General features: G+C 37.6%; 11 protein-coding genes and 3 long non-coding RNA genes across 19 annotated transcripts; 10 read left to right on the forward strand and 4 right to left on the reverse strand.

The window, feature by feature from the left end:
* Positions 1 to 3760: 3760 nt before the first annotated feature.
* LOC125262279 (beta-galactosidase-1-like protein 2) lies at positions 3761 to 19578 on the reverse strand. The gene is made up of 19 exons (XM_048180953.1): positions 19382 to 19578; positions 18674 to 18859; positions 18531 to 18599; positions 17219 to 17314; positions 16783 to 16891; positions 16611 to 16703; positions 16447 to 16528; positions 15667 to 15731; positions 15508 to 15592; positions 15277 to 15414; positions 14406 to 14486; positions 12285 to 12391; positions 12061 to 12207; positions 11901 to 11972; positions 6166 to 6244; positions 5967 to 6054; positions 5784 to 5895; positions 5586 to 5702; positions 3761 to 4465 (listed from the first exon to the last, which is right to left on the reverse strand). The coding sequence occupies exons 1-19, from the start codon at positions 19471 to 19473 to the stop codon at positions 4382 to 4384; spliced, it is 1902 nt and encodes a 633-aa protein (XP_048036910.1). The 5' UTR covers positions 19474 to 19578; the 3' UTR covers positions 3761 to 4381.
* Positions 19579 to 19580: 2 nt separating this feature from the next.
* On the forward strand, positions 19581 to 26894 carry ei24 (EI24 autophagy associated transmembrane protein). 2 transcript variants are annotated; one of them, XM_048180956.1, is made up of 11 exons: positions 19581 to 19706; positions 20333 to 20463; positions 21441 to 21586; positions 22480 to 22540; positions 22634 to 22700; positions 22787 to 22911; positions 23910 to 24029; positions 24132 to 24243; positions 24328 to 24439; positions 25240 to 25314; positions 25405 to 26894. In XM_048180956.1, the coding sequence occupies exons 2-11, from the start codon at positions 20422 to 20424 to the stop codon at positions 25565 to 25567; spliced, it is 1023 nt and encodes a 340-aa protein (XP_048036913.1). In that variant the 5' UTR covers positions 19581 to 19706; positions 20333 to 20421; the 3' UTR covers positions 25568 to 26894. The 2 variants fall into 2 exon arrangements, with proteins under 2 accessions (XP_048036913.1, XP_048036912.1); XM_048180955.1 differs by having other exon boundaries at positions 19594 to 19742.
* A 416-nt stretch (positions 26895 to 27310) lies between these two features.
* On the forward strand, positions 27311 to 37683 carry stt3a (STT3 oligosaccharyltransferase complex catalytic subunit A). The gene is made up of 18 exons (XM_048180951.1): positions 27311 to 27464; positions 28097 to 28219; positions 28305 to 28365; positions 28445 to 28566; positions 29619 to 29764; positions 30555 to 30645; positions 31486 to 31592; positions 31709 to 31873; positions 31966 to 32146; positions 32267 to 32422; positions 34548 to 34639; positions 34743 to 34898; positions 34987 to 35175; positions 35267 to 35383; positions 35483 to 35585; positions 35719 to 35907; positions 37096 to 37211; positions 37304 to 37683. Exons 2-18 carry the CDS (start codon positions 28132 to 28134, stop codon positions 37340 to 37342), a joined length of 2118 nt encoding a protein of 705 aa, XP_048036908.1. The 5' UTR covers positions 27311 to 27464; positions 28097 to 28131; the 3' UTR covers positions 37343 to 37683.
* Positions 37684 to 38100: 417 nt separating this feature from the next.
* On the forward strand, positions 38101 to 44911 carry foxred1 (FAD-dependent oxidoreductase domain containing 1). The gene is made up of 11 exons (XM_048180954.1): positions 38101 to 38321; positions 39117 to 39337; positions 41199 to 41309; positions 41749 to 41867; positions 42057 to 42151; positions 42232 to 42333; positions 42485 to 42561; positions 42659 to 42819; positions 43649 to 43778; positions 43873 to 43977; positions 44213 to 44911. The coding sequence occupies exons 1-11, from the start codon at positions 38216 to 38218 to the stop codon at positions 44465 to 44467; spliced, it is 1482 nt and encodes a 493-aa protein (XP_048036911.1). The 5' UTR covers positions 38101 to 38215; the 3' UTR covers positions 44468 to 44911.
* A 2477-nt stretch (positions 44912 to 47388) lies between these two features.
* On the reverse strand, positions 47389 to 55545 carry cry5 (cryptochrome circadian regulator 5). Its single transcript, XM_048180957.1, has 11 exons — positions 55418 to 55545; positions 52664 to 52922; positions 52349 to 52543; positions 52156 to 52274; positions 51923 to 52077; positions 50730 to 50870; positions 50471 to 50638; positions 49497 to 49637; positions 49255 to 49406; positions 48949 to 49160; positions 47389 to 47700 (listed from the first exon to the last, which is right to left on the reverse strand). The coding sequence occupies exons 2-11, from the start codon at positions 52876 to 52878 to the stop codon at positions 47642 to 47644; spliced, it is 1557 nt and encodes a 518-aa protein (XP_048036914.1). The 5' UTR covers positions 52879 to 52922; positions 55418 to 55545; the 3' UTR covers positions 47389 to 47641.
* A 45-nt stretch (positions 55546 to 55590) lies between these two features.
* dcps (decapping enzyme, scavenger) lies at positions 55591 to 63197 on the forward strand. Its single transcript, XM_048180958.1, has 6 exons — positions 55591 to 55821; positions 56219 to 56369; positions 60243 to 60388; positions 60501 to 60614; positions 60691 to 60801; positions 62502 to 63197. The coding sequence occupies exons 1-6, from the start codon at positions 55654 to 55656 to the stop codon at positions 62766 to 62768; spliced, it is 957 nt and encodes a 318-aa protein (XP_048036915.1). The 5' UTR covers positions 55591 to 55653; the 3' UTR covers positions 62769 to 63197.
* Positions 63198 to 66424: 3227 nt separating this feature from the next.
* On the forward strand, positions 66425 to 69799 carry kcnj1b (potassium inwardly rectifying channel subfamily J member 1b). Its single transcript, XM_048180959.1, has 3 exons — positions 66425 to 67487; positions 67669 to 67803; positions 68273 to 69799. Exon 3 carries the CDS (start codon positions 68280 to 68282, stop codon positions 69423 to 69425), a length of 1146 nt encoding a protein of 381 aa, XP_048036916.1. The 5' UTR covers positions 66425 to 67487; positions 67669 to 67803; positions 68273 to 68279; the 3' UTR covers positions 69426 to 69799.
* Positions 69800 to 76853: 7054 nt separating this feature from the next.
* smtlb (somatolactin beta) lies at positions 76854 to 85504 on the reverse strand. 2 transcript variants are annotated; one of them, XM_048180960.1, is made up of 5 exons: positions 85258 to 85504; positions 77772 to 77956; positions 77518 to 77625; positions 77258 to 77437; positions 76854 to 77176 (listed from the first exon to the last, which is right to left on the reverse strand). In XM_048180960.1, the coding sequence occupies exons 3-5, from the start codon at positions 77617 to 77619 to the stop codon at positions 76979 to 76981; spliced, it is 480 nt and encodes a 159-aa protein (XP_048036917.1). In that variant the 5' UTR covers positions 77620 to 77625; positions 77772 to 77956; positions 85258 to 85504; the 3' UTR covers positions 76854 to 76978. The 2 variants fall into 2 exon arrangements, with proteins under 2 accessions (XP_048036917.1, XP_048036918.1); XM_048180961.1 differs by lacking the exon at positions 85258 to 85504 and adding an exon at positions 80579 to 80803.
* Positions 85505 to 88229: 2725 nt separating this feature from the next.
* Positions 88230 to 163849, reverse strand: LOC125262288. 2 transcript variants are annotated; one of them, XR_007183541.1, is made up of 5 exons: positions 163759 to 163849; positions 154163 to 154295; positions 145240 to 145296; positions 136840 to 137010; positions 88230 to 88370 (listed from the first exon to the last, which is right to left on the reverse strand). It is a non-coding gene; the product is annotated as an uncharacterized LOC125262288 (long non-coding RNA). The 2 variants fall into 2 exon arrangements; XR_007183542.1 differs by lacking the exon at positions 88230 to 88370 and adding an exon at positions 110968 to 111665.
* On the forward strand, positions 159602 to 161869 carry LOC125262289. Of its 2 annotated transcripts, XR_007183543.1 has the most exons (5): positions 159602 to 159795; positions 159872 to 160729; positions 160844 to 161052; positions 161457 to 161644; positions 161805 to 161869. It is a non-coding gene; the product is annotated as an uncharacterized LOC125262289 (long non-coding RNA). The 2 variants fall into 2 exon arrangements; XR_007183544.1 differs by lacking the exon at positions 161805 to 161869 and having other exon boundaries at positions 161457 to 161721.
* Positions 163391 to 347835, forward strand: kirrel3a (kirre like nephrin family adhesion molecule 3a). The gene is given in 17 exon segments (XM_048180962.1): positions 163391 to 164224; positions 279642 to 279791; positions 287310 to 287459; positions 299061 to 299218; positions 304426 to 304576; positions 313416 to 313521; positions 324752 to 324900; positions 325083 to 325210; positions 327888 to 328014; positions 333651 to 333751; positions 336720 to 336918; positions 337395 to 337502; positions 339136 to 339219; positions 339397 to 339432; positions 339435 to 339505; positions 342556 to 342642; positions 346078 to 347835. Coding segments are annotated over 17 exon segments (2316 nt in total). The 5' UTR covers positions 163391 to 164178; the 3' UTR covers positions 346543 to 347835.
* Positions 347836 to 377446: 29611 nt separating this feature from the next.
* On the forward strand, positions 377447 to 390709 carry smfn (small fragment nuclease). Of its 2 annotated transcripts, none has more exons than XM_048180964.1 (8): positions 377447 to 377573; positions 385535 to 385857; positions 386294 to 386377; positions 388309 to 388386; positions 388489 to 388600; positions 388690 to 388798; positions 389974 to 390044; positions 390182 to 390399. In XM_048180964.1, exons 2-8 carry the CDS (start codon positions 385624 to 385626, stop codon positions 390208 to 390210), a joined length of 717 nt encoding a protein of 238 aa, XP_048036921.1. In that variant the 5' UTR covers positions 377447 to 377573; positions 385535 to 385623; the 3' UTR covers positions 390211 to 390399. The 2 variants fall into 2 exon arrangements, with proteins under 2 accessions (XP_048036921.1, XP_048036920.1); XM_048180963.1 differs by having other exon boundaries at positions 377452 to 377573; positions 389974 to 390027; positions 390182 to 390709.
* A 3467-nt stretch (positions 390710 to 394176) lies between these two features.
* Positions 394177 to 398174, forward strand: LOC125262930. Its single transcript, XR_007183666.1, has 4 exons — positions 394177 to 395167; positions 395456 to 395536; positions 396266 to 396416; positions 397906 to 398174. It is a non-coding gene; the product is annotated as an uncharacterized LOC125262930 (long non-coding RNA).
* A 17553-nt stretch (positions 398175 to 415727) lies between these two features.
* On the forward strand, positions 415728 to 502483 carry LOC125262292 (CXADR-like membrane protein). Its single transcript, XM_048180965.1, has 8 exons — positions 415728 to 415798; positions 416504 to 416797; positions 485671 to 485828; positions 487004 to 487202; positions 489345 to 489512; positions 493943 to 494065; positions 498253 to 498394; positions 500885 to 502483. The coding sequence occupies exons 2-8, from the start codon at positions 416767 to 416769 to the stop codon at positions 501231 to 501233; spliced, it is 1170 nt and encodes a 389-aa protein (XP_048036922.1). The 5' UTR covers positions 415728 to 415798; positions 416504 to 416766; the 3' UTR covers positions 501234 to 502483.
* Positions 502484 to 535190: the final 32707 nt, after the last annotated feature.

Consider the following 535190-nt stretch of genomic DNA (forward strand, 5'->3'; position numbering starts at 1 on the left):
TCATGCTAACCCTGGCATCGGGGGTACTACTGACGTATCAGTATCAGTATCCGAAGAGGCAATCAGCTCATCAGTCTTTTATACTTGTGTTGTTTATTGCAGACATTGGGTTATCTTCTTGATTGACATACGATGTAACTTTCCCAAAGTTTTCAGATCCTTCTCAAGGCCTCGCAGGTGCAAGCTGTCTGGCTTTTTTGTCCTTGAACTCCAGTAATCTCAGCCAAAGATGGCTGATGTCCTTGTAAGGTTCTAGGAGTAGAACCACAGTTCTTGTGTCCTTGAGCAAACACACATAGAACCACACACACTTCTGTGTACTAGCAGTCCAGTTCTGCTCCTCCTTCTCGTAAACAGGCACACACACATATCTAACAATAACTGTACATCTCTGGCCATACAGTATAATGCATTTCTTAGAAACAAACTAATATAAATAACAATAAAATTGTAAGCAATGCCTAATATTTAATACATTTGCCAAATGTGTAGCAACAGATATCCAAAATCTTAACAAGGGGGCAGGGTAATTGCATTTTCTTGATATAATACAACACTGTCCTCTTGTTCCTTTGCGTTCTTTGCGTACAGATGACAACGTTGTCAAAACCAGGGGCCTCTAATCTGTAACGCTGCATTCACATGGGGCGTCTGCGCTAACGCTTCTCATTTACTTTGTTCTGGAGCGATTTATCAACAGGTGGGACGGAGAGCTCGCTGCCGTGCTCCTGGGTCGAGGTGGGGTGGCTGCCATCCAAGAGGGAGCGGAGGAGTCGCCGCCATTCGACGTGAAGGGGAGGAGCAGGGAACGGGGGACTCGTTGCCGGCTGCCCTCATCTGCAACGGTCTCGAATCTCTCACGGAGGAGCTCTGGAAGCATAAAAGGAGGAGTGACGACAGTGAAGGACGAGAGAGGACCAGGCCTGGACTTTATGTTTTATCATGTTTGTGTGGCCATGAGGGTCTGCCGGCATTACTTTCGTTTTGTTCTTTGTTTATTTTGAATTAAGGTTTGTTTAAACGTTCGCCGGTTCCCGCCTCCTCCTTTCCGTACATACGAACTATGTTACATTCATCTATAAGAGTAAAAAAAAAACATGCACAGACAAATCCAAATTAAACCCTGCGGCTCGTGACGACACATTGATGTCCTAAGACACGAAACGATCGATTTGTGTGAGAAACCGAACAGTATTTATATAATTTTTTACCTCTAAAACATCACTATGTCCAACTGCCCTGCATCCGGTTAGTGAGGTCAGAAAACGCGTTCTGATGACGGAAGGAGGCAGGCCCGGATCGGCTAATCAGGAGCACCGGGAGAATTCTGATCTGTTTTTTTGGCCACGAGGGCCGGTGTTGTCAGGTCACTGGGTTGAAATATGGATGCTCTAGAAACTGTCGACGCGGTGAAAATGTACTAAGCTGAGTAGCCTACCTTTTTCCTTAAAACCAGTCAGTGGCGGATTTATGCTTGGGCCACATGGGCAACGGCCCAGGGCCGCATCTTGCCGAGGGCGGCATGGGGCACCCGCGCAAGAAAAAAAAAAAAAAAAAAAAAAAAACGAATGCGCGCTCGGGTTTTTACCGTTCATTTGCACGTAACATCAATGATATCATGTCACCTTGTGGGTCAGTTACCCAGATCGGGAGGGACTCGGAGTGTGTGCCCGGAGAAGAACTCTCACTCAAAAGTATCCGAGGAGATGGGATGACGTGACGTCTGTAGGGAGAGCGGGAGGGGAGCGGGACAAGTTCTAAATCAACACTAAATTATGGTAAGAAAAAATGGTCTAAGCCACCGGAGGCCGATTTAGGTTGCCTAAATAAATAAAAAGGAAGAGGGGAAACATGCAAAAGATAAAGGCATGTATGCAGCTATTTCTCATATCGTAATAGTAGGCAAATAATAAAATATAGGGCCTATCATTTATGTTATGCTATGTTTCTTGCTAATATGCTACACATTGGGAAACAATATTCATTTTTCTGTCCAACTAGCTTACATAACCAGACAGTAAAATGTGATTTTTGTAACATAATGTGATATCACTTTAATATTTTTACCGTAAAGTTGTGCAGTTTTGGGGGATTTATGGTATTTTTTTGTTATTTATTTGCCTCAATTTGTAATAATTGTATATAGTAAGTATATACATTTATATAAAATAGGAAAATGTTTATGTTAAATGAACATGTTAAAAATGTTAAAATGTTAAAGTTTTTATTTTCTATATCTTTGCAAGAAATTAATTTCATCATTCAGTATTCCAGGTATTCCTCAATTAACTTGTTTTTGATCATCACAAATCCTCATTTTCATTTTTTCTTTCTTACTTTTTGAATAAAAATAATTTTTGTATCACTACCCTTCCAATGCACAACATGGGTCAAAAATGACCTGTATTCATTTCCTATGTAATTTCAATCATGGTTGAGTGTGTCTTTGCTGAATCTTTAAAAGAAATGTATTTTATCATTAATTTATTCCAGGTATTCCTTAAATATCTTGTTTTTGATTGTCAAAAATCATTATGTTAATTTTTTCTTTCTTACTTTATAAACAAACACAGTTTTTGTATGTCTACATCAATTTTACACACATGGGTCAAAAATGACCCATATTCATTTCCTATGTAATTTCAATCATGACTGAGTGTTTCTTTACTGAATCTTTGAAAGAAATGTGTTTTGTCATTTATTTATTCCAAGTATTCATTAAATATCTTGTTTTTGATTTTCTACAAATAATTGTTTATTTTTTCTTTCTTACTTTATAAACAAACACAGTTTCTACATCAATTTTACACACATGGGTCAAAAATGACCCATATGGAAATCTTTAATATTTGCAAATTTTTGCAAGTAGGAACATATTTACTGCAGACAACTGTTCATCTGCCACACATTTCACATCTTAACAAGGCTACTTTTATATATTTGATGGATGTAAGTCTTATTATATTTAATATATTAGGCTATATACTTCATAATTTTTAATTTTTTGTCATAAATCAATTCAATTGGTCACCCTTTAAGTCTGTCAGTGTTCCTGAAAAGTAACAGTTTTGAACATATACAACATGGGTCTGACGTGACCTGAATGAGTTATTATTTTCCATATCGCATTACAATAAATTAATTTCATCATTCATTATTCCAGGTATTACTCAATAATCAACAAATCACATTTCTTTTAAAGATTCAGCAACAAAACACTCAACCATGATTGAAATTACATAGGAAATGAATACGGGTCACTTTTGACCCATGTTGTGCATTAGAAGGGGTTTTCATAGCTTGTGCATCAAAGGGTTAAATAACAAGATTTTTTAACTAGAGTCACTAGATTTAACTAGAATTAATCAATGGTTCACGTTATAAAATCATTATTATACAATAAAAAATGACTATATCAAATTTTAGCATTTTTGCATTGAATTGGAAATAATATTTTTGAAAAATACAATTAATTACAAGGCCGTAGAGAACAGTGCACAATTTGCATACTTATACTGAGGTTTTAATTACATTATTTTAATATAGTCAGTCGGGAATTAAAGTGGGCCGGTCTAAGGCATGAAACTCCAGGACTGAAAATGAGTCCCACTCCGGCCCTGGAAGGAGGGCACAGGGCAGTTGGACATAGTGGTGTATTAGAGGTAAAAAATTATATAAATACTGTCAGAGCTAGTATACCAATTTCAGAAAAGTATTAATTAGCACACCTTTCCTCAATTAAACTGCTTAGTGCACAATATCTAGTTGAATTTGATAGTTGAAGTTTAATTTGAACAAACCTCAAACCATAAATACAGTTTCAGTATGAAAACATTCTCTGTGTTTGCAAAAAGGGAAAACAACATGATAATGCTGGAATCTGCAGTAAATGCACTAATGTAAACAACCGAGTGCCTGTGGAAGAAAAATCAGTAACTTGACTTTCTGTTGCCTAAACAGCCAGTGCAATATTCAAGTTTTCATATAAAACAAATAAATCAAATGGCACTAATACAACTAATGTCAGCAGGTAAACAGCAAAAGAGACAATAAAAAAGTACAATCTAGCATGTGATAAATAGATCAAACACACAGTCAGCTGAGTTATAATTGGCAGTCCAACAAAATTGTTTTGCATTTGAACAAAATTATACACAATATAGTATTTTATGAACAAAATTATACAGTTCCCAGAAAGACTGCACTTTTTCAATAAAACATTTTAATGTTTAAAAAAGAAATTCATGAAATGCAAAGACATGCAATTAATATTTCTATTAACTGTTTAACAATCCAACAGTTTATTTTTTTTAGGCACTTCATAGTGTTCAAGTCTTTGATGTCTCTTTCTTTTGCCTCATGTTGTTTTGAATTTTGTTCATTAAATGTCAACTGTCATTCCCAGATCAGGAGAGTCTTCAAACTGGATTTTAAAATCTGCTTCTGCTTCTTCAAACACAATCACCTGTTGAAGAATAATAAAAGAACAACAGATCTTTTAGACTTTGTGTTTATTTGTTGAATGGAAACTAACTGACATAAACCAGGGCATGTTCTTAAGAACTTCAGCAATAATATAAGCCAGCTGGAAAACTTCCTGGAAAATGTCATTTTTTGGTGTGTCGGTATCTTCGGTGTCCTCCTGAGGTAGCTTTAACAGTATCAATAGTGTAATGCTTAGTTTATAATCAGAATATAGTCACTTAAATAGTCAGATCTAGCAGTAATTTATTTATTCAAACGCAAGACGACATAAAAAAAGACGTGTCTCAGTGATTATGAATGGAGGGAGAAGTGTGCTGCTCACTTTCCGTGTAATTCATTTGCAAGAAAAGTTATTGTTTTTCATGAGATTTTCTGAGTACTTCATACTTCACATTGACAAAATGTATTTTTAAACCTAGTGATTTTATAATGTTTAATATTTATTCAAAAGCGAAACGGCGTGAAAAACTATTACAGGAAATGGCTAATATGAGCCAATAAATGCTCCTCTGCCACCATCTGCTGGTTACAGATGTAATTAATGTCTTTTTTATTTTTAAATAAAAGTGATTTCTATCAAACGTTGGATTTCCTACATCTTGAAATATTCGGTTTTATAAATGGTGACAATCTCAGAAGGACGAACAAATAATGTTTTTGGTTATCACATTAAAAATGACATTTGAAGTGCTGAAAAAATGTTGGTGCGCGTGTCTAATTACAGACAGCGTGTTTCTTATTCAAATGTTCCTATTAGCTTCATCTTTATTGCAGTCAATATTACTGGTTTATTGGGCAAGTGTGATAACTGCATTGAAATATAAATACAACATTAAAAAGTCATGGTTTTGATGGTTTTGTGACGATGTACAGCAAGTACAGAAGGACAGCTAACAGTTCACCAGAAATGCCCAAGCTGGCTTAACGAAAACCAGGAAGTAACCGTGCATATGGTCAATTCCAGCACTCAAATTCCAAACATTCAATTAAAGATTGTAAATCATTTTACATAGATTCAGCACTGATATTTGCAGTAATTCTACAGACACAACCAAAAAACTTCTTAGGAGCCAAAGAACTCAACATTTATATAAACTGACTTGGTTCATTCCACTGTTGAGGAAGGGTCCTGGTAGAAACAGAGCTTGCTGTGGTCCAGCATCCCAGTACCGTCCAATGTTTTGCCCATTAATGAAGACTACACCTTTACTCCAACCCTGCATGGGGATGTAATGATCAATTCATTATATCTGACCATATTTGAGCATTCAAATCTTGTCCAGATTCATTAAACTCACTGGCAGCTTCATGAAAGTGTCACTGGGATATCCATTCACGAATAACCTGCCCTGGAAAAAGCCTGGGAAGCTAGGTTTGTTAGTGACGGACTTCCAAGGTGCCCTGTACAAGCTGAAATAAAAGCACTTAAGTTTTTCTGCAAATATTTTATGGCCAGTCACATCTTGTAAGATTTTACTCACCTGTCAATAAAGCCAGAAGTCATATCCAGGCTATATATTGTGAAGTCTGTAAGTGGTGTATGATTTAATAAAATGTCCCCAACAATACCTGAAAACAGATTTTGGTTCTGATGGTGATGGTCATAATGTGTTTGAGAGGCTGTGACATGTTAAATCACAAACCACTGATGGTCAATAACATAAAGACACAGTATTGTACCTTTGCGCTGGTCATCCATGTCTTTACCGTGATGCACACGGCCGCAGTTCTCCACCAGCAGACTCAGAGTGCGTTTCCCCTACAGAAAATCAATTAGTCAGGTCATTTATTTGACTAAAAATACTGTAAAACAGTAATATTGAGTTGAGTTGCAGATAATATTAACTTTTATTTTATTATTATTATATTTAATAAATATTAAAAAAATATATACTAGGGTGTGTAAATGGCTAATAAGCCAATAAGTGCTCCTCTGCAGTATCTACTACAGTGGTCATTTATTGTCTTTTTTATTTCTAAATAAGTGTTTGCTTTCCTACATTGTGAGAACAAACTATTAAAGATGAACAAATAATGTTTTGGACATCACATTAAAAATAACATTCAAATTGGGCAATATTTAAAGCTTTGAAGTGCTGGAAAAAGTTGTGTGAAGCACCTAAAAGCACTCGAAAACATTAGACCATTTCTGCCACAAGTTATTTCTGTTAGTCTCACTATGTTATACTTAGCCTACACTTTGTGTTCCTGGCACAGTGTTTCTCATGGTTTCCAGATTACACAGCACTAGGAAGAAAGCGCTTGAATTCACAGCAGATTTAGTAACATCGCTGTGAAATCTTGTGAGAAGCATTCAAATTCGTCGCAGAATTCTTTGTTAAACCACTGATATCAGATAAAACAGTTTCCACGTCAGCACTGTTTGATCTGATATCTGTGGTTTGACAGAGAATTCTGTTTTTAAATGTTAAATGAATGTTTATATGTTCAGAGAACATTCAAAAGTAATGTTCCAAAAATGTTTGAAGAATGATCAAATGTAATGTTTGCTTAACATTCACATGACCAATAAAACATTTAAAAAGCTGGGTATTCATTTTTTTTTTTTTTCCAAAAAAAAAAAAAAAAAAATGTACTGACTACAAACCTTTGAATGGTAGTGTTTATTTACGTTTATATACACTCACCGGCCACTTTATTAGATACACCTTGCTAGTACGAGGTTGGACCCACTTTTGCCTTCAGAACTGCCTTAATTCTTCATGGCAGAGATTCAACAAGATGCTGGAAACATTCCTCAGAGATTTTGGTCCATATTGTCATCACGGAGTTGCTGCAGATTTTTCGGCTGCACATCCATTATGTGAATCTCCCTTTTCACAACATCTCAAAGGTGCTCGATTGGATTGAGATCCGACTGTGGAGCTCATTTGAGTATAACTATATATATATATATATATATATATATATATATATATATATATATATATATATATATATATATATATATATATATTTCATGTTCAAGAAACCAGAGATGATTTGAGCTTTGTGACATGGCACATTATCCTGCTGGCAGTTGTGGGAACCATGGACGAATCAGACAAATGAATCATTCAGATGATTCTTTCAAAACATAATTCTAATTCAGAATCGGAATTCCGGCTCCAGCCATCTACAGGAAAATCCTTGCTTAATTACAGTGGGTACGGAAAGTATTCAGACCCCCTTAAATTTTTCACTCTTTGTTGTATTTTTGCAGATTTATTAAAAAAGAAAAACTGAAATATCACATGGTCCTAAGTATTCAGACCCTTTGCTCAGTATTTAGTAGAAGCACCCTTTTGATCTAATACAGCCATGAGTCTTTTTGGGAAAGATGCAACAAGTTTTTCACACCTGGATTTGGGGATCCTCTGCCATTCCTCCTTGCAGATCCTCTCCACTTCTGTCAGGTTGGATGGTAAACGTTGGTGGACAGCCATTTTTAGGTCTCTCCAGAGATGCTCAATTGGGTTTAAGTCAGGGCTCTGGCTGGGCCATTCAAGAACAGTCACAGAGTTGTTGTGAAGCCACTCCTTCGTTATTTTAGCTGTGTGCTTAGGGTCATTGTCTTGTTGGAAGGTAAACCTTCAGCCCAGTCTGAGGTCCTGAGCACTCTGGAGAAGGTTTTCATTCAGGATATCCCTGTACTTGGCCGCATTCATCTTTCCCTCGATTGCAATCAGTCGTCCTGTCCCTGCAGCTGAAAAACACCCCCACAGCATGATGCTGCCACCACCATGCTTCACTCTTGGGACTGTATTGGACAGGTGATGAGGTGCCTGGTTTTCTCCACACATACCGCTTAGAATTAAGGCCAAAAAGTTCTATCTTGGTCTCATCAGACCAGAGAATCTTATTTCTCACCATCTTGGAGTCCTTCAGGTGTTTTTTAGCAAACTCCATGCAGGCTTTCATGTGTCTAGCACTGAGGAGATGCTACCGTCTGGCCACTCTGCCATAAAGCCCCGACTGGTGGAGGGCTGCAGTGATGGTTGACTTTCTACAACTTTCTCCCATCTCCCGACTGCATCTCTGGAGCTCAGCCACAGTGATCTTTGGGTTCTTTTTTACCTCTCTCACCAAGGCTCTTCTCCCCCGATAGCTCAGTTTGGCCGGACGGCCTGCTCTAGGAAGGGTTCTGGTCGTCCCAAACGTCTTCCATTTGAGGATTATGGAGGCCACTGTGCTCTTAGGAACCTTAAGTGCAGCAGAAATTTTTTTGTAACCTTGGCCAGATCTGTGCCTTGCCACAATTCTGTCTCTGAGCTCTTCAGGCAGTTCCTTTGACCTCATGATTCTCATTTGCTCTGACATGCACTGTGAGCTGTAAGGTCTTATATAGACAAGTGTGTGGCTTTCCTAATCAAGTCCAATCAGTATAATCAAACACAGTTGGACTCAAATGAAGGTGTAGAACCATCTCAAGGATGATCAGAAGAAATGGACAGCACCTGAGTTAAATATATGAGTGTCACAGCAAAGGGTCTGAATACTTAGGACCATGTGATATTTCAGTTTTTCTTTTTTAACAAATCTACAAAAATGTCAACAATTCTGTGTTTTTCTGTCAATATGGGGTGCTGTGTGAACATTAATGAGGAAAAAAAATGAACTTAAATGATTTTAGCAAATGGCTGCAATATAACAAAGAGTGAAAAATTTAAGGGGGTCTGAATACTTTTCGTACCCACTGTACTTTTATAACCCCATCCTTCCGGGCAGAAGTGACAAACTCAGCCATTTGTGACATCAAATGGTCATCCAAGAAGATAAAGAGTCTTTGATCACCAGATCAAAAGAGAAAAGAGAAACAAAGCAGGCCCTTTTGGTTTCTCTAAGGGACCTAACCTAACTTTACAGAAAATGAAGACTGTTCTACAACTAAAACTGCATCAAAATTGTTCCAAACAATTTTAAATGGACTTAAACATATTTTAACTGCATACATTTTAAATTGTGTCCACAAGTACTACCTGTAACCAGTTTTGCTTTAGAACACCCACAATCCATGTAAATGTGTTAACTCTTGAATGACTGACTGAAAGTATGCCTTATTTGGACTTGATTTAATTATTTTCCAAATCCTGACTTGAATTAAATCTGTTTAAAATGTATCATATTCCATTTAATAGAAATTATGTTAAAATGGCACTCTGCTAAAGCAGAGATGGGAAGTAACACCTATGTTTTATTGGGGGCAGAGAAAAGCCCTTTTGAAACAGGACGATATCTGATTGGCCAAAACTTCTCTCAGTTTAAATAGTCATATCGCAAGACAAGACAAAAGAAGACAAGAAACTAGAAGAAAGAACCGGTCAGCCGTGACCAGAGTAAGCAGAACAACGCGTAACCATGGAGTAACAAGAAGAACAGACAAGCAGCTCATTCAAGCCATCCAACTTTCACTCACTTTTCTTTTCTTTTACTAAATTTTCTTTTCCGCTGAAAGTCTCGTGTTTCTAAGTTTTGCCGCAAAGTTCAACCAACGACTTCTGCCGCTTCAGCTTTAACTCCAGCCACGACAAAGAGACTTCCTTCCATTTTTCAGCAAGCTCAAACGTGATTGGTTTTGACCTAACCATTATCTGGACCTGAAGAGACAAATCATCGACTTGGAAAACGCTTCTCTGCACGCCGACGAGGAAAATTCACATTTAAAGTCGACTAAAGCAAGTACCCCAGATTAAAACTGAACTGGTGCATTTAAATTAATGATTCATGGTTTGTTCAGGTCTTTGAAGTGCATTGCTAGGAATTCTGTTCATCATATCACACTCTCTCTCTATTTTTAAAAGAAAGTGTCTTGTATTATGTGCTTCTAAAATTTAATGTCTTAAACTGTCGATCTTAAGTTACCGGGCTTTAATCAGTGTTTTCACGATTGTTGGATATTTATATCCGCTACAAGAGCTTATTATGGCTCGAGCAAATGAACGCTGGACGACTCAATTGCTCGGTCGTAAACTTACAACTCTTTATAATTCCCTATAAATTATTTAATTTGAGCTCATTTTACTTCCTAGGGTGAGTTTCCCTACACAGTAGTCATCAGAAGATGAGTACACTGTGTTCATAAAGGGATGGACATGGTCAGCAACAATTCTCAGGTAGGCGTTTAAACGATGCTCAGTTGCTACTAAAGGGGCCCAAAGTGTGCCAAGAAAATATCCCTCACACCATTACACCACCAGCAGCAGCCTGAACAGTTGATACAAGGCAGGATGGATCCATGCTTTCATGTTGTTTACACCAAATTCTGACCCTGCTATCTGAATGTCGCAGCAGAAACCGAGACTCATCAGATCAGGCAATGTTTTTCCAATCTTCTACTGTCCATTGTGGTGCGTTCGGAGATGCTCTTCTGCACCTCAGTTGTAACGAGCTGTTATTTGAGTTACTGTTGCCTTTCTATCAGCTCAAACTAGTCTGACCTCTGGCATCAACAAGGCATTTTAACGCACATATCTGCCACTCACTGGATAGTTTCTGCTTTTCAGACCATTCTCTGTAAACACTAGAGATTTCTGAAAGTTTCTGGAAAAATTCAGACCAGCCCATCTGGCACCAACAACCATGCAACCAGCAGATTGTCTTGACCATTTATACATGGTAAATGCATTGAGTTGCTGATTATATATTTGTGTTAACGAGCAGTTGAACAGGTGTACATAATAACGTGGCCAATGAGTGTGTGTGTGTGTGTGTGTGCGCGTGTATATACCCTGCGTTGCATTCGGAAGGGCTCATCCCTATACCCTAATCCCTTCAAACAGACAATCAAGGAGACGCCTTTGTCGCACATTTTGTACGCTGATTGACCCCCCAAAAAACACGCTCTGAATGATGAGTAGATTGTGCAAGCTGCGCCTTTTGTTTAACATTAGTTTATTTATTTATTTATTTTTAGTTTATATTGTACCATATTGTATATTGTATCTATGTATTTGAAACATTTGAATGGACTGATAAAGGGAGCTGTAAAGAATTTTTGTTGAAGTACAATGTCGTTTTGACCATAATAATGTACCAAATCTAACTCGTGTAAATATTAGAGTAGTATAGAAAAATACTATACATACATTTCTAGGTAAAATCGAACTGTACCCATTCTGTGACGCTAAACAACTTCCCTGTGCAAAGGATCATGGGGGCCCGAAGTGTGAAGTGGCCAGTTTTGAGAACTTCGTTTTGGAATGACCCTTCAATATGGCGGCCATGATTGTTTTCAATTATATATCCCGTTTGGAACGTAAACATATTCATATATTATATACATCTATATATGTTACTAATTAAGATACAATTAAGATGCAGGAATGGAATAAATATCAATTATAAGACAATATTATGTCTCAGTATTACTGAGACAACTCAGTTTTACCAGTACAAAATTGAGTTGAATTGAATACCTTTCCATCAGGAACAGCTAATTCTAAATTCCGGTGGTGAAAAATGCCAATGAAAGTTTGGTTCACAAAAACCTAGGGAAAAAAATCCTGATTAAAATGGAATTAGAGCAGATGCATATTCATGCGCAACAGCACAGCTTAACTGTTTATCAGCACTAACCAGCGCTCTGTCTTGGATGTTGCTTCCTGATTTTAAAGAGCCTCCTCTGGTGATGGTGGTCTCATAGAGGGTGTATCCATATGCCTGGCCATTACCGTTATTCACAGGCAGATTCTCCATATTAACAGGGAACTGTGATTTAAAAGGCTTGAGGGGGAAAAAGCTGGATTTTGACATTCATTTCTCAGAGTTAGTGTTTCTCCATTGTAAAGTAGATTTCTTACCTTGTGTGTGTATGGCAGAGCGTCCCACAGTGAGAGGTGCTGAAACAAAATTGCCGTCTCATATTCTTCTTTCCAGTGGAGGCCAGGCATCTCAGGGAGGATTTCCTCTGAAGAGAACCACAGAAACTGAGCACATGAGCACACAGCTCAGAACATGTGAGCATGTTATTATTAAAATAACTTTCTCCTCTGAAATAATAAAAAGGTCTGGTGGGCAGGGGGAAAATAATATTAACCAGTAATATTTTAACACACATTCCATTATCCAATGAACTCCTAATGGATAAAATCAAGATTTCCCCTTAAAGGTGCCGTAGAATGTCTTTTCAAAAGATGTAATATAAGTCTAAGGTGTCCCCTGAATGTGTCTGTGAAGTTTCAGCTTAAAATACCCCATAGATTTTTCTAAATTAATTTTTTTTACCTGCCTATTTTGGGGCATCGTTAACTATGCACCGATTTAGGCTGCGCGGCCCCTTTAAATCTCTCGCTCCCTGCCCTCCCGAGCTCTCGACTATAAGTGCAGTTATACAGTGCATAAACAAAGTTCACACAGCTAATATAACCCTCAAATGGATCTTTGCAAGATGTTCGTCATTCATGCTGCATGCATGCATCGATTCCTGTGAGTATAGTATTTATTTGGATGTTTACATTTGATTCTGAATGAGTTTGAGGCTGTATACTCTGTGGCTAACGGGTTAATGCTACACTGTTGGAGAGATTTACAAAGAATGAAGTTGTTTATGAATTATACAGACTGCAAGTGTTTAAAAATGAAAATAGCGACGGCTCTCGTCTCCGTGAATACAGTAAGAAACGATGGTAACTTTAACCGCATTTAACAGTACATTAGCAACATGCTAACGAAACATTTAGAAAGACAATTTATAAATATCACTAAAAATATCATGATATCATGGATCATGTCAGTTATTATTGGTCCATCTGCCATTTCGCTATTGTTCTTGGTTGCTTACCTAGTCTGATGATTCAGCTGTGCACAGATCCAGACGTTAATACTGCCTGCCCTTGTCTTGAACATGGGCTGGCATTATGCAAATATTGGGGCGTACACCCCGACTGTTACGTAACAGTCGGTGTCATGTTGAGATTCGCCTGTTTTCCGGAGGTCTTTTAAACAAATGAGATTTATATAAGAAGGAGGAAGCAATGGAGTTTGAAACTCAACGTATGTCTTTTCCATGTACTGAACTCTTGTTATTCAACTTTGCTGAGGTAAATTACATTTTTGATTCTAGGGCACCTTTAAAATGCCCCTATTATGCCTTTTCGAATATTACCTTTCATGTAGTGTGTAATATAGCTATTTGGTAATATGTATGTTGGTTTGTAACAAATTTGCATAATGCCAGCCTATGGTCTTCATTGGCTGCCAGCGAACAACATCTTCAACCCGCCCTCAAACACTGTAGTTGTAGCTGAGGCCTGACATGTTGAGAAGATGCTGTTTTCTGTTCTGCGAAAGCAAATCCACTTTGCATGCACTTCCGAAGGATGAGTCAAATTTATACGGTAAAACTGACACCATTGTTGCTGTTTGTATCACTGTTTATACAAGTGCTAAGGAAGATGTGGAGCTGAAATTCAGATTTGGTAACAGTCGTTTCATTTCCGACACATGCTGTAAGCAGTATACCAATCACAGCAGACTGGGCCATCTGATCCATCAGAGCAGAGTAGGCTCTCGAAAAGGAGGGGTTAAGAGAGACCAAATTCTTTAGCAAACCTTTTCAGACACTGTGAGAAAAGATAATGTGCATTCAGTGTTGCCAAGTCCGTGGTTAACATTGTCCATGGGTTGAAGCGACCCCAAATAACATGATATTTAGCCCCTGGAATTGGGTGGGTTTTTATTGTGAAAACCTGGCAACCCTGTGTGCAATGTATATTATTAGAAAATAAATGTTTTTTTGTACTTGGCTGCTGTAAACATTGTATGAGACCTCCAAATCAGAATTAAGAAGCTTTAAAATAGCATTATAGGGGCACTTTAATTATTTTGCACTGAATATTCTGTTTTACTCATAAATATGTCACATTATAAATATGTCACCAATTCATGTGGTCTCTAATTGAGCAGGAGAAGGGATTACAAACTGTTAAAATTGCTGAGGAGATCTCTGAGAAGATGGTATTTTGGTGTGTAATCTCCAGCTTCTGACAGAGGAGCGTCATAATCTAAAAGAAAGAAAGAAAGGCTTGAGTTATGCACATTCAAATACAAACGTGGCTGTGTCTGAAATCGTATACTCTCTTGAGGTACTTATTTTGAATAATTACTTCAAAAAGTATGAATGAGTGTTGTATGAATGTAATCCGGACATTCTACATTCGCCATATTATCATTATCATGTGACCTACTAACGTCAGGTGATTCACTTCAATGCCATTCACAAATCCACTCCTGTGGCCTCATGGGATAGTAAAGTGTCCATTGTACGCACACTTCAGAATCTCGCCTGAAGTAGTAGGTCATCCGGGTACTTTTTGTCTACTCTTTTATGAGTACTGTGTTTTTCACCTACTATATAATAGGGAAGTATGCGACTTCAGATACAGCCTTTGTTCTGCCACTTCTTCAGTCCTACCTGAAATGCAGGACTACATGAATTGTACTCTAGGTTTGTAAGCTCCACACACTGGCCATATTGTGAAGTAAATTATCAGTTCACCCAAAAATGAAAATTCGGTCATTATTTACTCACCCTCATGTCGTTCCAAACCTGTATGACATTCTTTCTGCTGTGAAACATAAAAAGAAGCTATTTTGAGAAATGTCTAAAGTATACAATGGAAGTCAATGGGCTCCAGCGTTCTTCAAAAGTCATACTGGTTTGAAACAAGATGAGGGTAAGCAAATGATGACAGTATTTTCATTTTTTTAGGTGAAATATCCCTTTAAAGTTTATATAATTTTGATGTTAAATACTTTCTCCTATCCTAGTTTCAAGATGACAGTAACACAAACCGTAACTTGTGACCAGAGATTTGTAGGATGGGTAGGCCAGCGCTCCATTCATAAAGCCAAAGTTTGTCCCTCCGTAGAACATGTACAGATTGATGGACATTCCCCGTCTCAGCACCTCTCTCACTACAGCAATCAGGTCTGTGATTAGAAAGAAATTTCACATCAGTGCTTTGGCCCTTGTTTTATGAAAAATATTAAAATATAATTTCTTGACATATGATAACATCTTACCCTCTGCAGGAAAACTATGGTGTAATCCGCCCCATCCATCACACCTCCCCGTCCAGAGCTCCATCACCAGCACAGGACTGTTGGGCTTCACGCACAAAAGTAATTTCAGTTATTTCATCCAACACTTACATCTACAAAAAAAGACACTGAAATATCTACCTGGACTGTTTCCAGATATTTGATGTCGTCATGATTCATTTTCTGAAGATTTAGAGTTCTTAAAGCTGTGATGGAGGAAAGAATGTTTGCATTTTTTAACACCTACTCTACCATCCAAAATATGTGCTCAGTAAGATTTTTTTTTAAGAAATCAATACTTTTATTCAGCAATGATATGTTAAATTGATCAAAAGTGACATATTTATAATGTTACAAAAGATTTCCATTTCAAATAAGTGCTGTTCTTTTCATCATACTGAAAAAAACTACCACAGTTTCCACAAAAATATTGAGCAGCAACTGTTTTCAACATAGATAATAAGAAATGTTACTTGAGCAACAAACAAGCATATAATGGAGCCACTGACTAAAGGGATATGGTGGTGGAAAATAAATAAAAATAATATTTCAATGCTTTTGTGTTCTCTCGCAAATGTTTTGCGTTTCCCCGAGAAACATGCTCTTTGCAAGCGGACAAAGTTTCTCGTCGGAACACCAATGTTTTTGTGAGGGAAAGCAACGTTTCTTGGGGGAAATACAAAACATTTGTCAGAGAATGCAAAAGCATTGACAAATAATCTCATATTTTGTCCCTTTAGTTGCTCCATACTTATTAGAATAATTTCTGTAGGATCATGGAGTAATGTCTGCTAAAAATTCAGCTTTGCAGCCTTGGTGAGCATAGAGACTTTTTTTCAAAAACATAAAAAAATCTTACTGACCACAAACTGAAAAAATCATTTTTGCATGTACAGTTCAGTTGCTGTGTTCTGTTTGTACCTCCGTTGACTCCACCATATTTTAGACCCTCGTGGTCGTCTGATGTTAGGAGAACTTCACTGATGCCCCTTTCTTGTAGAGCCTGATAGAAATTGTATTAAAAAATCTGCCAGTCTGTAAACTTTAATAAGCATCAAGGAAAAGTGTGAAACGTTCACTCATACCTCTTTGATAAAGGGCATGTAGTTTGCATCTCTTGCATGTGATCCATATGTGTTCTCCACTTGAACAGCAATGATAGGCCCACCCTTCTTGAACTGACAACATATAAACCAACATCAAAGATTACTTAGAGTACGTTTCTGAGTACTTTTTGTGTTTCAAAAAGAATCCTACCTGGAAAGGCACCACTTTGGGAATGAGCTTGTCGAAGTACACGTTTAGAGCCGCTATGAATCCTGGGTAAGTGGTTCTCAGCATCATCTCTCTATCACGCAAAAGCCAGCTGTAGAGGGAAGTGGTTTGTTTGGGATGGTAAGAAAATTTCACTTTCAGTGTGAAGACCCAGAATATTTAACTGTGGCTCTGTCACACATCTGTGGCAGGAACAACATGCTTTAGTTTCTTTAATGCCTCACTTAAGGCTAGTTCTTTCATTCCCCTCATGACACACATTACCAAAAAATGTGGCACATTATGTCAGTTTGATCAAATGCTGCCTTTGCTTGGTGCCTCACAACTTTAATCACATTTTCTCTGGAATTTGCAGAATATGAATTAAAAGTTATGCCACAGCAGAGATGTTTTTGTTCTGTTTAATAGCAGAAATTACCTGGGCAAGCCTCCAAGGTCAAGGTCAGAGCCTATGTATGGTCCTGGCCGTAAAATTACCCAAAGTCCAACCTCTGCAGCCAAGTGAAGGAAAGCTCTGTGAATTGGATGGGCAAAAAAAAAAAATAGATACCTAAAAATTATCATACTGAAGTCAGTGAATTATAGTATTATTATAGTATGACTATTAAAAAATAGTATGAATAGCTAAAATAAATAAGCACAGTTATTTATTTACAAATTAATTATTGTCATTTAAATAATTAAAGCATTTAACAAATATTTAAATAATATTAAAAATTTAAAGTAAATAAAATAAAATAAAAAATAAATAAAAAAAACCAATAAATAAAAAATAAATACTTGAAAGTTGGAAAATGGTAATGAGGCATGGTTAATTATTTTTAAATTAATTATTGTCATTTAAAAATTAAAGAATTTAACAAATATTAAAATAATATTAACATTTTACAATAAATATAATAAAATAAAAATAAATAAAAAATAAATACTTGAAAGTTGGAAAATGGTAAAGAGGCATGGTTAATTATTTTGAAATTAATTATTGTCATTTTAAAAATTAAAGCATCTAACAATTACTTAAATAACATTAAAAATTAAAATAATAATAAGAAATAAAAAATAAATACTTGAAAGTTGGAAAATGGTAATGAGGTATGGTTAATTATTTTGAAATTAATTATTGTCATTTAAAAAAGTAAATCATTTAACAAATATTTATAATATTAAACATTTAAAATAAATTAAATAAAATAAATAAATAAAATAACAATAAATAAAAAATAAATACTTGATAGTTGGAAAATGGTAAAGAGGCATGTTTAATTATTTTTAAATTAATTATTGTCATTTAATAATTAAAGCATTTAACAAAGCATTTTCTGTAACCACTTGATCACATGGCCTGAATTTCTATCATGCCATTTACAGCTTAACAAGACCCTGATTTTAAAAGGTCTCTAAATTTTGCAGTGTTATTGGTCTCATCTTTTAGCTGTGGGTTGTGTTGTTATGGAAGAGCTTGGATCTGCTTTAATGATGTATTCCCAGTGGTGTGCAGATAATGATATGAACCAGGATGAAACAAGAAAGAGAACAAATTCCCTCCTGACAGCAGCAGACCGACAGCACTGTCAGAGGACCGGCAACAGGAGCTCTCTGAGATGTTTGTCTAACTAAGTGAAAGTCTAACGAGGCATTAAATAGAGGCGAGAACCTTCCAGGATCAAAATATACAAATCACATATAGTGCTAGTGGGAATTAGGAAAAAGGGAGCAGGAGGAATTCTTACTCTATATCAAGGCCTCCGTGGAAGCGTAATTCTCCTTTCTCTGGCTGATGGAGAGACCATGGCACATCACTGCAAGATAAACCCAGTGTGATTACTGCACACCACTCAATATCACAGACAGTGATTGCCCATTTCAGACCTACACAGTGAGAGTGTTGAGACCACAGGCTTTCATTTTCACCATCCGATCCTTCCAGTAGGCTCTGGGCAAGCGGAAGTAGTGTAAAGAGCCTCCCAAAATACGGAACGGCTCTCCTCCTAGAGTGAATTGGGAAGAGTTTACTCCTAGACCCACTGATCGATTTATCCTTATCTTCGCTGTCGAACCTCTGGACACACAACAAGAGAAACACATGGAGAAAACAAAACATTTTTTTTTTTTTTTTTTTAACATTTCAAAAGAAATTATTATCATTTTATTAATTAAATAATTTAACTAACAAATAAACAAAAAATATTGAGATTTGGAATTCATAAAGAAGCTAATTATTTAGAAATTAATTATTGCCATTTTAATAATGAAAGCATTTAGCATTACATATATACATACATAAACAAATAAATAAATAAATGTTGGAATTTGTAAAGAAGCACAGTTACAAAGAAAAGTTAAAAACTAAATATTCCCATGTTCCCATGCACTACTAGCCTACTTCCATACATTTTTTCACATTTATGAAAATAATTATTACCCCGCTTATGCTTCAATGAATTTGCCTAGTGAATTACGCATTCAGCCTAATTTTTTTGCATTCATTCTGTGCAACTGCATACATACAAACGATTTTTAAGTATAAAATATTAAACATTAAAGACTTTTTAACCGAAGAAAAGTTCAAATGTGGTCTTACCTGAAGTGTCGGTATATTATAAAGCACGCGAGACTCAAAAACAGAATTACATATCGCCTCCTGTGATTGTTTCTTAAACTGAAAACAGCCATGCTTTTCTGAGCTATGATAATGCTAAAATAAAGTCGCCGACAGGGAGTGACATTTATGCAGCAAGTTTCTTGGAAACAAACAGAAAGCGTCGCTTGGTTATCTACGCTGTAGTTCCAGTCTAAAACTACAAATCCCGTCATGGGTCAGATTGCACCGCGCATGCGCACCAGCACTGGCCTGATGCTGTTTTGTTGAGAGCTTGAGAAAAGAGAGTGAAACTTCAAGGCTTCAGGTGAAGAGAAGATTTTAGCCTAAATAGGCACATGAGGTACGATGTGCTAAATTGATATGTATATATGTTTTCTATAATAATATGTGTCCGATAATAGTCTGATAATGTTGATTTTTGCTGTAGTTAGCTGCTCAGCTAATGATCTAATGGCTAATGCTGCTGGTTTTGTTGTTTACTAGAAATCTGGTCCATCAAACTGCTTCGTCGTGACAGTGTTTTCTGATCATCGAAATTATAACAGTCTGATTGGACCTGGAATATCAAGCGGTCTTTTAGAGATATTGAATGTTTTTTTAATTTAGTTGTGATCAAAATATCTTACAAAAACATGTTAGTAAGTACATATGTGTGACCCTTGATCTTGGTCAGGTAGAGTTCTATTAGGGGATGTTTTCAACATAAATGTGATGTCATGTATTGTAATTTCAGATGTGGACCTCTAAATTTCATCTATTAAAATTGAGGAAACTTTATTTATTATTTTATTGCTTTCTTTTAGTTTGTTTTTCCACTGTGTTTTCAAAAGCTGCTGGATCAAATTGTTATATCAAATTGTTTTACACTAAAATTAAAGCATGAAAATGATATGAAGCCACAGCAATAAAGAGTTCTTTTTCTCTGTACAGTTTGCAGAAGTGTCCTCCTCCTGTCATGAGATCTTGCCTGGCCCCTGGCTGCCCCTCCTGCAGTTGATGACTCTGCAGCCGGTGTGGAGATGACGGACAGTGTCAGAGCGTTTCTCCGCAATGTTGCGACGGTCAGCACCTAATTTTATATCTAATAAACGTTATGATTTAATGTCTCATGTCTCACATCTACATCATAAGTTTGTATTTGGTTCTGCCCAACAAAACAGAACAAAATGTACAACTTTACATTCCAAATATAGAAAAATAAATAATTAATGTATATTTAGAAAACAGAAAGATGAGAAAAGATTTAATAATTCAATAAGTTTATAAATAATATAATAAATAATTATATATAATATTATATATAAATAATAAATAAAAAAAAAAATATATATATATATATATATGCACACACACACACACTGCCCTCCAAAAGTTTGGAAACGCCCTAGAAAAGTGGGGTTTTGGACAATATTGGCATGAATCCTTTTTAATTTGTGATAATTTTGCACTGATAAGGGACAACACAAACTATGAAAACATATTTTATTACATAAACAGTTTATACATAGAAAAAAACTTAAATTTTCGATTCATCAGAATATCCACCATTAGCAGCTATCTGACCTAAACTGGGTTCTAATTGGTTCATTGTATTCTAAACTTAATTGGCAATCAGTTGTTGAAGCTATTAAGGTGATAAGGATTTATGCTGATGTCTTTAGGAGGGCAGTGTGTGTGTGTGTGTGTGTGTATAATATATTATTTTTTCATCAAAGAATACTGAAAAAATAATCACTTCTTCCACAACATTGATAATAGTCAGAAATGTTTGTTGAGCAGCAAATCAGCATATTAGAATGATTTCTGAAGGATCATGTGACACAGTAATGATGCTGAATTCAACTTTACCATCACTGGAATGAATGACATTTTAAAATATGTTAAAATAGAAAACAGTTATTTAAAATTGTAATAATATTTCACAATAATACGGGTTTCACTGATTTATTAATCAAATAACATAATTCGAATGATTTTTTTAATGTCATTCACACAAGTGAGCTTCAATCTAAGTATCAATCTTTTTGTTTCATTTCAGGGGATCAAAGACTCCATCCTGGGCATTGGAACCATCTCCAAGCTCGATGCTCGGATTCAGCAGAAGAGGGAGGAGCAGAGGAGGCGCAGGACATGCGGGGCCCTGGCGATGAGACGGGCTCAGAGTGAGGAACGAAAACAGGACAGGTAAATGGCCCAGGCCCAGGTATACTTCATTTTCCACATTCCGCTCCATCTCGCTCACAATCATGTCTGCAAAGCTTTCAAAGTACACTCAACCACTGACAAGCGCGGATAGAAGCATTCGACACATGCGCAGTACAATTGCTTTTTTATACTCTACCAGACATCAGAGGGCAGCACCGAGTTGTGTCATTTACAGGACATTCGCTCGGAAGGATAGAAGAGAAAAGTAGTGTATATGCCATTGCATGCAAAGTTTAGAACAAGAACCAAAACAAAGGCTGTGTCCGAAATCGCTCCCTATACCCTCATTCACTATTCCCTTCATTAGTCCCCTAATATAGTTCACTTGAGGGAGTGAATGAAATTTGGACACTGAGTGCACTAGAAGGGCTGCCACTTTTGAATATTTTGTGCTTGCTGTTTAATATGGATGGGTGATTTAGTCAGGCCGCCACCTTCTGGTCAGACGCGGGAATTCTTTCGATGCGCAACTCACCATTGTGCGTACATCTGTTGTACACTCGTTATTGCAGTGCATTGTGGGATTTAATCAGCGCACTCAATAATGTCCACTCTGTTTTCAGACACCACTACAAATGACTGTCCCCTCAAATAGTGCCCTATTTAAGTGTATAGGGGGCAATTTTGGACACAGACAAAAATTATGGAGAATAAAATGCTGCTTTGTTTGCTGACACTCTTCTTGACTACTGCACAGTACATCACAACTGTGCATATTGCCACCTAGTGGACTCCTTTGTCTCAACATTCACCGTAAACAGACTCTCCCTTTGACGAAAATGATCTTACGTGGAACGTGGACAGCCGAAGTATACTTTGGGCTTAACATTAGAGGTCCTGGTAAAATTTTTCTTCTCTTTTTCCTTTAACAGTGAACCAAAACTAGCAAGTCGAATTTTTCAGTGCTGTGCCTGGAATGGAGGTGTATTTTGGGTACGTTTCTCTGTCTCTTATTGGTCAGCTATGTTTTGATCTGTGTGTGTTATACTATTATACTAAAAAAATCAAATTTCGTTTATCTCACAGCTAAGTCTGTTCCTGTTTTATCGAGTGTTTATCCCACTGCTGCAGTCCATAACTGCTAGAATCATAGGTGGGTGTCTCTTTTAAAGAAGTTTTATGCCATCATACTCCAGATATGTCTTTGTTTTTATGCTTCTCCTGCCGATCTGTTTTCAGGTGACCCTTCTCTGCATGGTAATGTGTGGTCCTGGCTGGAGTTCATTCTGACATCTGTATTCAGTGCTCTCTGGGTTCTGCCTCTATTTGTGCTTAGCAAGATAGTCAACGCCATTTGGTTCCAGGTGAGTAAAAAGTGATTATAAATGCACTATAAACATTATAAACGAGTCCATGCTGAATTTAAAGGGTTAGTTCACCCAAAAATGAAAATTCTGTCATTTATTACTTACCCTCATGCCGTTCCAAACCTGTAAGACCTTCGTTAATCTTCAGAACACAAATTAAGATATTTTAGTTGAAATCCGATGGCTCAGTGAGGCCTCCATAGGGAGCAATGGACACTTCCTCTCTCAAGATCCATAAAGGCACTAAAAACATATTTAAATCAGTTCATGTGAGTACTGTGGCTTAATATTAATATTATAAAGCGATGAGAATATTTTTGGAGCGGCAAAAAAACAAAATAACGACTTATTTATGATGGCCGATTTCAAAACACTGCTTCAGGAAGCTTCGGAGCAATCAGTGTGTCGAATCATGATTCAGATCACATGTCAAACTGCCAACGGCTGAAATCACGTGACTTTGGCGCTCCGAACAGCAGATTCGACACACTGATTCATTTATGCTCCGAATCTTCCTGAAGCAGTGTTTTGAAATCGGCCATCACTAAATAAGTCGTTATTTTGTTTTTTTGGCGCTCCAAAAATATTCTCGTCGCTTTATAATATTAATATTGAACCACTGTACTCACATGAACTGATTTAAATATGTTTTTAGTACCTTTATGGATCTTGAGAGAGGAAGTGTCCATTGCTCCCTATGGAGGCCTCACGGAGCCATCGGATTTCAACTAAAGATCTTAATTGTGTTCTGAAGATTAACGAAGGTCTTACGGATGTGCAATGGCATGAGGGTAAGTAATAAATTACAGAATTTTCATTTTTGGGTGAACTAACCCTTTAAGTATTAATTTCTTAAAAAAAAAAAATCTTACTGAACTAAAAAAATTGAACTGTGTATTCAGATGGATGGATATATAGAAAGACAGTAACACAGAATCAATATGTCTGTTTTATAGTATTTGAAATGCAGAGTTTTGTTATGTTTTGTTGGGCAGGACATTGCTGATCTGGCGTTTGAAGTGTCTGGACGTAAAGCTCAGCCTTTCCCCAGCGTCAGCAAGATCATTGCAGACATGCTCTTCAATCTGTTGCTCCAGGCCCTCTTTCTCATACAGGTAGAAGATCGCTGAAATCTGTGATGTGATTCACTCAACTTGTTAATTTCTCTTTCTCTCTGCCTTTTTCAAACACGCTTCCTGTGCTTTTTGTTTTTTTAGGGATGGATTGTGAGTCTCTTCCCCATTGATGCTATTGGTCAGCTGGTCAGTCTCCTGCACATGTCTCTGCTCTACTCGCTTTACTGCTTTGAATATCGCTGGTTTAATCACGGTAAGCTCTTTCTCATCTAATCAATGTTACATCAGATTTCTGTCTAAACTTTTCCTGAATGAAAAGATTTTTTATCTCCTGAAGGGATTGAAATGCACCAACGGCTGTCAAACATTGAGAGAAACTGGCCGTATTATTTTGGCTTTGGTTTGCCCATGGCACTACTGACTGCGCTGCCCTCTTCATACATCATAAGGTACAATCAGTCCATTTCATCTTATTCTTGCCATTTTAGGTCTGATTGTGAATAAACGGATAGTTCACTGAAAAAATGAAAATTCTGTCATCATTTACTCACCCTTAATTTGTTCTAAACCTGTATGAGTTTTCAACAGAAGAAAGAAACTTATACAGGTTTGGAACAACTTGAGGGTGAGTAAATGATGACAAAATTTTCATTTTTCTGTGATCTATCCCTTTAATACTAACTCTACTGTTGGGGTGTTTTACTATTTTTACTTTATTAGAATCACTCCATATTGGCATTCTATGGGGCCAGGCCGTTTACATAACACTGTTTTCAACTAAAAACTGAATGTGACGTTATGCGTTTTGGTCGTTCATTTACATGACAATGGCGTTTTGGGGGCCTGAAAATTCAAATTCAAAATTTCAAAAGTTTTTGAAAATGGTGACGTCATGCATATTGTGTTCAGTCTATATGCGCATAGACTAAAGAGTTTTTCTTTAAAAAGTGACATCGCCAATTACTGGCCTGGCAGCATAATACATCTCCATGTGAATGGGGATCGTTTTGACAACGTTGTTGTCTATACGTAAAAAACGCAAAGGGAAAAACATTACCACTTTTAGTACGTTGTTATTGTGTAAACGTACCCCACGTGACATAAATGTCCGAATGTTTTGTTTTATTATTTTATTTCTGAGACATCCCTAATGTTTTCCTCTGACAAAATGTGGCAAGTTCAGTATTATTGCAGCATGAATAATATGTAATTTCTGTGCCAATACTGAATTTTGCACTCTTTCCTCCAGCGGCTGTTTGTTCTCCATTCTCTTCCCGCTTTTCATCATCAGCGCTAACGAGGCAAAGACCCCAGTCAAGCTCTAGTAAGTATTTTCTTGTTTTATTTTGCATATTATTTACGAAATAAGCAGCGATTTTAATGTTCTACATCATTGGTTTTTCCAACGTCGCAGCCACTTCCAGCTCCGCCTCTTTTCCCTGGTCGTCCTCATCAGTAACAAACTGTTCCACAAGACGGTGCACCTGCAGAGCTCCCTCACGACCTCCACGTCCGCAGAGAAGCTACCCTCGCCTCACGTGTCCCCGACGCGCCAGCGACCTTCACCCCCACAGTGACCTCTTTCAGGATTCCTAACTCTGTTCGGTTTGAGAGAGTCGGGCGGATAGGAAAACGATTTGATTTGCGTCCTCTGAATTTGAAAGCGTGTGTCGATGTTCTTCTGAGGGATGAATCGGACGGGTTGGTATTGTGAATGACCGGTGTTCGGGACTGGATACACACACAGTCATGATTGTCTGTGTGACTTTTTTTTCTTTTTTTTTTTGGACTATTTTTGTACCCATTATGTGCCATTTGGGTGATTTGTAGAGACAGCACAAAGACCTCAGCATGCACATTTTCTGTGAACTGGCCCTCCCTTATCTTTTAGGCCCTGTAGTTTCTATCTCGACTCATTTTATCTATTTATGGCCTTCTTTTTAATTTTATGTAATGACATTTTCTGCCTTGTGAGGCCCAGACAAATGACAATGTATTTATCAGTTAACACTAAGCTCTATGACATGCTTTAGTTAATAAAAGGGCCCCAACTCCCCCCCCCCCCCCAATGGTTTATTTTTCTGCACTGAAAACTGAACTAGACCGAAAGTGATCAAATTGAAAGGCTTCTTTATGCAAGGGATGTTTCTTGACCTAAAATGCTCTCTTCTAGACTTTTTAAAGCTCTTTATTGACTAGTTGTCTTCTTAAATTCTGTCATCATTTATTCACCCTCACGTTTCTTTCATCTGTGGAACACAAAAATAGAGCTTTTGCTAAATGTTCCTGCTGCTCAATTATACATTTGTTGTATGAAAAAGAGCAGTTCAAACATTTTGTGTTCCACAGAACAACATGAGGGTGAATAAATGATGACGGAATTTTATATTCTATTAATGTAATAATGTAAAACTCAACTCAAAAGGGAGCTGCTTTTTATTTGGTTTCTTTTATAATGCGTTTTTATTTTGGGAATACCATGTCAACGTGATCCAGTGTCATCTGTAATGGTTCGGGGATGATTTTCAACAGTATGCACACAAGTTTTATTCCTCTGCTGCTGTCAGGTGACACTGCCAAACTGTGTGACACGTCTGAAACTGTTCTTTAAATGATCACAGATCCAGTTTCTGATGAAAGCTGGCATGTCAAGTGGATGTCTACTGTGGTGTATGTTCCTTGAGTTGAGTACCTGGAACATGTTTTCGAACATTTGAAACTGAAGCACATATTAAAGGCCTGTTTTGATGTCATTGTGTCCGTGTGGGGTGGGTGGTGTGTATTTTAAAAAGGGTTGTAATTATCGTCAGGAGTCCATAGTGTTACACCTACAGACAGATATTTGTGAGTGACATTTTGTAAAAGTATTACATTTATTTCAATAAATTTGGTCTGTATACAGTACTTGTATAGAGTGGACTTGTTATTTTACATTTATGCATTTGGCAGATGTTCCTATCCAAAGCGCCTTACATGAGAATTGAACCCATGAACTTTGCTCTACTGTTTGAGCTACAGGATATATATCAGTCAAAACACATAAGACGACTCAAGTCACTTTTTGTTGCCAGACAAAGCAGACTAATATCCTAAATAAACACTTTGCTTTAGAAGTATATAGAACTTTTTTCTTCTTGACATTATGAACGTGTAAGTGAAATGTTATCTAATAATTAAAATATGTTACAATTCTTGATAGTTCAACTTTTAAAGTAAAGTGCTGCATGGACTCCACAGTGCTGACTGTCTTTCTCCCATTAGGACACGTCATATCTGGAGCGCCATGCGGAACTCGTCTTGACACGCTTGAATGACATCTCGAACACCAATCAGCGGAAGCCGTTTTTGTGGAATCGTGACGCTGAGCCAATTAGCGCCTTCTCTACGTGGATGGGCGGGGCTTGAGCGCCAGAGAGGGTTGTGTGTGAGAGTGTGGAAGGGCTGGAGTGAGTGAACCGCCGATGAATAAGACTGGTAATTTTGCTAATTTTAAATTTGTTAACTCATTTATCGCAACTATACGGGTTCGTTGTCATTATATTTACTCATGTGCAATAAATAACACATTTACATCTAATAAAATAGCTTGAGAAGGTGTGAGTTAGGTGTGAAATTAGCTAGCAGCTAAGGAGCTAATGAAGACTTTAATAGTTTATATCCACGAATAGTTTATTAGGAAAACACAGTGTTAATGTGCATGTTGATGCTCTCTGAATTGATTTATCTGCCTGTATGTGTGTGGTTAATTATAATTAGTAGGATTTTGTATAGGAATTGTGCACATACTGACTCTTCCTGATTTCACTGAGATTTGACATTTTAATAGATGATATAAGGTGCATATTTATCGATTTCTTAAACTGCTTTTCCTCTAAAATTCATATTTGACGCTTAATTGAATTGGAAAAACCTCTTTAAGCAGGTCAAAAATAAATTGCAGGATTGCATAATCATTAAGAAGTTTAAATCTGCCAAAATTTGCTTATTGCTTGTACATAGTTTGTTAGCCTGTACATAGCCCTATCCTACACTCGTCTTTTCCCCCCATGAAGTGTATTTCTATTTTAAGTTACAATTAAACATGCTGTTGTTGTCCCTTTTGTCAGGTATCAAGAGTTAGTCCTGCCTCCTGTGTGTAAAGATGACCAAGCTGGGCTTCCTGCGACTGTCCTATGAGAAACAGGACACCCTGCTGAAGCTGCTCATCCTGTCTATGGCAGCCGTCCTGTGTGAGTGGATGTGTGTCCCTTTATTTCAGACTTTTCTCTATGTCAACTGTCCTCTAATTCTGTCTGTCTTGTCATTTTCTTCCAGCGTTCTCCACCAGATTGTTTTCTGTGTTGCGGTTTGAGAGCGTCATCCATGAGTTTGATCCGTAAGTACAGCTTTCGGATCGTTATTTTGGCAGCATCCAAGCACCTGATTAACTGAGTTTTCTGTTTGTTTAATGACAGGTATTTCAATTACCGAACCACTCGCTTCTTGGCGGAAGAGGGTTTTTACAAATTCCATAACTGGTTTGATGATCGGGCTTGGTATCCACTTGGGAGGATTATAGGAGGCACCATCTATCCCGGTACAGCTGAAGGACACTCATTTCAAAAAATTGTATCTGTTTTTTTCAGCCACTTGCAGATCCATTGTGGTCTTGAGCAAAGTATCAAATCCCAGAATGCTTCAGTCACGCTGCAACAATGTCATTATATTTGATGAAATGTTGCCCTTGAAAATATTATTTACAATAGAGCAGAAGCCACATTACTAGTCTTGTTGGTAGTGCTGTGTCACTTCCTTATTACTTTTGCTCAAATGTTAAACAAACACCTAACCCATTTGTAATAGAAAACAGCAGTTAAGAAAGCATTTGATCATAGAAATGTGGATATGTTTGCATGAGCTTTGCAATTTGTCACTCCATCACGACATTCATTTATTTACCACTTATAAATAATAAGCAGCTTTGCAGTATTAAACATGGAAAAAAATAGTATCAGTGTTGCTTTCAATTAAAATTACAACTTCGATTCCTATTATAAAGCAGCTCTCCAGTGTGTTCATGTTTTCACTTGCGTCTGACCTCGACGGACTGAACAGGAGAAATTAACCGGATTTAAAGAAGGTGGAGCCTCAGAGCCACACCCACCTATTATGTAATCATCACAGACCAATGGCTTTTTCTAGAAAAGTTCGCTTTGGCAAGCTGTTTTGAACACCAAATGAACTTTGCTTTGGCCGGATTTTGTTCAAAATGACATCACACCGGTTTGTTTATAGATTTAGCTTGAAGTATATTGGGGCGTTTAAACTTTGACGTGTAACTTGTCCCGGACAGATACATTAAATTGTGTAGTATCATTACTTTAATTTACTTGATTGGACTTTTTTTTGCCTGATGAACAGTAAAACTGGCAGAGATCTCATAAACTTGAACCATATTTAGGGACTCTAACTAGCAACACCCTAGCAACCAGCCAGAGAGCCTCATAGCAGCAGGCTAAAACCACTTTAAACACTGTAGCTTCTGCATTGCCTCTACCTTATCATTTTGTTGGTGACATTTGAATATATTACAACTCTTTTTGCCAAATTAAATGTCATGTTTCTTTTTTCTTTTTTTTTTGTCTACAGGGTTGATGATCACATCTGCAGCTCTGTATCATGTGCTGCACTTCTTCCACATCACCATCGACATCCGCAATGTGTGTGTGTTCCTCGCCCCTCTCTTCTCCTCCTTCACCGCTATCGTCACCTACCACTTCACCAAAGAGCTCAAGGTGAGATGAACCTCAGCGCTCGCCCATCACACCCTTATCAGTGGCGCCTGCTCATAATTTATCTAAAGGCTGGACCACACTAAAAGATTTTTAAAATGTTGTCAGTGAGAGACCACAAACATGACGATAAAAATAATCGTGACTTTATCTAGAATTGTTGGAAGGGGAGACATGGGCCCAAAACCAGCCTGATTATCTTGTAGTTTTTTGGGTGCTTTAACTAGTCTCGCGTAGCCAGACCTTCAGACTGAAGGCAGAAGGTTTGGACTCTACCTCAGCTTTCATTGGCCAAAGACCACCCAAACGGACGTTTGACTGACATGTAACGCAACCAATCACAGTTCGTTTTGTTCTACGTCATGTTTAGGGCCGTGAAAATGTAAAGTAGATGTCCCTGCAGTAACAGACTGCCGTGCATCTAATAAATTATTCATATAAGAACGTGCAAGTTTACTGCAACAATGGTGTCGTAAACTTCAGCATTAAGTTGATCCTGGAAGGCGCTCATTGTCACAGATGTAAGCAAGACGGCGCTCTTCTTCCACAAGGGGGTTTGGCGTCATAGCATTTGTTTCCAGGCGGACCATTAAAGATCGTGACACACACGTCTCCTGGACATCCTGTAGTATTCAACCAACCAGATGACGACTCGAAAATCCTGAAGTGCTTCCAATTTTGTGTGCCATATGCATCAGACGTTCAGCCAACGATCCGTGGGCGTGACGTCTGAGGCTGAGACTATAACTCAACTAACGGCTCAATCTAACTGAAGTAACTCTGTATGTTCCAGGATGCGGGCGCAGGGCTTCTGGCTGCCGCCATGATCGCAGTCGTCCCTGGATACATCTCTCGTTCTGTAGCAGGCTCTTATGACAATGAAGGTACAGTCTTGTTTCAGAGGTATTGTGTATAATATGTGATTATGTCAAGAAGTTTTAGAATTTCTGTCAAAAGTTTCCATTCAAAGTTTGGGAAAATTCACATGCAGTCTTGGTGAGCATGAGAGCCTTCTTACAGACCCCAAACTTTTCAACGGTAGTGTGTGTGTATAGAGTAAACTATACTGTTCTTGCCATGAAAATAGCATTTTGTGCTTAAATGAAAAAAAAATCGATATAAAGTTTATAAATTATTAATATCATAGATGCAAACTCCTCACCTTTCAGTGACAACTCACCTTTTTGAGATCAAAATAGGTCACTTATGGGATTTGCATAGATCCAATGAGAAAGTGTTTTTATGGGGGTGGGTGGGGTCTTAAAAGGGTAGTTGGTTGTTTCAATAAGTACTGTACATTGTTTCCTTTACTCTTACTTTAAAAACTAATGTCTTTAAAGGGGAATATTTTATGTATTTGAGGTCTGAGATGTGGGATTGGTGTAGAGAGAGAGGGCAAACCATTGTTTAGCTCAGTATTGCCGTCTAATCAGCCAATTTTGTCTTAAATATCCTGCATTACAGTTTTGAATATATACGGTATTAAAAATAAATAAAAAATCCCTTAAAGTAACTACAAATGAGTGAGTAAAGCAAATAAAAACAAAAACAAACAAAAAAACATATTGTGCGACACATGCCCCCGCCCCACGCGATGTTCTCAACTTTTTTCCCTCTTACCTGTTTGCATCCCTATAGTATACATGTCAAAAAATGGTTAATATATAATAATATAGAAAAATGTATATTATAAAATATAATTTTATTTCTTTTGTGATATTAAGGAATCGCCATTTTCTGCATGCTGCTGACGTACTACATGTGGATCAAAGCGGTGAAGTCGGGCTCCATTTACTGGTCATCCATGTGTGCGCTGGCTTATTTTTACATGGTGAGCCAAATTTCAGACACATTATCGCATTGAATTGGGGTTGTTTTAGACCAAATAATTTTTTCATTCAAATAATTATTAAAATACACAAAAACAACTTTGTGTGTTGGGATCAGGTGTCCTCGTGGGGTGGTTACGTGTTTCTGATTAACCTCATCCCGCTGCACGTGCTGGTGTTGATGCTGACCGGCCGTTTCTCTCATCGCATCTATGTGGCGTATTGCACAGTCTACTGCCTGGGCACCATCCTCTCCATGCAGATCTCTTTTGTTGGATTCCAGGTGAGGAGCTGAATGAAAAATACCAAATATGAGTAACGGCTATCTTTCTAAACTTCAAAATGGATCAGTAATCTCTCCTGCTCTTCCTGTAGCCCGTCCAGTCCTCTGAACACATGGCTGCATTCGGAGTGTTTGGCCTGTGTCAGATTCACGCTTTTGTCGATTATCTCCGGAGCAAACTGAACACGCAGCAGTTTGAAGTGTTGTTCAAGAGTGTCATTTCGCTGGTCGGTATCATCCTGCTCTCTGCGGGTGGTGTGCTCATGCTGACAGGTAATCAAATAAAATAATATATAATTTAAAAAAATATGTTTTATTAAAAGTATTTAATTTTGGTGATTTATATATTTTTATTATTTTTAAATAGTTTGTTTTTACATTGGCATATGTTAGGGAAAATCTCACCCTGGACTGGCCGTTTTTACTCTCTGCTGGATCCTTCATACGCCAAGAACAACATCCCCATCATCGCCTCTGTGTCTGAGCACCAGCCCACCACCTGGTCCTCCTACTACTTTGACCTGCAGCTTCTGGTCTTCATGTTTCCAGGTACAGCACCTTCCTGTGGTTGTTTTTTTTTTTTTTAATTCATAAGTCTTTTTACTTATGGATTAGAGCTGCACAATTCTGGATAAATGGAGAACCACAAGTTTTTTGCTTCAGACAGAGATCACGATTCTCCCATGATTCTGAACAGATAACTAAACAAAATAACGTAATTTACTAGAAGTTCTGATAAAATGTTAATTGCTATTACAGTCTATTTAAAATGTTTAATTAATCTGAATTATTTAAAAAACTTGATTTTTGACTTGCTTATAAATACATGTTTCATTACTGGAAGAACCAGCATTTTTGAATGAATCTTTTGAATGAATGATTCAATAATTACTTTGTTTTTAAGAATCACTTGTCACCACCTGGTGGCGTGACGATGCAATCGATACAATTGTTATTTGATGTGCCAAGTTACTTTCAAAAGGTGATTTGCTCTATTTTGATTTTTTGTTTTTATCTGAACTACTCAACTCAATTTGTATTTGTAAAGCACTTTCAAAATCATAAAAATGGACCAAAGTGCTGTCCATAAATAGTAGATAACTTTAAAATTAATACAAACATAAAATAACAACCAAATATAACACCAAGAAAATCATGCCATCAGTCATTCACAGTTGATCTAATCAAACTCCAAAAGCTTGATGAAATAAGTACTGAATTATAATCTTTTATCCCAGTACTTCTGTGATAATAAGATTATATGTAACACCTAAATAACAGTACTGTGTGGTTGAAAAGACTGTTTGTTTAGCTGTTTCATTCATGACAGCTGCTATCTCTGGCTCAGCGCAGCGTAAACGCAGATTTGAATGTTCCGGTGAGATTTTGTCAAAGGTTTAGTAGACATGGATGAATCGTTGTCATTTAAGAATGAGATCATGTGAGTGTTTGAATCAAGATTGCAATTTTTTAACGATTAAAGGGATAGTCCACCCAAAAATGTTATACTCACCCGAAAGTTATTCCAGACATTTCTCTATACATTTCTTTGTTCTGTTGAGCACAAAGGAAGATATTTGGAAGAATGTTTGTAACCAAGCAGATCTCACCCCCCATTGACTACCATAGTATATTTTTTTCCTACTATGGTAGTCAATGGGGGAGCGAGATCTGCTTCATTGTCATTTTTGCGTGAACGATCCCTTTTAATTGTACAGCTCTCATGTCAGTTTCAGTTACATAAGTTTTCAGATACATAATTCTCAGGTTTCACAGTTGGGAATGAATCTCTAAGCAGAAAACATTTCATTTCTAGAAAAGGATTCCCAGGTTTGTACCGAGTGCCTAAGAGGACATGGTGATGGAAAAAATAGGAGATTGGAAGAAAAATTATGTTTCAGTACTGCATTTGTTCCCTAAACTTTGCATTCTCTCAGCAGTATTGCATTCCCTTGAGAAACATTGTATTCGCTCACAAAACCATTGAAATCTAGTTTTTCCTCCCACCTCATTGTCATTTAGGAATAAGACTGTGTGGGTGTTTGAATCGAGATCACAGTCTTTTAACACTAAATCATGCAGATCTAATATGGATCCATCGGATCAGTGTTTTTAATGTTATCTAAAACTATTAAAATAATTTTCATAAGAATATTACATAACTATGTCTAACAGATCACAAAGGAGAGAGCAGAATTGTGCATACATACAATCACATATCTATAAACCTGGTGTGTTTTATAGATGCACATTTTTCCTAGCTGATGAATGATAAAAACATTGGCAGCCAATCAGAATCCATCTTACTTTAAAGAGCTTGAGATGACAAAACTGCAGCACGTGCTTAGAATGAACAGAACGATATTGCCTGATGGTGTGGACGCTAATATAGTTATCGTTATACTTATCGTTTTCATTAAATAAAATTAAGCTAAATATAAATATTAGACGAAAAACAAGCTTTACTTGAAATGAAAATTAGAAATATTGCCTTGGCAACTGAAATAAATTAAGTTTGCCATAAAAAATGCCATAAAATCACTAAAACTTACACTAAAATGAGAACTGAGAATATAAAAATAAAGCTAATTCAAAATATCAATAATTATCATAATGATATTAAAATGACTGCATCAAATGTGTTAAAACTGTCATCACTTTTTTTTTTCTCCAGTTGGCCTTTATTACTGCTTTAACAACCTCTCCGATGCCACAATTTTCATCATCATGTACGGCGTCACCAGCATGTATTTCTCAGCTGTGATGGTAAGACACTTCTCCTTTATTTGGTCAGTTATTTAAGCTGGTTTACTGACATTTCTCTCTTCACAGTGGAAGCTCTGACCCTAGTTTTATCTGTTCTGCTCAGGTGCGTCTCATGTTGGTCCTGGCCCCCGTCATGTGCATCCTGTCTGGCATTGGTGTTTCTCAGGTCCTCACCACCTACATGAAAAACCTGGATGTCAGCCGACCGGACAAGAAATCCAAGAAGCAGCAGGACTCCACCTACCCAATCAAGAATGAGGTACGATCAATGCTTCGTTTGATCTTTCTCAGTTTTGCTTGTGTCATTGGTTCACTTTCAGTGATGCTCTGCTCTGATTGGTCCGTAGGTGGCGAGTGGGATGATTCTGGTCATGGCGTTCTTCCTCATCACATACACTTTCCACTCCACCTGGGTGACCAGTGAGGCATACTCCTCCCCCTCAATCGTGCTGTCCGCCCGCGGTGGTGATGGCAGCCGCATCATCTTCGATGACTTCAGAGAGGCTTATTACTGGCTCAGACACAACACACCGGAGGTCAGTGAGATCCATCACGCCATCGGCCATCATAAACCTCCTGCTAATTTTGTTTCTGAACAGTTCTCACATTGCTTTTGTTTGTGTACAGGATGCTAAAGTCATGTCGTGGTGGGATTATGGGTATCAAATAACAGCGATGGCCAATCGAACGATTCTGGTTGACAACAACACTTGGAATAACACTCACATCTCCAGAGTTGGGCAGGTGACGATGGAATATAGTTTTGCTGTTCAATGAGATATATAGTGGATTAAATATAGTTGAGGCATTTTTAATCAATGTTTTTTATAAATATCTTTGCAGGCTATGGCCTCCACAGAGGAGAAAGCTTATGAGATTATGCGAGAACTTGATGTTAGCTATGTCCTGGTGATCTTTGGTGGATTGACGGGATATTCATCTGATGGTACGGGCTCGGATTCATTTTCACCCACTGAAGCAGCTTTGTGGTCCTTAACAATTGAGTTGTAAAATCTGGATTGGATGGAAACCTAAATAACATGTAAAAATGTATGGTTTACATGAATTTCTTTGTTTAGACATCAATAAGTTCCTGTGGATGGTCCGTATCGGAGGCAGCACGGACACAGGGAAGCACATAAAGGAACACGACTACTACACTCCCACCGGCGAGTTCCGTGTGGACCGTGAGGGATCCCCCGTCCTGCTCAACTGTCTCATGTACAAGATGTGCTACTATCGCTTCGGCCAGGTCTACACCGAAGCCAGTAAGTATCTCCTGTCATTGTTCAGCTGTTTACAATATTTGCTCCATGTGATGATTTTTTTAGTTAACGTACTGACACCTACTTTCAATTATCCTGTCTTACATATTTTATCTCATTGAATATTCTTTTATGTTTAATATTATTTTATTAAATATTATGATTTTATTAAATATTATTTTATTGAATATTATTTAATTATTTAGTGTTATTTTATTAAATATGTTATTTAATATTATTTTGAGATTTGTCTTATTGATTAATATTATTTTATTATAACTTTCATATTGATCAATATTATATTTAAAATTATTTTATTGAATTTTATTTTTATTATTTCTTATTAAATATTTTATTTAATATTGTTATTTTCTTATTGATTCATATTTCATATTATATTGAATTTTATTTTTATTATTGAATGTTTTTTATTAAGTATATTATATTATATAATAAGTATATTAATTGGTTTATTGTTATTTAATATTTAGAGTAATTTATTGACTTATTTAATTTAATATTCAGCATTATTTTATTGATTTAATATTATAATGTTGTTTTCTTAGATTCATGTCATATTATATTATTATTCAATATTTTAATATTAATTAGTATAATTTTATTGAAGTTTATTTTATTGTTGTTTAATATTTATTTTAAATATATAATTATTATAATTTTCATATTGATCAATATTATATTTAAAATTATTTTAGTTAATAATCTTTTTATTATTGTTTATTAATTATATTTTATTTAATATTATGTTATTGTTATTTTGTTATTGATTCATATTTCATATTATATTGAATATTGTTTTATTATTGAATGTTATTTTATTTAACTTTTTAATATTTAGAGTTTTTTTTATTGACTTATTTTATTTAATATTCAGTATTATTTTATCAATTTAATATTGTGTTGTTTTCTTAATTCATATTATTTTATTCAACATTATTTTAATGTTGATTAGTATGATTTTATTGAATGTTATTTTATTGTTTATTATTATTTTTATATTATAACAATTATTTTATTCTTATTTTATAAAATATTTTTATTATTTATTAATATTTTCACTAACAAATAAGTGACATTACAGAAGTAAAATTGGTTGTCAGTGCTTTTTCAACAAAAAAAGTCTTAAAAAGTTCTGGACGACTTGAACTATATGCTTGCCTTTCTTTCCAGAGCGTCCTCCTGGTTACGACAGAGTTCGTAACGCTGAGATTGGCAACAAGGACTTCGAGCTGGATGTGCTGGAGGAAGCGTATACTACAGAGCACTGGCTCGTCAGGATATACAAGGTAAACTTGAACTCACCTGTGCATCTTTAACCATTGTTGTCCTTCCGAACCATCTTAACTTCCACTGATGATCTCCTGCTTTACCTCCACAGGTCAAAGACCTTGACAACCGTGGCCTCTCAAGAACGTAAAACCCAGAAACTCAAAGTCCCACCCCCCTCTCTCGAACACACAGCACTGGATGTCTGCGGCCCCCATCCCACGATCTGAGGAGAAAGTGTGAAAACTTTTTTATACTTTTGTTGTAATTGCTGAAAGAGATTTTCTTTTCATACTTTTTTTTTGGTTTGTTTTTTAAATTTGATTTTCAAATGTGATGTTTTGTCTGTACTTGGGGCAGAAAGGTGTCAAATGATCACCTGAAAAGGTGAGGAAAAAATGTTTAAAAATGTTCAGAAGTCATTTCTGCAATCAACTGGCCAGATAACTGTTTGATTTGTCTTTAAATGGGTGAATAAAGGAGTGACTGGGATTAAATTGTTCAGTGTCTTTCTTTTAAACCAATAAAATCTCGACTTAGATCTAAAATCACTGAGATCTCAGCCCCAATCAATATCAGACCCCCAATATGCCTAGACCAAGATTTGTTGGTCCGAGAACCAAGCTTCCCATTTTAATGCACTGATATAGAACTGATTTTCCCCATAAAAATAATCTTATGTACTTATCCCTCAGCAGTGTCAGCTGAGGAGCAACAGAATATAGATGTTAGTGAGATTTCAACTATTTATATATATATATATTTTTTTTTAAAGTTATAATAATCAAAATCCATATTACACTGAATTTCCTATTTTTACAGTTCACCGATCAGTCAGCAGTTTATGCACACGCCCCCTACTGGTGACTCATGAAATTACATTTGTGGGCTGGTCTTGCTGTGGCGTCATTGTGAGCATGCGCACAAGGCCAAATGACTTTACGCTCCACTGTGAGCGGCGTGTCAGTGGGAAGGTGATTGGAGTGTGTTTTCCCGAATAGAAAACAATCTGACGATAGTTGCAATGTGGCGCAAGTTATTCGCCTCCGTCCCTGCTTTCAGAGCTTCCAAAGCGCCCTGTCGGAGTTTTAAAAGCAGCAGCAGAAGAGCTGAAAAGGACTTCTTTAAAGGTGAGATGATCCACTTAATATACTTTATGTATTTATATCAGTATGGCAGGCGTTAAACACTGCAGAGCAAAATGTAAGCAGTGACAAGAGTCATGCGTGCCCTCCCTACATTCTCGTTTTTCTAGTCCTACTATGAGAAAGGTTAGCTCATTAATATTAATTTAGTCATTCTGACGTTGCTTGGCAAACTTCCTCGGACCGTCCATTCGGTCCATTCACGTAATCTAATTAACATTCATGAGCCAAGCCTTGCCAGCAGCAGTTGTTCGTTCATTGGCCAACTGCCTAACGCCCATTTACTACTTCACGCCTTTTAGCAAATCAGTGAGGGCGAACGTAGCGGTGCGTAATTAATATTCATGAGTATTTCGTTTACTATAGTAGGATTAGCAAATTCACCACCGTAATAAAGGCTAAAAATATTTATAGTATTCATAGTTAAAAACGTAAAATAAATAAATAAAATTATTGTTTCAATTCTCTTTTATAACATTTAATTCCTAAATAATCCTAGTCAGTTTGGTCGTGTTTCTCTTTCTTGCATTTTAGGGATAGAATATAATAATTATTAAATAAAATGAGGTTTTTCTGACTACATTTACATGTATAAAGGAGAGATTTTACCACAAACCAGTATTACATTAACATAAATATTCTGCCTTCTTATCTAACAACATTACAAACACAGTGTGCTATCTAGAAATTGTAAATAATGATGTAACCTCTGCCTCCAGCCAATAAAACACATACTCTCAGAAAATTAGTAGGTTATCTGTCATATGTAATTCATTGCAGATCTGGAGGCTCAGTTCCGGGCATTTCGGGAGAAAGCGGCTGCGGCGATGCCCGGCAGTGACTGGAGCCCGTTTGAGTTGACCCCTGGCCTGCCCCCTGAGAGGGCAGATGTGGTGATTATAGGAGGGGGAGTCATGGGATGGTCCATCGCATACTGGCTGAAGAGGAAGGAGAGAGTGAGGGATGGTCTGAGAGTGCTGGTGGTGGAGAAAGACCCTACTGTGAGTTTATCCAAAGGCACTTAGGAGCCTGTATCAAAAACTAGTGAGCATGTTTTTGATGCTACAAAGGTGTTATCAAGGTAGGCAAGCTCACTAAGTTTTGAGACACAGTATCTGCTATATACTGTGTGTTGCTAATAATCATGTTTTTTAAAAGTTCACCCTCAAAAAAGAAAAATATCTTATCATTTACCTCATGTCGTTCCAAACCCGTAGATTTTCTTTCTTGTGTAGAGCTCATTGGCTCATATCAATGTCTAGGGGAAACAGGATGAAATTTAATTAAAAAAATTATAAATGGACATATATACTATATTCATTTAATTCAATTTAAAATATTCAATCTGGGTTTACACTGAGAAAGGTTTGATGATAAATATCAGAGTGAATTAAGCAAAATGATAGTAACTCGGATAAATATCACCATTATGGTAACACAAATCTCAGTTAGTTCATAAAATGTACAGAAGTTTTAAATGAAAAATATTCAAGAACATTTATTTGATTATGCCCTTTCTCCCTGCATCATCAATTATTTATACAATGAAACAAATTAGATTTACAAAGCAGCCCCCTTCAATTCAAATGAAACTGAATTAAATAATAATTATCGGCCTGTCTGGGCCTGCAACAATTCTTAAAAAAGGAAGGAGAAATCCTGCTTTGCCATTAACAATCCCATCTGCTTGTTGAAAAGCCTCACATTCATGTTGATTTTTTTTTCCTCTTGTGAATTAAACATGAAAGTGAGTAAATGATACTGCAATTTTTGTTTTTTTGGTGAACCAACATATTAAAATCGTGATTATTGGTGCTGCTGCAGAGCAAGTATGGATTTGCTTCTGCTAATGGTTACACACACACGCTGCTGTGAGCATGTAAGATATGCTGCTGCTGCATAAATCCCATAGCAGATCTAGGCAGGTGGAGCTGGGGAAGGTGGAGGGTTTCAAAGGAACTCTGATAGCGCTTTGCAGGATTAGCTTACAGCAAACACTGAACTAGACTATTTAAATGCTGAACACGCAGTCTCATTGGCTGCAGGATTAGCAGAGCCAATCAGTTAGAGCCATGTGGTAATGATGTGATTGCTTGCAGATTGCATGTAAAGGATCTATCTGCCTGTACCCTCTAGAGTTATATATGTGTGTGTGTGTGTGTGTGTGTGTGTGTGTGTGTGTGTGTGTGTGTGACTTTTTTTGTTCATTGTACAGTTTAAGGCTTTTCACATTGCGCTTAACCCTGGGTTATCGTCGTTCTAAACACTGCTTTCAACCCCAGGTAAAGGAACGTTTTACACTTGTAATTTAGAAATTGTTACAGCTAGATGCTTAGCAACAGACAACCAATCACGTACTCATATTTGCCTGCTTTGGACAGTCACGGAAATTGTATATAAACAGTTTCTCGCATTGTATATAAACAGTAAATTCAGCGTTTGAGAGGAAAAATGTAGGAAGAATAGACCATTTCGTTCTTACTTAGTCTGATATGTTCAATATAAACTTGATAGTAAAGTCAGCAGTACGAGGATGTGTCATGCTAGAGCTACCTAAACAGGTCGTGTGCTGCGTTTATCCAATCAATGACACTGACATTACAAATATGCAAATAAGAACATTAACCCAGGGTTTAGGAATGAACAATGTGAAATGACAGGTTAAGAATACCCAGGATTAATTGTTAACCCCGGGTAAATTATAAGCAGTGTGAAACGTGAAGCAAGAAAACCCAGGATTCTGTTTACCCGGGGTTTAGAATGACCCAGGGTTAATGTTTTCAAGTGTGAAAAGCCCTTTTGAATACTTAAAAATCAAAAGTCATTACAGACACTGCAATTCCACTTTTCCTCTTTCTGCAGTATTCGCAGGCGTCGACTGTGCTGTCATGTGGTGGGATTCGGCAGCAGTTCTCCCTGAAAGAAAACATCCTGCTGTCAATGACTTCGGCTGATTTCTTGAAGAACATTAATGTAAAATCTTTTTTATGGCACTGTTAAAAGCTTCCTGGAACATTATTCGGTAACACTTTGTTTTACAGTGTCCTTGGTACATATATTACATGTAGTTACTGTAGTAATAACTATAAATTATGCATAAATACATGCGACTAAACCAAACCCTAATCCTAGCCCTATAGTAAGTACATGTTATTACTCAGTGCTTAAATATACAATTACACTGTAACACGGACACCTTAAAATAAAGCGTAACCCATTATTTTTGTTACAAATGCACTGTAATATACATAAATTGTTACATGAAGTCTCGGTATTAGTATTTCTGGAGACTTTGAATGAATATTTTGTTGTTTCTAAATGTGCTCAAGTGTTCAGCAGGATCATTTGAGCTGGTTTAGAGTTTGAGAATACTGATAAGTGTTTGTTTTTCTGTTTTTCTGAAATGCCACAGAATCATCTCTGGGTAGTTAACGAAGACCCTGTTGATCTGCAGTTTAATCATTCAGGATATCTCTTTCTCGCCAGCGAAAAATCTGCTCATATTATGGAGGAAAACTACCGCACCCAAAGGTGACAGGACAAGTTGGATCACCAAACTGAATATATCTGATTTATTTCAAATTTTATTAAGTGTATTAATATCAGGATATCGGAATTACTGGATATCTGTTGTTAACTCAACCTTTCCTATCAGCTGATGAACAGTCTCACAACACAAAGTTAAAGATTAATAAAACGTGTTTTTGATTTCATTCATAGATCAGCTGGTGCGAAGGTCGCCCTCCTGTCACCGTCCCAGCTGAAGGAGCGATTCCCCTGGATAAACACAGAGGGCATCGCTCTGGCTTCTCTTGGTTGGTGAACGTTTCCCTAATCTTTGATACATCTCATATTTGAACTTCATTACTGAGTAACCTTTTTATTTCTCACCTAGGGCTGGAGAATGAGGGCTGGTTTGATCCCTGGTCTCTCCTTAATGCTCTCAGACGCAAGGCCGTGTCTATGGGAGTCTATCAGTGCTTCGGAGAGGTCACAGGTCAGGATTCAGAATTACAATGTTAAATTTTGTTAATATTTCCAAGGCACTTGCAGGTTGTCTTGCATTTGCTAGTTTTTTAACTTGTAAAAAATGTTACTTTCAAAAGGTAGCTTGTGGTGATTCTTTTGAATGTGATTTTTTTTTTTAGGTTTTAGATCTTCTTCAAATGTTGCAGAAATCACAGATGGAGACTTTGTTAATGTCAAAAGGATAAAATATGTCAATGTAAGTTTGTATGCGACATCTCAGAACACGCCAGCTGTATAACACACTGTTTTCAAGTGTACTTATAGCATTACAAAGATAAGTCATGTGCTTTTAGGTGCAGATGCCCAACAGTCTGGAGTATCAGCCCGTGGAGACTGCCGTCGTGGTAAATGCGGCAGGTGCTAACTCAGGAAAGATTGCCACCATGCTAGGCGTCGGATTAGGCCCGAAAGAATCCATGTCTGGTGTTCCATTTCCTGTGGAGCCCAGAAAGAGGTTAAGACTCATGAATGTTCACATTTTTGACTTTTTTCTTGTAAACAGTTTTTATATGTAATTTGCAATGATTTCTTACCTATTTCAATGAATAAGCCGTGGCATACATTCAAAAATAAAGAATATTTTTATATTATATTATTATTTAAATATTATTAATAATTAAATATCATTAGTATTCAATAAAAACATATATATAAATATTTTAATAAAAAATAAATGAGCAGTGCTAAATATTCTAAAATAATTGTTATCCTTAGTATTCAATAAAAATAAATATTATTTAATTTTAATGTAATTTTTTATATATTATATGCTAAATTATTTTAATTATTATATTAATCATTAGTATTTAATAAAATTAAATATTATTTCAATGTAATTTGATTAAATGAACAGTTCTAAATATTTTAAGATAGCTTTTTAAAAATATATTTATAATTATAATTTTTTATTATATATTGTATATATACATTTAAATAAATATATAAATATATATATATATATAATTTATTTTTATATTTTAATTGTTATTAGTTAATTATTTAATTAAATATGATTTATAATTATTTAATATTTCATTACAATTTATTTATACTTAAATGTCATTAGTATTTAATAAAAATATTACATAAGACTATATTAAAAACTATATACTATAGACTATATATTTTTTAATATAAGTAATATATTCATTAAACAATATAAGTAATTTATTAATTAAATCCATTCATCTATCCATTCTCCAAATAATTAAAATGACATTTTAATGATATATAGTGATATAACTGTAAAGTCTCACTAACCGCATCATTCGTATCTCTCCCAGGTTTGTGTATGTGGTGCATTGTCCTGATGGACCAGGGTTGGATACTCCATTTCTGATTGACTATTCAGGGGTTTACCTTCGGCGAGAGGGACTGGGAGGAAATTACCTCACGGGAATGTCACCAGAGGAGGTATAGGCATGTTTTGATCTGATCTCAAAAGTATTAGTTCCATGGTCTGCATTAATTTGTTCATTCATTCATATATTATTTCTACCTTCTAAAGGCAGAAGAACCAGATATCAGTAACCTTGATGTGGACCACGAGTTTTTTCAAGAGAAGGTCTGGCCTCGTCTGGCCCATCGTATTCCTGCATTTGAACAACTGAAGGTGAAATTCATAATATGGAATTGTTATTTATGTTATCCACTGCGTAAAGGGGCATTTTCTTTAGCTTCCTGTATTGTTCTGGGACTAATTTAGCAGTTTCTGATGCTTGTTAGATGGTAAAGTGCATTATATGGCTTAAAACGGTTAGTTTGTGCTTAAAAAGTGTAGCTAAATTCTGCTGTGTAGTTTTTTTCCCCAAATGAAGCATTTTGCTTTTATGGTCCATCTTTGTCAGGTTTCAAGCTCGTGGGCTGGTTTTTATGACTACAACACCTTTGACCAGAATGGCATTATAGGACTGCACCCTCTAGTGCCCAACATGTACTTTGCCACGGGCTTCAGCGGTCACGGTCTACAGCAGTCTCCTGCGGTCGGACTCGCCGTGGCTGAGCTTATTCTGGACGGGGGCTATAAGACCATCGACCTCAGTGCTTTTGACCTCAAACGGATCTTCCTTCAGGAGCCCATGCTGGAGAGCAACATTGTGTGAAGAGCACAGAAACACAGGATGGAGCCACATTACATGAGCACTGTAATGAACACATCGTGGCTGAACTCTCACTGGATCAGTGGAATCGATGTTCAGTTTGCTAAGAAAAAATTGTAAGAACACAGATTATTGGGACATTAAAGAGGAGAGTGATAAATGCTGCTGTGATTTCAACAAAACATACTGTTATTTGAAATGACTTATGTTAGAGATCAGGGAATTCAGTTGCACATTTTGTGCAAATATGCATATGACATAGATCATCATGATATATAATATTTGTTATTATTTTCTTAGATTTGTCATATTCACACTGTTTCAGAAATGAATACCAAAAATAATCAAACTTTAAAAGTTTGTCCTTAAATGTAAATCAGACCTCATGGACTGAATTTTATAAATCTGTATATTTTAAAATGTCTGTTAATATGGATGTGAATACACATAAATATTGTGGGGGGGAAAAGCCCCAAAAATGTGCTGTTTTATTGTAGCATAATTTTATTTCTGGGATTTTTGTTTGTTTGTTTGTTTGTTTATATATATACAGTACAGTCCAAAAGTTTGGAACCACTAAGATTTTTAATGTTTTTAAAAGAAGTTTCGTCTGCTCACCAAGGCTACATTTATTTAATTAAAAATACAGTAAAAAGCAGTAATATTGTGAAATATTATTACAATTTAAAATAACTGTTTACTATTTAAATATATTTGACAAAGTAATTTATTCCTGTGATGCAAAGCTGAATTTTCAGCATCGTTACTCCAGTCTTCAGTGTCACATGATCCTTCAGAAATTATTCTAATATGCTGATTTGCTGCTCAATAAACATTTATGATTATTTTCAATGTTGAAAACAGTTGTGTACTTTTTTTTTTCAGGATTCCTTGATGAATAGAAAGTTCAAAAGAACAGCATTTATCTGAAATACAAAGCTTCTGTGGCATTATACACTACCGTTCAAAAGTTTGGGGTCAGTAAGAGTTTTTATTTTTATTTTTTTGAAAAGAAATTAAAGAAATGAATACTTTTATTCAGCAAGGATGCATTGAATCAATCAAAAGTGGCAGTAAAGACATTTATAATGTTACAAAAGATTAGATTTCAGATAAACACTGTTCTTTTGAACTTTCTATTCATCAAATAATCCTGAAAAAAAATATTGTACACAAATATTTTGTACAATTGTACACATTAAATGTTTCTTGAGCAGCAGATCAGCATATTAGAATGATTTCTGAAGGATCATGTGACACTGAAGACTGGAGTAATGATGCTGAAAATTCAGCTTTGCCATCACAGGCATAAATTACTTTGTGAAATATATTCAAATAGAAAACAGTTATTTTAAATTGTAATAATATTTCACAATATTACTGTTTTTACTGTATTTTTAATTAAATAAATGTAGCCTTGGTGAGCAGACGAAACTTCTTTTAAAAACATTAAAAATCTTAGTGGTTCCAAACTTTTGGACTGTACTGTGTATATATATATATATACAGAACCCCATTTCCAGAAAAGTTGGGACATTTTGTAAAATTAAATAAAAATCAAGAATCTGTGATTTGTTCATTTTGTTGAAACTTTTTTTAACTGACAAAAGGACAAAGAAAAGATTCCCAGTGTTTTCACTGACCAAATTAATTGTATTTTGTAAATATGAACAAATTCTGATTTTGATGGCTGCAACACAGTCCAAAAAAGTTGGGAATATCCAAGTTAAACTGTTTTGAAATTGAAAATAGGTGAGGGTATCGTGTTTGGGTATAAAAGGAGCATCCACCAAAGATCAGTCATGGCTCACCACTTTGTGCCATATTTCATGAGAAAATTATCAAACAATTCAAAAATCACATTTCTCAATGCAAGATTGCAAAGTATTTGTGTCTTTCAGCATCTAGAATACATAATATTGTGAAAAGATTCAGAGAATCCAGAGGAATCTCAGTCTGTGTAGGGAAAGGCAGGAACCCTCTGTTGAATGTGCGTGACCTTCGAGCCCTCAGATGGCGTTGCATGAGAAACTATCATGCTACCGTTTTAAATATTGCTACATGTGCTCGGGAATAATTTGGAAAACCGTTGTCACTTAACACAGTCTGCCGCTGCATCAAGAAAGACAACTTGAATCTCTGTTATGCAAGTCATTCTATGCAATTCTATGCAGAGATGCCAGTGAGTTCTCTGGGCCCGAACTCATTTCAGATGGTCCAGATGACAGTGGAAATGTGTGCTGTGGTTAGATAAATCCATGTTTCAGCTTGTTTTTGGGAAAAACTGACATTGACTTCTCAGTCTCAGAGACAAAAGGGACCATCCAGACTTTCATCAGTGACAAGTGCAAAAGAAGACATCTGTCATGATATGGGGGGTGAATCAGTGAAAACTGCATGGGTGACTTGCAAATGTGTGAAGGTACTATTGATGTGGAGATGTATATTGGGATTGTACAGAGACATATACTGCCGTCAAGACGACATCTTGGGAAGCAAGACAATGCCAGGCCTCATTCTGCAGTGCTACAACAGAGTGGTTTCTAGACACTCTACACCAGGGGTATCCAAACTCAGTCCTGGAGGGCCACTGTCCTGGAGAGTTTAGCTCCAACCCCAATTAAACACCAGAACCAGCTAATCAAGGTCTAATTAGGCATACTAGAAAGTTCCAGGCAGGTGTGCTTCCAAAACTTCCAAACTAGTATGCTCAATTCCCAAATGATTAAAAAGTGTAATTAAAAGGAAAGGTGATGTGACACAGTGGTAAACTTGCCTCTGTCCCAACTTTTTTGGAGTGTGTTACAGACATCAAAATCAAAATCTGTCTATATTTACAGAATACAATTAAGTTGGTGAATGAAAACAGTGGAAATTTTTTGTTTGTACTTTTGTCAGTTAAATAAAGTTAAATTCAAGGTATATAGAAATCAAAGATTCTTGATTTTATTACATTTTATTACATTTTACAAAATGCCCTACCTAAAGTGCACATATTTAGAGCATCCAAAAATAAACAGGTTTTTTTTAGTGCAATAGCATGACAGATGAACAGTCCCAACTAACCACTAATAGAAAATTGTACTGTATCTTAAACACGTATCAAAGTTATAAAGAACCATAATTGACCCATAGAGGAACACGGCATAACAATATTCAGGATGAGAGAGACCAGCTTCATCTCTTTGCCTTCTTCTCAAGCATGTCCATGATAGATGTCGCTTTGCGTTTTACACCTGGACAGAGAAAACAAGAATCAAACTCAGAATCAAAATGTCTATTTGAGTGAAGAAAGTTCAGCAGAAGATAATATATGTTTATAGTTTGCCACCCTGCAAAACTCATTTCCGGAAGATGGCATAATCTAATATAATCTATATCGTAACACAAGTTCGTTCATTCAATAGTATCTGTGAGCTGAAAGTGGTGTAGAGTGTGACAAATCCGTACACAAGTGGTCACAGGAGACACATTTGAAATGCATGATACTGCCAGGTGAAAACAGTAATGCACCTTGGCTGACCTCTTGTGATTGGTTCATCGAAAACACATCTTAAAGGGTTAGTTCACCCAAAAATGAAAATTCTGTCATTTATTACTCACCCTCATGCTGTTCCACACCCGTAAGACCTTCGTTAATCTTCAGAACACAAATTGAGATATTTTAGTTGAAATCCGATGGCTCCGTGAGGCCTCCATAGGGAGCATTGACATTTCCTCTCTCAAGATCCATAAAGGTACTGAAAACATATTTAAATCAGTTCATGTGAGTACAGTGGCTCAATATTAATATTATAAAGCGACGAGAATATTTTTGGTGCGAAAAAAACCCAAAACGACTTATTTAGTGATGGTCGATTTCAAAACACTGCTTCATGAAGATTCGGAGCACAAATGAATCAGTGTATCGAATCATGATTCGGATCGCGTGTCAAACTGCCAACGGCTGAAATCACGTGACTTTGGCGGTCCGAACAGCAGATTCGACACACTGATTCATTTGTCTCTGATGCTTCATGAAGCAGTGTTTTGAAATCGGTCATCACTAAATAAGTCGTTTTGTTTTTTTTTGCCGCACCAAAAATATTCTCGTCGCTTTATAATATTAATATTGAGCCACTGTACTCACATGAACTGATTTAAATATGTTCTTAGTACCTTTATGGATCTTGAGAGAGGAAGTGTCATTGCTCCCTATGAAGGCCTCACGGAGCCATCGGATTTCAACTAAAATATCTCAATTTGTGTTCCGAAGATTAACGAAGGTCTTACGGGTGTGGAACGGCATGAGGGTGAGTAATAAATGACAGAATTTTCATTTTTGGGTGAACTAACCCTTTAATACCAAGTGGAACCAGGGCTTCATTCTTGCACACTCAATTTCCGGGATACTGTATATAAATCCAGGAGAAATCCGGAACTTCCGGAGAGGTGAGATGTCTGTTTATGTGAATAATATTCATATTTTCGGTCTAAATAATTACCTCTAGTGGGGGTTTTGTCCTGTGGAGAGTGCTTTGCATATGCTGCTTTCATTCTCTGAATATTCTTTTTATGGACAACTTCATGCTCCACGATAGGACGAGGGTAATCTTTTCCCACAATGCACCCTGCTCTCTCCTGAATGCTCCGAGGAGCTTTCCAGGGTTCGTATATGTACTCGGCAGGGAATTTCTTCAGCACCGGAAGGTATTTCCTGGAGACATGTAAGTAGAGTTGAGTTAGTATTTAGTAAATAGTTGTTTCACAGATGCTTTTAAACCAGAACAGAATGTTAAAAAAAAACTAACTTGATGTAATCCCCTTGTTTATCGGTTTTCTTTCCAAAGGCGATGGGAGAGTAAACCCTGAAGTACTGACGGAAGAACGCGCTGGCTGAGAGCCACTGCCAGTTTCCTGCATTTAACGACCAATCAGCATCCAGCAGCAACTCTTCAAACACCTTCAGATGACAGGGAGCAGAAACACATCATGTTAATGATTATATCTGTATTTTTCTAGAAGATAGTTGGTAATTGGGCCCAACACAAACCTTTTGGCCCTCCTCCCAGCTTATCCACAAGTCTCCTCGGGTCAGGAAACAGGCGACCGCGTGCCGGGCCAGATGATGGATCCAGCCCTCCTGGCGTAACTGAGTCATGATGGCATCAATGAACGGGAAACCAGTCCGAGCCTGAAAATCACACATGCACGTCTTCTGTAGTGAGCCTCCGAAATGAACTGTTTTTTTACCAAAACTGAAATTAATGTTTTGATTTATCTGAAAACTGAAACCATATGTTTATTTAATAATCAATGAATTACTCAAATGTACTTAATAACCAACACTCAAATAAAAACTGAGCTGTATATAAAAAAAACTTTTTTCTTTTATAAAGCTTGAAGTTTGAAGCCTGACCAGAAAGTTTGAAGCAAGTCTTTGCTTTCAAATCTTGAAGGTTTTGTAGGTCACTGAGTCTATCAGAAAAACAGATAGATATTCTGGGTTTTGGCTAGGGTACTCTGGGTGGTTGCTAGGAGGTTTCTAGGGTGTTGCTATGCTTTGGCTAGGGTAATCTGGGTGGTTGCTAGGAGGTTACTAGGGTGTTGCTATGTGGTTTATATGATGTTCTGAGAGGTTGCTGGGCTCTTGCTAGGGTACTCTGGGTGGTTGCTTGGGTGTTACTATATTACTATACTATTCTGGATTAATATCACATTTATTTAGTAATTAATGATCAAATAAATTAATCAACAGCTGTATATAAAAATGTACACATAAGGCAGTTTTATTATCAGCTTTTTAATGATATATTAAATCGTTAAAATGTAAACATTTAAACACTGGTAAAAAAAATAAATGATTTTTTTTTTTTTTCATGATTATTTAATGATTTATTTATATATTTATTTTTGCCAAAATTTTGGTGCATCACTATATCATTAACTTTTTAATACATTATATTAATACATTTTAATATAATACATTTAAATACATTCAAAAAAAGCACAAAAGCTTCACTTTACCTCCCTCCATGCAGCGAGGCGCTCAGGATTGTTTTCCCAGTCCACCTGCACACAGTTCGTGTTGCCTTCCATTCTGTTGAAGTTTGGGATCCCGACGGCAGTCGTGTAAAAAAATTCTCTCCACATCAGCTGGCCATGCAGGGAAACCGGAGGTTCAGAGTGCTGCTTCTGCAAGAGACACACCGCACAGCTACACCAGGATCTTGAACTGGTAAACATCTGCTAGTTACTCAGGTGATGCATGAGGCATCTGCCGTACCCCTCTATACACGTCTGTGAGCCTCCACCAGAAGGTGCGTGCAGACAAGCAGCCGAATCGGACGTACGGGCTCAGGACGGTGGTGCTGGGAATCAAGGCGTTGGGGGACGTCTGTGGTTTCTCAAATTTGCACACCCACCCCTGCAAAAAGACAAAACCAAAAAAACATTTGGCAAAATTATATTGTTATTAATATTTCAAATTTAATATTTTGCTTGATTTCAGCTACTTATGCTTTAAATTTAATTGTATTGATTGAAAAAAATATTGAGGTATATATTGCAATTCTTGTAGTTCATTTCATGATGAATTTTGGTTGCTACAATTAAAATGACCGTTTAATCATTAAATTAAATTCATTAAAAAATAAAATAAAATTTTACTGCCATAGAGTGGGAAACTAATATTTATATGCTTTTTTTATCCATGCAGCCTATTCTAACAATATTAAAATCTTATTGATTTTCACTATAAAAAGTCATTTCTACACTTTTTAAAAAATATATATAATATATAAATATATTTCTTTTATCCTTAATTCTTAACTACCACAAAGCAAAAATCAAATGAACATTTTTTTAAAAATTAATATACATTTATAAAATATTAAAATATATATAGAAATATATAGTATTCAAATATTGTAAATGCATTTATTATTTTCTACAAATTATCTTTATTTTACATAGTTTATCTAAAGGTCTAACTTACAGTTTGGTTAAAAAAAAATTCTGACTATTTATTATTTTTGATGTCTGGCTGATGTCTGCATCTGAAATCAAATACTTCCCTACTATATAGTATGTGAAAAACAGTATGGCAAAAGAGTAGTATGTCCGAATACATAGTATTCGAAAAGCAGTACACGAAATGTCCCCGGACGACCTACTACTTCCGCCGAGATTTGGAAGTGCGCATCCGATGAACAGTTTACCATCCCATCAGGCCGCGGGAGGGTTTTTTTAAATGGAAGTGATGCAACTGACGCTGGTAGGTCATGTGACAGTAACAATATGGCATTTGTAGTACATCTGAATTTCATTTATACTACCCATTTTCATACTCTATAAAGAGTACTTTTTAATGGTCATGAAGTAAATTCAAATGTAATACCTACTCAGACAGTAAGTGATTTCAGATGCAGCAATATATTTCTTCTATTAAAATGCACTGAAAGGTGTTGGGGCATGTACCGTTCTCTGCATGTGCTCATCCAATCTGCGCAGAGCTTCCTGTTCACCCCCCGGAAACAGATCTGGTCCTAAGGATGATGTATCTAATCCTAGATCTTCAAGAGATGGAATCTCAAACTCGTCTTCATGGTCCTCAGAAAAGGGAGTGGACACACCTTCCAGAGAAAGAGGCATTATGAAGGAGAGAAAACCAGCAACAATCTATAATCTCCTTCAGTATGATGTCCCGATACCTTTCATGTCCTCTTCGGTTGGAGCAGGAACAGGTTTTTTAGGGGGTCCGATAGCCTTCACCACACTCTGGAAGCGAACGTAAGTCAGGGGAGTCTTGCCGTTGTTCTCGTCGATAATTCTGTTTGAAAAAGCAGGTGAGTATTTTCTGTGAAAATCTATATCAAATATGATTTACAAATTATGACGCAATACCTGTCAATGTTGTAGAGAGTGTGAGAAATCTTTGGAATAACTTCCACGCCATATTCCTTGGCCAACTTCATGACTTCCTGGTCTCTGCTCTGACTGTATGGCTCTGTGTCAACTTCAAAAGTCAACCGAGTGATCTTCCATTTCTCAAAGAGCTTTGGAAGGACCTCTGTGGGTGGCCCACTGACAACAAAGAGCCTAGAGGAACAAGAAATAACATAAAAGCTTGAGAAAAACATTTTTGTCCATGTTGGACCCTTAGCTCAAATCTCCACCCCATCTTCAGTTCATCTTATTACACTATTTTTGCCTCTCTACCTGGAGTTGAGTTTCTTCAGACTGGAGTCCAGGTCCCTGAGAGCTTCAATCAGAAATCTCCATCGATTAATGCCGATGTGAGTGTTGCTGGTGTACCAGGGGTCCAGCAGGAACAGGGGGTAGATGTGTCTACAGTCTTTCAGGGCAGCGATCAGAGCAGGGTTATCATGCAAACGCAGTCCTTTGCGGAACCAGTGAATGGAGCTGTGGCTCATGGTCGCAGACCTCCACACAGGTAGTCAAAAGGACACTGGAAAAACTGGCATAAATAGTACTTTTACACAAAAGCCCGATTTCACAAATATGTTTTCTAATGTTGGTTTTAAAATATACATAGCCTCTTAACTATCACCATCAACTTAAAACAATAATATCTTAGTCTAAATATAAAATAATATTGACAAACTATATTTCATTTGAAAGCTTACAAATTGCAGTTTTTATATTTGTAGATTTCAAATGACAGAGAAACAATTTGCAACAACAATATTTTCAGACTCATATAACACGTTTAGACGTTTATTTTGAAATAGCAATGAAAATGTTCTTTTTGCATGTCTTTTATGTGTTTGTTAGAGGTTGAATTCAAACCAAATACTGACATTCTGCCCATACTACTTCTGAATAGGATGTCAGTTTCATAAATTTTATAAAAATTATGGAAATATATGGTTCAGGTCACTCAAACCATATGCTATATGGAAATGGAAGAGTCCTTATGTGGACACCAATAGAGTGCCCCAGGGATGACGCGTTTTTGTAGGCCAACCCGGAAGTTAGCGGCGCGCGGGTTCCCTCGACTGAAAGCCTATTCATTTTTCCCATAGACTTTTGGAAAATCGCAGAAAATAAGCTCTGTGTTTAACAAAGGGTTATGACACTTACACGTTTTGTCTATCAAGATAATCTTTACAAGTTAACACAACATTTATAGATTTTGAAGCCTAAATAAAGTCGTCAGATATAAAAAGGCTCTATAGAGTGCCCCAGGGATGACGCGTTTTTGTAGGCAAAACCCGGAAGCGAGTTAGCATTTTTGGACTTCCGGTTCCAACGCCATAAAGTCTATGGGTTTTTTGAATGGGTTTTTGCTAAATCGCCTGAAATAAGGTCTGTGGTAAACAAAGCCTCTAAATACTTTCACGTTTTGATCTATGACATAAAACACACCAGTTATAACCCACTTGTGATTTTTTAAACTTTTACTGCGTCTTCAAATCGGCGGTTGCTAACAAATTGCTAAAAGGGACTACTTCCTTTGGCGGGGACTTTAGACGTCATCATTAAAAACGGGACATTTGGACAGCATTTCTCATGAAAAAGTGGATAAGTATTCATACACAGCGCAGATCATAATCAGTGAGCATGTTTTTAAATAGAGTTGTTTTCTAAATAAAGTTTGAGGACGCTTGGTGGTGACGACGTTGATCCGCGACCATGGTGTGCTGTAGTCCGTTTATAGCCTACTGTTAGCCTTTTATATCTGACGACTTTATTTAGGCTTCAAAATCTATAAATGTTGTGTTAACTTGTAAAGATTATCTTGATAGACAAAACGTGTAAGTGTCATAACCCTTTGTTAAACACAGAGCTTATTTTCTGCGATTTTCCAAAAGTCTATGGGAAAATGAATAGGCTTTCAGTCGAGGGAACCCGCGCGCCGCTAACTTCCGGGTTGGCCTACAAAAACGCGTCATCCCTGGGGGCACTCTATGGAGCCTGGATGGTATCTAGTGGAAAGGTTTGGTACTGCGCCCTTCTTACTGTAAGCTCAATTTTTGAGATATCAACCTAAAATTTGAAACACAACTTGATTAGATTTTAGATTTTGGCTTTGATTTTCTTGCAGTATTAGAGTAAAACAGTTTTGTAAAATTTATATTTTATATAAATTAATTATATTTTTACATTTTCAATTTTAAAATAATTTGCCAAGTGTCCCCTTTATAAGGAGACCAAACTTGAGTCTGTGCTCCAAAGTATTCAAGATTTAAAACAATTTAAGCTGGGGTCTGTTCCCAAAAAATGGGACTGACAGGTAAGGGGTTAAAAATAAATCATTTTCATGTGAATAAATTTAATCATTTCTGTTATGCTTTTTTCCTTGATATTTTGTTAATTTCTCTTTTTCTCTCTTTTTTTGTCTCTCAAAATTGTTTTAAATCAAACTAAACAGTTTAATATATATATATATATATATATATATATATATATATATATATATATATATATATATATATATATATATAAAGTGAAAATCTTCACAAATCCATGTCTACTTCAAATCAGTATTTATCATTTCTGCCTCTTTCACTTTGAACTCATAACACCATTTGTCTGAACTGCCAATTTCTATTGAAAACATAATTAATAAAACAAAAGAGATTTCATATTTCAACTGTATATTAATATTGTTATAATGGTAATTAGTTGAATATTCAGTACTACAACATAAGACTAATAGTTTTTTTAGAAATCAAAATGTTTTAGGTACACTGAAATGAATTTTTTGACTCTAATGTGCCTCGTTTCGTTGACATTATTAGTACTACTACTACTATTATTGTTATTATTATTATGCAATTAATGTGACTCAAAGCTTTGCCAGTGCACAGAGATTATTATTATGCAATATGCATTTTCTTTCCTCTGGCTGCGTTTAAAGTCTCTGCAATCAAATACAGCCACAAATTCTGAGACAATAGTGCAGTATAACGAAACACTAATATATCAATTAAATATATCAGTACTCACGAGCTTTCTGGTTACGTGAGGTCTCGCTGGCGTTTTGTAACAGCTGCCCTAATGTTACAAAAGATGTGAAATTCAGCAGCACGTGTCTCAGCAGTTCAGCCAATCAGACGCTGTTTACATGCCAAGGCACAGAAGAACCAATCAGGATGCGGTCTGTGAGACATGCGCAGAGGTTTATTTTTTCCGTGTGTCTCACGCAGTGAATCTTGATTGGTTGGTTTTCAGCGGGGTGAATCATGGCGGAAAGCGAGAACGGCAGAGCTGCAAAGAGACTGAAAACAGATGCGGACAATGAGCGCGGAGACGTGGGAGAAGTGTCTTCCGACAGCCCGGTCTCGGACTTTGAAATCACCCGCATTCTGCGCGACTGTTCGCGGGAGAAGAACATCTTCATTCATGGAAAGGTGCGCGTGCAGGAGAGAGATAAGAAATCACTAACTAATCTTTTTACTAATGTTACTAATTACAGATTTACTAGTATCTTATCTAGAGTAACAGTACTTATGTCTAAGGGACTAATATCTATTGCAACTTTTCTAGTAGTTAAATACTAGTAGCCTACCTATTTATAGACGCTAAGTCAAATGCTCATAGTCCTAATATTTATATTTTATAGACTGATAACTTCAGTTATGACTGCTATAATTCATTTAAAATCTCACTAGTATAACTAAGATTAGTACTAGTAGGATTACTTGCTAGCAAATAAAGTCACTATTACTAATAACATAAATATGTCTACTAGTTAGTTTAAAGGAATACATGTTAAAATGACTTGAAATCATATGTTGTGTTTCCTAGGTGAAGGATCAGGATGCTGTTGTGATCCTGGAGAAAACTCCCATCAGACAGGACACGCTGTCCGAGTTACTGAAGAGCAGTCAACTCAAGCTGGAGATGAAGAATGACATTTACAGCACATACCAGCTGCAGGCACCAGCACACCTGAATGGTACGATTACAGCATGTTTTCACAAGCCTCTGTCTGGCTGTTATAACTGTTAAAGGGTTAGTTCACCCAAAAATGAAATTATTTTATATAAATATGAATGATATTTTTGATGAAATCCGAGGGTTTCCGAACTGCACATACGCACATTTTGAGGTCCAGAAAAGTATTAAAGACATCATTAAAGGGTTAGTTCACCCAAAAATGAAAATTCTGTCATTAATGACTCACCCTCATGTCGTTCCAAACCCGTAAGACCTCCGATCATCTTCGGAACACAGTTTAAGATATTTTAGATTTACCGTAAAACTTCAAATAATAGCCCGGGCTTCTATTTACCCAAATCGCCGAACTGCACCGGCTTGTATTTGAGACAGGCGTCTATAAGAGACAGGCCTTTAATTTAGTGTTGAGATGTTCAAGCATGACAGTAGGAGGTTACCACATTATATTACGTTTTATTTATAATTAATTTGAATGTGTTTAACAAATCATTTAATGTAAGAAATGTCTTTGGCTATTGGCAGCATAAAAAAAAAAAAAACATAAAAAACGAAACGATGTGACCGCAATGGGCAGAACAATACAAGTTACCCCTAAACGAATGTGTTTAACAAATAATTTAGTGTAAGAAATGTCTTAGATTATTGGCAGCATAAAAAACGAAACGATGTGACAGCAATGGGCAGAACAATATGTTACCGCTAAAATCCATCGAGCATATGAACTTGTTGCCCGAAACATATCATCAAGAAAGAATGAAGGCTAACGTTACCCTGTAAAACAACTGCAATCGTGATAGAAAATTACTCTATTCATCACTATCATCATCCCCGCGATCCTCAATTACAAGTTTTACACGTCGCTCTCCTCCACTTCTCCCTCTCCAGCCTCCGCTAACTCTGCCTGCCTTGCTTGCACTAACAGCTCTCGCCCAGATGCGCACGGCTCTCCCTCTTTGAAACAATGGATAAGATGATCCTCACTTCCATCAGAAGCTACTGTCAGGCCACATACCTAAGGATAACATCCCGAAGTTAATGAAATATATTATCTCCTCTTTCTCCCTCGCACACACACACACACACGCGCGCACGCGCGCGCAAGCATACCTTATACAACCCGATACTAAAAAAACAGACCAGGCCTCTATTTGAGACAGGCTTTTATTTACCCAAACCTGTCGTCACACCAGGCGTTTAAAAGAGACAGGCGTCTATTTGGGACTCGGCTATTATTTGAAGTTTTACGGTAGTCCGAGAGCTTTCTGTCCCTCCATTGAAAATGTATGTACGGTAGACTGTCCACGTCCAGAAAGGTAATAAAAACATCATCAAAGTAGTCCATGTGACATCAGTGGGTTAGTTAGAATTTTTTGAAGCATCGAAAATACGTTTCGGTTCAAAAATAACAAAAACTACGACTTTATTCAGCATCGTCTTCTCTTCCGGGTCTGTTGTCAATCCACGTTCACGACTCCGCTTCTTCTTCTTCTTTCCTGTTTTACGGCGGTTGGCATCCAGCTTATTGGTGCATTACCGCCCCCTTCTGCTCCGGAGTGTGGTTCATGACTCCGCAGTGACGCTGCTGACGTGTTAACCGGTGCGCCCGAGCTTCGTTTACAGTCTAAGGGAGACGCACACTGTAAACAAAACAACCTTCGCAAACATGTCTAAGGATTTCGACACAGAGGAAGACTTGCATTTTTTTGCTCAGCCATATTTATTATGAGCACCAGATAATGTCAGCAGCGTCACTGCGGAGTCGTGAACCCGGATTGACAACAGACCCGGAAGAGAATACAACGCTGAATAAAGTCGTAGTTTTTGTTATTTTTGGACCAAAATGTATTTTCGATGCTTCAAAAACTTCTAACTAACCCACTGATGTCACATGGACTACTTTGATGATGTTTTTATTACCTTTCTGGACATGGACAGTCTACCTTACAAACACTTTCAATGGAGGGACAGATAGCTCTCGGACTAAATCTAAAATATCTTAAACTGTGATGAACAAAGGTCTTACGAGTTTGGAACGACATGAGGGTGAGACATTAATGACATAATTTTCATTTTTGGGTGAACTAATCCTTTAAAATAGTCCATGTGACTACAGTGGTTCAACCTTAATGTTATGAAGCAACGAGAATACTTTTTGTGCGAAAAATCAAAACAAAAATAATGTCTTTATTCTACAGTTTCTTCTCTCCCCTGTCAGTTTCCTACACAGTTGACGTTGCGAACGCAGTGCATCGCTTCTGTGTTTACATCAGATCACCGACTCATTATTGGCTGGCTCCTGCGTCAGCATCACACGCATGTGTCATGCAGCTCACATGTACAGCGTCGGACAATACTGAGCCAACGTTTGGACGTAAACACAGAAGCGCTGCACTGCGTTCGCAACGTCAACTGCGTAGGAGACTGACAGGGGAGAGAAGAAACTGTAGAATAAGACATTATTTTTATATTTTTGCACACAAAAAGTATTCTCATTGCTTCATAACATTAAGGTTGAACCACTGTAGTCACATGGACTATTTTAATGATGTCTTTACTACCTTTCTGGACCTCAAAAGGTGCATATGTGTGGTTCAGAAACCCTTGGATTTCATCAAAAATTAACAAAGGTCTGATGGGTTTGGAAGGACGTGAGGGTGAGTAATTAATGACACAAATGTCATTTTTGGGTGAACTAACCCTTTAAGATATGCAGGATGAGGGACTTGCTTGTAGGCTATTGTTAATATGGAATTCATTTTTCCAGGAGCTCATTGCTTGTACCTTCAGTGAAACTACTAAATGTGATTGTAAATTAATTGCTTAAATTATTACATTACTTGCTAACTGCATTCTTTAAAGGTCCCGTTCTTCGTGATCCCATGTTTCAAACTTTAGTTATTGTGTAATGTTGTTGTTAGAGTATAAATAAAATCTGTAAAATTTTAAAGCTCAAAGTTCAATGCCAAGCGAGATATTTTATTTAACAGAAGTCGCCTACATCGAATGGCCAGTTTGGACTACATCCCTCTACTTCCTTCTTTAATGACGTCACTAAAACAGTTTTTTGACTAACCTCCGCCCACAGGAATACACAAGAGTTGCGTTTGTAGAGTGTGTTTGTCGCCATGTCGTCGAAACGCAGTTATTTTCATCCCGCAGTCCAATCACCGGGTCTGATTCCGGCTCAAATTGATAGGGTAAAATTAAAGACATGTTTACAATAACACTGAGCGCGTGCATCTCCACGTTATGGTAAGAGGCGTGACCTTTCCGGGCAAGATGCGCTAAACTGCTGTCGAATCACAACACAGGAACCGCTGGCACAATCAGAACTCGTTACGTATTTCTGAAGGAGGGACTTCATAGAACAAGGAAGTCATCAGCCCGTTTTTATGACAGTGGAAACAGCGGTATACAGATAAGTAAATTATGTGAAAAATACTGTGTTTTTTTACACGCGAAACATGAACACATGTTATATTGCACACTATAAACACAATCAAAGCTTCAAAAAAACACAAAAAACGGGACCTTTAAATTGTAATGCTGACATGCATTCTCTGTAAAGCTGCTTTGAAACGATATGTATCGTGAAAAGCGCTATACAAATAAATGTGAATTGAATTGAAAAATGTAGGCTGCTACCATGTTTTTTAGACATTTACCATCATGTGTTGTTTTAAGTATCATAAAATACCATGTAATTATTACAATGGTGCTTATATTTGGTAACTGTTTAGTTATTGAAAAACTTGCATGACTGCTTGTTGAAAGTCCAAGGCTCCATTACATGCAATATACAAAATCCACACGCATTAAACCAAAAATCCATTTGAAGGTTGATTTATGACTATTACATTTTTCGTAACAGAAATCAAAACGACAGTGGTGTGTCCTGCGACAGAGAAGCATGTCAAGAAGTATTTGCATCAAGAGGTTTTTCTAGTTGAAGAATCAGGGGAGGATTATCGTAACATCACCCTACCGTACATCAGCAGCCAGAGCTTCAGTGTGCAGGTGAGGCTACAGTGACCTCTGACCCTTCATTTCAGTCTTATTCTTGTACCATGTGTCTCCTTCATACAGCTTAGCTTATAACTCCACTGCCCATGTTTCATCTTCTTTTCAGTGGGTACACAATATATTGGAGAAGAAAGCCGAAGCTGATCGGATTATTTTCGAGGACCCAGACCCCGATACTGGTTTTGTTTTGTTGCCCGATTTCAAGTGGGACCAAAAGCAGGTGAATTATCGATGTTGTAATATTTGAGAGTGAATAAAAGGCCTGTGAAAAAACAATCATTTCCTCACCTCTCCAGCTACAAGACCTGTATTTGATTGCCATCGTCCATCGGAGGGATGTTAAAAGTTTGAGGGATCTTACATCAGAGCACCTGCCGTTACTCACAAACATCCGCAGTAAAGGAGAGGTGAGCTATGAATCCATCTGTCAAATTCATCAACACATGATTTTCATTCACAATGAAGAAAGTGGAACTGATTCTGTTGTCCACTAGATGTCACTGTTAATCTGAACATGTAAACCCAACACTAGTTCTGCTTGTTCACTATGTGTACTTGCTTTTTAAAATATGTGGCGCAGTGGTTACCACATACACTAGTTTGGGGTCAGTCTTTTACGCTCACCAAGATGGTACACGTGATCAAAATGCAGAAAAAAAACACTAGTATTGTGAAATGTTAGTACAATTTAATATAACGGTTTTCTATTGTAATATATTTTAAAATGTAATTTATTCCTGTGATGCAAAGCTGAATTTTCAGTAGGGTTGCAAAATTCTGGGGATTTTCAAAGCTGGAAACTTTCCATGGGAATTAACGGGAATATATGGGAATTAACGGGAATTAATGGGAATAAACAGGTTAGCCTATAACAGGGTACTTAAATGTAGTTGGAAAAAAACATCTTGCAACATAATTTTGGTTAAAACAACCATATTTAATGCAATTTTAGTTTAATTTTTACCCTGCACATTCCTCACACAGCACACTACTTACTGCAGGGCTATTGAGGCCACACCCCCTGCATGCACTGTGCATTCCCCCAGTCCATAACATGCACATTTGATTAAAAAAAAAACTGTAATATTGTGAAACATAACTGCAATTTAAAATAATGGTATAATAATTGATATACATAAAAATATAATTTACTCCTGTGATCAAAGTTGAATTTTCAGCATCATTTCTCCAGTCTTCAGTGTCACATGATCCTTCAGAAAACATTCTAACATGCTAACATTGTTTCCAACAATGATAATAACAAATAAGTATCAAATCAGCAAAATTAGACTGATTTCTGAAGGATCATGTGACACTGAAATAAACAACACAAAATATTTGCTGAAATAAAAATATATTTAATTTACATATTTACTAAATTAGAATTGAATGCAAAAAATAAATAACTGTTATTTCATGTTATGACCAAACAAAATGTTTATATTTGTTTTATATGATACATTTTATATAAATATTATAAATCTGTATAAATTCCCAAAATTTCCAATTAATTCCCATAAATTCCTGTTAAGTTTCCAAATTGGAATATTTCCAAAATTCCCCAGGTTAAGTCCCCGTAGAAAGTTTCCGCCCCTTTGCAACTCTAATTTTCAGCATCATTACTCCAGTATTCAGTGTCACATGATCATTCAGAAATCATTCAGATATGCTGATTTGCTGCTCAAGAAACGTTTTTTATTATTATCATCAGTGTTGAAAACAGTTGTGCCGCTTAATATTTTTGTGGAAACTGTAACTTTTTTTTCAGGAGTCTTTGATGAATAGAAAATTCAAAAGAACAACATTTATTTGAAATAATAGAAAACTTTTGTAATATTATAAATGTCTTTACTGTCAGTTTTAATCAATTTAATGTATCTTTGCAGAATAAAAGTATAATTTAAAAAAACAAATAACTTTATGCTCTACATATGTTGAGCTGTGTTGATCCTGTTGAAGATGACAGTTTGATTCCAGCCTGCAACATATCACAATCTCAAAATCAACACCATAAAAAATACAAAACCAGGTTTTTCCAAGTACATATGTGAGGTGTAGCATCACTGCATATGTCAAATTGAAATTCAAGTCTTGTCTATATCCACAGGACACCATTCAGCGGCAGTACGGCGTCCCTCCGAGCAAACTGCGTGTGTATCTCCACTATCAACCGTCATACTATCACCTCCACGTCCACTTCACCTCGCTGGAGTACAACGCTCCAGGTTGTGGAGTGGAAAGAGCCCACCTGCTCTCTGATGTCATTCAGAACTTGCAGGCAGATTCCAGTTATTATCACAGCCGTAGCCTGGCGTTCCCACTGCGGGCCGATGATGGTCTGCTCCTCAGGTTCAAAGAGGCCGGGAAACTCTAGAGACCCATTTTTTTGGGGAACTTCAGCTTTTTTGTTTTTTACTTTTTTTATTAATGTTATGATGTCGTAATTGCAGGTTAAAGTACACTGACTGCTGACAAGTTTTAAAAGATGCATTATTAAGGCCAGTTGACAGACGGCAACAAACACTTCGTCGGTTTCGTTGGATCAGTGTGTGTCTGTTGGCGTCTGTCTGAGCTTGTTTTGAACATGCTGAATCGGCACTCGTCAGGTCATGGAATGTCTGAGAAGTGACGTACTGTAATCTGGTGTTTGTTAGTGTTGGTCAGCATCTGTCGGTGCAATGAGAATTGGCATTTACAGTATTCACTCTGTATATTGTAATATGGTCATGTTTTGACCCTGATGTCTAAATTTGGTTACATTTTATGATCATCTGCATTTTTATTAAAGTACTGATTGTTTTTATATCGTTCGGTTGTGTTTTGTCTGACGTGCCGTGATTGATCGTGTGGATTCAACCCAAATTCATCACCCAGAACCGCAATTGTTTGGTCAGGCTGTGCACCTATCTGCGGTGCGACGTGGTTATTAATTTTAAAGCAGAATCGGATGCCAGTGGGGCCCCAGGCCTTATTCTTTGAGGTTTCAGGGGTCCTTTGAAGAGATTTGGCCGTGACTGACAGAGCAGCGGGCTGCAGTGAAGCTCCTGCGCTGTTTTTAAAACTTCTGAAGAAATGAGCGAAACCTACTGGTTTAATATTAGTCCAAAAAGCATGAAGAGTAAAATATTATGAGCGCAACACAGCTGATACTGCTTTCCAGAAAGTTCATTTGCAGTGCACAGATTTTTTTGTTAACAAACATAGTTCTTTGGTTCTGAGCTCATTGTAAATCCAGGGATAGAGAGGCATAAAAAGTCCAAAACTCCACAGCAGCAAAAAAGACTGACTGTTTGTTTATGTGCTGCTTGATTATGTGGTTCAACATTGAGTTTTTAGAGAAGATTTCACTGTTTTACATTGCATAATCAAAGTCTTACAATGCCCTCTATTCACAAGGAATCACAAAATGTGATAGATTTATTTCTGTTTTGAATATCAGCTGAGGTAAAACTCTTTCTAAAGGAACACGCAGTTCACCCATAAATGAAAATCTGTCATTAGCTGCTTGTCGTATTCTCTGTTTTGGCCTGTTTTCTTACATAGAAATCTATTGTATGGCTTTAGATGACTTGGAAAATAACCCCCAAATTGTATGCACTGCTGTTTTTGGCCTATTTGGAGCTCAACAGCTATTGGTTGTCAGCTATGTTAATTAGAAATCAGGTTTGGAACGACATAAGGGGCGGTGAATGATGACAGTTTCCCACTTTCGCCCCTCAATCGTCTCATTAAAGCTTGACATTCAGACTTGATTAATGTTGAGGTGATTTATAAGTTAGAGACTCTCATCTTTGTGAAGCCAGTTGCAACAAATCCCTTTGGGAAAGCATACTTATACAACTATAACTAATGGTTTTCTTTTTGATACATCTGGCTACTGCTAATTTCAGTGTTCAGTGCTAAAGCTCTTCTGTGCACCCACACACATGGCTTTAGCTCCTTGTTATATGTTCATTATTTCCAAGTAATTACCAGGTCTTATTACTTATCTGCTGTGATATGTTTGGCAGCAAGATTCAATATTTAGACAAATAATTCCAGAGAAGAATTTAAAACTCCTTAAGAGCTTTTAAACGGCCTCACGGAGGCTCTCCAAAACAATTACATAATTATACCACACAAGTGTTGCTGTCAGACAGAGCCTCTCCATCTCCATATATCACTCTGCTCTGCTTTCCAGTTCAGAACAATGATTTTTTTTTTGCCACCAACATTACAAAATTGGAATGTATGGTGAATTTATGTATTATGTTGAAGTCAAATGTGATGGAACTTGATTGTTGTCAAAGTGGGAACTATTTGGCCACCAGCTACTGGTGAAAAATCTTAAGTATAATTATATTATATTATTAATTTTGGATTTCAAATGAAATGGGAACAGCAGCAAATCTGCCCTTTTGTCTTGACAAGGGCCAAATTGTGATGACTAGACGACTGGATCAGAGCATCTCCAAAACTGCTGCTCTTGTAGGGTGTTCCTGGTCTGCAGTGGTCAGTTTCTATCAAAAGTGGTCCAAGCAAGGAACAGTGGTGAACCGGCGACAGGGTCATGGGTGGCCGAGGCTCACTGATGCACGTGGGGAGCGAAGGCTGGCCCGTGTGGTCCGATCCAGAAGTTAATGCTGGTTTTGATAGAAATGTGTCAGAATACACAGTGCATCACAGTTTGTTGCATATGAGGCTGCATAGCTGCTGACCCCTGTCCACCGACGAAAGCACCAACAGTGGACACGTGAGCATCAGAACTGGACCACGGAGCAATGGAAGAAGGTGGCCTGGTCTGATGAATCATGTTTTCTTTTACATCACGTGGATGGCCGGGTGTGTGTGCGTCGCTTACCTGGGGAGCACATGGCACCAGGATGCACTATGGGAAGAAGGCAAGCCGGCGAAGGCAGTGTGATGTTTTTGGCAATGTTCTGCTGGGAAACCTTGGGTCCTGCCATCCATGTGGATGTTACTGTACCAATGTGACATGTACCACCTACCAAAGCATTGTTGCATGTACCATGTACACCCTGGAAACGGTATTCCCTGGTGGCTGTGTCCTCTTTCAGCAGGATAATGTCCGAATACAAACCAAAAATGGTTCGGGAATGATTTGAGAGCACATCAAGTTGGAGGTGTTGAATTGGCCTCCAAATTCCACAAATTTCAATCCAATCGAGCATCTGTGGGATGTGCTGAACAAACAAGTTCGATCCATGGAGGCCCCGCCTCGCAACTTACAGGACTTAAAGGTGCCGTAGAACGTCTTTTCAAAAGATGTAATATAAGTCTAAGGTGTCCCCTGAATGTGTCTGTGAAGTTTCAGCTCAAAATACCCCATAGATTTTTTTTTATTAATTTTTTTTAACTGCCTATTTTGGGGCATCATTAACTATGCACCGATTCAGGCTGCGCAGCCCCTTTAAATCTCAATGCTAATGCTACACTGTTGGAGAGATTTATAAAGAATGAAGATGTTTATGAATTATACAGACTGCAAGTGTTTAAAAATGAAAATAGCGACGGCTCTTGTCTCCGCGAATACAGTAAGAAACGATGGTAACTTTAACCACATTTAACAGTTCATTAGCAACATGCTAACGAAACATTTAGAAAGACAATTTACAAATATCACTAAAAATATCATGTAATCATGGATCATGTCAGTTATTATTGCTCCATCTGCCATTTTTCGCTGTTGTTCTTGCTTGCTTACCTGGTCTGATGATTCAGCTGTGCACAGATCCAGACGTTAATACTGGCTGCCCTTGTGTAATGCCTTGAACGGGCTGGCATATGCAAATATTGGGGGTGTACATATTAATGATCCCGACTGTTACATAACAGTCGGTGTTATGTTGAGATTCGCTTGTTCTTCGGAGGTCTTTTAAACAAATGAGATTTACATAAGGAGGAAGCAATGGAGTTTGAAACTCAACGTATGTCTTTTCCATGTACTGAACTCTTGTTATTCAACTATGCCGAGGTAAATTCAATTTTTGATTCTAGGGCACCTTTAACATCTCGGTGAAAATACCACAGCACACCTTCAGGGGTCTAGTGGAGTCCATGCCTCGACGGGTCAGGGCTGTTTTGGTAGCAAAAGGGGACCAACACAATATTAGGAAGGTGGTCATAATGTTATGCTTGATCGGTGTATATGGGAATCAATTTGCCATGCTCCATTTGAGCTGCAGAAATTAAATTGAACTCTTTATTTCTCTCACTCAAAATGATTTCTGGTTTAAATTTGGTTTTCAGTTTTTTTTTTTTCAGACATTTGGATTTCAATGTATATCAAAGGGCTCACACACACACACACACACACACATAGGGTGAATTCAGAGTGATTGCCATTGAGATGAATTGGAAAAAGTGTCCGAATCACCTTGTATTCACCCTGTATTTATGCTGTTTCTTCCTCTGAAATGATTTACATGATATGAGATGACTGTGGTTTGACACCGTTTGCCAATCTGAGGTTTATCTTACTGCAAGTGTTACAGAGGAAGTTAATGTGGCCACATGTGATAAGTGGTATTTGTGTGGCACACTAGCAGCGTCTCTTTACCTGAGCGGTTCTGTGTTTTTGAGTATGCCAGATTGTTTTGAATTATGTGCATGTTCATTTTTTATAAGGATTTAATCAGTTTACTAAAAACATTAGTGCAGTTTGTTCAGATTAACACACTAAATAGGCAACGAACATCTCAAAACTCTTCTTGTTTACATTCAGAACTTGAGCCAAAGTCTTTATTGAAGTCTTTATTATTTATTAAACTTTATTTTTATATGATTAACTTAACAAAAACAGTAAACTTAAGAGGTGGACATTTTCACTAAATTTAGGAGTTACTTTAAATCACTGTAAATGTATTATCCAGATCTTAAAACCATTCACATCAGATTATTTAAATGCAAATGCAGAGATGTGGGGAGTCAGAGGGTTGGGGTTGAGCGCAACGGGAAATGTGATTCAACTCTTTCTTTGTGTTGTTCTGTGTAAAGCCTGTGCGTTCCCATGGGTACAAGCGGTGAGGAGCTCTACAGCTGAAGTTCCTCTTTTTAAATGGGGTTCCCTGATTGCAGTCGAGGGTCTGAGGAGGTATTTGGATAACAAGAAAAGTGACACTCAATGCAAACCTATCTCGTATGCTATGATAGTTGCTCTTTAATTTACCTTTCATGTGGTTTGCGTTGGTTGGTTGGTTGGTTGGTGAGCGAAGTCTAGATCTGATGTGAGGTTCGTTTTTGGAACCATTTTCTAAGCTGTCTTTGCTTTATAGTGTGTAAACTGTGGCATGTGCCTGGGATTAGGACATTTCATTGAGGATTTTAGCAGCACCCTGATGGTTATATGCTCCTTCATGGCCTGAACTTCAAGCAACACTGAAGTTTGCTGGGACGTTTTCAGTTTGTAGGTATGTGGCGCATAGTTTTTCACATTAACATTTATAAGTAATCGTTGCTGTGTTGTTGTTATTTGCTGTGTTTGAGTGGATTATGAGCTGCAGTAAATGAAGTATTTCTATTTTTACTTTTGTAAACAATGTATGAATTTTCATGTGCTTTTCTTACAGAAGGAAACTTAATTTTTAAATTAAGTTTTAGCAGTTTCAAGATATCAAAATATTATTGTTATATTATAAATTAGAGTTATTTTTAGCGTTAATTTATTTTATAATATGTAATTATGTATTTTATTATTTATTTTTATATATATTTATTATATATATATATATATATATATATATATATATATATATATATATATATATATATATATATATATATATGTATGTGTGTGTGTGTGTGTGTGTGTGTGTGTGCATTTAATGTGAAGTATTTAGTGTTGTGCAACTGATTTATGCATTTCTGTTTTTCTGCTAGCTGAAACATGTTCCAGTTCATCCGGAAACAAATTCATAATCACCTTGTGAAGCGAAAAATTATGAAAACACGTCTTGTTACAAAGGACGGTCACTGCAACATTAAATTTGGGACTACTGAATATCACAGCCATTTTGCTTTCCTTAAGGACTTCTGGACTACATTTGTTGAGATTCGCTGGTGTTTTGTAATTGTTTTATTTGCTGCTGCCTTCACTGGAAGCTGGTTCGTTTTTGGTTTGCTCTGGTATTCGCTTGCAAAAAGTAACGGAGACTTAGATGTTCTCCAGACCTCTTCTGAATCCCATCAGGTGAAATGTATAGAGAACATTAACAGTCTTACAACCGCCTTCTTATACTCTTTAGAGACCCAGACCACTATTGGCTATGGCGGTCGGGCTCTCACGGGTCACTGCCCGGGCACGGTCGCCCTGTTGATCATCCAGTCCCTCATGGGCACCATCATAAACTGCTTTATGTGTGGACTCATTTTGGCAAAGATCTCTCTCCCGAAGAGAAGAGCAAAAACGGTAACCTTCAGCGAAACTGCGGTCATTTGTCTTTGGAAGGGGAATCTGTGCCTCCAGATACGAGTGGCCAACCTTCGAAAAACTCTTCTTATTGGCAGCCACGTTTATGGAAAGCTTCTGCAGACCACCATTACTTCAGAAGGGGAGACCATCATACTGGATCAGGTGAATATTGACTTTTTGGTGGATGCTGGAAAGGACAATCTGTTCTTTGTTTGTCCGCTTACCCTGTACCACGTGATCGACAAATCAAGCCCGTTTTCTGAGATGGCTACGAACACTCTTCAGCAGCAGGACTTTGAGTTAGTGGTCTTCCTAGATGGTACGGCCGAATCCACCAGCTTGTCCTGTCAAGTCCGAACTTCGTACCTTCCACAGGAGATCAAGTGGGGTTACAACTTCCTGCCCGTCATCTCTCGCACCAAGGGTGGGAAATACCGCGTCGACCTGTCCAATTTTTCCAAAACGGAACCAGTGGTGACTCCGCACTGCGCTTGCTGTTTTCACAACGAACATAACAAGGAGATTATTCTCCACCGACACGGACGTGAAGGCATCGATAACCTGGGATTTGATGTTATTGACCTTCAAGACTCTGTTGATGTAACTGAGAAGGGTGATTAAGGGTTTGCTACAGCAGTGACTGATTGAGAGGAACACAAGTATGAAGTAAACATCCTGTGAAAGTTAGAAGCCACATAAAAAAGAGAGAGAGGAAGAGTTACTTTCACTAACAAACGGGCTGTGTTCCAAAACCTGAGCTGCCTGTGTAGTCAGACTATTAAGGCATTATTTGTGCTTCTGACAATTATGCTGCTAAGATACCTTGTTTTGATTAAATTGTAATTTAAATTAAATTGTCAGTGGCTCATGGTGGGTAAAGTGAGAGAATTTTGTGTGTGTGTCTGTCTATCTACAGTCAAACCAAAACTTATTCAGATATTTTTGACATAATTTTTACTAGTGGGTGCAGGACACTATAGTTAATTTATGTAAGTGAGGATAGCAAAATAAAGTAAACTGTGACCCCAAAATTCTTAAAAAGTAAAATTGATAAAAATTTGGAACTAAAACTATTCAGACACTTTGACCTGACCATGTTTTGCTTAAGTGTTATCTGATATAATTAAGATTATTTTTTTCTGACAGTTTAACTCTGAGATCTTGTCATAATTTGCCAGTTTTTTTTTTTTTTAAACTATAGTGAATAAACTCTATAAATGAATGAAATGTTCAAGGTGTCTGAATGAATTTTGGTTTGACTGTATACATATATATATATATATATACGCCTTTTTAACTAGAGAGGACCGGTAAAATGTCTTCACTATATAAGTGAAGACATTTGCCCCTCACAAGTATATACCTGCACGCACATTAATACATAAACTACTGTTCAGTTGTCAGAATGATTTTTATTTAATTTTATTTAATGTTTTTGAAAGTCTTTTATGCTCAGCAAGGTGAGCAGCAGTATTTATTTGATGAAAAATACAGTAATATTGTGAAATATTACAATTTAAATGTTTTTAATATATTACTGTCTTAGTGATTATTGATCAATTTAATCCATCCTTGCTAAAAATTAAAAAATGACATAAAATATAATATATTATACATACACACACACACACACACACACACACACATGTTCGTTTTTGTAAATTGTGAGGACATGCCATAGGCGTAATGGTTTTTATACTGTACAAACCGTATTTTCTATCCCCCTGCACCAACCCTACTCCTAAACCTAACCATCACAGGAAACTGTGCACACTTTTACTTTCTCACAAAAACTCATTCTGTATGATTTATAAGCCTTTTGAAAAGTGGGGACATGGGGTAATGTCCTCATAAGTCACCGCTTCTTGTAATACCTATGTCATACCCATGTCATTATACACATTTGTCCTGATATGTCACAAAAATGCGCGCACACACACACACACCTGTATATGTGTTTTCAAACCAAATTTGGGTCAAAAATAGACAAACCCAAATCTGGGTTGAAAAATCTGGGTCCCCAAACCCACAGTGTAAACCTTTCATTTAGTTAGAATACTGCATTAGAAGGCAGATGATTTTGTAGACATCAAGGCTGTTCTCTAGGTTCAATATTTGTGTATTTGTGTAAAATTTAACTAAGTTTTTCATTGTTTCATCAAGATCTAACTTCTAACAGAATCAATGGAGAACAGTTTGGGGAACTCTATTTTAAGTGATTGCAGACATTGACAAGAGATGCCTGCTGAGTGTTCATTTGAGGATCAGAGCAGAAGACAAATTAGATTAAGGAGAAGCATAAGAGTAGTGAGTGGAACCAAGTTCCCCCCTGCCTCAATGTATGTTACTAAATATGATAATATTATTATTATTAACATGTTAAAGCATTAAAATAATTCAGGACCAGAGAGAGCCTTTAATGTCATAAACAAGCAATTTCATGCATATTCGATAGTAGATACTTAAAACAAAAATGTTTGCATGATTACTTGGAGATTGTGTTTTTGCCTCTATAATATGGTTCAATGGAAGTTTGTTAAATGTGATGTTCTAAATTAAAATGCATATTAAGAGAAATATTTGATCAAATCGCACTTTCATATAGGACTGACCTATAAAAAGACTTGTTCACTCTGAACTGAGCAGCTTTTAGAAGGTCATAACATTTTAGAGAGGCTGGAAAGGTTTGATTCTGCATGAATGTCATACATTTTTTTATCTTTATTCACTAATGGGTGAGTAATTTCAACATTACGTAAACAGTCAAGCTTCCTTTAATTAAATGTGGAAGTCTTTTATCCATTTAATGTCCATGAATTTGCTGTTGATTTGAAATTGGGGTTTTCAGAGGGTCCTATTTCTGCCTTTCAGAGTTCTGAAAATCTGACCTAGCCTACACTCTCCTGATGACCTACCATTAGTTTAAGTTATGTCTGACAAAATACACATGCTATAATTCTTTACATAAATATGCACATGGCAAAAAAACAGCATAACGAACCATTAGATAATGTGCTAATATATGCATGTTGAGCACATGTATTATTATCTGATGGTTCCTTATGCTATTTTTTGCCATGTGCCCATGGGTAACACATTTGGTCAAGATATGCTAGCACTGTCTTCAAAGAAAAAAAACATGGGTAGCAAATCTTTCAAGAGCTTTTTACACTGCGATTGACTCAGGGTTATCGTCGTTTAGCGGGGTTAGCACCACTTTCCCCCCGGGGTTATGAAATGCTGCTCCGGAGGGTTAAAGGATTAGTTCACTTTAAAATGAAAATGACCCCAAACTTTACTCACCCCCAAGACATCCTAGGTGTACATGACTTTCTGATGAACACAATCGGAGTTATATTAATAAATATCCTGACACATCCAAGCTTTATAATGGCACTGAACGGGACCAATGAATATGAGCTCAAGAAAGTGCATTCATCCATCATAAACCTACTCCTTCTGAAGTGAAGCGATGAGTTTGTGTAAGAAAAATATCCATATTTAACAAGTTATAAAGTAAAATATCTAGCTTCCGCCAGAACGCCTTCCGTATTCAGCCGTATTAACACCCAACACTAAGACAACTAATATCACACACACAGCACCCAATGTTAAAACACACAACATTTAAACAAACACTGGACAAACTTGAGCCCATAGACTAACAGTTCACTTCTCAGCTCATGAGCACCAGCGCGTGCAGACCTTCCCTGACATACTGTGAGGCCAGTTTTATCACCTATCACGGGGCTCCTCACTTCCCCTGGCCGTGCCCACACTGGAAGTGGTATCCGCAGGTTTTTTACACCTCTCTGCTGGTGTTTCATGCAAGGCCACCCAAATCTCCTACCAAGGGGCTCCTTACTTTCCTTGGCTGTTTCTCCGTCAGTTTACTCCTACTAATCTACACTACACACCATCTAATCTACACTATCACCATCTCAGGTTTGACCCAGCAGACCACGTAAACATGTTGAAATCAATACGCAAAAATTGCTCTTATTTTGCAATAACCAAGCAACTTAATTTTCTGGTAAGATTCACCTCTCTTGTTTCACACAATTAAGTCTTTCTTCTCTCGCCTGTCTTTCTAATTGTGGAAACCTGCTAATTGATGGTCAGCCCTTTATCAGAGACAAGATATACATTTTCCAAGGACAACCAACTCTTTCTCAGAGGCAAAAAGCTTTCATGTGACATATTTATATCACCTTTTAATAATGGTCTTATTCTTTCACAGCCACCTGTTGTTTACTGAAAAAACAAACAGACTTAGCAAAAAACTGCTCAGTGGGCTACAAGACTTTTCTCAGACACATCTGACCTTTGCACTTATTATTTCTCACATTCATGTAGGCCATGAGGCTTTCAAAACACATCTAGCTTTTTTTTATTCAAACTATTCTACAATTTTTTTCTATAGGATAGATAAAATATTTCAAAATATTTCATATCACCATCACTAAGCTTCCGACAACTCTTTCAGTCTTTATTTAAAGGTGCCCTAGAATTCAATATTGAATTTACCTTGGCATAGTTGAATAACAAGAGTTCAGTACATGGAAATGACATACAGTGAGTCTCAAACTCCATTGTTTCCTCCTTCTTATATAAATCTCATTTGTTTAAAAGACCTCCGAAGAACAGGCGAATCTCAACGTAACACCGACTGTTACATAACAGTCGGGGTGTACGCCCCCAATATTTGCATATGCCAGCTCATGATCAAGGCATTACACAAGGGCAGAACATATGGATGTGCACAGCTGAATCATCAGACTAGGTAAGCAAGCAAGGACAATAGCGAAAAATGGCAGATGGAGCAATAATAACTGACATGATCCATGATATCATGATATTTTTAGTGATATTTGTAAATTGTCTTTCTAAATGTTTCGTTAGCATGTTGCTTATGTACTGTTAAACGTGGTTAAAGTTACTATCGTTTCTTACTGTATTCACGTTATTTTCATTTTTAAACACTTGCAGTCTGTATAATTCATAAACACAACTTCATTCTTTATAAATCTCTCCAACAGTGTGTAATGTTAGCTTTAGCCACGGAGCACTATCAAACTCATTCAGAACCAAATGTAAACATCCAAATACAATACTCACATGATCCGATGTATGCATGCAGCATGCATGACGAACATCTTGTAAAGATCCATTTTGTGGGTTATATTAGCTGTGTGTACTGTGTTTATAGCCCAAAAAGCATAGTTCACTTTTTATGCGTACTCGAGAGTCAGCATACAGTGTGCGTGACGTGAATTTCATCACCAGAAGAGTATGCGTGTATTATACGCACATCGCCAGATTTTTGTAACTGCGCATACTTGCACGCGCAGGTCACACATGCGCATTTCATTTTTTTTGCAGTAATTCATTTATCCACAAGGTGGCAACCATGCCCTGGGGGCGTCGATTCACAAGGTAGTCAAAAACAAACTGCATAAACAGAACAGATTGGAACGCATGCAAGCTACAGCGATGATGGAGGCCTACATAGACAAGAGATTGTGCAAAGAGGTTAGAAAGTACATTTTACATTGTTACATTTTTTACGACCTACCGACCATTTTTTTTATTTTTTTGGCTGTTACGGCAAACCAAAATAATTTTAAGGATGGCCTTAGCCACGACCAGTTGTAGCAATAAAATACATGTTCTTATAGGTATTCAAGATTATTTTATTAATCATCTGGCATGCGATGAGCCATCTCGGTTATGTGTTTCATCCACTTTTGACACACATCTTGGTCCTCCGCTCGACCAGGAACTCTGTGCAATCCGTATGGCCGTAAACATGGGCAGTCAATGTGCAACAAAGCTTCGTGGATTACACAAACGGTTTTATTCCAGGCCTGTAGTTTTGTGCTGTTGTTAAAACAACCAACCACACAACACGCTCTGCCCGGCATCACTGGACAGCATATGTACTAAAAAAACTATATAGCTAACATCTGCTACAGCCTACGGGACCAACACGCTACTTCTGCTACTTCCTTAGCAGCAAGGCACGCAGTAATGGCGGCGCTGCTTTACTTCCGTGTTTCGCCGGATTTGTCTATACACATATTCAAATGTCTTTGTGTCAGTTTATTGTTTAACCCTTTGAGCGGTTCCCACATATGGGATGTTTATTTCTGTGCCCCTGGGCGTACGGTTCCACATATGGGATTTAGAATGTTCAGCGACGTTACATAACTGTTATATTCAAACTGTGCTTTCGCGCTCTGGCTGCGAGACAGACGCGCGCTCTCTTGTCATCACAGCTATGCAGTGTTTTCAGCCACATAATGTTTCTTTTAAGGTTTCAGACATTTAAATACTCATAAGCACCATTAAACTATACATTTGGAGTTTATAAAATACACACTGATGTCAGACGTCAGTGGAAGCATCAATAAACAGTGAATTCAAATATAATTTGCCGACATTTATTCATATCAGACACACATAATGGGTCAAAGTAACTATAAAGTTTACTCTCTTATTCTTCCAGTTCACCAGCCACTTACTTGCATATATTTCAGGAGAAACTGATGTATTCACCTGCTGTAAATCAGACTGACAGAACTCTGTGAACTGCAGTGCAAACTAAGATGGCGGCGCCCATCTCGCATTATAGATCAAGATAAAGATCATTTATAACGGTTTGTAAACGACAAAACACACTCACTCACACACACATATTTGAGAATCGGAATATCATATAGTTGAAGAAATGTAAGCAAGTTTGCAAATATTTTAAATAAAAAAGGAAAAACAAAATAGTGATCCATCTCTCCTACAGTGTTATTGTGGCTACGTTCAGCGCTCGTGACACTCACGCGTGTCGCCATGGAAACAATAAGGGCAAACGTTCTAAAATAAGGGTCGCTTTAAAAAAAACTCACTCTGGCGGTCAGTTAGAATATTTTAAACTCACGCTTGAAAGGTGTGCGTATCCTGTGTGTTTTAATATTATAAAGCCTAAAAGAAAATTTTTGTCAGGACAGAAATGTGTGATACTTCAGAGATTTCCTATACACAATCCTGAGCGAATGAAACTGTGGTTGCTACGCCTACGTCAACCTTTTCAACGTAATTGCGTATTACGTGACGTCACGAACGCGCATCAGAGAAAAGAGCAAAGCCAGCATTTGTGCTTATAAAACTTAAACTTTTTAATTTAAAAAAAAATGACCAATCGTTTCGCTAGATAAGACCCTTATTCATCGTCTGGTATCGTCTGGTGTCGTTTAAAGCCCTTTGAAGCTGCACTGAAGCTGCCATTTGGACCTTCAACCGTTTGGTGCCCATTGAAATGAATGATATGGAGAAAAATCCTAGAATGTTTACATCAAAAACCTTCATTTCTTTTCGACTGAAGAAAGAAAGACATGGACATCTTGGATGACATGGGGGTGAGTAAATTATCAGCAAAAGTTTATTTAAAAGTGAACTAATCCTTTAACTGCGACAGTGAACCACTCTTCCAGCCTTCCTTCACGGCATCAACACTTTGAGGTCTAAATGAACCGTTTCCGTGAATGAATGAGTGTGTAATACCCGGGCTCTGGATAGAAGTCTAATTTTCTCCTTCCTGAGTGATAATTGGGCACAAACTTTGATGTTCTCATTAGTGGACTTAGAGGTAGGATATTGTGAAGCATTTCAGTGTAATTTCCAAATATCCTTCTTTTGCTTTAATGATGAAAAGAGCAAGATCGAATAAAACCTGATGATCCATGTTGTCCAGTGTGACTTGAGAATGATCAAATTGTACTTGCGCTTCATTGGAGCAAAAATACATCTTATCTTTAGTTCAAATATTATGTGACTCAGTTTTACACCATTTCTCTTTGTTTTGGTTTAAATGGAAATAATCCAGATTTTTTATGTGATCCCAGACAGCAATTTACCATCTCTCACTGTACTGTGTGTATATGAAAGTGCGATTTGATCAAATAATTCTCTTAATATGCATTTTAATTTAGAACATCACATTAAACAAACTTCCACTGAACCATATCTGACATTATAGAGGCAAAAAACACAATCTCCAAGTAATCATGCAAACATTTTTGTTTTAATTTAATATTTGTGCAAATGCAAACCAACTTTGGCAGAATAAAAACACTCAAATAATCTGGCAGAAGAATTTGTATATATGTATTTTTTTTAGTTTAGAAAAAGGAACAATTCTCTTTATCAATCTGGCGGCACTTCAGGAGTTTGAGGAAAGTCTCTATCTTGTGTGCATCTTTCCTGAAGCAGTAGAGCACACTGTAGTCTCTTCTCAAAGTCTCAAGAATATCGGAAGAGACGATGTGATCGGATGTCTCTTCAGGAACCTCCAACAGCAAACCACCGTCACCCAGGATCTGACAGAGAGACAGACTGAATTCAGTTTCCAAATGAAGAAAACGTGTTTTGTCTAATAATTTTCAAAACTTCATATTTACCTGTCTGATGAGAACCACTACCCCCTGCTCCAGGCTCATTAGTTTGCTAGACATCCATCTGCTCCTGTCCAGCAGGGCACTTGAGACGTTCTCATAATTCTCAAGAGACGCCTGCAGACCTGCCAGTGGATTAGTCCAGAACTGGATCAGAATCAGGACTGAGTGAAGGATCCATTTGTCCTGGAAGGAAAATGTGTTTATCTTAGCAGAATGTTACTCTGTTACAGCGAATTTCATCAGATGCCATTAGAGGAACTCACAGAAATCTGTTGGATTTCACTTTTAGACATAGACACTGTTTTTGGAGCACACATGGTCCCGCTGGGAACATGCAGATTCACACCTCCGAATGAAACGAGCATCTCCTCCTGAAAATAGGAATCATTCGGTAAAGCGTTCTGCTGGTTGACTGTTTAAATATTCTCATAAGGAATTTAGTGGGATTGAAGTCATTTCAAACTCCAAGAAGAAGCTTTTATAAGCTTAGCTTTAGGTTCATCTCTCTGTTACTCACAAACAGCAACTTGGACTCCTCTGAGACGCGGTAAATGAGCTCTGCATGTTGAACGGCTCGTTCCAGAAGCTTCTCCAGTGAGATGGTACAGGAAGTCCCTCCAGTCTCTTGGTCTGGACAGTCCACAGCAGATGCGATCACAGCCTGCAGTGAGCAGAGCACAAACGCCACACAAACCTGGAGAACTTCAGGAGACAAAAGGAGAGAGATTCGTCAGCAGATACATTCATTAATGTTCACAATGGTTTTATAGCCTGAACCTTTATTATAAAAGCAACTATATATTATTTGTGAGTGAGACTATATAGTATGCATATATAGACTACTCCTTTATTTATAGCAAGATATATTTCAGTTAGCCATCAAGAAATAATTTTCTTTTGAACAAATTAGCCTGAGCTACATTATTTTTCTGCCAGATGTAAGGACCCTGTACCTGTAGTTTTCTTCATTATTGTGGAACAAAAGAAAAGTCTTGTTGGACTCTGGTTGTGCTTCTGCCACATTTATCTACGCTTTATATACTCTGCTGCCTTAATGAATTAACCAAATGAGAACAGAACTTGAACGTAGGTGATGGTAAATTGATATTTGTGACCACATGTGTCGCTTTGTTTTTATGCATCATCTCTGACTAAATAAGACATATGTCAGATGGAGAATTCAGCTGTTTCTGAGTGTTTCCTTTACAGATTTTTTGGCTGAATGTTTAATTTATATTACATCCTGCCATATTTCATTTGAAACAACTCATCAAGTATTACACATTTTATTATTTTTATTTTTATATGTGATGAATAAGAAAGGAACTTATTATTATTCCTCACTTTCTACAGTGGCAGTTAGAATATTAAATGAAGGGTATAAGCAACTCTTTATTAGAATAACTCTTACTTTGTGTATAACTGTGTTATAATTGAGATAGGATAGAAAGGATAATTTCAACATTGGGGGACAAAAAAAATTCAAACTAAATAACTGATCAAAATAACTTCCCCTTCTCTGATGACGTGTTTACTGGCGTGAGGGCGGGACAACCTGTCACTCACGTGACATCACAGCAATAGCAAACCACTACTATCCAATCAAATCCTGATGGCCAAAATCAAGTCCTGCCCTGTATTTTGTCTTGTTTGAAAAGCTGTTTCACTCAGATATATGTCACAATAGGGAAGAAGAGAGTAGTGTAGTGCAACTTTAGTTTAATCCCGACTTGCACGTTGTAGTTAGTGGTTAAAGGCAAAGGATTATAAATATGGAGAGAAAGCCGTGATGGACAATCTGAAAAACCTCTGTATTTTTAGTCAACGTTTCAAAAAGTCTGCTTAATGACACATTTTTGCGTCACGCGGCGGACTTTTACTGACAAATGTGCGAATTTCTCGGATCAGGGGCCTGTTCTTCGTACGTGGATTACTCAGTTAATTTACTGTTGATGATTTGACATGATCCAGATTTGTTATGTACTTCGAAGCTCTTCCTGGAGTTGTTGTCATAGCAACAGGCCTGTAAGCTCAAACCTGTTAGGGACCAGGCTTATTTCATGTAAAAAGATTAGATTGCATCTTTTTAAGTGGAAATGATACTTAAAGTCTGTTCAAGCCACTGCTACTTTCTTACAAGAGTACTGAACCAGTGACAACAATAATTGAAAATAATAATTAAAAAATTGAATTTGAAAATAATATTATAATGTTGTGTAGTCCATCATAATATAGACATACGTTTTACTCACTGAGAGATTTATTCTTGAGGAAATTAATTTGACCGGTGACAGCTAATATGGGAGGGGCCTGATGCAGCGCAGGCAAGCACATAACTGTCTGAAAAACTGTCTGCTGTGCCATTAGAAACATTTTTTTGACTCATAAGAAACTTTAATTAATGCTGTCATGTAACAAATCTGCTTTTTAGCTGACCAAAAATTGATGTGATGTTATTTCCATCAAGAGGTGCATCAGTTTTTGGTCAAGATCTTGTATTGAGGTGAGCACTCTGTAAAGTCTCCTCCAGCACATCCCAAAGACTTGCAATGAATTTAAGGTCTGGACTCAGAGGTGCAAATTGCTGTATGAAAATGATTCTTAATGCTCCCTTCCAACCATTCTTTCACAGTTTGGCCGAGATGAAGCTGTTCTCTGCGGGTACATGAGCGCTGAACGGTCGCTGACGGCCTGGAGCTCACATCTCCGAAAGCGTCTAAACAAATTTTCAAGTAGGCGCTATGTTTACATATAAATCACATATCAGAGGTCTAAACAACTACATTCTCGCCTAAAAAACTTAAAAAAAAAACTACATTCCGTTACAAAATAACAGTAGTATCTATAAAAATATGGTGGGTTTGCTTATCTGCCATGACAGCGGAGTGATTCAAACAGTGAAACGGTTCCCGTGGCGATACTGGTAGAATATCGCATAGCTGGAAATGGATGTGGGCGGGGTTGGATGTCCACCGCAGGCTGCAGCGAGCCCTACTTGTATTTTTTGATATTCAGAGTCCGTCAGTGATTTCGACTTCAGTGAAAATTAAATTAATACGGCATTAGATGGCGGCAAAGACTCTTTATGAGTGAGTCAGTCTGTCACAAAGACTTTTATATTGAAATGGATTGAAACAAGGACGTTGTTTTTACTTTAAACTACATCTTACGAGATGCATCTCACAGCGCATGACAACGCTAGTCAATGCATTTGTCAGTTGACATTTATGACATTTTAACATTTATGAGCAGCAGACAGTGTTCTACACTCATGACATGGGGGAAGTCTAAGGTGACTCCCTCATTTTATTATTCATAGTTTACCATTTTCATCAGGGTGTCCACTGAGCACTGAAGACACGGTGGAGAGAAAGTTTCAAGGTCCGTGCAGGGATCAGATGTCAGACTTGTGACGTTCTTCATGTCAAAACTGTGTCATCTTTACTTCTTTATGACGCAAGTCAGGATGAAACTTTCCCAACTGAAAAGTGGAACAACAGCTGCTTACATGAGAAACTAAAACCAGATTTGGTGAGTAAAATACTTAAAACAAGAGTGCAAAATGGCAGGGGGACTTGCATCTTTTAAAATATATATGTATGGAATTTTATTTTATTTATTTTATTTCACTCCTAGAAGAAAAGGTTCTATATGACCTTAAAGGGTTCTGTCAAACAGCTCGTAAACATTCTTTCTCACTAGAAAAAATTGAAATAACCCATTAAACATGAAAGTATTATGCAATCATATAAGAAATTTCTTCTTATAGTACCTTTTAAAGAATCAAGAACCCAGGGTTCAATTATAAAACTTCATTGAAACTAAGAGTGACAAGCTTATTGTCCACCATCAATAGTAGCTGAAGATGGCCTCTAATTTTGTCGAGGAATATATTTTTAAATTGATTTATCACACAATGTATTGTGAAAATGACTGCCTGTGTTTGTTTTGCACTTCAAGACACATGGTAATATCATCTCACATTCTGTCACACCACGCAACAGTCATGACACAGAACACGGCGGTTTGATCATGGCAGAGGTTTGATGAGGTGGCAGGGGGGCTGTGTTCATCGCTAATTACTTACTGTTTAGCAAATGCAGTTCACACAAATCAACTTACAGGAGACGAACTGCAATTCCAGAGTTGGGTCAAAACCTCAAGGGCACAAAAGTTTCAGCAAGAGTGTGATTTGAGGTGAGATTAACTTACTTGACTGGAGAAACGTTCAGAAGACCAATTAGAAACACATACACTGTAAACTCGAGTAAGTAATCAGTTATCAGTTCAAATTTTTTTAATTAAATTTAGTTAATTAACTATTTTATTTTGAGTTTCTTGCAAATCAAATGAGTTATTTACAATACAACAAATGCATAAATGTAAGATATTTACACTGGAGTACTTTTTCTCACTCCATATCTCTCCCTGAGGATACTTGATCATCAAATGAATGCTTTTTTAAGGTGAGCACATGACCAACTCAGATAAAACATGAGTTTATCCACTTGCCAGAGATTATGGTCATTAACTGTAATTGTGCTAGTTATAAAAACCAGGAGTTTTTATCATCATAAAAGTAAAAGGTCATAAAAAGTTTTCATCTCAGCCTCTCACCTCAGATTCTCAGGAGAAAAATACATTGAAGAAGTAAGTTTTTTCACATTTAAATTCTTTAGGCTTGGCTGGAAGGATGTTTACTGGCAGAAATTATTCAGTAGATCTGATATTGTGTATGCACGCTTTGTTGTTTGAATGGTGTGAAATATAGCACATGGTTGAATGTGGTTATTGCAGGCCTACATCCTAATAATTGCCTATGATTAGTCACATTGTATAAACACAACATCAACATAAACAGTGCTTATATGCCCAATATTTTACGTATTGTAGTAAAAGCATTTAACAGCTGGCAACCAATGGGGCCTCAGGGTTTGCACAGGAAGTGCCACTACAACTGTGTTTTTATGCCATTTAAAGTAGGCTACTTTAAGTACACACTTAAAGGTATGTATTTTGTGTTCAAAATTAACAAAATTTAAAGAACGAGTTAATACATCATCAATCCTACTTCTAAAACGTGTTTTTGTCTTACCCTGATTCACTGGGCAATATATGGTGAACCTATTATAAGTGTTTACACGGATCAGGCATAACATTATGACCACTGGTGAAGGTGAAGTGAATAACACTGATTTCTCTTCATCACTGCACCTGTTGGTGGGTGGGATATATTAGGCAACAAGTGAACATTTTGTCCTCAAAGTTTATGTGTTAGAAGCAGGAAATATGGGCAAGCGTAAGGATTTGAGCAAGTTTGACAAGAGCCAGATTGTGATGGCTAGATGACTGGGTCAGAGCATCTCCAAAACTGCAGCTTTTGTGGGGTGTTCCTGGTCTGCAGTGGTCAGTTTCTATCAAAAGTGGTCCAAGGAAGGAACAGTGGTGAACCGGTGACAGGGTCATGGGCTGCCAAGGCTCAATGATGCATGTGGGGAGCGAAGGCTGGCCCGCGTGGTCCGATCCAACAGACGAGCTACTGTAGCTCAAATTGCTCAAGAAGTTAATGCTGGTTCTGATAGAAAGATGTCAGAATACACAGTGCATCACAGTTTGTTGCGTATGGGGCTGCAGAGCTGCAGACCAGTCAGGGTGCCCATGCTCACCCCTGTCCACCACCGAAAGTGCCAACAATGGGCACGTGAGCATCAGAACTGGACCACGGAGCAATGGAAGAAGGTGGCCTGGTCTGATGAATCATGTTTTCTTCTACATCACGTGGATGGCCGGGTGCGTGTACGTCGCTTACCTGGGAACGCATGGCACCAGGATGAACTATGGGAAGAAGACAAGCTGGTAGAGGCACTGACCTAAGCATTGTTGCAGACCATGTACATCCTTTCATGGAAACGGTATTCCCTGGTTGCTGTGGCCTCTTTCAGCAGGAGACTGCGCCCTGCCACAAAGCAAAAATGGTTCAGGAATGGTTTGAGGAGCACAACAACAAGTTTGAGGTGTTGACTTGGCTTCCAAATTCCCCAGATCTCCAATCGAACATCTGTGGGATGTGCTGAACAAACAAGTCCGATCCATGGAGGCTCCACCTCGTAACTTACAGGGCTTAAAGGATCTGCTGCTAACATCTTGGTGCAGATACCACAGCACACCTTCAGGGGTCTAGTGATCAGAGATCGAGTCAACTAGATCATCCATTGTGAAGACATCATCAACACGACAGCCAGTGCCACAGTTCCTCAACAGACCGTCCATACCGACGTGATGAATACGATCCTCAACTGGACACGACCACAACGCAGCCCTGAAGTACCAGCAGAGATCGAGTCAACTAGATCATCCATTGTGAAGGCCTCATCGACACGACAGCCAGTAGCACAGTTCCTCAACAGACCGTCCAGACCGGCGTGATGAATACGATCCTCAACTGGATGGAACTGAAATAAACACTTTGATTGTTGCGATCCTATTAGATTTATGATAGCAACCTGATTGTAACAAAGCACTGTTCGCCAGAGGAGAACTGGCCCCCCGACTAAGCCTGTTTTTTTTTTTTCTCCATTTTAACACCTATTTGCCACTTGTTTGCCACCTGATGTCACCTGATGGAGTTTGGGTTCCTTGCCGCTGTCGCCTTTGGCTTGCTTAGTTGGGGACACTTGACATTTGATATTCAATAGTATTCTTGACATTTATTCAACAGTGCTTCTGATCTGCCTGCATTGACACTATTATTTAAGAGCTGCTGTGCAGCCAAATTATGTACCAGCTATCAATGTAAAGCTGCTTTGACACAATCTGCATTGTAAAAAGCGCTATATAAATAAAGGTGACTTGACTTGACTTGACTAGTGGAGTCCATGCCTCGATGCGTCAGCGCTGTTTTGGCAGCAAAAGGGGGTCCAACACAATATTAGGAAGGTGGTCATAATGTTATGCCTGATTGGTGTATATTTAGACCTGGCGAGATCGTTTCGTGGGAAATGGACCCTTCGCTAAGCCCCGCCCTCCTTAGTTACTGTTACTATGCCTGTCAAGCTTTCGCATCTGGCAAGTCATTTACAGTATGTATGCACCGGTGTCAGACATTTTCAAGAAGATAATTAGTCATTTTTGGCGAACAGGTGAAATATCTGAGAGAGCAAGACAAAAGGGACTGGAGTATGCATTCAAGGGATATATTCATGACATAATATGCAGTCGATTAGAAAATAATTTGTTCAAAATTGAAGCTAAAGCTCCCAGCAGCCGCCTCATATGCTGACCATTCAAATGGGAAACACACCATTTATTGAGGAAAAGCTTTGTTCATCCACAGCAGGTTAAGTGAAATTTGTGAAAATAACCTAATAATTATAAATCAAACAGCTTATCCGTAAGTCTGGAATAAACACAAGATGTTAGCCTGACCACTTTGCAATGATAACATTCTCCCGCTTATATTTTTAGCACGCCAGGCTAACGTAACTCCGTCTTGCCTTTAATCATTTTATTTCACGTTCAAATATATGCATTATGAACAAAGAACCGTCATTATTTCCAAGCAATGATGTGCTGAGTTAGCTAGCTAGCTAACCTACCCGTCAGATTGTCCTACCTGGGCTTACTGCATATGCATACATCAATATTACATCATTGTTGTCATGATAAATAACACAAAATTACTGTATATGCATTATTATAAGGGTAGGTTTAGTGTTGGGGTAGGTGTAGATGTTAATAAAGCCATAGACCATGTTAATATCACGCTGGAAGCACAATCTGATAGGTAACGTTAGCATTTTTTCAGATTTTGCTAACGTTACCTACTGTTTCAATGGGAGGTAGCAAAATCTGACAGGGTAGCACAAAGAACACCGGCATTTCTCCCCTCACTCGAAAGCTTGACAGACCTCCCGCGCCTAGTAACGGTTGCTAAACCACGATTGGCCTGTGGCGGTTTTCGGGCGTGGCTTAGCGAAGGGTCAATTGCGATGTGCATTACTCACCCGTGTGTGTCTCGTCATATCCGTAAATAGAGAAAAGTTGCTCAGACTACTTTGGTGCGTGTTGTTGGACAGCCATAGATTCGTTGTCACAACGAGCGAGAAAGGTTGACATGGAAGCGTGTTAAAACTGAAACCCTCAGGAAATCACATTTTCACACGTATCAAAAAAAAAAAAAAAAATCTGCTGGCAAAAACGGAAATGGCGAGAATAGGGATTTGAAATGTTGTAAAAGTGTCAAAAGCTAGTGTGAATTTCCTGTTTCACCCTTGATTGGTCCCAGGTGTGTCTTGTTAATTAGTCTAGTTAAGTTTTGGTTTTGTGTGTGTATACAGCTCATGTTTGTCATGCCTTATTAAAGGCTGAATGTTGGTCCTAAACTGCTGCTTTCTAGGTTTATATTATTGTGTGCATGTTGTTTTATTTATATATATACATTTTTTTTTATAAAAAATAAAAAAAAATTATTTTTATATATAAGAAATATTAAGTTAGATAATTTTGGAAACAAACAAATCAATAAAAGAAGAAACAAGACTGCACATTCTAAAGTGAATCTCTTAATTTTCTTCCACTAGGTGTCAGTAAAGGTCTGGGAGACTCTTGACAGATGGACCCTATTCATCAGTTCCATCACCGAGGGGCTCGGGTTCATTTGTGCAGAGGAGAGATGTCACGATAACAAAGACAGATTGTGAAATGATACACTCTATCAATCAGATGTAGAAAGAAGGAAAACAAATCAACTGCAGTTTAATGAAGAATGAAAAGGAGGAAAATGAAAGTGCGAATGGAAATGTGTGATTACCTGTTGTACTCTCGTCTGCTCTTGCTCTCTTTTAATTGAGAGAAGGGAATGAGCTTTACAAATTCATTACTTTCAGTACATCTCACAGACACACACGCTGGATCTATTTGCTATTGATGGGAGTTCATTTGTTTGCCAAATCAAATCAGACTCATTTGTGGTTTGAGAGAGACCTTTAAGGCCTGGCGGAGTAAAAAACAACAAACCAACAACAACAGTTTTTGATTGGTGGTGGGCATCAGAACAGCACAAATGTGCGTTTACATGGCCACTGGGTTTGTGTACATTAGACTACATTCACAAAGCCAATGGAAGAAAGTTCCTTTCCTTTGATTTGTGCTTCAGATGTTGAATGGGGGATAATCTGTTTCCCTCTCGCAGGTTAATTTCCCGCTCCGCTCTCATTCGGTTTTCAAATAATACGCAGGTGAATCAAAGCCACAAGACAGATAATGATGGCAGAACAATTTGAGAGGATAATGTTCTCCCGAGAAGACCCACGGAAAACTCGCCGAGCACCTCTTGAAATAATTGGTCATCTCGAAAGAGTAATCTCACGCCCCCCGGGCCGGCTCTCTTTTACTGAGTTGGGAGATTTTATAGCTCTGCCATACTTATGAGCTATCTTCCTCTGATCAGTGTTTGCTCGGCGGCGCTGTCAGATAAAGGACTCGTTGGCAAACAGCTTGAAGCTGCGCACTGACATGATCTAGTCGTTTCATTCTCGACTAATGCCCGCGCCACACTGTTTCCATCTACACCGGTCCCCGAACCCTTAAGAGAGCATACGGCACCGGAAATGATTGCCATCTCATTATTGTCAGGCATATAACAAACAGAACAAATATGCTCTCTGCTGTCCGATAGCACCGCTGGAAGGCGGCTTCATTGTTTTTGCAACGGCACGGAGGTCATCGCCTGAGGAGACCAAAGGCTACTGTAGTTGAGTGCTTAGGTTTCCAGCGAGACTCCATTCTCGCGCGGCTTCTCGCTGACTGAACCCTGCTGGCTAATAGAGAACTTTATTCATTCAAATGTGTGACTAAAAATATGAGCAAATATGATTGATGGAAATAAACAGCTGTAAATTCTGCTCTCGTTGGCCTTCCATGAAGCCCATGGCGAAGCGCTTGAAAGAACCTGTGAAGTAAACAGTTAAATATTCACTGCACACCTGACAGCACAGAAGCCACATAGAGAAATATCCATTAATTATCCCAATTCATCAAGTTAATAGGCTGTGTTTGAATAATAGTCTGAGTATAAAAAAGAGTAATGGTTTTACCTCATTAGGCTCTTTAATACTCTCTCTCACAAAGAGAACATCAGCACACAGCAACCATCATTACACGCGGTTATGATGGGATATGGATTTTTTTTTCGGCTGTCTATGAAATTATTGCATTAAAAAGACAGCCAAAGATCAAGAACATTGAGATCAAGAGATGGAATCTGGTTACGACTGTCGGTTTCTCTACGCTGCGTGAACTGTTTAGAACACGCTTGTAACGTTTCGTTTCTTTATTCATCCGTGACTGATCATCTGTGGCTTTTTTCTTTTTTTTCCCCCTCTCTCATCTCATTTCTAACTGTGCTTTTAAATGCAAAGGCTAGAAATTCTGAACTGGGTGAGTGGACAGAACAGAAAAAGTAGAGACTAATCTGAGAGAAGCTTCCAGAGTAAAAAAAAAAAAAAAAAAGCCGATTAAAAGGTCTTTCAATAACAACACATTTGAGAAATCTCACCTGGACCCCTGAGTGCCTGTGCCCTGCGTGTTTCAGCAAATGTAATAATTGGTTTTGGTCCAGAAAGCTCTTCATTGCCGTGCTTAAAATAATACTTTTATATTGGCCTGTTAGAATGAGAGAGAAAATGGCAGAAGAACAGTTCTAGCATTTATGGATACACTGAACTCTCTAAAATTCCAAAAAGACATCTAGCTTATTGCCATCTTCTGTATAATCCAAAACTATGGCTGACTACACTGTCAAAACATTTGGAATGCAGTTGTGCGTGTATGCGGTGGGTTTAAAGATTCAATTTACTTCCCCCCGTTAGTCTCGGCTGTCGTTTTTTTGCATGTAGTCCGGGATATCTGGTGTCTCAAGACCAAAGGCCTGATTAAATCTGTTGATGCTCCACTGGTCCACGTGTTGTGTTTGGATCAAGTTAATCTGGAGGCCTTTGAAAATATTTGTTGTGTTTATTTTCAAGGTTATCATGTGTGCACAGCCCTTGTTCCATTAGCGTTTAGTTTTCATCCGCTGCCTGTCACGTATTAGTGTTTTATCCTCTCCATCCAGCATCTGAAAGATAAGATCAAGGTAAAGTTTTGTGAACATCATACAACACAATTTGTCTCCCATAATGATAGATTAAATCTTAACAGTCAGTTGGCAAACTGACATTCAGCACCCTCAAAAAGTGTTTGGACACTTACATTGCACTTAAAAATGTCTGAATGTCATGTCATTGAATAATAAAATATCAAACTAGCTGGTGTTTATTTTAAAGAAAGATAACAGAAGCATACTTTTCAAGCAAAATATTTAACTAAAATAATTATGTTAAAGGGATAGTTCACCCAAAAATGAAAATTTGATGTTTATCTGCTCACCCCCAGCGCATCCAAGATGTAGGTGACTTTGTTTCTTCAGTAGAACACAAATGATGATTTTTAACTCCAACCGTTGCCGTCTGTCAGTCAAATAATGCATGACAATGGGAACTCCATCTATAAGAGTCAAAAAACATGCACAGACAAATCCAAATTAAATCCTGCGGCTCGTGACAACACATTGATGTCCACACCGGATGCTGGTGATGCAGTTGGACATAGTGGTGTTTTAGCGGTAAAAAATGATATAAATACTGTTTGGTTTCTCGCACAAACTGATCGTTTAGTGTCTTATGACATCAATGTGTCGTCACGAGCCGCAGGGTTTAATTTGGATTTTTCTGTGCATGTTTTTTGACTCTTATAGACGGAGTTCCCACTGACATGCATTATACCACTGACAGACGGCAACGGTTGGAGTTAAAAATCATCATTTGTGTTCTACTGAAGAAACAAAGTCACCTACATCTTGGATGCCCTGGGGGTAAGCAGATAAACATCAAATTTTCATTTTTGGGTGAACTATCCTTTTAAAGGTAGAGTAAGTAGTTTTTCAAAAACACTGTTTGGAAGTCAGTTGGGCCGACACCAACAATAAACGTGTAACCAATCAGCATTAGGGGGCGTATAAAGGTAGAGGAGAAAAAAAAACTGCAGAACAAGAGATGGAACACAATACAAAAGAGCTCAAAAGTGAAGGTTTATGACTTCACAAGCGCTTTAGGACCCACGTTTATATTAGAAAAGCTTTCCAGCGCTGGAGAGACCTAAGTGGGAAGGCCTGAAAACAGACGCGGAGGCTGCTTTGATTCCGCTTCACATGTGAGTAATACTACTTTTGAGTGTCATTGATTGTCTGGAGCTGCTGTGCTTTTATCCACTAACAACAAACACTTGTTTGTATTTACTCTTGTGTACTGTACGTTCATTTTTTGAGCTTCCTTGTCGTTCGTTCATCATCTGCGCTTTATTTTTCGTGATGTATTATTTTGTTGCACTTCAGTTGTGATAAACAGACATCCACTCGCATTGCGTGTGTAACAGAGGCCAGATAGTAAGAGTTTTGCAGTTAAACTACTGCACACTGGCGGCCGCTAGAGAATGCGATGTTTAGCGTCATTGGTAGTGCACTCACCTCGCCTGCCAGCAGCGAACGGACCAGGGTTTGAGATCAACTCGGAGCAGGGTGGTTAGGATTGGAGTGTGAGTTTTTGAGGCGGAGCAATGAAGAGAGGGGTGGGTTTGTTTGGGTTCATTTCAAATATAAACAATATCCAACAGCGTTTTTGAAAAACTACTTACCCCACCTTTAAGTTTTATCACTGGTGTTTCTGGGTTTTTGAATGATTCTTTTGAGTGAACAATTCATATTTTGTTCACTGAATCGGATATATGTGGTGACCAGACAAGACATTTTTTGAAATAAGAAATTTGTTTTGGCTGTTTTTGTTCTTTTTTGTCTTAATATAGATAAAAAAAATAAAATCCCCAGGCCAGTAGTTAAAATGGAGGGCATAAATAGTAACATCTTTAGTGGAAAGACATGCAAATTTTAGTAAGACTTGTTTCTGTTGACTTTTAAAGAATCGATTCAGTGATTCAGTGGCTTGTGTGATTATAAGACAATAACAATGTGGCATTGTTCCCCACCATATTTTAAAACCTTATTATTATTATTATTATTTATTTTTTAAACCGGTCAGAGAGATATAATCCATCTAGAAATCCACCAAAATTTGGTGGATTATGACAGGTAACTGTTTTTTTTTTTCTTTTTTTTTTTTTTGAATGATTCATTAAAACCGGCTTTGTTAGAGTCAATTGTTCATGAATTTGACTATACATATTTAACGTTGTATGTTGGTTTGAATGTGCATACGGAGGGGGGAAGCAGACAAGACTGCTGTGATCAGCGACAAACTTGGTACGTAATGTTAGAAATATGTAAATACAGGTTATGCCCACCAACAAACGTTTTAATTGAATCTGAGAGCATTTTTTACAAGCTAACGTGCATGAACTCGACACCATTTTCTTACGTGATCCACTTTTCCACTCAAACTAAGGCTGCATTCAAAATTGCATACTCTCTTGAGTAGGTACTTATTTTGAATAAGTAATTATGTGTGTACTATGAATGTAATTTGGACGTACTACATTTGCCATGCTGCCATTATCATGTGGCCTACCAGCATTGTTTCACTTCAGTGCCATTCACAAATCTACTCCCGTGGCTTTATGGGATACTAAAGTGTCCATCGTATGCACACTTCAGAATCTTGCTGGATGAAGTATGTCATCCTGGTACTTTTGCCTACTCTTTTCTGAGTAGCCTACTGTGAATTCAGACATGGTTCATTTGTCACACACTGTTTTTCACCTACTACAGGTGCTGGTCATATAATTAGAATATCATCAAAAACTTTATTTATTTCACTAATTCATTTAAAAAGTGAAACTTGTATATTATATTCATTCATTACACACAGACTGATATATTTCAAATGTTTATTTCTTTTAATTTTGATGATTATAACTGACAACTAAGGAAAATCCCAAATTCAGTATCTCAGAAAATTAGAATATTGTGAAAAGGTTCAATATTGAAGACACCTGGTGCCACACTGTAATCAGCTAATTAACTCAAAACACCTGCAAAGGCCTTTAAATGGTCTCTCAGTCTAGTTCTGTAGGCTACACAATCATGGGGAAGACTGCTGACTTGACAGTTGTCCAAAAGACGACCATTGACACCTTGCACAAGGAGGGCAAGGGACAAAAGGTTATTGCAGAGAGGCTGGCTGTTCACAGAGCTCTGTGTCCAAACACATTAATAGAGAGGCGAAGGGAAGGAAAAGATGTGGTAGAAAAAAAGTGTACAAGCAAAGTTCACAAAGAGTGGACTGCAGCTGGAGTCAGTGCTTCAAGAACCACTACGCACAGACGTATGAAAGACATGGGTTTCAGCTGTCGCATTCCTTGTGTCAAGCCACTCTTGAACAACAGACAGCGTCAGAAGCGTCTAAAGACAAAAAGGACTGGACTGCTGCTGAGTGGTCCAAAGTTATGTTCTCTGATGAAAGTAAATTTTGCATTTCCTTTGGAAATCAGGGTCCCAGAGTCTGGAGGAAGAGAGGAGAGGCACACAATCCACGTTGCTTGAGGTCCAGTGTAAAGTTTCCACAGTCAGTGATGGTTTGGGGTGCCATGTCATCTGCTGGCGTTGGTCCACTGTGTTTTCTGAGGTCCAAGGTCAACGCAGCCATATACCAGGAAGTTTTAGAGCACTCCATGTTTCCTGCTGCTGGTCAACTTTATGGAGATGCAGATTTCATTTTCCAACAGGATTTGGCACCTGCACACAGTGCCAAAGCTACCAGTACCTGGTTTAAGGACCATGGTATCCCTGTTCTTAATTGGCCAGCAAACTCGCCTGACCTTAACCCCATAGAAAATCTATGGGGTATTGTGAATAGGAAGATGCGATATGCCAGACCCAACAATGCAGAAGAGCTGAAGGCCACTATCAGAGCAACCTGGGCTCTCATAACACCTGAGCAGTGCCACAGACTGATCGACTCCATGCCACGCCGCATTGCTGCAGTAATTCAGGCAAAAGGAGCCCCAACTACTAGTGCTGTACATGCTCATACTTTTCATGTTCATACTTTCCATGTTCATACTTTTCAGTTGGACAAGATTTCTAAAAATCCTTTCTTTGTATTGGTCTTATGTAATATTCTAATTTTCTGAGATACTGAATTTGGGATTTTCCTTAGTTGTCAGTTACAATCATCAAAATTAAAAGAAATAAACATTTGAAATATATCAGTCTGTGTGTAATGAATGAATATAATATACAAGTTTCACTTTCTGAATGGAATTAGTGAAATAAATAAACTTTTGTGATGATATTCTAATTATATGACCAGCACCTGTATATAGCAGGGAAGTATGTGACTTTGAAAGCAGCATCTTTAAGAAGTTATTAGAAAAAAGGTTCAAATCAATGAACTTAGCTCATTAGTTCTGAAAAAAATCTTGTGCAGAATCTGTTATCTGTTTAGATGTCCAAATACTTTTCAGGGTAATAAAATGAAGGACCATTTTTTTTTTTTTTTTTAATGAGGAGTACATACAACCTGTCTCAGAACAGTTTTTCCGGCTTAACTCATGACATACTAACTAGGAGCAGTAAACCTCTTCATCTGGAGACTTTTTAAAAAAAAAAACAAGTCCATCTGCTCAGTCTTACACCTTTCCTGCTAAAGCACTTTCTCCCTCTCACTATTTTTCTTGAGTTTTTCTTGCCCTGGTAGTTTTGCCAGGTTCTGTGATTTGCATCTGTTCTCTGAGCTGTACCCCAGACTGCTCCACTGCTCTCATTAGAAAACACCCCACTGTGAGTGACGCACGGTGAGTCAGTGTAGCGATCCACAGCATTTAACTTCAGCTAGCCATGGCACTGCTGATCATGCTGTGAATTTATAGATCTGCACACAAAGAACAATAAAATGATTGACAAACTGGAAAGCATGCCAGAAAAGGTCAACCAATTTATCTGGACACTCACAAATGTGAGTTATGATACAAAATCTGATTAGATGGGCCACATTTAAACACATCAACTGAAATCTGTATTAAAGTGCCAAATGCAAAAATTTTGCGAGCGAACGTAAAGTTTCTCGGGGGATTGCAAAAAATATAGCAAGAGAACGCAAAAACATTGACATAATTTTTCCTCACATCTTATATTTTTTTGGCAGCAGCTAAGTGCAAATAGCGATAGATGCTATTTACACTAAGTGAAAATAGCATATTTTATTAGCGATAAATGTTATTTACACTAAGTACAAATAGCTGTAGATGCTATTTACAGTGAAAATAGCAATATATTCTATTTACACTAAGTGACAATAGCAGCATTTTCTTAGCGATATGCTTACACTAGGTGAAAACAGCGATAGATTCACCATGTAAAAGTATCAGTTCTTTGCAATAGGACTAAATAGTAATTAGATGCTGTCTATACTTTATATTGGCAGAAACTATTTGCACCTTAGTATTTTTGTACATTAACAGGATGCAATAATATCATAGAGTGTAAATTATTATATTTATTAAAATTATTAAATGGGTGCTGCCTTATTGGGAGAATAAAAACCCTCCCTACACCTTCCCCTAACCCTACCCAATAAACTCTTTTAACATTATTAACCACTCGTTCACAGTTTATTTCCACTTTTAGAGCATTATTTTCTTGAAAATAAATTTGAGCTTGGCAAAAGGTGGATTCGAACCCACGTCGATAGCGTTAAAAGCCAGGTCTGCAAGCCTTATTTGCTACTGCTGCTCCACTGAAGGTATTGAATTCTATGCATCTTTTTTAACACTTGTGGCCCAACCAGACAGTGCTTGGTGGAGCTAGTGTAAATAGCGTTTGCCAACAAGGGATGCTATTTGCAGTTAGTGTAAATAGACACTCCATTTTTTTTTTTTCCATCACCATGTTATGGAAGCTTGTTTCCACCATGGAATAAAAAAAGGATAATTGCGACTTTTTATCTCACAATTTTAACTTTTTCTCACAATTGTGTGATATGAAGTCAGAATTGCGAGTTATTAATCGAAATCCTGACTTTTTTTTCTCAGAATTGTGATATAAACTTGCATTTGTGAGTTATAAAGTCCTAGCCTGGGTGCCAGCCCGAACCCCGCCCACAAAATTTTTTGGACGGGAAGTTCGGTCTGGACTCAATCCATTGTGGAGTAATGCTGCGTTCACGTCACCTCGTATTTACCGGAATCTTGAAATGACAACACGTGACGTTATATTCGGAGCTGTTCACGTCCTTTTGGTCCTTGGACTGGGAATTATGTGTTTCCATGGCACCACTATCAACGCCTAAATGAATCTACAGTGGTCAGGTGGTACAAGCGCCCACGTGGTACATCTGGGAGCTTTCAGAAAACTCCCAGCTTACAAGCTGTAACTACGATCTCTACGAGGACGTGAATGCTTTTTACAAGCTAGAATCTCGTAACTACAGGAATTACAAGGCCGCGTGAACGCACCTTAATTATGCTCGGCTCCCAGAAGGCCGAGCCAATCAAATTGCCAGGGCGGGCTTTAATCGATGATGGACAGGCTATCTGCGGTTACGTAACCACCCACGTCATCAAAGAGCGCTTGGGTTGAATTGGTTTTCACCAACGATGACTGCAGCTGGAGAAGTAAGATGTTTAGATTCCGCTATCACGTCTGTAATAAAAGAAATCGACAGCGCATTAATTTTAAAAGACGAACAAAGAACCGCAATCAAGGCATTTGTCATTGGGAAAGATGTGTTTGCCGTCCTTCCAACGGGATTTGGTTCAACATACGCCACTTACTGCGTTGCTCTGATTGGTTGTAGGTCTATCCAATTGAGTGCAGAGTTTTTTTTTTTACTGGTTCGGTTAAGACACGCCCCATAATTCAAGTGCAATGGAGCAGTATCAGACCGGGTGTGTCTCATACGTTCTGAAAAGTGAAGCCACGGGCTCTTTGATCGCCCCCTGGAGGCTGGATGCAGTACAGGTCATAAACCCCGCCCTCTCAATGCAGTCGAATGAGACTTCAGTGAAAACTTAAAGATAAATTCTGCTTCAAATAAAACTTTCTGAAAGATGGTTTTGGTCATTTAAGGTAGTTGTTATCACGCTGATATATATTCAATTGTTCGTTTTTGTGATGATTTAGATTTTAGCTAGCAATTTGATGCTATAAAAACGGGGCGTGTCGTCATGATTCGAAGTTGATTGACAGCTTGTCTGAGGACTGTCGGAGCTTCGAGGGGAGATTGAAGATGTATTAACTAACTGTTAATTTTCGATTTCTTTGTTATTTAACACCAACAAAATGAGTTGTTCAGCAGTAAACTGTACTAACCGACCTACAGGATCTGACGGATCACTGAACTTTTTTTCTGTAACATCAAATGTGGGCGTTATAAGCTAAATAATAAATGTTATTAGTTAAGATAGCGCACCTAATGTTAACCATGTCGGGGAAAAAGCAGGTGATCGTTATCTGGCAGTTACTTAATATTTTTATGGGTATAAAATAATAATTAGCAGGACAAAACTAATGATAGCTTACTCTAATTACAGCAATCGATCTCCTGTAACATTAGTTGAACTTGATTTAAAATGGCAGGACCGTTTCTGACGATTTAGAGTTGTTTCTAGTGGCATATTATATTGATTTTATCTACTGAATTTGCTGTTTCAAAAATATTATTGCTCTAGAAACAGAATAGCCTATTATTTTATAGGTAGACTTTTAAATTGTGTATAATTTTTATAGTCTATTTAAAATACATGAATGATGACGCATTCGTCTGGGCGGAAGTTTGATATCGCGACTCCGCCTCCGGGCTCCATTGACGATTCCTTCTGCGCATGCCCAGGCTCCAAACTTTTTTTGTTGACGTATTGCGTAACGTGTCAGCGCCCATTCATCAGCCCATTTTGGCTTCAGTTCAATACAACGGAAGGAAGCGGCGTCGCGTCGTCCATCTTTTTTTACAGTCTATGTATCAGACTCACATTCTGCCTAGAATATGAGTATGACGAAGTCAGGCTAATAAAGTCCAATTCTGAGGGGAAAAAAGACTGGCTATTTTCTCAGAATTGCAGAGTTTATATTTCGCAATTGGATGTTAAGTCAGAATAGCGAGATATAAACTCAATTCTGATAAAAAAAAAAGTCAGAATTGCGAGTTTATATCTTGCAATTCTGACTTTAAATCACACAATTCTGATTAATAATAATAAATAAAAAAAAGAATTGTGAGATAAAAATTCACAATTACCGTTTTATTTTTTATTCAGTGGCGGAAACAAGCTTGCATACCATGTCCCTTTTGGGGCCCTGTAAGCTAAAATCACTCTAACATCTGGCCTTGAATGTCTTAAGTATGATAGGATACAATTTTTACCTTTAGTGAATAATTTAGTGTTGTCCCTAAAATAAAGAATGATTTGGTGTAAGTTTTGATTTTAAAATCTAAAATTTTCAATGTTAAAATGCTTTCTCGTATCCAGTTTTAATACCTCATTATAGGTTGATTCCCGTGTAACAGTAAACAAACTGAAATTTGCACAGCAACAACCAATGGCGTGAGTAGGGCGGGGTTATCTTTTTTGTTCGACTAATGGCAGACAGCAGGAAACCTGTTTGAAAATGGTCGTTATTTTTGCGATTCCATTTGGCAGTTATGACACACTTCACCTTAGTAGTGCATAACAGAGTGACGCATTATTCAGGATTTTCAGTGCTTTCAGCGTCAACACAACATCAGAAGCCTGCGTCATGGAATTGGCCCGCCGTCTGCCTTTTCGATCACATGATCTGAGCCTTTCCGAAGGGCTGCAGAGATGGAGCGGCTCTTCAATTCCAACTCCGCTCTCCTCTCAGCTTTCAAGCCGCTCAGCTAATTCCTTCACTAAGCTGCACCTACCCTGAGGAGGCACTGAAGTATTCAATACTCAGTCAATCCATTAGGAACTGAAGCAGCTGCCTCAGCTCCAGCCGAGAAGAGATTCAATTTCCATGGAGCTGAAGAGAAGCCTGAAACCTCTGAATGAATACAATAACAAATTCCATGAAATTAATAATTAAAGACAGAGAAAGACTGCGGGGACCAGGGTGAGTCGATAGGAAGAATAAAACCATATCCCTGTTTCAGATATACACAGAAGCCTGCAGCTCTTAGAAAAACCTGAACGGGGGAAAAGAAAACACTATTTGAAAGCCTTGTGGCATTTTCTGTTCCTTAGGCCTCCCTTCATCTCTCTCCGTGCTGTTCCTCTCATTGCCTGTTTAAAATTCAACCTTAAAAATAAGAGTTTAAACTCAAATGTCTGACTGTCAGGTTGTGGGCCTGCGCTACATAAAACTTAATTAGTTTTTTTGTCACAGCTAGATTTAAAAATTAAATTTTCTCTGCCAGGGCGTCATGCACCATTTATTTATTTGTAAATAAATAGAGGGCACAAGTAGCAGTTCTGTGGTCACCTGGAACACTAGGGGGCGATAAATCATGACCAAAAAACAACATTTCTTAAAGCCGCAGTCCGCGATTTTTGGCCCTATAGCGGTTAATGAACAGAACTGCAAGCGTCTTGCGGAAGAACATTGTAGCCGGAGCTACTTTTCTCTTTGTATGTGTATGTCTTTTTTTTCAGTCTATGGTATGTCTATGGTGAGTCACGCAGTTACTGTGATACTCTGCGGCGGGTCCTACCAGTCCGGTCTGAAATAGTCCGAATATAATAATGCATGTAATAATGTTTTATAATTTGGGTGGTACTAGTGGGTTTCCATGGGAAATTCGAGCATGTAGCCGTTCGTCTTTGTGTCATTACATCACGTTTGTTAACAGAAAGGAGTCCCAGCTAGTAGCTATACAGTATGTGAGGATGCTGCTGGTAGCAGATCATTTATAGTGTTTTCTCACAGCAGCTGGAATAATTAAACTTATCATTTTGATGGCAGATTGTAATCCAGAAAGCTCCAAATGACAATCATCAGTGACAACTGGAGATTCAGCCGTAGTTAAAAGCAAAAGACTTTGGACTGTGGAGTGGCTACAGAAATTGAAATCTACAGGTAATGCTAATACACACTAAATACACAGTCATGCAATGCTTATGTTGTTAACATTAACGATTTGAGAACAAAGTATCACAACAATAATAATTTGCACGGTTTGACGTGATCCGAGATTAGATTTAATCACCATTGGCAGTGCGATTTATGCTTTTTTTTCTCAGTTGGTCAGAACAAAAGTGGCAGACATGTTACTTACTTGTTCAGATGACATTTTCCAGTGAAAATTCTTATTTTGGTCACTTCCAAGACATAGAATTTGTGTTTCAGAAGTACAGTATCCACACCAATGTGGTGACTGACAGCAAAAATTAGATTCATCCGCGCTGAGGAGCCATGCCGATCTACAACCTACATAAAAGATGATAATTCTGCAAATAACTGCAATTGCAGGTTTCAAACAGAGATGGCAACAAAGAGGCAGGATTTTTCAATGATTTTGAAGGAAGTCTCTTGTGCTCACCAAGGCTGATCAAAAACACAGCAAAAACAGTAATAATGTGAAATATTATAACAATTTAAAATAACTGTTTTCTAATATTTAATATTTTAAAAAGTAATTTATTCCTGTGGAAAAGGAAAAGCTTGAATTTTGATACAGTAACATTCAAAGTTTTGGGGTAATATTGATTTAAAATAAAAGAAAAAAGAAATTAATAGTTTTATTCAGCAAGGGTGCATTGAAGGGTTAGTTCACCCAAAAAGGAAATTTCTGTCATTAATTACTCACCCTCATGTCGTTCCACACCCGTAAGACCTTCGTTCATCTTCAGAACACAAATTAAGATATTTTTGATAAAATCCGATGGCTCAGTGAGGCCTCCATTGACAGCAAGATAATTAACACTTTCAAATGCCCAGAAAGCTACTAAAGACGTATTTAAAATAGTTCATGTGACTACAGTGGTTCAACCTTAATGTTATGAAGTGACGAGAATACTTTTTGTACACCAAAAAAATAAAATAATGACTTTTTTCAACAATATCTATTGATGGGTGATTTCAACACCGCTTCATGAAGCTTTGAGCTTTACGAATCTTTTGTTTTGAATCAGTGGTTCGGAGCACTATCAAACTGCCAAAGTCACGCCCCCCAGTGGTGAATCATTGAAATTTCAAAACGCTTATGAAGTAATGAAGCCTCATTTACTGAAATCACGTGACTTTGCCATCAGTTTGCCTCACTGAGCCATCGGATTTTATTAAAAATATCTTAATTTGTGTTATGAAGATGAACGAAGGTCTTACCGGTGTAGAACGACATGAGGGGGAGTAATTAATGACAGAAATTTCCTTTTTGGGTGAACTAACCCTTTAAATTGATCAAAAGTAACACAAAGTGTATAATGTTATAAATCAGCATATTAGAATGATTTTTGAAGGATCACATGACACTGAAGACCATCACAGGAATAAATGACATTATAAATATAATAAAATAGAACAAGTTATTTTAAATTTTTAATAATATTTTACAATATTGTTTTTACTGTAAATAAATGTAGCATAAATTACTTTTTTTCAAAAACATTAAAAAGTATTATGTATTCTAAACTCTTGACTGGTAGTGTAAATATTTATGTATATTTTATATACATTTAGCTCAGTTGGTTTAAATCAGTTTTTTAAAGAGACTCTTTTAAATTAATAAAAGGGTAAAATGGGAGAACAGGAAGGTAAGCCACAACCTATTTATAACAGGCTGTTCCAGGTAAATTGCAGACAAGTTCCAAACGACATCCGCCTGTGTTCGAATGAGACACGGAGAAAAAAAAAAAAAAACACACACACAGTGGCATGATCCTGGTACAAAAGCTCGTTGTCTCGGTCTGTGCTCTCCAGGGTCTTCACGCAGGAGCATTTTCTTCAGATGGGAAAGGGGCTTGTTACCCAGTACCTGCAACAATGTGGATGTCTCTCTCACACATGGAGGATAGGGTTTCTAATGTGAACGGTAAAAAGGACAAGCAGCCTTAGGAGCGCAGCCAATTAAAGCCGACAATAGAACAATACAGAAAGCCTCAAAATGCTCCAAATAGGCATAGGCCTCAAATTGAAACCCCTTGCTTTTGGTGAAAACAGTGTCATCATCTTCAAGGAGAAGTTTGAGAAGAGAAGCTTCATTTTTTGAGAAACTTTTTATTATCATCCAAACAGAGAGGAATCTGATTGGTTGCAACAGATCAAGGTGATTATAATTAGAACTGAGGCAACATCCTTCAAGAGTTTTATTTTTGTGCCATGAATGATTGTATTTACAAGGTGTGAGGATGTGAACAACATCACAGTCTTGTGATTACCAGGAGGAAGTCAGTAGGATTTTTTTGGCAGCATGTCAATTAAAGAGTCATGTCGGGAGTTAATTGGTGTTGATCATAATCAATTAATGTTGGAAGTATAAATGTTGGAAGTTGTAAATGGAAGTACTGTTGGTGAAGACAGCTCATTTAACTGGTTTATTAGGCATCAGGCTTGACAGCACAAAAATGGTAATCTACACTGATAAACCATCATTCGCACACCTAACGTGCAATCAATAAATTGCCCAACACATCATTTTATAGGGCACAACTTTCGTTTTACAGTACAGCAGTGCAAAAAAAAGTTGGTCTATGACAACAAACTGTTTATACAAATGATATAAGGTATAATATTTTTTCTTCAAAACCATTGCTTAGAACTCATTTTGCAGCAAAACTAGTCACAAGAGACTGAAAGAAACAGTAACTAGCTAACATGTTAACACTGCTAATGTGGGAATGAATGTCTTTATGAATTATGCCTTTTCTCAGCATGGATTTGATACATAGGTTTTCATCATGAACATTTTTAACATTTTAAAGACATAAATCAACATAACATTAGCTAGCTTTATACACTACCATTCAAAAGTATAGGGTCTTTTTAAATGTTTTTGAAGTTATTGCTCACCAAGGTTGCATTTATTTGATCAAAAATACAGTAAAAACAGCAATATTGTGAAATATTGTTACAATTTAAAATATCTGTTTTCTATTTGAATATAATTTAAAATGTAATTTAGGCTGAATTTTCAGTATCATCAAGCAAGTCTTCAGTGTCACATGATCCTTCAGAAATCATTCTGATTTGCTACTCAAGAAACATTCCTTATTATTATCAATGTGCTGATTAATATTGTTACAGAAAAGCGATACATGTTTTTAAGGATTCTTTGATGAATAAAAAATTCATTCAACAGCATTTAGTTTTTGGTACATTATAATTGTCTTTTATCATCACATTTGATCAATTTAATGTATTTTTGTGAAATAAAAGTATATATTATTTTCTAAAAATCTGAACGGATGTATATATTATCATAGTAGACAGTACTGACAATAAGAAGTATGCTAGCTTGCAAAAATAGGCTTAGCTAGTCCATACATTGAAGGGTTAGTTCACCCAAAAATGAAATTTCTGTCATTAATTACTCACCCTCATGTCATTCCACACCCGTAAGACTTTTGTTCTTCTTCGGGGCACAAATTAAAATATTTTTGATGAAATCTGAGGGGTTTTTTTTATCCCCCATAGAAAGCATCGAAATTACCATAATTTAAGGTCCAGAAAATTAGTAAAGACATTGTTAAAATAGTCAATGTGACTACAGTGATTCAACCTTAATGTTATGAAGCGGCAAGAATACTTTTTGTGCGCAAAAACAAAACAAAAATAATCACTTTATTCAACAGTCTCTGCTCTTGCCACACTGGACTATTAGACTGATGTCTTTAATACCTTTCTGGACTTTGAATGACGGTAATTACGTTGATTTCTACGGTGGATACAAAACCTTTTGGATTTCATCAAAAATATCTTAAAATATCTGTGTTCCAAAGATGAACGAAGGTCTTATGGGTTTGGCAGGACACAAGGGTGAGTAATTAATGACAGAAATTTCATTTTTGGGTGAACTAACCCTTTAATAACACCAAAAAAGGACAATCAAATGAAATGAGAAAGGAAAAAACATGCACTGCAGATTGAAAAAAATGTGGCAAACTTTAGAAGCTTGATTTGAAGTTGTGAGCGTGTCCTCTTTTAGAACATGTTGATTTATTCATGTATGTTTTGCACCAGGCCTGAGGCTGCAGGGAAAAGAGGCCACTGTCAGCCCTTCCTCCCGCACAAACCCCAAAAACACGCTCACGCCGGTGAGCTGACAGTCACGCGCCCGTCTCCGCGGATCTCTCCAGATGCACGTCACAGGGATCAAAGGCTGGCCCTTGTCACCACCGTGTGGCTCATGACAGTCATCACGGAGAAGATTAATTCAAGGGACGAAGCCCACCGGGGAAAAGGGCACCGGCACACATGTGCGTAATTCTTTTTAGCACACAAACTCAATGTTCTCTCCTCCCCACCTGCATTTGCCCCAGGCACAGAGGCTTACAAAAACTCACCTCCCCTTCCAGCTCACATGATAAATATGAGAGGTTTGAAAACCCTGATCAGGGAGTGACAAACAGGATTACATGCTGTTTGCACCTGGTTGTCATAATTAGAGCACTGATGACAGGGGAGGAGTTAATTGAGATGAAGATCACACCGAGGCGAGTGTGATACGCACGCGGCTCTGCATGAGCGCTCAACGGCTGTTTAGAGTGATAATTACTCCCTCGGTCACCTTAAACAGCATTAGCAAGCTTTTCGACAGTTAAGGCCCGAAACATAGCCTACTTTACACAAGGATGTGAACACAAATGCGGCCAGGTGCATGTGCTTGAATTTGTGTCTTGTTGAGTTCTGATATCCGCCACAAGGAGTGCTATTGTGTAAACTTCTTCAATGATCAGTTTCTTTCAGCTATCAGGAGTGTGCTGTACAAGAAAGAATTCTTGTGGGTCTGTTCCAATATGCCACTTTTCTACTTGCATGATCAGACTTAATTGCATTCAAAATCAAATTGCAATTCTGTTTGCTTCCTCAATTCAAATTCAGTTCATTTCTGGATGGTGCACAACCCTAATTACTAATTCTCATGTCGTACTGAACCTGTAACTTTCCTTGCTTCTAATTTAAGGGGACATATAATGCCGCTTTTACAAAATGTAATATAAGTCTCTGGTGTTCCCAGAATGTGTCTGTGAAGTTTCAGCTCAAAATACCCCACAGATCATTTATTATAGCTTGTCAAATTTGCACTTATTTGTGTGGGAGCAAAAACACGCCATTTTTGTGTGTCCCTTTCAATGCAAATGAACTGCAGCTCCCGGGTCCCTTTCCAAAAGAGGGCGGGGCTTTAACAGCTCTCACTTCGGTTGCTCAACAACAACAAAGCTGGAGAATCTCACGCAGCCAAAATGAGGATCGTCAGTAACGGTGTTCAGCCTTACATTGTTCAAACCGGAGTCGGACACTGATGGAGAGACTCAGGAACAAGTTACAACTTTTAGAATGCATCTGGACATTTCTGAATGGTTAGATGATAAATTTATGTAGTTGCTGTGGAGTTGATTCAACTCATCGACTAGCATGTGCCGTCACGTTAATCTTTTGTGCAAATCCAGTGTTGAATTGAACCTCATTTGTGAAGTAGTTCGGCGTAAAATGATGGCATTGCAACAACACTCTACTACAACAACTCTTCCTCTTCTCTAAAGCAGCCCAACATGGCCTCACCCCCTTTGTTGTGTGTTCTCAGGGGCAGGGTTTATGTAAATTTTGGGGTTTGTGATGTCACAAACCTGGGAAGAAGCTCGTTGTAGTCCCTACCAGCCATTTGTTGTCCTTAAAAAGCGATTTCTGTAAAAGAAAATATCTCCCTTTGCATTGAACTTTGAGCGTCCTAACTTTGCAGATGTTGTTTATGCTCAAACAGCAACATTACACACTAACTAAAGTTAAAAAAGTGAAATCATAATCAAGGACCCCTTTAAGTGATAAAAAGCAGTTGCAAACATTTGAAAAAATACACTTACTCATTTCAACACCAATAAAATGTCCAAAACATAAAACAATATGTAATATCTAATTAATTTATCTTACACTGGACATTTTTCCTCAAATTCTCATAATTTTGAGCAGAGTTCATAAACATGGGATAGGCTTCATAAACATGGGATAGATGATGGAATAGGCTTGCCCTGCGTTCCAATGTCCATACTATCCATCCTAAATAGTATGTAAGATTAAAATAAGTGTGTCCCAAAGCATAGTATGTTGAAAAGAGTATGCCAAAAGTCCCCGGATGGTCTAGTATTTCCGGTAGATTTTCGAAGTGTGGATCCATGCACACTATAAAGGCTAATATTGCCCACAACCCATTGCGCATTGGAAGAGGATTCAGTTCAGAACTACATAAAAAATGTTAAAAAACTACAAAACATGGCGGATATGCGCGATCGACGCTGAGAGGTTTGAGTGACTAATAATCAGTTTAACCTGATAGAAAAAATATATTTAATGTTATTCGTATTATTTTTCATCAGCAAATACCAATGTAGACTTTTATAAAGATCCGAATGGCCATTAACTTTTAAATGCATCATTATGCATTAATATGAGGAGAGTTCTCCACATGAAAGACCCGCGACTGCAGATCAACGTGCTGCATTTCTCTCCGATACGGTAGGAAATTAGCTAAATGAAATGTGGAGGATGAAGATGATTGACCAGTTTACGGTGACAGGATGCGACAGAGAGAAAAGACGCGATTGTATGACGTGATAGTATGTCCCAAAGCTTGTCTACTCTTTTGCTACACACTCAAAAGTAAGTACTTTTTGTTCACAGAAAGAGTATATACTTTTAGGGCGTTAGTATAAGTAGGCGAATTGGGACGCAGCATTGGTCTCAAATACTGCTCCGAATCTCCTGTTGATTTAGTGTGCATTAAGGACTCTGAGCTTTGGTATTTTTTTCGACCAGGGACAGTCTTGCGGACTTACTTCCTGTCACATGCACACACTCTCTAGTGGCCAAGGTTGCAAGTGTGGGTATTGGGACAGGCCCTGTAAATGTGAATTGAATTGGCCACACCCTATGGGGAGTTGAATTGGAATGACAGAAAGAGGAATCGTTCTGTGTCTGTAAAGCCACTTTTCCACCGAAATTACCCAGAACAATTTGTCCCAGGAACTTGTTTTCCCCCAGAAGTGTTGCTGTCTGCGTTTCCATTGTAGTCTAAAGCGGTGTTTCCCAACCCTGTTCCTGGAGGCACACCAACAGTACACATTTTGAATGTCTCCCTTATATTTGAACCATATATTTCTGGTCTTGGAGTTTCTACTAACAAACTGATGAGTCGAATCAGGTGTGTTTGATTTGGAAGATTTGGAAAATGTGCACTGTTAGTGTGCCTCCAGGAACAGGTTTGGGAAACACTGGTCTAAAGTACCGTAAATATTAAGCCCGGTAACGTAGGACTTCACGCGACTTTCCAGTTCCTGCTGGATTTCGTCCTCCACGTATAAGCTTAATAAAGCCTGAGCCACGTTGTCGGTCCATTGGTCGTATTTTTAAAACTCCATTGATGATTCGAATAGCAAAAAACTCTTACTGCACGCACTGCAACAGATTTTTAATAATGGTGGTTGAAATAAAATGCTGCGTGGAGTCAACCAATCAAAATGCTGCATGAACTCAACCAATCAGCATGTTCAGTGCTCAAGTCCCACCCCAGAAAGTTCCTGAACTTTGAAAAAGTACCTCATGAGCAGGGACTTTCTGAGGGGGAGATTTTTACCCGGAACTTTATTTAGACCCTGGTTCCTGTGGTCGAAACACTGAGTACCACCCCAAAGTCCCTAGATCCCGAGGAAAGTTCCTGCAGTGGAAACGCGGCTATAGTTCTATAAACCTTTTTAAACATTTTTCAGAACTTTCAAACAAGGTCTTCTCTTGACAGCAAGATCACTTGTTTTGCATTGAAACTTCCTTGTATTCTAACTCAAATTGCAATTCTGTTTGCTTCCTTAATTCACATTCAATTCATTTCTGAATGGTGCACAACCCTGCCAGCTACTGGTACAGAAAGTTCAAGTTTAAAGGGATAATTCACACAAAATTAAAATTCTGTCACAATTTGCTAATTCTCATGTTGCTCTAAATCAGTATGACTTACTTTTTTCTGCAGAGCACACACAAAAAAAGGAAATTTTGAAGAATGTTGGAAACCAAACAACATTGAAGCCCATAGAATTTCATTGTATGAAAACCTGAAACATTCCTCAAAATATCTACATTTTTATGTTTCACAAAAAAGAAAAAAAAGAATACAGTTTACAGTTTTGGAATGACATAAGGGTGAGTAAATGATGACAGATTTTTTATTTTTGGGTGAACTATCCCTTTAAAGACATTTGAAGGTATCTCTATTGACCACTAGAGTTTCCACCAGAGCAACACAAGTGCGTAGAACGGGCTTCTGTGTATCTTCGTGAGGTGTTTCTTGCCTAACTCACATAAAAAAGTGTCTGGAAACAGTTCTAAGAAAGCATAAGTTATAAACATAAAGATATCACCATGATATTCTCTCTGAAATTCTAAGGCAGCGTTGATGTTTAACTCCAAACCTTTGTGTTTATTTTACAGAGTTCTTCACAGTTTCTCTCTCATTGACACACGGCAATGCGATCTTTCCCACAAAATTCCAAACCACATCAATATTAAACAGATCTAGTGAGTCGGGTAAATTATGTAGATTGTGTTTTGAAAGGCTGGGAACGCTTCTCACATCAGTGCTGGATGAGCCGCTCCACCTGGGTGCGTTTTGATGTGAATGCGGAAAGGAACGCTTCCATTAGCCACGTTCACATTATTGATACACGCGTTTTGAAGAGAGAACGCGGGAACAGAGGCTTCTCACTGACTGTTTTTAGACGAAGGAGCTGCTGTTTGTACTGAGGAAAGGCTTTTGTTCCCAAGCTACACAGGTTTGCACCCCACAGTCAGAAACACAGTTGAAGAAATTGAACAGAAAGTCATATTTTACTAACACAACACCTAGTTTGCAACAACTTGATAATAATAGCATGGAAATAAAGGACCTTTGCAAGCAAACTGCGTCTGGGTTTTAACTCGCAGGCTCCTGGCAAGATGTTTTCTTTATCAAAGCTCTGTTTTCTCAAACATAATTGTCTTTTATGTTATATGTGTGAGCTATGTGCACCCAGCATTTATTTATGCTATTGTGAGAGAACTCATACTGTAAAGATCTCGCACTGACATTTAGCTGCTCGTCTCCATTTTAAGAATTAATGCTGCAGTCATAAACCATATAAATATAGGTGGTTAGATCTAGCCTGGTTTGCAAAGGATGATCTATGTGCTATAAAAGGAGGCTGAAGGACCTTTTTCTGATATTGAAGTGGGAAATATATATATGTTTTTATTGAAAAGTAGCCTAATGTAATGTGAATGAAAATTAATTATCAAAGAGTCTGTTTTGATTAAAAAGCATTTAAAATGATATAGCGCAGAGCAAAACGTGAAGCCCTATGCAAACACTTGATATAGCAAGACATTTATGTAACATTTAAGTGCATACTTATTCAAAATACAAACTTTGGTGTACATTTTTCTATTTATTTCAGTGTATTTTAATTTTTCATAACATTTTGTCATCTAGAGAGGTCAGTGTGGGTCCACATTTGTCCTTTGCAACAAATCCATTCCCCGTTATGGAAAACTTGCAGAAAACAATTTGGCGCAGTTGAGGAATTCTGCTTCTGTTTTTATTTTTTAACTGCAAATAATAGGCTAACCATTCACTTATTCACCAGTAATTGAAAAACTGCTGAATAACCCTGACCAAACTTGAAAATAATAAACAAGTTGTTTGACTTAAAATATGATGTGATTACAAGTATGTAATGATAAAAATCATTACATACTTGAACAAATTACCTGAAAATTAATCTTTTGTCATTGCATTCCCTGACCTCATAAATCTGAAAAATGTTGCTGTTTAGTGACAAACGGGTGGCGAAAGTGCTGCAATGTTCCTTGTTGCTATATGAAGTGTTTCAGGAGAAAATAAAATCAGAAATGTCTTTTTCCTTGGGAACATTTAGCCCCTTGTACCCTCGATCATAGCATTTAACCCCAGGTTACCCCCATTGAGACTTAGAGAGTACTGAACGTAACTTAGCAGTTTCCACTGACTGTGGATATTACATGAATCTATTCTCAAAAACTCAATTCTAATCTTCTCTATGCTCCTTTCTGCTTACACACTGGATTCCACTGAAGTCAGTAATGCAAATATAGGCTATTATTAAAGGGTTAGTTCACCCAAAAATGAAAATTTCTGTAATGAATTACTTACCCTCATGTCGTTCCACACTCGTAAGACCTTCATTCATCTTTGGAACACAAATTAAGATATTTTTGATGAAATCCGATGGCTCAGTGAGGCCTGCATTGCCAGCAAGACAATTAACACTTTCAATACCCAGAAAGACGTATTTAAAACAGTTCATGTGACTATAGTCGTTCAACCTTAATGTTATGAAGTGATGAGAATACTTTTTGTGAGCCCAAAAAAACAAAATGACGACTTTACTCAACAATATCTAATGATGGACGATTTCAAAACACCACTTCGTGAAGCTTCGAATCTTATGTTTAGAATCAGTGGTTCAGAGCACGTATCAAAGTCACGTGATTTCAGTGTTTCGAAATTTCAACGGTTCACCACTGGGGCAGTGGCAGTTTGATACATGCTCTGAACCACTGATTCGAAACAAAAGATTCGTAAAGCTTCGAAGCTTCATGAAGCAGTGTTTTGAAATCCAATCTCACAATGCCAAAGTCACGCCCCCGTTTACTGAAATCACGTGACTTTGGCAGTTTGATGCACGCTCCGAACCACTGATTCGAAACAAAAGATTCAAAGCTTCATGAAGCAGTGTTTTGAAATCGCCCATCACTAGATGTTGTTGAATAAAGTTATTATTTTGTTTCTTGGCGCACAAAAATTATTCTCATCACTTCATAACATTAAGGTTGAACCACTGCAGTCACATGAACTGTTTCAAATATGTCTTTAGTGGCTTTCTGGGCATCTGAAAGTGTTAATTATCTTGCTGGCAATGCAGGCCTCACTGAGTCATCAGATTTTATATTAAAAAAAATCTTAATTTGTGTTCTGAAGATGAACGAAGGTCTTACGGGTGTGGAACAACATGAGGGTGAGTAATTAATGACAGTATTTTCATTTTTGGGTGAACTAACCCTTTAAGAGGCAAAAATAACATAGCTATAATGTTATCCTTCTTGTGTTTATGTTTGGCATCACTTAGAGGGTTGGGACCATATGGTCAGTTTGTTCCTGAACAGCTATTTATTTCCTCTCAGGTTTCAGTGGTCTTTATAAAAGCTTTATTTTTTTTAGCTGTAAGGAGAAATGGTCTAATTCATACAATTTGCCGAGGCTAAATTTAGAGAGTAATTGCTAGTGAAGGTGCTCTCATCAAGAGCCACAGGTGGTTGTTTATTTCTCCCCAGACTCCCTGCAGCTTTTTCAGAAAAAGCATTCTGAATAAGTTCAGATCAAAGACAACAACTTTAGGTTCTTGTCAGAAAATGGTCCGCTGTGTTCAGCACGGCAGGAATGTTTGAGGATAGTATTGCTTACGTTGTGGCGGAAGGTTGGCTAGATAGATGATGTTGCGTGTCTCTAATTGGCTTTCAGTCATCGGGCTATTGTGGCCTGATCCTTACTGATGTGCTTCCAGCTCTGCCTGTTTCATTTACGACTATGAATAAATGAGCAAAAAGCAAAAATTATGACATGTAATCTTCTGACGTTTTGGCAGTGCCATTTATATTTGCACTTCTGTGTTTTGGAAATGGGATTTCTTTCAGGGAGAAAATAGCATTTCTTTCTGATGCAAAATTGTCTGGAAGTCGCACTGAGAAATCCAATGAATGAGAATCAAGAGTTGAGAATCATATCTTCATCATGTGTTCTGTCTCGAGTCATTTTGCGTTAAGCGGCGTATTCTGTCGAACATCCCTCCGGCTGAATTCGCATCACGCACGCGAGGTACGAGCGCGCGCGCACGTATAGTTCAGCGCGGGACGCGAATATCACAGCGCTCGCCGCAATACTCTGAGAAAATTAGACGTTTAGTTTTAAATGAGAGCCGCAATTCTGCATGATACTATTTCAAGCTCCAATGAAACTGAACCTTTGGTGCACTCTCGGCGTCTGATAGGAAAATAATGTATCGGGTCTTGTCGTTTTTCATCAAGCCTTGAGATTTTTTGATCTTTTATGAGAACGCACTGTCAGGAACAGTTTACATGACAAGAAGGTTTGAAAACACATCAATCATTCCGTTGATAAACATGGCTCATGTCATCTCCTCTTCCTGTCTGCTCTCTCCATTTATCCCACTTGTGAACGTGTCCTTATTATGTCACGTCCAATTAGTGAAATGCCTTTGGAAAATGGAGACCTCTTGATTGGTGACAGAGAAGAAAAGCTTTGGCACACGCTGGGAATGTTGGTGTATGGATTCTGACACTGACACCCTGTGCTCCATGTCTTTGAATATCTCTTTTACAAAGCGAATGCTCATAAAATGTGTAAAATATCCCTCTAAAATGTTATTAACTCAAGCCAGCCCAATGTAAACACTCTTGAATTATAGTGGGGGAATATATATTTTTATTCCAAATCAGCTAGGAGTGTAAAAAGATAGAGGAGCACTCTGAAAATACGCATCAGTGACAATGTTATGAAATTGAGGATGACACCTCTAAAATTACCCAAACCTTTTCAGTCTGACAGCTGTAGCAGACTGGCACTTTAAAATGAACAGCTCCTGTTTTCAAAACCCAACAGCGGCTCTATCAGCACGGCCACGGATAGTTTCGCAGAGGGCCGGTTCTAATCGTAAAGGTTCAGTGTTTTTGGCAGGAGAAGGCAGGTTCCAGATAAGGCAAGGATTTATGCACAGACAAGATTAGAAATCCGCGCGGCTCTGTCACAGCACACTTCCTCCATGCAATGCAGTGATACTGAAACTAATCTTGCGGTAAACATATTGGAGATCCTGTAACACAAACCTAGATGGGTAGGAATGGGCTAATCTATCTGCATTCGCTCCATCGGACTCCACAAAGGACGACGTTTGCCGCAGATGCAGGCTGAGACGCTTTGCAGATGTGGCCTGTGAATGAACCTTTTAAAAGAGGGATGATGCTCAGTCCAGTTCTATAGAGATATGAGTGCAGATCAATATCTCCCGCTCAGCCAATAGCAGCTCTCACACGATTAAAAAAGGACAGGTAACCCAGAGGAAAATGGCATTGCTGTAGCTCAGGAGACTTAATGGAGATGTTTCATTGAATTATCTACAAGAAAAAAATAGAAACAAATGGTACAATTAATATTTAATTACCCAGATCATTTGGTCTTGGAAGAAGTTTTATGAGTATTGTGTGTTCATTTTAAGATTTTCATATATTACTGACATTTTTAAGCTAATTAAATGTCACTGCCATCTTGGAGAAACAATTAAGACTTTTCTTGAACTGAAATATTTCACATTGATTAGCTCTGAATATCAATTATAATAAACATCTTTTTTGGTTAGTAAATTACATCTTAAGGTGAACATGATTTTACCACAACATCAACATCTTTGATCCTGGAACAACATTCCAATCAACCAATTAGATTTGAGGGACAAGTTTACACACTGTAAAACCTGATAAATTACGGTAACTCCAACCATTTGAGGAAACCAATTGCCTTAAACCAATAAGTATGAGTACTGTAAACTCATATTGTTAAATTCACTTATATTTTAGTGTCGGTTTAGTCAATCATTAGAGAAAAACTCAACTTAAAGATTTTAAGTTTATTCCACTCATTCAGTTTGATTTCAGATAACAAATCTAAGTCTTAACAACTATATAGCTACTTAATCGGTTTGAGGAAACCGATTGCCTTAAATGGTTTAAGTTCATCGAACTCAATAAAGTTACATAAGACTTAAAGGGTTAGTTCACCCAAAAATGAAAATTCTGTCATTAATGACTCACCCTCATGTCGTTCCAAACCCGTAAGACCTCCGTTCATCTTCGGAACACATTTTAAGATATTTTAGATTTAGTCCGAGAGCTTTCTGTCCCTCCATTGAAAGTGTTTGTAAGGTAGACTGTCCACGTCCAGAAAGGTAATAAAAACATCATCAAAGTAGTCCATGTGACATCAGTGGGCTAGTTAGAAGTTTTTGAAGCATCGAAAATACATTTTGGTCCAAAAATAACAAAAACTACGACTTTATTCAGCATTGTCTTCTCTTCCGGAATCCTTTCCATTTAATTGATTCCATTGAATTGATTCCATTGAATCCTTTCATCTGTTGGCGTTGGTAATGCACTTTTACGTTGTTGTTTTTGGCGATTAGGACATCCACGACATGCACACTTACGCACCACTTTAAAAAATATAGCAATACCAAAATACAAACAATGTAGAATAGCTTGAATACAGCGTGCGTCTCCCTCAGACTGTAAACGAAGCTCGGGCGCACCGGATAACACGTCAGCAGCGTCTTACATCAGCAGCATCACTGCGGAGTCATGAACCCGGATTGACAACAGACCCGGAAGAGAATATAATGCTGAATAAAGTCGTAGTTTTTGTTATTTTTGGACCAAAATGTATTTTCGATGCTTCAAAAACTTCTAACTAACCCACTGATGTCACATGGACTACTTTGATGATGTTTTTATTACCTTTCTGGACGTGGACAGTCTACCTTACAAACACTTTCAATGGAGGGACAGAAAGCTCTCGGACTAAATCTAAAATATCTTAAACTGTGTTCCGAAGATGAACGGAGGTCTTACGGGTTTGGAACGACATGAGGGTGAGTCATTAATGACATAATTTTCATTTTTGAGTGAACTGATCGTTGGCTGATCGTCTGATGCACATGGCACACTTAACTGGAAACACTTCAGGACTTTCGAAGTCGTCATGTGGTTGGTTGAATTCTACAGGATGTCCGGGAGATGTGTGTGTCGCGTTCTTTAACGGTCCGCCTGGAGACAAACGTCATGACTCCAAGCCCCTCGTGCAGGAAGAAAGCCGTTATGTTTACAACTGTGACAACTTGTGTGTATACCAGGATCAACTAAACGCTGGATTTTCGAAAGTATGTGAAATTCGCGGCTCCATTGTTGCAGTAAACTTGCACAACATTCTTGAATGAACAATTTATTAGATGCACACCGGTCTGTTATTGTAGGGATGTCGACTTTACATTTTCACACCCCTAAACATGATGTGGAACAAAACAAACAGTGATTGGTTGCGTTACTTGTCAGTCAAACGTCCTCTTGTGCTGTCCTTGGCCAATGAAAGCTGACCTTCTGCCGTCAGTCTGTTGGTCTGGCTATGCGAGACTACATGAGACTAAGCAAAAACTAACATTGATACAAAGCAATGATGACAGAAAAGGAGCACTGTAAAACTCAGTAAGTTCAGAATACTCAAAACATTTAAGTATTTACATTTAACTCAATCATACTAAGTTCAGCTTGCTAAAATTAAATTTTGAGTTCACAGAACTTTTTTCTATTAAGTACACTGTAAAAAAATCAAAAGTTGAGAAAACTTAAAAGGTTTAAGGCAACAAACTTTTGTGTTTTCTCAACTTTTTGCTGTATAAACTGAATACAAGTTGAGAAAACAAAAACCTGCTGAAGTTTGTTGCCTTAAACTTTTAAGTTATCTCAACTTTTGATTTTTTACAGTGTACAGTGAGCTTTATTTGAGTGAAACAAACTCATTTCATTTAATTTATTTCACTGTTTTACAGTGTAGTTTATCTCAAGTTTAGGCTTACAACCAGGGATAGGTACTTCTACATCAGTGTTATTCATCATTTCCTTCTGATTTTAGGGATAAGTTATGGGGCAGGTTAGGAGTAAATTTTTGGACTGGATTGATCCAGGAACATGTCTTGCTTGGCAAAATCACAGTGACCCATTTGGTATATGATTATATTATTAAACTTTTTATTTGATTTTGGTTGGGCTGGATGAAGCTGTGTGTGTTTAATAACTCCTCTCCGCTCATTGCAAGTCTGAATTATACCACTTTGCTCTAAAATATTTAACAACATCGGTTTAAGGGCTCATTAACAAATTGGTCAATTCAGCATCCGATAAAGAGGTCCATCTGTTTTACTGAAGGCCCCATGTGGGCCGCTCTGAGATTCGCAGCAGAAAAAAAGTGATGTTTATAAATATTATTGGTTAAAGAGACATTTTTCACAAGTCACCCCCATGTCACATGTGAATCCAATACATTTTTTGTTCAAATAAATATTGAGGGACGTTCACCACTGAAAGGTGTGCCTAATCTTTTAAATGACACTGTAAACATGGAAGCTGATTCCTTGCTGATCAGCCCTCCATCTGGAAACCCATCTGTACCTCCTGTTTTATGGATCTGATTCCCACTGTATCCAATACTCACATGAAGGTTAATGACTCGACAAACTGTAGCATGCTAAGGTCATGCATTAACCACAAACAGGGTCAGGAAGGGTAACCAGAGCTGTTAGCATATGGGTAAATATTGAATATGAAATAGGATAAGCTTAGGGATAGATCTAGAGACAATGCTTAATGTGACCGTACACACTAAAGACTATCTGCTGGGATTATTTATTTATTTGTCATATCTATTCTAGGGCAAAGCTATTCTGTGACATGAAGCAATTAACACTGTAACAAGATAACGTCTTTGTGAGGGAACGCTTGATTCAAGGCAATTTAGAATAGCTTTGCTGTGGTTGTATAGTTAAAGATCCCTCATAATACATTTTAAAAAGATACTGTCAAAAAGATATAGTGTCAATGATGCTCTACTTCACACAAAATAAGAGGTACTATGATAAGAAAAGATTGATTACCCCATGCTTTAGGAATTTTTGATATTGCGTGGAGTCCTAGGGTGGAAAAGAACCATTAACCGCACCTGCTGTTGCATTACCTACATCTGTTCCTTATTACAGTGAAGCAAGACACATGCTTCCACATGATGTGCCAGCTTGACGCATTAGCTCATAAACGTTCCGGTTTGTTTGACGCTTTAATGACGGATCAACGATCGACCCATAATTGGACACTTCAGCTGTTTAGATCTTGCTGAAACTTCATGAAAATCAAATGCACTTTCAGAATTTCTCCATACTTTCCATGCACTTTCCACATCGTGTAACTTCATAATACTAGCATGTAATTCTAATGTAATTCCAGAAAAAATATAATATATTGAGTTAGTGAACCTGTGTAAAACCCAACTGAATGATTTTTAGTTTTATTTATTCTGTGCAAATTAACAGCAACAATACACAGGGAGGCGTGTTTGAATCAGTCAACAGAGAAGAGGACAGGATTTATGATAGTTTCATCAACAGTTACTGAACTTTCATATCTATGTGATTAAATTCATCACAAATAATTAGATTGCTGGCTTTTGTAAATTTTGAATGGTGCAATGTACAGTAATTATTTTATATCTCTGTGCAACACAAGCTCAGATTATGGTAAAAATATAAACATTTAGCCTAAATTAGGCTTTAAAATTTTATCTCAGTTAGGTTAATTTATTAATTACTATGCAAATATACAAATATATAAATTTGAATAAACAAAATGTTACAAGTATTTTTGTATAGCTAAGTTACGGCCATTCAACATTTTGATTTTATGATATTTTATAGGCCTACTCCCACCCACCACTTTCATCAGAAGCTTATGCTCAGGTGGTCAGAATCTTTTACAAGATCCTTTTACCAGTAGGATACTGTGTTTACTTTTACATCTTATATCATATGCAGTATGCAGAACTGCCTGACACTGAAAATCGTTTCGACAAGACCTCATCTCACAATTCACCCTCATGTGGACATGCGGATTTTGACCTTTCCAAAATGGCGGACGCGCGGAACGGATCTCTCGAGTAAGGTGAACTTGAGGCTGGTATGTTTTCTCAGCGTTGTGCACGAGAGTTAAGAAATACCAGATTGTAAGTGAAATTCTGTATAAGTACTGGTAGAAAAAGCATTTTAATTCTGGTTTGTGTTGTATTGTCAGAAGTAGCCTATATTCGGAGTTTTAATAGCGTGCTGTGTAGACCCTATTAATGTTGACTTCATGCGTGCGAGTTTTGTCCGTTCACATTGCTCGTTGCATGTTTCATATGATTTTTAGAAATGTAAAACTAGAAGAAAAAATGCCAGACGGCCGACCGTTGGCTTGGTGTGTTCCTGCCTTAAAAAAAAGATGGATGACGCGATGCCACTTCCTTCCATTGTATTGAACTGAAGGTAAAATGTGATCCGTCAGATCCATAGCTCGTTAGGACAGTTTACTGCTTAACACTCCTTTTGTCAGTGAGAAATAACACAGAAATCGAAAAATAATAGTTATTTATTTATCTTCAATTTCCCCTCGAAGCTCCAACATTCCTCAGAGAAGCTGTCAATCAACTGTAAATCATGACGACACGGCCCCTTTCTATAGCATCAAATTGCTAGCTAAAATCAAACTGATCACAAAAACCAACTATTAAATATCAGCGTGATAACAACTACCTTAAATGACAAAAAACATCTTTCGGAAAATTTATTGTAAGTGTAATTAATTTTTATTTTATTTTGACAAGTGCCGTTCGTTTGCATTGAGAGGGCGGGGTTTATGACTTGTACTGCATCCAGCCACCAGGGGGCGATCAAAGAGCCCGCTGCTTCACTTTTCAGGACGTATGAGGCACACCCGGTCAGGCCATCTGATCATTCTGATTGACATCACAAACTGTGGGCAGCCAGAGCCGCAAAGATGTGTTGCAGTATGTCACTAATGATTAAATAAGCAGATTAAAGGTGCAGTAAGTGATTTCTGAGAAACACTGTTGATATTTGAAATGATCAAAACAAACATGCCCCTACCCTTGATAGCTCCGCAGCACAGGCACCTCCCCCCTCATAAGTGGACATGCCCCTTACTGCTGATTGGCTAAAAGTGTGTTTTGACGCTAGGTCCTATTCACTTTCAACATCATTTCTTAGAAATTGTTTACTGCACCTTTAATTTAATTTGCAAATTGATGCTGAGTCTGACATTAAATGGTGTTGAATTGAAAGAGACAGTTTGAGAGCTGAGGTCGATCATTATCACAAACCTTATGAGATGGTCATGACCCAAATGTCAAAATGCAGAGGTTTTGTTTCACCCTGAAGGAGTTTATTTTGTGATAATGACCAACTGAATGTACAGTTATCCCACTTATTACATGGCTACTAAATAAATCAATATGAAATTATTGTAAGAAAAAAAGAGATTGTGGCATGATATCGTGACTGACCGATCAGAATCACAAATTCCACAGTGCCACATAGTTGTCATATATTAAACAGCTAGTTTTTTAGTTGATTTAACTGCTCTTCATTAGTATCAAAGCTCATTTACCCATGAGCATGTTTTTCTGTGATGGTGGCGTTTGAATAAGGGATCTGTGGATCTGTTTCCGACTGTTTTTAGAATGAATGCACATGTTCAGATGGCACAGGGAAGATCATTCATCAGGGGTTTTGAACAACAGTACACATGGACAGCGAGGAGGCATTTATCTCCCCGGAACAACACAAACACAGAGCTGCTGCCCTGGAGACTTCAGCTGCATGCTCAAATCACTATCCCTCTTCATATTCCACTGTGTCTAATTAGCCAATTCAGTCCAGACCACATTTATAGACCCGATGGAACATACAGACACACACACTTGTACACACATGCACACAAAGAATCTGTCCTGGAATTCACATGTAAATTAGATTGCAGTTCAGAGAGCTGTGTTCCTACGGTGTGGGCGTCTGACTGTAGACACTTTGAAGACAATCTAGTGGAAAGGACCTGGGCATATATTCGATTAAAATCATTAGATTACGCATTTGCGTGTTAATAAATGCAATAATCATATTCCAAACTCTATTTGGAATATGCTATTCACGACACAGGCAGCCATCCACCCCAGCTTGTGATGCAGATTGGGCCAGTATGTTCTCTTGAGGAGAATCACACTGATGTCTTCTGACAAGCTTCATTCCACAGGAGAGAGGGGTCTGTCACCAGGACACCATCGCCCAAACGCTTGCCTGAGGCCGTCTTCCCCACTGACTCACATTCTACAAACAAGACACTAAAAATAACAGCGTCGAAAAGGTAGAAAAACAGCATGAAATATCCATGAAAAAATTCCAATGTACGATTTTCTTTAGGAACTCTTTCTATTGAAATTAGCTTTAGACTGTTTTTTTCCTACTGAAAGCATCACTAACTCCATTTGAAACCAATTTGTTTCATAGAAGGTGGTGTAAATATATCCAGAATTAGAAATGCTTTATTCTGCCTTTAACAAAAAGCATAGGAACTTCATAGATGTGGTTCTAAAACACCTAAAAGAAAAGCAATTTTAGGCTTATTTTCCAATTCAATAATTCTGAAATGATACCATGCGGAGTCCACCTTGTGGGTGGATAAATTTAGAAGTTATTTAAACTGGTTCAAAAGTGCATGTTAAGAGAAACTTTATTCAGTGTGCAGGAACTAGCTAAATCTGTAGAGTGAAGAATTGTGGCTGATTTCACCTAATCAATACAAACTAGGCTGATGCGTCTTCATTTAAATAAGCTGTCTTGAATGTTACAGGACCAAATTTAGATATAATTAACAAGATTCTGCATTAGTAATTGTTGCTAATTTGTCTGTTCTCACTGTACGCTGACCTTCGCGTATGCATAAAAAGTGAACTATACTTTTAGGCTTTAGTTGGCATGAAATTAAAATTTGGTCCCACTTTATATTAGGTGGCATTAACTACTATGTACTTACATTTAAATTAATGATTTGATACAATACACTTGTTGTGTACATACAACATGTTTTTGCATTGTATTTATATTTTAAAAATACCTGCGTGTAATTACATCTGTAATTAATTTCTGTAAGTATATTTATAATTACACTGTTTGCCCATCCCTTACACCTTAACCCACCCTTAAACCTACCTATACCACCAAACCTGTCCCTAACTTTACCCGTATCCCACCTCAATAGCAGCAAAAGTGTTTTGCAATACAATATGAACACAATAAATACATTGTACGTATTTTTTGATGTAAGTACATAGTAGTTAAGGCCACCTACTGTAATATAAAGAGTGACCGAAAATTCACCCTGTCTATTTTCTAAATGCATGTCATAGATCATGTTTCATTTAATTAAAAATTATCTAGCCTTGTTTATTCAAAATATCATAAGTGGATCTTCCAGTGAAAATGACACTTCTCTCTGGTGATGTATGCAGGATTTCTCGAATCATTTAAGGCCCCGGTATACTTCAAACGAAGTTCTTCTTCGTTCTTCGTTTAGGGGTAGAACGAAGTACGAAATGCGTGACCAGCGATATACTGTAAAAGAACATCTGACACCGCCCACACTGCTGAGAGCGACGGTTAGATGAATATGTAAATATGTGCTGTGCACTTTCTTCTCAGTACCAAAATAAACACACACACACACACAAAAAAAAAAAAAATCAGAAAGCAGAAAGCATTTATTATAGAAAGCGTCTGATCATAACAGCATGGGAATGTTAGCACGAGCTCTGCAAAGTAGCACTCTAGTCACGTCACGTCTTCATATAGCACTTTATTGCTTAAAATCAAGCAGCTTTACAGTATCAGACATGAAAAACAGTTAGTGCCTCATTTTTTTTTTTTTTTTTACAAGCACAACTTCATTTTGTACTATAAAGCGGCTATCCAGTATGTTCATGTTTTCAGATATTACCTCAACAAACTCAAACACACGAAATGAATCAGAGACGCGTCCCGCGCGAGAGAAGGCGGAGCCTCAGAGCACACCTCCTATTACGTTATCGTCACTGACCAATGGAAGTACGAAGGTGTTTTGCAGCTGGTGCAAACTTTTCCTGAAAGTTCGCTTTGGCAAGCCGTTTCGAACTTCCAAAAAGAACACAAAACGAACTTTGTTTTGGCCTGATTTTGTTCGAAATGACGTCACATCAGTTCGTTCTTCGATTTTGTTTGAAGTATACCGGGGCCTTTAGTCTGGTTAAACTCAGCCCCTGCATGCTCACGTTCATCTGCTTCCACTTTTGAGTTCAACACCCACAATCAACCCTCCCTAGATTTTTTCTTTTTCAATAATCTGTTACACTTGGATGTATATTAGAATACGGAAGAACAGATATGACGCTATTTCCGGTTCAACCTGACTTTAATATGCCATTTTCGTATTCATTTCTCTGGATTTATCTCCATTGAAATAAGCCCCTAGGTTACAGGATCAACTTGTAGCCAATAAGGCAAAAAGTTCACAGATGACTTGCAGTGCTGGTGGTTGAAAGGAAGCTGTAGGTGTGATTCATAGCCTGTGGCACCATGCCATCAAGACAAGCAGAGATCTGATCAGCCTCTGCTGGGGAACCTCATGATCATTTCTGATGATGAAAGTCTAAACACCCCAGGTTGCATCCTTTAATGATGTTCCAGAAAACTGCACTGAGATTATTCATCTGCAGAGGTGAATGTTTTTGTGATTTTTTATTTTTTATTTTTCCCCATGCTAAATCATGTTTATGCATTAGGCATTTTGCACTCTGGGATCAACTTGACTTTTTTTTCTAAATGATTCTTTACCTTTTGTGGCTAACGTTAATATTAAAATGAACACTGAACTAATCAGATAATTACATGATCAATGTTTGTGACAGGAATGCAGCCTAGAGCAACACGAAGGCTGCTTTTATTTCGTTATAAAATATAGATTCACCCTCATCTTTGAGAATATTTGATTAGTGAAGGCTATTCATAAATAAAACAATACAAGTTTACTGAGAACTTTAGAAATTTAACTCCACATCTTTTAACCCTGATGAACAAGAAGAAGAATTAAATATTTAAATGTACTAAATATTTTTTCCCTCTCATTAATAAAGTTTTACTCCTAGGAAGGAATAGTAAGTTGATATACACACAGATGAGATGAAGAATTCAGTCATATGAGCCTGGTTCATTTTACATAGAGACTGAATCCCAGTTGGCACCCTAAACCTTCACGGTCTTCCTCTGAGTCCGCACTTTCGTGACGTAATGCCACTTTGACTGCCGGGTAAAGTCCTCTGCGTAGCTCGCAGACTTGCTGTCTCAGCTGAAGTGCGCATTGAGGGCGCGTAGCGGCCACAAAGGGGGCGCTCTCGAGCACCCTTCTGAAACCTAAAATGATGAATGGGACACCCTTCGGTCTCGTGGACTTAACGGACACGCGCACACTGCGGCCATTGTAAGTCCACAAGACCGAAAGTGCATAGAAGTGTGCCATTTGGGATTCAGCCAGAGAGGGTCGCCTCATGAATGCCACCATTTTGAGATCACATGACAAGTCGAATATTCCCTGACAAACTAGCATATCAAAACAGAATTTGTCCCTGGTGAAAAAGTACACTTCCATAATGTACTTAAAGTGCTCTGTTTTCGCACATTAAAATGTGCTTTTAACACCACTTGTAGTACACTTGAACCCATAAGTGTACTACAAGTAGTAATTAAATTAATTTTATAATACAGAGATAGCACATTTTAGTTCATATTCATGGTGTCTCAAAATAGCACAGTTAAGTAAACTTAGATTTTCTTAAAATTATCTTAAGAAGTTCTTTATCTTTAAGAAGAAGTAAAGTATATTATTAAAGTATAATTTTTAGTATATTAAGTACAAAATTAGTGCACAAAAACAGAGCACTTTAGTACATTATGGAAGTGTACTTTTTTTCACCTTTGGTAAAAATAATGACTGTTTCCATACAGGTTTTCTCCGAATGCTCTTCCCATCTGCCATTGGTCAAAAAACAGATGGCCCTCCATTAGTTGATCCAGTGTTACCTCAGCATTTACAAAGTGTTTCTGAGGGAATCAGCACGCTAATGTCTTCCTTACAATTATCTCTGCATATTATGCTGTGATAGAAGCATAGAAAAAATTGCTTACTTCACCTTTAACCATATTTGGCCCACAAGGTTTCTCATAAATACTTCAGACAGCCGGAGAATAATCCCCATTAGTACTCGGCTCTCTTCTTTCAGAAACATCCTCAGGCAGGTGTATAAAATCTATTCCAATGATGCCATTACAAACACCTCAATTCCATTTCTTACTGAAGCACCTGTTTAAAAGCCTTCTATCTCTTTCAGAAACCGTTAGCGATTTGCTGATGACGAATGATGCTGAATTTAAGGCCATTAGTTAATTAGTAGATCATAACATCCCTGAGGACAAAAGAAGCCCCAGAGTGGCTTCCTCTATCAGAACCGCGTGTCATTAGATGAGAGAGAGACGCTAATTAGAGGGCTGAAAGAGTCTAGATATTATATAAAGCCTCCCTGAGCTCGATGCTGTACACACGCACACATTTAAATGTAATATACAGGCCTGTTGTCTCCCCGCATAGAGAATGCCTAAATCTAATTTTGGGGTATCAAAATCAATAACCTTTTGCTAAAAGCCGGGCTTGTTAGTGCGAGAGGTGCATCTGGGAAATGGAAGCTGTATGAAACAGCATTCTGAGGTGAGACTGAGGTGTTGTCACTCTCGTGTTGTTAGAACAGTCGATTTCGAATAGGCCATGTTATATGTGACAGTGAGAGTGAATAAAAACAGCCATTAGAGTCTTGCATCCACTAAGGCTGCACCTCATTAACAGAATAGATTAAATGTATTTTTAGAATTTATAAATTAGCTTCAATTCAATATGAAACGTCATTCACAACTCACTTAGCTTCCATAATGTAAATATGCAATGATATATTTCTGGTGAAACAGGATATTGTATGGCAGAACTTGATTTTATTTATTGGGAATTGATTGGATCATCAAAAGTGGGGTTGTAGGAAGGGATGATAGGAAAATAAGAGCACTTTGTTAAAAAATTTTTTGTTGGAATAGTGTGCACTGATGAATCGTTAAGTAAATCAATCATTGAACAATTATTAATGATTAAAATCAGATAAGTGTGAGAAATTACTGTAAATGGGGTCCCTTTTTGATTACCTGTTGGAAATAATTGTCTTGTTTTGCTATCCAATCTTCTTAATTTTTAAGATCAGGCATGGCTACTTGTTACTTGAATGTGCCAGGCTTACGGCGTCAGCCGCTTCCAGTTATTTTACCTGTATAAAAACAGTCTATTATGCTACTTGATGTTGCAAACTGGTATTTGTTATCATGTAAGGAATAATTGACTCCGGGCGTTCAATTATTAGTGAAAAAATGCACACCTGATGTGGTAATATTGTGTGTAGTTACACCTCGGGTATGCAATTTTTAATTTATTTTTTTAATAATTCAATGGCCAACTTATACCATGGTTACCATGACTTTGTTCAGATGTTTTATTTCAAGGTGTTTGTGAAGTTTTTGACCTTAAATCTCTCTTCTGTGCAGAACTGCTTACGCATCTCATCCCAAGCCTCCATTACTAATTCCAAACTGTAATTATAGAGTTAGTTCTGGAGGCTTGAGCTATTGATATGCAGTTCATACAGAGAGAGGCAGAGAGATTAAGCATGTGTGAATGATCTTATCTGTGTGTCTCTCAATAGTGTTTTGCAGCAGCGGCTATACTAATAGTGAAGCTGAAAGTTTAACCGCTTCAAAAACAGTGAAGTTACTACCTTGATACTGAAAAATGTTGTGTAGCTTTTCAGTTGCGAAACTACTTTATTCATAAAGTTGCGTGGCAGTGCTAACAAGTTTCTGTGCCTGTGTATATTTCCATGTGCGTGCAAGTCAGTGTCTGTACAGTGCGTGCGTGCAGAAAGGGAGAGAGCGAGAGAGACAAAGCATGCTTTTCATAGGTAATACAATAATTTTATGAAGCGACAAGAATACTTTTTGTGCGCAAAAAAACAAATAAATAAAATAACGACTTTGTTCGACAAGTTCTTCTCTTCCGTCTGGGCCTCTGACGTGGGCTCACATTTATTTTTTTTATATAAAACAGTTTTGTCAGAACGCCCGGCTTCTACGTCATCTTCCGGCGCATGCGTCATGGTGCTTTCGTGAGCGCACGTCAGAGGCCCAGATGGAAGAGAACTTGTTGAACAAAGTCGTTTTTTTTTTTTTTTTGCACAAAAAATATTCTCATCACTTCATAAAATTATTGTAGAACCACTGTAGTCAAGTCGACTGTTTTAATGACGTATAGTACCTTTCTGGATCTTGAGAGGTTCAGTGACATTGCTGGCAATGCAGGCCTCACTGAGCAATCAGATTTCATCAAAAATATCTTAATTTGCGTTCTGAAGATGAACGAAGGTCTTACGGGTGTGGAACGTCATGAAGGTGAGTAATTAATGACAGAATTTTCATTTTTGGGTGAACTAACCCTTTAAATAGCTTTGTCTAAGCCACTGATGTGAGTCACAAACATATTGTGTTTGTTGACAATGCTATTCATTTTTTTAGGTGTAAAACCTTTTTTTTTTTTTTTTTTAAATACCCAGCGCAAATCGATCAAAACATCATCAGTGACCTCTAGCGTGACGCACCCGGCCCCCGACTTGGCCGACAGATCTGATTCCTCTCGTCAGTGTCTCATTATGAAATAGAGAGGCGTTTAATTATTTATTTATTTTTCTAGGTTCCTGACGCACATCTCTGACAGGAAAGCGCTAACCGCAAGCGTCCGGTCAGCGTGCTGTTGCTCTGCTTTGAATCAATCAATATGCCGGGGCTGTATTTGGCCTGCAGGTAGCACATACAGATTGAATCATTTTCAGATGATCAGATATGCAGCACTGATGCGAGAAGACGGCCGCTAACGCCGACTCGGCGCACGCGAGACTCTGTGGCACGTGGTAATGAGCCTGCGAGTCTCTGATGCCTGCCTGTTCCGTGCCCTGTCTGCCCACTAACGAGAGCCTGAATGCATCATCGGCTGACTGTCCGCCTCTGTCCCGCGGTGTCATAATGAATCTTGAGAGGCCTCACACCTCACAGACGCGACTGCTCCCTGCCGCCCGATGCCTTTTAATGGCTTGTTTGTTTGCCTTTGTTTTATTCCTCCTTTTCAAAAGGCGACGGCACGCAGTCCCGACAAAATCGCCTGGGGCTCTCCTTGATGTTTATGTTGCATGGGAAGTGTATGGGATTGGAGCAGACAGAGCCGTTTATTGCCGAAGGCGAGTGCATCCGTACTCGATATCTGAATGGGGTTATTAACATCCCCTGTTTGCACCTCTTGGATGGGATTTTTCAGCAATCATTTTCACTCATGTGCAAGGCGCTGGAACTCCAGAGAGAAAGATGTGTGCTTGTAGGTTCAGAGGGTTTTATATGGATTGGTGGAAAAGTCTCTGTGCTGCTCCAGTGAAAGGTTTAAGGCCATAATTCTAGCTTAACTACAAGAGGTCAGCAGATTTCAAACCATAAGCAATGGACGCAACACCTTCTGAATTATTCAAACATTCCCGAATCGTCCTCGCAACAACAACAAAAAAAAGTGAAAATCTAATACAATTCACTTGTGAGACCAGCATCTTTAGGTGGCCTATAAACAAACCTGATTTGAAGTGGTTTTACATTTGCATTTTACGTTTATGCATTTGGCAGGCTTTTTTTCTCCAAAGCGACTTATATTTCATTCAAGGTATAAGTTTTACGTTTTTGCTTTCTGTTGTTATTTAGACCATGACCCTGGCATTGATAGTGCCATGTTCTACTGTTTGAGATAAAGGACTTGTTTTAAATGGGCAAATGCAACAATCTTGAAAATAAAAGTTCTTCACCGTCTCTTTGTGAAAACGCTTTTCGCTGTTTTTTTTTTTTTTTTTTGGTAGTTAATGTCCTAGGTGTCAGTTTATAGGTGAACTTGGTAGTGACTTAAACCAACTGTTTCAAATTAATGTTTGAAATATGATGTGCCATTTATGTTGAAGAACAAAGCAGTTAAGTCAAGTGCTAACCACAAATGTTATTTTACTAATTTTGAACCAATTTGAAAATTCCAAAGGAAACCCATGTCTCAAATGGTAATTCTTTTCTTGGTTTTTAGACTACAATCTGAACAGCTTTGTGCAGATTATTCGGAGTTATATATTAGTTTCTGTGTTCTGTAAAACCCCAGTAGAGAATTTGAAAGGTTTTTTTTTTTTTTTTGTAGATCTTAAGATGTTCATCAGTGTTGCATCAAGCTTTAAAACCCTTTTTGGTTCTAATTGGAGCCTTTAGGTTTACTTTAAGGGTCAGTTTCTCATGAAATTACTGTCATCATACAGAATTGATGTTACCGTATAAAACATTTATCGCCAATTAGCGATAATGTGTGTGTGTGTGTGTGTATATATATATTATATATTAATCTAAATTAATTGCATACATAATTTTTGCTGTGAAAGTATTAAATATTTCAATTCAAATGAATCAATGCAGGGTTGTCGATTCATGATTCATTATAGACTGTGTGGACAGATCAGTTGTTGTCATGATTCATTAAAATGAATCTGTTCAAATGTGTCATTAGGTCGCGAATTGGACTTTAGCGGACGTTGACGCGTTGCGTGCGAATCGCGACTGTTATTAGGATATCGCAAAAGATATGTCAACACAGAAAACACTTCACCACTGGATAGGATTTTCTTTTTTTTACTGAAAGTGTGGTTTGTGTCAGCTGCACATGCTAAAAGTTCGTAAGACCGAATCCATGTTTCACGAGGTGCATTCGGAGAATGTTTTTCCTGAATAACCGCTGGGTGTGAATAGTGCTCAAAAGAACATCACCTCATCTTCTCTGACAGGCGCCCTTTTAGCATTGTGTCAGTTGATTTAGATTATTATGTGTGAGGTAGAGAGAGTGCAAAAACGTTGAAGACAAAGAGCGCTTGCGCACACGAGGGAGGAGCTCTGCTCGTTCTGTCCGTCAGCGCAGCAGTCGCGTCTCCCTCCTTCATTTTACAGTCGAATGGTGGCTAGAACGGCTCCAGGTTCAAAGGTCAATACGGAATGGATTAATCTGCGTTATTTTTTTTTACGCGTTATTTTTTCTCAGATTAATTAATCGAAAATTAACGCGTTATTTTGACAGCCCTAATTTATATACATGCATACATACAGGGGTTGGACAATGAAACTGAAACACTGGCCAATATAGTGTTGGAGGTTTCATGCCTATATATGCATGTCCTGGTGGCCAAACTTCACTGATTTCACATTCCATCAGTAAGAGCAGAGTGTGAAGGTTGAATTAGCAGAGCAACAGCACAGCTGTACATAAAATACTGCAATCCACACAACATAATGGGAGACAAATCAGAGTTCAAAAGAGGACAAATTGTTGGTGCGTGTCTCGCTGGCTCATCTGTGACCAGGACAGCAAGTCTTTGTGGTGTATTGAGAGCTATGTTATCCAGGGTAATGTCAGCATACCACCTCACAGGATGAACCACATCCAACAGGAGTAACTGTTAAGGCAAGAGGAAGCTGTCTGAAAGACATTTCCAGTTACACACCTGGATTGTATCCAAAAAACATAAAACCACAGCTGCCCAACTCACTGCAGAATTAAATGCGCACCTTGACTCTTCAGTCAATATTCACTGTCAGGCTGCTATAGCCAAACCTTTGGTCACTTGTCCAATGCCAAATGTCAGTTTCATTGGTGCAAACAGTGAAAATCTTGGGCTGTGGACAATGTGAAACATGTATTGTTCTCTGATAAGCCCACCTTCACTGTCTTTCCCACATTCGTGGGAGTTACGGTGTGGAGAAGCCCCAAAGAGGCTTAACACCGGGCTGTTGCTGCCCAGAGTGAAGAACAGGCTGGATCAGCGATGGTCTGGGCTTCAATATCATGGCATTCCCTACTGTGCTTGATGGGTGCCTCACTGCCAAGGACTACTGAAACATTCTGGAGGACCATGTGCATGTAATGGTTCAAACATTGTACCCTGAAGGGGGTGCCGTGTATCAGCATGATAATGCACCAGTACACACAGCAAGACTTGTAATAGAAAGGTTTGATAAACATGAAAGTGAAGTTAAACATCTTCCATGGCTTGCACAGTCACCAAGATCTAAATATGGGGTATTTTGAAGGAGCGAATCAGAAAATGTTTTCCTCCACCAGCATCACATAGTGCTGGCCACTGTTCTGGAAGAGGAATGGCTCAAAATCCCTCTCGCCATTGTGAAGGACTTGTACAGGTATCTGTTATTCCCAAGACAAATTGATGCTGTACTGGCTGCAAAAGTAGGTCCTACACCATATACTAATAAATTATTGTGGTCTAAAACCAGTGGCTAGTGATCTAACACTTAGCCACTATGTTATGACTGTGTTTTAAAAACTAATTTGATCAACTATAAATTAGTGAAGAGGTAATCAGTCTTACTTTTCTGATTCAAATGAGATTGATCTACCTTTTTATGTAACTAAATTTAAAAAGTTAGGACCAGTCATGAAGAAGATATTTAGATGACTATCTGTTAAGACTAGTCTAAGCAGTTTATGACACACACACACACACACACATGTATTTGTTATATTCAAGGACATTAATCTTAAATTATGAATGCCACATATGCTGGTGCGATGAACAGCCGATAAAAACATGCAGGAGTCGGATGATTCATGCATTCATTTTTTAAAAGTCATGTAATCACTTCTAAGTTGAGACATCTGCAATCTCTAGTTTTCCAACCCAGTGGACTCTACATTTCCTCTCTGTCCGTAATAGACAAATCACTCAAAGCTACCCAAATATGGTGAGAAATCTCATTTAAAACCCTTCAGCCTGGAATTTCAAAGCCAGATCTGCCAACCCCAAACTGCTGCAGTGTCCTGATGACATATGAATTTAATCACATGACAAATCAGAAACACAAGGAAAGACAAGAATATCTTACCCTCCACCACCTCCAACCCCTGAGGAAAAGTTGCCAAGATGAATTCATTTACCTGTTGTATTGCCTTTCATAGACGTGTCCTAAAGTATTCTGTCTCTTAAAGGGATAGTTCACCCAAAAACAAAAATTTGATGTTTATCTGCTTACCCCCAGGGCATCCAAGATGTAGGTGACTTTGTTTCTTCAGTAGAACACAAATGATGATTTTTAACTCCAACCGTTGCGGTCTGACAGTCGTATAATGCGTGTCAGTGGGAACTTCGTCTATAAGAGTAAAAAAAACATGCACAGACAAATCCAAATTAAATCCTGCGGCTCGTGACGACACATTGATGTCCTAAGACACGAAACAATCGGTTTGTGCGAGAAACAGAACAGTATTTATAACATTTTTTACCTCTAAAACACCACTATGTCCAACTGCCCTGCAATTCCAGTTAGTGAGGTCTGAACGCGCTCTGACAACGGAAGTGATGTCTCGCACTCATTGAAGCAAAGCGCGAGACATCACTTCGGTCATCAGAACGTGTTTTCTGACCTCACCAACCGGATGTGGAGGGCAGTTGGACATAGTGGTGTTTTAGAGGTAAACAATTATATAAATACAGTTCGGTTTCTAGCACAAACGATCGTTTTGTGTCTTCAGTGTGTCATCATGAGCCGCAGGGTTTAATTTGGATTTGTCTGTGCATGTTTTTTTTTACTCTTATAGACGAAGTTCCCACTGACACGCATTATACGGCTGACAGACAGCAATGGTTGGAGTTAAAAATCATAATTTGTGTTCTACTGAAGAAACAAAGTCACCTACATCTTGGGTGCCCTGGGGGTAAGCAGATAAACATCAAATTTTCATTTTTGGGTGAACTATCCCTTTAAGTGAAGAAAAAAGGATGCACATTCATTGCTACATAGGAAAAAAAAATCTACTTTACTCTCAGAAACAAATGTTTAAAAATTGCATTTAACTGGGGTAGTGCACTTATAAAACTTTGTACATTACCCCAAAAAGGTACATATTAGTACACTTAGGCAGAGTTAATATGAATTTCTCTCTTTAATTTGCAGTTCGTCTTTTCAATGTAGTTAAGTTTTCATCATTGTTAGTTTAGTTTTTTTCCCCAGAGTTTTCTAGTTTTAGTTTATTTTAGGTTGCTACAGTGCACTAAAAACTGTTAAATTTCTCATCGCAGTCTAGTGTCATTTACTGTATATCTTGTGTCATTTTCATGTTTAATGCAGACAGGTTGTTTTATATGTATTATATACATGTATATATTTATATGCATGTATTAAAATCTAAAATCTAAAATTAATTAATTAACTTTTAATTATTTTTTTTCTGCAATAATGTTAGATAAATTGGTTAACTTTATTTTTCGCAATTGCAAGTTTATATCCTGCAATTGTGAGTTTATTTCCTGTAATTTGCAATTCTGACATAACTCGCAATTGCAAGTTTATATCTCACAATTTTGTGAAAAGAAATCAGAGTTGCGTGATGTAAGCTTGCAATTTTATTTTTATTGAGAATAAATGTTAGAATTCTGAGATCAAAAGTCACAATTACCTTTTTTATTTTTTATTCAGTGGCGGAAGCAAGCTTTCTTTTGTGGAGTTTTTTTCTTTTTAAAGAATATATGCAATGCTCCCTTAGAATTTGTCCAGAACAAAGTATCTTAGATCTCAGCATGTTGCACGCCTGTAATGTCTTAAAATGCTGTCTAGGTAGGAAGGTTAAGTTTTGGAACAAAGCTTGTATATTATTCAGACTTTTTCACATTGTTTTTTTTTTTCAGGCTGAGAGAGGAAAGATGATTTAACAGGCAGGAACAGTTCAGCCGTCCACAGAGATGAGCAGTCATGTCAGTGAAGCTTGTCAAGCTGTCAAAGAAGAGCAATAGCTGCATCAAGCTATCTAAGAATTAATCTCAACACCAATCAAAATTGTAAAGATTTGGGGTTGGAGAGCTGGTCTAAGCCTCTTAGAGGAGCGCCCATCATTTTGATATCAGGTTAAGATGTTGGAGTCTTTGGTTATGCCAATCATGTGTTCAAAAACTTGAGATCAGACACATATGACATTGCAATAATGGTGCCAAAATCGAATTCTAGCACTCCAGAGTCACAATTTCTTCATCCGTCAGCCCTCGCCGGCGTGCCGGCTTTATCTCTAGAAGAAGACATCACACAGAGCTGTGAGTAAACCCACACACACTTAAATTTATCAGATGACATGGCTTTCCTTCCATCAAATAATCTTCAGCGAAGATAATAAAGAGATTAAACACTTCTACTTCTGGACGGGTTTCTCCGTGGAGCAGATCCGAAACTGTTACGGATGGTGGAGCTCATTCATCAGCTAGTTATTTAGAAAGAGGGGGAAATGGATTCTGCACTTTGACTATGACTAATACAACATTCAGTTAAATGTATAAGAAGCCAGTGAGCCGTGAAGAAGCAGGAGAGGCTTAAGACTGAGCCGAATAATACACACTCATTCTCAAAGAGATAGGAGGGTAAAATACCATGATTAACGATTTGTTTCTGTACGATGTGGGTATGTTGATCATCACTTGGCTGCTGGAGCAGAGAAATACTATAAACCCAGCAATGAAGATGTTCATGTGGGTCAGATAGAGTCGTTGGTAAAACCACACGGAACCTGCGGCTACAGGAAGTAGTATTAAATATCTGTGTTTTACTGTATTTATGCATCATTTTTGTACAATTATCTGTAAGAAACATGATTTCCATGCATTTAGAAAAGAGCAAAAGCTTTTTTTGAGAAAATGATGGATACATTTCAGCAATCTCAATTGCATTGCTTCTTGCACGTTTTGTCCAGTGAGTAGTGTTAAAAGTGTGTTCAGTTTGATCAAAAACAGATGAACGTAATTCTGGAGTAGTTTTATTATGTTGGTTGTTGTACATAATGCGGATTTTATTTGGAAATAAAATGTCCTGTGAGAGGTGCTAAAAGGTTAATGCTCTATAGAGTGGTGCAGTGATGATGTACCCAGAAGTTGGCATCACCCAATCGGATTTTTCCATTGGATTTTGGATTATGGCAGAAAATAAGGTCTGTAACAAGTCTTTTGATTCTTACAAGTTTTGTTCATCATGATAATTTTCACAAATGAACACAACTCTGATCAATTTTAAAGCGTAAAATACACCAATGTATCATCATCTTTAGTGATGGTGACGCTTATAGCCTGGTTGAAGCCATGCAACTGTGGTTCGTTTATAGCCTATGTTTAGCTTTTGACTTCTGCCGATACACAGTTTTCAACTAAAAATGTAAAACATTTTATGCGTTTTGGTTGTTTATTTACTTGACAATTGCGTTTTTACGATATCGCCAACTACTGGCCTGGAATGAATAATACAGCATTTTTAGTCATCACAAGGTCATTTTACTGATGTATTTTATGATAGAAGACCTTATTTCAAGCATTTAACCAAAAACCCATTCAAAAAACCCATTGACTTCAGGGCGATGGAACTAAAGTGCTAAAATGCTAACTCGTTTAGGTTTTGGCCTACAAAAATATGTCATCCCTGCACCACATACACTTAACCCTACCCTAAACACATTTGCTGAAAGTCTTTGAGCTATTAAATTGTGACTTGTGCTTCACAGGATTCATACCAGCGTTCAGCATTGTAAGTGCAACGCTGTACCAGGTGAGCTACTGAGCAAAGTTATAATATCAGAAAAGCCATACAAATAGAGCTGGTTAAAAATTTGGGCTGGTAATCAAATATGTATTAGTTTATAAATCATGCACTACGGTAAGTGTTTTGAGGTCATAAAGTATTGAGCAAGGAACTGTGCAAAAATAAGTCTTTATTGATCGATGATCCATATCATAATTTGTATGAAAAGGAAAAGAGTTTGTTTGTTTTTTACTGGTACTAGTGCTCATTTCAGCTGGAAATGTATGGTATATGGTTTTGGAGTTCTGCAATAATGTAGGTAGAGGCACGTTTTTCCAATAAACTTAGGTTGAATGACTAGAACACTCAGCCCCATCTAACACATTTTGCCATGTTCAAATGTATTCTGTAGATTTTCCCCCCATCAAAATCAGAGCAGAGAATGCTTAAAAAAAAAAAAAAAAACCTGCTGATTTGGTCAGGCTCTGGTTATGCATCTCAAAAAACAAAACAAAAGTATAGTAAGTTAGGTACAAAAGCTCAAAGTCAGAAACATGCCAAATATGTTAGTTGTTTTGAAATGGCTATGTAGCAATTTGTGATAATAACATTAAACATTTGTATTAGCTTTCCAGTCATGCACATCATGTGAGATATAATCAGGTTTGATCTCTGAAAACGAGCTGTGCTTTGACAAACAATGCTTTTATAATGATAAACTGCACAATATTTTACACGTTCTTGTTACTTTAGTACACTGGGTAACAGGTAAAATGTTATTTTTATAAAAATCCCACATATTTCTCTGAGTGGCTAAATATGGTTGAATGCTATACAGGATGAGTACTTAAAGGTGCTACAGAGGATGTTTTCGACGACTGAGAAATCAAAGACTGTTAGTGAGTTTTTGAAATGAGCGCATGCGTAAAAACAACCCCCCTCCTTCACAGCTCATTTCGAGGGAACGCCTCCCAAAACTCGTGCACGAGTATTGGAACACGAGTGTTTACCACCGGCATTCGCTGTGTCGTGTTAGTGGATTCATTATGTCGGACTCACCGCAAGTAACTCATAATCTGCAGTTGTTACTCCTGACAAAAACATTGCATGCGCCGCCTGTGGAAAGTTACTGGAGCGTGCACGTCTCTCACAAGGAACGTCATGGCAGTGATTGACAAGCCAGAGGGCCAATCGTTTACGCGTTCTGGCTGATGTTTTTAAGGCCCTACCTCGTGCACAGATTATGTATATTAATATTATTCCTTTCAGTGCACCTAATAAATAGTCCTTTATCAGTTAGTAAAGACAGTTTCAAGTAATATTGCAAAAATGTATAAAACAAAACATCCTCTGTAGCACCTTTAATAATACAAAATCATACAAAAAATGAGATGGTCGCAGTGTATCACATGAAGCTTATAGCCGTTAAATATATTATATGGGTCAGAAAAAAACAAATCAACAGCTGTTTATTCATACTGAACTCTGATTACTTGGATTTTCAATTTGATCCTCCATTTGATTTCCTTTCATGCTGGTAATTGGTGATGTGTTTTTTAATAAACATGTAAGCAACAGAAGGTAAGTGCTGCATGATGGGTCTTTCAAAGGAAATGTTTTGTGAACACTTCTAAACCTCTGTGTTTTTATCCTTACACTCTTCATTATGCTTTAATAATGATCAGTGGGATTGAAATGCTCCGTTTGTCAGCGAGGACGTCTCAAGGTTGAAACACTGACTGTGATCAGCCGGTATTGGCTTGATATGTAGAAATAATCTCAATTAAACTCTGCGTGAGCTGGGACATGCAGGAACATATGCAATGTTCGCTCTGGGTTTTTACACACAGCAAACATCCCAACCATTTACAGTCAACAGGAAATGATATTCGCAACCCATTTTTATGATAGTCTAGGGTAGGATTGATTTTTATCCATAAGGAGTTGGATTGTACAAAGTGAGGATTCTATATGGGATGGGAGTTTGCAGTCCTGAAACACCGCCAGCAAGGGTTTGCTTTTTTTTAGGTTAGCATGGCACCGTTAACCTGTGCAGGAACATGTAACTACACCATCTGGCAGCAAAAAGCATGTTCCTCTATTGACTGCAGTTCTGACAAAAGTAACATTTAAATCGCAAATATTTAATTTCAATTATTTTAGTGTTTTCTTTCTTTTTTTTCCCGAGGGCTCTAAAGTTGAAATTGATATTTGTTCTTGCCTGCAGTCCATGACGTCACAGCTCAGGGTGGTTGCTAAAGTAGGGTTTAATGGGGCTTTCACACTTCGCACGTTTGCTACGGTCCAAATCTGAGCACGTTTGTTCCAGGCAAACGTTGGTCTGGTTTCACACTCACTTGATTCTATCAAACCCCGGTGCATTTGCGTTCATCTTATGTCATCACAAACGATGGAAACGAATGATAGAAAACAGGATGTGTGTCAATATATTGTTATTTTTTAATTAATGAAAGTTAAAACAAAGTGAAAGTGACATGTGAAGGCCATACTTGGAAGCACACTTGGAGCACAGATTTCAACTAAAAATGTAAAACATTTGATGCATTTTGGCCATTTATTTACATGACAATGGCATTTTGGCGGCCTGAAAATGCAAACTTTTGAGAAAGGGTTTCAAAGTGCAAGTTTTTTTAAGACATCAACTACTGGCCTGGCATGCGTAATACAGCGTTTTTAGTCATCACAAGGGCGTTTACCGATGTATTTTATATCATAGAATGAAATGCGAATATATCTTGAGCTTCTGTTCACCACAGACCTTATTTCAAACATTTAACCAAAAACCCATTGACTTCATGCTATACAATGCTAAATTCAACGTAAACACGGAAGCTCTGCACTGTGTTCACTACGTCAACTGCGTAGGAGACTGACATAGAAGAGAAGAAACTGTTGAATAAAGCCGTTATTTTTGTTTTGTTTTTGCGCACAAAGAGTATTCTCGGCGCTTCATAACATTAAGGTTGAATCACTGTAGTCACGTGGACTATTTTAACAATGTATTTAATGCTTTTCTGGACCTCAAAAGGTGCAATGACATTGCTGCCTATGTGTGGTTCAGAAACCCTCTTGGATTTCATTAAAAATATCTTAATTTGTGTCTTACGGGTTGGGACGACATGAGTGTGAGTAATTAATGACATAAATTTCATTTTTGGGTGAACTAAGTCTTTAATAAATCATGTGCGATAAGAGCAAGAACAGGTATTCATGTTGACTGTAGACGACCTTACAAGAAAAAGAAGAAAATAGAATCACCAGATAAAGTAGTCACTTTAAGACACTGTGGGTTGCATTTCAAGGTTTCTTGACCTTGTTGACCCATCAAATTGATGTCAGATCAGTCTAGAGGTGTTTTGAATCACTAAAGGATGGTCAAAGGTTAAGAATTACTTTGCTGGATAAAGTGCCAAGTTCGATCCAAACTTTGACTCATGTTGATTTGATACACCCCTGAAAGCATTACTTTCTGCATGTAAACGGTCTTATATTCCATTATCTATTGATTAGACAATTGGGCATTTTGTTGCAGATAACAGCTGTATTTTTAGGTACTGTTGAAATGAATGGAAGTCATTTATGTTTGAGGTTAGATTTCATGTAGTAAAAATGATGCAAAGGGACAATGTGAAAAATCAATATTCACTGAGGGGAAAAAAACAAGCGGATGAGTTCAATTGAAGCATCTGAATGAATGTAATATATTGTGAGTGAGTGATCAATTTGCAAAAAGTCAGTTCGGTAACAGGACCTTGAAGTTGTGAAAGAAAGCATTTGGGTAATTTGCAAATAAAACCTCAAACTAAAATCTCCTCTGTCGACACACACCCACATACCTCTTCATAAAAGCCCTCAGGAGGCAGTCGGATGTGTCTGTTTGGGGGAGATAAAAACTCGTTCACAGGATCCCATGAGCTGGAAAGTTGGCGCGACACAATCTGGCAGTCACTCTACTCTTATAACAAGCGCTGCCTCTAACTGAGAAAGAGAAAGAGACAGCAAAAGAGCTGCGGGAAGAGAGAATGAGAGATTCATTCATTAATAGAATATTCCACTTTAACTAAGAGTTGTTACACATACAGTACAGTGAACTTTTTTTTCCAACATTTCAGGTTCAATTTTGTAGAATTAATGAGGGAAAGTATATTTTAGATGCCTTGACCTTTTTGCAGTTTATTTAAATGGTCCTGCAGTGTGACATTTTCTGAAGTAAATATTCCATGAAGTCTTGAGTTTATTGCGCTCTGAATGCTTGTGTAACTTTTAGAACAATATATGTGAAATCTGGGAAATTCTGTCAAATCTTATGCTGTTCTCAAAAGAACTAAATTATAACTGTTTTTTTAATGGATACATGACATATTGGTTCTATTTTGGCTATTATAGTTCTATTTATCTCTTTTTTAATATCGGATATTTATTTATGCATCCTCATTTTCATTACTTTTTTTCAATTTAGACTTACCTTTGCCATCATCTAACACTCACTTAATGTTAATCTTAAATGTAATTTTTAGCAAATCTCAAAATGAATACTCATTCATACTGTACATTACAATGATGTGATGCCTCAAATCACTAGTAGCATTTAAAAGAGTTTTTAGTGTTTTATTTATTCATTTATTTATTTAGACAAAATAGTATATAATAAATAAAGTAGTGTAGAATCTTAAATAATCATGGGCTTATCGGTATTGGTCAGTGCATCCTCACTGTTTTTGCCAGGGAAAAAATGCATGAAAAGGGGAAAAATATATGTGCCCTAATACGAAGTAATGTATGTAAATATTTATAACAAAATTCAAGAATGTTTTTTGAAATATAACATTTTTATGGAGTATATCATGTCACACCACAGGACGCTGCTATGAATGATCACAAATATTTATTCATTTATTTATTTACTATTTTGTCTAAATAAATATTTATTCATTTATTTAGACAAAATAGTAAATAAATAGTAAATAGTATCGAATTTTATAATCACAATTATCAGCTTATCGGTATTGGCCAGAATTTAAATATCGGTGCATCCTCACTGTTTTTGGCAGGACAAAATTGCATGAAAAGGGGAGAAACTATATGATAATGTAATGTAAGTGAATGTCTAATATTTAAAACAAAATTCAAGAATTTCTCCCCAGCTTCTGATGCTGTCTGTTTTTCAAGAGTGGCTTGACACAAGGAATGCGACAGCTGAAACCCATGTCTTGCATATGTCTGTGTGTAGTGGTTCTTGAAGCACTGACTCCAGCTGCAGTCCACTCTTTGTGAATCTCCCCCACATTTTTGAATGGATTTTGTTTCACAATCCTCTCCAGGGTGTGGTTATGCCTATTGCTTATACACTTTTTTCTACCACATCTTTTCCTTCCCTTCGCCTCTCTATTATTGTGCTTGGACACAGAGCTCTGTTAACAGCCAGCCTCTTTTGCAATGACCTTTTGTGTCTTGCCTTCCTTGTGCAAGGTGTCAATGGTCGTCTTTTGGACAACTGTCAAGTCAGCGGTCTTCCCCATGATTGTGTAGCCTACAGAACTAGACTGAGAGACCATTTAAAGGCCTTTGCAGGTGTTTTGAGTTAATTAGCTGATTAGAATGTGGCACCAGGTGTCTTCAATATTGAACCTTTTCACAATATTCTAATTTTCTGAGATACTGAATTTGGGATTTTCCTTAGTTGTCAGTTATAATCATCAAAATTAAAAGAAATAAACATTTGAAATATATCAGTCTGTGTGTAATGAATGAATATAATATACAAGTTTTACTTTTTTAATGGAATTAGTGAAATAAATCAACTTTTTGATGATATTCTAATTATATGATCAGCACCTAATATGATATGACACCTAATATGAAGTAATGTAAGTGAACAACTAATATTTATAACGAATTAGAATGTTTTAGAAATATGGGGTTTTGGATAGAATATATCATGTCACACTGCAGGAATGATCTCATCTGCCTGATTGTGACTGATGATACTTCAAAAGCAACAGCAGATTTGACTCTTTTGGCATCTAATGGACTGTTTATGCAGACATATGCTGTACATTTTCAGCCTGATAGATGACAGATGCAATATCAGACACTTTGGTCTGTGTTTAGCTTTTTATGTGATGATGAGGAGGATTAAATCTTAAGTCTACTAAATCTTTAAAACTCACCCTAACCCTCCATTTTCCTCTAAAACTTTTTAACATGTTAATGCATCTCAGTGTCTGCAGTGACAGGGAAATTCTCTGTTGTGCAGAGAGATTGTTTGCAGGTCAGACAGATTGTGCTCCGAGGAACAATCAATATCCTTTAAGCATCAGGAAGTAGGAAGAGGGTGTGGAAGTCCCTTGTGGGTAATCCACACGTAAAATACAAACACATACTTAACCAGCCTTTCCGCAATTAACAAATTGTGCGATTCATAAATGTTTTATGGCACGAGCTTGTCTTTGAAGCATTCTGATGTCTCTGGGATCTAAACAAACGTCAGTGATCAAATCAGCCATTTGTGAATTGTGCGGCTTTAATTATTGTACGCTGAAAGAAACACTAGATGAAACTTTGTGCTTTGAATATGAAATCCTAATCACAGCAAATGACATATACACACACTCTTTTCTTAAATCATAGCTGTATTTATGCCCAGGGCTTGGGCAAAGTTGTGAGCATGATTCATTACCAATTATGATTTTATTATAAAAATAAGAAGCAGTATGTGCACGAGAAAGAGGGATGTGTTTTTTCTGGGGCTAGTTTTGCCAGTCTTTTGAGATTTTATGTATGCATTGTATTCTATTCAAACTGATGTGAGAGCTAAAGCCCGGGCAAAACTAATAAAAATAAATGCCTGGGCAAAACTAATAAAAAATTCAAACGGTGGAACTGCACGGCTCATAAATTTACTCATAAACTCCAGATACCGCGTCAGTTCATTTGTTTCCTTATTTGATTCATCTCTAGCACAGTCCATTTCATGGATTGCCGCACGTCTTCCTCTGAAAACCATGTTTCTTTCTGTCCACTGTGCAGTGATGCAGTTTGCACACAATGTGATTTAGCCAAATAGGATATGTTCCTGCATTAACAGCCTTTATTGATTCTGCAACAGAATTTTTTATCAACCAATCATAGGCCAGATCCTAACTCTAGCCTTAAACCCTTAAATCTGAGGGAAATTATGGGTTGATAAGAACATTGCTCAAGCTCTAATGATGCTTTCAGGTTGAGTTCGGAAATTGTAAGCAGCAAAAATAACCATTTCAACAGTACTAAAACAAAATAAAGAGCAAAGGGTGCACAGTAAGTGTGTATTTGATGCTTTATTTTTGAATTTGATCATTCATTGTGCTGCTACGGAGAATGATGGATAGTGTACAAACCTGTCACTTCATAAAGCAATTAAATGAGTAGGGTTTCCTGTCATTAACAGGTGCAAAAAGATCAATTGTACTGTCATAAATTACATTTATAGCTTGAACGTTGAGGTAATGTTGACAACCAGCAAGGATGTTGACCCAGGAACATGTCTTACTTGAGTAAATTATGTCAACATTTTAAAATTCAATACATTTGTTTTATATTAGGCCACATGGAATTTGCTGAAAATTTGTTAATAACTTAAAATTTAGCTATAGAATAACTTCCCTGGATAACTCAAATATCCAAGTTGTTAGTTAATACAATATTTCAAGTTTTAAAATAACTTGTTTTTGTTACATTTAGGGCCGTCAGTTAGGTATGTCAGGGTATGGTGGCTGCCATACTTTGGCTGCCTGGTCAGGTCAATGCAGTTGCAAAGTAACATATTTTTATTGCAGGATTAACAGAGTTATATTACTACATGTAAAATGTTATTTGTAATTGTTTAATAAAAGAGAAAAATACATTATATTTGTGTCACATGAGCTAAACGCGTTGCTAATATGTCTATTTACAATGTGAATAGTGTTGAGTATTGTAGCCAATCATATGCATTTCTGTTGAAAATAATGACCAATCAGAGGTGTTTAAGTTACTGGCTGTGAGAATCCACTCAGTATCTCTCAAAACGCTGAATGAGTTGATGTTTACGGCAAGTTTACTAAGTTCTGTACATGCACAAATCCTCTCATTATAACAAACAAAGCAGATACACAATGTAGGTAAAAGATCCATTGATTAAAATGGGACTTTTTGCACTCAATGAGTTTTCTCTGAACTGACTGACAGTGTCAGTGATTTATAAAGATAGTGCTCTTTCCTCGCTTTTGTGCAATTTCATTTGCAAGTTGAAGAAAAGTACAGTTTTTCATGAAACTTTATAATATTTCCTACAATTATATATTTCAACTTTAAAAACAAAAATAGTGACAAAAATAGATTTTTTAAATGTTATAATAGATATAAAAAGCTATATTAGGGATTGAAAATGACTAATGAACCAATAAGTGTTCCTCTGCAGCCATCTACTGGTTATAGTGGTAATTTAATGTCTTTTTAAAGCTGCTGTCTGTAAGATTTGCCTCTTAGTCGCCATCTCTGTTTGAAACCTGCAATTGCAGTTATATGCAGAATTATTATCTTTACGTGCATTGTGCATCGACACGGCTTCTCAGCATGGATGAATCTGATGTTTGCTGTCAGTCACCATACTGGTGTAGATACTGTACTTCGGAATCACAGATTGTAGTCTTGAAGTATGACCAAAGTAGGAATTTTCACCAGAAAATGTCATCTGAACAAGTAAGTAACATGTCTGCCACTTTTGTTCTGACCAACTGAGGGAAAAAGTATAGGCATAGAATAAATCACGCTGCCAATGGTGATTAAATCTAACGATCGCTTAGCTAATATTGCATCAAACCTTGCAAATTATTATTGTTATATTTTGTTCTCAAAAAGATTTCAATTTCTGTAGCCACTCCACAGTCCGAAGTCTTTCGCTTTTTGACCACGGCTGAATCTCCAGTTGTGATTAATAATTCCAGCTGCTGTGAGAAAAGGCTATAAATGATCCACTACCAGCAGCCTTTTATATGCATAGTCTAGCTGGGACTCCTTCCTTCTGTTAACAGACGTGACGTAATGACACAAAGACGAACTGCTGCATGCTCGAATTTCCTGCGGAAATCCATTATTCCGATTTATTATAAAACATTAGAACACACTTACTGTTGTGAATCGAGCTAAGGTAAGGTGAACACTGGCTAATTATGTACTTGCTCAAAAATTTATTTTGGATAATTTTTAATCAAAAAAAGTTATGGACTGCAGCTTTATATTTTAAAATAAAAGTTTTTGTTTTTCACCAAGTGTTAGTTTTCCTATGCATCGTGAAACTTAGTTTTTTAGTTTTTAGCTTTGAAGTGCTGGAAAAAGTCCTTGAAAAGAACTTGAAAAGTCCTTCATTCTTATAGCGGTCTATAACTGTTTAATTTGCTTGGTTAAGATAAAAGCTATATGTGACTCATCCTTGAAAGCACCACACACTTGTCGTGTTTGAAGGGCGGTGCTCTCTCCAATCGCTATAACTTTGCATGAATTTCAGTTTTATGCATTTCAATTTGTCAAATGGCTTCAATGTAGATGTGCTTGTTGTGATATTTGAGGATGGCTGCAGCAGCAGCATGCATAGGGTCAGGAATTAAAGAAGATATGCTGGACTGTCACGTCGAAGGGGGTAAGATTTGATGACATCATCAGAATTCGCCATTCCTTGGCTTTTGGTGAAATGACACCACTGGTTAAGTATCTAATGCAGTCTTGTCAAAAATTGAACTTAACCTAATAAATGAAGTTTACTAATTGCAAATAGATTTGATTGTTTCTACTCAGTAATTTCATTTGATTGCCTTATCTAAATTATAATCATCGTATTGATTATACCATCATCATTTGACTGAGTCAGACATGATTCAAACAAGAGCTCCTTGATTTTTCTGTGTGCATTAAAAGATTGTTGGTGTGGAGCAAAATGGCTTTTATGAACATCATCAAAGGAAAAGCTAACCAACCTAACCATGACTGAAACTAGCACGGCAGATTATGCATTTTTGTAGGCCAAAAGCACTTCCGGTTCCATTGTCCGGAAGTCAATGAGCTTTTTGAATGTATTTTTGTGTTTTCTTTAGTGCTGTCAATGTTAATGCATGCGATTAATTTTTTCCCAGTTTAGGCATTACAAATATTAACGCAATTAACGCATCTGTTTTTTTCTGTCATCCTTTGGCTAGCATTACAATATATGATCATGGTCTTATTCATGCAAATGCTTTTAAACCATTTAAACGCGCCAAAAGAGAAAAAGAGAACACGCTGTCTATGAATGTCCTGCCACACACACAACACACAGGAAGACGCGCGCCATCGTGCGCATGGACAGCACGCCAGATTCGATTTCTGTCATGCTTGAACAAACAATAACACGCACAATAATGCCAAAAATATCAGTTTTGTCGAGTATCCTCATAAGAGTGGGCATGAATGAGTTGAATACAGTCTTAAAACAAAAGTAAAGAGCTGTGAGAAAGTGGGACGCGTGTGAGATCTGCGTTATGTGCAGCAGCGCCAGCTCTTAAAGTGACAGCAACCAAAGTCATTAAAAGAACAAAGGTAACAGGGAAAATTACTCACTGCTCTTGACTAAAGAACTTTTGTAGCTTTAATAATGATTATCTATATTTAATTTAGGCTATAAATAATGCAGTGCAGACTGTTTTGTAACTTTTTCAATTTCTGTATTTTTCCTATCTGTTAGACAGGTAGGAAAGGCACAGGTAAATATGACATTTATTATGGGTTTATGTGAGGATTGTTCTAAGTTCGCTTAAATTAAAAGTTGTTATATTTTTGAAGCCTAATAAATGTAAAAAATATAAAATCTTTCAATTGCACTGTAATGTTGAATGGTTATAATTCATGTTTAAAACTGGGGGAAAAAAATACATTTCATCAAGACATCAGTAGCTGTAGGCTATCAGTATCAGTAATACTGGCCTTCATTCATAAAAAGATGCCATTAAACAAGTATTCAAAACATACTGTCTTCATGTTTCTTTATGTTGTTTTAATTTGGAGAATAACTGTGAAATTATTACATTATAAAATATATTAAAAATGTATAAAAACGTAAGTGTTTTTAATTGCGATTAATCACAGAAACAATTGTGATTAATCAGGTTAATTTTTTTAATTTAATTTTTCTTTTTTTGTGTGTTTTTTGTTGAATGCCTGAAATAAGGTCTGTGGTTAACACAAGGTCAAGATTTCTAACATTTATTTAGCCTCTTGTTAGCAAGGTCAAGTTGCTATCAAGAGGCTAAATAGGACTAGGTTGTCGGGGGCATTAAACATCATCAGCTGAACAGGTAAACTCATCTATTCACTAGTCCTTTACAGTCTTACTGTGTTTAGAATTGCGCTCTTGCAAATGATTCTACCTCAAACTTTCAGGGAAAATGTTTTTAAATAAAGAGTTGAAGACTGAAAGAGTAGGAAGCTTAATGGTAGTGATGTTAAAGTCATGCAACTGTAATATAGTTCATTTATAGCCTTTTATTAGATTTTTACTTCTGCTTATTGTATTTAGGCTTCAAAATTCATAAAGGTTAGGTTTATTTTTTAAGATTACCACGATTAACAAAATGTGTAAGAATCATAAACTTTTGTTGGTCGCAGAGCTTATTTTCTTCAACAACCCAAAATCCAATGGAAAAATCGTTTTTTGTCGAAGCATCCAGACGTGTGCCAACTTACAAATATATGTCATCAATGCAGTGCTCCATTTGCACGTCCCTGTAATTTCCCATGCTTTTAAATGAATTAAATCGCAAGGGCTTATGGGTATTCCCCCTAGCCACAATGCTCAGTATCAGATAATATTATGAAGTTCATCGTTAAGCCTTAGCTTTATTAAGGATTATCATTCCGTCTAATTAGCTTCAGTAAAAACATATGGATTCAAGAAGCGAGTCCAATCAAATCAAAGACAGAGTTGTGGTATTTCATAATTGAACACTTAGAAACTTAAATTTGTAAAAAAAAATTAAGCCAGAGAGGTTCAAGGAAATGTGAAAGTAATTCAAGTAATGTTTAATTAGGACAACTTGATGCTTTTTTATTAATGATGAAATTACTGTGTATCACGTGTCATTTAGCCTGGAGGGCCTGTTAGATTGTTTTTGGAGAGTTCAGTGTGATGATAGATGCTCGTGTGCATGCTCTGAGGCAGTCTGTTTCATTACCGAATATCATCTCACCTGCACAATGGGGAATTTTACCCTCCTGGTCTGCATTGTCAAGCACTGACAGACCCCCTGTGGATTTGAAAAGAGAGACATTAGAACATCAAACGCTGAGTTGAGCTCTCAGAGATCCACTGTAGAGAATGCAGTGACTTCTTCAAATACACTGTGGAGGTCTTTTAAAAGCTACATAAAAGAGTTGAGGTAAAAAAATCGAGGGCTGTTGATATTTGATGCTGCCAAGAAGTGAAAAACCAGAGACTGATCCAAGTTTGAACTTCTAATCCATTTGGAAGTGGTGCGCGGCATGGAGGCACTGGACTTTAGCTCCTCTGCATGGAGCCTGATGGTTGTTTTGCAATTAGACTTCATTTTCCTTACTGCTTTAGTTTGAGAAAGTGCTGATTGCACCTTGGACTACCTGTCAAGCCAGAGACTCTTGATCACCAGCCTTGAGTAAACCTTAGACATTTTAAATGTGTTTTAATGACCTGCCTTGTACCCACGGTGCTCACAATTGCACTATTAGCACAGGGGTGGATGGGGGACTAATTTAAGTGTCACTCTGTGCAGAATCCACTTGAACATCCAAGTCTTTGTGCTTCCTTCCACAAGCTCTGCAGATGCTCCGTGGAGTCGTATGCACGACAAAAGGCGATGGAGTCTGAATGTGAATATCATCATATAAAATCACATCAAAAGTAAAAATAAATATATTAAAATAAAGGCAACACTCTCGGTTCTTTTTCTGTGGCTATGAATGAGTTGAGAAGAGTGTGCGTGTCATTGAAAATCTTTTCTATTCTAGAGACTTTGGTAATTATTGCCTTTGAGTGAGATGAACTGAGTGAAAAGATCAGGGCTAAATGGGTTTGGAAAAAAACAACAAAAAAATAGTACCTTTTTTTTGTCTGAATATGAAAAATTATAAATAAATAAATATTTTTAATATATTTTTTAAAAAATGTTTGCAAGTTAAAAGTACACTTTAAAAGTTTATATATTTAAAGGCACAATATGTAAGATTTTTGGATTAAAATATCCAAAAACCACTAGAACAATTTTATATATTTTGTTGCTTACATTATCCCAAATGTTTCCAAGAATATTTTAAAGGGGACCTATTATTATGCCCCATATACAAGATGTAATATAAGTCTCTGGTGTCAAAATAGCTCACAGATAATTTATTTTAGCTTGTCAAATTTGCCCCTATTTGGGTGTGAGCAAAAACAACCCGTTTTTGTGTGTGTCCCTTTAAATGCAAATAAGCTGCTGCTCCTGGCCTGCTTTCTAAAAGAGGGTGGAGCTTTAACAGCTCTCACTTCGGTTGCTCAACAACAACAAAGCTGGAGAATCTCACGCAGCCAAAATGAGGATTGTCAGTAATGGTGTTCAGCCTTACATTGTTCAAACTGGAGTCAGACACTGATGGAGAGACTCAGGAAGAAGTTTTAGAACTTAAACTTTTAGAATGTATCTGGATGGTTCTGAATGGTTAGTGGATAAATTAATGTAGTTGCTGTGGAATTGATTCAACTCATCGACTAGCATGTGCTGTCATGTTAATCTTTTGTACAAAACCTGTATTGACGCCCACTATAGCGTACATGTTTGCCAAACAGAGCCATACACACCAGGCTAACATTTATGATTGCTATGAAATGCTGTGAATGCTAGTATTTTTTCCAAAATATCCTTTTTTAGCAATCGATCTTGCCAGGGTCAACTTGCAGGCTATCCAAGCTAAGAAGACTCTAAGTAGTGTTCTGTGCTCATCTGTGCAGCCAACAACAGAACAGTTAGCATGCTTTGCTTGAACTTTAGCCATGGCCTTAGAACTGGTACACCATTATCGCTTAAGGGGCGGTAATATTATAATAATATTATAATAAGATCCCCTTCCTACGTCACAAGGGGAGCAAAATCTGAGCGGCTCGTTTTTTCACATGCTTCCAGAGAAAAGCTTACCAAAACAGATTTACTGGATTGCCCTTTTTCACATTTTCTGGGTTAATAGATGCGCAGATGTTCCCTTTAATCCAGAGGAATAAGCAATTTTAACCAGGATACGGACCGTGTCCATGCATCATCTATCAATGACATCATATTAGGCTACCCTCGAGTTCTGATTTTATTTTGTAGAAACCATGGAAACACCAAAGACACTTTAATATATTATGTGTTTTATTAGCAACTGTTTGGATACATTTATAGACAGAAAACTAATCATGTTATAAATCTCAACACAGTAAGTCTTATTGTTTAAATCTTGTTTTCTTGATTTACAGCGAGTACCATGTTTTACCATGACTAATATCGATCTAGCTTACAGCAGGGTGTAACAACTGTTTCATAGAAGCCGCTGCGCGAACACACAGACTAGCACTATAACTGGAATCAGCCTTTTGTTTCATTGACATCTTTCCACGGTTGAAACACTGATTGAGCGATTACATGTGACATGATACAGATTTCGGTATACTGTACTATATCTTTCAACATACCTGTTGGTGTACATTCATATTTATTTCGTGTTGTAACTAGTAAGGTGGAAGAGACGATCGGTTCATGCGCACTCCACGTTGCCAGCTGAAAAGACGTCTATGGTTGAGCCCTACCTGTGCACGTGCCTGACTTTAACATCTTTCAACACACAAATGTATTTAATATGATAAAACAGCGCTGCTTTACCACACATATTCATGACCGGAAGAAGCGGAAGCACTTGTCTGCGGCATAATAAAAGCTCCACTGCTCTCGAGCCGTGTGTCGCGCTCGTCTCTCATTAGCAATCGCTCCAGCGGCCTCGTTCCGCTACAAAGGCTCTCAGCCACACCCTGCTTCATACTACAGTAATGTTAATAAAGCTTTAATACATTAGCTCATCCATGAATATGATTTCTGCCCAATTTCTTTTCCACCGGCTGTAGACGCGAAGAGAACACCTCCCATGATTCTGCCAAATTAAGGCGTCAAGCTACGCCTTTGTTTTGAATAAGCGACCTCTAGTGGCGAAAATTACATATTGTCCCTTTAAGTTGCTTGTCAATTTATACTGAAACCTACTTGCGTAAATGCAGCAGCTACTTCTTTATGATTCATTTATTCCAGGATTGAATGTGTCCATAGCATGGGGTTACTGAGTAGTAACAATAAATAAAAAAATAAAAAAAATAAAAGTAGCATTCAGCTGGTCATGTGACCTTAACATGGCAGTTTTTATTTGAAATAACTATGAGCACCCTATATATTTTTGACAGCATTTATTTATCTTTGTTAATATTAGTTAATACAATTGTTTATTATTTGTTCATATTAGTTCACAGTGCATTAACTAACGTTAACAGACAACTTTTGATTTTAAAAATGTTTTAGCAAATGCTAAATTCAAAATTAAATTGAACAAATACTGTAGCTAATTTGAACTAACACTGAACAATACTTCTAATGTAGTGAAATTAAACTTTATTGTAAAGTGTTAACATTTTAACAAAGGAAATATTACTGAGTGCATCTTTTTCTTTTTCTTAATATAAACTCTAGCAAATACATTTTGGAGAAGACACTTTATTGATCCCAGAGGAAATGTATTAGAAGTGTTCATGGATTTCCATTATCACGCTTGACTTCAGTTGTAATCAGGATTTTGGGTTGCTATTGCTTCACAAAACAACTCTATCTTAAAGGGTTAGTTCACCCAATAATGAAAATTCTGTAATTTATTACTCACCCTCATGCCGTTTCACACCCGTAAGACCTTCGTTAATCTTCAGAACACAAATTGAGATATTTTAGTTGAAATCTGATGGCTCAGTGATGACACTTCCTCTCTCAAGATCCATTAATGTACTAAAAACATATTTAAATCGGTTCATGTGAGTACAGTGGCTCAATATTAATATTATAAAGCGACGAGAATATTTTTGGTGCACCAAAAATAACAAAATAATGATTTATTTAGTGATGGCCGGAGCATAATGAATCAGTGTATCGAATCTTCTGTTCGAAGCGCCAAAGTCACGTGATTTCAGCCGTTGGCAGTTTGACACGCGATCCAAATCATGATTCGATACACTGATTCATTTGTGCTCCGAAGCTTCATGAAGCAGTGTTTTGAAATCGACCATCACTAAATAAGTCGTTATTTAGTTTTTTTGGCGCTCCAAAAATATTCTCGTCGCTTTATAATATTAATATTGAACCACTGTACTCACATGAACTGATTTAAATATGTTTTTAGTACCTTTATGGATCTTGAGAGAGGAAATGTCATCAGGCTCCCTATGGAGGCCTCACGGAGCCATCGGATTTCAACTAAAATATCTTAATTTGTGTTCTGAAGATTAATGAAGGTCTTACGGGTGTAGAACGGCATGAGGGTAAGTAATAAATGATAGAATTTTCATTTTTGGGTGAACTAACCCTTTAAACTTAAAATAAGTACACTCTGATAATTATTTCATTATATTCACTATGTGAAAACCCACTGCAAAAACGGATCTCCTAATATTGTATTTCAGAGTATTTCAGCATGTTTTATGATTTAATTATTACTTATAAAATCATTTCTCCAGGTTGATGTGTCAGGGTGAAATGTGAATAGACAATTTGCTCAAGGTGCAAAAACCTATTCATTCGACGTAAATTAAATTTTGCTGTCACAAGATTAGACGACTCACGGCTTCATCATTGGATCTGAATGCAAGGCGAATGTCAGCAATCACAGAGAACTTTCATGGAGAACTGTAATTTCTTATAGCATCATCTTTGCCGCATATGTGAGTAGTACCACCTCGTAGTCCAGAACTTCTTTCGCCCACTGACAGATACAAAATGTCATGTTGCAAATAGCAACGGAATGACAACAGTTATTTTTTTCATATCACGTCAGAATAAAGACAAAAGCTGTCGTCATTCTGCCGCAGTTCCCATGGACCTGTCAGCACCCTCGCTTCTCTGTGAGCGCAGCACCAATCATCTGTTTCGACTCTACAACTGAAATATTACTGCTGGCCTACCAACGCTTTAAACATCCACTGATATTTTATTTATCTCTAGCAGACAGGATCCAAATGGCGAGAGATTTGCCCATCCTGAGAGATATATTGAGGAAGACACCTGTCAACAGCCTCATCTCTCAGAATAAAATATTTCACTGAAATTTTGATCATAAACCTTTAAAACTACTCTTTCAAATCGGATCTGAATTTGGCAGGTGTTTTATATGCAGTACAGCTGGTTCTCCAGGGGTGATTTGAGCCATAACCACTGGCACAAAAACATGCATGAAAAAGAGGATGGGGAAAAACACAATGAAACAGGACAGAAAGTTTATGCAGATTTATATAACAAATAAACACAGGCACATTTTTTTAAGATGCCGTGTCAAGGTGAAAATGGTCAACAGCAACATTCGTCTTTGAACGCAATAACTTGTCTTGTGTTAATGGAAATTGCGACTTTTTTCTCACAATTGCAACTTTATATCTCGCAATATGACTTTATATCTCGTAAAGTCGGCAAGAAATGGAAGTTGCGATAGTCTTTTCTTCCCTATTGTGACTTATATCTAAGTGAAAGAGAGATAAAATGTAGTGCAGGACTTGATTTAGTCCATCGTTATTGATTTGATTGTTGGATGGTTGTGGTTTGTTTTGGTCTCTGCAAGGGGGGGGGGGGGGGGGAGTTATTTTTATTAAAGATGGCTGATGATGTGCATGGATAAATCATTTATAATAAATACTGCAATATTCCGTAAAAATCAAGAATTGTCAATTTTGATTTCATGTAAACTTTAATTGCAGCGTTAATTCTCTTAGTTGCAACATTATTTCCCGTAATTGGGATTTTACTCCTAGTAGCGACTTTGACACAATTCACCCTTCGCAAAAACCCGTCCTCCTTAGTTACTGTTGCTTTGTCTGACAAGCCATGCACTCTCACACCACACATCATGTTCTCGCAGAGTGAAAAATACATCGCGGAGCGAAGAGGACACTGACAACGCGCCGACAGGCAAGACAGAACAGGTTACTTTTGGTATGAAAAAGTCTCAGCTTTCAAATTTTGTCATTTCTTTTAGAAATTCAAACAATAAATACCATTTTGTGGCTCTTTAATGTGTCTTCTTGACAGATCGCTGTAGGACCTCATTTCAAACGGGACGTGAACCGATCATCTCTTCCTACTAGTAATAAACATGAATTAACATTAGAAGGTATATGTTGATTCAATGACAGAAAGACATCAATACACACCATTTTTTTTTAAATTTAAGTCCACTGATGTTAATTTATTAACATATTAACATTATTCTCCTGTGTTTGTTTGTCGGACAAAATGGCGGATTCAGCATGATCGCCTGACAATCAAACTCCGGTGAACGAAGGGTGAATTGTGAGTTAAAATATTACAGTGTGATTATTTCTTATTTTAAACTTTCTCACAGTTTTCTTTCTTATTTTTTTTCTCTGAGGTGGAAACAAGTTTCTACACAAATAGTTTCCCTTGGGAATTTATAATCAATTTTATCAATAGCAGTTTTACAAACAAATAAGGTCTGTGGTAAATGTTACCTGAAGATACTTTCACATTTTGTTCTAAAACAAAGGTATATGACTCACAGTTTTACATTAGATATAATTTTTGAAATAGCTGTGTTTTGTAACATAACTGTTGCATTAAAAACATGCATGTAAATGCATTTTTTGGTGGTAATTGTTCTTGTGTTGCAACTTAAGCTTTAAAGTGTTGAGGTACAGGTCAAGAGGCATGAATAAATGGGTTTTAATCATATTATTCATGTTTTATTAATAGTATAAAATTAACATGTTAAATTGACAGACCTAGTAATATTCTACGCTAAATATCACACAAAAGGACGCTGTTCATGAGGATTATAGAGATGTGAATCACAATTCTCTCTGTGTGGTGTATCCGGCCACACGTATTCCATTGGGATCTAAATGAACCATAAAACCAGCTGATTATCATTCACGAGCACTTGGCACTGCAACCTCCCAAAACCTCTGCTTACATAAATTATGGTGTCGTTGTTTTACAGAGGTAAGCCTACGAGCTGTTTACATAATTGAATTCGTATGCAAACACGACTAACTGGAAAATATGAACTTCTTTGGCATTTAAAGTACTTTGACCTGAGAATATCAACTTTTTTCTGTGGCTTTTCTCTTCATGTAATCTTCCCAGAAGACCCGACTGAGACCTAAGTAAGTTGTTCATCGATTGCGAGGATTTCAGGACCCATAAAGACTATGGAGATTAAAATTTTTCCGACTGATGAACATTTGTTTGATATTGTTCCATGCGTACACTGTGGCAATTCAAATACATATTTATGAACATCGACATGATAAATAAATGAAATGCAGAAAATAAGACAAGTACATGAGCCAATGGAGGATAAAACTATATTCATAATCTGTTAAATTATTCAATATAATGTCAGTCCACATCATTTTGAAATAGTTATACGCAATCCCTATCTGTCACCCTCTGTGGAAAGGTCTATTTTCTGGAGGAATATGGTGGGTTTGGATGCTAATTTAGACCAGTTTTGGCCACAGTATAACTAAAACTAAAGCTACGAATAACTTGGGTTTCTTGAAGCTTTTATAAGCACTTTTAATGTTTTATGCATAATTTTTAGGCAGCTGTTCCATGTCACGTTCAAGTGATGCATTTCCAATGTCAGATGGCACAGTAAAAACATTTATAGTCTTCTGCCAAGCAACCTAAACATGAGTCAAAGGTGTTTAATGATTTTTAGAAACACTTGCTGAAGCCTCATATTTCACATTCGGTATCTTGTTTCTTTTAGACAGAAATTGATATAGTGTATATACAAAAGCCCAGTTTCCCTGACTGCAATGAAACATTTTCTTTCTGCATATTTGAAAATTCTTCACTTGACACAGAAGGCCAAAGTTTAAAAGAAATTCTGCAGCTGAAATGAGTGTTTGATTAGTTTCTATTCATAGAGTCGCTTGATAATTGAGACTTAAGAGTGACTGATGTCTAAAAATACAAATGAAAAGCTAAAGTTAAGGTTCAGGCAGTCGTTAGGTCTTCTGTTGTGATGTTGAAAGGATGTCATATTAAATCATAAGACTTAAGATCTAAGATTTTTAAAAGCAGAAACTGTTTATTCGCCCTTCTGAAATGAAATTGGAAACAACATACCCAAAGTGGGAAGCAATTCAAAATAAAAGTTATTAAAGTCAACATGAAATAGAAACTGACCCTGTTTAATTTCCTAATACACATTCCTGGTCTCATCGGTATGATTGATCAGACATTTTTTTCAGAAGGCAAAAAAGGTTTGTCTTTATAATCTTTCTCAAAAATGCAATGTATTTTGTTCCGTCTCTGAAACAACTTTCCTCTAGGTTTACGTCACCAATCCCTCGTATTTTTTAACCCTTACTTCCAACCAAGTGTGCTGCACAAGTCCTGAAAAGTGAAACCAAAACGTTTCTATCGCCTCCAGGTAGCTGTTCCCAGTAAAGGTCATAAACCCCGCCCTCTCCATGTATTCTTATGGGACGTGAAGACAAACTAAACAATCTAAAACTTCACACTTTAAATAAGTGAATACATTTTTTCCAAAGATGGTTTCTGTTATTTTAGTTAGTTTTTCTATCATGCTGATATAAGTTCAAGTGTTTGTTTTTATATTTTTTAATAAATTTGGTTTTAGTTAGTTGTTTGATGCTATAAAAATGGGAGTGTGATCATGTCATGATTGACAGCTGAGATTGACAGCTTCTCTGAGCAAAGTAGTCACTGAAGCACCAACAGACTTTTTTGGGGGATTTTTGGGAGGAGATTGGAGCTTTAACTTTAATTTCTACATTTCCATAGCTGTTTATTTCACACCGACATAATGAGTTGTTCTGCAGTAAACTGTACTAACCGATTCTGCGGGAGTGTGGGCGGGGCCTTGATATTGTGCCTCCATTTCTTGCTCACTACTGCACAGACTCGAGTCCCAAATCAGCGCAAGATGTCAGCTCCATACTGCACCACATGTTGGCAGCTTCACTTTTCTACAATGGAAGAGAGTGAAGGTATGTCATCCATCTTTTTTTACAGTCTATGCTTCCAATTTTTATTTTGTACTCATAAATCTTAATTGTTCTTAATTTGAAATGTTTGAGTATGTTAATTCATACATTTAACTTTAAAATGTTATATAACCTCAATGTGAACATTTTTATTAGTGTAAACTTAGCTATAACAAGCTAATTCAGAAAATGCTAACACGTTAACAATAGCATGGTATATAACTTGCTGAATGAGTGCAGAAATATAAAGCATTTAAAGGTCCCGTTTTTCGTGTTTTTTTGAAGCTTTGATTGTGTTTATAGTGTGCAATATAACATGTGTTCATGTTTCGCGTGTAAAAAAACACAGTATTTTTCACATAATTTACTTATCTGTATACCGCTGTTTCCACTGTCATAAAAACGGGCTGATGACTTCCTTGTTCTATGAAGTCCCTCCTTCAGAAATACGTAACGAGTTCTGATTGTGCCAGCGGTTCCTGTGTTGTGATTCGACAGCAGTTTAGCGCATCTTGCCCGGAAAGGTCACGCCTCTTACCATAACGTGGAGATGCATGCGCTCAGTGTTATTGTAAACATGTCTTTAATTTTACCCTATCAATTTGAGCCGGAATCAGACCCGGTGATTGGACTGCGGGATGAAAATAACAGCGTTTCGACGACATGGCGACAAACACACTCTACAAACGCAACTCTTGTGTATTCCTGTGGGCGGAGGTTAGTCAAAGTTTTAGTGACGTCATTAAAGAAGGAAGTAGAGGGATGTAGTCCAAACTGGCCGTTCGATGTAGACGACTTCTGTTAAATAAAATATCTCGCTTGGCATTGAACTTTGAGCTTTAAAATTTTACAGATTTTATTTATACTCTAACAACAACATTACACACTAACTAAAGTTTGAAACATGTTATCATGAAGAACGGGACCTTTAACATACTTGCTTTCAAGCCAAGCCGCATGCACCACTTGTCACCATAACTCTCCAAAACCCACATCAGCATAACAAAAGAAAAGATTAATCACTACTAAATCTCCCACATAACATTAATCTTGCACAAAAACAATTATACAATTATATAACACTTAATTTTAGCATTTACTCTCCCTTAAACCTTAAGTTCAACTTAAGTTCTTTTAAATGAAAAGAAATAGGTTCATAAAACTCAAAACAATTTACTTAAAATATATTGGTTCTGTGAACTTGAAAGAAAAAGAAAGTGCTGTTCCATTATATAATGCCACTTTTCATCTGATTCCCAATGGAAAAAATCATATCCCACCCTACTTTTTCTCTTAATATCTCGTTTAATGCGGAAATATGTAAAATTGTGAGCATTTCATTTTGCATTTAACTGCAGTTGTGAATGTTGGTAATGCATTTTAAGTACTGTTGATGATGAATAGTGATAAAGCTGTGAAAAAATATTTATATATTATGCATCTTTTGGAACTTACAATACTAAATAAGAATAGACTATGAATAAGAAAGTCTATGATGTTGTCTATTTACTAGTTCACTATGTTGTGATAATGAGTTCAGAAATTCATTAGCTTGTAAGCCTACATAATGTTGCGAAAATTATGACATATTCACTAAGGATAAAACAATAACAAACGTAGTATGTCATGATGACATGGTTATTAAACTGAGATTTAGACACAGTCAGAGATGAACATGTAGTCACATACAGTCTGTCACAACAGACGTCTAATGCACCACAGTTTCCACAGAATGACAGCAAGTAAATGAAGCAGGAAAAGAGATGAGTTTGTGTCTGATAGGAACTCATTCATTCAAAGTAAAGTCAGATTGAGGCGACCTTTGGCACAAATTATGTCTTGAACATGAGTTTGTTTTTGGTGTGTCACTGAGACCCATATATGAAAGTTTACTTATCAAATTGCTTCAAAATGATCTCAGTGTAGTTTTTATAGATGCATAGAATACAGTTAGGGATAATGTTGGCATTAGGGAAGGACCTGCCTATATATTATGCTATTTAAGTCGTGGCTCGACTCAAATATGCAGCATGTTAATTTAATAAAACCGCTTAAGAGAAGCAAATAGCTTAATCTAGGCTGTTAATTGAGCTTCAGATGACCATTAGCCCAGTCCAGAGGTCTTTAATTAACAGCAGTGTGGAAATGGGTTGGGTGTATGTTCGTGAAAAGAAAGAACTGAGGAAGGGAGTTAAAACAAGTGAAAGCAATGCTTTTATCATCAATCGTCCCATAGGACAGAGTCAGAGTTTTAGAAACCCAAAGTTAAGAAACCCATAAAAAAGATCTATAGAAAAAGTAGCACAAACACAAATATAATGAGTTGACGTAGAACTGCGAGAAGATGTGAGCTTTCTGCAGCGGTTTCTGCTAGTTTTACTGATATGTCCTGACAGGAGGTAGGTAGCACAACCTACATTCTGTCAGTCAGCCGCTTTGATTTCCAAAAGGAAAGACGAATGTTTGTGGGAAATACAAAATGCCTCTGGGCAATGTAATGTATTTGTATACAATCGATAGCTAACACATGTTCTGTCACTTTGTTCAGTAAGAGAATTTGCAGCTGACATCATAAAACCTGAAATGTAGTAAGAAAAAAGTTTTTTTGCTTTAGTGAACTCTGACAGCAATTTAAATTGTCAAGACTTGTATAGAAGCTCTTTATTTTGTTTAAGGAGCTATATGACAATTTCAATTGTTGACAAAAGTTTTCAAACTACCATAGTCGGGTTACTTTGAACTGGTTTTTCTTCAGTAAGGGTTTTATTCTTCACAAACCAGTAAGAATACAAGTGGGAAAGATTAGTGCTTTAGATATGTTTGGTTACTAGTTAGGTTATTTTTAGCCCAACTTTTTTTCAGTTCTTTGTTTTGCAATACTGTGTTTTTATTGAAGCCGAGTGAAAATGACCCTAGTTGGGAATGTGCTTTATATCCGTATGTGTAGCTATCTCTGAAAATATCTATTCTATGAATTTATAACAGCTAAAGGGCGTTGTTAGGCATGATGCAGAGTGGAGTACCTAAAACACCCTTAGCTGTTATAAATTCACTGTAAACCACTGCTTCACTGGGCTTATTGCTTTTATAACAATATAAATGCAACTTTCATGAAGTAAAATCATTAAAAGGCTTCCCTGACCGTGAACAGCAACAGAGGTTAGGGGAGAACTGGGACGAAAGTAACGTGGGACGAAAGTAACAAAGTGATTTTCTCAGAGCCCTGACTACATTTGCATTTCAAGTTATGACAGCACGTTCAGCACACAACCCTTGACGGAGCTGCCAAATATCATGTGATTTCGTCATTGTTTCCCCCGGTTAGGTCCGGAAAGCAGTTTTCGAGTACGGTAAATAAATTGCTGAAGCTGTACTTTTTTTCTACTTCCAAGTTGTTTCTCATTTCATGAGATTACAATAATGATCAATCTACAGGTTATTTAGTGCTGTAACACATCCTGAAGTTTGCTTTGTCAGAGTTTTTCAGTATGAAAGTAAATCGGGTTTAAATATCAGGAGTTCCTGTCGGGACGAAAGTAACACTTGTTTTTGAGTTTCTTTTGTCCTGCTGCTAATGTGGTGGCTTTCTCTGCGTTGCAGCATTTATTAAAACATGTTTATGTCGTATTATACTAGCAGAATATGCCAAAAGTGAGGGTCAGAAAGACAGACAGAGGTCTGATTCAGTCAGATATGAGAGGACGTTTCTGGACATATCTGTTGCTGATTTCTGTATGCCAACATTTATTCACTCAATCTGCTTACATTTGCCATAGTCACATTTAGTTTTTAGCCATACCTTAGCTTTTCCACATCCACCTATGAATTTGCAGTGATTGCATTCAGATGTTTTTATGCATATTTTGAATTTATTCATAAAAACAGCTGGATTGGAAACTTGACTAGTTACATTATGTTGACAATTTATATTATGAAAAATTAATTTTCATATTGTTTTTTGAAAAAAATGTTTTATAAAATAAATTGACACCCCATCAAACATTTGATGAAACTGAAATTCTCAATTTAAAATGAAAATGTAATTTAATATTTTTTTGCAAAGATAAAGGACAAAATATGTTTGCAGTTACATATTAACAAGGTCATAGTCAGATATATTTAATAAAAACAAGACTAACACAAAAAATCTAGCTTGTATTGTTGTGTTACTTTTGACCCACATGTGTTACTTTTCGTTTAAATTTCATATTTGAAATAACCAATGAAATCTGACAACAACTGTCTCATAAATTTTGTTTCCAAATGCTCGCTTGAAAAAAAAAAAAAAAAGGTATTTTTCAGGCTGGATCAGGCTACTGCGCATGCGTCGACCTAAATGCGGGTCACTTCAGCTTCAACGCCGACCGTTGTTACGCCCCACTGAGTGGCACAAAGACTGAGGTAAAATCATACCCTTATATATTGTATTTTTATATAGCCTATTGTGTTGACAACTCATCAATTAAATATTTACCATCTTATATTCTGCATAATTAGGTGTTTTTGAATAAACACTGACAAAAACTATATTATAAAACTATGTTTTAGGGCTGGACAATATGACGATATATATAACATTGGTATAAGTGATTACGCAGATTTAAACCATGTTGTAGTTATATAAAATATTGACAGGCAGATATGCTTTATGTATTTCCCCGGCGTCGGAATCAGGCACAAATAAATGTCAGGAAACACGATTAATGGCTGCATGTCAATATCCATGGATTAGGTTTATTTGACAAGTTGTAAGGAACACTTTTGAGTGCAAACTTTAGTGTAATCGTTAGTTTTACTCGCGTTTTCGCAGTTTCTCCTAAGTCATCCAGTCATGCAGCAGGTTCTTTTGCCACTTAGTCCAGCAGAGAGAGAGAGAGCGTTCCGGCGGGAAAGTGACGTCGATGGAGCTTCTAACGGCCGCTGCAGTGACGCTATGACTTTACCAATCAGCGATTGGCTCTTATTTAGAAGGCGGGACTTATTCCGCCATATTGTGCGTTGCACTTTCTCCCATTCAAAACAATACGAGTGACACGTAAAGGTGCGTTCACGCGGCCTCGTAATTCCTGTAGTTATGAGATTCTAGCTTGTAAAAAGCGTTCACGTCCTCGTAGAGCTCGTAATTACAGCTTGTAAGATGGGAGTTTTCTGAAAGCTCCCAGATGTACCACGTGGCCGCTGTACCACCTGACCGCTGTAGATTGATTTATTAGGCGTTGATAGTGGTGCCATGGAAACGCATAATTCCCAGTCCAAGGACCAAAAGGACGTGAACAGCTCCGAATATAACGTCACCTGTTGTCATTTCAAGATTCCGGTAAATACGAGGTGACGTGAATGCAGCTTTAATCCACTGTCTGACAGTAGGTGGGGGCGGGGCTTATGGAACAGCAGAAATAGAGCGGTTTCCTTGGTAACAGCTGTACACAATGGAGCGATGCACTAATAAACACTTCTTCTTTTTTTTAGGCATTACATGAAGGTAAGAAAATGCAATCAAAACTTTTATGAAGACAGTTGTTCCCTTAAATAAATTCAGCAAAAATGTTTTATTCTAGATTAGAAAGTCACTGCATTCCTGAGCATCCTGGACAGATAAGTGCTTATGTTTGGTTATTAGTTTGGTTATTTTTAGACCAACTTTTTTCAGTTCTTTGTTTTGCAGTAACGTTAGTTAGATTTTATTGAAGCAAGTGAAAATGACCCTAATTTGGGAATATGCTTTATATACGTTTGTTCTTCTATTTATTTCTTTGCATGGCTATTTCTAAATACAAGACAGTTTGATCTGCCACAATGACTTGGTAAGAAAGATCTTCTGACACTAACAAAAGGTAATTCAAATCTGAATGTTTCGTATATAAATACATCATAAAAAACTGAACTGTATTAACATGTTTTACAGTACAGAATCACTGCATTTCTAAACATGTTATTCTCTTCTGTTTCTTTTTTTGCATTACTCTTTCTGTCTACATGCCATGGTTGAGCCAGAGCTGTCACAATGGTAAATGGCAAGAAACATTTAACAGCAATAAAAGGCAAGTCAAATCTGCAGTAAATGTTTTGTATATGAATACATCAAAAACTGTATTATCTTGTGTTAAAGTGCAGCATGAATCTTTTTTCTAGAAAATCACTGCATTTCTGAACATGTTCTCCTATTTATTTCTTTGCATGACTCTTTCCAACTTAATGCTATGGTTTGATCTGCCACAATGACATGGTAAGAAACATTGTGTGACAGCGATAAAAGGCAAGTCTAATCTGAATGTTTTGTAGATGAATACATCACAAAAACTGTATTAACTTGTTTTAAATTGCAAAAAATCACTGTATTTCTGAACATGTTCTTCTCTGTTTTTTTCTTTGCTCTACTTTTTTCAACTACATGCCATAATTCGAGCCATTACATGGTAAGCAGCAGTAGCTTGAGTTGCAGTTATTGGTAATTAATTCATACTTGAACATTCTGCTACTTTTATAATGTCATAAACTTGAACAGTAGTCTGTATCTTGTGTTTAAGTAGAACAAACAAGAGATCTGTCTATTCATTAAGGTAAATATCTATAAAATTACATGAATACAGCAACAATTATTGACTTGTTCAAATTTCACAAAAAAACAAAAAAAAAATTTTTCCTGAAAAGAATCTCTAAATCATGTTCTTTGTTTTTTTCTTTGTATGATTCTGTCCATCTACATGCCACGGTTTGAGCCGTCACAATGGTAAATGTGGTAAGAAAGCAATTTCAATAAAAGACAAGTCAAATCTGAATGTTTTATATATATATCAATTCAATTCACATTTATTTGAATAGCTTTTTTCACAATACATATTGTTTCAAAGCAGATTTACAGAAAATGCATGTGTCTACATTACAACTGAGTAATAATTTGTCATCAGAGATAACTGTGTCCAAGTAATCTCCATATGTCAGAAATGCACAGTTCTAAGATAATACAAATCATGCCATTAGCTACATCATGTATTCATTTAGGCAGAAACAATGATCTCATTACAGCAATTATTAATAGCTGTGATCATGATTACAATAACCTACATGTTCTTCTATTTATTTCTTTGCATGTCTCTTTCCATCTGCATGTCATGGTTTGATCTACCACAATGATGTGGTAAGAACGATCATGTGAATAAAAGGTCAGTCCAATCTGAATGTTTTATACATGAATACATCAGAAGTCTGTATTATCTTGTTTTAAAGTGCAAAATCACTGTAAAATTTTGAACGTGTTCTTGTATGTTTCTTGCTTTGCATTACTCTTTCTGTCTACATGCCATGGTTTGAGCCGTCACAATGGCAAACATGTAAGAAAGATCAAGTGACAACAAAAAATGCAAGTACAATCTGAATGTTTTGTATATAAATATCCAAAATACTGGAATAACTTGTGTTAAAATACAAAATCACAGTATTTCTGAACTTATTCTCTTTTCCTTTCTTTGCAATGCTCTTTCTGTCTACAAGCCACGGTTTGAGCCATCACAACGGTAAATATGGTAAGAAAGATCATGTAACAGCAGTAAAAGGCAAGTACAATCTGAATGTTTTGGATATGAATTAGTGCTGTCAAACTGATTCATTGCGATTAATCACATCTAACATAAAAGTTTATGTTTACATAATATGTGTTTACATATAAGTCTGTGTGTATGTAAACACTCATATTTATACATATATATAAATAATATAAATAGGCTGTTTGTGTGTATATGTATATTTGCACATACATATATAATATATATAAACTTGTTAGATGCGATTAATCGTGATTAATCGGTTTGACAGCACTAATACATCAAAAATACTGTAACAACTTGTTTTAAACACATTATCAATCTCTATTATTAAAATCAGTTAAATTTGAATAATAGAGTTAAATGATTGTTAGGCTGCAAAAATTTGGTCAACCGGAACTGGGAACATTTCCTATAATAACCGATGTATGTTTGTTACATCATAAGAAGAATGTCATTTAAACTAATATTAGTTTGATTCATCCTTATCCCGAGGTTACCGTAGTCATCCGGATCTGGTCCGTATCCAGATCAGATGGTGGACCTGTAGACATGACCACAATGCAGCCCTCAATGTCACCAGAGACCTACTAGACAATCCCCTCTGAAGACCTAGTCGACATGACAGCACAGATCCTCAGCATAGACCACAAGAACCAGACAGGCCATCCACACAGATCTATGGCCATCTTCGTTTCCATACTGGCATGATGAATCCAATTTTCAAGCAAAAGGAACTGGATGAATATTTGAATGCTACCGATCCCGGTCTAAATTATGACTTGTGATGCAGCCTGAATCATAATCACAATGTGTTCGTTCGTTGGCCAGAGGAGAACTTGCCCCCCAACTGAGCCTGGTTTATCCCAAGGTTTTTTTTTTTCCCCCATTCTGTCACCGGACAGAGTTTGGGTTCCTTGCCACTGTCGCCTCTGGCTTGCTTAGTTGGGGACACTTAATATTCAACAATATTATTGATCTGACTGTACTGATGCTATTGTTTGAAAACTGAACTGAGCTGGACGATGACATAATTTTTTCTGCAGAACTGCTTTATAGATTAAATAAACTAATGTAATAATTGATGTTCTTTACAATGGAACTGAATCAATACAAAACTGACTTCAGCTGAACAACAGCTGAAATGCATCTTCCTGTTACCACTGTGAAGCTGTTTTGAAACAGTATCTACTGTATAAAGCACTATGTAAATAAAGGTGACTTGACTTGATTTTGCATGCATTTTATTCTGGAAAATCACTGATTTTTTGAACATTTCTGAACCAAAATACTGTAATAACGTGTTAAAATGCAAAGGTTCCATCAAAAGTACTGTCATAACTTACTGCATATTTGAACTTGTTCTTCTCTTTTCATTTGTTTGCATTAATTTTTCTATATACCGGCTATGGCTTGAGCTGCCACAATGGTAAATATGCTAAGAAAGATCATGTGACAACATAACATTTTTTTTTAAATTCTTGATTTAAAGTTCATAATGAATGATTTTATTATGGAAAATCACTCTATTTTGGATTTAGATTTTCCCTCCTTTTTACAACTCAGCAGGTCTCACGAGGACAATTTAAAATCATAACGGTCGTAACGGCCAGACACTGCAAGATGAAGATGAATCTGTTTGGGTAATTAGTTAGTCTGTTATTTTTGTTTTTTTTAAACACATTTATTTTGCAATTAGTGTGTTTTAATATCTAGTCCCTAAACATTCCACAGCACTTGTAAGACATTGAAACCTCCAAAACGAAAATATTCTCCTCAGAGATCTACCTCAGAACATGCTTCAGTTTGGCGAGCCGTTTTTTCTTCACAAACCATCCAGCTCTCTTTCCTAAACTGAGAACAGTGATAATTTAATTCGTTAATTCATACTGTGTGCTGCTTACTTGTGTCAGACTCTTCGAGAGGAGCTGGGAGGAGGAGACGGGGGAAGGAGGAGCGAAGCCGTTCAGCGCTCTCTTCTCTACGGCTGTCTCATCCGCCACTGAGTGATGGAGAGAGTGAGAGAGTATGGAGCTAACTGTGAGTGAACCGGACACTGATGCGCTCTGAGCGGCAGAGTGAGAGAACGCACATCGGGTTCGAGACACAGTACACGAGAACAGCGTCTATAGGCTGCATTTAACAATAAATTAAGTCAAATCAAGAATACATAGCGTAGAAAGGGAGCAGGAAAGATCCACCACAAAGAATAGACCTACCTTTTGGAAGAAATCAGCGCTCCTAACTTTGAAGGACCGCAGTGAGCGCGCACCATCGCCTCAGTAACCATCACATTACTGAAGAGATCCTCACCGACTCCAGCGATGCGCTCCGCGATGCTGCTGCTGATCTCCGGGCTGCTCGGGCTAGGTATGTGAATGGAGTTTTTACAAATACTCTACGCATAATATTCACCTGCCAGCTACTTTATGTGCAGCGAAAAGTGCGCTGCCCACATAATAACTCGGTTTCGTTTATTGTAAATTATCTTCTAATGATTTGTAATGCTACCTGTCTTGTACATTTTAGACGATACGGTATTTGTTTGTGGTGGTTCGCCGTTCCCGTCCCTTGTTTTAGGTTTGTGCTGTACAGGTTTGCATCGGTTGTGTTACGAACATGGAAATCACATACTCTTTGTTCTTATCGGTGTAGTCATCACTTTGCAACTTTTCTTCATATTCCATGTGTATCGATCATTATAACTTGCTTTAGAAATGAATATGTGATCAGAATCCCTGCCTTAAATTAGGCTACTATTGTGTGAAGTTTTGTCTGTGGGGGTCTGACCTCCCTAATTAAGAGTTGCACCCTTCCAAAGGGAGTCAGAATAATCAGTCGGGGTCTTCAAAGAACATAAACTCACTGCATATGAATAGATAGGTCTACGTTTAAAATGTCTCATATTTTCACCTGGCGATAAATAATTGTTCGCGAACAAAAATCGCGTTTGGCTGAGCAATAGAATTGACTGCCGGAGCGTTTTTCACTGACAAAAATAATAGTAATGTAATTATTATCATAAGAACTTTTCTTTAAAACTTAGTTGTTTAATTTTTGCACAAAAAGTAGCCTACTGCAATAAAAATGTACTGAAATTCATATTTTGAGGGCCCTTCGCATACTGCTCATTATTCAGTTGTCAAATATTTTGCACCTAAAAATACAAGAGAATGTGTATGTGTAAAAGTTTGAGTGGTTTTGTTAAGGCTAGGATCCATTGTTAAATATTTGTCCATCTTCCTTGGTGATTTAAACTTTTGGGGTAGATTTAACAGCAGAGATCACACTCATTTTCATTTAAAGTGTGGTGACTTCATGCACCCTTCAGCCCTCATCTGAGATTCTGTGTTATTTGATTGTGTGAGCTTGAAATAACCCAAAGATGAACCCCTTAACACTCACATTTAAAGTCCAGCATGGGCCAAACTCCTCATTTGAATCTGAAACCAGCAATAAAGCCTCCGGTATGGCTCCCACATGCACACTTGAGCGAATGAACATCAAATCTCAAGAGGCTTTCTGGTTTATTACTGCTTTTTATGAGTCTGTGTGCCGAGATGTTAAGCCTCGCAGGGCTGTTTCTTTTTTTCTTTTCTTTTTTAACCTCCCTCGTGTGAGTCTTGAGAGGGAGTGCTTTGCCATCACTCTGAAAATCATTTTTTATGAGCTGAGAGGAAACACTGACAGGATTTTTGCTGCAGAGTTGTGTTTACGCCATATGCACATGGTGTTGCACTTCAGTGGCTCAGAACTTCGAGTTTACACACTGATGATATACTGCAGGCCCCCTCCTTCTACTCTCCGTGTTCCTAGTTTGTTACCTTACAGCATCTCAGCTCGCCTGCAAACTGAGAAACATTTCATGAACAGTTTACAACAGGACATTGAGGGGGACAAGTCCCCTCAATAAGTAGAAATGGCCAAAATATTTGATATTGTTGATGCTACTCTACTGTACTCCATTATGCACTGCTCTGTTTGTTGTTAGGTTGACAAAAAAAGTTTTGAAAGTTATATTTTTGGCTGCTCTGCCTCAGAGTGAGCTGACCAATCAAATCAAAGAAGGCGGGGCTTATTGTTTACAGAAGATGAGTATGAATTCCAAAGTCATAGCATTGAAAGAGTAGGCTATGTTGTATTAAGTAGCTAAACATATTTGATGACTGTTTTATGATTTAAATATTCAGCGACCAACAGTAATATGATGCAAACAACTACTCAACATTTTTATGAAATTTTGCCGTTTTGAATTGAAAACATGCTATTATTTGATTAATATGATATGATTAATGTAACTCATAACCGATTGTGACGAGTCAAGAAACCCTTTGCATTTTTGACATGTTAGACATACAAATAAGAGTGAATATATTTAAAAAAAAATATTTGCAAATAATTTAAATTGATTACTTAATAACTACAATATACCTGTAACTTTTTGTTATTCCCTTAAATCCCTTTTAATCTTGTAATAATTTAATTCTATTTAATTAAAAAAAATTACCCAATAACACCTAGGGTTGGGTACCGAACTCGGTATTTTTAAGGGCACCGACCGAATTATGTTGGTACTACCGAGTACCGATTCACATTAAATCAATCGGTGCCAAATTTCGGTACCTGAGAACACATTTTGGCGCAAGAGGTACATTAGAGAAACAGAGAGAGACCATGCGACAAATTGAATTCTCTGCTGTAATGCATACTACAGCGCACACATACCATCTTATTTTGTGTAGTGTGTAAAATCTCTAAATAAATAAAAAAAAAATGTTGAAATTCAGAGGTTTGGGCTTATTTTTTTCACTGAAATAAATATTTTTGTTATTACACAGACTAGTAAAGTACTGAAAAAAAGGTACCGGCACCTTCTTCCAGCCAGCTACACTAGAGATTAATCAGAGTATCAGTTATTTATACTCGCCGTCAGAGAAACAGTTCCTCTGGTGAGCTGAGATGCTATCAGGTGAGCCTTGTGTTTGTACCAGTCCCCGGGGATGCTTTGTTAACCATGGCCAACTCTTGTGTTACAAATGAACGCCGGGTTTATTTAGCATCTCTTGACAGTTGAATCGTGGTGCTGTGGCCAGGGAAAACAGAAGGAGAAGAAAAGTCGATGCGATCTGACACCCTTCATCTGATCCCTTTATCTGCTCCGCGGCCCCGCTGCCTCCCCGGCAGTGAGGGGGAGCAGCAGATCTTTCCCCCGCAGCGACGAGGACAATCTTATTCACGCTTGGCCCAGACATCACTTATAGTTCTTACCGAACAAGGAGCAGCCAAGGACCCCGTGAAAGGGACCCTCGGGCGGAGCGACTCAAAGAGGCTCAAGAGAGGTTGGCGAAAGAAGTGCATCTCTTAAAAAAATGTTTTAGCTTTACTTTCGCTTTGTCACACGTTTTAATAGTCGCGGGACGTTGAACTGAGCAAATATTGAATTTCCCAGATCCCGCCCACCGCACTCCACAACTTCCTGATTGCTGCAGAAGGCATCATGTTTCCTCTTTAAGTGTCATAAACACCATCAGCATTGTCAGCAGTGGCTTGCAGCCATGGGGGCAGTATAGCGCTGCATGGTTTTGTGCAGCCCACACGCTGTTATACAAGATGCTGTCAACGCTTGCTAACAATTATATTGTAATCAGAGCTTGTCTTTCATAAAACATGGACTGTGGGGGCATCTCGGCTGTTGTTTGACAAGCCACCTTGGCCTTTTATCTGTAAGCGGCTTGGGTTGTATTATGTAGGCTACATTTTTACAGCTGTGGCACTCTGATAATGCTGGAAACTGAGCGCCTTTGTTTAGTCAGTGCTTTTTTTTTTTTTTTTTTGATTAAACTAGTTTATGAACATACAAGACTTAACACTAAGAATTTTTTGGTCACACTTTAGATTAGGGTCCAATTTTCACTATTAACTATGACATTTACCTCAATAAACTCCTAATTATTGGGTAGGATTAAGGCATATAGAATATTGTCAAGCATAATAAGTCATTAATATGTGCTTTATAAGTACTAATAAACAGCCAATATCCTAGTAATATGCACGCTAATAAGAAACTAGTTAATTGTGAGAATTGGACCCTAAACTAAAGTGTTACCGTTTTTTTTTTTTTTATACTGGCCTGACTGTCGGGCCAGTGGTTCTGATTTTTACTCAGCCTGCACAAAAAAAGTTATTGTTTTCATTGTTTTTGACTTGTATTCTAATAGATAAGGTTGTTACAACATCACAATTGACTGTTCGCAAAGACCTGCCCCCTTTAGTTACTGTTGCTACGTCCGACAAGCCATGCCGATCTCATGCCACACATCATGTTCTCACGCAGTGAAAAATACATTGTGGAGAAACAAAATCTTAAATTTCAAATTTTGTAAATTTGCATTTTTAAAGAAATGTAAAAAATAAATACCGTTTTGTGGCTCTTTAATGTGTCGTGACAGATCATTGTAGCGCCTTATTTCAAGCGGCTCGTGAACCGATCATCTCTTCCTACTAGTGAATTTATAGCATCAAATAAACATGAATAAACATCAGAAGTAATGTTGTTTCAACCGCGGAAAGACGGGAAGTTCAAGTCCACAGACGTTAATCTACTAACTCCCCTGACTGCTTTGTCGGACAGAATGGCGGATTCGACATTATGATTGGTTAGATTGCCTGTCAATCAAACTCCAGGTGAAGGGTCAATTCTCGATTCTAATTTTGAGACCACAGCATAAACGTCTAACTGAACTAATATAAAGTTCAAACATTATTGCTGATAAGTAAACAATCATTAATAAAATAAGAACAAATAAACAAATTACAAGCAATAGCTCAAATAAATACAATAGAACAATGATAAAAATGAAATAAACAGTTTTTCAGGTAGGTCTAACGGTATAGTATTCAGGTAAGAATAGGGTTGGGTATTGAGAAATTCCAAATTTCAAAGAACCGGGGATTCGCACATTTTGATTCTATTTATTGATACCTAACTTTTTTCAGTCATTCTCGCACGGTGAACGCCAGTGAGCATTTTAGTTGTATCTGCTAGGACCTGCAACAAGGACCTTATCTCATCACGCACATACGCAGTTCATTACAATCGGCACTGACTTTTGCCTCAATACTGCATTAATCTGAATCCCGTGTTTGGGGCCGTTCACATGTTCACATTCTCCTCCTTTCCAAAGCGCTTTCGCTCCCGTGGTGTCTGTCGTTTCTATGAAACCATGAACTGCACTCTGCAAGAATGACGAGGAAGTATCAGCAAAAGATTAATTGATTTCTAGCTCTTGCATTAGCTTTACTAGATATATTTATGGAGATGAGAAATAAAAGCCAGCTGAGCTTTTGATTTTGTTACGGAAAGGCCGAAGCTGATCGGTTGGTTCTTGTCACATGACCTGTGGTGCGCTTGAGGCATTCTGAAAAGCATATAGGCGCGCTTGGAAACATTTGAAATAACGAACATTTGAAATAAAGCACCTACATTTGAAATAACGAACTTCCGTGTGCAAAAGACTCTAATCCAGCCACGAGTCCTGAAGCACCAGATACAGCTAATATTAGCAATAGCAGCGTCTCACACTCAGGTACAAAATCAGTTACAGCCTACTTGTTATAGCCTAAATGTGGCAAGAATAAAAGGTAAAAACATTATTCTTGAAGTATTTGCTCTTTTTTTCTCTCCATAAAAAAAATATTGGTATCAGAATCGAGAATCGATAAGCAGAATCGGAATCGCTAAAGTTAAAACGATACCCAACCCTATGTAAGAAACACTACAGAAACTGAATAAAGTCATCAAATGTAAAATAACACAGCATAGTCTATCCTAGCTATTTATGTTCACTTAAGACATAACCGACTGTGTTTACAAGGATACTTGCCAAGACGGACATCTTGACATGAATGTGTGTTTATTTGTCGATCCAAGTGCAATAAGATGAAAAAGGGAGCTCAATTCGCTACTCACACTGTTTACGTGTACACAGAAAACCGTTTCAGTGCGCAGGTGCCGAATTGTACTGCTTTTTCGTGCCTTCTTGTGCATAAATGATTTAAAATCATTTTATTGTTTACACTGGCAAGACTTAAAAGCGATAAGCAAATGATAAATTTGCGTGACGACGCAGCACTGGAACATTTGGGCCAGTGTCAATTCTATCAACTATCCTGAGTGTCTTTCATGCTGGTCCCAGGCCATCGGACAGTCCTTATTTTTGAGCCCTAAACATAGAAGGGATGATAAGATCAACTCTGTGGGCCCTGTATTTATTCTGCTCATATTGAAGATTCTGAAACGTATCATGAAAGTTTGTGCTTTCAAGGACAGCTTGTTCAGGCATTACAGATGCAGGGCTGTATATATTTTTACTGTTTGTAGAAGCTTAAATTTTCTCCCACCTGTTTCTTTTATTTTACACATCTCTGAACTCTCCATTGCCTCAAAGCCGCATTTAAGCGTCATCCTGCAATGTGGTATTTAAGTGTAATCTGCTCTGTGAAGCACCCAAGTAAACACCAATTTTCTCCCAGCTGGTCTCATCCTTCTTGCTGTCCGTTTGAGTGTGATGGCTCGACTCGGGCCGGGTCAGCCTGGGAATGAGGCGGAGTACGTTCCCGACTTCGGCTCGGCCCGTGTGGATGGGGGTCAGCCTCCATCTGCTCTCTCCTCTATTTGTTTTTTATGTAATTTGATTTGAGTCAGACAGAGACGGATTAGCCCATAAATAAGTGAAGAGAAAATCACAACTCAGAGAGACGGCAGAGATAGAAAGAGCTTGCTGGCTTGCCATCATTCCGAGGGCATTTCCACAGATGCCGACCGGGATGCATGGATAATACTCGTAAAACAAAAGAAAAAAACCTGGCTGTCAGGAAAGGCTATTTGTTACGGGGCCAAGAAAATAAGACTTTTACATTTTCATCAGTGGTTCTAGCTCACGTACATCTTGTAACATGACAGTTATGAGTGCAGAAGTGCTGCTCTACTTGTCTTCGGGTTAATTAGATCACATTAAAGCCTGAAGGCCGTCAGATTTTCTTAAATGTCACTTAACACTTTTTATCAAAGTTTCTTTCTCCTCACCCACACTGAAGCATTGACAGGCCTAATGGGATCTAAGCAGGTAATAACAAAGTCATTTCTTGACATGTTTGTATATGAGCAATCCCGTGTGTGTGTGAGGGTCCCTGCTGTGTATGTGGGTGGCAGTTCGTCTGTGTGTGTATATGAGCTTATTTTTCTCCACTCTGCACAATCAATCATTTGATCATTTATTTCTTTCTCTAATTTGCTGAAGGGGGTAGTTTAAAAAAACATCAGCATCATTTTATTCTCGCACTATATTGCAGCTATGAATCAATGTGACGCTGCCACATATTTGCGTCGCATTGCAAGCAGTTGTTTGCTTGTAGTCCTGACAGACTCTGAGAGATAGACTTAAGCAGGACTGGTAAATTCCGCATGGATTTGTGTTGTTGGACATGAAATGCTTGATCTGATAAGGGTTTCTGTGTCTGCAGGAAGTTTGTGCCGCGGACAATCGTACACCTAGATTGACAGGCCTGGAGTCTGGTGGCATTACATAGCGAGCCTGTTTACCACGGCACGGATGAGTGCCACAATACAAGCATAAGCCTGGCTTATTTAAATGCAAATCAATCCTGTGACTACACAACAGCGATTGAGGGCGGGGTTACTGTCCTCTTACCTTCAGATAATTTTGTGTATGTTTTTCTGCAGTAACAATGCATCCTTAACAGCTGCTGTTGTAACTTCACCTTCCAAATCCCCAGATTGCTTTGTGGTCACATTTCTGATAAGAGGCTGACGGTGTGCTTCAGAGTGACCAATTTCAAAACACAGACTGTTTTGCCGCAGAGGAAGGCATCTTTCTATCGGGAGTGTTGTGTGATCTGAACCCCGTGAGGCGCGGTTAATACTACTTCATTATTTTGTTCTAGTAAACCGAATGCTTTGATGGCATCTTTTGATGGGAACTGCAAGTAGTCGCCACGGGAGCTTATAATAATTGTTCTCAGCATGCGTCTCTGTGTTGTCTCTCTTCGTTGTAGGCAGATCTGAAAGCCTTAAAGCATTTCCCATAAAGAACCTCTAATAATGTTCTTCTTGAAAGAGGACCAGCACCCAAGTTTACTCTATGGAAACTCGAGCGGATGGCGAAGACTCGTTATCTTGTGTTTGCCGATGTCTGTAGTGGTCAGGGCTTGGTAAAGCATGCAAAATGTTTCACTAACAATGAGTTATTTCCTGCTAGTCTGACACGATGAAGCCTTGTGGCATCTCTTAAAATAACTCACTCAAGTTTTTGTATAGATCTTGTGGAAATAAATGTAGTCGTTCGTTTAAAGGCAACATATCATGAAAATCTGACTTTTTTCGTGTTTAAGTGCTATAAACGGGTCCCCGGTGCATCTACCAACCCAGAAAACGTGAAAAAGGACAACTCAGTAACTTTATTTTGGTAAGCCTTTCACTGCAAGCGTGTGAAAAAACAAGCCGCTCAGATTTCGCTCCCCCTAGTGATGTAGGACGGGGATCTTATTATAATAATACTGCCCCTTAATCTGCACATTTCCACCCACGGCGCTGCCATTTTGTTTTCGCAAGCGACAGCGATGTATCAGTTCTAATGCCATGGCAAAACACGCAACAAAGGGGGTGAGGCTATGTTGGGCTGCTTTAGAGAAGAGGAAGTGTTGTTGTAGTAGAGTGTTGTTGCCATTCTGTCATTTTATGCTGGACTGCATCACAAATGGGGGTCAATTCAACGCTGGATTTGCACAAAAGATTAGCATGAGGACACATGCTAATCACTGAGTTGAATCAGCTCAACAGCAACTACATAAATTTATCCTCTAACCATTCAGAAACATCCAGTTGCATTCTAAAAGTTGTAACTTCTTCCTGAGTCTCTCCATCAGTGTCCGACTCCAGTTTGAACAATGTAAGGCTGAACACCGTTACTAATAATCATCATTTTGGCTGCGTGAGATTCTCCAGCTTTGTTGTGGTTGAGCAACCGAAGTGCAAGCTGTTAAACCTTCACCCTCTTTTGGAAAGCAGGTTGGGAGCAGCAGCTCATTTGCATTTAAAGGGACACACACAAATACCCAAATAGGGGCAGATTTGCTAAGCTATAATAAATGATCTGTGGGGAATTCTGAGCTGAAACTTCACAGACACATTCTAGGGACACCAGAGACTTATATTACATCTTGTGAAAAGGGGCATAATAGGTCCCCTTTAAGTTTTGTATAAACCTTAGATGTTTTAGCAGAGCAGTTCCCTAGTTCTATCTCAAGCTAGATAAAGATGGGTCTGGCAAGGCCTGTGAGACTACTTTTATTAATAATTTTATCTTAAAATTGAATCATTCCCTCATGCAAAAAACAAAAGAAGTTGTCCGAGACTCAGCTGTCTGAGTGTTTGTCTTTGACTCACGTCTAAACCCCTAGACTACCTCAGAACAACCGAGCAACTTCTGTTAAGCACCGTACAGCCGTGCCTTTTTCAACACAGTAAACGAAGCCATCTGTACATTAAGAAGAGCTAGTTTTGAACGGCTGCATCAATTGCTGTGGTGCTATGATTTAATAAAGGAGAACTCTGATTCAATCAGCAGCTCTGAAACATCCGCAGAAAATCACACATGAAACGCAGACGCATCCGTCCGGCACGCCTGCTTGGCAGCCGACCAAAGCTAAATGGTGCAGCTTGAGTGAATTGACTCCTCCTGCCTCAAGTGAGCCAAAAAAACTCAAAACCGGCTTCTTTTAATATCAGCTATGTCCGGCGAACGAATGAAGCAATGCACGACACCAGAGCCAAAGCAAGATTCTGTTAAGATCCTGTCAGTCCTCTGCGGTTTGAGCCGAGAATGGGCCGATAAACAGAAAATCTGTGAGCTAAGTGCACTTTATTTTCACCTTATCAATACTGATAATGGTCTATAATGAAGAATGACTGGGCAGTAATCTTATAAAAGCCATGAAGTCAGATCAGATAGCATGCAGACAGACCTGGAGAGCATGGTATTTTTTAGGCTGAACCCTGTCTTCTTAAGTGCGCTTTGAAAATGATGCATCTGTCGAATGACATCGCTTGAGGTTCAACAAAGCAGGGTAACTGAACTAAAGGTGCAACTATGTGTTCTTGCCTGACAGCTTTTCAGGACTGAAAGCTCCATTTCCTGTTTGAAAGCTGCTTTTTTTTAGATTGCAAGAGAAAGATGAAACGAGGTTGAGAAAGAGTCGACAGGCACTCCTCAACTTTGACAGACAGAGCTTGATTCTTTTGTGAGACAAAAGGCTTTTTGATAACAGATATTTTTTTCCGGCGAGAACATTAACAATAACTCAACTTTACATTTATTGATAGTTATTCAGAAGAAACAACAAAGACTCTGGAGTGTGCCGCTGTAATTTTGAGACATCGATATTTATTGACAGGCACAGAGTCCAGCTGACCTCTGCTAAATGGAAAGAAAATTATTTCTTCAGAGGTTCATATACAGCAGAATGCTGCTTAGTGTTGTAGTACTTGAGAGCGGTCTTGGTCTCGAGACCGGTATTAAGACCGTTTTTGAAGGTCTTGGTTTTGTCTTGGTCTCAGATTAAGAGGACTAGGGATTTTGTTTCAAGACCGGTCAAGACCACAACTACGGGGATATCACTAAATTGACAGTGCATTGTCTGATTTATTTAATGTGACTGGATGTAAAACTTCCTGTTTCAAATGCAATCAATAACTTGTTTCTAATTTGATTTATTTATACTGTTGTGCCAAGTCCAAAATTAATGAGGGATTAAGCCAAAAATGTCATTAAGCCAAAATTAATACAAATGTCCACAAATTTCAAGATATTGTTGCAAAAAAAGTACTGGATTTTTATATTATAACAAATGATTCCATTAAGCAATATCACAAGAGCAAGAGGGCCGTTTCACAAATTTGAGCATGATTGCAAACATGATATTGTTTTTATACAAACATTCAATAAACAAAATGTTATTTTTAAAACATTATTCTCAACATTATTTATGCATTTATAATTTTACCAATTATAATGCAGCTTCTGTGCCACCTCTGCTGCGCAAAGATGAATTCTGTTGTACAGTAAGTGGTTTCATTTGATTGGTAACAGCTCTCTATATTATCTTGTTATTTCAATTGGTATTTAATGATTAAAAATAAGTTGATCCTGGTCTCAACACACATTGGTCTTGGTCTTGACTTGGTCTTGGATTAGGTGGTCTTGACCAGTGTTGGGGAAAGTTACTTTTAAAAGTAATGCATTACAATATTGTGTTACTCCCTAAAAAGTAACTGATTGTGTTAGTTACTTTTTATGAAAAGTAATGCTTTACATTACTTTTGCATTACTTTTTCCCACCTGGGCTGGGCTTGCTTGTTTGTTTCTTAATATCAACAAAAAAAAAATCTATTTTTGATAAAAAGTAAATTTAATATATTAATTATTATATTATATTATATTTTAATATATAATTATTACAGGTTTGTGTAAAATTCTGAGATGGCATTTCACTGTTTTTTTTTCATTTTGAGGAATACTGAATGTTTTTGTGCAAGTGAGATGAGTAAATGCATGTTCACATTTAGTCTAGAACTACAACAACCATCATGTTCACACAGCGCTCACAACGCCTCTGCACTTTATTTCTCTCAACATGGGGACAGGAGAGCTGTCAGTCAATAAATTTGAAAAAGTAACTTGCATTACTTATTTGAAAAAGTAACATAGATATTTTGCTGTAAATTGAAAAAGTAATGCATTACTTTACTAGTTACTTGAAAAAGTAATCTGATTACCTAACTCAAGTTACTTGTAATGCGTTAGCCCCAAAACCGGTCGTGACTACAACACTGATGCCGCTTTTATTTTCATGCTGCAGAAATATTTCCCTTTGGGCTGCTAAAACCTTCTCTAACTCCTCTACTGAAGATATATCTCCAAAGGAATAGGAGAGGAAGATGTTGTAACTTCAAATGTTTATACTTGCATCAACGATTTTCCCCCCAAAAATGAATAAAATGCACTTCGCCATGAATTATTGTGCATCTCAGAGGGTCTCGGCAGAAAATCTGCATGAAATGATACATTACCCTGAATTCACTATCATGAGCCTTGACTGTATGTGGTTGTTTATCTTCCATTTAAGGTATGAATTTATTATAGAGGGAAACAAAAGAGGGCCATTTTCAGACAACTTAAATGCTTTTGCACAAATAAACATTTTAGAAAACAAAACTAGGGAGCCAGGTTCGTCCCTATAGGCACTGATAAAGCATAAATACATAATTAATAGGCTCTCCGTCAGAGGTCCTTGCATGAATGCCGTCTAATGCTGTAAGCGTACGGAATGATGTGACACCATCTACACTTATTAAAGATCAAGGTCCCAGAGGATATGACTAATGTAGGTGGCCTTACAGCACTTACCACTTTCTAAATCAGAGGCAATGCTCTATATATCTGTAGATGTTTTTTCATGTACTGTCATTTCTACAGCCCCAGCAGTTTTTAGGAAGCTCTTTTTCAGGGACATTCATCAGTGCGAAGGATGGGATTCCAGCTAAATCATCTTCGGCTTTGAAGCACGAACATCCAAAGTGCATTTTTCAGGTGGAGAATTTTGGACGCTCTGGCTAATCGAAAGCTGTTTCTGGCCAGGAAACTTTTGGGGAGGGTGTTTTAACTTGCCACTGCATTCTCCTGAACCCCTACAGCTCCTGATTGCTTGCAGCCCATAAATGTGCTCTCTCGGAATTTATTTGTAGGTCGGCTGTATGGTGCATATTGCTGAGCTGTGTGGTTGTACCAGGCATGTGGTCCTGTTTCTGGCCCTTGGGGTTCCCCGTCCTAGTGCTAATGGTCCAACTCATGCCTCTGCTGTGCGTTAGATGATGGAAGCAGGTTTGGTAAACAGCAAAGACGGACTGCTGTGTTCAAACATCCCTAATGGGATTCTGGTGCAAATTATCATCTTGGAGGTAAAGACGACAGCAGATGGGGAAGGAGGGAGACAAGACTGATGGAATTCCATACGTGCGCATTTCCTTTAAATGGGACTAAAGGTGTGAAAACATTCTGAACAACAAATAAAACCCTGAGAGTCCATTAGAATATCGTTCACAGCTTTGTACTTTCATTTCATGCATCTTCTCTCCGTGAAGACATTATCATATATCTGCCGTCAGTTCTGGTGTCATATTGAGCTGAGAAAAACAGAAACACATTCCTTGCCGAGCGAATTAAGATTTACACCTTCTCTCGTCTTCTCTCACTCATTATTTTGCTCCATTTTCACAAAAATAATTCTTTTAAGATATAGTCTTTAAGGAGTTTGAGCATCCTGGTAGGCTCAGTGGACATTTTCATTTCTCAGATGCTGCTCTTTCATCGCTCAGGAGACTTGGAGTTTCATCAGTTATGTTTCTTTTAAAGGGGTCATACAATGGGAATTTTTTTCCTTCTTTGTACTATGAAAACATATTGTAACTTTAGAACTTTAAGCTTCCTTCCAGTACAAGACACTTAGCTGCAAAAATGGGTCGACCTGAACTTTTTTTTTTCATTTTATTTTCTTCAGTAGTCCCATTTAAGTTACTGTTCATGTGAAACTGTCATTACCCGTGATGCATATAGGTTTAAATTATAGTTAATGTAAAACCTAATTTTAATTTGAATAACTAATAATGTTTTACTTTTGAATTAGGGATGCATGATATATCAGTTTCATTCTTAAGCATTAGATAGTGTGTAGATATTTAGTTGTTCATTCTCATTTCCATATATTTTTACATTTACCTTTGCCATCATCTATTGCTCACTTAAAGGTAATCTTTAAAAACAATTATAGTATAACATCACTGTTAAATGTAATCTTTAGCCAAAACCTGACTAGTGAAGAATGCAATTTGCTGTTGATTACTTTCATTAAAATATTCTACAGTGACCTGTACAATGAAATGAAAGACACATATGATTATAAATAACTTTGTGTCTTAGTATTTATCTCATGCTGCTGTATGGTCTTTTAGCATATTTTTATCCAGTTGACATTTCTGATTGTTTTTTTTTGCTTTATTTGAAGTTTCAAAAAAATAGGAAAATCTGATGGTTGTCTTTTTAGTGTAGCTATAGTAACCAGGATTAGTTTGAATTTGTTTTTGTAGGTGGGTGGAGCGTCCTTGCTGACTATGTATATATTGTACTATAAATAGATAATTTGGCCTTGGAAAAAAAATTGGTGAGAAATATTTCAGTTCTTATTAAAATATAATCTTTCTTTCTTGCATGTTGACATCTCTTCTGAAACTCTAAAGAAAGCATGTCTAGGGTCTAAAGAGTCTGTATCTCCGGAGGGAAAAAAGGAGATAAGAGACTTAAAGGGATAGTTCAGCCAAAAATGAAAATTTACACACCCTTATCTTGTTCTAAACATTTTTCAAAATATATTCTTTTGTATTCCATTGAATAACATGAAGGTAGGTAAATTATGACCAAATTTTATTTTTTGAGTGAACTAGCACTTTAAAAAGGACCTATAATGGCCCTTTTACAAGATGTAATATAAGTCTCTTGTGTCCCCAGAATGTGTCTGTGAAGTTTCAGCTCAAAATACCCAGCAGATCATTTATTATAGCTTGTCAAATTTGGCCCTATTTGGTTGTGAGCAAAAACACGCCGTTTTTGTGTGTGTCCCTTTCAATGCAAATGAGCTGAAGAGCTTTCCAGAAGAGGGTGGAGCTTTAAAAGCTCTCACTTTGGTTGCTCAACAACAACAAAGCTGGAGAATCTCACACAGCCAAAATGACGATTGTCAGTAACGGTGTTCAGCCTTACATTGTTCAAACCAGAGTCGGACACTGATGGAGAGACTCAGGAATAAGTTACAACTTTTAGAATGCATCTAGTTGTTTCTAAATGGTTAGTGGATAAATTTATGTAGTTGCTGTGGAGTTGATTCAACTAATCATCTAGCATCTGCTGTCATGTTAATTTTTTGTGCAAATCCAGTGTGAATTGATTCTCGTTTGTGAAGCAGTCCGGCGTTAAATGACGGCATGGCAACAACATTCTACTACAACAACCCTTCCTCTTCTCTAAAGCAGCCCAGCATGGCCTCACCCCCTTTGTTGTGTGTTCTCGGGGACAGGGTTTATGTAAATTTTGGGCTTTGTGATGTCACCAAGCCGGGAAGAAGCTTGTTGTAATCCCTACCAGACGTTTGTTGTAGTCCTTAAAAAGCGATTTCCCTTTGCATTGAACTTTGAGCGTTGTAACTTTGCAGATGTTGTTTATGCTCAAACAGGAACATTACACACTAAAGTTGAAAAAATGAAATGATAATAAAGGACCCCTTTAAGTAAATGTGTCTATTGGCTGTCATTTCAATCTAGGAGAAACAGTTACTATTAAAAAGATCTCCTTTGTAATTTTTCTTTCCTACGGGGGTTTTCATCGGTTCCTTTTTTTTTTTTTTTTTTACAAATATAAAAAACTGTCCAGAACTGAAATGAGAAGGTCACAGCTCAGTCTCTGAGGCAGATGCATGGGACTTGAGCCCATGGCAAGGTTGTTTTGAGCCACAGTGAGGTTTCCTCCAGTTGCCTGTGATGTAAGTAGGACAAACCCAGGATCCCTCAGAAGATCTCTGTCGTTTTAATACTGCTAGTGTCCAGAGGGTCCAAGAGACGGAGGCCAGTGATAGAGTTACAGCTCCTGCAGAGGGCAAACAAGGAGATATGACATGACGCTGTGATGGGTCTTTAATTCCAGATAGCAGGAGGACACCAGGGACCCGTGAGTGTGTGCTCGCACACTTACTCCTGGCTTTTAGGGGCATGAAAGAGTAAGAATGTTCGCATAGGTGCGAAAAAGAGTGGAGACAACATTTAATTTAGCCTGTCAGTTGTCACGGGTCAAGCTGAAGGGAAAACATCTCCTGTGGCTAAGAGAGCTGATGCGAGTAGAAAGCATGTTGTTGACTGGGAAAAATGTGCATTATGATGGAAAAAATATTTCAGAAAAACACACAGTTAAATCTCAAGATGTCAAACTCAGCCTTTTGGCCACTGGACAGTGCATAGACTCTCAGCTGATAGCCTTGCTTACCCCCTGAGGAATCACAAACCTGTCAAGACATTTAAATGTGAAGCAATTTGACGTGACAGAAAGGTTCAGACATATGCTTCCTTTGAAATCATTGACAGACAAATGTCTTTGAGAATCACATGTCATTCACGGCTTCCAGTACTCGATGATTAGAAAATATCTCCCTCTGTAAGATGCAGACAGGTCTCGTGCTCTCTGCATTACTCCTTCCCCTGTACCTCCTAATCTGTCCTTACGGGACCGTGCTGCACATTGATTCGCAGTGTGTTTGGCAGTTTGAAGAGGAGCGCCGGGATGACGCATTGACTCCATACTGACAGTGCTGCTGCTCTTTCTTTAACCCATCTGCCCTAAATGCCTACCTCTTCGTGGACAGAGAGAATGTCTTCATCGCTGAATTATAGGGCAGGATGGTCATTAGCCACACAATTTTTCTTCCACACACAAACACTTACACACTCCCAACTTGTCTTCTGAGAAAGGAGGGTTAGGTTAATGGCTTAGTTTTCTTTTCAATTGTATTTTTCTGCACTTTTATTGATTCAATAGTAGAGAGTGGAAGGGTAATGGGGAAAATGTTGCGACCCAGATTTGAACTAGTAGGCAATGGCTTTGACAGCTTTAGAAAGTTTTCAAATCTGCAGCATTGAGGTAGTGGTCACACTACATGTTTCGTTCCATTGAATTCTACTCATATGCATGCGAATGGGGGAGACCAGAAACATAAGCTCGTGTGAATTTCGCTGCATTCTGGTTTGGTGAAATCTAACCAGAGAATTAGAGGACCAACTTGAAACCATTGAGAAAACTTTCGCTCTTACGTGAAATTCCAAATCATGTGGATACCTACTGAAATGATTGAGCTTATCCATGTTTTTCCTATACCCCATGATGCTTTGCACGAAACATGGGAGTAGCTATCGTTAAACTGTAAACAATTAACGAAAGTTTCGCTCTATGAACGCAATAATCATTTTCGAAACAGGGTACAATGAGATCATAATATTCTACTCACCCTTTAACCATCAAACATTAAAAGGACATTTAAAAGTGTAAAAGCATTAATAAATGTCTACCACAGACCATGAATAACCCCCGATTATTTCTGCAGAAATATTACAGATGTGTTAAAATATCACTTTAGCAATATGTAGGGATGCACGGATGTATTGGCTAGGTATTGGCATTTTTTGCTCAATTTACAACCATCGGCATATCGGCTGTAGCAGGAAAAAGGCCGATATAACAAACCGATGGTTTATAAATTAACTGCGTGAAGGCACTGAGCTGTATAATGACTGTTGCGTAATCCTAGCACTGCTGTCTGCGCTTTAAAGTTAATCAAATAACAAAAGATTGCACACTATTCTTGACTAAATAACTTTTGTAACTTTCATAAGTGTAGCGGACCCCATCCGAATGATGACCAAAACTTTACTGATGTTTTATTAAGTTTATTGCGCCCGTTTTCACTCCAAACAAATCACCACAAAAGCTAAACAATACAGAGCACAAGAAGTGCGCATTAAACTCTCTCTCTCTCTCTCTCTCTCTCTCTCTCTCTCTCTATCAACATACAGCGAATTACTCAAAACACTTATTACAACTAACAGTTAACAAATACATACAGATCTTATGCCTTTTCGGGGGATGCTTAATAAACGGACAAACTTTAAATCTGCAAAATAACTCTGAAGAACTGCGTGCTCTCCTTGTCAGTCCGTAGACTGGAACACCCGTCAAAATAAGAGTCCCCCCTTAGTGACGGAGATTATGTACATATTTAAACTTACAAAAAATATTAAAGTGTATACAAAAACAAATTAGAAGATTAATCACAATGAAGTCTGTTACAATAAAGAAGGAATAATATGTATATAATTTATACAGTGAATAATATGCAGTGCTATTTTAAATTTGTTTACTTTATTTCTGTACCTGAAAACTTTTAAACCTACCTAAAAAGCACTGTTTATGTATCTTTGTTCTGTTGTCTTTATGTAGGCCTGCTGAATGTTAAATGGATCCAATCCATGTTCATTAAAAATTATTTGATGATGCAGCAATAAACCTGCTAGTATATTTTAATGCAGGTGTTTTTGAACTTTGCTTATTTAAAACATGATCAAAATACTATCTATTTTGATGACAAAATTTCAAATAAGAGTGGAAGTGACAAATATCGGTATCGGTATCGGCCAATAAGTGTTTGTTAAAATCGGTATCGGCCCCAAAAAATCAAAGCGGTGCATCCCTAGTAATATGTCTGTATTAGGCCTATGTAACAGGTTACCTTATTCAAAAATGTTAATTAACTGGAATATTGAGTGATAATAATTTAAAATGATTTCCGTCATTGTGATGGAAAGAGATGTAAGGATTTGGGGTGTTCAGTGAATTATTAATGGGATTCCAGGTGAAAAAAAAGTACACTTCTATAATGTGTTAATATACTATTTCTATATTTAAAAAATTTATTTAGCTACCACTTGTAGTACATTATGGGTTCAAATGTACTATACGTGGTATCTAAATACATTTTTTAAATACAGAGATAGTATATCAAAAGCACATTTTAAGTCATATTTCATGCTGTCTCAAAATAGCACAGTGTAAGATTACCTTAAGAAGTACTAAAGAAGAATTTTTAGTATATTAAGTACAAAATTAGTGCACAAAAAAAGAGCACTTTAAGTATATTATAGAAATGTACTTTTTTTTCACCTGGGATATATCGTAAATAAAACAGACCACGAATGCGCAGTACTGTATATGTTGTCCTTTTTCATACTGTTACAGCAGAATACAAAGATAAAAAAAAATAATAATAATAATCAGGACGAAAAGAATGCAGTGATTGAAAAGAACTCTTGTTATAGATATTCTTATCATACCACCAAGCGTTACATTTTTCTCTTGAAGTCTGAGAACATGAAGGAAATTTTACAGCTCATTCAGTCAAACTGACGAATAAGGATTATTTGTTGCACAACCTTATGATTTGAAATGATTTGTTTTAGTCTTTTTGAGTGGAACTTCCCCAAACCCATAATCTAACTTCTCACCCATAATCTAAAACACAGTAGGCTCGTTAGCAAAAAGGTGGATTGATGTGGATGTCTTTACAGCATAATCAAGTGTGCTTACATTCAGAACAAATCGGTGATATTTTGTGTTTTATTCTGTTTTGACATTTGAGTATTGTTTTAGGTTTCCAGAGATTCTGAGTCGCAACATCCTGATTTGTTTGTGATCCGAATATGATTAATTTGGCTATATTTCGGATATAGGGCCCTATCATACACCTGGCACAATGCGATGCCAGGCGTGACGCAAGCATTTTTTGCTAGTTTCAGCCCGACACAGTTATGCTTTTCACATCCAGCGCCTTCGTTGTTTAAATAGCAAATGCTCTCGCGTCCATCTGTTCGCCCATAGGTGTGCTGGTCTGAAAAGGAGGTGTGTTCAGGCGCATTGTGAGGCAACTGAAAACGACTTTGTTGGACATTGACAAACAAAAACCTTGTCTAAAGTAAATGGCGCAGTATTTTTGTTGTCATTTAAAGGGTGCGTTAGTAATATGCGCCTATAGGTGGGTGCACAACGCGCGTATACCCTGCTTGATACACACACAGGGATGCGCAGCAGCACACAAACATGCCAAATATTAAAAATAAAAGGATTACAATGCTTTAACCTTGCTCACGTGCAGATCTGTTTCCTCTCTGGAGAAGCATGCAGTCTTTTTGCTTGGAAACAGCAATCCATAATGTCCATTTTCCCTCTTCTTTTCTTTTTTTTTTTAAATTCTTTGATGAAACAAGCAGATATTTAACTAACACTATTTTATGACCTTTTTCATCAATAAAAGAATGTAATTTAAAGAATTTACATGACCTTTCTTTTCAGTTTCATTAAGTGTAATTGTCGTAAGATATAAGTGAACTCTGTACGATGAGAGAGAAGAGGATTGTTGAGCTGTCACATTGCTCTGAGATTTCCCTAGAGCTCTAAATGCTACAGGGCAAACCCCAGCGGTTGACTTTACTTCAGTGCTTTATGACACAGGATTGCCTTAAGTCTTTTTATATTTACACTTCTCTTCTTGTAATTCTTGACAGTTTCTTACCAAGTGACTTATAAGGAGATATATATGTTGGGCTTGTGATAATTATCTAGGCAAGAAGGAGAAAGCACTTTGTCTTAGCACCCAACTTGTCATTAAAAACACTTTACAAAACGTGTCATTTGGGTTTTTTAAAGCAATAAGATACTCAAGGCCATGTGTCTGAGTGCTTTTAATGGTTTGGTAGCAAACACAGTAGTACTGAATTCAGCTGTTGTGTGTATATCATGAAACTGTTTTTGAACGTGGCTCATCGAATCAGATTTTAAGAGCTGGAACACTCTGAATTTTGTATTCTGAAATAAGTTGAGACATTTTCCATCACACATATGAGCAATCTTTGCAGATCAGGTGTAGACAGGAAGGTTTTGGCCTTCAGAAGGACTCACAGTTTTCTTGGCACATGCTTCTCTAAAACACTCAAAAGCTCTCGCATTTCCTCTTGGGCTTTGTTTTCTGGTCAGTTGGACGAGACAAGCCGTGTCATTTCTATAGCTGCGTCAGACATGCTGGACATGTGCTGTTTTGAACTTTGGCTTTGATTGCTGGGGCGTGAAAGTGAGTCAGCAAAAGTGTGAAGTGTAAAACTGGCTGAGGGAAATCAGGATGCTGCATGCCAACAAACATCTTGAATAAGACTTGGACTAGGGATTTTGTATGGTTTGTAATTTTTCATTTGGTGAAGACACGATACTCGCTGTGTACTGTATATTAGCTCACTGCACTTTTAACATACATTGTACCACATGAAAATATGAATTCACTGTAAAACTTTATAAGTTCAGAATACTCAAAACATTTGAGGACTTATTAACTTAAACATATGTTTTGAGGTAACCTTATTATCTAAAAACATTTAAGTAAACTAACTTTTAGTTAGTAAAAAAACTTTTTGTGATGAGTTGGGCGGGGCCAAGAGCCGTGGAAGTGGAGCAAGGCCGGTGTGGTGCACAGGTGTCTCTCATTAACAATCACGCCACACTGTAAACCCAAATAAGTTGGGCTAACTCAAAAAAATGTTAAGTAAGCAGAACTATCAAGTTTTGAGTTTAGTACTCATGAATGTTAATTGCTCCTAACTTGAAGTATTGAATTAACGAACTCATACATTTTGATAGTAATTAACATAAAATATTTAGTTAACTTTTTCAAATAAAATGAGTTATTTACTTCACTGTAAACCCTAAATACAAAAAATGCCAACTTGCTAATTTGCTAACATGTTAACAATAGCATGGTATAGCACTTACTGAATGAGTACAGCAACTTAAAACATGTAACTTACTTGTCACCATGATAGTAACTCTCCAAAAACCCACATTAACCCTCTGGAGTCTGAGGCTGATTTGGGGCTGCCCTGTTTTGACATGCCCTGACATATGTGCTTTTTTCAGTTGTTCATAAACATATTAATGGAAAAAGTGTCATTACACTGTATTCAGCACAAACTAGGCTACCATAATATGTGAGAAACATGTATGTACATGTTTGTGTTTTTGAAGGAGTAACGTTTATGCGTGGTTATTGAAAAAACAAAAAACTTAAGTCACTGAAATAAGGCCAAAAAAATAATATTATATATGTATTATATCTTCTTTTATTTGTGTACACTCAGAGTAAAAACAAAATGTTGTGCTTTTTGCAAAATAAAGAAAACTAACATGATGCGTGATCTGTCATCTCCCTCTGAACGAAGTCCAATCTGATAGTTCTCAAAAAATGAACTGTAACTTAGTGAATACTAATCACAAAAAATGATACTTATGTCTAAAGAAACACTGAAATGTCAGGTTTTAAATCGTGTAAGTCAAATAATAAATAAAACAAATAATATTCTCTGTTTATGTAATCTGTATGTTAAAGAGAGACATGTCAGATGTCCATGAGTCAGCTCATTATCCGCTAATGCGGCCACGCCCACTGAGCGAGCGCTATTCAGACGCAAATTCTGAGGCAATACATACATACATTGTCGCAATCGTGTATTTATTATCTTCAAAAGTGTCTCTGCATGTTATAGCCATGATTAGTGATCTCTGGAAGCCTCTGTTAGTTCCTGAAATGTCACATGGTACGCCTGTTCTTCACTGTGTCATTTGTGGACTAAATGTGCACAGAGCACCCTCCGGCTGCAAGTATGAATTGAAAACACAGTATCCAGCGCTCATAGTGATGACAATCAGTGTTAATTTCTCTACAGGCTCTACAGGCTCGCACAGCAGCAGCACTTCAGACTGCTTCACAATTAATGAATAGCGCATATTTATGCCAATTTATTGCTTATAAGCTAATGTTGATGAATTATGATAATGTTTACTACACAATATGTATATGGTAGTATGTTTTAAGCGGATGTAAGAATGCATATTCTATCACCCTCATGAGCAGCCTGCTACAGTGCAGACTGCAGACATTTCAGAATAAGAGTCACGGTGTATTTCGGGATGGTTTATGATGTTATGATGGTTTATGCACGCCCCCAATATTTGCATATGCCAGTCCATGTTCAAGGCATTACACAAGGGCAGGACATCTGGATGTGCACAGCAGAATCATCAGACTAGGTAAGCAAGCAAGGACAATAGCGAAAAATGGCATATGGAGCAATAATAACTGACAAGATCCATGATAACATGATATTTTTAGTGATATTTGTAAATTGTTTTTCTAAATGTTTCATTAGCATGTTGCTAATGTACTGTTAAATGTGGTTAAAGTTACCATCGTTTCTTACTGTATTCACGGAGACAAAACTTTCGTTATTTTCATTTTTTAAACACTTGCAGTCTGTATAATTCATAAACAAAACTTCATTCTTTATAAATCTCTCCAACAGTGTGTAATGTTAGCTTTGGCCACGGAGCACTATCAAACTCATTCAGAATCAAATGTAAACATCCAAATAAATACCATACTTACGCGATTAGACATGCTGCATGACGAACAATCTTTGTAAAGATCCATTTTGAGGGTTATATTAGCTGTGTGAACTTTGTTTCGGGAGCTCGGGGGCGGGGAGCACAAGAATGTGAAGGGGCCGTGCGCTGAATCAGTGCATATTTAATGATGCCCCAAAATAGGCAGTTAAAAAAATGAATAAAAAAAATCTATGGGGTATTTTGAGCTGAAACTTCACAGTCACATTCAGGGGACACCTTAGACTTATATTACATCTTTTGAAAACGCGTTCTACGGCACCTTTAAGTTCAGCTTACTGCAATGAAATTTTGAGTTTATGCAACTTTTCTCTATTAAGTACAATAAACTTTCATTATTATTTGAGTGAAATAAACTTATTTCATTTAATTAATTTTACTGTTTGGTTTTACAGTAGAAAAATGCAGATATTATTGGTAAGTCTGTTAATATTCTCATTGTGACTGGTTTATGGAGAAAAGACACAAACAAGAGGCAGATACCAAGAATCCAAAGCACACTTTGCGTTAAGAATATGCAAAAAACAAATAATTACTTTGACTTTGAAGAATAAATATGTTTAATTAAGCCGTAACAAAAGGAGAGAAAAGATACTGAAATAAATGAGTCTCTCTGTGTCTTTTTTTATCCGCTAAGTCTGTGGCATAATTTGTCGTGAAAACATGAAAAATACATCACCGGCTTCAGTCTGGTGGGCCTAAGTGTTAAATAATTACAATGAACTGCCTCAGGTTCCTCTAAACCAGAGCACTTCAAAGAGCACAACTTATATTTGACGGAGAAAAAAAAGCCTTCACGCTGTCATGCTCTATTTTTACATTGACTACGTCTGCTGTTGAAAACTGCCTGTTTACACGTCCCATAATCCCGTTGCCCCCTGTATTATGTGTTATTGTGATATTTCATCAAAGCTCTTGGGAACGGCAGCGCTGGATGCTAGAAGGTTACTCTCTGAATGAAAACACTGGAATGATGTCTGCTTTACCTGAAAAACAGAAATAACACAAGATGATGGCAGCTGTAAAAGTAGATGATGACATTAAAGGTGGGAAGGAGAGGCCACGCGAACTGCAGGCAACACTGCGATGATGTTACTAGTCGTCGAATCCTTTCGCTTCAGCATATCTTAATATGTTTCCGTCCTTAGGCCCGTTTCTTGCAGGAGCAACAAATGTCGATGCTGAGAAAATCTTTTCAGAGGAAACGCAATGTCTCTCAGGTTTAGCAGGGTCTGTGTTTGGCCATCTGCTCATGCTTGCATCATTCTGCGGAGAGCTCTATAAGTCAACATGAAATCAAAATTGATACTATCTAGTTTTTAATAAAAGTCCCAGGTCTTACTGAGGATGATTCATCAGTGCACTTTATTCTGAAGATAAACTTGTTTGTTGCAAATTATTTCATGGAAATGCAATAACTTTTTACGTCTGTGAAATTACATTTCGGCTTGTGCAATCAAGATTGTGTGGGTGTGGAAAAATAATATTAACCAAAAATATCGCAGCATGTTCCAATCCAGTCAATTCCCAATGTTTCACTTTGATCATGTCATATTGCTATTTTGTGTTTAACCTTCCTGTAATGTTGCTATTTTTAAACTGCTTGAACACTGGATAAACAATTTATTTATTCTTGAATTTTTGTGACTTTTTCGTATTTAGTGTCAAGAATGTGCATGCAAAGTTTTGATAAATGTGTTTTGGAAAAGCAGTATAAATTTTGGTTACATCGATTGTGTTGAGGTCAAATTGAACCCTATTGGTTTCCATTCAATTTATAAAAAGAAGCTCCTTGAAAAATGGCAAAGAGTCAGGTAAATAACAGAAAACCTTTATTGTAGGTGGTCAAAAACTAAAATATGAAATACACATGGGAACTTTTTCCCATGTATTTAAGATTCAAATTTTTACTAAAAATAGAAAACTCATCTTCTGAATCATCCAAAGAGAATTTGTGATTTCTTCTTCTGTTTGTTTCACAGTCAAGACGTATGTGAAATTGTATAATTGTAGTCACAGTATTTGTGCCTCAGTGTGCAAATAGCCACTTAATGTAGTGTAGACAAAAAAAACAAAACAAAAAAAAATACAAAAAAAATAAAGGAAAGGTTTTTTCCCCATCTGTCTGTGCAACTTTTTTATTTATTTTTATTTATTTTTACATAAATGACCCCCGTTAGTGCATTTTATACTGGTTATTTATTACAGAATTACATGGAAACAGAAATTGCATGAAATTATATATATCAGGGTTTTTCCTGGCACAAAATGAGGCAGAGGTGGTAAAATCCTGATCACGGCAGAAAAAAAACACTTTTACAAGCACGTATTTTAGGTATTTTAATATTAAGAGAATAAAATTTTATTTTGAGAACACTATCATATATACAGTATTTCCCACAGGATTGTGTTTTTTCTTTGGTGGTTGTACCTCTGTCCCTATGGGGGGTCCGGGGGCATGCTCCCTCTGAAGAAACTTTTGTGCATTTTAAAGATAAATTCATTAATCTGGTGCACTTTGAGAGCTCCAACCCATGTTAAGTGTGCAAACTGAACAAAGAAAAAGTCTTGTACCTGTACCTGAAAAGGGGACTCTATAGGGCTTGAGCACTAGAGATGTGAGGATCGGCTCTAACATCACCCAAATCTGCTGTTAAAAATAAATCTTCCCAAACCTACAATATTCTCTGATTTAGATATCTGCACCTGACCATCACAAAATAATTATTCAAATTCTTAGTGTTAAGCATGATGATATAATAACATATGACACTTGAGTAGGCTGCTTTTAAATAAATATCTAAAAGAAAAGTTCTTCTTTGGCAAAATTACATTTCCTTAATTGCCTATAAACACAGGTTTTACTCCCTTCAAACTAAAATTGTCACCGTTTCATTACATCATTGTTGAAAAAACACTCTTATCAGAATAATTTCTGTTAAGCTTGTGTCTATTTTTAGTTAAAGCTGTTACGTTTTTAAGCAATATCACGTGGGATTTTTCTTTGTGTTTTATATAATGACCACTAGAAGGTGCTCTAGGCATATGCTTTCCTTGATTGGTTTTCCCTTATTAGAAATGCGTTGTCGTTGAAAACGAAAGTAAGAGTGACTCACATTCCTTGCGTTTTACCAAATAAGAGTTCCGTGTCTTTATTAAAATCAATACATTAATGATTTATCTCTCATCCACCTGTGACGCATCTGCAATTACTTGAAATGTGATTTTGTATTACTTGGCCAGCCCAACCCGGCGGATTATCTGATGCAGATATAGCCGCGATCCGTGCATCACTTTTATGCACTCTCGCAGAATGTACTGAGTGGCTCCGTTCTAAGCCAGTAAGTTGTAGGGCCGGAGTGAAAGCAATTTTTTCAGCACGGAACCCCATTTTCTGCAGTGGGGATGGGCGGAATGGTTCAAGAATGGACACAGGCCGGGAAGCCGCAATGAACTGTGGTAAAGGGGTATCTGGGCATTCGAAATTTGACGGAGGCAGCCGCCTCGTAATTCTCTATGCAGGAAAAACCTTGTATATTATAAAGTAATAATTATATATATATATTATGGCCATTATGATAGTGACTCCCCGCCCCAAAAAATAGCTTCTTCATTTAATGAGACACCTCAGCTTGTTTGTCTTTCACAGGTTGTAATGTTCTGGAAGTAATTAAGAAACTTTCAAGAGAAAGACCTAACAGCAAATTTTATTAAGGAATGTAATCTAATTAAATTCTAATTTCAGTTTTATAGTTTTAACAAAGCAAAATCTTTCTAGGTAGGGGGTACTTTGTTCTTCTTTCTTTCTTTCTTTCTTTCTTTCTTTCTTTCTTTCTTTCTTTCTTTCTTTCTTTCTTTCTTTCTTTCTTTCTTTCTTTCTAACAACATTTGACCCCAGTGTTATTCATATCGATTATTTTTATGGCAAATTGCATGGAAACCAATGTGGGAATTTGACATGCAACAAAAAAAGCAAGATTTTCCACACAACAGGAGGGTTAACAGCTTAATTCTTTTTTAGCAGCAAATATTAATGTGTAGTAAATGAGCAATACATTCATACTTTCTTCCTATTGTTACGCCACTACTGGATATTAATTGATTAAAGGTCAGCAACATACACACATATGCTCACGTGCAGTTCAACCTTCAATGTGTTTTAAGTCACTTTAAAGATTTTTCCATTAAGTGACTCTAGTTGCTGGCAGAGGCAGAGATGAGCGGGGAGAGACAGAATGATGGAGATCAGTAACAATAGAGGGGGATAATTGTGCCAGAATCACAACCATCTGGTCTCAGTCTCCTCACAGATCCCCACGCACAGCTTGCAATCCTTCCTCTGAAATCCTTAAATCCTCACAATCTGCCACACGCTTTTCTGATGTGACTGCCATCACCCTCTCCTCTGCTATCTCTCCTTCCCTCCATCTCTATCCTTCCTTCCTTCCTTCCTTCCTTCCTTCCTTCCTTCCTTCCTTTGCTTTTCCTTTCCTCTCCTCTCCTCTGATCACCTTCTCTTCTCTTCTCTTCTCTTCTCTTCTCTTCTCTTCTCTTCTCTTCTCTTCTCTTCTCTTCTCTTCTCTTCTCTTCTCTTCTCTTCTCTTCTCTTCTCTTCTCTTCTCTTCCTGATGGTTCATGCGTCTCTCTATTTGCCTGAGCAATGCTCTAACCTGTGCAGAAAAGCTTGAGGAAATGTTGTTATTGGCCATTCAAGATGAACAGAGCAGTATTGATTCCAGCTGGACGTAACAAGGACAGATAAAGACAAAACCCTTTTGTTGTACAACCATGTTAAGCATGCAGTCACAGAGGAATTTATTCACTACATAACAATGTCCTCCATGGTCAGAATGTTTCAGTTCATTTTTGTTCTTTCTTCTGTTTTCTGTTTGTGCTGTTCTGAGCTGCCTGACTCTTTGCATTCCAGGTTTCTTGTTCTCTTTTGTCTCTTTAGGGTTTAGGACTTCTGGAGCTCTGTAAATACTAAGGACCAGATTTACTAAACAGGGCAAATTAGCATGAGAGCGCAATTCCAAAAAAGTGCTGATGGGAGTGGAAAGTTCTGCGCGTGATCTACTGACGATGCACAAATTAAAGAACGCAGATGCAGCCCGGATCATTTCCATAATGACCAACGCAATCTACCAAGAGCAGAGCAAATTAGCGTCTGGCTTGAGACATGCTTTTTTTGAGTGGTAAATAATGTCGCAAACACCAGTAAATTGACTAGCGCAAACCTTAGTAAATCACCTTGCATGATTTGTTTAAATACTCTCCTCCATTAAGTCTTTTCACATCTTTAGTATATCTTGACAATAGTTTTTTAACACCAAAAGAGGGTTTGCGCTGGCGCAAGCTGTTAATAAATCTGGCCCTAAATGATGCTCTGTACTAGCATGACATTGCAAATCAGACGTAAGGCTATAAGTGTTAATTATGTGAGCCTTGCACAATTTTTCTTTCCCATCTTCACAGCTTTAGTTTATATTGTTTATATAGATACATTTGGATGCATTAAAAAGCAAACTTTCAGGGCAAATTAGGGATTTTTGGTTGATAGAGTGCTAAAATTATTATATTATATTATATTATATTATATTATATTATATTATATTATATTATATTATATTATATTATATAAATAACTACCAAACTCAAAAGTATAGGTTAGTGTGTTACTGTAGAGTGCTATATATATTTACCATCATCAACAACATCAAATGTGTTGAAATGTGTTGTTAGTTAATGATATTATTTTGATTATCATTCAGGCTTATCATTTATTTTAAGAGTCCATTATTAAGGGGATACACTTCCTAACAAAAAACAATCGATACTGTGCGTGGAAAAAGACTCAACAAATAGCTTCTTCATTTAATGAGACACCTGAGCTTGTTTGTCTTTCACAGGTTGTAATGTTCTGGGAGTAATTAAAAAGAAACTTTCTCGAGAAAGCCCTAACAGCAATTTTTTTTTTTTTTAATTATTTTTATTGCAGATTTTATTTATAAATGCAGTCCAATTAAATTATAATCTCAGGTTTATAATTTTAATGAAGCAAAATCATTCCAGGTAACGAGTACTTATGTAATCATTATTTGTTAAACCTATAAAATATGTACCCTGGTTAAATTATGTCATCATTTATTTCACCCATATTTGTTCCAAACCTTTCTTTCAAATAACATTGGACCCCACTGTCTTTCATTGCTGACAATGAAAAAAAGAAAAAAGAAAACTGAGACATTGCGTTCCAACATGAGAATGAGTTAATAATGACCAGGGTTCCCGCAGGTCCTTAAAAAGTCTTAAATGGTATAAGAAAAGTCTTTAAGTCCCCTGTAGTCAATAATTTTATCCCTTAAAACTACTCCTTGATCACCAAAATTACATATTTAATATTAAATGTATTTTTTCCTGTGAAAAAAAATCTTAATACCTTAAAATAGCTTGAATGTACCTCTACACCCTTGCCTCATTTAATATACACAGATCTATGAATATGATAATTTGCCCCACCCCCACTCACTTGCACGAGCTCAAATGAGACCAACTCAGTCAATTTACTGAGGTAAACGCTGCACAATGGTATCGCTTTTTACAACGTCGGACACATAACAGTAATTAATATTATTAGCGTTTTGCTTGACTACGTTATCAAACAGCTAATGTGTGCTAATGTGTGCTAGTGTTCCTGTTCGCCATGTCAGACAGCTGCCTTCTAACAAACAGTATCCTTAGAAACACTTTGAATAACTCAGAGCGTCATTGGAGAAAGGCTTATAGTTCATCATAACGTCGTAATATACATCATATACCTGCCATATTGCTAAATCTACATGATTTTTCATATCAACAGAAAAATATACCAGGATAACTTTCTTTTGAGACTCCCTTGCGCGGTCAGTTAATGATATGCTAAAGCCCGCTGGCATGTTGACGTAATTGGTTACAAGATAGTTTGTGATGTCAGAAACACCAACAATTTCAAACCGTGGGTTTGAGACTGTCTTTGGTTAACTGCAGTTTTCAAGAGAAAATACTCAGCAACGGTGCTGACTTATGAATTTGCACATGGTTTGTCTTAAAGCATGTTAAAAACACCAGATACACATATAAACAACATTGATTTTTACCACAGGGGGACTTTAATTATTATTTCAAGAGGTGTTAAATTTGATTAAAAAACAAAACAAAACAAACAAACAAAAAAAAACTAGATACCCTAATGACACAATATATGTTTTCTGATGAACTTTAAGAGTTTAGAATTCTTTTACAGGAATGAGCTGTATAGGAGTTTGACGCTGACCTCTGCTGACCCTTGCTTGCTAGTCTTTAACCCTCTGGGGACTGATGATTTTTGGGGCCCTGGAGAAGTTTTGACATGCCCTGACATTTGTGCTTTTTTCAGTTGTTCATAAACATATTAATAACAAAAGTGTCATTACACTGTAGTCAGCACAAACTAGGCTACAATAATATGTGAGAAACATGTATGTACATGTTTGTTTTTTTGAAGGAATAACGTCTATGCGTGGTTATTGAAAAAAACAAAAAACTTAAGCCATTGAAATAAGGCAAAAAAAATAAATCTGTGTTCTCAAGACTTCTGGGTATTGGAGGTTGTAGACTAGAGTTTTTGCTTCAAAATGATGTAAAAATTATCCTGCCTACTCGTTCATTTAAAACAATATATTGATTTAGATTTTGTAAGACACTTTTTGTCAAGAAACACAGTATGCATGGAGGCGTGAATCTTCATGAATAATGCTGTGATTCACACCTGAGAAGACAAAAGATCTGCATAATGACCTGCATAATGAGCCGCATAATGAGGCCTTTCAGTCAGGTAGGCTATGTGAAAAAACCCTCTGTGATCATGCTGATAACAGGATTAATGTCCACTCTTGACAAAAAAAACCACATGATTTTTGTGATCACATGCATGCACGTATTATTATTGCACATCATGTGAAGAAAATTTTGTATAGGCCTATGTTAAATTACAGTACCAGTCAAAAGATTGGACGCATTACTAATGTTTTTAAAAGAAGCCATAAGTCTCTAACCAAATAATGTTTTTTTTATTTTAATATACTTTAAAATATATTGTATTTCTGTGATGCATAGCGTCTGAACATTCCTACCTCTATGGCATTTCATATAGGCTACTATATTTTTTATATTATATAGCCTAAATGTTAATGTGCAGTTGACAAACTATACATCATTAAAAAGATCTAAGACTCAAGCTTCACATTTTGATCTCTGTTTTACTCTTAAAATCTTATATTGGCCGTAATTTCTTAATATGCTTAAAAGCATGCACATTTGGAGAAATATTGATGGATTCTCATATGTTTATGTCAATTTTCCATACAGAGGAGTAATATTTATTCAATATTTATTGTCATCGCTATGAACGCTGGATACTGTGTTTTCAATTCATACTTGCCGGAGGGCGTTCTGTGCACATTTTGTCCACAAATGACACAGTGAAGAACAGGCATACCATGTGACATTCCAGGAACTAACAGAGCTTCCAGAGATCGCTAACCATGGCTATAACATGCAGAGACACTTTTGAAGATAATAAATACACATTTGCGACGATGTATACATGTATTGCCTCAGAATTTGCTTCTGAATAGCACTTGCTCAGTGGGCGTGGCCGCATTAGCGGATAATGAGCTGAATCACGGACGTCTGACATGGCTCTTTTTTCATATAGATTACATAAACAGAGAATTTTTGTTTTCGATTTGACTTACACGATTTAATACCTGACATTTCAACATTTCTTTAGACATAAGTCTAATTTTTTTGTGATTAATATTCACTAATTGGACTTCGTTCAGAGGGAGATGACAGATCACACATCATGTTGGTTTTCTTTATTTTACAAAAAGCACAACATTTTATTTTTAGTGTACACAAATAAAAGAAGATATTTCACAGATTCAATTGGTGTTAACTATTAATTGTATGTGCAACATTGACAGAGTATTTTGAAAAAAACCGAGGTGGTATCGCCGGCGATACCTCCGACTCGAGGGAGTTAAAGTCTTTCCAAGTGAACTATATTTTAGTGTTTCTGTTTTTGCCAGATAATAGTGTTTTGTTAAGGCAAGCATCGCTGTTACTATAACTGATTCTCTGGGTTTTGAAATAAAACACCCCAGAACATTCTATTAACCTGATAGCAATTTGTTCATAGCATTGCCTGTATTTGTTTCTTAGATGCACACTGACATACAGTAATGACCCTATTAAGCTAGAAAATGCTCAGGACCAGGGGGAATGAAGAAATGGAGTATTATTTGTTTGCCTGAGACTTTTGATTGCTCTTTGTTACCTGAAAAAGGTAGTTTTCTTGTATCGCAAGCACATTGTGAGGGCATAATGTGAGAAATACTCAATCTCTGCTCACCGCCAATGAATTAAAGGCCTGATTCGTTTTATGTAGCGCTTCATACTAAAATTTTATTGATCCATCAACTCAAGGCTATACTATTCTTGGATTTATTTCTGCATTTTGACCAAATCAGATGGCCAGACTCCATAAAGTTTGAGGTATATGTAAAAGTTCCCTGCGATACCACACCTCTGTGTAGTCCTGTTCAGGGCATTCATTACCCTTTGACATTTCACTTTATCTTTTCCCAGAGCTTCCCAAGAGCGATGAATATTAAACATGCTGCCTGTTTGTAAAGCAGCTTCTGGCTTCGCCCGCCGGCAGAATGTAGAGCTGTGTTGTGAAGCTTCGCTCTCCTGTGAATAGGAGGATATTCGGATTCTGCAGTTACTTGAATAAGAGATGCAGAAATTTGTACCTCAGAGATATAATAAAACACGCAGATCATATCTCGCTCTTCGACATAAAGTGGGCTCCAGCAAAAATGTATACGTAAACAGGCAGCGTGGGAGCAGAGTCTAGTTTATGGGGCCGCTTTCTGGTCGAGGACATTCAGCTGCTACCTTCCAGAACCTCCCAATTACCATCCCCATGAGACTGATTTCATTAGCATTACTGCTGATTTTCAATGAAACTATTTTGATTTTTTTTTTTCTTAAATGAGCTACCGTCAACACATGTCATGGCTTGCCCAGAGCTTCTGGCTGGGAGGTCAGGGGAGGTCAGACGTAAAATTCGGTAGGCACACGAACAAAACTGCAATTGAATTTGAATTAGCACCAGCTGATCTTAATATTAGCAGTGGCTTATTGCCAGGGGGTGTCAGCTCAAATAATTAACATGCACAAATAGCAGTAAATCCTGCGGTAACGTACTGTGTGCAACCCAGCAAGTCTTTGAAAGCTTAAGAAAAACATCTTCTTTCTTGTGAGCAGGGAACTATCTATTTGTAGCAAAAAAAAAAAAAAAAAGCAAGCAGACAAATAAATAAATGGAGTAAGTGAATAAATAACACAATATAAGTGTGCCTCGAATCACTTTTCTAGCCATTAATTTTGTCAACTTTTATTCCTTGTATCTGGTTAATCTCGTTCCGTGTTCCTCTGGCCTCTTGAGCCCCGCACATCAAATCTTCTCACATCTTTTGATGCATCTGGTCCTCCCGTGGAAGCTTTTATCGTAGTGCAGCTTGCATAAGTAAGTGACCCTCTTTGAATGAATTTTGAGACTGCCCTAGTTTGTTCTGCTCGAGGAGGCTCTTCATCTTCTCATTTACATGTGATGAAAGCATGCACCACTTACTCTGACTTGTCCTACATCATCTGTCCATTAATTTTTTTTTTTTGTGAAATTCTCTGAATGTTTTGGCAAAACGTGGCCATCACATCTATGTGGAAAACGGATTTAATGTGAGAAATTTACAACACTTTAAAAACAGCTAGTCAGTTTTTATTGGAAGTTAATGATGTTTGAGCTTCCAGTGCACAAAAACATGGCCTCTATATCTGTACATATACTGATATGACACAAGTTTGAGCTGTATGTGACCTTTTAACTTTTTAAGAGGAAAAAACTTGTGCAAACTACACTTGTAAAAAGTGTGGTTAATTGTATATAACACATATATTCACTAGTAGTACAAATCTTAAAAGTGTAAAAAAAAAAAAACAAAAAAAAAAAATTCATTTTTAATTGCCACACACTTAAAGGGGGGTTATAACACACAGTTTCTGTCAATCTCATGTTAATCTTGAGTACATATAGAGTAACAATGCATCCTTCTTATCTCTGAAAAGTCTTTAGTTTTGTTGTATTTATAAAAGATAGATACGCTAAACTGAGTCTTTAGGTAAAAAGCCGAGCTCCTGGAGGCGTATCTGCCGTCAGTGCTGTGGGCAGAGCTAAAGAGTGCGCACAGCTTATGTGATATCTGCTAGCTGCGACATCATTATAAATACAAAGGGAACAAAAGCGTATGTGTTGTTTACATTTTATGCATTTTATGCACTTTATGCACGCCGATTGCCAACAAAACACAGACATCTGATACAGCCTTACTCACCACCAGTGATCTGCAAATCCAGCGCAGATCTTGCTCTGGGTGATGTGTGTGCGCACGCTTATCAGGGAGAAGTGCCTATACAAGGAATTCCGCTCTCTTTTCACGTCATACAGAATTCGCTCGAAAAAACCCTCCGAAACCAGAAGTAGTCATTTGGCACAGAAATACTCCATCATACATCCAACTCGTGTTTTGAAACTTTGGCCATGTTTAGCATGAGAATCCAACTCTTCAACAGTGTAAATAAGGCAGAATGCACAAAATAGCATTACAACCCCCCTTTATGTACACTTTTAAAAATTGCACTTATTTTGTACTTTTTTAACACTCTGAGGTCTGAAAACGCGCCGGCGCGTTTTGCAGGTTTTTTTTCACATTGCAGCAAAACAGACTTAAAATACTCCGTTATTTTTTGTCATAGAGACTTAAGTAATATATCAATTGAAACTATAGAATATCTTCTTTTATTTGTATACACTCAGAGTAAAAACAAAATGTTGTGCTTTTTGTAAAATAAAGAAAACTAACATGATGCGTGATTTCTCCTCTCCCTCTGAACGAAGTCCAATTTGATAGTTCTCAGAAAATGAACTGTAACTTAGTGAATACTAATCACAGAAAAATTAAACTTATGTCTAAAAAAACGTTAAGATGTCAGGTTTTAAATCATGTAAGTCAAATCGAAAACAAACCTTCTGTGTTTATGTAATCTGTATGAAAAGAGAGCCATGTCAGAAGTCCGTGATTCAGCTCATTATCTGCTAATGCGGCCACGCCCACGGAGCCAGCGCTATTCAGATGCAAATTTAGAGGCAATGCATGCATTCATCGTCTCAATCGTGTATTTATTGTCTTGAAAAGTGTTTATCTGGATGTAAAAGTCATGGTTAGCGAGCTCTAGAAGACATGCAGTTAGTTCCTGTTTTCTTTTCTTCTATAGATGAATTTTAGATGAGTTTTTGTTTCTTTAGCGCCCTCCGGCTGCAGTATGAATTGGAAACTCCATTCATGAAATAGCCTCTTCTTCTTTTAGATGAATTTGTGGACTAAAAATGCACAGAGAGCGCCCTCCGACTTCAAGTATGAATTGAAAACACCAGCGCTCATAGTAATGACAATGAATATGAAATAAATATAACTCCTCTGTATAGAAAATTGACATAAGCATATGAGAATCCAATATTTCTCCAAATGTGCATGCTTTTAAACTAAAAGCCTATATTCAGACTCTTTGCATCACAGAAATACATTATATTTTAAAGTATAATATAAAACCATTACTTTATATTGTAATAATATTTTTCTGTATGTTTCATATATCATGATGAGCTTGAGACATCACAGAAGGTTTTTTTCACAGCCTACCTGACTGAAATGCCTCATTAATATGCAAGTCATTTCAGCTCATTACTATGCAATTCTTTTGTCTTCTCAGGTGAGAATGGCCCATTATTCAGTGGTGATTCACGCCTCCACGCATACTGTGTTTCTTGGCAAAAAGTGTCTTACAAAAACTAAATCAATATATTGTTTTATATGAAGGAGTAGGCAGCATAATGTTTACATAATTTTGAAGCAAAAACTCTAGTTTACAACCTCCAATACCCTAAAGTATTGTAAACACAGATTTACTATACTTTTTTTGGCCTTATTTCAGTGACTTAAGTTTTTTGTTTTTTCAATAACCACGCATAAATGTTATTCCTTCAAAAACACAAACATGTACATACATGTTCCTCACATATTATTGTAGCCTAGTTTGTGCTGAATACAGTGTAATGACACTTTTTCCATTAATATGTTTATGAACAACTGAAAAAAGCACAAATGTCAGGGCATGTCAAAACTTCTCCAGGCCCCAAATCAGCCTCAGACTCCAGAGGGTTAACCCTCTGGAGTCTGAGGCTGATTTGGGGCCTGGAGAAGTTTTGACATGCCCTGACATTTGTGCTTTTTTCAGTTGTTCATAAACATATTAATGACACAAGTGTCATTACACTGTATTCAGCACAAACTAGGCTACCATAATATGTGAGGAACATGTGTACATGTTTGTGTTTTTGAAGGAATAACGTTTATGCGTGGTTACTGAAAAACAAAAAACTTAAGTCACTGATATAAGGCCAATAAAAGTATATTAAATCTGTGTTCACAAGACTTTTGGGTATTGAAGGTTGTAGACTAGAGTTTTTGCTTCAAAATTATGTAAAATTATGCTGACTACTCTTTCATTTATAACAATATACTGATTTAGTTTTTGTAAGACACTTTTTGCCAAGAAACACGGTATGCGAGGAGGCGTGAATCTCCATGAATAATGGCTCATTCTCACCTGTGAAGACAAAAGAATTGAATAGTAATGACCTGAAAAGACTTGCATATTAATGAGGCATTTCAGTCAGGTAGGCTGTGAAAAAAAACTTCTGTGATGTCTCAAGCTCATCATGGTATATGAAACATACAGAAAAATTGTATTACAATATAAAATAATGGTTTTATATTATACTTTAAAATATAATGTATTCTGTGATGCAAAGAGTCTGAATATAGGCTTTTAGTTTAAAAGCATGCACATTTGGAGAAATATAGGATTCTCATATGTTTATGTCAATTTTCTATACAGAGGAGTTATTTTTTATTTAATATTCATTGTTATCTCTATGAGCGCTGGTGTTTGCAATTCATACTGCAGCCGGAGGGCGCTCTGTGCATTTTAGTCCACAAATTCACCTAAGAAGAAGACGATATTCCATGAATGGTGTTTACCAATTCATACTACAGCCGGAGGGCGCTAAAGAAACAAAAACTCACTTAAAACTTATCAATAGAAGAAAACAAACAGGAATTTACTGAATGTCTTCCAGAGATCGCTAACCATGGCTTTTTCATCCAGATAAACAATTTTCAAGGCAATAAATACACGATTGAGATGATGAATGCATGTGTTGTCTCTGAATTTGCCTGTGAATAGCGCTGGCTCCGTGGGCGTGGCCGCATTAGTGGGTAATGAGCTGAATCACGGACTTCTGACATGGCTCTCTTTTCATACAGATTACATAAACACAGAATGTTTGTTTTCGATTTGACTTGCACGATTTAAAACCTGACATTTCAACGTTTTGTTAGACATAAGTATGAATTTTTTGTGATTAGTATTCACTAAGTTACACTTCATTTTCTGAGAACTATCAGATTGGACTTCGTTCAGAGGGAGATGAGAGATCACGCATCATGTTAGTTTTCTTTATTTTACAAAAAGCACAACATTTTGTTTTTACTCTGAGTGCATACAAATAAAAGGAGATATTCTATAGTTTCAATTGATGTATTACTTATGTCTCTATGACAAAAAATGACAGAGTATTTTAAGTCTGTTTTGCTGCAATGTGAAAAAAAACCTGCAAAACGCGCCGGCGCGTTTTTAGACCTCAGAGTGTTAAAATTTTATAGTTAAAGGCACAATATGTAATATTTTTGGATTAAAATATCCAAAAACCACTAGAACACTGTTATATATTTTGTTGACGTGTGTACTTACATTATCCCAAATGTTTCCAAGAATGTTTAAATCCAGAGAAATAAGCAATTTTAACCAGGACACGGACCATGTCTGTGTGTCGCCTATCATTGACATCATACCTGCGTCACCCTTGGTTTCCGGTTTTATTTTGTATTTTATTTTATTTTATTTTATTTTCCGGTATTTATTTTGTTTGGATACATTCATCGACGGAAAACTAATCATGTTATATAGCTCTTATTGTTTAAATATCATTTTCTTGATTTACAGGTTTACTCATGCACTCTTTTTTGCAAAACTCTAAACACATTCTCACTCACTGAAACCCATTTTGCACTGTGATGCTCAGAGTGCACAGATGGCACAGGTACACTGAATCTTGATACCAACAATGGATGGAAGCAATCTGAGAGGGAGAGGAGGAAGAGTGTAAGAGGTAGTGAACGAGGAGAAAGAGGATGGGACGTGGGAGAGCCAGGTGTGGAGTATTTTCAAGGCTGGATCTGGCACCCAGAGGGTTTTTCCCTTTGCCTGGCAAAATAAAACATTTCCTGTGATGTGGACAGTATTCAATACAATACTATACTTACAGTACATACTGTATACAATATATTCACCTAGTTGCGATTACTATAGACCTTATGTAGCCCCACCCCTTTTCAGCGCTGCGCTCGTTGTCTTTTGACTTCCGGTTTGTATTTCCACAGCGATCTTACATTTATGAATGAACTGCTCGTTTTAAAATCCTCCGGGTCTACTGACATTTGTTAAGACATCTGCTTTAAATATAACAATGCTCATGATAACTTTCATTACAGTTTTTTTCAATTGCTAACAAGCATTTAGCAATACTTAAAGTACTTTTTCTAAACTCTTAACACAGCAACACACAAACATCACACAGTTAGCCAAATAGTTAATTTTCTGCCCAAAACCATATTTTGTTATATAAACACAAACTCCACATTTCAAAATGCTAAAAACCTTTTTCAACACATACTAACTCTATCAAAACACAGCAAAACTGATTCAAAATCGAGTCGTTCTGTCAAAACATAGCACTAGTTTTCTATTCAACATGAACATATAGTCAATCAAAGCGCAATGACTGTCAAAATACTAACAGTTGATGGCATTATGAAAACTGCATTACTTGTCATGTTTCGGTTCAAATTGGAGAAAATATGAAATCCATTGTTTTTATAATTCAGTTTCCTTTTACTACAGTAATAGTATAATGCATGCAAGCCATTCTACATTTTTGGTTGAGTGTTGAATGTGTGCATTCTTGGCAACAGAAGTGAGTCATTATTTTATAGAACGTGCAGTAGAAAAAGAGAAGAAGGAAGTAACAGAATTGCTCAGGGCAGCTACTGGTCAGATGTGTCCCCTATGCAGAACTTCAGTGTCCCCCTTGGTTGAAATCTCTTTCTGGGGTTGGGTGTGTGGTGTTGATGGTGCCCATAGATGGTGGGATGGTGTCCCCTTGGTAGTTAGTGCCCTACGCAGACCACATATTCTGCATATATGGAACAATGGTAGTGGAATCGTTGTAGTAAAAGATTTACATGAAGCTTTTACTGAAATGAAAACATGAAATTGCTGCCATTGATCAACAACAAATCCAACATACATGGCCTTTGGTTACTGTTGAAGCTTTTTTCCACCACAGAATAAAAAAAGTATAAAAGGTAATTGTGACTTTTTATCTCACAATTCTGACTTTTTCCCCTCAGAATTGTGATATATAAACAATAGGAATTGAGTTTAAAAAGTCAGAATTGTGAGATAAAAAGACATAATTACCTTTTTTATTTTCTATTCATGGCAGAAATAAGCTTTCATAGGTTCCACGTGTAAGTGAAAAAAACAGAGATGCACAGTCCAGCATTCTTCCTCCTCTCCCATACCTCTTCTTCTCCCTTGTCCTGATCCAACTTCTCCTTTCCTCCTTCATCTATTCCTCTCCCTTACCCAGATATTATTTTCTCTCTGCTCCTCTGTGTTGTTCTTCATCCACACTGAACGAATCCGATTCAAAGAGTCCTATTTTACTGTGTATGTCCATGTAATGGAAAGAAGTTCAACCCCTGACTATACTTCCAACTGAGACTGGAATCTGCTCAATATTTCAGTGATCTGCTAATTAAAAATGCTTATCAATTGTTTCAGTATTTGTTTTATATATTTTTTTCAATACTTTTGAGCTGCTGTTGTTGCAGAATTAGAGGTTTTATCCTATATTTAAAGATTGGAACATTGGGTCTTCATTTCTGACTTGCTGTGTTTAAGCATTTGCAAATAAGATGAGAAAGATCCATGATTTTGGTATGAGGGAAGCTTATATGAAAAGAAAATTTAAGCATTTAAAAAATGTGTTAATTGATTGCATTTTGTGTGAAAACGACATGAATTGTGTTAATGGTATGGCCACAACAGATGGATGTTCTGCTAAATGTGTTTAGAGTTTTGAAAATGTGACTACAGAATGGACAAATGTATGTTAGCAATTGAAAAAAACTGTAACTCTACAACAAGTAAATCCACTTAACCAACTAATTATTCTTTGACAGCGATGCCATAGAAATGTACAGAGCTACCGCAAAGCGGAGGTTCTAAGACAATTTTATAAAGATGGCGGCGCGCTTGTTTCTCTGGTAAATAAGGTCTATACTTTTTTACGTAACTGCAAATTTTGTTTACTGTATACAATAAACATTTTTTCCCCCTGTAACTAGATGCTCTGGATGCTGTGTTCTCTATTTTTTTATGTAGTGTCTAATGAATGATCTGTAGTGTTTATATATTGACTGACTGTGTGTATGATTTGAAAGCATTGTTTGATTTTGAGTACAGGTGAAATGGTTTTGAGCAACTGCTTAAATTTACCAGAAGTCAGAGGTTTTGTGGATGTATTTTGTTTGAAGATTTGTTTAATGTTAAAGGCTTCAAGAAATTTGTCTTAGCGATTGTGAAAAATTGTAATATATTTTAAATGTATTAAATTGCAACTTCATCATTACAAATGAGAAATTACAAACCCATTTAAATACATGACATACAAGTTTCGGTAGAAATTAAATTTAGTATATTTTAGGTTACCATAAATACTTGTCAGTACATTCAGTAGTAGTCTTTATTCATGTTTCAGAGAACAGTAAAAGTAATTATGAAATTACATTGTAAAGATTTAAGTCCTGCTTAAGTGGGTCAAAAAGCAGCTAATGTAGACTATATTACATTCTAATTGTTATTAAGTGTCTGAAAACATTACTTTCAGTTTGTACTTAAGTATATCCTTTTAACATGTATTATTTCTGTAATGAGCAGGCCTACTCTTTTTAAATGTATGATGACGTGTGCATCTTTTTCACGGTAGGCTGAAGAAAACTTTTTAGAGCTTCTATCTTTGAGAAGAATCACTTGCTTTTGGCATGCTGGGCATCCAAAACCCAACAAGAAAAACGCTGAAGGGCACAGAAGGTCACATTTCCGATTACAGAGACAAACCACCTCACATTACTTCAGCCAGGCAAAAAGAACACCTTAGTTTTATGGGATCTGCTTCTTATTTCACAGCGGGTGAAGCAGTTACGGGGTCATAGTCGGCCGCCCACGAAATTAGTCCCGTGCTTTGCCCCCCTTTAAGGGCTATTTCATTAGTCACAGGTGACAGAGAGCTCTGCTAATTACAATGAACATGAAGCTCGTCTCACTTTGATCCTCGGCGCTCTGAAAAATCAGCTTAAAAGAGAATATTTCAACGCTGAACTTTTGTTGTGTTAAAAGTGTATATCAAAGACTTAATTGGACAATAGAAGATTGGAAATACGTTGCCTGATCTGATGAGTCTCGGTTTCTGCTGCGACATTCAGATAGCAGGGTCAGAATTTGGTGTAAACAACATGAAAGCATGGATCCATCCTGCCTTGTATCAACTGTTCAGGCTGCTGCTGGTGGTGTAATGGTGTGAGGGATATTTTCTTGGCACACTTTGGGCCCCTTAGTACCAATTGAGCATTGTTTATATGCCACAGCCTACCTGAGTATTGTTTTTGACCATGTCCATCTCTTTATGAACAAAGTGTACTCATCTTCTGATGGCTACTTCCAGCAGGATACGTGGCACATTATCACAAAGCTCAAATCATCTCTGGTTTCTTGAACATGACAATGAGTTCATACAGTCAGATCTCAATCCAATCGAGCACCTTTGGGATGTGCTGGAATGGGAGATTTGCATCATGGATGTGAAGCAACTGAATGATGGTGTCATATCAATATGGACCAAAATCTCTGAGGAATGTTTCCAGCCTCTTGTTGAATCTATGCCATGAAACATTAAGGCAGTTCTGAAGGGAAAAGGGGGTTCAACCCAGTCCAACCCAAATATTTTGGTTGTGTTGAGCAAAATTATAACTGAAATTAAGGATGTCCCGATCAGGTTTTTTTGCCCTCGAGTCCGAGTCCGAGTCATTTGATTTTGAGTATCTGACGATACCGAGTCCTGATCCGATACTTCTATAATACATCAAAAAAAGAATAAAGAAGAGGGAAAAAAAACAGATCCAGGACGTTCCTTATTTTTTATTTAATTACAAACAGAGCACTTCTGTGAGGTAGCTTGAACAATCAAGTAATAAATAACATAAATTGTTCACTTCACTTCACTTTAGTGCAACAGTAAATATAAAATAGGCTAATATAAAAACAAATATATTTGGTTTGATTTGGGTATGCTGCAGTCTGTGTAATAACTAAAATAATGTTTATATATATCATATTTTCTGGCTAGTTTACTTTAGTTTTTTATAATACACCATACTTTAACCCAAACTGAATAATAAAAAACAAGTTTAAATGGGTAAATCTTGTATTATTATTTTTGATTCTTAATTTTCTTTTCTGTCATACTCAAATTCTTGTTACAACACATTAGACATGCGTATTGTGTGCATATTTATTTTGTCCATCAAAAGTGTGTTTTCACTTTAATTACGCGTCAGCAGCGCAGGGTGTGTCTCAATCAGCTCCCTAGTAGTCAGGGCACTGATCAGGGTATCAGCCACATTCACTTTCATTATATACTGATTCACGACCTAGGGAGCTAGGGAGCTGATTGAGACACAGGGATAGACTCGGTGCCGAGACGATCGCGGCACTGCTGCTTACGCGACGCTCCTGCCTGACGCTTTACGAGCTGCTCCTGCTGCCTGTGTGAATGCATCCGTTGGTTGACATGCACGCTGAAAAAAATATGCGCTACTCACGCGCCGCTTACGCTTGCAGTGTGAAACAGGCCTAACTCTGTGCCACCGCATCACTATAGATGTGTTAAAAATAATGAGAATATATATACATATATATCCGAGTCCTGATCGGGAGGTAACGTCCGATTCCGATCGAGTCTGAAACCACATGATCGGGCCCGATTTCCGATCACGTGATCGGATCTGGACATCCCTAACTGAAATAGAATCGGAACTGAATTAAATTAAATTAATGGATTTAAACTGAGAAATTGTGAATCGTAATAAAAACATATCAGGAGCAGTGTATCAATACTAGGGGTGTGCCCGAAGCCTAACTCCGAATTTGGAAAGGCACAGAAAATGATTAACACATTCTATGGAGCCCCTAAAGCAGGGGTATTCAGAGGTCCAGTTAGAGAAAATTTCTTGAAGCAAAGGTCTGGAAGATCATAATGTCTAACTAGTTAGTGTGATATATATTTAAGTAACCTAGTAGTTGTATCAACATCTGCATGTAATCAATTCCTGACTGTCAAATCAAATGAATTCAGTACAATTCTTTTTGAACAGGTTTTAAATACAGTATGTGTATTGGTAATGCTAACTCAGAGCGCAGACACTCAAGAGTCAATAGTGAGACATGAGCGTTTCTGCTCTCTTAGTGTTTTGCCTAGTGCCGTACAAATGTTGTTGTTCTGTTGTCCAGTAATGTCTGCCATAATCAATGTTCCAAGTAAGTGGAAAACTTTTGCAAACCATAATATTGCCTCTTTGGCTTTCCACAAGTTTGTTGTTCAGTTTTCAGAGTAGATGTGACATCAGTTCAATTTACCCTGACTGCTCGAGTCTCTCAGACGTGACGTTCTGCCACTGTGTGCCGTTCAATAACTCCATCATGAATTCGATAGAATCTGCCCCTTCATTTGCGCTAATGTTGGTCGAGGCTCATTAGCCAAGCTATGTTAACCTCTGCTGGCTGGCCTGACACGCACCGCACACCCCGGCAACGACAGGCTTGTTAGACGGTTCACATTAACATTCTTAGCAACAAACACAACCCACTCTGTGAAACAAAATGTTACACACTACTGCTCTTCTGTATCGACTCACAAACGTACAAGAAACATCCACAATGCAGGACCTTGATGGGTTGTGAGAATTCTCCACCCCCTCTTTAGAATTCAGCCTAATTGCATTGTAATGTGGCATAATAAATTATCCTGATGGTAATTACCGCACGGAGAGGAATGCCTCTGTACTTTCAGTGTGGAAGTTTCTGTGTTGTTTAGATATTGTTGCTACAATTTGTTTTGTGATGAATACCAATTTTGTGCGTGGACCAGTGGGGAGTAACTAATTGCAAGTAGAAACGCTACTAACATAATAAAATTTTTCAGCGTGGCAATAGCTTTGCTGTTTTCGAAACACTGTGCTTTTCCAGAGAAAAAATAATTTTTTCCAGCAGTCGATGAAGAGAAGTTTGATTCATTTTAGTGAACTAGTTCATTTGAATCATGATTCTGCAATTCTGTTGTTCACACAGTCAGTGTTTGGGATTGACAATTGTTTTCTCACTGATTTGGCAAATCATGTTTTGTTGATCCTGAAACAACATTCCTGTCTGAAAATGTATTCCTAACCATATCCCTACCCCTAAACCTAACCCAACCTATAAGTTATCTCTAATAAGAGAGGGAAATGATAACACTGATGTAGAAGCATCTAACCCTGGTTTTAAGCCTAAACTTGACATAAACTGTAAACATGTCCCTTAGATCTGACTGCTTGATTGGAATGTTGTTCCAGGATCAACAAAGATGTTGATCCAGAAACATGTTGCACTTGGTGAAATCAGGTTCTGCAACTGATTTGAGTCTTATTCATTCAACAGCTGACAGGAACATCTTGAATACTTCCAAAGTCAAGCCATTTATATATTTTTATGTTAACGGCTGTAACCATAGTGGGAGTGACTAAAGTGAATATCAAAGATACCAACATCAGAAAGTCTTATCACAGTTGACACAACATAATTTAATAAACAAGTCCAATCAAGGAGCGAGTTCATCCGTCAAATCTTAACCCTCAGGGGTCTGAGGATTTTTGGGGCCCTGGAGAAGTTTTGACATGCCCTGACATTTGTGCTTTTTTCAGTTGTTCATAAACATATTAATGGAAAAAGTGTCATTACACTGTATTCAGCACAAACTAGGCTACAATAATATGTGAGGAACATGTATGTACATGTTTGTGTTTTTGAAGGAATAACGTTTATGCGTGGTTATTGAAAAAACAAAAAACTTAAGTCACTGAAATAAGGCCAAAAAAAGTATATTAAATCTGTGTTCATAAGACTTCTAGGTATTGGAGGTTGTAGACTAGAGTTTTTGCTTCAGAATGAAGTAAAAATTATCCTTCCTACTCCTTCATATAAAACAATAGAGAGATTAAAATTTTCTAAGACACTTTTGGTCAAGAAACACAGTATGCGAGGAGGCGGGAATCCTCATGTATAATGGGTGATTCTCACCTGAGAAGACAAAAGAATTGAATAATAATGACCTGAAATGACTTGCATATTAATGAGGCCTTTCAGTCAGGTAGGCTGTGAAAAAACCCTCTGTGATCATGCTAATAACAGGATTAAAGTCCACTCAGGACAAAAAAAACATGATTTTTGTGATCTCATGCATGCACGTATTATAGCACATGATATGAAGAAAATTTTGTATAGGCCTATGTTAAATTACACTACCAGTCAAAAGATTGAACACATTATAATGCCATTATAATGTTTTTAAAAGAAGTCTCAAGTCTCTAACCAAATAATGGTTTTCTATTTTAATATACTTTCAAATATAATGTATTTCTGTGATGCAAAGCGTCTGAACATTCCTACCTCTAGGGCATTTCATATAGGCTACTATATTTGTTATATTATAGAGCCTAAATGTTGATGTGCAGTTGACAAACTATACATCATTAAAAAGATCTAAGAATCAAGCTTCACATTTTGACTCTTAAAATCTTATATTGACCATAATTTCTTAATATGCTTAAAAGCATACACATTTGGAGAAATATTGATGGATTCTCATATGTTTATATCAATTTTCTATACAGAGATAATATTTATTATTCTATATTTATTGTCATTACTATGAGTGCTGGATACTGTGTTTTCATCATTCATACTTGCAGCCGGAGGGCGCTCTGCCCCTTTTGTCCACAAATGCCTCAGTAAAAGAAGAGGAATATCATGTGACAATCAAGGAACTAACAGAGGCAAGAGATCGCTAAATATGGCTATTCAAAACACTTTTGAAGACAATAAATACACGATTGAGATGATGAATGCATGTATTGCCTCTGAATTTGCGTCTGAATAGCGCTCGCTCCGTGGGCGTGGCCGCATTAGCGGATAATGAGCTGAATCACGGACTTCTGACATGGCTCTCTTTTCATACAGATTACATAAACACAGAAGGTTTGTTTTCGATTTGACTTACATGTTTTAAAACCTGACATCTTAACGTTTTTTTAGACATAAGTGCAATTTTTTTGTCATTAGTATTCACTAAGTTACAGTTCATTTTCTAAGAACTATCAGATTGGACTTCGTTCAGAGGGAGAGGAGAGATCACGCATCATGTTAGTTTTCTTTATTTTACAAAGAGCACAACATTTTGTTTTTACTCTGAGTGTACACAAATGAAAGAAGATATTCCACATATTAAAATGGTGTATAACTCTTAATTGTATGTGCAACATTGACGGAGTATTTTGAGTCTCTTTCACACTGATAAGAAAAAACCACGGTGGTATCGCCGGCGATACCTTCAGACCTCAGAGTGTTAATTAACGACAGTGACTTTAATATGACTTTAGTGTAGAGCAGCATTTGAGTCGTGCACAGAGCACAGCTTTGGTGGAAACTTTCAAATGACACACCACTCATTTTTCTCTGTCATTTACCGAATTCCCACATGAAAACACGCAACACACAAGACATATGCACAGCGCAGCACCATATGACGCGACAGACAACTTGTTGTCCAGTGTGGTTCCATTCACACAGGACAAATTTACTGAAATAAATTCTGAATCTTTAAAGTGATAGTTCACCTAAAAATGAAAAGACAGAAGTCCATACTGTACAATGACCATATGTGTCCAACATTGGACCAAAACAACATTGGACCCCATTGGATCCCAATGACTCATTTTATGGAAAAAAAATAAGATATCTGTAAAAATTAGATGTCTCCCATGAAGATTTTGAACTCCCTCTGCCTGGTTTCATTCCTTTTAAAGTATATTTTTGTTTTGTTGTGCCCCCCCCACCCCCCCCCACCCCCCCCCCCACACACTCCCCAATAATGTAATTTGGTTGACAAATAGTCACAGTGTGACTTGGTAAGCACAGGACTCACCAGCTAAAGGTGTACACAAGTTCATTATTCTCCATGGAAACAGACCCCCTACAGCAGAAAACATTCTTGAGTGTCTGAGCAATGCTGATTTCCCATCCTCACCTTTCTGCTGATCAAAGCAGATGAAGCTGTTTATTAATTAACCTCAGGAATGGAGTGATTGTGTGAGAAATTGTGTTCATGACTAAAAAAAGCTGATAATTACTCAAACACACTCCTACCTTCCCGGGGAGTAATTGTTGAAAGTTTCAGGTGGACAGATGTGGCGAGCACCTGGCTGTTCAGTGTGCAATCTGACTTTTATGAGAGGTCTGATCTGATGACATACAGTGATTATGGATTTTAATATGTCTTACACTCATTACCAGGAGCAGCACTGTTTAATTATTTCATTTCTGATTAAGTCTATTTAGGCTTTCATTACATCACATCTTTGTTTCCCAAGGGCCTCCATTGAAATAGACCGAAGACAACCAACAATTATGTTTTCATCGCCAGTGTTTCATGTCTCTATATTGAAGTGCAGATGCCAGTACATCCACATAATTACTCACGACATGCGAATGAATGTGAAATGACAGAGAAAACGAACACGCAAAGATATACTTCATCTCAACTTCAGTTAAAAACAATCAAGCTGAGATTCTAGCTAGGTAGTTTGACCTTTTCGGATGGATTGGGCAATTTGTCCATAGAAAGAAAGGCTGACCTTTTTAAGCACTTACACTCAACGGGATATCAATTAGCAAGAGCCAAAGCACTGACAGGGAAAAGGAAAATGTGTTGGATCAGAAAGAAGCCTTTCCTTAATAATGAAGCATCTCGTTGCTGGAAACCAGAAATGTAACATTTGTGTATCATGAGTGGGGTTTTGGCTGTTAATTATGGTGACGGGCATTTGACCAAATACCAAGAGTATTCCAGGGAGCTGAGATCATTGCAGACACCCTAATGTGAGAGGTTTTGAGTTGCTGTTTATTAAGAAGGACTCAACGAACTCATTAAACAGGTAGATAGATAGATAGATAGATAGATAGATGGATGGATGGATGGATGGATGGATGGATGGATGGATGGATGGATGGACGGATGGATGAATGGACGGGATGTACAGACGGATGGATGAACGGACAGACAGGCAGATGAGACAGACAGGCAGATGGAGAAAAACAGACAGACAGACAGACAGACAGATAGATAGATAGATAGATAGGTAGATAGATACATAGATAGATAGATGGATGGATGAATGGACGGGATGGACGGACGGATGGATGAACGGACAGAGACAGGCAGATAGATAGATAGATAGATAGATAGATAGATAGATAGATAGATAGATAGATAGACAGACAGATAGATAGATGGATAGATAGATAGTGTTTGTACTACATGAGACATTTGACTGCAGTGCATCTAAAATTCACACTGTTTTTTCCCTTTAAGTGCAATTATGTTTGTCACGCAGTGCAAACAAGAAAATGAGATTAATTACATTTGTTCAAGCAAGTACTTTCAGTGTGTTTTGTTTGTTGACTTAAGTACAGTTTGCTTGATCCTAGCAGGAAACGTTGTTGACAATGATGTATGACTCATGAAAAGAATATACTTTTATTTCAGCTCGCTTTGAAAGCTAAATTGTGTACATTTTGTCTAACCTATCCTTGGCGGCATCCTGGTTTGTTTCACATTTCCGATGCAGTTTATTTCTCTGAAGCAGCTGATGTTTTGTTTTTTTTTGTCCTAGACCTATGAATCATTGGGTATATTTCTCTAAGTGAACCCAAGTATCACAGGAACATTACAGAAAATTACACTCTTGTCCGTTTTCCTTCATTCACATTAAGATGAAAGAATATTTTCATGGTCTATTATCTATTCTGATGGTTTCTGTTGTGCTCTATAATGCAGCACAGTAGCTGTGAATCAGTGAAGAGCAGGAATGGAGAAGCATTATTTTCTAAAGTGTTGCACTGATCTAAATAAAAGGTGAGGAATTCCTCCACGGGCTCTGAATCTCTTCAGACGAAAACAATCTGTACCCGTAACACTGGACAATGATGTTAAGCATTGTTTTTATAAAGGCTACATATAGTGACTTTTCCTTTTCTTGTGAAATTATAGAGGAATAGTTTAGCAAAAAAATCAGTACATAAAAGAATTAGTCAATCATCAAACCATCAATCATATCTGAGTCATACTGTATTTGAACTGTTTATTAACCAATCTGCTTAAAGGGTTAGTTCATCCAAAAATGAAATTTCTGTCGTTAATTACTCACCCTCATGTCGTTCCAAACCCGAAAGACCTGTGTTCATCTTCAGAACACAAATTTTCAGCTAATCGTTGAAATGAATGAATTATTTTAGAATAATTAAATTAATTATTTAGTCTAAAAAAAATTCCAATAGTGACACTAATGTAGCCTAATAGAACGCGAATGTGTTGTGATTTCGTTGGCTGTGTTTTGAAAGCGCAAGCGGAGTTACACTTTCTGTCAAGCTCACGTTTGCATTTGCAAACTTTTTGCAGATGAAAGTTATAATAGCTACATCTGATTAATATAAAATAGGATGCAATGGGATATCAACATTTATTAATATGCTGAATGTGCTGCATATCAGTGTTTAGTTTCATGCTCAAATGAAATGCCCGATATCTGAGTTATTTGAGATGGTCATATTGCTTTTAGATGTTTCTTTAAAAAAAAAAAAAAAGAAAAAAATACTGATGTTATAATAATGCAGCAGTGCTTTTTTCGTCATATATGTTCAATGGCATAATTCATAAAATTAGTATGGCTTCAAAACACGCAGGCAATTTATGGAATCATTTAATAATGTAGATGAAAATATAGCACAAATCTGCCATAAACATAGTCTCGCTACAGTGTGTATCTTAAATTTCACTGGCATTTGCATCCTTTTTGTGCAGATACAAGTTGTAATGGTACGTCTATGTTATGTATCTGAGTTATCTGATTAATATCATAGGATGTGTCATAGAACGGGCTTCAGTTTATTGGCATAAAGTCACTCTTCACCTCAGGCAGCTATTCCTTTTTAGATGCTTCTTTATTAACGCTCTGAGGTCTGAAAACGCGCCGGCGCGTTTTGCAGGGTTTTTTTCACATTGCAGCAAAACAGACTTAAAATACTCTGTCATTTTTTGTCATAGAGACATAAGTAATATATCAATTGAAACTATAGAATATCTTCTTTTATTTGTATACACTCAGAGTAAAAACAAAATGTTGTGCTTTTTGTAAAATAAAGAAAACTAACATGATGCGTGATTTCTCCTCTCCCTCTGAACGAAGTCCAATCTGATAGTTCTCAGAAAATGAACTGTAACTTAGTGAATACTAATCACAGAAAAATTAAACTTATGTCTAAAAAAACGTTAAGATGTCAGGTTTTAAATCATGTAAGTCAAATCGAAAACAAACCTTCTGTGTTTATGTAATCTGTATGAAAAGAGAGCCATGTCAGAAGTCCGTGATTCAGCTCATTATCCGCTAATGCCACGCCCACGGAGCCAGCGCTATTCAGAGGCAATACATGCATTCATCGTCTCAATCGTGTATTTATTGTCTTGAAAAGTGTTTATCTGGATGTAAAAGTCATGGTTAGCGAGCTCTAGAAGACATGCAGTTAGTTCCTGTTTTCTTTTCTTCTATAGATGAATTTTAGATGAGTTTTTGTTTCTTTAGCGCCCTCCGGCTGCAGTATGAATTGGAAACTCCATTCATGGAATAGCCTCTTCTTCTTTTAGATGAATTTGTGGACTAAAAATGCACAGAGAGCGCCCTCCGACTTCAAGTATGAATTGAAAACACCAGCGCTCATAGTAATGACAATGAATATGAAATAAATATAACTCCTCTGTATAGAAAATTGACATAAGCATATGAGAATCCAATATTTCTCCAAATGTGCATGCTTTTAAACTAAAAGCCTATATTCAGACTCTTTGCATCACAGAAATACATTATATTTTAAAGTATAATATAAAACCATTACTTTATATTGTAATAATATTTTTCTGTATGTTTCGTATATCATGATGAGCTTGAGACATCACAGAAGGTTTTTTTCACAGCCTACCTGACTGAAATGCCTCATTAATATGCAAGTCATTTCAGCTCATTACTATGCAATTCTTTTGTCTTCTCAGGTGAGAATGGCCCATTATTCAGTGGTGATTCACGCCTCCACGCATACTGTGTTTCTTGGCAAAAAGTGTCTTACAAAAACTAAATCAATATATTGTTTTATATGAAGGAGTAGGCAGCATAATTTTTACATAATTTTGAAGCAAAAACTAATTTACAACCTCCAATACCCTAAAGTATTGTAAACACAGATTTACTATACTTTTTTTGGCCTTATTTCAGTGACTTAAGTTTTTTGTTTTTTCAATAACCACGCATAAATGTTATTCCTTCAAAAACACAAACATGTACATACATGTTCCTCACATATTATTGTAGCCTAGTTTGTGCTGAATACAGTGTAATGACACTTTTTCCATTAATATGTTTATGAACAACTGAAAAAAGCACAAATGTCAGGGCAAAACTTCTCCAGGCCCCAAATCAGCCTCAGACTCCAGAGGGTTAATGACATTGCTGCATCATAATCATAATCTAACAGTGTTCTAATCATGTGTTCATGTTTTCATAGAGAGGTTTTCATGTCATATTTTTATTTTTAACATTAATTTTCATAATGGTCTTCAGATATTTTCATTATCTCCATGACGGCCATGCGCCACCCCCCACACATGCCCCGTCCTTAGAGTACTCGATTACTAGTTTTTGAAACCTATTGATGATCAAAATGAAAAATCGCCCAAAACGCTCATCCCTAGTTATGAAGCAACAAGAATACTTATTGTGCACAAAAACAAAACAAATGTAACGACTATTCAACAATATATTTTTGTTTTTGCGCACAAAAAGTATTCTTCTCGCTTCATAACATTAAGGTTGAACCACTGCAGTCACATCGACTGTTTTAACGATGTCTTTACTACTTTTCTGGACCTTGAATGACGGTAATTACATTGCTTTCAATGGGAGATAAAAAACCTCTCGAATTTCATCAAAAATATCTTAATTTGTGTTTCGAAGATGAACGAAGGTCTTATAGGTTTGGAACGACATGAGGGTGAGTAATTAATGAAATTTCATTTTTGGGTAAAAATAATTAACATTTTCAACAAAACATTTTCATGTATCTTCATTTGCGCAGTGGTAAAGTCATTCGTTAGACTGATAGACTGATTTGTTAAAAGAACTGGCTTATAAGGGTTAATTGATTCACTTATACTGGTCATCATGATTCCTATAACAGTGCCTTCCTTAAAACCCTTGCAAAAGAAAAGAAACAATACCATCAGTATCAATACTTGGGTCTCTGAGGGATAAAGCGTTTAAGTTAAACGATCTCACTGAAATAAAAACCTGTTTATCTCCAAAGTTAAAACGGAAAGATTTGGTTGTACAGGGAGGGAAAATTTGTTAACGTTTAACGCTTGATTAACATTGCTTTAATTTTCTGCAGTTAAACATCTGTGCGGGTAATTGCTTGGCTGATTTTATCGTCTCTCCCCACAGTGCCCTCCTCGTTTGATACATGAACCTGGGGAATAACAACACCGTTTGATTGTTGGAATTCTAATAATGCGCACTGCACCATGCATTCACAAATAAGACCATATGAGATATATAAAAATCAATACATGCTTGAAACAACGCCAAGCGAGTGAGATTAGGAGCGGAACTCGGACGGGAGTGAGTGTGAGCGTATGCAATTACGATGCCATCTAAACAGTTCATGCTAATAATGAAGTCTGGAGAAATGTCCAGCCCGTACAGCCGGTGCAGAAGTGTAGATGAGGGTTCTGTGGTCTATCTGAGATGATGATGTTCTCGTGTCATGTGGAAATGGGGAAATAAAAGTTGTGCTTGACGTCCGTGCAGAGGGAGTTGTCAGGTTTGATTTATGAAGTGAGGCCCTCTGCCTGACTGCTGCTAACATGTCAGTCTCCGCGAAATGGATGAAGCCCACAGCTCACTGCTTTCTGATTGGCTTTTTCCGGCTCACAGAAATAAGGTGCCCATCTTCATACAATAACTCGTTTTGATTAATCCAGGATCCCCGTACAGAGAGGCATCGAAATGAGAGATGGTGTTTGGGCTGTTTTTGTTTCGGTTGCTACATGATTTGGTTCTTTTCTGAGGTCATCACCACTAAAAACTGCATCTCATTTTGCACCAGACTGCTCTCCTCTCAGCAACACTGGAGAATTTGTAATGCTGATCGTCGTGCCACGGCGAAGCACTGGTGGGCCCGAAGTCTCCCGCGGTCACACGTGGCAGAGTATTCTGACTTGCATACTGATGAAAACAAACTTCAGTCCAACATTTCACAGATCCAAAGCCGAGAAGTGTCATTTGGCATGTGTGAACAACACACTTATTGCAGCCCATACATGTTTGTTTTTCTCAAACGTGACTTTTGACTCAAAACCCTGTTGTTTGAATTTCCAGAAGAAGACGTAATTTAGTAGACCTTTCTGTAAAAGCAATTTATGGCTGACTTCTATTGATTTTGGTTATGTTGCTGACAGCCAATAACACGTGTTATTTAGCTTCCAGCAGTCTGTAAACAATCTGTCATCTGTTGTAGGTTTATTTTTGATTCTCTCTGCGTGTAATGTGGACCTGTCTTCTGCTTTAAGGCAGGCCTGTTCTTTTCAGCATAGTTACAATGTTATGTACTTTTTGAACAGATCGAGTGAACGACAAAGATGTGGAGAGAGGGAAAAATCAATGGTTCTCAAGCAGACAGTAGATTGCGTAGTGCAGTGCCTTAAAATTGAGCCACCTTTTGAAAACACGTTCTTTGTTGCTGTCGCAAGCCCACTGGAAACTCGCTGCTTCAGAAAGAGGCAGCGACTTGCCCGTCAAACTGCTTTTCTCTCGCGACTCTTTTCCAGCTGGCTTCAGTAAACCCTTAATGTCATTGTTAAAGAAAGATGATTTCGTTTTTTTTTTTTTTTTTTTTTTTTTTTTTTTGATGGGTTTGGAATCTGACTTGTGAAGGTCAGCAGATAAAAGGGGAATCAAGACAATACTTCTTGACAGAGGCAGTAACGCCTGTAGAAAGCATCACCCAACCCCCAGTGCTGCTGCTGCCGCATCCGAATACTTCATAGAGTGTGTGCTGAGGTGTGTGGGTGGCCGCTCGCTCTGCCTGTCCATGGGTGGCACAGTAAAGTTGCTTTAACCGCTTGTTCCCCAAACAGGAAGTCTGAGGAAGTGATTCAGGTATAGTCAAGAGTTTTGTTTATGTTTAATTTTCATTTTTTCCGCTTTAGTAAATGGGAGTATTTTAAGTCTATGACCCCATTATATGATTCATTTATTCATTTTAGAATGTTTGACGGGTAAAAAGCTGTGCGGAAAAAAAATTGACCCTTTTTTTGGATGTTCTTGTGTTCAAACTAGGGCTGTCATGATATCATTACATGGTTATTGTGGCCAAAAGAATTTGCGGTAACAATATATTGCGATAGCTATAGAAATCTTTAATAAATAAATAAATAGATAAATAATGCTCTCAGTCAAATAGAAATTAAAAAGAAATTTTATATTATTATATACAGTGATAAAGGCTATGTCGATTGGCATTGCTTTATAAACATACATTATGCTTATGAAAATACGGCTTTAAGATCACAGATAAACCGTAATACTGTCACGATGGTGTGTTAATTTTCGTATGTGCCGGTATGCAGAACCAGCACTTCTCTATTTCTACCTTTAGCGTACCACCAGTTTTCCTTGCGTACCAGCACTTCCCACATGTTGCATGTACAGAAGCCAGCCGCACCCTTCCTTCTTCAGGGACGCATTTTGAACCCAACATCTGGAGTACCGACACTTTTAATTTTCCACTTAAAGCACTGGTTACAGGGATCGCTGGATGTATTTGTCCATATTAGGATTTCCTGGAACTACTCATGAGTCTCATTTATGGACTTTCTGGGTGAGGGCGCCTCTGTCATTGAATATGAATGAATCATAAATTACATGTGAGTTTAGCGTTCCTTGATTTTCACATTGTTCTATTTTGGGTAAAAACAGAAGAAAAAAAATACTGCTCTCTAAAGATATTTGAAGTAAACATACAATAATCCATAAGTTTTTATCCGAATGAGCAAACTTTTGGACTAAAAGCCCAAATGGATGTAAATGTAATAAAACACAGAAAGGCATCAACATTTAACAGCTTAATGTAACATTTACCATTTCAGGACTAGCAAAATAATGGCAACTTTGAACTTACTCTCTGTATAGTTGCCAAATCTGCAAGATAACAGAGGTGGAGGTGGGTGAAGAGGTTGGTGGTTTTTAGGGCTGGGACAAAATATCTGAAAATATAACAATATTAGAATCTGGAGCGATTCTGATATTTTCCAATGTATCGCGATTCTCTCTCAAATCGATTCTGAGCTTATTTTTTAAACAGCAGATGGCACTACTATACGTGCTTTAGAAATACTCGTAAACTGCCTGCTTCCAGTTCCTTTACACACACCACTTAAACCTAAAATAATCATTCATTAAGTTCGTAAAGGTTGAAGTGAATTACAAATCTCGCGTCATAAAAGCATTCTGAACCGAAGTGCAAGTATATTTAACCATTTACATGACTCAGCCGAACGCACGATCACTGTTTCAGCAGTCTTCTTCATGAGCGTTTGAAGCCCGGCACACACCAAGCCGACGGTCTGCTGTCGGCAGTTTTTGATCGTTGGCCGACTAAGTTTTCTCAGTGTGTTCCGCACCGCCGGCTGAAGTTGGTCCTCATCTGCTTTTTTTCATTTTGAATCGGCGTCGGAGCTCGTCGGTCAGTCAGGCCATCTGATCATTCTGATTGGCTGTTTAGCTACTGCCACCTTCTGGTACGGAAAGGCATTTTTTCTTCCACGGGCGCAGAAGGGACGTGCTACTTGACCATCAGGTGTTGAGCGTCGGTTTGGTGTGTCAGGGCAACTTTGGACCCAGGCGTTGCTGACGTGATCCAACCCCACAGTCTGCTTTCGTCACCACTAGTTCGTCGGCGTCGGCTTGGTGTGTTCTGGGCTTGTGTTCCGAGCTTGTGTGGTTAAAAACTAGCCTAGAGCGCCATCTGCTGTTAAAACTAAGCTCAGAATTGATTAGAGAGAAAAAATATCAGGATTGATCCAGATTCATTGTATCGATTGAGAATCGATGTATCGATTGTACCAGCCCTGGTGGTTTTGCCCCCTTTTTCACTCAATGTTGATTGAGAAGTCCTGCAGACTGGGCTTTTTAATGAGTCTTTGTTTTTCGAAATCCAAAAAACTTCCACACTAGCGACTATTTAATTTTTTAAATATCACAGTTATCATCAATACCAGTATATCGAGACACCCCTTGTTCAAACCTGAGGTTTCTTTTGGTTAAAGTCATGGTGTTCATTTTGTCTTAAAGATAATTGGTGAATGCTAGGGGTGTCACGAGACGAGACGAGACTCGAGACTGAGTTCACGAGACGAGACGAGACGAGACAAGATTTTTACACACAAATCCTCAATGGCGAAATACATGACTAGAAAAAATATTCTGCAGGTGTATTTGGAATGTTTTAACTAATCATCTTGTAATGAATGTCATTTCAGTTCTACTTTCTGAGTATGAATTATCATATGCAGTAAAAGACAACAATACTCAAGCACTGTAAAAGGTTTTGCCACAAACTCAACTGACTGACTTCTCTTCTGTATGATTTCAGTCTCTTCAGGCCTTACTGTACATGATTTATGAGCTTCTACAACTTTTGACCTCCTAACTGAACTCCTTTCCACAAACTGATCATAGAAATAAAAACAGTATAAATAAAAATGGTAACACTTTACAATAAGGTCTCATTTATTAACATTAATGTATTAACCAACATCAACTAACAATGAGCAATATCTTTGCTACAGTATTTATTAATCTTTGTTAGTTAATAAAAATAGTCATTCATTGTTAGTTCATGATAGTTCACAGTGTATTAACTAATGTTAACAAATGAAACCTTATTGTTTGTGCTTAATAAGATTAAGAGAAAACTCTTATTCATTTTTATGGTAACACTTTACAATAAGTGCAACCATAATCGCTCTCTCTCAATATTCAAAGAGCAAATAAGACCAAATTTGTCTTTGATACAGAGCTGAGAGATGGTTACAACTACACTGCCCAGCCTAAAATAGCTTTCATATTGAGAGATATTTGCGTTCATCAGGGAGCCGTTTTCAAAATGCGGGGTATTGAAATCGTGTTTGAATGCGCGCTCCCGTTTACTTTCACTTTCAGCGATCACTCGTAACTCTGTAAATATGGAGCGGCGGCGACCGTTATCCAACTTAATTAAATGTTTTTTATTTAAATACAAAGCAAAACGACAGTGGAGGCGTAATGTAAACGTAGCTGTGGCATATTCTTTCCTAATCATCCTAACACTCTGTCATGGCAACATCACGAGACTACTTTTCGCCTCGACGAGAAATCTCGTCACATTTTAGTCTCGCGAGATCTCGTGACACGAGATCTCGTCACACCCCTAGTGAATGCCTATCTTTTTTTAAGTGTGATGATTGTTTTCTGAGACCGTTATCATCCACATCATTAACAAATAGCTGCAGGAAAGTGGTGGCAACTCCTGCCATTTTTCATTTCAGACAGTCCCTCTTTGCACATAAAACAGCCTTGTTACTTGCAGTAATTCAGCTACTTTTTTTGTTGCCGTTTGCTTTTCTAAGAGGCAACGAGTTGGAGCTCGTTAACTAAGGTTTGTTCAATCATGGCCTAATGAGAACTCGATTGTATCACAAAGGCTGGAGGTAGGGTTAGATTAATGATTTCTTTTCATCTTCTCTTTGCATTTACTTATTTTTGTTCACTGACTTGAGTAAACCAAGAAAGGCTAATTTTGCCTTATGATGAGCAAAATAACACATTTTCTCTCTAACACTTCCAAAGAATGTTCTTGATTTTCACACATTTTCTTTATCAGATATATCTGACATCTGTCTCTCTGTTCTCTCTCTCTCTCTCTCTCTCTCTCTCTCTGTCCCTTTCTTTCTTTCTTTCTTTCTTTCTTTCTTTCTTGTAAATTAAACCACAACTGTCTCTATAACTGTCTCTTATAATTTGTCTTAATAGGGGCAGCTATTTTTTTCACAAAAAAATATTCTGTCATCATTTACTCATGCTCATGTTGTTTTAATGACTTTCTTTTTTTGCAGGGATCACAAAAGGTGAAATTCTGTATAATGATGCTTACAATGAAAGCATATGGACTGGACAAAAACACTGTATAGTATACAGTAGTCTGTATGACTTGTTTTGTTATATACTGAAGACATATAATAGCTTTGTGTAAGGAAAGGCCACCTCCAATCAATGATTTAATTTGCTTTCAGATGCACCATGTGAAGACGTGTCTTTTCAAATTTCACTTCAAAGATGCACAGAGCTGAATAGTTTCAAAGACTGAAATCCAAGAAGGTTTACTCATATTACTATGAATGGGAGAAAATGCAAAATAGCATAAAAAAGTGAATCGCTAATTGTCATCTCGTCACTGTAGTTGCCGTTAGAAGCTCAGGTTCCCATAGAAATGGTTAGTGTTCTGAAGATGTGGCCACGTAAGCAAAATTCCAGCAAAATTTTGTGAACAAAAATGGTTCATTGTCTATTGTCAATAGTTTAAAGAAGTATGAAGCACAGCTTACAAAGAAGTCACTGAGCAAGAAGCTTTCTGTTGGTCAGCATGTCAAACCGCGTGAACTTAAACCCTTTGCGAAATTCCTGTTGGGAAATATTTTGCCCTCACAAAATTCCTGATTGCTTGAATTTCCATTGAAATTATCAGATTTCGGCCAAGAAAATTTACAGAACAGTATATATGACAGCACCTTGAGACACACAATTGGGATTGAATATGTGTATTGGCTGGACCGACCTGGAATATATGCTTTTTTTTAAACAAAATATGTTTAAAGTATGCTATTTAAATAGGAAGTAGTTGGTCTTGCATGCCTGAAATGACTGGCCGGAGATGTTGTGAATTTGGCCACCAAGTGAACTGACTTTCTTTGAAGGGAACTTGTGACTTGTGAAAGTATCATGTAATTGATAACAGTAAAGGCCCGTTCACACCAAAAACGATAACTATAAAGATAACGATAAAGATATAGTTCTAAAAATAGTTCTAAATATAAAAGAATAGCACTGTCCACACCACAGCTATACCAATAACGATATAGAAAAACAATATTGTTGGGATCACTTTCAGAACATTTTTTTTCCAGCTGTTGAAAGATAAAACTATAGTGAAAAAGACTAGGCGTTGTTTTTATTCCACTATATTTACTAAATTCACTGTTAGATTAGATTGATTACACTAGCTATTCACTCGAAACAGAGCATGCTGAGGACATCTGCTGGTTAAAGCCACGTAACTGCAACAAAAACTGCAAAAACATGTTGAACACATGTTGTAAAAAGACTGTTATCGTTTGCTGGTGTGGACACAAATATAGTTATCATTATAGTTATCATTCTTGGTGTGAACGGGCCTGAAGGAAGGTTGAAGGAAGGTTGAAGTTCCTCACACAAAGCTATCATATGGCTTCAGAAGACTTAAAATATACACTGCATTCCAAATTATTATGCAAATTACATATCAGTAAGATTTCAGTAGAATAAACATTTAGATTTTTGTTTTTCTAAGAAACTGTTTGTTTGTTTATTTATCCATGTCTTTTTAGATAACTGGTATCAATCTCAGACAAAATAATTTGTCAGGTCAATGGAAACTCTACTTAGAGGTTGTTCCACATTATTAAGCAAGCCACAGTTCTCATGCAATATGGGGAGGAAGAAAGATCTTTCTGAAGATGAAAAGCATGAAATGGTGCAATGTTGTGCAAAAGGCATGAAAACAACTAATATTGTGTGAAAACTGAATGGAGATTATCAAATTATCATACGATTTGTTAGTGATTTAGAGCACAGCAGAACTCGGTCAGATAAAGGATTATTAAGGAAAGTTCCTGTCAAAAAAATTAATTACATTAAAAGGGCAGCTATAAAAAAGCCAGTGTTGAGCAGCAAACAGGTATTTGAAGCTGCCGGTGTCTCTGGAGTCTCAAGAAGCTCTCCATGCAGGCTGGCAGTTGTGCGTAAAGATGCATTTTAGACACCACTAACCAAACCTCACAATGAGAAACATTAACAGTGGGTGTAGAAATACATGAAGACTCATTTTTTAAATAGTTTTATTCACTGACTAATGCTGTACTACAATAGATGGTCTAAACGGATGGATTTCTGGATGGTTGGTGAATGGCCACCACGTTCCAACAAGACTGCGATGTAAGCAAGGAGTTGGCGGGTGATGATTTGGGCTGGAATATTGGGAAGTGAGATGGAAGGTCCCTTTAGGGTCTCTGAGGGTATTAAAATGACTTTTGCAAGATATGTGAAGTTCATAACTGGCCATTTTCAGCTATGATATAAAAAGGAGGATAGTGCCTTCTGAAATACAATGCACTATGCACTATCCCATGCTGCAAAAAAAAAAAAAACACCACAGCAATAAAACTGTTTGAAAATGTATTTCTGCACCCACTGTAAATGTTTCTCTTTGTGAGGTTTGGTTAGTGATGGCTGAAATGCATCTTTACGCACAACTGCCAGAGAGAGCATCAAGATGCTGGAGAGCATCTTGAGACTCCAGAGACACCAGGAGCTTCAAATACCTGTTTGCTGCTCAACACTGGCTTTTTTATAGCTGCCCTTTTAATACAATTAATTTTTTTGACAGGAACTTTCATTAATAAGCCTTTATCTGACCGAGTTCTGCTGTGCTCTAAATCACTAACAAATCTTATGATAATTTGATAATCTCCATTCAGTTTCACAAAATATTAGTTGTTTTCATGCCTTTTGCACATCATGGACCATTTCATGCTTTTCATCTTCAGAAAGATCTTTTTTTCCTCTCCATATGGCATGAGAACTGTGACTTGCTTAATAATGTGGAACAACCTCTAAGTAGGGTTTCCATAGTCCTAAGTAGACCTGGCAAATTATTTTGCCTAAGATTGATACCAGTTATCTAAAAAGACATGGATAAATAAACAAACATACATTTTCTTAGAAAAACTAAAATCTGAATGTTTATTCTACAGAAATCTTACTGATATGTCACTTGCATAATAATTTCGAACGCGGTGTAGTGCACAAGTTATGAACCACTTATACGATGCTCTTTTTCAGATGCTTGACTGGTAAGAATTTATCTGTTCTTCTTCATCTGGACTCCAAAGTTTTCTTAAAATTTCTCTAACTAGTAAGCAGGCACTCAATTTGGAGGTTAGTCATTTTAGGTGACATATATCTCACCATTTGGTGTCTGAACACATTTACACACTCACGTGCCATAAGCTCATTTTCCTCTGCTGGATTTTGCACAAATAACCTTATAGAACAGAACACGGCCAGCAGGAAGGAACCTTGAATATGTCATTATACTTTCTCACTTGACGAGCTCCACTGTATGCGACTGATCACACTTATTTAAAAAAAAAAAAAAAAAAAAAAAAACACAAAATATTTCTTTTGCTACACAGCGCTCAAGTTCTGCTCAGTCTATTATAATATGACCAGCCTCAAGCTTCTTTTAAAAGGGCCTTGTGTCTGATCAAAGACAACAAAAGTAACAGGAGAGCGTAATGTTCCAGCTCATTTCGGAGTTTTCTAATTCTGCCGGGTGCTGTTTCTAGTGGGGGGAGGTAGAGCCGATCTCCTTCTGCTAATGAAAATGCACTGAAGCAGGTTAAATGCATGGAGCAGGAGCCAAAGGCTGCTCTGATTGTATTGCAGGCAGCGCTGTGGCAGCGTGTCTGTCTCCCTGCTCATTTGCATCTGATGGACTTAATAGGAGTTTGTCTCCAGAATGCAGATGAATGCACAAACAAAGGGCTGGAACGGAACCGATTCCACCCACCCCGCTGAGTCTTTCTGCCTCACTGTTTTTTTTCTCCTCCTCTTTTTTTACTGTTTCAAACGATCCGAGTTTGTCCAATCTCACAGCCACTCTCCGTTATTAAAACCGTACGCTCCTTAGACAGGAACGATGATCGGAATTAGCTGTTATTGACTATTTTGTGTGTGTATGTGTGTGTGTGTGTGCATGGCTAAAGTGGCGCTAGTTAATTATGTCTGGCCCTTAATTATGCACAGATGCAACATTGAGAACCGCACGCTATCCTGTAACCCGGCCAGGTGTGTGTGTGTGTGTGTGCGTGTGTGCGCTACTGTTTATAGCGGGAGGGAGCGGGAGGAAGGACTACTCCGAAGTGTTTATGATTCTCTGCAGTTGCTACATAGATTCATTTTCTGCATGAGAGCACATGGGTAGGATGAGAACGTTTTACAAGAGTTTCCTAATGAACAGTGCCTCCACCGCACAATACACAGTGTGTCTAAACAATCTCGCAGGAACATTTGTGCGCTTTGTGCTGAGGGCTTTGGTTTTTAATGTTCGGAGGGGAGATATTTTGGCATTTTTTTCATTTGCTTGTTGAAATATCTGCATACAGGAAAACTTCTAGGAAATTTGTTTTAGTTTAATTCTTACTTTATAGATCCATTTAATGAACACAGACGAAAATCGCAGTACTCAGAAGTTGCACATTCATTTCTCTGGAGATTAAATAGAGTTTGCAGCTACGTTTCATTCAAGCATCAACTTTGTTTCAGATGTTTCTCATAAAAATGCTTAGGACAGTGGTTCTTAAACTCTGAGATGTGGGGTGCCCTCAGGTGGTAAGCAGCATGACTCAAAATGTGCTCTACTGTTCAGAAGTTTGGGTCAGTAAGATTTATTTTTAGAAAGAAATGAATACTCTTATTCAGCAATTTGCATTAAATTGAACAAAAGTGATAGTAAAGACATTATAATGGTACAAAAGATTTCTGTTTCAAATAAATTATTTTCTTTTGACTTTCCTATTCATCAAAAAATCCTGAAGAAAAGAATCTATCATGGTTTCCACAAAAATATTAAGCAGCACATCTATTTTCAACATTGATAATAAAAGGAAATGTTTCTTTTTAGCACCAAATCATCATATTAGAATGATTTCTGAAGGATCATGTGACACTGAAGAGTGGAGTAATGATGCTGAAAACTTTCCATCACAGGAAAAAAAAAATCATATTTTAAAATATATTCATAGTTATTTTAAATTGTAATAATATTTTTTAAATGTATAATATGTATAATATATTTTAATACATATTTAAATGTATTTTTAATCAAATCAGTGCAGTTGGTGAGCATAAGAGACTTTTGAACTTTTGTACATTATAAATATATACATTTTAGAGTGTAATTTTATTCAAATTGTCTACATATTTTATTTTGAATATCTGATTACAATTTTAATTTATATTTTAGGGCTGTCACTAACGGTTATTTTGGTAATTGTTAGATTATTGCTCCCGAGGCGTGCCTCATCCCAGTCCTCTTAATTGGCAATTGAATGAACAATCTCAGTGCTGAGGGAGAGTATAAAGTCTAATTTATATTTAGCTGGGTCAGAGTTTATATATAAAGAGTACAAGGGGTGTAGTATAGATTTAGCCTATGAGCGAGAGAATACATCATACAGCTCATGGTATAGGAATGTGATACATATAGAAAAACAAGTCTAAATATGGTCATCTTCCAGCCAGGTATCCATGCCTTCCTGGGGATCCAAGAAGACCCCTTCCATACTTGCAATACAAAAGGCAGGGACCATTCTCTGTCTTCCCATTTGATCCAAGCAGAGCCTTGTACCTTACATGGAAGTTGTTCCAGTACATAAAGAAAACCAGATGTTATAGTATAGAATACAGCTTCAGCAGAGGACAAAAGACCCTCTGTCTACCTTCCTTCAATGCTGAGACCAACACTTTAAACATAAAATCTTTCAGTAATCAAGTAGTCAGTCGATTATTTTTACGATTAATCGAATAATCAGATTTGTTTTGTATTTTTTTAATAATTAAATTACATATACAATAACGAGGCAAAAAAATTTGGTTCAAATAAAGTATCAAATGCAAGTAATGTCACAAAAGTGAGTACAGTATCTCACAAAAGTGAGTACACCCCTCACATTTCAGCAACCATTTTATTATATATTCTCAAGGGACAATACTATAGAAATGAAAATTGGATATACTTCAGAGTAGACAATGTGCAGCTTGTATAGCAGTACAGATTTACTGCCCTCTGAAAATAACTCAACATACAGCCATTATTGTCTAAATAACTGCCAACAAAAGTGAGTACACCCTAAGTGAACATGACAAAACTGTGTCCAAAGTGTCAATATTTTGTGCGAGCACCATTGTTATTTAGTACTGCACTAGTAATGAACCGCAGCTCCCCAGTCCCAACAGCACTCGTGCAGCCCCAGACCATGATGCTACCACCGCCATGCTTGACTGTAGGCAAGACACAATTTTCTTTGTACTCCTCACCAGGGCGTCGCCACACATGCTGGACACCATCTGAGCCAAACAAGTTTATCTTAGTCTCATCAGATCACAGGACATGGTTCCAGTAATTCATGCTCTTGGACAGGTTGTCTTCAGCAAACTTTTTGCGGGCTTTCTTGTGAGCCAGCTTCAGAAGAGGCTACTTTCTGGGACGACAGCCATGCAAACCGACTTGTTGCAGAGTGCGGCGTATGGTCTGAGCACTGACAAGCTGACCTTCCGCTTCTGCAACCTTTAAAGCAATGCTGGCAGCACTCATGCATCTGTTTTTTGAAGCCAGCTTCTGCACCTGACGCACAGCACAAGGTCTCAACTTCTTTGATTCAACTTCTTTAGCCTGTTCCGAGTGGAACCCGTCTTGGAAAACCTCTCTCTATGACCCTGGCCACTGTACTGTAACTCAGTTTCAGGGTGTTACCGATCTTCTTATAGCCAAGGCCATTGTTGTGGAGAGCATCAATTCTAATTCTCAAATTCTCAGAGAGTTCTTTGCCATGAGGTGCCATGTTGAACATCCAGTGATCAGTATGAGAGAATTGTACTCAAAGCACCAAATTTTAACTGCTGTAATACAAGATCCACACATTTGTATGGTCCTGTCAAGCAGACAAAAACATGAACATGATGAATAGGACATGTGGCTAATCAAGGTCTTCAGGATTACTAAAGTTATAGGCAGGTGAGTGTTTTTTCAGTGTTGGAGCTAAACTCTGCAGGACAATAGCCCTCCAGGATCAACATTCCCCACCCCTGACTTAGGGTGTACTCACTTTTGTTGCCAGCTATTTTGACAATAATGGCTGTATGTTGAGTTATTTTCAGAGGACAGTGAATCTATACTGCTATACAAGCAGCACATTGACTACTCTAAAATATATCCAAGTTTCATTTCTATAGTATTGACCCTTGAGAAGATATACTAAAATGGTTTCTGAAATGTGAGGGGTGTACTCACTTTTGTGAGATACTGTATGTACATTATGTATTATAACAAATGCCTGTAGAGGGCGCTAATGGCCTGGTGTTGTTGCACTTTACAGCAGATTAAAACCTTGTTTAAAGGTGCACTATGTAATATTTTCTGCCACTAGAGGTCGCTAGAGGCCTATTCAAAACAAAGGCATAGCTTGATGGCGCCAAGTTTAAGCACGGAATCATGGGATATGTGGTCTTCATCGGTGAAAAAGAATTGGGATAGGACTCGGGAAGAAATCATGTTCATGGATGTGATTATTAGCGTTACTGTAGTACGAATCAGAGCAGGGCTGAGTGTTGTGGGAGCTGAACGAGACAGCTGGACCTCACGAGCAGCGGAACTTTTATTATGACACAGTCGCTGGCGCCGCTTCCACTTTTCCGGTCATGAGTATGAGCTAACGCAGCTCTGTTTATCATATTAAATACATTTGAGTGTGTTGAAAATGTTATAATGTTATAATGTTATCCTGTGCGTTCACACTGCAGTAAGCTAGATCGATTTTAGAATATCATTATTTAATGCTGGATGGCTTGTGTTGATAAATGACATGCAATTAATTTTAAAACGCATTGTATGATGGAGAAAATTCTGTATTACTGTTACTAAAAATAAAGCTGCATCTCATTATGCTATGTTAGCTACTTCACAAAATAGTGTTTTTCTCCGAGGCATGGTAAAGCATGGTACTCGCAAAAAATCAAGAAAATTAGATTTAAACAATAAGACTAAACGTGTTGAGCTATATAACAATAATTAGTTTTCTGTCTATAAATATATCATAACAGTTGTTCCATTGTCTATTAAAACATGTAATATATTAAAGCGTCTTTGGTGTTTCCATGGTTTCTACAAAATAAAACTGAAAAGCGAGGGTAACACGGGTATGACGCAATTGACAGACGACTCCTCACACGTCCCGGAGCCTTGGTTAAAATTGCAATTTTCTCACGATTTACAAATAGTTGCAGAAATTTGGGATGTCGTAAGTACTCAAGTGAACAAAATATATAACACTGGCCTATTGGTTTTTGTATATTTTACTGCAAAATTCTTACATATTGCACCTTTAATATTGGCCAAATAACATTTATTTCAAATGTTCACTTAATCTTTAATAATTGGCAACCTTTTTACAATAGAAATGATACAGCCACTGTAATGTCTTGAACAAGAATATGTGGACATCAAAACATCCAAACTTAGAGTGAGAGTTTAAACCTTTATTTTGAAATCAATGACATTGATGTATTCTGTGTTGGCGTAGGTTTATAAATGATTCACCTTACAAATCTGATAAAATGGTGCACATTGCGTTCCCAGTTGAAAGTTATAAGCAACCCAAACTCACAGAATATGCAGAGATGGAGTTTGAGATGCACACCATGCATGTAAATGATAACAGTTCATGTTGAGCAGCATTTAGTCAAGTCAAGTCAAGTCATCTGCATTTATATAGCGCTTTTCACAATACATATTGTTTCAAAGCAGCTTCACAGTGACAATAGGAAAATTCTTATCGAGCTAATGTTGGTTTTTGATTGAATCACTTCCATTGTAAAAATTGTTAATTATTACTTTAGGGGCTGCTTAAATAAAACTTTTCCTACTGAAAACCGAATACCTTTAATGCATTCTTGCTGTTCATTTACGTGTTTAGTCTGTAGGTTTGCGTGTTTGAGTGTGTCTTACTTGTCTGGTCCGCATAATACTGAAAATATTACTATGCTATAGTATTGTTTCGTGCAGCCTTAGAAAACGGTCTAATAAAGCAGTTCATGGATTCTCGTAGTGGAATGCACCACTTCTGGTATTTTGCCGCTTACTCGACATGGGTAAATTGCAATCAAAGATTTTTTTTTTTAAATCGAGTACTCCAGGAATCGTGACAGCCCTAATATATACACCTATAAAGTTATAGCATAAAGTTTTAACTAGGACTAAACTGCACCAAAAGTTACTATTGTGGCATGTTTGTATTGATGCTCTGATATAGATCTGCACATCATGAGACTGATGTCTACTGAGTCTTATAGTAACATGATTTATCTGAACTACAAGAATATTCATATTACTCAAAATATGAGTTTAATTAAAAATGTTCTTAAGCCTTTGTTGAAGTTGATGACTAGGTTGTAGAAACATTTAAGTCCTGTCGTATATGTTTCAAGGAAATTTGTAACATTACTGAAGTTCAAAGGGTTGTAAATGTCATTTCATGTTGACTTTAATGTTAATAGCACAACTCGTATCATTTGCTCTTAGAAGATGGTGAGAAATGTTTAAGCTTTTATTGAAATCTCTTGATGTTTGATTGCAGACTTTCGTATCTTGGCAAACCTGAGCACAGCTTGTGACATTTTTAAGAAATACTCAGTAGAAAAATCTGAGCAGCAGGAGACAATTTGTTCTCCATCCAGTCTCATACTGTAGCTGTCTAGGAGAAATAACAGAGATACAAAAGTTCTCAAATTCTAGATTTTCTTCTAATGCATAATTTGTTACTTTAGAAGTATCTACATTGTACAAGCCTTGAAACTTTTAGGTTTCCCCATATCCAGACTCCCCCACCTAATCAAAACTTCATAAGTGAGAGTGTTTTATCTGTAGAACAGCTCTGCCCTGAATGCTTCGAGGGAACCAGGTGAGAGAGATATAAAAAGCTGGCAGAGATTTTCCTCTGAATGCCATTCTGACAGTTTTCAGCAGGCTTTGGAGCTGTTTGTTTGGTCAAAGCCAGTGCAGAAAGAGATGATTATTCATTTTAATGGAGGTTGATTAAATATTTAGAACATTTAATTAGAAATCCAGCTCTATTATTGAGAGTGTCTCGATTATAGCACAATGTTTTTGAAGAGTCCTTCATTAGAGGGTCCTTTGAGCGTTCACAGGGTTCACTTGGTCTCGTTCTGACGTACAATCTGACGTTCAGGGCATCACCTTTCCAGTGCATAGAGCAGCCAGCAGTGATGAGCCTGACAGGAAAGGAGGGATTTATTAATGAGGTGCGGTGATGTGGGGACCGTGACCCAAGCTAAGAAAACCTTCCACCCAGGACAGCGCCAGGAGAACTAACATGCCCTCCCCCCCGCCACCACTGTCAGCTGCCAACCAGCGGGAGTGTGATCATGTCACACTGACGAGTCGTTGACTGACAGTTGTGCTGCGGTCTCCCTGTTTCTCCATCTCCTCATTAAAACAGAAATGAGTGGGAGCAATCACTGTCACTCATGTGGCAAAGCTACATGGGCATTAATAAACACTGAGAATTGTGGGGAAATAACCCGCTGCAGTCATCTGAGCTGTGGCTTCAGCGTGGAGAGTTTTTGAACCTTGCTTCTTGCTGTCACTCTACGCTATGTAATGATGGCCAGATGCTGATCGTGAGTGTGTGTATGAATGTGTTGGTGCGTGCGTCCTGGAGATCTGATGTTTGCAGGACTGAACATGTTTGCAGGGTGGCAGCAGAAACCACACTGATCCGTTCAAGCCCACTGCAGGATGCACAGAACAGATGTGAATTGTCATTCGCTTTGCACAGTGCATGAGCTGCTCTCCAGTGAGTTTCTTACATCAGGATGGTGATCACACAGGGAAAATGTGCACAAAAGATGTTTACATATAGTGCACAAGACAAAAAATAGCTGAATTTATTAAAATAACCCTGTTCAAAAGTTTGTGAACCATTGATTCTTAATACTGTGTGTTGTTTCCTGAATGATCTATGACTGTTTTTTTGTTTTCTGATGGTTGTTTATGGGTCCCTTGTTTGTTCTGAGCTGTTAAACTGAGCTCTGTTCTTCAGAAAAATCCTCCAGGTCCTGCAGATTCTTCAGTTGTCAAGCATTTTTTGCAAATGTTGCACATACAATTAAGAGTTGTACACCATTTTAATCTGTGGAATATCTTCTTTTATTTGTGTACACTCAGAGTAAAAACAAAATGTTGTGCTTTTTGCAAAATGAAGAAAAATAACATGATGCGTGATCTGTCGTCTCCCTCTGAACGAACTCCAGTCTGATAGTTCTCAGAAAATGAACTGTAACTTAGTGAATACTAATAACAAAAAAACTAGACTTGTGTCTAAAGAAACGTTAAAATGTCAGGCTTTAAATCGTTAGAGTCTAATTGAAAATAAATAATAAAACAAATAATATTCTGTCTTTATGTAATCTGTATGAAAAGAGACACAAGTGATTCAGCCTGTGACGGCCCCAAGACGCACGTGATTCAGCTCATTATCTGCTAATGCGGCCATGCCCACGGAGCCAGCGCTATTCAGACGCAAATTCTAAAGGCAATACATTTATACATTGTCTCAATCGTGTATTTATTATCTTGAAAAGTGTTTATCTGTACGTTAAAGCCATGGTTAGCGACCTCTGGAAGCCTTTGTTAGTTCCTGGAATGTCCTGTTCTTCTTTAGATTAATTTGTGGACTAAATGTGCACAAGAGCGCCCTCCGGCTGCAAGTATGAATTGAAAACACAGTATCCAGCGTTCATAGTGATGACAATAAATATTGAATAAATATTACTCCTCTGTATAGAAAATTGACATAAACATATGAGAATCCATCAATATTTCTCCAAATGTGCATGCTTTTAAGCTAAAAGGCTATATGAAATGCCATAGAGGTAACATAATTGTTCAGACACTTTGCATCACAGAAATACATTATATTTTAAAGTATATAATAGAATATCATTATTTTAAATTGTAATAATATTTCACAGTATTGCTGTTTTTTCTGTATGTTTGATATACACCATGATGAGCTTGAGACATGATCACAGAGGGTTTTTTCACAGCCTACCTGACTGAAAGAGCTCACTGATAAGCAGGTCATTAACACTCTGAGGTCTGAAAACGCGCCGGCGCGTTTTGCAGGTTTTTTTTCACATTGCAGCAAAACAGACTTAAAATACTCCATCATTTTTTGTCATAGAGACATAAGTAATATATCAATTGAAACTATAGAATATCTTCTTTTATTTGTATACACTCAAAGTAAAAACACAATGTTGTGCTTTTTGTAAAATAAAGAAAACTAACATGATGCGTGATTTCTCCTCTCCCTCTGAACGAAGTCCTATCTGATAGTTCTCAGAAAATGAACTGTAACTTAGTGAATACTAATCACAGAAAAAATAAACTTATGTCTAAAAAAACGTTAAGATGTCAGGTTTTAAACCATGTAAGTCAAATCGAAAACAAACCTTCTGTGTTTATGTAATCTGTATGAAAAGAGAGCCATGTCAGAAGTCCGTGATTCAGCTCATTATCCGCTAATGCGGCCACGCCCACGGAGCCAGCGCTATTCAGACGCAAATTCAGAGGCAATACATGCATTCATCGTCTCAATCGTGTATTTATTGTCTTGAAAAGTGTTTATCTGGATGTAAAAGTCATGGTTAGCGAGCTCTAGAAGACATGCAGTTAGTTCCTGTTTTCTTTTCTTCTATAGATGAATGTTAGATGAGTTTTTGTTTCTTTAGCGCCCTCCGGCTGCAGTATGAATTGGAAACTCCATTCATGGAATAGCCTCTTCTTCTTTTAGATGAATTTGTGGACTAAATATGCACAGAGAGCGCCCTCCGACTTCAAGGATGAATTGAAAACACCAGCGCTCATAGTAATGACATTAAATAATGAATATTAAATAAATATAACTCCTCTGTATAGAAAATTGACATAAGCATATGAGAATCCAATATTTCTCCAAATGTGCTTCTTTTAAACTAAAAGCCTATATTCAGACTCTTTGCATCACAGAAATACATTATATTTTAAAGTATAATATAAAACCATTACTTTATATTGTAAAAATATTTTTCTGTATGTTATATATATCATGATGACCTTGAGACATCACAGAAGGTTTTTTTCACAGCCTACCTGACTGAAATGCCTCATTAATATGCAAGTCATTTCAGCTCATTACAATCCAATTCTTTTGTTTCTCAGGTGAGAATGGCCCATTATTCAGTGGTGATTCACGCCTCCATGCATACTGTGTTTCTTGGCAAAAAGTGTCTTACAAAAACTAAATCAATATATTGTTTTATATGAATGAGTAGGCAGCATAATTTTTACATAATTTTGAAGCAAAAACTACAACTGTCTACAACCTCCAATACCCAAAAGTCTTGTGAACACAGATTTACTATACTTTTTTTGGCTTTATTTCAGTGACTTAAGTTTTTTGTTTTTTCAATAACCACGCATAAATGTTATTCCTTCAAAAACACAAACATGTACATACATGTTCCTCACATATTATGGTAGCCTAGTTTGTGCTGAATACAGTGTAATGACACTTTTTCCATTAATATGTTTATGAACAACTGAAAAAAGCACAAATGTCAGGGCATGTCAAAACTTCTCCAGGCCCCAAATCAGCCTCAGACTCCAGAGGGTTAAAGGTCATTATGCAAAACTTTTGTCTTCTCAGGTGTGAATCACCTCATTATTCATGAAGATTCACACCTCCATGCATACTGTGTTTCTTGACAAAAAGTGTCTTACAAAAACTAAATCAATATATTGTTTTATATGAACAAGTAGGCAGGATGAACACATATTTAATAGGATATGAACACATATTTAATATATATACTTTTGGCTTTATTTCAGTGACTTAAGTTTTTTGTTTTTTCAATAACCACGCATAAATGTTATTCCTTCAAAAACACAAACATGTACATACATGTTCCTCACATATTATTCTAGCATAGTTTGTGCTGAATACAGTGTAATGACACTTTTTCCGTTAATATGTTTATGAACAACTGAAAAATGTCAGGGCATGTCAAAACTTCTCCAGGGCCCCGAAAATCCTCAGACCCCAGAGGGATAAGTAATTTTAAAGGCTATTATTTATTCTTTATTGCTTAGGTCTATTTTTATTTGCTCTCTCACAATAACAAAAAACTTTGTGCTTTTGTAAAATAATGAAAAAACACAAGATGTGCTTTCTGCTGTCTCAGTCTCTGTGAACTTATTTCTGAAACGCGTCACAAAAATGAACAAATACTCAGCAAATACTGTGAAAACAATTTGTCAAAAACAACAGAAAGACTAATAGAAGTATTAAACAAATCTTTTCAGCAAAATAAATATATATATTATATGATATATTGTTTTATACACTCAGAGTTTTGAAATGAATTTTGCACAGCAGAATTAGTAAAAGAATTGTAAATTGTCACGTCAACATTTGGTTTCATGCTCATCTAAAATTCTATTTCTAGCTCTTTCATCCACCTGTTACAAGATTTTTATAATTATTGTATTTTATGATGAGAATTTTTAAAGAAAATCCAGATAAAAAATATAATTTTATTGATGGGAAATAATTTCTTCTAAGCAACACAAGCAGATTTTTTACCTGATCATGTTAAAAACAAGTAAAAAAATCTGCCATTTTTAAATACATTTTTTAAAGTAACCCTCCCAACCCTGTGTATACAACAGCATCTGATTGCTAATTTAGCATCCAGCGTCTTCAAAGTGTATCTTTTGATCACCTTTTGTCCATCTGCACAATTAAGAATGAGTCCGCTGGGTTTCTTTGCTCCCACTGAGCGCCGTCGGCAGAGCAAACTGGCAATGTGAACGGCATACAAATACTGACACACATAACTTGTGTTGTAATTAACCAGCGAGACACACGTGGGGTACATACTCATCTCTCTTCCTGCTGGACGCCTCTTGTATACCCAGGTCACTATCAGAAAGGGTAAACAGGGGTTGTGGCGGGTCTGCCAGTGAAGCATTGTGGGAAATCATGTTAGCATTACCCCCCCCCCATCACAGAAGGAACACTGGAATAGATCAGCCGCGCAGTGGATGCATGCTAATTAGAATTCTAGATTCAATTAAATAGCTCGGCTGATAAGCCATGGACAAGTGCCACATGCTGTGGAGACGTGCTCTCTCGCGCTCTCATGTTCTTCTGTTATTATGTCCTAGTCTGGATCTTTTAACAGAATTTTAAGAGACCGCTGCCCGTTGAGAACGCAGATCTGTCTCTTGTCTGCATGTAAGGAAGGAATTGAGAATATGATAATTGTCTTCGTTTTAAGTGCTTTGGTCCACGGGGGCTGCATGTGCTGGATAAATGAAGCTGTAAAAGGGAAATTGTGGGATAATCAGAACTTCTCTTTGGTTGTAGTTCATCAGCGAACACATCCTGAAGCTTGCCTGTACATTCAGGCTTGAAAAATATTAATGAACTTGCTCAGAAATGCAGAGAATTGAACTTTCTGAAAGCACAGCTACACTTTTTTTTAATAAAGATAGGCCAATTTCATTATTTTTATTTTAAGGCAAGACACTACAGGCAAAAATATTGTTTTTTTTATGCACTGGCCAATTTTGAGATTTTGGGCTATTTGGATTTTCATAATGTGTTGTGGAAAGAAAACATCCAAAATACACTTATTATTACACTTCATCTATTTGCGTCTGCAGATTTCATTTATTATATATATATATATATATATATATATATATATATATATATATATATATATATATATATATATATATATATTTAAAGGCTGTTTTCTCAAAGTGATTTTTTTTATCATGCTGAGCCAGAAATCTCTACTTCAGTAGCACTCACATACAGCAAAACCTTTGACTCTAATATGTCAACAAAATAAAAGTAAGAATTTTGAACCTGGATTTTTGTTCGGGTAATGTATGTAAATTAGTGCATATTTAATTAGATAATGCAGTTATCAAACTTTTTTGGTTATGGCCCGCTTTAAACCTTTAAAAAATCTGGCGCCCCCCCACCACCTCACCACTGACTACCAAAAAATATGAAGTTAAGATAAAAATGGAAAGTTTTTTAAATTTAAAAATTTAAAAAACACCTGCAATAGTTTCACTTTGTAACTGAAAAATAGAACAGTAAGAAAGAATAATAGATCAGAACAAAACTTTTAATTTAAATATAAAATGTAAATATTTCAGTGATGCTTTGAATGAACAATATATAATCAGTGTCTGCAGTGAGCTCTTTTGACAGCGTGTCACGAGCTTAGCTTCTTGTACATCTTTTCGCCGCAACATGGCAGCGGAGCGGCACAAAATCTTTGCAATTCTTAATATAATCAATCATTTGGCAAGTATTTATTAGTCATTTTTTTACTCTGTTCATTTGGTGTGTATTTCCTTAATGAGGCATTCAGATTAGATTTAGCATATCAGAAACAGCAAATTGTTTCTCTCTATTTGACTACCTGGGTCCTGTGTGTCGCTTTCTGTGGTAAATGTGCGCTTTTGATTGTTCTTAAGCGAAGGTGTTGTGTCAGATTGAGCGTCTTGCACTCTCTTCATGTGAGAATCACTTAACATAATATTTGAATCTCAAATGCACGTTCAAGCTGATGCAACCTGAATCTCGAGTTTTAGCAATAAAGCCACTTGTCGGACCAAGGTCGGGGTCTGTGGTCTTTTCGGAAGGGGCTGGGGGTGGAAGGGGGCAAGTCTTTAGCTTGGGCTGACAGCAATCTGTTAATTAAACATCCTAATGGATGTAATTGCAACCATTCATGGACCCAGCTGCTGTTGTAATGCTAGCTTAGCCATGGCTGCCAGGATTCAGCTGTCTAGGAGGTGAGAGCTCTTGACTGCTTGGCAGGCGGGGGGTCTGCGTTTGACTCCTGCTGCAGGCTGATAGCAGCTGCTTTGAGCCGGTCACCTATCTGCCTTACTTCACCTTCACCTCCGCAGTATGGAGAGCAAAAGGGAGCAGTCTTCTGGAGCCAACGTTTGTGTGTATTCAAACGTGTGAATTGATGCTTTCCAAGCTGCTCACAATGCCGAAGCAGGTGCACCCAAACAAAAAGCACAACACAAACATTGGCAGGTTGGTATTTTTTTTACATCCTCAATAATAGCGCTGGATTCATCCCCAGTCCAAATGTCCTGCTGGCAGCAACAGGATGCTAATTAGGATTTTGGCACTGTTTGACCCAAAATGGATGTGTTGGATCCAGCCTAATCCCCTGCACAGTTCAAGCTGACCTTAAAATCCTGCATATATCAAATGATTTCCAGGGTTGTTCGGGCTGATAAGACATTCTGAGTGGCGTCCAAAACCTTAGCGAGAAAGGACTCCTATCCATATCGACATTTAAATCCCTTGTGTAATTACGTAATGAGAATATTTCTAGTGTATAAATATATTTATTTATATATATATTTTATATATATATAATGCTCAATGTTTTAGTTTTGAGATATCTGGACCAGCTGAAGGGACCCAACCGAATGTTCATTATTGGATCTGAAGCTCAAGCACACGTGTTGGTTTGCCAGATGGATTTTTGTGGATGAAGTGTTTTGTGGGGGCGTAATTGGATGTTGTTTAAGGAAAGTGGTGACAGTGGAAAAGAAGGAAGGAGTGAAGCTGAGAAATATTCATGTTGTCTCTGGGATCATGCTGGGTTGCTTATAGAACAGCCAGCTATTGCTAATTGTAATGCTAAAGAGTAGGGGTGTAATGATATATCGCAGTACGATATTTCGCGATGCAAAAAGTGTAACGATATGTATCGTAGAGTGATGGCGATACTTTTACGATATGACGGCAGTCTGATCTTATTGGTTGAGCTGCTGACGTGACCTACTCTGCAACATGGAGGTGGCAGCAAGAGAAACCGGGTTGTCACCGCATATTAAAGGTGTGTCTCATTCAGTTCTCTAGTTCAGTAAGTGTTTCATGCACACTTCGAATCTTGCAAGCAAGTTTAAACGTTTCTCGCGTCAGTCTCTTGCTTGGTCGCAAGCCGTGGCTTTCTTTCACCGCAGTGCCACAGCAACAGCTGTGCTCACAGAAAAGCAAAAGATGCTTGCAATGCTTTGATTTAAGAAGTTCTGTCTTAGGGGCCGTTCACATATTGTGTCTTTTCCGCGTGCAAGTCAGTAATTTCAAATGTAGCCATGCGGCAGGTGCGCTCGTAATGGAAGCAACGCGGTCGCAATGCGCATGTGGTGTGTTTTCCAGGCGCATCGAGATGAAAAATTCTCAACCGATCAGCTATGTCCTTTCCATAACAAAACATCAAAATCTCAGCTGAACAGCTGATCATAGCTGTACAGGGTGGTTTTTATATCTTATCTCCATAAATATATCTAGTAGTAAAGGTAATGCAAGGGCTAGAAATCAATTTATTCTTTGCTGAAAATTCCTACTCCTCTTGGAGAGCGCAGTTCATGGTTGCATAGCAACGACCGACGCCACGGGAGCGCAAGTGCTTTGGAATGAAGGAGAAAAGGTGTGGCCACGCCTTCCACGCGTTTTTAGATGCGATATGTGAAAGGTCCCTTAGGATTCTTAATTCTAAGTTCATGTTAAATTTAACATTTTTTTTTTCAGTGACAGACAGACCTATTCAGCTGTTAATTTGAATACAGAAGGTTATTAAACCTTGAAATGTGATCTTGTATGTACAACAAGGAAAATTATTGAAATTTGTTAATGTTTTTTAAATAAATCTAATTTGAATTTCAGTTTCAGTTTGTTCAAAATATTGTGATACATATCGTATCGTGAACTCGGTATCGAGATATGTACCGTATCGTGACCTGAGCACCCCTACTAAAGAGTTATCTCGGATTCAGTTACTTTACTTTTCTACTACTTATGCAAAGCAACTTAGTGGAATATAAGCTATTGACCGTATTTATGACATGCTTGCATGTGCCAATTCATGTCAGAACTATACAAAGATGATAAAACCTCATAAAGGACAACAGAAAGGCACAGTTTAAGAAAAATGTCCATGTATGTTGTCATTATTTTCAAGAACTTTTGATTCTTGATCTGAACCAATTAATTTACTTTTGTCTTGTCACTTGTGTAAAGTTAATTAATTTGGTTGATGCAAATGAAAATGACTTTCTTTTGGGTTTAATTTAAACTACTTTTAGTTATAATTTGTCAACTTGAATTGTCTCTCCATGCAAGAATTCAAAGAGTGAATGTTTAGCAGGAGTGAGTTACTTTCTGTTTCCAGTGAAGGAAACAGTGCGTTGTAGGCAATTGCTTAAGGCTGCAAAGAATCATAAATATGAAGATAACGCCATGACAGAAAAAATGTTTAATACCAGACCGAGGGGAAAAAACTTAATGAATCTGCAGTTCTGTCAGTTCCACCCCAAAGCAAATGCCGAAGCAAATGCCGTCACGTACAGGTAAGAAAGCTGTTGCCATAATGTTCCAATTTTACCAAAATGCTGTTTAAACAGTAGGCATAGTACAATACAATTTCCAGTGATAATTTAAACCTACCCTTACAATAACTGTTCTGTTAATAACCCTCTGTCAATCTGACTGTCTGTGGACATAGATACAAAAATGCAGAAGTATAATCTGTAGTTTTCACGAAAGCCCTGGAGCTGTCACAAATAAACTGACAAGTAAATGTGAATTTTTCGGATAGAAAAATATCCATACTTATAACTTGATAAAGTATAATCACTGGCTTCCAGTAACGATCGCATGCGAATCTAGTTCCAGCGGAAGCATGACCTCTCATGACGTATTGATGAATGCGGAAGCGCAGAGGATAGAGCAAAACAAAACACCAGTCACTAATTAGTCTAAAATGAGAATTTTTAAAGAGAAATGTTGGAGGAGCTTGAGTTTTGAGTTTGTTTGAACCGGAAGAGGTGTCTACTCTCACCGAAGGTTACACTACTCCTACATTCTACGTCAGAGGTCACTCTTCGGCCACTCTTCGACTCGCGTACAGCTGTTACCGGAAACCAGTGATTATAGTTTGTTTTTTTATATAGCTCTGATTGTGTTTTGCTGAAAAAAGAAAGTCATATACACCTAGGGTGACTTGAGGGTGAGTAAATTATGGGATCATTTTCATTTTTGGATGAACTAATCCTTTAAGTTTAATGCACAATGATCATAATGCAAGGCAAACACAGGGCATATGACCTATTTCTCAACAGCATTCTGTATGGGATTTGTCTGTTTGATTAATAGATTAAGTAGGGTATTTCAATCACTATTTGGATAACTTATACAGACTTCTGTGGGTTTCTCAGACTAGTCAGTTCCAAAATTACCATTTAAACATTTCGGAAATTAGTTGTGGCAGAAATCCCTAATCCTCAAGATTAAAATACCTATCCTGCACACCCTTATCCTTCAGAAAATGCTCTGTTTAGTTTCCTCTCTTCCTCTCTTCATGCCACAGGGACAGTTCAATACAAATTTGTAATGTACGTGGCAGGTAACAATTGTGCAGACTTTAATAGCTGAATAATCACAGGCAGAACCCTGAGATAAAGAGGTGAAGGCTTCCATGATTCTTCTGCTCATTTCACTCTGGAGGACCAATGAAGAGACCCATTACCTGTTCATCCAAACTCATTTGAGCCGCCAAAACCAAGGTCATGTTTACAGCATGGAGTTTTTTAATACCTTAGATTATGTTTTACACTCAACTGAGTTAATGGCCATTATTACGCGGTTGGTTAGTTTGAACGTAGTACTGTTTGGTATTGCTGTGACATGTGAAGCATGTTGCTCATTTCATATTCATGAGGCAAACCAAATCGGCGCTTATGAAAACGCTAATTATGCAGCTCGCATTTTGCACGAAGAAAACTTTTTCTGATGAAACTTTGCTCATCTGCATAATTCCATAAGAACAGACTCCGTAACAAGATCAACTTTCAGCTGTTTCGTACAAGACCCTCAAAAATAACATAAACGAATAATTATGTGTTTAAAGACTGCCGCAGCCAGAGCAATATTACACTGCAGAGCAATCATTATGCAAATCTGAGATAATAAAATTAAAGGCGTATTGAATTTCTTGTCATGGGTGTGAGAGCACGTCCCTGTATCAAACTCTCCCGCCCATAACAACAGCCCGTCATATAACCTTCAGGTTGGAGTCAATAAGTAATTTCTCCAGGCCGAGGCGGTGAGTGTGTGTATGAGGTAATTAGGATGTGTGTTTGTGTGTGTGTGTTGGGTCATTAAGGTGTTTCTGTGTGCGAAGTAATTGCGGTTCAGAGTTGCCACTGCTCTGATAATGGGGAAAGGGGGCGAGTGTGCAAACTCAGCGGCCCTGACAGGTGTGCAGCTGCTCTGATGAAGCTGTCAGACGTTACCGGGCTGCTGGGGTGTTTCCGGCACTCTCTTGGGAGGAGGAGGTGGTGGAGGCGGGGCAGACGGTGCTGACGGCAGGCCAGAGGGACACACGCTTGTTATTGATGCCGAGGCCGACTGTTGTCTACACAAAGCTCCACTCTACTCATCCGCAACACACCTGAGGTTTGAGTTGAAAAATGGAAGAGCACTCAGCAAGCTTTCAGGCAGAAACCTTTTTTTTTTTTTACCTTTTTGTATATGTATGCGTGTAAGTGAACTAAAGATGGCTCTCTCAAGGTTAAGGTCAATTTTTGTTGGAAAAGCTCTCAACAATACATTATTCTGTGGTGATAAGGCTAGCAGTTGGTTAGAAAAATGCTTTCATTGCTGGAACATATTAATTTTTTTATTTAGCCTTTTATTTTTGTCATCATTTGGGGAATGTGACCCTGGGAAGCCCACATAACATATAAGCACACATTATTTTGGGGGAAAAAAAATACAAAGCATGAGAAAAATGAATTGATTCACAAATGCTCATGTTTGTTACTGTCATTGTTATTGCTTTTTATTTGGAGACTATTGAATGCTCAGATATTATGCTAAAACTTCCTCCAAACACAATTTTTCTAGTATCCGGTCAAAAAAGAAAGAAAAAAAGAATATTTTCCTAAAAATGACTCGGAATTAAAATTCGAAAAAATCCCATAGACTTACATTAACGGAATGTTCAAATGAGCCAAGACGGTTCTGCTTGTATTGCCTTCAAAACCGTCAAACTTTAAGCTTTAAAAGTACTTTAAACTTCAAACTATTTCAAACTGAAAACCTCTGAAAACCAAAGCTTTTAAAACTTCTTCAAATCTTCTGGTCAGGCTTTCTCAGGCCAACTTCAAAGTTTGTCTTGATAATTTTTTTTTTTTAAATCTAGTTGGGAGTTTAAAATAGAATTTAATAAGTAATTTGTCTCGGTTTATGACAAAACTTTATAATACAATATAATACTCAGTTTATTGGAAGGCTATTCAGAAAACATATATTTACGTGTGCTTAGAGTAATTTTCCCCTTGTTGTACACAACCATCTGCTCCTTTTGTTACTGTACCTTTAAATATATGCAGATTACCTCCATTATAATTGGATAATAAACGCGTACCTACACTACCATTCAAAAGTTTGGGGTCGGTAAGATTTTCTATGTTTTTGAAAAATGTCCCTTATATTCACCACGTCTGCATTTATTTGTAATAATAATAATAATAAAAAAAATTCTATTAAAGTTTTCTATTTGTCTTCAGTGTCACATGATCCTTCAGAAATCATTCTTTTTTTCTTTTTTTTTTTTGCACAAACTGTGATTCTTTGTTGAATAGATAGTTCAAAAGAATAGTATTTATTTGAAATTTTTGTAACAATGTAAACTGATGTCTTTACTGTATTGTTGTTCATCATTCATTGTTGTTGATAAATGGTCCGGATGGATTGGAGAGGAACATTTTTTTGCATAGTATATCAAGCTCTTTCATGTCAAAATAGTACGAAAATTCAGTCCATCTCCTTGAAATGGCACATATAAAAAGTACCACGAATATCATGCATTCAGCAGAACCTTGCCCCAATGAAAAATCAAAGAAAAAGACAAAACTGCTTTGATTGTTGGATAACTACATCCCATAAATGACAGATGAAAGCGTAACTCTTGCTCAGAGCAGATCTTTAGGGAAAGTTAGAAATTATAAAGTCAGAGAGTCCTGTGATTATTACGTCAACCCACGGCTGAAAGTCCTTCAGTAATACAGCCCATTAGACATCTGAACAGCTTCCTGGCTGGTCATTGGCTGAAATGGTCTATGACTGTCAGTGCTATGGCATCAAAACCTGTGACAACAAAATTACTTAAACCAGCTACCACGTTACTATGGAAACAGAGTTCTTTATTTTGCCCATTATTGTAAATATTGTTTGTTTTAAGAGAAATGAACCAGCATCTTAAGCAAACTATAGCAACGACAGACACGGCACTCAGGGAGATCATATTCCATGTTTGCTTTTAGCACAGTATAGGACATTCTAGGAGACTGAAAGCAAATACTTTGTTTTGACGGACAGGAAGTGAGCATGTGAGAGCTGCCCAGAAAGAGGTGACACTGCTGGAAAGACCAGCTAGTGACTAGTGTATCTTGCTGATGCTGAGTGCATCATTTGTGTGAACTTGATTTGATATTTTATCTAATTCCGGCATATTTTTTTAAATGTGACTTTTAGTGTGTCCCAATACTTTATATGGGGCCACTTTATAAACATTTTTTTGTTGTTGTTGTTGTTGTTGTTTTTTAAAGAAATTAATACTTTTATTCAGTAATTTGATCAAAAGTAATATTTATAATTTACAAATATTCAACTTTAAAAATAAATGCTGTTCTTTTAAACTTTCTGTTTATCAAAGAATCCTGAAAAAGGTCATGATTTCCACAAAAAATATTAAGCAAGCACATCTGTTTTCAACTTCGTTAATAATAATAAATGTTTCTTGAACAGCAAATAAGCATATTAGAATGATTTCTAAAAGATCATGTGACACTGTAGACTGGAGTAATGATGCTGAAAATTCAGCTTTGCCATCACAAGAATAAATTACATTTTATAATATACTAAAATAGAAAACAGTTGTTTTAATTTGTAATAATATTCAGTATTGGGGAAAGTTACTTTTAAAAGTAATGCATTACAATATTGTTTTACTTCCTAAAAAGTAACTAATTGCATTATTTAGTTTTTTTTTTTAATGAAAAGTAATGCATTACATTACTTTTGCATTACTTTTTCTCACCTGGGCTGGGTTTGCTTGTTTGTTTTTTAATAACAATAAAACAAGTTCTATTTTTGACAACTGTTAAGGCCCTTTCACTCCAAAAGTAAAATAAATAAGCCTCAGGCTGAAGGAAATGTATGTTCACATTTAGTCTAGAACTATAATAACCATCATGTGTACACAGCACACACAACAACTCTGCACTTATCCTATTCTCTCAACATGGGGACAGGAGAGCTGTCAGTCAATAAATGTGAAAACGAAGTAACTTAAGTTACTTATTTGAAAAAGTAACTTAGATGTTTTGTTGTAAATTGAATATAATGCGTTACCTCCAACGCTGATAATATTTGTGTTTTTACTGTTTTTCATCAAATAAGTGCAGACTTGCTGAGCATAAGAGACTTCTCTGAAAAACATTAAAATCTCTTATCAACCCCACACTTTTGAATGTTTTGTGTGCAATGTTAATAATGCATGTGTGTGAAGTATAAATCTGTTGCAGATATCTCCTGAATAGTACGAAAAATCTCCCTGGGAAGATAAAACTTTGTTTCTTCTTTGCTTCTTGTACATGACATGCCATAATATACCATTATATATATACAGATTTTTTTTCCTAGCAGAGTTACAGATGCTTTTAAAGAAAACTTCAAAAGGAGATGTTTGTTTAAACTTGGATACTTGAAGAATTTAGAAAAACATTCCATGGTGCTTTATTCACAGAAGTTTCCCCTCGTTTCACTTTAATACCGCAGATTCATGAACAAACTGTCATGCCGCTCCTCTGATGGTACAGAAGAAAATCTCAGATGCAGCCGTGCGGAAGTTTCATCTAATTGTCTACTCATAAAATAGCTGATCTAGTGATCTAACGTCTCCGTTTGAATCTGGGCCATGGAGTACATTTTTAGCCAAACCTTTTCCATCTCTATTTTAAAGGCATCATTTCAGGATATGACTTGTTCTGCGAATATAAGTTGGCAAAATCATTGGATACAAAAAATTATCAGGATCCTGTCTTGATATGGCATAGGATGGGACAACTAAGTTCACTCTTGTAGTCTTCTACTCTTTTAGTATCTCAAACTCAATTTAGTATCTCAATTTCAAAAGGAGATTTAAAAACAACAACAGTTTACCAATGTGCTGTACAGTGACTTGAAGAAGTTACAAATAGAATAAAAATCATAGATTATACATAGATAGATAGATAGATAGATAGATAGATAGACAGATAGATAGACAGATAGATAGATTTCACAATAATGTTAATTCTCCCAGGTGTATCTTTATATCTCCATACTATTTAGTGTATACTAAACTCTTTTTTTTAACCGATTTGTATGACGACTTGATTGCAATAAGACTCAGTCTAATCAATAAGTGTAAATGAGTCGCACCAGGATTTAATAAAAGGATTGTTTCATTACAGTAATGTGTTTCCACACCATATCGATCCATCTCACGTTTCATGCTACTGCATTATCAGCTCTGTACTTCACATGGCTAAAACACATTGATCGCTGTTGTTGGGCACCGCAGCTGTTGTGCATTGAGCTTAAGCATTTCTCATTAGATCCTTTCAGTTCTCTCCAAAAATGATATTCCGTTGTCTTCCATTTCACGGTTTTGCTCATTTAAAATAATTTTTGAGTTTGCACAGTTAATTAATATGAGCAAATGGAAGAAAAATCATTGCCTCTAGAGCATAACATCTCGCTTGATGCATTGATCATCATATTTGTCAAGAATAAGTCAGGAAGGCTAAATCTAATCAGGAAGGTTCTCCTTGATTATGCCACCTTTTTTGCAATCCAATTAAAATGTGCCGATCAGTGTGTGCTCACAATTGCATTTGATCACAACTGTGATTTTATGGAAAAACCCCAGAGCTTCTACTCTCTCCAGACACTTTTGACTGGGTAAGAATGTCTTCTGTTTTGCACGACTAAGAGATTTTGCTTTAGGCTGGAGTTAAACTCAGTTGGGCAGTCGCCATGGTGACATGCTTTTTTGGGCCACTTGACAGGATAGCTCACAGAAGCAAAAAACGTGCGATTGAGAGCAAACACCGTTCCCTTGTGCAGAACCTGTCTGCTGATTATTTGGCTGATTGCGGTAATCATCGTATTCAGCAATCAGGAAAACTGCGCAGAACCTGTTTGTTTCCAAAATGCAGAGCGCAAACGCCAGGATACCTTTGCCAAGAACTAAAGAGCTGTTATCCAGATGAGTGGATGCATTGCTTGTGCGTTTCAAGTCGACGTACAACAGAAAAGAAGGTTTAGATACACAGATTTACAAAGAGGTAAAACACAAGATGAAAGTAAAGGTCCTTGCACACCGAGTCTCAAATTCTTGTCCAAAATAATTTTATTTATTAAAAAATGAATACAACCTCATGTTGTGTCAATCACGTTTACACACTGCCTCCAAAACTTTCGTCCATCATAAAAAAATTAGGATCAGGTTCAATTTTCTGCATTTTTCGTATCTGTAGCAAGCATTTTGAGAGGTGTTTTGACAATTCAGAGCCACAGTGCAAGCGAACGGCAAAATCCAGAATGGCGTCTGACAAGTTGATCCACTTCGTTTCGCAGCACAAAGCACTGTATGAACCAGATACTAAAGCAATCATGTGTTTCTCAGGCAAACAAAGATTTGAATGATTGATCACAATTTCGGCAAAAATGAATCTCTGATACAGTGCTTCCATCTTTTTTTTCCTTTTTTTTTGACTCAATGACTTTTGCGTGCATGATGCATAGCATTGCACTCTTAAAATAGTGTCCTTAGGGTTCATTATTTTGATCTTATTTATTTGAATTTGGGATGCCAGTTGGGAGGCTGGAAACTTGTCATCACCGTCACAGTTTGAAATCTTCCACCCGAAGTAAAAATTTTTGAGTTTTTGTATACTGAAATTAATCGTTTCTTTCTCTCAGTGACTCATAGCCTACTTTTTTACAGCCTTTTGAAGCTTTGTTGCTTGTGTTGAAAATCCTCTGCGGTGGGATTATGCCATTAAAAAGGGAATTGAGGTATTTGTGGGAGTTCAAAGCCCTGTAGCTCTGCAGGTACTTGATAGTTTCAATTACATTTGCAAGTTTTTCCCCCCAAATCACATACAACTCTTCTATTTAACAACTTCCCTTACAAACATACTCCCGTTTTGCTAAACTGCACAACCTGTAGTCATTACTGCATCCAGATTGTGGCCGTACAAGAGGTGTGTTCTTGAATTTATACTGTTAAGAGTAAGTAGATTCAATCTAATATTTATTTTGTTGCTGCAGTTTGCTTGTTTTTCAGTTTCTGTCCAGCTTTGACTGTGTTCAGGAAAGCAGACAGACCTTATTTCCCCCCATGTCCACAGAGCAGAGGCCACAGGCGCCGGAGGGAACTGGCCCTTGGACTGTCAGCGAGAGTTAAAAGACCCAAAGCGCAGTGGGGGTCCGTCAAGCACGAGCTGTAACCTGCCGTGACACCTGATGGGTGATGTAAATTGACGTTGCTGCTTTGGAGTGCCTCAGCCGGGGCTGAAAGTGCATCTCAGCACTGCTGAGGCCCCAGGGAGAAGGGCCCCTGTTCCTCCGGCATCCGATCCAATTAACCGCGCCACGCTCCGGCTGTTTGTCTCACATTTCCATGTTAATACAGCCAGGAAAGTCTGTGTTTAGTCAGCAAATCTGTACCGCTGCATAATACCAGAGACTCTACTATCTCTAAATTAAATGAAAATGCATAAACTGGCTTAAGACCATGAGTAGAATCTGAGATTTCTCCCCCCCTGCAGAACAGAGATGTTTTGGCAGATCATGTAAGAATATAGCAGTGATGAATGAGAGACGGAGGCTCAGTGGACCTTGTGTTCCTTCACCTGCTCTGTCCCCTTCCCCTTGTCGCAGCCTTTCACCCCGAGAGCAGCAAGCGTGTGCTCACTTCCTCTTTCATCTCTGTGGGTCCCGCTGCTCCAGTCAGAGCTAATCAGAAAAACAAGACAACACAAAAGCTCAGCAATTCTACGCCATACTGTGAGCGTTCTACTCCAGCACTGGCTGTCTTGCATCACTCTCAAGAGAGAGAAACAACTTGAGCTCCTGTTCTCTTCTACTCCACAGCAGAGTGTTTAACACTTGTAGATAGGAGGGCGATATGACCAAAATCTTATCACAATATGAGTCATTTTATTTCACAGTAACGATATATATATATGGACAATCACAAGTTATTTTTGCTTTAAATAAAGTTTTTATGGTTTTTGATACCATTGAAATTTCATAATTCACGTATCATAACCAATTTCAATATCACAAAAAACTAAGTCTAAGTAAAAAAAAAAAAAACTCTCAAGCTTACTGAAGGCAAGTAAACAATCAGTGATGAAATAAAAACAAAGAAACTAATTACAAGCAATATGACAAAACTACAATAGAACAAAGACACAAATGAAATAGACCTAAAAGAAATACTACATAAATTGTACAAAGTAATTAAAGGATTAGTTCACTTTCAAATGAAAATTACCCCAAACTTTACTCGTCCTCAAGCCATCCTTGGTGTATATGACTTTCTTCTTTCTGATGAACACAATTGGAGATATATTAATAAATATCCTGACGCATCTGAGCTTTATAATAGCAGTGAGCGGGATCAATGAGTATGAGCTGAAGAAATGCAAATGATAAACTTCCCTGACTGCACAGCGTGGCAATGTCACAACGTGAGGGCATAATTGCCATAGAGACAGTCCAAAATCTCTACCGGTTGACACATTTCTACTGGTTAATCGTGCCTACCAGTATATCGTCAACCCCTATCTATCAATTGATCCTTCTATCATTTTCTCATTAAATCTATAATCCCTTTCAAACAAAGGTTTTGTCAAGCCAACATAAAAAATTACATTCAATTAATTTAATTTGAATTAATTCATTTTAATTCTACTTCCTAGGCCCGTTCACACCAAGAACAATAACTATAAGGAAAACTATAAATATATAGTTCTAAAAATCCTTCTAAATATAAAAGAATAGAACTGTCCACACCACAGCTATAACAATAACAATATAGAGAAACAGTATCATTGGGATCACTTTCAAAACGTTTTTTCCCAGATGTTGAACGAAAAAAAATCTGACAGCCAATCAGAATCCGTTCTAATTTAAGGGCTTGCATATTTAAAATGGCAGATGACATTGCAGAGAAGTTAATCACCGAGGTCCAGAAAAAGCCACAACTTTTTGACAAGTCAACTTTAAAGAAAATGGATATATGGAAAACAATCGTTCGTACCCTCTGAATAAATGTTGAGAAGTATTAACGATGAGATCATTATGCCAGGCTGGCAAACAGTGTAACATAAAATTACCCCAGGTATCCAGCGCTAGTTTCAACAACATTGTCTTGCTTCCTTTGAAGTTGTAGTGAAAAAGACTAGGCGTTGTTTTTATTCCACTATATTGACTTTGTCAGCTAAATTCACAGTTAGATTAGATCAATTACACTAGCTAACCACTCGAAACAGAGCATGCTGAGGACATCTGCTGGATAAAGCCATGTAAATGCAACAAGAACAACAAAAACATGTTGTACACACATTGAAACCGCAATGTGTGAGCTTAGAATAAACAGACTGTTATAGTTCGATGGTGTGGATGCAAATAAAGTTATTATGGTTATCTTTATAGTTATCATTCTTGGTGTGAACAGGCCTTTACGGTTAAATTTGCATCAAATTTCAATTCAAATTAAATTGAGCTATTGAATTGGAATTTAAAAGGCATTCTTAATTCAATTCAATTCTGAATTATACAACCCTGCTCAAAACAAGTGCCATGAACATTTCTTGGACCTCCATAAAAAGATACATAATGATACGTTGTGTAAATTGTCCAGTAATCACAGGCTACGTGTTGAAAGGTCAGTAGAAAACAGAGTCAGAGTTGAAATTGCATGTATTTTGTGCATTGCATGGCGCTTTCACTTCATAGAGTTCAATACATTGGGGAATGTTGATGCTAGTCATGTGAAAGGGCCTTAAGTGTCTTGTTCCAAACGCTCACTATCCCCTTTGCCTCTGGCAATGTTTAAATAACGTATTAACATATTAACATATTAAGACGCAGCCCATCTCTTCTTCCTGCTAAATATTGTACGCAGCAAGCAAAGTGATCGCACATAAATTGGGTCTAAATGCTCTCTTGAGACGTCAGTCTGGCTTTATATGTGGTTTACAAGCAAATTTTGCAATTTTATCTAATAACTTACTAATGCTTCTTAATTCTGATGCTCTTCAGATGATATCAGATCATGGCAGGATGCTATGTTTAAAACCTTTTAGATCAACATATTGCTGATTGTATAAAATCATATAAGATGACAACGCATTTTTTATTTTAGCCTTCTCTTTTTTCCAAACCTGAAGTTTTTGCCAAGGACTCAGTTATTCAGATGACATGACGGGGGACTCTGAGACTTGCTTTTACCTGTAGGCCGAGTTGAAATGCACTGTTTCAGTGTGTCAGATCATTATTTTTCCTGTTTTCCGGTTTAGAGAAAGCATAAACAACCTTACTAAATGTCATCTGCCTTACTAATTTCCTCGTGCTTTGATTAATCGTTTCCCGCTCGTGAAGTCTCCATGTCCGTCTTTCACTGTATGTGCTCTCTCTCGACAGAGGCTTCAAAGACTGAGTCGTACTGACAGACTCTCCCCGCAGCGTCTGACTGACCCCCCCAGAGAGAAAGAGAGAGACAGACAGAGCGAGAGAGGGATGCGGTATTATATCTGTGATTGCCTCTCTGTGTGGGCTTCCTGTGTGCTGTACTCTCCTGCCCTGAGTCTAATGCTGTGTGGCAGCGCTCATGCTCTCCTGTCCAAACGAATCCGTCAGACCTCTGACACACTCGCACAGCAACCAGTTACTCCCTGCCTCCAGTGAGCCGCGGACCCCGGGCGGCGCGCTTACACGCGTGTCATGTGCTCTCTGATATCGCGCACACAGGCTGCCGTGCTCTTCACGTATCAGTAATTTCAAATTAACGTGACTCTTCATGTCTGCTGTTTTCAAGGGTTTGCGCCGCTGGTCTTTGGTCGTAGCCTGACATGGGTTCGCGACTTACATGTACGCAGAGTCTCCGCTTTCTGATTGGCTGCTTAGGAGAGAACAAACTAATGCTTAGATGAAAATATGTCTATAGATGACACTTTGTCCTGATCTGTAATCCTAATTGCTTTAATGAATGAGGAAACCTTGTGGAATTCAGATTCTGAGGGTAATTAAACAGAAACCTAATAAAAGAACAGCCGCCTTTGGCTTGGCAGTAGAAAATAATTACATCTTTCAAATGACGGCCACGTCACCCTGCGAGTTTGCTTAAGTCTTTTAATCAAATTGAGGCTGATGGTCGTCTGAAAATGACATTAGTGCCACACCACCGGTGAGGCCTCATCGCATGGGATCTGTCAGAGGAATTTCTGTACTCCGCATCTGTCATGTCTGCTGCCAAAAGCAGAGGGTTTCTTATCTAATAATGAAAGATGTTAGTGAGGAACACAAGCTCCCAGTGTGAAACTGATGAAGCCGGTCAACCAGTCATTTTTTCCTGGTTAAGTTGATTGAGTAAGGTTGTCTTGCTGGTGAAGCCAGGTGGGGAAACCGACACTTTAGCATCTCATACTAGAGACCAGGGGCTAGTTGCATCAGCTGTGCATAATTTAAGTTAGCCTAGTTGTAGTGTAAACGAGTGCTAGGTTTCACCTCGCTTCTGTTTTGCCCCATTTGAATGTTAGTGATTATTGCCTCTATTGATAGTATTCATTAATATTTATTATTTGCATGTACACTACTGTTCAAAAGTTTAGGGTGAAATGTATTAAAATAGAAAAGAGTTATTTTAAATTGTAATAATACAATAATTATTATTCCCTGATTTCAAGGGGGTCCACAGCAACAACTTGCACTGGGCCCCCGGATATACAAATTATTTTAAACATGAATATACTAATTATTAATAAAATTGGTGTGCAGCATAATGTGTTTCTGTATCTGTAACAATTTTTTAATATGTAATTCTGTTTCTTTCTTAGTTATCATTTACCTTGCATAACTATACATAGCCTTGTATAATAATTTTTTTTAAAATTATAATTATAACATTTATTTATCTTCTAATTGTCGGAGCTGAAAGCCTTACAGTTAGGGTGTTTTCACACCTGAGCATTTGTTTCAGAACGTGGTGCGTTTTCTCCCTTGGCTCGGTTCGTTTAGGCATATGTGAACATGGCAATCGCGCTCGGACACGCACCAAAACAATCACTCCGAGATCGCCTGAACGAGGTGGTCTTGGCCCGATTGCAAACGAACTGTGGGGCGGTTCGCTTGTGGTGTGAAAGCAATCCGACCCAACGGATCAACGAACCAAACAATATCATATTTCATAACGAGAAATGTCTTATATAAAATATGACAGAGTTTGATTCTGTAAGTGAACACATTAGTTAGGCTACTGCAGTTAAAAACCAAAGAGCGCCTCTTCATCTTAAATTGTTGTGTAATCACGCTTCTCTGTGTAAGAATGCTGTTCCCACGAAGACTTGTGTTTCTGTTTTGCAATACAATATGAACACAAAAAGTACATTGTACTTATTTTTGGATGTGGTAGCAAACAGCATTGCATTACCGCACGCAACCCATTTCTGGATTGGAGTGTGGATCACCTGTGACGTCCGCACCATGATTCTTGACGAATACATGCACCGTGACACCCCTATATATATATTTTGGTTTTCAGCTCCAGAGGAACTTTGTGTGCAAAGTTATGTCAGGACAATCATCCACAACCTCAAATAAGATCAATCGAATGCTGTATAAGAGTTGTAAATTAGAAGTTTTTTTAAATGATTTTCCAGAGGAACGTTGTGTGCAGAGTTGTGTCAGGACAATCATCCACAACTACAAAGTCAAAGTCAAACTCTATATAAAATAGCTGATTAGAGAACATGGAACTTAAAAGAAAATATTCAGTAGATGAAAATTGCTAAAACAACTTTTACTATGTATACAAATGCAAATCTGAAAGAATTATAAAGAATACATAGGCCTTGCTTGCTGAGAGAGATCATAGGCCTTTCTCCGAGAGAGAGATCATAGCCTCTCATCATATATATCATATCATATCATATCATATCATATCATATCATATCATACAAGGTTTAAATAATATAATAAATAATTTAATATCATATACCCCCAGAACATATGGAATATACGACATGTGTCGCATGGGATTTTTCTGTGATACTTTTTCATCTATTTTAAAATTTGGTCGCCAGCTACTGCCAATATATGGATGAGCACGAGCAGAATTTTTTTTTTCAGCATCAGAACAACACCAGGGTAAATAACTTATGACATAATTTTCATTTCAGGGTGAACTATCCCTCTAAAAGGCAGCGAATGCCGCAAATGAATGTTGTAAGAAACTGGCAGTGAACCCCTAGTACCAGCATCCAAAACGTAGCATGTACTGATGATCATTCATGGTACTATTTTTAGTCTCACTGCTCACCTGTCACAAGTGTACAGGGCCAAATCCCAGGTGATCCTACACCTAAAGTAATGTTCATTTCATGAAGTCTCACTGTTAGCAGGAAATCAAATGAAACACTGTATTTTCTTGCATCTGCTGGTTTGCGACTGAACTCTTGGGATCAGATTTGGTCACCTAAAACCAATCCGTTACCTCTCATGTCCAGAATCTTCCAGATGTGACATGACATGCAGGAAAATGAACGACGTGTGTTGGTTTAGACCTAAAAATGGCACCGTTGTTACAGATGGATGATCTCCATTCCCTCACCTCTAAGATTACCTCTAGTACTTGGGGAAAGGAATCATTTAGCTTCCCTCAGAATTGTCAGCTGACACAAGCCTTGAAAAATCACTCCATTCACTTTTTGAGTTATTTAGAAAATGGGTTTTTGGCCTTGAAGTTTTTGTTTACATTTTTTATAACATGTTTTGTTGACTTCGCTGGCAGTCATTGCATCATGTGTTTGAGATCTGATCATCTTGATTCAAATCCCATAATACACTGGTTTTTAAAGCATAAGTGACTTTAGTCAATCACCTTGAATGAACCTGCATCACCACCAGTCCCTTTCAATTGCTATGAAGCTAATTTATCTAATGAAATCAAAGGTTTTTTTTCATACCGTTAGCGGTCATGAACATTTTGTATAGCCATTTCTCAATACCAAGTATGCGAAGTTTGGACTTGCATCCTTGGTAGTTCAGACTTGGCAAGTTCGACTCAGGAGAATGGACTCCTGAGGACGTGAGCACGCAAGTCAGGTGATTGTACAATTGGTACAGCAGCGTACTTGATAACGCCACTCAGCTCGCTCTGGCTTCTCCGGTTATCTCTGTATGTATATTTTAGGCAACAATAAAACGAAATAAGTGATAAAACACAACTCTGCCTCTTTTCGTTTTCATTTAAAAAATCTTAAACATATTAATAGCCTCACAAATGTGGTTTAGGCAATGCGTTCATGATTATCTCTACTGCATGTATAGTATTTATAACAAAATTATGTTTTATTAACGTAGTTCGGGAGGAACAAGTCAAATAAGCTACACAATCATTATGTCATCTCATTACGTCATCTCAACCAGCTGTCAACAATCTGTAATCAACATATCTACCCAATCGGCATGAGTTCAGGCCTATATATAATCACAGTCAAACTCACCCAAGGATCCTCGACAGTTTCCAGAATCCCTCCACCACCCCGTCTCCTCACACTCTCTGGGTTACTTCTTATAATCTAAAATTACACGGGTTTTCTCCTTTACTATTGCCGCTTACTGGCTAGTTCACAATGGATTCTGGGATACCTGGCTATCTCAAGTCCGCACAAGTCACCTCTCGATGCATCCCTCGATGCAAGGGGAAGATCAAGAACACATCCGGGGATTTTAATTGTACTTGGCTAGGTGCGAACTTTGAATTGGAACAGTACTTGGGCAGCGACTGATGACGTTTCACAAGTCCACAAGAACACAAGTACAGACAAGAACGCATATTGAGTAACGGCTTATGTCTTTGTCTTCTCTCAATTTCTCTCATTCTCCTTGTATTTGCCACACAAGAACTCTCACCTTCACTCTGTTGACTGTATTGTGAGGTTAATTAAATCATATTTTCCTTCACACACACACACAACACTCCAAAATCCAGCTTCACCCCTGACCGCTTCAAACAGCCGTGACATTAGCCTGACTATTAATAATCCGTCATCAAAAGTCCATAATCCTGAGCAAACACTCCTGATATTTCACGTCAGGCACCTTTAGAGAGTCTCGGTCATGTTTTCGGAGGACTCAAGGGCCTTGGGAAAGCATGTCAATGAATTTTGTGCTTTCCCCCTTCTATGTATTGAAAGATTATCCATAGTACAAAGCTTTCCCATTCAAGTGTTTGATTGACATGTGGAGAGACTGTTTAGCACAATGGCTGGCCCCTCTCTGACACTCCATTTAGTCCATTTAAAACACTCTTGAGAGCTAATCTGATATTATAACCCTTCTGATTCCTGTGTTGTCAGTATTGTCGGTGCAGGCTAAGGTGAAGTGGCCACAGTTTTCCTGTTGCCTTGTCTCTGATGGCACTCAGGGTGAAGAAGCCCTGGGAGAGAAGGTTAATATTGTCACAACTGTGAGTGTACTGAATGTTTGTGTCTGTTATATTCTCTTGTGTAAGATATTCACAGGTCATTTGTGGACAGAGTCTGTTGTTGAAATGGCATAAAGTGTTAGTTCACTCAATGAAAACGAACATCGTTATTATTTGCTCATTCTCGTGTCATTCCAAAACACAAAAAGAGATGACAATTCCAGCACATTGTCCTGGTTTTTCTTTTCCCTTCCAACTTTAGTGAATGATAATGGATGCTGTTAAGCTCGAAAAAATTGACAAAGAAGAATCATTATAGTCATCCATACAACTTGTGTGCTTCTGTGTCTTCTGAGGTCATGTGATTACATTGTGTGAAGAAAAAGAGAAATGTCATACTTTTTAAAAAATACTTTTATACTGATAATCGTTGTTGTAGCTCGCATATTCAAATATTCAAACTTTGCTGTGAATCATGATTGGACATTTAAATTGTGAAAACCTAAAAACATACAGTAGCATATTTGAATAGACACATACTCTACCGCTCAAAAGTTTGGGGTCATTAAGATTTTTTTTAATGTTTTCAAAGAAGTCTCTTATGCTTACCAAGATTGCATTTATTTAATCAAAAATACAGTAAAAACAGTAATATTGTGAAAAATTAATACAAATCAAAATAAATGTTTTCTATTTGAAAACATTTAAAAAATATAATTTATTCCTATGAAAGCAAAGCTGAATTTTCAGCATCATTACTCCAGTCTTCAGTGTCACATGATCATTCACGATCATTCTAATATGCTGATTTGGTGCTCAAGAAACATTTCTTATTATCAATGTACAAAACATTGATAATAGTAGGAGAAAAATCTATTGATAATATAATAATGCTTAATATTTTTGTGAAAACTGATATAATTTTTTTTTTGATGAATAGATAGTAATGTAAGACTTTACTGTTACTTTTGATCAACTTAATGCATCTCTGCTGAATTTCATTTTTCAAAAAAAAAAAAAAAAAAGAAAGAAAGAAAGAAAAAAGTGCTGACCCCAAGCTTTTAAACTGTGATGTATGTAAATATAATGAGAAAGTTTTTAGAAGTACAGTAACTGATCAGTTCCTCACATGGTGATTTTTATTTTACTTTATTTTATTGAGCTTGAGAGCCCATTCATTTTCAGTGTATGGAAGATCATTTTGTTTGTTTTATATTTTATATCATCTTATATTTTGTTTGTGTTTCACACAAGTCATACTAAAATAGTAGCTGAAATTACTCTGCTTCTACTGCATACATGATATTGGAGTCGAAAAATGTTGTCAAGCTTGAGGTTCATTTCCAACAAATTATATAAGAGTTTTAATGGCAATTTGGTGGTCTGTGAATGGTCTTGATCGTATATGTATATCTGGAAAACAAATGTACCTCTACCAGAAAAAAAAAATGAATCTGGCAATTTTATAGCAATTTCACAGGGATCGTGTTTTAAAGTGATGGTTAAGTTTAAGCAGACAGTCTGTGTGGATTTGATATTGCGCAAGCCTGAAATTTCATTAAATGCATCACAAAGGCGTACTATTTTAACAACACAATTAGTTAATAACACACATGCAGCAAACAGTTGTCTGGCTTTTAATCTGTCACATCTAATTCTTCTCCTCCTGCCAGTTAGTCCATTACTCAGATCCAAAGGTTTTTTTCTCCCTTGTGTTTGTAAATCTTGGAATGGCTCCAGTCAAATCTTTCAGCAGATTTCTGTATTGGTAAAGCCAAAAGCAGCCTCAGTAACATCGGTGAAGGTGCAGGACCAGCATTAACTAAGACTACAATGACAGATTGTGACATATGTTCAGCTAGAACATGCCAAGAACTGATCTATGTCTTCAAAATATCATCCAGCAGCTATAAGGCTACAGAAAACCTGCTGCTCAACATCCCATGAGCTTTGCGAGGGCAGTGTTTGACATTGAGAAATGAAACCGGCAGGGGAAAAAAAACCTTCAACCTCACAACCCCCCCCCCCCCCAACTTATTTCCAACTCAATATAAAGAAAAGTGAAAGTGTCTTGTGAAGTATGCGTGGTCTGCTGTGATTAGTGCTCTTTCTTTAACCTGACAGTGGAAGAGATTGTGCCTCTGACAGGATTCACTGTGACATGATTGCTGGCCCATTGAGTTTCAACTAATCACAGAAATGTGTGTTTCTAATTGCTGACTTACAAAGTCCCTGATGGCAATTGGAGGCTGTTCTGAGCTATAATTTCTGTGCAGTCTCTTTCTCTCTCTCTCTCTCTCTCTGAATCACCTGCTATCATTCCACACACATCAGACACATATACATACGCACACACACATAGTTACAAATTCACAAAAAAAGACACACAAGCCTGCACAAACTACATTGAATTCCACAGACACCTGCATAATCTAAAATCAGGGATCTGCTGGGCTGCATTGATTTGTTTGGCAGCGGAGTTGTTCTCACAGGCCAACTGAACAAGCTTTGCTGTAAAATCATTTGGCGCATTTGAGTGATATTTAGACAACATGGCATCAAAATTGACACAATTTTACTTTATTGATAAATGTTCCTTGTCTAGTTGCACACAGTTAATCAGTGCAAGTTATTTTATTCTGATTCAGTTTGGCATATTTTAGTTATTTATTTATTAAATAAATAAATAAATAAATTATTTATTTAGTTTTCTTATACATGAATGTTTATGGTAATACAATGTTCTCATAATGATAACTTGTTGTTGATTCAGTAATTAACACAATCAGTGGAGGGTCCATCAGGCTGATTCAAATGACAGAATCAGTCAAACGGTAAATCTTTTTTGAATGATTCACAAAGAACTGTGGCTCATAACAGTCATTTGTTTGTGAATGGCACTGCAGTGATTGCAAAATATGGTTTTTGATTTACAAAAAGAGGGACCTTTTTACGAGTCTTTTGTTCATGAATGGCACTACTCTTGTTTCACTGTATGGTTTTGATTCACAGAAAAAGAACATCTTTATAAGAGTAATTTGTTCATGAAATGAACTACACTTGTGAACAGTTTTCTATTGATTCCCTAAAAATAAACACTTTGTAAGAGTCTTTTGTTGTGAATCGGACTATACTGCTTGAACTGTATTTTTTTCCACTAAAAAGAACCTGTTAGTAAGAGTCATTTGTTTGTGAATCAGACTATGCTGGTTGCACTTTGTTTTTTAATTCACTAAAAAGAACCAGTTCATAAGAGTTATTTGTTTGTCAACACAACCCTAGGTGCATCCCAATTTGCGTACTTTTTTTGCGTACAATTTGCACTATTCTATGACGTTTTTTTAAGTACAAATAGTGGGAGTTGTGCGTTTGCACAGAAAATATCACAAAGAAAAAGTACACTTTAAATACCCGAATGATGCACTAAATTTACGGAAAAAATTAAATGTGGAATCAGTGTTTCCCACAGGATTTTGTGAGACTGTGGTGGGTGGACATTGGTCCCTCTAGGGGGGTCTGGGGGCATGGCCTCCCCAGAGGAAAATTTTGTATGTTTTAAATATAAATGCATAAATCTGGTGCATTCTGAGACCAAAATTTAAGTGATTAGATCAATGAAGAAACTTGTTCTCTTGTAAACAATTTTGTGCTTTAAAAGTAATTTATTTATTGGTAATGGTAGGGCACATTAGTCACGTACACAACATATAGTAGGCTAAATGATAGTTCATAAGTGGTCAAACATGTAGAGTATACATTAAAATATGTAGCAAAAGAGGTTACCTTTGTTGAATTAATTTATTAGTGGAGACCTGTATCTATACATCTGTATTTGTGCAACTAATGGTCACTCTTTGACAATCCAGAATGCACTAAACACACTACTTCATTATAGAGAAAAACAACAAATGATTAAAAATATATAATCATAAGCTGACCAATAAATAAATAAATAAAAACTAGGTGACTATATTATTCAGCAGCAAAAATTATGCTGGCCTAATTCTTGAAAAAAACTTTGCACAGTAATTTTATAAAATCCAAATGTTAATAAAAAGTTTGAAAATTACTATTTGTATTACGAAATGAAAAAAAGTATAACATTATTATTTTTCCACTGAATATTCTACTTTATACTTGACACATTACAGATGTTAAATGTACTGTAAATGCTGTTAATGAAAGAATTCAATGGCTTGTCTAGGATATGTGAATGCTTGTAAATATAAACTTTTCTGTGAATCTCATTCTGAATTCCAGCAGCAGAAAACCCATCTCTCTTTCTGTATCTGTCCGCAGGGAGTTCCGCTCAATCCGCGGATACACGACTCAAAGTTTATTCCCAAACAGTATTTGTAAGCGTGCTTTGATTGTGACCCACTCAGACGCTGTTGTATTAATTCTTTCTCTATGAGCCATTCGCCGTTGCAGGAAGCTGACAGGGCACCTGAGCGCGGTTTCAGAGACGGAAGCTATTTTGAGTCGTGAGATAAAACTAGGCTCCATCCCACGTTGTTTTCACGGCGGGTGGTCTCTGTTCCCACATTGTCGGGGATTGTTTATTGAGGGAGAAGGCAGGGCTGCTGCCAAGCGTGGTCTGTCAGACACGAGAGAGCGGTCTGGTTATGACACAGCCTGTCGCATGTGCGTGCGCATTGGGAGGGGCGCATGACTGTTGCTCAAACACTACTTCTGACATTTCCATTAGACACAGGGTTATGAATCTGCCCGGGCCAGGTGAGTGCAAGAGAGCCATGGCAGTGTCACAGCCTGTCTGCTTTAGCTGCGAGGGACACATTACTTTAATTTTAATTTTTTAATTTGTATCAAGTGAAGATGCGTGACTGAGACTCGAAACCACAACCTTGCAACCCAAAGGTTGTGGGTTCGAGTCTCAGTACCGGCAGGAAATGTAGGTGGGGGGTTTTCAGATTGAAGTTCGGCACTTTGTTCATTTACACACTTGCAGCTTATAATACAGTTTTTTTTTCAGAGTGGCACAATAAAGGGGGTCACACTACACTTTTCGTTTCATTGACTTTCTTTCATGCACATGCAAATCTGGGAGACAGGAAACGCAAGGCCAAGTGTGAAAGATTTACATTTTGCTGCATTACAAAGTCCAAGTTTGGTGAAATTTGAAAATTTATATCAACTGAATATGTGTGACTGAGACTCGAACCCACAACCTTGCAACCCGAAGGTTATGGGTTCGAGTCTCAGTACCGGCAGGAAATGAAGGTGGGGGTTTTTCAGACTGAAGTTCGGCACTGTGTTCATTTACAAGCATGCGGCTTAAAACACAGCAAAAATGGCTGCCCACTGCTCCGGGTGTGTGTTCAATCCTCACTACTGTGTGTGCACAAATTCCGAGTATGGGACACCACACTTGGCTACACGTCACGTCACTTTCACTTAGTCTTTCAATAGAAAATTGACAAGTTGCTGCATGAGTTAATTGCATGTTAATTGCATGTCATATTACAACTGTTGCTGTGTTCGTAGAAATTTTGTGTGCTCAAAGTCTAGTTTGACCATTGCTTAAGGGGTTCAGCTGACAAAAAAGGGGTTGGAACCCCCTGCCCTACCAGATAATCACACTTTCCAGTATAAATTCCTCAACCATCTCTGTCACAATATAGCACTCATGTAAAAGCATGCTGTTCCATCCAGGTGTTGATAGGCACAGCGGCATTAGTCATGGTAAGGTCAGGCTGTCAGTTCAAGACTACACTGTAATCTTCCCCGACTCGACCTTTAGACCATAGATTAGCTCCATTAGTTCTGCTGGAGTGACGTAGAGGCAAGCAAGCTGTTGGTGCGGTAATTCACCCGATCCTGAGCTTAAGTAGAATTCCTCTTCTGGGCAGCAGCACTTCATGGAGCTGAAGTAATTCAGTGCGACTCGCCCTTCCTAAGTGGCAGGCCGGCAGGTGGGGACGTCAGACACATCGCAACGTGAATCACATGCTACAGCGGGTGCGCATGGGTTCCCGGGGGGAAAAAAAACATGCACCTGATTCAGAGTTCATACATATCGAATACGAACGCAGCCCAGCATGATGAGTTGAGGCTGCTCTGCACCTTTCTGTTTTCCCCAGAGCCGCACAACGGTACCAAGGCATGTGCTAATGCAATATGAGGGCCAAGATGTCACACAGTGAGTAATTGCGGACATAAAGGTGCTTTGAGAAATTGCTTGTCAGATGATTTGGTGTTTTATTAGGAGAAGGTGCTGTGCCATACAGGAGATGTATACTGGAAATGCGCAAGTTTCCATGGCTGCTTAGAGGTGAGGCAGTTCCTCAGAGTTTGTAGTCCCAGGTTCCCACAGTAATTAGCCGTGTTGGTGCTCGGTTTGCCCTGCCTGTTCAGGACCGAGGCCCAAATGCTGGCGCTAATGAGAATGGAACGTTCTGCCTCTTTTATTTTTTCCATTGGATTGGCTTTACGGCAATGTTAAAACCGCAATTATCGCTTGTCATCTCAGTGTGTGACAATTGCCAGCCTCTGCTCTGCCCTAAAAAGTAATTTGCAAGCAAAAGTCTGACAAATTCCTTTAGGATTTTAACACGTCCTCACCTCACAACCCAACCCCCCCCCCCCCCCTTCATAATTTAAGGACAATTATCAACTATGTAAAGAATAAATCAGCGTTCCAGGCCATGTGTTAAATTCATTCTCAGTGTGTGTGCTTACGTATGTGTGGATGTGTCCTTGCGGCTGTTTTAGAGTTCTGTACGTGAATGTGGAGCCGGTGGTGAAGGGAGCAGGAGCCTGTGAATCTCTTTGAGTGTCAGGCAGCAGGATTATTGCCCCGGGCAGCCCTGCAGGCCAGAGGGGGTGGCTGAATCAGGCAGGAGTGCAGAAGGCCTTGAGTTTACATTCATTCGTGCCCTCACTGTACACAAGAGCAGTTCGAGCTCCCTGAGAGACGCCACCGCAGCCAAACAAAACCACCGGGCTGGTTCTTAGCATTGCCGGTAAGACTGCATAAACACATAAACCTCTCAGCGGAAAAACAAAAAAAAACCTGTATGTGAAAATAAAGATGAAATAAATGTCACAAACACATAATCATTAACTCCTCAAGCAGAACGACTCATTTGCCTAGCGGTTTGCTTTGTGATTTGCATACGTGAACACTTCACAAATTACCATAATGTTTCAAATTACAATTTGTAATTTAGACCCTGGTCTAATTTTGTACTCTTTGATGTTTAGATTCACCTGTTTTGATCTTATCAGTCAGAAGAGCAGTCGAATTTGAAATTCAGTGTGATGATTAAAATGTAACTTTCGACAGAAGCTGGTTTCCAGTGAAGCCTGGATATTGGCACTTTTCCATGAATATGGTACAAAATAGGGTCTTAAATGTCTATATTTATTTATTTATTTATTTATTTATTTATTCAATGGTCAGTGAAAGATGGTTAATCTCTGGAGATCAAATTTAATTTATATGAACTGTTTTATTTCTGTTCGTTTTCTGTGGAATTTGCAACTTTCTAACATTAAGAAATGTAGTAAAAAATGGCTAATTTTGAGTAACTTTTGTGGGTTTTCATAAACATATCACATTCATTCATTCATTGGTCAGTTGATCAGTAAAATGGAAATGTTATAAAAAATTTCCATTTCAAATAAGAATTTATGTATTTGTTTGTTTGTTCGTTCATTCATTCATTCATTCATTGGTTGGTTGGTTGATCAGTGAAAGTAGGTAATTAATCTCAGGTAAATCAAAAAGGGCAGTTTTATCCTTAAAATATTTGATAATTTCCTTATAAAAATGTTGGTGACAGGATTGAATGGTTGAGCTATAGGAATGTAGTCTCTATAATTTGTATAAAAATGAGAATATTAAATAAGACAGTTGATTATTTACTTGTCTTTCCACCATTCTTTAAAAGTTATGTTGTACAAATTCAAGGAATGTGTTTAATGCAAAAAGTGGAATACAGAAAAAAATTTTTTGATGATGATTGTATGATTTTAATTGAATTATAGTAGGATTTTAATCGTTAGACACTAATGTAAAAATTCAAATCCTCTGAGGTGAGACACAGAAATCACCATTTTAAAGGGGACATTTGATGTGTGTAAAACTAGCTATATTTGCATTTAAAATGTAACATATTCATTGAAAGTTCCTTTGTCCTTTAGAAACTTATTCAACATTCATATGATGACCGTTTCTCAGCATGACAGCATGACTGGGCTTAGAAGGGCCTCTGTGTGAGTTTTCAAGTGAAGGGAATTAAGCAGCTTGACAGAATTGATCATCTTCACAACACAACCTAAACTGGTTCTCCAAATAAGATATCATCTCCCCTCAGAAATAACTTCTCTGTCACTCCAGATTGTCAATCCATTGTGAAAACACTTTTATTTTTCTCAGAAAGGTGTGTTTGTGTGCCTGTCGTTGATCAGTCTGGTTTTCGTATTGATGGACTCTTTTTGAAGTCTTTCCGTACATTGGTGCACATCAAATACTTTCAGTATGTTAATTGACCTCTTGAGGCATGTTTAATTCAACAAAACAACAAACAAACCCTTTCCTGAACTATAGTTACTGATTATTGTGAACTTTCAGTGGATATCAGTCTTTCTCCCAACAAGGCCACGATCAACCTGAGCCAGGCAAAAGGATCAAGCAGCTTTGACTTTATTATTCTTTGTGTCTTTTTGTGTTTCAAGGTTGTGCTAAGAGTTTTGTAATCGCTTTGAAGTACAGGTTAGTTAAGAAAAAAGCTTCTTTAGACAAACACATAATGAAGATCAATAAATACTGTGCAGATTCATGTTTATTTCATTGGGCAAATCCAAGCCATGCAATGCACAGAGCAGTGATTTCTGCAGTATTCACAACTTCTTGAGTGTTTGAATTTCATGGCAGAAAGATTCAGACCATGTCCATCTTTTGAAGAGCAGAGAGGTCTAGGTGGAATTGGAGGCCCTCGGATTTCTCTTGGCTAACAGCTCGGTTTTGAATTTGTGAGTTTTGAAGACTCAGTTGAGAAATCAATCCAGAAATCAAAGTGATTCATGTTCCACTTCTGTCGTGCACGATGTCTTTTGCTTAGAGTGGCGAGGGCCAGGCCAGCCGAACCTATTTTCTGATATGGGAGAGCTCCTGATCCTCGAAAGCAAGTGCAATTTTGCAGATCATTTTCCAAAACTACTCCCAATCTTTCAAGGCCGTCTGAAGCGGAACAAGTCGCAGTCTTATTTTTGTTGGTGGGCCTGAGGAGGACAACAGATCAGCTGTGTGAAAGTGATGATTTATAGTATGATGCTTCCATAGTTTTTTAAAAAAATTTTTTTTATTGTTTTGGTTTGTTTATATTTTAGATTTTCCAGTACAAGATTAGAATAATATATGTATATATATATATATATATATATATATATATATATATATATATATATAAAATATATATATTTTAAAGAAAGAAATGTTTACTTTTGTTCAGCAAAGTTGCACTAAATTGATCAAAATTGACAATGAAAACATAATGTTACAAAGATATACATTTCAAATAAATGCTGATCTATTGAACTTTCTGTTAAAGGTGCAATATGTAAGAATTATCTTACATATTGTATCTTAAAATATCCAAAAACCACTAGGCCAGTGTTATATATTTTGTTCAGTTGAGTACTTACAATATCCCAAATGTTTCCAGCTATTTGTAAATTGTGAAAAAATTGCAATTTTAACCAAGGCTCCGGGACGTGTGAGGAGTCGCCTGTCAATTGCATCATATCCGTGTTACCCTCGGTTTCTGGTTTTATTTTGTAGAAACCATGGAAACACCAAAGATGCTTTAATATGTTACATGTTTTAATAGACAAGGGAACAACTGTTTTGATATATTTATAGACAGAAAACTAATTATTGTTATATAGCTCTATATAGCTCTTATTGTTTAAATCTAATTTTCTTGATTTTTTGCGAGTACCATGCTTTACCATGCCTCAGAGAAAAACACTATTTTGTGAAGTAGCTAACATAGCATAATCAGATGCAGCTTCATTTTTAGTAACAGTAATACAGCATTTTCTCCATCATACAATACGTTTTCAAATTAATTGCATGCCATTTATCAACACAAGCCATCCAGCATTTAATATAATATTCCAATATCGATCTATCTTACTGCAGTGTGCAACAAGTGTCTCACAGCAGCCGCCGAGCGAACGCACAGAGTAACATTATAACATAATTTTCAACACACTCAAATATACACACTTCAACATTGATAATAAGAATGAATAATACTGTAGAGCACCAACAATAATTGATAATAACTGCACTGTAAAAAAATATATATATTTTCATGATTTATTATTACAACATTTTTTCTTTTTGTCAAATCAACAATTATTAATGTGGTTCAGATAACATAATATCTGTTGATTAAATCAGTCGCCTTCATTGTATTAACTCAAATTTTTAATTTCAATGAACTCAAAATTTTAAAGCTTTAATAAGGTAACTTACTTACTTAACTAAGTTAAAACAACAGTTCGTTTTTACAGTGTGAGTACCAAATTAGCATATTAGAATGATTTCTGAAAGATCATGTGACACTAAAGACTTGAGTAATGATGCTGAAAATTCAGCTTTGCATCACATTTTAAAATATATTAAAATAAAAAACTTTTTTTTATTATTGTATTTTGATCTCAATCAAATAAATGTAGCCTTTGTGAGCATAAGCAACTTCTTTCAAAAACATTAAAGGTCCCATGACGTGCTGCTTTTTGGATGCTTTTATATAGGCTTAAGTGGTCCCTAGTACTGTATCTGAAGTCTCTTTCCCGAAATTCCACCTTGGTGCAGAATTTCAGCCACTATGAGCCAGCCCAACAATGAGCTCTCCTCAGGACATGCCATTTCTGGGTCTGTAGCTTTAAATGCTAACGAGGAGGAGAGAGGCGGGGCAAGGTGAAGGGTGGGTGTGGCCTTAACCAGCTTGTGGCCACGGTACCATGCGCTAATGTTGACAGTGGATGTATCGCAATGGCTCGTAGACACGCAGTCGTTAAAGCATTTCAGTTTGACCCAGAATCTGATCTGGATGAAGAAGTTGTAACTAGCTGCAGGACGTCTCCGAATGGTTAGTTTAAGATATTCTGTCTGGATACGGTACTTTAGTTGGTTTGTTTGTTTATGTATGCTGTTACAGTTACTATCATGTAGCTAATGCTAGCCTACATTGTTGGCTTTTCAAGTTGCTCTGATTTGCTATCGTGTATATATATATATATATATATATATATATATATATATATATATTACAGCTTCAACTCTTCTGGGAAGGCTTTCCACAAGGTTTAGGAGGTGTGTTTATGGGAATTTTTGACCATTCTTCTAGAAGTGCCTTTGTGAGGTCAGGCACTGATGTTAGCGAGAAGGCCTGGCTCGCAGTCTCCGCTCTAGTTCATCCCAAAGGTGTTCTATCGGGTTGAGGCCAGTCAAGTTCCTCCACACCAAACTCGCTCATCCATGTCTTTATGGACCTTGCTTTGTGCACTGGTGTGCAGTCATGTTGGAACAGGAAGGGGCCATCCCCAAACTGGTCCCACAAAGTCGGGAGCATGACATTGTCCAAAATGTCTTGGTATGGTGAAGCATTAAGGGTGCATTCACACTTGTAATTCGGTTCGTTTGGTTCATTTGTTCCGGACCAAAGAAGAAGAAAAAACATTTAGTCCTGGTCCGGTTAGCGTTCACATTGGCAATTTTATCACCGAACCAAAAGATACCGAACCTTAAGGCATAGGGATACATTCACGACGTGATTGGTCGGATTTTATGACGTACTGCTTATTTTGAGACGGAACTTACCGAACATCCAAAACAGTGCTGTTTTCTGAGGTAAATGCGCTCGTTGTGTATGCGTAGCGGTGCGTAGCCTGCATGTGATGGTATTTTGGCCATCTGGGAACTCGTGAAGAGCTTATAAAATGTGTAAAGTAGTCAAAACACCGGCGGGAATCCATCCGTCACACACACAAATGATCTGCTGCATGGAGACGCGCTTCTGATGCCTGTGATGGGCAAACTCGCGACTATGACAAGAAAAACCGACATGCGTGAGGATTCTGTCCTTTTTAAGGTCTCGTCTTCCTGTTTTTGGTTCGGTTACATGTCTTTGGTCCGTGTTGCGTTCATATATCATTCGAACCGCACCAGAGTTCGTTTGGAAGCGGACCGAGACCCATCTTTTCAGCGGTCTCGGTCCGCTTGTTTGGTGCGCACAAGGGTTCGGATGGCAGCGTTCACACATGCTCAAATGAACCGCACTATCCGAGCATTCGCACCAGGGTTCGTTTTAATCGAACCAAACATGACAAGTGTGAACGCACCCTAAGTGTACCTTTCACTGGAACTAAGGGGCCAAGCCCAACCCCTGAAAAACAACCCCACACCATAATCGCCCTCCACCAAACTTTACACTTGGCACAATGCAGTCAGGCAAGTAACGTTCTCTTGGCAACCGCCAAACCCAGACTTTTCCATCGGATTGCCCAACAGAGAAGCGTGATTCATCACTCCAGAGAACACGTCTCCACTGCCCTAGAGTCCAGTGGTGGCGTGCTTTACACCGCTGCATCTGACGCTTTGCATTGCACTTGCTGATGTAAGGCTTGGATGCAGCTGCTCGGCCATGGAAACCCATTCCATGAAGCTCTCTACGCACTGTTCTTGAGCTAATCTGAAGGCCACAAGAAGTTTGGAGGTCTGTAGCTATTGACTCTGCAGAAAGTTGGCGACTTCTTCGCACTGTGCTCATCAGCATGCGCTGACTCCGCTCTGTGATTTTACGTGGCCTACCACTTCATGGCTGAGTTGCTGTTGTTCCCAATTGCTTCCACTCTGTTATGATACCACTAACAGTTGACCGTGAAATATTTAATAGTGAGGAAATTTCACAGATAGACTTATTGCACAGGTGGCAACCTATCACGGTACCATGCTTGAATTCACTGAGCTCCTGAGATCGACCCATTCTTTCACAAATGTTTGTAGAAGCAGTCTGCATGCCTAGGTGCTTGATTTTATACACCTGTGGCCATGGAAGTGATTTGAACACCTGAATTCAATGATTTGGAGGGGTGTCCCAATACTTTTGGCAATATAGTGTATATAGTATGAATAATCCTCAATTATGATCTCACTTTTTTTGTGGACCGTGAAGAATATCGTTTGTAATAATTTGTTGCACGCTAGATTAATCAGCCACCTGTTTCTGTACCTCAGGTAGCTGCTCGCTTTTCTCATTTCACATTGATGTAAGGTACGGGAATGTTCGAAGAATAACAATAAAGCAATCTTGTTTCCTTCGGCTTTTGACCAATTTCATCGTACCATTGGAGCCTTATGACACGCAATTTCTAAACACCGCCGAAGCGCTGTGGTAAAGTAGTCCTTTGACAACAAGACAACAGAGCTGATTGCCTCTTGCACAAAAGGCTCTTCCATTTCTCCCTCTCTCTCTCTCTGTCTTTCTCTCTGGAGGTGGTAAGGATGCTAGAGGGCCGTTTTTTTAATGAGCTGTAGCATCAGCAGCACTCAGGCATAAATTGCTGACACTGTTTACTGCAGGCGTTTTGCTCCTCTCAGCTGACCCTTTAGCTTCCATAGCCACAGTTAAATAAAGCTGCTTCTGCTCTTCCACAGGTAAGATATTCAGACAGATCCTAAATCCACCTCATAAAATCCAAATTAGTTCACGGATCCGATTCATTCAGGACGAACATAAAAGGCAAGTGGCAATCAAGTTTGACCCTAATTACTTTCATAGTAAATGTCCCTCGTCTTATTGTCCACAATTCGTTTGGCATCGGTAGGATTTTTTAAATGTTTTTGAACAAGATTTCTTATGCTCACAAAGGCTGTATTTATTTGATGAAAAATACAGTAAAAATAATAATAGCGTGAAATATTATTGCAATTTAAAATAACCATTTTCTGTTTTAGTATATTATAAAATGTAATTTATTCCTGTAATGCAAAGCTGAATTTTCAGCATCATTACTCCAGTCTTCAGTGTCACATGTTACTTCAGAAATTATTCTAATTTGCTGATTTGCTGCTCAAGAAACAATTCTTATTATTATCAATTTTGAAAACATTTGTGCTGCTTAATATTTTTGTGGAAACCATGATTTTTTCATAACAATGCAAAAGTCTTTACTGTCACTTTTGATCAATTCAATCTATCATTGCTAAAAAAAGGTAATAATTTATTTTTTTTAAATGACCCAAACTTTTGAATGCTGTGTATATATATATATATATACATATATAGAATTTTTATATTAAAAAAATGTTTTTATAATATATATATTTCTATATATCTTATGTATTTTATATATTAATGTATAATTCAATGTATAATAATAATAATTAATAGTTAATCAATATCCCTGCACAATTTATCAGTGCTAGTTTTTCTGAATACTTAATAGTATTATTATATTTAATAATCTTTTGATATAACCTTTATTTTGCAAAGCGGTTTAGTTGATCATGTGCTGCGCTGTATAGGGAAAGCAAGCGATTTCACTTCTACAGAGCAGACAGTTTACACTTCTTGAAATGATACCCTGGGAAATCAATTTCATGCAAAACTCCTAAGATCTCACCTTGGTATATATGTTGCAGTATTACCCCACGCTTGAGTTCTTGCCAAATAAACAGGATTTTTTCAAGTAGCTTTTCAAAAGGGCAGTAATACAATGAACTCAATCAATCTTATATGTTGATCATGTAAATAATTCCCTGTCATCTTGCACTCACTCACATTCTCGCTTGGTTTCTTTTCTCTGAGAGCATTCAATGCCCTGCCTGCATGCTGTTTTTCTCTCCCTTTGTTACGCTCAGAATTGACGTCTTCTGGGAGTGATATTTAAATCTGTGTCCAGGAAATGGGACCGCAGGAATCCAATAACAAAATTCATTTGTCTAGATTTGACTTGGGGTGCTTTGCCCACTGCGAGGGGATGCGCCAAACCTCTGAATGTAATGATTGGATTTATTTATCTATTTGTGGCTCTCATTAGAAGTGTCCATGGTTCCCAGAGCCCCTGCTGTGGATATTGGTCTGCTCTCATGAAGCACAACTATTGGCTCTCATAAACAAAAGATGCTGAGGCACCTTGGATAGAGATGGTGAGGTTTATTTATCGTTTTGTATCTATTAAGGCCAGGAAAGATAACTATAAAGACAGCTATAACGATAACTATATTATTGTGCAAAAAATAAATAGATATGTGGAAGAACCCGTCATTTACAAACAAAGCATTAAGAAATCATTTACTCATGGTTTGTGATGCAGCTGCTGTCAGATCCAATGTTGGCTATGGTTATAGCAGGTTTGGCACAACTGAATTTGAGCAAAAACAACTAAAAACAAAATGGACTGGCGGCTTGTAAAATCAAGAAGCCCAGAGATGATAAAAACTAAGATTGAACTGAATGAAAAACAAGCTCAGCCGTCACTCTAAAGTCGGTAAGCTGTTTATATTTTTAATGTTTCAGTTTTTAACTAATACCCTGTCTACACCGGATGCAAGCGGCAAGGTGCAACACACAAAATCCTCGACAGTAAACTGATGCCTTGTTCTATTTCAGTATTTTCAGTACTTTGGGCTTAGGGGGGTGCGTGTCCTAAAAGGTTGAAAACCCCTGCTATAAGCTTCCATTTGTCCCCTTGTCGGCAGACTCAAGTGTATGCAGTATGTTTAGTGTAGACAGCATCAGTGAATATAATGGGTTCTATTTGCTTTTTACACAATGCAACAGGGACGTGCACAGGAATTTTGAGGGGCAGTTGCTCTGACCTAAAAAAAAAGGGCACTCCCCTACCTATTTTTATAATAATTCAACGGCCCGTCGTCAATTATTCCTTACTTGAATCACAGCTTAAATAGTGTTTTGACATCGACAACCCAAGTGCATTTTACCTCAAACTTGCGTCTAGTTAACTTTCTAAAGTAGCAATCGTTTGTCGGGTCGACATTAACACACTGACAAAATTATATTCAGAATTAAAAATATTTTTATACCACTTTTTAATGTGTGATTGTGTAAAGGTTTTCACGAGATACCAACCTTTCGCGAACTTGCTTCCAACACTCCTTCTCATGGAGGCGCGGTGTGCACGGAGGGGAGGGGCTGTGCGCGCGCGAGTATATGAGACGCAGGGAAATGAAATGCAGCTGAACGTTTGCTCTATGAAAGACATTGACAAAGACGAAAACTAAGGACATTTAATCTATAATTTAATTTTATTTTAGTTAGTTTTGCCAAACACACGTTACAGTTTTGGTTAGTTATCGTTTTTTGTAATGCCTCGTTTTTATTTCAGTTTTTTCCCACCTAGTTTTCGTTTTTTCGTTAACGATTATAACCTTACTCACCTTTCCGACAACGTTAAGTCGTCTCACCCGACAACCGCGACAATCTCCTTCTAGTGCCGCTCATGCAGGCTCAGCTCAGGTGCCGGTCGCGTGCAGCGCTGCAGCCACATAAACAGAGTTTGCCCTTCCCCTACTGACTTTCACTTTCGGACGGGTGCCCGAATATGGAAGTGAATGAGGCTTTGCGATTTTTATTTTATTTATTTATTTATTTTATCTAGGCCTACGTGAAATTCTGCATCCATTGTACGATTTTTTTAATTTATTTTTTCCACCTTGGAAGGGCAACGTGAGTCGAGAAGGGCATATGGGCAGTTGCCCGGGCAACCTGAGCAACCCCCCTGTGCACGTCCCTGCAATGCAACGCTCACATCGGGTGTATAAAAATGTCAGCCATTAAGTGACTGAATGTCATTTTTCTGTGTCGTTAACGTTATAGTTGTCATGTGGACTCTGCTATTCTTTTTTAGAAGATGATCAGTGATTCTGTGTGGGTCTTTAGTCATGCATTAAGTTTCAAAAGCACTGTATCACTTGTTCTTCATTTGTTCAAAGTGACTGCAGGTGACCTTTGACATGCATGTAGACGTAACTTTCAAACAGCTTAAGTATAATGGAAACAACCACTCATCTTTAGAAACATGCTTTAGAAAGACTCCTTTAAAACATTCTCTATTAACTGGTTGATTAGTTCAAGTCAAAAGCTATGAAGGCAGTGCTGTTTACTAGCTGGGCAACATCTTTGTAAAGCATTCACATATTCATGCAGATGAGAGGTGAGAAGCAGTTCTAAATGCGGCCTCTTTTGGAAGCTATTGCAGATGCATAATATTTACATTCCCACTCATCTCTAATGTAAACTTTTAATGAAGTTTGCAAGTTTTCGTAAACTTTGAATTTTTTATTACTTCATTGCTGGAGGACTGTCTGTGACATTTCATCATGATGTCAGTTTCATAAGTGTTTGAAATGTCAAGGGAACTCTGAAGATCACCCAGAAACATTGAATAGTGTGGGTATCATGGGCTGTATTCTTCCCTTGACTCCCACCCCATCGTTCATTGAAGTAACAGTTAATAAAAATGCAATCATTATTGTCTCTCCATCATTTTTCATCATTTAACAATATGATTTTCTTACTGTGGAAAATAAAAGGAGATTTTTAGCAGAATGTTTACACCGCTCTGAAAGTGAATAGGGTGGACACAGCCATCAAAACATGTCAAAAGAGCACAATAAAAGCAGTCAAAATGAGCTCTCATATCTATTTTGTTCTTACACAAACTTGATCTGTCGTCATGCACCATATTAACATATTAAAAAACATATTAAACAGTTAGTTCATCCAAAAAATGAAAATTCTGTCATTAGTTACTCACCCTCATGTCGTTCCACACTTCATTCATCTTCAGAACACAAATTAAGATATTTTTGATAAAATCTGATGGCTCAGTGAGGCCTTCTTTGACAGCAAGCTAATTTAACACTTTCAGTGCCCAGAAAGCTACAGATGTATTTAAAACATTTCATGTGACTACAGTCATTCAACCTTAATGTTATGACAAAATAACGACTTTATTCAACAATATCTAGGCTTTTTTTTTTTTATGTCATAAGTGTTTTGCAATTTCAGTGGTTCACCACTGGGGGGCGTGACTTTGGCATTTTGATACACGCTCTGAACCACTGATTCGAAACAAAAGATTCGTAAAGCTTCGAAGCTTCATGAAGTATTTTATGTGAAAACCTTCACTAAAATGAAGTATAGATACTAAAAATAATAGCAAGTATTTTTTTAAATGTCACAGATAAGTTCAGTTACTCTAAAAAAAATACTGGGTTTGTTTGGTATTTGGTATTGTTTAAATATCACTGTATTGCATGCTTAAAATGTACCTAAAATATGTTGGAAATTAACATTTATTAATTTATGTAAATATTAATTTAAAATATTTATGTGATCAAAAATAGAGTAAAAACAGTAATAATGTGAAATATTGTTTTGTATTTTATTTTGTTTTGTTTTTTAAAGTATTTTTTAAGACATTTATAAATGTCTTTACTGTCACTTTTGATCAATTTCATGCCTCCTTGCTGAATCAAAGTATTTATTTCTTTCAAAAAAAGAATGAAAAAGAAAAAAAGAAGGAAAAGAAAAATCTTTCTGACCCCCACATTTCATTAAGAACATTTTTCATTTAATACTATGCTATCCACCATGATTTTAAAGCTATTATTGTGTGACAGTAAAGGCTGGAATACACTACACGATTTTTGCCCTGATTTTCCCCCCGATTTACAGTCTGAACAAGTTGACGCTAGTTGACAAAAGTCAGAGCCAGTCTGCAGATTTGAGCCGACAGATTCCATGGAAAATCACGTAGTATATGATGGTCACAGACTTCAGATTTTGATTCCATCCAGTCGGAGGATATCAAACCTGTTTGATATTTTGAACCGATTTTAGAACACATATCAGTGAACTATATGTGTTGCTAATAAATACAGTATAACGTTACACTGTACAGTTATACGCTGCCCAAGCAATGCAAATCATGGGTGCGAAGAAAAAAAAATGATACTACTGTACAAGATCGGGTAATAAGGAAAAACGTACCTCATTCAGCTCACGAATCACGGCGCTTGAAGAGTAATCATGTTGAGACACTATTATATACCACTTACAGCCGCTAGATGAAGCCGCGAGCTCGCGCAGGACATGCATGAATCTCCTGCATTTGTTTCGCCTGTCTGTCATGCGTCTCCTAGCAACCAGGCGCGTGTTTCTGTTTGCGATTTTAAAGTCTGGTAGTGTATGATGCCCAGCTTTTCTCTGTAACCATTTACAAAGTCGGCAAGTGTATGATGCCTAGTGTTTAAAAAATCTGTTCAGATTTTAAAAATCGTATAGTGTATTCCAGCCTTAAGTGTCTCATCTTTGTCCATTTTTATTGATCCCAAGAAATATCAGGTGAAACCTTAAAAACAAATGTGCTATTTAAATGACACATAACCTAGAACTCCATTATAAAGGAGTAAAAATCCTGTACGCTATGCTATATAAACACCCTTCATCATCTTCAACATGTTTAGACGAATAAAAGAAGTACGTTTAAGCTTTAATGTTTTTTGTACTTTAACAGAGCTAAGATCATGTGTGAGAATTGGTGTTAACTTTAAACAGCAAAATTAGACAGCAGCATACAGAGAGAACAATACGTTTGGCATCTCGGCTGTGTTACAGCACCGTCCCGCAGAAATCCTGTCACATCAGTGGAAGGCCGAGCGCTATTTATGAAAGTTGCACCTCACAGAGCTGCACTTTATTGAATTTAAGACAAAAATCGACCAAAGTGGTCTCGGGAGACACACAGGGCTCCTCCGTTTCTCTGATGTGTCAACTGTTTTCACATTAAAAGACCAAAAAAGGTGAGGGAAAGCAACTTGAAAGGGTGAGATGTTTTTTTTTTTTTTCTCTCTCTCTCTCTCAGAGAATCTTCTGTTTATATATTCTCAGAGAAATACATATTCGCTTTCTATTGACGCGGTTATCCGCTTTTCCGAACTGCAAAAATAACTCTGTCTGTCTCTCTCTGAAATTTAATGAGAAGGGTAACACGTACTTTTCACCTCCCGTATTGAAGACTACGTACCTTCAGGGCACTTTTTCATTTGCAGCTCATTCTATTAGACTTCAAGGTGAACAGCCGTCTGTGAGCGGCCGTTCCAGAGCACCACTGAGCCTGTCATCCGACACTGGCGGAGTTTGACGTCAGGAAAGTTATTTTGCCTGCTAAGCTGAGTTTCTAGGAGTGAGAGCGGAGTTTGAGGAGCTTCGGCTGCGAGCCGCGAGCTGATTTATGGTGCAGATGCTGCAGTCTTGTGGATCTCAGCAGTGTCATGTTCAGCTTTACTAACTGTGAGGCACCTACTCATACTTCTGTGTGTCAGTGCACTTTATTAAGGATTCCAGTGACATAAAGTTCAAATTTATAGATTTATTCTTCAAAGTGAGTTTTGGGGGTTGGAGTAGATTTACTAGAGCCATAATAATGATTCTCAAATAAAAGGCTGTTTTTTGTAAATCCTCTGGCAGGGGCAGTGAGCTCTGACAAATTGTATTTTTATGATTTATAATTGTGACCTCCCTCGTTCATTCTTTCTTTCTTTCCTCTCTGTTTTAGGAAGCTGTGTTGTGTTCATCCAGCAACCCCATGACCTGGTGGTAGTGGCTGGGCAACCCGTGACCCTGCCGTGCTCCATCACTGGATATCATGGCATGGTGCTGTGGGTCAAAGACGGTCTCGCTCTAGGGGTTAACCGAGACCTGTCAGGTAAGAGATTCTGCTGCAGTCTGATTCATAGCATAGCACCTGTGGTGAAATAACTTGACCTCTAATGTCTTATTGCTTATTTTATCAGTTGCTTGCGTACACGGTCATCCACATGTGTGCAGTTGGTTGATTACATAATTGCAGTTAATTTATAATTTAATATAATTGCAATTTATGATTACAAAGTATATATATAAAGTAGCCTACAATCAATGGCTATAAAGTATAGACTTAAAATTACATCAGTCATGAACTAAAATCTTTTCTGATCTCATAGGGGAAAAACAAATTTTCCATGAGATGAATTCATTTAGAGATTGATATGAAAACAATATCTGTTAAGGTGTAATAAACATTTTTGTTAAAAAATTAATAATTAATTTACACTACTGTTCAAAATCTTAGAGTCTGTAAAAAATGTATGTTTTTGAATGAAGTCTCTTTTTTAACATAATGGAGATATAATTAATTTTGAAGTTTTATTAAGTGTTAACAATGAGATGATGGGGTTTTTATAATCAATTAACACTGCTTATGTCATTATTTACAAGATTTGTCACCAAAAATGTCAGTCGGTTTAACCAAAATTTCAGTTTTACCAAATGACACTTTTGGTTATACCGAATGACGATATTTTCAAACAATGCTAACAGGCTGATATCTAACTAGCTAGCTAGTTACCTTGCTAGCTATCTAACAAAAGGACAATCAAACATTTTATATTAGTACAAGTATTTAAGCGGTTGTAAAGAACGACCTGTTTCAGGACATGCATATGAGCAAGTGAAAACATTAATTTTTCATATAGTTAAGAGAGAGTTAGTTACTTTGCTTCACAACCATGTGGTCCTTTGCAGGTGTTTGAATGATGTCACATCCTACCACATGATATTGACCGCATGACTTGATCCAAAATGGTCCCTTTATATTGGTTACTCCAAATGACATGAATGAAATTAATTTTTTTCTTTCTCATAACCAAGCAACAACTTATACACATAATTTTAAAACCATTTTGCACTATGTTGATATATGATGTTATAAAATCATGCCTACATGCATACATTTTAAGATATTTTAATCACAAATGAAATGGCTGTATTGGCCTTTGGACGGTTAAACTGAATGACCTTTTGACACTTCAGAATCTTTAAAATCCCTTTATATGTAGCAAAATATAATCAAAACCTTTTGGAGATCTAGTTGTACTTCCTTACATACTTTGGATGTCATATTTTTGTTTTTTATTATTACTAAGGTCTTTGGACAAAAAAAACATTGTGTACATTATATTTTATAATCAAAATTCAGCTTATGACCAAATAAACATTTGTTTGCTTTGCTCTAACCCTAACCCTAACCTGTAGTCAAGACATTTCCTGCGCAAAACAGCCACGTGTCTCTGCTGGATCTGTCTGTATTATTACAGAGATGCTGAACACCTCAGATATTTCTTTGTCTAGTCTTTTCTTCAGTAAGGCATAACAGCCACAACAGCCCATTCTGTCAGGTTGTGAATGCTTCCCCTGACAATACCGAGCAGCTTTGCAGTTTTTTCCCCCACTAACTTTTCCTGATTGTTGTGAAGGTTTTCCTGCTTGTTTCAGAAAGTGCCTGTCAAAAGTACCATCAGACTGAGCAAAGCAAAGCAACAATTGAGAATTAATTGCATTTCTATCATTAATTAAGGCAAACACTTCATCATCCGCAGAACCCAAGAGAGACGTGCCGCAAGTGCAGCTGTTTTACATTCACACGATGAGCTTTTACAAATTAATTTGTTCGAACAGATTGAAATGTTCTCAAAAATTCTCACTTATGCAAGGACAACCTTTAGGTTTAGGTTTGCAAAATCAGATTGGCTTGTTTTGTAAATCACAAACGAATCAGATATGATTACCAGACTCGCTTTCTTCAGTGCACCACATTTACTGACTGTTTTATTTGCAGTGGACCATCAGATTAAAGACAAAATGCCAAACAAACTTTGGTTTCATTCAAATTCATTGCACATTCGTCCCTAAAGCTTTAATTTGCTGAATGTCGCTTCCAAATTTGCTTCAGCTCACTTGAAGTTGAACTTATTAGCTCTTTGAAATATTTATTGTCTAACGAAGCATAATTCAACGATTTACTCTCATATCTAACTCAAAGTACAGCAATCAGATAAAGTTACACATAACTGCTGGATCAAGGGGTCATTATCGCTAACAATAGTTGCTGATTGCGTTCATGTACGCACTTCAAGAAACGAGCATTAATATCTGAAAATTGAGCCTTTAGCTGCGGCCTCATTTAGTCCTCTCGTGATGTCTGATTTTAAACTATATACTTTACCAAGAAAGGATTTCAATTTCGGACATGGGTTTCTCCAGAAGTTAGTCATTTTTAGCCATGGCCCTAGGCAGCATTTAGTCATGGACGGAGCTCTTTAATTGAGCCTCTCAGGGTTTTTCTTTCCTTTCCACTGCGTCTGTCTTTCTCTGAGCTTTTATAAGTGTCCAGGGACTCATGGATATCATTGTACCGTGGTATAATCAAGTAGAGCTGTGATACTTAACCAGCAATGGCAACTGGACAAAGTCTTGCTTCAAAGCGGATGTGAAAACGTCACTCACTAAAGTGGAAAATGAACTAAAATGAACTAGAGCACCAACGTGAATAAATATCAGTGTGTTCAGAGCAGCTCTAATCCTGCTGATTGTTTCAAACGTGAAGCGGTTTGTGGATTTTTACAAGTTGTTATCGTGTTTTCGTAAAACCTGTCTGATATTTTATCACCTGCAGTTTCACACTGATGAAATGACACATCCTGCGATCAATGTGACATAGATATCTATATCTTTTCGGGGCGAGTGTCCTCAAAGTTACAGATTTTATGTCAGAGAGACTGAAGCTAACATAACGCTTGATTAGGATGCCTCTCCGTGTATCTCTCCCCTTTCAGCTTTCATGTTCCCTCGCTCCAAGCTTTGATCTGCCTGCTTTCAGCCAAGTTTCAAGCATACTTCCATCCATTGGAGTGTCAGTGAGATGCCCACAGTGTGATAAATCCATGTTCCAGCTCTCTATCGCAGCTGCTATTGATCCGACATGAAGCCGAATCCATTTCGGTGGGATTCATTACCTTTAATAGGGTCATTTCACATTGTTTCTTCTAATTGACAGCCATTGTCTGAAGCCGTCCAGTCAAGCATATTGGGGAATTCATCAGAGCTTTATTGAGGCGCCTGTATGCCTCAATAATCCCTAATGAAAACAGCTCTTAAATAAAAGGCAAAAGAAGATCCAGTGGCAGGAAACCTGAAGGCAGTAATGACACTATTGATTCCTAATACGGGCTTATTACCAGATAGCACAGGACAGCCAAACAGTCTTTAATATAAAGGATCACCAGGGTTTCAGAGACACGCCATGATAACTGTTTACAAGATCATTTTCGGATTTAAACGTGCTCGGGGCTGTGATCTGTTTGCTGGTATGAGCAGATTAACTAAAAATGAGACATCTGTCTTGAGTAGAGTATCATGTAGCAATTTTGTTGTTCCAATTTATTCAAGCTACAAAGGCACCATTCATCATTTATTCAAGATGCCTTATTTTACACTTGTGTGTTTTGTTTTGTTTTGTTTTGTTTTTACCCCGAAGGACATGTATATGTTTTTTTAGCTTTACATTATCAGAACAGCTGCATAAGATATATACTATATAAATATTATTTAGAGGTTCAAGTAAAAGGTAAAAGGTTCAGCATTCTCCCTTACAAGTGATCGGGCAGACCAAACCGTAAGTCATAGAGACTTAAAACTGGTAGTATTCACATCATCTACAACATCAGCTAGGCTCGCCCCGATTGGCCTGACAGGGGCACTACAGCAGTGAAAACTACAAAATCGCTTAAAACTACTAAACCGTTTGGCATAGACTCAAGTGTCTTATGTTGTTGGAATTCTTCGCTCAAGACGAACAAACTACATGCCCCTCTGCAAAATTTTTTGGTATTTTGGATGCTTTGAAAACCCTACTTTTGCGAACTAGTCCTAGGTTTTTGGCCTGATTGGAACCAAACCAGTGCAGCGAGATTCTCTGGAGTCTGATTGTCAATAATTATATAAAAAAATTGAAATTTTCATTCACAGTCCCTAAGGGCCACCAAAACGTTCAAAGTGGGTGGACCCACTTTTACTAAAATGGCTATAACTCGTTAATGGAATTAGATATTTTCACCAAACTCGTGGTCGCGTGAAAAAGGACGTGGCAACTAGACACTTGGTGGTGTCATAACATGAAAAAAACATGAAAACAGCTATAACTACTTTACAGATAGTCCAATTTACTTGGCAAAAATGAAAATTGAAAATTGCCATGCAGTGCCTTCGTCTGAGGTGCCATGATTGTCTATGAGGACATTGACACATCTCAAAAAACATGGCCGCCATTGGCCAGCTATCTGATATGGTTAACATAGGCTGATCAGAAGGAAACTCACTGGGCCTGTTTGACTCACAGCCCTAGAGGCCTGTGAGAAATTCAAAAAAGAAATCGACCACTGGGGGGCACCTTCATGTTTTTCACATATGGAAAGGATTGTGTACTGCACGATTTTTTGCAATTTTTTTTTTGCGATTCCACATCCCCTTGGAATCATAAGGTTCTATCTGACATTTTTGTCAAAATTGAGTTATTCACATATTCTTCTGTGACAACTTATTTACATTATGTGATTTTTTTTTTTTAGTGTTGTGTACATTTTGGGATTTTTTATTTAGAAAACAAAAAGGTTTTATCTACAAAGTCGAATGGAATGCAAAAACTATGAAGTTCAATATCTCAAAACCGCTCAGAATGTAGATAGAACCTTATAATTCCAAGGAGACAAAGTGTTAAAACGCTTTAAAAACTATATATTTCCTATGGTAAATTGCCTGTATTTACTGTAAATGGTCTTTTCCATCTATGATCGAGATGGTTACAGGCTTGCTAATATAACATAATACCTTTTTTACTTGTGTGTTTAAAGGCCTTAAAGTGCTTGAACCCTGATGATTGCTGCTCACAGCTATATTTATTATTTTTGCAGTTTTTAATAAATATTGTATACACAATATATACTCTGAAATGAATGATGCGGAAGCGCAGTTTCATTTACCTCACACTGCCTCACACACACTCGCGCGGGGGCGAACGCACGCTGAAGCACGTGCGACGCTCGCGGTGTTTTCGTCCTCACTATATGAACGCACAAATTCTCCAGAGCTGCTCTGAAAGTCACTTCATCAGCATTTAACCGCTTCGTTTGAGAAAACTACCGTCATAAACACAGAGAAACTCAAAGCTCAGGGCAAACCGTCAAAATAAAAGTTCGATTTAACTTGACAGAAACATATTACTGTTGTACAGTAGAATTTAGATAAATTAATTTAACTATAAATTATTAAAATATATTTTTTAACAATAATCTCAATGTTTCTTCCATGTTTTAATTTTAACAGTAAAGCTGTTAACAAAAAAAGTTTAATTTCATGATTAAAAGATAAATTAAATGGTATGCGTTCATTTGATTGCCAGAAAAATTTAAATACACAACAGAACTTCTGAAAAAAAAAAAAATCATAAAAATATATATTTTTAATAAATAAATATTGTTGTTTTTAAGAATTCAATTAATTAGACATGCTTTTTGATTATTAAAATGGAATTAAACCATTAAAATGGAATCCAGAAAACAGAATTTGGTAAAACTAAAATTTGAGGGGAAAGAATAAAACGTTTAGCATAGGACCCTAAAAAAGTTTTTTTTTTTTTTTTTGTTAAAATTTTATTAAATTGTTGGTAAATTGGACAAGATTCATTATTTCAATTAATTAGACATGCTTTTAGATTATTGCGATATGACTATTTAAACTTAGGTGTTTGTCACACTTCTGAGAGGAGTTTTGGCCAATCAGATATTGTCCTGTTTTAAAAGGGCTTTTCATCATAGGTGTTACTTCTCGTCTCTGCTTTAGCAGAGTGCCATTTTAACATAATTTCTATTAAATGGAATATGATACATTTTAAACAGATTTCATTCAAGCCAAGATTTTATAAAAGAGGAAAATAATTAAATACATTCCAAATAAGGCATACTTTCAGTCAGTCATTCAAGAGTAATCACATTTACATGAATTGTGGGTGTTCTAAAGCAAAACTGGTTACAGGTAGTATTTGTGGACACATGATGTAAAATGTATGCAGTTAAAAGATGTTTGATAAGTACATTTAAAATTGTTTGGAACAATTTTGATGCAGTTTTAGTTGTTGAACATTCTTAGTTGTTTTTTCTGTGAAGTTTGGTCCCTCAGAGAAACAAAAGTGGCCTGCATTGTTTCTCTGTCTCTTTTGATCTGGTGATCAAAGACTCTTTATCTTCTCGATGACCATTTGGTGTCACAAATGGCTGTCACTTCTCCTTCTGTCAGGAAACACGGTTGTCGTAAAAAGTAATCTGCATTGGTTTTCTCTGTAGACAAGCTGGAGCCGGAACCTCGATTCTGAATTAGAATTATGTTTTGAAAGAATCATCTGAATGATTCGTCTGATTCGTCCACGGTTCCTACAATACACACTACCATTCAAAAATTTGAAAGAAGTCTCTTCTGCTCACCAAGGCTGCATTTATATGATCAAAAATACAGTCAAAACAGTAATATTATGAAATATTATAGCAATTTAATAGCTGTTTGCTATTTTGGTATATCATAAAATGTAATTTATTCCTGTGATGGCAAAGCTGAATTTTCAGCATCATTAGTGCAGTGTCACATGATCCTTCAGAAATCATTCTAATATTAGCTCAAGAAACATTTATTATTATGATCAAATTAAAAAACAGCTGCGCTGCTTAATATTTTTTTGTGGAAACCGTGATCCTCTGGATTTTTGTTGTTGTTGTTGTTGTAACATTGTAAATGCTTTTTGGTCACTTAAATGCATCCTTACTGAATAAAAGTATTAATTTCTTTAAAAAAACAAAACCAAAAATAAACCTGCTCTCTAGATATCAACTGTTGAAAAAAAATGGTTTAATCTGTGAACACTTCATGTTGGAAGTCAAGGTGCATGTTGTGTGTTCATGTTGCAAAGTTTAATTCCAGTCATACCACAGAGTGTATTTTGTTAAGTTTTTCTTTTCATGACTGGAGTAAATATTACTGGAGATCATTCAAGGCCAACTCAGAATGGGTCTTGTCTCTTATTGTGCAGTAAACTATTGGTCTTTTTCTATGATTCCAATATTTCACCCATTTCTGCAACTTTCCTAGAATTTAACAATGCTACAGCACAAAAAGTAAACTGCAACAAAATTCACAATGAACATACAGAATAAACTGGATCTTTCAGATAACAAATATGCTCAGGGTAACTTCATAGCTCGAGGGCAGACATTTTAGTGCTTGGAAAGTAGAGGATATTTTTATGCTAAAATGCTTTTTGTGTTTGATTTTTTAATGTTAAACCTAAGACCTTGTATTTCAGGTTATCCACGCTATGACGTGATTGGGGACCACAGCAAAGGAGAATATCACCTACTGATCCAGAGGACGGAATTGGTCGATGACGGCAGCTTTGAGTGTCAAGCCATCCAGGTTGCTAGCAGATCTCGACCTGCTCGGCTCACTGTTCTGGGTGAGTGTCACCTTCCAGAACCTTCCAAAAATGAGATGGACAGACAGATAAATAGATAGATAGATTACACGGATGGACGGACGGACGGATAGGTTAAATTACAAGCAAGTTCTGTGGTTCACTTTTTGGTTCTCTTTTCAGTAGTAGCCTGTTTTTGGATGAGGGCGGATAGATGGATTGATGGATGAACCGACAGACAATGAAACAAATCGATAAATACTTTAACTAGAATAGCACTCGAGCAGTAAAAGAGTAAAGAAAGCGAGGCCCTGAGAACGAGAAAGCACAAAAAAGCACCGCCTCTGCAATACTGTGAATGTAGACAAGAACAAAGTCAATCTCTGAGTCAGATAAATGTGTGATATTTTGAAATCAGGGCTAATCAGCTTTAATAAGACACATTAGATATGTTTGCAATCGATAGGGGCCCTGACACAAATGCATTGCGTCAGCTTAGCTCCCGGGCAGCCCAGCTTGGCCTGATTATCATTATTGATTTCTTTCTTTCCTTTGTTAAAACTATGATATATTCCAGAGGAATAAGTTCATTACGCCGGCCTCGAAGTAACAGCATTTTAAACCAGTAATCTGAGTCTAGACGCTTAAAGCCGAGCGAAGATGCCGGCAATTCTAGGTCCATTAAAATGATTAATTATAGATGAGAGGCCGCTCATTTGTTTTTATTTTTTGCTGGTCCGGTGGCAGCAGAGACAAATCATCATGCTCCCCAGGGCAGAGCCATTAGCCTGACATGTAATCCCACACAAACTGGCTTACTTCTGAAAAGTTGCATACAAAACCGCAAGCGGCTCCTGAGCGAGGTAATGAACCTCGTGTAGGGACTCCGTCACCGTCAATCCCCTGTCACTTCCCTCCCGGGGGGGACGACGGCGCGTGACCACAATCAGACGTGGCGTTTCTTTCATTCGCTCTCTCTATCTTTCTCCTGACAGACAAGATTCAGAGTGGTCTTTGTAACCTGATTGGATCCCTCGCCTGTGAAGTCTCAAACCTGTCTTTGTCACTTACTGAGAAAAATAGCTGTGGAGGATTTTTCCCGACTTTGAAGCCCGGTGTTTGGGCATAAGTCCAGGGCTCCGTTGCGATGCATTAATATGCTTGGGTCTCAAATCGTGCTATGCCGGTGTGTATCGGCCCTCTAAATGGCTTCCCCACAAAGCCATCATGCAAATTCAGAGTGAGTTTGCGCTTTCTTTCATTCCAAGTTCATATCTAATTTTCACAACAGTTTTTTTTACGATTTCGGTACAAGAGGAAGAATGGTCACACTTTAGTCACTTTGGTCACAATTCTCTCTATTAACTAACTATTAACTATGACTTTTGCCTCAATAAACCCCTAATTTCTGCTTAAAGGTGTAATATGTAAGATTTCTGTTCGCTATAGGTCGCTAGAGGCCTATTCAAAACAAAGGCGTAGCATGATGACAGCAAGTTTGAGTGCAAAATCTTGGGACATGTGGTCTTCACATCACAGTCGGTGGAAACAATTGGGATAGAACTCGGGAAGAAATCATGTTCATGGATGCGATTATTAATGTTACTGTAGTATGAAGCAGAGCAGGACCGAGTGTTGTGGGAGCTGAACGAGGCCGCTGGAGCAATTGCACATCACACACCTCACGAGCTGCGTAACTTATATTATGCTGCAGTCGTTGGCGCCGTTTCCGCTTTTCTGGTCATGAGTATGAGGTAACACAGCTCTGTTTATTATATTAGATACATTTGAGAGTGTTGAAAATGATGTTATAACATTACTCTGAGCGGTGGCTGCTGTGAGACACTTGTTTGAGGCACACTGCAGTAAGATAGATCGATTTTAGAATACCATATAAAATGCTGGATGGCTTTTCTGTCTATAAATATATCAAAACAGTTGTCCCTTGTCTATTAAAACATGTATATTAAAGCGTCTTTAGTGTTTCCATGGTTTTTACAAAATAAAACCGGAAACCAAGGGTAACGCGGGTATGACGCAATTGACAGGCGACTCCTCACACGTCCCGGAGCCTTGGTTGAAATTGCAATTTTCTCACGATTTACAAATAGTTGGAAACATTTGGGATATTGTAAGTACTCAAGTGAACAAAATATATAACACTGGCCTAGTGGTTTTAGATATTTTACTGCAAAAATATTACATATTGAACCTTTAAGGTAGTTGTTAAGTCTAGGTAATGGGTAGGATTATGGTATGTAGAATATGGTTGTGGACAATAAAGCATTGATATCTACTTTTAAAGTACTAATAAACAGCAAATATCCTAGTAATGTGCATGCTAATAAGCAGCTAGTTCATAGTTTCTTTTCATTTATTTTGAACAGACAGTAGTACAAATCACAATTTGTTCCACTTAACAGCATTTAGTCCCCTAGCTGGTACAGTACAGCCTCCATTAGTATATTAAGCACTAGCACTAAACAATGCACTCTTGCATAGGTCATATTTTTTGCAGGGCAGATAAAAAACAAAAGGTATTTGGTCACAATCAGCTACAAAACTGAAAAGCATCTTGTGTTATAAAAGTACAAAATAAATAGAATAATGAAAAATAAAACTTGTGCGTTAGGAATGTTACAATTTGCTCCACTTAAACTATATTTAAACATTCACAGCTTAAGCCCAATCCTCCTATACTTAATTTTCAGCATTCCGCTCCATTTTGCAAAAAGTTGAGTATGCAAACCTTTTAAAGTATTCTTCTTTGTCCATGAGCGCAGAAAGACGCATTCGACGCGTGCGCACTACCTAGTGGACTTTGTTTTCAAGAGCTCAAGTCATTTGTGTACGCTGTTCTTCTTCTGCTCTTTTTCGTGTTGTGGCAGTTAGCAAACAGTGTTATATTACTGTGCGCACCCCTTCTGGATTGGAGTGTTAATCACCTGCGACTAACTGAATTTGTCATCAAACTGCATTAACCGAACCGCCATGTCTGTACCGTATGGTTTGGGACGAATACATGTACCGTTTCATCCCTAATATATATATTCACACTTTCTTTTATTATTTTCTTGTGGCACAGCTTCTCATTAAGGCTCTCAAACAATCAGTCTCTGTTTGGGACGTGCGCTTTTGCAGTTACACCAGCACATGCTCAGCAGCGGGAGGGCGGCTGACCTGCCGGAGTGACATTTGAACTTTGAACATCCGTAGGAGAGTTGTGGGGTAACCCAGTTTGCTTTTGGTGGCCAGGCTGCTGAATAAGACATGAGATGGGGTTGGTACACATTGCTGAAGAAGGACCCCTGAGGCTAATTAGATCCAAGGAATTCCCCTAAAGCCAAGCCGAGGAGCTGGAGAGAAAGCGAGAGCCACGGCGCAGCAACTCAGTGAACCGTGGAGAGAAACCCGAGCCACTTCCAAAGGTCACTATTGTTTAAAAAGAGCCACTGCAGTGTTTCTCTAAGCTCTCAGCATTTGTTCTGCTCATTGTCTTCAGAGTTAAAGAGGCTTGTGCGATTCAGCTGCTTTCAGACTTAATTAGAGGCTTTCTTTCCTTCTCAATGCGATTTGATGCGAATGAAAACAGGCTATGCGGAACAAAAGTACAGTTCATTCAATGTGTCACACTCTCTTAAAGTCAACATACAAGCAGAAATGACCCCATTTACTTTTCCTAGACTTATTAGAAACAATCCATTGGTTATTTCATAGTTTGAAAATAACTTCTTATGTCTATGAAGTGCAGGGGTCGTCTGGTTCCAGACCCTGGCTTGGTTCCAACTGGACATCAAGACATAATGACACAGTAGCTCCATTTTATCTTTTCTACAGTTTAAAGTGAGCAGTGCTTCGAAACAGCAGTGAGGTTCACACCACAAGCGTTCGGTCATTTATGGTAATGATCCTTTTGCTGCTATATCCTCTAATATTTATATCTAGAGCCAAACACGCTTAATTCCCATCACGTCATCCGACGTAGCGTCTCGTTCCCTTACTCAGGGAACAGGGGTTACACTCGTAACCCGAGACGTTTTTGACAAGACTATTTAGCATTATTTATCAGCATGTTAAGAGCATTTCATAATAAACAATGTTATAATTGGGGAAATGATTTGTAGATGGCAAGGAAAGACAACAAAAACGTTTAAATTACTAGTTAACTTTGTTTTCTGCTCATGATGAGAGTTTTTTGATTATTATGTACATTGTTTGTTTGTAGATACTTACTTTGAGCAAAATATAAAAATGGTCCAGACTTAAAGAGGAAAACCCTGAACCCCCACACAGCATCTTTCACCTGGCCTTCTGCCATACATAGGTATCTAAATGATAAAACATCTGATCTTACCTTTTAATAATCATATCCAATAGGGCTCAACTGATATATATATTTTTTTATCTTATTTGAAAAATTCTCAGACTCACATGCTTTGGCTTTGAGAGCCCAATATACTCATCTTTGATGACTATTTTGACTGTTAAGGGTTTTTTTTTTTTTTTTTACTTTTACAAAGTACTGCTGCTGCCCAGATGGAAATTTATAGCTATTCCAAAAAAGTATTGTCCGGACATCTGCTGGAAGGAAATACAGAGACCGGATCTCTTGGAACTTTAATTGAATACCCCTGGTCTATGAAATGACTTCTTGTTTCTCTTGTATTTCAATCCCCTCCTTCAAACACCTCTATTCTGTTATGTAGTGCAAATTTGTCACAAGACAATCAATTTCCCAAGGTTAAAAGTTCATGTCATATTTTTATGGTCAATGTTTTTTTAGTTTACCAGAACAAATTTGTGTGTAAATGGTTTGTAAGAACTAATTATTCTATACTCCAATTATTGCATTCAATTCAAATGTTTGCTATTGTAAATTAATGAAATTATTGCATTCTTTTCTCTCTCTTGAGTTCGGTTCATAAAACCTTAATTCAATCCCATAAATTCATACCAGAACAAATATACATGCTGTTCAAAAGTTTTGGGTCAGTAAGAATTTAAAACTTTTATTGAGCAAGGATTCATTAAATTGAAAGTAAGTGAAAACAAAGTCTTTTATGATGTTACAAAAGATGTGTATTGAAAAAAATTAATTTCTTTTCTTCATCAAAGAAACTTGAAACAAATGTATCACAATTTCCACACAAAAAAAATTAAGCAGTACATCTGTTTTTAACACTCATAATAATAAGAAATGTTTCTTAAGTGGCAAATCAGTATATTCTAATGATTTCTGAAGGATCATGTGACACAGAAGACTGGAGTAATGATGCTGTAAATGCAGACTTCAGACCCAAAACTTTTGAATGGTAGTGTAGATGGACTAAAACTCTCATTTTGGTGTTCTTTATCTTGAAATCTAATTTTGCAGTCATGTCACATTAATTAGGTCTAAATGTGGATTTCTCAGACTAGTAGTGGGAGAAAAGCTAGTGGATTAAAGCTTTGTACAAGATGTTATCCTCTGCCTTAAGAGCTTGTTGAACAAGCCATGTTAACCTGTCCCAGAGGGAGACAAACATCAGTCCTAATGAGAGGAGACGGCAATTACGCGTAGTCTTTCAAAGCAAAGAGGCTGTCCTGTTTCTCTTCTTTGTGGATAAGACACCAGTCAGGGATCATCACTTGATTCTCAGAAAACTAGAATGGAAAGGCGGCGAAAAGATGTGTTATTGTCTTTTTTCCTTTTTTTATGGGTTTCTCACCCTTGCACAGCAAGCTAACTCACCCAGCTCTGACCAAATATGCTCCCCGTCTCCTCATGTTAATGTCAGCACCAGCGTTGGCCGCAAAAAGTCACATCGCAGCCAAATTGAGAAAAGAGAAAGCAAACAATGATGTGATGAAATTGAAAATGCAGAGTTCACAGATACAGGTCTCAATCTGAATAACAGCCAAATGCCATTGTTCAATCCCTCCCCCCCACCTCCCAGTTACAAAGTTCTCTTAGTTTTCAATGTAAGAATTATCACCTCGGTCTGCAAGTGCAGTTAGTGTTATGAATTTTTACAAATTTATTGAAGTTTGCAACAGCTGGTCCTCCTTTCGAACGTCACACTTTGTTGAATAGGCAGCAGGCATGCAGCAACATCTGCATCTCAGAGAAATGTGAATTCACAGACAGGTACATCATGCTTCTGTGTCACAGCAGAATGAAAATACTCACTAATGTGACGTAGGTGCAAAACTTCCAAGCAGCTGCAGCTGAGATAAATGCAATGTCTAAAATGAACTTGCAAAACACTAAATGTGAGTAACAATAGGATTTGGGGTGTAAATTAAATTGGCCATTTAAGAATTTGGTCCCACTTTAGATTAGGTGGCCTTAACTACTATGTACTTACATCAAAAAATAATTACAATATACTTATTGTGTTCATATTGTATTGCAAATCACTTTTGCTGCTATTGAGGTGGGATACGGGTAAAGTTGGGGACAGGTTTGGTGGTATGGGTAGGTTTAAGGGTGGGTTAAGGTGTAAGGGATGGGCCAACAGTGTAATTATAAAAATACTTACAGAAATTAATTACAGATGTAATTACATGCAGGTATTTTTAAAATATAAGTACAATGTAAAAACATGTACTGTATGTACACATCTGTATCTGATAATTCATTTAAATGTAAGTACATAGTAGTTAAGGCCACCTGATATCAAGTGGGACCAAGAATTTAAACAAAATTTTAATTTATTCAGGAGTTAGTTCAGTTCTGTGTTTAATTGGTGTGGCGTTCCACTTGACTGTTTTTATCACTCCACTTGTATGTGGAAATTGACTCTTTCTGCAAGTTACGTCATTATGCTAGGAGGTGGCGACAAATGACTCCATTATGAGTGAGTCATTTGAATCACTTACTCAAATGATTCACTCAAAAGTACTGATTAATTCAAGAACTAACTACTTTGTGAATGAGTTGTTGAATCATACACTTATCCAGTTTGTTCATAAACACAGATTACTGAAAGGAATCTGCATTTATGAGCAAATCATTGATTTATTGGCTCACTCATAAAGAGTCACTTGTGAGTTATTGATTCGTTGTATTTATGAGTGAGCCAGTCTTTCAGTGACTCACTTATAAAACCTGTTTTGTTCCTGGATGAAAACCAAAAGCTTTTTCTGTAACTCCAAATTGATCTTCTCTTTATGATTCAATATTTGTATGTAAAGTGTGTACATATTCACTACCATTCAAAATTTGGGGGTCAGCAAGATCCTTTTTTTAAAGTCCCTTTTGCTCACCCAGGCTGCATTTTATTTGATCAAATATACAGTAAAAATAGTAATATAGTGAAATATTATTACAATTTAAAATAATTGTTCTCTATTTGAATATATTTTAAAATGTCATTTATTGATTCTTTCAAAAGGAGAACAATTTTACTGACCACAAACCTTTGAACAGTAGTGTACATTTAAAGTCTGGGTCAATAATATTAAACATTTGAAAATATTAATCTCTAAAATTGTACATATTCAAAAAGGATTTGTGTTTTAAAAGCTGTCCATTTGTCAATATCAGTGTCTAAACTACTACACTTTGAATACAAATGCCATCTGAATGAAATTAAGATCACATTGCAATATCATAGGGAGTAACAGGAGTGTAACAACTGCAGTGTGACAGGCTCCTCCTGTACTGTAGAGCTCCCACAGGGCATGTGGAGCGGGACACTGAGTTCTGATTATTGCAGAGCGCTGCTGTTCACTGGCCTGTTCAGGCCAAAGGGCTCTCTGGTGTGGGCCACTTGTCCATGCATGTCATCTCTGTACATGCTGCAGTGTTTTTTTTGGGTGTCCTCCCTGTTTCTGAGCATCAGGCATCTCAGTGACATGCCTTCCCTCCCAGAGATGCTTTAAAGGGAACTCGAGCAGAAGGAGTGGGATAAATTGTTCGTTCTCAATTCAGCGCTTGTGTCAATAATGGCACCCTGTAGTTAAAGCTCATCAAGCAGACATCTATTTATTTATTTATTTATTTATACACACTATTCATGTCATAACGGAAGAACAAACACGCTGAACCTAAAGCTTAATTGAACTTTAATATTCATCGCCTCCTCAATAGATTTATAGCTCAATACATGGCAGCTTGTCTTTATACGATAATTAAGATATATTAATGTGAAATGACAGAACTAGTGTTAACTGAAATTAAGAAAATATAGATAGTTAATTATCTGATGCATTGGCCAAAGCTTTCAGTATTAAAAGAAACAAATCAGTATCTATGGAAGCCTGCAATACAACATTTTGTTTTCTTCCACTGATATTTGTGAACAAATGTGTATCTGAAAAGTCTCACTTGAGGCTGTTTCCTTTAAACAGAGCAAACTTTGCAATTTAAAAACAGGCACAAGGTCGGTCGGATGTTCTCTCATTGATAAGCTGACAGAAGTATGTAAGACAATGATTTCTATTACAAAACAAACAGACAGTTGAGTGCTGCAAGGCCGTTTAGTCAACATTATCGCTGCACTTTTTATTGTCATTTGATGTTGTTGAATGTTTGTTTCAAGGTTAGTTTACTTCTCCTAAATGTAAAGCAGTTTTCATTAATTATGTTAAAAATAGTCCTGGATTTAACATTTACTGCCCTTAATTGTGTTAACATTTTAACTTTTTAAAATGTTATTTCACCTTCTTTATTCGATTTTAATTGGATTTCCAGTTCATTTGAGTCTAAGTGCCCCCTTTGTTAACAAACTGGCCTTCAGCAGGAACTTTCAAAAGGTTTTAAGGTGAAACAATGTGCCATCATTATCTGATCAACAAGAGCGCAGTTTCAGACAACACAGGAGAATATTTCACTTCAGATGCTTTAATTCAAATAAATGTTTACTGGTGGAAAGATCACATCTGCTTCTGTTTAAAGGGTCTTTATCGTGAACCTCCGTGAGTATTTTTAGTTAATACACCTGGAAAAAAAAAAGAAGAAGGGATAATTGCTAAAGGCTGTGTGCCGTTGTGTGGTACAGCAACTAAACTCAGGATGAAAGTGATTAATCCACCGTGCTACCGATTCCTGCGAGAGAAAGACAGAGAGAGGGAACGAGAAGGGAGAGAGAGACATCTCCAGATATAAGACCAAATCCAGGTACATTACAAAATAGGTCACATTTCCCAGAATGCCCCTTCTCTCTTGTTTCCAAAATGAAATTGCTCCATTTTTCTCCTTCCACATGCTGAATGACTCGAGGTGTCTCAAGGGCCCGGTGTATCAAGAGGGCAGAGACAGAAGTAATTCGGTCCTGGCTGTTCGCTAGGCTCCATGTGAGAGTTTCTCCCCACTCTGAACAGCAATTACGGCGGGATGATTAATCCATCGTGTTGACCGGCTCAACACAAAGAAGATGATTGGCCGCGTTAAGGCTCCAGCTTTGGAACGCATCGCACCAGGGCATATTTGCAAACATGGCGGTCACAAGAAGGTTTAACGTGGTCATGCCAGTTTTTGGCGCTCAAAAGGAGAGCATGAACCGTCTGGGATCCGTGCCACATGGAGAGTCATGGGATGCTATCCAAAGCTACTTGGAAATGCCAGTGTGTGAATTCACACCATAATATATTGGCACTTAGCTTTCTGGAATTCTAGGACTTGAATGTTGGACTGCAGTGCCAGCTTAGGAAGCTCTCTCTCTCTCACTCGCTCTCTAATTCAACCCCATCAATAACTGAAACTTACAATAACAGCAGACAGACTGATTGACTTAACTGTTGTGCTCATTTGCATACACTTAGCCTCTGGTCTATCGGTCCCGGAAAACAATCCCAGCATGCAATTGTAAGCTATGTTTGTTTCACTTGGGGGAAAAAAAACAAAAAAAAAAACGAATGAGTTTGCTCTAAACAGGCAAAGCACTTAGGCGTTAAAACAAGCTGTTAAGGATAGCTTTGATGTCCAGATGAGGAAAGGAATATGACACTGACTTTAATTGCTCCTGGAAATGAGAGTGGATTCTGTTCTGAGTGGATGGAAGTACTTTGCATTATCTGTCACTAATTTAAATGTGGCAAAGCGATTCATTCCAGTTTTCTATGTTTGTTTTAGTAGTAAGGAAGAATCACCTTTACTGTTACTCATCTATCTATCTATCTATCTATCTATCTATCTATCTATCTATCTATCTATCTATCTATCTATCTATCTATCTATCTATCTATCTATCTATCTATCTATCTATCTATCTATCCATCCATCCATCCATCCATCCATCCATCCATCCATCCATCCATCCAACCAACCAAAAGTTTGGGGTTGGTAAGTTTTTTTATGGTTTTGAAAGAAGTCTCTTATGCTAACATGATCATTCACATGATCATTCAGAAATTATTATATATTATAAATTAAAATATTATATTCAATGTTGAAAACAGCTTAATATTTTTCAGAAAGACTTTTATTTGAAAAAGACATTTTTTGGAACATTACAGTAAATGTCTTTACTGTCACTTTTCATCAATTTAATACATCCTTGCTGAATAAAAAAAAAAAAAAAAAAAAAAAAAAAAAACTTTAATAAAAATATAAATCTTAAATACCCCAAAGATTTAAACTGAAATGTATATCTATTGTATACTGTATATAATTTTTTGTTTACATAATTTGTATATCTATTTATAATATTTGAGCTGCCTGTGTGGCCACACACTTAAGCAGATTTACTTTTCCATCACGACAGACCGAATCAGTTTTCTACTTTTCATTTTTCCTCATTCTTTCTTTATCTCTCTCTTTCTCTAATCTCTCCCACTCTCTCTATTTCTCTCCTTCTCCAAACTGCGCTGACAACTAGATGTGGCTGTGGCCTTTATACACAGAGGCAGAAGGGAAAAACTATTCATTCGTTCTGAGAACCGTATGATTTTTCAAGCCGGAGGGAGACTTGATTGGTTCCAGGGAAGAAATACCAGCTAACAAATCACACAGGACTCCGTGCTCTGAGATCGTCGTGTAGCACGAGGGCCAAATCTCCACGGTCTGCTGTGCTACACAGAGAGATCTGAAGGGAAGATGTCCAGCGTCCTCCATATAACCGTTCAGAGACTTCCCTTTCGTGGAGAAACATGTTCAGAACGTGCCCTTTGCACCCTAAACTTCGCTGTTACCATGGCATCTTGAGGTACCCAGTTGCTCAAACTTGTGTGTGCCGTCTGATTGGCCAGAAATCTCAGCGAGAGTAAAAGCTGGCTGAAGTCTAATCAGTAAGATGTGAGTAATGGGGTCTCAGCTTCCTTATTAATAAAGTCAGCATCTCTGGGACCTTCCCCAACAACAACCACCCCCAAGCCGGCCCGTTCTGGCATCTTCAAATAGTCCCTCCTCTTCTCACGTCTTACTGCCCTCTCTCCCTCCACCGCTGTCTCTCTGGAGCACTCAGGATGTAGCAGCTGCTTGTTGCCTTTGATTTAGACTTGCCCTAGATATGCTCCCTAATGAGCTGAGTGCCCAATCAATAATTTACCTGAGTCTGAGTGAGAAGCAGGCTGATCAGAGCTGTTTAAAAAGAGAACTGCAATCAGTGCTATTCAGAAACTGTTTTTTGACTCATCCTTCCATTTTTCTCTTTCTCTCTTTTGCTTTGTGCCATTGTTTGTGATACAAGAGGATAAACTTCCCTCTGATTTTTTTTCCAGTTCCCCCTGATGACCCTGTGATAATCGGAGCACCTGTGGTGAGCTTGCGTGCAGGAGACTCGCTAAACCTCACCTGCCATGCTGACAATGCCAAACCGGCCGCCTCCATCATCTGGATCCGTAACGGAGAGGTGCTGAACGGTGCGGTGTACACAAAGGTACGGAGGGTCCCTGCTGCTGGCAGCTTTTTATCAACAGAACGCAATACAGAAACACTATGTAACCACGTCCTATGTCTCAAAATCATTTTAGGCATCAAATATGTGTTCAAATGTTTGATTGAATTCACATATGATGCTCGAAAGTGTTTCATTTCAAATTTAATGTTCAAATTCACCTATTATGTCCAAAAATTCCAGTATTAGATTCAGTTTAAAAGTAAATTTGATGCCCAAAAATGCTGTTTCAAACATTTTGATTCAGTTTATGATGCCCAAAAACAATGTATTGAGTGTTTAATTTTAAATTGAATGATCAAATGTGCATATGATGGCCAAACATGTTTGAACATTCAAACAGTCCTGTGATTCCCTAAAAAAGCTATCTCAAATGTTTTGATTCAGTTCAAATATGCACTTTTTTCCTAATAGCTGTTTCACTTTTTTTATCAATTCAAACAAGTAAATGATGCTCAAAACTGCACTTTATTGAGTGTTACAAAATAAAACTGTCTAAATGTTTAATTAAATAAAAAAAAAATGCCCGCATTAGGTACACTGTATCAGGTGTTTCATTTCAAACTGAATGATCAAATGAAAGAAATTAAATTAATTCAATTAGAGCATTTGATCACATACACTGCTAAAATTATTCTGTGGTGAAGTAAATACTACAGAAAAAACAAATGCAATTTCTACATGAAAAAGTTAGTTCAGGCAAGAATTTAAAAAACAAAGTAAATTCTATATTAATAATCACTTCAAGCTTGTAGAAATTAAAGTGTAAATATCAACGATATAAAATTAAGTAAAACCTACTCAAATTTTCTGATACCAGTGTTCCCATCATGCACTGGGGCATGAATAATTAATAATTATTATTACTATTTTTTTTTTTTTTTTTTTTTTTTTTTTGCTGTTTTCCAGCTGTATTTACATTTGTTTTACTGCTTTAGGCTTAGTAACTTATTTTGTGACATCTGGAGTCACTCAAAATGAAACATTCATACTCAAAAATGATCTGTCGAATGTTACTGTCATTGCCTCTGTGTTCGGGTGAGTGCCGCATTACTTCTATTATGTCAGGGGAGTCCAGACTCGGTCCTGGAGGGCCACTGTCCTGCAGAGTTTCTCTCCAACCAGCTCCAAAACACCTGCCTGTAAGTTTCTAGTATGCCTATTTAGACCTTGATTAGCTGGTTCAGGTGTGTTTAATTAGAGTTGGAGCTAAACTCTGCAGAACATTGGATTTTATCAAGTAAATCCTACACGTTATTTTTTTTTTTTTCAGTGTATAGACCTTATGTAGCACTGCCCCTTTTCAGAGTTGCGCTCGTTGTCTTTTGATACATATTTATGAATGAACTGCTCGTTTTAAAATCTTCCTGGTCTACTGACATTTTTTTAAGACATCTGCTTTAAATATTACAATGCTCATGATTACTTTCATTAACTCTACAACAAGTAAATCCACTTAATCAGCTAATTAGTCTTTGACAGCGTGCCGTAGAAATGTACAGAGCTAGCGCAAAACGGAAGTTCAAAGACAATTTTATAAAGATGGCGGCGCGCTTGTTTCTCTGGCGCATAAGGTCTATATAATGGCCAAAACACTCAAACTGTTTGATTTTAACATAAAACATTTGAACATACAAACATTTTGATCCATTTGGAATGTTCAAGCATTTTTATGATGTCCAAAAATGCTGTCTTGAGTGTTTCATTTCAAAGTGAAATTCAGTCTGTGCGTCTGACACTCAAAAGCGTTTCAAATTTTTGATTCAAGCATTCAAGCATGCAAGTAAAAGACAAAAACGCTGTACCGAGTGTTTTATTCCAAAGTGAATGATCTATGATGCCCAAAAACATTGTAATGGATATTTTAGATTTAGTTTGAACATTCAAACGCTCCTGTGATGGATCAAATGTTTTGGTTCAGTTTAAATGCACATGCGATGCCCAAAAAATGCTATGTTGAACATTGTAGATTCAGTTTAAACAAACCAAACACTACTGTGATAGCCAAATAAGCTCTCTCAAACTTTTTGCTTCAGCTATGTGCATGTGATGCCCAAAAACATGATGATTAAAACATGACTTGAATGTTTCAGTGTGCCAAGAATACAGTATTTAAATGTACTTACGTTCCCCAAGGATGCTGTCTGAAACATTTCAATTCTATTTGAATGTTCAAGCTTTTCTTCGGCACCCAAAAATGCTGTATAGGTGAACAGCCTACTAGGTTTTGAGACACAGCCTGTGGCGGTATTTTTTGCCTAAAGTTGATATTTTCAACATTACCCCTCTTTCACACGTCAAAAAAAAAGAGTCTCTTATGAAATCCTGCACTCCGCCTGACTGCGTGTCCTCGAAACGCTCAGCTCTGTCAAATTAATGACAAGTGAGGACTAATTTTTAATTTAATCCTTGGGGCAAAGTGAAGCTGTAATGCAGTGCTTTAAATATGTCATAATGGAAAGACATTCCAGCACTCCATTATGAATGTGTTCCTCAGCAATTTGCTCAGTTGGTCGGCTTTAGGGAGGAAATTGAGAGAGCAGGAAATGTGTTTAAAGGGCTGCTCGTACTATGATTGGAGAGCGTAATCTGCTCATTTTGAGTAAGCCGAACCCCTCAGCACCTACTGGAGAGAGTCCCTTCATTAATTAACCAGGCCTAATTTAGACACAAGCAAGCTAGACAGGTTACCTCTTTTTTTTTTCCCAACAGAAGAACTGCTTTCAAATCTCTTCTACACTTGGGAGACTCTTTTAAATGCTTCTGAAATGATCAAGTACCTCCATGAGACGAATAAAAACAAAGCTATTCACGTCTCGAAAGTCATTCCAGTGTAAACTGGATATTAGATGAGAGACAAATCGGTTATTTTAATGAAAACGGGAGTCTTGTAAACCACTGATTCTTGAGTGCTGGGACAAAACAGCCTGCAGAACTGAACAGAGGAATTTACAGAGGAATTATTTTGGATTAATCTGTTAAACATGTTCAGAGGTGCTGGTTCAACCTCCTGCTTCTTCTGTTTTCACAGTAAATGTGTGTTTTTCCTTGACACAACTCAGTGTGTCAACACGATTAAGGATGAATTGAGATTACTGGATGGTTTCACACTTATTTTCAGCTTCATCTATTGAATTGTCACCACAGTCAGACAGAAAATCAACAGGGTTGTCAAAATAACCATAATGCATTTAATCACACACTCATACAGGGTGTGTGTAGTAGCTGTTTTGTTATTTTGGTGTTGCTACTAATAGGAACTACATCAAATAAGTGGAGATATATATACATCATCATTTCAGGGTCACGATTTCGGAATGGTTCGGTGTGTGCTACTGTATGTTCAGGGAAAAAAGTATACTGTCAAATAAAAGTTAAGAAAATAAGAACAGATTATCAAACTACAAGCAACAACACAAATAAATACAGTAGAGCAAAGATACAAATAAAATAAGCTGTGCTTTTTGTGTTTTTCAGGTATCTAACAGTAGTTTTCAGGTACAGAATTTAAATAAAGTAGCTAATCAAATGTAAAACATCATTGCATATAATCTTCACTGTATAAATAAAGAATAATCATTATTAATTATCAATTAAGTTACAAAATCTATTCAGTCAAGAGCAATGAGTGATTCCCTTGTCTTTTGTTATTTAATTAACAATAAAAACATACAGACAGCAGGAATATTAGGCTGCTGTCACTTTAAGACATAATGCACGGGGACAGTACACTGATACTGAACACATGCATTCTTTCTTGAGTGTTCAAGATCACTTAAGATATAACCTATAATGTTTGCAAGGATACTCGCCAAGACAGGCATCGTTAGAGAATTTTCGTGTGAATTTGTCTGTTCAAACTTAAAACTTGAAAGAGAATTCAGTATTTCTGTGCGCATGCTTCGGATGAGTGCACAAATCTTCTCACAGTGTGTGCACGAGATCTCTTTTGCCTCTTCCACTCAAATGTTTAAATTGGCAAGGTTTAAATGAGTTTAATTTAAACATAGATAGCAACATGAGCTGTTCAGGTCTCACCCACGCTCGCGCATTACCAACACCCGGGTGATGACGTTGTAAATGACTGGTCATATAGAGCATAAGGCACTAATATTGAACAAAGTTTAGGGGAAGCCAGAATGTGTATCCATCGACAGAAACATACATTAGCCTAACTCTGTCTGTTTTATTTATAAGTGTACATAAGTGTGTGTATGTGTCTGAGGACAGATGGGAGGAGGGTTGTGAGTGATGTCATTTTATAAATACTGATAAAAATGAACAGTAGTTGAAATGTTACATTTGTGTAAATATCACTGCGATCATCTCTGATAAGTGTCATAGTGGAAATGTGCAGTTTTCATAACGAATGGCAGGTAAACGTGTGGAAATGCTTTGTCTCATCTCTCAAGAATCAGTGAAATATTCAGATGTCTGTATGTTGAAATGAGTTTAACTTGATTTTGGCCTGAAACTTTGATTGATAACTGAGCACACTGAATGTCTAATGACTGGAGAGCCTTGTCTCATCATAACACAATTACCTTTTAGAAAAATGTCAGATGATAAAAGCACAAGAGATTTGAATTTTTCATATTTCTCCAGGAATCGAGCTCCACTCTTTATTGCGTTATTTGATTAATTCTCCGAGAGAATCTGTTATAGCTGTGAGGCAGACGGGTGTTTTAGATGAAGTCAATATCCTTCAAATATCTGTACCAATTTTTTAATAATCTTTCCTCAATAAACACTGTTCCTCTACAATAGCTTGAATACCAGAGCACAAAAGTGCAGGTAATATTGGCATGAATAAGCTGCTTTGTGAGTGACATATGAAGTGTGTAACCTCTACGCCATCACACCAATGAAAGATTCCTGTGTAATAGTCTTGATACAGACTTCAACACAAAGCTAGTCTGATAGCAAAGCGAACATTTCGGGAATGCTATAGCTACACGTTCACATGCTGATTTGGTGCTCGAGACTCAAGGGTTGTTGGGTAGATGGTTTGTTCAGAGACCTCCAACAGAGAGGAGCTGATTGCAAGTTCTGAAGTCCGTCTTTGACCTACACTCAAGAGGAAGTATGGCTCATACGTTTTTCTTTTCAACTCTGAGAATATCGTTGCCCATCTGTGAAGTGCTGCCCCACGACACTTTAATGCTCACAGTGTTTGTGTTTTCATGCAGACGCTGTTGCGAGATGGCAAAAGAGAAAGCACGGTGAGCACGCTCCACATCTCCGCCTCAAACATCGAGAGCGGCCAGCAGATCACCTGCCGTGCCTCCAACAAAGCGGCACCCAATGGCAAGGAGGCCACGGTCACCATCGACATCCAACGTGAGTGAATGTTCCACCGACTGCGCTTCTGTTCAAACATAATTAGCGGCAGACAGACTCGAGCTCACGTTCCCCTTCCAAATCCAGCGACCCGCATTCTGTTTTGAGCGCTTCTTGTGTTTTCCTGTCTGTGTGGATAAATTATTCACATGTGAAAATCCGCTATGTGCTGTCCTATTTTCTTTATCCAAACAGCCGTTGTGTATGCATGCAATCTGATGTCTGAGCACATGTCGTACTTCGCTCCACAGACACACAAGACTTGACACAATTTTTGTTTTTCCTTGTTTTTTGTCTTGGAGAAGCAATTGTAAAAGTGACAGTTTCTCTGCAGGCAGCGTACAGGGACATTCCAAAGCTTTAAGCCGGTTATTGTGGACATAAATGCTAATTATTAGCTTTTAAACATCGGAATAATTGAGCACAACCAGATCCTGCTTGTGTATACGGGCATTTTGCTTATGTTTATTTATAGCAGCCATAAGCTCCGCTGTCAAAAGTGTATCTGAAAGCGCTAAAATGAAAGGCCTTAACTAATTCCGCGCGAAGATTAGCATTTGATGAAATATTTCTGACATTGTACGCATAGGGAACAAAGGCGTTCTTTCAACTCTCTCAAGTGTTGAAAGATATTAACTCTGACTAATAAAGCAGAAAATATATCATATTGAAAGATCCACAAGTTCTGACAGCTCCTTTCTTCATGTCCGTAAAGTCTGTTTTATTGCCCAGAAGGAATGCGCCTCAGCACAATGGAGCTCAAATTCTGAACTGAAAGCGTAAAACGGAAAACGTTTGTCTGTTTTTTTGCTCCTCCGGACTCTGCCCAAATCGTTTTGTCATGCGAAACAATAGAAGAGTTTTACTGTAAGCCTCTTTCCACCCTGGATTGCACAGACACCCCTGATTGGTCAGTTTAGATGATGTCGCTACTGGGCGAGGGAACAAATGCTTTGTTTAATTAATCACGATTGGAAGAAGTCAAACCAGCCAGGTTTCAGATCATATCTACTCTCCTACACTGCCGGTCAAAAGTTTGGAATAATTAATATTTTTTTAATGTCTCTTAAACTTACCAAGGCTGTTTTTTAATAAAGAATATAGTAAAATAAATAAATTGTAATTTAAAGGAACTGTTTTCTTTTTGAATATATTTTATTCCTGTGATGCAAACCTGTTTTTTCAGCAGCCACTACATTCAGTGTCACATGATCCTTCAGAAATCATTCTAATATGCTTGGGGGTAAGATTAAATGAAATTAATATTTTTATTCAGCAAGGATGCATTAAATTGATCAAAAGTTATAGTAAAGACATTTAAAAGTATTATAGTAAAGACATTTTAAAGATTTCTATTTCAAACAAATGCTGTTCTTTTGAACTGTCTATTTATCAACGAATCCTGAAAAATGAAATGTATCATTGTTTCCATAAAAACTGTTTTCAACATTGATAATAAAAACACCCATTATTAAAGGGGTGCCCTAGAATTGAAAATTGAATTTACCTCTGCATAGTTAAAGGGATAGTTCACCCAAAAATGAAAATTTGATGTTTATCTGCTTACCCCCAGCGCATCCAAGATGTAGGTGACTTTGTTTCTTCAGTAGAACATAAATGATGATTTTGAACTCCAACCGTTGATGTCTGTCAGTCTTATAATGCGAGTCAATGGTCACACAGTTTATAAGAGTCAATAAACATGCACAGACGAATCCAAATTAAACCCTGCGGCTCGTGACGGCACATTGATGTCCTAAGACACGAAACGATCGGTTTGTACAAGAAACCGAACAGTATTTATATCATTTTTTACCTCTAAAACACCACTATGTCCAACTGCATTCATCACTCGATTCGTGAGGTCTGATCACGCTCTGACAACGACAGTGATGTCTAGCACTCATTGAAGTATATGTGCTAGACATCACTGCCATTGTCAGAGCGCGATCAGACATCACCAAGCAATTGCTGAATGCAGTTGGACATAGTGGTGTTTTCATATTGTGAAAAAGCATTCTAGGGCACCTTTAATAATTGAGCACCAATTGTAATTGATAACAACTGAGCAGCAAATCAGCATATCAGAATGATTTCTGAAGGATCGTGTGACACTGAATACTGGAGTAATGATGCTGAAAATTCAGCTTTGCATTACAGGAATTAATTACATTTTAAAATATATTAAAATATAAAACAGTTATTTTAAATTGTAATAAAATATATTGTAAATAGTTTTTTTTTTTTTTTTTTACCGTATTTAAATAAATTCTGCCTTAAATTCAACTTAATTATTCCAAGCTTTTGACTGTTAAATGTGTAAGTCAATGAAATTGGCACAAATAAGCTAACTTCTGCTGTCATGATTCATTTATCTCACAATTCCGGGTGGTTCACTTGAACTTCCCTTTAGCCATCTTTATGGGAATAATTTACACCGTGTCTAACCTGCACCTCTGTGCGCTGTCGTTTGAGATGTGCCAGGTCTAACACGAGGAAGCAGTTCAGTGAAGTGGAGACCCCGCTGTAGGCCACACACTGAAGGAACATGTGCTGGGTAAATAAGTGATGACGGAGAGCAGAGAGGTGCTTGAGCCTTTGGGCCACAGCGGCCCACAGGGATCTCGAACCGGCATCAGGGGCGTTTTCCTGATGCTTCATGTCATCAATATTTATAAAAAGCAGCTGTTAAGTGAGGTGCCATGATGGAAACGTGTTTTCTGTCAGACTTGGCAGTTTGAAGATCTCGCAAAAGATGTTTTCCATTATTCCTGGAGATTATTTACAGAAAACACTTCCATTATATGTCACATGCTGTTTTTTCCATTTATCCTTCTCTGTAGGTAATTGCCCAACAACAACAGTTATAAAACCTGCGGGCCTGATCAAATATGGCAACGTGACAGAGTTGCAAGAGTTCATCAGCGGAATGGGAGAATGTTTGGATTTCATTTCATCTGAAGTTTTTGTGTTCGGCCTAAAGTATACTGCTAATAAACAGCGCTATCAGTGGGTACATGAGTCACTGGTGACCCAAATAAGCATGTTGCTTTTCACTTATTACTGAGATACTCTTGCCCGTCTCTTCATACTAGACAGGAAACTTTTGCTCATAATCATTTATAAGCTCTTGGCTGTGAAAGCACTGGCCTATTTATCAGGGCTCCTGCAGAACCAGCTTCATCTGTCTTGACCCTGCTGTGAATCACAACAATTGCTCTATCACCACTTGGGCTCTCCTTCTGACCAACAATGATCTAGATCATGGTGAGCTACAAAACCCTTTTCTATGCTGATGTCATGAAGAGCTACAGGTCCCCCACAATGCTGCCCACATTGGACCCCATATAGAATGCCTAGGGAATATATAAAATGCCTGAAGTTTGTTGGCAAAGTATGAAATGGTTTGTATTTCCTAGGCATTCTATACAATGGCAAAGGGCCAGCCGGCTTGCCATTCTGAATAATACCTAGGTAAAGTATAGAATGCCTAGGAAAAGTATACAACATAATCACAAAAACCAGACATTTCATACTTTCCCTACAAACTTCATGCATTCTATATATTCCCTAGGCATTCTATACAATACCTGCTTTTCACACATTGCTGGTAACATATGTTTATATATATATTAACTTAAAACTTTAAAAGTTATTTTTTCAAAGCCTAATAGATGTTGAAATTGATAGCTTTCAGTTATAAAACTATTTCATAGATACATCAGTACCAGTATTAGCATCAGTGATACTGGCCTTCATTCATAAAAAGATGCCATTAAACAAATATTTAAAATATACTGTCTTTAAGTTGTTTCTACATTAATTGGAGATCAATTAAATGGAGAGTAACTGTGAAATTATTACAATGTAAAAATATTAAAAACTTAAAAACTTAAAAAAAAAATGTGATTAGTTAATTTTGACATCTACTGTATATATATATATATATATATATATATATATATATATATATATATACATATGTCAATCGATTAAATTGTATCGTTTCATGAATAGAAAGTTCAAAAGTACAGCATTTATTTATTTGTAAAATTACTCATGTCTTTACTGTCACTGTTGATCAATTAATCTATCCTTGCTGAAATTATGTATGATTACTAATTAATCACAAAAATAATCACAATCTATAGATTGTTATATTCTATTAAATATAAATGAATACATGTAATTTAAAACACATTAATGGTATAGTAATATGTAGTTCAGATAATGTAATACTTTTTTCAGTTAACAGAAATGCTCTCAGGTTTTAGGTGGGCTGAACATGCAGACCAAACTGTTCATGACACCAGCTGTACCAGCATTAAACCAGAATAAACCAACCGGGTCCATTTTGGAAATTCATAGTGGTTTTAGTCAGTCTGTTCAGCAGGGATATATGTGCATTTGTTTAATCAGTTTGGCCCTGAGCAGATGGTCCTCCAGTGTGCCAAAGTTAAGGGTTTGTATCGCTCCTCAATGATATGGGTGCTACTTTTTAATTAGTCTGACACCCTCCTAGACTTCTATTGTAGATCCCATTGATTATTTCTATGGAAGTAGACATTCAAAAAAAAAAAAAAAATGACTTGATGATGGTGAGTAATGGAGAGTTTCTTGGTGGTTCCTCTCCTCACAACACAATTTCGATAAGGATTTCTGGACTCAACCAATTTTCATGGGCTAGATACACAAATTAATCTGAGACGTGTTGACATTCACATCTCCAACACTCCTTCTTCCATTCACATGTTCTCTTTTTAAAGGTCATCAGTGCCTCTGAACCACATTCAGTAATTAAAACTTCCCCATTAAACAACACATTTCATATTTCATAAAAGGTTCTCAAAGCTCGCAGCCCACATCAATCTGCATGCACACTTCACTTTAGCCCCTTTTGGATTTTCTCCCTCTTACGACTCAAAGGAGATTTGGCTTTATTGTAAAGGCAGCTAATATTCTTCACAGCGAGTGCCACCGATAACGCCGTCTGACCCTTTGCTCGAACGTGGCATGAAGATCTTCGGCAACGTTAGCTTGTGGGCCTCTATGTAGCGGTTCATTTAAGAATTAGCACCCAGGAGAGTGGCTCTCCGCTTCTCAAAGTAATTGCCTTGTAAATAAGAGCAGGATTGAAACAATGCTGTTTGTTAGGAATAATTAATGACCACATGCGCACACGGAGCCGCGTCTGGAGGCCTCTCGTGAGCTCCTGTCGGGCGAACACACTCACTCCACACAAAGGAAACTGACAAGAGGTGCTTTATCAAGCTCAAGGAAACACTCACTCGCATCCCCCCTCGAGTCCTCCATCCTAAATAGATGCATGCCTCTATGTTTAGAGGACATGGGGGTATGCAATACTCTTTCGGATTTTCAGAAACCTAGAAACTTCCCTAAATCCCAATGTTACCAAAATCCACTGTAAACTTCGTTTAAAATGAATGATCATGAATCGATGTTGATTCTGTACCATCTGAGGACCTGGTATGTTTTCATAGGCGCCCATGCGGCTTAATGGACTACTGGCAGTGAGCCTGGTGGTGACATAGTTCTGTTTTCAAATATTGCAGCTCACTAGTTTTTGGTTAAATGGCAGTTAAAATCAGTGTCAGCAAGAAGATTTAAAAATCCAGACTGCAATGTTGCAGTGCAAGACCTGATGAATAAGACCAGAACAAACATTTAATTATTTGTATTAAATATTTGTATTTTAATCACTATACATACAAAAACAAAAAATTTTTTTTTTTTTTTTTTGATGCAGTTCACTTTATTTAAACAATTTATTTTGATTTAACACCATTTTATCAGGTTTCATCAGGTTCAAATATGATTGCTTCATGTTAAATTGATTTAAAACGGTTACTCTTTGACTTTAAGAGGTGATTGAATATGATTTTACTTTTTTAACTTTAGATAGTGTTTAATGTTGTTGTTAGGGCATAAACGACATCTGCAAAGTTAGGACGCTCAAAGTTCAATGCAAAGGGAGATATTTTCTTTTAAAGAAATAGCTTTTTAAGGACTACAACAAACGGCTGGTAGTGACTACAACAAGCTTCTTCCCGGGTTAGTGACATCACTAACCCTAAGATTTACATAAACTCTGCCCCGAGAACATGCAACAAAGGGGGTGATGCCATGTTATTGCAATACAGTAACTACATAACACAAAAGCAATAGCATGTCATAAAAGCAAGATGACAACATAAGTTATAACCATAATTAAACTAAACTATACCTGTTCTATCTTCATGCAGAAGGCTCTGTAGGCATTTTACAACAGTTCCCACATGAGCGATTTATAGATTATCATGGCAGAATATGCTAATCAATGATTTTAAGATAGTTAACTCCATGTCAGCTACATCAATTAATCAACTAACCGTTCAGAAACGTCCTGTTGCATTCTACATGTTGTCACTTCTTCTTGAGTCTCTCCATCATTGTCTGACTCCGGTTTAAACATAACAGGCTGAACAGTTTCTGACATTTTCAATGAGTCTGCATGAGGTAATCGGACTAATGGAGCTGCTAACACGAGCTCTGGAAACTCCGCCCTCTTCTTGGGAGCAGCAGCTCATTTGCATTTAAAGGGACACACAAAAACGGAGCGTTTTTGCTTTTTTAACCATTTATTTGAGTTAAAATGAAACCATTCATTCAAGTTAAATGAACACCATTGATTCTAGTTAGTTGTACATGGTTGATTCTATTTGGTTTTACTTGTTTCAATCACGTGGAACCACTGTCCATGGTTAAATTATGTTCAGAGAAAGCTATTTTTTGGAATGTACTGTCATTTTTCATTGACAGTTATTTCACTATATGTAAATTACATGTTTATGCCAAGCTTCCCAATAATATTTTCAATATGGTTAACTTTATTAAAGCAGGTACCACATTCATTCAGCTATTTTAAAAAGACCTGAATAAGAGCACCAGCACAAACAAACAAAACTGGTTTATAGGCCAATTCACACCGCACAGACAAACAGCAACAAACAAGTTGGCAGTTGGATTTAGAATTTTATGAAAAATATTTGTCATGTTCACACTGCCCTAACAGACTCCGACAAATGCTGATGAACATGTTCAGTTGGGGAAAAACAAACCCCAACCAACGCCAACAGACACCAACTGGGGTAACACACTGATCCGACAAAACCCAACAGATGTGTTTGTTGGCGTTTGTCTGTACGGTGTGAATTGGCCTTATCAGTCAAATTCATTTATAAATGGAAATGCAAAAGGAGCACTGAAAGAAAGATTTGTGTAAAAACTTTTACATTTCACAATTAATTACAAAGAAATAGTTGGTAACACATTGAATTAAGAGTGAATTATTGAAGTCAAAGTAATGAAATAGTATTTTCTTGTAAAATATACTCCAGTAATCTTTGAGAATCATTATCACAGTATGAAATATGACCAGTAAGTAAAAAACAGTGTAATGAGAAGAAGCACTGGACTGCTGCAGGTTATTGGGGAAATATTTATTTATTTTTATTTTTCAGAATCCAAATTGGAAAGGAAAATATATATTTTTAAGAACATTTTAGCAGGTTTAATGTATAATTTATAGTTTGAATCTTGTTTGAAGTAATAATCTGCATTCTTATGAGTAACTGTATGCATGTAGGTGCACTGAACTCTGTTACCAGAGTCGTAATAAGGTGGAAAAAGTTGTGCAAGAAATCCATTGCTAACCGCTCGCACTGTATCGCTGTTATTGTTTCTCTAATATGTTCGAATGCGCTGCTATTTAGTTTCGACGTTTTTCAGAAAGCCTGCAGGTTAGTTTTAAATGACTAGTTCCGCGCCATAAGGCATTATGAATGAAACATCTGTCCCAGGTACAAATACGCTGGCCGAGTGACGGGAGCAGACTGCTAATGAGAAATCAGACCCAGCGCTGTGTCTGGGCTTTCCAGAGGCCTCTAATCACATTCAGACCTGTGGGAGGTGACAGATCTGTCCACTGTGCTTTGACAGGACTGGGGCAGATTGTAGGAGCTTTTCTCATATTAAAGTTTCAGGATTTTGGGGGGAAAACAGCAGGAGGAACCACTGCTGTCTGGAATTGCTGTGATTTGTCGGTATGTCGCTGATGTTTCTACCGCTGGCCTAGTTAATGTCCAACATGCCCTGTGTCCAAACAAACACACAGCACAATCATGCTTTCAAAGACACTTCCTTCAGCTCTGAGCATGTCAGAGCCTGTCTGTCCGCTGTCACTTCCTGTCTATCTGCTGTCAGTCCTGTCTGTCTATTTGGGTTTGTGTGTGTGTAATTGGAAAGGAGGGAACGAAAGCAAAAAGCAAACTCCAGAAAAGTGGTATTGATCCAACCTATAAATTTCATACACATTTCAAACTTTCTTTTGTTTTAATTGAAACTGCCATTTTTTTAAAACAAGAATTCCAGCGCTGCATTAAACTCAACTAAATAAAATGTAATTGTCTGCTGAAACGGCTCGATAAAAAGTCTGGGTTAAATATCGCTTTTGCTTAATGTGAATTTGGCCGCTGTTTGTTTAATTTGTGTAATCAATCTATTTGTTCATTTCACCAAAAACTCTCTTTAATCATGCTCATTTTAAAAGTTGTTTAAATTCTAATTCAGCGGTTAGAAGGAGAGTTAAGGCGCCAATTAATCTTAATGCAAAGTAGCTCTCATTACTGAGAAAAAGAATAATCAAGCCGTTCCCACTTTTTAGAGTATTTTTAGTTTGTTCTTTAATCCGCAATTAATCTTTCTGACGAGTGTTTATTAATGAGCGTTTTGAGACATTCTGCAGGAAGATGAAGTTGACCGGCCCTCTCTGCTCCTCTAGATTTCCCACTGGTGAACCTCTCTGTGGAACCGCAGCCTGTTCTGGAAGGCAATCTGGTCAAGTTCCACTGTGCCGCTAAAGCGAATCCCCCTGTCACTCATTACAGGTGAGAGCTCGCACTCACACTCACACACACATCAACTGAAATACTGGTTTTATTTCCCACTATCTCATTCTTTCACTCTCCCGACATTTTTGTTATTGTGCATAATAAGTTTTTGCAGAAAAAGCACATGAATTTCACATGCGAACACATGTTCATAACATATGCATGTGAAGCAGCATGACTGTGCAGCACACTGTGTTACCTTGAGAGCTTGTGGGAAATGCTTCAAAACCACACAAAAATCATATGTGAATCTAGTTATTTGAAATTCATGTGTTTTTTCTGTATACTTTTACATTATCAAAAAATAGTTTTTTGGTTTTTTTTGCTGGTTGTGACATCATTAATCTCATTAACTGAATATGAATTATGCTCCTATATTTTAATATGATCTTTAACTTGATACACACACTTCTGTTCAAAAGTTTGGGGTCTGTTTTTAAAAGAAATTAATACTTTAATTCATCAAAGATGCATCAGATTGATCAAAAGTGACAGTAAACAGTGTTGGGGGTAATGCATTACAAGTAACTCGAGTTACGTAATCAGATTACTTTTACAAATAACTAGTAAAGTAACACATTACTTTTTCAATTTACAACCAAATATCTTACTTTATTAATCAATGTCTTTGCTGTTGACCTTCAATGAAGCAACCATACTAATAAGCAAAAATTACTTTAGATTTAGAAATAAGAGTGTTGAACTTCCTTCTGTATCCTATTCTTCTTTAATCCAGAATGGCAGCAAAGATGAAAGGTTTGTTTGAGCTGCGCCCTCTACTGTACAGGTGTAAATATGCATTTCCTTCAGCCTGAGGCTTATTCATTTCACTTTTGGTGTGAAAGGGCCAAAAATAGAACTTTAAAAAAAAACTTATCAAAAAACAAACAAGCAAGCCATGTGAGAAAATTTAAAGTAAAGGTAATATAACACATTACTTTTCATAAAAAGTAACTAACAAAATTATTACTTTCCCAAACACTGACAGTAAAGACATGTATAATGTAATAAAATAAATGCTGTTCTTTTGAACTTTGTATTCATCAAAGAATCCTGAAAAAAATGTATCATGGTTTCCACAAAAATTGTAAGCGGCACATTGATAAAAAATGTTTCTTGAGTATCAAATCAGCATATTAGAATGATTTCTGAAGGATCATGTGACACTGAAGACTGGAGTAATGATGCTGAAAATTCAGCTTTGGCATCACAGGAATAAATTACATTTGAAATATAAAAAAAAAAAAACAAATAATAATATTTCACAATATTACTGTTTACCAACTTACCAACTTCTTACCATCTTACCAACCCCAAATTTTTGAATGGTAAAATATAGTGGTCGGTAGGAGAGTATTTGTTCATTTCAAAGCCAAAACTAAAATAAATTAACTTTATATATAGTTATTAACTATATATATATATATATATATATATATATATATATATATATATATATATATATATAGTTAAAATAACTATAAAAATGATTACACGATTTGAGGAAGTGCCCAAATGAACATTTTATACTTTTTTTGATCATTTCATCCTAAAAGCTGCCATTATATCAGCTGTAACCTGTCGGTCAGGAACTTGTTTGTTTGCATTTTGTTGATTTTACTGGAACATCATCATATAGAGAGAGACAGTTTCACACATAACATCTTTTTAATCAGTGTGGAGCGAGAGACGATTTTACCTGCCGCCCCATAAGAGTTTCATGCATTATTCGTGCCGGAGAGGTCTAAAGAAGCACAGACAGACACACACCAGACACTTGTGCCTCTGCCCTCAGCCAGCTGGACAAAGGATCCCTCCAAAGCTCAGAGGACACTGTGTGTCTCCTGTCTCTTGACCCACTGCAGCAGGCTTCAAATACACGCTGTGCCACAGACCAAAACCTCGGCCAAATGTAATGTCATGAAATCATCAATCAAGCACAGGGAAACTTCCACATGGAGACTGGCTTCTTGGAGAAACACAGCATTTGAATTCACACTGCAGGAACACAGAAGCCCAACTAATTACGAAGAAAGTCATTACTGATTGCGGGAGATTTCCTGTGGGCATTACACCGTTCCTCTGAGAGGATTAGAGCTGCCTCACTAGAAAGAGGAAGGATTATTTTCACTAGCCAATATTTTATTCATGTTCATTTTGTTTACATAAATATGGAAATTAATTTAACTTTGTTTTGTTTTGTTTTTTTGTAAGACAAAATGTAGCATTGCTTATTGGAGGCGTCCGGTCCAGCTGCTCGCAGAAATAAAACCCATCACTGTCCTCCTGTGGCATTTGAAATGAGATTAGTGAAGCTGTAAATTAATTAGCAAAAATAAAGCCTTTATGTTCGGCGGTCATGATGGCCATTTAAAACCTTGAGTATTTTTCATTCATGGCTTTTCAGAATTTTGCAGAGCAATTTTATGTCTAATGGAATCTGGCGTGATGTGATCTCACAGCTCCACTAGTGTTCGGCTGTTTTTTCTATGACTGATGTCAATATAGTGGGATGCAAAAGTCTATTTTAGCTTTTTTTTTTTTTTTTTTTTGCTTTTTGCTTTAGTTACATCAGCACTCAAGCTGACATGAACTTCACAAAACCTAATGTCATGTTCTCCAGCATTATTTGAGAACAGCATGTGCTTTAATGGAAAAAAAGACTGTTTGTTAAAAATGGTTTGCTCATTTGGTTTCTGATATTGCAGAGTAATATTTAAAATATTAGTATATTAGTAAATTCTATTTCCACATGTAAATGCAATGTTTTTGAATCTCAGATTTTCAGTATGGATTCAGACTTTTGAACCCCACTTTATGTAATATAAGAAATTAAATGTGGCTAATATTTTAATAAAAATTGTAATATTAAACAGATAATTATTTTATGATATTTACTATCTATGTTGGTAAAAAAAAAAAAAAGATTAATTAACCTTTATTGCTGCAGCAAGTGACTGTTTTAATAAGTGTTTCATTCACTCATTTAATCAACCGATTTGCTCAAATATTGATTCATTCAGGAACTAAACATTGACAATCTTTGAGTGACTGGATGAATCATTCCCTCAACTGATTCTTTCAAACTCTGATTCACTCAGAAATGAAACAATCAAGTGAGTCATTGAATCATTAACTCAAATATTTTCAAAAAAATGATTAATTCAGAAATGCTACTACTTAATTCTCTTGCGGCTTTACACCATGTCTACACTGGACACGACAGTTGTCTGTTTTCAGATTATTGTCTGGAATTTGACGTTTCACGCCGTGCTGCTCCACATCCAGTGTAGACAGCATCATAATTATAATGTACTCTATTTGCTTTTGTCTCTTTTTCCATTGGTGGAGCAAAAATAGAAAAAGTAACAATTAATAATTTGTCAAAAAAATAAACGTTTTGTTTATTGAACTGTTGTAATAAAAGCCATTTCACATTCACAATTGTGCTGCTGGTCCTAATAGCGGAACAACCGCTCTAAATTGCTTAAGCATCCCTACATACAGTATATACAAATTGCTGTGAGCACTGTGAAGAGTGTTTATGATACCAGTAAGCTGGACTGTATGGAGAAAAGCACTGCATTTTCCCAGGGAGGCAGTGTGATGTAGTGTGCATGAAATTCACAGTGACAGTGAAATCGCATAGAGACTTCCGCTCTTTCTTTTCCAAGGATGTGGCCTTTCATTTATCCTAAACCTAGACCTCTCTCCACCAAAATAACACCTTCAAATGTGAAGCCATCATAGAGAGTTCAATAAAAGCCACTGCACTCAAAAAAATAAGTCACAACCTTGCTATAGAAAAGAGTAAAAGAGAACAGGTCTTTTAATTCTGGCCAAGAATGTTTTCTTCTTGAACACTAATGCCAGGTACACGATATCAGCTCGATTTTGGCACATATCCGTTTGACATAGGGCGTCGTGGTGATTCGTAAAAAAACAATAGGTATTGTGAGACAAGAATTGTTTGTTATTGTTTTTTTGTTTTGTTTTTTTTATTAAAGGGAATTTAATATTTAAAAGATCAAGGGATTTCAGGGAATAACTAAAAAGAAATAAGAACGGTAAAAGTCCCAGGTCTATTGTAGTTAAGTATCAATTAAAACTATTTGCAAATAATATTTTTTTTACAAATATATTCACTCTTATTTGTCTAATATGTCAAAAATCATCAAAATAATAAAAAATAATAGCATGTATTCAATTCAAAACAGTGAAATTTCATAAAAATGTTGAGTAGTTTGCATCACTGGATATTATTGTCGGTTGTTGAATATTTCAATCATAAAACACTCATCAAATATGAAATGTTTAGCTACTTGCTCGCCACATGAAAGTGTCGCATTGGAATTCGTACTCGTCTTCTGTGAACAGTAAGCCCCGCCTTCTTTGATTTGACTCATTCTGACAGTGATGAGCGCTGTTAGACCGCTGAGACAGACCAGCCTAAAATATAACTTTTAAAACTTTTCTTGTCAACCTAACAACAGAGTGGTGCATAATGGAGTACAGAAGAGCAGCATCAATAATAGCCTATCAAATATTGTGGGGACAATTTGGCCATTTCTAATTTTGACTTGTCCCCCTCAATGTCTAAGGTGGTTAAGGCCCTGATGTGTAGTATGATGTGCCTCATCCACAACAGGAATTTAGGAGTCAGAATCTCATAATCTGACACAGTGACTACTTTAACAGACAAAAATATTGTGTAGTCTGAACCCTTCCTTCATAAGAGCGGAAAAGTGGGACATAAATGCATGGAATCAGACACTTCAGTTTTCTGCCTTGGAATAAAGTGTGTGCTTCGTGTCCCTCCAGGGTCTTTCTGTCAGCGCTAGTGTTGGCGGCTTTGTTCTGGCGTAGGTGATTTGTCTTGTCTTATCCTCATTTGTCACCTCTGAAGTGTCTAATGGAAGACGCTCTGTTGGGCGTGTCGAACATTTGATGTGAACATGTGGCTTTGCTGCCTGGCATCGGTCGGCATCAACGTCCACGTGGCTGATTGCTTGTTTTGGCGGAGATGGTTCATACCACCCAGTGTTTTAATTTGAAATGCAGCAGATCACAGACAGCCCTCCTGCAGCATCTTAAAAAACAAACAATTTTGTTTCCACGGGTGTTGTATCGGCTTACACCTTCAGAAGATTTAAAAAAAAATTATTCTATGGTTTGTACGTATATACTATTGCTGTTGAATTATGTAAAGAAAGCTGGATGTAGCAGCAGACACATGGATTTGATCTGTGTATTGTGAAGGTTTGAGAGCATGATTTGTCTTTCTGGCTGAGGCTGGACATCTTATTCGGATGTTTTTATTTGTGGTTACGTTTTATTCTCATGTCCTTTTCCATGATAAAGTTGTCATAGCTCTATGTATAACACAATGTTTGAATATGTCAAGACGCAGCCCTCGTCTGAGCCAAAGAATGTGTCTCCCTGGCAGGAGGACGCTGTAATTTCTCAGACTGCTTCTGGGTCTTGATTAAATTAAAGTAAGACTGTTAATCACTTAAATGTCAAAGATCCATGGAAATTGTTCGCAGCATTTTTCCTATTTTAGCACCAAATACGGGATTAAAATAATTTCATAAACAGCTTACGCTGACTATTGGCACCTTTGGAATTGATGAAATTCAATTTTCATCTAACAGGATGAAATAAGCCCTTTTCCGGTGTTCGTTTGAATCTGTGATGAGACGGCAGAGACCTGCTGTGATCCAGAGTAATCTCTTCATTTTAGACGCTTTTGATAGTTAATCAATTGCCACTGGATTAGCTACACATTTACAATCCTATACATTGCAATTGAAATGGATATCTGTCCATCGCTGAGGATAAAATATTTCTCATGGCCTCTTTTTTTTCTTCCATTCTTGCCATATTTTGAGATGGCCAGACTGTTTCCCACTGAGATTGACAGCTGAAGCCATCAGCCCTGTCCTGTGTGTGGATCTCTCTCATGTGTTTGAGTTCACATGGAGGCTGCCGTCCCCAAAGGAATGCTGAGGAAACTCTGCAAAAAAGAAAGTTTGTGTTGGAGCCGTGGCCTAGGGGTCAGGAGTCACATACACATTGAGCCGTGGTGTACATGCAAGCAATGTGAGTTTGAGTCTTAGCTCCATCAAAGTGCCCATGTAAAGCCGCTGTTAAGAGAGCAGATGTGCAAATGAGTGAGGGGCATTCACAAATGACATGTTTTGAAGCAGCTAGGCAGCGCAGTGAAATGGAATTGAATGCAGGTGTCTTGAAATGCATTTTTAGAACTAGTTTTAATTTGTCTTCATTTAAAGAATAAAACGCTCGTTGCATGAGACTCAGACAAATGAGTAAGCAAAAGACATTTATTAGACCAACAGTTAAAATATAACACCTGGAGCTGGTTACAAGGCTAGTCTTAAGCCCCGGGTATACTTTGGCCGTCCGCGTTCGTGCACCGGCCGCACACCCTGGCCGCGTGCAGGCCAAATTTCGAGACCGCGCGGACAGTCCGCGTGCAACAGCGCATGTGCAAGCAGTATAGAAGGGTCCACTAGGTGGCAATACGCACAGTATTGAGCACAGTGTTCAGCCGTCAAAGAAGAGTGTGAAAAGACCGGTTTAAAAACACGCTTGAAAAAAGAGAAAAACACGACAATGGACAGCGAACTTGACCAGCGTTTGTGCAAAGAGATTATAAAGTAACCACATTTGTACAATTCATGTTTAAAGAGTACAAAGACGTGTTTAGGGCGGCAAATTCATATTCAAAATATGGGAAAGGATGCGCTTCTTTTCTTCTCTTATCATGCCCAGTGAATGTCACGTTGATGACACGACTCAGTGCTGCTCTCTGATGTCAGGTAGAGCATAGAAAAAAACTGTACTGCGCATGTGACGAACGCGGCAATGACTGCGCGCGTGACGCGTCCGGGCGCGGAAAGTGAAGTATAACCGGGGCTTTACAAGTTAGTCATCAGTTTTATTTTTCTTTAAGACTGTTCATAACTTCTTTAAGTCAGTTACATAAAAACGTAAATTGTTCTAATTTGATACCGAAAAGTAAAACTGATTACCCTACTGCTATTTGGTCATACTAGTTCTTAAGACACAGGGTTAGTTCACCCAAAAATGACATTAATTACTCACCCTCATGTTGTTCCACACCCGTAAGACCTTCGTTCATCTTCAGAACACAAATTAAGATATTTTGGATAAAATCCGATGGCTTGTGTGGCCTGCATTGACAGCAAGTTAATTTACCCTTTCAAATGCCCAGAAAGGTACTAAAGATACAGTATATTTAAAACAGTTCATATGACTACAGTGGTTTAACCTTAATATCATGAAGTGAAGAGAATACTTTTGTGCGGCAAACACCGCGGTGTTTGAAAATTAATGACAGAATTTTCATTTTTGGGTGAACTAACCCTTTAACATAATGGCTATGTTTATAGTATGCAACCAGACCCCGAAAATGTCCTTAAACTTGGAAATGGAATATCACAACTGTTCAAAAGTTTGCAGTCAGTAAGATTTTTTTCCTTTTTTTTTGGGAAACTAATTATTTTATTCAGCAAGGACACATTAAATTGATCAAAAGTTAAAGTATTTATAATGTAACCAAATGTTCATCAAAAGAATTCTGAAAAAAGTGTTGAAGCATTCTCAAAACAAGGACGAGGCATTCTGATGCAAAGTGGTGTTTATTAAATGCTGTTGTTGGCCGCAGCCCACGCTGTACACACCCCGACTTATTCAGAGAACCACACTTAAACCAGCAGGGTACTCTTCTGCTCCCCTTCTCCCAGCTCCCCCTCATCTCAACACAGGGGGCGGAGCCTCTAGTCAACTTGAACATTTAATCAGAATTAGAATGAGCTTTATTGGCAAGTGTGCTTGTACACACAAGGAATTTTTTTTTGGTAATGAAGCTTTCAGTGCACACTTATAAATACAACAATAACTAGACACATAATAATAAAAATAAGAATAAAAAATTGTTTTGTTGCTAATATAAATAAGTAGGATTGAACTTGTCAAATATTGCACTAAATGTGAAGTATTGCACTAAGAGAGGCAGCAACTGTTCAAGCGGGAGATGGCCTGTGGGAAGAAGCCACTCCAGTGCCAAGATGTTTTAGTGCCTGTTGTTCTGAGTCAACTTCCAGATGGCAACAGTTCAAAGAGGTTATGGCCAGGGCGAGTGGAGTCTGTGATGATCTTGCCTGCCCTCTTCCTCACTCTGGAGGAGTACAGGTCAGGTCAGGGCAGGGGTGCACTAATAATGCCTTCAGCAGTCCGGACTGTCCGTTATAGTCTTGTGATATCTGATTTGCTAACTGAATCAAGCCATCAAGTTACTGAAGTATATAGGACAGACTCAATGACGGCCAAGTAGAACTGGATCAGCAGCTCCTGTGGCAGGTTGAACTTCCTCAAATGAAGTACAACTTCTGCTGGGCCCTTTTCACAATGGAGTCAATGTGAGTGACCCACTTCAGGTCCTGAGAGATGGGTCCACTGCTGCCACAGTGCTACTCATGATGTTGAGTCGATGGGATGGGAGTGCTGGGGGGATTCTGCTAAAGTCTACTATCATCTCCACTGTTTTGAGCATATTATGACTGCACCAGACAGCCAGCTGCTAAACCTCAGGTTCGTATGCAGTCTCATCACTATCCTGGATGAGGCCGATGACTGTGGTAACAGTTTAATAACAGTTCCTCAACACCAAATGAATAAAGTACAACAATAACATTAAACACAGCCGACTAAGTTTTCTCAGTGTGTTCCACACCGTCAGCTGAAGTTGGTCCTCGTTGGCTTTTTTCTGGCCAATTCCACATGTCAAATCGTCGTCGGAGCTTGTCGATCAGTCAGGCCATCTGATTATTGGCTGTTCAGCTACTGCCACCTGCAGTAGGCATTTGGCATTTGTTCTTACGCAGGCGCAGAACGGACGTGCTACTTGGCCGTCAGGTGTCGAGCGTCGGTTTGGTGTGTCAGGACAACTTTGGACCCAGACGCTGCCGACGTGAGCCAACCCCACAGTCTCCTTTCGTCACCACTAGTTCTTGGCGTTGGCTTGGTGTGTTCCGGGCATTACAGTATCATGGTTTGCCCAATAATATTAAGCAGCACAACCATTTTTGACATTGCTAATAATAAGAAATTTCTTAAAATAGAAAACGGGGTTACACTTTATTTTAAGGTGACGTAGTTACATTGTACTTCCTCCAGTAAGTACTGAGTAATAGTAATTAACAACATGTACTTACTAAAGAGTTACCGTTGGGGTTACAGTTTGGTTTATGGTTAGTTACTAACCCTATTAATTATTAATTAAAACCCTAGTAATTATCCATAATTGACTGTTATTACTATAGTAAGAACATGTAGTAACATGTAACTATGTCAGTAACATAAAGGGCCCTATTTTAACGATCTAAACGCAAAGTGTAAAGTGCATGGCGCAGGTGCACTCAGGGCGTGTCCAAATCCACTTTTGCTATTTTAACGACGGAAAAACGGTCTGTGAAAATGGGTTGAAATGGGTTGTTCCTATTCTCTTAATGAGTAATGGGCGTAACGTTTAATAAACCAATCAGAGTGTCATCTCCCATTCCCTTTAAGAGCGAGATGCGCTCGCGCCATGGCGGATTGCTATTTACATGGCGGAATTTGTTGGCGGACCGATTCAACTGAGGAGTTCAACGAGTGATGTTTTGCTGAAATTACCTGTTAAGTGGCCAGTCAATCTTTCAGTCGTCTGCGTTGGATGCAGGCTTTCAAATAGCTCCGTGCGATGAGTCAGTTAATATATATGTGTGTGTATTGGCACGATTGTTCAATTAATTAGCCAATTTCGTTCATCATTATAAGTAGTAATAGGCTGAATTGAAAATAGGTAGCCTAATTCTAATACACGCAATGACTATCCATCATTACATTTTTATATTTATGTAGCCTACACAATAATATTCTTTTACACTGTAATACTTTTGTTTTTAATATTTGGCATGTTTGTGTGATGCGCATCCCTGTGTGTAATAAGAAAAGTCAACGCGCACTGTGGACACGCCCAGAGGCGCAGTTTTTACCAACGCGCTATAACAAAAAAATATTGCTCCATTGACTTTAGACTTTAGACCAGGTTTGAGTTGGTCTATGGTGCAGTCTATTTTCAGCTCCTTAAAATAGCAATGCGACGGCAATGCGCCTGAACACACCTCTTTTTTAGACCAGCACGCCCATGGCCGCACTAACTGGCGCAAATGCATTTACTAATTTAAGGACGTGACGCTGAATGGAAAACGCGAACGGCGCCGGACGCAAACTAGCAAACACACTTGCATTGCGCCAGGTGTATTATAGGGCCCAAAGTGTTACCGAAAACAGTTATTTTAAATTATACAATATTATTGTTTTTACTGTATTTTTACAAATAAATGCAGTCTTGGTTAGCAAAGAGACTTCTTTCAAAACCATTAAAAATATTTTGAGTGTATACATAAATGTATATACCCTTTAAAATACATGTTATTTGTTGTACATTCATTGTAAATAAGAAATTGTAATTGCTTCTGACACTGATGAAATATTTCATTTTTTCCATTTTTTTCTCTCCAGCAGGAAAAAAGGTTATTGTTGAGCTTCTCCACTGCCAACAAAAGTGATGAAAATACCAAACATAAAATAAAAGCAAACAGTTGTTGAATACATTCATTATATCAAATTCTTTTTTATTTCTGTAACACTGTCCACTTTTACTTCACAGATGCAAACAAAAGTCCATCTGCTCAGTGCTTGATCTTCCCGTATGAACCAGAGCAGTAGTGTTCGCTTGTGTTGTCTGTGGTTTCTTTCCCTCTTTACATTTCACTATAATGACTGCAGCATCAAAGGGCGCCAATAACAGAGGCAGCATCTAAAAACCTCTTAATGTGTTCCTGTTATTCTTCCGCCAAAGAAGACACGGCCTGCCGACAGCATGAAAATGAAAAGGCACGAATAAAAAAAAAAAAAAAAACATGCGGTGTCCTGAAAATTACATTAGACACTCTGAAGGATGCTTTTGTTGTTTCAGTACACCATGCAAATAAGACATGATCTCAGTCATTTGCCGGTGAAAAAATACCTTTCTTACTGCCTTTGATCTTTAGAGTAGATCTGGGAAAAAACCTTGGCAGCGTCCATCAGGGTTGTTCATTTTCTTGCTCTGTTTTTGTCTCTGATGGATAATTAGATGGGCGAAGGGGGGAAACATGATCACAGACGCGACGGGAGACACTTATGAGGTGCTGGTTGATCATTCCTTCTTCACTGAACCAGTATCCTGTGAGGTCACCAATGCCCTGGGCAGCACCAACATCAGTCGCAATGTGGATGTTTACTGTGAGTTTAACAGCGTACCTACTGCATATAGATGTTTCTTTTCATTTTATGGTTTATTCAAAAATGATTAATGATTAATGATTTCAATGATTTGTCATTTCAAACCTACATGACTTTCTTCCCTGAATGCTCTTTTGCATATAATAAAAATTAATGAACATTTGTTTGTTTTTGTTATGTAGTCGGCCCCCGTCTGGCTGCTGATCCCCAGAGCCTCCAGGTAGACCGGGGTTCTGATGCCGTGTTTAGTTGCGCTTGGATTGGTAACCCTTCGCTCACCATCGTCTGGATGAAAAGGGGCCATGGAGTCGTATGTACTTTTCTCTGCGCTATTCAAAATATTTATCTATATTTCTGTGTAACTACTATTAGTCTTGTTAATATTTTCAATTAGCTTTCATTTTTATAATTTCCTATAATTATTATAATTTTTATAAATTTTTATAATTTTCCATTCCTATAATTTCCTTGAACTAAATTTTAGTTCAAGTTTTAGTAAATTTGTTATGTGATTTTGTCATTTTTATTTGTACTTTTTTAACATTACTAATTAATTTGATTTATTTTATTTTCAGTTTTGGTTCAGTTTTAGTTTTTTTCCAGTTAGTAATTTTAGTGTTTTGACTTCTTTTAAACGCATTTCTGTTAGTTGCCATGGTTTAGCTTAAGTTTTTCATCTAATATTTATGTTTTATTTAAGCTTCACTCCAATTGACAAAAATGTATTTATTAGTTTTATTTTTATTTTTAGTTAACAATAAAAACCCTGTAAAACTGTGGGTTCAGACCGCCGCCGACGCGAGCGCCGAAGTGTCCGGAAGTCATTCATTACATTTCATTCATTCAGTGTGAGCTGGTGGCGAGCTCTGGCGAGCAGCGGCGTGTCTTGGGCGGTGTGGGCATTGAGGAAAGTTGAAGTCAGGGAAACTGACTTCAACTTTGAGCTATGATGCGGTTAGCCAGCAACCAATCGGAATGTAGAAGTCCTCCACTTGAGAGGAAACTTTGGTTCCGACCAAACAGTAGTTCCCAAGCAAAATGGAGGAGAGGTTGATAATAGCTGTGGTGGGTTTCCCAATAATATATGACGTTTTGCTGTTTGCGTACAGGGACATGAATAAGAAAAACACAAATGGCTTTTAATTGGTTTATTTCCTTAGCAAACGTAATTATATTTGACTGTTCGCAAAGACCCGCCCTCTTTAGTTACTGTTGCTATGTCTGACAAGCCATGCCGCTGTCACGCCACACATCATGTTCTCACGCAGTGAAAAAGGTACATCGCGGAGCAAAGAGGACACCGACAACGCACCGACAGACAAGGCGGAGAAGGTTACTTTCGATATAAAACAAACTCTCAAATTTTAAATATTGTAATTTAAGAAACAATTTAAACAATAAACATTGTTTTGTGGCTCTTTAATGTGTCGTGACAGATCGCTGTAGTGCCTCAGTTCAAGCGGCTCGTGAACCAATCATCTCTTCCTACTAGTTAATTTATAGCATCAAATACACATGAATGAACATCAGAAAGAATGTTGTTTCAACCGCGGAAAGACTTCAGTACACACCATTTTTCAGGTTCAAGTCCACCGACATAATCTACTAACTCCTCTGACTGCTTTGTCGGACATAACGGCAGATTCAGCGTTATGATTGATTAGATCGCCTGTCAATCAAACTCCCTGCGAAGGGTCAATTGTTATGTTTTTTCCATCGTTCAGTTTCTTTCACATTTAAAAGATTTCATGAGGTTAACTCCACAAATCTTTCTACAGCGTTGTTGGCAGGGCAGCCAGAGCAAATTTTGACGCTTTCGCCAGCGGGGGTCTAAATGCACAGTAAAAGGCTCATAAATGTTCAAACTTCAAAAGAAAAAGCTTTTTCAAAGCTTTCAAACAAAGGCTTTGTTGAACCAAAGTTTTTTTTCTGCATTCTGTTTGCTGCTCAAATTCAGGAATTTAAAGGTGAAGTATGTAGTTATGCAACATTAGTGGCACCTAGCGGAATTACAAAAATGCTGCATATTTTCTCACCTCAAACATCATAAATATAGCTCTTACTGGTGCTTAGAATAAACCGATCCAACGTATCTGCACTGGGCACATTTTTTGACATGACACACAACAACAGTTTGAGGCTGTCTACAATGGACACAATCAAAGTAAACAATATAAACTGGAACAATTGTCTTTCTGAATGGGTGCATGATGATGTTGTTTTGAAGTGTCCATTGTAGCCCATTTCATTGCAATGTCCCATTTGCTTTGACACGTTCATGACCTGTTTACTGACCTGTTTAATCTTTGAAGGTCTAAATGTAGTGAAATTTGGCTTGCACTTCTATAACTGAAGCTGATTGCCTTTTCCCATAATATGTCAGTCATGGTCCCACAGCGGCTAAACACCCTCTGGCTCCACCTGCTACAGTAGCCACGCACCAAACTCATGTTATAGATTGAGCTGGAAAGAGACTGACAGATCTGAGCAGACCTCTCTTAATGTTTACACTTTTGGGTGAGATAAACCCATTAATGGCATATTAATATAATAACATAAAACATCTTACATACTTCACCTTTAAAATGAATTCTCAATTAAATTTTTGAATGGCCCACAACCCTGACTTATGGAGTTTTATTTAATTCTCCATCTGGATGTGATGAATGTATCCGACGTGATGGAACTGTTTTTGATGGCAGCTGTGACAGTTGAGTTTCAAGGGTTAATGGACCCTCAGTAGAGCACATTGTGTTTGTTTGGGTCGTCATCTGTTAGGATCTCACAACTGATGTCGAGATGAAGTAAAAACACAAGCAAGAAGCTGTATTTGTGACTACAGTGATGGTTAATTATAGAAGCAGTTCTGCTTCATATATTTGCTTAAAAAAAAAAGACAAGGAAGAGAAAACTTTTTAATGATATCTACAAAGTTGCTCAGACTGTGGTGTTGTGTTTTTTTTCTCCAAACATCTGTTATCTTGCAGGTGCTAAGCAACGAGAACACCTTGACACTGAAGGCAGTGAGACAGGAGGACGCTGGGAAATACGTATGTCGAGCTGTGGTGCCGCGAGTGGGAGTGGGAGAGAAGGAGGTCACGCTTACTGTCAACGGTAAATACTTTAAATGCTTTGTTTATATGCAGTCTGTCGGCCTGATCAGAACCCTTCAACGAATTCTCATTTGCTTCGGGTTTTGATTGCTTTGACTCACAAGAGCTGGAAGAGCCTCTCAAAAGCAGGATCAAGCCACATTTCGCTCTGGGTAAAGGGGATGTTTTCTACACTGTTTAGCTTTGCAATAACCGAGACATGCTCTATGACCCTCAGAGATATGGGCGCCGTAATCAGGAGAGATGATCTCAAACCGCTCTCATCATTTCTTCTCGCTCATCAATAGATGACAGACCCGGGGCACATGAGGCCATGTGATTTGCTTTAAGGACTCTACCAGGTTTCTGAATCAATATGGGCATATTGATTAACCCCACACTTCAAGAAGTGTCTTTCCTTGAAATGTAATAAAAAAAAAATCACATGCCTTTCTGGGGAGGTCAAATAATACCAGCACCAGCAAAGACCATATACATACGTGTTTTGGTTGTTTTGCTTTGTCTTGCTGTAGGCGTCATTTTATTGGTTATTCTCTCTCTAGAGTAGCTCATGAAAAAGTGTTATGGAGCTTTGTATGCTTTATCCATTTGTTTTGATGGAAACTTTTAAGTCCTCAGGGCTTTGCAATAACACCGGCCTGCTCCTGTGAGGCAATAAGCCTGTTCAACGCTCTATGAATTCTTAATCTTTGCTGTTTTTCCTCTTGTGGTGTTACAGGGTTGAGATCTGGGTTGGGTCAGCGTGTGTGACTGTGGGCTTCCTTGAGTCCTTGTGTCTAATCCAGTCTAATCCAGGAACAATTCAATCAAAAACGAACACTTGTGTCGCTCCAAACCTCTATTACTTTGTATCTTCTTGTTAAAAATGCAAAAGAGAGAGAGAGAGAGACAGCTGTGGCGAAAGGAAAGATTTTCAGTGTATAAAATCTACATTTTTAACCTGTTCCTCACAAAAAGCTATTGTTTAATAAAGACTCAGGAAGCACATGGGTGTATAGACCACTTCTGTGATCCTTTTCTATGATACCTTAAAGGTCATTTTTGAAACTTAAAAAGCAGTCATGACTTTTTTATGTATTAGAACAAAGTATATACTGTACATTCTTCCAAATGCCAAAATCTCCTTTTGTGTTTGTCGCTCCTGAAGTCTTTATCACAATGTAGCACTGACAGAGTCTACAAAGTACTTTGGATTCAGCCAGACTGAACATTTAAAATCCAAATATTTTATGCAGTCTGTAAAACCGCCCACAGTGTAAATGAAGTTGTGTTCTTGATGCAAATCAAGAACCCTAAAAGTTAAGGTCTGTATGATAATGTAGCTCAGTCACCTCATTGCCAGAGATGGTTCTTGATGACCCATGTCTGCTCCTATTCTATAACCAATGAACTTTTGCTGAGGATGTGAACATGCAAGTAATCCAGCAACACCAAGTTTTTGACACTAGTTCATGTCTGTGATGATGAAGCTATTTGGATGTTGCAGTTACTCTAGTTTATTAAGGGTGAGTTAATGACAGTGAGTTCTGTCATTATTTACGCCAAGCTTCAAATGTGTTCTTTAAAGTATCAAATTTTATATTTTAAAGGGATAGTTCATCCAAAAATGTTGTCATCATTTACTCACCCTCAAGTAATTCCAAACCTTTCTTTGTTCTGCAGATCTCGCCCCCCATTGACCACCATAGTAGGGGGAAAAAAACTCAAATAGAAAAAAAAAAAATAGTCAACGGAGGGCGAGATCTGACTGGTTACACACATTCTTCCAAATATCTTCCTTTGTGTACAGCAGAACAAAGACATTTATACAGGTTTGGAACAACTTGAGGGTGAATAAATGACAGAATTTTCATTTTTGGGTTAACTATCCTTTTAAGAATAAAGAAAGTCATGCAGGTTTGGACTGACATGAGGATTAGTAAATGACAAGTTTTTGGGTGAGCTGTCTCTTTAAGAAATGTGCAGCCATATGCTAATAAACAGAGAAGACACATTAGTGCTTAAATACCAGAAATTAGATGGATTAGGCAGATGATGAACGGGAAATACGATTACTGATATTATAATAGATCATTAATGAATAACCACATTAGAGTCCATTAAGCTGCAAGAGCATCTCTTTGACAAACACAGATGATTTTATGTATTTGATAACAATGTGCGTGAATGAGCCGCCTCACGGAAACAGATCGATATCTCTGCAATCCTTACACAGCTTGTGACCCTCGTCTAAGAAAAACGGTGCTTTTAAACTTCAAACTTCAAAAAGTACTCCTATTTCTACACCTCCATCTCCAGAAAACAAAAACAAAACAAAAAAAAACAAAAAACAAAAAAAAACGAAACAAACTCGGTTCTGGTTTTGGATTAACCTCAGTTCATCTTAGAATAAACAGGAAACCAAACACCCATTAACAAGGATGCCATTTCAGAAGCATGTTATGGAAGTGTTGTCGAATGCAGTTTGCAGCTGTGTGCCCTTACCAAAACTAATTGTCCTAGAGCCAATGGTTTGTTTTTTGAGCATCTCCCTGCCACCCTCTCTCACTTCTTCCTTCTGTTCACCCTTTAGACTTCTTACTTGCTAGAAGTCAAAAGTGAAGAAGGGAGGAATGTTTATAGCACCATACAACAGTAGTCAAGTTAAATTGCAAAATAAAATGCACCCCAGTTACATATCACTTCAAAACAATATTTTTCTTATTAAGTATTTTTGTCTTGTTTTCACTGTAAAAATGCTTTTACTAGATATGTAAAATGGCATAAGATATTTTTCTTGTTCTGGGGGAAAAAAAATCTAAATGAAGTGAGTTTTTGCTTAAAACGAGCAAAATTATCTGCCAATGGGGTAAGAAAATAATAATTTCTGCTTGAAATCTTGTCCCAAACAGAAACCAGATTAATTTAGCTTGTTTTAAGCAAAATCTCACTTAATTTTTTCATTTTTTTTCTTTCAGAAAACAAGAAACATATCTTATGTCATTTTACTTATCTAGTTAAAGCATCTGGATTTAAGATTTTTTTTATATTTGGACTGGAAACAAGACAAAAATACAAAGTAATAAAATCATTTTTGCAGTGTATTTCCATCAAGAGGTGCATCAATTTTTGGTCAAGATCTTGTATTGACAATGCAATACATGCAATCACAGACAGCAATTTTATTTTTTTTGGCCGGGCAGTGTATACATGTTTATATTATATGCCAAATTAGACTCAGAGCAGTTAGAGTAGATGATCGGGCCTCCTTGTTTCCCATCGTACGTGCAGAGCGTCGTCAGGCACGGAGCGAGACGCGTGACGCCACCTTCCTCGCGTGGCTCGGTCTCACATCCCGCTCACTCTCCCTTCTCCGCTTGTTTCCCGTCTGAGCCTGAGAGATAAAGCTGTTTAATTACAGCCCTCATTTATGACCATGATCCCCTGTCAGATTTGTTTGGCTCCCCCAGAGGACACGATCTGAGCAGACTGCTGCTGGAAGAGCACGGAAAAAGCGTCCCACCCCTCTGCCCGACTGCAGCCTTTGAGCGCATGTGTGATTAAGAGGGTGCTGGGGAAAGCGAGAGCATTGTCTCGCTCTCTCCAGAGAGACGGTGCTTCGGTGTGTACAGAAGACTCCTGCACGCTGCTGGGATCTGTAATTGATGGGATAGTACTCGCACACAGAGACACCCGAATTCCAATTAAAATGAAAATCTGTTTTCATATAGAGACACATAATGAACCTCAATCTGCTGTGGATGGAGAAATGGAAATGTTATGATTGTATTTATTATGATTTTATCTCCCTCTTTTCTCTTTCACTTTTAATTATTTATGAAATTATGAAGTTTACTCTAAGCATTATTTCCAGTTTTGTTGAATAAGATGCAATGGGAAGAGTTAAGTGACTAGCTCATCAGAAAATGAGAATTCTGTCATTATTTACTCACCCTCATGTCATTCCAACCCCTTATAACTTTCTTTCTTCCGTGGAGCACAAGACGTAAATTGTTGGAGAATATCATGCCAGTTTTCAATATAATGAGCACTGGAACTGTCAAGCTCCAAATGACAAAAAAAAGCACCATAAAAGTGTTCCATGCCATCCATGTTCAAGTAATATGATAGCTTTGAATGAGGAACAGACTGAAATTTAAGTTGTTATTCAGCAAATAACACATCTTAACATCCTCCTTAGCTCTCTTTGGTGTGTTTGTGAAAAAACGTACGGTGAATGGTGTAAAATGTACGGCCAAATATTTGTTTGAGTTGGATCTTTTCAGTAAACTTGATCCAGTTATAGTTAGCATGAAATTTAAATTTGTCTTTTCTAAGTGCAACTTACTGATCCTATTGTGAATGATTCAGTGCTGTCAAATCGATTAATTGCGATTAATATCATCTAACATAAAAGTTTGTTTACATATATGTGTGTGTGTGTGTGTGTGTGTGTGTGTGTGTGTGTGTGTGTGTGTGTGTGTGTGTGTGTGTGTGTGTGTGTGTGTGTGTGTATATATATGTAAATTTACCTTGAAAAAGCTGAAAAATACAGTTTTGTGAAAATCACAATTCAATCTGATGGTTTTCTTGGCTGGATATAGGCAATGATGGCAAAATGGATGTGTTAAACAAGATGAATGGTGTATGCTTAATTTAATTAATGTGCAATTAATTAAGTGCAATTAATTAAAAATTAACCTATTAACAGCCCTAATACTATATATATATATATATATATATATATATATATATATATATAAACTTTTATGTTAGATGCGATTAATCGTGATTAATCGATTTGACAGCACTTATGCATGTTTCATTTTGTAATTTTTTTACATTAATTTTTTTACCTAATCAAGCACCACCTTCCTTTTTTTTTTTTTGATAATCCCTTTTATTTGAATGTACGTCACAATGCAAAAGAAATTATCTGTCGCTACTTCCATTACATTGCTATACTTTGAGCTGTACGAGGGTAAAGTGTTAAGTGTTTAACAATACAATTCACTAAGAGTGAATTTGTGGCCACTGTATTCTCTCTTTTTGTTTAAGTGCCTTATTCACTGGAAAAATATGCAAATCCGGTAATGGCGTGAATGTGGCCACAAAATCTACAATTCAGATACCTGAATCTAATCTTGTCTGGATGTGCGCCTGGTTATATGGGTGTCTCTTTTCCATCATTTGATCATTGTTTGATGAATGCAGTGATCAATAGAAAATGTGCATGAACATCTCTTTGAAAGGAAACTGCGCTTACCGTAATAGTGCATTGATAACTGTGTCAGTTAAACAGCACAGAGTTTAGGCACAATCTATAATGAGCCTAATTTAAATAGAAAGGAAGCATGTTTGTCCTGAAAAGAATGACAATGACTTAATTTAAATTCTCACTGAGGCTGGTTATTATGAACTTAATTGCGAGCGGTCAGTGAATAAGAAGCAGTGAAATAACGCATGCAAAAGTCTGTTCTTGATTCTTTACTCTAACTCCTCATCTTAAGATAGAAGATCATCAAAAACAGATTGGAGATAATGAAAACAGCAGCGTATGTCCTGTCATCTCTGTTCTCAGGGAGGATGTGCGCTGATGTGGTGTGCAGGCGGTTCAGCTGTCAGATAGGAAGCTTGACAGTCTGTTGTTTGTTTCAGGGCCTCCCACCATCTCCAGCACACAGACGCAGCAGGCTCTGTACGGGGAGAAGGGCCAGATCAAGTGTTTCATCCGCAGCACTCCTCCTCCGGACCGCATTGTGAGTCCTATCCATCCATCCATCCATCCATCCATCTATGGATTCAGTGATCAAATAATTATGAATCATTTTAAGAATTTTAAATCAATACTTCATCTCCACTTACTTACACTTATTATAAAAATCTAATATTATTATATTTTTTTATAAAATGTGATATTAAATATTTTATAATAATAATATTTGTATTTTAATGTATATTTACTTATATATTCAGCTTTGTTTATATCCACTTTTCCATTTATTAGTCATTCTGTGTATTTAGTGGTCAAATATTTCTGAATCATGTCAGTAATATTCAAATCAGTATTTAATGTCTTCATTATTAAAATCAATATTTAATTCTTTCTCATTTAACATTTTAATATAACTAAATTATGCTATTAAAATGTTTATAGTTATAATATTTATATGCAGTACCATTTGAAAGGTTGGGGTCAGTAAGATATTTTAATAAATTAATACTTTTGTTAAGCAAGGGTGCATTAAATTGATCAAAAGTGACAGTAAAGACAAAAATATATATGTGACCCTGGACCACAGGGTCAATTTAGTGAAATTGAAAGCTAATTAAAAAAAGCCTTCCATTGATGTATGGCTTGTTAGTATAGGACAATATTTGACCGAGATACAACTATTTGAAAATCTGGAATCTGAGGGAGCATATAAGAATGATTTCTGAAGGATCATGTGACACTGAAATCTGGAGCAATGATGATGAAAAATTCAGTTTTGCATCACAGGAATGAATTACATTTTAACATATATTCAACAGAAAACAGTTATTTTAAATGTTACTGTATATTGTATATTGTATATTACTGTTTTACTGTATTTTTGATCAGCATCAGAGACTTTTAGAAGTCTTTCAAAAATCCTACTAACCCCAAAGATTTTGAACGGCACTATAATAATCTGTTTATTTGTATAATCAGGTTTGTTCTGAGACTTATGTCCGATTTTATATGTATCTGTCCCTAAAAGTAAAAACTGGACCATGGTTGGTCACATGGTTCCTTTTTGAATAAGTGGACAATTCTGTGCCAGAATAAGTGGACAAGTCAGTCCACAGTCTGTCTACTTGAGACTACCATAAACTACCTTTTAATGCTTAAACACATTAAACCGATCTTTTAAAGCAATGAAGATCTATTAAACATGATTTATCGCTTGAATGTTTGGGTTTATTTTTATGGTTTGAGTCACTTTAACAGAACTCGTCTCACAAACTGTATCTGTGTGGGTGTAGGTGTGCGCTGTAAAAAAAAACAAGATGTTTATAGAACTTAAATAATGAAGGAACATTTTTGTTGAATTCCTTTTCTTAAAGTAAATGTCTTGACTGAATTTAAAACGTAAAGTTGCCATGACTTCTGTTGTAATTTTTTTAAATAATTATATTATTTAAAGAATCAGAGTTCTTTGCAACATTAAATAGTTCATTTAAAGGTGCACTATGTAATATTTTCTGTCCGAGGTCGCTAGAGGCCTATTCAAAAGGCGTAGCTTAATGATAAGCGCGGAATCTTGGGACATGTGGGCAAAGAATTGGGATAGGACTCGGGAACAAATCATGTTCATGGATGCGATTATTAACGTTACTGTAGTATGAAGCAGAGCAGGACCGAGTGTTGTGGGAGCTGAACGAGGCTGCTGGAGCAATTGTGCAACACATGCCTCACGAGCAGGCGAACTTTTATTATGCCAGTCGCCGGCGCCGCTTTTCCGGTCATGAGAATGAGGTAATGCAGCTCTGTTTATCATATTAGATACATTTGAGTGTGTTGAAAATGATTAACGTTACTCTGTGCGTTCGCTCGGCGACTGCTGTGAGACACTTGTTGCACACTGCCGTAAGATAGATGCTGGATGGCTTGTGTTGATAAATGGCTTGTAATTACTTTTAAACATATTGTATGATGGAGAAAATGCTGTATTACTGTTACTAAAAATAAGGCTGCATCTGATTATATTAGCTACTTGACAAAATAGTGTTTTCTCTGAGGCATGGTAAAGCATGGTACTCGCAAAAAGTCAAGAAAATTAGATTTAAACAATAAGACTAAACGTGTTGAGCAAGCTATATAATAATAATTAGTTTTCTATCTATAAATATGTCAAAACAGTTTGTTCCATTGTCTATTAAAATGTGTAATATATTAAAGCGTCTTTGGTGTTTCCATGGTTTCTACAAAATAAAACTGAAAACCGAGGGTAACTCGGGTATGACGCAATTGACAGACGACTCCTCACACGTCCCGGAGCCTTGGTTAAAATTGCAATTTTCTCACGATTTACAAATAGTTGCAAACATTTGGGATGTTGCAAGTACTCAACTGAACAAAATATATAACTGGCCTAGTAGTTTTTGGATATTTTACAGCAGAATTCTTACATATTGCACCTTTAATTATGTGCTTAAAGCTAATTATTTAAGTGAATGTGACAAAGATTAAAGTGCTTGTTGTCCAAAACTATTGAAAACATCACATGACCACTCACGAGGCAAAAAAAGCATTTGTGAAATACCACCACACACAGACCTTCAACACTTGGTGCATGAAACAATCAATCACTTTAAATCGAGGAACAAACTTCTCCTGACATCACAGGACAACGAGTGTAAATCAAATTGGCAAACCGTCAGACAGTGCAACCATATTAATTATTCATGTCCCGATGCATGCTGGGAAGAGCTAGAATGGACTGAACCGCAAAAGCATTTTTTCAGTCTAGGTCTATTTGAACTAAAAAGTGCATTAATCCAACTGACCTGCTGTGCTTGTGGGCTCAACTTTAAAATCATTATTTTGTAACTGCAAAACTGCGCTGAAACGCTTTACTTGTGTCCCTAAAAGTTGTAAGAACTTTGAAATAGTAAGTAAACCAAACTAAATAATACAATATTTCTTTATTTTTCAGCTTTATTTACTGAATTTTTTATTTTTTGTGTGTATATTTTATGCAGGCATGGTCGTGGAAAGAAACTGTGCTGGAATCAGGAACATCGGGCCGTTATACCGTGGAGACTGTGAGCACAGAGGAAGGCGTCATCTCCACCCTCACTATGAGCAACATCGTTCCTGCTGACTTCCAAACCATCTACAACTGCACCGCATGGAACAGTTTCGGCTCTGACACCGAGATCATTCGCCTCAAAGAGCAAGGTAATAATCGAGTCTGTTTTACTCATGTCTCGCAGTGATTAAGTGCCCTGACTTGATTTTTCAGAGCATCAGGGCAAAGACTGGATCATAGTCTGTTTATTCAGGTAAATGTCACCTTCTTAAATGTGTGGATTTCCTTAATGGAATTCCGACATATTCAGAACTTCCATTTGTGATCTAATTTAAACAGCCCTAATCCTTTTTACTCGCCTTTATGATTTCTTTGAAATATTTAAATGAAATTAGATGGTATTTTTTATTCAAATACTGGCCCATTTTCCTCTAGTAAAGCCAGCTCCCAAGGTGCAGAGCTGAGTTATTCAAAGAGGTCAGCTCATCCCCGTAGGATTTAATCGAAGACTCTTGGAACTGACTTCATTATGTCTCCTCAAGTGACAAACAGGCTCCTGATCCGGACTGTGCTACGTTCTGTCACTGGTTGTCTGATGATCCCAGCGGTTCTGTGTTCTCCTTAGGGTCTTTGCGCTTGGCCGTCATCATCGGGGTTGCAGTGGGAGCTTTCCTGGCTCTCATCGTCCTCATTGGGACCCTGGGGGCTTTCTGCTGCGCTCGACTGCAGAGGAGTAAGTGAGCTCGTTGTTTCTACAGAGACAGAAACACAGAGTCGACTCGTCCCGCACGTCCACTGAGACACCCACCGTTTTTAGACTCAACTTGTAATGCAGTATTGCACAATGTAGCACAACTTTATCCACACAGTGTTGGAAAGGAGCTAATTAATAGGAACACTGCTTAACTACATTTTCCTGTAGCATGACGGCAGCTCAGATGTTGTCAAATTAGTGTTGTTTTCCAATAATAAGTTGTTTTTCCAACAATTAGCAGCGTAGCGTGACAAAACACTACATCGCTCTTTTTATATTATTAAATTGTACAAAGCCAGACAAACTCTCCTGGGAAGTCTGAAATAAATAAATAAATTAATTAAATAAATAATACAAAGACTTTGTTGTTTATCACTGTTTTTTACTCAGTTATATAAATTATGTAGTCTTTTAGTTTTAATAATTGCATTTAGTGTACATCTATAAATTTCAATTTAATATTATCATTATATATATAGTGCTGCTTGATAGTTTGTGAATCCCTTGCAGAATCTGCAAAGTGTAGTACTGTAGTACTGTCCTGAATTTAGTTCACAAGAAAAAAATAGCTGAATTTATATACCATTGATTCTTAATACTGTGTGTCGTGACCTGGATGATCCATGGCTGTTTTGTTTTTGTTTTGTTTTGTGATGGTTCTTCTGGAGCCCCTTGTTTGTCCTGAGCAGTGAAACTGCCCAACGTTCTTCAGAAAAACCCTCCAGGTCCTGCAGATTCTTTAGTTTTCCAGCATTTTTTGCATATATGAACCCTTTCCAGCAGGGACTGTATGATTTTGAGATCCATCTTTTCACACTGAGGACAATTGAGGGACTCAAACACAACTATTTAAAAAGGTTCAAACATTCACTGATGCTCCAGAAGGAAACACGATGCATTAAGAGCTGGAGGGTGAAAACTTTTTGAATTTGAAGATCAAGGTAAATTGTACTTAATTTGTCTTCTGGGAAACATGCAAGTATCTTCTGTTGTAGTACTAAATGAAAAAATATGATATTTAAACAAAGTAAGAAAAATTTGGACATCTTCATCCTGTTCAAAAGTTTTCACCCCCCGACTCTTAATGCATCATGTTTCCTTCTGGAGCATCAACGAATGTTTGAACCTTTTTTAAAAGTAATTCAAAATTTTGTATGATGCCTCATGTTTTGTTAAAATAATTCAAATTTTGCAAATTCTGCAAGGGGTATGTAAACTTTTGATATACTGTATAATATATTGTGATAGTGTTATATTGAAATTGCATGATTAGTTCAGGGTAGTTAGCTACTTTAACCTGTAATGCAGCTACAACTGACAGCAGTTGAACTCCTTTAAGGTTCCAGTAGCTTGCAACTCGGCAAGCCACATTTTCTGAGTAGCTTCCTCAACACTGTACCACGCAATGATAAGAGCACACCCGCACCTTACTCACGTCTTAGTCTATCTGAGGTCTTTATTGTCTTATCTTTCTTTCGCAAATTGCCTCCATTAGCGGTGAGCTCCAGCTCCTTACCAGCAGCAGCCGGGCTTTATCTGGCCGGGACTGTAAAGACCTCATTTTTTAACAAGTGATATTTCTTTCTTTGCATGTTGTGACCGTGCACCACAGAGGACATGCACCTGGTGATGTCATCACTCCCAGTGTCACTCTCCTCTCGGCAGCGAGAGCTCTCCGGCACTTTAAAAAGTGAAAGTAAGCCCTTCTGTCACCTCTTTCAAATTAGCAGCCAGGTTTAGGGAAAGTATACCTGCATGTTGTTCACCGGCGAGTGCTGCACATTCACGGGTCTGTGAAGGGATACTCGGAATCATGTCTGTAGGATATTGTGTGGCTTGCATCACTGTGGCTAATCAGAATGATTTCTGCCAGATCTCAAAGGGGTCGTATCTGCTAAAAATGACATCCGAGTGAGATTGTCCATAAGGACAATAATGCAGCTCGAGAACCGGAAGAACACAGCAACATGAAGCAAATGATGGTGAGTTTGCACTCTTAACCCACACAACACACACACTTCTCTCTGACTTCCTTTTCATCTGTTTAGCATTTTTCTCAGTTATTCAGATGTCAGCTCTAAATGCAGGAGTAAATTGGCTCCTACAGAGCTTAAAAGTCAAGCTAGAAGCATTTGCGTACACATTCATATGTTTTGAGTCTCAAGAATCAAACATTCTTTATCCTAAAGATACAAGATTTGATAGTTTATCTTGCTGTGGTTAGCCCTTTTTTTGTTGTTATAATGTTCAAATATTGATAGTAGACGATCATGTCACTGGATGCCATCACATTATTGGTCTTCTCACAAATTATATGCATTATCAGTAAAAATAAGACTTCTCTTTCTTGTTCTGTTTTGACAAGGAATATGTTTTCTTACTATACATTCTGAAGAGGAAAGAGTTTGTATATAGGTCTTAAAGGGGAACGATCAAGGGTTCTATCATACACCCGGCACAATGCAATGTCAGGTGCAACGCAAGTGTTTTTTGCTAGTTTCAGCCCGACGCAGTTACCATTTTCATGTCCAGCGCCCACATTGTTTAAATAGCAAATGCACTCGTGCCCATCTGTTCACCCATGGGTGTGCTGGTCTGAAAACGAGGTGCATTTTTGGCGTGTTGGTATTTTGAGGCAACTGAAAATCACTGTGCCATTGACCAATAAAAACTTGGTCTAAATTCAATGGCGCAGTATATATATTTTTTTTGTTATTTAAAGGTTGCGTTAGTAATATGCACCTATAAGTGGGTGCACAATGCAACATACAGGGAAGCGCAGCAGCACACAAACATGCCAAATATTAAAAATAAAAGGAATACAATGTAAAAGATTATTATTGTGTACATAAAGATAAAAATGCATACATGTCATAAATGAGAGTCATTGCATGTATCAGTTCCCATACACATGTATTTAAACTGACTCGTCAGGTTGAGGGTGTCTATGTTCCGTCATGTAAATAGCAATCCACTATGGTGCAAACGCACCTGACTTTTAAAGGGAATGGGAGATGACACTCTGATTGGTTAATTGCACGTTATGCCCACAACACACCCGTGACTCATTAAAGAATTAGTTCACTTTAAAATGAAAATTACCCCAAGATTTACTCATCCTCAAGCCATCCTAGGTTTTTATGACTTTCTTCTTTCTGATGAACACAATCGGAGTTATATTAATAAATATCCTGACGCATCCAAGCGTTGGAAACTAGGGATGTCCCGATCACGTTTTTTTGCCCTCGAGTCCGACTCATTTGATTTTGAGTATCTACCGATACCGAGTCCCGATCCGATACTTCTATAATACATGAAAAAGAATAAAGAAGAGCGAAAATAAAAGTAAAAATAAGCGTGTGCGCGCTTCGGATGAGTGCACACAAATCTTCTCACAGCGCGTGCGAGTTCTCTTTCGCGTCTTGTTCTTGAAGGTTTAAATCAGCAAGGCTTAAATGAGTTACTTTTAACACAGACAGCAACGTGTGCTGTTCAGGTCTCACCTGTATCAACGCCCGGGTGATGACGGCGTACATGACTGGACATTAGAGCATACGGCACTCGCAGTTAACAGTTTACAAAGAGTGACTGTTTTGTCCTCGCTTTCTGATTATCGTTGTTGTAACGTTTTGCGCATCCATCAACTGAAACATACATTATTTGAACTCTGTCTGTCTGTTTTCCACGTTGCTATTTTAAACAAACCATATTAACCAATAGATGCGTCGTCATTCGAGATGGACCGCGGTGCAAGTGCGTACCTAACCGTAAGTGGAGAACCGTAGGGTTCGATTTTTTTACTGAGAACCGTTGCACCCCTAATACATATATATCCGAGTCCTGATCGGGAGGTAACGTCCGATTCCGATCGAGTCTGAAACCACGTGATCGGGCCCGATTTCCGATCACGTGATCGGATCTGGACATCCCTATTGGAAACGTCCAAGCGTTGGCCCTCTGAAGCAAAGAGGTGTGTTTGTGTAGGAAAAATATCCATATTTAACAAGTTATAAAGTAAAATATCTAGCTTCCGCCAGACCGCCTTCCGTATTCAACTTACAAAGAAAGTGTAACGCCTCTCGCAGTTCCAAAAGCTTACACTATGCCCTATGCCTTCCGTATTCAACTTATGAAAAAAGTGGAACTGATGCGATGTCAGTTTTTGTAAGTTGAATATGGAAGGTGGTTTGGCGGAAGCTAGATATTTTACTTAATAATTTTTAAATTTGGATATTTTTATTATACAAATGCATTGCTTCACTTCAGAAGGCCTTTATTAACCCCCTGGAGCTGTTTGGAGTATGTTTATAATGGATGGAAGCACTTTCTTGAGCTTCAAACTCATTGGTCCCGTTCACTACCATTATAAAGCTTGGATGCATCAGGATATTTATTAATACAACTCCGATTGTGTTCATCAGAAAGAATAAAGTCATATACACCTAGGATGGCTTGAGGGTGAGTAAATCTTGGTGTAATTTTCATTTTAAAGTGAACTAATCCTTTAAGAGACTAGGTGCAACCCTTTTGGACCACACGCCTGACGCGCCATCCATTTTTTCCATCGTTAAACTAGCAAAAGTGGATTAGGACACACCCTAAGTGCACCTGCGCCATGCGCTTCAGACCCATGCACTTAGATCATTAAAATAGGACCACAAGTCTTCGCTACCATTGATAGCCACTGAACTGTTTGCATAAATTATTGCTGTTCATTTGCATAAAGCCATACTTTTCTCAACATTGCTGGTCATGCCCACATTGCTGTTACAATTGCTGGTTTCTTGTCACGTCTTTACTTTAAGTCGCTGTCAGCGTAAACAGGTTTTTTCGTCTTCCTACCTATCTACCCCTGCAGCACTCAAATCACAGCACTGCAGCATCCTTGAACTTTGACCGGGTTCAGATCAGACTTGAGCTTTGAGGGAATTTCTGTTCTTGCTAGATGCTGAAATGCTCTCGTACATGCTTACAGGCTGAAATCAATACCAGTCACATCTACTGCATCATCTCACTTTCTCTCTGCTTTTAGATGGAGAGAGCCGAGTTTCAGCAAGAATCGGTGTTAAAACAGTTGGAGGTCCTGCAGGAGGAGGAGAGGGAGCTACAACACATTAAGGTGATGAACAGAGGGATGGAGAGATGAGGGGAAGAACTCTGCAGGACTCACATCTGTCACCATTAAAGAACCCCAGAGAGGCATTTCTCCATCACGCTCATAAAAAACAGATTTAATACAACAGCCGCGTAATCTCACAGAATCTAATAAAGCAGAGTTGTGGGAACTCTCACTCTCTGGCTTTTTTCAGAATTCCTTGCCATGTTCTTTTTGCCCATTATAGAAATGTTCATAAACGGACGCGTTGTCAAACTGACTGACTGCATGTCAGATCTCCACAGCCCAGTTTTTCATTATATTCTCTGGTAATTGAGAAGTACTGGGGCATTTGTTTGAATGTGCATACTAATTCGTTTAATGAAAGCCGCTTGGCTAGACTTCAGTCTGGAACTTTTGTCTGGAACTTTTTAGCCTTTCAGATAATTTCAAAAGCTCAATATTTCAAGGACTTGTTAAGATCTTTGGAAATTGCACATTTAAGACACAGCATCCATCATTAGTAATGTGTGCTTAGGCAAGCGTAACTAACAAGAGATGGAAACTTTGACTTGCGACTTCCTATTGAGTGTCATTTACAAAGAGAAAAACATTTCTCAAAGATAAAACATCATATACTTTCCTGTAGATACGTGTGACTTTCAAAAAAAATGATGTTGAAATAATATAGTATTATAAATATTTTAAAGGAATTGTATTGCAACAGCAAAACTAATCTATAGCTTAAAAATGTTTAGGATTTTAGACTTTAACTTGCACCAGCATGAACATGTCTGTTCCTTATCATCATTATTTAACACAATCCTGTAACTCGTTTGAAGAACATGAATGGTGAAATGCGAGCTTGCCGTTACATTTGGAAGTGAGCAGACTCGACTTCAGGACCCGAGCCTATGGAGTCCAAGGTGATGAAAAAATATATATATTTCAATGCCTTTGCATTGTCCTGCAAATGTTTTGCGTTCCCTTGAGAAACTTTGCGTTAGCTCACAAAACTTTTGAGTTTTTACGAGTGAACATGGCAAAATATGAGATGGGAGGTAAAATTATATTTCAATGCTTTTACTTTGTCTCGCAAAAGTCTTGCATTTCCCAAGAAACTTTATCTCTGGGGGAACACAACATCTTTGTGAAGAGAATACAATGTTTCTCAGGGGAACGCAAAACTTTTGTGAACCGAAAATAAAAATTTTCGGGGAATGCTAAAATTTTGCGAACCGAAAATAACGTTTTTCGGGGAATGCTAAACTTTTGCGAGAGAACGTAAGAGCATTGATTATTTTTTCTCCATTTAAATACAGATTTTCCTATATATACTCCTAACATAGAGTTGGGGGAATGCAAATCTTTTCCATGGAGCACACAATGTTTCTCAGGGGAACGCAGAACTTTTGTGAAGTGAAGAAAGTTTCTTGAGGGAACGCAAAACTTTTGCGAAGTGAACAACGTTTCTTGGGAGAATGCAAAACTTTTGTGAGGAGAAAACGTTTCTCAGGGGAACATACAACTTTTGCGAAGTAAACAAAGTTTCTTCTCAGAGCTTCTTCGGAAAATGTTGGTCATATTGTTTTCTACCAACAACCACACTTACCGCAACAATACCTCTAAGGCGGAAATCTACTGTCAATCTTGAAATATTCCATTCCATCTAGTACGATTAGGCCACTGGTCCTCATTCAGAGAGGTGCGGCCTTGACTCTGACAGCGGTAAAAGTGTACACCATACTATTTTTTTTCCAGGAATCCCTGAGTTGTTTCCCCTCTGCGCTCCCACAAGGCCACAAGGATTAAAAAGAGAGAGCAGATATATGTTATCTATATAGAAATTGGCCAAAAATAAAATGTGAGTGAATTTTATGGAGATTATTTAGCATATTTAATGCTGACATGAATCGTCAAGGCCCATTTAATTAGCTGATAACAGGATTTGACTGTTTATGCTGGAGATGACTGTTTCACACCACTAAACCATGTAATCTTCTTAGCGTGGGACAGTTATCAGTCTGTTCCCTAATTTCCATGTCACGCTGCCTATAATTAGTGTGAGCTGAACTTGACCTTGGCTTTTTACAGCTTACAAATACATGAGAGGAAAATTACAGTTTCCTTTCCCTTTTTCTATCATTTTGCTTTTAATTCGGCTAAAAGGTATATACTGTAAAAGTCCTGTAATATAAATAATTGTTTGATAAAATGAATAACTGTGCTAACAGTCTTCGAATAAACAGATTATTTAGATGTCAGGCTTTATGAAAACATCCAGTGCATTATCCACAAACAAATAGAAAGAATAATTTGATGTGTTTAATGATTCATTGACTTCTATTATGAGAATTCATTACGTTGTTATTTCAACAGAAAAGAGCCTATTTATACATACCCGTTTACACCTGGTGTTTTAATCTCTTTTGTCCATTTTCGACCCCTTCTGTCCTGATTTCTTTGAGGGGAGGGTCTATGGGCAGGTAAATGCAAGACCATGCCGAACGTGGTCAGGAATGGTGAGAGAACGTTGTGTTTGGTATGTTTTTCGTCTTCAAACTAAACTTAGGTCTTCAGCCGACAATTTAAATCCCGTCTGGCTAGCATGCTTCCCGCAATAGGGGCTTTCGCACCGGAGGAACCTTTCCATAGTTCGTAGAACTATTGGCTAAAGTACCTGGATTTTGCCGTGTTCGCACCGCTGGAACTAGGAATGATTTTAGTTCTAGGAACTCCTTTTGGCGGAACTAAATTAGCTTCTACTTCAGAGTAGGGTCTAAACCAGCACTATATCATTCGCCTCGATTATATGTAATACTGAAAGTTGTCATTGGAGATTTAGTCTCTTAGCCCCAATTTTTGCTCTTTTATTCACGTAAATTATGCGTTTACATTCCATCTCTGTTATCATGAAACCCACGACACACAACAAACACAGCTCCGATCACAGAATCTTCCATCCACCGGTTTTTAGCGCTTGTAAATGCGGCGCTTAAAGACGCCGCTGTCGACCGCTTCAGAGTTCCTATTCGGTGTGAATGCAATCAGGAAAATGGCCTGGGGGACAAATTAGTTCTTGGGGAACTATCCTAGTGGCCTGTTCCTATAACTGAGTTCCTAGAACTATTCGGTGCGAAAGCCCCTAGTGTTTACGCATTAGGTCAGTAGATGGAGAGTAGGTGGTCTTTTGTGGCTGTTCGAACACATTCAACCACATGAGCATCTACAGTACGAAAGCAATCCGGACGTTTTCGACTACCTTTGGAAGTGCTTGAAAGTGGACAAGCTCATAATGTTTTACACCACAGTTTTATCTTACACTATATGTGCTTCCATAGCACTGTGCCATGCATTTGTAATTTAAGTCATTGCCATTCTTTTTCCGATAGCTTATTTGCATAGAAAGTGTCCAAATAATTAAATGATTGATGAAATGTATTTATTTATATCTCATAGGATCCAACCAACGGATACTACAGCGTGAACACCTTCAAAGAACAGCCAACCCCTACCATTTCTCTGACAGCCAACCAGAACACAGAGGCCCGAAACCCTGCCACGGCGACCCTCGGAAAGCACCGCGTCCCCACCGGCATGTCTTACACCAACATTTACAACACGCTGGGCGCTGGTCCCAACCGCCTATACGACTACAGCCAGCGTTTCGTGCTGGGCATGGGCAGCAGCTCCATCGAGCTGTGCGAACGTGAGTTCCAGAGGGGATCGCTGAGCGATTCCAGCTCGTTCCAGGACACACAGTGCGACAGCAGTGTCAGCAGCTACAGCAAGCAGGATGGATATGTGCAGTTCGACAAAGCTAGCAAAGCCTCCGCGTCGTCTTCATCCCACTACTCGCAGTCGTCCTCCCAAAACTCGGACCTGACCCGACCGCTACAGAAACGAATGCAGACACACGTTTAATGTGAGAATCGTACGTGCTTTTGAACGAACACTAAAGGTGAGTCGCCTGTGCTTCATGCATCATTCGTGAACAAATCCAAGCGTCGCCAGCTTGGAAAGACAATTCCGACATCTCAAGCTCATATTTCTGTATATTTTGAAAAGTAACGTGTTTTTTAGATCTCATGTTCTTTGTGGAAGACTTGCGAGTTTGAAAAAGAAAAACGAGGGGGGGGACAAACCTTGGACGTCGTTTCATAACATGACAATCAGGAATCACAATCGTCATTGACTATCACGGTGAGCCGATCTAATCTGTTCCACGCAGCCTGGGATCCGGTACTCGGATGCGGGAAAAACTTGAGGGTTGTATTTGTTTATTTTTTAAACAAGGAGCCAAACTTGGGCCGTTTTGTAGTCCTTCTGCTGTGGCCCAAAGCACAAGGATGTCTGTTCAATGCCAACCGCAGTGTTTCTCTGTTGATAAAGAAATCTAAACGAGGATGAATTATCCTCCTGAGGTCGTCGCTGAAAATGATCATTCTGTGCTTTTCTAAAGACTCTGTAAGATAGATTTCACTTGTGTGCACTAAACAGTTTTTTAATTACATCTCTCTCGTTATGTGGTCTCTTGTCTTTACGATTTCATGCTTTGTGTTTTTTTTCCAATGCATAGCGAATGTGTAAAAACACACACGACCAAATTGCATGTGAGAGGAGTTCTTCAGGAGCTTTGCTAGCGTGGACGGCGTAGTGTTTACATGCCAGAGACCAGAATGTAAATCCCCCAATTTTTTTTTTCTAAACACGTATTAAATGTGAGCTGATCATTTCAACACTTCATGGTTAATAAATGCGTTTACGTATGTACACTTCCTGTGAATTCAAACGCTCTGTTGTTAAAAGCTTTTTTATACCTCCAACAATGTGCTGTTGTTGTTGTTTTTCTATACATAATTGTTCATAAACCCCCCATTCTGGTGGGAGTATGATTGAACTCCTTTTTTTTGTTGTTGTTATGTTATGTTGTGCTTATTTTAAGGCTGCCATATGTTTAAGCTCACTGTTTTAAGTAAGCTTCTCTTTCCCGCAGCCCCCCTGAATGTCTGGCGTAAGCGTTTACATTGCTTAATTGATGCAGGAAGTGCCTCCCGTGGTCGGATGAGCCTGCAGAACGTTCTGAGTGAAACTTTGACTCGAGCTGTGCATCAGAGCAATTACACTGATCAAATAATCATGATTACAAAATAAGTGTTGAATAAAACAGTGTGTGGGAAAGACGTTCTGTGGTCATTAAAGCTGAGGTGGCGTCTATTTTTTTTTGGTCCATGTAATGTTTTTTCATGGCTTCCTGTCAAATCCGATTATGTCGTTTCAAATGTACCAACTGAAATATGCATGCTGTATGATAAATAGGTTATGAAAGTTTTCACTAATGCTTCATTTAAAGGAGATTTTCCTTGCTCTTTGGAAAGAAAACTAACACCGAGTGACAAACAGTCTATTCACTCTGACAGCAAAAACATTGCATGATGCAACACAATCACAGATAGTTAAAACATATTTAATGTTTAATATAGTAATGTACAACTTTAGCTACTCAGCACAATGGCACAGAAATAAAAACATGAGTGACCAAGTTTTATGTAACTAGTTAAGACTGGAAAATATTGATTTGCATGGAACAGATGGCTGGCATTCACTGCATTGAATTTCATATGAAAAGAAGTAACAGTACAGTAGCAAAAACAGCCTAAATTATGAGTATCCAAGAGAGACTGGACTTAAAAATGTGATAACATCAGTTTATGGAATGTGAATCAATAAGTAACAATGATGAACAACACTTTTACAGCATTTAATAATCTTGGTTAATGTGCATTTCTAAATATACCAATATATTTTCAATGCATTATGTATGAATATGAATTACTGATGAACAATTTGCAACCTTTGCAGGAGCTCTGTTCACAGCTGAATCTGTGCCAGGCAGGAGAAATCATACTGTGCATACCGTTAATGTGATTTAAAAAAAAAAAAAAAGAATCTGATTGAGTCTTATGAGCCTGTTCTTTTTAGTAAATCAAAAACACAACGTGTGGCTAGAATTGTCTGATTCCTGAATGTATGACTCTCATGAACCGGTGCTTTTTAGTGAATTAACAGCATATAGTGCGCACAGGCAATTCAAGAAAAATGACTCCTAAGCCTGTTCTTTTTGGTGAATCAAAAACATACAGCACAGTCAGTGCAGTCAGATTCCTGAACGAATGACTCTCATGAGACGGCTCTTTTTAGTGAATCAACAAAATACAGTATGCATAGACGATTAAAGGACAAATGACTCTTATGAGCTGGTTCTTTTTAGTGAATCAAAAACAGAGAGAGCAGCCAGTGTAGTCCGATTCCCAAACGAATGGCTGCATCTGAAATTGCATACTCTCTTGAGTAGGTCAGGTACTTCTTTTGAATATGTAATTACTTTGCGACCACTAAAAATATGATCATACTATGAATGTGTCACTGTGTAGTATGAACATACTTGGGCCTCATTTATAAAGCGTGCGTGTGCACAAATTTGATCTTAGAGTGTGCGTACACTAAAATCTGCGGCAAAGTTCATATTTATAAAAATGTGGAAAAGTGAAATGTGTATTGTTTTCAGAAAAAGTCAAAATTGAGAGAGTTTTTTCTTAAAACAGAAAAATAACAGCCAACTGGGTAAGCAAAATAATCTTATTTCAAACCGAAAACAAGATTGCTTACCTCATTGGTAGATTATTTTGCTTGTTTTAAGGAAAACCTCACTCAAATTTGACTTATTTTTTCTGAAAACAAGACAATATATTTTTTACTTGTCTAGAAAATGCTTCTTGGTTTAGATATTTGGACTGCAAACAAAGCAAAAAAAATCTAAGTTAGAAAAGCATTTTTTGCAGTGTTAAAGTTAAATTATGTAGTATGTATAGCACAAACCTCTACTTCCGCCAACAGGACCCCGATTTCGGCCTCACTATTCTTTTTCTTTCCGCTCTCCTGTCTCAAGTAAAGAATTTGGACGTTGAATGGTGCTCTTTTATATAGATCTGAAACCATTCATCTGCGCACAATTTCAAGATCATTTGCGATTTATAGATTTCACATCTGAAACAGAGGCGTACGCACTTTTTTTGACAGTTTCTACGCAACATTTTATAAATGAGGCCCCAGATGTACAACAGGTGCTGGTCATATAATTAGAATATCGTGAAAAAGTTCATTTTTTTATTGTAAATTATTTAAAAAAATGAAACTTTCATATATTCTAGATTCCCTACATGTAAAGTAAAACATTTCAAAAGTTTTTTTTTTTTTTTTTTTTTTTTAATTTGTTGATTAGAGCGTACAGCTAATGAAAGTCCAAAATCCAGTATCTCAAAATATTAGAATATTTACATGTGAGTTTCATTAAATGACCATCCCTACAGTATAAATTCCGGGTATCTCTTGTTCTTTGAAACCACACTAATGGGGAAGACTGCTGACTTGGCAATGGTCCAGGAGACAATCATTGACACCCTCCACAAAGAGAGTAAGTCACAGAAGGTCATTACTGATTGGGGTGGCAGTTTACAGAGTGATGTATCAAAGCATATTAAATGCAAAGTTGACTAGAAGGAAGAAATTGGGTAGGCAAAGGTGCACAAGCAACAGGGATGACCACAAGCTTGAGAATACTGTCAAGTAAAGCCGATTCAGACACTTGGGAGAGCTTCACAATGAGTCAAATGAAGCCGGAGTCAGCGCATCAAGAGTCACCACACTCAGACATCTTCAGTAAAAGGACTACCAAGCCACTTCTGAAACAGAAACAACGTCAGAAGCATCTTACCTGGGCTAAGGAGAAAAAGAACTGGACAGTGAACAGTGGCCGAAAGTCCTCTTTTCAGATAAAAGTAAATTTTGCATTTCATGTTGAAATCATGGTCCCAGAGTCCTGGAGAGGCACAGAATACAAGCTGCTTGAAGTCTAGTGTGAAGTTTCTGAAGTCAGTAATGATTTGGGGGGCCGTGACGTCTGCTGGTGTTGGTCCATTGTGTTTTATCAAGTGCATCTTCCAGGAGATTTTGGAGCACTTTATGCTTCCATCTGCTGACAAGCTTTATGGAGATGCTGATTTCCTTTTCCAGCAGGACTTTAGCACCTGCCCACAGTGCAAAAACCACTTCCAAGTGGTTTGCTGACCATGATATTACTGTGTTTTATTGGCCAGCCAACATGCCTAACCCCTGAATCTATGGGATATTTTCAAGAGAAAGATGAGAAACAGTCGATCCAACAATATACAGATGATATGAAGGCTCAATAGTGCCTCAGCAGTGCCACAGGCTGATTTGTGCTAGGAGCAAGTCATTTGCTGTAATATGTGCTGCCGACCAAGTATTGAGTGCACAAATGAACATACTTTAAAGAACTTGAACTTTTCCGTTTTGAAAATTCATTTTTTGATTGATCTTAGGAAATATTGTAATATTTTGAGATACTGGATTTTGGACTTTCATGAGCTGTACACTCTAATCATCAAAATGTAAAAAAAAAAAAAAAAAAAACTTTTGAAATGTTTTACTTTACATGTAGGGAATCTATAATATATGAAAGTTTCATTTTTAAAAATAATTTACAATAAAAAAAATGAACTTTTTGATGATATTCTAATTATATGACCAGCACCTGTATATTCACCATGTCATCATTATCATGTGACCTACCAGCGTCAGTTGCGTCACTTCACTGCCATTCACAAATTTACAAGTGTCCATCGTATTCGCAATTCAGAATCGCGCCGGAAACAGTAGGTCATCTGGGTACATTTAGCCTTTTCTTGTACGAGCAGTGAATGTGGACAAATTTCTTTCGTCACATATAGGTAGGAAAAGTGTTGTCAAAAGTACTGACTTCGGTACCAAGTCCCAGTACCTGTTGAGCGGATTCGTAAACGCATTTGATTGGCCATTGTGTTCACACACTTAACAGATATGTCTGTGATTGGCTACAATGATCAACGCTTCAAAAACATGTTGTAAATACACATCTTTGATGCTCTTCACCGAGCGCTTACACAGACACCCCGGACCGTTTGGAAGCAGGAGTCTATCAGCAGATCCGTCTATTAGCGGATATATTAGAGATCTGCTTATAGACACCTGCTGGTATCGTCACATTTTTAAAATTTCAGTACTGACTTGGTACTTTTGACAACCCTAGTTGGGATGTATGTGATTTCAGATGCGGCCAATGACTTTCATGAACTGGTTCTTTTAGTGAATCAACAACAGGAGATTCAAGAACAGATGACTTTTATGAACTGGTTGTTTTTAGTGAATCATAACATACGGTGCAGCCAGAGTAGTCCGATTCCCAAACGAATGACTAGAATGAGCTGATTCTTTTAATGAATAATTATGGGTTTTTAAGAGTTACAGCAGGGCTGTTCAATTCTGTTCCTGGAGGAGTTTAGTTCCAACCCTAATCAAACCGCCTAATCAAGTTATCCTGAAGACCTTGATAAGCTGGTTCTGATGTGCTTAATTAAGGTTGGAATTGAGCTGCAGATAGAGTGGAAAGGTGGACAGTACATTTAGGGGTGAATTCAGGTTGATTGGGACATTTTTTGACATTGAGATGACTGGGAAAAAGTGTCCCAGTCAAGCTGGATTCATCCCTATATTACAATTACTCTTAAACTACATGAATAAATGCTGTAAAATGTTGTTTGTTGTTAGCTCATGACACCTATAGGCTAATGCACTAATGTTAACAAAATAATATTGTCAAACGTACCGACTTCAATATTACCGATACAAGTCGGTACTGAAATTTTAAAAATGTGGTGCTTTGAGCACTGTTCTTAAACACCTCTGATAGGCCATTGTGTTCACGCACTCAACAGATGTCTGTGATTAGCTACAATGATCAATGCACAGGAGCATTTGAAAGCACATCGAAGTGTTTGAATGTGAAAGTGGGAGCAGAAGTGTTTGAAAGCAGGCGTCCGCTGATAGACACCTACTTTCAAATGCTCCAGTGTGTATCTGTGTAAGCGTTCGATGAAGAGCACCAAAGATGTCTATTTACATGTTTTTGAAGTGTTGATCATTGTAGCCAATCACAGACATATCTGTTGAGCACGTGAACACAATGGCCAATGGTGTTTATGAATCCGCTCAACAGCGCTCAAAGCATCACATTTTTAAAATTTCAGTACCGACCTGGTATCGAAGTCGGTACCTTTGACAACCCTATAACAAATTAACATACATAAGCATAGAAAATGCTCTCTTTAAAGTCTTTAAATACACACAGTCATAAGATCCTCCTCCATTCACATCTAATCTGAATAAGCCCTCCTTGAATAAAGCAGCAGAGGAAATGCAAACCTACCCTGATATAATCTCCCCACGATAGCATTAGTGATATTTCACAAACCCTCCAAACATCTTTATACAAATGAGCTCTACCGTGTCTTTAATCCATCATCTCGGCTTTTAAAGGTTGGCCCGACCACGACGGATCCATCTTGAAACTAAATGGACTTCAAAGGATGATCTTACTCAAGGTACAGAGCTTCGTGTTTGCACTGGATTAAATTACAGTCCTTGTTGCTTCCGGCTTTGTCATCTTAATCGAAAGTCTAGTCACACACTTCGTAAGTGCAGCTATTTGGAAAAGCCTTCATCAGCACATTCTTCAGTTGCCTGCGCCGTGTGTGCGGAGCCCTGAGTGCTGGAGCTGAATTTGCCTATCTGTTGTGACCAGTGCTGAGTAAATTACTTCTGCAGCCACTTTCAGGATGCATCTATTGATTCTGCACACGGCCAGAAGTGATGGCAGCTTAATGCTTCAATTTAACCCAATCCACACAGCACACAACTTTTGAGCTTGTGCTCTGAACTTTATCGGCGTGATGTTGTGGACACGGCCTGGTCAGAGCTGCTGCTCAAACCGCGTCTTCCTGAGCACTCGAGTTTACAGCAGACGCCGAGATGTTTATGTAAATTAAGATACAAGTATGCACATTTATATCCCTCCAAACGCTCCGAAACTGATGATCACAGCATGCGAGGAGCCTCGGAAATGTGACATATGAAGCCCTAAATAAACGTCGTCATTCCTCATCCTGCGCTGTGCGAAACCTGCTGCAGGAAAATGATTCAAGCCTCTGAATGTATGATGAAACATTTCTACAAACCCGAGCTTCATACAGGCGCCGCGTGAGACGTATATCTGCACTCCATCCTCCTGAACGACGCTGTGCATCTGGGTGGTTAATCATACTGAAAATTCATAACAGACAGTCTGAGAGGAAGAGGTGAAATACTCATGAAATAATGCGATTTATTGTTTTGCTGCCCCTAGGTTAGTATGGTTAACTAAGACTATTAGGCATCAATTTATTTATTTATTTTACATTGTTAAAACCTGATAAGTTATGTTAAAACATTTGAGGAAACCGATTGCCTTAAACCATTTACGTTTTAAAACCAATAAGTGTCAGTACTGTAAACTCATATACTTTAAGTTAAATTCACTTATTTTAGTGTCGGTTTAGTCAATCAGAGTAAACTCAACTTAAAGATTTTAAGTTTATTCCACTCATTCAGGTAACAAATCTAACCAAGTCTTAACAACTATATAGCTACTTAAACGGTTTGAGGAAACGGATTAAATTGTTTAAGTTCATCAAACTCAAAGTAATAAAGTTACATAGGAATAAGCAAAAACTGGTAACATTTGGTTACATTTTAGTTCAGGGTCCAATTCTCACTCTTAACTAGTTGCTTATTAGCATGCATATTACTAGGATATTGGCTGTTTATTAATACTTATAAAGCACATATTAAAGGGTTAGTTCACACAAAAATGAAAATAATGTCATTAATCACTCACCCTCATGTCATTCCACACCCATAAGAACTCATCTTCGGAACACAAATTAAGATATGTTTGATGAAATCCGATGGCTCAGTGAGGCCTCTATTGCCAGCAATGTCACTGAACCTCTCAAGATCCAGAAAGGTACAAAAGACGTATTTAAAACAGTTCATGTGAGTACAGTGGTTCAACCTTAACCTTTTGAGCGGTACAGTCCCACATATGGGATTTAGAACGTTCAGTGACGTCACATAACTGTGCTTTCGTGCTTTGGCTGTGAGACGGACACGCTCAGCACTTTGTCATAGTTTGTAAATATTTTGAATAAAAAAGGAAAAACTAAATAATAGCAATCCATCTGTCATGCAGTGTTATTGTGGCTGCAGTGTGTTACGTGACATGAATAATGCGTCACCATGGAAACAATAAGGGCAAACGTTCTAAAATAACGGTCGTCTTTAAAAAACTCACTCTGTGTAACAGTAATAGGAGGAAGAAGGCAGTAGAAGCTGGTTTCCGAAAGAACTCTAAGGTTTAATAATAACAACTCAAACGGCAGGTAAACATGTCCAAAAACATAACAGTGACAGGGCAAAGAGTGAACAAACCAAGGAGTACTTATACAAGAACTAATGAGCTAACAAACAAGACACAGCTGAACTGAAGACACTAAGCGGATGAGTAACCAAGAATACAAATTAAAGGTGGGAAACTGAACAAAGGAGAACATGTGACAAACAGAACATGGTGCAAAAACAGACAGACAAGTGACACTCTGGGGCAGGGGTCGGCAACCCAAAATGTTCAAAGAGCCATATTGGACCAAAAAACCCAAAAAACAAATCTGTCTGGAGCCGCAAAAAATTAAAAGCCTTATATAAGCCTTATATGAAGGCAACACAGGCTGTAAGTGTATATTAGCTATATTAGCCTACTATCAAAATGACTAAGTAGGCTACAAATACATAATGAGGTATTCTCGAGGTATATATTTAAAAACTGCTGAAAGCTACAGAAAAAAGAAGCAAATGGATCGGTGCAATTCACAGAAACAGCTGGACTCCAGCAGAGAAACATGGATTTGCAGTTATCATTTTGTGTCAAATTGTTGGATTTTGAGGTAAAATCATTCCATATATATTGTATTGTTATATATTATGTTTATTAAATATTTTCCATCTTATATTCTGCATAATTGTGTGTTTTAAAATAAACACTGACAAAAACTATACTATAAAACTATATGTTTTAAGGATGGGCAATATGACGATATATATATATATATATATATATATATATATATATATATATATATATATAAAAACATTGATATAACGTTAAGTGATTACGCGGATTTAAACCTAAGTTACCTATATTGTAGTTATATAAAATATTCACAGGCAGATTTGCTTTATGTATTTCCTCGGCGTCAAATCAGGCACATATATATGTCAGGAAACACGACTCCTGGCTACATGTCAATATCCATGGATTAGGTTTATTTGACAAGTTGTAAGAAACACTTTCGAGTCCAACCTTTAGTGTAATTCGTTTGTTTTTACTCGCGTTTTCGCAGTTTCCTCTATTAAATCCAGTCACGCAGCAGGTTCTTTTGCCACTCAGTCCAGCTGAGGAAGCGCGCTTTCGGCGGGAAAGTGACGTCGATGGCTATGACGCAAATCTTCGTTGACAGAAATGTTGAAATTTAATATTTATTATACACATTTTTACAGCGTTGGAAAACGTTAAGAATGTTTGTGTCATGTTTGTCCTCCTACAGAAACCATATGAAAACAAAAAAAATATATTTTTTCCATTTTCATACATTTTTGAAAAAGCTCCAGGGAGCCACTAGGGGAGCGCTAAAGAGCCGCGGGTTGCCGACCTCCGCTCTGGGGGGTCAGCTAGAATATTTTAAACTCACGCTTGAAAGGGTTAGAGAATACTTTTTGTGTGCCAAAAAACAAAATGACGGCTTATCGACAATATCTAGTGATGGGCGATTTCAAAACACCGCTTCGAAGCTTTGCAAATCTTTTGTTTCGAATCAGTGGTTCGGAGCGCCAAAGTCACGTGATTTCAGTAAACGAGGCTTTGTTTATGCGATCCGAACCGCTGATTCGAAACAAAAGATTCGTAAAGCTTCGAAGCAGTGTTTTGAAATCAGCCTCACTGAGCTATCGGATCTCATCAAAAATATCTTAATTTGTGTTCCGAAGATGAACGAAGGTCTTACGGGTTTGGAACGACATGAGGGTGAGTGATAAATGACAGAAATTTCATTTTTGGGTGAACTAACCCTTTAATGCCTTATTCTGTATGACCATATTCTACATCCCTTAATCCTACCCAATACCTAAACTTAACAACTACCTTACTAACTATTAATAAGCAGTAATTAGGAGTTTATTGAGGCAAAAGTTGTAGTTAATAGTTAATAGTGAGAACTGGACCCTAATCTAAACAATTCTATATAAAACAGTGGATTTAACATCAAAATGTAATGTCTAATGTTAAAATAAAGTTAAGTCAGTTCAAGAATAATTTATGCAATTTAATATTATTTGTTTAAAAGAATTAAAAGAGCTGTTTCATGTCTATCCTTTAAGGTTGATATGGGATTTATAAAGTAATAAGTAATGCAATACATTTTAGAGAGAGTAATTAGTACAGTAACTACACTGTTGAAGATGTAATTAGTAGCTAGTAATTAATTCCTTTGTTTGTTTGTTTTTTGCAGTAACTTATCCAACACTGGTTATGAAAGGCAGCAGACAGAAAAATGAAAAATAAGAAAAATAAATAAAATAAAAATAAAATCCACTTCACACTTTTAAGAGCTTCCAAAAAAGAATTAATCACTGGAAAAACTGGTACTATAATGAAATATTTTAGGATTTATTTCTGTATTTAGTATGTGCCACAGGACTGAACAAGTTGTGGCGCTGTTAGGGATGAAAACTACACTTAGACTACAAAAGTAAGAACAAAATTAGATAAAAACTATTTATTCTCCATTAAAACTTACTAAAATGAAAAATGAAATTTTCAAAACAATAATACCCTGTTTTTGACAGATTGTTATTTGTCTTGAAAACATCTTGAAGATTAAGTAGAAAACTTTCAATTGATTTTTCTGTGTGTAATGAACCGATGAAGTGTCATTTACAATCAACCTGCTGCTCAACAACAGCACAAAGCAATTAGAAGCACAACACAAAATATTAAAAAAGAATCAATCCACAATTGCTCGTGTACTGGCACTGTGTTGTTTTTCCCCCATTGCACATATGGCAAGAGGAAGTCACGAAATGGAAAGAAATCACTATGCAACCTTTAGTCGAGATGAGCTCAGGAACAGAGAGCATCACATGACAGCAGAATAAGGTGATTTCTTCAAGATCATCTCTCCGCTAAACTGCTCTGAACGAGGTTAAGGGACCCCAGAGCTGCTGATGGTGTTTGGAGCTGTCAAACCAGAATGCTTGACTTTCTTGCTTAACCTTTTTGAGAGCAGGGCAAATACAAACATCGTGGAGCTCTCGGAGAACAGGGAAAAAAAGAGATGGATCAGGTGACAGAGGAACTCGGCTGTGTTCATTCATCATTTCCTTTCAAAGGAGACTCAAGGATGAACAAATAAGACGGGCCTTTTCTGAAGATTCACACACAGGTTAAATTCTGAATCATTTGCCTACAACTATCACTAAATATAAACGGATATCTAAAGAAAATGTTGTATATTAAAAAGATTTCAAATTAGCATACTATATCTGAAGTATATATATATATATATATATATATATATATTATATATATATATATATAAATATATATATATATATATATTTCTATGCTGACTGTGAAAAACTGTGTCCCACAATCACCTTCTTGGAAAACCTGGTAATATCAGGGAATTTCAAAAGTATTATTTTCACTCCTGGAAAAGGCATGGAAATGTATACAATTTTAAAAGGTCATGGAAAATCATGGAAATTTCTACGGTTAATGTATTTTTTGCTTGCACTCTTCTGCTAGAAATTACTCTTTGTGGAGCGTAATCTATCAAATGATTTAAAAAAAAAAAAAGTTGTGATAAAAGTTGTGATTTGAGAGCTGTGTGCATTGTTTCTATCATATGCAGTTGTTGTGGTTGTCCTATCTAATGTTCTGTCTAACAGATGACTAGAAAAATGTATACTGACTAGAAAAAAAAAAATCCATTAGTTTTCTCTGACCTTTCAACATTTTATTAATTTCCATGACTTTTCCAATATCTAATAAAAGGCAAAATGTCAGTAAAAAAAAATAATAAAATAAAAAATCATTAGTTAGAAAGAGTGTGGCACAATGCAAAGCATTTGACTGTCTATTTCTTGTATGACAAATGAGTATGTAATAATTACAGATGTATTTTTTACTCTATTATTTCAATATTTATCAGATGTTACTTTTTTCTAAACAAAACGGAATGCAAGCTGATTGGCTCTGCTGATCCGGCAGCCAATGAGATTACTTGCTCAACATTTAAGAAAGTCTGATTTTTTAGGCTAATTCTGCTCCACCTGCCTAGATCTGCTATGGGATTTATGTCTATTTATGCAGCAGCAGCATTATATCTTACATGCTCAAAGCAGCATGTCTGTGTATCTATTATCAGTAGCGAGTCCATTCTTGCTCTGCAGCAGCAGCAGCATAGCAGATCTAGTCTGCCAAAACCAAATACATTAGCATTCCATATTCAATAACATACTAAAACTATTCAGAGAGTTATCATGATTGAACTAAAAATAATTTGACATTAAAATGTTAATTACTTTGAATTATTTGAAATAAAAAAAAATATTAATTGAAATAAAATATTAAAAAACTAACTTATTTTATTTCAGCTAGTTGCGAAGTTCTACTTTTCATTTAAAGTTGAAGTAAAATAACTAAAACTAAAACTTGTATAGACATTTAAAAAAAAAGCTAATAAAATATAATAATACATAAATTATACTAATATAACTAACTACTAAAATGTGATGACAGTGTACTGCTGGAGCATTGTTGTCACATGACCTCATCATGTTGGATTTTTAATTCAGTGAATGGCATCCAGTTCACAATCTTGGAAAAAGCTAAATAGGTTTTGCAATTTTAGTCTCATTTTAGGTAAAAATGTCCTAACACCGTCCAATCAAAGTTTATGTTGTACTCAGATTTTCAAAATGTGAGTGACTATGAACATGACGATAAAAAAAAGAGAAAAAAAATCGCAGATTTTTACTGTTTGGTTCCTTCTAGTGTGTGGAGTACTGCCTTCACGTGCTATCAGAAATTTCATTACGAGCTTCTTTCATTCAAGTGATTTGTTGTTGGAAAGAACAGGAATCATAGAGGTCACCAGGTTTATTCTTGCCTATTTATTGGGAAAATCTTATTAAAACCAAAAATAGTGTCCCATGTACTGACAACCATAAAAACATTCACAGTTCTGTCTAGATAACAAAAGTGATGTCTCGCGCATATACTTCAATGCGTGCTAGACATCACTTCCGATGTCAGAGCGCGATCAGACCTCACTAAGCGAATGCTGAACGCAGTTGGACATAGTGGTGTTTTAGAGGTTAAAAAAATGATATAAATACTGTTCGGTTTCTCGCACAAACCGATCGTTTCGTGTCTTAGGACATCAATGTGTCGTCAGGAGCCGCAGGGTTTAATTTGGATTTGTCTAAGCAAGTTTTATTTACTCTTATAGTAGATGTTCCCATTCACTAGCATTATACGACTGTCAGACCGCAACGGTTGGAGTTAAAAATCATCATTTGTGTTCTACTGAAGAAACAAAGTCACCTACATCTTGGATGCCCTGGGGGTAAGCAGATAAACATCAAATTTTCATTTTTGGGTGAACTATCCCTTTACTGACAAGACAAGACGATCTAGTTGTTGTGGGGGAAAAAACTAAATAAATCATACCTACCTGTCACGGCAGTAGTTCTCCCCTCCACCATGTGTAAAGTTTATTAAATCTTGCCAATTTGGGTATCAAAATGATGCTGCCTTCACGTACTATCAGAAATGTTATATTTCCCACTTCTGAAGTCGTGATTACGAGCTCATCACATTCAACATGGGAGGGCGTTCATGTGCATTTTTTTTTTTACCTAGGAAGCTCGTATTTACAATAATTCAGAGAGAACGTGAAGGCAACATAAGACAACACACCACACAGTAACAGATTCCATTCACAAACAACCAGAGTCCCAACTGTGAACACAGGAAATCTTGCAAAATCTCTCACAGTCAAACGTGACTTTAGAGTAAAGAAACATGGTGGATGACGAGCATGAAGAAATGGCATTACTCCAACCTGCAGCTATCCCTGTCTCGAAAATTCACAGGAAAAAAAAGGTTTGGATAAAGTCCATAGACTGTAAAAAAAATAAAAATAAATATGGATGTAGTGTCCGTGACGTCACCCGTAGATTTCTGAAGAGCATTTCTGAAGCTAAAATGAGGCCGCTGCCATCTTGGCAGCGCGTCACCGCAGGCGGAACGTGGTTGGAACTGAGGTGCCTGGTTGCTGAAACCACGCCTGCCTAGCTCAATGTGATCATGTTAGCAGGCAAAGGAGCTATCTATCTATCTTAGATACTATCTAAAATATTAACCCTTAAATGCATACCTCGGGTCTTTAGTGACCCGGGACATCATTCACTACCCTCCTCCTCGTTCATTTTTTAAAGTTAGACATCAACCTTCTTGGTATTCCTCAATCAATTCATTATAAAGAATATGACAAGAAAAAAAATCATAAAATTATAAAAGAATGCCTATTTTTGTATTCATTTTTTGTAAAAATTGTATAGTGTCGCTAATGACCCGAGGTGTGTATGAGTGTAGGTATATTTTTTCTTCACAACGATAATTGAATCTTAGATGACGGAATAATTGCAATTGACCTTTATTCCACAAGGTGGTAATGTCTGATACACAATGCTGAAGTGACGACTCATTCAGACAGACAGAAAACGAAATAATAAGAAAAACATGAAATGGCTCAGCGATTTACTGCAGAGCAAGTACTGAACGCAATCAAATATGACTGTAACTATTATTGGATGGATCTGGTGAAGCTGTTAGCGATCGAAATATTGATTTTGAAGATGTTGAAAATTATATAGATTTGAGAATACGTTTGAGATCGCGAATGGGCTCATATTAGTGACCTCAAACATAAAACTAGCCTATTATTTGCTGAATTTACTGGGAAATGAGCTCTGACGAGGACAGTGATGATGGCATAAAACATCTGCTCAAACGGAGCCCTTTCAAGCTCCAAAAGATAACAAAATATGCTTTATTTTATTCTTCTGTAATTGTTACTCTAATATCAGAGGAGTTTTATATTATCGCGACAGGTGGAGATCCTTCCGTGTTAGATATAGATCCGGGTCGATAAAGACCCGAATATGTAAGAATGATTGGCGAAACAGTCATGCATTTAAGGGTTAATATTCTAATGATATAACTTGTTATCTTTATAAGCTAATAAAGATAACTTATATCATTAGAAAATTCTAAAGGTTTACTGTCAATCTACAGTGTCTTTTTTTACGATATAGATGCTCCAGCACCAGTAATTGTAATTTGTGTCTGGTGTGCACATGACAACACGAAAAATCGAGATGAATCCAAGTGCTGTCAGAGTTTTATCCTCTCACCTTTGTCATTGTAGTACATCTCACAAACAAAGCTTTTAGCCAATGCCAAGACGATCCAACATGTGTTCTGTTTATCTTCCTCATGCGTGCACATCTACACAGACGCACATCTGTCTCGAGTCTCAACCATTAACGCAGCAAGCCATATTATTTTATAATTGTAATCACAAAAAAAGCACAAACAGGCCAGAGATGCCAAGTTCAGCGGCTGGAATTAGCTGAGGTGACGGCTCACAGACAGCAGCGCAATTCACCTGTCACTCAAGTGACCACGCCCTTAATTATGCAGAACTTTAAGGCTTAATATAATTTAAACGGATGAATTCTAAAAAATACACCCCCCTCAGAGTTATCATGAAGGGCAAAATGATCAGTATAGACCAAAACCACAATTTGTACCAGCTGTAAACATGTTTTTTTCTGCTGTAAAGTTGGCCATTTTAAAGGTCCCGTTCTTCGTGGTTTTTTGAAGCTTTGATTGTGTTTATAGTGTGCAATATAACATGTGTTCATGTTTCGCGTGTAAAAAAACACAGTATTTTTCACATAATTTACTTATCTGTATACCGCTGTTTCCACTGTCATAAAAACGGGCTGATGACTTCCTTGTTCTATGAAGTCCCTCCTTCAGAAATACGTAATGAGTTCTGGTTGTGCCAGCGGTTCCTGTGTTGTGATTCGACAGCAGTTTAGCGCATCTTGCCCGGAAAGGTCACGCCTCTTACCATAACGTGGAGATGCACGCGCTCAGTGTTACTGTAAACATGTCTTTAATTTTACCCTATCAATTTGAGCCGGAATCAGACCCGGAGAACATAGATGAAGAGGATCGAGTAGAACCTGTGCAAACACGTCTTTTACAGGATGTGTCACAATGGTAAGCTGTTTATTTACAGTAGGTAACGTTACATAGGCCTAAACATAGAACAATGATTCGCGTGGCTGCAGCTAAACCAGCATGTGGTTAAACAGTAAACAACAGATATAATCAACAAATAATTTAAACTGATCATAACAAACACCAACAATCGATGGTGTCCGGTTGAATTACTACACTTTTTAAAAGTTTTGGTCGGATAAGTTTCAATTGCCATCTAGTTAACAAAGCTAAACAGCGTTGCCCTTTGTGTGATAAGTTACAGAAACTGTTAAACGCACCAACGTAAATAATAAAATGCACTTACCGGTTGTGGTCCACAAACAACGCCTTCTCCAGACAAAGAGGGAACTGCTCCATCTTTCAAAAATAATCTTTGTGCGAATCCGGCATTAAACTGACTGAGATTGAGGAAGCTGTCCTCAGTAAAATGTGCTGCACATAGTTTAACATGTGGATTATAATTTTCGGGAACCGAGTTAAACATAAATTGTAACCACTGATTTCTAAGTACAGCGTCCCTGGGAAGGCCAAACAAAGGTGATTGGACTGCGGGATGAAAATAACAGCGTTTCGACGACATGGCGACAAACACACTTTACAAACTCAACTCTTGCTCTTCTCCGTGGGAGCGCAACAAGACCACGCCCCCTTTTTTTGTGTATTCCTGTGGGCGGAGGTTAGTCAAAACACAGTTTTAGTGACGTCATTAAAGAAGGAAGTAGAGGGATGTAGTCCAAACAGGCCGTTCGTTGTAGGCTATTTCTGTTAAATAAAATATCTCGCTTGGCATTGAACTTTGAGCTTTAAAATTTTACAGATTTTATTTATACTCTAACAACAACATTACACACTAACTAAAGTTTGAAACATGGGATCACGAAGAATGGGACCTTTAACATGGGGGTCAATGAGATTCCCTAGCGGCCAGTGGATGAATTGCAGATTAAGTCACTTCCGTATTGGCTTCAGGAGAAACTGAGGGAGGTTGCCGCTTGATGAAGTCATGCTATGCTTCCGTCTTCCATCAGCTCGCTTTCTGACTGGGTATCGTTTCGTTCCACGTGACAATCTACAGAGTGTGTATGTGTTTGTCCTCAGGGTTTCCCCCACACAACAGGACGTACTTCCGAGCAGATTCAATCAACACACCTCACGCCACAAGAAAATCTAAAAAGATAATCTGCAGAACCATCAAGATAATTGGGACTTGATTGTCGGAAGGGAAGAATTGGACCCAAAATCGGCCTGATTATCTTGTGTGTGTGGGTGCCTTTAGGATGATGGACACGTCCAGTCTTGCTTAACTATTTACCTTCTATAATTAATATCAGAGGCAGTTGAGCTGGTCGATGGTAAACTAACTTCTGACATTTTGTCTCAGGTCTCTAAGGGAGTGTCACAAATCAATATGAATGTCAATTTTTCTTTTTCAGCTCCCATTGTTCTCTCTGTTGACCTGAAGAATCACAAATACCCCCCCCCCACCATCCAGCCTTTTTACACAGCTAAAATTACTCATAAATGAGACATTCGTTCCAGCTGAAAGCGTCTTTCATGGATTGATCATTATTCACAGATAATGACCATAATGGTCTACACACAGATGTTTTTGTAAAACTTCAGCTTTAATTGGCTCACTCTGCTTTAGAACTTAATTGCAATGCCTTTTGAATGAGTTTGCCTTCTGTGATGTATTTTGGGGGATTCAGGAACAGGTTTAACTTCTGTTCTGGACACAAAGACCTTTGCATCAACTGTCGATATAATATCTCTCAATCTCAGACTGTATTGTTGATGCTGGTGTAATGAATCATTTTAAAGTGGATGTTTAACGTTATCTAATCTTTCAGATGCGGTGAAATTGATCATTAAAATCTCTCTCAATCTCAGACTGTATTGTTGATGCTGGTGTAATGAATCATTTTAAAATGGATGTTTAAGGTTATCTAATCTTTCAGATGCGGTGGAATTGATCGTGAAAAATTAAAGAGTTTTCTTGAAATTAAACGCCCTATTTGCAGAGCATAAATCTTCTAAATCTTTATTTGACTGTATAATTCATATTATGAGATTTAAATTCAAATGTTCTCTCCCTCAGGACAAACCTAATACTTGCATATGAATCAAATAGTTACAGTAAGATAAAGTATTATTAAATAGCAACACAAAGTCAACAGAGAGAGAAAAAAAAAAAAAAAAAAACTTTGCAGAGCTCAAGCAAACAAACACCCTCTTCCCCCGATGGACGGCTTCATGCACGATGAAAGCCGATGATCTGCAAATCCCGTCTCGTTCTCCTGATGAGGTCTGACATATACCTCACGGCATGATACCTGCTCGCTAACCAAACGCTGACAATTACCATCTGTAATTAATTGTCATTTGTATTATGCACATGAGGATGGTCCAATAATTGTTCATGATTGCGCAATCACAGACTAATTAGGTTGACATTATCTGCATTTTAAAGAAGGAGAGAAGAGAGAGAGAATAAAGGCCTAGGTATACTTTGTTTTTTTACACGCACAGCGTTGCAAAGTATACTTCAATTATCTTGTATGCCTATACATGCGCAGTTTTGAGCAATCTCTCACAATGAGTGACTACTCATTAACTGTAAATTTATCTGCATTCTTTCATGCTAGAGTACAAATGAGGATAATTTCTAACCTCTTCGCAGAACCTGTCGTCTATGTAGGCCTCCATCTTTGCTGTAGCTTGCATGCGTTCCAGTCTGTTCTATTTATACAGGTTTTCTTACTACCTTGTGAATCGACGCCCCCGGGGCACGGTTGCCACCTTGTGGATAAACTAATTACTGCAAAAAAATTACATGGCATGTGTGACCTTGCATGACATTTCCAGATGCAATACCTCAATCATTACACAATTCTAGTATTGCACTATACCTACACCTAAAGAAAAGAAACAAAAAACACATTACACAATATCCTACACATTACACACCCATCATATATTATTGTTCAATAATTTAACTGATAATGGAACTAGAGAGTTTTTATGGCCATTCAACCTACAGGTTGGTACCATGTGTGCTGCACGAGTCCTGAAAAGTGAAGCCAAAATGTTTTGATCGCCCCCAGGTGGCTGGAAGCAGTATAGATCACAAACCTCACCCTCTCCATCTAATCAAATGGGACTTGAGACAAACTAAACAGTCAAATTACACTTCAAATAAATTTTTTCCAAAGATGGTTTCTATCATTTTAGGAAGTTTTTATCATGCTGATGTAAGTTTTTAAATACGTTTGGGTTTAGTTAGTTATTTGATGCTATAAAAACGGAGGTTTGACGTCATGATTGACAGCTGAGATTGACAGCTTCTCTGAGTGAAGTAGTCACTGACACTGAGGCACCAACAGACTTTGTTCAGGATTTTTGGGAGGAGATTGGAGCTTCAACATTAATTTCTACATTTCCATAACTGTTTATTTCACACCGACATAATGATTTGTTCTGCAGTAAACTGTACTAACCAATTCTGCAGGAGTGTGGGCGGGGCCTTGATAGCGCGGCTCCACTTCATGCTCACTACCGCTCAGACTCGGGCTCCAGGCTTTTCTACAATGGTAGAGAGTGAAGGTGTGTCATCCATCTTTTTTACAGTCTATAGTTGGTACCCTATACCCAGCTTACAGATTTTTTTATAAGAACGTTCTCTAAATATTCAGTGTTGGTTCTGGGAACGTAAAAAATGTCTAGTTTTCTTGATGTTAGAGGAATGTATTATATAAGGTATGATGTTCCTCAAACGTTCTTTCAACTTAATTTAGATTTAAAATTCAACATTCTAGGAACGTTGATTTGTAACATTCTACGAACATAAAAATTTCCAGTTTCCTTAATGTCAATAGAATGTTATTTAAAGGTTAGTATGATGTTCCGAAAACATTCTTTTAATCATTCGAACACCTGCTGTGAACAAGCTCTGAAAGAAAGAGAAATAAGAACACAAACTATGACTTTCTTCAGCCACAGCCTTAGATTAAATCAACTGAAGATAAAAGACATTAAATCTCTAAAGATCTGATTAAACAACTCCACAAACAGCATTACCAGCTTCACTTATTACTAACCAGACTGACTTTATTTCTGTCACACGTCTACAGAAGTTTTTATTGAGAACTAACAGAGGTTTAGATGTTGATGTATTGGAAATGTTTAGTTTGGAGTCACCATTATGGTGATCGGTGTTTGCTTTAGTTGGGCTCTTGACCCTTCTGCATTGATAAAGCAGATCAACACGGCTGTTTTAAGACTCTGCATCTTTACAGTCCTCTCAAATATCTCTTGAAGAGGAAATGGGTGCAACATGCCATTTATTTTTCCAGCTCTAACCATGTTCTGAAGTTGTGACCTATATTTAATGGACAGATTACCAAATAGCATCATACACATAGCATATGATGTATTCAATGGCTACTCTATAGAACTGAAGTCTTTGCAGAAAGTGCAAGCGCTGACTAGCTTGTGTACAAACATACTCCCCATTGTAACTGAGAATCAAAGTAAATCCCTAAATTATGTTGTTACCTGCTCCACTTCCTTCACACAAATGGGCTATGATTGCCAACAAACCTTGGGTCAAGTTATTGGAATCCAAATAACAATTAAAAAGCAGTTTAACCAATTAGATTTTTATATTTTGGACAGCAAACACAATGTTATTGTGTTTTAGCATGTTGCTGTGAGGTTACCAAGGTATAAACATTTATATATGCTTTTATATGCATAAACAAATACGTTTGGATTGCTGGTTCATTTATAGTTAAAGGTCATCTCAGTCCAACCTGTGTGGAATCTGTCTCGCTGCTTTCATTACAAGCTTCCAGTAATCTAACTCTATTTAATGATGGACAGAGCTTCAAAACATTTACGAAAGTTTTGGTTTAGAATCAGAGGTTCGGGAACTTGACTTGTATCAAACTCACCAAGACATGATTTAAGCAAATGAGGCTTTGTTAGGTCATACTGTTTTGAACATTTCAAAATTCAGATGGCACGCCGAATGAACCCCTGAACTACTCGAGTAGCCTATGGCAAGCGTTTAATGATTTTAACTGATCTCAGTTTAATAAAGTAGGTTCATTTTTAATTAATGTAATGAATGATAATACTTATGCATTTATAACACAAAAAAGGAGAATGATATTTTTAATTGCTTCTAATTGACCTAGTTTACCAAGCCCTGCCTAAGAACTCACAAATCAAGCACTACACATTAATAAAAGAACACAAATTTTATATAAGTCATACTTAATGGTGTTTACTTATTTTGTAGATTACATTTAATACATTATACTTTCATGAAAACATTTTCAGTGTGTGTCATTTATAAATGGACTAATTATTTTCGTTGTATTTATGCATTTTGACCAGTGCAGTGTTTCAAGCACTTTGAAACGGTGAATCAATTTGCGAAGCAATTGGTTTAATTGATTCAGAGTTTCAAAAAGTTTCTCACACTAGTAATCAGCCTCACCGCTTTCATTAGAAGTTTCTAGCAATAAGCCTCTATTGCAAGCGACCACAGATGTATATTTTTATCATTCTGAGGGATGGTCTCTTGTTACAAAAAAGCAAGTGTGCTGCATGTCCTGAAAAGTGAAGCCAAAGCATTTTTATTGCCCCCCTGGTGGCTGGCTGCTGTATAGGTCATAAACCCCACCCTCTCCATGTAATCGAATGGGACACGAGCTAAACTAAAACATCCAATTACAGATGTATGTTCAACGCATCCACGTAGCAGACGCATGTTCAAGTGTTCGTTTTCCCAAGATGACTGTTTTTATGTTTTGATGCTCTAAAAACGGGTGTAATGTCATGATTGACAGCTGAGTCTGTGGGAGTATGTGCGAGACCGTGGCTCCACCTCAGAGAATCACGCTACAGTGCAGACTTGGGCTGTGTCTGAAATCACCCCCATACCTTTAAACAGGGCACTATTGAGGGAACAGCCATTTGTAGTGAACCGCAACCGATGTACACTCAATGGCTAAAGAATACCCATAATGCACTGTGAGGCCCTGTCCCAAATGACACCCTAATCACTCACGGTCTTCCTACGAGTCTGTACTTTTGTGACGACTGCTGTGGAATTCGGCAAAAGTCTGCATCAAGGCCGCGTATCGACCGGAAAGGGGGCTGCTCACGAGCACACTTCTGAAACCTAAAATGACAAATGGGACACCCTACGATCTCATGGACTTGACAGACATACGTACTTGGCAGCCATTGTAAGTCCACAAGACGTGCACAAAGTTTTGAATGGGAGAAAGTATAACGCGCAATATGGCGGAATAAGTCCCGTCTTCTAAAGCCAAGAGCCAATCGCCGACTGGTAAAGTCATCGCGTCACTTCAGCGGCCGTTAGAATCACCGGTTTCTATAGAAACAGTCAGACGCGTGCCTCCGAAGAGACACGCATTTAGGTCTGCGCATGCGCATTAGCTTGATCCAGCCTGAAAAAATACAGGTTTTTTTGTCATGATTCGAGCGTTTAGAAACTAAATTTATGAGTCGGTTGTTGTTAGATTTCATTGGTGATTTCAAATATGAAATTTAATCGTAAGGTTGGCGAACAGTTTTGGAGAATCTGATGTTTCCCCATTCAAAGAGATAGGAGCTGCATGATGCCCAGGATGCCCGAGAGGCGTTTCAAAGATGGCCGCCGAGTGAAATGACTTGTCTTAAAGGGACTTTGACGTGCATATGAAGTGTGCCACTTGGGACAGGGCCTGAGAGAGTCGTGTTGAATGAATTCCCACATCTGACCAGAAGATGGCGCCCCGAACTGAATCATCCATCCATCCATTTTCCAAACTGCTGGTCTGGAAACTGCTGGAACTTGAACGCACCTGATGCCGTAAACACGACTTCCCACCTCGTAAATAATGTACGAACGCACCAGAAGCGGAGACACGCTGTCCATCTTTTTTTACAGTCTATCCCTGCGTTCCATTCGGAAGGGCTCATCCCTATGCCCTAATCCCTTCAAAGGGCTTACCCTACGGAGTGAGAGCTTCGAAGGGATGAATGGTGTAGGGGTAAAAAAAAAACTCTTCTTTTGGAATGCACTTCTGCGTCATCTTAACGAGACAATCAAAGAAGAGTAGATTGTGCAAGCTGCGCCATTTGTTTAGCGTTAGTTAGTTTATTTATTTATTTATTTTAGGTTTATCGCATGTAGGCTATATTGTGTCTATGTATTTTAAACATTTGAATGGACTGATAAAGGGAGCTGTAAAGTATTTTTGTTGAAGTACAATGTCGTTTTGACCATAATAATGTACCAAATCTAACTCGTATAAATATTACAGTAGTATAGAAAAATACTATATATACATTTATAGGTAAAATCGAACTTCTATAACCTCCTGTACCCATTCTGTGACGTCAAAGAACTTCCCTGTGCAAAGGATCATAGGTGCCCGAAGTGTCCATCAGGTGTAGCCTACCCTTCGAAATCCTTCATTCCGAAGGGCCCTTTGAAGTGGCCAGTTTTGAGCACTTCGGTTTGGAACGACCCTTCAACATGGCGGCCATGATTATTTTCACTCCGAAGTGCCCTTTGGAGGGCGATATATCCCGTTTGGAATGCACCGTATGTAAAGAGGACTAATCACAGCTTTCGCAGTCAACGTATTTATGCAATGTTTAAAGTTACATTTTTGGAGAGGTATATGGTGTATGTCCAAAACAAAAGTATAAAAATGATCAAAATATGATCAATAGATCCCGCTGGCTAAAATGAGAAAATTACAATCAATGCAAATTTTAAGAAATTTATAGTAGCTTATAAAATTCACAGGTCTTATATATGAGGGAGACATCAATCTCAAAGTTCTCAATTACACCTTTGACACGGCCTCTGATTCTGCTGACCCACAGATCAGCCGTGGTCTGTTTGTGTATTTTATGTTGTACATAAATTATAAGCCATTGAGAAAGCACACGAGCAGACGCTCCATCAACAGCTGTTATTGACACAGGGCACTTTGCAACTAGACTTAAAGATAAATCACCGTGTGCTTATTGACATTTGGAAAATGCCGGCGTGGGTCGACCCGCACGCTGGTGGCATACAAAGCTGTGTTCGTGCTAATCCAGTTCCTCGTGAGCGTGTTTTACAGTTTCATTTCGGCTGAGGGATTTAATGGATTCATTTGGAAGTCGTCAGACTAAAACAGAGATGTCAATGACTGCGCAGATAAAAGAGTGGCATTTCCCCGACATGATGAAAACAGAGCATCAAATCTTGCAAAGATCCTCTATCACACTGACTTTTAAAAATCTCCTAAATAAAACGGTTCAACCTTTTAAATTCCACATTGATTTAGGTTCTGTTCTTCTGTGCCTTTGGGTTTTGGTGTTTTAATTAATGTAAAGGGTATAGGGCCTTTTAAAATGAAGGTTTAGCTTTTAAAAGCCAGGGTGAGAGCAGCGCTTCTAGGAATGAGTGCTATGTTCATGGCTTATATTTTTTTAATGGACTGAGGTGAAATTTTCTCATTGTCTGCACAGATGAATGCTCGGCTTGAAAGGAAATTCTTCGGAAAAGGAAATTACCTGGGCCATCGGCGTCTCATGCCAAAGATTGGTTGTACAGGGGGAAAACTACAACATTTCTTAAATAGAATGGAAAAGTCATGTCAGTTTCAAATTGATGTCTAATCAGGTATATGAAAGTGCAAAATGAATCAAATTGGTTTCCAAGGCTAGAAAACCAATGAGATAATTGTTTAAAAATAGAGATGCAATAGCATTTGAAAGTCTGATTCACATTTAGTTGATTTGTTCGAATGGTTCATTTATACAAAATATATGATCTACTCCACTTTACTGCAAAAATTGTGCTTTTTTTTTCGTACCATGACTTATCCATCTTCTATTGGTCACACGTCTTCACATGATATGAATTCGCAGGTCAGTGTTCACCATACTGGAACTATGTGTAGTTTGGTAATTACCATAATTTTGTGATGACATCATGTGTGTCAGGATTATGTTCTACTTAGATGAATGTGTTCATGTTTTTCCCCTCTGTCTCATTGGTTACTGATTATGCACTATTTGTTTCCATAGATACTGATTAGATTCACCTGAATACCATTTAGCTCCCCTTGTTTGTTCAGTGTATTTAAAGGTGCAGAAAGTAATACTGGCAGCTAGTGGTTAAAATGAGTACTGCAGTCTAAATTCTAAATATTGGAGAGGGCCATTCCTTGTCTGGCTATCACCAGACCAAGCTCAATTTAAAATTGAACATTGGTCTGGGGAGTCTGTATGTATTTTCTACTGCACAAGAGGCGTGATCAACGAGAAGCAGCAATGGCAGAAATGCAGAAGCAGCAATGGCATCGAGCGATTTTTGCAGGTTGTGCAAAAAAAAAAAAAACATGAAAGTGAGTGGTATTTACACCCCCTCGAGCGATTTGTTTGCTAAACTAAAGAAGTCATTCATCATCGTCGAGAGATTAAAAGGAATTGGATTGACCGTCGTGCTTGCTGTCGCTTTTCTATCATCGTGTTATACCCGCCAATAGCGAGCAAGGTGGATAAGCCAGTCTGTGATTGGTTCCCGCAAAAGTGTAACAGAAGCAGTAGAAATGAATGTACGGTTTCCAGACTGAGTTGCCGGGCGAAATCAAATCGCCGGCAGATCAGGCTGGGTTTACCCAGTCTAGGCCACTCCTCCTCAGACTGGACACTCATGCTGGTTGCCAGATTGAAGACACGTAACGGGAACAAACAAAGTTGATGAGTTGATTTATCCCCTTTTTATACGCCTCTGGACATTATGAAAGCTTGTTTCTGCCATGAAATAAAAAATTAAAAAGGTAATTGAGACTTTTTATCTCACAATTCTGACTTTTTTCTCAGGATTGCGAGGTATAAACTCACAATTGCGAGTTGTAAAGTCAGATTTGTGTGATATAACATTCGAATTGCAAGTAATAAAGTCAGAATTGCGAGTTATAAAGTCAGAATTGCATGATATTAAGTCAGAATTGTGACATATAAACTCGCAATTGCGTGTTATGAAGTCAGAATTGTGGTGGAAAAAAGACTGACTTTTTCCCCCAGAATTGCGAGTTTATATCTCAAAATTCTGATTGTATAATCAGAATCGCAATCGCAATTGCATGTTATAAAGTCAGAATTGCAAGATATAAACTCACAATTCTGAGAAAAAACTGACTTTACATGACGCAATTGAGACTTTATATCACGCAATTCTGACTTTACAAGACACATGCATGTCTATGTGAGATGCAAACTCGCAATTGCGAGAAAAAAATCAGAATTGTGACAAAATGTCACAATTACCTTATTTATTTATTTATTTATTTATTTATTTATTTATTTTATTTAGTGGCAGAAACAAGCTTCCATAGGACATGGAGTTTTTTAGATGGATACTGAAGCTTCTAAGTAAGGGAGAATCTGTGATTTCTGACCTAGTTTGTTTGCTGGCTTCCATTGCTGCATTATGCTGTGTTTTCTGCCAACTGGCAACCCAGGGTGACGAAATGCTATTGGGTAAACTGACAGTGGGCGGGATCACACAGACCAAAACAAAAAAAGAATAACTGGCTGTAGCATTGTTTTTCAGAGAAACAAGTACGTGAACTTAGTATGTTTCCTAAATCTCTGCAAACATATTATGATAATTTTTGTGCTTTAATACAGTCAAAAAAATGACATACAGCATCTTTAAGCCTCATGTTTCTGTTACTCCTGGTCAGTTCTCATTGATGTATTGTGCGTTTTTGCTCCTGAGATTATGCTAGATTTGTTAAGTTTAATGAAGCCTGTTATTTACAACTTCATCTTGATCATGCGCTGCTATCATCACACAATACATGACAGTGTGACATTCTACTCCAAGCTGCTCACATTCTTGGACTGGGAATAATGCGTTTCTATGGCAACACTATCAACACCTAAATGAATCTACAGTGGTCAGGTGGTACAAGTAGGAAATTCACAAGTTACAAGTTGTATTTACAAGTGAACACTTTTTTACAAGTTATTTGTGACATGGCGTCAACGCACCGAAATGCAAAACTTTGCATGAGCTTGTGTTTCTGGTCTCTAGCATGTGTATGTGTATGAATGGAAGTCAATGGAATGAAAAAGTGTGACCACCGCTTAAGACTGGAGATTGTCCTATTCTGTCCTATCGTTTCTGATTGCATTTGATTCATCAATCTCACCGCTCTCAAATGTTTGTTTACAATTGAGTTATTCAAATCGGTCAAAAGAACGATTCATTTACATAAACATTGTCTTTCTGTAACCTGTGTGGGCCAAGAGAGTGTGTTTGTTCGCTGGGTCATGGTCTCACTGTTGGGTTTAATTGTGCATCAAAGTGGATTATAGGACTCCTGGCCAATATGTTCCAGAATGGTGTCAGGACTTGGAACTGGAAGGGTGCTTGTTCAAGCTTTATGAGCCTTTCACCAATTTGCTTTGCGTAATTCCTATAATTCCTGTGCCATATGAAAAACTGCAAATTAATGTCAGTGCTAATAGCTAGCTTTCTCAAGATACTATAAAACTCCTTTTTCAGGAAGATTGTTCCTGTAATATGTGTGTCACTTTGGATAAAAAGGTTCTTTATAATGGAAAAAGAGGTACTTTGGATTATTAAAATGTTCTTCTCAATAAGAAAAAAGTGGTTATTTTGTTCTCTGAAAGGTCCTTTGGACAGAATGGTTCTTCTATGGCATTGCTGTGAAAACCCCCTTTTGGATCCTTCATTTTTAAGAGTGTAGGCTATATATAATATTACTGCTTAATAAACAAGGATTTTATGAATTTTAAATGTTAAAATTCTGTGGAATTCTACAGGCCCAGATACTGACTATATATAGGCTACTGTTATTTTTTTTCCAAGAGCAGCATTTTTAGGCAAACAAAATTTATCATTCCTCCCATGAACTCTCTCCCAGGTATATGTTCTCTAATGGAAAATGGTGAAGATGCTGGAGAACTTGAAGCAAAAGTTCAAAAAGATCAAGTCGTTCAATCAATGATTTCTACTGGCTTAAACAGCCTAGAATATGATGTTTTGGGGTATTAAGCAATGTTCAAAATGGCTCTAGACCATGATACAGTTTGAAATAATCATGAGTCATGTAGCGAAGCTGTCTTTAAAGCATATTCAGGCAGTATTTCTGCAGTGACAGGTTTCACATAAGCCACTAAACAATTTATCAGATTGGATTTTCACGTCTCCCAGGAAACCCCAGACACTCGCACAGGTGAAGAGGAGCAACATAAACCTGCATCTACTGTTTTCATGATGACTGTTACACCCACACAGCTGTGAGGAAAAGTTTATCTTCCAAAACATCTGATATTTAAATATCGCAGTGCACATTTATGTGAGTGTGCCTTCTTAGTTAAGTGTATTCGATTTCCCCTTCAAGCAATTCTCCTCCAATCAGAAGTGCTCATTTCCATTCAAGAGGCATCCGGCTAAACTAAACAAATAATTCTGCTCGGGTATTCCGAAATTCACGAGAAGCCCTGCCCTCACCTCAGGGGCACCAATCACAGCAAACGGCCACTGGATGAGTGATTAGACGCCAGGCATGATTTGACCTTCAGGCTTTGTGTTGGCAAGCTTTAAAATACAAAAAAAGAGTGTGACATGATCTCTTGATCTCCTTCCCTGTCTCAGCTTGGACAACAACACATTTTTTGATTGCCTGCACACACAAGATTCACGCCCTCTGAATAGAAAACAGCTTTTAAATGATTTCTTTTTGCAGAGAGTTCAAAGTCTATTTACATTTAGTACTTAATATAGTTGTATGTGTGTCCTGATAAGACAGAGAAGTGATTGATTAAATTTGTCAGTCTATGATGAGTGAGCAACTGTACTAAATGATAATCAGAGATTATTACGTTCAATACAAACACTGTTTATTATATATAAGTTATATACTTTTCAGCAGAGGTGGCCTTTGCAATTCGGAGGCCCATTTCAAAAAAACAGTTGGAAAAATGTAATGATTTTAAAAACTGACAGCAGGTGACGGCAAATCATTGTCTTAACGTTAGTCAAACACTTCATTCAAAACATGGACTCATTCAGTTGCTCTGAGACACAATGGCTCTACTATGGATTTGTTGCGAAACAGAAAAACAGAAAGTTCTAAGTCTAAAATGTAAGTCGCATAACATTAACCTTGTTTATTGAACTGTTGTATAAAATCAATAGGCTATCAGATGATCGGGAAAACAACACTCTATATCCTTTTATAAATATTAAAAACAAGAAATCATACATTGGTTACACTTTATTTTAAGGTGACATAGTTATATTGAACTTACCCAAATAAGTACTAAGTAATATATACTTACTATAGAGTTACAGTCAGGGTTTGGTTTAGGGTTAGTTACTTGTAATTATTTATCATTGACTGTTATTACTATAGTAAGTAAATGTACTAACTTCAATCCAGCACTCTAGGCAAAATAGGAATATGCCGCCCCCTACATGCAAATTAAGTAAAAAATTGAGTAAAAAATGCCAATTTATCATATTGGAGCAAAGAGGACACACAGACAAGGCAGAGCAGGTTACTTTTGATATGAAACAAAGTCTCAAATTTCAAATTTTGTAATTTTTAAAGAAATTTAAACAATACATATCGTTTTGTGGCTCTTTAATATGTCGTGACAGATCACTGTAGCGCCGTTCAAGTCAAGTCACCTTTATTTATATAGCGCTTTTTACAATGCAGATTGTGTCAAAGCAGCTTTACATTGATAATTGGTATATAATTTTTCCTTTTAAAGAATAGTGTCAGTGCAGGCAGATCAAAAGCACTGTTGAATAAATGTCAAGCGGCTTGTGAACCGATCATCTCATCCTGTTAATTTATAGCATCAAATAAACATGAAGGAATGTTTCAACTCCGGAAAGATGTCAGTACACACCACTTGCCAAATTCAAGTCCAACTACGTAAAAAAAAAATAAAAAAAATAAAAAAAAAGTCCAACGACGTTAACTAAAGGTGCGTTCACGCGGCCTCGTAATTCCTGTAGTTACGAGATTCTAGCTTGTAAAAAGCGTTCACGTCCTCGTAGAGCTCGTAATTACAGCTTGTAAGCTGGGAGTTTTCTGAAAGCTCCCAGATGTACCACGTGGCCGCGCTGTACCACCTGACCGCTGTAGATTCATTTAGGCGTCGATAGTGCTGCCATGGAAACGCATAATTCCCAGTTCAAGGACCGAAAGGACGTGAACAGCTCCGAATATAACGTCACGTGTTGTCATTTCAAGATTCCGGTAAATACGAGGTGACGTGAACGCAGCATAACTCCCCTGACTGCTTTGTCGGACACAATGGCGGATTCGGCGTTATGATTGGTTAGATAGCCTGTCAATCAAACGCCCAGCGAAGACATTATTGTCGATCGTGCTCGTCATGGTGCGGCGCCCTCTAGTGATCTAGCGCACTGGGCAATTGCCCAGTTTGCCCAGCGCTTCTGCCAGCCCTGCTTGTAAGTACATTATATCTTGATTTTTAGGAGGCAATTTTATTAAATTTGGTGGCTCTTTTTTGAGCGCAAGCGGACGGACACTAGTGCTTTTCAGGGTACCATAACAGTGGGTGATTCCCCCTAAACTTACGCTTGACCATACAGGGCTGTACTCTCTCACACCAAATACTCATATTCTGTAGCCTTCTATAGCTGATTATATGTATGTTAGAACTTGTGAAATCACTAATGCTGCGTCCCAATTCGCCTACTTATACTACGCCCTAAAAGTATGTACTCTTTCTGTGAACAAAAAGTACTTACTTTTGAGTGTGTAGCAAAAGAGTAGACAAGCTTTGGGACATACTAACACGTCATACAATCGCGTCTTTTCTCTCTGTCGCATCCTGTCACCGTAAACTGGCCTGTCAATCATCTTACATCCTCCACATTTCATTTACTTAATTTCCTACCGTATCGGAGAGAAATGCAGCATGTTGATATGCAGTTGCGAGTCTTTCATGTGGAGAACTCTCCTCATATTAATGCATAATGATGCATTTAAAAGTTAATGGCCATTCGGATCTTTATAAAAGTCCACATTGGTATTTGCAGATGAAAAATAACACGGATAACATGAAATATATATTTTCTATCAGGTTAAACTGATTATTAGTCACTCAAACCTCTCAGCGTCGATCGCGCGTATCCGCCATGTTTTGTAGTTTTTTAACACTTTTCACTCGTGTTTGTAGTTCTGAACTGAATCCTCGTCCAACGCGCAATGGGTTGTGGGCAATATTAGCCTTTATAGTGTGCACGGATCCACACTTCGAAAATCTACCGGAAATAGTAGACCATCCGGGGACTTTTGGCATACTCTTTTCAACATACTATGCTTTGGGACACACTTATTTTAAACTCACATACTATTTAGGATGGATAGTATGGACATTGGAACGCAGGGTAAAAGAGATCAAAAAGTCTAAAAGACTCATAACAGTCATTCGTATTGGAAGCAGGCTATACTGGTCACGCTGTATATTTTTTAAAGGGGATGGTTCACCCAAAAATGAAAATTCTGTCGTTCTGCTGTACACAAAGGAAGATATTTGGAAGAATGTTTGTAACCAAGCAGATCTCACCCACTGACTACCATAATACTATATCTTTTTCCTACTATGGTGGTCAATGGGGGGCGAGATCTGCTTGGTTACAAACATTCTTCCAAATATCTTTCTTTGTGTACAGCAGAACAAAGAAATTTATACAGGTTTGGAACAACTTGAGGGTGAGTAAATGATGACCGAAGTTTCGTTTTTGGGTGAACTATCCCTTTAATTAGGCCTTCCAAAATGAACCTACTCATAAGAGTAATTTGTTTGTGAATCGATCCACACTGGTTGCGTTTCATGTTTGTTTATACGTAGTATAGCCTGCGAGGACAACTCATTAGAAAGACGCTTGCAGCCATTATTTCACAGTAGACGTCTTATTATTGCATCACATTCAATGCAGACAGCTCAGGTAAAATATGATTTTTAGGCGCTGAAGATTCAGCAGGGGGAGAGCTGCTTGTGTAAAGCAGTGCAAGAAACTTTGACCCACAGTGTGAAAACAGACAGCTTGACAGCTGATCAGAACAATAATATAAAAGTGCTATTAGGCGACTGCACAGAGAAAATCGCGATTTTTATGGACCAGAGGTGTTAGGGAGGAAAATGACTGACCCAAAAAGGCTCATTAAAGGGATTGTTCACCCAAAAATTAAAATTCTGTCTTTGTTTACTAATGTCATTCCAAACCTCTTTGCAACACAAAAGCAAATGTGGTTATTTTTCTTACACAGAGATATTGTATGACTTGTAAAGTAGGCTAGTGCACATTCTCTGCTTAAATGACCATTTTTTGTTGTTGTTGAACTATCCCTTTAAGTGTCAGTGAAGAGCTGAACTAGCATTTCCAGCACCATAAACAGCCTTCCTGCAAAAAACCTTTAAAGATAAAAGATCAACAAATCACCTTAAAAACATTACATGACACATCCACCCTCCATGTAGCACTCGGCTCTGAATGCGAACGCACCGCAATTACACCTTACAGTAAGGTGCACACAGCCGACGCTCTGAAAATCAATCATTTGGGATTGTTTTTTACAGTTTTAATGGGTTCCTGTGACCTTGCACCTTGTATTCTTTGGAGTGGAAAGCACTTCAGACTTCAGGCTGTCGATTTTCCGATTTTAGAAATAAGTTGCGGCCAAATCATCCGGGTCAACAGCGACCCAGCCAAAAAGTTTCAGAATCGGGATCTTCAGGCATTTATCCAGAAGGAAAGATATGCTTTAAAATAAATGTCTCCATCGTTTTGATATATGCGGCAGCTGTTGGTGACAGTGGCAGTTTGTGGGTGAGCTGATCTGTGCTGTGGATGATATCAGACGCCCGGCCTGCATTAGTCTGTCCACTTTATGGCTGCAGCCAGCGCTTTCCTTCCTCTTATCTGGCGAGAGTTCAGAAGTGACGGATGCATTAGGACATGCACTAGTAGCTTTCAAGAGCTTAAATCCATTTGCTGGATTATCACTTTGAGCCCCTGTGTAATGACATGGCTCAACCCCAAACATCTTCCAGGATGTCGGACACGAAGGGTCGTTTTTTTAGCACGACCCTCGTGGCCCTTTTTAAAACGCCAACGCTGCTAACAAGCGTACGGGGTTTAACTCATTTAATGTACATCTGACTCAATCTATGGGTACACTCTTAAAAATAAAGGTTCTTTATTGTGGAAAAAGGTTCTTTAGATTATTAAAGGGGACCTATTGTGCCCTTTTTACAAGATTCTGGTGTCCCTAGAATGTGTCTGTGAAGTTTCAGCTCAAAATACCCCACAGATCATTTACTATAGCTTGACAAATTTGCTCCTATTTGGGGGTGAGCAAAAACACACCGTGTTTGTGTGTGTCCCTTTAAATGCAAATGAACTGCTGCTCCGGGCCCACTTTACAAAAGAGGGTGGAGCTTTAACAGCTCGCACTTTGATTGATCAACAACAACAAAGCTGGAGAATCTCACGCAGCCAAAATGATGATTGTCAGTAATGGTGTTCAGTAGGGTTGCGTGATATATCGCACGATACGAAAAATAACATTGAACTTGAACGTGATTATCGCTTAAACGCGATTCTTAGCGTGATTATGAAATCGCAACGGCTGTGATTGTTGTTTTTTTCGTGCAGCTTGTCAATTGCTATTCCATCTGAAAGCACTGTGAGTTTGAGTCGCTTATAATATACATTTTAAAAAGCAACACGCGTCAGACTTCTTTTTAGACACTAACAAGCATTTATTAACATCAACAAAAGACAACATTTAATAACATGTTTTTACTCTAAACTCACTTCATAATGACAGTTGAGCGTCCTTCTGTGAGATGATGTGGCTTCTTACACAGAATAAGGCAGTCGTGTGTTTATTAGTCATGTTTAATTAATCAAAGCGTTTCAATCTTGATATGATGCATGTTATCTTCTTCTGCTGCAGGGCATATTTTGATTTTCTGCGCAAGAGCGCCTCTGGCTTTCAGATGGAGAAGCATTTACTACTGATCACAGAGCCGTACAGCTCTGACAAGCCACGCATTAAATAATCGCAGCCTTTGCCATATCGCGTGCGATTTTATCGCGATAAATCGTGCAGCCCTAGTGTTCAGCCTTACATTGTTCAAACTGGAGTCAGACACTGATGGAGGAAGAAGTTACAACTTTTAGAATGCATCTAGTTGTTTCTGAACCATGTGCCGTCATGTTATTCTTTTGTGCAAATCCAGCGTTGAATTGACCCTCAGTTGTGAAGCAGTCGAAAATGACGGCATGGCAACAACACTTTACTATAACAACTCTTCCTCTTCTCTAAAGCAGCACAACATAGCCTCACCCCCTTTGTTGTGTGTTCCCGGGGGTGGGGTTTATGCAAATGTTGGGGTTTGTGATGTCACCAACCCAGGAAGAAGCTTGTTGTAGTCCTTAAAAAGTGATTTCTGTAAAAGAAAATATCTCCCTTTGCATTGCACTTTGAGCGTCGTAACTTTGCAGATGTTGTTTATGCTCAAACAGCAACATTACACAATAATAAAGTTAAAAAAGTGAAATCATAATCAAGGACCCCTTTAAAATGTTCTAGACAGAACATTTAAGAACAGTTTACTGAAAAGGAACCTGGGGAACCTTCTATGGAATCACTATATTACTTTTGGAACCTTTATTTTTAATTAATTTGTCATTTTGATTTAATTGTACAGTTTTATTGAGTATGTCTAATTGTATTCAAAACAAAAATCACACAATGAAAAACATTAATTAATTGTTAATTAACATTAACATTTCTTGCACATTACAAAACAGAATAATAATAAACAACAAATTCACAAATTATGAATGATATAACAGTACTGTAGCTATTTTTAACATTTTTAACAAAAGAAGTGTGGAAAAGGACTTTTTTGTGTGCTTTCCTGCTTGCTCAACTTGAATCATAAGTTCCCAGTGAAATTATGCTTGAACTATTAAAAAATATATATGCCTTCAACGCAGTGGAATATTTCGGATAAAAGCATCTGCCAAAAGCATACATGTAGCTACATACCCTCAGATGGTAGTTGAGAAACTTACATTAAAACAGTTTTTATTTTGGGTCTGTGCAGTCAGTGCCTCAAACTCACTCAATGGAAGTTTCAAGAAATTGACTCAGAAAATAAACTCCCAGAAGGGCGCAAAAGCATAGCCAAAAGCATAGAACCGCTCGTGTTTTGTCGGCAAAAAAAGTATTCCTCCACTTACAAGCGACTCGATAATGGTGCAAACGTCTTTAACATCGATGTGAGATATTCAAAGAGGTGTTCGCGCGTTGTAATATGAGTGCCTTACTTCCAGGACATTAATGCTCTTCAACTGAATAAAAGAAGAAATCAATATCAAGGGGTGGTGGGGCTATCCTGCCCTGAACTCAGGTTACCTTCTGTTTCATCATTTTTTTCAGTTCGCTTGTTTGAATTTGTACGAGCGAGTGTGCGTTTGCGCGAGACAGAAGCTGAGGGAGAGGAATAATGAAGCCTGTCTTCCCATCATGATGCCTTTCCCATGCCGCATTACTCTAGTGCCATCAGACGGCGAGGGAGGCCATCAGCAGCTCTGCATTCCTACGACTCTACTAATTATTCTCCTGCCTTTTTATTAGACTACAACCATCAGAGGGAGAGAAGGGGAAAGACATCATCATCATCTCCAGCCTAATTCTCCCCCTCTCCCTATCTATCTATTTCCCGTCAGACTCTGGTCTGAAGGAGGCCGTTGCTTTTATCACACAGATTACTTCACAGGGTGACTCCAAGCCATTAAATTCTTATCTGTGTCAGAGTTGAAATATGATGTTTACGGTCCTGTCTGGCTATTAGTGTTAGAACTGAGATCTCATATCCACGACAGGCTCGGTAGCCACTACAGAATTGATTAGGTGACCATGTCGCTTGATTTGAACGTGAAAGCTGTATTACACCACAAATGATATACACCAAACATTAAGAGGAGCATTAATATTAGGGACTATGTGGCTGTGTGCACAACAACATTTTGTCAAAGATAAGCTTGTTAAATACTAAATTAGACCAACAAACCTAAACTTTGGACTTTTGGATTTCCAGATATCGAATGTATGGCATGTGCCATATTTTCCATTTTGTTGTGTGTATTCAGGCCCAGAAATGGTCCATCTGCGCCACCTTATGGCCAAAGTGTGTTACTGCATCTGTACTAATACACTACTAATGGTGCATGTTTTGTCCACATATAATCAGATACAGATTCATAAAAAGCTTTACATGATTGATAAAATGATTTATAACAATAGACAAAAATTAAGCTTTACTGGCATGATTATTGAAGGTTCAGTATGTATAGATTACAAAACATTGTAATGTTTATATACAGTTTATTCACTGAACAAAATTATAAACGCAACACTTTTGTTTTTGCCCCCATTTTTCATGAGCTGAACTCAAAGATCTAAGCCTTTTTCTATGTACACAAAAGGCCTATTTCTCTCAAATATTGTTCACAAATCTGTCTAAATCTGTGTTAGTGAGCACTTCTCCTTTGCTTAGATAATCCATCCACCTCACAGGTGTGGCATATCAAGATGCATGATTATTGGATTATTAGACAGCATGATTATTACACAGGTGTGCCTTAGGCTGGCTACAATAAAAGGCCACTCTAAAATGTGCGGTTTTACTGTATTGGTGGGGGTCCGAAAACCAGTCAGTATCTGGTGTGACCACCATTTGCCTCACGCAGTGCAACACATCTCCTTCGCATAGAGTTGATCAGGTTGTCGATTGTGGAATGTTGGTCCACTCCTCCTCAATGGCTGTGTGAAGTTGCTGGATATTGGCAGGAACTGGAACACGCTGCCGTATACGCCGATCCAGAGCAACCCAAACATGCTCAATGGGTGACATGCACAGTGAGTATGCTGGCCATGCAAGAACTGGGATGTTTTCAGCTTCCAGGAATTGTGTGCAGATCCTTGCAACATGGGGCCGGGATTCATCCGTGAAGAGAACACCTTTCCAAAGTGCCAGACTCCATCAAATGTGAGCATTTGCCCACTCAAGTTGGTTACGACGAACTGCAGTCAGGTCGAGACCCCGATGAGGATGACGAGCATGCACATGAGCTTCCCTGACATGCTTTCTGACAGTTTGTGCAGTAATTCTTTGGTTATGCAAACCAATTGTTGCAGCAGCTGTCCGGGTGGCTGGTCTCAGATGATCTTGGAGGTGAAGATGCTGGATGTTGTGGTCCTGGGCTGGTGTGGTCACACGTGGTCTGCGGTTGTGAGGCCGGTTGGATGTACTGCCAAATTCTCTGAAACGCCTTTGGAGACGGCTTATGGTAGAGAAATGAACTTCAATTCACAGGCAACAGCTCTGGTGGACATTCCTGCAGTCAGCATGCCAATTGCACGCTCCCTCAAAACTTGCGACATCTGTGGCATTGTGCTGTGTGATAAAACTGCACATTTTAGAGCGGCCTTTTATTGTGGCCAGCCTAAGGCACACCTGTGCAATAATCATGCTGTCTAATCAGCATCTTGATATGCCACACCTGTGAAGTGGATGCATTATCTTTGCAAAGGAGAAGTGCTCACTAACACAGATTTAGACAGATTTGTGAACAATATTTGAGAGAAACAGGCCTTTTGTGTACATAGAAAAAGTCTTAGATATTTGAGTTCAGCTCATGAAAATGGGGCAAAAACAAGTGTTGCGTTTATAATTTTGTTCAGTGTATGTACCATGTTTAAGTCTTTAAATAAATACATATATTAAATACATGTTATGTATGTTATAATTTGTATTTAAAGACCTAAACACATAAAAATACTGCTTCTACTAGGCCTACTACTAATTAATGTAGTCTATGTGTTAACAATATAATATATATTAGACTACTATTACTCTTTTATTGTTGTTTTATCTTGACATTGAGGTCAAACTATATGCTTTATTTTACATTCTGAACCTTTTATAGTTTTCAAATATTTTATATTGATATTGTGTGATTGTATTATTTGACTTATATGCTTGCGAAGCACTTTGAGTTTTTTATGTATGAAAAGTGCTATACAAATAAATGTTGATTATTATATTATTATTATTATTACTTTAAATGTACTATAAATGAAAAGCACACACACACACACACACACACACACACACACACACACACACACACACACACACACACACACACACACACACACACATTATGCCTAATAATAATATTATTTACCAAATACATCCGCCATCAATTACATCAAGTGCAAAACTATATAAATGCATTTAAATAAACGTTGCTGGCCTATAATAAAACAGTATATGAGCAGAGTTAACCAATGAACTAAAGCGCGTATTCTGTTTCCATAGAGTTTTTACTATCCAATGTGTCTGCCGCTGACCTGCTTGCACTGTTGCGCCGCTGGTATTTACGACATTTGCGTTCGGAAGACGTCAGTATGCGGGCACACATGTGGAGTGCGGCGTGTGTTTCTGCATTCAGAGTCCTGACTCGAGTCTGTGTGTCATCTCAGCGGGTTAAAGCATTTCCACCGGTGTTTACAGCCCACAGCCTCTCTCTCTACAGTCCATGTGCCTCTGTGCTCGTCAAGGGTTTGATGTCAAGAAGACGACCTCACAGTAGGAAGATGTCACAGTCCTTGGCGCAGCGAATGGTCTGGGTGGATCTGGAGGTAAATAAACAGCTGTTGAAGAACACAATACATAATTTTGTCTTTTTTATATGATTTAAGTCCAAACCAAGATGTTGTTTTAACGGAAACGACAGTTTATGACCGAGAATCAGTAAGTTATTTGACAGCAGCTCGATGCTAAATTAATTTGCATGGGTTTATATACGTGAAATGATCATAGAATCAAACAATCATCAAACATGTCATCTGCTTATTTAGCAACTTAAGTACAGTCTATTCATATATCAAAACTTGTTTGGATAAGATTTAGATTAGTCACTGCAGCTGATGACCAGCTGACCTGCTTGTTTACAAGCTTTTGCACACCCTACGCAGTTTTTGTCCAGGAACTCTTTACAAATAAGTTGTCATCAGCAGTGATTGTGCAGTTATAAGAATGATTGGTTTTGAAGTGCCAATGTACTTCCTGTTTCAGATGACAGGGCTGGATATCGAGAAGGACAAGATTATTGAGATGGCGTGCATAGTTACAGACTCTGACCTGAACGTCATTGCAGAGGTGGGTGATTTTTTTTTTTTTTTTTTTTGCTTGGCATAAAAGTCCCATGCAGTCAGAATTGGGCCATGTACAGACTACCTGCAAAAATCAGATTTTTCTTGCATATCCAAATTATATCCAGATGGGTCTTTGAAAGTCTGGACACCAAAAAAACACATTAAATCTGTCATATCTGATTTAAACCACATTTGGAAGTGGTTTGAAATGCGATTTAAATCAGATTTTTACAGATGCTTCTCAGTCTGGACACTCTAGCTGCTCAAATCGGATTTCAAATTGTCTATTGTGTCCCCCTTAACGTGACACACAACGATAACATCAAAACCTCACTCCTCGCTGCACAGCAAAGCCGGCCGTGTCTATAGCAGGGAACTTCACAATCACAATATGTACCAGTCTTCATGTTTGTTAGTTTTGAGGTGACCTATATACTTGTGTACACTTAAAAATTGACAGAATTGGCTTTTAAGTTCAAGTTTAAGTAAAGTATTTAAAAACAACAAATGTTGTATGAAACTGCTGTACAATCAAGATAAATTGAATAAATGTAAAATTCAACAGAATATGGAAGGATCATACTTTTAATTAATGCCTTTGATTAATTGATCAAAAGCAAGAGTTTTGGCCGTTTGCTGGTCTGGAGCCTTCAGGTAATGCTAAGGAGGAAAGTAGTGATCTTAAGAGAATCAATTGTTGCTGCCATCAGTCTGGGAAGGGTTATACGGCCATTTCCAAACAATTTAAGTCATCATTCTACAGTAAGGAAGATTATTCACAAGTGGAAAACATTCAAGACAGTTGACAATCTTTCCAGGAGTGGACGTCCCAACAAATTCACACAAATTCAGACCATGCATTGCTCAGAGAAACTGCAAAAAACAAAGAACTACACCTCAGACTCTACAGGCCACAGTTAACATGTTAAATGTTAAAGACCGTACAATACAGTACAGATGGGACAAATGTGGCTTGTGTGGAAGGGTTGCCAGGAGAAAGCCTCATGTCTCTAAAAAGAACATGGCAGCACAGCTTAGGTTTGCAAAATTGCATCTGAACAAACCACAAGACTTCTGGAACAATGTGCTTTGGACAGACAAGACTAAAATGGAGATGTTTGGCCATAATGCACAGCGCCACATTTGGCGAAAACACAGTATATCAGCAAAAACGCCTCATACCAAAAGTCCATCATGCTGGTGGAGGGGTGATGATTTGCGCTTATTTTGTAGCCACAGGACCTGGCCACCTTGCAGTCATTGTGTGGACCAAGAACTCCGCTCTTTGTATATTGAAGTATTTTAAAGGCAAATGTGAGACCATTTGAAATTGGGTCATACAACAGGACAATAACCCCAAGAACACCAGCAAATCTACAACAGAATGGCTGAAAAAGAAAAGAATCAAGGTGTTGCAGTGGCCCAGTCAGATTCCAGACCTTAACCCGACTGAAATGCTGTGCGGGACCTTAATGCTGCATTCACACGGGGCGTTGACGCTTGACTGAGGGCGTGTCTGAAGCTTGGTGCTGATGTGACCGTCATAGTGACAACAGCCAATGACATTACTTTCTGGTGTTAGATGAATGCAATTAGCTAGAGTCTGCGCTAGGGTATTTGCATAAGGCAGTCGGATTGGCTGATGCCTGTGTTGGCGCTTGAAAAGTTGAAAATTTTTCAACTTCTGCCACAAGCAACGCCAGTGACGTGACGCAATGGAACCCACAATTCATTTCGGCAAAGCATGTTGTCACCCATTCAAAGCCAATGAGAAGTGTTAATGCCAGAATGTCCCTCTAGGATGTCTAGAAGGGGAATGTCCCTCTCCCAAATACCACCTGCCTCTAATCTCTCATATATGTCTCCTGTCTGCCAATACAAGACCAAAGTCTATTACACTGGGTATTTAAAGCTATAACATTTTATTGTTGTCAGGGGCCAAATCTGATCATCAACCAACCAGATGATCTGCTTGACGGCATGTCAGACTGGTGCAAAGAGCATCATGGGAAGGTGAGTATCGATTGACGCACATGCTGAGTGTTTCCCGTTTGCCTGAATGAGCTTGTCTGTGCTTGAGTGTTGTGTGATTTGTGTTCCTGTTTCGTTTGCCAGTCAGGGTTGACGCAGGCTGTCAGGGACAGTCACATCTCTCTCCAGCAGGCAGAGTACGAATTCCTGTCTTTCGTCCGACAGCACACACCACCCGGACAGTGTCCTCTCGCAGGTAACGTTTTGACACGAGCTGCTGGTGTTTCTTTTGCATGTTGCAGGTGTGAAATTGGCCTCAGAGAGTTTGTGGTTCTTCGTCCACAGGGAACTCCGTTCACGCCGATAAGAAGTTTCTGGATAAGTACATGCCGCAGTTCATGCGACATCTGCACTATCGCATTATTGACGTGAGCACCATTAAAGAGCTGTCCAGGTATGTTTCCCATTTAGGTTTCATCAGGTGACCAAATGACTGCTGTTGCCACATTAAAGGGGACCTATAATGCCCCTTTTTACAAGATTTATTGTAAGTCTCTGGTGTCCCTAGAATGTGTATGTGAAGTTTCAGCTCAAAATACCCCACAGATTATACCATTATACCATCTTATACATAAATGCCCATTTTTGAGTAGAAAGAATAACATGCTGTTTTCATGCATGTATCTTTAAATTCAAATGAGCTGCTGCTCCCCAACCCGCTTTTCAGAAAAGGGCGGAGCCTTTACAGATCGTGCCTCAGATACTCTGACAAAAACTAAAACATCTCTTTGGTTTTGATTATCATCTCTATCGTGGCTACGTCCACGTGACTTTGTCATCATGAAAGTTTATTATCTGCATGCATTTTAAAGCCATATCAGTTTAAATTTCTGATATATGGTTTCCTGAGTGCACACATCCGAAGCACGCGCACAGACGGCGTGTCGTGTGAGTACTAAACTAAGTTCTCTTTCACATCTTATTGCGCTTAAACTATCAAATACACACAAGGTTATGTCAAAAACTCCCAAAGTTCACATAAACAGAGTCTGTTTTGTCTGTGAATGTAAACTGCGAGTAAAGAAATTGAATGTGTATATTAGATCTGTGTATTAAAGTTACTGCGGCGTAATATACAGTACCTACTACTGCTATATATGCTGTTAATATGAACTACACAACAAAAGAAAAACACAAAATCACTCAGTGCTTTTGATTGAATAACTTTAGTAGCTTTAAGAATACATTTCTTACATGAATGCTGCTGTTAAATGATCTGAAAAGGAGATAAACATTGCAGACTGTGTACAGCTCACTCAAGGCGGGGTCTGTGCTAATAGATCAGAGTCTGTCAGCAGTCATGGGTGGGGCCTGTGCAATGTGATGTCACATTGCAAAGAAACGGCTAAAGGTTTAGTCTGGGACACTTCTTATGATTTATGAGGATTAAAAAAAAGGAGTGGGTGGATTTTTACCATTATAGAGTGGTTGTACACATACTGCCGACACACATTTATGTTCAAACACCATGTAAAAGTGAATTTTGCAAAATAGGTCCCCTTTAATGCATGCAGATGTGCTTCTGCAAGTACATGAAGAAGGTGATGTCAAAATAAATTTTTTTTCTAGACGATGGTATCCAGAGGAGTATGGTCTCGCACCGCAGAAAAAAGCATCGCACAGGTCTGTGTGCAAAACAGGTGTTTCACAGCTGTATTATTGAATGCCACATTTAGCATCGCAAGAGAGCCTTTGATGTACTTCATAAATATTTAAACCTAAAGAAGAGCTGTTTTGTCTAATCTCAGAATAATGTTGTGTCTGTTTGAATTTTCAGAGCGTTGGAAGACATCCAGGAGAGCATAAAAGAACTGAAGTTTTACAGAGCGAATGTTTTCAAAGTGAAGGAGAAGAGAAAAGTAGTGGAAAACGGTGATAAGACATCTGTGAGCTAATCTCCAAATCGGTCTGGAGTGGTTTTAGGATCTTCCTCACATTTGAATGAAAGCTTGTGCGAATACTAGAGAGAGAGAGAGAGAGAGAGAGAGAGAGAGAAGACAGACAGACATGTTGACGTCCCCACTGTTTGTTTCCTGTTTTATTTGTTATCACTGCAAATATCTTGGTTTAAAAAGAGAGAGAATCCAAAAAGTTCAAAATGATGGAAATGACTCATTGTTTTGAACAAGTTCCTTTTTATCATTTGTGTTCCATTAGGGAATCTGATTTGTTGCTTGTTTACTGGATTGTGTTTGTGTGCAGTAATGAAACAAGTATGTTTGTAAAGGTTATTCTGTCTGAGAGTGTTTTCATTACACTCCTTTTTTGAAATAAAAATCATTTGTTGCGGTTTTTGGAGAATGTATAATGAGACTGCTGAAAATTTGTTGCTGACCTGTTCATGCAGTAACCTGAACCAGACGGCAGATGGCAGTATACAGTCAGGTAATATCTGGAGCTCATTGCAATGGTGATAAATGGGGTTGTCGACAGTGCGGGCCGGGGTAGATTACATACAAATTGTAGTCTGTTACTGATTCCAAATTACATGATAAAAATTGTAGTTAGTAACGTAATCCATTACGTTACACATTTAAGGTAATGTAAGACTACTTTTAGATTACTTTTGACCCAATTTATCAAATTGATTTGGATAATCTTGTACCTAATAAAAATACAAAAATGAAGTGTGTTAAATATTATGCAATGTCAAGGTTTTAGAGATTGGGCTTCATGATGGAATTGCAGGGGTGTCAGCTGACAAAGAAAAGGAATCCCTGCAGTGGCTGTACAGTAAATATGAAATAACGTGAATTTGTACATTTTCATGTGTTTGAAAGACAAAAGCCTTCCAAAGTTAATATGTGGTTAAATGATGACTCACTGAGTGATATTTAAAATAATTTTTGGTAATTATTTGGTACACAATTTTTAAACCGCGTAAGTCACATATAGTCAGTATTTTCTCTGAAAAAAAGTGATAACAGTGGTTTAAAATAAATTTAAAACTACTGTAATGTATTTCATAGCGAAATTGCATTTGCAAGCCATTTAACTAAGTTATTAATTGGGCCAGGTTTTAATTGAAGAATGTTTGCTGCCAGGCCAGTAGTTGGCGATGTCACTTTGTAAAGAAAAACTACGCACCTATAGACTGAACACTTATGCTGCCTTCACATGCTCTCGGTATTATCATAAATATGAGTTTCCTAGTTAAAAATTAGGGCAGAGTGGGGACAGTTGCAACACTTTTTGCATTTCCTTGAATTTCTTAGAGACCGTTTGCATTTGAAAGCCAAAATTTTAATACATTAAACCGACATCTGTCAGCTACCCACCGACACCGGTGTAACATGCGTACATATGATAATATACATACAATTTATACTTGAATAGACAAAGTCAAATGCTGCAACAAATAAACTTTATAAAGACTAAGACTAGTAAAAGGAAAAGAAAAAAACAACAACCATGTTTTGGTTAATTGTTGTAATAAATTTGCACTACAAAATATTTTAATCATAAATCAAGACTGAAATTCACTGAAAAACTTTTGTGTATTTCTCTCAACTGTGTGTGTGTGTGTGTGTGTGACTGACTGAACAGAGAACAGAACATTAAAAGCAGGCTACATTGTGGCCTAGACTGACAGTATTTACTCAAAAGGGGAGATACCTGGCTATTGAAAGATGTAATTAGAAGTTAGTAATTAATTACTTTTTAGAGTAACTTACACAATACTGGTCATGAAAAGCTTTTACATTAATGTTGTCATAGGGGACATTTGCAACAGGGATGTCCCGATCACGTTTTTTGCCCTCGAGTCCGAGTCCGAGTCATTTGATTGTGAGTATCTACCGATACCGAGTCCCGATCCGATACTTCTATAATACATAAAAAAGATAAAAAGAGTGAAAAACACATCCAGGAACAGTGCTTTTCATTTTTCAGGTATCTAACAGTAGTTTTCACGTACAGAAAATAAAAGTAATCAAATATAAAATATCACTGTATATTATCTTTACTTATAAAATAAATAAAGATTAATCATTATTGAAGTTACAAAAACGATTCAGTCAAGAGCAGTAGTGATTTCTTTGTTATTTGTTGTTTGATTTAACAAAAAACAGGCAGCAGGAATTTTTTTTCCCTATAAGAAGCACGATAGTGCATATACTATTACACATGCGCTGTCTTTCTCGAAATATACGTTCACTTAAGATTCCGAATGTTTGCTAATTACAAGACGGGCATGTTGACATAATTTTTGATGAATTTGTCAGCTAAAGCGCAAGACTTAAAGAGAACTAATGCGCGCTGACTGAAATAAGCGTGTGCGCGCTTCGGATGAGCGCAAAAATCTTCTCAGCTTGCGAGTTCTCTTTCGCGTCTTGTTCTTGAAGGTTTAAATCAGCAAGGCTAAATGAGTTAGTTTAAACAAAAAACGTTCTGTTCAGGTCTCACCTGCGCTCGTGCGCTATCAAACCCGGTGATGACGGCGTAATGACTGGAATTAGAGCTACGGCACTCGCAGTTAACAGTTACAAAGAGTGACTGTTTTGTCACGATTTCTGATTATCGTTGTTGTAACGTTTTGCGCATCCATCGACTGAAACATACATTATCTGAACTCTGTCTGTCTGTTTTCCACATTGCTATTTTAAACAAACCATATTAACCAATAGATGCGTCTTCATTCGAGATGGACGGTCAAGTGCGTACCGAACCGTAAGTGGAGAACCATACGGTTCGATTTTTTACCGAGAACCGTTCCCCCTAATACATATATGTCCTGATCGGGAGGTAACGTCCGATTCCGATCGAGTCTGAAACCACGGATCGGGCCCGATTTCCGATCACTGATCGGATCTGGACATCCCTATTTGCAACAGCATGTTGCTGTCCCTACACTGACAGCGTGATAAAACTTGCTATGCTATAGCTTAACACAATATCCTTGACACATGATAGCTATACAATTTAGAAGCTAAGAAAACACTGATTAAAATGATATGACTTTATAATGCTTCACGCAAACATCTTAGACAGTATGACAAAAATTCTGAGCATGAAAAAAAAACTTTTGGTCACATGTGGCTGCTTTCTTCCAGAAAGGAGGAGAGGGTTAACTGCACATACATAGCATACTCTTAGCATTTCTGCTACATTCCATTATGGCGGTCCGTATTAATCTCTCTATATCACAAATTATTTCTATTAAGAAAGTAAGTGCAACTAATTTTGACTGACTTTTAGTTTTACAACAAATTTGCTTCTCAGTGATTGGAATGTTTGAATTGACTGAGAGCTTAATCTTGTTATTTGCTCTAATACATAGGCTAAACAAAACATGCAATCTAGTTTCAAATCTATGTCAAGGTTGGTAAATGTTGCCCTCACACTCCACTTAGTTTTATGCTGTTTTAATGTGGCAGGGACTGCTGGGACTTCAAACCCTGTTTGGTTGGAGCAGCCCAAGGTAACATGAGCACTCTGTCTGTCACTGCTGCCACTGGAGGATCGCAGGTTTGATTCTACAAGGGAAATTTTAAATAGACAGAGAGACACTGGGCCAATGCATAAACCATGTAGCTTGTGAAACACTTCTTTCATCTCTCTCCCTTAGAATCTCTCTCCCAGAGGATAAAGATCCTCATTAGTGGTCAGGACTGAGTGTTTGCACTAGTCTGGTCAAACGATTTAGAAACACATTTAGTCATTTGGCAGATGCTTTTATCCAAAGCGACTTGCAATATAAAAACATCTCAAGCAATTTCTAAATAAGAGCCAACAATATTTGCAGTACACAATGCCGGTAGAAAGGTTGTTTATTATAGGAAGTGGTAAGTCTTCAGCTGTCTATTTATAGTTCTGATGGCCTCAAGAGATCAGATGAAGGTTGATATCTCATTCCACCTCAGAGGAACAGAGAGTGTAAAGGTTCTGGAAAGCAACTTTGTACCGACTTTGTACCCAAAGAAGCCATCCAAAATTCCAAAGAAAAAAGTTTTATTCTTTTTTTTTAATTTTTTTTTTTGAAATTTTTTTAAAACCAGCTATTTAGACATCAACAGCCTACAATGCAACATTAAGAACTATTTTAAATCCCTTAGCCTGCTAAAGAACCCTATGCAGAGCTATTTGCTGAACCTAATGTGAAACAGAAAGGCACTAAAGACTTCCTTAAGATTCTGCAGTCTCTGAAATGGTAAATGTCATTTGCAGAAGAAAGAGGTACAAACTTTCTTGGATTTGCTTGAGTGGTATTGCTGCAGGTTCACCAAGGCCACACAGAACCCAGTGGGATAGACTGTTCTGAAGAGGCAACACTTCAAGTCCAGGTACAGTAGATGCCTTTTCTAAAGCACTCCTTCATCCTTCTAATCACATTTGTTTATCATGCAACAAATTCATTTCAGTGTTACAGAGATGTTCCATAAAATCTTCTAACAGTTTGGCATGTTCTGGTGTGTGTCAGAAGATTGTAGTGAATGGCCCAGCATATGGAGGATTTCCTGAGGGTGCCTGATGACTCAAATAAAGAGAGATAATTAAGACTTTTGGAATTAATGAATTCGGTAAATCAGCTTCTCATGAAAACATTCTCCATGCTCAAACACTAGCAGAACATTGGGCGCTTTGGACAAAATTAGTTCTTAAACCAGTGAAACTGTAATTTGTGTATTTCTTAATTGCTTACTCTAATATTTCTGCTATTTGCATTCGTTCAAGGGCAGAGAAAAATAAAGTCTGGAACGTGATGATGGACTAAGAACAGATCAATCCATCATGAATTCATAACCCTGAACCAACAGGAGCTCACGTAATTACTGACGAAGTCTCATAATTTATCACTTTTATTCTGACAGGCTCCTCACACTCATTAAAGGTTCATTAAATTTGTGCTCTGAAAAATAGCTCGCATTTACGCTAATTTAATTATGTGCCAATTATCAGCAGTTGAACTGAGTTGGTTTTAGCTAGACCTTAATATAACTGAATGCTCCTTGTGTTGATATTTATATATTTAAATATCCAAAAATAATTCATCTCGTGTCTTCAGCTGTAGGTGTGAACTTTTGTGTTATTTGTTATTTTTCATTATTTGCAGTGAGACATTTTTCGTCTTCCAAAGCCCTGACATGGATGAAACACGGATCAGATCGGCTTTGATCAGAGCTCTAAATCAAAGGTGAACACTGAACATGAATCTCAGTGACATTTGTGACACGTGTCAAGTGAGATAAAGTGTGTTTGGATAACTTTGAACCAAATGAGTATTAACATTTCACCTGCATATATGGAAAAATCCACATTTCAGGGTTTGATCAGGATGAAACACTCTAAATCTGGATTTAGTAGAATAAATAACACAAAGAAGAGTGTTAGTCACACAATTTTAAGTTAAAACTCACTCTCACTGCCTAAATTGCATGCAAACACTTTTATTTATTTTGCACTATACTGTGCTCACTATCAATTTTATTAGTATAAAAAGATCTGTGGATATATGTAAGTTGATAAATAATGACCACAAGGATGTAAGTTTATGTGTTTGATAAATCTGTTTTATAGTCTTTATGTAGCAACTTGTTAGCGTTTATCGTTGCATTCATGTTCACTGTTTCATATGGTATTTTTAAAAAGAGTAGGCGGTAGATAGTGCATTCTGCGCAGTATTCCATAAGTAGAAAGCTAGAGTTCCATTCTGAACGTAGCCAGATGTAAGTAATCATAATTTGAGCTGTTGTTTGGCAGTATATATGGGATGACATTTAGCTGGAAAATGAGTCTTAAGCACCATGAATTTCTGCATCAATCATTTGTCGTTGTAAACCCAATCCAGTGGAAGCATGCTAGCATTAAAGCATTTAGCTCTATTATGCTGTCAGTCAGCGCTGATGTCAGCATTGTTCTCCAGTCCTGCCTGCCAGTCCTGGCCTTTATGAGGAGAGTTTATCCAGGGGAGCTGCATTGGCCAAAGTGACAGACGCCACTCAGATCCCTTCCCCCGCAGACCTGCAGCACACACTGACAGAAATGCTCTGTACCTGACAATATAGACACATACTGTAAGTATGAACAGATACTTTTGTGACAGAAAATATTCCTTGTTTATACAGCATCCCCAATACTAAGGGGCCATTTACACGACACCATTTTCAGCTAAAAACTGGCTGTTCATTTAAATGACAATGGCCTTTTTGGGGGCCTGAAAATGCAAATATTTGAAAACAGATTTCAAATTGCAAGTTTTTGAAAACGATTCCGTTATTGTGTTTGTGTAAACTACAAAAATGCGAATTTGTGAAAATGGTGATATCATGCTCATGTGTTTTACGTGTTCAGTCTATAGGTGTGTAGTGTTTCTTTACAAAGCAGCATAATACAGCGTTTTTAATCATTTTCGTGGATCCGTGTGAATGGGGATCGTTTTGACAGCGTTGTCGTCTACGCAAAATTAAAAAAAAGCAAAGGAAAAACTTTTCCATTTTTAGTACATCATTGTTGTGTAAACTTAACCTTAAAGTCACCATGAAATCAAAACTGACAATTCTATTTTTTATTTATTATTTTATTCTATCTCAGCCAAGAATCGCCTCTTCCATTTCATCCAACTTTATGTATGAATTTCACTGAAGTAGATAATTCTAGAGTTTTTCTCAGAATGAAAATAAAATTTAACTATATTAGCTATTGTTTTATCATTTTAAACCTATCAATTTAGTGTATTGTATAATGACATTCAGACATATTCATCTTGAGTGTCTAAATACTTTTTTAGGCTACTGTAAATATATATAAAAATCCCAAACTCAGACGGTAAACATTTATTCCCAAATTTCTTGTACAGGAAAGGCTTTGATGCACACATCTGTAATCATTTGGCACAAAACCTTCCTTTGAAATATGACCTGAAGTTTCATCATTGCGGTTGATTTAAGGTGAAGCTTCATAAATAACAGGTAAAATAGGTTCTGAGCGAAAATTTGAAGAAAAAGGTGGAAGAAAAACAGAAGCACCACAAAAATCAAAACTGAGGGAGCCTGAGGGAATTGTCCTTTAATGAAAGGAAAAACAGGCCATGTTACATGCTAAGTGAGAACATAATTAGATGTGCAGAGTACAAGAGAAGTTAAAAAGAGCAGGTCATGTGGTTAGTCAGGGATGTTCTGTTTGGAAACTTGCAGGAGTCAGACAAAGCACATTCAGACAACAGAATTCAGATTTACTTGCAATGTAATGAGGTGAAACAGGTCAGAAAATGATACCTCACTTGATTCAGCTGTATTTAGTAGTGTATAACTGGATGTATTCTCAGAAACAGAAATATATATATATATATTTATTTATTTATTTTTGTATGTTTGAGAGAGTGAAAGTTAATTTTTCCATGGATGACCAATAATTGAAGCCATGGCAGGTAACAAAGACAGGTGTCATTCTGATCAGGTGAAGGTAGCGGGGCATTTAGAGAATTAAAGTCACTGTGATCTTGTGCCAGACACCTTACAAAGGCCTGGCAGGCTCTTTATGTCTTTTTTTCTTTTCTTTTATTAGAACGGCCTCTGAAGGTCATCTGAAGCATTACAGAAGCACTGCGCTGTTCCACGTGTCTTTGGGGGCTTTGGGACCAGAGGAATAAAACATCTCATCTGGAGTCTTTGAAGCGGTTTGCAGCTGGTACGTCTCATCAATTCTGCTGCATATCAACAGATCTTGTTTGGGTTTATCCAAAAATCCAAAATCCTACCGCCGTAGTCCCAAACCTAATGCTATGCCCGTCAGGTAGATGGTTAGATGTGAGCTAGATTTTAATTAGATTAATCTTTTATATTCAGGCAAAGAAAAAAAAGCACAAATTTATTCTGACTGGTTGCAAAAGAGGTGCTTTTTTATTTCCAGTAAAAATGTAAACATGCTCAAAATAAGATATTTCTTTGAAGCAAAGGTGTTTCTGATAATTGGACATATTTCAGAATATATATATTTTGAATTAATTTGTCATTGAAATATTGCTTTTTTCTTCTGTTAAGCATAAACTTAAATATTTTTTTTCAGATATGTGGTTAAAACAAGATATTTCAGAGAAAATTAATTTTATATTTAATAATTCTTTAATTTATGTACTATATACTGTATATATATATATATATATATATATATATATATATATATATATATATATATATATATATATATATATATAATACATTAATATGAATAGAAATATTATTATTATTATATCCACCCAGTTTCAATCTTTTTCAATTAGCATTATTTCAGAGAAAATTAGTTGTATATGTATATATATATATATATATATATATATATATATATATATATATATATATATATATATATATATATTTTTTAGAGAAAATAAATTATCTATTTAATAGTATTTTGATTATTTGTTTAATTTACTGGAAAAGGAAAAAAATATTGATTAAGAAAATGACGTTTTGCAGTACATACCCTGTTCGTTCAGGACACCCCCAACCCACACGCACACAATTTACTCTCAACCTCTTTAGAGCTTCTGAAAAATTACGTCCCATCGATTTTGTAGGCGAAGAGCAGTGGATGAAAGTTCAGGCAGAGTAATGCACACACAGAGTGCTGCATGCCAACGAGCGAAAGAGAGAGAGAGAGAGCTGATGAAAGATGCTGACGTGATTTTCTGTTCTATGCGATTGTCTCATCTTGTAAGTGACGTTATGGATTGAATATTGACATGCGCTTGAAGCAGCCAGTGCATCAAGGACGTCTGCATTAGGACAGAAATGCACATTTGAGTGCAACGTTTTAGAACAAAGCAGTTGTGAGGAGAGACGAGCGTTGAAGGAAGGTTGCAACATGTCGGTGAAGGTTCTCGCAGGGGAACAGGAGGTTTTAAATTATGCAGGGCCAGCCAAATAGAGTCAGGATGTCACTCTGCAGCATGTCTGTGCGGGACAGGATACACGGATAGACGGACCGCTCTGGGGGGAAAAAAAACAGAAGGGCCAATCCTGTCAGTGGATTTGACACATTAGTGCCGTTTATAAAAGAAGTCGACTCTCAATACGGACACTGCTGAGGTCAGCGCTCCACCTCAGCTGCCCTGCAGGAGTGATTGTGCCTGGTCTGATGTCCACTATTAGCTGTGCGATTAATCTATTTATGTGGCCTAGTCCCAATACAACAGATCTGTTTAGTGTAAGCAGAACACATTTAGTGGTCTGTTTACTGAAGGTCAGTGCGCTCTGGTTAATGGCAATCATTATAAGAGCCATAAAATTCAAAAGAGTAATTGGTTATGAGGATTCAGGTTGAGGAACTTCTCTTCAGTCAGCGATAAATGAAAAAAGGAGGTCGTATATTTTCAGTCTTGCCACAAATTGAATGAAAATTCAATATCCACACATGCCTTGGATGATAGAAACTGCAGTAGTGAGTGTTTTCATATTTAACGTTTATCATTCTCAGGATTCTTTGAGTGTTTTTCTTTCTCTTGCACATGTGAATGATTAGATTAGTCAGTATTCAGATTAAGAGGAACGACTGGAGAGGTACTTGGTGTTCTGTTCAGAGTTTTCCTATTGGACAGTAAGCACATGAAATTAAAGGTCCCGTTCTTCGTGATCCCATGTTTCAAACTTTAGTTAGTGTGTAATGTTGTTGTTAGAGTATAAATAAAATCTGTAAAATTTTAAAGCTCAAAGTTCAATGCCAAGCGAGATATTTTATTTAACAGAAGTCGCCTACATCGAACGGCCAGTTTGGACTACATCCCTCTACTTCCTTCTTTAATGACGTCACTAAAACAGTTTTTTGACTAACCTCCGCCCACAGGAATACACAAGAGTTGCGTTTGTAGAGTGTGTTTGTCGTCATGTCGTCGAAACGCTGTTATTTTCATCCCGCAGTCCAATCACCGGGTCTGATTCCGGCTCAAATTGATAGGGTAAAATTAAAGACATGTTTACAATAACACTGAGCGCGTGCATCTCCACGTTATGGTAAGAGGCGTGACTTTTCCGGGCACGGTGCGCTCAGAGCTGTCGAATCACACGATCACAACACAGGAACCGCTGGCACAATCAGAACTCGTTACGTATTTCTGAAGGAGGGACTTCATAGAACAAGGAAGTCATCAGCCCGTTTTTATGACAGTGGAAACAGCGGTATGTAAATTATGTGAAAAATACTGTGTTTTTTTACACGCGAAACATGAACACATGTTATATTGCACACTATAAACACAATCAAAGCTTCAAAAAAACAAGAAAAACGGGACCTTTAAAACTTACCCGGTTTACTTAATAATACATGTTTCTGGTTGTATTTTACAAGATTTATCCGTCCACATCATTAAATGTCCTTGTAATATCTCATCAAAATGTAATAACTGACTTTCCTTTTTGGCTGATGTCATCAAGGCATGTTCTGTTAGTTAAAGTGAACTAAGAGCCTTATTGTCCTTGTCCTGTCAAATCAAATCCAGATGGATAAAATCACCAAAATCAATGAATATCCTGTTCTTCTTTTCTATCGTTTAAAATATGTCACATTGCAAAAGTAAAATGGTTTGCAATGACCATTTTATGTTGACTTTAAAGTCTGTTCAGACCAAGAATGAAACACATCATGGATGAAATGTCACTTGCATAGTTATTTGTAGATGTATATTGACATTAAAAAACGGAATTGGAAATAATAGTACAGCTGTTGTATTAAAATAGTACTTTTGTATTGAAGCCGCAGTGGATTCTTCTTCATCATTATCTTCTACTTCTTCTTCCACTCTTGAGTCAATGGCAGCCTATAAAACCGTATGGCTCAAGATGATTCGAATTAACTCTATGACGTCATTTTCTGTCATGAAAATGTTTCTGCCATTTTGAATTTTCCAAAACACGTAATTTCTTGAACTCCTCCTAGACCGTTTGTCCGTTTTTCATGAAAATTGAACCAGATCATTTTTATTTAAGTTGATTAGTCTAACCGTTTTCGAATACCAAGCAAATGAATTTGACCTGAGGGTACCTGCACAGTTTTGGCGAAGTGCCATCTAGTGGTCTGGAGATATGAAAAAATGGCTATTTTTGCTTATAACTTCTGAATGGTTTGACCAAAAATCACAAACAGTACATTTGGTGCAGCATGCCGAGGCGAACAATGCCCCGTTTTCCCATATCGGCCATTTTGGGTGTCAGCCATTTTGAATTTTGTCAAAATGCTATATTTTATGAACGCATTGGAGTACCGTTATGAAACTTGGTAAGTGTCATCGGCACCATGTCCTGAAGGTACTTAAAAAGTTAATGAAATTTCAAAAAATGCTAATAGTTTTTGATTCATTTTGCGTATTGTAATGAAATTGTATGTCTTAATAAATTCCTTGGGTCATGCCGAGAAAATAGATACCAAATTTGCCATAGTCGGCCCAAGTTCTTGTCCACAATTTTGATTTTCTTTCACATTAAGTTTATTAGTTTATGTTAAAACTGTATCCAAATGGATGGAAATTTTACATGCAATTAAAATAGGGAAGGTTAGGGCTAAATATTTTTGGAGTACATATACACACACACACACACACACGCACACACACACACATAGGCTGTTGAAGAAAAAATACATTTTTTTTAATTTAATCCAAAACCTCATATTTATTTGCTCTCTGTGTGAATAAACCTTTACTGTATCTTCGTGCCCAAGTGAAGTTTCCTCCATAATGATTTGCAGGAGCTTGAGGTATTTGTTTTAGAGTGATCTCCACACCGCCAGTCTGGTGTTGTTGTTTTTATGGGACGCTCTGAAATGGCTTTTTGATGGACAGCTCTGTGTTGCCTCCAGGTCTGCTGAATTGAATATATCTCTGTGTACTCAGCATTCCGGTGTCTCCATATCACCATGACAACTGCTATTGTCTGCTGTCACTCCCAGTTGCTTTTAACATCTCATAGTTTGGTATTCAATATTTTAGCACCTGTGACCTATTTTAATCTTTGCTTCCCTGTGATTTTTAAAAATAAATTTCTCCATTCACTGGAGATAAAGGCACTGCAGTGTAAAACCATTTGAAAGCCTCTTGTTAATAGTTAAAGTGTCGGTGTGCCCATCCCATATGGGCCCATGGCCACTGACTGATCAATAACCGATCTTGTGTCTCACTGACTCCAGATTGCTTTGCATTCCCACCACTTTAATTGAGCATCTAACTTTCTGTGCTTTCCTCAGTGGATGATCTGGCAGATGGTTTTTAAGAGCTCCTGCGTGGGTAGAGTGGGGGAACTGCAGAGCGTCCCGTGTGCCAGTTGTGCTGGGCATGGAGCCCTGTGAGCTTAGGCTGCATCGTTCTGTAGAGGATTTCTTAGGCCCTCACACACTCTCATTCATATCCATTCAATACGCACATGGAATTCAAGTCTGATTCATCTCTGGACTTAAATTTGGTGAACCTATTTCCTGCCTTCAAGTCTTATCAGAATGAGAATATTTACAGGTTGAGTGCACATAAATGTCACCACAATATTGCCATTTAGAAGTTACAAACCCGATTCCAAAAAAGTTGGGACACTGTACAAATTGTGAATAAAAAAGGAATGCAATAATTTACAAATCTCATAAACTTATATTTTATTTACAATAGAATATAGATAACTTATCAAATGTTGAAAATGAGACATTTTGATGTCATGATTTTGACAAATGTCAAATTTTGACAAATGTCATGCCAAATATTGGCTCATTTTGGATTTCATGAGAGCTACACATTCCAAAAAAGTTGGGACAGGTAGCAATAAGAGGCCGGAAAAGTTAAATGTACATATAAGGAACAACTGGAGGACCAATTTATTAGGTCAATTGTCAACATGATTGGGTATAAAAAGAGCCTCTCAGAGAGGCAGTGTCTCTCAGAAGTCAAGATGGGCAGAGGATCACCAATTCCCCCAATGCTGCAGCGAAACATAGTGGAGCAATATCAGAAAGGAGTTTCTCAGAGAAAAATTGCAAAGAGTTTGAAGTTATCATCATCTACAGTGCATAATATCATCCAAAGATTCAGAGAATCTGGAACAATCTCTGTGCGTAAGGGTTAAGGCTGGAAAACCATACGGGATGCCCGTGATCTTCGGGCTCTTAGACGGCACTGCATCACATACAGGAATGCTACTGTAATGGAAATCACAACATGGGCTCAGGAATACTTCCAGAAAACATTCAGTTCAGTTTATCTTTATTAATTTCCCAAAGGCAATTTGGTTGCAGCACACAAGCATTTCACATAAACAACAAGAACACAATACAAACATTAAATGTTCATTTCCTTCCTAAAAAATTCTCACCTTAAATTTAAAAACTTTACCGCTGAGGGGATAAATGAATGTCTAAACCAATTTGTTTTACTAATCAGAGTTCTATACCGAATGCCAGAAGGGAGTAGGTTAAACTCATGGTACATTGGGTGGGAATCATCTAGTAAAATACTTTGGGCTTTACCCAGAATCTGTCTATGATATAACTGGGCCATAGACATCTGCTTACTACCAGTTATTGTACTTCCCTGATTTACAATCCTCTCAAGACAATTCTTGTTTTTCACATTTAGAGAATTAAACCAGCACAACAATGAAAAGGATAACAGTGACTCAATATAGGATCTATAGAACATGCACATCAATGTTTTGTCCACCTGAAATGACCTTAATTTCTGCAAACAATACAATCTTTGCTGCCCCCTCTTACAAATAGCCTCAGTATTGGGAGAAAAGGACAATTTATTATCCAAAACAGTCCCCAAATACTTGTACTGTTCAACACTCTCGATGCCTACTCCATTAATGCTTGATTGCATATCATGAAAAGATTTCCTCTTAGAGTTAAAATCAACATTGTCGGTGAACACAATCCACCGTGCCGTTCGCCGTTGCCGGCTAAAACTTTATAGGTCAAAAAAGAAGCCATATCTAAACATGATCCAGAAGCTCAGGCATTTTCTCTGGGCTAAGGCTCATTTAAAATGGACTGTGGCAAAGTGGAAAACTGTTATGTGGTCAGACAAATCAAAATTTGAAGTTCTTTTTGGAAAACTGTGACGCCATGTCATCTGGACTAAAGAGGACAAGAACAACCCAAGTTGTTATCAGCGCTCAGTTCAGAAGCCTGCATCTCTGATGGTATGGGGTTGCATGAGTGTGTGTGGCATGGGCAGCTTACACATCTGGAAAGGCACCATCAATGCTGAAAGGTATATCCAAGTTCTAGAACAACATATGCTCCCATCCAGACGTCGTCTCTTTCAGTTAAGACCTTGCATTTTCTAACATGACAATGCCAGACCACATACTGCATCAATTACAACATCATGGCTGCGTAGAAGAAGGATCCGGGTACTAAAATGGCCAGCCTGCAGTCCAGATCTTTCACCCATAGAAAACATTTGGTGCATCATAAAGAGGAAGATGCGACAAAGAAGACCTAAGACAGTTGAGCAGCTAGAAGCCTGTATTAGACAAGAATGGGACAACACTTCTATTCCTAAACTTGAGCAACTTGTCTCCTCAGTCCCCAGACATTTGCAGACTGTTATAAAAAAAGAGGGGATGCCACACAGTGGTAAACATGGCCTTGTCCCAACTTTTTTGAGATGTGTTGATGCCATGAAATTTAAAATCAACTTATTTTTCCCTTAAAATGATACATTTTCTCAGTTTAAACATTTGATATGTCATCTATGTTGTATTCTGAATAAAATATTGAAATTTGAAACTTCCACATCATTGCATTCTGTTTTTATTCACAATTTGTACAGTGTCCCAACTTTTTTGGAATCAGGTTTGTAGTTTTCTTTAATCCAAACTTTCTTTTTAGTTATTTCAATCATGACATTAGTTTTGGCATGTTGTTGAATATGGCAATGCTAACGTATTTGGACTTGATGGACTAGATCTGCTATGCTGCTGCTGCTGCAGAGCAAGTATAGACTTGCTACTGATAATAGATACACAGACACTTTTCTGTGAGCATGTAAGATATACTGCTGCTGCATAAATAGACATAAATCCCACAGCAGATGTAGGCAGGTGGAGCTGGGGGAGGTGGAGGGTTTCAGAGGAACTTTGATAGCACGCTGAAGGACTAGCTTACAGCAAACACTGAACCAGCCTATTTAAATGTTGAGCAAGCAATCTTGTTGGCTTCAGGATCAGCAGAGCCAATCAGCTTGTCCCATGTGGTATAATGATGTGATTGCTTGCAGATTGCATGTAAAGGATCTATCAGCCTGTGCCCTCTAGAGTTTCATGACTGCACTAGGTATTTATTTAAAAAGAGAAGAAAAAATTATGAAATTGTCTAAGGTCCAAAATCTGCTGAACATATATCATGTTAGTAGTTAAGACTTCTGAACTCGTAAGTATGAACATTCCAGGAGAACTTGAAGGAATATGTCTCTGGCTCTGCTCCTTTCTCGTTGTGTTCGGTTTGTGTGCTTGTTCTGGTGTTTTTGTAGCATTGCCTCATACCAGCTGTGTGTGCGTGTGTGTATCACACCGAAGCACTGCATTTTTGCTGACCATCTGCTTTATGGTGTCCTTCAGGGACAGCTCCTCTAAGTCAGAGTCATTTCAACACACCCTACACAAGTCAATATCTACCATCACACTCTCAAAACACCTACAACAAAATGCAGGGCTCTCTGAGGTACACAAACATCCGGGACATCACACAATGTAATTGCACCTATTGATGAGGATCCTTATTGAATGATACAACACAACTGTTGTTGACTTATCCTAACATCTTTATTCTCTCTTGAGTATGTGCTATGGATAATCACAACTGTCATAGTGCAGGTAAATTGCCTCAGTCTTGTTTTCACGTGTAGTTCTCTACAGTGCAGCTGTGCAGGAAAACGAGCTTCAAGGTGACTTCTGTTGTTGCGCTGGAGCCAGACCCACAGAATGTGTCTGAGACGGATCAGTTACAGGGTGACAAATTCAGCACTGAATCACAACTAGTCTGGACCTCTCGTTGTCGCTCCTGCGCTCTCTTTCCCATTGCTTAGACCATGAATCATTGCTCATGTCGTGATGCTCATGTCAACCTATACATTGTGTAATATTTATGTGAATTAACAACTGATGCATGCAGAATCTGTAGACAAAGAGTTTGATAGCAATGAATAATGTAAAATATGTCAACATCCCAAAAACTTGGATCTGTATTCTAAAGTGAAAAGCATGATTACTCCTTAATATGGACTGAAGTCATTTTAGGCTTTTGAGGTTTTTGTTAGGTTTGGATAGTAATTACTCAAGTGTTACTATATGTTTCTAAAGGAATTACTATCCAAAACCTTACAAAAGCCTCAAAAGCCTACAATGATTTCAGTCCATATTAAGGAGTAATCATGCTTTTCACTTAAGAATATTGATCCAAATTAGTTAGTAATTCCTTCTGAAGGATTTGGTAATACTTGAGTCATTACTAGTGGGTTACCATGATCATCACTTTACAATTAATTATACACTATGCATTATTCACATTCATTAAGAACATGTATAGGTCATAGTAGTCTTCTGGGAGGTTTGAAAAAATTAGTAGTTATTGATTAGCTAATAGTGAACTACCACATTCGACTAAGCACTATTACTTACTAATTCGTTAATCAGAGTTTCTTGTTAGTTAATAGTAGTTACTAGAGTGTTAATATTACATTGCTCATTTGTTCCTGTAATGACGGAACAGTATCTAAAGTGTTACCATATCACTAATTCTGCAAAAATATTATAGTAATAAGAAGAAATGTTTTTTGAGCACCGAATCAGCTTATTAGAATGATTTCTGAAGGATCATGTGACACTGAAGACTGTATTAATGATGCTGAAAATCCAGCATTGCCATCACGTGAATAAATTACATTTTAAAATATATTCAAATAGAAAACTTAATAATATTTAAAAATTTGTTCAAATAAATGCAGCCTTGGTGAGTATAACAGTATGTTTACACGACAATGATGTACTAAAAACTGAAAAGTTTTTCACATACAGGTAACAACGTTGTCGAAACGGCCCCCATTCACACGGATCTGGGAAAAAAACTAAAAACGCTGTATTATGTTGCTACTGCCAGGCCAATAGTTGGCAATGTCACTTTGTAAAGAAACACTACACGGCTATAGATTGAACACGTAATACGCATGTGCATGATGTCACTGTTTTCACAAATTAGCATTTTTGTAGTTTACATAGAGACGAAAACGGTAGCGTTTTCAAACTTTTGCACTTTCAGGCCCCCAAAATACCGTTGTTGTGAAAAGGAACGGCCAAAATGCATATAAACGGCCCTTAGGATACTTCCTTCAAATCATTGAGAATGGTAGGTGTGTGTGTGTATAGATAGATGTCAGACAAATTAAAGTCAAAACTAGATCGAACTTGTGCACTTTGTTTTATTGTGTGCTTCAAGTATAGACATGGTGATCATGGACATTTCTGCTCATGTCAGATCAGTGGTTTCCATTAGTATCTTCAGTGTCTTGGAAAAATCAATTGTGTTCACTCAGAGCAGGAGTAAAGCCAGACTTTGGTCTGTCTGTCAGTGTTTTTAGAGTCAGTATGCAACTACTGCTATGTGGTCAGTGCAGAGCTATAAAGAGGTGGTCACACTACACTTTTCGTTTCATTGACTTACATTCACACACATGCGAATACATCACACCGCAAACCAAGCTCATGTTTATAAAAAAATACGCCCGTGGTAACACTGCAATGATCGTGATATTTCACGGTCTGCAGTGTCTTTTTTTTTTATAAACATGAATTCAACATATAACAAATAGTAATACATTCAAAATTTAAAAATATACAATCTACCTGACTTTATTCAAAGTCCCTTTAAGACATTGTCATTTCACTCGGCGGCCATCTTTGAAACGCCTCTCGGGCATCCTGGGCATCATGCAATCTCTTTGAATGGGGAAACATCAAATTCTCCAAAACTGTTCGCCAACCTTACGATTAAATTTCATATTTGAAATCACCAATGAAATCTAACAACAACCGGCTCATAAATTTAGTTTCTAAAAGCTCGAATCATGACAAAAGAAACCTATTTTTCAGGCTGGATCAAGCTAATGCGCATGCGCAGACCTAAATGCGCGTCTCTTTGGAGGCGCGCGTCTGACTGTTTCTATAGAAACCGATGATTCTAACGGCCGCTGAAGTGACGCGATGACTTTACCAGTCGGCGATTGCCTCTCATTTAGAAGGCGGGACTTATTCCGCCATATTGCTGGTTACACTTTCTCCCATTCAAAACAATACGAGTGACACGTCTTGTGTTATTCTATAGTCTTTGCTTTATTGCAAAAATAGCATTTTTTAAATTCTGGTCACTCATCTTCACACGATACAAATTCACAGCTCAGAGTTAATTAAACTTGAACTTTGGAATGCAGTGAAATGCGAAACTTTTCGTATGAGCTTGCGTTTGTGGTGTGACGCATGCGTGGAAGTCAAAGGAACGAAAAGTGTAGTGTGACCGCCCCTTTAATCTGGGATCTCATTTGTGAAGGGCCATTGGTGTCAGTGGAGTGGATGTGAGAGCTGGCAAATTTTTATTTGGAGTGAATTGTGTCCAGCAGCCGTGTGCCTCATAGAGGGGTGAAAAGTTCATGCTGAAACTTAAACTGTGAATTATTCCCCAAACTGAATTTAATGGTGAACTAGAGACAGGAATCATCTTAGAGTGTTCAGGGTTCTTTTAAATAGGGCAATTTGTTAAATATGGTCTTTAAATCTTTTGATTTTTTCTGTTGTTTCCTTTATTATATTATATATATATTATATTATATTATATTATATTATATTATATTATATTATATTATATTATATTATATTATATTATATTATATTATATTATATTATATTATATTATATTATAAGAATTTGGACTTGAAAGCGAAAGACTTGAGGTATGTTGAGATGGCAAACTACAAATGATTTTTGAAAAAGAGTTTTTTTTTATAGTTTTAATTAACTATAATAACCCTGTTTCAAAGCACTAAATGGAAAGGAAGTTTACATTTCTGTTTTCACATAACAGTTGTTGTGTAGGGGAAAGAAAAAAAAAAATGTTTTACTTAAACAGCAGGGTATTGGAAATGAACAGCACGTTTAACTGCACAAAGCCTGGCAGCGTTGCTCTCTGTTGTATTGAGTCATTCGATAACTGTAACATGTCTCAGACTCTTCTGCAATCCAGGGGTCCCATGCGTGGCTTCACAGGAGATTCAGAGCTATTTTTGCAGGAAATTTGGGTCAGCAGTTTATTGTCCTCTTTAACCAGCGTCTTACATCCAACGAAACGTACAACAAAAGTTCTTTGAACAGCACAAGAGGTCAGGAAATAATTGGATTTCTTTGTACAGAACACCAGCAGACATTTTCTCTCCTGATGCACTGATGTTAACATGCAAAAGAAATATTCGCTTCTTTTATTTTTGTGCACATTCAAAAAGGCAAGAGGTTGCCTTTAAAGTTAATTCATACTACTTGAATAAAACACACAGGATAATGATTGTTTTTGTTTTTGTTTTTTCATAACCTAGCAAAAAGAGTTAGTGAGTATAGTGATTCTAACAAAATTATAAAATACATTTAAATGTATTTTTGCACATTAGTGTGAAGTATGTTATGAAATGTATTACAGCATTATTTGTTCATATTGTGCTTAACCTACAGTGTCAATTTTTTATATTAACATTTTTTCATCTTATAATTGAGAGAAATATTGATATATATGCAGAATTATATGTTTAGTTCTTGCATTGTATTATTTGCATTTAGCATTGTCCCCCCCCCCCACAGAGGACATGTAGATCAGTGCACGTCTTGTAAAAGTAAGTTACACTTACATTTTAAATTTATAATTATGTTTTATAACTTTGTGATTATATATTATGGTGTATTGCAGTATGTATAGTCTCAGAAAGAGAAAAAAATGTCCTCTATGCAGGACAAAAATGATTTGCTGGGTCTAAAATTGATTGCTGTTCTAAGATTTTGAAGTGAACATTTTTCATTTCACATTAGCCAAAGGGAAACATTCCAAACTTTGTCTAATGTGTTCAGAACACACACTTCTGATTCACATTTACTGTAGCCAACTGTTTGCTTGGACTCAATTAAGGGCCGGTTTGTTTGAAAAGACATGTCAGCATCAGCCGACCAATGGGCTCATGCGAAACTAATTCTCCTTAAATATTATTCTCATATCCTTCCCAAGTACTCATCACTCATTCAGCCAAGCAGTGTGAGCAGAATATTCCCACACTGCTTTGAGAGACGTGAAACCCATGGCCATTAGGACCAGACCACTGCAGCAACATCATCTGCAAGTCTAATGATGTTGGCAGTTCATGCCGTTGCAGTATTTAATGAATTTAAATAACCCAATTTAAACAATGACATGCATGCTCTGGGAGATTGATGTGCCTGTCGGTTAAGGCAGGTTTGTCTGATGATGTGGGATCCCATCTCAGTGTAGTTCCCATAATGCACTGCTGGAAATGGGGTGGGGGGGGGAGGCTGTTAAGAGAGGTTTGGCCGTTACTCATCTCACATAAAACCGCCATAAATGCTGAAGCTCGCACATTTAACGCACACCTACTGATGAAGAAAATTGCTAACATAATCTCTCAGGGTTAATTAGTGCAAAACATAGTCTGCCATTTGGAAATGTCCTAACAGAACTCTTGATTGTTTGGTTTCTGAATAGTTTTGCTCACTTTATTCATTCTACACTCGTCTAAGTTCATTCTGAGAAAAAAACAGGTTAAAGCAATGTCTGAAAGGAGGAAGGAGTGATGAACGTTTGCAGTTTTAACCTTGAAGTTAGTAAAAAAAAAAAAAAAAAAAAAAAAAGACCCTATTTACTTTTACATAAGTTAATGCATTAGGTATCATAATCAAATTGACCAAAATATTCTTCTTCAAAACCATTTATTTATGTTTTTGTTGTTTGCAATCAAGCCACCAAAATACAATGAAATTTGAACTTAACTTTAAACTTAATGACTGTTATTGTGAAAAAATATCCCCATATAAAAGAAATAAATTGATTGTCATTTTATCTGGCCAACAACACAAAGTCATAGTTGTTTAAATATAAGTTAAGTTCATAGGTTTACCATGCAGTCATATTATGATTATTAAATGATCTTGCATCCTTCAAATGTTTTTTTTTGTTTGTTTTTTTTTACCGTTTGTGTTTTTGCCCTGTAACCTACAGTACAATGCAATCAGAGTGGTATTAATATTTTTGACTTGAATAAAGCCAGTTAGTTTAGATTTTACCAAAAACTAATAAAACTTTATTACAGTGTACAAGAGTCAACATACTTTAACTCTGGATTTTAGGATGAGTATTAGTATTATTTTCATATTGTGTTAGTGTTATTGAGAAATATTAGGTACATACCTGTATTTTTTCCTGTCTTACAGATTTTAAGTATTCATAAAAATGCAACTCATGCCACCCTCTAAAAAATGCTGGGTTGTTTCAACACGTTTGGTTCAAATATGGACAAACCCAACAGTTGGGTTTAAAAATGACATTTAAAAATTTAAATGTTTGTCCATATTTGACCCAAACATGGGTTGAATCCACCAGAATTTTTAGAGTGCATATTTCTTGAGGATTAGCGATAACAGTGAGTACTATCTATTGTCATATATCGTCATGTAAGATATAACTTATATTGTTTATATCTTGTGTTTGGATCATTTTTATGCTTAGTTTCCAGTCTATTGCGTTTAGGCTTCCCTTCTTTCATGATTGACTTTCTTTATACGCTTATTTTGAGCGTCTGTTTCCACTCAGTTTGATGAGCTCAGCTTTTGGCACAAACAGTAAATTTTTCTGATTTAACGCACCGTCAGGTAAAGAAAAAAAAAAAAATCCAGATATGCCTGAAAGCAATCACTTTAATTAAAGCTCGGACCACAACAGTGTATGTGTATTTATACAATAATGTGTTGATATGTTTGGAATGAGTTCTGTTCACTCTCTGATATTGTTTCTCGTCTTTCACATGGAAAACTGACTGACATTTATCTGTTTCTGTTTTTTTATTAGGCCTCTCTAGGAAGTAGATGGCAAAGAAGCTCACTAGGATTTTAGAAAAAGGCACTCATTTTTCTTGTTCTTTCTCTCTGAGGCCTTTGAGAAAATAGACCTCATCTTTGAAGGGAATTGAATCGCAGGGCCTGGGATTTTTTTGGCTTTCCTTTAATTTACTTGGTGTTTCTGGGGATATTAAGGTTGCATTGTCCCCAAGCAGACTTCTAAGAATCATTCCGTTTCAGAAGTGGTCCATAAAAGGTTTGATTCACTCTGATCATCCGCGCAGCCACTTCATGGCTGTGTCCTGATTGTGCTTTCAGATTGAATCAAGAGAAAATACAAAGATGACCCAGTACCATCAGAGCTCGAGACTGTGGTGTGGACCTCTGGTTTTTCATCACCACAGATTCCGGCAAGACCACATGCCAGAAAGATTGAGTACATGGGAAAATCTGCGGAAAAAGAATCATATTCCCTCTTTCAAGTTAGGATATCTTTCAAATTCTTCCAATGTCGTACCAGAGAAGGATCTTGATTAATCCCTGCTATGCTCTCAGGGAAGGTTATTAATTGAGCGGTTTGATGAATGAACACTTGCCTTTGAATTATGTGTATTCTGCAGCAGTAGAGCTCACAGATTTACAGCGCTCTCCCTGGTGATGAGGGGCTTTAACTTCTCAGTCTGAAAAGCTAAAACCAGAGGAGGTTTGGGTAGAGAGTTGTTGTCTATTCTCCCTTTAATGTGTCTGTCAGAAGACTGCTGGGTAACAATTCACAAAGAAAGCTAATGTGCATCTAAATCTGCAGCTGAAGTCTCATTGGCCATTCAACGCAGCATCACCATTTTGCCTCTGACATTTTTTGAGTCTTGGAAATGAATGAATGAATGGATTAATGGATTGTTTTAAGGCCTTCATGAATAATGCAATGACCTCGGTATGTTCTAAAGAAGCTTCAGATTTCTTGTAGGGACACGTGGACATTTTGTTTTTAGACATTTCCTTTCTGTCTGACCTAAATTTAGTTGCTAAACTTGAGTGCCTTGTAACTGAGGCTGTGATGAATTAATAATCATGGCAAAGAACTTTGTCCTCAATCTTTAGAACTCAAAATAGTCGATTGATAGCGGAATAAAATACATTGTACTTTTTGTGGTTGGCTACAGCGCAGGTAACCAAACAAGCCTTGAAGTTCTTGAGCTTGTTTTTCAAGCCATCGGGATGCTTTAAGGTACGGCGCCCGCCTGTGCCAAAATATGAAAATTCTGTAAAATCGGCATCTGCAGCAAACTGTAATTAGGTCATGGCAATAAGTCCTGTCCTCCTTCACTGCTCCTTTTCAGGAGACCTTCATGAATAATCAGAGAAAAAACAGGCCACTGTTGGTCTTTGAAGTTTTCCATGCAACTAAAAATAATCCCATAATGCATTATAATGAAAAACCATTTGTTGGTTCCATCACTGCAGATGTAGTCAGAAAGCTTCAGCGGTAAACACAAAACAAAACCCAACCGCCTTGCAGAGAAACTGAGAACTTGAAAGGGGTTATTTGCATTTTGATTGACATTTAGAGTCAGGGTTAGCCATCAGATGATCACATATGAGTGAAATAAATATATATATATATATATATATATATATATATATATATATATATATATATATATATATATATATATTAAACATAAGGTTATGTAAAATAACTGATTTTAGGACATGCCACATCTTCTAACTTTTATATTTTTGTTGTTTTAATCTTATAACATGGTGTTGAATGGCAAGATCTCATTCAAATATTTTTCTTAACAAAGACAATTAATCGTGACCACATATATATATATATTTCATCTATGCAAACCATTATTGATCACATGACATGCAAAATGCAAATGGAATTTGCCCATAATTGGTATGTTCAGGCCATGTCATAATTACCATAATTACAAGATTAAAGGCCTGTTCACACCAAGAACCACTATAAAGATGACTATATTAGCGTCCACACCAGCAGACGATATTGTTCTGGGTCCCACTTTATATTAAGTGGCCTTAACTACTATGTACTTACATCAAAAATAAGTACAATGTACTTATTGGGTTCATAGTGAATTGCAAAACACTTTTGTTGCTATTGAGGTGGGATATGGGTAAGGTTAGGGAAAGCTTTGGTGGTTTGGGTAGGTTTAAGGGTAGGGGTAAGGGTTAAGGGATGGGTCAACAGTGTAATTATAAATGTAATTACAAAAACTAATTACAGATGTAATTACATGCAGGTGTTTTTAAAATATAAGTACAATGTAAAACATGTTTGTACACAATAAGTGCATTGTATCAAATTATTAATTTAAATGTAAGTACATAGTAGTTAAGGCCACTTAATATAAAGTGGGTCCTTGTTCTGTTTATTCTATGTCTGTCACTTTAAATGCTCGAGCTCATTACAGCAGGATGGATTCTGATTTTTCTGTTTTTATTGTTCATCAGCTGGATAAAGAAGTACGGAAGAGGATTAGGGCCAGCCAAGCAATAATAAAAAAATAAAACCATCTCGAGATTAAAGTTGTTAAATTTCGAGAAAAAACTCGTTAAATTTCGAGAAAAAAGTCGAGATAAAATGTTGAGAATAAAGTAATTAAATTACGAGAAAAAAGTTAAATTTCGAGAAAAAGTCGAGATAAAATGTTGAGAATAAACTCATTAAATTACGAGAAAAAAGTCGTTAAATTATGAGAACAAATTCGTAATTTAACGAATTTGTTCTCGTAATTTAACGACTTTTTTAAAGTAGAGTAGGGAAGGCGTAGGACATTTAGCGTAAGCGTTTTGAAGAATGCGAAAACGGGAAGTAGCCTACGTTCAAGGCGATATTTTGTGTTTATAATGCATAAACGGCTGTATTTTTTTCGAAAATGACCGATGGTTTCTCTAGATAAGACCCTTATTCCTCGTCTGGTATCGTTTAAAGCCCTTTGAAGCTGCACTGAAACTGCAATTTGGACCTTCAACCTGTTGGTAGCTGTTGAAATCCACTATATGGAGAAAAATCCTGGAATGTTTTCCTCAAAAACCTTAATTTCTTTTTGACTGACGAAAGAAAGACATGAACAATATGGATGACATGGGGGTGAGTAAATTATCAGGAAAAGTTTATTTAAAAGTGGACTATTCCTTTAATAACAAAGTATTTTCTAAGAGCTCCGACTTTTACCACGTGACAGCTGCAGATTTATGATAGCGTTGCCATAGAAACGCATAATTCAAAGGACTTGAACCGCTCAAAGACTGAATTTGAATGAAAGTTGAATGTCACTCATTGTCATGTCATAATTACGGTAATTACAACATGATTTTAACACGGCTGTCACACAAGATTATCAGTAAATAACGTCTTGATTTTTATTTCGTTCACAAAACTATCATAATGACTTTAGATGTAGAATATAAAGTAGTAATATGCACTACGTTTATGGTGTTTATGTAGCCTACTGTTTGGACAGACATATGTGAAGATTCTTCATTATCTTATGTTTTCCACGAAAAAATAACAAAATATGGAAGGGCATGACATGAGGATGAGTAACGACAGAATTTATATCTTCGGGGGAAGTAGCCTATATCTCTAATTGTCACTCAATGACTTTCCTGAAACATCTTTCTCTTGAAAATCAATGGGTCTCTTTATTTGTAACACTTTAGACAATCTTTAATTATTAACAATAGCATATTGTAGCAGTAAAGCCTATAATGCGTATCATTTGTCGATTCAAGATGCCATTAAATTTAGTTTATATATTCATTTAAATAGGCATGGGCTACGGATCTGTTAAGCGCAGTGTTTGTTAAAGACTTTTAATTAAATTTGGGTTATTATAAAGTAGGCTAATTATTTCATTGCAGCAGTAGAAAGACTCCTATCTAGTGGCCATCTATCTGTATGTGTCCCGTAAGAAAATCTGCAAAGCAAAGTGTTCTCCTTTAACTGCAGAGGTCTCCACATCCCCTCACACACCTTTACCAGCCCGTGTTCCTTCCTACAGAGAGCAAGAGGCGGAGGAGAGAAAGGAGATCGTAGATACGCATCCTTGTTGAAGTCAATGAGAACTTCTCTTCGGTGGAAACGGCCGTTAGTGAAGGAGCTTCAGGACGTTTGGAGATCTCAGAAATGCTTTTGATGGTCTCAGCCGGCGATATCGCTCCGTTCATGGTCAGAACAAAACTGAGAGACCATTTCAATGACTCAATGTGCTCGTTTTGAAGAGCAAAGGAGACATTTCTATAGGATTTTCAGTCCGGAGACGTGATGTCTGCCAGCGCTCGTGCCCTTCTCTTAGGTAAGTTTCCTCCTCGTGCTTGTGGAGTGATGTCTCTGCAGCGCGTGGCGAATTTGATCAGATGTAGATATTTAGTAGACTTTGTAGTAGTTTACTTGGTTGGTGATGTCAGTCGTTTCTGCTAATGTTACTTTTACACGACAATTGACAAAAATAAGATTATGGCAAGCTGTTTTAGCATTTTCTTTAAGCGTACTAGTAGCTAATTTTGTTACTAGTAGAACTGAGTAGGCTAATAGTGACTATTATTTTTTAGTTTCACTAGTAACTGTTTTCTAGACATTGGTATATATTCCTGTAGTGATTAGCATCATAGGCTATTTATTTCTTTGCTACAGTACTTGTCACTATTACATTGTTACTAAACAAAAAAAAAAAAATGTAATAGTGACAAGTACTGTAGCAAAGAAATAAATAATCTGATTCTATTCCAGTTGTTGCTGGTATAAGTTTTACTAGGCATATTTTATTGTTTACTTGTTATATGTAATGGACTAGACAAAATAGCTATTTTATAGTTCAATCTTATTAGTAGATTAAAAAGTGATTAAATATTAAAGTGGCTTGCCATAACCAGGTATACTTCAACCTTACATGTGCTGTATTATTCAGCATCCGGATATATTATGCATTCATTTATTAATGCCTTCCTGTCCATGAATTAAGTTATGCTTTCAGGTGTTGTTCACAAGTGATGTTAAATGCATGTTTCACAGCCTTTTTTACAAACTCTCTGCGTTGCAATATTTTAAATGATACCGTACTGAAAGAGAACTATTTTAATGTTGAATTTAGGTTAGGTTAGGTATACTTTATTGTCCCAATGGGAAATTTGTTTCTGACAAATTTCCCAATGGGGAATTTGAATTTGAAAGCAAATTTCTCCATGTTTCTGTAATTGAGAATGCATATATGACACATAGGTCTGACACATAGGGTGAAATCAGGTAAAAAGGGCCACATTTTGGTCTGAAGCAGCATTAAAATGTCTCTGCACATTTTCCAGACTGCACATTTTGTGTTAAGTCAGGTCCCTTCTATCATTTTATGTTAAAATATGTAACAAAAAACAACTGTTTAAACCCAAGAGCTATTTAAATGTCAGAAGTCTCCCTCAGTATCAACATCACTATGTTCAGTAAAATGGACCAGTATTTCAAAACCATCATTGTGAACAAAGAAATGAATGCTATGTAATGTGAAAAGCTGCTATTATGATTTTATATTTTCCCTTCAATACTCTGTAAAATTAGTTGTCCTGCAAACTCAGACCAATCAAACCATTTCATGCATGTTAAGTATTATTGTCTATCTGGCACATTTTACATTATGACCTATTTTACCAGACATCATCCTAGATATAACTAGATTTGCATGTCCTTAAGAAAATGTCAGTTTTTAGTTGCAAGTCAGCAAAAAAAAAAAAAAAAAGTTTTAGTTTAGTTTTAGGCTTTGGTTCTGTGTAAATTAAATTTGCTGCTGTCATGATGTTATTTCCAGTTGGCTGCTGGAGAATCAACACATGAGTTTGAATTTGTGTGTAAGCCATTTTACTTGTAATGTGATATATTTCAGAGTGTATCTGGATATTCAGTGAGCAAAAATGTGGATTTTTATCCATCGGGAATTGTTTGTATCATGAAAAAATGTCTCTGTATGACAGGTGGTTGGAGGATAGTGACTTAAAAAAATGAGAGGGCTTGATGACATCAGACGAAAAGGACGTTTAGTTATTGTGTTTAGATGAAAACTGCAGAAACAAGTGCTTTTTCATTTAGAATAACTTTGGCTGATGAACCATTCACAATAAGACTAGAAACAAGTAATAATAATTTAATGTTGACTTAAGTTCTGTAGCACTGCATGCTCTGTAAATTACCGCAGCATGTGTGCTTTCTTTTACTGCCGTTTACTGAAGTGTTGTGACTAGAGTAGACAATAAGCGGCACAGAGAGACGCGAGGCGCTTGAGTCGTCCGACTCGCACGCATACAACAGCAAACGCCACAGCAATTATCATGATGAGCGCTTTCATTAGTTGCATTAAAACAACTGTGCTAGACAAGCCATGCAAACAACACAACATATCACAACACCATCATTCACACCCCGCAGACACGCCAGCACAATACAGTTGTAGAGTCTGTCCATCTATCTGTCTAACTAATGGCTTTGAAATTTACTTGATTTTGGCTTTTCGTCTGGAAATAATTGATCATTGTCTAATAGTAAAGAACATCTTATTCCCTATAGCGGCAATTATCACTCCGGCAGTTCTAAATAGATGTTTTCTGAACAGCACAAACTGTTTTGTTTGTTTGATTATTCTCTCTCCTAGAGCAACTTGTGTTTTTTTCCCTGAGAAATGTGCTCATGATGCAGCAGCAAAGGTGCTGCCAAACTAAAATCTGCTACTGTTCAGGTTACATTTGAGGGGCTGGATTCATTAAGAGTTTTCTCATTAAATGCTGTTATTTTACATTCAGTTTTAACATTTGCACAACAAAATGTTAGATATATATAAAAATTAGGAATGCACCATATACCATATGTCAATTATCTGCATTAGAGTTTTTTTTTTTTTTTTTTTTAATTATAAGACCTGATAGTGTTTATTATATTATATTATATTATATTATATTATATTATATTATATTATATTATATTATATTATATTATATTATATTATTATATTTTATTATATACAACATATTGTTCTGGTTCTCGAATCTGATTGGCTGATAGGTCTTTCCAGCCATGCAATAATCTTCTAGTATCACCACGGAAACCATTTCACTGTTTGAATCACTCCACTCTCAGCATTTCTCACAGCAAGTGTCATGGCGTACAAGCAAGTTCACCATATTTCTACAGATACTACTGTTGTTGTGTCACGGCATCTAGTTTTAAGAGTTTGTTAGGTGAGAATGTAGTTATTTAGACCTCAAATATACAAATTATGTGTAAACATAGCGCATAATTTGCGGAACATTTGTTATATATATAAAAATTTGGCATGCATGATATATCATGTCAATTATCTGCATTAGATATTTTTAAAAATCACCTGATATTGCGCATCCTCATATTATATTATATTATATTATATTAATTATTTTTTAAAACTTTTTATATATTGTTGTTATTATTATTCAGTTTTAAAGGTGCCCTCAAATGAAAAATTGAATTTATCTTGGCATAGTTAAATAACAAGTGTTCAGTACATGGAAATGACATACAGTGAGTCTCAAACTCCATTGTTTCCTCCTTCTTATATAAATTTCATTTGTTTAAAAGACCTCCCAAGAACAGGCGAATCTCAACATAACACCGACTGTTACGTAACAGTCGGGGTGTACGCCCCCAATATTTACATATGCCAGCCCATGTTTCCAACATTATAAAAGGCATTAGACAAGGGCAGCCAGTATTAACGTCTGGATGTGCACAACCAAATCATCAGACTAGGTAAGCAAGCAAGAACAACAGCGAAAAATGGCAGATGGAGCAATAATAACTGACATGATTCATGATAACATGATATTTTTAGTGATATTTGTAAACTGTCTTTCTAAATGTTTCGTTAGCATGTTGCTAATGTACTGTTAAATGTGGTTAAAGTTACCATCGGTTATTACTGTATTCACGGAGACAAGAGCCGTCGCTATTTTCATTTTTAAACACTTGCAGTCTGTATAATGCATAAACACAACTTCATTCTTTATAAATTTCTCCAACAGTGTAGCATTACCCGTTAGCCACGGAGCACTATAAAACTCATTCAAAATCAGAAGTAAACAATATAACAGTATACAATACTCACATAATCCGACGCATGCATGATGAACACTTTGTAAAGATCCATTTTGAGGGTTATATTAGCTGTGTGAACTTTGTTAAGGCACTGTTTAAGGCAAGCGCGAGCTCTGTGGGCGGAGAGAACGGGATTTAAAGGGGCCGCAGCATAAAATCAGCGCATTTATAATGATGCCCCAAAAAAAATTCATAACAAAAAATCTATGGGGTATTTTGAGCTGAAACTTCACAGACACATTCAGGGGACACCTTAGACTTCTTTTAAAAACATAATCTAGGGCACCTTTAAGATTTGCACAACAAAATGTTTTTGTTATATATTATCCAGTTTTAAGACATTAAAAAGGCATGCATGATATACCATGTCAATTTTCTTAAAAAAAAAAAAAATTAACATCTGATATAAAAATAAAAATATTTCCACTATTTTTATATTTATATGACATTTGCCATAATTTTACGTTCACTTAAATTTATTCTTTAAAAACACTAATAATTTTAACACTGTTAAATGTAATTTTTTGCAAATTAAATATCATTTGAATATCCATTTTTCATATTGTACATTATAATGTTGTGATGTTTAAATTAATTTGTAGTATATAAAATGATTAGTATTAGTGTTTTTTATTTATTTCAACTAAATAGTATAGAGTTTTAATATCCGCCTGTTGTTTTTATTATTGACCATAACACAAAATAATTATTAGCTTATCAGTATCAGCAAGAATTTTGATATGGGTGCATCCCTATCCCTAATATAAAACAAAGCTTTTTCCAATGCTTAAAACGACCATTTGTTGCAGCACACTCAAATAGAGAGTGTGTTAAGAAGCAGATCTAAGATCAGTCTATTTTTAGATAGATCTCCAGGGGCAGCAAAGTATCTGTCAAGTATAAAGATGACATGGGCATCCAGAACCAGAGGTCAGGAAGTGACATCCTGCTGTGTGCTGCCTTCCCCCTCTTTCAGTGTCTCTCTCGCTCTCGCTCTCTCTGCCCTGTGAATGTTGCTGTCAAACAGACTTTAATAACAAAAGCTGCATGTAGCGTTCTGAAATATGGAGTATCTCCTTACTTGACCTCAGTGTCTCTAACCCTAACCCTGCTGAGACCACAACCTTTCTATGCCAGTGGCCCATTCACTGCGAGTGTCTGCATTTACTTGCACAAATGCAGTGAGATAATAGGATCATTTGTGCTTGTGCCATAACAGAAAAATGTTTCTCTATGTCTTAGTAAATGTTTTCATCCTGATATTTCATGGCAAAATTACATTCATATTTAATAGTTTGTTTATAATTTATTAATTTATGCTTGCTAAATGGACGTCCCTACATTACTTTCTTAGACACCATAAATACTGTATAGTGCCTTCAGTAATGAAACCATTTGTACAAAGAAGCTCAATACACTTCCCACAGGATTATGAGCCATATTAAAGCGCACACTATCAAAAAGCAGGGAGTAACTAGCCCATGTGTGTGTGTTTTCAGATGGCTGTGGTAATTTAGTAACTTGAGTCAGGAACTGCAGTGTGGTTTTTTTTTCAGCACCTAGCTCTAATTCAGCTCCTGATGAGCCCCCGGCTTCACATGGACCATGTCAGTTGTGTGTGTGTGTGTGCGTGTGTGAACATCCCCATGGGGACCCAGTGCTGTCTTTAATTAGTAGAGCACATCACAGCAGGGCCGGCCCTCACTGAGAGCCGTGTCATTCCGTTCAGAGAAATCACAGTGACATCCTTTCTCCCACCAGACACACAGCACCAGCCACTTACCTCCTCTGTACACACACACAGTTTAACATGCATAGACTTACACACATGCACACACACGCTGATATCAATCACACAGCTGTACATGTGCACAACACATCCAAAAAAACAGTCCAGCGGTGTTGCTGTATGTGTGAGTGTGGGATGGTCTGTTTTGATGGGTGTCATGAAAGTGTGATATTGTACATTGTCTTATTGACCGTATGACACCTTACACCTTACAACAAGTGAATAGAAGATAAAAAATAACCTGAGTTGTACGCTGCAAAAAAAAAAAAAAAATGAAACTCTAGATGGCACAGGCTGTTAGGTCCTTAACTCTGCTTGCAATCACATCAATCTCTGTAGGGCACAGCTCATTGGTTCCTGCTGTATCAGTAGCCAATGAGCTCGCTGCTCAACCTTCAAATACTTGGTCAGCATTTGCTGTAGGAGTTGCAACATGCTTTCAGAAACCCTCCACCTTCCCCAGCTCCACCTGTATAGATCTGCTACAGGTAATTAATGTACGCTATATTGTACAGCAGCAGCATGCCTTACTTGCTCACAGCAGCGTGTCGTGTATGTATTGGCAGTATAAGTGCCGCACTTGGTCTGCAGCAGCAGCAATAACAGCAGATCTATTCCACCAAGACCAAACATTTCAACATTGTCATATCCATTACCATGCCAAACGCTCAGAGTTGTCATAACAGAAATACATATATCTCAAAGGTGCTTGCAAAGACATTTATAATGTTCCAAAATATTTCTATATCAAAGATGCTGATCTTTTCTCTAAACGAATCCTGAAAAAAAAATGCATCACAGTTTCCACAAAAATATTAAGCAGCACAACTGTTTTTAGCATTGATAATGATAAGAAATATGCCTTGAGCACCAAATCAGCATATTAGAATGATTTCTGAAGGATCATGTGACATTGAAGACTAGAGTAATGATACTGAAAATTCAGCTTAAAATTGTAATAATATTTTACATTATTACTGTTTTTCATGGCAGTTTTGATCAAATAAATGTTCTTTTAAAAATATTAAACACTTTTGAACATAGTTTATATATACAGTACAGTCCAAAAGTTTGGAACTGCTAAGATTTTTAATGTTTTTAAAAGAAGTTTTGTCTGCTCACCAAGGCTACATTTATTTAATTAAAAATACAGTAAAAAACAGTAATATTGTGAAATATTATTACAATTTAAAATAACTGTTTTCTATTTGAATATATTTGACAAAGTAATTTATTCCTGTGATGCAAAGCTGAATTTTCAGCATCGTTACTCTAGTCTTCAGTGTCACATGATCCTTCAGAAATCATTCTAATATGCTGATTTGCTACTCAATAAACATTTATGATTATTTTCAATGTTGAAAACAGTTGTGTCCTTTTTTTCAGGATTCCTTGATGAATAGAAAGTTCAAAAGAACAGCATTTATCTGAAATACAAAGCTTCTGTAGCATTATACACTACCGTTCAAAAGTTTGGGGTCAGTAAGAATTTTTATTTTTATTTTTTTGAAAAGAAATTAAAGAAATGAATACTTTTTATTCAGCAAGGATGCATTGACTCAATCAAAAGTGGCAGTAAAGACATTTATAATGTTACAAAAGATTAGATTTCAGATAAACACTGTTCTTTTGAACTTTCTATTCATCAAATAATCCTGAAAAAAAATATTGTACACAAATATTTTGTACAATTGTATACATTAAATGTTTCTTGAGCAGCAGATCAGCATATTAGAATGATTTCTGAAGGATCATGTGATACTGAAGACTGGAGTAATGATGCTGAAAATTCAGCTTTGCCATCACAGGAATAAATTACTTTGTGAAATATATTCAAATAGAAAACAGTTATTTTAAATTGTAATAATATTTCACAATATTACTGTTTTTTACTGTATTTTTAATTAAATAAATGTAGCCTTGGTGAGCAGACGAAACTTCTTTTAAAAACATTAAAAATCTTAGTGGTTCCAAACTTTTGGACTGTACTGTGTATATATATATATATGTTCAAAAGTTTAATATATATATATATATATATATATATATATATATATATATATATATATATATATATATATATATATATATATATATATATATATGTTTAATATTATATAATTATATATATATATATATATATATATATATATATATATATAGATAGATAGATAGATAGATAGATAGAGCATACAGTCATCTTGTAAAGGATGTTTTAAATTCTCTCTGCCCATCCCTTGTGCTTTTGGTGTATGTTGGTCATCATTGCATTTGAAGTGTCTCATGGCACAGGCCACTCTGACCTACAAATCTCACGGCACTCAGAGACACGAGTGTGGAAAACGGCAAACAGATTGTGGAGGAGCATTTGAGGCTCAGAGCTGGAATGATCTCCTTTACTCCTGGTATTCCTGAGACACCGTGAAACGGTTTAGATTTACTGTAATCCAAACCACATGCTCTCACCTCACGCTTTCATTGTGGAAAAACCAAAATATTTCTTTCAAAAATATTTGGGGGAGGTTTGCGTTTCAGAGTTACTTCTGGATTTATAGGCGGCCCGACAGAATGATGTTACCTGAGGCATTGGAGGGGATTTACAGGGTGTTTTTTGAGAAAACATTTTTTTAAAAATATAAAATGTATCTTTATTTTTGTTTCGTTTTTTTCTTTTGCTTTTGACCACCCTGAAGATGAATTCGTACATTTGGATAAGAGTCGCATTTCTTTATAAACGGGAGGGAAAACGAGGACTACTATAGAATATAATTTTTTTATAAGCTTTTAGTGCCAAGAATGAAACTTAAATCACACCCCACCTCCAGGATTACAAACGATTCACTCTAAACATTTATTAACTCTGCTGTCCACTGCAACGTGTCGCCCATTTGATAAATGAGCAAAACCTTTTAATATGAGAAGCCAGACAAACAAAGAGTGATGGATGTGTTTAAATATATTAATTAATCTTGTGAATTATACTTAATGTCTATGAAAAGCATCTGTTGTCGATTAACACAGAATGTATATATATATATATATATATATATATATATATATATATATATATATATATATATATATACATTCTGTGTTAATAAGTGTGTCCACTGTAAGTGGAAACCTGGCTAGCAAGTGACTGGAGGTTAAAAAAGCATAAGTGGGAAGCTCAAATTATTATTATTTTTTTTCTAAAGCACTTTCATAACTTGTTTTTGAGCTGTCTAAATCATTTTCTTGGTGGACGAACTTCTGGTTATGCATTTCTGACAGATAACGTTGTAGTTGGCACACATGCTGGAAGAAGCTAATGAGGTTTTCTCCTTCTCTCTAGTTCTTTCTTGCTTTCTTTCCCTTACTTTTTTTACAGAACATATGGCACTAGCACTTCTGTTTTTTTTTTACGAGTCGTTAGACATAACTTCTTAAAGAAACTGAGCCGTTCCACTGCACCGCACATGTGTGAATTTTTTTTTGCTCTAATTGCTCCTGTTGAATCAGTGCGTTCTGTTCACCTACAGAAACAAAAGCAGCAGCAGTTTTTGCCATTGCGCATCGCTCATCCCTTCACGGCTAATACACCCAGAAGGAACACCCGCAGGCTGCGTTTGGCAACTTTCTGATTATGGTGCAGGATTCAAGATGTATTTAAAATGAGGTGTCCCTTGAACGTAATACAGCACAGAAAGCTCTGGGAAAATCCTAGTTAATTTTATATTTTGTTTTTGGGATTTTGCCGCTCTTTAATGATATATAGCATGAGAGTGAAGGGAAACTGCAGTGGAAAGACAGATGGAATGGGATTAGAATATGGCACAAATTCAATCAAACCCATCTCTTCCTCCCATTTTGCATGCTATCCATCCTAAATAGTAAGAATCAGAATTAGTGCATCTAAAGCTGCCTTCACGTTCTATCGTAAATTTCCTATTTCCCATTTCTGAAGTTGTGATCACGAGCTTGTCGCATACAAGCTTCCCAGTGGAAAATTCGACTTGAGAGGGCGTTCATCCAATTTTTAACTAGGAAACTCATATTTACGATAATTCTGATAGCATGTGAAGGCAGCATTAAATCATATTGTATGCTAAGAAAAATAGTGTTCTAAAATAGGGCTGCGTGATATATCAAAATAAAATCGACATCAGATATGGCTCAGTGCGATTGTCAAATCACACAGATTTCGATTTAATTAAATAAATATATGCTCTTTTGGTTTTAGAAGCGTGGCGTTTATATACATGTAGTTAACAATACAGTGTTTAAGTGTTTCAGAACAACTCGGTTCATTTACTGTGAATCGAGCTGTTCAGTGATATACACTGGGCAGCAACTTCACTCACTTCAAACCGTCAACACATATTTTTATTTGCCGGCAACCTGTTAAAATAAAAGCTTGGTGGGTAACCGTTTGAAAATTAAGAAATTATAGGGTTAGTTCACCCAAATATAAAAATTCAGTCATCATTTACTCACCCTCATGTCGTTCCAAACCCATAAGACTTTAGTTCGTCTTTGGAGCATAAACTAAGATATCTTAATGTAATCTGACAGATTTCTGTCCCTCCATTGACAGTCTACGCAACTTCCATTTTGTCACTTCATAAAGAGATCGTAAAACAAATCCAAATCTGTTGAGTGGTTTAGTCCAAATTTTCTCAAGAGACACGATCGCTTTATATGATGAACAGATTGAATTTAGTCTTTTATTCACAAACATTCATCAACTCACACATCAGTTGTGGTAAACAGAAGCTCAAGCATGTTCGCTTGATGCGCGAGAACCAATGAGGTTCATTCTCGTGTGTTACGCATCACGTTTGAGCTTCTGTAAGAATCAATGAGGTTTGTTCTCGTGCGTCAAGCAGGTTCGGTTCAGCTTCTGTTTATGTTCGCTGATCAATGTTTATATGTGAATAAAAGCCTAAATTCAATCTGTTCGTCATATGAAGCAATCGTGTCTCTTCAGAAAAGTTGGACAAAACCGCTCGATTCATATGGATTAGCTTTACGATCTCTTTATGAACGTTTTGAAGTGTCAAAGTGGTAGTTGCGTAAGACTGTCAATAGAGAGACAGAAATCTCTCCGATTTTATTTCAGTCAGGACCACTTAAGTCAAAAATTACAAGAGACAAAATTTAGTAAATTTTTTATTAGCATATTTTGCTAAAGTTACAATTTGGCGGTATGGCTCTGTTCTAAATTCACTGTCCTTTTCATGAGCTCCATGAAAGCCAAGACCGGGAACAGCAGCAGCTTCTGGGGACAACCTCCCATTTTTTAACTGGGAGAGCAGCAGAAAATCCCCCTATTGAGAACAGAGCATGCATCAATGACAACAAAATGACACTGATTAAGTTATACACAAGTTTAAGGAGGAGCTGGGGAGGAGGTGGGTTGCAAGCAGTCTGCAGTGGAAGCAGCCAAGCAGGCAGAGAGACGGAAGCTGCGTTTAAGTGATGCGCCTTATTTTAGAGTTGCCAATGGAGTCCATAGAAATCGGATCAGATATGGGTGGGGTTGGAATTTGCGAATCAGCTGATAGCGGAGCTTGACTACGAGGCCTGCCTGAACTGACGCAGAATGCTTGATTTATAATATCTTTATTTGTTTATAAATTCTTCATTTTAGGTTTGGAATAACATGAGGGTGAGTAAATGATGACAATTTTTTCATTTTTGGTTGAACTATCCCTTTAAAATGTAAATACTGCTATTGTAATTTTACAGTAAAATAATATTATTTTTAAAACTCAAATTGTTATTTTACAGTACAATAGTGTTATTACAATATATATCTTATTTTGTTAAATATTTTTATTTAATAATAATCACAATAAAATCATAATAATTATTATTATTTTACAGTCATATCAAATAGGTCAAAAACAGCATAAATATTGCCTATAAAAACTTAAGTGGAAAGTTTTTTTTTAAACAACTTCAACACAAAAAAAATGAATTACAATGAAGGATTTTGCCATTTTAAAAAAGTCTTCAGAGTAAAGTAATTTTTCTACTTTTTAAAAAAATTATATTTATTTGTTTCATGCAGATGAACCCCAACAAAATTACCCCACAAATATACACTAGCTATTCAAGTCAATTATTTAAAAAATCCTGTTTTTTTCTATCGCAATATGTTTAGTAGAAAAACAAAATATTGCAATGGCATTTTTTTCCTAATATTGTGCAGCTTTGTTATAAAATATATCAAGTTGAATTGTGTAAGATAAATAATATTTTCTTAGGTGTGTCACTGATTATCAATTTTGTTAATCTTATATGAGTTACACAGGTTTCCTCATATAACTTCATCATGAAAGACTTTGTTTTTGACATATATACTGTACATATGTGTGGGTAATCCGCATTTTTACTGTATGTGTTGAAAACATTTTCTACCTTTTATTGTTTATTAAGAATTGATGCTTTTGACAGAGGGATTAGGGGAAGAGGACAAAAGTTAGATTTTGACTGATAAGTATGGAGATGTAGTAAGTTACAGTATCTGAGGCACTGAGGCAAGTCCTTGGATAACTAACCCCCCTTTCTGTGACACATTTGGTAGAAGACTCAGATATATTGCCCTTTTTAATCTGCAAAGGTTGTGAGAAGCAACTTGTGAATAAAGCCTCTTTCTGTAGTCAAGGTCAGTAGGCCTGGGAAGAGTCTAGGGAGTGTTTCCAATTACGTCAGGTGGGATGTTGAGGAAGACCAATGTGGATGAAGATGAACCACAAAGTGTACACATATGATAAAAGGAAGAAAGAGGCCTTATGATAATCTGTTCATTTGCTTATCCAATCAACTTTGAAAGTCTTTGTTCAATGAAAAATGAATGATTTTACTGAATAAATACTCTGTTTTGTATAGAGTTCATTTTGTAAAATATATTTCGTTTGTAAGAGAGACTACCCTGGATTTCAAGTCAATTTTATTTAATTTTTTACCATTGAGTGGCCTGACTTTAATTTTATTGGTGAATTTCCACAATGAGAGTTTCCACTCTTAAACTGCAGTATTAGCATGTAAGCGGACCACTGAAGGGCCTGCCTGAAATAACCTGAGTCTCTTGTCGGTACAATTGGGTTCAACCTCCCCAGCCCTCAGGAGCTGACACCTTCCTCCTATTGTTAGTTAAATACTGAGGGCTTGTGTGTGAGCTGTGAAAAGCTGTATTTTAAAAGGGCTGTCTGGTGTTATTTGCGGCACGGAGGAGGACGAGTCAATACAGGTGCTGCCGCGGCCGCGTGTCGGGCTGCTGTTTCCTGCTGCGTCTATTCTGAGCAGCTTTACCTTGGCGTTCATGTGGTGTGACAGCTTAACTGCAGTGCGCATCCCTGCTGGAACAGACGAAAGGCGAAGGTCTCGCTCAGATGCCCGGTCTTCCTCAGCGTGAGCCGAAATCTGGCATTTAAAAAGAGGCATGCCATTTACTGTGTCCAGCAACAGAGGAAAAACAAGATCCTAGGAGAAATCTGCCATGGGACAAAGGTTATGTTGATAAAGTCATTTTTGTTTGATTTTATTATTTATAGACCAAGCCGAATTTCTAATAGAAGGATATTAAGTTTTATTTGCTTTAAGGTATATGGTGCTCTAAGGGATAGATCATTCAAAAAAAAAAGAAAAAAAAAAAAAGAAAAATTCTGTCATCATTAATTCCCCTTCATGTCATTCCCAACCTATGGAAGCTTGTTTCTGCCATGAAATAAAAAAAATAAAAAAGGTAATTGAGACTTTTTATCTCGCAATTGCAAGTTTATATCTCACAATTCTGATTTTTTTTCTCAGAATTGTGAGATATAAACTCACAATTGCGTGTTATAAAGTCAGGATTGCGTGATATAAAGTCAGAATTCCCAGTTATAAAGTCAATTTTGTGAGAAAAAAGTCAGAATTGCAAGTTTATATCTTTTTTTTCTCGCAAAAAATGACTTTTATTCTCAGAATTTGGAGATAAACTTGCAATTGTTCTAATGTCCAGTTGTGAGGAAAAAAGAGACTAACATTTTTTTTCTCAGAATTGTGAGTTTATATCTCGGAATTTTGACTTTATAAGATGCAGTTGCGAGTTTATATGATAAAATTTTGACTTTATAACTCACTATTGTGAGTTTATATCTCACAATTCTGAGGAAAAAAAAACGTCAGTCTTTTTTCCTCAGTCAAAATTGTGTGATATAAAGTCAGAATAGCGTGACAAAAACTCGCAATTATAAATATATAGTCACAATTCTGATTTTTTTTCTCGCAATTGTGAGTTTTTGTCATGCAATTCTGACTTTATATCACACAATTCTTAGAAAAAAGCCAGAATTGTGAGATGTAAACTTGCAATTGCGAGAAAAAATGCAGAATTGTGAGATAAAGTCATTTTTTATTTAGTGGCGGAAACAAGCTTCCATACCAACCTGTTTGATGTTAATTCCTCTGTGGGGAAAAAAGAAGTTTAGCAGTATGTTGACGCTGCTCTTTTCAGCGTACCATTCAAGCTCCATAAATCATATTTGATTTTTTTTAAATTTCCAATGTTCGCCATACATGTTGACTCAGATCCAGAATCAGAAGACCAACCTGCACCTCATCTCTATGGATTTGATGCTGGAGTAATCCTGTGTTTGCATCTCTCTTGTATTTACTACTACATGACATGCACAAATTGGTGGGCGGGGCTAAAGAGGTAATGATGTAGAAGTGGATGAGCTATGGCAGAGGGGGAGATTTTTAGTAAAATTCCTTGCAAATCTATTTAAAAATTAAAATACAATGCACAAATTGTATGGATTAGATTTATGGTGGTTTTATGGTGCATTTTTGCTCAACAGCCTCTGGTAACCATTAACTTTCATTTAATGGAAAAGAGTAGCTTGAACATACAAATGAACATAGTGCCAAACATCTCCTTTTGTGTTTAGCAGAAAAGCGCCATAAGGAAGAGCAAATAATGACTTTTTTTTTTCTTTCTTTTTTTAAATCTATCCCTTTAATCACTAGGAAACATTGTATCTGAGGTCTTTTTTGATGTTACAATAACAAGAAATTCGTCAAGGCAAGCGGAACGGTAGGGAATAAAAAGGGCCTTCCATCGGCCGAATGTCTCTTGATTAAACAAACATTACTCATGTCAACAGCGTATGTCTTTCTCTCTCTCCATTGACCTCTCTCTGTACTGCTCCTGTGACTTTGAGTAATGCTGAAACCAGGGCAGAGTTTCCACTGCCTCCCCTTAATGAGCTAATTAAGTCCGTGGCTTGCAGTTTTAAAGTAGCTGTTCCTCTGGTAGGCATAGGAAATCTCAGCAAACATACAGACTTTGGGTTTGCATGGAAGATCATCTCTGACATTACAGCATAATCGCTTTTGTTGGGTCAACACAGGTCTTAGAGCTTGATATTTTTTCGGGCTATGACAGTCTCAGATGGCACATCCTTGGACTGTTTGCTGACTGTCTGATACATATTGCTTATAAAAATTAAATATATTGTTGATGTTGGCTTTATATGCATTTACACTACCATTCAAAAGTTTGGGGTCAGTAAGATTTTTTTTTGTTGTTGTTGAAAGAAATGAATACTACTTTCTACGGAAGAGGATTAGGGCATTATTCATACAATAGATTTGCAATAGATTTAGGGCCAAGCAATAATAAAAAAAAAATAAAACCATCTCGATATTAAAGGGGTCATATAATGCCACTTTTACAAGATGTAAAATAAGTCTCTGATGTCCCCAGAGTGTGTATGTGTATTACCTCACGAAGACTCACTGAAAATGGCGGAAACTGTTCAGCCTTTTATGTTTAAACCGGAATCAGACAATGATGGAGAGACTCAAGAAGAAGTGACAACATGTAGAATGCAACAGAACGTTTCTCAATGGTTAGTTGATTAATTTAGGTAGCTGATGTGGAGTTAACTATTTTAAAGTCATTGATTAGCATATTCTGTTATGATAATCTACAAATCGCTCATGTGGGAACTGTTGCAAGATGCCCGCATGAAGACAGAACAGGTATAGTTTAGTTTAATTATGGTTATAACTTATGTTGCCATCTTGCTTTTATGACATGCTATTGCTTTTGTGTTATGTAGTTACTGTATTGCAATAACATGGCCTCACCCCCTTTGTTGCGTGTTCTCGGGGGCAGGGTTTATGTAAATTTTGGGGTTTGTGATGTTACTAACCCGGGAAGAAGCTTGTTGTAGTCCTTAAATAGAGAATTCTTTAAAAGAAAATATCTCCCTTTGAGCGTGGTAACTTTGCAGATGTTGTTTATGCAGCAACATTACACACTATCTAAAGTTAAAAAAGTGAAATCATAATCAACTACCCTTTTAAAGTCATTATAATGTGAGATTAAACTTGTTCAATTTTGAGAAAACAAGTCAGAATACAATGTTACATAAAATCATTAAATTTTGAGAATAAAATCCTGTTTCGAGAAAGAAAATTTAAATAAAATGTTGAGAAACAATCATTAAATTTCTTATAATTAGCTAAAGCTGATGTTTCTTTAATTGAAAGAAAGCCTAAAATATAACTTGACTAGTGATCCAACTCTGTCATATCCTCAATCAGTATGCAATGAACAACGCGTTTATTCTCGACATTTTATTTTGACTTTATTTTTTTTTCCGTTTTTTTCTCGAAACGCAGCGACTTTATTCTCAAAGTATGAGTTTATTCTCAACATTTTATTTAAACTTTTTTCATGAATTTTTTCCACGTTTTTTCTCGAAACACGGACTTTATTCTCGAAATGTAATGTATATTCTCAACATTTTATTTTGACTTTTTTCTCGAAATGTAATGAGTTTTTTCTCAACACAATGACTTTTATTCTCAAAATTTAATGAGTTTATTCTCAATATTTTATTCCGACTTTTTTTCTCACAATGTAACAAGTTTTTTCTCACATTATAATGACTTTAATCTCGAGATGGTTTTAATTTTTTTTTTTTTTTGCTTGGCCCTAATCCTCTTCCTTAACTTTCAGCATGGATGCATTAAATTGATCAAAAGTGACAGTTAAGACTTTTACATTGTTACAAATTATTTATATTTCAAACAAATGCTGTTCTTTTGAACTTCCTATTCATCATTGATTCTACAAAAATATTAAGGTGCACAACTCTTTACAACACTGATAATAAAAGGAAAGGTTTCTTGAGCAGCAAATCAGCATATTAGAATGATTTCTGAAGGATCATGTGACACTGAAGACTGGAGTAATGATGCTGAAAATTCAGCTTTGCATCACAGGAATAAATTACATTTTAAAATATTTTAAAAAAGGAAACTGTTATTTTAAATGATAATAATATTTCACAATATTACTGTTTTTACTGTATTTTTACCATATAAATGGTGAGCATAAGACACTTCTTTAAAAACTTACTTACTTACTCCAGACTTTTGAACAGTAGCGTAAGCAGACCAGACTTTATGCCAGTAGTCAAAACTATAGCTGTGTGAGACTAGAACAACAGAAAGAACTGCATTAGCACACTATCTCAGCATTTATCCATTGTCTTTACACAGATGATTCAATGATGATTGTTTTAATCTAATGTGTCAGTGCTGCGTCTGCAGAAAAACCTAAACAGTCACTCTAAAAATAAAATAACAGTTGAAATGTGTCTTCAGGGGAAGTGTGTGTCTTCTCCTCATTAACGTGTGAGGATCTACATGACGCAGGAGATTTTGACCAACTTTGACGGCATCGTCCGATCTTGTCTGAATCATGTGAGATGACTGATGGATGAGGGGTCTGTTGATAATGAGTCTGCATTCTTTGATGGCATGGATCAGCATTAGAGAGATCCGAAATGACCTTGCGTTATGCAAACGCGTGACACCTCGCTCTTCGTAAGAGGAATGACTGTATACGTTCTATGCGCATCCTTGAGTATGTGATCAAAAAGCTAGCTGGAGGGAATGACGGCGTGTGTGTGACTGCTCATCCCATGCTGTGAATGTGTGAGAGACAGATGTCAAGGTTAGCTGATGTGAAGGCACAGTGCATCCTGCCGTCAGCGTGTGATCTTCAGAGGAAGATAGAGAGAAAGAAGATATGTGTGAAATGGAATACTAGGCTTCTGCATACTGGATACTGCACAGTATATACTGTATCTATTATTATTTTTGTTTTTTAAATTAGCATGTTAAACAGTATGCTCAGGGTCCAAAATTAATTTTTGGGCACACCTGCTAATGTCAAATTAATTTAGGAAAATACCAGCAGTAAATATTTCTTAAAGGATTAGTTCACTTTAAAATGAAAATTACCCCATGATTTACTCACCCTCAAGACATCCTAGGTGTATATGACTTTCTTCTTTCTGATGAACACAATTGGAGATATATTAATAAATATCCTGACACATCCGAGCTTTAAAAAGGCAGTGAACAGGACCAACGAGTATGAAGCTGAAGAAAGTGCATCTGTCCATCATAAACGTACTCCAGTCCACAAGGCTCTGGTTAATAAAGGTCTTCTGAAGCGAAGCAATGCGTTTGTGTAAGAAAAATATCCATATTTAACAAGTTATAAAGTAAAATATCCAGCTTCTGCCAGACTGCCTTCCGTATTCAACTTACGAAGAAAGTGCAACGCCTCTCGCAGTTCAAAAAGCTTACGCTACGTCCTACACCTTCTGTATTCAACTTACGAAAAAGTTGAATATGGAAGGCGGTCTGGCGGAAGCTAGATATTTTACTTTATAACTTGTTAAATCGTGCACTTGTGGTGTGAACCACTCTGTTGTTTTGACGCACCGCTCACTTTAAACTGTAGAATGGTAAAATGGAACGATGAAGGACATCAGGTTCCGGAACCGGACTATGGTCCGCCATTTGAATACCACTGATATATGAGATCAGCCAGTCTGTTTAAATTGTACCTGTCACAAAAATGTGATTTTGTTCCTTGTATTTTTGTTCTGGTGGCATAATGCAAGAAATATTTCTCATACGTTTCTCCACAGAGGTTTGAAGTCAAAAAAATTTGAGTTTTATCTGTGTATTATGTTGCCATTCTTAATAAAGTTACTGGCTGCCTGGTCAGACATGTTATTTACTAAACAAAGTCAATTTTTCTCACATTTGCTGCTTGGTGAGTGTTAATTTTGGACCCAGAGTATGCATTATGCATCAATAAACATTTTCAACAGTAGTTTGCTACATTATTGTCACAACCTCATCATCTCATGTTTAATTCAGTGAGTTTATCTAATTAATCTCAGAAATAAATATTATTTTGCAAGTTTTTGTGTTAAAATGGCAACTTTTGGCAGACTGATGTAATAATGAGTCCAAAAAAAGTTGTATTAAAATTCACGGCCCATAATACTTCTGATTTATTCATCACACGCCGAATAGAAGATCAAGTTTGAGCGCAGTGCTTTGTGGGATGTAATACTATGCAGTATGCTTTTTTGTAGCTACATTTTGAACGTTTTCCCCCAAATATAGCATGTCATCCGAGTATCAGAAAATTCACATACTTTTCACATTCTGCAGAAGTAGTAAGAGTAGTGTGGTATGCTATGCTGAACAGGCAGAGAAAAGTGTGTCTTGCCTTTTTGGAGTGAGGATATTTGATTTCCTTTCATTACCTGCCAAATTGCCACTTTCTTCTCTTCTAAGTAGAGCCAGGTGTCTGGCAGGCTCATCTCTTTCTCTTCCACTTTCTTTCACCTTCCTGTCTGCCTACCTGGCTTCCTGCCTCTCTGCAGTACTCTGGCTCAGCTGGAGAGGTTCGTCTCAAAGGACATCACATCCGACCCCTCCCCTCGCTGTGTTGTATTACAGCATGTCATGTTCCCCATTTAAATGTCAATTGGACTAAAGATGCCATCACTACAGCATGATCATGTCCTCTGTCCGTGACACTTTAATGAGAGGCAGAACGAGACACACACCCACTCTTATTGTCCTGTGTGAGTGAATGAAAATAAATCCTGGTTACGTTTCAGTCTAAAATTAGAATAAAATGTTTTGCGTAAAGAAAATGAAGCCTGTTTTAGAAGATTTAGAAGATTTTAGAAGATTTTTCTATATTGATTATAATGACAGTAATACATTAGTTATTTCTACAATATTGTTCTACACTATTTTTTGCTAAACACTTTTTAAACACTTTTTTAAACTTTAGTTAGTGTGCAATGTTGCTGTTTGAGCATAAATGACATCTGCAAAGTTACAATTCTCAAAGTTCAATGCAAAGGGAGATACGCAACAAAGGGGGCGAGACCATATTGGGCTGCTTTAGAAAAGAGGAAGAGTTGTTGTAGTAGAGTGTTGTTGCCATTCCATCATTTTACGTCGGACTGCTTCACAAACGAGGGTCAATTCAATACTGGATTTGCACAAAAGATTAACATGACGGCACATGCTAGTCGATGAGTTGAATCAACTCCACAGCAGCTACATAAATTTATCCACTAACCATTCAGAAACATCCAGTTTCATTCTAAAAGTTGTAACTTCTTCCTCAGTCTCTCCATCAGTGTCGACTCCGGTTTGAACAATGTAAGGCTGAACACCGTTACTGACAATCCTCATTTTGGCTGCGTGAGATTCTCCGGCTTTGTTGTTGTTGAGAAACCTAAGCGTGAGCTATTAAAGCTCCGCCCTCTTCTGGAATGGCCAGGGCCGGGAGCAGCAGCTCATTTAAAGGAACACACACAAAACCTGTGTTTTTACTCACACCCAAATAGGGGCAAATTTGACAACCTATAATACATGATCTGTGGGGTATTTTGAGCTGAAACTTCACAGACACATTCTGGGGACACCAGAGACTTATAGTACATCTCATTTTTGTTTTTGCGTAGTAGTTGTCTTTTGCCTTTTTTGCCTAATAATTTTGTCAGATAAATACCTTAACCAAGTTTAGTGTTTTGTTCTTCCTTCATAATTAAAATATTTAAAAAAAAAATTTTCCTCATATTTTGATGGTTTAATTGAACTTGTAGGGTCGTTAAAAACAAACATCCCCTCCGGACATTACTCTTGGCCACTGCTGTATATACACTTTAGTAAAATCACTAATATAATTAGAGTTATAGCAAGCACAAGTCCATTTATCAATGCACCTGAAGTCAGCATCTTTCATAATTAATGTATGTGGCTTTTTTAATGTTTGTTTGTTTGTTTTACCTCTCTTGCTGAGGGAGAGATGTGCTTGCGCAAGTCAATTAATGCTGCAAGGGTCTTCACGAAATCAATGCAAAACTGCTGCGCTGATTTAATTATTTCCTGTCTCACTCACACACTGGAGAAAGAGAGAGAAGCTCTTAGGAAGTGAACCAGAAAAAAGACACACTCAGCCTGACCCTGACTTTTTGTCTATTTTAGCAATAACATCTCCTTTATCATTGTATTTTTGCTCAACCACAGTTAAATGCTTTATTTCTATGTTCAGTGACAGAACGGATGTGTTCTTGGACTCTAAAGCCACATGCTTTTGTATAGATTGGGTTTTGGGTCACATAATCAATAATACATAAATTCTAATGCTAAAGGTGACTTATTGAGCTCATGTACATCCCCAAAGATTCTAATTTTAACATGAAGATTGTGCAGTATTGAATCAATTAACAGCACGATGCAATCAATTCAAAATAAAATAATTGAATAAAAATTGATTGAGCACTCTGTTTGCATTAATACTACTCAGTTATAAAAACTAAAACCTTGTCCATGATGAAAATTGTTATTCAAAATTATTAAAATTGTAGATGAATCAGCCAATATTTTTAACATCTCTATTGACCCATTATTTGATCAGACTGCTAAAAAACACAACAATGAATTAAAAATGATAAAAAACAGTTCGACGGACACCATATGCAATGTAATGAGGCCATGTAACCACCTGTGAAATCTTATGATATTCGCTTAAAAACATCCCCTCAGTCATTTGTACCCAAAGCCGTTTGGTCATCAAACCTGGTGTAGCATGTTTTTGTGCACCAAATATTTGAATATAGAAATGCACAAATGTGATTTAAAGGTGCAGTATGTAATATTGACAGCTAGTGGTTGAAATGGGTACTACAGTCCAAATTCAAAATATTCTAGAGTTGATTCCTCCGCCAGCTCCTCCTCAACCTCCGCGCTCACGCGGGTTGCCAGATTGAGGACACGCAACAGGAACAGTTGACAATGGAAAGTGACGAGCATGGCACTGTCATATTTATCCGCGTTTGAATACGCCTCTGGTCATAGAGTTTTTAGATGGATGCTTAGGCTTTTTAGGCCGGGTATAATCTGCGATCTCTGACCTAGTTCGTTTGCTGGCTTCCATGGCTGCAATACACTGTATTTTCCACCACCTGGCAACTCACGGTGTCAAAGCGCTATTGGGTAAATTGTCAGTAGGCGGTATCACACAGACCAAAACAAAAGCTGGATTTTCAGCATCATTACTCCAGTATTCAGTGTCAGAAATCATTCTAACATACTGATTTGCTGTTCAAGAAACATTTTAAATTTATAATGCTTAAAACAGTTGTGCTGCTTAATATTTTTGTGGAAACCATGATACATTATTTTTTAGGACACTTTGATGAATAAAAAGTTCAAAGTAACACCATTTATTTAAATGTATACATCTTTTATAACATTATAAATATCTTTTTACTGATCAATTTAACACATTTTTTGCTAAATAAAAAATATTCATTTCTTTTTAAAAAACGTACTTACCGCAAACAGTAACGTGCATTTATAATGCTGTGATACCTAAATTCTCTGGTAGCTTGTAATACGACTGATTTTAGTTAAGTGGTGTTTTATTTTGAATTTATTTAGATAAAATAGTAAAGAACTTAATATCAGCCAATTATATTCAATGTCTATAACATGAAAATAATTATCGGCTTATAGTGTCTGCAACAATTTAAGCCCCGCCCCCCTTAGTTACTGTTGCGAACTCGGACAAACAAACGGAGTTGCTAACTGACAGCTGTCAGTGTGAAAACCTTGTCCCAAGATGTTTTTGATAAATTTTGAACAAAGTAGGACCAGCTCTCGTCAAGGAGCATTAAAGGTGCCCTAGAATCAAAAATTGAATTTACCTTGGCATAGTTGAATAACAAGAGTTCAGTACATGGAAAAGACATACATTGAGTTAACATTGCTTCCTCCTTCTTATATAAATCTCATTTGTTTAAAAGACCTCCAGAAAACAGGCGAATCTCAACATAACACCGACTGTTGCGTAACAGTCGGGATCATTAATATGTATGACCCCAATATTTGCATATGCCAGCCCATGTTCAAGGTATTACACAAGGGCAGCCAGTATTAACGTCTGGATCTGTGCACAGCTGAATCATCAGACTAGGTAAGCAAGCAAGGACAATAGCGAAAAATGGCAGATGGAGCAATAATAACTGACATGATACATGATTGCATGATATTTTTAGTGATATTTGTAAATTGTCTTTCTAAATGTTTCGTTAGCATGTTGCTAATGTACTGTTAAATGTGGTTAAAGTTACCATCGTTTCTTACTGTATTCGCGGAGACAAGAGCCATCGCTATTTTCATTTTTAAACACTTGCAGTCTGTATAATTCATAAACACAACTTCATTCTTTGTAAATCTCTCCAACAGTGTAGCATTAGCCCGTTAGCCACAGAGCATATAGCCTCAAACTTATTCAGAATCAAATGTAAACATCCAAATAAATACTATACTCACAGGAATCGATGCATGCATGCACCATGAATGACGAACATCTTGTAAAGATCCATTTGAGGGTTATATTAGCTGTGTGAACTTTGTTTATGCACTATATAACTGCACTTATAGTCGAGAGCTCGGGAGGGCATGCAGGGAGCGAGTGATTTAAAGGGGCCGCACAGCCTGAATCGGTGCATATTTAATGATGCCCCAAAATAGGCAGTTAAAAAAATTAATTAAAAAAATCTATGGGGTATTTTGAGCTGAAACTTCACAGACACATTCAGGGGACAACTAAGGCTTATATTACATCTTTTGAAAACGCGTTCTACGGCACCTTTAAAGTGGGACTTAAATATGCCATGGAGGGATATATAAAAGATTTTAAAATAAATATGGTGGGTAACAAGATTAATTTGGAAGCAAGGGTTTACAGATCACAATGCAAGCGGGAGCAGCCTCATGTTACGGTCGTCACGATCGCAGATGACAACATCCAGGATCAACACTGTTCATGTACCGCAGGGTAAAATTAAATTAGTTTACATTTATCCAGTTTAATATGTAGAGGCACTGAAATGTAGACCTTCATTTATGCGTTTTTGACTACACTGTACATGACGTGAGAACAGTATTTAGGTTTGTACGTCAGCATGGACTCACTAACTTTAATTGTAATTTAATGAGAGTATGACATCCTCTCAGGATACCTGGAATCAGTACCCCAGGCACATCGTTTTACCATTTTTGTAGCATAAACACCATCAAACCGATGAGAGCTTCGGATCTTCCCATGTTTTTCTATGGCACTGAAACCTAAAGATGTTCCGAGTTCCGGTCCCCGTGCAACTGATACTCAACTGCCATTGGCTCATCTGCGTTTGAGGGGAGGTGCTTACCGATAGGTCAATTGTACTATCAGTGCATCCCCAAGTATAGCGCAGCATTGCAGAGTATAGAAGTTAAGACACAATAAAGGGTAGCTGAACTGTAACTTAACTTCTGTAAATGTAGTCACCTTAAATCCTGTGGAAGTATGTGAAGATCAGCACTGTTTCAGCCCATCAGGATTCCTCATCTGATTCAAGACAGCTTGATCTTAGTGGAATTTATTGAACGGAGTAACATTTTTGCAGTGCCCAGTGGAATGCCAAGTCCATAGAGAAGAATATAACACACATTGTTCTCAGTCTGTGGACGATAACCACATGAATTATATCATCAAGCAGAATTATGAAAGAAAAGCCCAGAATTACCGCAGCATAAAGGAGCTGTATTCTAATGAAGAGCTTTTCACAGTGGAGAGCCACAAAGACAGTGATTAATTCTGTTGTAGCATCTCATTAATATCCCAGAGAAAATGTGTGAGGAATATCCAAATACAGAGAGTTACACAGACGGCCGTGTGCTTTCACACCGGCACAAAAAAGAAACGAAGACAGCTAATTTCTACTGTTGCTCTCTGAATGGTCTCGGCTCTTGCTTTCATTACACAAGAGACAATATATGAAATCAAACAAAAACAGCGACAATATTTCTCTTCTGTTCCACAAAGGAGTAAATGCCTATCTGTCTTTCAGGCCACAAAGTGGATGTTTTGAAGAATAGCGTGAACGATGAAAGCGTAACGTTTCCAAGGACTGTCAAGCTCAAAAAAATGAAATTAAAGGCATTCAATGAAAAAAGCTTCTAAATCTCATTTATGTATTTGTATTTTCAAATCTAGTGTGTAAAAACATGATGTCCAAACTGATTTGAATGCCAATAAGATTTTGAGATCTATGACTGAGGGGATTTTTTTTTGACTGGAAAAATAGTGCACAAGTCATATGGACTACATTTATGGTGATTTTTATGGTACCTTTTTGGTCCATTTTGAAGCTTGACAATCCCTGGTAATTTAATGCTTTCTGGGAAAAACAAGCATGAACAATCTTCAAAATAAGACTGGTTTGAAATGAGAATAGGTCAAGTAATTTTGGGTGAATTACTTCTTTAAAGAAAAAAATCTACCTAAATTCACTGGGGTGAAAAGCTGTTTTTTGTTAAATATTCATTTGGAAGCCAAAAAAATGCCCGAGGAACGTCTGCAATAAAAAAAACAGAGCAGCTGCAGCATAAATGATTTTATGGGACAAATAGGAGGATAATGGAAGCTCATTGTGAAATAATATGAAATACTTCTCCAACCACCTCTTAATAAATACTGGGACTCTGGGAAAAAGAGCAGAGAACTTAAAAAGACAAACAAATCTGCTCTGCTGTGTTCACTCTCCATACCATTACCGTTGGTGCCACTCGATACTGTTTTTTTTCCCCCTAATGAGCTTCACCGTTAATTGGAGCTCCGGCGCCTCTCGTATTTGCATCGATTCAAGAGTGAGGCAAAAAAAAAAAAAAAAAAAAAACACAGAACCCAAAACTGAAACTAAATGAATCATGTGAGTGAACTCAGAACAGTGAGAGAGAGAACTTCAAAGGCTGTGCCGATATCCACTGGAGACTGTGGAGAGATACAAACATTTTTGGGAGTTATTATGAGCAGGCACAATAGCGCGAGCTCATTACAGAGCCATCACAACAATCCTAAACATACCAGAAGAAAAAAGAGAGAAAAACCGCTGCTGTTCACAAAAAAATTGCACACAACTTACGTTTAAAAACCTCAGTATGCATGAGCAACAGGAAGGCTTCACAGCATGCAAACACTTCACCCATAGCATCTGGTAAACCCTTGGACTGGTGTTTTGGTTACCACTGGGATGATGGGTAATTATGCTGCCCTGTACTATAGCTTTTTAAGATGCTGTATGTAATTTTTTTTTTTTTTTTTTTTTTACTACTAAAGCACATAAATAACATAATATGTTTGCAGGGATTTAGGAAACATGTGAAGTTAAAATGTTGGTTGTGTCAAAATGTCTGTTTTTGCGTTCCGTGTTGGAATGTCTGGTTTTCTATTAAAGGAATAAATTACATTTTAAAATATATTCAAATAGAAAACAGTTATTGTATTTTGTAATAATATTTCACAATATTACACTCTAAAAAATGCTGGGTTTTAAAACAACTCAAGTTGGGTTGAAAATGGACAAACTCAGAAATTGGGTGGTTTTAACCCAGCGTTTGGGTTAATTGTTTGCCCAATGTGCCCAGTTTTATTTAACCCAACTATTGTTTAAAAATTACTATATGGCCAGCTTAAAATAACCCAAAATAGGTTGGAAATAAAAAAAAAATCAGACACATAATTACTAGAGGCAACAATAATAATCAAAATGTGAACATTTGTTAATAAGCAATTTAATAAATGTTTATTGTTTAATTATTATTAATTAAACATATTAATAAATGTTAATTTCCAACATACTTTGTGTTCATTTTAAGCAATATAGAAATATTTAAAATATAGTTGAGTTTAATGAAACTACCCAGTAGGTCGGGCAAACATTTAACCCAACCGCTGGGTTGTTTTTAACCCAGCATTTTTTAGAGTGTTGAGTTAAATAAAACTGCCCAGCACATTGGGCAAACATTTAAACCAACTGCTGGGTTTGTCGATTTTTCAACTAAACTTGGGTTGTTTTTAACCCAACATTTTTTAGAGTGTACAGTTTTTTTACAGTATTTTTTTCAACATGATGAGCATAAGAAACTTCTTTCAAAAACATTAAAAAACATAAAAGGTGCCCTCGAATGAAAAATTGAATTTATCTTGGCATAGTCAAATAACAAGAGTTCAGTACATGGAAATGACATACAGTGAGTCTCAAACTCCATTGTTTCCTCCTTCTTATGTAAATCTCATTTGTTTAAAAGACCTCCGAAGAACAGGCGAATCTCAACATAACACCGACTGTTACGTAACAGTCGGGGTGTACGCCCCAATATTTGCATATGCCAGCCCATGTTCCCAACATTATGAAAGGCATTAGACAAGGGCAGCCAGTAACGTCTGGATCTGCACAGGTGAATCAACAGACTAGGTAAGCAAGCAAGAACAATAGCGAAAAATGGCAGATGGAGCAATAATAACTGACATGATCCATGATAACATGATATTTTTAGTGATATTTGTAAATTTTCTGTCTAAATGTTTCGTTAGCATGTTGCTAATGTACTGTTAAATGTGGTTAAAGTTACCATCGTTTCTTATTGTATTCACGGAGACAAGACTGTCGTTATTTTCATTTTTAAACACTTGCAGTATGATTTTAAATGACAGTGACTAATCATGAGCATTAGATGACGGCAAATGTAATCTAAATGTAGAATCATTGAAATGAGCTTGCAAAATTGAATATCCAATATCAACCAATATATCAGCCGATAACCAATATTGTACCAATATATTGTCCATCCCCAACTATACTACATTACTGTAGTGAACTGTTGCACTATTTTGAAATTAGCTGAGCTACTGCCACTCTTCTGAGTATGTAGTTAGTTTCACTTCTGTTAATTACTTTTAGTTCCACCAACGGATATTAGTCTCTCCTTTCAAGTAGAGAAAGTAAGAAAGTCGAGCTGGCCCGGTAAACCCCTGATCTGTGGCCAGTGGCGCTGGCAGTGTAAATGGTCGGCTTTGGTCTGGTTGAAGCTCTCAAGGTCTCTGTGAGCCCAGACATGGCACACTGACTCAAAGGGGTCTGGAGGGATCAGCAGAACATGTTTCTGTCAATTGTAGAAACGTGTTCCACAGCCTGAGCCTCAGAAGTCACATATGTTCACATACATACCGGCCAGCACCCCTCACATGTGCCAGGTTTTGGTGCCATGCTTCTGGTCCATCAGAGGCAGAATGCAATGGGTGAAAAACCACAGAAGAGGAAAGCAGATAAGCCAATTTTTGCGTTTATCTTGTGGGCACTGGCTGAAAAGGCAGATGTCCTGGAAAAAATAATAATTGGATTGTAAACAACAGGCTTCTCATTACGAACATGCTGATTTGATCGAGCTTGATGGCTGGAACGGACAATGATGCTGATGGGACGTTTGCTTGAAAATATTCAATTTCTAAGGCAAAACATGAAGCTCATTAGGGAAATGTTCTGGGAATAAATATGTCCATTAGACTTTGTGAAGTTTTGACAGTACTAATAATGAATCATTTTTAAAAAGAATAGCGAAATATCACTGGTATTGGTATCGACATGAAGTTTTAGTATTGTGCAGCCTCAAATCGTTAACTCCTCCTGGGTTTGGCCGGCCAGAGCACTGAATGACGAGAAGTTTATTAAACACATCGCACGGGCCGTTAATAACAAAAAAGAGGCATACTCTGAGACCATAGGGAGCTAGAAACAACTATTGCACCAGAGAGAGAGAGAGAGAGATTCTTTACACACAGCTTGAGGTGTTTCCCATCTGCCACGTTCACAGTAACAGAGATGGATGAACTGATTACATTTACAGTTTTCCATCACTGCCACTTTTTCTCCTTACTCTTCTATGTTTCTAGATATCCTACTCTATTCCTTCCTCATCTGATGCTTTCTCTCAACCAATATTTTGTCTAGGCTCGAATGAGTGCTGGCACTTCTAGCTATGCAAGTTTGATATCTCGGAGTGTAAAAACCCACCACAACTATGTGTTGCATTTTTCAGCACTGCCGTAAAGGGTACTTTGGCATACGTTAGCATAAACGGCCTTCTTCCATGCTCAGTTTTCTTTTTAGGCCAACCACTGTCATGTTTTTTTTTTTATCTTTAATTACATTTTCCTGATAATTTACTCACCCCCATGTCATCCAAGATGTTTTTGTCTTTCTTTCTTCAGTCGAAAAAAGAAATTATGGTTTTTGAGGAGAACATTCCAGGATTTTTCTCCATATAGTGGACTTAAACAGTTACCAATGGGTTGAAGGTCCAAAGTGCAGTTTCAGTACAGCTTCAAAGGGCTCTACTTTATCCCAGCTGAGAAATATGTGTCTTATCTATCGAAACGATCTGTCATTTTCTAAAAAAAAAATGTATATACTTTTTAACCACAAATGCTCTGCAATGCGCCACGCATTATTTAATCATGTTAGAAAGGTCACACGTGACGTAAGTAGAAATACTACGATGGAGCGAAAAATTCCATCTCATTTTCTCCTCCAACTTCAAAATCGTCCGACATTGTTGTTTCACCTTTTTTTGTTAAGGGTGTTTGACTTAGTCTTTGTATGTTCGCTTTGTAAACACTTGCTCAGTACTTCCTCCTAAATCACACGTGACCTTTTCAATGTGATTACGTAATGCGTGCCGCAGAGCAGTGCAAGACGAGCATTTGTGGTTAAAAAGTTTTTTTTTTTTTTTAGAAAATGACTGCATTGAAACTGCAATTTGGACCTTCAAACCGTAACTGTTGAAGTCCACTATATGGAGAAAAATCCTAAAATGTTTTCCTCAAAAACCTTAATTTCTTTTTGACTGAAGAAAGAAAGACATAAACATCTTGGATGACATTGGGGTGAGTAAATTATCAGGAAATTTTAACTCTGAAGTTTCGTCAGTGACGTTTCAGGCATTACAGAATAAGTCTTCACCATTAATTATAATATTGTTCATTATACAGTTTCTTATTCTTTTTGCTCTAAATGTAGCATTTTCTACAACTAGAAGGAAACTCCATCGCCCTCTTGAGTACTGAGGTTTGCTACCATCCCAGTAACGCAAGAAAGCATGTTTGGTAAGCGGCACCTCACACTTCTGTATGTTTCTGCCATTCGTTTTTTCTGTGGTCTGACGTTCTGCTTCATAGAGAGGATACAATTTAAGACGAGAGGAAATACTTTTGTGTGTCTAACCCCATCTCACTCTCAGTATCTTATTATGATTTAAATATTTTTCTTCACCGTTCATGCATAGTTTGACTACCCCATCATCTTTCATTTATCGATTCATTCGTAGTCATGAACTGAAACCCTTCATTCTGCAAAACCTCATCTTAGGTTCCTGATAGAGAGTGTTTGTCCACATTGAGTTTCGTGTTTACCATCGTGGCTCATAATATCCTGCTTTGATTGGTTTCAATTGTTTCCTTTGAGTAAAGTGATTGCAGTTTACTGCTTCTCAAACTGGAGACCACCTCTGAACGGTGCAGAAGCCGGATCAATTTCCATATCCATCAAAACTGGTTCCCTCTCGGATTAGCTGCCAGCGCCGCCGTCGGGACTGATCTATACGTGTCTCGGTGGCGAGCAGAGGCAGATTACACTCAGGTTTGAGACTCCTAACTCACACAGGCGTTGGAGTCTTTCCGCCCACCAGACAGACGCAGAATGCCCAGGGCTCTGAATGATGATCACAGTTAACATGACAAGCTGTGACTATCAATCGCTCCGGCCTGATTAAAATACTACGTGACAAATTGTATTTACCGGCCAAGGGTGCTTTTCATAGGGAAGCGACGCTTCGTTCCACACGTGGGTGTGAAGCTGAGGTCAGCGCCGCTCTGTCGCATTCCTCATAGATCTCCCGAGAGCGTGCTGTCATTCTGCGGTGAAAGCAGACTCACGGTATGAAAGAATAGTTGTGGAAAACATCTTTGGTGGCAAGTCATGATTTGTCTTTGGTAAAGAGAGAGGAATAGAGAAAAAAATTGAGAGCGAAAATTGTCCACTAGTGCATCTGCGCTTGAGTTACAGTGCGTCTCAGTGGCTTGGTGGTAGAACATAAATCTCAGTGCAGTCTGAGTCATAAACCTGGCGAGATATGAAACCCCACCGTGGTGCATGATGGGATAGTTTACTGGGTGTTGTAAAAGCGCCACAGATCACCAAATATCCCTATTACTATCTTAAATAGTACCTTACCCCTTCCTTACCCAGAATTCCACTCTGATTTCTAAAATGACCATTGCTGCATCCCAATTCGAGATCTGCACTTCGGATTTTATCCGGAAAAAGTAGACCATTCGGGTATCTTTGGAATACTCATTTCAACATACTACGATTGGGACACACTGAGTCTAATTTTGAATACTATTTAGGAAGGCTAGTATGTGAATTGAGACACAGCACATCACTTGATCATGTTGTGTTTTGAATTCTTATGGAATCTCGACAAGAAGCTCAAGGGGGGAAAAAAACACCTCAATTTTATAAAAGAGGCCTAAACTGAGGTGCAGTTGATGAATCTTATATGGTAAAAAAGTCGGCCCCAATAGCCTTGTGGGCAGCACGGCGACATATAGTGCTGTTAAGCTTCGGGCAACCCAAGATTTTTAGCAACATTTTGATCATGTTGATCATTTCGAGACCTTAGAAATTTGCGTATCAAATACGATGCAGTAGGCTTTATAGGGTTAACTTTGGTCGGTCAGCATCACCAGACAGCTAAAAAAACTCAGGCTTGTCGAGCCTGGTTTATGCTAAATAAACCAGCATGAGATTTTCAGCAGAGATTTCCTTAAGTGTTTCTCCTGCAATGCAGCATTCCTGTGAAGGATTTTGTTTCGTCACGTTTTTATGGGGGAAAAGACTTTCAGCTTTGACAGTCTGTGGCTCGCTGAACATCTCTGCCCCTTTTCCGCGTTTAATATGACCCAGACTCAAGAGTATGTGGATATTGAATTATTGAGAGTGGATAGCTTGACCTTTGCTAGTGATATGAATCAAACATTAGCAAGAGATCCAACTGAAGAAATTTACAGGGGCCACATCTAATAAACGGAGGCCAGCAGGGTGAGGAGAAGTGCTGAGGCCGGAAAATCCGGAGATCCATTACCCAATAATTCATCTGGAGGAAAGGCGGCCCGGGTAACCGCAGATGCTGTCGATCCCGGGGTGGAGCGGCAGCAGGAATGGGAGGGAACAGTCCTGTGGGAGTTCTGTGGCTTGCTGTGATATGCTTTAGTCGAGTGCTGTCATGATTTGTTGTGTTAAAACGATCTGCACTGCATTAAATACTATATGCAGTTCAGAGTTTTGATTTAGCTCTAATAGCAAAGCTTTAGAGTCTTATGTTTCCTACACTGTTGTTCGCAGGGTTGGGCAAAAGAATAGCATTCATTCAGTTCATGAATTTAAATTTCAGTTGAATTGATGTAAGAATTTAACGTTTGAATTTTAATGATAGGATGATAATTAATTGAATAGCAGTTCTAAAGTTTTTTGACAACGTTCAAAAGGTTGAGGGTCGGTGAGATTTTGAAAGGGGTCTCTTATACTCACCAAAGCTACATTTATTTGATCAAAAATACAGTGAAATATTGTGAAATATATTAACAATTTAAAATAACTGTGTTATATATTAATAATTTTTAAAATATAATTTATTCATGTGAAGGAAAGCTGAATTTTCAGCATCATCACTCCAGAAATCATTCAGAAATCATTCTAATAGGCTGATTTGCTGCTCAATAAACATGAAACATTTTTTTAGGACTTTTTGATAAATGGAAAGTTCAAAAGAACTGCATTTTTCATAATGTTTATTTTATAAAAATTAATTTATAATATATTTAATTTATAATTTAATTTATATTTATAACATAATTTATATTTTATTTTGCCTTACAGCACATTTAAAATGTCTACATTGTTTTTTGACATTATTTTCTTTATTCTTTGACTAATTTTTTAAAGAATATTTTTCTTTATTCTTTATTTTTTGACATAATTTTTATTTTTGTTCAGTATAAATTGTCATACACACAATACACACAACATTGATTATTAATATCTAATCCAATATGAAGTATCTGGAAATGCCCTTATGCTTTATGATAAAATTATTGACCGGCCTATTTCATAGGCCTACTGAAAAATTAAATGTATTATTTAATGTATTTTACAATCCAACTCAGGATCTGAAGTGGTAGTAAAATGCATTCTCATTTCATATCTTCATCTCTGGACCATGGGAATTATTTTTGTTGATTATCAAATGTGGCAAGTAGGGGTGTGACGAGACAGGTATCTCACGAGACGAGACGAGACGAGAATCGAGATTGAGTTCACGAGACGAGACAAGATTTTTACACAATATTTTTAAGAAATCCTCAATGGCGAAATACATGACTAGAAAAAATATTCTGCAGGTGTATTTGAAATGTTTTAACTAATCATCTTGTAATGAATGTCATTTCAGTTCTACTTTATGAGTATGAATTATCATATGCAGTAAAAGACAACAATACTCAAGTACTGTAAAAGGTTTTGCCACAAACTCAACTGACTGACTTCTCTTCTATATGATTTCAGTCTCTTCAGACCTTACTGTACATGATTTATGAGCTTCTACAACTTTAGACCACCTAACTGAAGTCCTTTCCACAAACTGATCATAGAAATAAAAACAGTATAAATAAAAATGGTAACACTTTACAATAAGGTCTCATTTATTAACATTAATGTATTAACTAACATCAACTAACAATGAGCAATATCTTTGCTACAGTGTTTATTAATCTTTGTTTATGTTAGTTAATAAAAATAGTCATTCATTGTTAGTTCATGATAGTTCACAGTGCATTAACTAATGTTAACAAATGAAACCTTATCGTTTGTGCTTAATAAGATTAAGAGAAAACTGTTATTCATTTTTATGGTAACACTTTACAATAAGTGCAACCATAATCACACTCTCTCAATATTCAAAGTGCAAGTAAAACCACATTTTTCTTTGATACAGAGCTAAGAGATGGTTACAACTACACTGCCCAGCCTAAAATAGCTTACATATTGGGAGATATTTGCATGCATCAGGGAGCCGCTTTCAAAATGCGGGGTATTGACATCGCGTTTGAATACACACTTACGTTTACTTTCACTTTCAGCGATCGCGCATACTCTGTGAATATGGATCGGCGGCAACCGTTATCCAACTGGATTAAATGTTTTTTATTTAAATACAAAGCAAAACGACAGGAGAGGCGTAATGTAAAGGTAGCGGTGGCATATTCTTTCCTAATCATCCTAACCACTCTGTCATGGCAATATCACGAGACTACTTTTCGCCTCGACGAGAAATCTCGTCACATTTTAGTCTCGCGAGATCTCGTGACACGAGATCTCGTCACACCCCTAGTGGCAAGTCAATTCATTATAAGTTTCATAGCTTTAATTGTCTCATTTCAAGTGAAAATGCTGTGGAAAACACTGCTTGAATTTCTTTCTCACTAGTGGTCAATGTCTTAATGATAGTTTTATAAGGGCAGCGGCCTTAAGTCATGTAGGAGCATTGATGGTTCATACCACTCTACTCTATCTCCTGAGGTCAAGTAGTCCAAACACAGCTGGAATGTGTACTGTCCTCTCAGGACGACGGCGGCAGCAGCAGTGAAACTTGTGCTGTCAAAAGTCACAGATGTTTGAGTTCTTGTAGAGTCACACACAGACAGAAAAGGCAACAACTTGGTCTTGTTATTTTATTTTTGGTTGTCTGAGTAAATGAAGTGTCAAACAATATCCTCTTGTAAACTTTACAGCTTCATTATTTGTAAGTGATTGAAGACTAGGTTGTTTCCTGTCTGTGTCAAGCACTATAGTTATATATTGCTGGCTCTAAACTTAGTTCTTTTTCCAGAGGCACCAGAAGCAAATCCCCATAATGCTGTACCAGTTCCTTCAGTTCAGAACACAGCCAGAATAAGATCCAAGAATATTCCTTCGTAAAGATGGCGGTTTCTGTCACTCACAAATGATGCTGCCATTTACTCCTCATCACATTATAGTCACTGACATTCATGCTTAATTTAGTCATAATGACAACAGATCTTATGTAACGAGACGATTCATTTAATTTACTACAGGAACCTGAACAAAGTCTTTGTCAAAATCTAATGTCACAGAAAAGTTTTGCAAGTCAAGCGCCCCCTGGTGTCAGGCATTTGGTGCAGGACTGGGCAGAAATGCAAGAATTTAATGGCGTCCTCATCAGAGCCATCTTCCTCTTGGCCTGACAGTTGACAGACTCCAGGGACGAGGCATAAGTCAGCACAGATTAGAAAAGCCTGGATGATAAACGGCCTTAAGTGTGTGGCAAGACTGGCTTTGGGTGGGGTCAGGCTTGCAATATTGCATCGCTGAGTTTGGTTAACAGCCCAGTCATGGGGGTCCTCCACCGCACAAACTGAGTCTGTGAAGTGTGTACAGTGGAACCTGTCCTAAGAGACCCTGCTTCTAAGGGAGATCTTTATGGTCCTTGTAAAAACCATAGCAGGAATTCTCTCCATCCTGACACTAAGGTCAAATACACTGCCTCCTTTTGCTGTTACATGGCTGTGTGTCCATATTTCTGACACTATTCACTAGAACTGATGTGTCATCTGATAATCAGCTGACCTCTGACACCTTAATGATTGGAAATGGTATCTGTCAAATCGATTAATCGCGATTAATCAAATATAACATAAGTTTGTTTATTTAATGTTTGTGTGTATATATATTTATATATGTATTAGGGCTGTCAATAGATTATTTTTTTTTTATCGCGATTAATCATGCACCCTTAATTGCGATTAATCGCACACTTGTCGTGAAATGTGAAATTAAGCATGCACCATTTATCTTGTTTAACACATCCATTTTGCCAGCATTGCCTATATCCAGCAAGGTAAACCATCAGATTGAAGTGTGATTTTCACAAAACTGTATTTTTCAGCTTTTTTCAAGGTACATTTAGGTGTCTTTCCAAAAAAGGACACCAAATGACCAAATATTTTAGATCGAAAAGAATATAACGATGCCCTTTCTTATCCTTTTAGATTCTGTCTGACTTGCATTTGACTAATATAATTTTTACCAGGCAAGATTTTTGTTTATTCAGTTGCCATATAACTAGCCGGAGAACAGAGCGCAAAGTCGGCTTCCTCCAAATACGTACGAAACAAACAGCCGTCTCTGAAGTGAGCGTGCACGTATTAAGCAGACGATTTTCATGAACACATCCACGATCTCTTTCATGTTCTGCATTTTTGCTCATAGAGCTTGTTAGTGTATAATACAGTGATAATTAAGGAAGTCGGGAAAAGCATCCTCCTCCTTGTACTTAATAATGAATCCGTTTGAACGGCCGACCATCGCATGTGCTCCGTCAATGTTGATTGACACCAGTTTAGACATTGGCAGCTGTGTTTTGTCGACAACGATTATGTAAAACTGTCTGATTCTATTCAGTGCAAGTCATCAGAATAAGGTAAATGCCCTGGCTAATGTAATCTGTTGTGCTGCAAGTATTTTGAGTTTAGTATTAAAATTGAATATCAACAATGAGCTTGTTGATATTCAACAAAGAGCTTGTTTACAATTTAGACAATTCAGGTTGCGATACTGAACAGGACCGCATGGAGATGCCCAAAAAAAAAAAAAAAAAAGTCCTAAACAGCCACCTTGACCTGCATATATACTAAAGTACACAGCAACATACACAGGACAAATCCAAATATTATCTTGAATGTGTGTGAAAACAACATGAATGTATTGAAATGTGTCTGTGCATAAATACAGTGTGCGATCAGAGCGTCGAGAGTTTGTTTGCCCATCAATATAACAGACTCATGAGTGCTTAATGTACGACACCTGTACGTCACCGCAATCATCTTTACTTTGATTACAGTCAAAACTTTCATAGCAAGAAGCTGGTTTGCTTTATCCAGCCGAGAAACATAGTTTTCATATCATCTAGCCATAGAGCCGTGGGATGTTTCGATGTTCCGTTCAGACAGGAACAGCGTGATGCAGGAGGGCTCGTGCTCTCGTTCGTGTTTTAAAGCGAAACATACACTGGAATGAATAATTCTCTCTGCCATCTCTGATATAATCAGCATGAACTTTAAGATCATCTAACTATGTGACGTAAATTACGTTATGATGCAATTTCACCTGCTTCCGTAATTTTTTGCGTTAAATATGCGTTAAATTATTTTAACGGGTTAATGATTTTGAATTAATTGCATGCGTTAACACGTTAACGTTGACAGCCCTAATATATATATATATATATATATATATATATATATATATATATATATATTATTATTGTATTTATATTATTATATTTATATGTATTTTATGTGTCTGTCTGTGTGTGATATATACACAGACATATATATATATATATATATATATATATAAATTTAATAATATATATATCTCTGTGTGTGTGACAAACTTTTGAAAAGTAGTGTATTCCACATGCTGATTGCGTACTAAAACCCCCAAAATTATGTTTTCAGGTCATTTCAAGTTTGATTTTGATGTGACATAAAGCGGTGATATCTAAGTGGCTGAGTTTTTTACTTACTTTTTTAATTAGTTTTCCCATTAACGGCATCATTGTCTTCATACGGGACGATTGCACAAACCAATCATATCCATATGCATCACAGCAAATGACTTTCCCCATTCATTCTCAATTACCCCCCATCAAACTCACCGCAAGCTTTAGGGGGTCTGTTTAAAGTCAATGGGCTCAGGGGAGGCAAGCCTCCAGCTGTAACTTCACCTGCGGGTGTTGCGGTTGAACAGTGTTACTTTATAAAAACAAGTGAATTTTACACTTTTTAATGTCACTTTTGTTTTTGTAATATCGATTATTTTCTCATCCAGTTTTTTTGAGGAGACACTGCCTCCCTTGCCTTCGTCCCTGGTATATACATATATTTGCAAATGAATATTTGACTTTCAGCTTTGAGTGTCATACAGCATAGATATTGAGATGGCTGATGGTCAAATCTTGGCCTGTACTGCAGTTCAGTTCTGCCTGCTGCAGTTCTTTCTCAGTGGCCACAGCTACTCTATCTATGATTTAATCATTTGTTTTTGTTGAATCAGGGGAAACATGTCGTCATGGTCTTGGCATTCCGCCGGCTGCATCATCATAACCCGAGAATCCTGATCGAGGATGACAGGGATTGTCAGCTCTGTGCTACACCACATTGCAACTTAAAATACAGTAATTGTGGCATTTATTCCCTAATGGAGAAATACAACATTTCTGTTCCTCCAAACTGTTTCTTTGGGTTTCTGTGGAGTCTCCATGGGGGATTTCAAATGTGGTCAGTGATGTAGAAAGCTCTCCTCTCAAAACAAACCTGTTCGCTCCTGCGTCGAGCAGCCAGGTGGACAGACGGTATCCGTGGCTGTCACGTCTCTAACTGTTCTCTAACTCACCTATCCATGAGTGATCACGCCGTCTTGATTTATCTGCTCACGGTTCAATGGTCGTGAACGAGAGGAGGCTGATTTAGCGCTAATGAGTTAAGTGATGACAACACAATTAATGTTGTTTGCTTCGGTGAATCTGACAATGAGTGTTTTGGTTTCCCGGATCCAAGCAAGTCTAATCCTGAACAAGATGATGTTTTAGTGTGCTGTTTAAGACAGGGGCCAGGATTTGGCTAGATAGCCCCTGCTGATAGATTCTGTAACTACACCATTAGGTGAAAAAACAGCAAGTTTCTACATTTATGGTGTTTCAAAAGTAGCCATTTAGTAATAAAACATTTTAATTCTTATTTTCCAGTAAAAAAAAATATTAATATTAAACACATTTTTCTGAGAAGCAAACTTTTATAAGATATTAAAGGGTTAGTTCACCCAAAAATGAAATTTCAGTCATTAATTACTCACCCTCATGTCGTTCCAAACCCGCAAGACCTTCATTCATCTTCATAACACAAATTAAGATATTTATGAAGAAGTCCGAGGTTTTCTTTATCTCCCATAGAAAGCAACGAAATTACCACATTCAAGGTCCAGTAAAGTAGTAAAGACATGAGTCGGCTTTCTGACGTAAAACATGGAAACTCTGCAATGTGTCTTCAACATAAACTGTGTAGGAGAATGTTATTTTTTTTTTATTTTTTTTTTTATAGTATTCTAATTGCTTCATAGCATGTTGAACCACTGTAGTCACATGGACTATTTTAACAATGTCTTTACTACTTTTCTGGGCCTTGCATGTGGTTATTTAATTGCTTTCTATGGGAGATAAAAAAAACTCGGATTTCGTCAAAAATATCTTCATTTGTGTTCTGAAGATGAACGAAGGTCTTATGGGTTTGGAACGACATGAGGGTGAATACTTAAAATGACCCTATTATGGATTTTTGAAAATTACCTTTCATGTAGTGTGTTACAAGTGAATTTAAATCTGAAAGTGCACCGTATATTAAGTAATTGTCTCGAACCTTGTGCTGTGTGTTCCCGTCATTTTACTGACGACTGCTTCTTCAACCTAAATGTGTTCAACAAGGGATTCGCAGGCCGGTTGTTAATGAAGGATGGGTCAGTACCCAGTTTATTTGGACCAAATATGCGACAAATATGCGATTAGAAAGGACTAAAATCCAGTGTCTAACAATCTGATGGTTCTGAAGTAGAGTAATGTTACTGGATTGAAACCCTTATACGGTTCAGTCCGAACATGTCAGTGACGTCTCAGCGTCCAAATTCTGAGCCAGAGTCACCTCATTGTCTGTAGCATGTACAATACGTATTTAGCCTGTGTGTGTTGTGTACGCTCCGCGCAGCTTGTAGGTCTCCGGCTAACTAGCTAACAGCAATATGTGTTCACTCGCAATTGTCTAGAAATGTGTCTATTGTTTTTCGTTGTTATTACTTGGAGTTATGATAAAGAATAGAGCAATACGTTGGTGTACAACTGCAGTGCTTTATCAATACGTTTCTGCATTGGGCTAACGCATATAGCATGACTGTTTGGGTGTTTACCACCGAGCTGTGGGCTAGGTTCTCTAACATAAACACAAAACAACTTAATTCCTCTCTGAGTCTTTATTTTTAGAACAGAGTGGAGCACCATCATTATTATAATATAATGTAAGTGATGCAAGCACTGTATACTGTATTCCATGTTAACCAGCAGAAGTCATCTGACCCATCACAGCAGTGTCACGCAAACAAGGGGTTCGGCAAAATGAATCGTTGAGCTAATCGTTTGGGAGTTGTTGAGCGAATAAGGTAAAAATAAATGCATGTTATAAGACAAAGTGTTTTTTGACCTTGCATGCTTTTAAACCCGTTGTTGGGGACTTGGAAAACAAAAATAGGACCCTTTCAAATGCCATAGTAGAGGCACTTTAATGACAGAAATTTCTTTTTTGGGTGAACTAACCCTTTAAGACTTTCCAGAAAGTATCTTGAATATCAGTACATTTTGTTTTGTTCCATTGGCAAATTTTTGCACTAGTTCTAAGCATAAGTTTCACTCCATTTATTCATTTATTTATTTCTTAGTGCCTGAGACATTTTTTGCAGTGTAGAGAATATCCAGTGTTTGTTTCAGCACATTGAGGCTGAGGTTTGCACTGATTCTGCCACAGGGATTGTGTTTTATTTATTTACAAGCAGTTTTAAGCAATGGGAGGCTCTTAAAGGATTGTTCCAGGTTTGATTACAAGCTAAGCTATAAAACACAGAAAATAATTTCAAATCATCAGTCACTTTATAAAAATGAGCAATAATGCACTTATAATGGAGGTCTATGGGGTAACGCATTGCACCACAGTAAACATCTAGTTTAGTCATGAAACTCTAGAGTGATAGATACTTTACATGTAGTCTGCAAGCAATAACATGATTACTGCATGGCACAAGCTGATTGGCTCAACTGATCCTGCAGCCAATGAGATTGCTTGCTCGACATTCAAATAGTCTGGTTCAGTGTTTGCTGTAGGCTAGTATATTTTAGGTTCCTCTGAAACCCTCCACCTCCCCCAGCTCCACCTGCCTAGATATTATACGAGATTTATGCCTGTATATTTGTGCAGCAGCAGCATGTCTGTGTGTCTATTTGAAGTAGCAATCCCGGTCCATACTTGCTCTGCAGCAGCAGTGGCAGCGTAGCAGATCTAGTCCGCTTTTAGCCATGCTAAAGCTATTCAGAGAGATACTGATATTGGGATATTGGTCTGTCAGTTTGCCTCAGGGGCCCCCTCAAAGCCCGGCGGTTGCATCGCTCAAAGGACGACCCTGGTCACTATGCCTTGTACTGTGTTTGTTATTTTTCTTATAGTGAGCAACAAAAGTGCTCAGTGTGTCCAAACTGAAATAATTTTTTTTATCCTCTGTTGTGTTTGAGCATCTCAGAGCCGAAAGAGGACTGATTTCATTTGATGGCTCGTGATGTTTCGAGCACTCTGCCGTCGTCTTGCGGCTGTGGATTTGATGATGAATTGAGATGGAGGCGTTTGTTTTCATCTGGGTGAGGGTGAAGATGGATGAAAACAATCACAGCTCTAATGGCATGACTGATTCTTTCCCTGCACTTACTGCACAACTTAAATGTCTTGTATTACAGAGTCTTTTCACATGTGCCTTGTTTGCAAGAACTCACATTTACTGGAAAAGAGATTGGACAATTGGCAAAGCTTTTCACATCTCAATCATAACTGCTGGGTGGAGAAGGTAATTTTTTATTTTTTTTTCTAGTGCCCTGCAGGAACTAGAGGCTCTGGCCCACTTTCCCCACACATTGTTTTAATCTAGCTGCAGCGGCTGAAACACTAGCCCAGTGAGAGCTTAACATGAGAGCTTCATTCATCTGCTTCCAAGCTCCTGGCGTGCTTTTGGACCCCTTGCATGTGGAGAATGGTGCAGATCGGGGCCATGAGACGCTTACCTGAGGGACAAAAGAGGTCACGATCCCGCTGATGTGAGATAGAGTTGAAAAAAGGTTTTGGGCTGAATCCGAATCTAAGGCAGATTTATTAAGACAAGAACCATGTCCATGTTCTATTGAATGTTGAGATATTCCAACATTCACAACACAAAGCTCCAATGCTCAGTGCTGTTGTTACTCATTTCATATGCAGAGATGTTATCTGCCAATCATAACAGAGGACATTTACATATAGGCTCTCTTCTATAATTCCAAAATGAGTAGGCATCATAGGCACTCACCCAGCACAATGGCTGTTCCAAAAGATATTCAGTGTAATTATGTTGTCTTCTAAGAAACCTTGCCAAATTCCTGCCAAAACATGAATCACCTGTATCCTTCATGGAGAAGGAAAATTTAGAATGTATAGCGACGAACTCAGTGGAAAAAACCCATCCAAGATAACGGACAATGCAAGAGAAATGTTTATAAATGCACTTCCCGTATAATTCATTCAGCCCTTAAAAATAAATCAATATAATTAAAATGGATTATTTTTACTATATATTAGTGTTTTTGATTTATTTTTGTGATTATTACATGCTAAAGCCAAACTTCTGTGAGTTTGGTCTCCCATGCGGTTTACATTTTTTTATGAGGCAAAGGGCCAGATTTACTAATAGATTGCACCAGTGCAAAACCTCTTTTGGCTTTGAAAACTACTGCAAGGATTTACTAAAGACACTAAAAAGTAGTGCTGAAAAGATGTGGACATGGTTATTTTTGTGGCAGACCTTATTGCATATGCATTTGTAGAAGTTTTCCCTTCAGATGTAAAATTTATGGGAGGATCGTATTTGAAGGATTAGTTGACCCAAAAATGAAAATTCTGTCATTAATTACTCACCCTCATGTCGTTCCAATCGTTCATCTTCAGAACACAGATTAAGATATTTTTGATGAAATCTGAGAGCTTTCTGATTCATAACAGAATGCTATGCAATTACCACTTTCAAGGCCCAGAAAGATAGTAAAGACATCAGTGTTTCAACCTTAATTTTAGGAAGCGACAACAATACTTTTTGTGCATGCACAAAAAAACAAAAACATAAATAACGACTTTATTCAACAATTTCTTGTCTTCTGTGTCAGTTACTACCTTTCTGGCCATTGGAGGGACAGAAAGCTCTTTTGGGTGAACTAACACTTTAAATGAATTATGCAATGTGATTTACTAAGGTTTGCGGTATAGTCAGTTTACTGGTATTTGCACTATTTTAATGTCGCAAAAAGAAGCATGTCTTAACTCATTTTGCGTGATAGAAGGGAGAGAATTTTCTTGTGTAGACTTGAGTTAGTAGATTATCTGCACCTGATTGTCATCGCCTCTGCTTGTTTGCGACCCTACACTAATTTTCGCTGCTCTTGGTAGATTGCGTTGGTTATTATGGAAATAAGCTGCTGGATCAGTGTACTTTAATTTGTGCATTTTCAGTAGATCACATTCAGAATTTTATACTCCCATGTGTGCTTTTATGTGATTGTGGTCTCACGCCAATTTGTAGGGCCCTATGAAATCCATTTTATTTTTTCCCAAATTCCGTTTTATTTTTTCCCAAATTCCGTTTTTTCCTTTTTATTTTTTCTGGATTCTGTTTTTTTCCATTTTATTTATTTTTTGACTCCATTTTAATGGTTAAAGGTGCCCTCGAATGAAAAATTGAATTTATCTTGCCATAGTTAAATAACAAGAGTTCAGTACATGGAAATGACATACAGTGAGTCTCAAACTCCATTGTTTCCTCCTTCTTATATAAATCTCATTTTTTTAAAAGACCTCCGAAGAACAGGCGAATCTCAACATAACACCGACTGTTACGTAACAGTCGGGGTGTACGCCCCCAATATTTGCATATGCCAGCCCATGTTCCGAACATTATAAAAGGCATTAGACAAGGGCAGCTAGTATTAATGTCTGGATCTGCACAACCAAATCATCAGACTAGATAAGCAAGCAAGAACAATAGCGAAAAATGGCAGATGGAGCAATAATAACTGACATGATCCATGATAACGTCTCGGTTACAAAGGTAACCCTCGTTCCCTGAAGGAGGGAACGGAGACGTACGTCGGATGACCGACGAATAGGAATCTCGCTAGAGAGGCCAATCTACTTCGAGTGTAACTAAACGAGCCAATGCACATTGGCATGCAATCATATGCATCAGCTGCTCGCCTCGCAGCGCGGGTATATAATGAGCAGCAGGTGCGTTGCATCTTCAGGTTTTCGCTGAGGAGCCGAACCCAGCAGGTGGCAGCATCAGCAGGACAGCGCCTGTGGCGACGGGACGTACGTCTCCGTTCCCTCCTTCAGGGAACGAGGGTTACCTTTGTAACCGAGACGTTCCCATTCAGTCGGTCACTTCGACGTACGTCGGATGACCGACGAATAGGAATCCCTACCAAAGCGCCACAGGAGGTGCCCTCTTCCAGTGCTCTGTTGTGAGCCACCTGAACCCCCTTGCCTAAGGACGGTGGGACCGGGCTCACACAGAGAGGGTCGATCACTGTTGTTCCCAAAACCCACTCAGTGAGACTATAGATACCACTGGGAGCGTAACCTTACGTCAGATAAGGAACGCTGCGGAAGCCATATCCTTCCCCGAAGGAGTTATATGGATAAGTACATATGGACTAACCTTGTAGGTTGTACAACATATGGAAGAACTGGGGTGACTCCAACTTGGTGGGTTCTCCCAGAGGGAAAGACACGGGCTTCGATTAGGAGCAACCGTGGAAAGCCGCATATGGGATCCCCGTAGGGTCACACATATGGAACCCAGCCTAAATCCGGTTCTCAAGGATTCAACGGAGTAAGGCCTGGCGACCGACGCTCCGCCACGTCGGCTGCCGAAGGGATGTCGGAGGACTCGACAGGGTCTGCCTTGTAGGGACTCTCTGGAGAAAAGAAGCGCATGTCGCGCAGCAAGCGGACACTAAGCCGGGGCCTCTCCGTGCCTCTGACCTGAGGCGAGAACACGGGAGGAGACCGGCTCCACACGAAGGCTATAGTACCTAGCGAACGTGTTAGGTGTCGCCCAGCCCGCAGCTCTACAAATGTCTGTCAGCGAGGCGCCACGAGCCAGCTCCCAGGAGGATGCTACACCTCTCGTGGAGTGAGCATGCAACCTGAGCGGGCAGGGCACGCCCTGAGCTTGATAAGCCAGGGCGATGGCATCCACTATCCAGTGGGCCATCCTCTGCTTGGAGACAGCCTTTCCCTTCTGCTGGCCTCCGTAACAGACAAAGAGCTGGTCTGAGGTCCTGAAGCTTCGAGTTCTGTCTATGTACCGTCGCAAATCGCGGACTGGACAGAGCAAAGCCAGGGCTGGGTCTGCCTCCTCCGAGGGCAGCGCTTGCAGGCTCACCACCTGGTCCCTGAAGGGAGTGGTGGGAACCTTGGGCACGTAGCCAGGCCGGGGTCTCAGTACCACGTGGCTGTCGCCCGGCCCGAACTCCAGGCACGATTCGTCGACCGAAAATGACTGCAGGTCCCCTACCCTCTTGATGGAGGCCAATGCAACCAGCAGCAAAGTCTTCATAGACAGAATCTTTAAGTCTGCTGATTGCAAAGGCTCAAAGGGAGCAATCTGGAGTGCTCTTAGCACCAGAGCGAGGTCCCAAGAGGGTATGGAGGGAGGTCGAGGAGGATTTAACCGTCTCGCCCCCCTAAGGAACCTGATGACCAGGTCGTGCTGACCAACAGATTTGCCATCTATGTGGTCGTGGTAAGCGGAGATAGCAGCAGTCTGGACTTTGAGGGTGGAGGGGGACAGCCTACGCTCCAACCCTTGCTGCAAGAAGGAAAGCACGACTCCGATCGAGCATCTTCGGGGGTCTTCTCGGCGAGAAGAGCACCACTCGACGAACAGGTTCCACTTCGAGGCGTAAGCACGTCTTGTAGACGGTGCACGTGCCGAAGTGATGGTGTTAAGTACCTCAGGGGGTAAGTCACCTAGAACCTCCGCGTCCCGTCCAGGGGCCAGACATGGAGTTTCCAGAGGTCTGGACGCGGGTGCCAGAGAGTGCCCCGTCTCTGAGAAAGAAGGTCCTTCCTCAGAGGGATGGGCCAGGGAGGGGCTGTCGCGAGGAGAGAGAGTTCTGGGAACCAGGTCCGGTTGGGCCAGTAGGGCGCAACTAGCAAGACCTGCTCCTCGTCCTCCCTGACTTTGCACAGTGTCTGTGCAAGTAGGCTCACTGGGGGAAACGCATATTTGCGCAGGCCCCGGGGCCAGCTGTGTGCCAGTGCGTCTGTCCCGAGTGTTCCCTCGGTCAGAGAGTAAAACAACTGGCAGTGGGAGGTCTCTAGAGAGGCATACAGGTCTACCTGAGCCTCTCCGAACTCCTTCCAGATCAGCTGAACCACCTGGGGGTGGAGTCGCCACTCTCCTGGCAGCGCAGCTCGTGACAGCTCGTCGGCCACACGGTTGAGCACACCGGGAACATGAATGGCGCGAAGCGACCTCAGATGCTTCTGACTCCAGAGGAGGAGATGGCGGGCGAGTTGCGACATGCGACGGGAGCGTAGACCACCTTGATGGTTGATGTACGCAACGGTCGCAGTGTTGTCCGTACGGACCAGTACATGCTTGCCCCGTAGCAGGCCTTTGAGGCGGCCCAGAGCAAGACGTACTGCCAGCAACTCGAGGCAGTTGATGTGCCAATGCAGATGGGGTCCCGTCCAAACCCCTGACACTGCATGCCCGTTGTACGTGGCACCCCAGCCGGTGGCCGAAGCATCTGTGAATACCACAGCATGCCGGGACACTTGTTCTAGGGGCACTCCTGCCCGAAGAAACAAAGGGTCCGACCACGGGCTGAAGGCTTGGCGGCACTCCTGAGTGATTGGCACCCGGAACGTGCCGTGTAGCCACGCCCATCTCGGGACTCGGCCGTGAAGCCAGTGCTGAAGCGGTCTCATATGAAGCAGACCGAGCGGTGTTACAGCCGCTGCGGCCGCCATATGCCCCAGGAGCCTCTGAAAAAATTTCAGTGGGACCGCTGTCCTGCCGTTGAAAGTATTCAGGCAGTTCAACACCGACCGAGCACGTTCCTCTGTGAGGCGTGCTATCTGTTCGACCGAATCCAACTCCATACCGAGAAAAGAGATCCTCTGCACTGGGGCGAGTTTGCTCTTTTCCCAGTTGACCTGAAGCCCCAACTGGCTGAGGTGACTGAGCACCAAGTCCCTGTGTTCGCACAACTGATCCCGAGACTGTGCTAGGATAAGCCAGTCGTCTAGATAGTTGAGGATGCGAACACCCTGTTCTCTCATGGGAACAAGGGCTCCCTCCACGACTTTCGTGAAGACGCGGGGAGACAGGGCGAGGCCGAAGGGTAGGACCCTGTACTGGTATGCTCGACCTTCGAACGCGAACCTCAGGAATGGCCTGTGTCGCGGAAGAATCGAAACATGAAAGTACGCGTCCTTCAGGTCGATCGCTGCAAACCAATCTCGGGGACGGATGCATTCGAAAATGCGTTTCTGCGTGAGCATTTTGAACGGTAGCTTGTGGAGGCTCCGATTCAAAAGACGCAGGTCCAAGATCGGTCGTAACCCGCCGCTTTTCTTGGGTACAATGAAGTAGGGACTGTAGAACCCTGACCTCATATCGGCTGGAGGGACCGGCTCGATCGCGTCCTTCGCCAGTAGGACTGCGATCTCCGCACGCAGGACAGGGGCATCGGCAGCTTTCACTGTAGTGAAGAGGATGCCCCTGAACTTGGGGGGGCGCCGGGCGAACTGAATCGCATAGCCGAGCCTGATGGTCCGAAGGAGCCAGCGAGACGGACTGGGGAGCGCTAGCCAGGCTCCCAGAGACCGAGCAAGCGGCACCAAGGGTACCACCGGCGTACCCGCCGCGGGGCAGCGAGGTGGAACGCAGGGACGCGGCCCGGGGGGCTCTCTGTATGAGGCGGCCCGAAGCGGGGTCACAGTGTGCTGTGCAACACTTACCTGCTTCCACTGGTGGACAGAGGGAGCAGTCGAGGTTTTGTCTGCCTGCTGCTCGCTGCTGTCCGCTGGCGACAGAAGAGGTGGATGAGAGTGGTGAGGTTCTTGCCCTCCCACTGCCCTCCGAGCCCTCTTCGGACCCGGAGATAGAGGAAACTGCTCTTTTATTGAAAATTTGGGTACCGCTGGTCGTTGGGCCAGCGGCGGAACAAAAAGGGGAAACAAAAGATTCTCCACCCGGCCCTCCTCCGGGGGAAGGAGCGGTGCGGTCACCACCTCCTGAAGAGCAGTCCCATCCATCTCCGGGTCGCCCGTCCTAGGGCCGCTTGGACTTGGCCTTGCCACCCTTCTTTTTAGGGGGTGGCGGGACGGGCTGGGCACCCCGCCCGCGACCGGCTCCACGACGCCGCTTGGATGGAGGCTGCTGCTTCGGCGTGGGAGCGGGGGCGGCCGCAGGGGGGCGCCCTCGGCGACGGGCAGACTGAGGTGCCGCCGGCGGTGGGGGTGCAGCAGCTGACCGCCTCGGCAGGATGTGACTAATGGCCTCAGACTGCTTTTGTACAGCCGAGAACTGTTGGGCAAAGTTCTCGACCGCGTCGCCGAAGAGGCCGGTCTGGGACACGGGGGAATTAAGAAACCTGACCTTGTCGGTATCCCTCATGTCCGCGAGACACAGCCAGAGATGGCGTTCCTGGACCACCATGGTGGACATCGCACGACCCACTGACCGCGCCGTAACCTTCGTCGCACGAAGCGCGAGGTCCGTCGCGGTACGAAGTTCTTGTAGAACTTGCGGATCATGACCACCCTCGTGTAGGTCCTTCAGTGCCTTGGCCTGATGGACCTGCAACAACGCCATAGCGTGTAAGGCAGAAGCGGCTTCCCCACAGGCCTGATAAGCCTTGCCGGTAAGATCCGACGAGTGCTTACAGGCCCGGGAAGGGAGAGACGGCTCCCCCCGCCAGGTGGAGTTAGGGCACAGTTGCATAGCAACGGCCCGTTCCACAGGGGGTATGCGCGCATAACCCTTCGCCGCTCCGCCATCAAGGGTGGTGAGGGAGGAGGACCCACCGACACGGTTTCGGGCAGTAAAAGGTGCCGTCCATGTGCCAGTGAGTTCTTCATGCACCTCCGGGAAGAAAGGCACTGGGGTGGGGGACTGAGAACCAGCCCTTGCCACCCCGAGAAACCAATCGTCCAACCGCGAGGGCTCGGGACACGGTGGAGGATTCCACACGAGCCCCACCCTGTTGGCGGCCCGGGAAAGCATAGCCATCATTTCCGGGTCTGAATCGGGCACAGATGTCACTCCCGAAGGAGGCAGCTGCGCCGAATCGTCATCCCCGAAAGTATCAGGCTCACCCTCCGATGCAGCGATCGACATCTGGTCGTCATGGGGAGCTCCGAAGGATACGGATGGTACACACCTCTGGGGTGGTCCACCGCGTTCCCCCGGCAGCTCTACTGGCTGCGGAGTGCACGAGGGATGAGGGTTCCTAGGGGGTTGGTTCCCCGAAGGAAGCGCGCTCACCATGATCCTCAAGTCACCAGTCCCAGCGCCCGAAGCAACCCTCTGAGGAGGATTGGAACGAGGCACCGGGACCGGGACTCCACCCCTTTGCAGGAAGTGGAGTCTCGACCGCAACTCCGCGACGGTCATCATCCCACAATGGGTGCATGACTCGTCCACAAACGCCGCCTCAGCGTGCCTTAAGCCCAAGCACGTGATACAGCGCTGGTGACCATCCCGAGGCGCCAGGTAACGACCGCATCCAGAAACACACAAGTAGAACGACATCTTTAAAAAGACGCGAACTACTCGTGTAAGCTCTTTCAGGAACTGCTCTTTCAAGTGCCGAAGCACGCAGGGGAAAGCCGCTGCAGCACAGACAGGGAAATGTGCAGCCTGTCGTGTGCACTCTCTTTGGAGATGCCGCTCTTACCAGCCGTGAAAACAGCTTTTCAGCGCTCTTTAAAGCGCACCGTACCAGCCGTAAGAACGGCTTTCACAGCTGACACACAGCTTTCTTTGCTCAGTGGGCAAAAAAAGAAAATAAACAAAAGGAGAGAATCGGCCCCGCTGCTGTGCTGTTCCACCTGCACCAGACGAGAGAGCAGTAGAGAGAGCTGGCTCGTTCCTTTCACACTCGCTCGTAGATACTACCATGTGTAGTTCGGCTCCGAAGCGAAAAGCTGAAGATGCAACGCACCTGCTGCTCATTATATACCCGCGCTGCGAGGCGAGCAGCTGATGCATATGATTGCATGCCAATGTGCATTGGCTCGTTTAGTTACACTCGAAGTAGATTGGCCTCTCTAGCGAGATTCCTATTCGTCGGTCATCCGACGTACGTCGAAGTGACCGACTGAATGGGAACATGATATTTTTAGTGATATTTGTAAACTGTCTTTCTAAATGTTTCGTTAGCATGTTGCTAATGTACTGTTAAATGTGGTTAAAGTTACCATCGGTTATTACTGTATTCACGGAGACAAGAGAGCCGTCGCTATTTTCATTATTAAACACTTGCAGTCTGTATAATGCATAAACACAACTTCATTCTTTATAAATCTCTCCAACAGAGTAGCATTAGCCGTTAGCCACGGAGCACTATCAAACTCATTCAAAATCAGAAGTAAACAATATAACAGTATACAATACTCACATAATCCGACGCATCCATGCCGCATGCATGACGAACACTTTGTAAAGATCCATTTTGAGGGTTATATTAGCTGTGTAAACTTTGTTAAGGCACTGTTCAAGGCAAGCGCAAGTTCTGTGGGCGTGGACCACGGGATTTAAAGGGGCCGCAGCATAAAATCGGCGCGTTGATAATAATGCCCCAAAATAGGCAGTTAAAAAAATTAATTAAAAAAAATATATGGGGTATTTTGATCTGAAACTTCACAGACACATTCAGGGGACACCTTAGACTTATATTACATCTTTTAAAAACATAATCTAGGGCACCTTTAAATTAAATTTTAGTAATCAAAAAGCATGTATAATTAATTGAAATAATGAATCTTGTCCAATTTACCAACAATTTAATAAAAGTTTAACAAAAAAATTACATTTTTTTTAGGGCCCTATGATAAATGTTTTATTCTTTCCCCTCAAATTTTATTTTTACCAAATTCTGTTTTCTGGGTTCCTTTTTAATGGTTTAATTCCATTTTAATAATCAAAAAGAATGTCTAATTAATTGAATTCTTAACAACAACAATATTTATTAATTAAAAAATATATTTTTATGATTTTTTTTTTTCAGAAGTTCTGTTGTGTATTTAAATTTTTCTGGCAATCAAATGAACGCATACCATTTAATTTATCTTTTAATCATGAAATTAAAGTTTTTTGTCAAACAATGTGCTGCACAACAGAGCTTTACTGTTACAATTAAAACATGGAAGAAACACTGAGATTATTGTTTAAAAATATATTTTAATAAATTATTGTTAATTTATCTAAATTCTACTGTACAACAGTAATATGTTTCTGTCAAGTTAAATCAAACTTTTATTTTGACGGTTTGCCTAGAGCTTTGAGTTTCTCTGTGTTTATGATGGTAGTTTTCTCAAACGAAGCGGTTAAATGCTGATGAAGAGACTTTCAGAGCAGCTCTGGAGATGAATTTGTGCGTTCATATAGTGAGGCGACAGAGGACGAAAACACCGCAAGCGTCGCATGTGCTTCAGCGTGCGTGCACCCCCCGCGCGAGTATGTGTGAGGTAAATGAAACTGCGCTTCTGCATCATTCATTTCAGAGTCACACAGGCATGCAGGATTCATGTTTAAATAGTCTTTTTGCGGTTTAATATTCACAGACATTAGTCTATATCGCGATTTAATTGAAGTGTACTGACCTGCTTTTAATTCAGTCATCAAAAATTTGACAAATTCCGTGACATTCCGCGTTATATTGTAAATTCCGTTTTTATGAATGGATTCCGTGATTCCGTCCGCGATTCCGTGATCACGGAAATTATAGGGCCTTAAATTTGCCTTGTTTAGTAAATCTGGCCCATAGAGTTTACCTCTAAATTTTGAGGTTAGGATGCTGCCTTAGAAGGTTGTGACCTATATAGGCAGTAGACAGCAAAGTTGCTTACTAGATTTTGGAAAAGTGCTATAAAATGTCAATTTTTCAATAATGAAAGAAAGCTATTTTCTGTGGATGTGTGATACTTCCAATTCATTAGTTGCTGTAAAAACCTATAGAATAACACAGTTTGATACACGATCCGAACCACTGATTCGAAACAAAAGATTCGTAAACCTTTCGAAGCTTCATGAAGCAGTGTTTTGAAATCGCCCATCACTAGATATTGTTGAATAAAGTCGTTAATTTGTTTTGTTTTTTGTCGCACAAAAAGTATTCTCGTCGCTTCAGTACATTAAGGTTGAACAACAGCAGTCACATGAACTGTTTTAAAAATGTTTTAGAAGCTTTCTGAAAGCAATGCAGGCCTCACTGAGCCATCGGATTTTATCAAAAATATCTTAATTTGTATTCTGAAGATGAACACAAGATGAAGGTCTTATGGGGGTGGAACAACATGAGGGTGAGTAATTAATGACAGAATTTTCAATTTTGCATGAACTAACCCTTTAAATCAGAAATAGCTCTTTAAGGCAACAATTGCAGGTTACCATTTTTTACAGTGTGTTGATGATGGGCCCATTATTCAGATCTGATTGCGTGTTGGCTGAGTTGACTGTATGAGTTTGATTTGCTGTTTTGCATTTACTTAGTTTTATTACAACAGTAAGAAATTTTTGAGTGATCTGCTGTAAATACATGAAGATGGGAAGAACTTTAAATTACACTGAGAGACATTGGATATTTACTGAGTTACGCTGATATGCAAATTTTTTTCTGAGCCCTACCAAAGTTTATTACCCTGAGATGGCCAAGATTTGGATGAATCATGATGAAGATCTTAAAGGAACACAAAAATGAAAATTCTGTTATTTACTCACCCTTATATCATTCCAAACCTGTATGACTTTGTTTTTTGTTGGGAACAAGCTGACATTCTGCTAAATATCTACTTTCGTTTTCCACATATGAGGGTGAGAAAATGATGACAGAATCACTTTAGCGTGAATTACCCCTAATGCTTTGCTCTTAAAGCTGGTTTTAATGCAAGTGCTTGCGGTGTACAAATAAGAGCACTGAAAGTCTGTTTTTAATTAGCGTGGAATGTTCAACAGTTGAGTTGTTTCCACATTGCTCTTTGTGAACACTCTGAATGCTTTGGCTAACCTTGCTGCCACACTAGTGAAAGGCACCAAACAAATTGTTCTTGTCACTAAAGTGGTTACCCGCCCCTACCGCATGCTTTTAAGAGCATCTGTCATTCTTTGCATCGCAAACTGTGCGGTCTGACCAGATGATCCAAACCACAGTTTTTTTAATGTACCAGCAAATTTATAGCAAAACAGTTTAGACTTCAGGGCTTATATTCCAATTAGTAAACTTTTACACACCATTGTCCATGGTATTTATTCTTATTTTATACCATCATGCATGTGGTGAAACAACCCCTGCCCTGTTGTCTAACCCCTAGCATAGTAAATCGCATTAGATGAAAGGGAAACTCAGCTTGACCGCGAGGGATACTGTAATTTAGCTTCTGTACGGGCCGAGCCGTTTGTGTTGAGTAGTCAGCAATGGATTCGGGAAGACAAAGATGCATTTTCCCTCTTCCGCTGTCCCCTACAGTCAGCTAGATTTTCTACCTAATGGGCATGAAAGTTGCAAATTGCAGCAAAATGGACGTGGCAGGATAAAAAGTGTATTAAAGTATTGATCGGAGCGGGTCAATGCGAACTGTATAGCCCTGCATCAAGCAGACAGTGGAACTGGAGCAAATCTTATCTGCTCTTTTGTTTGCACTTTGATTCTGGGTGAATGTTTGTGTCTGGTATTGACAGATATGTTCATCTATTGATTTAAGAATTTCTGTGGGAAAGGCGCTGTAGTTATTGAATAAGATGTGATTGTATTGTCTCTTGTAGAGGAAAACATCCCAAAAAAGAAAAACACTGTCAAAAAGATTTATGATTTCGTCTGAAATATGTTTATGGCTGACAGAATAGCTTTAAAACTGAGGGCGAAATTCACTAAGATTGAATTGTGGTCTCTGATAGCGCTGTTTATTTGCGAGTGCTGTCTGTGTTCACTATAATAATTATGTAAAACAGGTTATGGCACGAACAGCCCCCCCACACCTCCAAAAAAGCACAATCTGTATGCTGTACTGTACAGCATTGCTCCACCACTGTGATCCAGATACCTGAATCGGCTCTTTAAAATGCTGAAGGTGCTTTCCTCCCGTTTGATCACATGAATTACTACTGTCACATTCGCCTGAAGAAAATGCCATGATTAGCTAACAATGACAAGGAGAAATCTTTAATTTTGTCAGCTAATCATCATGGCCATTTTATATATATAATATATATGCCATTTTATATATATATATATATATATATATATATATATATATATATATATATATATATATATATATATATATATATATATATATATATATATATATATATGTGTGTGTGTGTATGTATATATCTATATATATATAATATATATATATATATATATATATATGTGTGTGTATGTATGTATGTATGTATATATACATAATTTGATATAACTTGTTATAAATATACATTTGTATATACAGTGTTTTCAATACATTTAAAGTTAAACTAAATTATCACTGTAATTTCGACAAATGCTTTTTTCCTCAATTATCTAACGTAGAAATCAATGCTCTTTTTTCCCATTAAAAATCCATTTCCACCTCAGAAATCTTCCTGTGGTTAGTGAATAAAATGCTTGTTTTTTGCACTGAAATGAATTGCACAAATGTGGTACCATTTTTTTTTTTATTTAAAAAAGGAATCTGGGTCTGAAAAATGTAGCAAGTGAAATTGAGACTTGATGTTGACAGATACATCAGAAATCAGGTTTCCCTCTGGGCTTTGATCCTGTGGCTGATCCAGACCAGGTGGAGAGAGAGACTGCTGAGTCCAGCCATCAGAGTTCTCTTATGATCAATCTTTCCTTTTCATTCACTCCTTTGCTTTCATCATCAGAACTCCTGAGGGGTTTGTCGATCTGCAGAGGGGGTGAGATGCTACTGTATGCCCAAATTTTTTAGTCCAAATGTGTGAAATATTGCATATGGTGGAGTTGGTATTGCAGAGTTTCGTGCTGGTTTTGTGGTTGAGATCTGCTCTGCAGTGCAGCAGCTTTCTACAACATCTCCTCATTAAAGAAGAGTAGGAGAGCACATAGAGTACTGTGTGTTCATGGAAGTGTGTGTGTGTGTGTCTACATGTGTCTTTATCTGCTGTCAGCTGTGTGTGTTCATTTGAAGAAGGAACTCTATAATGAACAGTGAGCCTCAAGGAGACATGGCAGCTTCCTTCTGGTTGACCAGAATTGGGAGAAACTCTGATAGACATGCAGTCATTGACCTCAGTTTCACTCTGAATGATTCCTAGGCTTTTTCTGTGAGTGTCTATAAAGAATGGTCACACAGCAACCAATTATTTTACTGGATTTGATTGTGATATTTTTAGTGCTGGTGAATTTAGAGATGCAACTTCTTGAAGAGGTTTATCGTGCTGTGCTTTAACTTTTAATAGTGTTTGTGCATGTTTTAAAACCCTCTGTGGCAAGTTGCATCTTTAAATTCATCCTGTTTACAGCCATAAAAAAACCTTCAACATTAAACTTCAGGACTGTTGGACTTCAGATCAAAAGTGACAGTAAAGACATTTATATAAGATTTCTATTTCAAATAAATGCTCTTCTTTAAAGGAATAATTCACCCAAAAATGAAAATTATGCCATAATTTACTCACCCTCAAGCCGTCCTAGGTGTATATGACTTTCTTATTTCAGACAAACACAATCAGAGTTGTATTAAATAATATCCTTTATAATAATATCCTCTTCTCAGCTTTGTAATGGCATTGAATATAGCCTGAGTTTCTGATGCTTCAAAAAGCACATCCATCCATCATAAAAGTAATCCATACGACTCCAGTCGCACGTCAGGTCAGAGGTCACCCTTCTGCCGGAACTCGACTCTCTCGTGAACGCGTACAGCCATTGCCAGAAGCCAGTGATTATAGTAAAATTTTAAATATGGAAAAAACCCATCATTTCACTTACGAAGGAATTTATTAACGCACTGGAATCAAATGGATTACTTTTATGATGGATGGATGAGCTTTTTAGAGCTTCAAAAACTTGGGAAGAGCCAGGAAATTATTTAATATAACTCAGATTGTGTTTGGTTGAATGAAGAAAGTCATATACACCTAGAATGACTTGAGGGTGAGTAAATTACGAGATCATTTTCAGTTTTGGGTGAAGTATTAAAATTATAAATAAATTAACTATAAATGAATTATTATTAACTCGACTCGGCATGTCGCTCCTGAATCTAATCAGACCAATTTTATGATTTTGGGGTAAACCGTTCAGGAGTTCTAAGCAAAAATAGCCATTTTTCATATCTCCGGAAGACTTGGTGGCACTATGCCGAAATCTACATATTTCCTCAGGTCATGCTTTTGATGATATGTACCAAGTTTGGTCTGAATATGATAAAGCATTGTGGAGATACAGCTTTGAGTCTATTTTCGTGAACTCTACATAAAATTCATATTTGAAAACAGTTTCATGAAGCAACTTGAATTCCATAACTTTTTGTCAGCATCATTTGAAGATGATGTGGTATAATTTTGGTGAAAATTGTACAAACCATCTAGGACACGAAAAAGTAGGATCAGGAAATCAGAGGAAAAAAAAGATTTTTGTTTCTAGCCCTTATGGTTCAAAAGTTATTAGCATAAACATGAATGAAAATTTGGACAGGTGATGGCGCTAGAGGGATTTATTTAGAAACTGAATTAGTGTGGTTAATGTTGGGACAGTTCTGTCCCAGTTCTGTGTGCCAAATTTCATAACTTTCCTGCAACCGTTTCTGCCATAGACCCCCAGAGTGGAAGAAACAGAAACAGAATAATAATAAGAAAGCCAACGATTACAATAGGTGCCTAATAGGTGCATCTGTGGCATTACCATACTATTATTGTTGTTATTTGCATAATTTGCAAACATTTCCATAATTTGCATTATTTCTTTAGTGAATCAGGTGCAATGCTGATAGTGTGTGCGCAAATAAATGGTTTTATTATTCATGAATTTGGTTTGAGGCAGTTAAAAGCAAATAAATATTTTCAAGCTAGTCCTCTGATTTCAGATTTAGCCACCTCTAAATATCACTGGCTAGTCACGTTACATCAACTGTCTAAGTGAGTGCCCTGGACCAAAATAAGCTGAACCAAATTTTATGCTAATATTTGAAGTGTTACTACATGTGACAACGGAAAGCCCAGGAATGATGCAGAGCCATGTTAATTTGGATTAAAAGAGAGTGCATGAAGCTTTTACTGTGTCAGGTAACCTACTGTAGCTTATACGGCAAAAGTTTGAATATAAAACTCAGTTCCTTGTGGTCCTTGTCACATTGTGTTCAGCATGCACTAACAGTTAGAATAACAGGCAGATGATCGTGTTGTTTTCTCTGCGTGTCACCAAGAGTGATTGACGCGTGCGGTGTTCAGCTGGAGATAATGAGCTTTTTCACATGGGTGTCATTGCCTGCTTGAACACCTCCAATTCAAATGAGATTCTCATCAGCCTCCAGTGGCCCAGCTGAAGACCAGAGAGGAGTCGAATCCCTGCCTCAAGAAGCATTTTGTTGTGCCCTCTTTTCTTTTTGTATACCAAGCACCCTGTGGATTGCATGGCAGTGTAGCGGGTACCAGGGCATCAGGTATGGCGTTCACGGGTGTTGATGCCACAAGCTGGAATCTCATCAGCAGCAGGAAGGGATTAGAGTATTCTTCCTGCCATCAAAGTGTTGCCTGCAGTCACTGGAAAGAATTGCTTGGGATTTAATGGGAAAGAAACATTCCTCACCTCACACCACATCCACACGCCAGAATATAGGCAAAATAGCATTTATGCTAAATATTTGATTGGGAAATATAGGTGAGCTCAACAAATAAGCTGATCTAGATCAGACTTTTTCCTGAGCCGAATGTCTCCCTGAGGTGATCACTGTGTGTCATGTCCGATGAATATCTCAAAGTCGTGAAAGAGAACTGAATTTAGGATCGGATGCTGTCTGAGAGTGGTGGCTTTCTTTTTCACAGTTTGGGCTTCAAAGAGTTTTTGTTTGAGGCTTATTGTGCTTAATATATAACTTTAGTTAGATATTTTATGATGAATGGATGCACTTTTTTTGGCTTCAAAATCAGGCCCCCCATTCACTGCCATTATACAACCCGTATTCTGGAAATGTTGGGACTTTTTTTAAATTTGAATAAAATGAAAACTAAAAGACTTACAAATCACATAAGCCAATATTTTATTCACAATAGAACATAGATAACATAACAAATGTTTAAACTGAGAAATTTTGCAATTTTATGCACAAAATGAGCTCATTTCAAATTTGATGCCTGCTACAGGTCTCAAAATAGTTGGGACGGGGTCATGTTTACCATGGTGTAGCATCTCCTCTTCTTTTCAAAACAGTGTGAAGATGTCTGGGCATCGAGGTTATGAGTTTCTGGAGTTTTGGTGTTAAAATTTGCTCCAATTCTTTCCTGACATAGGTTTCCAGCTGCTGAAGAGTTCGTGGTCATCTTTGACGTATTTTTCTCTATAGGTGAAAGATGTGGACTGCAGGCAGGCCAGTTCAGCACCTGGACTCTTCTACGATGAAGCCTCATATGCAGTATGAGGTTTTGCATTGTCCTGCTGAACTACACAATGCCTTCCCTGAAATAGATGTCATCTGGAGTGGAGCATATGTTGCTCTAAAACCTTTATATACCTTTCAGCATTTATAGTGCCTTCCAAAACATGCAAGCTGCCCATGCCGTATAAACTTACGCACCCCCATACCATCAGAGATGCTGGCTTTTGAACTGAATGCTGATAACACGCTGGAAGGTCTCCCTCCTCTGTAGGAGGGAGGATATGGCGTCCGTGATTTCCAACAAGAATGTCGAATTGGACTCGTCTGACCATAGAACACTTTTCCACTTTGAAACATTCCATTTTAAATGAGCCTTGGCCCACAGGACAAGACGGTGCTTCTGGACCATGTTTACATATGGCTTCCTTTTTGCATGATAGAGCTTTAGTTGGCATCTGCAGATGGCACAGCAGATTGTGTTTACCGACAGTGGTTTCTGGAAGTATTCCTGGGCCCATTTAGTAATGTCATTGACACAATCATGCCGATGATGCAGAATATGAAATAACACTAAATAACCAATGATTGTCGTCTGAGGGCCCGAAGACCACAGGCATCCAAAAAAGGTCTTTGGCCTTGTCCCTTACGCACAGAGATTTCTCCAGTTTCTCTGAATCTTTTGATGATGTTATGCACTGTAGATGATGAGATTTGCAAAGCCTTTGCAATCTGACGTTTAGGAACATTTGTTTTTTAAGAATTCTACAATCTTTTTATACATCCCTTTTATAGCTATTCATGTTACAGACCTGATATCAATTAACTTAATTAGTTGCTAGATGTTCTCCCAGCTTAATCTTTTCAAAATGTCTTGCTTTTTCAGCCATTTGTTGCCCCCGTGCCAACGTTTTTGAGACCTGTAGCAGGCATCAAATTTAGAATGAGCTCATTTAGTGGATAAAAGTGTAAAATTTCTCCCTTTAAACATTTGCTATGTTATCTATGTTCTATTGTGAATAAAATATTGGCTCATGTCATTTGAAAGTCTTTTAGTTTTCATTTTATTCAAATTTAAAAAACGTTCCAACGTTTCCGGAAATCAGGCTGTAAAGCATGGAAGAGCCAGGCTATTTTTAAATATGTCTCTGATTGTGTTAATCTGAAAGAAGATAATCATATACACCTTGGATGGCTTGAGGCTAAGTAAATCATGGGATAATTTTCATTTTTTGGTGACCATTTAAGTGCTGATCAAATCAATGTAAAAGGTAAAATCGGTGTTATCCAGCATCATTAGCTAGATTTGCTAGTAATACTCACCCTCAACATTGTTGATGAAACTTGAAATGTTTAATGTCCTTCTCCATGTTACTGGATGGTGTGACAGCTGACAGCCTCACAATGTGATGGACATCATTTACAGTAGGGCTGCACGATTTATTGCGATTAAACTGTATGCTATTTGGCAAAGGCAGTGATTATTTTATGCGCAGCTTGTCAAAGCCGTACGGCTCTGTAATCAGTAGTAAACACTTCACCATCTGAAAGCCAGAGGGCGCTCTTGCACAGAAACACCAAATATGCCCTGCCGTAGAAGTAGATAACACACATCATTCCAGGAAATCCCTATGGGCATCATACTATCGCTGTAGCTGAATACGTTGAAACGTTTTGATTGATTAAACTAATAAACTCACGACTGCCTTATTCTGTGTAAGAAGCCTCATCATCTCACTACAGGATGCCCAACTGTCGTTATGAAGTGAGTTTTGAGTAAAAACATGTTATTAAATGTTGCCTTTTGTTGGACAAGATGTTAATAAATGCCGTTTGATGCGTGTTGCTTTTTCAAATGTACATTATAAGCAACTCAAACTCGTAGTGCTTTCAGATGGATTAGCATTTGGAGCCATACTTCATTGATAAGCTGCGCATAAAAAATCCCAAATCACAGCCTTTGCAATTTTATAATCGCACAAAAAACGATTTCAATGTTATTTTCCATATTGTGCAATAAATCATGCTGCCCTAATTTACAGTAATCCTGGGAAGTTTTTGTAAGCAGCAACACAAAGTCATCTTCTCCTCAGTCATTTTGACAGCTCTAGGTAAGGAACAATGGTTTCGGTGCAGCACCGGATGTAAATATGTGCCCTGACGAAAAATGCAGAAGTGACCGTGCATAGAGGCCATTTAGAGAGAAATTAAACGTAATTCACAAGCGTACACGTATTGAACCATGGATGTTATACCGAATGGTTCAATGTTATATTGAGAATTGTGACATCACTAATTGATAGACACTTTGTTGTTGTCGCGATATATATTGTCATGCCGCCCAGCCCAAAATAAAGTTTAATTTGAAAAATCGTCAATCTTTCCAATCGGGCATCTTTCCAGTACCAAACCATTTTCAAACACTGCTCTATAATAGATGTGTTCTGAGGCTGTTTTCGTCTGGTGTTGTGTGGGAATGAGAGAGCAGAACCATGAACCTGCACTTGACCTGTCAGCGCTGGGCCAAAGAGCGCTTGTATTTACTGCTGCGTTTCTGGACACTTGGTGTAATGCAGCACCAATCTTTGTCTTTTTTATAGCTCAATAGACTCATCTGGGCAGCAGAGACATAAAATACAGCTTTAATGTGGAGCGTTTCACTCTAGGAAGATGTTCACATGAGACGCCAGACTTTCATGTGTGATATTAAACTTTTAAACGCCGGCGGAGAATAATATTTCAAGAGGATGTCCGAACCTTGACAGATAAATGCAGTGTAAATCGGCTTAAGATGAACCATGTGCTGTGCTGCACGGTAAAGCACATTTATCTGTATGTTCTTGCCTTTCTCCTTTCTCTCAACCCCCAAACACACTCAAGCAGGCACCATCAGAACAAACCCACCTCCCCCTCTTCCCGTTTGTGTGCATTTACAGTTTCCAGCAAAGCTGAGTGAGCACAACAACAGAAATACAAAGTGCCTTCTCTCATTCTTTCACTTTTCACCTCTGTCTTTGCTGAATCAAAAGACTGGCCTCATCACTCCAGACTCTACTGTAATGTTAAAGAGGAAAGAATAACTAGATTTTTGTATTTTCTGAAGAAAATGTGATTGGCATGCTGTTCCAAACCTGTTCACTGAAGAAAAAGAAAAAAAAAATGGTGTAGTATTTACTTTTTTAATTTGTTGGATTTAACTTTTACTGACTTTACTGTAAATTTCTCAAATAATTACGAAGAAACAAAGTAACACATTAAATGTGAAATTCAAAAAACAATGTTTTACAAAGTATGACTTTCTTCTGTTTCTTCTTTTATTTTTTTGGTCCATACAATGAAAGTCAATGAGGTTCAATGTTGTTTGGACCCAAATGTTCATCAATATATTTAATTTTGAGTTCTGCAGAAGAACTCATACAGGTTTGGAAGGACATGATGGTGAGTAAATGTTGACTGAATTTTCATTTTTGCGTGAACTACCCCTTTTAAGGGTGGAATATCTTTTGAGTATACAACTAGCAGCATTGCAGCATATGAAATAACACTAAATAACCAATGAAACTACAAAACATAGTTTATATAGCTGAAACTTGAATCAATGAACAGAAGCAAATCAGTGAATCATTTCATGAACCGTCTTAGCCAAATGACTCACTAAAATGAATCTGACATCTCAGCCTCATACAAGGGAGAAGAAACATTGAGGTTTGATTTTGCTCAACTGTAGAGCTGTAGGAATTAATTACTGATGTAGTACAGCAAAATGAAACTTGATGGAATAAAATAGCTGTGGCACAAATGGTGTGGGACAAGTTACTCACTGTACTTAGGATTAGAGGTTTGTTTGAATCCCTAACCCTTATTATAGCAATACAAGCACCATCCTTTTATGCTTTTTTACACTTTCTTTAGTGTGTAATGTTGCTGTTTGAGCATGAAAAGGGAGTTATTCTCTATATCAGTGCTCACTGTTTCTGAATTCCCTGAAAAGCTTTGATTGTAGTCTTGAGTTTTGTTCCAGGAATGTGCATGTCACAATATCTCTCATTAAAACAATTCCAGCCCATATGGGCATATGCAAAAAAAAAAACAACAACAACAAAAAACAACAGCCTGGTTGAGTTGGTTATGGTAAGGGGCGTAATATTCCCAAAACATGCTCGAAGCGGTTGACCAATCACAACACACTGGTCCAGCCAACCAATCAGATCACATTGCGCTTTTCAAAAGGAGGGGCTTCATAGAGACAGGAATTAAAACAGGGGTGCGTTTCCCATACAACGACATAACTCGCTCCTTAACTACCATAGTATGATGCACCATTGAAGAAATCAAGTAGCTAGTCATGACTGTTTCCTGAAACCATATTGTCGCAAATTTGTCATTCAGCCATGTTGGTTAACGATGTCACGCGGGTGGTGGAGTAATAACTTATTTTAATTAATCCGTTTGAGATTGAATTAATGGCACATTTTTCTGCTATCCACCTTATTCCTGACTAGCCTACTGCATTTCGAATTATGGGTTGCACTTCCAGTTTGGGGAACTTCCATTTAAAAACGAATCGTTTCAAATCATAGGGTTGCCCTACAAATAAAGCTTATCCGTCAGTAGGACTGAATGAGCTGTCAATTTTTCTTTCATGTTTTATTTACAGACATCATGAGAATAACGTTACGCTTGGTATTTTAACATAACATGTTATAACAAGAATATTTATGGCAAAAACTCTTCAGTCGCTGCTTTCTATCATCGTTATTATTTTCTTTTGTCCCTTTGCATACCGCTGTAATAGTATGAAAAAGGATAACATATGCTGCACATTTGTGGTCTGTTCTCTCGATATAATTTATGATATATCCCATTAATAATTCACTGGAATGCACGAAGAATCTCTTGTTTTACACCTCAATTCTCACGTCTCTTTCCAGGTTTGTTTTCACAGGTAAATACAGTTTATTATCTGTAAAAATGATGGAAATCACTTTGAAATAGTATCACGCAATGCTTAAGTTCATGAACATTTTTTATTAAGGCAACGTATATTACATATACAGATATATATTACTACAGTGATATTTAACCCTTCCGTTATTGCTGTGGAAAGAATTGTGCTTTTTCATGGTCTGTTGGAAGTACCTTGTTGATGCTTTTACACTTTTGAATGTCCTTTTAATGTTCGTTGGTTGAAGGGTGAGTAGAATAATGTCATCTCATTGTACCCCGTTAAAAAAAAAAACGTATTTTTGTGTTCATAGAGCGAGCCTTTCACTGACTGTTTACAGCCTAACGGAAGTTAGACCCATAATTCGCGCAAAGCGTCATGGGGCTTAGGAATATGGTGGATAAATTACGGACATGGCATCTGAGGACTAATTATCAGGTTATTTTGCTTTATTTCCCGTTTCAGTCATAGGTTCATTCTTGCGCAGTAGAGCACGTACGCACATGTAAAAAAACAGCACTTTAAATCGCTTGACAAACTTAAATTACAAAGATGAAATTTAAATTAAATATGTATTTGAAATAAAATAAATATATAGTACTGAATGTCAGCTTGCTTATTTTGCTCAAGATAAGGATTATTAAAATGACATGTAATGCAAACAAGAAACTATGCTTCTAACCGCAGGTTGAGAGCTGTCGTTCCAGCTTTTGCGAATGTTTGTTGGAACTATGGTTTTGGGAAACGCAGACTCTTTGAACTATGCTGATAACAACAGAACTTGCAACCATAGTTGGCTAATGATGCTTTTGGGAAACTCACCCAAGAGTGTTACTGACAGACTGGGAAGAGAGGTGCTGCAACAATGTAAAATGTGTGATTTTGTTTTAAAAAGTCAAGCATGAAAATCTGTTTTAGTAGACCCAAAATCAAGACTTTGAAAAAAGACTTAATAGGTCCCCTTTAATTAGATCTTATCTGCAAGATCTTACCCTCTTCTTGCTGGAAGTGTGGAGGTTGCTATTGGGTGGTAGATCACAACTCTTTCCTGTGGCGAAGCCCAAGTGCCATGTAAAGATAGGGAAGGCTATGTACCATGTCTTTGGACAGTTTGAAGGATATGGATGTGATGTGTGCTATTGGCTGCTCTATAATAAGATTGCTGTGATCTGTGGGGAGGAGAATTTACTGGAGCACAACTCCCCCTAGGGCATCTTCATAGAAATCTGCTTTTCCACCAGCTTTTGGTGCATCTCAGCCAAGCTGCTTGGTTCCTATTGTTAATGAGCCGCTCTTTCACTCTCTTTCCCCCCAGCCTGAGCCACCGTGTGCCAAAAGGGGCTAGAAAATCTCAAGCTGCAGCTGATGGCAGAACAGGAGAGGCAGAACATGAGAGATGAACACTCAGCCTTTCTCGCTCTGCAGGCATTAACATGGCCATTTCATCCAAGCCTTTTCCAGCTGAGAACTTAACATGACCTGGTCCACAGGCTCCTTCCTTACGGTTTAAAAATAGTCGCATGGATGTGTGCTTCAAAGCTTTTAAACTGGTTTAGTACGTCTGGAGAAATGCTTCTTTATGTGTGTTTCCCAAATGCTTTTGTACACCACTGAGCATGCGCACTCTGTTAAAGTGACTCATGATTGGTTGACATGACTATCTTGAACCAGCCTGAGACTATTTTCAGAATGGATTACTTAGGCCGCATGTCCACCAAAGTGTTTTAGCCAGCCGAAAATGCTAGACACGCTAGCTGGAGGCGCTTGAGAGCGTTCTGGCAGAGCAATGCTTTTCTTGCTATGATACGGAATATCCGCGGTAGTGTCACTAGTATCTCATTTCACTGTTTCTGTATTGTTTCTATATAAAAATGTTGATACAATGTAAAGTATTTTGTCTGGCTCTTGGTTTAAATTATTTTGTTCCATTTTTATGCTTGTTGTCATCTGTTGATGTTTTACAAGCAGAATGTGGCGGTTGGTCGGTGTTGTATTTGTCCCGCCCCTCCTCCACTGTGATTGGACAGCTGGGTAAAGCAGCACTTTATTTTAAAACCTTTGTAAATTACATATCATTCTCTTAATCTTAACTTCGAGGCAGCGAATGCCAGATCTCTATGAATTTACTGTTTCAAAGACGGATTTCCACGACACCGCGAGGCCATGCGGATTAGGATTTATCTGATCTTATCGTTTCCTTTGAAGAACAACCTGATCATTTGTAGTGTGTCCCATATTAAAGCTGCTGCCTGCAGAATTCACCTGCTTCCATCAGAACCCAGTTTTGCTGGCCTGCATTTTAACCCATTTAATACCAAGATAGACACTTTTGCTGAATAAACAGCCAAAAAAGTCTCTTTGATGGTCTTAAAATATCAGATGGTACGACGTCATCCCATATTAAGAGGAGAAAATGAAATGTTCCACTTGCATAGTTCAGATAATTAACAGTATTTTGATTTTAATTAAGGTAAAGTGTTTTAATGAGACCAGACTCTATATTTTTAGATTTCGAATTTGATATATATTTTTGGTAATTATAGTGATAATACTTGAGATATAAAAGATACATTTAGCTATGACGTTGAGTACATCCTGTCAAAGTAGTAATTTATGCTTTTTATGAAGCTTTACAGCTTTACAGTCATTTTTTCCTTTTTCCAGTCCAACATCCATGACCATTATGGTATGATTCTTTTCTTTTTTAAGATATGGCACTTTGAATATGTTTGAAATGTCATGCAACATTCTTCTTCTTTTTTTTAAAGAAAATAGTATGCTGTATGTATGTATATTTTAAATACCCAGTTGTCAAGATTTCTACTAGATTTGTCAAATACTGAATGCAATGGTTTAACCTTCTATTTCTAGTGTGACAAATGAACCAGTAGCGATATGAACCGCCTCCTTAACTATTATTTGATTAGTCTGCCAAAAGTGAAGACATTTACCCCAAAACTGAATTAAAAATGTGAAATAAATGTATTTAAAACATTCACTCTCTCTGTCTTTATAAAGCAGTACACAGTGTGCTCAATTCTGATCATTGCCCAAAGCAAAGATATTTGATGATATGTCTCACATTATCAGGATTATTCAAGCATAAGGGTGTTGCATATGGCTGAGGTATAGAGTTGTCTGGTTGTCATCTGGCTGTTCGGGCATTATTTCTGCAATCAGAATGCATGCTGGGAATTAATTAGCTTGGCCTTCATTTAGCTGCCTCCCTGTGTTACTGTAGAGAAGTTCAAACGCAAATGGTGTTAAAGTATAGTAGCATCGCTGTGGGACGTCCACTCTCTGCATTTTATCACTTGATGAGCGGAAAATGTATCGTGATGGGAAACGCTGGGAGGCTGTGATGGTTTAGAATGGAGGAAATTGGGGTTTTAGCACAGATTAGCACAGATTCCATATGCCCACAAATCAGTATTTGAGACAAAATTTGACCGTGTTCGTTCATTTGGCTAGAGGAGAACTTGGTTTTTCATTTAGCGCATCTCCTTCCATGTGCTTCTCATCCGTGTTGGGCTTGTGCACGCATGCCTCTTTGATGCAGCATACAGCGGTGTTGTGCACTTTAACCAGTTGATAGGAAAAGTATTTTTAAAATGCATTAAAAATAATTCATAATAATTAGTCACGGAATTTTGAAGTGCCCACGATAACAATTTTGTGCATGTTCATTATCGTATACCGGCACATGTCTAATTGGATGAGAACAAAACTTGAAGTGGATTGAGCTGGATGATGACTCCACTGTTTTCTGCAGAGCTGCTTTATAGCTGAATCGACATCGTTTCATAATTGATGAATTCTGCAACATCAACAGTGTTACTGAACTGAATCAACATTGAACTAAACTGAGCTGAATAACGACATTATTGTCGTCTGTAGAGCTGCTTTTATAGCTGAATCGAACTCATTTCATAATTGATGAACTTTACAGTTATTGAACTGAACTGATTGAGCTGAATAATGACACTATGGTCTTTGTAGAGCTTTGTGTTGAATTTGTCTCATATTTGGTGAAATTTATGTTATTTTCCTGTTTATTACTGTGAAGCTGCTTTAAAGGATTAGTTCACTTCAGAATTAAAATTCCCTTAGAATTTACTCACCTCCATGTCATCCAAGATGTTTATGTCTTTCTTTCTTCAGTCGAAAAGAAATTATGGTTTTTGAGGAACACATCCAGGATTTTTCTCCATATAATGGACTTCACTGGGGTACAAGGGGTTGAAGGTCCAAATTGCAGTTTCAGTGCAGCTTCAAAGGACTCTACACGATCTCAGATGAGGAATAAGTGTCTTGTCTAGTGAAACGATCAGTCATTTTCTAAAAAAAATTATATATTTTTTTAACAACAAATGCTCGTCTTACACTGCTCTGCGATACGCCACGCGTTACGTAATATCATTGGAAAGGTCACGCGTGATGTAGGCGGAAGTACCGATCCAGTGTATACAAAGTGAACGTGCAAAGACTAAGTCAAACGCCACAGAATTCGCTAGACAAACAATTAATAATTAACAATGAACACCATTTCACTAGATAAGACCCTTATTCCTCATCTGGGATCGTGTAGAGGTGCACTGAAACTGCAATTTGGACCTTCAACCCCTTGTACCCCAGTGAAGTCCACTATATGGAGAAAAATCCTGGAATGTTTTCCTCAAAAACCTTAATTTCTTTTTGACCGAAGAAAGAAAGACAAACATCTTGGATGACATGGGGGTGAGTAAATTATCAGGAAATTTTAATTTAGAAGTGAACTAATCCTTTAAATAAAAAAATGTAACTTGACTTAAAAGAAAAAATGCTTCAACCTCAATAAATTCAGAAGCACGGCCTTCTTCATCTCCAGCAATCGCTAATAGTCCATTCCCTCCCTTGCGTTATTGAGATGATTTCCTATTCAGTGTGAAAAGTGGCCGCTTAGCTGTTAAACCATTGTCCAATTCCAGGAATTTATCTGAGAATATAACAGTGATTGTCTCCATGGAGCCTCTGGCCTCTAGCCTGAATCATCTCCTCTGTACTCTGGATGAAAGCCGTGCCGCTGCGCCCGTGCGTGTGAGCGCAGTGGATCAGTCGCATGATATCCCTGATGCCCCTCGCTAAAACCCCCAGTCTACCTCTGCATCCTGCAGTAAAGCCAACTAAAGCCCTTCCGTTCTATAACTTCTCCCTGGCATCGGGCCTTAACGCTTCCTCCTCTCTCTCTTTGTCTCTCTCTCTCCACAGTATTGCTGAGTGTGCTTCAGGCAAATGGCCAGACGGAGATGAAGAGGGTGGTCGGAGACAATGCCACACTGCCTTGCCACCATCAACTGTGGCAAGCCGACATCTCCCTGCTGGACATTGAATGGATGCTGCATAAATCCAGCTCCCGGCAGACAGTGGTGAGTGTGTGCGTCTGATCTCCCGCCACTGCGACATTGCGCTGCTGATGCTGGCCTTCGCTGTTCGCCACGGTGCCTGATCTGCAGTGCAGTGCTTTTTTGCTGCGATGATGGGAAGGGTTGTCTTTCTGTAAACTGCACCATCAACTGGTGCTGCAATCAGAACTGTAAAAACTGCTCGCTTTTAATATGTCACTGGTTTGCCTCGTATCACCCCCAACAATTACTTTTATGACCTAATGATGTGGAATTGGCCCGAGGACAAGTTTTACATTTTAATCTGGCCATGGCTCTAGCTGCTCCCTGAGGTCCTTCCTGACACAATATATCTGACAAGAAGGGGCCAAACCTTTTGCCGATTGAACTTCCTGCCAGTGACGAATCATTTCAGAGCTATTTTTCTAAATGGCATGTAGCCCTTTAAAGGGATAGATCACCCAAAAATGAAAATTTTGTCATCATTTAATCACCTTCATGTTGTTCCAAAGTTTCTTCTGTTGAACACAAAAGAATATATTTTAAAGAATGTTGACGGTAGCCATTGACTTAAATAGTCCATGTGACTACAGTGGTTCAACCTTAACGTTATGGAATGACGTGAATACTTTTTGTGTGCAAAAACAAAGCAAAAATCACGTCAGACGTGACGTCGCTGCCTATGTGTGGTTCAGAAACCCACGGATTTCATCAAAAATAACTTAATTTGTGTTCTGAAGATGAACGAAGGTCTTACTGGTTTAGAACAACATGAGGGCGAGTACAGAAATTTCATTTTTGGGTGAACTAACCCTTTAATCCAACCCAATACCTAAACTTAACAACTACCTTACTAAGTATTAATAAGCAGTAATTTGGAGTTTATTGAGGCAAAAGTCGTAGTCAATAGATAATAGTGAGAATTAGACCCTGATCTAAAGTGTGACCATTTTATCAGTGAAAAGTGCAGCAGAATAGCTTTAGCACTCCTTCACAAAATGAAGTTGAGTATCAGGGACACCGAAAGACAAATATAACCAAGTGAACAAAGGCCTGATTCACAGTGACATCAGAGTTTAGCAGACTCCTACTGCAGGCGTGACTCAACCCTCACTGGATTTCGCCTGTAGCTCATAGAGTTTCAAAAGCTTAATCAAAGCAGTGTTTATTAATTCGCTGAATGTTTCCTCTCTCACTAGTTGATCACGTACTTTGGGGGTCGGATCTACGCCCCCAACGAGAGCGAAGATGGGCGGCTGTCCCTAGCGGGCGACTATCTGAAGGGTGATGCTTCGCTCATGATCAGTGACCTCTCGCTCACCGACTCCGGAGAATACATCTGCAAGGTCAAGAACGGCGGGAAGTACTACTGGAACACAGTCAAACTCATCGTGCTCTGTGAGTCTTTGGCCCTGCGGCTTGGCTTTAATTAACTCCCCTTGTAGGCCTGGGGAACGATAAAGACATGACAGATGCTTATGTCATGGAGTAAGGGGTACAAAAATAGCACCAGGATGTTGTCACTGGGCATAGTGCGCCAGTTGTGCCTCAATCTTGGCGTGAAATGACATTCGGCGACTGTGTGACTATAAGAACGACACGTTATGCATGACAGCATGGAAGAAAAAAACATGTACATATCTACATAATTTATAGGACACACTATTGTTGAACTTCCAATACACATAAATCAGTCTTAGTTACTCATTCAACATGTATTATTATGAGGACGTGTTGAATAAACACTTCTTCCTGCATAGAAACATTATATGTCTGTTTTCCCCCAATGTTTCTTTCTATACTCCCTCATTCCATTTTAACTGCTTCGCCAGCTGTATGAAGACATTTAAGAGCGCCACAAATTTACACATGCATTTGTACAAATGATCCGTAGCTTTCAAACGACACGTTCGATTCCGAGGGGCAAACATTAGCATTTGTCTTGTTCAACACAAAGATAATGGCTTGGCAAAGGATGCAACTGCAGCTTACTCTATGCGCAGTAAGTGATCCTGACAGAGTCTGGAGATGGAGGGGACCTGCATCCCACTCAGCGGCTGTAATTGCATCCCCCCCCGCGAGTGCCGGGGCAGAATTGTCCTGGCTCAGCAGATAGAGGCGGCAGGAGCAGATGCTGATGGCCGGGTGGGCAGGGGTGGGCAGGGGCGGGCAGGAGCGGGGGGTCGAGGACCGAATGGTGAACGGGTTGTTTTACAGATTCATGTTATAGAGCTCGCTGGCATCACGCTGAGTTTTAAAAGGTTCATGATGTGAGGAAAAACAGATCTAAATGGGAAATGATGCAAAAAGGGTAAAAGTGCATGTGTGAGTGTACAGATCTGGTTTTACTTACATACATTAAACTGCTCGTCCCAAAATTAGTTTTACTGTTTTTAATATTTAAACTTTTTAAAAGTGTTTCAGCTTTTTAGCACAAGATTTGTTATACATATTATATTATGATATTATGATTTTTTAAATTATTTATTAATTAATCAACTGAATTACAAAGCAAATAATCAACTGAAGATGTCTAGATGGAATATCTTTTATTTGTAAAATATTTATTTAACTCGATTATCCAAAGATATGCATTACTACCTGGTTATTTAATATATAAGCCAATGATTTGTTGAATTTTCAGCTAAAACACATATATTATGATATTAAATTCAGAGGATTTTCTGAAAAGAAAAAAAATGCATCACTATGTGGTTATTTAAAGGGACAGTTCACCCAAAGATGAAAATTCTGTCATCATTTACTCACTCTCATGTTGTTCCAAACCCACAAGACAAGATATTATAAATGAAATCTGAGTGGTTTAGTCCAAATTTTCTGAAGAGACTCAATCACTTTATATGATGAACAGATTTAATTTAGGCTTTTATTCACATATAAACATTGATCAGAGAACATAAACAGAAGCTTAACCAAACTGAACTCAAACGTGCTGCGCAACACACAAGAATGAACCTCATTGGTTCTCGTACTGTACGTCAAACCACCAGCAAACCACAACTGTGTGAGTTGATCGATGTTTATATGTGAATAAAAGCCTAAATTCAATATGTTCAGCATATAAAGCAATCGTGTCTCTTCTGAATATTTTGACTAAACCACTCAATTCTTATGGATTACTTTTGCGATCTTTTTATGAACTTTTTGAAGCGTCAAAGTGTCAGTTGCGTAGCGTTCCATGGAGGAACAGAAATCTCTCAGATTTCATTAAAAAAGATCTTCATTTGTGTTGCAAAAGAGAGAACGAAAGTCTTACGGGTTTGGAACAACATGAGGTGTTAGTAATTAATGACAGAATTTTCATTTTTGGTGAACTAACCCAATAACATATAGGGGCATTTTTTGTAAAATTTCTAGCTAAAATACCTGTATTGTGATATAAAATTCATTGGATTATCAAAAACTGTTATATATTAACAAATTCTTTGCTAAAATACCTATATAACAATATAAGATAACTCATACCATGATGTAATGTTTACCTTACCATGTGTGTTTTGTCTGTTTTGCAACATGCAGTGAAGCCGTCCAAGCCACGCTGTTGGATGGAGGGTCGTCTGCTAGAAGGAAGTGATGTCAGACTGAGCTGCAAGTCCACAGATGGTTCTGACCCGATCAGCTACAAATGGGAGAGAGTCTTGGACAAGGGGAAATATGTTGGCAAGCTCCCACCTCTGGCCCTCATAGGTGAGCTCTTTGAAAAATAATAGCATTTTATTGTTTATGTCTTTAAAGATGAAGTATGGAGTTTCTGCAACACTAGTGGCACCTAGCAGAATTACAAAAATACAGCACATTTTGCAAAAGCCCCTGCCACCCCCAACTCAAATATCACAAATACAGCTCATAAGGTTGCTTGTGAAGGCATGTCTCAACTGGTAAAAGTAGGCTACTTTCAATAATAGGTCCAACATATTAGGACTACTTTTAGCTGTGTTGCTATGTGTCATGAGTAACTGGTCCTTCTCGAGTGGGATTCGAACTGGCGTCTCTGGCATGGGAGGCAGGAGCGCTAACAAGGACTGCAGTCTCTAGCACGCATCTTAAGGCCAGGGGAGTGAGGTTTACATGCACAGCTATTACTAGCCCCCCTATACCTCATTCCCATCCGGGTCACAGAATCAAATGTAACTGGTCCTACTCGACCCGCTTCTAGCAGGATTCGAACCGGTGTCTCTGGCACGGGAGGCGGGCACGCTAACAAGGATGTTAAAGACCGCAGTCTCTAGCATCAGTCGCTATCGCACATCTTGAGGCCAGGGGAGAGAGGTTTACATGCACAGCTCTTATTAGCTTGCCTTCACTACACATAATGTTGTATTGTAGCGTGTTGTATCACAATGCCCTGATAGTGTTCATGACCTGTTTAATCTTTGAAGACTCCTGTACCCAAAGCTGAATGTCTTTTCCACTATAACATGTCAGTCATGGTGGTCCCACAGTGGCTAAACACCCTCTGGCTCCGCCTGCTACAGTATCCACGCCCCAAACTCTTGCTATAGGTTGAACTGGAAAGAGACTGACAGATCTGAGCAGACTGCTCCCAGTGTTTAGATGGTACCTGGGGGCCTCAGTGTTTACACTTTTGGGTGAGATACAGTGCCCTCCACAATTATTGGCACCCTTAGTAATTATGAGCAAAAGCAGCTGTGAAAATAAATCTGCATTGTTTATCCTTTTGATCTTTCATTCGAAAAATTCACAAAATTATAACCTTTTATTTAAGGAAAATAATTGAAAGTGGGGGGAAACTCACATTATGAAATAAATGTTTTTCTCCAAAACACGTTGGCCACAATTATTGGCACCCTTTTATTCAAAACTTTTTGCAACCTCCTTTTGCCAAGATAACAGCTCTGAGTCTTCACCTATAATGCCTGATGAGTTTGGAGAACACCTGACAAGAGATCAGAGACCATTCCTTCATGCAGAATCTCTCCAGATCCTTCAGATTCCAGCTCCATGATGGTGCTTCTTCTCTTCAGTTCACTCCACTCATTTTCTTTAGGGTTCAGGTCAGGGGACTGAGATGGCCTTGGCAGAATCTGCTCAGTGACCCATTTTTGTGTTGGTTTTGATGTTTGTTTTGGATCATTGTCCTGATGGAAGATCCAACCATGGCCCATTATTGGATTTCTAGCAGAAGCGGTCAGGTTTTGATTTTTTATCTGTTGGTATTTGATAGGATCCATGATACCATGAATCTGAGCAAGATGTCCAGGATCTCCAGCAGAAAAATAGACCCACAACATTAAAGATCCAGCAGTATATTTAACCGTGGGCATGGGGTACTTTTTACCCCTGTGTGCACCAAACCCATCTGGTGGGTTTGCTGCCAAAAAGCTCCTTTTTTAGTTTGAATGATTAAGGAAATAAGGAATGTGTTTCCTCATGTTTGTACTCCTGTGGAACAGGAAGTCATGGCTGGACAATTTCATGTTCATGATCACCCTGGTGTGCTAAAAAATGTAAATATGAATGGGAATATACTTCAGAGATATTTTACTCATAAGAATTTCTAGGGGTGCCAATAATTGTGGCCAACATGTATCGGAGAAAACATTTATTTCATAATGTGAGTTTCCCCCCACTTTCAACTGTTTTCCTTCAATGAAAGGTTAGAATTTTGTGAATTTTTTGAATGAAAGATCAAAAGGATAAACAATGCAGATTTATTTTCACAGCCGCCTTTGCTCATAATTACTAAGGGTGCCAATAATTGTGGAGGGCACTGTAAACCTATGAATGGCATACTAATAGTAAACAATAGAACAATAAACTGGGTTAAAAGAATGTATTTTTTTCCAGATTGGGTGGAGAGAGGGGGGCAGGATTGGCAAAGGACCTTGAGACAGGAAACGAACTCGGGAACTCATTTGCGTCATATGTCGGCACACTAACCACTAGGCTATCGACGCCGACACAAGAATGTATTTTAAAATAAAATATTCTTACATACTTCATCTTTGAGCAAAATGAAACTTTAATAGTGATAATTATTACTAATAATTATGGAGAGAATCTGCCATTTTTAGAGAATGTGATGTAGGTGAAGATGATCTTCTGACTGTAACCTGTTGCTCAGGTTTTTAAACGCTAAACTGACTCGCTCTGCTCCGACCCCTTCAATACTGCTTTTGCGAGAAGAAAGAAAATGCAGCGTTAAGTTTATCTTCCAAGCGTGGCGAGTAAATCATGTGGACACCTCCTCTCTGGAGGAGCAGAAAATAGATGAAGACACTACAGGGCCAATTTAACACCGCAAGCATTCTCAAATTAAATTTACATCAATTCCATCAGCACTTTTTACCCCACATGCTTCACTACCTCCTCAATTAGCCCCTCTTATGAGATCGGATAGGAGATGTGACGTATGTGTAATGTAATGCGTTCTCTACCCTTCATCAGCCTTTATGGAGAATTGTGCAGAGCATGCTCTGTTCATTCAACTGAACACTTTCAGTGGTTGTTTCATGTCAGAAATGAGGTTTCAATGAAATCAACACTAACCAGAGATTACAAGTGTTTAGGTTTAGTACTTGAAGCTCGAAGTGTGACACCGTGTCCTAATCCGGCCCAGTGTGATAAAGCGACAAGTAATAAGTCTTGTCTATGTCCTAATCAGCCATATAAAGCAACATTTTGTTTAATGCTTGGTTTTTATCTGTTGTGTCACTCACAGTGTGATAGTGATGCTTGAGTCATGACACAATCACAGCTAATTAGAACATATTTGATATTTCATATACAGCTACACTACCGTTCAAATGTTTCGAGTCAGTAGGATTTTTTTTTTTTTTTTAAATAAATTAATACTTTTATTCAGCAAGGATACATTAAATTGATCAAAAAGGTTTTTACATTGTTAAAAAAATCTAATATTTCAAACAATTGCTGTTGTTTTGATATTTCTATTGATCAAAGAATCCTGAACAAAAAAATGTGTCATGAGCTGTGTTCGAAATCGAACTCTGCCACTGAAACTAGCATGTATATAATTTAATAATCAGTTAAAAAATAATTTATACCTGTATGATATTATGCTGTGGCCACATTGGACCAGCGGTTTGGAAAAATAGTTGCGGTCGCCATCTTCTGGCAAGACGTGGGAATTCATTCTGCGCAACCCTCACAATGCATTATGGTTATTCTCTAGCCATTGAGTGTACACTCATTATTGTGGTGCATTATGGGATTGAAAGAGTGCACTCGATGGTTTTGGACACCACTACAAATGGCTGTTCCCTCAAATAATGTTTATTTAAGGGTAAAGGGGGCGATTTCAGACACAGCCATGGTTTTAAAAAAAATATTAAGCAGCACACCTGTTTTCAACATTGATAATAATAAGAAATGTTTCTTGAGCAATGTGACGTGGCTTCTTTAGTAACAACGAGGGAGCATTGGATCCCAATGCAGTAGACACATTTATTTAAACAAAACAACAAAAGTAAATCCAGACAGAAAACAGGATATTCCAGACATGGGAGAAACAAAACTAAAACAAATGTGCACATAACATCCATTAAGGACAACACCAGACAAAGAACAAGAGACACACTGGGTATAAATACACAAGATAACAAGACTGGCAAAAGAAACAGGTGTGTGTAATGAGTTGCTGTTATGGTGACTAACAAGGGTAACTTTGGAAACAAACGAGAGCGAATGGAAACAAAGGAAACAGGAACTAATCGCAGGAAGTAAAACAGCAGAAACACTAGGAAGAACAATACACTTTAAAATAAGAATCCTTAAACACAAGACAGGGGAACACGAGACAGGAATCGAAACAGTAACAAGCACCAAATCAGCATATTAGAATAATTTCTAAAGGATCATGTGACCCTGAAGACTGGAGTAATGGAGAAAATTAAGCTTTGCATGACATGAATAAATTACATTTTAAAAATTATATTAAAATAGAAAAGTGCATCAAATAAATGCAGCCTTGGTGACCCTAAGTGCGGGGCTACCCAGCAGCCAACAAATGAATGTGAGATTATTGTGGAAGAAATAAGATTTATTGCTTATGTCATGTGTCTGGTTGGTTGGATGCAGTGCAATACTGTGTAAACTATTAACATATCAAAGTAACTTTGTGTTTTTGTCTAAAGATCTGAAGAACCCTGAGATTGTTACGCTGAAAAATCTGACGAGGGAAAGTGCGGGTGTCTATAAATGCACCGCCAGCAATGATGTCGGAGAAGAAAACTGCACTTTAGAGGTCAAAGTTCACTGTAAGTATCTGTGTGTGTATGGATACATTAAGAATGGCATATTAGCATACATCTTACTGCATACTGTGCCAACTTCCTACTGTTTTCTAAAAATAGTGCATAGTATGCATTGATAAATGCTTTAAACAGTAGTATGCTACACTGTTAGCACATTACCTCACCGTGCTTCATGTTTAATTTAGCGAGTGACATCCAGTTATCCATTACCTTGAAAATAAATATGAAAATTGCATTTTTAAGCTAATTTGTCAAAACAATGTTAACTTTTGGCTGTCTGTTAAAAAAAAAAAGCCAAGAAGGAGATGTCACCAATTTTCTACTGCTTTGTTTGTCAAACTGAAAATTTGCATATTATGAACAGTATACATGCTGCATGACACAATGTAGTATGAGTTGTATTTTGTAGTTATTTTGAACTTGACCAGTGTTTCTGTTTGATAGATACAAAGGTTTATGCAAACCATAAATTCCTATTCCTAGCCCTTTTTTTTGTTTTGCTTTGCTGTTTTCTTCTTGCTTCCAACACATAATTGAATTACTGTCAGCACAAGTCATTGCTGTATCGCAACCCACAGTATTTTTGTGAAAATGGCGGTGAGATCCTGACCAATTCTGCTATGCAGTGCGATCTTTCAGCACTATTTAACATCCAAATAAAGAAATTGTCCTTTTTTTTTAACACAGTGTTCATTGGTTTAATTCCTTCCTCCAAACCTTTCTCAAACCGCTCTGCTGCATAATTAAATATCAGATGATGGAATTAGAAGAAATAATTAATTATGAGGTGGAAAGAAAAAAATGTATTCATGCAAAAAATGGCATATTATTAAAGTAAGGAGCGTAGTGAGTGTGGTAGGTTGATTAATGCTGTGCTGTTTGCTGGAGTATTCTCATGGTGAGTTACAATCCTTCAGGTATCTGCAATGCAGAGGGGGCTGCTTGTTACGGGCTGTTTGTTGGTCTATTCTGAGCATGAAAACTTTGTTTTATGTGTCTTTTAAAAGAATGTAGAGGGTTTTCCTTATTGCAGTAGTGTGTAGTGAGTGTTTAAACAGTTTTATGCCCTTCTGGGCTGTATGTGTGTGAATAGAATAGAATAGAATAGAATAGAATGTTGTGGGTGGTTGCTAGGATGTTTCTTTGCAATTGCTAAGGTGTTTTAAGTGTTTTTAATATGTTGCTGTGTGTTTGCTAAGGTGTTGCTAGGTGATTGACAGGGTTTTCTGGGTAGTTGTCAAAAGTCAAAAGACCCATCCTTAAAGGTGCGGTAAGTAGATTTTGAACAAACCCACCTCTCTGTTCATTGCTCCGCCTCCAAAAGTCACACTCCAATCCTAACCACCCTGCTCTGAGTCGGTCTCGAACTCAGGCCCGATCGCTGCTGGCATGCAAGGCGAATGCACTAACAATTACGCTAAACACCCCACTCTCTAGCAGTTGTCAGTGCGCAGTGGTTTACCTACACAACTCTCACTATCTGGCCACTGTTACACACGGAATGCGAGTGGATGTCTGTTTATCACATCTGACACGCAACAAAATTCTTCATGAAAAATAAAGTGCAGTTGATGAACGAATGACAAGAAAGCACAAAAAAACGAGTGTACAGTACACAAGAGTAAATACAAAGCATTCTTTGTTAGTCGCAAACTTCCCACTTAGCTCTCTCCAGCGCTGGAAAGCTTTTTTAAGGGGGTGGTTCAATGCGATTTCACTTTTTTAACTTTAATTAGTGTGTAATGTTGCTGCTTGAGCATAAACAGTATCTGCAAAGTTACAGCGCTGAAAGTTCAATGCAAACGGAGAGATTATCTTTTAAAGTTATGGCAGTTTAATGCCTACAAAAACGACAGGTTTGGACTACAACGAGCTTCTTCCCGGGTTGGTGACATCATAAACCCTGCAAAACACGTCCCCAGGAACACGCAACAAAGGCCACGTCAACGCAGCATAACGGAATCGGAAGAGTTGTGTACACCGGACGCGAGCGGCGCGACGCGTCAAAAGATAATAGAACCCATTATAATCAGTGATATTTTCTACTCTGGATGCGCCGTGGAAGACAGCTTCCAGAATCTACATGAGTTCAATGCTGGATTTGCACCAAGGCTATTACTGAAAGAAACAGTTCCCACTTTAAAAGCAGAAGCTGCTGTTTATTGGCTTCAAACTGTAAGTACGTTTTATTGTTTGTACATGTCTTTTAAACGTATAACGTTAGTTCTGTTGCTATTTTTTGGTTGCATCAAGGATGTAAACAAAGACCAACACGTTTTTGCTTCGCTAGCCAGTTAGCTAAATTCTACAAACACCAACAAACTTATATGTTCATAGACAAACAGTTGTTCGTGCTATAAATTAAACGCTACCTTTACAATGAAATACCATTCATAAACATCCTTTAAAAGCCGTGATTGCAGAGGTCTGCTTTACCCTCTTCATCTGGGTCTGATTCGGGCTCAATTTGATACAGCAATATAGACGCCATTATTTACATTTTCACTGAAGCCCACGTAACCGGTAACAACTAAAATGGTAAGGGGCGTGGGGTTTCCGGACGCTTCAGCGAATCACGATGGCTCTGGATACACTGGGCCAGCTAACCAATCTGAGCACATTGTGTATTTCGGAGGGAGTGGCTTCATAGAAGCAGGAAGTCAAATGAGCCGTTCGAATGACAATGGATACAGAGGTGTAGAATAAAGGAAAAATATATGAAAAATACGACTTTTTAAAAAAAACAAAGCATTAAGACATGTTAAACTGCGGCCCAAAAACACAATCAAGCCTAGAAAAAAACCACTGAACCACCCCTTTAATATAAACGTGGGTCCTAAAGTGCTTGCCCAGTCATAAACCTTCATTCCAGTGATATTCTTTTGAGCTCTTTTGTATTGTGTCCCTATCTCATTCTGCAGTTTTTTTTTTCTTTCTTATTTTCAAATCTCCCTCTTGCTCGCTCTCTCTCTTTTACCATCATACGCCCCCTTAATGCTGATTGGTTACGTGTTTGTTGTTGATGTCGGCCCGGCTAACTTCCAAACAGTGTATTTGAAATTCTGCTGAGTCCACCTGTAGTTTCTGTAGTATTTTTGGTCCTGGCTCAGGTTGCCTCAAGGCTCAGGTTGTTCCATTTATCTAGTCTTATTGATTTTATTTTTTACAATTATTATTTAATTTTGCCTTTTTTATTCACATAGTTGGCTCCGGACAAATGATGCGCCAATGTTTAATTCTTAGTTGTTGTTTTTTTTTTCCATTTCATAATTGATGAACACTGCAGCATAGACACTTTGATTGAACCGAATTGAATCAATACTGAACTGACTTGAGCTGAATAACGACACTTTTTCCTTCTGTAGAGTTGCTTATAGCTGAATTAAGTTCATTTCATGAATTGATGAACTTTAAACTATTATTGAACTAAACTGAATCAACACCGAACTGCCTTATCTTTGCGGTTTATCTAAGCTGCTTTAGTTGAACTGAGTTGGCTTCACTTTGCAACATTCACAGTGTTATTAAACTTAATTGAATCAACACTGAAGTAAATTAAGCTGAATAATGACACTTGTCTTTTTTAGAGCTGCTTTACAGCTGAAATGGTATTTGTTTCATATTGAAGAACTTTGCAAAATGAATACTGTTATTTTCTTGTTTATCACTATGAACGATCTGTATTGTTAAAGCACTACATTTCTGTCACAACAACTCTAGGAGTGTTTGGCATGGTAATGTATATAACAATGTTGATATGTTTGGTCTTGGTGAAATAGATCTGCTACGCTGCTGCTGCTTCTGTTGGTTATTGCTGCTGCTGTACAATATGGCTTACATGAATTACACATAGCAGATCTATACAGGTGGAGCTGGGGAAGATGGAGGGTTTCTGAAGCACGCTGCACTGCTAAAGCAAATGCTGACCAGTATTTGAAGGTTGAGCAGCAAGCTCATTGGCTACTGATAGAGCAGGAACCAGTCAGCTGTCCCCACAGAGAATGATGTGATTGCCAGCAGATTGAGTTAAGGACCTATCAGCCTGTGCCATCTAGAGTTTCACGACAGAACTTTGTATAAATAAATGTGACTTGACTTGACTTGACAATAATAGCAGTGAAGCTTACCTTAGCATACACCATAACGTATTATAAAATGGAAACAGCTGTGATGTGTCTACTCCTTTGCAGATGTCCGTGGAATGGGCGTGGTGGCTGGTGCCGTGGTGGGCGTGTCCTTCGGCGTTCTCCTCATCATCCTCATCGTCTGGCTTGTTTTTCGCAAGAAAGAGAAGAAGAAATACGAGGAGGAGGAAGCGCCCAATGAAATAAGGTAAAAGAAAATCTTTATACAGCACATAGAAAGTAATTGCAAATTACAGCCTGACATCATTTATAATGTCTAGCAGCTCTATTTCTCTTTGTTGACTTGCATTCATGTCTAGACTAATTTGAGGGTGTCAGGATGAATTATGCAGGTTTGGAGGATGAGTGAGCATTAACTATGCAAACGACAGCGAGATACACACATACTCTTGTTGAGGTTAAAGAGATACATATGGTTCCAGTGTAGCAGAAGTCACTTTCCCTAGATTTGTTAGCTAGTAGCCTGAAGGGTTTAAAGGTATTTGAGTGTCTTTATGCTTTAGTAAATTTATCAAAACATTTTATAAAATGTAAAGTGCATTTAGGCCCTAAACATACTCTTATGCGTGTTTGTGAATGTAAATGCTTCTAGCTATGCAAACTCTGTTGACATTTTAGTAGATATAGCACAAACTTTTTTAAAAAAGCATTTAGGATTGAAATGCACTCACTGTGAGTTGTTGAACAGAAATGCTTCTAGCTAGTTGCTAAACTCATATGACAAAAAATATATTTTCAGATATATTTTTAAATTTATATACAAAAAGTAGCCAAAAATATATTGTTAAAATAGATTTTTCATATTCATTTACATAAATATATTTTAGTGAACAGAATAGTTCACCCAAAGTGAAAATTCTGTCATCATTTACTCACTCTCATACATTTAAGAATGCTGGTAACCAAAGAGTTTTGGTTCTCATTGACTTCCAGTGTGGACAAAAAAATATAATGGAAGTCAATGGGAACAGAAACTGTTGGGTTACCAACATTCTTGAACTTGAAAAAAAAAAACAAGAAAAAAAAACAACCTTGATTTCATGACATTGTTTTCTGAAATGAGTTACTTTGCACAGTTTATTTGCAAACACAAGTTTGCATTGCATTCTTAGCATTCCCACAAATGGATGTTATAGCGGGAACTTAGTTGTTTCAGGGCAGCTACTGTCCTGGAGTAGCAACAGTTTGAAAAATAATCTTTCTGAGGGAGTTGACATGTTTATAGCTAGCTGTCTGAATAATAACACTTCCAGTTTGGCACAGACATTTGCACACGCTAAAGGGCTTTTCACACTTGAAAACATTAACCCTGGGTCATTCTAAACCCCGGGTAAACAGAATCCTGGGTTATCTTGCTTCACTTTTCACACTGCTCATAATTTACCTAGGGTTAACAATTAATCCTGGGTATTCATTAGCTGACGTTTCACACTGTACATTCCTAAACCATGGGTTAACATTCTTATTTGCATATTTGCAGCATCAGTGTCACTGATTGGATGAACGCAGCACGCGACCCGTTTACGTAGCTCTAGCATTACACATCCTCGTATTGCTGACTGTACTATCGAGTTTATACTCAATGGACATTTCAGACTATAAAGATAAGAATGAAATGTCACATTTTCTGTCAGCATTTGACATTTTTCCTCTCAAATGCTGAATTTACTGTTTATATACAATGTGAGGCATTTCCGTGATTGTCCTAAGTACATGAATATTAGGCACGCGATTGGTTGTCTGTTGCTAAGCGTCTAGCTGTAACATTCTAACACTGCGTCGTTTCACACTGTACAAGTCTGGCACCACAACACCGCAAAAGTGGTGCTAACCCTGCTCTGGAGCACAGTGTGAAAAGCCCTTTTAAGGGTTAGTTCACCCAAAAATGAAAATTCTGTCATTTATCACTCACCCTCATGTCGTTCCACACCCGTAAGACCTTCGTTCATCTTCGGAACACAAATTAAGATATATATATAGATATATATATAAAATCCGATGGCTCAGTGAGGCCTGCATTGACAGCAAGATAATTAACACTTTCAAACACCCAGAAAGCTACTGAAAACATATTTAAAACAGTTCATGTGACTACAGTGTTCATCCTTAATGTTATGAAGCGACAAGAATACTTTTTGTGCACTAAAATAACAACTTAATGCAAAAGTCACGTGAACCATTGAAATTTCGAAACGTTTCGAAACACTTATGATGTAACGAAGCCTCGTTTACTGAAATCACGTGACTTTGGCAGTTTGATTCACGCTCTGAACCTCTGATTCGAAACAAAAGTTTCATAAAGCTTCGAAGCTTCATGAAGCAGTGTTTGGAAATCGCCCATCACTAGATATTGTTGAATAAAGTTTTTTTTTATTTGGGCGCACAAAACGTATTCTCGTCACTTCATAACATTAAGGTTGAACCACTGTAGTCACATGAACTGTTTTAAATACGTCTTAATATGGCATTTGAAAGTGTTAATTATCTTGCTGTCAATGGAGGCCTCACTGAGCCATCGGATTTTATCAAAAATATCTTAATTTGTGTTCCGAAGATGAGGTCTTACGGGTGTGGAATGACATGAGGGTGAGTAATCAATGACAGAATCTTAATTTTTGGGGGGGAACTAACCCTTTAGGATGAAGAATCTCACAGTGTCTCTCTCTTCATGTTTTAGGGAAGATGCAGAAGCTCCCAAAGCCAAACTGGTGAAGCCAAACTCTCTCTCCTCCTCTCGCTCCGGTAGTTCTCGCTCTGGAGCCTCCTCCACTCAATCTATGGTGCACAACAGCGCCCCCCGTGGGCCCAGGCCTCGACTGCCCGTGGTGGCTGCCCTTAAAGAAAGCGGGCAGCCCGAAAACTTTCCTTCAGTACCACCGCCGTACAACCATGTAGTCCCCAAACCTCCGGAGCCCAGCAGTAGCCCGAAACCCAGCCCGGCAAAGCTCAACCCAGGAAACCTGGTGAGGATGGGCGCCACACCGGTGATGATCCCCGCGCAAACCAAGGCATTCCAGACTGTGTAGGAATAAAAAAAAAAACACACATAAACACACACACACACACAAACAGATAAATACACTCACCGCAGCCAGTATCAACTCCCACATCTGGTATCAGGACCATTCCCAAAGGATTTCCCATTCCCTGCGGAAAACCCAGGTGGTCAGGCCGTTTGTTTCAACACAAAATAAATGCTTTTGTTGTTTTTATGTGCACACTGAAGTGGAACGAGACCCCTCGTGGAGTGTATGTATTTTTAAAGGGTAAAAAAGGGGGGTTTGGATGTGAGGGTTGTGCCTTGTTTTGTTATGGTGGTTTGAGCAAACAAAAGAGGCAGATATGAACAGAGATTCAGCTCTACCTTTACCCAGACAGACAACCTGTCTACCTGACCACACACTTCCTGTCCTCGCTGGGTTTGATCTGACAGCTACAGGACTGGAGGAGAAACTCACATAAGCGGACTCTTTCCGGCACCTGCTCGTCCGCCCCTACAAGGATTCACATCTGCCACTCATTTCCTCAGCCAATCAGCATTTGCCAGGCAGCCCAGCAGGTATCACACCTCAACAGCCAATGGCAGGTCACCTGCTGGGCGCAGACTCTACGATTGGCCCAGAACGAGGAGAAATCAACACGCTACGATATAAACAATGACAGTAAATTTGTTTGTTCCTCATTAGAGCTATGAATATTCCATATGAATAGACGTATTCCATATTTAACAGGTATTTATAGGAATTCCATATAAATATATTTCAGTTAAAGTATCTAACAGCATTCGTAACGTGTGTGCACAATCCCTTTAAATCATTCACTCACATTCTTCAGGATAATGCATACAGTATCTTCAGTAATGAGGTTGATCGTCTCAATGGGGAAATGGTTTGGCTCGGCTTTGGCTCCTGGTATTTGCAATTGAAATCAGATGTCTGGTTGGTGCATCCCATTGGATGCAAGCATGATGAGGTTGGGTCAGGCTTATTCAGTGCTGGTTTATTTAGATCTGAAGTGTCTAACCGATTAGGATGAAACCGACAATTAGCCCACACACGATCTGACTGCGTGGAAAGCACTAGTTCTACAGATTTCAAACTTTTTGACTCTAAGGCCCCCAATTATCCAACACAATTTAAAGCTATTTCTGATTGTTTTTAGTGCTGTCAAACGATTAACCGAGATTAATTGCATCCAAAATAAAGGTTTGTTTACATAATATGTGTGTGTACTGTCTATATTTATTATGTATAAACACACATGCATGAATATATTTAACAAAAAAATATTTATATATAAAATATTTATATTTATAAATATATATTATATACATGTAGATACCTCTTAAATATATACATGTATGTGTGTGTATTAATATATACATAATAAATATACATAGTACACACATATATTATGTAAATACACTTATTTTGGATGCAATTAATCATTTGACAACACTAATGTTTTATTAAAATAAACTGGAAGTGTTGATATGTTCAGTTGAATTAATCAACTACGATTCATATTGTGATTCAAGAAGATATAAAATTCTTCAATAAAATATGTTCTTCAACAAAAACAAGTTATTTAGAGGGAAAAATAAAATTTCAGTTTATGTTCTTTGTGTGTGTGTGTGTGTGTTTAGCATTTTAACTAGATTTCATTTTAAATATATTTAAATCATCCTGTGCCTCTTTTGGAAGTTTGCTTAGGCCACTGTTCTACATTACCCTTAATATTTGTGTATTTTTTTAATTAAATATTATGGCTACGTTGCTAATGCTTTCATCTACCAATAAGAATGTAGTGCTTTCTGCTCAGTTTAAGACATTTGGTCATGTTTGAATCGTTTTCTTCAAAAAATCAATTCAGAAAATGTGAAAAAAAAAAAAAGATTGCGAATGAGCTTTGAATGTGTTGTATAGCTGGCTATTTTGTGCTTTTTTTTCCTCTTTTCAACCATTTATTTTTAAGATTAATTTGATTTTTTGCTATTTTAGCAAACTACACAACATTGTAACTGCAGTAGGTTAGAAGCTTTAAATTCTTGGGTGCAGATTTATATATATATATTAATCATTTTTGTATCCTAGTTGTATTCCGGTTACTCTAATGCCATTGCAAATATATTTTCTCTGTTTTTCAGTTGTTTTCCCCTCTTATGTTTAATGTTTGATGAATTCTAATGCTCAGAGAGGCATACCCAGAATCAGCTGCATAAATGCTTTTCGAGGCCCCATTAGTAAACAGCAGAGGGCCATAACATGAATTCCTCCCCTCTTGCTTTTTTACGTCTTCAGAAATGAATTAGATGGACGAACAAGATGTCAGAAAATATTTAAAGTGACAGGTCACCCTTAAGGACAGAACAATGTCTTCTTGCCGGATAACCAGGGAATAACCGTCTCTGCATGGAACAAGACTTAGATGTCAATGCTGCAGAGGTAAAGGAACCAGCGGCTGACCTTATTTATCTAAATCCAATCCTTCACAACTCTTAAGGCCAGTGCAAAAGACAGTGCACCCAGTTCCATTGATTTAGCTTCAACCCACAGCCCGGTCGATTCCCCGGCTTTGAAGTCTCTTTCCGCACGCAGGGAACGCGAGGAAATGAAGTAGGCGATATTAGTCGAAGTAACGTACTTCCTCGCAACCCGCTGTTCCTGTACGGCCGAGTCTGCTGTTGATATGTGCCGAGACGCATGGTTCAGTTGAGTTTGTGTTCGGTCAGTCACGGCTGAACAGTTTGAATGCTGAGCTCTAATGTTAAACACCCTGCATACAATTGCTTGAGAGAATGTGCATCTAAACACTATTGGCAATGGACCTGCATGACAACGATAGCTAGAGAAAGACGAGTATTTTGGCTCAGTGCTAATATCAGTACATTATATACTACGAAGCGCATTATAAAAAGGATTTTTGTTTAAAATGTTACTAATGTAAAAAATACCTTTTGTATTTATACGTCAACTTTCATTACACCGAATAAACATTGAATGAACTCATTCTTGTCGATGACTTTGCACTTGTGCAGCTGTATACAGTAGTTTTGTTTGGTCAGTCTGGTGTTTCGACTGCATGAGTAAGGAAACCATGAGCCATTCCCTCTGTCGCTCAGATTTTTTATTTTTAAGATGGCTATTGTTTGATTGGACAAATGACAAAAGACCTTGTACATATTTCCTTTAATTTCAAATGTATATTTGTACAGTATCTTAATGATTTTCCTTTGGTTTGTAATAAAGCATTCAATGGCAAGCCAATGAAAACTGTCATTTTCTGTTCATTGCACAGAGGTTTCAGGAGTTTTCCGCCTTTTGTCTTTTGTGGATGGATCAAAATCCAAATTTAAAGATATACAAACATGGCCCTTGACATGTTAGTAGGATGTGGGAAGATGCCCCCCTTATGAAATAAAATTTTAACACATTTAGATATAACTTAGCATGTGCAGGATGGTGATGATGCATCAGCCAATGTGTGATTATAGGAAATAAACAGAAACATTTGCTAATTTAGTTGTTATAGCACAAAGAAGGGTAAGATTACCCCTAATTATTTCACTCAACTAATCTATAGGTTTTAATAAAAGCAAAGATGTCTGGAATGTACTTCTAATTCATGGAAATACTGAATAATAACCCTATTAATTACAATAATTATACAAATAATAACACTAGTAACAACATGCCACAATGGGGCCTTATGTGGCAAATCTGGTGGGGTCATCTTACCCCAAAGGTCTAATTTATCTATTTTCTTCAAAATAAAGATTCTAACTTTGGTCATCTTACCCCAACCTCCCCTGTTTATGGAAAAATGTATTTCCTGTGATCCATCTGATGTGTTCCTGACTGCTCAAAAAAAGTTGAGAGTCGAGTAGGCCTAAGTTTGAATCGGGTGTCTTGGCTAAGAATGAGGAAAAAGAATAAAAGAAGTTAATTATTCATTCCTTAATCCCTCCATTGTGGTGTAATTGTTCTCAGTCTCATTGTGATTCAGGCCTGTTTCATGCAGAGCCTGTTAGCACCTCACAAAGCTCTTCACAGAAGACTAACCCAGATTTCCTGCACAAAAAAAACAAAAAATATATAATCCATTATTTTAAAACCGATCACAATTCTGAAATATCTCAAATCCATTTCTGTCCTCTTTGTTCCTCACTAGTAACAATAAGATGAGCTGAGGATGCCTTGTCACAGTTAATGCAATTGTGCCCTCTACTGGCCAAAGTGCGACATTACCTGCACCGAATGAAAATCAACAGTAGGCCTTAAATAAAACATGAGCATGTTAGAAAGAAAGACCATTTATATCTAGTCTAATAGCCTATATCTAACCATGCTTGTGTGTTTTATATTCGGTTCAGGAAGAGCACATGAGTTCAGAATTTGAGTCTTGTGGATCTTAGTCCATAGCTAGAATTAGTTAGGCTATACTATTATCAAACTCAGCCTTTAGCAGACTATTTTCAGTCACTCTCTATTTGGAAAATGGTTTGAAATATTAACAATTCATCCTGCAATAGGCTACCACCTGTCACTAGTGCATGCTTTAGACTGAATTCATTCCTGAGTCAATCTAAAGTAATTTAACATATTAGTTTAGACCCAGCTAAGCTACCAAAAAAAACAGACATAATATTTGTATTTAATTCGCTGGGGATTCTAGGTGGATAGATAGTCAAATAATTCGACGAACCGGCGTTCAAAATATTTTTACGCATTCATTTGTCCTACAGGTCTGTTGTTGCATACATGATGATTCAATAATATATGTAGAACATATATTTTGCATTTGCATTGAACGATGCTATAATTCATTTACTAATTTTCATTTCTTGGCTGAGAAAGTTCAATAGTTCACGATCATCAGTTGGATAAATAGTCAAACATGTCCGAAAGAGAAGCCGACCGGTTTTGTGAACCGGTTCAACTGAATCATTGAAAAGAACCGAATTACAAGAACGATTCGTTTACGAATCGGACAACGCTTTAAAGCGCTGAGACTTGTGGGACAAAATAATTTTTGAGCGTATGGGGAAAAGTAATACAATTAGTATTATCTTGCTCGTATCACACAGGACTCTTCAAATAAGAAGCACCGATTCAGCATGATCTCGTACGTGAGGTGTCACTTCTTGAAATCACAAATCATTCGAATCAGTTCTCCAGTTTCCCAGCCCCTGCAGTCCAGCCCCATGTCCAGATCCGCAAACAGCACCTCCCGTCCACATTGCGTCCTGAGGCGAACTTTCCTTCTGAAGGGAGGTTAGATGCACTTTACATGAGCAGTCGCGGAAAATGGCTTGTACAGTTGGCGGCCAGATCATACCGCAGCTAAATGTGGAGGAAGCGACGGAGGACGGCAGCCCGTCCAGGAGCATCTCCACCCGGCGGAGCAAAACCTGCTTCTCCCCGTTCAGCTCGCGGAAACATCACAGGTAAGACACACTGTTCCAGACGTTCAATATCTAATCAGTTTTGTCACATTAAGGTTGATTTTGAAACAAACAAACAGCTGTGTCGAAGTTGGCACAGGTCTTAAATGTCAGTCATTTTGTCAATCATGTTGACATCTGAGCTCCACAGGACGTTTATTCACTAATTTGTCTGAAATGACAAAGTTCAACGACTTCTGCTTAAACCCATCAAACATAATCCATCTATTTCACACATCCTCCATTTATAATCACATTTCTGAACACCAAAAAAAAAAAAAAGCAGAAGAATAAAGCCTCTAAATTGTTTTTTTTCCCTGTTATCTTTGAAGACATTTCAATCTCTGCAGCTTTATTAAATCTGCAGGGCGTCCAAACATTCTGTGCTTGCAGAAGAGCAAGCAATCTGCTGAAATTAGATTGCGAGCAATTACAGCAAATGCTCCAGAGGACTGCCAAAACCTCATTAGCTGACTATTTAATTAAATGCTTTTAGTAGATCTGTAAATAAACATGCGCTAAGCACATATTTTTCAGCCTAGTTTGGGGTCGACGATGACCTCTCAGTGTGGTAAGTGTCCACGAAACAGATTTGGAGGTTTACAGCCAAAGGGAACATGCGAAACCATGTCGATTCCAACCACAGAGGCAGGCAGCATGTAGGGATTGATTAACCATTGAGCTGATGTATTTAGAGGACACTGCAGAGGGAACTAGAGCTGCAGCGTTTTCCGAGGCAGATTCAGATATCAGATTTGTCTGAAATCAGTCCATCTGACCTTCACTGTGAGCACTATGGGTTTACATGGATGCTGAGATCATCCTGAAGTCCTCCATGTATTGTTATCCTTCGTACACATGCATATGACTTACTGAATATTTGAATTGAGTGTAGGGTTTAACATGTTGCTTCTTAACATGTACATCCTTATTGACAAATTCATTGAAAAAGGACCTTTTCCTCTGGGGTTCTTTTAGCCGATGTTTAATATTTGTGTTGGTTGAATCCTCAGCTAAGTGAGATCATTTTAAGCTGATCAGAGCTCATAGAATGGAAGTCACATGGTTTAGTGACACATTTTTGTCCTTGTACTAACTATATCATGGCCTATAAATCTTGTACACGCTACTGGCTCTGTGGTGAAAGACCTAGCAGGAGTAGCAGTTATCAACTGTTCTGTTTGCTCAATTACCCACATAATATACCGAACAAAACCACACAGTATAGCATATAGTTGAAGTCATTCAGAGGCTTTGCTAATTCAAATGATTAATTCACTGGGATATAGCATGTAGTTCCTGTGACCTCATTAAGATTGCCAGCAACTCAAGGACAGCATGCTTTGGTCAAAGTGTGACGTTATGTCGGCGGCAGTAGAAGACATTTCCTTGGCTTCACCCCAGAGAGTCTTTCTCAAGGTTGATGCGTCATGACAATGATTTTTAAAGGATGGAAGCTGACTTGTACAGATACCTTTCAGGGTTTTTTTTAGGCACTTGATCCATCCATCTTTTGATCTGTAAGCAATGCATGTTGATGTAGTTCTACAGACTCAAGATGGCTCAAAGATGAATGAATTATTGAAGAGAAGTATGGTGTTTCTTATGGAAGCCAGTTTCCAGCTCAGAATAAAAAGATAGTTGTGACTTTTTTATCTTAATTGAGATTTTATATCTACATAATCTGACTTTATATCTCTCAATGCAACTTTATGTTTCATAATTGTGCCTTTGTTTTCTGGCTATATGTCTCACAATTGCAATTTTATGTATTTCTTATTTTATTCACCATTATTACAATTAATTTTTTTACACAGGCTTTCATAATTACTTGTCTAAGTGATTAGACTTGTGTTTTTTGTTCTCTTTTGGCTTTGCCAGTAAGTAACCACCTACACTCTTAAAGGAACACTTAACTTTTTTTGAAAATAGGATCATTTTCCAACTCCCCTAGAGTTAAACACTTGAGTTTTACCGTTTTCGAATCCATTCTACCAATCTCCGGGTCTGGCGATACCACTTTTAGCGTAGCTTAGCATAGTTCATTGAATCTGATTAGACCGTTAGCATCTCGCTCAAAAATGACCAAAGAGTTTCAATATTTTTCCTATTTAAAACTTGACTCTTCTGTAGTTACATCATGTACTAAGACCTACGGAAAATGAAAAGTTGCGATTTTCTAGGCTGATATTGCTAGGAACTATACTCTCATTCTGGCGTAATAATCAAGGAACTTTGCTGCTGTACCATGGGTGCAGCAGGCGCAATGATATTAGGCACCGCCTGTGAACCCCTGCTTGCTCAGGGAGCGTGCCTTGCAACCATGGAGACATTTATGAGAGACGCTGCGTAATATCATTGCGCCTGCTGCACCCATGGTACGGCAGCAAAGTTCCTTGATTATTACGCCAGAATGAGAGTATAGTTCCTAGCCATATCAGCCTAGAAAATTGCAACTTTTCATTTTCCGTCGGTCTTGGTACACAATGTAACTACAGAAGAGTCAAGTTTTAAATAGGAAAAATATTGAAACCCTTTGGTTATTTTTGAACGAGATGCTAACGGTCTAATCAGATTCAATGAACTATGCTAAGCTATGCTAAAAGTGGTACCGCCAGTCAGACCCGGAGATCGGCTGAATGGATTTGAAAACGGTAAAACTCAACTCTTTAACTCTAGGGGAGTTTGAAAATGAGCCAGTTTTCAAAAAAAAGTTGAGTGTTCCTTTAAGGCCAATTCAAACCGCACAGGCAAACACCAATAAACACGTTTGTTGGACCAGTGTTTTACCCTAGTTGGGGAACCAAAAATGGTTCTTCAATGGCATCACTGTGAAAACTCCCTTATGAAACCTTTATTTTTAAAAGTGTAACAACCACTCAGAGCACCATAGCACCCTTTCTTTCTTGCAGAACCTGCTCAGCAAAATCTATTTACAGAGTATCTATTTACATGTGCATTGTAATACACTATGACTGTAAAAAGATGCCACACACTTGCAGTGAAATCAAATCGTTATAGATTGTTACTTCCCCAGGCCCATTCTGACTCACTTTATCCATTGTGCAGTGCGGCCCATTATAGACTTATGCACATTATTGATTGTTTGTCCATTACCTGTGACCTCTATGACACACCCAACAAAGTCCTGCCAGAAATAGACATACGTGACGACATATTCTATCTTATTTTGCTCTTTGCACATTAGACAGTAGAGGGATAATAAGTCTCTCGTTACCTCTCTTCTTATTATCCCTCTACAATCTTTGACATTTTTTAGTAGAAAAAAGTCGACAAAGATGTCGTCTGAGACAGCAGAGAGTAGCCAGTCAAGCAATGAGCAGTTTGTCCTTTCAGGGCTACTGTAGAAACACGGCTGCGCAAAATGGCGACTTCAATGTAAGGGGACCCGCGGCGTATGTAGATAGAAATGGCTCATTCTAAGGTAATAAAAGTTATGTAAGGTCTTTATACAGCACTGAAAACATTCTGTCAGTAAATCCTTCTAAATATTACACAATATTACACTCAGTCTGCTTGCAATCACATCATTCTCTGTAGGGCACAGCTGATTGGTTCCTACTGTATCAGTAGCCAATGAGCTTGCTGCTCAACCTTCAACCTACTTGGTCAGCCTTTGCTGTAGCATTTTGAAATATGCTTTCAGAAACCCTCCACCTTCCCCAGCTCCACCTGTATAGATCTGCTATGGGTAATTCATGTATGCTATATTGTACAGCAGCATCATGTCTTACTCGCTCACAGCAACGTATTGTGTATGTATTGGCAATAGCAAGTCCTGTACTTGCTCTGCAGCAGCAGTAGCATAGCAGATCTATTCGGCCAAGACCAAACATATCAACATTATCCATTACCATGCCAAACATGACAGAACTTTAAGTTTCTATGTGTTTGTCATATTTTAGTAGTTTTTTTGTTGCAGAAGGCTGACTGATCTCTTTCAAGGCAAAGATGATGAAAATGAAATGAAGTCACTGTTTTGCATTCAAGTCATGTCGGTTGTCTTTAAGAGCTGCTCAGACTCACAGAAATGTGTCCTTGATGAGTCTTTGTGAGTCAGATTCAGCAGAGAGCCTTGAAAGACCCACCCCTGCAGGGTCCTTCAGCATTCCCAGATAACACACAAATAAGAGAGATATCAGCACCATGGACAGCACCCTCACATGAGACAATGCTTCACTGATCAAAAGTAGCACTCGGTTATGTTTATTTGACCAGTGACCTAGAAATGCAAATGTCTTTTTTAGGGATGCATGATATCAGTATTGTATCAGTCACTATTAGAGGTTTTTATTCTTTTTAATTTATCTCTAATTGGTCAGTATTGAAAATGTAGTTAAATTTACCCTATTTTAAAGTCCCCCTGTGGTGAAAATCAAGTTTTTAATGGTGTTTATATGTCTATGTGGTATTTTTAATATGCTTTAAGGCAATCCATATGCAAATTCATATGTCAACAAAATTGCAGAGTATTTTCGCCTTAAAACTGCAGTGAAAAAAGACACTGGTGTCTGTGACGTCACAAACTACCTTGTAACCAATCATGTCAACATGCCTGCGGTATTTAGCATATCATTAATAGCGAACTAGCAGGGGAGTCTCAAGTGAAGCCAGGTTATCCCAGTATATTTTTCTGTTGATATGAAAGTTTGTGTAGATTTAGCAATATGGCGGGTGAATGATGAATATTACGATGTTATGATGAACTATATGCACATTATTGCAACATATTATTAGCTGTTTGATAATGTAGTCAAGAAAAAGGCTAATCATATTAATTATCGTTATGTGACTGACATTGTACAAAGTAATACCATTGTGCAACGTTTACCTGAGTAAGTTGACCGAGTGGATCTCTGAGCTTGTGTGAGCGAGTGGAGGCGGGGCTAATTTGTATATTCATTGATCCGCGTATAATAAATGAGGCAGGGGCGTAGAGTTACATTCAAGCTATTTTAAGGCATGAAGAAATTTCATTTTGGTGATCAAAGATACGTTTTTAATAACACAGTTTAATGTCATTTTACCAATTTTATAATGAATAAAAATATATTGTTTTTAGAGTTCATATATGTGTGTATATATATATATACGTATATATATATATATATATATATATATATATATATATATATATATATATATGTTTAAATACTTAAGTTCAGGGGTAATTTTTAAGTGTAATCAAATTGGCTGTTCAAGTCATTTCATTTGAATTCATTTGAATTTTTCATTTCTGTTCCCATGTCTAGATGCATGCATCTGGGTTCTAGTGTGAAGTGAATGTCAGTCTACAGAAAATATAAAACTATAAAAATATAAAACTTTGTGCAAAAATAGGACTTGGCACTGGCAACTGATTACTGTAGCTATCCTTTTACAGTATAGAAGATTATTTAGATTTCATTACAGGACACCAGAGGGCAGCACTGATACATAGTTTATAACTCAATCTCAACTCGATTGATCATCACATTAAGACCTTTAAATGTGTGTTATTGTACAAGAATTACATTTATTCCTTAATAACATTAAGCATTTGTCTGAATATTTCTGTCCATAAAGATAGATAAAAGAAACAAAATACTGTTTTTGCATGCATGTGGCATTTTAATCATGGTGAATCAGGCTGGTGACTCAGAAAGAATTAGGTCATTGTAAAATAAAAAATTAAGTTGCATGAACAATGTTGAGTGGGTGTATGCCACATCAGTATAATAAACATATGATGGTGTTACTCATGATGTTGCATAAGTTCCCACACATTCATCCAGTGTTATATGAACACAGCTTCTAAATGGTCTCTCTTCTGATGGTGTCAAGTGAATCTATGTGATTTCGGTGTCTGGTGTTTGTGGTCGTAAGATGCTTTTGTCCTCTTGCACAGCACAGAGAGTGTTTTATACGTTCATAATGCTGTCATCTTTAGAAAACGTACTTGAGCTATTTAACATAAACTTGCACTGCAGTGCTGGCTGTCAATTTGAGATGACATGCAAATGCACAACAACATGATGCAACAGCTACCAATGGGAGTGAAGCTCAGTCTAGTTTGACCGCTGCTAGCAGCTCACAACACACTGACTGTGTGACCTCGATCGATTTATTGGCTGTCAGTGTGAACGCCCCTCAAGGCTGAGACTAGTGCATAGATGCATTGATGTTTCTCTGAATTCATTTCTGGTAGTTTTTAAAAATATATAAAACAATGTAAAGTTTTTAATCATGGCTCTCAGAGTTGTCACAGATCCTTTTTTTTAGCCTCACTGATAGTGTCGTCTCTAAGCTGGGCTGCAAGTGGTCATGCTATAATGTGTAATTTTCCCGTTTTTAGTTCACAAATGTGCCACGGGCCCCAAAGGCAAATGCTATCTCACGCATTAGGCTTTACGCTGGTGGTGACTGACTGTGAATTTCACATTTCAATTTCACAGCATTTTAAGGTGGTGGAAGCTTTAGACAGATCACCCCATGAGGGATACTGTATATGATTATGCTGTCTGATCCAATCCTGTTTAAGGGGTTAGTTCACCCAAAAATGAAAATTCTGTCATTAATTACTCACCCTCATGTCGTTCCAAACCCATAAGACTTTCATTAATCTTCAGAACACACATGAAGATCTTTTGAATGAAATGTAGAAAAGTCATCATTAAAGTAATACATGTGACTCCAATGGTTTAACCTCAATTTTATGAAGCGACAAGAGTGCTTTGTTTGTGCAAAAACAAAAAAAAATAAAATAAAACATAATTTACTGTTGCTTCATAAAATTAAGGTTAAACCACTGGAGTTGCATGGATTACTTTAATGATGTCTTTACTACCTTTCTGGGGCTTGAAAGTGGTAGTTGCGTAGGCTGTCAATGGAGGGACAGAAAGCTCTCAGATTTCATTAAAGGTGCCATAGTGAGTCTCAAACACCATTGTTTCCTCCTTCTTGTGTAAATCACATTTGTTTAAAAGACCTCAGAAGAACAGGCGAATTAGGGTTGTGCCGATGGACGATATCATCATGGAGAGACACCATCGTGATGTCACGCCCCCGCCCCGCCCCTTTTATTCCCCTCACGTGCAACCTATTGGAAAGCCCGGACGAGTCATTAGTTGGGAAATAAAATAACCCTTTCGCACGTAAGTTTAAAATATTCTGGTTGACCCCCCAGCGTGAGTTTTTTAAGGCGACCGTTATTTAGAACGTATCGCTTTATGGTTTCCATGGTGATGCGTCATTGCTTGTCATGTCACACACCGCAGCGCTGTATGACTGATGATCTGCTTTTATTTCAGTTTTCCTTTTTTATTCAAAATGTTCACTAATTTGTTAACTATAACATGAAATATCTGATATTCCGTTTGTCAAATATGTGAAAGTGGATGTGTTTTGCTGTTTATAATGATTGCGTTAGTTGAGCTATACACGTTATGGGCGTCGCCATGTTAGTTTGTGCCGCAGGTTCTGTTTGGATTCACAACATCTTATATGTATTTAAACATCCGAAACCTAAAATAAACATTATGTGGTTGAAAACACTGCATATTTGTGATATATGAAAAGTGCTGCGCGCGCGTCCATCTCTGGTTGCGCCAGCCAAAGCTCACATGCACATTTGAATTTGGCAATTGATCACGTGATGCACTGCACTGAACGTTCTAATCACACTGGTGTGATCGTACGCGTCAAAGGGATAAATAAAGTAATAAAGTAAAATAATGAATAATAATTATATAATAACGAAAAATTAAAATACACCCCCCCCCACACCCCCGACGATATCATCGTCCATCACAATGTTTTACTGTAAACATCGTCAACTGCCAATTTAGGGGACATCGCCCAACCCTAAGGCGAATCTCAACATAACACCGACTGTTACGCAACAGTCAGGATCATTAATATGTACGCCCCCAATATTTGCATATGCCAGCTCATGTTCAAGTCATTACACAAGGGTAGCCAGTATTAACGTCTGGATCTGTGCACAGCTGAATCATCAGACTAGGTAAGCAAGCAAGGACAATAGCGAAAAAAGGCAGATGGAGCAATAATAACTGACATGATCCATGATTACATGATATTTTTAGTGATATTTGTAAATTGTCTTTCTAAATGTTTAGTTAGCATGTTGGTAAATGTGGTTAAAGTTACCATTGTTTCTTACTGTATTCACGGAGACAAGAGCCTTCGCTATTTTCATTTTTAAACACTTGCAGTCTGTATAATTCATAAACACAACTTCATTCTTTATAAATCTCTCCAACAGTGTAGCATTAGCCCGTTAGCCACGGATCACAGCCTCAAACTCATTCAGAATCAAATGTAAACATCCAAATAAATACTATACTCACATAATCCGATGCATGCATGCAGTATGCATGACGAACATTTTGTAAAGATTCATTTGAGGGTTATATTAGGATCATAGGAGCATCAGCTGCTGTGGTGTGAAACTGACATAGTCCTTTTATGTTTAATCGTTTTAAATGCCCATTGCCTGCCATGCACAGTTGCTCTGAAGCCACCAGGGTGGTGGTGCCACCGGGCTTTTGGCCTGTCATCGCTGCTTGCAGCTATATTATTACATCTTGTGAAAGAACGTTCTAGGGCACCTTTCAAAATATCTTAATTTGTGTTCTGAAGATGAACAAAAGACTTATGGGTGTATAACGACATGAGGGTGAGTAATTAATGAAAGAATTTTCATTTTTGGGTGAACTAATCCTTTAAGGTGTCTAGTAAGTCCCTGTAACTGATCGGAGCCTGGAAACTCTTAAAGGTGCAATGTGTAAAATTTGGGAGGATCTATTGACAGAAATGCAATTCAATATACATAACTATGTTTTCAGTAGTACATAAAGATCTCACATAATGAACCGTTATGTTTTTATTACCTTAGAATAAGCCACTTCTATGTCATACACCACGGGTCCATGTTAAGTCGCCATTATGTGCCGGCATGTTTCTACAGCAGCCCTAAACGGACAAACATTCTACAGAGCGTTTCGTCACTATGTTGTTCTTCTTCTAAATCGTTCGTGTTTTTAGAGGCAGCTTGCATTGTCACTATGTTGAATACGCACAAAGTAGTAGTAGTAGTCGTCTGGTTTATTAGAAGCAGAGACTGTTCTTTGTTAGAAGTAAGAAGAAACCTCATTGCTTCACACAGGATACTCTGCTGTCTCAGACGACGACATGTCGGCCAGACGGCCACCGTAGCTTCTCTGAAAGGGAGGGTTGCGAGGGGTGTACACTGTTAATTGCAGTTCGCAACCTCACAGCTAGATGTCGCTAAAATTTACACACTGCACCTTTAACTTTCCTCTGGACTGTAGCACAGAATAAGGTACCACAATAATTACACTACCATTCAAAAGTTTGGGCTCAGTAAGATTTTTTTTTTTTAAGAAATTAATACTTATTCAGCAAGGATGCATTAAATTGATGAAAAGTGACAAAGACTTTTATTATGTTACATAAAAATAGGGGTGTAGCAATATATTGTGTTACAATGTATCGCAATACAAAAATGCAACAATATGTATCATGGATACTGACAATCTGAATTGTGTATAGTTCACCCAAAATGAAAATTACTGTGTGAGGAAAAAATTCAAGTTTACAGAGTTTTAGTGTCAGTACTACATTAAACTAAATGTTGAATATAATGTATAATAACGTAATGGGGGGAATATTTGTGGGTCCTGATAATGCCAAATGTCTTATTTTACCAGTAAAAAGTGGCCTGTATTATTTTAAATATATCTAGTCAGTGACAGAGTGTAAAAAATAATTCTATTTTCAGCTTCAGAATCATGAATATTTTTGTTCTGGTGTCACCATTGTCCTGTGCATTGGGTTACCAGCACCAAGTCCAAGCCTATTCATATTGTGAAAAAGTGCAGTGCTTCAATGTTATGGCAAGTTGTTTATGATTGGCTATCTGTTGCTAAACAATACAGTGCCTCATTAAATATTCATGAGCTTTAGAAGGTTACAGAAACTCTCTTGCACTTTTACATTTCAGCATCTGAGAACAACTGTTTGAGATTGCATTGTTCCTTCACCCTAGTTTTCTGTTGAGTCGGCCGCTGTGTGTGGGATTTTGTACATGTAGGTAAAAATTGCCAAGCACAGGATGTGTGTGACAAACCTGTTATTTTCTCCCAATCAGAGAGACAAAGAGAGTAAGAAATAGAGTGTGTGAAGCTCCCAAACACTGTGATCTTTTAATGGGATGATTTTCTTTTGTGCATAATAAATGATTCTTTAATTACCTGCCAACTGTATATATTTTTCTGTTGCCAGAAGTAAAGTACGCCTCTGCACAGAGAGAAGTGAAGGCAGAAGCAGGTTTGTCCACCCCTGTTCTGCGGAAGGTGCGCTATGTGGGCTTCTGTTTATCATAATATGCTAATGGTGGTAACAAGGTTGAGCTGTAGAGCCTAAATTCAGTTATACTTCCTTTATTTGCACAATGGAAATGTCAGCAAGCGTCAGCAACATCTGAGGAGAAACTCTTGGTTGGAGGCTAAATTAATCCTAATCCTTCACTGAACAGTTTCTACAGTAAATGCAACTGAGTTGCAACTGAGACACCAGTTTTGAGTTCACTGCGGGGCTGCTGGCCTTCAGTCAACCTATGAACATCATAGTATCATCACATTTCTTTTGATGGAGAAATGTTCTTAAATAAAGCAGAGGAGGGTTTGAAAAGGAAAATCCTCTTTAGTATGAGTTGAAGCTTTGCTCCAGTTTACCTTCAATCCCGGAAGTGGCAGATCTGCACAAAATCTATAACACACTACAGAGACAGGCTTCTATTTTTAGCGCGCTCACAATCCCGTCTTGGTGGTCCACGATATGAAGTTGAGCTCACTGTAAACCTCCACTCTTCGCCATCTATAGCTGTAAGAGAAGCCATAATATACTCTACTGTGCCATTTATTTAGCCTGATATGTCTGTCTGTCTATCTATCTATCTACTGTATCTGTCTGTCTGTCTATCATCTCTATAAGGATTAATTTTTGAGAAAAAATGCAATTCTGTCAGGTCATTACAAAATCGTATGGCTTTCTTTTTTTTCTTTTTGCTCCTGAATCTATGTCAGTGATGCTAAACACCATCGGTTTCATAACTGAGCATTAAGTCTGAATATGCAAATCATGTCTGAATTTGTGAATGAGATTAATTTTACTAAATAATTACAAATTGCGTAGGCTTCGTTTATACTGCCTTTTTAGTCATTTTTGGAGCTTGATGGAGCTTGTCCATATTCCCATTCATTTATGGAAAAGTATGCAGAACCAACCTACTAAACAATCTCCTTTTGTGTTCCATGGAGGAAAGAAAGTCATTAAAATGAGGGTGAGTAAATGATGGGCAAGCTAAAACTTTAAAGGTTTTGCTGCGTGTTTGAGATGCTTCTGGTTTGAGAAGCTTGTTGGGAGCTGGGAGATTTTCAAGGGATTTCTCAGAGATGCTTACGTCTTTATTTTCAACACTGATGTTGTGTGTTCTGCATCCTAATGTTACTTCAGATACTATAGACTTTTGTGTGTTCTCTCTCTGTGTGTTTGTGCACAGACCGCTCACGTGTGTCTGCTCAGTACATTTTAAAAGGGCTCGAGTGAGTATATCAATGGAATCCCCAGATACTTGAAACTCTTTTAAATGGTGCCAACTTATTTCTGTCTCACCCTGAAGAGTCAATCCACCCACATCACAGAAATGAACCAGTTCCAGCCAAAGCAGTGAGAATGATGCTCTTTGAGAGGTTTGGATTCGGTTTGGGACTCTGGAGTCAGCTCATTTGTAAGGTGAATTCATCTCAGCGCTGCCTCTGACAGAGCTTTTAATATATTCTGAGGAGCTTGTGCAGTTTATGGGAGATTTCTGTCATTGATGGCTGAGATGCTCTCGCAAATCAGCACGCTGCAAACATCATTTTCTTAATCAGTTTTTTTGTCTTGTTTTCCAGTCAAAATATCTAAACATTCTTAAAGTTGCTCCCATTTTTTTTTTTAATAAATTAATTCCAGACTTAAAATTAATTAAACGTAAAAGTGTTACGTATAAACGTAAAGTCTTTACATATAAAGACATTAATAGTTCTTAAGTATGTTTAAAATCAGCAGAGGTCTGTATTTGTCCAAGATGAAACTATAACAAAATAAACACCCTTAATACCATATTATTTGAGAAACTACACTGTAAAAATAAAATAAAAAAATTGTTGGTTTAACGTAAAAAAAAAAAAAAATAAGTTACCTGGTTGCCTTAATTTTGAGTTCATTGAAACTTGTTTTTAGTGGTATATACTGAATATCCAATTTTTAATTTTAAATCTACTTCACTTGCAAGCAATGTTTTTCTTGTTTTATATTTCAAAAAATTTTCCAATAAATAAAAATAAATATAATAAAGTAATGAAACATTAATAAATATAATAAATATTAATACATACAATAATACAATTATTTAATTATTTAAAATAATAAAATTAAGATATAAAAATATATTCTCTGAGAAGTCTTAATACCTATATTTTAATTGCATTTTATATATATATATATATATATATATATATATATATATATATATATAGTACAGTCCAAAAGTTTGGAACCACTAAGATTTTTAATGTTTTTAAAAGAAGTTTCGTCTGCTCACCAAGGCTACATTTATTTAATTAAAAATACAGTAAAAAACAGTAATATTGTGAAATATTATTACAATTTAAAATAACTGTTTTCTATTTGAATATATTTCACAAAGTAATTTACTCCTGTGATGGCAAAGCTGAATTTTCAGCATCATTACTCCAGTCTTCAGCGTCACATGATCCTTCAGAAATCATTCTAATATGCTGATCTGCTGCTCAAGAAACATTTAATGTGTACAATTGTACAAAATATTTGTGTACAATATTTTTTTTCAGGATTCTTTGATGAATAGAAAGTTCAAAAGAACAGTGTTTATCTGAAATCTAATCTTTTGTAACATTATAAATGTCTTTACTGCCACTTTTGATTGATTTAATGCATCCTTGCTGAATAAAAGTATTCATTTCTTTAATTTCTTTTCAAAAAAATAAAAATAAAAATTCTTACTGACCCCAAACTTTTGAACGGTAGTGTATAATGCTACAAAGCTTTGTATTTCAGATAAATGCTGTTCTTTTGAACTTTCTATTCATCAAGGAATCCTGAAAAAAAAAAGTACACAACTGTTTTCAACATTGAAAATAATCATAAATGTTTATTGAGCAGCAAATCAGCATATTAGAATGATTTCTGAAGGATCATGTGACACTGAAGACTGGAGTAATGATGCTGAAAATTCAGCTTTGCATCACAGGAATAAATGACTTTGTCAAATATATTTAAATAGTACACAGTTATTTGAAATTGTAATAATATTTCACAATATTACTGTTTTTTACTGTATTTTTAATTAAATAAATGTAGCCTTGGTGAGCAGATGAAACTTCTTTTTTAAAAACATTAAAAATCTTAGTGGTTCCAAACTTTTGGACTGTACTGTATATATATAAACAAATTAATCATTTAATTATTTTTCATTTTTTTCATTTAAATTTAATTTAAACTTTTATATTTATTTGCTTATTTATTTATTTATTTATTTTTTACTGGAACACGAGGGAAAAAAAAAATACAGATTAAGAAAAAGCATTTTTGGTGTGCTCCCAATGTCCGAGAACTTCCAGAGTGGCAGCTGTGCAACCATAAAAGAGAGAGTGAGCCCAGCAGGATGGAGTATGTTTAGAGAGAAGTTAGGGAAGGAGAGCAGAACACCTGGAGATGGAGAGAAAGAGAGAGAGAGAGAGAAAGCGACAGAGAGAGATTGCTGCGCTGACTGGGCAGCAGCGTGACGTGTGCTCAGTGTCTCGTGAATAAGTGCTGCACCGTTTCTTTTCGTGTGGGCTTAATGCGGTTCGACTGCGACCTCTCAGTTGTGCAGAGAGAAAAGTGGAGGCTGCACTGTATCACACACGTTGGCGTGTTGTTTCACACGGTTAAGGGTCAGGTAACAGTAAAGCCTTTTTTTTTAATCTAAATTCTGTGCTTGTCCAGGTTACTATATGCATGAAAAGGTCTCTTGCAGGGTTTGATGTTGACATGCATGTTGCCGTGGTGTTCCAGACCTGTTCCGTTTCACTTTTGTGTGCAAGTGTGTGTATGTTGATGGAGCATGACTTCAGAGTGAATTCCTCCACTGCTTTGGAGTTCAATCAGTCTATAACACTTAAAAATTCATTCATATCTTTAATGAAGTGAATGTTTTGAACTGCGTTGTGCTGCCTCAGGAATTCAACATGATTATCAGATAGTTCAACTGCCTGAGGAGGAAGATGACAGTGTCCTTTTTTTAGACGGCGCGTCTCGGATCCATAAAAAGCATCGTATTTCTGATGGACTTTATCTCCTCCCTCGTTACCTCTCTCTCCGTCTCTTTTCAACCTTTTGGGGCTCTGCGTTATTCAGTATCATGCTGGGCAAACACATTTCGAACCCTCTGGCAGCTCTTTCTTCCATATTCATGAGATCACATGTTTATGTCACTGAAACGCAGGGCTAACGACTGTGGCCTCCCACTGAGGTCATTGTGTCCACGTCTCGGCAGTCTGAGGACGCACAGCTGTCGGAGACAGGGACGGTCCTGCGTCCATGCAAATGAGTTGACCTGTGATGGATATCACTGCACGTCTGACATTGCTTATCATTTTGATAATGCCTTTTCATAGCCTTCAGATCAGATAAGTGTGTGTTTTATCTCTTTGTTTTTCTCAAAGAATGCTTTTTATGATGGAGGTCTGATGACATGACAATCAACAGCCAAAAAAAAAAAACGGACAATGGAATGGACAGGGCCTCCTGGAGAGCATTAAATGTGCAGAAATATTTGTGTTCAAGTCAAAATGTATTCATATAGTGCTTTTTACAGTAAATCATGAAGTTAATGTTTATATGATTATATTTTAATATCTTCATGCCTTATAGTCACATTTAGCAGAAATATATATATATATATATCATGGGCATTTCCTCCGAGGAGGCAAGGGTCCAAAAAAATAGGATGAGAAAATAATCCATATTACTTATAAAACAACACAAATATTACAAATTATGACATTAAAAAGAGCGCAAGTCATGCGTATTTCTAAAGAAACAATGCCCAACAGCAACACCTGCAGATAAAGTTACAGCAGGAGTCATGCCTCCCTTTGCTCTCATAGGAAACCATAGAAAACCATCAGACCCCCAGCGTGCGGTGGGTTTTGTGGGGGAAAATTGAGAATGAATGGGGGAAAGTCACGTGAGAGGAGGCACTGTCTCCATTGCACTATGATTGGATGTAATTGGTTATGATTGGATATGATTGGTTTGTGCGATAAATCCCGCCTCTTGTTGACGTGCGTGTTTCGTGCGTCAGTTTGACTGAACAAATGATGGCGTCAATCGGAAGATTAATTGAAAAGTAAGTAAACAGATCACCCAGTTAGATATTACCGCTTTATGTCACGTCAAAATGAAACTTGAAATGGACTGAAAACACGATGACTGCGTTTTTTTTTTTTAGTGCAATCAGCTTGGTGAAATTAAAAATACAATTTGTGTCTGTGACAGATGTGTTTACGGAGCATGACTGATGATCCAAAATAGCCTAAGTTGACTTTTAAAAAATAAAATATATTGTTTAAATTATTATTGCCTTTAGTTATTATTTTGGAATGAATGTAGAAATGCTTAAAACACATTAACACTTGATGAGATTGACTTGGTTTTGCTAAATAGAACATTACATTGTTAATGTAAAATAACAAAATAGAATTGTATTTGGTTTCCTTTTTTCTTTTTTGATGTAATGTAAAGTAATGTTCATTTAACAAGGAAGATGTGTCAACGTTAAGAGTAATGCATGAATTTACAGATCCATAAATAAAAAAAAAATGTGCTTCCTCATTTCAGAACACCACAGCACGCCAATGAGATTTGAGTGAGGTTGTGCTGTTTGTGTCCTGGTTCCTGAGTTCTTTATTTAATAAAATGTAATCTGCTGCACTTAGATCCTGCTTTCATCTACTTTATTTGCAACCCACGTGTGACAAATCCATTGCTGATTACAAATTTCATGATGAAAATTGTAGTTGATAATCTATTACATTACACATTTTAGGAAATATATTCTGATTACTTTTCAGTTACTTTTGACCTAACTCATTTATCACATTGATTTGAATAGAATAATCTTAACTAATTAACTAAATCTTTTTAGGAAAAATATTTTAAAATAAAAGAAATAAAATAAAAGTCTTAACCAAAACATATTTTACTTGCTTATTACACCTGTTAGCTGGAGTGCCGACGATGGAGTGCCACCAGAGGGCACTCCTCCCAACTCCCTTGCTTTCCCATCATGAATTTCAATTCCCATAACACATTGCCTGGACTCATTATGGTTTGATCACTTCCACCCATGTCTCATCATCCGGTTAAAGTCCACCTATATAAGCCCTGTATTTTCACTCATTCTTTGCGAAGTCTTGTATGTGTCACACTGCATTTCTGAGCACTGTCTCCCTGGTTTCTCATGTCATGGTTTTTGATCTTCTGCCTGGTTTTGTGGTTTTCCCTGTTTGCCTGTGTTTTCTGCCCTGTTGACTTTTGGATTATCTGTCCTGTGTTTTGACCTATTTCCTGTTTTATGGATTTTGATTCTAAATTGCCAATAAAAGCTGCATTTGGATCCTCAACCGAAGTCTCAGTGCAGTCCGTGACAATGCTGTGTGGCCTCTCAATTTTCTCAAAAACTAGTGGCGGTTTTGTGTGTGCAATTCCACAGAACTTTCTGAACATATCATTTAAGTAATAGGCTTTTTTAGAAAGGTAAATTTAAAATATAAAATTAGGAGAATTAGGGAGAATTATTGAATTATGAATAATTTCATTTGCCTTTTTGTGAATATTAAGTAATCATGTAACCAATAAAAAAGTAACTGTAGTCAGATTACAAGTATTGTAAAATGTGATATAATCTAATTACAAGTATTTAATTTTAGGAATCTGAAGGAATTGGAATCTATAGTATATATTGCTTTATGTGAGTATGCTGTATGTATGCAGGTAAAGTAGGATATACTGTATTTCCAACTTTTAATATAATTCTGGGCTACAATATAGTTTACATTTTTTCAGTGATAAATGGCTGTTAATGTCTAAATCCTCTTTTATCATTCCTTTTATTGTTGAGACTACTGTTCTAGGCAGATAAATGTCTGGTTATGCATTTCTGACTTGATTCTGTGGGAGTTTGCTTCATGTAAGTAGGACTTTGCGTTACTGTACATCAAATCCTTTTCTTCTTCTTTTTTTTTTTGTTTGTTCCACAGATTTCTGGTATTCTTGAGCATATTGTGCAAAACTTTGAGTTTACTAGCTTAATAAAGTAATGACAGAAGTTAAATGGATATAACTTTGCAAACAACATTGGTAAGCAATTTTATCGCACTAGCCTCATGTTAATTTGTGCATTGTTTAAGTCAGCTACACAGCAACTACTGCCTAAATGGTGTGTATTTTAGTGTTATTTTGTTTTGGCATTTCCTCAGAGACTTCAATTGAATGTGTATTACTGTAAACCCTGGTTTTATGAGGGATGAGTCACAAAAACAACTGGTATTGAACCCTAGACATTCATTTAAAAGGATAGTTCACACAAAATGTAAATGTCATCATTTACTCACCCTCATGTCATTTCAATCCTGAATGATTTTCTTTCTTCTGTGGAACAAAAACATATTTTGAAAATTTAATTTTTTTTGGTCCATAAAATGAAAAGCAGTGGCATCCTGTGTTATTTTGGACCCCACTGACTTTCATTTTATGGGCAAAAACAGTTAGAAATGGTGCTATTGTGCAGTCAGTGATTTGTCCAGATTACATTACATTCTTCGTGGTGTTGAATAGACCTGGTTTTCTCAATGGGGGACCGTTTCATAATATTTAGACGTCACTCTCTTGTAACAGCTGAATTATGTTTCACTATTCACACTGACAATGTATTTACATTCACTTCTTGCCTATGATGTGCTTTGTGTTAAATTAACGGGCATTTTCACAATACTGGTCCCGTATGATGCCTCAGGTTACCTAATTTATAAAATGACATCAAACAAATGCCATTTCTGAAGATTTTTGCATCGTAGGTGGATAGTTTCATTAAAAGTTAATGATTAAATGCCACAGCATTTATTTGACTAGCGGTTTTCTAAAATGAGCCTTGTCTTTCCAAGTGTGACTCAGAATTGACAAACACATCCAGTAAGCGCTGTCAATCAAATGTACTCCAGCTCCCACCAATCATGTATTCCAGAACGAGGCTGCTTTGTTTTGTAAATGCAAGGTCGGCTTGTCAAATACTAAGCATGTTGGCTCTTTCGTGGCACATGGCGGTACACTTTAAGGTTCATGCTCACACATTCCCACTTCGACTTGTTATTCATCCATATGTTTGGAGACTCCCAAAGCGTCCCTTTTTTTAAGTTCCCAAAACATCACATCAGACTTTGAGAATGGTTGTCATGGTAACATTGCGCTGAGTTGTACGTTTTCTTATAAGATCGGACAGAGCGTGGTTGTGAAGGGGAAAAAAAGTCAGTCCATCCACTCGCTTCATTCACAGTCAGAAAAATGTGTGCATGTTTGTTGAACGGGTCATCAGGAATCAGGATCAGGATGTGCATGGATGTGTTCACACTATTATATAAATACCAATGGGTAGTTAACAGATAACATGGACATGAACATTTTTTTTCAAGATAAAATTTAAATGAATGTATAAGAGAAAATCTGTCATTTTAGTCGGAAATGTGTCTAACTTAAATTTTCTTCATCTGGCTCATCTATGACATGATGACACAGTGACTGGCATGTCCATGACAGGATATGACATGTGTACTGTTAGTGACTTCCCATCCAATGCACATGCTGTCAGGAGCATTTACCATATTAGATGTTATTTTCTTATTTTTCTTTTCTCTTTTCTCGGTTCAGTGCATCAGCTCATAATATCAATGAAAACATAATGCATTTTTCATTATCTTCTATCTAAAACATTGGGAGCTCACTTGTCTGCAATTTTGTTTTTTATGTATTTGTTTAGACTAAACAGTGTTTCAACTCTTGTCCAGTCTTCTGGATGTGGTAAATCTGTCCTTGTTTGTTATAACTACTAAATTATTCACACAAACATATTTTGATTATTCAGGAAGGGCGTTTGCAATGCCTCTGGGCATCATTTCCCTCTTTTAACCGCTCAGGTTTCATTTTAGTTTGTTTCAAAGGGCACCTGACATTGTGTGTGCGTGTGTATGTGTGTGTGTGAATGTTTTCTGTCAGATGTGTGAGTTCTGTTCAAGAAATTTTTATCATGAATGAATATATGAAAACTGCATATACTGTAGTACAGTGGTTCCCAAACTTTTTACAGTCATGTACCCCTGAGGCATTTAACATCCTTATGCATACCCACTCTCTTCCACTTAGACTGCTGAAGTCGCAACTTTTCCATTAAGGGACAATATTTTCCCCCTTAAATTGATTTTCCAGTGCAATTTTATTACCTTTATAAATACCTAAAACTATAAAAAATATAGTTTTAAATAAAAATGTTCAATAGAGAAATAAGCAATGATGTTAAAAACGAAGTCTTAATGAGTGAGTCATCGGGCCCTGTTTTAACGATGTAAGTGCATGGTCGGAAGCGCATGGTGCAGGTGCACTTAGGTTTCTCTTTTGTTAGTTTAAAGACAGAAAAAATGGTCAGTGCACCAGGTGCATGGTCCAAAAGGGTTGTGCCTAGTCTCTTAATGAGTCATGGGTGTGTTTTGGGCGTAACGTGTAATAAACCAATCAGAGTGTCATCTCCCATTCCCTTTAAAAGCCACGTTCGCTTACACCATGGTGGATTCACTATTTACATGGCGGAATTTGCAAGCGGAAAGACTAAACACTTCTTCAGAGAGGAATCCTTTTATTTTCAATATTTAGCATGTTTGTGTGCTGCTGCGCTTCCCTGTGTGTGTAACAATCAGAGTGTACGTGCATTGTGCACCCGCCTATAGGCGCATATTACTAACGGCCTTTAAATAATAACAACAACAACAAAAAATACTGCACCATTTACTTTAGACCAGGTTTTTGTTGGTCAATGCTGAAGTCAATTTCAGTTGCATCAAAATAGCAATACGCCAACAATGCACCTGAACACACCTCGTTTTCAGACCAGCACAGCCATGATGCATTTGCTATTTAAAAAACGTAGGCACTGGATGTGAAAATAATAACTGTGTCCGGCTGAAACTAGCAAAAAACACTTGCGTCACGCCTGCCATCATGTTGTGGGTGTATGATAGGGCCCATCGAGTCATTCATTCAGTAACGAAGCAAGTGGAAATCGCATACTCTCTTGAGTAGGTACTTATTTTGAATAAGTAATTACTTAATGACTGCTTAAAAAGTATGTTCTAAATATTATGGATGTGTGTAGTATGAATGTAATTTGGACGTACTAAATCTGCCATGTTGTCATTATTATGTGACCTACCAGCGTCAATTGCGTTGCTTCACTGCCATTCACAAATCCTCTCCAGTGGCCTCATGGGATATTCATTGTATGCACACTTCACAATCTTGCCGGAAGTAGTACTGTAGGTCATCCGGGTACTTTTTGCCTACTCTTTTATGAGTACTGTGAATTCGGTTAAACTTCTTTCATCTTATACCGTTTTTCATTTACTATATAGTTGGGAAGTATGTAATTTCGGATGAAGCCTCTGTATTTATGAATGGGTAATTGAATCATTGACTCACAATTCGTTCAAAGCCGCAGATTCGTTCCCGAAACACCGCTATGTCTTAGTTCTGCTGCAGCTTTTGTTGGAACTATTATTTTGTTGCAAAATACAGCAAACAATACTGACAATACAGTGTTTAAATTGTACTTCACTTAATAGTACCCTTTTGTTTGTTGAACTGTTGTATAAAATCAATGCAGTTGTGTGGATATTTGGGAAACATTGCATTCTTGATCATATATTATCAACATTAAAAACAAGAACTCACACGGTGTGTTTTTGTATTTAAGACAGTTTGAGTCTTAAATAAATCGATCTCTAAGCCCAGTCTGTGTCTGCTATTTGTTCTTCATGCTAGTAAGTGCTAAAGTGCCCCACTTTTAAAAAGGTACATTGTCGAAAACATTAGTAATGTAGCGCGATTTGTATACGCTGTACCCAACCTATCATATGCTTGCTGCTTGTGTGGATGCAGTCAGTTTTGACCGCAAAAGTTGAGGTAATTGATTGGGTGTCATGTATTTACGGCATTTTGCCTGTTAGAAATGCATGCTTGGTTTTAAAGTTTACAAAACAAAATGCTCCTAACATACAGGTGCTGGTCATATAATTAGAATATCATCAAAAAGTTGATTTATTTCACTAATTCCATTCAAAAATCGACAGATCTTTATTTAAACATCAATTATCTGTAAGCTATGTAAATTCCACCATCCATCATGATTTGGGAGCAGTTCAATGGAATTATTAAGTCTTACAAACACAGTGCTGTACTTGATAACATCATATAACACAGCATAATATTATTAACTCCAGAGGATCAGCATTTAAATTAAATGTGACCAACGTCAAATGAAAAAACTGCAATCAAGAAAAGATTAGTTATTCCTCTATTACTCTGATTTCATCTTTCAATTCTCAGTGACAATAAACATTAAGATTTGATTTAATTGAGCTGAGAATTCAGATCACACATAAAAGAAAATTAAAGGAAACATTTTCACACAAAGAAAAGAACTATCACATGAACATAAACGTTTTAGCAAACTACACCACACTCATTTTTTTATCGGCATCGATGGTTTCATGAAGAACCTTCGGGGGGTGAAAGAGAGCAATCAAATTTGCCTTGATCTTTTGGAATATAAGAGGTCTTTGTAGAATCAAAACATGCTTTAAGTTTCATAGTTCAAAACATTTTCCGTTGTTTTAGTATTACAGGATCTGTGATGTTACACAGGCAAATACATTTGCATATGACTGCCTCCAGAGCAAGACATCAACAAATAGATATACATCATTGCACCACAGGCCCCGCCCACAGACTTAAGAAGGATCCAAGCGTCGGAAACAAGTTGTTTATTTTAATGGCATCCCGGATCATGTTGGAGGATTACAGGTGCTGGTCATATAATTAGAATATCATCAAAAAGTTTATTTATTTCACTAATTCCATTCAAAAAGTGAAACTTGTATATTATATTCATTCATTACACACAGACTGATATATTTCAAATGTTTATTTCTTTTAATTTTGATGATTATAACTGACAACTAAGGAAAATCCCAAATTCAGTATCTCAGAAAATTAGAATATTGTGAAAAGGTTCAATATTGAAGACACCTGGTGCCACACTCTAATCAGCTAATTAACTCAAAACACCTGCAAAGGCCTTTAAATGGTCTCTCAGTCTAGTTCTGTAGGATACACAATCATGGGGAAGACTGCTGACTTGACAGTTGTCCAAAAGACGACCATTGACACCTTGCACAAGGAGGGCAAGACACAAAAGGTCATTGCAAAAGAGGCTGGCTGTTCACAGAGCTCTGTGTCCAAGCACATTAATAGAGAGGCGAAGGGAAGGAAAAGATGTGGTAGAAAAAAGTGTACAAGCAATAGGGATAACCCCACCCTGGAGAGGATTGTGAAACAAAACCCATTCAAAAATGTGGGGGAGATTCACAAAGAGTGGACTGCAGCTGGAGTCAGTGCTTCAAGAACCACTACGCACAGACGTATGCAAGACATGGGTTTCAGCTGTCGCATTCCTTGTGTCAAGCCACTCTTGAACAACAGACAGCGTCAGAAGTGTCTAAAGACATAAAGGACTGGACTGCTGCTGAGTGGTCCAAAGTTATGTTCTCTGATGAAAGTAAATTTTGCATTTCCTTTGGAAATCAGGGTCCCAGAGTCTGGAGGAAGAGAGGAGAGGCACACAATCCACGTTGCTTGAGGTCCAGTGTAAAGTTTCCACAGTCAGTGATGGTTTGGGGTGCCATGTCATCTGCTGGTGTTGGTCCACTGTGTTTTCTGAGGTCCAAGGTCAATGCAGCTGTATACCAGGAAGTTTTAGAGCACTTCATGCTTCCTGCTACTGACCAACTTTATGGAGATGCAGATTTCATTTTCCAACAGGACTTGGCACTTGCACATAGTACCAAAGCTACCAGTACCTGGTTTAAGGACCATGGTATCCCTGTTCTTAATTGGCCAGCAAACTTGCCTGACCTTAACCCCATAGAAAATCTATGGGGTATTGTGAATAGGAAGATGCGATATGCCAGACCCAACAATGCAGAAGAGCTGAAGGACACTATCAGAGCAACCTGGGCTCTCATAACACCTGAGCAGTGCCACGGACTGATCGACTCCATGCCATGCCGCATTGCTGCAGTAATTCAGGCAAAAGGAGCCCCAACTAAGTATTGAGTGCTGTACATGCTCATACTTTTCACGTTCATACTTTTCAGTTGGCCAAGATTTCTAAAAATCCTTTCTTTGTATTGGTCTTAAGTAATATTCTAATTTTCTGAGATACTGAATTTGGGATTTTCCTTAGTTGTCAGTTATAATCATCAAAATTAAAAGAAATAAACATTTGAAATATATCAGTCTGTGTGTAATGAATGAATATAATATACACGTTTCACTTTTTGAATGGAATTAGTGAAATAAATCAACTTTTTGATGATATTCTAATTATATGACCAGCACCTGTAATCCCCCGACATGATCCGGGATGCCATTAAAATAAACAACTTGTTTCCGACGCTTGGATCCTTCTTAAGTCTGTACAGAGATGCAAACAAGTGGTTTAAACTGGATGCGCCAAAGCAAATGTTCTTTCACTCTTCCATTTGTCCTGTTGTCGACAGACAGTATGTCAGAAACTGAACACGCATCTGTATACTGTATTCAGTGTAGACAGCATCAGTGATTATAATGGGTTCTCTTTTGATGCGACGCTCACATCCAGTGTAGGCAAATGGCAGCAATTAAACAACTGAATGCCAGTGGGCGGGGCCTATGGTGCAATGATGTATATCTATTTGTCGATGTCTTGCTCTGGAGGCAGTCATATGCAAATGTATTTGCCTGTGTAACATCACAGATCCTGTAATATTAAAACAACGGAGAATGTTTTGAACTATGAAACTTAAAGCATGTTTTGATTCTACAAAGACCTCTTATATTCCAAAAGATCAAGGCAAATTTGATTGCTCTCTTTCACCCCCTTAAAGGTTCTTCATGAAACCATCGATGCCGATAAAAAAAAAAAAAGAGTGTGGTGTAGTTTGCTAAAACGTTTATGTTGATGTGATAGTTCTTTTCTTTGTGTGAAAATGTCTCCTTTAATTTTCTTTTATGTGTGATCTGAATTCTCAGCTCAATCAAATCAAATCTCAATGTTTATTGTCACTGAGAATTGAAAGATGAAATCAGAGTAATGGAGGAAGAACTAATCTTTTCTTGATTGCAGTTTTTTCATTTAACGTTGGTCACCTTTAATTTAAATGCAGATCCTCTGGAGTTAATAATATAATGCTGTGAGTACAGCACTGTGTTTGTAAGACTTAATAATTCCATTGAACTGCTCCCAAATCATGATGGATGGTGGAATTTACATAGCTTACAGATAATTAATGTTTAAATAAAGATCTGTCGATCGGCTTTGCTGGATGGGGATACACCATATTTATTTTAAACCCTTAATAAATCTTTATTGAAAAGATTCTTTTCAGCATACATTTCACATGATCCAAGAACACAGCTTTTTTTCTAATTTATTACAATGAGCATGCGTTCCAGTTAATTACTTTTTTCATCATTGGCTGTGGTCACGGACGTTTCTATAAGTAATGAACAAAGCTGTAGGGGCCGTTGGGTTGAATGAACTTGAACACCCACATCCACTGCACTTGGAGGTAGTTTTTATGTAAGACCTTACATAACCTTTTGAAAGCATAGTGAGTGAGAGCTGCAAAAAAGCACAGTTTGACGCTGAAGATGAATGTGTGGGCTATTGAACTCTGGAACTTATGAAAATGTAATATGCTGCTCAGAAGATATTTTGAAGAATATGAGTCCAAACAACAATTAATTGTTCACATTATTTCATATATTGTGATAACAGAAACTAATTATGATTTCAATCTGTTTTTTTATGTGAATTTAATATTTCTCAAAGTTGTGCAATCCTGATGTGGGTCATAAGAAGAAAATGGGTTCCAGTTTGGTGTTTAATTTATGCTCCAAAACAAGAAGTGTTTATTTTTATTCCCAGAAGAAAAGATGGTGAATAGATGGTCAAAGGTGTTAATTACTTATATCGCGTGACTCACAAACAGGTGTTGTCAGTCTGCTTGAGTGGTTGATCATCCATCAGTGATGTTTAATAGCGCAACAGTCTCATTCAGAATCAAAAAGAAGGCCGGTTGGCACATACTTTCACTCTAGTGTAGTGAATAAATACATCAGACATGTTAATGGTGTGGTATGGGAAAACTGTCTGTCAGATTAAAGCAGCCATCTGCCAAATAAACCCAGCATCATGTGGCATGATGTTCCTCAGCCAGTTAAAGAGACTCCCTAAAGATAAAGCTTTGAAACACAATACTAAGGGCTTGTGTTAGAAAATACTGGCATACTATAAATAAGTCAACAGCTCATAGCGCAGCAGAGTAAATAATATAATGAAAAGAAGCAGGATCTATAGGCACTCTGGGGAGTTATGTTAGATTTGAAGGTGTATTTTTGTGTAGTGCTTCATTAACTTCATAACTCATATCTGATTTTGTTTACTGATTTGGCATGTTTTTATATAGTATATTGTGAAATTTCAAATATGATGTATCTCTCGAACAAATAACATTGAGCTAATATATACCTTAGTCAGGACAGTAGGTTTACAGGGAGTGCAGAATTATTAGGCAAGTTGATTTTCTGATCATATTTTTTTCCCAAGCACATTTTACCAATTCCAATCCACATCAATCTTAATAACTACTATTAATATTGTTTTTAATCATTTATAAGTGATATATAATTGTTCATGAAGGCTGGAAATGAAAAATGCCTTATATTCAGGTGTGCAGAATTATTAGGCAAGTTTTCTTTTACAGGCAAAATGAGCCAAAAAAGAGATTTAACTCAGACTGAAAAGTCAAAAATTATTAAATACTCATGAGAAGGACGCAATACTAATGCAATACTAGAAATTGCAAAGTTAAAGCATGACCAAGGGACAGCAAAATGCTCATTGGGTCAGCGGGGTCAGACAAAAACAGGTGGAAAAGAAAAGACACATGTTAACTGCAAAATAATTAAGAATTAAGGTGAAGAATTAAGTGTGAAACCATCAGGAACCCTTTAGTCTCCAGCGCCACCATTTTCCAGAGCTGCAACCTACCTGGAGTCTCCAGAAGTGCAAGGTGTTAGGATCTCAGAGACTTAGGTTAGCTAAAGAATCCTAAAAAATGACCTGCACTTGATAAGAATCACAAGCTGAAGTGTTATAAAATACATGAAGACTGGGTTTTAATAGGGCTTATAGACAGACAGCTTGAGAGTGACTCCTGATGGACCAGCACCACATCCTCTTGTACCACTGTTTGAAGAATTTATCCAGAATCTGGCAGTAAGGTGTTTGAGTTCACTTTTAGTCCATCTCTTATCCTGAAATGTCTGTCTTGCAGAGATGGACTAAAAATGATCTTCCAAAACTTACTGCCAGATTCTGGAAGATAAATTCTTCAAACAGTGGTACAAGAGGATGTGGTGCTGGTCCTTCAGGAGTCACTCTCAAGCTGTCTGTTTATAAGGCCTATAAAAACCCAGTCTTCATGTATTTTATAACACTTCAGCTTGTGATTCTTATCAAGTGCAGGTCATTTTTTAGGATTCTTTAGCTAACCTAAGTCTCTGAGATCCTGAGACCTTGCACTTCTGGAGACTCCAGGTAGGTTGCAGTTCTGGAAAATGGTGGCGCTGGAGACTAAAGGGTTCCTGATGGTTTCACACATAATTCTTAATTATTTTGCAGTTAACGTGTCTTTTCTTTTCCACCTGTTTTTGTCTGACCCCGCTGACCCAATGAGCATTTTGCTGTCCCTTGGTCATGCTTTAACTTTGCAATTTCTAGTATTGCATTAGTGTTGCGTCCTTCTCATGAGTATTTTGACTTTTCAGTCTGAGTTAAATCTCTTTTTTGGCTCATTTTGCCTGTAAAAGAAAACTTGCCTAATAATTCTGCACACCTGAATATAAGGCATTTTTCATTTCCAGCCTTCATGAACAATTATATATCACTTATAAATGATTAAAAACAATATTAATAGTAGTTATTAAGATTGATGTGGATTGGAATTGGTAAAATGTGCTTGGGAAAAAAATATGATCAGAAAATCAACTTGCCTAATAATTCTGCACTCCCTGTATAAATTATAATGTACTCAATGTTGCCAAGTCTGCAGTTTTCCCGTGGAACTGGGCTACTTTTACACTGTTGCCGTGGGTTGTTTTTCAATCGACCCAAAATAACATGATATTTACCCCATGGAATGCAAATTTTACAAGGGGAGCCCTGTCAAAAACACGTATTTTACCCCTGGAACGCGATTTTAACTGTGAGACCCCCCTAAAATGCGATTGGGCTAGTTTTGGGCTTGTTTTAAGAAGCAACTGGGCAGATTTTGTTTTGAAAACCTGGCAACCCTGAATGCACTGCACTTACAGTACACTACCGTTCAAAAGTTTGGGATCAGTATGATTTTTAATATTTTTAAAAGAAGTTTTGTCTGCTCACCAAGATTGCATTTATTTAATTAAAAAAAAAAAAAAATCCAGTAAAAACAGTAATATTGTGAAATATTATTACAATTTAAAATAACTGTTTTCTATTGGAATATAATATAAAATGTAATTCATTTCTGTATTGGAAAAGCTGAATTTTCAGCATCATTACTCCAGTCTTCAGTGTCACATGATCCTTCAGAAATCATTTTAATATGATGATTTGCTGCTCAAGAAACATTTGTTATTATTATCAATGTTAAAAACAGTTGTATACTTTTTTTCAGGATTCCTTGACGAATAGAAAGTTCAAAAGAACAGCATTTATCTGAAATACAAAGCTTTTGTAACATTATAGACTACCGTTCAAAAGTTTGGGGTCAGTAAGAATTTTTATTTTTATTTTTTTGAGAAGAATTTAAAGAAATTAATATTTTTTTCAGCAAGGATGCATTAAATCAAAAGTGACAGTAAAGACATTTAAAATGTAACAAAAGATTATATTTCAAATAAACGCTGTTCGTTTGAACTTTCTATTCATCAAAGAATCCTGAAAATATATATATATATT

This window comes from Megalobrama amblycephala, linkage group LG2 (assembly GCF_018812025.1).
Source record: "Megalobrama amblycephala isolate DHTTF-2021 linkage group LG2, ASM1881202v1, whole genome shotgun sequence".
NCBI lineage: Eukaryota > Metazoa > Chordata > Actinopteri > Cypriniformes > Xenocyprididae > Megalobrama > Megalobrama amblycephala.

Coding starts and splice junctions, on each gene's coding strand:
- stt3a (XM_048180951.1), top strand. CDS start 28,132: ATGACCAAGCTGGGCTTCCTGCGACTGTCCTATGAGAAACAGGACACC. Junction 32,147..32,266: donor TGGTGTGCTCATGCTGACAG/GTAATCAAATAA, acceptor GGCATATGTTAG/GGAAAATCTCACCCTGGACT. Junction 37,212..37,303: donor GGCTCGTCAGGATATACAAG/GTAAACTTGAAC, acceptor TTACCTCCACAG/GTCAAAGACCTTGACAACCG.
- LOC125262292 (XM_048180965.1), top strand. CDS start 416,767: ATGTCTGCCAGCGCTCGTGCCCTTCTCTTAG. Junction 485,829..487,003: donor CCAGCTCCCGGCAGACAGTG/GTGAGTGTGTGC, acceptor CTCTCTCACTAG/TTGATCACGTACTTTGGGGG. Junction 498,395..500,884: donor GAAGCGCCCAATGAAATAAG/GTAAAAGAAAAT, acceptor TTCATGTTTTAG/GGAAGATGCAGAAGCTCCCA.
- smfn (XM_048180963.1), top strand. CDS start 385,624: ATGCGGGCACACATGTGGAGTGCGGCGTGTGTTTCTGCATTCAGAGTC. Junction 388,387..388,488: donor GCAAAGAGCATCATGGGAAG/GTGAGTATCGAT, acceptor TTCGTTTGCCAG/TCAGGGTTGACGCAGGCTGT. Junction 388,601..388,689: donor CGGACAGTGTCCTCTCGCAG/GTAACGTTTTGA, acceptor CTTCGTCCACAG/GGAACTCCGTTCACGCCGAT.
- smtlb (XM_048180960.1), bottom strand. CDS start 77,619: ATGCTCGTTTCATTCGGAGGTGTGAATCTGCATGTTCCCAGCGGGACC. Junction 77,438..77,517: donor GTGAAATCCAACAGATTTCT/GTGAGTTCCTCT, acceptor TTTTCCTTCCAG/GACAAATGGATCCTTCACTC. Junction 77,177..77,257: donor TAGTGGTTCTCATCAGACAG/GTAAATATGAAG, acceptor TCTCTCTGTCAG/ATCCTGGGTGACGGTGGTTT.
- foxred1 (XM_048180954.1), top strand. CDS start 38,216: ATGTGGCGCAAGTTATTCGCCTCCGTCCCTGCTTTCAGAGCTTCCAAA. Junction 42,334..42,484: donor GTGCTTCGGAGAGGTCACAG/GTCAGGATTCAG, acceptor TTTTTTTTTTAG/GTTTTAGATCTTCTTCAAAT. Junction 43,978..44,212: donor CTGCATTTGAACAACTGAAG/GTGAAATTCATA, acceptor CATCTTTGTCAG/GTTTCAAGCTCGTGGGCTGG.
- LOC125262279 (XM_048180953.1), bottom strand. CDS start 19,473: ATGGCTGTTTTCAGTTTAAGAAACAATCACAGGAGGCGATATGTAATT. Junction 12,392..14,405: donor TCTCCTCAGCAATTTTAACA/GTTTGTAATCCC, acceptor GGTTCTCTTCAG/AGGAAATCCTCCCTGAGATG. Junction 5,703..5,783: donor ACACTTTCATGAAGCTGCCA/GTGAGTTTAATG, acceptor ATCCCCATGCAG/GGTTGGAGTAAAGGTGTAGT.
- cry5 (XM_048180957.1), bottom strand. CDS start 52,878: ATGAGCCACAGCTCCATTCACTGGTTCCGCAAAGGACTGCGTTTGCAT. Junction 52,544..52,663: donor CTGAAGAAACTCAACTCCAG/GTAGAGAGGCAA, acceptor TTGTTCCTCTAG/GCTCTTTGTTGTCAGTGGGC. Junction 49,161..49,254: donor AAACAAGGGGATTACATCAA/GTTAGTTTTTTT, acceptor ACATGTCTCCAG/GAAATACCTTCCGGTGCTGA.
- kcnj1b (XM_048180959.1), top strand. CDS start 68,280: ATGTTCCAGTTCATCCGGAAACAAATTCATAATCACCTTGTGAAGCGA.
- ei24 (XM_048180956.1), top strand. CDS start 20,422: ATGACGGACAGTGTCAGAGCGTTTCTCCGCAATGTTGCGACG. Junction 22,541..22,633: donor GGAATGGAGGTGTATTTTGG/GTACGTTTCTCT, acceptor TTTATCTCACAG/CTAAGTCTGTTCCTGTTTTA. Junction 25,315..25,404: donor AAGACCCCAGTCAAGCTCTA/GTAAGTATTTTC, acceptor CCAACGTCGCAG/CCACTTCCAGCTCCGCCTCT.
- dcps (XM_048180958.1), top strand. CDS start 55,654: ATGGCGGAAAGCGAGAACGGCAGAGCTGCAAAGAGACTGAAAACAGAT. Junction 60,615..60,690: donor TCAAGTGGGACCAAAAGCAG/GTGAATTATCGA, acceptor TCACCTCTCCAG/CTACAAGACCTGTATTTGAT. Junction 60,802..62,501: donor ACATCCGCAGTAAAGGAGAG/GTGAGCTATGAA, acceptor CTATATCCACAG/GACACCATTCAGCGGCAGTA.